General features: G+C 44.7%; 10 protein-coding genes and 3 long non-coding RNA genes across 41 annotated transcripts; 3 read left to right on the forward strand and 10 right to left on the reverse strand.

Moving 5' to 3' along the window:
- Window positions 1-2,061: 2,061 nt before the first annotated feature.
- Window positions 2,062-19,663, reverse strand: LOC309518308 (protein FAM200C-like). 3 transcript variants are annotated; one of them, XM_082198402.1, is made up of 8 exons: window positions 19,410-19,663; window positions 16,831-17,341; window positions 16,528-16,645; window positions 15,973-16,055; window positions 15,076-15,202; window positions 14,456-14,662; window positions 3,462-3,928; window positions 2,062-2,513 (listed from the first exon to the last, which is right to left on the reverse strand). In XM_082198402.1, exons 2-8 carry the CDS (start codon window positions 17,242-17,244, stop codon window positions 2,418-2,420), a joined length of 1,512 nt encoding a protein of 503 aa, XP_082054528.1. In that variant the 5' UTR covers window positions 17,245-17,341; window positions 19,410-19,663; the 3' UTR covers window positions 2,062-2,417. The 3 variants fall into 3 exon arrangements, with proteins under 3 accessions (XP_082054528.1, XP_082054527.1, XP_082054526.1); XM_082198401.1 differs by having other exon boundaries at window positions 2,062-2,456; window positions 3,390-3,928; window positions 19,410-19,660; XM_082198400.1 differs by lacking the exons at window positions 2,062-2,513; window positions 3,462-3,928 and adding an exon at window positions 10,508-13,460 and having other exon boundaries at window positions 19,410-19,644.
- Window positions 19,664-24,332: 4,669 nt separating this feature from the next.
- RPS17 (ribosomal protein S17) lies at window positions 24,333-29,850 on the reverse strand. The gene is made up of 5 exons (XM_082198899.1): window positions 29,711-29,850; window positions 27,986-28,137; window positions 27,506-27,611; window positions 24,878-24,943; window positions 24,333-24,459 (listed from the first exon to the last, which is right to left on the reverse strand). Exons 1-5 carry the CDS (start codon window positions 29,711-29,713, stop codon window positions 24,379-24,381), a joined length of 408 nt encoding a protein of 135 aa, XP_082055025.1. The 5' UTR covers window positions 29,714-29,850; the 3' UTR covers window positions 24,333-24,378.
- A 3,652-nt stretch (window positions 29,851-33,502) lies between these two features.
- LOC309518450 (uncharacterized protein) lies at window positions 33,503-40,208 on the reverse strand. Its single transcript, XM_082198788.1, has 5 exons — window positions 39,957-40,208; window positions 38,044-38,124; window positions 37,604-37,722; window positions 36,277-36,460; window positions 33,503-34,235 (listed from the first exon to the last, which is right to left on the reverse strand). Exons 1-5 carry the CDS (start codon window positions 40,047-40,049, stop codon window positions 33,738-33,740), a joined length of 975 nt encoding a protein of 324 aa, XP_082054914.1. The 5' UTR covers window positions 40,050-40,208; the 3' UTR covers window positions 33,503-33,737.
- A 7,492-nt stretch (window positions 40,209-47,700) lies between these two features.
- On the reverse strand, window positions 47,701-98,793 carry CPEB1 (cytoplasmic polyadenylation element binding protein 1). 10 transcript variants are annotated; one of them, XM_082198558.1, is made up of 12 exons: window positions 98,635-98,793; window positions 94,266-94,440; window positions 86,931-87,119; window positions 66,424-66,638; window positions 62,483-62,729; window positions 62,268-62,381; window positions 58,517-58,621; window positions 56,682-56,818; window positions 54,519-54,717; window positions 52,913-53,007; window positions 50,566-50,646; window positions 47,701-49,093 (listed from the first exon to the last, which is right to left on the reverse strand). In XM_082198558.1, exons 2-12 carry the CDS (start codon window positions 94,336-94,338, stop codon window positions 48,983-48,985), a joined length of 1,566 nt encoding a protein of 521 aa, XP_082054684.1. In that variant the 5' UTR covers window positions 94,339-94,440; window positions 98,635-98,793; the 3' UTR covers window positions 47,701-48,982. The 10 variants fall into 10 exon arrangements, with proteins under 10 accessions (XP_082054684.1, XP_082054686.1, XP_082054683.1 ...); XM_082198560.1 differs by having other exon boundaries at window positions 94,266-94,437; window positions 98,635-98,766; XM_082198557.1 differs by having other exon boundaries at window positions 58,568-58,621; window positions 98,561-98,766.
- A 4,430-nt stretch (window positions 98,794-103,223) lies between these two features.
- On the reverse strand, window positions 103,224-183,574 carry AP3B2 (adaptor related protein complex 3 subunit beta 2). Its single transcript, XM_082198335.1, is given in 30 exon segments — window positions 103,224-103,819; window positions 106,255-106,393; window positions 111,450-111,473; window positions 112,184-112,281; window positions 114,358-114,442; window positions 115,732-115,963; window positions 118,295-118,401; window positions 120,157-120,232; window positions 121,049-121,220; window positions 122,613-122,671; window positions 122,674-122,816; window positions 125,564-125,675; window positions 127,613-127,669; window positions 128,969-129,087; window positions 130,059-130,245; window positions 135,701-135,877; window positions 136,004-136,113; window positions 136,721-136,853; window positions 141,131-141,193; window positions 141,306-141,377; window positions 141,627-141,681; window positions 145,098-145,195; window positions 146,195-146,371; window positions 148,569-148,751; window positions 150,189-150,255; window positions 151,304-151,464; window positions 153,516-153,611; window positions 155,457-155,531; window positions 157,491-157,566; window positions 183,396-183,574. Coding segments are annotated over 30 exon segments (3,417 nt in total). The 5' UTR covers window positions 183,509-183,574; the 3' UTR covers window positions 103,224-103,668.
- Window positions 183,575-206,342: 22,768 nt separating this feature from the next.
- MYO9A (myosin IXA) lies at window positions 206,343-381,355 on the reverse strand. Of its 11 annotated transcripts, XM_082198210.1 has the most exons (45): window positions 381,129-381,351; window positions 378,946-379,027; window positions 340,666-341,578; window positions 333,732-333,826; window positions 329,938-330,000; window positions 329,088-329,187; window positions 327,017-327,073; window positions 324,792-324,889; window positions 323,634-323,760; window positions 314,690-314,779; window positions 310,218-310,334; window positions 309,742-309,876; window positions 307,724-307,845; window positions 305,157-305,298; window positions 303,848-304,043; window positions 298,212-298,319; window positions 293,464-293,539; window positions 293,164-293,307; window positions 292,041-292,080; window positions 290,850-290,972; window positions 289,193-289,273; window positions 287,876-287,986; window positions 285,196-285,318; window positions 283,966-284,115; window positions 282,342-282,661; window positions 280,162-281,793; window positions 279,058-279,145; window positions 278,070-278,285; window positions 263,987-264,099; window positions 262,261-262,421; window positions 261,355-261,563; window positions 259,839-259,955; window positions 258,925-259,113; window positions 257,530-257,577; window positions 256,135-256,246; window positions 255,519-255,580; window positions 252,374-252,566; window positions 251,310-251,438; window positions 249,756-249,861; window positions 249,081-249,212; window positions 247,689-247,812; window positions 246,462-246,515; window positions 242,743-242,945; window positions 242,267-242,409; window positions 231,133-234,454 (listed from the first exon to the last, which is right to left on the reverse strand). In XM_082198210.1, exons 3-45 carry the CDS (start codon window positions 341,506-341,508, stop codon window positions 233,970-233,972), a joined length of 7,977 nt encoding a protein of 2,658 aa, XP_082054336.1. In that variant the 5' UTR covers window positions 341,509-341,578; window positions 378,946-379,027; window positions 381,129-381,351; the 3' UTR covers window positions 231,133-233,969. The 11 variants fall into 11 exon arrangements, 10 of the variants coding, with proteins under 10 accessions (XP_082054343.1, XP_082054335.1, XP_082054336.1 ...); XM_082198211.1 differs by lacking the exon at window positions 378,946-379,027 and having other exon boundaries at window positions 278,070-278,282; XM_082198208.1 differs by lacking the exon at window positions 378,946-379,027.
- NR2E3 (nuclear receptor subfamily 2 group E member 3) lies at window positions 210,541-217,990 on the forward strand. Its single transcript, XM_082198943.1, has 7 exons — window positions 210,541-210,699; window positions 211,073-211,176; window positions 211,906-212,184; window positions 212,856-213,037; window positions 214,751-214,991; window positions 215,434-215,539; window positions 215,803-217,990. Exons 1-7 carry the CDS (start codon window positions 210,584-210,586, stop codon window positions 215,933-215,935), a joined length of 1,161 nt encoding a protein of 386 aa, XP_082055069.1. The 5' UTR covers window positions 210,541-210,583; the 3' UTR covers window positions 215,936-217,990.
- On the reverse strand, window positions 238,807-241,872 carry LOC309518572. The gene is made up of 3 exons (XR_014213507.1): window positions 240,175-241,872; window positions 239,433-239,903; window positions 238,807-239,351 (listed from the first exon to the last, which is right to left on the reverse strand). It is a non-coding gene; the product is annotated as an uncharacterized lncRNA (long non-coding RNA).
- A 188-nt stretch (window positions 381,356-381,543) lies between the features above and the next one.
- SENP8 (SUMO peptidase family member, NEDD8 specific) lies at window positions 381,544-391,788 on the forward strand. The gene is made up of 2 exons (XM_082198865.1): window positions 381,544-381,899; window positions 389,417-391,788. The coding sequence occupies exon 2, from the start codon at window positions 389,459-389,461 to the stop codon at window positions 390,092-390,094; it is 636 nt and encodes a 211-aa protein (XP_082054991.1). The 5' UTR covers window positions 381,544-381,899; window positions 389,417-389,458; the 3' UTR covers window positions 390,095-391,788.
- Window positions 391,789-391,951: 163 nt separating this feature from the next.
- LOC309518626 lies at window positions 391,952-394,404 on the reverse strand. The gene is made up of 2 exons (XR_014213569.1): window positions 392,448-394,404; window positions 391,952-392,077 (listed from the first exon to the last, which is right to left on the reverse strand). It is a non-coding gene; the product is annotated as an uncharacterized lncRNA (long non-coding RNA).
- A 1,474-nt stretch (window positions 394,405-395,878) lies between these two features.
- Window positions 395,879-400,834, forward strand: LOC309518582. Its single transcript, XR_014213522.1, has 2 exons — window positions 395,879-400,037; window positions 400,655-400,834. It is a non-coding gene; the product is annotated as an uncharacterized lncRNA (long non-coding RNA).
- Window positions 400,835-403,759: 2,925 nt separating this feature from the next.
- GRAMD2A (GRAM domain containing 2A) lies at window positions 403,760-467,178 on the reverse strand (the record flags this gene model as incomplete). Of its 7 annotated transcripts, XM_082198692.1 has the most annotated exons (13): window positions 467,097-467,178; window positions 466,694-466,808; window positions 428,594-428,689; window positions 426,447-426,507; window positions 425,609-425,681; window positions 423,356-423,459; window positions 419,547-419,645; window positions 415,762-415,833; window positions 411,146-411,208; window positions 409,068-409,224; window positions 406,475-406,574; window positions 406,263-406,370; window positions 403,760-404,889 (listed from the first exon to the last, which is right to left on the reverse strand). In XM_082198692.1, the coding sequence occupies exons 3-13, from the start codon at window positions 428,677-428,679 to the stop codon at window positions 404,886-404,888; spliced, it is 927 nt and encodes a 308-aa protein (XP_082054818.1). In that variant the 5' UTR covers window positions 428,680-428,689; window positions 466,694-466,808; window positions 467,097-467,178. The 7 variants fall into 7 exon arrangements, with proteins under 7 accessions (XP_082054818.1, XP_082054815.1, XP_082054819.1 ...); XM_082198689.1 differs by lacking the exon at window positions 466,694-466,808 and having other exon boundaries at window positions 467,097-467,164; XM_082198693.1 differs by lacking the exons at window positions 466,694-466,808; window positions 467,097-467,178 and adding an exon at window positions 464,697-464,875.
- Window positions 467,179-484,548: 17,370 nt separating this feature from the next.
- On the reverse strand, window positions 484,549-505,978 carry PKM (pyruvate kinase M1/2). 2 transcript variants are annotated; one of them, XM_082198570.1, is made up of 11 exons: window positions 505,827-505,978; window positions 500,419-500,579; window positions 499,200-499,291; window positions 495,571-495,702; window positions 494,788-494,974; window positions 494,244-494,514; window positions 493,687-493,837; window positions 492,261-492,413; window positions 488,005-488,171; window positions 485,931-486,112; window positions 484,549-485,632 (listed from the first exon to the last, which is right to left on the reverse strand). In XM_082198570.1, exons 2-11 carry the CDS (start codon window positions 500,558-500,560, stop codon window positions 485,526-485,528), a joined length of 1,584 nt encoding a protein of 527 aa, XP_082054696.1. In that variant the 5' UTR covers window positions 500,561-500,579; window positions 505,827-505,978; the 3' UTR covers window positions 484,549-485,525. The 2 variants fall into 2 exon arrangements, with proteins under 2 accessions (XP_082054696.1, XP_082054695.1); XM_082198569.1 differs by lacking the exon at window positions 488,005-488,171 and adding an exon at window positions 488,696-488,862.
- Between the last annotated feature and the right edge of the window lie 11,246 nt (window positions 505,979-517,224).

Consider the following 517,224-nt stretch of genomic DNA (forward strand, 5'->3'; position numbering starts at 1 on the left):
ATGAGGCAAAATGAGGCAAGCTCTTCTGGCAGCAGCATCCAGAGAAGCAGCAGGATCCCGATGCACATCATAGAATTGGGACCCTGCAATGCAGGAATATGCAGGAATTTTGCACCCTTCCCGTGTTCCTGATGTAGATCTTCACTTACCCCGCCATTTTGTGGTTCACTTCAGGGCGCCAAAAGGTATTGGCGTAGGTGGGATCCTTTTCTCGCTACTCAGTGCAATCCAAGGCAAGTGAGACTCCGTTATTCAGTCCTCAGGCAAGCCTGACCCTGCCAAAGTTTCCCGTAGTGGAGTGTGTGAGGAGGCAGAGGGATAAAGTTGTCTTAAGGCCCCATTTGCGCTGAACATTTCAAGCAGCATCATGGCACTTTAAACAGCCAGGGCTTCCCCGCAAATAATCCTGGGGACTGTAATTAGTGCTGAGAGTTGGCAGGAGACCCCCATATTCGCCTCAGAGAGCTACAGTTCACAGAGTTTATTGGGAGGAGAGAGACTACAGTCTCTGTATGAGGGTGAGCAGGAATACCTGCAGGTATTTGGAAAGAGGCTTGTCTCTTTTCTTCCTGGGGCCTTTGGAAAGGCTAATCTGCTGATAGTTTAGGTGAGGATACAAGGCGGCACAGTGAATTTAATTTGGCTTAAAGAATTCCAGTTACCAATATAACCACTTACTATTCTGTGTATATTCTTGCCACCAATGAATAATATGGAGCAACAAAATCATAACACACAGGTCTCTGACCTGAGGAGTTTACGGCCTAAATTTTGACTGGGAGGAAGAATCCACAGAAGCAGCTAAGAGGGAGATCAGGGTAGCCAGATAAAGATGGGAAGTGCCTTTCAAATCTGTGTGCAGGTGCCTCTAAAAGGATTTGAGCTTCTTCCTTTCTCCTGGCACGTACAGGTGGATGACAGAAACACATTTTTAAAATGCACATTCATCCGGTCTAATTGGAGCCATGTAGGAAAGTGGATTTTTAATAGCAATTTGGTCGCACTGAGTTTTTTGTGTCTACTTGTGATGTCTTGTCACCTGCATTGAGACAAAGATGAAAAATGCTAAGGAGTAAGCCCTACACAAAATCAGAGTGGAATCCCTAAAATGGTTGGATTGTTGGATTATGCCTGAGTTTGGCAATTCCAACTGCTGGTGCCAGTTGTATGCTCTGCTTTCTTTTGGATCACGTCAGCAAGGCCGTGAGCAGGGTCTTGTTTTCTGGGCAGTCTAGGACATACTCGCACACTGCCCAGACTAACACAGCAAAACCAAGCACAGGGGGCAGCAGTTACGAGTTACCGGTCTCTGCAGCCGCAGAGATTCGCCAATGGTTTGATTTCGCCTTCTGGATGGGCACTCCATTGTATCTCGAGACTGATGGAATCCAACATTTCATGTTAATAAGCCCACCAATGTCAGGATGTTTGTGTTGGGATACTGCCAGGGAGATAAAGTCCATCATGGCCCCAAGCTGTCTGCTGGACGATCCATCGATCTCTGGTAGGCACGCAGTATCATCAATTTAGCGACATGAGTTTCTAGGAAATATCTTGCCACATTCCAGAGCTCATGCACACTCTTATCAGCAGATAATGCACAGCAAAAGTCGCACCCAGGAGAACATTATTTACAAGCTTTATTCAGCGTTGATCAGAACAAAGAAAGACATGACTGCCTGCGTCAGTGTCTCCGACAGAGAGTGAGAAACGAAAGCAATAGCAAACATAAACATCCCGTGAACAGGACATGCGCAGACTCTGACTCACAAAGCCTGCTCCCTTTTAAGGTGGAACGGAAATATCCTAACAGTTTGTGCTATCAACACTGCTTTGTGAATTTTTACCAAAACAGATGTGCACACCTTTAATGTAATTGTCCCAATGTGCACCTTCTTACGTATTCATATACAGGGGTGCCTCGCAAGACGAAATTAATTCATTCTGTGAGTTTTTTCGTCTAGCGAATTTTTCGTCTTGCAAAGCACGGTTTCCCATAGGAATGCATTGAAAATCAATTAATGCGTTCCTATAGTCAAAAAAAGTCCAAACAAAGCCAAATTTGGTACAAAAAGAGTTTATTAAGTGCTCTTTAAAGTCACACATACTGTAAATAGCATTTCAAAAATTGAAGGAACAATAATTTAAGTTTCTAAACATGACAGAAAAGCATTTAAAAATAACCAAAGTGTACTGTACTGTACATACATTTTCTAAGACTCTGGGGGACAACTCGAAGAAGGTTCCTCTTCCACTCTTTGCTTCTTGCTAAAGAACCTGTCCATGGTCTGCTGCTTCATCTGCCTTTTCAGCACCTCCCTGAAAGACGACATGACCCTCGTATCAAAAGTGTTCGCAAGGTCACGTGTCAGGTCCTTGTCAGGGTGGTGCCACTGTGCAAAAGCCTGCACATCTTTCTACTTCTGGCAAATGTCCCTCAGTTCTTTGGAGGACAGCTGTTCCTCAGTTGCTTCCTCCTCTTCCAGCGAGGCCTGCTCCTGCGCAGCCTCTGCCTGCAGCTCGACCAGCTCCTGGGTGGTCAGCTCGTGGTCGTGCTCCTCCACCAGCTCGCTGATGTCCTCCTCTGTGACCTCCAGGCCCATGGTCCTCCCCAAGGAAACAATGTCCTGCACCACTGTTGACTCTGGTGCATCAGAGTCACTTGGTGCCACACAGTCCGGCCACAGGCTGTGCCAAGCGCAATTCAAATTTCTCTGGTTGATCCCGTCCCAGGCCGTGGTGATCATCTTCAAGCAGGTGACTATGTCGAAGTGGTCCTTCCAGAATTCCCGCAGGGTGATGTTGGTGCAATCAGTCACCTCGAAGCATCGCCTGAAAAGCTCCTTGGTGTAGAGTTTTTTGAAATTGGCGATGAGCTCCTGATCCATCGGCTGGAGCAGTGGCGTGGTGTTAGGCGGCAGGAACATGATGTTGATGAAGCTGAACTCCTCCAACAAGTCCTCCTCAAGGCCTTTAGGATGAGCAGGAGCATTGTCCATCAGAAGCAAAGCCTTCAGCGGCAGGTTGTTGTCCAGCAGGTACTGTTTGACAGCAGGTCCAAAAGCAAGATTGACCCAGTCCACAAACAGCACACGTGTGACCCAAGCCTTACTGTTGGATCGCCACATGACACTCAGCTTCTCCTTGTCAACCTTGTGTTTCTTGAAGACCCGTAGGTTCTCCGAGTGGTACACCAGCAGAGGCTTGATCTTCAGGTCGCCGCTTGCGTTGGCACAGAAGAGCAGGGTCAGACGGTCCTTCATGGGCTTGTGGCCAGGCAACTTGGCCTCCTCCTGAGCGATGAAAGTCCTTTTGGGCATCCTCTTCCAAAACAGCCCGGTCTCATTGCAGTTGAAGACCTGCTGTGGAACGTAGCCCTCCGTCGTCACAACCTCCAGGAACTCCGCTGCAAAGTTTTCAGCCACAGGAACATCAGAACTGGCAGCCTCTCCATGCCTGACCACGCTGTGGATTCCAGATCTCGTCTTGAACCGGTCAAACCAGCCTCTGCTTGCCTTGAAGACTTGCTCGCCTGAGGTTCCTGGCTGTTGCCGGACGAGGTCTGCGTGCAAGGCCTTGGCCTTCTTACAAATGACGGCCTCAGTCACTGTGTCCCCTGCACGCTGCTTCTCTTCTAACCAGATGAGCAGCAACTTCTCCACCTCCTCCAGAACAGCTGGGCGGTTCTTCACGATCCTAGTGACTCCCTTGGCTACATCAGTCGCAAGGATCTTCTTCCTCATCTTCAGGATGGTCCCGATGGTCGATGGATTCCTCCCGTACTCCCTGGCGAGGTCTGTCACACGCATTCCACCGTCGTGCTTCCGGATGATCTCCTTCTTCATTTCCAGTGTAATTTTCTCCTTCTTCCTCTCTCCGGTTTCTGCAGCAGCAGTCTTCTTGGGCCCCATGGCAGCACAGCTCCTACCTTCGCAAACCCAAAAAAATAAAATAAAAAATCAGTGCTTCACATCCAAAAAATTCAAAAGCACCAAACCTCCCAGAAAACACACAAGCTTCCAGATTCTTGCAAACCCCTTCTCAACAATTCCCTGACCCCCCCAGCCACCCACCACACAGAAATCCAAACCCAGAAATCTTTTTTTTTAACAACAGCAGAGTGCCCCAATGGTCACAAAAAATCATAAAAATGCAGAAAACACACACACAAGCTTCCAGATTCTTGCAAACCCCTTCTCAACAATTCCCTGACCCCCCCAGCCACCCACCACACAGAAATCCAAACCCAGAAATCTTTTTTTTTAACAACAGCAGAGTGCCCCAATAGTCACAAAAAATCATAAAAATGCAGGGGGGGAAACACAAGCTTCCAGATTCTTGCAAACCCCTCCCCAACACCAAGTCCTTGAATTCCAAACACCCCAACCCAAAAACCCCAAAAAAAGTTTTAAGTTTAACTTACCAAATGGCTGCAAAAGAAGTTTTGGAAAAGCTTCAAAAATCACCAAAGTCTTCAAAAACCTCAAAAAACGCTACCACACTGCATGCTATGAGTTGCTCCTCGAAGTCAAGTCGCAACTGCACCTCTTCAAGCAATGCACCCTGGGTATTAACGGTTTTAAGAAAAAGGAAACAAACTTGCAAGACGTTTTCGTCTTGCGAAGCAAGCCCATAGGGAAATTCGTCTTGCGAAGCAACTCAAAAAACGAAAAACTCTTTCGTCTTGCGCGTTTTTCGTCTTGCGAGGTACCACTGTAATCTCACTCCTCCCATAATGTATGGATGTATGTGTTCCTGTTACTTGAGGAAAACACCCCAAGCAGCTGATGAGGGATAAGGCTTCCAGTGGCTACTACCACAATGGCTGTCAGAGGCAGCATGTCTCTGAATGTCTGTTGTTTGGAATCACAAGATGCAAGAGTGCTATTCTCTTCGGCTCCTGCTTGCAGGCTTCCCATGGGTATCTGGTTGGCCCATGTAAGAACAGGATGGTCGACCAGATGGGCCTGGGGCCTAATCCAGTACCGCTTTTCTTACGTTCTAATGAACAGGACTCTAGTCCGTAAGCCTTTATGCCATCATAAATCTGCGGCCCTTTAAAGTCCTGCACAACTCTTTGTTGGAGCTTCAGGATTCCAGCACAGCTGCCCCTCATGAAACGGGAGGGGGAAAGTGGTAGCTAAAGACAATTCCAGGTGCCTGCTTGTGTCTCTCCCCATGCCGTAATAATAATAGTAATTTATTATTTTATACCCCACCCATCTGGCAGGGTTTCCCCAGCCACTCTGGGCGGCTCCCAACAGAATATTAAAAACACGATAAAACATCAAACATTAAAAACTTCCCTAAACAGGGCTGCCTTCAGATGACTTCTAAAGGTCAGATAGTTGTTTATTTCCTGTAACCCCACTTCTCACAGGGAGGGAACCGCCAGAAGGCCCTCGGAGCTGGATCCCAGTGTCCAAGCTGAACGATGGGGGTGGAAACGCTCTTTCAGGAGGGCCATTTTTTTTAAAGTTAAACACTAGCAGTGTGAAAAGTGCTTGAAAACACAATGGAAGCCAGTAAAGTTTTTTCAGTATTTTTATTTTTTTTATTTTAAATGGTTTATTTTATTTCAACAGGTATACAGCACTGAGTAAGAGAAAAAAGGAGAAGGGAAAAACAAGACGAAGCAACTAAAATGGTAAGTATACATAAAAGCAAACGAGCAGTATGTACAGGAATTACGATAAAGGGATAGCAGCGTAAAACATGTTCATAACAAAGCTAGTAGAGTATGAAAGCATTTGCCAAGATACATAGCGAAAAGGTAAGTAGCTAGGGTAAAAAAATCAGAGTTATTTCCAGCTAAACTCATACTTAGCAGGGACCATATTAAAGTGTGGGCGACTATTGACATATGTCATGAAAGTCCACCAAACAGCTGCGTAATCTTCTGGTTTCATAGTACCGTGCAAAATTGTTGAGCTGACGAGTTTTTCCGTAAACGCAATATGCGTTGCTTTTTGAAGCCAATTTTCATTTGCAATGCTTGAACCATCTTTCTATCCCTGGGCAACCACAAAGCTGGCTGCCACCGGCGGGTAAAGGACCAACAGTTTCAATGCAATCGAAGATGTGTTGTCTCTAAGTATAGGAAGAAGGAACTAAGCCAGGTCCACTGGTGCTACAAGGACCAATGATGGTGCCAATTTCTACTGCCACAACAGACCAAAAGGTGCAAACTGAACCTGCAGGATCACTACAGGTGCCAGAACGTCCCACAATTGCACCAACACAGTGTCTAATTCCCGAGTTTTGTATATTTGACTTCTATGAATGACTACCATGAAATTCTCTTTGATAAAGTTCATTCAATACAGCGGTACCTCGGGTTAAGTACTTAATTCGTTCCGGAGGTCCGTTCTTAACCTGAAACTGTTCTTAACCTGAAGCACCACTTTAGCTAATGGGGCCTCCTGCTGCTGCTGGAGCCCAAATTCTGTTCTTATCCTGAAGCAAAGTTCTTAACCTGAAGCACTATTTCTGGGTTAGTGGAGTCAGTAACCTGAAGCGTATGTAACCCGAGGTACCACTGTAGTGGCAAGATTATTTTCCTACTGACTGGTCAGTCAGTAGCTTGGTGTATGTGTCTATCTGCAAGCTAAGTCTCCAGCACTTTAAAATATGGGAGCGGGGGAGGTCACCATGAAGTTGTTACATACACTAAATGCCACAATTTTAACATTTGGGGGGGAAAGATTCCAGTACTGCACACCCTTGCGTATCCCCAGGAAAAAAGCACTGGTCAGCGCTTTGAACCGGAGTACAAAGTTCAGGTTGACAGAATCCACATACTATATATTTTATAAGGCACCTAATATTTACTAAGTTCTCTGTTCTTGTTCCTGGGAAATGAGGTGGTGGCAACATCTGGATTCCTTTTTTTGAACAAGCACTTTTTGAAGCTTTTTCTTGATAACATGAGATCTATCCTGCAACCTTCTTCCCCAAATAGCCTCTATATTGCACCATAATGATGCTCTTTATATAGTGTTATGTGAAAAATTGGTCCCTAGGTGTTCAGCCAGACTGAACTAGCTACAAGTAAGCAGATTACACTTCGTAAAAAAAGCATTAAGTTTCTAGCTTTTATTACTTAGACAACGTGTTTGAAAGTGGGTGGCCAGTGCCTGCTGAAATATATTCTCAGGGTTATCACCTGAGTAGGAGCTTGAGTGGTAAAGGGAGAGGACTTCTATGCCCTGCTATGTTCCATGAAAAGCCCACAGAGCAATTTTATAAGTCCATGCAACTGCCTCCTGCTGGGAGAAGGTGCTCTGAAATGGCAAGAAGGTTGTTTGCTCTCAAAATAGTTTTCCTTTTTGCAGTAACCTAGGGTTCTGACAGGAGTAGTTAAGAATCCTCTAACCCTATGCTGAAGGGTATAATATTGTGTAATCTTTTCGTAGAAAAGCAGAGAACCGCACCACCATCCCCAGTTAAGTTTCCCTTTTCATATGCTTATAAATGAGCAGATAGATCTCTTTCACATTGTTGAAGGTGTTTGTCTTTGCTAGTAACAACTGGTTGAAATCTTCTATTTAACAGTTTACCAGTTTTATTCCAAAGTGCCTGTAGCCTGTGGCAACAGATAATTTTGGGAGAAGACTTCTACAAAATGGTTTAACAATAACTTTTTTTAAAACAGAAAAAAGTTTTTTAGAAAGTGGTGGTGGGCACTGAATTACAGCTACACATCTGCTTGATTTGAGCTTGGTTTCTTGTGTTCGCAGCACTTTTGAATAAACCAAACAAGTAGGATCAGACTGCACAGGAAATTCCTCAGCAGCAGTGTTAGAAACTCAGATATATAAGCTAGGCATCAAATGAATCCCTAAGCCAAGGTTACAGTGGCCAAAACAGAATGTCTAGTTGCCATTTTAGGGCAAGACGGCTCTGAAGTCCTATTTTTCAAGCGATTAACTGTTTTCAAACGATTAACATCTGGCTAGTTTACAGATGACAACCTTGAGCTGGGTTAAGAATTTTGAGACGTTGAAGAAAAGCCACTTGATATAGTGAAAGTCCACATGTACCGTATTTTTCGCCCCATAGGACGCACCGCATCATAGGACGCACCTAGTTTTTTTGGGGGGGGAATAAAGGGGGGAATTATTTTCCCCCCCAGGCGCAGGGGCTGGCACGGGGGAAGCCTGAGCTTCCCCCGACCCCAGCCCCCAGAACAGGCTGCCGCCCCAAGCCTTGCGTGCCCGACGGGACCTCCTGCAGGGCGCGCGAGGCTTATGGACATCTGCCCGATGCAGGGGGCGGGCTCCGCAGCTGGCCCCCCGCTTCAGGCTGCTGCCCCAAGCCTCGCGCGCCCGACGGGATCTCCCGACCCCTCTCCAGGCTTCAGCGAAAGCCTGCATTCGCCCCATAGGACGCACACACATTTCCCCTTCATTTTTGGAGGGGGAAAAGTGCGTCCTATAGGGCGAAAAATGCGGTATATATTGGCCTCTTCCCACTTCTTTTTCTTAATGGTGACACCGACCATTCATAACATAGGGATATTCTTCACAGCTGTGAGCAGGGCAGTGGGGTGGGGTAAGTGAAGACAAGCTACAACAATTTACTATAATGTTTGTCAGGGGTTCAGGAGCAGAGGCACAGGAAAGGGAGGAAACAGAGAGCGAGGGGGAGGAATCCGAAGGAGATATGAGCGATGACAGCGGCCCGAGATCTCCGAGTCTTTCCAGTGAATCGGAAGACTCACAGAAAGGAGCGCCAGTGGTCAGAGCAAGGGGGGACCCAGGGGGACGCCCCAGGAAGAAGGGACCAGAGGGGACTCAGAGAGCAGCAGTTGGAAATCGGGGCCAGCTTCCCCAACAGAGCGCAGTAGGGAGGAAGGGTGCCAGGTATCGGGATCCGGCAGCTCGCCGCAGGAGGGAGGGCATGAGTCAGGACTGGCCACACCTCCGTCGGGGAGCGAGGAAACGGTCGAGAGGAAGGTGGAAGGTTGCGCGCGCGCGCCAAGTTCAAATACACAGGAAGGCGGGACAGTAAGCAGCCCGGATAGGGAGCCAGGTCCCAAAGCCCGCCGCAAGGAGGGAGAAGGGTCTGGGGGGTCAGCGTCAGAAGAGTCCAGGAAGGAAGAGACCCAGGGGGGCAGAGGGACCCAGAGAAGAAAGGAAAGACGGAAGAGGTGGAGTAAGGCCAGGGTATTAAGTTGGTGTACAGGAGGCGGAGACTCAGACGGAGCTTCGCCGGTCTAGCTTCTAAGACGTAGAGCTGCACGCTGCGGCTTGAAAATGGAAACTGTAACACAATAAAGACTTTTATACAGTGTTGCCGGCTAGCATGGTCCTCTGTGAGCTGGGATCTGGAAGCAGCTCTGACAATGTTGTTCACTGCTCCTGCTCAGGCTGCACAGAAAAAAGCATTTTGGTTCCTGAAATTCATTCTGATTGTGCAGATAAAATATAACTGATAGAATTCTACAGGATGTGGTATTAGTGTGTGAAAACAGTCCATATCCAAGGATTCCCAGGCATGCACCTCCAGATGGTGGAGGCGTCAGGCCCGATCCTGGCGCCCAGGCATCTTTACTTGGTTGTAAGTGGCCAATAGTCAGGTGCAAAATGTGCATGGCACCTGGCTAATTTCAAACACTGCTCAGCAGTAAATGAAGTATAGCAAAACCGATAAGATTTGTTGGATGTTTATGGCAAATATTTCTCTAGCCCCACTGAAGTTCTTTGGGCTTCCATATTGTCAGGGGTTCAGAGACAGAGGCACAGGTGAGGGGGGAGACGGAGAGCGATGGGGAAGAAACCCAGGACAGTGAGGAAGAGGATGACAATGACTTGAGGTCTTCCATGAGTCTCTCAAGTGAATCGGAGGATTCCCAGAAGGGGGCGCCCCTGGTCAAGCCAAGGGGGGTCACAGGAGGGACCTGCCAGGAGAAGGGAAGCAGCAGGGAAACCCCGAGTGGGAGTGGGAGATCGGGGTCGGCTTCTCAGGAGGAACGGAGTGAGAAGGGTGGAGTTCCCAGTGTGACACACGGAGCAGAGCAGGAAGGAGACAGGGGAAGGAGATCGGGGCAGGACGTCCTGCCGGAAGGGGCGGAGAGTAGTACAGGGAGTAGTGTAGCTGTCAAAAGGAAGGTCAGGGGTAGCGGACGCGCGCCAAGTTCAAATGTGGAGGCGCGCGGAAATGCAGAGAGCCCGGAGGAGGAGCCTGGCCCCAAAGCACGAAGGAGGGGGGGCAGGCATCTGAGGAATCCGCGTCAGGGGAGAGCAGGAGGGAAGGAACCCAGGGGGGCAGAAAGACCCTGCGGAAAAGAAAGGACAGGAAGAGGTGGTCTAGCACAAGCCTCTTAAACTGGTGTAGGGGCGGGACCGATTCAGAGGGGACTTAAAATGTCTAGGCTAAGAGACGTGGGGCTGCGCACCTCGGTTGTGGAACCATTAATGAACTGCAATAAACATCCTTGTATATAAGAAGAGCTTGGCGTTGGTCTTTTGTGAGCTGAGACCTGAGGCAGCCCCTGACACATATCCTTAGCCCAATATGAAGAGAAGGCAAGCAGGATAATAATTATACAAAAAGCAATAAGATACCTGTGTTAACCCCTAAGAAACATTCCCAAAAGTTCTCTAACTGCTGGATTTTGTATTTTCAAAAATGGGGAATCAGTCCTTATCCTAGCATCTCTTGGTGTCACCTAAAACCTATGCAGCAGCTAAGGAAGCTTATTCGAGTAAGACCACAACCTCTTCCCATGCTCTAAACAGTATCATGCCACATTCAACAACCATGGCTTCCCTCAAAGAATCCTGGGAAATGGAGCTGGTTAAGGCTGCTGGGAATTCTTAGGAGACCCTTATTCCTCTCAAAGAGCTACTGTTTTCAGAGTGGTCCGACAGCTGGTCCCTCTTCCCAGGGATCTTTGGGAATTGTAGTTCTGTGAGGGGATTAGGAGTCTCTGGGCAACTCTCAAAACACTTCTGAGAGTTTATTAGCTACAACTCCAAGGATTCTTTGGCAAGCCGTGACTCTGTAAAGTGGCATAGTACCGCTTTAAATGTAGTCGTACCTTGGATCTCGAATGCCTTGGCTTCCGAACAAATCGGCTCCCAAACGATCGAAACCTGGAAGTGATTGTTCTGGTTTTTGAACATTCTTTTGGAAGCTGAACGTCCGACATTGCTTCCGCAGCTTCTGATTGAGTGCAGGAAGCTCCTGCAGCCAATTAGAAGCCACGCTTTGGTTTTTGAATGTTTTGGAGATGAACAGACTTCCGGAATGGATTCCGTTCGACTTCCAAGGTGTGGCTGTATAGTGAAGATGGGGGCTGAGACCAATGCAGTCTTTGGGACACTAAGCTAGCTCCCCATCCGCTTCGCTTAACACTCAAGTGTGGTGAAGCAGTCCGGAGAACTCAAAAGCTTGCTCGCCGTTTTTAATGACATTTTGGTTATACCTGGGCTGAGTTACTGCAACAATATACACCCACGGTCACAAGTAAAATGATGTATTTAAGAGTGATATATCAGCTACAGTTGAGCATAGAAAAGAACAGAAGCCACTGAAAATAACCCAATCAAAGCTAATGATTAACACAAAGCAACCACACCTCACATAAATTGTGCCACTGCTCCAAGACTAATGTGAAGCCTGGCACTGCATGTCATCTGCAAGCTTGCTATAATTGGGAGTGTACGACGAGATGGCCGCTCGCAAACAGTCATCCAGATGCTTAGGCGTCAGCCGTGTTCTGTTTTTTGACTTGATAAACTTTCTGGCAGAGAAAAGGGACTCGCACGGATAAGCTGACCCAAAATAAGAGTTTACCTTTGCAGCAGTCTTTTTCAACAAAGGGAACTTCTGGGAACCAACCTGATTCCAAAAGTTGTCGTGGCCTGAATGAGATTTCAAAACCAAGTCATTTTGCAAGTCCACAATCTCCAGCTCTATTTCCTCCAGCCCAGCTTGGCAGAGTTCTGCAATGGCCATGGCAGTCACTGTGACATCGATGGAGTCGAATGGGTTTGCAAAAAAGGACACAACAGGCTCGATGTCAATGAGCTGCTCAAATTGAGTAAGGAACTGCTCCTCCAGGATCTCCAGGTAACCCACAAATGGCACACCATTGAAATCATTCTCTCCAATGACTTGCTTCATTGAGGGGAAGTAAAGGAGGGATTTCTTCTCCAGGTGCGACTTCCACAACCTCAGTTTATCTTTGAAGGCATTGACTGCAGTGACCATCCCAGAAATATGCTTGTCTTTACCCTGAAGCTCAAAGTTCAAAATGTTCAGTTTTTGCATCAAGTCAGCAAGGAAAGCCAAGTCCATTAACCAAAACCTGTCGTCAAGTTGTTCAACATACTGATCTTTAGACCTAAAAAACTCCTTAATTTCTTCAATCAGGTTTAAGAATCTGGCCAGAACTTTTCCTTTACTCAGCCACCTGCCTTCAGTGTGCAAAAGGAGATCATTGTGCTCAGCATCAACATCTTCCAGAAGGGCTTTATAAAGCCTGTGTTTTGAGGAGACGGCCCGGATGGAGTTTATTATCTTTTTAACCACATCCATTATGTGTTTAAACCGGAGTACCTTAGCACATAATGCTTCCTGGTGAATGATGCAGTGATATGAAACAAACTTTGGAAAAGATTCGTCCTGCTGGCACTGGGCAATAAACCCACCAATACACCCTGTTGCTGCTCCCTCGTCGGTGGTGATAGACGACAATTTGTGAAGAGGCAAATTTATTTCCATGGCGAAGTCTTTGAAAGTCTGAAATATATTCTCACCTCTTGTTTTTCCTTTCAGAGGTAGTATTCTGAGTAGCTCCTCTATCACAGAAAGATCACTCAAAACCATTCTCGCAACAACTGCCATCTGAGATGGGTCTGTTATATCTGTCGATTCATTAAACTGAAGTGCGAACCAAAGGCAATTCTGAAGATCACTTTGCAGCTGATAATCCAAGTCTCTGGATATAGACTCAATTCTTCTTGTGATGGTGTTTCCAGACAGCTGCAATTTTTGAATCGCTGCAAGTATTTCTTTTTTATTAGGGAAACCTTCAAACATTGAGTCACCGGCGGTCAAAAATATCTCTTTCAACAAGTCCCCATCCACAAAAGGTTTTTTCCTCTTTGCAAGCAAGCTTGCAATTTTAAAAGATGCCATCGTATTATTCTTGGATTGCACCACGGGTCTGGTGGCCGGTGTCGATGGAATCGCCAATTTGGATTTCATTTCATGGACCTTTTTTTTCCGAAGTTCGGAATCTAGGGGATAATCTTTTGCAAAACTGCTGTGGTTTCTTTCATAGTGTCTCTGGACATTGTGCTTCTTTGAGACGGCAACAGTTGAGGAGCAGACTAAGCAGACGCACTTGCCATTCAGATCCACAAAGCAATACCTCTCTTCCCACTCCTTGTTGAAAAAGTAAGTCCTCTGCCTTTTAACGGTCGGCGGCTCACTTATTTTAATAACAGCTAGTATAGCAGGGGGAGGAAAAGAAGAGAACTTCAGTTCAGCTACTACTCACATGTAGGGCCAAACTGCAAAAAATAAAAAATCCTTATTAAAAAGCAAGAGTACCGTATTTTTCGCTCTATAAGATACACCAGACCACAAGACGCACCTAGTTTTTGGAGGAGGAAAACAATAAAAAAAAATATTCTGAATCTCAGAAGCCAGAACAGCAAGAGGGATCGCTGCACGGTGAAAACAGTAATCCCTCTTGCTGTTCTGGCTTCTGGGATAGCTGTGCAGCCTGCATTCGCTCCATAAGACGCACACAAATTTCCCCTTACTTTTTAGGAGGGAAAAAGTGAGTCTTATAGAGCAAAAAATACGGTAATTAATACCGGAATAACTGATATAGGGGCAAATCAAGTCTCTGAAAACAGTCAGTCACCAAAGCCAAAGAAATAAATGACTATATGAAAAAGCAAATAACTCTACAATAACAACACACCCAGGAAATCAGAGTCCAAATTCTACTGCTGCCATGTGGTTCACTTTGGCTGTGCCTCTCACACGCACCAGTGGTGGTTGGTGCCCACTGAGATTGGTAGGGGGTAAGGCAGGAGGACCAACAGTAGGTGGAGCCAGAGCCAATGACAGGCAGAACCAATTAGTTCTAGTTTTGTCCCCATCTTCCTCTTTGCTGTGTTCTACAAGGGCAAGACTGAGCCTATGCAGGAAGAAGCTGATAGGCAGAGAAGCTGCCTGGACTGAGTGAGGGTACAGAAAGCAGGCAGGTAGACGGAGAACCTTGTGGGTGCCATGCACACCCCGCTACTCTTGAGCATGTATAGGTTTCCTCCCCTGTGCTGATTATTTCCATGGGTAGTGAGCTGCATACTCACAATTACGTTCTTTCCACACCCCCGTATTTTAAATCATTTCTCTCCTGTGCAGATTTTGCAACAAGCTTCAGGATTTTAGAATTTTAACTCCCCCCGCCCCCAAACACGGCACTTACGTTTTTCACTTCTTTTCCTTATTTTCCCTATTTTCCCTTGGACTGTGATTTCATGATAGTCGCCGTCTTCAGAAACGGGGGATTTAGTCCTCCTTTTATGGTTTATTTCGGTTTTCCTTTTCTGCTCTTCACTCTTTTTGCACCGCCCTCTTTCCGGCGACATCCCTCGCGTTTCTCCTTTACTCTCCACTTCCCATCTTTCACCTCCTGGAATAAGGGCAGGACAGGGATAAGCGAGTTTAAGAAATGGGGCCCTAAAAATAATTGAGCTACAATTAGCCATTGTGATAAAGGACTAAAATATTAGGTGGGAGATCGTTCCTTGCATTAAGTGACAGCTGCCATGATATAGTTGGACTAAGTTCATGGAGACCAGGGTTCAGCTCCCAGCTAACCAGATGACCTTGTTAACACTGGTTAAGGCAGCCTTTGCCAACCTGATGCCCTCCAATGTTTTGAACTACAACCCATCAGCTGTGCTGGCTGGACTGATGGCAACTGTAGTCCAAAACATCTGGATGGAGCCAGGTGGTCAAAGGTTGGGCCATCAGGTTAGACACAAATGTTATTTTGGGTTTGGAAACAGGTCTCATCATCAACCAGGGAAGAAGAAACATTACCTAGAGGAGCCATGATCCCGCAGCTCTTCATCACAAGCTGCCTGTGCACAGCTCTCTGTTCTGGATCCAGCAAAGCCTTCTCTTCCTTAGAAAGGTACATAGCAGCCCCCTTCAAGGTTGCCAGATCCTGGGGGAGAAAGACAAGAACCTTTTCTTCGTAGGAATATAACAAGAGATGTTATCTTTCAGCAAAAGCTAAAAGTAAAAGAAGTTAGTAATTTAAACAAGTTAATTTTATTAGAAAGTGGATATTGGAAAACTGCTAAAATGAGATTTAATGAAAATCAGTTAGGAAGGATCTGAGGAAGTCATTTAATAATGGAATTTAACTTGGATTTTTAACTGTAAGAAGTTTTGTATGTTTGTTTTTTTTTAAATATGTTTTGTTATTTGTTTGTTATTGTGTGTTGCGTTATATCTGTTATAAATTTGGAAAACTAATAAAAAAAATTTTTTTTGGGGGGGAAATAAAATAAAATGATGCACAAAGTGGAGACAGTGGAGGGAGAGAAGTTTTTCTCCCTGTCCCATAACACTACAACTTGCGGCCATCCAATGTAGCTGAATGTAAATTCAGGACAAAAGAAAGCACTTATTCTCACAGCAGAAGATGCAGCCAACTGGATAGGTTTTAAAAGGGAGGACAAGCCTATCAATGGCATGTTCTGCCTCCTCTCTGAAGGCAGTATGCCTCTGGGTACCAGTTGCTGGGCATCACAGAACACTGCTGTCCTCATGTACTGTTTCTGGGTGAATGTGAGAGCAGGTGCTAGATTAGATGAATCCAGCCGGGCTCTTCTTACGCCCATGAGAGATTTGTTCAGGTCTAGGGAGGTGACAGGACAGAGGCACAGAATCCGTCTTAAATCAGCTTCCTCAACAATCCTCGCCCCCTACCTTATCAGGTTGCCCAGAACCAGTTTCTCGTCCACCGCACAGAAGAGATTGCTGAGCACGTATTGCTGGAAGCATTCCATAGCCTGTAAGAGACAAAGTGGTGGGAAGCCAGTTGCACATGATGGAGAACCTGTGGTCCTCCAGGTGTTATTGGGCTCCACCTCCCATCATCCCTGGCTATTGGCCATACTGGCTTAGACTGAGGGGGGCTGTAGTTCAGACATCATTTGGAAGGCCACCCACATCACTGCAGTAACATATCATTGCTTCAGAGATTTAAGTGGTGCATGTCGAAGCACACATGAATGTTACAAAACGTCTTGTCAAAATACATTTATACCCATTTTATATTTAATTTGGGTGAAAAAAGCCTCTTCCCCATTTTCATCTTGGGCACAATTCAAAGTGCTAGCAAACTCTTCCAAATACTGAACATGCAACACATTTTTTTGAATTACGGCAAAAGACTGGAGACTTGGGAGACCCAGGGAGGCACAAAAGGAGCCCACAGGTTTCTTACATCCTCAATAGGGGAGACCAAGTTCAAATCCATACCTTGCCAGCTGGTCCCACCGTCACCCTCTGGCGCGATCTCCTTCCGTAGGGGGCTGTGTTTGGTGTCTGTGGAAGTCTTCTCTGCCTCGGAGAAATCAGCACCAAACAGCCCCTGCCCCTGAAAAATCAACAAGATCCGAGACACTGACTAGAGAGAAGACACTGATTAGAGAGAAAAGGAGTGATCAGAAGCAAAGGCCTTGGGATTGCAGATAACATTTCCCCAAAGAGCTGGGCAATTAGTGGGGAGTTTTAGGGTATCCTCCCTCACATTCCTGGGCCCCTGGAACAAAGTGCTCTCACCTGTTGCTCTTCCTGCTTCTTCTCTTCTGCCTGAGTCAGGAGGAAAATCTCTGCCAGGGCCACTGCCTGGGAACTGGTCTCTGCTCCACATTCTCTGACCCAGCGCTCCATCTCCGGTGGAAGGATGGTCAGGAACTGCTCCAGGATTACCAGGTCCAGGATCTGGATCTTTGTGTGCTGCTCCGGCTTCAGCCACTGATGGCAAAGGTCGTGGAGGCGGTTGCACACTTCCCGGGGGCCTTCGGCATCTTGGTAGCGGAACTGCTTGAAGCGCTGGTGCTGCACATCGGCTCTGAGCAAGTTCTCACTCAGAGTCTTCTGCATGGTCTTCTCCCAGGATTCCCCGCTGCTCCCAATCTTGATGTTTTCAGGGCTCCTTCCTGATTCAGAGGCAGCGGAGTCTTGCTCTTCCATCTTGGAAGCCTCCAGCGTGAGAGAAGGCTTGCGTCTTTTGCCTGCCAGCTTTCCGTCTCAAGGCAGAGATGTCCCTAACTAGTGGTGTTGATAAGGCCTGCAAAGCCAAGACATCCTTTTGTTAGGTCCATTAATGCCCCAGGCAAGGAAGATTCCCCCCCCCCAACAAATATGGATGTTTCCTGCTACCAACAGGGACTCATCCCAGAAGGAAAAGCAGTGAATGCCTTTTGCTAAAACCTTGAACCTCCTTCACCCACTTCCCTCCCTCTAGCAACCCCTTTTCCTCACTGCCTTGTTCTCCTTAAGCCTGTTACTCTTAAGCTACTGTGAAAATAGTTTAAATCAAGGCTGCTGCTTGATGGTTGCAGGGTGGTGGTGGTTGTTGTTTTAGCAGAAACTTGGGGGAACTGAGTTCCCCTACCTTTTAAAAATTAAATAATAATAATTATTTTGTCTGGGGATGCTGGAACAGATATACAGTGGTACCTCAGGTTAAGTACTTAATTCGTTCTGGAGGTCCGTTCTTAACCTGAAACTGTTCTTAACCTGAAGCACCACTTTAGCTAATGGGGCCTCCTGCTGCTGCCGCCGGAGCATGATTTCTGTTCCCATCCTGAAGCAAAGTTCTTAACCCGAGGTACCACTGTACACCCAATGCCTGAACCAAAAATCCACCTAGATCTGTAATCAATAAAGTTGTGGCCATTTCTAATCCATATCATTGCCTGCTTGAGTTATATTAATGACATTTAGCCCCTGCCTGGGGGTGAGGGTGGGGTGGCGGCACTGTGACTGGGGCCACGACAAACAAACTTCGTGGTGAGTTCCCTCACCTTTTCTCCAGGAAAAAAAAAGCACTGGATGGGTGATACTGCACTTTATTAATTATCTGCCTTTTTGTCCAATGGAACTCAAAGAAAACTGCCCATTTCTAAGGAAAACCCATTTTATTTTCTCTATTTTAGTTATATTTGGAGAACAATGTAAAACAAAGTACAGTGGTGCCCCGCAAGACGAATGCCTCGCAAGACGAAAAACCCACTAGACGAAAGGGTTTTCCGTTTTTCGATGCGCTTCACAAGACGAATTTCTCTATGGGCTTGCTTCGCAAAACGAAAAAGTCTTGTGAGTCTTGCGATTTTTTTCGCTCCCCCCCCTTTTCTAAGCCGATAATAGCCTTTTAGCTGCTAATCCGCTAAGCCTTTAATCGCTGCTAAGCCTTTAATAGCCGCTAATCCGCTAAGCAGCTAATAGGGTTGCTTCGCAAGACTAAAAAACCGCTAGACGAAGAGACTCACAGAACGGATTAATTTCGTCTTGCGGCGCACCACTGTAACATTTCTCTGGTATACTGGCAGGGTACATGGAGGTTCTCTTTCTCGCGCAGCTGAGAACTGCCTTGTGAGAGCAAAAGCAAAGGTTTGCACAGGAAAGTAACCAGTTCCCAAGCAGCGGAATCCTCAAGCTCTGCAGCAACCGAGAACGACCACAGAATCACAGAATTGGAAGGGACCGCGAGGGTCATCTAGCCCAACCCCCTGCAGTGTTAGAATCTTTCGAACCCAGGAATCTGAAAGTAAGTATCTCACGATCTACCGACTGGGCTCTCTCTCTTCCCTCTTGTTTTCAGCCTTCCCCTTTAAAGGAAATTGCGTCCTGCTTAAAAATACGCCCCCCCCCCCGCCGGCAGCACTGCTCTGCCCCGTGCAAAAATGCACCGGAGGAGGCGAGGTTTGTTCGGTTTTCAAAGGGGGTCGCTCATTCTAATCGAAGTAGAGGCATATATAATCGAAGAACCAGGTGGGTTCGTTTTGCGCCCGCTTTTAAAAATCGCCAAATTCAAGAGGCCTGCTTGTTTTTGCAGAGAGGACGACTGAAAGCGGATCCCCCAATCCTGCGGGGAGCGGGGAATGTTGTCCATTTTGGGTCGAAGCAGAGAGCTGGGCTCGCCTCGCCCTTCCCAGCTCCGCAAAGGACCCCTCCCAGTTTGCAAGCGACCCACATTTCTTGCGCCTTTTCTCTCCACTCACTGGCTGGGCTCTGGGCCAAGTATCTCCCTCTGGGATCTTCCCGCCCCACTCCGAGCTTCCTCCCCCCCCCCTCTCTCTCCTTGCAAGCCTCCCGGGGCTCCCCTTCGCCCAGATGAAGCCAGCGCCTCTCACCAAATCGCCCCGATGCAGCTCTCGGCAAAGACAAAGGCCGCTCTCTCTCCCCCAATGGTGGATCCGGGAGGGGATCGGGCTTCGTGGGGACGGGCATTGGATATGGAGGACGCCCCTCCTCTTCCCTCTCCGCCCCCCTCCGAAAAAATAAATAAATCAACTCTCCACTCTAGGAATCCAGCTCCGTCGAGCTAACCCTTAGAAGGCGGTGCGGCAGGATCCTTCCTCTGCGCGCATTTAGTGGTTGACAGGCAGGAAGCGAGCGCGCGCGCGCTCCCTTTTCCCCCTGCCACTATTGCAGCGTGTGCGGCGCAAGATGGTTGCTCCTCTTGCTCTCTTGGTTTGCAAGGAGGAAGCTGGCAGTGCAAAATACAGGACGGGGTAGGGCGGTTGGTGGTGGAGCGATTAATTCCCCCCTCCATTTTGTGCAAAAGTGACTTCAAAATGATATAGAAAAAATAGAGGTGGTTGGCTTTTGCTGCCCAGCTCCCCAAGGGACTGAGCCCCCCAAGCCCATGATCAGAGATGAATGATGGAGGCAAGATGCAGTGAAAGCAAGGCAGATCTTTATTTTTCTGTTGCAACAGAGTTCCCTCCCCTCCTTGCCGAGAGGAAAGAGAGACCCCGAATCAAGAAGAAACATCTCTTTAAGGGGTTGCATTTTGGCATGGAGGAGGAGGAGGACAATCCGTTCCACAAACAGTCAGAAATTCATCACAGAGCCTAGGGCTTGCCGATCAGAAGGTCAGCGGTTCAAATCCCTGTGATGGGGTGAGCTTCCATTGCTCGGTCCCAGTGCAAGTAGATAAATAGGTACCACTCCAGCGGGAAGGTAAACGGCGTTTCCGTGCGCTGCTCTGATTCGCCAGAAGCGGCTTAGTCATGCTGGCCACGTGACCCAGAAGCTGTACGCCGGCTCCCTCGGCCAGTAAAGCGAGATGAGCGCCGCAACCCCAGAGTCATCCGCGACTGGACCTAATGTCAGGGGTCCCTTTACCTAAGGTGGGGTTACTGTGACTCAGGCAGGTCAAGGGGTGATATTCTTGAGGATTTAGCAAGTTTTACATAGTTTACGCAAAATGTTAGCATTTGGTAAGACCATTGGGATGCCCATCAGACATCCCTCAATGCAGAGCATCTGGGCAAACAATGACATTTAATACAAAGGAGGTTCATAGATATAGGAGAGGGATCCCTTCTGGAAATTCCCCTGATTGCTATCTGCCTACCTGTTCTCAGGCAAGGGGGATGAAGGAGGCAGGGGAAATACTTAAGAGTCTTTAGGAGAGCCCAGATGGCTTTTGGATTGCTCTCCTGTACTGTTTTAGACATGCAGTTTATATACTTACATATGTGTGTTTACTTTGTGCAGTTATCAACATTTATTATATATTTAAGACCTTAGAATTCCTATAACAAAAGTAATCCATTACAATCTATTGCAGCCTAACAGGATGCCCCCTCTGGAATTTGTCACACATACACACTCATGCCCCCTTGCACACACATGGACATGACTTTGTAAAATCTGAGCTTGGCTACCCAGAGCTTAAATACATGGCCTTTCACACACCTTTCCAAACACATGCATGTGGAGGGGACCCCTAACTTGGTGGTGTGGGGGACTTGAAATGCAAGACGAAACTGTATCAGTATAGGACACAGTATTTGACATTGACATAGGGGACAATCCTGTATTATACAGGATGAGGCGCTGCTCTGGGTTTGCTCTGCCCCCCCCCCAGCAAATCCCACCTTCTTGTGCCCATCTAGAGTGCAATACAGTGGCAAAAGTCGGAAGAAGATCAAAAAGCAAAGGTGACCCCACCAATCCATGCTGAGAGCAGAAATCTATAACTGGGCAATACCTTTATTAGGGCTGACCTCAGTTTCACAAACTGCTGACACATAGCAGGGAGAAAAAGGGGGGGTGGAGTTCCAAAATTAGGCTGGATGTTGTAGTTGGTTGTTGTTAGCGTGTTTTTAATTGTTAGAATACCAGTTGTCAGAAGAGACATTTCACTTTGTTTTCATTTAATAAATAAACATCTAAAATAAAGGAACAAACTGTTTTCATCCGGAATGTAGGGGTTTTTATGCATTATGTGAATTTATGCATTATGTGAATTAGTTGGACAATATGTTTTGACAAGTCAGAGAATTAAGGTTTTTTTTAAAAAATCAAGTGTTATAGTAAAAACAAAAAAAATCTGGAGGGCAGTAGGTTGGCATATAATCCATGGTCCACAGCTAAAGGAACCCCCCCCCCCCCACTTGACAGTCGCCTCCTCTTCCTTCCCTGGTTGCTAGCTGGAGTGCTCCACATTTGCTTGGGGCAAGTATTTGTGCCCTGATGCACCTCACTTAACAGAATAATGTCTTAGGCTTTCCAGGCTTTGGTAGCAACTACAATAATCTTTGCAACAAACAACAAGCATACCGGTATTTTCCTTGAAACAAAGATTGGTGTTTCTTCTTGGAGGAAACAGCTTCTACACACCAGCTTTTTGGATTGTCCTATTATATAACGCGGGTGGCGCTGTGGGCTAAAGCCTCAGCGCCTAGGGCTTGCCGATCGAAAGGTCGGCGGTTCGAATCCCCGCGGCGGGGTGCGCTCCCGCTGCTCGGTCCCAGCGCCTGCCCACCTAGCAGTTCGAAAGCACCCCCGGGGGCAAGTAGATAAATAGGTACCGCTTACCAGCGGGAAGGTAAACGGCGTTCCGTGTGCGGCTCTGGCTCGCCAGAGCAGCGTTGTCACGCTGGCCACGTGACCCGGAAGTGTCTGCGGACAGCGCTGGCCCCCGGCCAATAGATGTGAGATGGGCGCACAAACCCCAGAGTCTGTCAAGACTGGCCCGTTCGGGCAGGGGTACCTTTACCTTTACCTTTATTATATAACTGGGATGCGGGTGGCACTGTGACCTAAACCACTGAGCCTCTCAGGCTTGGCGACAGGGTGAGCTCCCATAGCTCTGTCCCAGCTTCTGCCAACCCAGCAGTTCAAAAGTACACCAGTGCAAGTAGATAAATTGGTACCACTGCGGTGAGAAGGTAAAGTGTTTTCCTGCACTCTGGCACTCATCAGTGTCCAATTGTGCCAGAAGTGGTTTAGTCATGCTGGCCACGACCCAGAAAGCTGTCTGTGGACAAACATCAGTCTGAAAAGCAAGATGAGCGCTGCACCCATCGCCTTTGACTGGACTTAACAGTCCAGGGGTCCTTTATCTTTATGACCTTCATGTTTTTTGAGAAGGGAACCTTTTCCTTTTGTTTCAGGGGCTGTTGACCTTTGCAGAGGCTGGTGTATTATATTTCACTAAGCAGGAACAGGCTGTGCTTGGGTTCTTAGTAGAGAGCTCTGCAGATGCAAATGATGGAGAACAGTGGGATCATGGCCATTCCTGGTAAATCTCCCTCTTACTTTCTCTGGTAGATGATCATATCCGTTTACAAGATTAGCAGGGTTATTTTTATTTCCTAAAACATTTTTATTTCACAGTTCCATATAACAAAAAATGCTAACAGTGATTAGACACCAACACAAAATGTTAAAACTGTAGCATTACATCAGAAGTATAGTAGGAAAGGTTGGGAATGATGGGAGATCATTGAACAAGTGACAGGCAAGTGTGTCCAGGGGGAATGGAACAGATTTTATCAGTTAAGGATTAGTTACATGTAACATATATAAAAATACACAGATCTGTGTAGAGCTGAAAACTTACAAAATGTTGCTTGAAAATTACTCATATTCTGTATTTTTACCACTCTAGTCAATCAGTGGTACCTTGGGTTATGAACTTAAATGTGTTCCGGAGGTCTGTTCTTAACCCGAGGCGCACTTTGGCTAATGGGGCCTCCCGCTGCCGCGGGCACACTGTTTCCGTTCTCATTCTGGGGCAACCCAGAGCAGCTACTTCTGGGTTAGCAGAGTTCGTAACCCAAAGCGTTTGTAACCAGAGATACCACTGTAATCTCATCTTCAAGTGTGTCATCTGCTTGTATTCTTTAGTACATCTCAGATGCTTGATTTGTCTTCTCCTTAATTTTTTCAATAAATCACTTGGGATAAGATCCTGACCAGTGAAGGCTTTTAAGGTAACTCTCCGAGCATTGTCCATGCAAAACATAAATTTCTACACACACACCCAAGCTGCAGTTCTCCAAATACTTATTGAGTTACATATATTTTGCCTTTTAATGTGAGCATTCACAAAGCAGCCTACCATTGGCCTTACAGAATTCTGTTCCATCATCCCTTGGATTGTGCATGCTGGGGCTGATGAGAATTTGAATCCAACATCTGGAGAACCAAAAGCCCCCCAGCACTGGTACAATGAACACATACATTTGGCAAAGCTACAATGAACACAGGGAACTGCCTCCCACAAGGTTTACCACTGGTCCAAGACAAAAGCAACTGGGACATGTCTTGACTGATCAGCTTGTGAACCTTCTACCCTTTCTCTATCAAGGTAGTTCTTACGTTACATAAAGCCTTCAAGATTCAGCTGCAAGTCCAGTGGTACCAATGAGCCTCCTCTGTTTTGACACTACAGAACACTTTTTGGCTTTTTTCTGTAACACAAAACTGGGTTCTCGGTTTCTCTCACAGAATGGGACACACCATATACCACTGTTCTGGGTATGTAGTAATCTCTGATCTGATCCTCCACTAATTTAAGGGGGAAGCATTTTTCAAGTGACATTGCACATTCACCTTCCTAAATGCCGCTCATAGTCAATCCAGCTACATACAGCACAACTGTGTGCTTAGTTTGTGCATGAAAACCCCTCTTCTCATGGGCCCCCGTAAGCCAGATCTTGGCCTGGGTTAAGAATGTCCACAGCAGAGCCCCTCCACACAGTATTGTATCAAACTTAGATGATGCAAATGTGACACACAAGAACAAAAGTCATGGCTTTGTTTCTATATATTTATTTTAAAAGTGAAAATTTGACAATGGCTTCAGATGGCGCCTCTTGGGGTTTTGAAGTTCATCCCTACAGTAGGCTGTGTGACCTGCAGGTTGGATAGGCTGCCGAAGTCCTGGAAGAAACAGAGAACAGGGAACACTTAGCAAAGACACAGATTTCAGTGTTGATAAATGAAGACGACATTCCCTTATCCTGACTAGCTGCAGGAATAATGTCGTTTAACTTTTGAGACTATCTTAAAAGGTGCACAAAACTGGCACAATAAACGACAGCACTTTGTATTTGTGAAGAACACAATAATGATCCCCCAAGCAGTCTGGCTTAGCCAACAAGATCCAATGATCATTTAACACTGCAGCATTCAAGAAAAATGCCCCCAAGAGTACTTTGAATACTGCTGCCTGGCAGTGTGACTCTTGGTACTAAAAAACACACACATTGCATTGACAGTGAGTCTCAAGAAGTAGCTAGCTGACCATTAGAAGAGCAGTTCCTATTGGGAACTGTGCCAATCCCCTTGCCCCACTCACCAGGAGCTTCAACATCTCCTTGGTATCAGGGTCCACTTCAATGATCTCCTGATCCAGGGCAGAGACCTGATGGGGAAAGAGATAGAGGTTAGATTTGGTTTAAATAGTGGTCAACAGACTATAAACACAACTAACACCAGGACAACACAGCACATGTATGTGATGCAAACATTATACCAGACAATGGTTCCATAGTCTGCTTGAGGCCACTACTAATGACTGGCTTAAAAGAAAAAATGGAGGAGGAGCACCCCAAAATAGTGTGCCAATAGCAATATCAAAATATACACCAGTCCACGAATATGACACTGGAGTGGATTTCTCTGGTATGGGAATGGGCGCTGTACAATCATCTCCCAACTTTACAGTCAAAGTTTTCATTCTGGTGCCATCAGTCACACTAATCCCTTAACTTACTAAGGGAACACATTTTAGGATTGTAACATATATGTGACAATTTCCCTCCACCTATGTACAGTTACCGATCATTAAGTGCATTGTGACACCAACAAAGGTTGTAAGCAGATAAATTCATGTATAGCATGCCAGCAGTACCAAATTAGATGGACTACAGTCAAAACTTCAAGATTTGGGCTGCCTTGCACTATCTTCTGCAACTTTCAGAAGAAAATGAAAATGCCTAAAAGGAGCAGAATCTTCTTGACAAAAGCCTATCACTAGCAGCTACAGAGCTCTAAGAATAGATCAGGAAAGGGAAGTGACAGGAGACAGCACTTGGCCAACACACACAAACACACCCCAGAGTATGGCAACTGGGAAAGTATTTCATAGTTCATCAAAGTAACCTGAAGGGCTATTTCTATTGTTCCATTAAGTACCCAGATTCTTGGTCTACCAAGCATACACAAGGATCACCCATGACAACTGCTCAAGGTTTAACAATCTAGGCTTATATTTACCAAAATACTAATTAGAAACATCGGGCAATGACACATTTGAAACAACATGATTTTACATGAACAGAGGAGCCAGTGTGAGAACAGCAATCTTCAGTACATGGAAGCAAATTACTGGACAGGAAACATGCACCAGGCACTCCTCACATTTCACTTTCCCAACTGCATCCTAGAAGTCATACCAGTGGTATCCTAACTAGGTGGATAATCCATCAGAAACAACACTAAGTCTCCAGGAAGTGACCCCCGTCTTGATTCATTCCAAAAGTACCAAAGGTCTGTCGATTACAGGCTTCTTGGATCTTGCTTTTTTAGCCAGAACAATGGTAAACGTCTGATAATACTTCTTCATGCTACATTTTTAACAAGGCTTGTATTGTATTGCTTGTAGTGGCTACTCTCAATAGGATCAATAAATATGCTGCTTTAAACTGTGAAAAGGCAAGTTGTGAATGAACAAAAAGGCCCTTGGTCTTGTTCCTACAAACACTCATAAGAAAGCCAACCAATGCCAATGCAGAGCAAGGGAGAAACTAGCCCATTCCTCCTATGCAGCTTAAGTGAAAATCCACATCAATCAGATGGGTAGTGCCTAAACAAAAGTGAAATGGCAGTCTGTATTCAGTCCTAGTCAACTAGGGTTCTGGCCTAGAATTTGGCTACAAGCAGTCAGAAGAGACACTGACATTGAAAGTTATTAGAAAAGAAATGGAGTGTTTTACTGAGTGGTTGTGTACCTAAGCTGTTTTGCTCTGATGTTTCTCTGCAAAGAGATTACCAGTCACTAGTTTTGAAAATCAGGAGTAAGGTTTTTGTCATGACACAGGTAGATAAGAGTCTAGCAAAACTGCCCCTTATTACTAAGAGGCGTTAAAAAAAATAATACAAAAAAACACAGCATTTGAGAAGTCTCAAGCAGTGAACACCACACTACTGTATTAAGCACACACAAAAATTGTCTGAAAAGCTCAGGGTTTGGAAGGGATGGAAAGAAGCCCCCCAAACACGGGAAATGCTTTCAGGAATTCTCTGCCTGCAGTATCAATGATCAGGCCACAAGCAACAGGCCACAATCACTTTCGATGCAGGTTTGTCAGTCCTTCTCCGTGTCAGTGAACAAGCACAGCATATCCTAGCTGCAACTGTTCTGAGGCTTGCTTTCCTCTTCCCTCTCCGTTCCTTTTGTAACATTTGTATTAACTATGGGCCTGTGGACAGGGACTGTCTCAGCTAATAATGTAAGTACAGCACTGAGAAAATGGTAGGAACTTTGTGTTACATAAGATTACAGACAGCCTTTATTAGACTAGGGTCTATACTCTTACCTAAATGTGTCCAATTCTCAAGGACCAACTCAAACAACAATATGCAATGCTAGTTTCATATCCAAGTATGCCATATCCTAGTGTCCATCACCCTTTTGAGGCATTCCTAACTGGCTTTCAGCATTACCTTCACCTGTGACCTGATTTGTTCACTGTTACAACACTGGGAGATAGAAGTTGAGTTAGCAGTAAGGCCACCTAGGTGAATGCTGCATTTCTTAGCAAACACGTACAGTACGCCAAGTGTGCTGGACCAAGAATGTCAAAAGAATACATGCAACTTCTCAAAGCATGCAAAAAATAAGGAGAGGCAATAGATTCCTTGCTATCTGAAGAGTTGAGAATCTATGCACCACAAGTAACTCATCTGAGCTTTCAAAACCTACCTCAGGGACATAGTTGTCTCTTCTTTCTCTTTCCTCTTCCTGCAGTTTGATGGAGATGCCCCTAACTGGTCCTCTTTGAATGCGTTTCATCAAATGGGTAACATACCTGCAAAGAGAGGGGTGTCTGATTAAGTTTGACTGTGATTCCCTCAAGTCCCATTAAGGTAAAACTAAACACACACACAAGAAATAAATCTTCCACCCATTCTAACCTTCTGGTTAATTAAGAAGCCCACAGGAGTGTCTGAGAAGCTCAGGGTTTGATAGGGATGAGAATTAACCCTCCAAACACGGGAAATGCTATCAAGAATTCTCTTCCTGCACTATCAATGACCAGGCCACAAACAAGGCCAAAATCACTTTCGATGCAGGTTGTTAAGAAAGGTGTTTGGCTCACTGGAACCTCCCCAGAGCAGTTGGCTGTAATATTCCCATGGTGTCACCTAGCATGTGCTAGCAGATCAGAACCAAACAACCTACCCAGCAACTTTATTGCGCAGCTTTTTGCTAGGGATGATGGCGATCTCCTCACATACTCGCTTGTTTGTGTGGAAGTCATTCCCAAGACGGGTATAGTATTTTTCAATTATGACCCGGGCGGCCTTTTTCACCGTCTTTGTGCGCACTCGTCCCTGGGAGAGTCAAAGGACAAAAAAAACACAAAATCAGCAAGATGCAACAGAATGACTACACAATAAATTTTGCAAGGGGCTTAAAATCTTCAGCCTAGCCTTTTGTAAAGAGTGGAAGAATCCCCAGGCAGCTTCCCTCTCAATGGCCCTACTATTGAAACACTCAGGTCCAGAACATGGTGCACTGGAAACAAATAGGGAGCAGTGGCAAGGTGGCAGACATGTGCAGCCTTATCTCAAAAGGGTTCAGAAAAGGTGACATTGGTAGAAACAGTCCCTTTGAGGCAGTCTTTCCCAACCTGGGGCTCTCAGATGTTTTTGGCTACAACATCCATCAATCAGCTCCAGTCAGCATGGCCAAACACCAGAGATCATGGGAGTTGCAATCCAAAACACCTGGAGAGGACGCGGGACTTAAGAACAACATGCTAAGGCTGCACATTCACAACTTTTTGACTGATGTTTAAACACAACTTCTGTCAGGAGTTCGTGCAACTGCATTTAATAGTTAATGACTGTTATTAAATAGAAGGGAAGATTGTTTGCCTGGCATGTGTTGCACTGTGCTACATACAAACACTATGACTTGTGTCACTGCTTAGGCCATGGTTTGCCAAAGACGAGACAGAAGCTTCTAAACTTGGGGGCAGCTTCAGTAACTCATACAGCAAAGGGTCAGCACTACCCATGCATGGCCAGAAAACATAAAAAAGCACCACTAACCCCAGGCACAGCAGGGAAAGGGCCCCAAGCTAGCTGCAGGAAAGTCCTTGCCCAGCTTTAAATTGTCCACAAATCCAGGTGGGTCGCATCCAAATGAAAGAGTGAACAAACCTTAGGCGCTTTGGCAAGGGGAAGAGCCAGGGTGAACTACCTTTCAACAGAATTTTTAATGGGCAGCTAAGGTCGAGGAAGACTTGAGGTGAGAATACCATATTTAAGAGACATACTCCAGACACCTTTTCTCTTATACCTGAATCGTAAGCCTAAAATCCTCTGGAACCTTTCCCTGGTATCCAGATGCATTGCTGAACAAGAATATGCACATGCTGCCCCATCACGCCAAAGGGAAACTTGATTCTGCCGGACTTCTCACCGTCTGACAGATACTCGGGGATCAGGGCGCCCCAAGGTCCGGAAAGAGAAGGCGGCCGCCCTATGCTCGGCTCCTTCCCAATCCTTCCTTTCCCCTTCTCTCCCATCACGAGTGAACAGCGGCCTACGAAAAGGCTGCACAGATCGCCTCCGCCGCCATGACAGAACCCGATCTCCCACTGGATCTCCCAGCCGCCGCCCCGCACCCCCCCCAAATGCATGCAAGGCCTGGCCGGCCTAACTACGGCCTTGGAGCCTTCACTCAAGGAATGCAGCCATCTCTATACCGGAAGAAACAGGGCACCCCCACCCCCCAAGTCGGGTTCAGCCCGCAGGGACAAGAAGTGGGGGCTTAGCCTCTGGACTACCGACCGGGCGACCTGCAGCCCCCTCCGCCGGTGCTAGTTCCACCCCGCATTCCCTTCCCAATGGCCCCCCGGCGGCGGATGGCTTCGGATTCCGCCGCCCTCCTGCTCACCATGTCGACGGCGGCCGGTCCAAAAGAGGGCAAAGCATGCCGGGAAGAGAGCTATAAAGCGCTGGGGGCTAGAAGGACCAGCCAAGGAAAACGACGTCGCGCGTCTCCCCAGCGCCGCCTAGCGGCACGGAGGGAGCTTTTTTACAGGCCGGCGTGATATAGAGGGAGAGAGGCTCGGGGCGTTTTGCAGCAAACCTTCACTTCCGGCTCATGGTGGACGAAGGTGACTGAAATCGTAGGAATCCATTCAGATTAAATTCCCGCTTTGCGTTGCCGTACTTGAAATTGCTGGCTGTTATCCGATTTCATTTATTACTTAAGATATTTATAAGCCGCCTTTCTCCCGCGCTGGTATTCCCTCCAGAAAGGTCCGTTTCTCGCTTAATCAGCGAATCATGGGACACCCCGGGGTCATCTAGTCCAACCCCCCTGCAATGCAGGAATTCTGCCCACAGCCGTCCCTGGGTGGGCTCGAACCACCAACCAGACACACTTGTACTACTGTGGGCACTGGCAAATGGATGAGTTTACTCCAGGCAGAGCCCGCCCAAGGCATTTTTGCACCTCAAGCGAACCCTAAAATAGCTCCCCTCAGCTGCCAGGGAAGAAGGGGTGCTTGAAGATCTACAACAGGAGCGGGGGGGGGGATAAAGATACACATCGGGATCATGCTTGCCCCTGTGGATCCTGCCACCTGAGGCAGTTACCTCGCCTTGCCTCATGGATGAGTCGGCCCAGACTGCAGATGAACTACAACTCCCATCAGTCCCAGCAAGCACAGTCAATTGTTAGGACTGGTGGGAGTTGCAGTCTTCACTCCATCTGGAGAGCTGCACGTCTCCCAGTGCTGTTTTAACTGCCCCTTAATAGATTTACTGTAGGGACGCGGGTGGCGCTGTGGGCTAAAGCCTCAGCGCCTAGGGCTTGCCGATCGAAAGGTCGGCGGTTCGAATCCCCGCGGCAGGGTGCGCTCCCGCTGCTCGGTCCCAGCGCCTGCCCACCTAGCAGTTCGAAAGCACCCCCGGGGGCAAGTAGATAAATAGGTACCGCTTACCAGCGGGAAGGTAAACGGCGTTCCGTGTGCGGCTCTGGCTCGCCAGAGCAGCGTTGTCACGCTGGCCACGTGACCCGGAAGTGTCTGCGGACAGCGCTGGCCCCCGGCCAATAGATGTGAGATGGGCGCACAAACCCCAGAGTCTGTCAAGACTGGCCCGTTCGGGCAGGGGTACCTTTACCTTTACCTAATAGATTTACTGCCTCTCTTTAGCTGTTGAATGCATCTCCACCTCCTGACAATTTGGTTGTCAGGAGACATTTAAATGAACAGGAGCCCAATGGGGGGCGGGAGAGGGAGTGGCAAATCATCCCCATCTAACATAATTTCAGTTTTAGGAGTACAGGGTTATTTCAAAGCCTTGCAATAAAATCTAAAATCTGTGGCCCTTTACAGTCTTGACAAGACAATTAGTTTATTCAGTTAATTAGTCACTCGGTTTATCAGTATCAGCCCAGTTACTCTTGTTCTCTGGGCAGTACATAAAAATATATATTTTAAAAACAATTTCAAACCAGTGTGTGTGTGCGTGCACACACAAATACACAGTGCTTTTTTCTACTCATTTTGAAATACTGCCCCTTAATGAGGTCAAACTTAGATTCACAAAATCTTTATATATATATGCACAATTCTATAAAGCACCACTAAAACATGTTAGTGTGGTATAGGGGTTAGGGTGTTTGATTAGCACCTGGAAGGAAAGGGTTAAAATCCCCATTCACAGAGAAAGCTCACTGGATGATCTTCAGCCAATCACTACCTAGCCTACCTAGATAAAATGAGGAGCATACCCTCCATCATTTCTCCAATGAAAATACGGGCATTCTGAAGAAAAGTGGGGCATTCCAGGATCAAATCATAACCCGGGACAGCTTCTCTAAATCAGGGACCTACCTGGGAAAGAGGGTCTGGAGGAGGGAGAACCTTGAGCTCTGTGGAGCAAATAAATAATAAATAAAATTTTATTTAAAACAAAATAAAGAAAGGCTTCTTTTTCAGGGCAAAAAGAGTTCCGTTGTTCTTCTAACCCTACTGCTGGGCAGTGGATGTCCAAAACATTTTTTGTAAATTATTTCCCCCTAACTTGATTCTTTTGGCCATAGGCTGTAGCAATGATGTTAAACCATTAGACTTTTTATTTATTCAATCAACCATTCCATCTTTAAGAATAAAATTCTTCCAAGGTGGCTCACAATAACAATAAAGTCACCAAAAAGACAAAACAAAAAAACAAACCCACCACAAACATGCATGATTAAAATGCAAAACACAGTCAATGTAAGATGAGAAATAAAGTAGTTACTCCACATCTAAAGATTGCAAGAGAGGTTGACTTGACTGAATTCCTTGGGAAGGATGCCACACAACTCTGCAGGTGCCACCACCCAGAAGGCCCTGACCTGCTATCGGCCAACCTAATTTATATTGCTGACAGACAGAAGAGCCTCTGAAGCGGATATTAGGAGCTGGGCACATTCATATGTCCAGCTGTATTTGATATCTGGAGGCCATGAAGGGCACATGGAAGCTGCTTTATACTTGGCCACACTACTTTCTGATTTAGTGAAGTATTGTTTAGTCTGACCTGTAGAGGCTTTCCAGGGTCATCGTAAGAGAAGGGGTTTTTCCATCACCTTTCAATGGAAGATATTGTTGTAAACAAAAAATTGCCCTTTTCCCTTATGGGGTATCCAAGAGCCCATATAGAGTCCTTACATAGGTTCCTATTGGTAGGAGAAAATAACAGAGGCCAACCAGAGAATATTGTGAAGCAAAGCAGCTAGTAAGCTTGCTCTTTATTGATCTGTTGCAACAGGGTGCTCCCCTCACACGCAGGAGAGAGGAGGGACCTAGAAAAATGGCGTGCAAGGCCTTATAAAGACTTGAAATTGCCACCCTGTAGATCAAGACCACCCCCAGAAACATCATACATAAATCACAGAAGGGGTGTAATCTAAGACCACCCCTCAGATACATCATACCTACATCACAAAAAAGGCGGTCTAAAACAGAAATTTGAATATTGTTTTTCTCCTGTTGTTGTTTATCTCCTGTCTGGCAGGTTACTTGTTTGGATTGCCTGGCCATTCTTTTGTAGTGATAAATACAGTGGTGCCCCGCAAGACGAATGCCTCGCAAGACGAAAAACTCGCTAGACGAAAGGGTTTTGCGGTTTTTGAGCTGCTTCGCAAGACGAATTTCCCTATGGGCTTGCTTCACAAGACGAAAACGTCTTGCGTTTTTTGCAAGTTTGTTTCCTTTTTCTTAACACCGTTAATACAGTTGCGACTTGACTTCGAGGAGCAACTCATAGAACACGGTGTGGTAGCCTTTTTTGAGGTTTTTGGCAATTTTTGAAGCTTTTCCAAAACTTTTCCAACACCGTGCTTCGCAAGACAAAAAATTCGCTAGACGAAAAAACTCGCGGAACGAATTAATTTCGTCTTGCGAGGCACCACTGTACTTAGTTCCTGGGCCAGGTCACAGGCTCACACCCTATTCAAACACAGACATACCCTTAAGACAGGATTTGTGAAGGAAAGACAATGGGGTGGCTTTTCCACTTTGACCTTGCAGAGAAAACATTTGCTCAGTTTAGGAATCAAAATGGCTTCAGGTCGGTCTTTCTGTGGTGATCTATGTACGTGCGGTTATGAACATTACCATATATCTAAGACCTCAAAATTCCTATCACAATATCATGGACTTAACTGGGAACCTTCCGGATGCAAAGCACATGCGCTGTCACTGAGCAGCAGGCCAGAGGTGCTTTCATGCACCTTGGCCAAAGAATTTCGTCAAAGCTTTGCAGAGGAGATGGAGAATCTGCTCAGTATCTCACCTGATGTACCGCAACACCACTCAGGAGATTTCCCGAGTGGTGGCTTATAGACACTCGACAGGCACTGACACCCAGAGGGTGGCTTTCCCTTCAAACGAGGGAGCCCTCCCAGTCCTTCTACAGCAAGGTTAAATGTTTTTAGTGGATGAAAATGCTGCCTTCTTCTCCATGTTCCCTGAAGCAGCCATCAGGCTGGTCTCCAAAGGTCCAAGGTTCCCCCTTAAGCATACAGAGGTGTGAGGTTTGCTGCTGATCATCATTGCTTCACCTCTGGCCTTTTCAAGAGCACCTCCCCCTGCCAAATCTGTCCTGACCAACGAACCATCAGCATGCCTGGGGCAGAAGCCTCCAGATGCAATCTTGGCCAGCAGAGAAGTCTCTTTGCTGAGTTGCCCGGCCAGATCTCTTTTTCCCAAAGAGGAAGGTGAGCATTTGGTGGTTGTTATCTCCTCTTCTTGGGTGGACTCACTCTCACTTCCCCAAAAGCTCTTGCCCATTCTGCTGTGATTCTTGCTGCTGAAAGGTTCACAGGTCCTGCTGGGGTTTATGCTGGGGTTTCTCCTGCCAGAGGCTGAAAGGGGAATATGGTTGTTCTGGCATGCCTGCCTCCTTCTCCCATTCCTTGCCTGGGAAACACAATGCTGATGGTTAGGCACTTCTTAGGCGTGCAGATGAGACAGAAACGGTGGGCTAGTTTTATAAATGGACTGAAGTTTTCACCGTCACCGTCCTCACTTGGTGGTGAGGAAGAGCAGTGTGTTGCTGTCAAAGTTTTACTGTAACTTCAGAGTTGCATTATTCAGCTCTGCTCTGCCAATTAATTGCCAGCTCTAAGCACACTTTGGTCCCATCCATCCACTTTTGGGGCACTCCCACCACAGCCATACAGGGAACAGAGCCCTTTTTGCACCAAAGCAGTATCTAACTTAATCATAATAAATAACTGATTGAAAATGAATGGTATGTCAGTATGATAAAGAACGAGGTGCAGTGATCCTGTTAATTATACCTTCCCACTCCTGCCATTTAATTGCTGCTGTGACATTATTAATTTACTATTTGGTTTTGCTATTTAGTAAAGGTTGATTATGAGTTCAACAGCCAACTTCTGTTCTGAGACTACTCAAAGTACCGTATTTTGCGCCCCATAGGACGCTCCGGCCCATAGGATGCACCTAGTTTTTTGGGGGGGAAATAAAGAATTTTTTTTTATTTCCCCCCCAGGTGCGGGGCTGGAAGAACCAGGTCGGGGAACAGCGGGAAGGCGCGCTCTGCCTCCCCGCTGTCCCCCGAGCTTGTGGGGCTGGCTATGGGGAGAAGTGCGCTGATCCCGGGACTGCAGGCAGCTCTGCGCGGCCACCGGGAGCGGGGCGGGACTTCGCGCCCGGCTCCCGGTGGCCGCACAGAGCTGCGCAGAGCCGGGGACTGCAGGCAGCTCTGCGCAACCCTCGGAGCCAGTCTCCTGAGGGTTGCGCAGAGCTTCCTGAAGCCTGGAGAGCAAGAGGGGTCGGTGTGCACCGACCCCTCTCGCTCTCCAGGCTTCAGCAAAAGCCTGCATTCACCCCATAGGACGCACACACATTTCCCCTTCATTTTTGGAGGGGGGAAAGTGCGTCCTATAGGGCGAAAAATACGGTACATATGTGTGTATCTTTTCAGGACCCAGAACTGGAGTATCCCATAATGAGAGCATTGCCACATTGGCACTAAGACAAAAACATAAGTGGCGTGTTCTCTTGCTGTAGATGTTTACACATTGCCTAATAATGTATATTAAGTTACCCCACCCTTAATATACTTTTAACTCACCTTTAAATTCATAGATTCAGGTATCGTATCTGAAGAAGTGTGCACGCACACAAAAGCTTATACCCAGAACAAACTTAGTTAGTCTCTAAGGTGCTACTGGACAATTATTTCATTTATTTATTTCTTTTACCATACATTAATGTCACTGTGATGGTGAACTCCTAGTTTGTAATGGAGTAATGCAGGGGTGCAGAAATCAAATCAAGGAAATTTTTAAGATGGCCGCAGACCAGCATAAATAGAACTAAAAATGAAATTGAAACATTAGCTCGGTCTTCTTCTAATCTTACATTCTGGGGTGGGGCAACCATTTCAATCTGATATGTGTTATTTATAGTAATAAAAAGCACACTGGCCATAAGAGTTGGGGGAGAAAATCCAAGATCTACATCGCTAATACACAACCTTGATCATTGGGATCCTCTGATGGGGCAATTCGGGTGATTCCCCGCAACCCTGAGTTTCGGCTGGCCTTCACTAGGGACCAAGCCTTTAGCATGGCAGCCCCTGCCCTGTGAAACTCACTACCTGTAGAGGTTAGGCAGGAAATGCCCCTGCCTTATAAAGCTGAATTGTTTTAGGCAGGTCTTCACAATTCGTATTTTTTATTTTTAATCTATTGCTGTTTCATTGCTGTTTCAATTGTGTTTTACAGATATTTATTGATTGATCTTCCTGCATTTTATGTTGTAAGCCACCTTGATATATTTTATGAAAGCGCGGGTTAGAACTCTTAAAATAAATAAACAAGTATTGGTGGGCACAGGGGTGTGTTGGCAGCCCCTAGTCTACAGGGGACTGTAGATGGATTTTCCTCCTTCCACTTTCCACGACCGGTGCAAATCCAACTCTTATTACCTGGCAGCTCACTGTCTCCCGGGGATAGCGGGCAATGCTGCTACGGATTAGCTGCTCCTTGTGCCAGTCTTGCTGCCAGCGTTCCTGAGCAAGTTCTGACCTCCTTCCTTCCAGACGCTTCGCCAGCTCTTGGTTCTCCCAGTAGATGCGTGCAAGATCGCGCTGCCGCTTCCCCCAATTCAAGCTGTACGGGGAAGAGCAGATCACAGGGGAGGGGGTGGTCTTCTTTTAAAGAAGGAGAGGAGGAGCTGTGGACCTCCAGAGCTTGTAGGACTCCAACTCTCATCAGCCCCTGCCAACATAGCCAATGGCCAGCGATGATGGGAGCTGGAGTCCAAAAGCGTACAGAGATCCACAGCTTCCTCATTCCATCTTGAAACCCTTTATTCTAGATCTAGGTTTCTTGCATCGTGTCCTGGCCCCCTTTGAGCCACAGCCAGCCCCAAATGATCTGAATTCAGATTGCATTTGCCTCCACCCCCTTCCTGGAAATAGCTTATTGGTGCCCTTTGGCCAGGGATCAGCAAACTTTTTCAGCAGGGGGCTGGTCCACTGTCCCTCAGACCTTGTGTGGGGGTCAGGCTATATTTTGAAAAAATATATGAATGAATTCCTATGCCCCACAAATAACCCAGAGATGCATCTTAAATAAAAGGACACATTCTACTCATGTAAAAACACGCTGATTCCCGGACTGTCCGTGGGCCGGATTGAGAAGGCAATTGGGCCATATCTGGCCTCTGGGCCTTAGCTTGCCTACCCATGCCTTTGGCATTACAGTGGTACCTTGGGTTACAGACACTTCAGGTTACAGACGCTTCAAGTTACAGACTCCGCTAACCCAGAAATAGTAACTTAGGTTAAGAACTTTGCTTCAGGACAAGAACAGAAATCGTGCTCTGGTGGCACAGCGGCAGCAGGAGGCCCCATTAGCTAAAGTGGTGCTTCAGGTTAAGAACAGTTTCAGGTTAAGGACGGACCTCCAGAACGAATTAAGTTCTTAACCCGAGGTACCACTGTATTTTCCCTCCCACCATCAGACTTGGATCTCTCTGGCATCTCTGCTGAACCTGCCCTAGTCACTGTTTAAACCAGGGTTCGGGAAACTTTTTCTTTTGTCAAGGACTCCATTTTCTCATGGGTGACCTGCCAGGGACCACATGCTGATGGTGGGCAGAGACAGGGCTATAGGTGTGCAAGACTTGTCCTCATCCTCGTCCTCCTCTCTCCCACCCCATTCCCTCTTCCTTTTCCCTCCACCCACCCACAATACTTGTCTGAGGGCCACTAGTTGCCCATGCCTAATTTAAACCCACTACTTACAGACCTGTGAATGCAATAGAAGTTCCAGTTGTCCACCCGTCCCGGCGACTGCTTGATATGCCAAAGTCTGGCAGAATGTGAGCGGTTTTCCTGGTCCCGAACAGCTTGGCGCTCTCTTTCCAGCTGAAAACACACAACATGAGAGGCTGATGGCAATTTAATTTTCCATCTGGAGATTTGTTTGGCTGAGCCAAAAATATGTGAGCCCAACAATTGCATTCAGTTCTGGAGTGCAGAAGACCACCTTTCATTCATTAGACTAATACCATGATTTCTGATTGCCCCATCAAGGGTATATGTCTGGTAGATCTTGAAATTATTTGTTTGCATTTGCAAGGGGCAGTTATCCCAGGATATCCCCAACCCCCTTGGATATAAACTTCTGAATTGTGGCTGCATAAACAAGCCCACATTGAGCATCCAGTTCAGTCCATTCCACAGTACCTGGAGTTTCTTCAAATTCACCTGAAGATGCAAAGGTGTAGGTGGGGCTTTTGTGTTGATCACAGGAACTGCTAGTTCCACCTGCAAGGTTGAGAGAGTGTCAGAAATATCTGAAGCTAATGATCTGGATTCACGCTGTTTCTTGTATTTCTTTGACCGGTCGGTTTAGTTATGATGACAGCATTGTTACAGCTCACAAGAGCTGGACATGGCTACAATTAAATATTTTAACAAGACACCCAGATCTATAATGTCAGCAAATCAGGCTCAAAGATAGGGTGACAGGAAGCTGTGTTATGCCAAGTAACCAGAACCCAAACTGTCAGGGAATGGCTTCAAACAGGAATCTTCTCCCAGTCCTGTTTGGAACTGCTGGGGATTCTCCTGCAGTGTTTAGGTACAAACAGCAACAAAACCCACGAATGACTCATTCTGGGGCTATTTAATTGCACCCTGGCATGGGGAGTAGGTCACCCTTTGAGTCATTCCTTGGGAGTGTCGCAGGAGTTTCGAAAGCTCATCTTAGAAGATGGTTTTTTGGCATTTGAAATTGTTTTCATCCAAGTCCAGCTTCCTGAGACCCAGGGTGAGAGTCTGGTGATTTAAGCCACTCTGACATTTCTAAACGAGAAGTGGAACAGAAGAAAGCAAAATGATAAGGCTGCAACATTTCATAATTTTATTATCAAGAAAAACATGTCCCCATAAAGGGATCATAAAGAAGGCTGATCGCTGAAGAATTGATGCTTTTGAATTATGGTGCTGGAGGAGACTCTTGAGAGTCCCTTGGACTGCAAGAAGATCAAACCTATCCATTAAGGAAATCAGCCCTGAGTGCTTACTGGAAGGACAGATCCTGAAGGTGAGGCTCCAAGACTCTGGCCACCTCAGGAGAAGAGAAGACTCCCTGGAAAAGACCCTGATGCTGGGAAAGATGGAGGCACAAGGAGAAGGGGACGACAGAGGACGAGATGGTTGGACAGTGTTCTCAAAGCTACCAGCATGAGTCTGACCAAACTGCGGGAGGCAGTGGAAGACAGGAGTGCCTGGCGTGCTCTGGTCCATGGGGTCATGAAGAGGCAGACACGACTAAACAACTAAACAACAACAAAAACATGTCCCCAATTAACTGAGCAGCATATTTCAACCACTTTATTATTTTATATTAATGAAGTTATTGTAAATAACTGATGGAGAGCTCTAACTTCCAAGAGGCATCCCTTCCTGCAAGGGGAGGAGAGAGATGTCTCTTCTACATTTACACCTGCTGTAAAGTATCCTCTAAAACAGATGGCTCTCCATATGTTGTTGGACACCACCTCCCATCAACCCCCCAGTGTGTATGGCCAATGTTGAGGGATGATGGGAGCTGTAGTCTTAGCAGCATCTCAAGTGCCCACAGGTTCTCTTCCTTAAAAGTCTTTACCTGTGCACCTGCCCACCACCACACCCCACTCCCTACAGTTTGCTTTGGGGGTACAAGTGAGGAATAGGCCAGCTGTAATAAGACACCCCAGGGACGCGGGTGGCGCTGTGGGTTAAACCACAGAGCCTAGGGCTTGCCGATTAGAAGGTCAGCAGTTCGAATCCCCGCGACGGGGTGAGTTCCCGTTGCTTGGTCCCTGCTCCTGCCCACCTAGCAGTTCGAAAGCACGTCAAAGTGCAAGTAGATAAATAGGTACCACTCTGGCGGGAAGGTAAACGGCGTTTCCGTGCACCGCTCTGGTTCACCAGAAGCGGCTTAGTCATGCTGGCCACATGACCCAGAAGCTGTACGCCGGCTCCCTCGGCCAATAAAGCGAGATGAGCACCGCAACCCCGAGAGTCGGTCACGACTGGACCTAATGGTCAGGGGTCCCTTTACCTTTCAATAAGACACCCCAACAACATCCCTTTTGTAGTCCATATTGTACCTTCCTGCAGTGCTCCTGATAACTGGCTTTGTCCCATTTCTCCTGCAGGTACCTGTTGGTTGCTGGTAGGAGAGGCTGGTAGGCTCGGTACATGCCTCACACAAAGCCCTGTATAACCTGCTGACAGCACTGAAGACAAATGGCTGGAGTGACCCAGCTGGGAAAGAGACAGGCAGCTCCACTGGGTCCTAACCTCCACCTGTTCTCTGGGATAGTTGATGCTTCAAATGGCACCTGCACAACCCTCAGCTGAAAACAGAGCAAGCCTTCTTTTTCATAGGCCTTATGACAAGTCAAGCTGGTGGCTTGGTCCACCAGCTTTGTTCAGGTGGTCCAGGGCATGTCCCCTTTAAACAAGAACGTTGATTTTAAATTGTATTCAAATTATTTCTTATATTGTGCTTCATTGCCTTAGCGTTTGAATTCCTTGAATGAAGCTAACTGGTTCTAAAGTGCCCAGAGGTTTGGCCAGCTAGATGTCTGTTGGTAACCCACAAGCAGGACCAGAGGACAAGAGCTCTCTCTCTTCCTGGGGTTTCCAGCAACTTGTATTGAGAAGCATTAATAATAATAATAATAATAATTATTTATACCCCGCCCTCCCCAGGCTGCCCCCAACCATGTAGGCCCAGCAGTCTTCATAGCTAGCCTTATGCTACAGGAATTTGTCTAATCCTATGTAAAGGCTGTCCAAGTTGGTGGCCATCACCGATTTCTGTGGGAATGACTTCCATAGTTTAACTTCCAACATTCAGGTGCATTAGCTGTCCACAGGTACCAGTGTTATGAGACAAAAACTTTTCTCTATCCACTTTCTCTACGCCATGCAGAATTTTATAAACTTCCATCATGCCAACTCTTACAGTGGTGCCTCGCAAGATGAAAAGAATCCGTTCTGTGATTCTCTTCGTCTAGCGGTTTTTTCGTCTTGCGAAGCAAGCCCATTGACGGATTAGAGGATTAGCGCTATTAGCGGCTTATCAGCTTATTGGATCAGCTGATAAGCGGCTTAGCGGCTTAGAAAAAGGGGGGGGGAGGAAAAAACCCCCGCAGGAACTCGCAAGACATTTTCGTCTTGCGAAGCAAGCCCATAGGAGATTCGTTTTGCAAAGCACCTCCAAAACGGAAAACTTTCGTCTAGCGAGTTTTCTGTCTTGCGAGACATTCGTCTTGCGGGGCACCACTGTACTTGCTTTTTCTCAAAACGGTAAACGTGGGGCTGCCTCTGAAGATGGTTCGGAAACTTCAGCTGGTGCAGAATTCAGCAGCCAGGCAAGATGTCTTGAGCATATTACACTGATCCCGGCCCGACTACTGGCTGCCAATTTGCTTCCGGGCCCAATTCCATGTGGTGGTTTTAACCTCTTAAAGCCTTAAATGGCTCAGGACTGCCTGCAATACTTCAAGGACTGCCCCTCCAGATATAAACTGACCCAGGCCCCCAATCACCATGTGAGACCCTTCTTTGTGTGCCTCCTCCATGAGAGGTCCGGACGGTGGCAACATGAGAACGGGGCCTTCTCTGCAGTGGCTCCCCGTCTGTGGAATGCTCTCCCCCCAGGGAGGTTCCTCTGGCGCCTTCATTATACACCTTTCAAGTGCCAGGCAAAAACGTTCCTCTTTGACCAGGCTTTTGGCTAACATCATCTATCCTTTTAAATGTGTTTGTGGGATGGGGTTGGGAGAGGAGGCAATTGTTTTGGTTTTTTAATTATGTATATTGCATTTCTATATTGCATTTCTATGCTGTGAACTGCCCTGACATCTATGGAGGAATGGCAGTATACAAATTTAATAAATAATAGTCTTAGTAGTAGTAATAACAATAGGCCCCAAGTGCTACCACCTTTCTTCATAGGGGGGGTTTACTCCACTCTTGATGATTTTGGCTACCCCTTTCTGAACTGTTACGGAAATTACAGAATTTTTCTTAACAGAACATACTCAATCTCTTTTGAAGTGAGGTGACTAGGATTGTACACAGTATTCAAAATGGGGTCAACACCAGATTTCCACAGCAACATTACGAGTGTTTTATTTTCATTTTCAATCCCCCCCCCCCCGATTCCCAGCATGGAATTCACCGTTTTCACAGCTGCTGCGCACTGGGAGCATGCTGAATGCCAGCTGGATATGCTTCAGTTTGTACATTGCTGACAGCTTTTGAAGCACTATGGTCACCTGGAAAACTGCTTCTATTCTTAAGTAATCCCCAGAAGCAGAAATGGGACCACGCTTCCATCACATCCTGACATGGCAGCCAGCAATTAGGATGTCATGAAACAGTAGCATTAGGATGATGGCTTTGTTTTCTTTATATTACAAAACCCTACTAAAACTATAAATAAAAAATTGTCCGGCTTGTTCTGAGCAAAGGCACTCCTTTTAAATGCTCTTTATATGCTTGTTTGGAGGTTCTAGCAGGGGAGCGCAGCTATCGTATACCCTTGACCGAAGAACGGTACACTCCTTCTATCTGGGATGGTCGTCCTCTTCCACCGAGCGCGCAGCTTCGGGAGGGACGCACATGGAGCGGTGAGGGAGGAAGGGGACACCCGCCTAGCCAGCCAGATCAGCCGAATCAACCCTGGCGATCAATGGGGTGACAGATGGTCAAATTTGAAATTGTCAATGTTAGGCCGAATTGCTGTGATCAAAATGAATGTATTGCCTAGAATGTTATTTTTGTTTCAGACCTTGCAGATTCTTGACAAGTTGGAATGTTTCAAGAGGTGGCAGAAAGATATTTCGAAATTTGTCTGGCAGGGCAAAAAGCCCAGAATTAAATTTAAAATATTGACAGATGCAAAAGAAAGAGGGGGTTTTGCCCTGCCGGACTTAAAATTGTACTATGAGGCAGCTGCTTTTTGCTGGCTGAAAGAATGGATGCTCCTCGAGAATACGGACATTTTGGATCTGGAGGGTTTCAACAATGCTTTTGGTTGGCATGCATATTTATGGTATGATAAAGCTAATAGCGCTTTTAAAAATCATATTGTTAGGAAAGCACTATATAATGTTTGGACAAGATATAAAGATTTGTTGGAAAACAAAACCCCTAGATGGGTCTCACCAGTGGAGGCTAAAGCAGTGAAGAAACTCAATATGGAGGTCGGATGGCCGAAGTATTGGGAAATTTTGGAACAGGATTGAGATAAGTTTAAACTACAAAGCCAGGAGAAACTGAAACATAAAGTACAAAATTGGTTTCAATACCGTCAAATAATGGAGTTTTTCAAACAGGATAGGAAAATTGGCTTCCAGGTGGAAAAATCAAAACTAGAAACTGAACTACTAGAACCCAATACTAAGATTTTATCTAGAATGTATAACTTGTTGCTGAAATGGAATACACAGGACGAAACAGTTAAATCGGTTATGATCAAGTGGGCACAGGACGTTGGGCACAATATCATGTCAGCTGACTGGGAATGGTTATGGAACACTGGTATTAAATTCACGGCATGTAATGCCTTAAAGGAAAATATTATGAAAATGGTTTACAGGTGGTACATGACTCCAGTCAAGCTGGCAAAAATTTACCATTTGCCCGATAATAAATGTTGGAAATGTAGAGAGACTGAAGGTACCTTCTATCACCTCTGGTGGACGTGCCCGAAGATTAAGGCTTTCTGGGAAATGATCTATAATGAAATGAAAAAGGTACTTAAATGTACTTTTCCTAAAAAGCCAGAGGCCTTTCTCTTGGGCATTGTCGGCCAATTGGTGTCAAAAGGGGATAGAACTTTTTTTATGTATGCTACAACAGCAGCAAGAATACTCATCGCGAAGTATTGGAAGACACAAGATCTACCCACGCTGGAAGAATGGCAGATGAAAGTGATGGACTATATGACATTGGCTGAGATGACAGGCAGAATCCGTGACCAACGAAAGGAGACGGTGGAAGAAGAATGGAGAAAATTTAAAAGCTACCTTAAGGACTATTATAAACTTAATGAATGTTAAAGTGTTGTGGTTTTCAGAGACAAAGGGATACAGTGATATAAGGCCAGAATATAGAGAAGACTAAGATGACAGAGGTTGGAAGTAACAATTGGGAGTTGCTAAAAATTACGGACATTGGGATGCAGAAAGGGGGGGGGAGGGGAAGTCCAAGAAAAGAGGTTTATGAAAATATGGTATGAAACTATACGTGTATGTTTGTCTTTTTAAGTGTTTGTTTGTTATTTAAAAACTTTGTAAAACCAATAAAAATTTTATAAAAAAAAATAAATGCTCTTTATATGTATGCCTGGCCCCAGGGAACACGGATTAAAATTAACTTAACTTTTGTCTGGGATGACAGTTGTTTATTTGCCAAATGTAAATGGCAGACAATCACTCTCTTCACTTATCTTAACGTCTCAACCATTTCTTTGATGTGCTGAGAGACAAGAGCTATATATGAAACTAGGATTTGAGCAAATACATAATTTGAGGCTTTGCTGCTATGGAAATTATATTGCCTTGTCCACCTGACTGACGATAGGCCCTGTCAACCAATTCCAATTTTTGCCCCAACCTTCTTCCTCCCTACTATATTCTGTAATGGCAACACTCAGATGAAAGTTCCACCTGTACTATAATTTTGAAGCATTAAATAGTCATGGCTTCACCCAAAGAATCCTTATAACTGTAGTTTAACAGTACCAAGAGTAAGGCTGCCCTGTTTTCCTCACAGACATACAACTCCCAGACTAGTTTAACAGTGAAACCCTCTTTCCCAGGGAATTCTGGGAACTGTAGTTTCCGGAGAGCAATGGGGGTCTCCTAACAATGCTCAGTTCAACCAAATGCAGTTCCCAGGATCCTTTGCAGGAAGCCATGCCTGTTTCAAGTGGTGCAATGCTGCTTTAGAGAGAATGGTTTTACAGAATGAAGGTCTGTTTTCATAAGAGCAAGGATGCCAGGGAAGTAGCCAATGGTCAGTCACCACCACACAGAGCAGGCTTCTGACACAGGGGACGTGACAGCTGGCTTCCTCCGCAGGGTCCGCCGGCAGCCTCTCCCAGGGTGATGCTGCAAAGCCCAGGTGTCATCACCATGGAGCGTTCCTGGGCTTCATCCATTATTCACATGCAACTCAGATGGAAACTTTATGCCTTTGCTGGTCTAGTAATCCACAGGGAACAATGCAAGCCTTTGAAAGGGAACGTAGGCCAGAAAAGGCAGAGGCTGCTTCAGTGCACCCACCCGCGTGTAAATAGATTCTGGTTGCTTTTGTACTAGCCCTTCCTCTAGAATTGCCAGCCTTTGTTCACTTTCAAGTTTCCATTTGAGAACTCAGATGATGCTGTTGCCAAATCGTTTGGGGGTAAAGCACCACAGAGGCACGGCAGCTCTTGTGCGTTTTAGATTTCCTGTTGTACAATGCATTGCTTCTTGCGGAGTATGGTAGTGGGATTACTGCAGTAGTGCTTCTGAATGGCTCCCTTAACACTTTCCTTTAATTTACAGTAGGATAGTTTCTGTGGCAGGGAGAGGAGAAAGCCATTCAAATGAAATGAAAGAGAATGCTATTTTCCTACAAAGGTGTGTGTGTGTGTGGGGGGGGGGAGATATATTTTTAAAAAAATAATCCTCCTATATAAACTGCCAGTGTAATGAAAGGGTATTCGAGGGACCATTCGAATTACAATATTTTGCATCAGGAATCCCACCATGACGCTCAACAGGAAGCACTAAAATAAGCAGTACTGACCATCAGGTCAAATCTGTATCCAGGGCAGCTGTTTACCAGCTCCATCTGGTACCCAGGCTGAGACCCTATCTGCTTGCGGACTGCCTCGCCAGAGTGGTGCATGCTCTGGTTATCTCCTGCTTGGATTACTGCAATGCGCTCTACGTGGGGCTACCTTTGAAGGTGACCCGGAAACTACAACTAATCCAGAACGCGGCAGCTAGACTGGTGACTGGGAGCGGCTGCAGAGACCACATAACACCGGTCTTGAAAGACCTACATTGGCTCCCAGTACGTTTCCGAGCACAATTCAAAGTGTTGGTGCTGACCTTTAAAGCCCTAAACGGCCTTGGTCCAGTATATCTGAAGGAGCGTCTCCACCCCCATCGTTCTACCCGGACACTGAGGTCCAGCACCGAGGGCCTTCTGGCAGTTCCCTCACTGCGAGAAGCCAAGTTACAGGGAACCAGGCAGAGGGCCTTCTCGGTAGTGGTGCCTTCCCTGTGGAACACCCTCCCACCAGATGTCAAAGAGAACAACTACCAGGCTTTTAGAAGACATCTGAAGACAGCCCTGTTTCGGGAAGCTTTTAATGTTTGATGTATTATAGTATTTTAATATTCTTTTGGAAGCCGCCCAGAGTGGCTGGGGAAGCCCAGCCAGATGGGCGGGGTATAAATAATAAATTATTATTATTATTATTATTATTATTATTAGGAAGCATTCAATTAACATTGGAGAGGACCTTTTGCTGAATGGGACTTGATTGCTCATAAGCATCAGAAAGGATCTTTGCCATGGTGAAGTGCATCATATTAAGGTGCAGTGCAGAAAGTCCAGCTCATTACAGTATTAGAGTGCTAAAGGACTCCCCAACAACCTGGTTTGATTACTCCAACTACTGTAGGGACCAGCTGGGAGGTTATGATGAAATGAGACACATCCCAAGTAGTGTATTTCCAGTGAGGAGGATGCAGAAAGGCACTTTAGGGGTGCTCAAACACTGCTTGTGGGCTTGCCATCCAGCTGGCCGCTGTGAGAACAAGATGTTGGACAAGATGGGTCACTGGCCTGATATAGCAGTCACTCGGTTTATCAGTGTTTGATCTAGGGAAGGGTTTGTACCAACACCTGATCAATGAGGAATTTGTCAGCAAATGGCAGAAAACCATGGCTAAAAAAGCCACCTCTATTGGTCTGTCACCCCTCCCCAACTGTATTTACCTGGGTTATGAAGGCACCCTAAAGACGTTAAAGCAAAGATTATGGGACAATGCACACAGTGACTTGCGATCTCAAATCACACGCAGGTCTGTAGTCCGCTGGCAGTAGGAGTACAATATGGGTATGTCTTTAAGTTAACATCTTACATTAAAAACCTGACAGTACCAAATTATCGAAGGCTTTTCACCGAAGCCAGACTAAACATCTTTCCTTCTGCAGTGTTGGATGGCAGGTTGAGAGGAGTTCCCTACCAGTACAGACTTTGCTCATGTGCTCAAGACATCAATTTCATAAAACATATTTTGTTGCACTGTGCAAAATATAAGCAAGCCAGGGCTGAACTGATACTACCCTTGCTGGTACCTTTCCCGGGAAAATCAGAGGCTCACTATGTCAGGTTCCTATTGGAAGACTGGACAAACGCTAGAACATTAGCAGTGGCAAAGTTTTTATCGGTGGTTGCAAGAACCAATGATCCCTATATTCTGAACAAAATGCTTGTTTAACCTGGAGGCAGGCTGTTATGAATTGTGTATTGCTTTGTAACGATTTGTTGGGTCTCTGGACCCTAATAAAGGTTGATGATGATATAGCAGGCTTTTATGTTCTTAGCATCCTGTTCTCAGTGACCAGCCAGAAGTCTGTGGGAAACCCTCAAGCTGGGCTGGAGAACAAGTGCCCCTTCTTCTATCAATGTCATGTTTCTCTGTATCAAAAATGCAAAAAAGGGGGGAAAAGTGGCTCGTTTTGTTTTGTTTAAAAGCCTGTTTAGAAGCTTCCAAGACACACACATTCTCTCTCACGCACACCCTCAAAGGAAAAAAGTGCACCTGAGGATTTGCTGCAACGTGTTTAATTATGTGCCAAGAACGACATCACAGCTTACTCCACGCATCTGTAGGAGAGTGCAGTCTTGCCTGCATATACTACAATGAGGTAGAGACTTCACATACTGCTTCACAAAACCCCACAAAGAGCAGCTGGAATATGCAACATCAGCTCAGCAGGAAGAAGGGAGAACTTAGGACACTGGTTCTTTGGCACACAGCTTCCAAAAGAGGGGAAATAATAAAACAAAATCAAAACTTCAACTCCCAGCACGATCTACGGGCTGTGCTGCTGGCTTGACTACATTCCTTAAGGATACCCTCTTGCTTCCTCAGAACAGAAAAGGGCTCCCACTAAAGCACAGCCCTTTAAACCAGCTCAGTTATAAAAAGAAAATTGAAGTCTTGAAACTTTGTGATTAAAAACCTTTATCAAGCCCCCTTAGTGCAACTTAAAGTGCAACGAACTATATACAGCAGCTCGAAGTTCCGTTTATCCGGTCCAGTTTCAAAATCCAAAAATCCTATCCTTCTGGGTTGCAAATACTGCTATTCACAACTGGTAAACTTCATTTTTTTTTTTAAACTTGAACAGCTCCCAGACACAAGTTGCAATGATGTTAAAAGCTGCCAGGAAAGGAAAAAAAAATCTCGTCTCAAACGACTTAAAAACCATTTCAAGAGTGTAAAAAGGAACTGGTAAAAATCCTGGAGCGTAAAATATGAAATATGATTTGGTTTAAGTGAAGAACAAAGTCTCCTTGTTGTTACAGTAAAAAACTCCAGCTGAACAATCAGTGTATGCCGTTCAGATGGGGGGGTTAAATGAATGGAAAGGCACTGTATGGCAACTGCAAAAAAACTGAGCCAATGAGACCTGCACTATTACCATCAGTATTGCAAGGAAGATAAAAAAGGGCCCTTGATAAATAAGAAACCGAGGCGAAGGCATCTGCATTAAACACCTTCTCAACACATGGTCCTTGGCGCTTCTCAGCAGCAACAAGGAACCAAAGTCTGGGAACTGCAGAATCATTTGAGGGGCCCTCCCCTCTGAAAAAATCCCCAAACAAACCCTCGACAAAAAAAATTCACTGTGCATTAGTGCAGAAACAAATAAAGACCAGCAAGTGCAAACGTGAAGGCAAGATTCCCCGTTAGTCCTTCCGACGGGCACCCCAAGCCTGGGTGTGGCACCGGCAAACATCTCCGGGCTCTCTTCCGGTGGCGGGTGAACAGGAGAACTTCCTCCTGCAGCAACTGCAGTGGCTCCTGGTGCCCCCACCTCGGCTCTAGCTGGAGTCTCTGTTCTTCTGGTTGCGCATCAGTGGGCGGTGGTGATGCAACATCTCAATGGAATGTTTCCAATGCCAGCAGGTGCGACAGAAGTACTTGAAGCAGACCTATGCAGAGGGGTGGGTGGGTGGGAAGAGAGAGGGGGATCAAGAAGCATCAGTCTGGCTCCATGAGATGCTCCGACATGCAGCAGGAACGGGGTGGTGGTTGTTTTAACCGTAAGATTATAGAATTTTGCTTACACACTTACACCCACCCACCCACCCCCCAGGGATATAAAAGGAACTTATTTCAATCTCTGGCTGGAGCGCCAACAAGGTTACCTTATTATTCTGGAATGCAATTTATCAAGAGCTATCAGATAATTAGAGCACATTCAAAAATCTCCTCAGTTATCCCTACTAAATGTGTGGACAGATACTACGAAGGCATTTTGCCAAAAGGAAGTTCTGACATGGGAGCTGCCCACTGCCAGGATCTCTAGCACAACAACAGAAGGGTTAAGACACCTGAATTTCCTGGATTATAGATAGGCTACCTTTCCAAGCCTATCTAGGAGAAGGATAACCCTGACCCCAAACCTCTGCTGCCTTGCGAGAGAAGGCAAAGGAGTAAACCATACTCATATCCAGAGTGGAACTTCTAAGGTGGTTGGATGGCACCTTGAATGCCGCCTCCTGGCAACTGCCGCAGCAAAGCTGGTGCCAAATGCATTGCTCTGCTTTTCTTTGGACCATATCAGGGGGCCTTGTCCTGGGCTGCCCAGATGACCTCCAGACACACTGCCCAGACTTGTGCCCTTGGAAGGTCACCTTGGTGCTGCTTATGCAGCGGTCTGACTTCACCCCTGGAGGTGCAACTCCACTGTCTCTCGAGACAGAGGGATGCCAACAACTTCCAATAGCCCCATCAAGCATGGGCCAATGGTCAGGGATGATGGGAGCTGCACGTCAACACCTGGAGGGCCAGAAGTTCCCCACACCTGCTAGACACGTACGCCAAAAGCTTGCCTCCTACCATCACAAAACAAAAAGTTTGGGTTGGGAGTTAAGGAGACATCCAGCTCTTCATCCATGAAAAGCCTGCCAAGAAGTTGAAAAGAGGTTGCCCTTGGGCAAGTGGAGACTGTTCTCATCTATGTTGGTTGCTGTCCTTTGGAGTATCTGAGGTTGCCTTATACAGCGTTGGACGATTCGTTTTTCTAGATCAGTACTGTTTACAATGACTGGCAATAGTTCTCCAGGGTTTATGAGAGGGACCCTTCCCCAGTCCTATCTGGAGATGCCAGGGATCCAACTAGAGACCTTTGGCATGCATGCATGCAACCACTGAGCTACAGCCCTTCTCACCGCTAATTAAACAGAACACAGGACACCAACGACAGCTGCTTCACCTGTGCAACAGAGCAGCTTCCACTCACTCCAAAGATGGTGAAAATGGGCAAACATTTTAAAAGGGGGCAAAGGGGAAGGAGCCCTCAAGAAGTTTCTTCTGTGCACTACAGGAGAGTGGGTGTGGTAGGAAATGCTGCCCCTTCAACCAGGTTTAAGGTGGACGGGGGGAAAAACCCGAGCCTTACCTGGTCTCTGCAGAAGAAGGGACCTGGTTGAGACCTGCAGATCTGACACATGGCATCCTCCAGGTATGGATCAATCTGAACCTGCCCCGGAAGTAAGGAAAGGAAATTAAAGCCAGAGGGAAGGAGCCCAGGGGACGAAGCAGCACAGCTGGAGTTCACAGTGCAGTCTTAATGGTGAGAGGGGGAAAGAAGAAACGGGGGCATGCACTTCAGAGGAAACAAGCGGGAGCAAAGGCTGAAAGAGTTCTGAGTCTCCTACGAAAGCAGCTGCAAGGGTTTGATGTTGAAGACGACCAGTGCTACTGTCAGATTCATCTGGCTAAAGCAGGCATAGGCAAACACGGCCCTCCAGATGTTTTGGGACTACAACTCCCATCATCCCTGACCACCGGTCCTGTTAGCTACGGATGATGGGAGTTGTAGTCCCAAAACATCTGGAGGGCTGAGTTTGCCTATGCCTGGACTAAAGCTTTGCTTTCATTTCATCCACTGGAGAAGTCTGCCCCTTTCCCCAGAAGAGGACCACGGGGTAGTGGTCTCTGCACGGAACATGAAAATCAACTAGGTGCAGCCTCCCATAACATGTATCCCAAGAGTGGATGGCTTGTTTATACACATTCGTCATAGTGGCTTCTGAAGCACTAAAGCCAGTTTGGAGACTGACTGGCAGGCTTGTTTTAGTAACTGCGTAAGGAGAAAAAGATCGCCCTTTCCCAGCATACTTGGAACACAGAAAGCTGCTGGAGTCGGACACATGGTCCATCAAGATTGCAATTGCCTACAATGACTGCTAGCAGCTCTCCAGGGTCCCTCCTGCGAGGGATTGAACCTTCAGACCATCTGCACACAAGGCAGATGCTCTACCACTGCGCCACAGCCCTTGTCGCTTCTACTCCCACCATTTCTTTGCTCAAACAGGGTTTTCTGCAGGCCTGGGGAGGGCCTGCCACAGACTCCATCTACAAAGGCTGCTCCGGAAGGAGAAAAACAGCTCTTTTTGGTGCCTGTTATATGAAGAACTGGCTGTGCTTACTTGAGGTTAATGCACCCTTTTTTGAGGCCTTATTACAACGCGGCTGCTTTGGTAAGATTTTAATCAGGAGCGAAAGGTAACGTTTTGAAGCTTAGCTTCCTTAACACAGCTATTCTCTGCAATCCTAAATTATGAAAGGGATGATAAGGGATTTCTTGAAATAAATGCCTTTACAAGCTTGCTAGTGTGGATATAAATATATTATGAAACATGTTTGATGTATTTATGACTGTTTCTGATGCACCTATATATTGATCTGTTTACTGTTCCCACGAGCTACTTAAGAGCACACTTTGGAAAAACCAGCATATAATAAGCTTGATGATGCTAAGATTCCTGGAATATCCAACCTCCTCTGCAATGCTGGAAGAAGATCTCTGCCAGGAAGAGACAGTACTGAGATAGGTGAACCAGGTGGACCAACTCCTCGTGCCTTATATCTGCTATTTCCCCCCCAGCTCCCTGCTTACTTACTGAAATCAGTATTTAGGGGAAGAAGTCCTACTAGCTTACCGTATTTTTTGCTCTATAACACGCACCTGACCATAACATGCACGTAGTTTTTAGAGGAGGTAAACAAGGAAAAAAATATTCTGGGAGGGAGGGAGGGAAGGAAGAAAGAGAGAGGGGGGGAGCTCACATTTGTGCAGCTGCCTTGCCTCGAACCGGAGCAAAAAGAGGAGGAGACGCAGGGACACGAGCCTTGTAAGCCGCTTTGTTTGAATTTACCAGTGAGGTGCAGGGGGAGGGACGGGAGGGGATGCCCTCTTTGTCCCTCCTTCCGGCTCATTGTAAAGAAAGCAGAGTAAGAGCCGCTTACATGTGTGTAAGTGGCTCTCCCTTTGCTTGAATTACAGTCAGCCCATCAGACTATAAAGTCACCTCGCCAAAAAGCCATAGAGCAGGCAGACACGGAGAAAGAGAGGCTCTCCCTTATCCCACCTTGGCTTTTACACGCTGCACACAGCTTTTGACGGCTGCAGGCAGACACGGAGAAAGAGAGGCACCTCTCCGAAAAGCCTGCAAGAGCGACTCCTCCCGCTTGCATTCGCTCCATAACGCGCACACACATTTCCCTTTACTTTTTTTTTTGGGGGGGGGGCTGAGTGTTATGGTGCGAAAAGTACGGTAATTCCTATTCACATCCCAGCTCCAGCAAGCTCTTGCTCTCTGCTGATGTCCCCCCAGGATATATATTTTATCCCACATAGAATCTCTGTTCTATTTCTAGGGACTATGCAACAGCACCCACTTTAGGGATCCTTGCCAATAAGCACAACAAAGGAGCTTGTCCATTCCTTTCGTGCCTCTCACCTTTTTTGTAAACTTGGTTGTTTTGATCTCCACAAATGCAGCACTCACTGCTTTCAGATAGCTGCGCTGGTTGTTGAAGGTGACACGGCCAGATCCTGAAACAAAACCCAGCCCATTAGTGCAGTGCACAGCTCCAAGGAAAGATCCTGATACGCATCTACCAGCATAGTAATGCAAGACTTATGAGTCAGCACAAACGTGACTTGCTTGCCAAGGTCTACCACAGCAGGGAGGGAGAGGGGGTTCAGAGGTTAATGGAGGGGAGGGATGCTTGAGGAATTCAATCTTTGCAAATTCCTATACGGAACGTCCTGATCTGCAACCCACAGACTAATGTGTAGATTGGAACCTAGCCACCAACAGATTTCACACGACAGCAGCAAGGCGACCTGCCTCTCCCCTTTATTCTCACAACCAAGCAGAGATTTGAACCAGAGTCTTCCAAGTCCTAGCTCTTAAGTGCTACATCACTCTTTTTAAAGTGATTTAGACTTCTTCAACAGTGCAGATTAATGTGGAAAAAGAACGAAACTATGGGTAAACACACGAGAAGGTGACACTGGCCCGAAATAGTCAGATTTATCTATTTCCAGTAGCAGCCTGCTGCCTATTCATCTTGACGAACTATACTCAAGAGACTTCTAGTGCTGAATGGACGGTTCAAAGCCTTTCAAGTTAAAAGCTAAAATAATGCTGTATAGATTTACAGCAAGGGAAGCTAATCTGTGACTCTCCAGTTATTGTTAAGATTTCAGCTCCCACCAGAACCAGCCAGCATGGCCAATTGCCAGGGATGATGAGAGCCATCAAGTCAAACAACATCTGGAAGGGCAAAAGTTAGCCACCCCTGATTTATACCATCACCATCATGATAACCTGAGGCAGTGATCAAAAGCTACAAAGCAGGCAAGTCTTTGGCTGGAACAGTCTACCCAGAGGGAAACAGTTCAGTTTAAAGGGCTGTTATCCAACGTTCTCTGTCTAGCGGGTGGCAGTGTTTTAACGCTGCACAACGGTGGAATCAAATGCAGCGGCTGCGCTAGCAGAAACTCGTTGCCTTGCAGAATGTGTAATCTGCTGGGAAACAAACTTAACAACAACCTTCTCGTGGAATACAAAACAAAGTGATCACCAACCTTTTCCCCAGTCATGCTATCCAGCAGTAATATGCCACCCTGTGCAAGGCCATTTGACACCCTCCCCACAACCCTCATGGCACTGGCTTAAGCCAGGCTTGGGGAAAGAGGCGTGAGACTCTGGCAGGGTCCCAAAATCCACCCACCTCTGTCCCAGAGCCTGATAAGTGCTTGCCCAGCTTTGGGAAGGAGTTAGGAGGACTCTAGAACTCTGCCAGAGCCCTCATGCCTCTTTCCCAAAGTGGACAAGCACTGAGAAGGCACCCGTTTCAGCTGCGCATCTGGTGCGACCGCACCACTCGCATTGCCCTAAAATTGCCTCTGTATCCAGGGTCTTCAACTTAGCCATTCAACACCCTTTTCAATTACAAGGTACCATCTGTACCTATTTTTGGCCATGGTAAGGTACCACCAAAAGGCCCAGAAACCAACAGAATATGAACGAATAGTCGTTGATTAGCCTCACTTACCAATAGGGTACTTGTGCTTGTCTGTGTCGATACCTGCATACACGACGCCAGCAAACAGGTCATTGAGGATCCCTGCTAAAGCTTCGGCATTGAGCATCCCATGAAGAGCTCCCACGAAGACTGTTTTGCCAGGGTCAAGCCTCTGGGTGGGGCTGCGCACAAAGTTGCTGTCTGCCAGGACCCATGGGATCACTTGTACCTGAAGTCACCCAAGAGAAAACTGTGTGAGTCGAGTCCACAAGCCAAGTATCCTCCCCCTTTGAAAAACAAACCAAACAACTTATTTCTAAGTGCACCTCAAATGGTCTTCCCATGCCCTGATGCCAAGTGCACTTCAACCGCTGCAACCTTCCAAACTGCTGAGTCAGCACACAAATGGCTGCTCTTATATTCGGACTATCTGACTTTTGTACAACTGGCCTTTGGTCAAAGGTGCCCTGTTGGGATCTGAGCTATTAGAGACACAAACTAAGCTGATGGGAACTGTAGTCAAAACCCCTGTTGTGGAAGGCATAATGCCTAGTTCTGGGCACCACAATTTAAGAAGGATGTCGACAAGCTGGAACATGAGCAGAGGATGGACGTAGGAGCTGTTCAACATGGGAATGATCTCCCTTGGGAGGTTGTGGACTCTCCTTCACTGGAGGTTTTTAAGCAGAGGTTGGATGGCCATCGGATCATGGATGCCTTAGCCAAGATTCCTGCATTGCAGGGGGTTGGACTAGATGACCACTGGGGTCCCTTCCAACTCTACTATTTGATGATTCCATGGAAGCCAGGAGATGGCTAAAGAATAGTTCTTTTATTCCACTTCCCAATTCTGGTACACTACTCTATTTCAACCGAATATTGTGTCCTGTTAACAAGGGGGCTGCAGTCTCCTTTCCATTCAGTTCCTCTATGCAGTTTAAAGCATATTCTGCCTTAAAGACTGCATTTATTACGCATTCCCTGTGAACAGCAGGGTTGGCATGACCCAGTGATAACATATGCTTGCACCATGGAAACAATACTTTGCAAGCAGTACATTTATGCAACACTTGCCCAGAGTATAGTAGAGCCAAGATATGTGACTGAAGCAGCAACACAAGATGTAGTCGTAGCCCTAATCCTTTGGCGCTGCCCAAACCAATCTCACAAGGGTCACGCCATCTAAATTGAGCATCCCACTTGAACACCTGAATTCAACTAGGGACAGAGGTAACTTGTTATAGATGTGTGGTGCTGGTATCTTAGGGATGGCTTGCTTAGCAGAACACAACCTTGCCCTTAATTTGGGACATGCAAATAAAACACAGAAGGGGGACTGAGCATCCTGCTGGTGTGTTTGCAGTGTTTGCAACCCGCTCATCTGACTGGGCTTCCCCAGCCACTCTGGGTGGCTTCCAACAAAATATAAAACACAGTGAGACATCAAACACTAAAAAAACTTCCCTATATAGGGCTGCCTTCAGATGTCTTCTAAATAAAAAATATTTGTATTTTTTTTGTGGCTGGTTGCCAGCACATATCCAGCCATCTCTCTGCAACCACAGGCACTAGAAACAATATTTAAAGAAGCTATCTTCAAGATGATACTATACAATACATGCTGAATACACACACATACACCACTGGCAATGTCACAGGGCAAGAAAGCAGAAAGCCAACCAGCAACGGGATGCATTCTTCATGGTTTTACTGCTTGTGCAGCCATCCTTCAGCAACAAAGACCTCCTATTGGAGAAGATCAATGAGGAGCCTTGCTGCCAATTCTGTCAACGCAGAGTCACAAGCAACCTCTTCCAGCATCTATCACACTCCACAACACATTACCCATCCTCTGACCCACTGGCAACACAAACCATGTGCTTAGAGACCTTCAGAACCAGCACTTTTCCAAATGCGCCACTCTCTATCCCTATCTCTCTTCCTGTCTATCTAAAAGCTGCATGTGTTTGGAGTCAACAACTATGCAACATATGGCACAAGCAGCCTTTGTGCAAACTGGGAGCAATTCCACCCATCACCAAGGGTAGCTGCCTATGCAGAAGTCACCCTGGAGAACGAGAGGCCGCTGCCAGCGTTTCGAAGGCAATACATGGCTCCTAAATAAAGCAATACGAGGTTATAGCCACCCAACTGGGTGCCTTGTTTGGACTGCACAGCGGCACATCCTCTCACCTCTTTGCAGCGCATCCTGCGGCTGGACATCTTGAAATAGTACTCGCTCAGGCCACTGGGACTCAGCACATCACGGGAGCAGTTCTGGAGCAGAGCACGCACAGATTTCTCCGATTCAAACACCAGATATGCATAGCCTTGGGCGGAAGACAAGAAATTTACTTAGAACGCAGGGTACAAGCATGCTCCCTTCTTCCCTAGGGAGTGTTTTTGCAGTGCAGTTCGTGTTAAGAATTGCCCAGTTGTACTCAATGACCCGACTTAGTTCAACAGTGACCAGTTTGATGTTTTGGGGATGCTCAAAAGCAATGCCAGTCTCCCGCCTGCCTGCTGGTTCATCAGGCAGCCTGCCTCTGAACATTGAGGCTCCATTTACATCTATCAGTGGCTCATGAGCCCTATTCTCAATGCTTTGGAAAGTGCAGGATCAGAGAAAGACAACCTTTTGTCTATATACCACTTTCACAAATGCATAGCAGGTTATTTCCACCACTGCATAGAGATGGGGGAAAATAATGATATTAGGCTATCTTCTTGCAATGTACAGAATCTCATTCCTTTTCACTGCTTCCATTAATGGAAGATGGAAGAGTTGGGTCAACTGAGCAATTCTTAGGCACAGCAGAGATTGAAATCCTCTACTCCAGACCGTCGCATTTGCCAGAGACACAATTTTCTCCCCATTAAGTACTCAAATGGTGCACAAAGACTGCAGTGCCAAGCAATCCAGGGTGCTTGCAAACCGTAAGAAGTGAGCTCTTTCATTTTGCTAACACAGTGCTATTTCTAGACCCTGTTCTGAGCTAACAGCGGAAGACAGTCCCTGTGGGTGGGATAGCCAGGGTGGGATGGCTATGCTGGGGAAACCACTGGTATGTCCGACTTCCCATGGCAGGCAGTTGGGGAGAGAGAACAGACTATACTTATCAATGTACTTTTCCCAGAGAAGAGGGCTTGCTATTCCAAGCAGGAGATTCCCTGCTCCCGGCAAAAAGGAGTGTGCACACACTAGCACTGGAGAGCCAGCATGTAATTGTGTACTTTAAATCAACAGAGGTGTATGGGCTAAACTGGTGTCCCTGTGCACACGCCCAATTAACATGTGCATGATCTGAGCAGTAGCAGCCGTAGCTCTGTCTAAAGTAAAGGCAGCTCCCTCTGCCCTAACAGCACCCACTTCCTTCTAAGTACAGCCACCATCACCCCTCTTGGGACCTGCTAGATGTCCTAGACGTCATCCCTAACTACTGGGCATCCCTATAGGTCATCCTGGCTAAGCCGATGAGAGTTGTAGCCTGCAACATCTGGAAGGAACCAAAGATGGGAATGCATCTGAACTGCCCAACGAGTAAGGAACGGTGCCAAAATTGGAGAGAGGGGGAAGTGGGGGGGACGGGACCGAGCATGGAAGTACTCCAGGTTTCTCAAGACAGAACATTAGGGCTGATGCATCTTGAACATCAGAAGACAAGTCACTTCCCCAAATGCCTTAATGGCAAAGCAAGGTTTTCTGCTTGGCTCAGCAGAAATTCAAGCCTTAATACAACTGACTGGGGAGAATGGCAACGACAGCTACGGCTTCCTCAGCACAAATAAACCCAAAGCTCTGTTCTTTTCCCTGTGTGACTGCCACCGTGTGAACACCGCTGTGTGCAGCCCCTCACCCCGAAAGAGCTGGCAGATTACATTAACGGAAAGAACCTGTGCGCCCGAGGCCTGTAATCCTATGGTGCTCTACCTGTCCGGTCACCACCATGCAGTCATGCCAGCCCAGCAGCCCACAGTGCTCTCTATACGTAGCATGGATAAAAAGGTTCCTACCATGTCTGTATTACCTTTAGGCATATTACCTTTGGGAGGGTAGCGGGGGTGCTTGCTATCCTTACCAGGCCACTCCACTCTCAGCGAGCCAAACACACGGAAAGTGCTGATCAGACCCGCTGCACAAGTGAGAGATTTAGTTTAGAGGGGTAAGAGAGAGAGAGAAAACCTCAACTCCCGTGCATGGAGTTATGCTTTGTGCATTTTTTTTTTAAACCCAGTAAAATATAAACATACAGCAATGTAATTCAATAAAACTTCCCCATGGCTCCATCAAACATTGCATCAATAATGATTGGCTAACAGATGTGGGTGGTGCTGTGGTCTAAACCAGAGACTAGGGCTTGCCAATCAGAAGGTTGGCGGTTTGAATCCCCGCATCGGGGTGAGCTCCCGTTGCTCAGTCCCTGCTCCTGCCAAACTAGCAGTTCGAAAGCACCTCAAAGTGCAAGTACAGTGGTACTTCGGGTTACAAACGCTTTGGGTTATGTGTTTTCAGGTTGCGGACCGTGGAAAACCTGGAAGTACTGGAAGGGTTACTTCTGGGTTTTGCCGCTCTCATGTGTGCAGATGTGCTAAATTGCGCTTTGCGCAGAAGTGCCAAATCGCGTAACGCACATGTGCAGACGCAGCGCTGCAGGTTACTAACGCTGCAGGTTGCGGATGTGCCTCCGTCACGGGTTACGTCCGCAATCCAAGGTTCCACTGTAGATAAATAGGTACCGCTCTGGCGGGAAGGTAAACGGCGTTTCCATGTGCTGCTCTGGTTCACCAGAAGCAGCTTAGTCATGCTGGCCACATGACCCGGAAGCTGTATGCCGGCTCCCTCGGCCAATAAAGCGAGATGAGCGCCGCAACCCCAGAGTTGGTCACGACTGGACCCAATGGTCAGGGGTCCCTTTACCTTTAACAGACACATGGGAGGGACAAGCACAGGGGAAAGTTTCCTGGCCAGCAAAGAACCTCAACGGAGGACAATTATCAACCACTGGTAGGAGTGTCACTTTAGGCGGTGGGGTGGAACTTAATTTTTGACTTCTGAAAATGTCAGTTAATGCCAAATAACAACTAATGATGATGATAACTACAACATAACTGCAAGTACTTGATTTCTATGCTATTTTGCCAAGCAAAAGTAAATTTTATTAATTTAACCAAAATCTCTTTTGAAATCCCAAGCTGTGTTACAACTTTTTAGCATCCCTCATTTTTGGAATGTGAAAGCTGAAAAACTCCATTGCAGTAGTAATGTACGAGTTGGTCGGGTCAGTCGTTTGGCCACTCAATGGATTTTGGCAAACTGTGATTTGCACTTCTGTGCTCCATATCCAACTCAAATTCTATTCGCTACTCCTGATATGCGTTTTCTGCCTTCTCATGTAATGACACTTGAATCATTCCCGTTTTTGTGCAATTCAGTACAGCAGCTCTGATATTTTAAGTGGCATTCTGTGAAACACATAATAGCAATTACGTGGGGGACTCCACCGTTAGTGTCTTAATTATTTGCAGAGCCCACACACTTCATGTGAACCTATCTTTATCCTGACTTCCCTTGTAAAGCAGCCTGGGGAAGCCACAGAGAGGGGATTTTTCTTGATATTATCTGTGACTGACTGGTCTGAGTTTGCCCAGAAAGCTTCTTGTCCAGCAGAGGCTTAAATCTGGCTGTCACCAAGCCACGCCCAATGTTCTAGTCACCACAATTCACCATCTCATGCTCAGAGCATAAGCGGCACACTATGTCTCTGTTCTAGGCCACAGACCAAGGAAGACGAATATAAGAATATACTTCAATGCATGAAGCTGGCTCGTATGGCCTACTTTAACTGGCACTAGGCTCTCTCACAAAAGTCTTTTCTTTGCCAAATAATGGTAGATAGCAATGCCAGGGATTTGAGTGTGGGACCTGCTGGGTGCAAAGCGAAGAGGCTTAGTACTGAGCTATGGGGTCTCTCCTATAATTGGTGAACTGCTTCTGGAATTCATGTGGTTCCAAAAACATGTGGTGCTTTTTGGTGTGTGTGTGTTTTCTGTGCTTTGTTCTGCTTTGCAGCAATTTTCATGCTGACGTTTCTAAATGTTGCATCATTTTTGGTATTTTTTTGTATGCTCCTGGGCGGGGTTGGGGGGGTTGGGTAAGCTTTGCCACCCCCCAAAAAAGTAGCTCCTAAATTAAATAGCCATAGAATTGTATAGTTGGAAGGGACACTGAGGTCACCTGGTCCAATATCCTGCAGTGCTGGAATCCTTTGCCCAACATGGGGCTCTCTTGCACCATTGAGCTATCTCCAGGTTTTCAGATAAGCAACACAATACTTTATACTGAAAGCACACTAACTTTAAGAATAGCTAGGCTGAGCAAACAATTGATAACAGAGGCGGCTGTAACTAGCTAGCATTGTCAACTGACTAGCTCCAAGAGCAGTTGACCTGAATAGGCCACATCCCTTGAGGCTGTAGACTTGGCATGGGGAGCCTGATGTTGATGCGCTAAAAATCCCTTCATCCCTGGCCAGTGCTCATGTTGGCTGGGGCCAACAGTTGAGTTTCCAACACTACCTGGGGGGGGGGTCACAGCTTCCCCACCCATGCCCTGGCGCCCTTGAATAAGAGGCAGATCAAGTCAGGATGAGCTGTTCTGAGGACAGACTGTGGAAACCCCTTAATCTTGCTCTGAAACATTAATAACCACCTTCAGACCAGGAATGGGAAACCTGTCTCTCTCCAGACATTGCTAACCGCAGTTCCCATCATCCCTGACCAGCGGCAATGATGGCCGCTGCAATGGGAGTTTTAGTTCAGCAACATGAACTAAATGCATGTGCTTTTCGTCCGAGACTCTTCTGCGTCCCCCCCATTCCAGAGAGGGTCAGAGGGTGGCAACAAGTCAATGGGCCTTTTCCTAGGTGGCTCCACGATTGTGGAATGCTCTCCTCAGAAAGGCTTGCCTGGTGCCATCAGTGCATGTCTTTAGATACTAGGCAAAAACATTCCTCTTTTCCGAGGCCTATGGCTATTAAATAACCTACGGTTTGTGAAAGTGTGGGGAAGTGGACTGTTGTTGCAATTATTATTTTGTTATTATAATTATTATTTTACTATTTGTCTATCTGTCGTTAGGTTTTTCAATGTTTTTATCATTGATGTTCTGCAAAGTGTTTTTAATGTTGTACACCACCCTAAAATCTTCTGATAGGGGGCAGTATATAAACTGAATTAACAACAAGAAGAACATCATCTGGAGAGCAGCAGGTCAGCCAGCCCTGCTTTAGAGAAACCGGAGGGACAGTCTCTACAGTGCGAAACGTCCCCTGTAAATTAGGAACAAAGGTCACAACAAGACAGTTACAGTGGTGCCCCGCAAGACGAATGCCTCGCAAGACGGAAAACTCGCTAGACGAAAGAGTTTTCCGTTTTGGAGGTGCTTCGCAAAACGAATCTCCTATGGGCTTGCTTCGCAAGACGACAATGTCTTGCGAGTTCCTGCTGATTTTTTCCTCCCCCCCCTTTTTCTAAGCCGCTAAGCCGCTTATCAGCTGATCCGATCAGCAGATAAGCCGCTAAAAGCCGCTAATAGCGCTAATCCTTCATTGGGCTTGCTTCGCAAGACAAAAAAACCGCTAGACGAAGAGAATCACAGAACGGATTCTTTTCGTCTTGCGAGGCACCACTGTATAATCACACCTTAATGAAGTGGGGTGGGGAAAAGAGCTAGAGAAAGCCAGACCCTTCACTCCACAACCTGCCTTAGCAGTTACTTGCCTTCTGTGATATCCCAGGGGACTCCTCCTAAAAACACCTTGCAGGAGTAGATTGGATTCTTGTAGTTTCGGGGCGGAAGCTGCCCACTCCATGTGCAGGTTGCCTCGTTCACAGCTGAAGACAAGAACCAAAAGAGAGAGGAGCTTCGTCTAAGAGCTCAGCATTCATCTTGCACCCGTGCCAATCTCCCCATGCAAGGCCAGGCTCTGACTCACCCGCTGCCTGCTTGTGAAGCCTGGCTTCCCTTTCGATACTGAACGGGTCGTCCACGGAGTCTTGGATGCCCCAGGAAGGCCAGGTAGATGCTCCAGACCACTGCTTGGGGATGCTGGTTGGGGTGGAAGTGACTGAAGCAAGAGTGGCTTGATCTTGATCCAGGTGGGATCCTGCTCCACTTAAGGAATCCCTGGCAATGCCACCAAGAGGCAGGAATGACATCGGTGGGGAGATCCGGAGATTCGACTGCAAGAGAAATGTGTTAAGAAACCCAGTTTGAAGGAGCCAAGTATGTATAATTTCAATGCAGCGGTTAATCTAAAGCACCCTAAGATCCCTCATCTCTCTCTATGATCGCACCTTAGCCAGTGGTAGGAAAGCTACAATTATGAATTCAGGATACTTAACAAAAGCAAGGGGATTGGGGTGGTGGAACGATTTCAAACTATGAAAGGACCCAGTATCTTTTTTTCAACATCTACATGCAGCCGCTGGAAGAGATCATCAGGAGGTTTGGGCTGGGTGTTCATCAGTATGCAGATGATACCCAGCTCTACCTCTCTTTCAAATCAGAACCAGTGAAGGCGGTGACAGTCCTGTGTGAGTGTTTGGAGGCGGTTGGAGGATGGATGGCGGCAAACAGATTGAGATTGAATCCTGACAAGACAGAAGTACTGTTTCTGGGGGACAGGAGGCGGGCAGGTGTGGGGGATTCCCTGGTCCTGAATGGGGTAACCGTGCCCCTGAAGGACCAGGTGCGCAGCCTGGGAGTCATTTTGGACTCACAGCTGTCCATGGAGGCACAGGTTAAATCCGTGTCCAGGGCAGCTGTGTACCAGCTCCATCTGGTACGTAGGCTGAGACCCTATCTGCCCGCGGACTGCCTCGCCCGAGTGGTGCATGCTCTGGTTATCTCCCGCTTGGACTACTGCAATGCGCTCTACGTGGGGCTACCTTTGAAGGTGACCCGGAAACTACAACTAATCCAGAGTGCGGCAGCCAGACTGGTGACTGGGAGCGGCCACCAAGACCACATAACACCGGTCTTGAAAGACCTACATTGGCTCCCAGTACGTTTCCGAGCACAATTCAAAGTGTTGGTGCTGACCTTTAAAGCCCTAAACGGCCTCGGTCCAGTATACCTGAAGGAGCGTCTCCACCTCCATCGTTCTACCCGGACACTGAGGTCCAGCACCGAGGGCCTTCTGGCGGTTCCCTCACTGCGAGAAGCCAAGTTACAGGGAACCAGGCAGAGGGCCTTCTCGGTAGTGGCGCCCTCCCTGTGGAACTCCCTCCCACCAGATGTCAAAGAGAACAACAACTATCAGACTTTTAGAAGACATCTGAAGGCAGCCCTGTTTAGGGAAGCTTTTAATGTTTGATGTATCATAGTATTTTAATATTCTTTTGGAAGCCGCCCAGAGTGGCTGGGGAAACCCAGCCAGATGGGCGGGGTATAAATAATAAATTATTATTATTATTATTATTATTTTTTTTTCATGGACTCCTCATATATTTTCTCAACTTAATATAATGAAAGAGTAAGGAATGTCTCGAAAGGCAGGTGGGGGAGTCTGTTTGAGTCTTCAAGGTAAAGTATTAAATTACCAGAAGATTATCCACAAGGAAAGTACTAAATGACCCTAATGGATGAGCCAAATGTGCGATTTAAGACCATCTAATGGGTTGAATGCTAGAAAATTTCTGCTTTTGTCTACGGCATGCTTCTAGTCGTTTTGGAAGTCTCTGTGCAAAGCACAGTAAAAAAGATGCTTCAAAACCCTGAAGCAAGGTTGCAACATTTATTTCCTTCCAAGCTTTTTCTCCCCATCCTTACCCAAACTGCTATGCATCTAGTATTTCTTTCAGAGCCAAAATGAACATCATGTGATTTTAGAAAATATGGCTTTTAGCTGATATTGCACGCTTGTATTTTACCTTGTTAAGTGAAGTCACTCTAAGACTTCTTTGTATAAAATGACAAGCAAATGCTGCTAATCATAAATAATAATAACGGCCAAGAATTCCAAATCCACGTTACCATGGCAGGCATAATTAACTGTATTTTGGCAGCTGCCACATTCATTAAATTATATGCAGCTTGTATCTACACGCAACAAGAATAGGCTCATTAAATGCAAGCTTCCAGAGCTACATATATGGCTGGCTAAGGCCCTGCACATGAAACAAACAACGTTCATGTTAACATTGACAGCTTATTGCCATGTCTCTTCTCAGACCTATGGCAAAAGTGGCAGTGCTTGGTATTAGGCTAGTATACCTGTTTTACAAAGCCCTGGACAACTTGGGTCCAGGACACCTTAAGAGCTGCCCTCTGAGCCCTTATCTCCCTGACTGATCACTGAGATTTGGGAGGCAATCCTTGCTTTCCATGCATCTCTTGGAGACTTCTTTATGTCGGACAGAGCTGTGGTTATTTAAAATTTTCTTGCATAACTGGTCGTTTTGATGATTCTCTTGTGTTACTTTTGATGGTTTCTGTGTTGTTGTCAAGTGCCCTGATGTTTTGTGAGAGGGTGGCTTATAAATACTTTTATCAACTACATACAATTAATAAGGTAAAGGTAAAGGGACTCTTGACTATTAGGTCCAGTCGTGGCCAACTCTGGGGTTGCGGCGCTCACCTCGCTTTATTGGCCGAGGGAGCCAGTGTACAGCTTCTGGGTCATGTGACCAGCAAGACTAAGCCACTTTTGGCGAACCAGAGCAGCGCACGGAAACGGCGTTTGCCTTCCTGCCGGAGCGGTACCTATTTATCTACTTGCACTCTTGACATGCTTTTGAACTGCTAGGTTGGCAGGAGCAGGGACCAAGCAACAGGTCACCCCATCACAGGGATTCAAACCGCCGACCTTCTGATCGGCAAGTCCTAGGCTCAGTGGTTTAACCCACAGCGCCACCCGCGTCTTCAGCACAGAATTCTACAACTCTCTGCAGAGTTAAGAAAGCTTTGTTTCTAGCTTCAGGAAAGGCTTCAGATGAAGGCAGTGACAACCAACAGCTCAGAAGCCTGTGTGTAAAGAGGAGGGTAAGCTTAACAGCAAGTCAACAGGAGGGATAATCTTCTGCATCCAGCTCAGTCTCTGTACTCCTACTAACCCGCTAAATGATGTCTTTCCTCGTCCTTACTCTGTTCCCTAACGAAAAGCAATTTGATGAGTTCTGTCACCAGAAGTCCATCCAAAGATGCGCTGCATTTCACAACCTGTTTATTTTGCAGCAGTTACAGAATACAGTCGTACCTTGGTCGTCAAACGCCTTAGTTGCTGAACAAATTGGCTCCCAGACTATCAAAACCTGGAAGTGAGGGTTTCAAACAGTTTTTTTTGGGAAGCCAAACGTCCAATGTGGCTTCTGATTGGCTGCAGGAGCTTCCTGAAGCCAATCAGAAGCCACGCTTTGCTTTTTTTGGGAGTCGAATGGACTTCCGGAACAGATCTGTTTGACTTCCAAGGTACAACTGTCCATCCTGCCCCCCGCCCAATTTTCAGATCCTCTATTCCTTCTTAAAGCTATTTTGCCCTAACCAACAAATTTAGTGTAGAAAAAAATATCCCTTCCGACTTTGTAATGAGCAGGAAACCAAGTGTTGTGGTGTATATCTTGCACAAGACCAACAGATCAATGATCAGTAGACCCAGCGGAATGTGCAACGCTTATTTAAATTGTAGAATCCGAAGCAGGACTCTGATGCTGGTGCCATTTGGCTTGTAAAAAGCTATAGTTTGGGAAACCAGAATAGCTTAAATCCACCCATCCAGCTGCTTGAGTATTCTCCCATTTCCTAGCGGCTGGATGGGGAGTCCGCAGCCAGACCATGTTCTCCGAAGTGCCATCAAATAAATTCAGAATTTCAGAGTACCCACCTGCCCTGCCACAACCTCCCCACCGAAAGGATACAACCTCCCTAGCAACTTACAAGAAAGTCTGAGAGATGGTCAGAACCAGAGCTGAATCCACTGGTGTCAGAGTCTGAGGGGCTGCTGGAGCGTGAATACAGGAACGAACGGGCGTTGTCCAGGCGGGAACCCCTCAAAGGGTTCGGAAGGCTATCAGTCAGCTCAGAGCCAATGGGATCCATTGTCAGGAAATTCACAGGGGGCTTCCCCAGGGGATTGCTAAACACACTAAGAACTGCAAAAGAGACAAAGTGATGCTTTATGTACTCTTCAGCCCTGGTACCCTCTGCTCCCCCTTCAACCAGATGGTACTTGTTTGCTCTCAAAAAGAAAAGAAAAAATCAATTTGGGGAAAATACCTCCTTGAGGATTATAAATCACCATCCATTGCTGTGTCAGGGAACTAAAGGACTGCCCACAAAGATCTGTGCTAATTGCTCCAATGCAGATGCCCACCTATACCAAGCACACTGGCACCAATACTTCTGAGTAAAAATAAATATATGGTGACCTGTCCAAGCTTTCATTTGCTGTCCCACGACTCCTGCTGTTCCACCAGCTACTGCATGCAGGACCCTGCCATCTGTGGCTCTGCACACAAGGGGAATGGTGCGGACCATTTATGAGATGCCTCATGGCCACATGAACATCTCAGGCAAGGACATCAGGAGATGGATCCACTGGTCCCATGAACATGTTTTGCTCTCGAGAAGCACAACATGCCAGGCAAAGCTGCAAGCAGAGGCAATGTGCAAGTTATGCACGATCTCGGATACTTCAGTGATATGGGACCTGCCAAATCTAATTGTCAAGGCTGCCTCGTTCTTTTCATCTCACTGTGCACACAGACTACATTAAACCATGTGTTCTGCTTACACTAGGGCCTGTAAGCAGAGCCACTGTCATCAACAATGCTTTCAGCTCAAAGCAGTTTACACAAAGGGCATTATCCATGACAGTGGCTCTGCTTGTTGTGTGCTCCCCTTGCAGATAAACCTCGCCCAGTCCCCTCCAACACACCACTGGACTCTCTATAGCTGCACACAAGCAAATGGGCAAATCACCAGACACAGAGAGATTGTGTTGCTTTGAGAAGCAGAAGCAAGAGCTCTGCCAAGATGTTGGCATTTTCCTTGCCTACATCTTGACTGGGCTTCTATGTTTGTATTTTCAAGTAGAATAGCTAGAGAGGCTTTACTTGCAGTAAAGAGTAAGAAAAGAACCTGTGCTATGCTAAGCTGGTAAGTAGGCACCTGGGCACGTTTGCAGAGATAGGAGAATTGTACCTTACCTTTTTAAAAAGAAAAGTTGCCGGCCCTCATGATTTCAAGTATGCACTTGAACACATGCAGAATCCTTTGTTGTTGTAATATTCAGCAAGTGGCGCTCTGAGCCCTTTATGAGTACACTCCTTACTCCTTCACCCCAGGTAAATCACCTTAGCAAGGATGCTCATCTATTAGCACTCAAGTTTTAGGAAACTTAAAATGGGAAAATGCCAACATGTATTAACTATAAATTGCCTAAAATAGAAGAGTCTTGGGGTCTCCTAATTAATTAGTTCACATCGTTTTCTAGTTCAGATGTCTTATCTGTCCCTGTGTAAACAAAGTCCCTACACAGTCTTCTGTAGATACATTTTTATCCATGTTATCTATCATCTTTATGTCCAGCTTAACACTGCAGAGGCAGCACTGGATTATTGTGCTGGCAGCCGTTTCTCACTCGCAACAGATGGAAGACTATGCTGGCTGGGGGGCTGCTTACACAACTCATGAGTAGGCTCACTGCAGAACGTATAACAGGTAAAGTCAACCCGCTAGCATTCTATTTGCATGATTTATTATGGGTTCCAATCTTGAAGTATGGGTATCAAATGTGGATTTCCTTAACATGGAAATCTCAGCAAGAATTGAGCTCAACCAGGTGATTCCTGGCTTTTACAGTAACTTAAGGCAAACCTGAACTTAAAGCAAACAGAGACCTGCAAAGATAAGCTGTGCACTGGTGGCTGTGGTTCTTGCTTTGATGAGTCTTAAGGGACAGTTACCGTGCAACTGGGTATCAAATGAGTATTTATATCTGGATGCTAATGCAACATGTTTTACCTCTGTGTTAGGCTCCCTGCCCTGCTGAACAGCTTGTCTGAACATAAGAAACCCAACCGGTAAAGAGCTTCATATTCTAATGCCTTCTTCTCCATCATACTAGCGCTGGATATCCTTGTCCAAGCAATCTGATGGTGTGGTTTCCTATAATGCGAAGGTGGTTTGGAGGGAAGCTGATGCTATCCTCAGAGAACCATCTTGTTCGGGATGCTTATTGCTCCTATGAAAATTAACTGGCGTCTCCTCACCAATGTTGGCTTCATAGCCAAAGAAACCCTGCCTGAATTTAATTTGTCCCATTTTTAGAACAGATTCAGGTAAGTTGGTATTCAATTTTAACAGAATGTGACGACAGAGACACTGTCTAGGAGACAAGAAGCAGTACGATGCTCCTATTTGTTGTAATTACTTTTATACTGCCCTTCAATTATATTCTAGGGTTGCTTACAAAAAAGAAGTGTAAAATCCATATAAGCTGTAAGCCACAAAATCATGAAGTAGCTAAGAACAGTAAGCAGGATTAAAATTACATTGGAAAAGATTGGGGATGGAATTGTTCAAAGGTCCTTTTACCTGAAATCAGGCAATGGGTGTCAGTGGCAAGGCAAACTTTTCCGGAGAAAGCATTCCATAACTGGTGCCTCCTTTTGGGTATCTACCTGCCTCACCTCAGGTGGAAGCTTACTCACACCATCTTTGGTTTAAGCATTAAGCAAACACCAACTGAATGCTTCTTTAACCACAGAGGGCCAGATACTAACACCACCCACACACAAAGCAGATTCTCAGAACTCTACAGCAACAGCAATATTCTGCCTCAGAAGCTTCAGAGCTCGGTGTTCCAGGCTTCATGGTGGGCCTGCAATCCTGCCAATTTCTAGATGCAAGGGTTCTAAAGCAAGGTGGCTTCCTATCTGAAAAAAGCATTTCAATATTATAACAACAAGGGTTTTGTGGTGGTGGGGAAACCAAGGCCCTGCAAGTTGTTTCCAAAAATTGGTCAAAAGGAGCTTCCAAGCACCTTGGACAGAAGGGGCAGGAACGCTGTCACGCAGCCAGAATCTAGAGATACCGAGTATCGTATTCTGGTTGTGAGAGGTTGCACACAGGGTCAATCTCCGTTCTGCTATGATAGCCTGGATGGCTATATTCACGGAGAGGTTACACCACCTGAACAATCACTTCCTGACCCGGCCAGTCTATGTGGACATCATGAACTCCCTGTTGAGACAGACAGGAGGTACACTTCCACCCACAGCTGCAGCAGAGAGGCCTCCTCCTGTAGCACTCACAGAGCAAATGTCTCCTGGTGTTTGATATGTGTTTTTGCTGTCCAAATCAGGACATATCTCTGCTTCAACAGATCCACAAAGACCAGAAGACCTTTGAAGAAGACTCTCGACTCCCAACTAGTTGTGTGGATTTGTATGTTCTATTGCCCTTGCAGAAAGCTGGAGTGGCATGTTTCCTACCAACTAGGGATGGGCAGTATCTGGTTTTCAACACTGTGAAACAAATTGTATGCTTTTTAAAATTCTATTGTTATCCACCCCTGCCAAGATATCTGGTAGATTTGCCAAATGTTGAAATGAGCACAGCTTTCACACAGGCAAGACTAAATGACCTTCCGTTAGCAGATTGGATGGGCCGACACAAAGGAGTTCCTAAGGAGGACAGAGTTTGCAGCTGCAGTTCTGTGTCATAACTCATGTACTCCTTGAATGAGCTTTTTATGATGACCTTAGAAACAAATTATATCCACCCATTGTTAAGATCGCAGACGGGAAGGACGTTCTCTTGCAAAGCCCGTTTTTGTTGTTGTCTGATGTAGAGAGGTATATAACCTTTAGAACATCCAAACTGCTTACCGAGGCTTTACAAATTCACGTCATAAAACTGAAAAGGGGGAAGGGGAAATGATTTACCCTATAATGGTTGGGGAGTAGAAATGTAAACCACTATTAGCAGTATTCTTGTTATTCTTGTTTTTATTTGTTTAATGGCTGCTTGCAAAACACAATACATCGAACTGAACTGAACACTGTGATATATCACCAGGTAAACATTGCAATATACTGATATATCACAAGGTCTGAAATGAGGAAGGAAAAAATAAGGAGGGAAGGGAGAAGCAGCAAAGTGTCTATTCCTGCATGTGGACTTCAAACCAGTTTGGGACAGAACATTACCCAGCCCTAGCTAAGAGCAATGTTCTCCTACAGAACCTTATTTGAATCTTCTTTTGGTATTGGTGGCAATCACTCTTTAAATACACACACACACACACACACACACACACACACACACACACACACTGCCCAGTTGTCCAATCACTGAATAAGAGGTGTGCATTTTAGTTTATTGCCGATTTTAGTTTTTTCAAAATTTTAATTTTTTTAAAATAACTGTTCTATCTTTTTAGCTTATCTGCTTTTGAGGGTTTAAAAAAGAGAAAACAACCAATAAATTACAAAATAATACTAACTAACAATTCCTGCCTCAACATCCTCCAACATGCCCCAAAAGGACCAGGAACCATTAACCCAGCTCTTCTATTGGAAGCAGTGAAGACTGGGAACGGGTAGGAAGATTCCCTTCCTTTCCTGATGTTCACAGTAAACACCTTCTTGTTTTAACCCTGCCTTCTAGAAGACGAGTTAACCACATATCCTGCAAGGCTCCATTCCTCAGCTGACCAAGAAATTACCTCCTTTATTCCCATTGCAGCTAATAATTTTGAAAGCCTCTATCATGCCCTTTCTTCAGTTATTTATTTTCCTAGTCTAACAAGTCCCAAATGCATTTCAGTGTTAAGGTGTACCAATCCCTTGATGACTTTTCAGCTGCCATTTTCTATGTTTTCAAGCTCCATCTCCTTTGAGATGGTGCTGTTAGAACTTTTGCACAATTATTTTCAATGTAGCTGCACCCAAGGATTTGGGATAGCACTAATAAGCTTATAGTTTTGTTCATATTTTTCCTACTAATTCCTTAACGCTAGATTTGCCCTTTTCACAGCCAACAGTACATTGAGACACTCCACAAAACTCAAGTTCCCTTTTCTGAGTAACTACTTCAAAATCAGAACCCCACCAGCATTTACTGTATGGGCCCGAATATAAGCTGCACCTGCAAATAAGCCGCACCTTTAAAATTTGGCGGATTGGGGGAGGCTTGGGAGCCCCGGACGGGACGGGCGTCATTGCCCCACACTCGCAGGCCGCTGGGGGGGGGGGAGGAGCCGTGTTGCTTTGCAAGCGCCCCCCCCAATTGCCCCACACTGCTTCCAGGGGGAGGGGAGAGTTGTGCCGCTTTGCAGGTAAGGTTGTAAATATAAGCCGCACTTGACTTTTTACAATTGGATTTTTTTGGGGGGGGGAGAGTGTGGCTTATATTCAGGCAATTATGGTATATATGATTTTTGGTTTTGCATGTGCTCACACCAGTGCTGCAATTCCATTGCCTCCTTGCCCAGGTTCTGGAGCTCTTTAATCTGTAGTTTCACTATATTGAATAGTCTGTAGTAGTCACGTTGGCAAATTACATTAGGGTTCACCTTACCCCTGGCTATTTATAAGTAAATTACACACCACTGCTCCAAATAAATTATTTCTTATTCTTTTTTCCTAATGGGAGAGATTCATTGTTTTATTTCCCCTAATTCAGAAGAAAGTATGCTTATTTATTTCTAACTTTTATTTCCTATTTCCAGTTGGTATCTGCATTGCATCTGAATTGGTTTTATATATGTATTATTGTTGTTTTAAATATATAAATAAAACATATAAAACATATAAAAAATTGGGTTGTAATATATGCAGGTTTTAAAAACCATTGCTTTAGAATTGTTTAAAAATGATGCAAGCGGACTTGAGAACTTAACGGACTGAAAGGTGACATGCAACTGTTAAAAAATAGTGTATTTTAAAGCATCTGGGGACCTACACTCCTGTGAAACGTCCACATATAAGAGCCAATTAGCAAATATTCACTATGGGGCAGACGCAAGGACAGAGAAGGAACATGTTTCTCCATTCAAATAAATGGGAGAGGAAATACACAATTTGCATGGAACCCCAGTACAGGACTGAATTAAAGCTTCTCCCAAAGACACGTTAAGACTTTCTCAACTGGATCCTTTTATCATTTAGCAACAAACATGGCCAAATGGAATGGAAGAAAGGAAACTGGCTTGAGCCAGTGGCACAGCTTAATCAATGTAATGCTTTAATGGCAAAGACCTGACAGCTCAATCTTAGTGAGACAACCGTCTGCCTCTTATTGCCAGCCTGAGAACAAAACTATGTGAAGCAGACAGCACTCTCAAGAGTGTACCACACAAGCTAGTGACAACTGACTACAATGGGACTCAAATGACTGATAAAGGAAGATACAATTTACTGAGATGGCTGTGTCTTGGTATGTTCATGTGCTTGCCACATACAGCACAACACACAATGGCAAATTTTAAAACTTCGGTCCCCTAGACAGTGGCCTAGAAAAGTTAATATTCATGAAGTGGTACCTTGGTTCTGAAACTTAATCCGTTCCGGAAGTCCATTCCAAAACCAAGGTGCACTTTCCCATAGAAAGCAATGCAAAATGGATGAATCTGTTCCAGACTTTTAAAAACAACCCCTAAAACAGCAGTTTAACGTGAATTTTACTATCTAACGAGACTACTGATGCATAAAATGAAACCAATAAACAATGTACTGCAGTCACACAATCAATCAGTAGCTGAACTGGGTGCTACACAGTTACAAAAACACAAAATAGGAAAAACAGACAGACCTCAGCGTAACACTGAAAACAGAAATGTGGCACTCAAATCAGAAGTGTAACACTCAAAACGGAGCACATTTGGCTTTCGAAAAAGGTTCGCAAACTGAACACTTCTGGGCTTGCAGTGTTTGGGTTCCAAGTTGTTTGAGTACCAAGGCGTTGAGAACCAAGGTAGCACTGTACCTAGGAGGACTGATGAATTTAAGGTTCAGAAGCAACACCAAAGAACTCAGCAAGGAGTCAGAGACTGAACTGCACATGATTTTGTGAATGCTATCTGCAAAATAAGCTTGAAGAGAAACACAAAGGAATGGCCAAATACAGTGTCTCTGGCGGAAGGAGAAAGAGGGCTGCCTTAGGTGGTCTTAATCCAGCACAGCTCACTCCAGAATGGCATCGCCAAAGGAGAAGAATTAAGCAAATCTTCCTGTACTGTAATTCTGTTGCTCTGTCCAAGAACTGCCACTCCCAAGCTGGCAATAGCCCAAGCATCATCACTTGTGACTCAGCTGTTCTATTAAGCACTGGAGAGACCCTCTCTATGGAATAATCTGGTGGAACTTTTTCTTTTCTATACCAGATCAATAAGCACAGAGAAGGACAATCTTCCCTCTTTCTAGGAGTAAATCGACTCCACGGATTCAGAGGCCAGGCAGAATACTGGCTCTCTATCCCGTCAAAGACGACAGCATACGATTAGAAAGCCTCACAGCTGTTAACACTTGTATTCCCACGCCTCTCATAAGAGCATCTAGCAAAAATATGCAAGAATACTTCTGAGCAAGGAAATAAAATAAAAAGGGAAGGGCAGTTCCATGGGACCCATTGTAAAAGCAGCTAGGGCTATATAAACATTGCAGAGGGGAAATCACAACAAAGGTAATTATTTCTCTCAATTTAGATTGAAGCTGTTTGCGCAGGGAAACGCACCAAAATGCAGTATTCCATAGGAAACGATGAGATAGATACAGAACAGATATGGATTGTGGTTAATGTCAAAGCAGAAGTAGGAGCACACTGATCGCAGAGGAAACAGGAATGCGTACACAGCCCAAGGGTGAATATAAAAAGACTACCCAAGCCTTACATAGGTGGGGTGGGAAGCTTAGGAAATGCAGACATGGGAAAATATTTTATACCAACACCCCCGTCCTCTGTAAAATGGTCTCTGCAGAAATAAGCCCCACACACTTCAAATGGGGCTTACTCCAGAGCAAGAGTTGGAGCCTTAAGCCTACTGCACAATGGCTGCTTGGATGCTCACTTTAGCATAATACTAAAGCTGAGAAGATTATAATGGCACAAGGATGACGTGCAAATTTGTGAAGCATTCCGTTTAAAAAAAAAAAGTTGCTTGGGAACTTTGGGGCCTTCTTGGTGGTGGCACCCCCATTAAGGGACTCCCTCCTTGCAAAGAGATCTGGAGGTTATCTGCATGCATTTTGGACACCAGCTGAAAGCAGTTCTGCGTGCAGCTGGATGCTAAACATTAATGCTGAGCCTTTGCTGTTTTAGTACTACAGAAAGCCTCCCGGTGGTTTAAAAGGGTTGATCATGTATTGCAGGCTGTGTTTGTTGTTTCGCTTCAAGTTCTGCACCGAGCTCTGGGATTGCCTGTGGCAATGAAGAACAGCCAACAAAATAATTTTAAACAAATGTCTACACGGAGCTCCCTTGTCACAGGGAACAATGTGCTGTATTGACCAAATCCAATGCCCTTTTAAATGTGTTGTGGGAAAGGGAATATTGGTTTGTTGTTCTTATTTTTACTATGCATTTGGGGTTTTTTAATATTCTAACTTTATGTTGTGAACCGCCCTGGATCTGCAGGTGAAGAATGGTATACAATTTTAAAAAATAAATAATAATAGTAATAACAATAACAATAATAAAGGTAAAGGGACCCGACTGTTAGGTTCAGTCGCGGACGACTCTGAGGTTGTGGCGCTCATCTCACTTTACTGGCCGAGGGAGCCGGCGTACAGCTTCCGGGTCACGTGGCCAGCATGACTAAGCCGCTTCTGGCGAACCAGAGCAGCGCACGGAAACGCCGTTTACCTTCCCGCCAGAGCGGTACCTATTTATCTACTTGCACTTTGATGTGCTTTTGAACTGCTAGGTTGGCAGGAGCAGGGACCGAGCAACGGGAGCTTACCCCATCACGGGGATTCGAACCGCCGACCTTCTGATCAGCAAGTCCTAGGCTCAGTGGTTTAGACCACAGCGCCACCTGCGTCCCTAACAACAACAACAACAAATACTTTCCCTACATTCAACGCTTTTACAAACAAAAAGCAAATTCAATAGCTACTAACCACAACTACTAGATTCTGCATCCACTGTCAAGAGGTATTGTGTCCCTAAATGCCAGCTGTTGTGTTCATCTCCAGCTTGCAGGCTTTCCACAGGCATCTGGTTGGTCACTGTGAGGATAGGATGCTAGAATAGATGGGCCTCTGGCCTGATCCAGGAGGCTCTTGTTATATCCTTAACTAGGAAGAGCGACTTGGAATGCGCAGATGTACACATCTGTACAAATCCAGCAACATGTGGGGAGGAAACTGAATGGGAAGTCAGAGAGAAGAACTCCTAGTTCAAAGCGCATGAGGCTACGATGGGCCTTCCAGGCTGTTGTGAGGGCTTTCCTCACCAGGTGTATTCCACAACATGGATCACATCCACAGCACACATTTGAAGCACTTGTAATAATTTTAACAGCCATGGCTTCCCCCAAAGAACAACAGGAACTGTAGTTTAAGGATGCTGGGACCTGTAGCTCTGAGGTGTCTCCTAACAACTCTCAGCACCCTTAAGCTACAGTTCCCAGGATTATTTTGGGGAGGGCAGAGCCATGACTGTTGAAGTGTCGTAGGAGCGCTTTAAATGTATGGCACAGATCCAGCCACATTCCCGACACAAATAATAGTGCATTAGTGGTGAATTTATACTGGACTGTTTCCAGATCTTACTTTATTGGTTGTTCTCTAAAACTGCCACAGGGGCATAACAAAAGCAGCCCCGAAATTCTGCAAACAATTGTGGTATGGAAAGTTATGGGATTTCAGCATCAAGTTACACAATATGCCCCGACTGGAAGTGAAGCAGTTGTTAAAAGGTAAAGGACCCCTGGCAGTTAGGTCCAGTCGCAGATGACTCTGGGGTTGCGGCGCTCGTCTCGCTTTACAGGCGAGGGAGCCGGTGTTTGTCTGCAGTCAGTTTTTTCAGGTCATCCGGTGCAATGGAACACCGAAACCAGAGCAGCGCACAGAAACGCTGTTTACCTTCCTGCCGGAGCAGTACCTATTTATCTACTTCCACTTTTTGGCGTGCTTTCGAACTGCTAGGTTGGCAAGACCGAGCAACGGGAGCTCACTCTGTTGCGGGGATTCGAACCGCCGACCTTCTGATTGGCAAAGCCAAGAGGCTCAGTGGTTTAGACCACAGAGCCATCCGGGTCCCTTCGAAGCAATTCTTACAACCCCAGAAACTTTTCCAGATACAAACGGTACTGAAAACAAGATCACATTATGACCACCTCAGTAGCATCATGGGCACAAATAATCATGAATGCAGAGTAAACAGGGATTATTTGAAGGGGCTCTGAATGTTTTTATCCTCTCCTTCATTACACATGACTACTACTAAAAGTACTATCATGACAACATTCCATATGGAGTGTTAAGAGACAGGACTAACTGTATTGGCAACCATAGAGAAGTTAACTGTACACAGCCATTCGCGCTCCACACCAACATTTCATATCTTAGACCAGGAAATCCCTATTTAGCACAAAGTCAGTACCGTATTTTTCGCTCTATAAGACGCACCAGACCACAAGACGCACCTAGTTTTTGGAAGAGGAAAACAAGAAAAAAAGTATTCTGAATCTCAGAAGCCAGAACAGCAAGAGGGATCGCTGCGCAGTGAAAGCAGCAATCCCTCTTGCTGTTCTGGCTTCTGGGATAGCTGCGCAGCCTGCATTCGCTCCATAAGACACACACACATTTTCCCTTACTTTTTAGGAGGGAAAAAGTGAGTCTTATAGAGCAAAAAATACAGTAAATTCAAAGGCAGCTTGGACAACACACTCCAAGTTTCAAACACAATATTCCGAGTTTTATGTACAATCTAAACTTTCTATTGTAAACAGCATTACTGATACAGTGGTGCCCCGCAAGACGAACGCCTCGGAAGACGAAAAACTCGCTAGACGAAGGAGTTTTTCGTTTTCTCAGCCGCTTCGCAAGATGCATTTCCCTATGGGCTTGCGTCGCAAAACGAAGCTTGCCCCACAAGCTCCGGGGATAGCGGGGAAGCGCAGCGCATCTTCCCCGCTGTCCCCGGCCCCTTTTTGAACCAAGGGGCTGCAACAGGGAGAAGCAATCTTCTCCCCTCCGCCCCTTGCTTCAAAAGAGGGGACAGAGAGGAAGGCAAGCGCGCCTTCCCCTCTCTCCCCGGACCCCTTTTGAACCAAGGGGCGGCAACAGGTCCGGGGACAGAGGGGAAGGTGCGCGGCGCTTCCCCTCTGTCCCCGGACGGTCTCCATAGGAATGCATTGATTGATTTTCAATGCATTCCTATGGGAAACCGTGCTTCGCAAGACGAAAAACTCGCAAGAAGAAAAAACTTGCGGAACGAATTAATTTCGTCTTGCGAGGCACCACTGTATGGGGGAAAAGGGCACATCTCTATACTGAGCCACAATAAATCTATCCTGTGAAAAATATTCTGCCTACTGCTGGAAAAACAAAGAAAATTCCGCAAATGCTAATTGCACGCTGCTAATATATCTTGCAAATTAAGACTAGGAACTTGCTTTTTGACTGAATTATGCTCTGCCTGAAAATCAGATCTTGAATGAATTGCACATTAGCAGGTTTAATTACAAGGGTAAGCACACCATTCTTCCATATCACAGAAGCCAAACTGCATTCAAGGATAGAGGCAGCAGATTTAAGGGGAGGAAATCTTCATGACCTGATGCTATGTACCAACAGCATGAAGTTGTTGATTTTTTGAAAAAAGGACTTGAGGTTTTAGGTACAAGAAAGCAAGTTAGCTAAAGTTGAAAGCAGGCTTAGCTTTACCATAAAGCTATTCTTGAATCCAGCCTTAGGGTTCAAGTTCCCATTGGGCAAAAGTAATTCAGGCATTGGTTGTACTTGTAGGAAGTGGCAGAATGGTAGGGTGGGGGTTGTATCACTTTAAAAAAATAAATCCTGATAATAAAAAGAAAGCACAGAAAACGACAAGTGTTTCCCTGCTATATTAAACTTTGTTTTTTCCACGAGTTAACATGGAGGGGCGTTGAAAACTAGACTCCCCAGAAGTGGAACAGTCCATTCAGCTACATATCTAGCAATAGTTTAGTTTGGCCATGACAAAACGATTCCCTATATTCTGCTTCAGTGTTGAAATACCAGAAAATAAGCAAAACATGACAAGCCTTTAGAGATAATGGATATATCCTGACTTGGGGTCAAAAACTGTTCCTACCAGTTACATATTGCTTATAATTCCAATTTCCGATACAGCAGCAGAGAAAGCAAACATCATATTCCAATCTAGCCTGCAAAAGGGTGCAGATGTTTGTCAAGACACAGCCAGACTGTGGTACCATTGACAATGCCTTATATGACCCCGTTTATATTTAGAGAAGAGAAAACCTGGGAGTGGGGAACAGGAAAAAATGGTGGGGCTCCCCCCCTTACAAATTGGCAAATTTTAATATTACTAATATGAAATATTGTATTTTAGACTGATGAACAAAACGTTAAAGACAATATGTTCATATATTTAGTACCCCAGAATGGTGTTGTTGTTTTTTGATATACCAAAAGACAAAAAACAAAAATATAAATGAAGAGATAAACACAGTATTAATTACAAGATTATAAAGCAAAAAATGGTCTTTGGACTGTAGAACTGACCTCCCATCTATTCCCTGTTTCAATTATGTTACTTGTTGCCAGTACACACTTTTATCATAGATTGACTAATTCTTAATTTATCTTAGATCTCACATCTTTCTTAAAGCTACTACTGAAATTATTCAAATGCTGAGACAGAGTTTAAACTGCTGTAATTATTTTGCAAATAAACTTTGAAGACCTCCCATTTTGGAACAAATTCCTGTTTTGGTTTGTTCTTTTATTTTTTCTGATAGGCTAAAAAGAGAGAGGGAGCGCACAGAATTCTCAAATACAAGAGCAAGATGCACTCTGGCCTCTTGGAGGGCACTGTCGTTGTCACAAGAGAAGGATCTGATGCCTTCTTTGCTGTGGCCTCCCTTTTGCTGGCATAGTTAAGTAGACCTGTTTCTGACCTCTTGACTGGGCCTCAAAGGACTCGGGAGTGGAAAAAGTACAGAGAAACATAATACCACCCAAATTCACGCTGCTGCAAATTGTTTGGCTCCATGTCAAAGGCAGAAAGTGATGATAGCAGAGATTGTATTCCTCCTGCAACATGGTGGCCAAGGTCTTTTGCACAACACAACCTCCAACTCCTCTTGCTTCTTACTTATTTCAGATTCCTCCATCTTCTATAGTGCGTGGGGGGCGGGAATAATAGTAGTAGTAGTAGTAGTAACAACAACAACAACAACAACAACAACAACAACAGCAATAATAATAATAATAATAATAATAATAATAATAATAATAATAATAATAGATTTATTTATACCTCACCCTTCCCGGTTTAAAAACTGGGCTCAGGGCAGCTAACAGTAAATATAAAACACTGGTTAAAATGTGACTTAAAAACAGCATAAAACAGCATACAATACAACATAAAATGCAGCATCAATATCAATAAAATTCAAAAATTCAGGGGTCTTTTTTTGGGGGGGGGACCCAGTCAGTAGACATTGAACTATCACCAGAGCTAACTGGCCAAGTTGGTCCTACTAGGGCCAGCAAGGAGACCAGGGAAGAATTTAAATGTGTGGTCCCAGAAAGGGTTTCTTCATAGAAGAGTAAAGGGAAAAGAGAATAGGGAATAGAGGATCAGGCTAATTCGAATTGAAGGCCAGGCAGAATAGCTCTGTCTTACAGGCCCTGCGGAAGGAGATCAAGTCCTGCAGGGCCCTGGTCTTGTGGGACAGAGCATTCCACCAGGTCGGAGCCATCACTGAAAAAGCCCTGGCCCTGGTGGAGGGTAGTCTGGCTTCCTTAGGGCCTGGGACCTTTAAGCTATTATTCATGGACCTTAGGGTCCTCTGCAGGACATACCAGGAGAAGCGGTCCCATAAGCATGAGGGTCCTAGGCCGCATAAGAAGGTCTATGTTTGGAACTACACCAATTGTTTTACTGTACCACTGATTGTTTCTGCTTTTATTGATTTTTCCCTGCTTCTCATAAACTGGCAAAACCAAAGAGATGCTGGGTTTATTATAGTTCAGCAACTTGTAGCTTCTGGATAAGGTGCAAGGATAATATGCTTACCTACAGCATATTACAGTAATCTAGTCACAAGGTTATCCTTACTTCCCTGTCCAGGAACAGTTGTAGTTGGTGCGCCAAGCGAAGCTGCTAATGAGCCACAAATGGTCACCAGGGGTTCTAGTGACAGCAATGGATTTGGGTCTGAACCCACCAAACTGTCACCCAGGGCAGGTAAACAACCCAATTCCGAGACCTAGTAACCACCCATAAATAAAAACAATTTTAAAATGGTAGGTGCTGCAGCAATCTAAAGGAGGTACCTCGTATTTCTAGTGATGCTGTTATGCTAAAGCATTGCAAGGCTGGAGTACTTCTTTCAACAAGATTCCCATTCACAACGACACTGAGAAATTGTATTACTCGTTGTAGGCAGACCATTTGCTATTTCTGGGTTTGAACCTTTTTCTCCCATTGTTGCTCCAACTGAAATTGTGCCTTTTTGTGACCTTTACACACGATGTGGCTGCAGACATTGCATTACCATGATGCAGAATGTAGGGAAATTGGAGAAGTTGTGGACGACTGTTGCCATACCAATAAGGTATCCTTCAGCTCAGAAATGTACGGCAAGTAGAATACAAGTTGCCAAATTAGGAAATATTCTTAGTATATTGGAGTAAGAGGGGATGGTGTCAGCATCCCTCTCCCAAAACTGGGCGGCCGGATCTTCTGTATACCCAGCTGCCCATTCCTATTCTGGCAGAATTTGTCTTATGCCAATGTCACATCCATGCTATACATTTAAAGCACTCACATACCTCTAGTACAGTCATGACTTCCCCCAAAGAATCCTGGGAACTGCCCAGAGCTGTTACGAGACCCTACAGTGCCCATGTTTCTTTGGGCGGGGGGGAACCATGACTGGTATGATACTACATTGAATGTAGTAGCTCTTACCTGAGCCAGACCATTTATCCCCCTAGGTCAGTATTATCTGCTAGTAACTTGGCAATGGCCTGGTAAAGTTATAGACAGGACTTCTTTCCCAACTCTAACTGGGTATGCCAGGGACTGAACCTAGGAAACTTCTACATGCAATGCATGTGCTCTACACCAGTGAGCTAAGGCTCCGGACAGTCGCCAGGGGCTGCGGCAGTTAACCCAACTGTTGGCTCAGTAACTTGCCTCCCTTTCCTACTGTGTTCTGGTTCATTGCTGCCTTTCTTCCTTGCTATCTTGTCTTAACTGCAATGCAAATGTCTGCAACCTCTTGAGGATCTGCTCTCAGACCACTTCAGTCAAACTCTGGAGGATTGGCTGGGCAAGTTGCTTCATCTCCTATCAAACTTTCAACCATTCGCCAAGTCCTAGTGCTCCCTGCCCTAGCTCCCAAGAGGTGGTAGTACTTGACACTCTACAGCCATGGCCTCTCCACCACAACCAAGATGCCACAACTACATTAACTGCTTAAACCAGTGTTTCCCAAACTTGGGTCTCCAGCTGTTTTTGGACTACAACTCCCATCGGCCCTAGCTAGCAAGACCAGTGGTCAGGGATGATGGGAATTGCAGTCCAAAAACAGCTAGAGACCAAAGTTAGGAAAACAGTGATTTAAACCATAGGCTTCCAGCACAGTTCAGTACAGTTCTAGGACGTGGGTGGCGCTGTGGTCTAAACCACAGAGCCTAGGGCTTGCCGATCAGAAGGTCGGTGGTTCGAATCCCCATGATGGGGTGAGCTCCCGTTGCTCGGTCCCTGCTCCTGCCAACCTAGCAGTTCGAAAGCATGCTAGTGCAAGTTGATAAATAGGTACCGCTCCGGCAGGAAGGTAAACAGCGTTTCCGCGCGCTGCTCTGGTTTGCCAGAAGCGGCTTAGTCATGCTGGCCACATGACCCGGATGCTGTCTGCGGACAGTAAAGCGAGATGAGCCCACAACCCCAGAGTCGTCCGCGACTGGACTTAACGGTCAGACGTCCCTTTACTATGTGCCATTCCCTGCAACTAAATATACCAGAGAAAGGTGGTCACAAAGCCCAGCTGACAAATCTGCAACAGAGGAATCACTTTCTATACCTGGTGAAATAGAAGGCTACTTCAATGAAAGCAGCACCGCTGTAAGCAATGCATAATAAAGCTACAGATCACACAGCCTTTACCACTCTGGATGGTGAGAGCGAGTCACAGAGGAGCTGCCAGCTGATTTAAAGGAATCACAGCAGTAAGTACATGCTTGGATTTAGAACTCATCAGTAGTCAAACACTGGCACTTCAAGAGTGCAGATCAGCAATAGTATTTTTAGCATGATTGCGAACTTTTTGCACTTTCAGCCAGCTCCCTGTAGATTTGTACAGCTGAGTCATTATAGAAGCTTCTAAACTGCTCAGAACCAACAGAAAAGCCTGGTACTTGGCAGGGCTTGTCCCTCCCAACCTACAGGCTGAGGCCTTGAGACAAATCTGGGCAATGCTGCAGTCCTGGTGTCCAGCACTTTGCCAAGATGCCAGCTGCTGCACCAAGACATGGCGAAGGAAATTTGCCTGCTGGAAATCTGACTCTCGACAAAGCATCTAGTCTTCGCTTACTAAAGCAGTCAACTGAAGGAGATTTCTTCCTTTGCTGAATGATGCACTTGGGAAGGCCATCTACATTGCTACTTGCTTTTTAAAAACCTGTCTGGAACCCTGAAGAACCAATGTCAGCCCATGCAGAGAATACTAAACTGCGTGGACCAACAGTATGACTCAGTATAAAGTCGCTTCCTATGTTTCACAGTTTTAAATTTTGAACTCCTTCTCCAAAATAGGCTTTTCCATACATAGGCAAAATCCGCTCTCTTCTGCTGTTCCTCTGGCTCTGCAGAGTCATTGCAAAGCAGAAGAAACAGTAAGGGGCAAGGGAGGCTAGAACAGTGAACATGCAATGGCAGAGTTTTGCATGGGAACGCAGACACCCACTGCTGCTTCCTTGCTGTTCAGCCACTTCCAACACTTCTTTTTTGCTGAAGGTGGTGGTGGGGAGACCACCCAGCTCAAGCACAATTCTGTGCTTGGATTGAGAATCAAAGTGGTATGTGATTCAGAGCTGACTTATGACCACGAGACGACAACACACCCATAGTTCAGTTTTTGCAGAGGAGTTAATGTAGCTGCATGAACCAAAAGGCACACAATATTGCCAACTTGGGCCTGCTGTCAGCCTTCTCACCAGAGTACCTGTCCCCTTTTGCTGAAAGATTCTCAAAATAGCCAATGCCCTTCTTTATCCGTTAATGTTTTATTTTACAGAATCACAGAATTGTAGAGTTGGAAGGCACAACGAGGATCATCTAGTCCAACCCCCTGCAGTGCAGGAATCTTTCACCCAACATAGGACTCGAACCCACAACACAGAGATTAAGAGTCTCATGCTTTACCAACTCTATGTAGATTTCAATTTTCCCCCCTGTTTATTATGGACTGTTTATGTAATTATTGCTTATTGTAGGATGAAATGTGGGGCTGTTTTTTTAGAAAGATAAGTGCTTATACACACACAGAACACCCTGAATGTTATACAATCCCTGCCCTCTAGGTGGGTTAATAGATGTGTGGGTGTTGCCACTCGTCCTATTTCTAATATGACTTTTCTCACATTGGGTATGGTCTGAAAATCTCTTGCTATGCATATTGTCTGTTGAACCTTAGCTACAAATTCAGGCCCTACATTGACACTGGTTAACTTAATGGATTTATTTAACAGGTTATATACATAGCTTGTTGGTAGCACTCCTAACAGACCTATGCAGAACATCTTCTGGTCTTAGGGATGGGAGTAGAGAAGGAGTCACAAAGCTGGGCTGTACACTTCAGGGAACAATGAAGAGTTAATTTACTGTGCCCACATGTACAACACATGATGCCCAGATTGAACTGGCGCTTGGGCCCATATGCAATGCTATTTCTGCCCTATGTCTCATAAATATGCTCCCAATGCCAATGGGATCGTTCTGCATTGCAAGAATGCCTCTAAATTGCATGCTCATAGTCAATGGAAACAGTTATCTAGGTTGGTGAAATCTTAACTTTTGTGGTCAGGGCAAACTGTGGGTATCAGAGCAGACTTCTGCCACGGACAGAATTTGACCAAGTTTTGCATTACTGGAAAGAGACTCAAGCGGGATTTGCTTTGCTTGTCGGGGCTCCCATCCGAGGGAAGTTATTTTTGCAGCAGTATCTTACAGCTGGTTGCAGTGCAGTTAAGAAGTACTGTGGTCATATATTGCTGCAATACAATGGAGTCTAGTGCAGCAGGTCTACAGTACAGAAATAAGTTACGGAGCACGCTTTGTTCAGGTAGTTGCCTCGGCATGTCTGGTTAATGCTGGGCCTCTTTGAGGTCTTCGTGATCACATGCACACTGTCTGGAAATCCTTACTGATACGTTACCCCTTCACACATTGCCTCCCTGACTTGTATTATATGCACTTTTAATGGGACATTGGGTACATCCAGCAGACCACTTCATTTCCTTAATCACCACAGTCCCCACCTCCCCCTGCAGAGATTGTCAAAGTGACACACACAATTTTTACAGGCGGCTACAGTTGAGCAAGTGCCAATACTGCCCCACCTTAAGATGTCTGCACCAAGCTCCTGCCCCAGCCCACTGCAGCCATTATTCTATTGCAATACAAGCAAGCCCGTTAAAAGCACAATATATGCCCAGCAGAGTTAATGGCTGCATTTGCAGGGCTCTTTGGGAATCAGTTTGGTAGGGCAGATGTCCTCTGAGCATCCAACATCTTCCACTAATGCAGCCCTGCATTAGTTTTCCTACAGAAACTAGTTGTATTAATGTAACACATCTGTTGCCAAAATGAGCACAGCCGAAAACGATAACGGTGAAGGAACTAAACTACTTCCCTGACAGGCAACTTTTGCAATCGAGACCAATAACATAAATGGGCCTTCTGCATGTGGTTTCAAGCCCACCCGTCCCACTTCCTGGGAACACTTCCTGGGAACACCCACCTGTTCCCCACCCACTCCCATTACGTGAGCAGGAGAGGCATACAAGCCTTTCCTTAAGCCATTCTTGCTAGAAGTTTGCAGAACCGCTCAGAAGCTATTTAAGATGCTGATGCCAAAAGGATTTACAACAGCCCGACTGGACCAGCAAAAATACTGCCGAAACATCATACTGATTTGTCCTGCCACCCGTCAAAGCCAGTGGTAATTTCCAAGGCTTTAACAGGATAAAAATACATTTTGTTTTCTTCTGCAAAAGCCAATACAACACACATTCTCAAAGAACTGTACTGAGTATCATTGTAAACTTTGAGAAGCCCAGCTGAGCAAAAGCAGAATAGTTTTCAGAGGGCAGTGACTAGACTATTTTGGGTTTCTTTTACTTAGCTTGGCTTCTCAAAGTTTCATCTTCCTGACTCATCACAGGCTGGCAAATCACAGAAACTCTGCAGCAGGAGAGGACAACACTCAAAGAAACAGGTGCAAATGCTTGTCTCCCCCATGAAGGAAAACTTCAAAAGGATAATGGAATGTGAGAGCAATCCCATCCAACCAGAGATACTATCCTAACCTGGTAGATACAAATCGGTAATCTCACAATAGGGATAGAGGCATTTCTCACAGGCCCTCACCCAGGAAGAGCTACCACCCACTGCTCAGAGTCAAGATTTGGGCATCTGCTAATGAGCCTGAATGAGGCTCTTTTCCTTTGTTTCTACACCCCCTGCAGGGGGCAGCTTCAATTGATGTGGGAACTTCTGGTGAGTTGAAAAGCACAGTAAAAAACAACAATAGTCTAAATAAATACAATTAAACTCCTTGCCATCATCACCTACCCACGTTGCACCAGCCTAAAATATCACAACAGCCCACGATTCGAAGCCACTTTGGGGAGCACAACTTAAGTCCTCCAACCAGCTGGCTCTACAGGAGCATCACAGAAAACACTACTACTGCCCCCGCCCAATATTTACCATTGCATTCTCAATGCAGTATCAGGTTTAGAAACTTATCGCTCTCTATTAATTGGGGAGGGGGGCAGCTACAGTTTCCCTTCCCCAAAAGGTCTCACTTAGTGCCCCAATATTACTCTTGAGGGAATGGGTGCCTTAGTAAAACAATAACAATAATAATGTTAAGAAAGAAGCTGCCGTTATGCCAGGAACATCTCCTGGTGACAAAGCTGCAAAAAAAGGCAATCCGGCAACTGTTGCTGTGCGTCAGCAGAGTCACTCACCAGACTGCAGGCTAGGCTGGGCTGCAGCATCCGAATCCTGGGAGCTCCATGGCCTGTCCCACCCTGGCTGGCTGAGAGACTGCAGCCCAAGGCACAGGTCAGTGGTGTCTGGGAGACCACGCGGACCTTCCTGCACAGAAGGTGGGAAGAGCATTCTGCTTGCTGCCACTCCCTTGGAGTCCTGGAAGTCTGCTCAGACAGGGGGAAGAAAGAAAGAAAAACACACACAAATAAAAATACACTCACACACGGGAGTTTAAGAGTTTTGCAGAGGGAGAAGCCCAAACCAGATCTCACGATATTCAGCAGCTATTATTCCTACAGATAGTGATGACATGGAGGGGTGGCGGGGAGGAGAGGAGCAGAGCACCAGATGGCCTGCGCCCAGACCCACGTCCACCCTCCTATCCCGCCGGCACTAGTGACTGGGCCGGCATGTGATCAGGCTCTGCTGATGCTTACCGTTCTGCCAGAGACGTCACTGGGCCATGCAATATAGCCACATCTTCGCTTACATGATAGAGGTGGAGAGCAAGCCTGCCCATGGGAGCCGAGGCAGGAGGGGAGAAGAGGCGAGGCCAGCGGACACAGTTAAACAGGGAGCTGTAGCTTAGCTCTGAGCGGGGAGGTGGCTGGAGGCAGCAGCCATCCCCCTCAGTTAAAGCAGAGCAGCAGAGGCAGCAGCACAGCGGCAGAGAGTGATTGTGTGTGTGTGAGAGAGAGATCACACTGTTGGCTTGGTGCTCTCCAGCTCCCCTGGCCCCGCCTCCCCACCCACAACCCCCAAAAAACCCTTTCGTCCTGGAATGTTTCCAGCTGCTGGCGCAAGCCCTGGAAGCAGCAAAATGCAAAGCTTCACAATTCTGCTAGCATCGTCTGTTTGCTTTAAACTTGGCTACCGTGAGTCCTCGCAGTCTCTGCATTGTTTACCGCTATGGGTAACCTTCAAATAAAAGAAAGATTCTGAGCTATGCGTTGGAAGGTGCATGCACACTTAAAGGGTAGTGGTAACAGAGCCTGACGTTCAAACAGTGCTAAGGTTAAAGTCAGCACCCCCCTGCCTTAATAATAATATAAAAAAACTATTTTGGAGGGGGGGGGGACAGCCACACCCAAAGCATAACCTGTCACTACACTGCTTTCCCATCTAAAAAAAAATATCTCTGAAATAAATGGCACAGGGATGTAGGAGGAAAACGCAGTTATGTTTTGCAAGTCTCCAAATTCCAGCATAATGCAGAACAGGGTGGGAGCCAGACCAGAGAACCTTGTCTCCTTTGAAGCTCTAGTCATAAGGTGTTCCAGCAGTAACATCCTGCTCACACTGCCACCCACCTGAGATTTAACCGCTGGAACAAACACCAAAGAGACAGCTACCTGGAATTGCTAAGAAATGGCAGTTTCATTCTCAACTTAAGACCAGACATGCTGCCTGAAACCCTAAAGGGGAGTTACAAAGCAGCCACATTTTTAGTACAGAATAAGGAGGAGGATCTTTGAGGATGCAAAATTAGCTTCTTGTTGAAATCATCCAGGTTTTTTTTGGGGGGGGTGAGGGGGAGACAGTCAGTTATCAGTAAACCAACCATCTATCATTTTTCATGGTCAAGTATTACATGAAGTCAACACCACACTTATGTAGTAGGCAACTTGCATTTTATGCATTATCGCCTGATAAAATCCTTCCTCTCCAGCCCAGCAAGATTCTCTACACAGAAAAGGACCCCTCCAATTTAGGGATAAGGTATTCGCTGCCTTGCATCATAACCACAACTCATGTTTTGAAAAATTAAGCTGTATTACACTTGTTTTGAGTTTTATTGTAAACAAAATTTGCAACGGTACTGAGTTGCCCTTAGGATGCTAAATGAAAACCAAAGGTTGCTGGATCCCAGTATTCCTGACATTTACATTCATGCATAACTTTGTTAACTATTGATAACTGATTACATTAAGTTTAGAATAGTCCTGTGTTTTTTTGCTGGTCTCCCACAGCTGTGGAATTCTTTTCTCTTCCCCCTCAGGAGTTTTTTTTTAAAAAAACTGATAGAATATTTAAAACCTTGCAATTTAGGTTGTCATTTGTTGGCTAAGATTAAATTGGAGAGGTGTTATTGTAAATGGATCGTATTGCATGTTATTTCCATTTTTAAAAAAGAGTCTGAAAGTTTTGGGATAGAGGTGAATGCAAATTTAGGCTAGGAAGTCCTATTCTGGAACTCATGGGATTTTAAAAGCTATGACTTAAACATGCATGCTAGCTGGGTAGAGATTTTATCAAAACATGGGGGGGGGGGGCTTGGATCAGTTGAGTGGCTGAATTGTACATGCCTTTAGAGTGCTTATTGCAAACACAGAACACTGATTAAGGATTCTCTATTAGACACAGCAGAGGTCTAAATACAATATTTAAAAAATCTGCACAAAGTGGCATTTGATGGGCAATATTGGTTGATATATTTCTTACAGAAGGGAGAAAGGGGAACACAATTACTTGTTATCTATGTTTAGAATATGCCTAATAAACTATATGCTGCAACAGCAATGTTTAAAATGAGAAAATTGCTTGGGAAGGGCAGATGGTATAAGGCAGATCGTATAAAGTCCCCACACCCTAGCGGGCAATATTTAGCCGTGTGATTTCGCCAAACCACAGCCCAGAGGTGAAAGTGCTCAGAAGAACATCTGAATCTGATCACAGTCTGTATAATTTAAAAAAAACAAACCATTTGTGGCTGTATTAGGATGCCACAAATGGTGCACTGGGCTGACCAGCGTTCAGCATGACTTGGAGAATTTGTGTCCATGATGGAACTTCAGCATAAGGCTCCAAGTTTGAGAGCGAAACTGGTAATTACCTAAAAACTGGAGAATAGACTTAGTAGTGTGTTTGCTGCAGGTCCATGCAGGCACAGGGGGGAAACTCACATAACACCACGGCAGCACACAACTGTTTCCTAGGAGTTTCAGTTTTTAGCAAGAAAGCAGCAGTCTCATGGTTGCCAAGATATTCTTGAATGTGTGGGCAATGTCTGAAGTCTCAGAGCTAGAGGGAATGCTGAATTAAATTTATACTATTCCTGGGAAAAGAGTGAAAGGCAGAGCTTGGGTGCCCTCACATGGCTTTCCAACTTTCTCGTGGTAGCAGAATTATGCCAACTGCAAAGTATTGATGCAAACTTGCACCAATATCATTTGCAGAGTTCACAGTAGTCCAATTTTATCACTTGCAACTCTTCGGGTTATATCAAATCTACTGCTAAATGAAAGTCACTAAGTGGTAGATTTGCTGCACTGGCAGGACGTCGTTGCACAAGGAAAAATTACATGCACTACCAAAGATGGCTGTGCAATGGACTGCACTGCTGTTTCACAACTGTTGGATTCCTTTGTTGTGCAGCCTTTAAACTCTGCAATCTCCTACAACGTTAGGTTACGTCCTACAACGTTAGGTTCGGTTTGTGTTAATAGCCTTACAGGGCAATCCTATGCATGTCTGCTCAAAGACCCACTGAGTTCAGTATATTCCACAGACTAGCTGCTTTCAGGCAGGAACCTTTTGAACTATGTCTACGCATAAGTGCTACACTGCAAGTGTAGTATACAAGCCTATTCCTGAGCTATACTCTCAAGAACAGCAATTTCCTTAAAATGCAGAGAAACAAAGCATATACCAGTATTGCTCACTCAACATGATCTCCTTTGCGGGAATAATAATCCTTTAATCTGAAATCCTGTTAAGCATTAATACTATTCTCAGAAAGGAGTAAAACTTAAATCTTTTTAACAAGTGCCAGCTTATTCCCTTGGAGAATAAAGCCCAATCTTCATTCGCTGAGGGAACATCTCAATCAGCTAGGTAAAACTACCGAATTGGGATTCTATGACTTTTCCTAAACCCAGAACTCACCCTAAAACTTCATATTTACTTTTGGCAATATAAGGGCCACCTTGTTTTTCCACTTACAAAGGAATCAGCATGTTCCACCAAAGGATGGAGGACAGACCTAGGCATTTGCCCAAGTAGCAGTAGCAGCAGCAGCAGCAGTAATAAATAATAATAATAGTAATAATAATAATAATAATTTATTTATACCCTGCCCATCTGGCTGGGTTTCCCCAGCCACTCTGGGCAGCTTCCAACAAAAGATTAAAAATACATTAAAACATCAGTCATTAAAAACTTCCCTAAACAGGGCTACCTTCAGATTTCTTCTAAACGTCAGATAGTTGTTTATGTCTGATGGGAGGCCGTTCCACACGGCGGGTGCCACTACCGAGAACGCCCTCTGCCTGGTTCCCTGCAACTGCTATTTTATGTTTGAGCACTTCGCTTCCCAAAAGGTCTGTGTTTTCCACTGTCCATAGTTATGAAAACCTGGACAAACATCAGTTATTCACAACACAGTAAACCAATTATTCTAAAACAAGCTGCTCTGTTGGTAGAGCATGAGACTTTTAATTTCAGGGTTGTGGGTTCAAGCCCTTCCAATTCTAGGACTCCTGTGCAGTACCACAGAAGGATGCGGGGAGGACAGCATGCCAGTCTACAGAAAACCAGGCTTCTTCTTGTAACTTTAAAGCTATGTTTCTGTGATATCCCATGGTTGCTTAGTGGCTGTTTGTGGGTTGAGATGTCCACTTGGGCTAAGGGGTCCACTTGCCATGCTCATTTTCAGCCTGCCTAAAACACGATGGTCTCTTTAAAGGAGTCAAGATCTAGGGGAGAGACTCTCTTAGAAATTAACCTGGTATGAGCTTTGGAAGCAACCCCCACCCACTTCTATGATTTTCAGATTGCAGGCTGAATAGTCCTATAAGCATTTATATCAACAGGAGCAGATGGTATTCCCCAGGTGTCTGCAGGAGATCAAGTGATATTGCTATGAGAATGATGCCAGGTTATAAATCCTTCAGAGGCTCATGGCAGAGAAGGCAGTGCCACTGGGATTAGCAATTAGTATGACTGGAAACAGTGGGTAGATGCAGCCAATAAATTTCACCAAGTCATGCCCACATGCTTGATGAGATGCCACCTGAGCAGAACCAGTCAAATGCTTCATTTTATGAAAGAGAAGGCTCAGCCCCTGCAAAGCTGTTGCTCAACCTCCCAAGAAGTAATCCTCTTAAAATATTCAAAAGACCTTGTTAGCCCAGGTCTGGATTGCACAATCTGAATTTAACTTTCATCAAAAGGGTCTGGAGATGGCTACGGGCAGAGATTTAAGGCTCCATCAACAGTTTTACTGACCCAGGAAGAGCATTTTCGGACGAATGCACTTTAAAGCTTAACTTCTCAAGGTCAAAAAACTGCACGCAAATTACTACTGTGGGTGCGTGATAAGGGAATTTACCACCTGCATGGTGGCGGGCTACAGTTCTATGTGCGCATAATGCCACCAACATTAGTTAGAAGAGATCATTCACATATTACAGTTACGAGTTTCAAGGTTAAGGCTGACCCAACAACAAATCCATACAGTCCCATAAAATCTGATACGTAATGAATGCTCTGAAAAGGTAGGGCCTTGAGTGCTGGAAAGAACCCATCTATTCTCTCTTTCTATGTGGGTTTTTTGTTCTGTCTTGCAGCAGTGAAGAACCTTTGGCCCATGGGCCAAATTATTATTTATTTTATTTAAGTTTATATCCCACCCTTCTTCCCACAGGAGCCCAGAGCAGCAAAAAAAGGGTGAAAAAACAAAAAAGCATACAGTATTAGAAGGCATCCTAATCTGGTCACCAAGGCAGGCTTTCTTTTTTTCCAAACCATGCACACCTGAGATCATGTGTTACATCAAGTGTGGAGCAGGGAAAGCCATGACTAAAAAGAAACAACCATGAACTCTAAGTACTCTCTAAATTGATCCTTGGTAAGTGAGTGTTGCTGTTAAGTGCCAATAACCAGATTCCTACTGCATTACAGAATTCCTCATCAGAAACCATATGCAGCCAATCCCTGCCAAAGGTAGGACTTGCTGTCAGCATCAATCAGCTGATGGATACCAAAAGCAAACCCTACAGGAAAACATTTCCTTTGCCAGCATGGTTTGATTTCAACCCACCTGGGCAGAAGGTAAAGGTAAAGGGACCGCTGACCGTTAGGTCCAGTCGCGAACGACTCTGGGGTTGCGGCGCTAATCTCGCTTTACTGGCTGAGGGAGCCAGCGTACAGCAGTAGTAGTACATATAAACTTGGGGAAGGAAAACACTTCACCTGGCATTGCAGTGACATCAGCTAATGAACAGGTGGGCTTCCCCACCCACCTGTTGAAGTGGCCTGGTACTTGCGTGCAGATTAAATGCAAATAATTGCCAAATCAAAAGGACCTAAACAGCACAGTCCATTATCTGTGTCCTAAAACAGGATTTGCTATGGATAATTCACAGCCATCTGGATATTTATTATCTAACGTGTGGACCCAAGAAGGTCCACTGCCTCCATTTTCCCCAAACATAATGCAGGTAGAGATCATTGTTATTTCTGATAAAAATAACTTAATTGCTAATTGCTTTACTTATACAGCGAGGATGGGGGATTTTAGCTAAATGAGCACCCAGGGTACAGCTTACATTTATTTAACTACTTGTGGAGCATTTTGTTTCTCTCTAAATACTATTACCAACTTTGGGCTCGAGCTTCAGGAGATTTATAAATCCCTGGCTGCTTCCTGCATCCAAATCCTCAAGGCTGCAGAACAAGACTCAGATCATTTTCATAGGCTTGGTCACTGTCTTTGGATTAGCTATCTGTAGATTTAAGGACTAATTTACAACTAATTTAACACTGACTTTCCTGTTATACTGGCACATTCAAGAAAAAGAGCACTTCAGCTACACAACTACAATGTAAACTGAAGCTTTTCTAATTTTACAAAAACTATTTATGCCTGCAATTCTGATTTATTTTTTGCGCTGCTCATTACAAGCACAAAATGAAAACAAATGTGTGCTTTCCAACCTCATCAGACAGGGCCAATTTTTAACCATTTAGAAGCATTAGGTAGTAGCATTTGTTTTATTTTAATGATGGTGCACTTTGGCTTGTGTTTTAATACAACAGTCTTTACCTATGGAATGGGTCTGGGTCATGCAGCAGAAAGTAGGGAACATGTGCTTGGGAACTTGAAGTTTACCCACAGTATCAGGAATATAATCCTCATCTGACTCTGCCAGCTGTTCCTCCTGATCGCACACCTTGCTACCAACTTATTTGCTAGCTATTTAAACCATCAAGGAAACTCACACTTTGACTGTAAATACTACAACTCCATTGAAGCCTGCAGACTAACACGCCCCATATGTTAAAATATTATAATCAACTCATTAAGTCACCTGATAACAGATCTCTTTCTTTTGCAATGGGTGTTGTGCAGACTCCCTTGAAGTCAAGTGAGTTCCCCAGCATGCCGTTTATTTGTCGGAAAATCTTTGCGTTGCTGCACGTGGTCAAAGCTGGAACGTCACAGTTGTCCCAGCAATCTTTTATGGTCCTTCCAGTACTGTCCTTCTGGAAACAAAAGCGACCATATTAGCACCACAGAAGGGAGGGGGACCTTAGGTCAGAGAGCCTGAATGAGGTCCTCCATGCCTCTCCATTTGGTCATTGCGTGCTTGTTCACATTTGGACTACTCTGGTGTAATTTGAATGGAGGGGAAAGAGTAGTGTACAAGGAGCAACTTTGTGGTCTTTCCCATTCATAATAGTAGATGCTCCCTTTTGTGTGTTGCCCCTGGCTTTTGGTGTGTTGATTCTATGCCAATTACCGTATTTTTTGCTCTACAAGACTCACTTTTTCCTTCCTAAAAAGTAAGGGGAAATGTGTGTGCGTCTTATGGAGCGAATGCAGGCTGCGCAGCTATCCCAGAAGCCAGAACAGCAAGAGGGATTGCTGCTTTCAGTGCGCAGCGATCCCTCTTGCTGTTTTGGCTTCTGAGATTCAGAATATTTTTTTTGTTTTCCTCCTCCAAAAACTAGGTGCGTCTTGTGGTCTGGTGCGTCTTATAGAGCGAAAAATACGGTAAGTACGGACAGTGCAGGAATAAAGATAGCTGTATACATACCTCAATTCCTTCTTTTAATCTCTACCCAGGAACTGCACAAAAGCACACAGGCAACTGTAAATCCTCAGCATACATTTTTGCAGTTTTCTGGTTTTGTACAAATTCAAGGGCCAGAATGTGCAATATCCAAGGCAGAATTTTTGAATTTGGTTTGCTTGTGCAGTTTTCTGGTTTTGGTACAAGTGTTTGGGATCAAGGGGAGGGAAATATTGCTCCATTAAGGAATGCACAGGAAATGGGTACCAGAATGGCTGGAAAAGGAATGAGAGCATTGAGGAAGTACTAAGTGTGGAAATAGGAAGTACCAGAATGCGACAATGGATCCACCTCACCCCAAAACACTGAAACAATCTGCAAGCCTAAATGGAGAGAACTGGAGCCCAATTTATCAGATTATCCCTGTACTGTACTGAGTTATCCCTTGTTACGGAAAAATCTAGGTGTGAGGCTGTTACAGTGGAAAGGCATTGAGACTGTTGTTTGAGAGTAACACCATGGGGACTATGCAAATTAAATGGAAACACAAACAACTGCAAACACACAAAAAAACTCCGCTGCAGACAAGCTCCAAGACTCTCTGCCCTGTACCAGTCACCAGCTTCACACAACATCCTCAAGTGCTTTTGTCTGACAAAGGTTATCCTTTAACTGCCACCCTGCCTGAATAAAGAGGTGTGAACATAGAAAGGCACCTTTTGACTTTTCTATGGCTGCAATATAAGCCTACTGTACAAAGGCAGGATTCTTAAGAAGAGTTTGGATTTGATATCCTGCTTTATCACTATCCGAAGGAGTCTCAAAGCGGCTAACATTCTCCTCTCCCTTCCTCCCCCAGAACCAATTCTGTGATGTGAGTGGGGCTGGGAGACTTCAAAGAAGTGTGACTGGCCCAAGCTGCAGCTGCATGTGGAGGAGCGGAGACATGAAACTAAATTACGAGTCTACCACTCTTAACCACTACACCACACTGGCTCTTAATCTTTGCTTTGACCACTTTTGCCTCCAGCTCTGCCTGCCACTAGGCTTGTCCCACCCCCCTCAAAGGGTATGTAATGCTTGGGTTGAAATAGATTACCCACCTTGGAACGGCATAATGAAAGTGATGCCACAAGCAACAAATTTTAACTGAACGCTTTCAGAATGTGCTTAAGGAGTCAGCCACAACACCTTTGGAATCAAACTATTTGCGCCACACAATGGTAATAAACCAAATAGTTAGCATACTCTCAAATTAGCATTTCCAAGTTTGTGTGAGTGGGTGATTCAGAGCTAGGGTCATTTTTGCTTCCTGTCAATGTAGTATTTTCATACCATTAATCAAATGATTCCAGTGTCCTCTACTCCACCAACCGCGCCTGCTCAAGGCTGCATCCTCCACACACCGACACAGGCACACAAATGTATGTTTTCAGATATTGCCAAGACAAGACCTGGAGACATGGGGATTGGGGCTTGACTGCTTGAAGTGCAGCATATTAATAAAGCAGTGGCTACAGATCTAAACTCGCACCCCATAACTCTTGCAACGGTTTCTTAACTTCTGAGACTCTGTGCTTGAGTCTCCAAAGCTTTCTGCACCATGAGGACTAGAACGCTTAATGAAATCAGGACTCAGCAGTTCCAGCTTCTCCTGGAACACACAGCTGCTACTGTGTGGTAATCAGCAAGCAGCACAACCACCAGCAAGGAAAAAACCTGAACACAGCACAGTCCTTAAAATATCTGTACTATCACAGAACACACCACAGACAGCCCTTCTAGAATCAACACCTAATAAAAACAACTGAGTTTCAGGCAATTGATTGAGGATAACACCATCTAGCAAATATTATTCCTGACTCCACCACCCCTGTTCCTGAAGTTTAGGGCCAACAATGAAATACAAAATCAGTTAAGCCTTTTTTAAAAAAAGAAACTTGTACAGTGGTACATTCTTATTAAGTTTCATATGCAGTACACAAGCAATTTATTTATGCTATCAATTCAAGTATCCTCTCCAGTTACAATTTCCAACAAGCCTAAAACTACAGTGCCCAGAATCCTTTGAGGCAAAGAACGTGCCTCAAACGTGCTTTAGAAGTCCCTTCTCTTTGCGGGGAAGTTTGAGCTCTCTCACAATTTCTAGTCAGCGTCCACTAACTCACCTCCAAAGAACTTATTCTTTCTCTACTAGCAGAAAAGGTATTTTTTCCCACCATGGTGCAAACTGAAACTGTGAGCGTTGGATAAAAAAGTACTTCGAAGGAAAGCACGCCCTCCCCCACAAAACACAGGATAAAATAACAGAAAAGCCAAGCAGATTTCATTTAGTGGGTCAGAACCAGGGCTTTTTTTCGGCAGCATTTCACAAGAGCTCAGCTCCGGCGCCTCTCAGGTGAGCCCCATTACCATTATAAGAGACAAAGAAAGCGTTCATGTTGAGCCCCGGCACCGCTTTTTCTATAATAGCCCTGGCCAGAACCCATACAAGCAATACCACCATTTTTATCATTTTGCTGTTTAAAAACTTTTGTAGCGCAAGAAGCAGAAAATGGGGAGGAAAGATGTGCAACTTATTGCACGTGCGAAGACTTTCCACTCGAGTCCCACCTAGTTCAATGGCCCGTATTCCGTCATTTGCACACAGGTTTGCAATCTAGTAGCGTGCGCCTAGGGACGCCTACTCAGAAGTAAGTCCTGCTGAATTAAATGGGGCTTACTCCTAGGTAACTGGGGTTAGCATTGTAGCCTAATGGGGGGGGGGGTCCCACCGATTTCAGTGGCCCGTATTCCCAGTCATTTGTACACAGGTTTGCAAACTAGTAGCGTGCGCCTAGCGACGCCTACTCAGAAGTAAGTCCTGCTGAATTAAATGGGGCTTACTCCTAGGTAACTGGGGTTAGGATTGTAGCCTAAAGGGGGGGCGGCTGGGGGTTTGGGAAACAGAAAAGCGGGTGGGGCAAGAGAAGCGGAGAGCCAGCTGGAGAAAAACGAAACCAACGGGGGATTGCAGACAGGCACGGATGCGCACAAGAAAAAAGGGAGGCAACTCCACGCCCGTGTTCCTCGGAATTAAGAGCAACTTCGCTTCTTAGAAAGCAAAGCCCATTAGTACACAAGCCGAAGTAGGGGAGCGGAGACGAGAGGGAGTGTTGCCGCCCCTATGCGTTCCCCTCTATACGGCCCTTTTATGTGCTTACGATAAATAGTCAATATTCACGCTGAAGGTCGTGTGAACGCCGCCGCGCCCCGCTAAGGGTCCCCAGGGCGACTAGCTCTGGGCGACTCCCAAACCGAAACGAAACACCTGAACTCGGGGGGGGGGCGGAGAGCCAGAAGCCACGCGCGGCTCGAGCACGTGAGAACGCTGGGGAAGCCAGACCCGCCCCGGCCACCCCCTTCCTAGGCAGGCGAGGCGACGAGGCCGCGTCCCCCGCGATGCAAAGCCCTTGGGGGGCCCCCGCCCTCCGCAGCTCTCTGCCCACCCGCCGCGGTCACCGAGGGGTTTTTGCAATCCCCGCTTGGAGCCTCTCGCTGCGCTTGCGTTGCTTCGCCCTCCTCCTGTCTCAGTCCAGCCTCGGACTCACCGGGACCGTAAAAGCCATCACACGGCAACCCTCTCGGAAACCCCGCGCGAGCGCCGCACGCGGGAAACTTATACCTGCACGTCCGCACGTGGCTCCCGCTCCCCTCCTCCACGGGGCGGAGGAAAAGGCGCTAATTAGGGGGTCGTCGTTAAAAACAGGGAGAAGCAAAGCCCTGCGCGCGCGCGCGCTTCCCCGGGGGGGTCGGGCGAAGCGTCGCCGGGTCTGCCCCACCCTCGCGTGCAGGAGTTTGCAAACGCTCCCTGCCCGCCAGAAGGGAGTAGTTTTCAGCACAGGAGGCCGGCTAATTAATCAGCCGTTTGCCTCAGTGCCTCACGTATACTTTTGCACGCTCGAATGACCACGCAAAAGCTTAAATTAGATTTATTTTTTAACTGCGCAACGCCACCCATAGAAATGCACCAAGGCTATCAAGCTAACCTGTTTATTTGGAAAGAAAACACCACATGCATATGTGCTTTATTCCGCTGCTGTCGGCCTCCCCACCCGGTGCAAGGCGGTTTGCACGACCAATTTGCAACAGCTGAGGGTGCGCACCTCGCTGATTTGGGAGCAAGACCCGCTGGATTCAGTAGGCCTTACCTCTGAGTAGAGGCTGCGCTGTAAAAACCTTAAAATGCCTTGCCAAGAACTCTCCGAAGCCAAACAGATAAAACAACTATGGTTTTTAAAAAAAGACATCTGAAGGCAGCCCTGTTCAAGGAAGCTTTTAGTGTGTGGTGATTTTACTATTGTTTTTGTTGGCACCTGCCCAGAGTGGCTAGGGCAACCCAGCATATAAATAATAAAAATAATATTATGAGGAAGCCCCTGCACGCGGGGACCACAAGCTGTGGCGTCCTACCAATAGCCAGCTAGATCCCTTTGGGAAAAACACGGGACCATTGCTTTCTTTTCTGGGGGACGACGACGCAGGAGTACGCATAGCCCTAAACGTTTTGTGAATCTAACGGGAGAAGAAACTAAAATTCTTTAAAATTTTAGTTTCTTCTCTAGCACGGTGAATCATCAGTTCTGTTGCTACCCCCGATGTCCATTTACTGTATTTAGTTTTCCCGATTTGAACTATAAAATTGTGATTTTCTTGAGTCAAAATGAAAGTAACCCAAACATATATTTTTTTTTAGAAAAAAAGGGCTGCAAGGGACATAAGAGTAACAGGACGCTTTCCCTTTATCCCATCTGTCCCCCCCCCCCCAGCAACCAGTAATCCTCTTCCTGTGGAGGTAGACATTGTTGGCTTCCTCCTCCTCCAGCAATATATCTAATGCCCTTCTGAAGCCATCCAAGTTGGAGGCTATGTGGAAGCATGTCTTGTGTGTTGAAGAAGTGCTCCTTCCGTCTCCTTTGTGTAGTGTGAACAACCTCACAATCCACACACACACCTCTGTTCATAGGAGCCAACTGCTGGGGGCCGATAAATAAAATGTTTGAGGGGGGCCGGGCCCCGCCCTGCACAATCGATCACATGATGCGGTTCACACACATCATCTGAATGGCAATGCCCATTAACTTTTAGGGAGGGAGGCACGCTCAACATTTTTATTGCGGGGGGGGGGGAGGGACCTTGGTTAAAAAACACTTATAAACCAGTTAACCATCAAGGGGTGTAATGGAAAGTTGGCACGGTTAATTCCATAATTTGCTAGACTTTGGGGGAGTTGATTATTTTGCAGTTTTAATACAACTGCACACAGTAGTAAATCAGCTTGCAGCCTAAAAGCCAGATGTCTCTGGAAGTCCTCTCCCCAAAACCATGGCAACTCCAATTAATACAACGCTGGCAGTAGCAACCTAGAGTCTCAGGCAGAGGTTTTGCACTTTACCTGCTACCTCCCCCCCTTTTTTAACTTGGTGAGAACTAAGCCTAAAGCCATCTACATGCAAAGCCTGTGCTATACCACTAGGCACAGAGAGCTTATTAAAGAGAAAACTACTGTAGTTGTTCAGCATAAATGGGCAAACGCTCTGTTCTGCTGAGCTGCACTGTGTGGTGTAGTGGTTAAGAGCGGTAGTCTCGCAATCTGGGGAACCGGGTTTGCTTCCCTGCTCCTCCACATGCAGCTGCTGGGTGACTTTGGGCCAGTCACACTTCTTTGAAGTCCCTCAGCCCCACTTCACAGAGTGTTTGTTCTGGGGGAGGAAGGGAGAGGAGAATGTTAGCCGCTTTGAGACTCCTTCGGATAGTGATAAAGCGGGATATCAAATCCAAACTCTTCTTCTAAGCAGGGCCCATGGGATAGCTGTACCTAACCGTTCATTGCTGCTGGCCTCCCCCCATGTCAGAGAGTACTAAAAAATGTTTTAAGAGCCTCAAAGGACCAGCCTTCCTTGCCTGCAGTGTTCTGGTGTCTCTCTCCTTCTGCAGCCAGTATTGTGCCCTCCAGGGATCATCATAGCAAGTGTCTGTTAGGCCTGGAATGATTAGTTCAGCTTTCCTCATTGGACATGCTGGTTGCAGCTGATGGGAATTGCATATGGTGGGCACCAGTTTGAGGAAGGCTAGGTTAGTTGAATAGTCAGTTTGATGAGTTTTTAAAAAAATCATTTGAAAGACTAACCACGTGCCCCATTTAACCGAAAGCATATTTTATATTTTTAATACTAGCGCAGACTAAAACTGCAGATGGCAAGATCTGCAGATATTGGAAGCATTCTCCCTTCTCTCACAACAGAAGCAACGTCTCTTCTAAGAAGATGATGCCAGCTACAAGACTATGCACAGCATCATAATTTCTGTATACTGTACTGCAGACAAGAAAGTCCTGGGTGGTGGGCTCAGAGTATGACTGAAATGCAACGGCAAGAGGCATTTCTGGCTTATGGAGGGCACTGCCGTCACAATGACTTCTTTGCTCGTGGCCTTCCTTTTGCTGGCACTTACATATCTGCCCTCTTGACTAAGTCTCAAAGGACTGGGAGTGGGAGAAAGTGCAGAGCAACATAATTTTGTCATCATCCAACTCAAACTGCTGCAAATCCGTTGGTATCCCAGATTGAAAGGCAGTGATGATGCACTGATTCTGCATTTCACCAACAAGCACACTTGGAACTTATTGTTGGAAAGGTCCCCCCCCCCCAAAATGTTGCGGAGTACAGGCCATCTTCCGATATTTGGCCAAGGAATGCTGTCAGGGATTCTGCCAAGCATATCCCTCCTGCAACATGGTGGCCAACGTTTTTGCACAACACAACCTCCAACTCCCCTTGCTTCTTCCTCCAACTTCTGAAGCATGTGAAAGAAACTGGCCTATGTTTGGAAACACACCAGTTCAAGAAATAAACTGTCACGTGAAAGAGCTTGTTTCAATATGGGGCAAACCTGCAGTTTATAGAAGTCCATGGTATATATTATGAGAAATATGGGAAACAGATGCTCATAGTGATAGCTTAGAACAGTGGTCCCCAAAAGGGTGTGGCAGGAGACGACAGCAAGTATGGCAGGAAGAGTCAAAGCCAATCAGTATTATATTCTGAGAATGATTCATGTTCTTATGTAGCTGCATTGTTTTATATCTTCTGGATGTCCCATGGTCGTATTATAAAGTAGTTGCATTCTATGTTATAAATAATCAAATACTGCTAGTTGTTATTTTTGTTTTCCAATATATTTTCTATAAATAAAAAAATTGGTGTTTTGCAAGCAAGTTTTTATTCTGAAAGTCTGGCCTAGAGAAAAAAGTTTGATAACTACTGGCTTAGAAAGAGGGACTGATTAAATTTCATGTAACATTCATGAGTTTTGTTCCCCCTCCCCTCTTTTCCTCAGTTCTTGTTATAGAAATGAGTGCTTTATATCTGACTGATGCTGTGGAGAACTGGAGGAGACACAATAATTTTCAGAATATAATTTTTTAAACTATAATGTTGATGGTTCCTTTAAAAAAAATTGCCTGCTCCTCATGAACTGGCAGAACCAAAAAATATTCTAGTTTCCTTATAAATGGAGCTAACAAAAATGTAAAAAAATAAATTCAGTTTGTCATTATTGCCTGAATAAATTATACTTTTAATATATCAGACACGATAATTCTATGGTAAATTTATATGTAATGCACTTTTTGTTCCTAAAGTAACAAAGCGACCTTTGATACATAAAAAGTGTTTTGTTGTTGTTGTTGTTTTAAAAAAATTCCCCCCCAAAAAGTGTTCATTCCCCCCGCCCCCAATTAAAATTAAAAAAAAATCCTACATGGCTTCAAAATATCCAGAAATGTTACATCTCTGTGCTGAATAAATAAGGTCAACTGGAGGAACCCCAACTAAGCTCAAGTTCAAGTTGTCCATTGTCATAAAGAAATAGTAAGAGTAGAAATGGGAACGGATTCTTATTTCATTTTTGGAAAGAAGGTAAATTTTTAAAAACCCTCATCATTTTGGGTATTTGAATAATGGAATAGCAACATGATGATTCCGGCAGATAGGTCTGCATATGTACCGATATTATATGTGCACCAATTGTGTTTTAAAAATACTATGGCAGTTGTTAGATCAACAGAAATCTCAGTCCTCATATACATGTGGTTTCTTGCCCTTCTGCTCTACATTGGAGGAGCCATGGAGGAGGTTGTAATGGGGAAAGAGCAACAAAAGGAGATGTCTCAGGTTCACTTTTGCCACCATACTGACGAGCCAGGAAACAGAATTTGCAATTCCAGGAAGAATTTTTATTGAACGATCTCTGCCCATAATAAATAGAGCCATAGAACAGAAAAACAGGGAGAAGACTCACTGCACAACAAGGATGGCAGAGTCACAGGGAATCTTCAGCATCCCAATAACCCGTTTCAGCCTTTTGTAACCTGGTGCCCTCCCAGTTGTACTCCAAAAACTAGTACGCACCGGGTTACAAAAGGCTTCCCTAATTTGTTGCTGAGCTAATAATGTCTCTTATCCACATCAGAGGCTGCACCTTATTTTCTACCGTGGATTGTTTCCCATTGCCTGATCTCAGCTTTGACCTGTATTTTACATAGGGACAGGGAGACACACAACAAGCTGGGTGGAGGGAGACAGATGGCTGAGCCCAGGAAGGAAGGACAGCTGGATGACTGAAGTGGGTGTGGTGACGAGAGAAGGAAGCATTCTGGTCACTGCGTCAAGGAGTGGATAATGTCCTTTACTAGCATAGTGCTAATCAACATCTTCTCGCTGTTGATAGTGAGCTGTGCCACGCTGCCCGCCTTCTTCTCCAGCATGATGAGGATGAGACTTCCACTGCTGACCGTCTTGGCGGCGAACCTGTTCAGAGGGAAACAACCCAACAAGAAGGTGACTGCACGTCACAAGGTTTAGTGTGGTGCAGTAGTCAGAGCAGTGTTTCTCAAACTTGGGTCTCTAGCTGTTTTGGGACTACAATTCCCATCACCCCTGACCACTGGTGCTGCCGGCCAGGCATGATGGGAGCTGTAGTCTAAAGATAGCTACAAGTTTGGGAAACCCTGAGTTAGTGAAATTTCCCCAGCCTAGTGCCATGTAGATGCTTTGGACTGCAACTCCCATCTGCCCCAGCTAGCATGGGTTGGGAGTAGTAGTTCAAAACAACTGCAGGGTACCAGGTTGGGGAAGGCAAGTTCAATTCCCCGCTGTGAGTCCTGGAAGACCTGCTCCCTGCCTTGCAGGCCTTTCTCCACCTGACCTGGGAAGGAGGTGCCCTGATTGATTCCAGCTACAAAAAAACCTGAGGCTGCTGAAGTGGTCACAGACCATCTCAGCTGTCTTTTAGTGCAGATGTAGGTCGCTGAGCCGGAGTTTTCATAGGTGCCACCCACCCTGAACCACCATTGGCAGGATTGGCAGCAGCTATATTCTTTTGTTAATTGTGCTGTTGTGGCGCTGTGGGTTAAACCACAGAGCCTAGGACTTGCTGATCAGAAGGTCGGCGGTTCGAATCCCCGCGACAGGGTGAGCTCCCATTGCTCGGTCCCTGCTCCTGCCAACCTAGCAGTTCGAAGGCACAAAAGTGCAAGCAGATAAATAGGTACCACTCTGGCGGGAAGGTAAACGCCAGAAGCGGCTTAGTCATGCTGGCCACATGACCCAGAAGCTGTATGGCGGCTCCCTCGGCCAATAAAGCGAGATGAGCGCCGCAACCCCAGAGTCGTCCGCGACTGGACCTAATGGTCAGGGGTCCCTTTACCTTTAAATGTGCATTTTATATTTAACTTGCTTTAGCAATGTTTTCATTGCCGCGCCCACTTAACTCTGCTGTGTTAAATGTGTATTCTGTAGCTGACTTTCTTTGTAATGTACTATTTTGAAATCTTTAAGTTAATATTTTAGTTTCCTGTTAATTATGTTGCTTTGAATGTATGCTTTATATTGGTTTTCTTCAGCAATGTTTTATTCTTCATTTTTTATTTGATGTTTTAATGTGTTGTAAACTGCTTTGGGGGGATGCGGGTGGCGCTGTGGTATAAACCACTGAGCCTCTTGGGCTTGCCAATCGGAAGGTCGGCGGTTCGAATCCCTGCTACGGGGTGAGCTCCCGTTGTTCAGTCCCAGCTCCTGCCAACCTAGCAGTTTGAAAGCACGCCAAAAAGTGCAAGTAGATAAAATAGGCACTGCTCCGGTGGGAAGGTAAACGGCGTTTCCATTTCGCCAGAAGTGGCTTAGTCATGCTGGCCACATGACCCAGAAAAACTGTCTGTAGACAAATGTCGGCTCCCTCAGCCAGTAAAGCGAGATAAGTGCCGCAACCCCAGGGTCATCTGCGACTGGACTTAACTGTCAGGGGTCCTTTACCTTTAAACTGCTTTGATATTTTTTTCTTAAAAATATAAAGCCATATAGAAATGAAATTATTATTAATAATAATCCCTCCCTCACATCCTCAGCATGTTTGCATTTTTATTGGGCTGTTTATACCTAAAGAACATTTGCCCAAAAGAAGACATCATAAGATCTGCCAAGCCTTTCTGTAGTTTGGCCTTTGGTTTCCACCAAGAAGAAGCCCCCAAAAGAATAGCACATAAAAGTGGTTTGAAACCTGAGTAATGAGTCTTGATTTTTGTCTATGCAGAAAATGCTAGGACAATAGAGATTACAGTCCCTAGAGAAGTACGAAATGCTAAGAGACTAAAGAGAGGGTGGTGTTCCTAGGAAGTGAAGATCACATCCTGTCTCAAGGGCAACCAACTGCCTAGACTTTAAGTGCCCTAGATATTCTTATACGAAAGGCTGCTAGATCCAAAATTCAGAAAAAATTGAATGCTGATGTTGCAAAACATCAGACCTGTGAGGCTCTGAAATGTTACTATTAGGGGAGATCTGTGCAACACTAGGTAGACAGTAATTTAATTGCCCCAGCTGTAATGTGTGGTATCCTGGTTTCATGTAGCTTCAACATTTCCTTTGTTCCATCAAAGTCTGGAACTACAGCTGCAAATTTGTGGGTATCAAGGGTAAATATTTGAGAACAGAACCAGTAACAGAAGTTGTCAGACATCCAGATGGGGATTGGAAGTGACCCAAGAAAGCAAATATGGGGTTAGGACAGGGATGGAAAACTGGAGGCCCACCATGTGTTTGTTGGACTACAATTCCCATCAACCCCAGCCATCATGGCCAATGGTGAGGGATGATGGGAGTTGTAGTACAGCAACCCCTGGCAGGCCACAACCCTCACTATTTAGAAGAAGCAGAGACAAGATTGATCTTAGCAGCCATCTCCTTACCGATACTCCTTGTCTGAGCCACAAGGCACACGGCTAACGTTGGCTGCAGATGTCACCTGTTGCACAATCACGTGGTCACTCTGGCATTTGTCAGGTAGAGTCAACTTCTCTGTGATTTCACTCATCCCTGTTAGCTTCCCTGGAGGACAAGAAGGTAGAAAAGGGGGGAAAAAGAACAGTAGACATCTGGGTGGAGACAAATTCATCAAATGGCAGCGTATGACTTGGGAGGAAAGGGTCCTGGCTGTCTAGGATACAAACCAATCTAGAATGGGAGATCTATGCTATGCGTAGCTTCCCGTCAGCTCCCACTTCAGGTTACATATGCAATTCTGGAATTCCCATTTCCTAAAAACATTTGATACTGTCAACTGAAGGATTTGAATTTTGCCACCCCATGTCTGCTTCTATCCTTGAGATCTGCAGGTCAAATGTCTCCAACTATTCAATTTTTCCCCCCTGGGCAACTCCACCCTATAGGATACTCTTCCCATGTCTCTAAGGACAAAGGCACCAGCCCACAGTGACTAATGCAATCTCAGTAGCTAATGCAAATATCTGAAGGGTACACATTTTCCTGTTGCAGCCTGCCCATGTTCTTAGGTCTAGAGGAGAGGCCCTTCTTGTCTTTCCACCACCTAGAGAAGGGCATTATATGGAGATATGGAATAGGGTAGGGGAAGCCAACATGGCAGCCTCCAGATGTTGTTGGACTACAACTCCCATCAGCCCTGACCACGGGCTGTGCTGGCTGAGGCTGATGGGAGTTGGGAATCCAAGAACACCTGGAGGCACCACATGGTCAACCTTTGAGATAGGGGTCTTCTCTATGTTGGTGCTCTGCCAGTGGATTGCCCTCTGCTTAGAGTAGGGGTGGGGAACTGGATCTGACCAGTGGGCCAGATTTTTATCTCCCCTACCCCTTGCAGTCCGAGTCTGACAGGTGGGTTGAGTGATCCACTTATCATTGTGATATCAGGAGCTTGACAACAGGTGTCCTGTGTTTGGCCATATGGATGAGCAGCTGATTGATGCCACTTGCAAAGCGCTGTACAGAGGGCCATAGGTTCTTTACCCCTGGACTAGAGGCACAATTGGTGCTGACACCTTTGGTGTTTTGGTCCTTGGTGAAAACTCATCTGTTCCCTCCCGGCAGTGTTGGCCAAACTTGGGTCTCCAGGTGTTTTTGGACTACAACTCCCATCATCCCTAGCTAGCAGGACCAGTGGTCAGGGATGAGGGGAACTGTAGTTCAAAAACACCTGGAGACCCAAGTTTGGGAAACCTTGCCCAGGGGGTAATGGATTTTTTCCCCTACTGCAAGTGAGAAGACCCAAGACCCGGAACGCTGAGTACTATAGGACTATGCTCTATTTGTATCTGGCTTTTGTGAACTGCCCTGAGACCTGCGGGTATAGGGCGGTACACAAATTTAATTAACAATAATAACAATAATTTAGAAGCTGCGTTAAATTGGCTTTATCATAATGCTGCTTTACCATTTTATTGTATCACAATCCACACCGGGATCATATGGTGAAGGGAAGGCTAGAAATTTCTTGTAAATAAATAGATAAATCTCAGCCCCAAAGGTTACCATCTGATAGTGGATACAACCAGTGGGGTGACCTTATAAACTGTTTCCCAGTTTTCTACTGCTGTGGGGAGGTGGGGCCCCCAAATGCTGCTGTGTCTCCTTCCTCCCATCTCCCTGAGTATACTAGCATATTATTATAAAACTAAAGCAAAATTAGGTTTCAAGCTTTAGCTTTTTCGGTGGGGTGTGTGGATCTACTTTGGAAGCATATTTAATCAGAAAAGCAGCATATAAAATATTTGCAGTGAATAAATGTTTACATACAATTGCCATTTTGGATGCATGCAGAGTATCTATTAAAATAATAATGTGTTAGAGGCAGCAGTGTTAGAGGCCTTCAAGAACAGCGTCAGCACTATTTGTTGTGTTGTACCTTCGCAGTGTACGTAGCTATCTGCACTTACTTAATAAGGATGGCCCTAATCCTGAATATTTTGCCTAAACCTGTCCACATTCAACCCCTTATTTCTTATTGGATTAGGATTATTGTTGTCTACGCTACAGATGATTCACTGACCACGGTTAGAACCAGATCTGCATTCAAAACCCTAAATCTAGGATTTGAATGCAGGCTTCCAAGGTGGAAAGTGGAAAGACTTCATGGACTGAATCACTTCAGACTGCAAATGTGGGAGGAGTATGTTGCATGATCAAAAGTTTCCATAGGGGAAAAAAAGAGAGAATGTCAAGCAGAAAGCTAGGCTAAACTGTTCTCCCTGCCATTCTAGTTTTCTACAGGCAGGGTGGGGTTTTTTTTTGGATTGGTTTTAAATATGCCTGAACATTCAAATATGTAATGCAACACCTGCAGCCCTACGTGATACTTGTCGGGAAAAGATTCGCAAGTTGATTCTGATGAATATCAAACTGACCTTTGGTTTTGCAATACAATTGGGTGGTTACACTCCACTGTGAATAGCGATTCCTATTTATTTTATTTATTTGCCAACACACCTTACAGGCTTGCGGGACAGACTTAAGAGCTTCTGATTGCTGCAGAGAGAACTGCAAAGGGCACATTCTTACAAGATCCAGAGTTCAGGGCAATTCTAGTTTGACACACCCTACCCCGTTCTATCCAGGATCTAAATGAGTCCCCATTGTAGCTTAGCTGAACAAGAGGTACTGATGGGGGCTATCTGAAAAGAAGACATAAGATTGATGTATGTTGTAATATCTTTATAAGCCAAGAGTTTCCAAACGGAAGTGTACTATGTGTCCAAGGGAGGGTATAGGTGTATTTTTGTGTGTTTTCTAATCTTCAGGAAGGGGCCCTCATAAAGCAAAAGCATCCCCCCACCCTACAGGATTATATTCCTAGCGTTCTTACGAACAGCCATTCCAAGCAAGGAGGCTTTGGGTTAATTGTCCCGGAAAGCCCCGCTGCTTGCAGAAAGTGGTGTGCAGCTTGGAGTGTTATTAAAGGCAGTGGTCCTGGGTGCCGGGCGTTAACATGCCAAAAAGGCGGCCTTGCTAGACCATGCAGGGAGTTTCGTCAGCCGACGGGATGCCAGGTGCTCTGCCAAGGTAAAAGGAGAAGGGAAGGCGGAGGGGAAGGTACAGAAAGGGCTCAGGAGGAGCTCCACCCCTCTGCTGGTCTCTCTCACGGCTGGGAAGCAGCATGCAAAAGTACATGCAACTCTACTGCAGAGGCAGAAAACCTAGTGGCCATCAGAAGGAAAGAAGCTTGTGGGCACTGGTGTCCTTACCAAAGCTTCAATGCCAAAACCTTTCACCGAGAGCCTAGCAAACTGAGTTCTGAGGATGCTCCTTAGGTTGTAAACATCTTGCCTGTGTCTTCTGTCAGCTGATGCCCAAGAGCCAATCCCTGTCTGCCAGTGCCTATATATTCTTAGCCTCTGTGCTTGCTCCTAAATCAGAACAACATGCCTCTGATGCAAGGACAACTGTGTGGGAGGGCCTGTGCTTTTGGATCTTGGCCCCTGTCCAGTTTTGATGATGCATCTTCCTCTAGCCCAAGGCCAAGAATCTGTGGCCCTTAAGTCCACCTCTATTCGGCATGGCTAGTGGTCAGGGGTGATGAGAGACTCCAGCTTTAGACCCCTTTATCCTTGTCTGCTGCACTGGAATTCACCTTACTTCTGCCCAACTTGGATCGAGAGCCAGATCCTTTGGGTCCTCCCAAGAAAGTTATTAAAGACCCAAGTACACCCCTTGCTCTTGGGTCAATACTTGGAAACTTAGCCCTAGGCCAATATGTCATCCATCTTCTGTTGGAGTCTATCTCATAAACTCCTGTGGAGCTCAGTAAGCAAAGCTTAAAAGTAGTCACACAGTCTGGTGTCTGGTACGCCTTCATAGGTTACACCAAACCATAAGAAAAATTAGCTAATCAATATTAATTAATAACTGCTAACTTTACTGTCCTATTGCTGTGTGTATTGTCAATGTACAGCTGACATGCAATATCTGGGCAGTAGCTTAAAATTTTATATGGTGTAGAAATTGTAATCATCCTTGCAAAGTTGAAAATAAAGTTTTTGAAATAATTAATAATAATAATAATAATAATAATAATAATAATAATAATAATAATTTATATCCTGCCCATCTGGCTGGGTTTCCCCAGCCACTCTGGGTGGCTCCCAACAGAATATTAAAACATCAAATATTAAAAAGCTTCCCTAACCAGGGCTGCCTTCAGATGTCTTCTAGAAGTCAGACAGTTGTTTATTTATTTGACATCTGATGGGAGGGCATTCCACAGGGTGAGCGCCACTACCGAGAAAGAGTTGCTAGCCTCCTAAATTAGCCTTCATCAACCTGGTGCCTTCTAGAGGTTATTGGACTACAACTCCCATCAACCCCAGGGGACTGATGGGCGTTATAATCCAACAACCTCTAGAAGGCACTAGGTTGGTGAAATCTTTCCTAAATGTTTCCCCATGTGTACTGACATCTGTAATAGGCTGGGGTGGGGAGACCCAACAGCTACTCCCTTCAAACAACTTCTCTATACAGTCATACCTCGGGTTACAGATGCTTCAGGTTGCGTTTTTTTGGGTTATGGACCGCCAAAACCCGGAAGTACCGGAACGGGTTACTTCTGGGTTTCGGCGGTCGCGCATGCGCAGAAGCGCCAAATCACAACCCACGCGTGCGAAGCTGCGGGTTGCGAACGTGCATCCTGCACGGATCACGTTCGCAACCCGAGCGTCCACTGCACTAGTTACATGGAGACAATTCTTACTTGCTGGGGTGACAAACAGCCTGCCGGGAAATCCTTTATTGCACTAGCAAGCTAGAAAGGTTACATCCTCCTGACCTCCATTACCCTGTTTGCGACCTATTTGGTAGGTGGGGGCATGGAGAAAAGGGGCAAGGGATCGGGAAAGTAGCAGGAGAAATAGGGTGTGTTTACAGTGCAAGTTGCACCCGGCTAAGGTTAGGAGAAGGACATGTGTGTCTGCGGTGAAAGCAGTGCTAATTAAAGGATCTGCAGGGTAGAAGCGGTGCTATTACTACGGCTAGAAAAGGAGAGAAACTACCCAGTGGAAGCAGCGCTAGCACTACGGCTACAAGGAGCAGACAGCAGCTGCAGCATCCACAGGAAGTAGCTACCTGTGCTGGGACTTACCCACACCTATCCTTAACAGTTGCTCTAAAGAAAAAGAAGAAGCCAGAATGCACAAGGCAGCGAAGGAGAACAAAACACATGATTAGCGTCAGCTGCCAACACGGCCCCCAACCAAAAGGGCTCCCCCCATAGCCGCGGCCAGCCGAGAGGGTGATGGCAGCTCTTGAATGGGGGCAGAGCCAATAATGCCCTCCCCGTGTGGGTCTCTCTCCCATTTCTCTCTCGCTGGCCAGTTACACCCGGAGCAAAAAACCATTGGAAATCACAGGAGTAGGGAAGCTCACTCAAACCCACAAAAAGAGAAGCGTGGTCTGCATGCAAAATGCAGCACAATCCTATATATGTTTACTTGGAAGTAAGGCCTGATGTTCTCAGTGGGGCTTACTCCCAGGAACATGTGAATAAGATCGTATTCTTGATGTAGCAGGAGAACAGCCATGACGATTTTGAGTCTGGTAGCCTTTTTGTAGGGGGAAAGCGCCCCACAGATGGCTATACTAGGGCGAGGCAGTGGGGTGGGGGCTGAGGGGAGGGGAGGGAAGCCCGAATGGCCGAGGGCAATTCTCCCCTGCCTAGTATGATCTCGCTTCTCTTCCAGGGCAGAGTGGGCCAGCAGAGAAGAGGGCTGTGCAATCCTGTCTTCATTACCAAGCTATGGGTTTGGAGCTTGATGTCGAGAATCTACCCTCCTTCCTTTTACAGCTGGTTTGGGGGGGGGGAGAAATAACACTTACCTTGCTCCTTTTTGAATTCATTCTCGCTCATGAAGACAGGAGCCATGAGCTCCCCCACTGGGGGCTGGATGGACACATAGAACTGGCGCGTGTGTGTGCTGGAAGAAGAAAGAGACCGTGCAAGATGAGCTTGGCTTCACCAAGAATTCACCAAGAACAACAGGACATTTCCTTAAGACCACTATACAGTGGTACCTCGGGTTACATACGCTTCAGGTTACATACGCTTCAGGTTACAGACTCCGCTAACCCAGAAATAGTGCTTCACGTTAAGAACTTTGCTTCAGGATAAGAACAGAAATCTTGCTCCGGCGGCATGGCAGCAGCAGGAGGCCCCAGTAGCTAAAGTGGTGCTTCAGGTTAAGAACAGTTTCAGGTTAAGAACAGACCTCCGGAACAAATTAAGTACTTAACCCGAGGTACCACTGTAATCTATCCTGCAGCTATTGTACCCTCGGCTAGTTATCTTACCTTTCCTACGCATGATGGCCTTTAGGGCAAATGGGGCACTGGCCCACTAACCTCAACCATTCCCCCATCTACCTGCCTTTTTACTTGCAACCAGTCCGACAGGTGGCCACTGCCTGTCAGCTCCTTCCTGTTGCCCTTATAGACTATGGGCAGAGAAGAGGAAGAAGGAGGAAGGCAAAACTTAGAATTAACCGGCTCTGTCTGTCATTGGATTGTATCCAGTATTAGACCTATTCAGAGTAGACCCATTTAAAGTAATGGACACATCTAAACTCGGCCCATTAATTCAAATGGGTCTACTCTGAGTTGGACTTTGTTGGGTGCAACCCACTCCAGTCTCAGCAGCCACCAGTTTCCACTGATATGGCCATGTTCCCCGTCTTCCGTCCTTGAATTGTCTTCCTCTGTCTTCCTGAGATTGTTTTAAAATCTTACTTTCAAACACTTGTATTTTGTTCCCCTGTTTATCTTTTTTTAAACTTCAAATTGCTCTTTTATTGCTCTGCATAGCAATCTCTAACTTAAACCAAAATGTCTGTGGTCTCACACATCTATCCATTTTTGGTGGCGGCTCCTTAAATGTAGAACTCATTGCCTCTATGTATTTGCATGAGTCAGTCTCCCTCCCACTCTATAAGAAGCAGATAACAGATACGTTATCTGTTTTTGCAGGCCTCCTTCTAATCTGCAGGTTTCATATTATATATAAATTTAATTTTCAAGAAAGTAAAACCAAAGCATATCACAGTGTCAGTTTGCATTTCTTGGTACAGAAAGTATTGATCTGATGTGTAGAAATATTTCCTATTCCAAGTAATTCAAGAGGGTTGTGGAAGCTTCTCTGTGTGAAAGAGACTGGTGCAAGCTGGAAGTTTCTAGCTGAAACGTAAGTTTCTATTCTGCCTAGAGACAAGCTGCAGGTGCATGGTGTTTAGGTTATTCCTTCAGAGAAGCTGAGTACAGCTGGCTTAAACTGGTTCTGTTAACTCTTTCTGTCAAGGTCATGCTGAATATAAAGGTAGGGCTAGAAGGAGCCTCGGTTTCACTTTCTATCGCTCTTTCCTTTTGGTGTGGTGTTCTGTATATAGTATGCTTAGTGTTAGGGTTTTAATCTTATTGTAAGTTATCTCAAGTTTAAGTTAAGTCTGCTGCAACTGGATTTCTTATGGACAGTGCCAATCCTGAATGCATTGAATTTGTGACCATTATGCTCATTTGCCTTCAGTTGTAGTAAAGCTCTGCTGGATGAAGTATTAATTGCCTTTGGTCTATTTTGGGGAAATCTTGCAACGTGTTTAAGTTTTTACTCTGCTAACTATATGTTGGAATCTGCTCTGGATCAATATGAGTAGAATTCATGACATGCAGACCATTGACTAAGGTCACCAGCAGGGAGCTCTCTCATACACCCCCACCTGCTGCAAACAAACAAACAAGTAGAAGTATAAATATTATTATTATTTAGTAGCAGCAATATTCAGCTTGTAGCACAGAAAGGATCGACCTATCCGTGAGGTAGCAAGGACAAGGTAGACATGAAGCTAGTGGAGAGAATGGCAAAATATTGCTGTATATGGAGTTGTTGTACTCTTGAGAGCAGAGCTGAGCTCCTGCTATTCTCTTACAGTGGTGATGCTTTGGTCTGCTCATTGCTGAGAACACAGCCATTGCTTTGCACAAAATGAAGGAGAAAAGGTACTCACCAGAGCTGGAAGCTGGCTGCCTGGGTCGAGTCACAAAAGTCTATGCCCATAGCAACACTGACTGTTTCACCAGGTGCCAAAGACTCTGCAAGCCCAGGAGAAAAGGACCCAAGTGAGATGTTAGGGTTGCCCTCATCTCGCACCTTGCACCAGGAGGCTCCAAAGTACCTTAGGGCGGGTTCAACAACCCCTCCAGTTTCATTAAGCAATACATGTTGGACCTGCGACAAAAAGTCTGGGTGCTCCATTCCAAACCCCATTTCCACCCAAATGTCAGTCAATTCTTTCTATGGCTACTGAATGCACTGAGTCATCACTAGGCTGATTTTTGAGGATCAGCCCCCTAGTGGGTTTGGGGGGATAGGGTTGCACTTCTGAAAACTTCTGGTTTCCTGCAAGTCTGCAGATATTTCCCTCTGATGCGACGGCACTCGCACCAGAACTTTAGAAACAGTGCCAATGTTGCTGTTCCAAATGGCCCAGAGGCTAACATGGGAAATTGCCCAACTCCTATGCTGTTGTGATTCTTTCCCCCAAGCCAAACAGCCGTGGTTCTAATCACAAGAGACACACTCAGACTAGTGCCTGGTGTAGTGGTTAGAGTGTTGAACTAGGACCTGGGAGACCAGAGTTTAAACCCCCATTCAGCCACAAAACTCAGTGAGTGACTTTGGGCCCGTCGGTTTCTCTCTCTCTGTCTCTCTCCCCCCACCTCCCAGGGTTGTTGTGAGGATAAAAATGAGAGACAGAACCATGAGAAACACATAAGCTACCTCAAGATCCCTGGAGAATAAAGGTAAAGGGACCCCTGACCATTAGGTCCAGTCATGGCCGACTCCGGGGTTGCGGCACTCATCTCGCTTTATTGGCCGAGGGAGCCGGCATACAGCTTCTGGGTCATGTGGCCAGCATGACTAAGCCGCTTCTGGTGAACCAGAGCAGTGCATGGAAACGCCATTTACCTTCCCGTCGGAGTGGTACCTATTTATCTACTTGCACTTCGCCGTTTACCTTCCCACCAGAGCGGTACCTATTTATCTACTTGCACTTTGATGTGCTTTTGAACTGCTAGGTTGGCAGGAGCAGGGACTGAGCAACGGGAGCTCACCCCGTCGCGGGGATTTGAACCGCCGACCTTCTGATCAGCAAGTCCTAGGCTCTGTGGTTTAGACCACAGCGCCACCCGCGTCCCTTCCCTGGAGAATAGGTAGGATATAAATGGAATAAAATATATAAATAAGTATCAGCTAGGCTTGCTAGGGGATAGGTAACATTCTCAAACCCAGCTGACTACCCCAGAAGGAGCCAGCAAAAAGCATGGCTGCCTGCTGAATCCCAAGCGCATGCATGTACCCATGCTCACATAGATCCTACCGATCTCCTTGAACTCCTGGACACGCATGCCTGAGAGTAGCTTGGGCTCATTCACACGGATGTTCTTCACCTCAGCAGCGGTGTTATTGGAGATCTGGATCTGCACAGCCACCATACGGGAATCAGGGGTGAAAGGCTGTCGGCTGAAGTAATACTCGACAGACAGCCCCTCTCCCGTCATGCGATGCAGCAGCTCATACGTCTTCACAGCGCCAAACACAGGACTGGTCATCTGCAAAGCAGGAGAGGAAGGAAGAAATGGGGAGATTCAGGCAGGCTAAAGTGCAATGAGGAGAGGCAGGATGGAAGGAGGAAGCCCAGGAAGGAACCATTTGGTCAGCCTTTCTTGAAATTTATGCATCACAGTTGGCCGTCTAGTATATATTGGTATTTCTAGTTTATACGGTCAAAACATCATATTCCCCTTTCCTACATTCCGTTTTTATTTTTTTGTTTGAATGCTATTTTCTTCTTTGTATAAATGTATAATAAAATGTATAAAGTTAGAAATCAAAAGCTGTGAACATCCAGTGCAGTTCTCACTGGAAGGCAGCATGGCAGCTGCCAGAGCACAGCACAGCCGTGGCCAGTCATGTGTCTTGCACAGGAACACAAGGAGCTGCCGTATACTGAGCCATATCATTGACCCATCTAGTTCAGCATTTATCTACACTAACCGGCTGTGGTTTCCCAGCCCAGAGACTTTCCTAGCCCAGTTGGGAGATGCCAAATATTGAACCCAGGACCTTCTGTTTACAAAATGTGCACTCTTATCAGTGAGCTATAAAGTTCCCATATAGTTTATACTAGCCACTTCAGATCTTGGACAGCACACCTAGGAGGCTTATTTTCCTGACAAAGGCAGCTAAGGAAATGTACCACAGGCCTCTAGCTTTCCCCAGCCACATAATTATCAGGTCCTGCACCCTAAAAATCTCATTTAAAGTCCTATCAACAAAAAAGAACCATAGTGGAATAGGGCAGTATCCAACTAACTCATCCCATCAGTGCAGAGATTTCCACTGGCACAACAGAGTCTTTTTTTTAAAGAATAATTTTTTATTAACCGACCAATCACATCAAATCAAACCAAATTACATAAACTCCAAATTACACAGCCGAATTTTAATTTTTTGTTGGGGGTACCCATATTTCAAGTTCTGAAGGGGATCCAATCAACTTCTTGCTTCTTACTGCTGTTTTAATGTCCACAAATCTAACCTTATGATGTTCACAGTACTATCCAGTCCTTTTTTCTTGTTTTCCCACATCTCTTGTTGTTATTTTCATATATTTTTCCTTTCTCTTTGTGACCTCTGATAGTCTCCACAAGCTGGTTAGACAGTTTGTAATCCTGCGTGGATATATATATATTATCCAGTAGCCATATCCAGACGTTTTCCATGTAACATCACTTCCATACATCAAAACAGTCTTAGCGTCATTAATCTTCACCAATCTGCCTCCTTTCTCAAAACCTCTGAGGAGATTCACCAGGAATGCAGTCTGAAAACAAGTCCGTTCCTTCTCTCGGCTATAAATCCTTTGGCAAGATGGCAACTCCGAATTAATTGCTGCGCCATTCCAAAAGCTCTTATTGCTTCTCGATCTCCATAAAGCATACTTTTGGTTAAAGTTTATCTCCACACAGACCTTAATCATCCTGCTTGGGTCAGTTCAACCGACGATTCTAATGAGGAGGGGTTCTTGTAAATCACATAGAAGGAAAGTAAAAAGGTCCCCCCCCCCATTCAGTCCCGTTGTCAACATACCCCGCCTTTGGTGTATCTTCATCGTAAAATATTCCTGTTTCTCCAACCCGTCGTCTTCTTTCGCAGAGGTCATTTAAATTAGCAGACTTCACTCACCTTCTTCACTTGAAATATGTGCATTTGCTGCTTTTGTAATTAATTATTCCAAATTGCTGCAGCTAGTGCGCGATCAGAGACAGCGTCCAGGAGAGCCGAGGTCCACATGGTGGCATTCTGCCTAGGGCCCTCACTCCTTCTTTCGAATTAGGGGGTGATTTATGGGCACAGCAGGCAAGGGCAGTGTTCCCCATTTCCTTGGGGCAACAAGGGAGGCTGCCTACTCCCATAACAGCCTCTTAATTACCCCGTGTGGGTCGGAGAGATGGTATTGTCGGCCATCTTCCAATGCGCCCCCACGTGGCCCCCACTTGCACAACAGTGTCCTTCACTTTCCTCCCCTTACGTTCACCCTACACACACTCCAAATCTGCTCCAAAGGGTTGGGAGGGCACCTGGAAGATATTTAGAGGGTTGCTGGGAGCGGGGAAGGAGAGGGAGAGCTGCCGGAACATTCACCTAGCATTATGTTAGTGCTATGTTCAAATTCCCACTGAACTGTGATGCTCACTTCGATGCCCTAGGGCCTAGGCCAATCACACACTCTAGGCCAAATGAACCTCACAGGGTTGTTGTCAAACAGATGGAAGAAAGAATTGCGCATTGTGCGAGCTTCTTTGAAGGAAAGAGAAGATTTAAAAAGGTAAGACAGATAAATTGAGAGAGTGCGATATAAATAAACTGAGATCACTTACAGCAGCCGCTAGAGAAGTGTCAGTCAGGGTGAGGCCCTCAAGGTCAGTCACTAGGCTGGTGGAAACTGCAGGGCTGGAGGCAACTGGCTGTGGGGGAGGCGGCGTGACTGTGGGGCAGAGAAGCAGGAAACAAAGGCGTTAATAAACTTCTAGATCTGGACCTTTCACAATTTGGGTTGGGAAAAGAGAATGGCAAGTCAACAAAACCTGCTCTATGGGAAAAAAATAAAAGTGTCTAGAGTCTGATGCGAGTGTGTGTGTGTGTGTGCGCGCACACACACACACACACACACACACACGGTATACAAAAAAAGTCTTTCCAGCACCATTGACAGATCACCTGCTCTATGGCAACCTGTAAAGCAGTCATTCCAAAACTTTGGCCGGGGCACAGATCATGAATTTAAGCATGGGTCCCTATGAGTCTCCAATATGCTGCAGTGTAACAGTTGCCACTCTCTACCAGGAGTCGTTGAATGATCCAGTTGCAGGCAGACCTGCTAAGCATAACTTGACCTTGGAAGAAGTCGTCACCTGCTGCATCTCTGCAAAGACAGGCTTCCTCCCAGTGACAAAGCACACAGAGTGAATTCACAGCAGGTGACCTTCTTTGAAAGCAACTATTCAGGCCCATCTCAGGACAACACAGGAACTTGTTGCCTTATAGCAAGTCGGATCTTTGGTCCATCTAGCTCAGCTCCCTCTCCAAGGATTTCCAGGAAGAATGTTTCCAGCCCTAACCTACCTGGGGATGCTGAGGATTAAATCTGGGATCTTCTATCACCAGAGAACTACATCCCTTTCCCAAATTAGAGGAGGCATGCATGCATTTAATTTGTCTGCTTTTGCTCTTCTAAAAATAGTTATGATGACACTCCCCCCCCCCCAAATCAGGATCAGAGCTGCAGGTGTGTTGAGCCTGTCGCCCACACTGTGTCCTTGATGCAAACGTCTCCACTTCCCAGCTGCTATTTAACGCAGGAGTTTTTGGTGTCAATAGCTAATCCGGGTTTCAGCTTATTTGGTCTACAGGCCATGGGCACCAAATACAGCATAAGCTTTATCAAGAGAGCCTCAGCGGTGAGAAAGACTAACTATACCTGCACACAAGTTGTACCTTTTAAAAGCAAAATATGACAAAACCCACGAATAAGCAGAAATAGTTTTCTAAAAATACGATTTTGACTAAAGCAAGATCCTTGGCTGCATTTTCTGTAATCTTAGGATTCGAATCCGCCATTAAAATGAAAATGATTTCCCCAAGTACGGAAGTGGTCAACTGCAGCATCCATCCTAAGGAATGTCAGGGGAAGGGGAAGATTTTTGCTGGACCATGGTATGGTGGGAATAAGTTAAGCCCAGTGTTTCTTAAACTTGGGTACCTAGCTGTTTTTGGACTACAACTCCCATCATCCCTACCTAGCAGGACCAGTGGTCAGGGATGATGGGAGTTGTAGTCCAAAGAGAGCTGGGGACCCAAGTTTGAGAAACACTGGGTTAAACTCCTGAACATGCCCTGTGATTCTGACCATGAATGTTCATTTATTTTATTGTTTACATACCACTTACAGGGCAAAATGACTTCTAAGAGGTTTACAACTATGAAACGAATCATTAAAATACTATTTAAAATACAGTATTTTAAATACTCGCACCAGGTGAACTTTTAGGCCCCATCCACAGTGTATGTTGAAAGCAGTATCATTAGGCTTTTAACAATCATGGCTTCTTCCAGAAAATCCTGAGAACTGTAATTTCTTAAGGGGGCTAATAGTTTTTAGGAGACCCCCTATGCCCCTTACAGAGCTACAATTCCCAGTGTTTCCTGGGAAGGGGGAAAGTGTTAAGGGGGCAACACTTACAGTCATCCAGGTCGAGCAAGGAAATCTCCTTTACCCCTTTCTTGGGGGCTTTTGGAGCAGGCTTGCTGCTGGGAGGCTGAAAGACAAGACAGAGGAAAAATTAGGAAAGCGTTAATTTTGTGTTTTCTGCATTGGCACAGCCAGTCCTAAACCCAGTCAATTCTGCCAGGCACAGCACTCTTCATACTCATCCATGTCACTCGCCACTTGAAGCCAACATATTATATGCTACTAATAGCCAACTCTGATTCTTTGAGTACCAGTCCTCATATAGCCAAAATAGCACCATCCAGGCACAAAAGGGATGTTGGGAAACTATGTACGTGCAGCTACTCACACAGAGTCAATTAAGGTTTGGCAGACAGCCAGAAGGTCATGTGAAGGAGTAAGTCTGCCTGGTGATAACAGAGACATGGAGACAACTCCCTGATTGGTCAAGCTCTCTCAAGGGAGTGATAATTAATGGCCTACTAACTGGAATGTGTTAGTTCAGTGTTCAGAGTTCTGAGTTCTGTGTGTCAGTGTAGGAGTTGTGAGTGGTGTCAGAGCTAGCAAAAGATCTGTGTTCTGTTCCTGTAAATAGTCCACTGTATATAATAAACACCTAACTACAAGTTCCTGGTTCCTGCTTCGTCTATCCTGTCTGCAGCCAAGTCGCCAATTGCTTCTGTGGATTCTGCGTTTACTTTGGCTAAGGTCCTGCAACTAGTCAGAAAGTTGTGAAACACCAAATATGTTTGGCCAATAAGGGAGGCCTGAACAGGCTTGGGGGAACAAATCATCCTTAGAAAGGGGCAAGCCCATAAAATTGCCCAATAAGAACTGACCAAGCTTAGTGGCTGCACCAAAAAGACACCGGAGCTGGCAGATTTCATGACCCCACGCCACTCACCGTCCTTTTCTTTTTCACTTCCTTCTCCAAGTGGGGTTCCTCTGCTTCGGAGCCAGACTCCGACTCCGACGAGCTGCTCTCGGATGGGCTGCCCTCCTCAGACGAGGATTCTGAGCCCCTTTTCATGGCCAGCACCTTTTTCTTGCTCCGCTCTTCCTCCTCCTCCTCCTCACTGGTGTTATTAGAAAGGAAAAAAACCAAGAAAATGGAGGCTTAAGCTGCATGCACTCCATATATTTAAAGCACATGAATCCTGGGATCTGCAGTTTACCCCTCACAGCGCCCTTAACCAACTAAGTCACATGCTTTAAGTCATGGAGGACCTTAAGAATCAAGTTTGATTCCCTCCCCCCCTTTCTTTTTCCTTTCTCCTCCTGTGAAGAGGTTGCATCCTAATGTTTTAATGCTGTATTTTAACCTTTTTAAATTGTATTTTAATCAACTTGTTTTTATTATTGGTTGTTAGCCACCCTGAGCCCAGTCTTGGCTGGGGAGGGCAGGGTATAAAATAATAATAATAATAATAATAATAATAATAATAATAATAATAATAATAATTATGTGTATGGCATGTGTGCAGCCTTAGGCAGTTTCTCTGGGGCCTCCTGGGTGCAGCAGGGGGTTGGAGATTCTGCTGATCCGCATATTGCAATGTCATTGGTCCAAATTCTCCAGCAATTCACTCAGTAGCTAGTGCATGCTTGTACGGATCTCTTCCCAGTTAGTTCCTCGGATGCTAATGCTCAACATGAACAAAGGTCTGTGTGTTTTTTAACCATACCAACACAGAGGAGAGCATTGGTACCACCCACCTGCAGTCTGCATAGATCAGTCTGCATGTCTGTACTTGTGTACACACACACACACACACATGTGCAGGCATGCAGTGTCTGCTCAAGACATTCTGCCACCTGAAGCCCAAGAGAAGATGGCACGAGACGATGAGGGACCACCCACCTGTCAATCTTCTGACACCACAATGACATCAGGTGACTAAAGGATGCACAGTCCCACCCACCTATCCAAGCTGACCTGCGTCTCTGCTCATCGGCTGATAAGGAGAGGGTTCAATCCTGCAGGCTGTAAGGATCTGCTTCACCAGTGTGCCCTCTGCAGGTAATGTTCTGCCAAAGTGCCGTGCAGCAGGATTAAACCCCATCCCTCTTGCCCATCATCCGATATCACCCAGTGTCATCAGCTGATGGACAGGTGGGTATGGTTTGGGGGAAATGGCCTTGCAGGCCAACTTGCACCCCCTGGTGAGCCAAGATTGAACAGTAGACCAGAGCGTCCTCACCCCTGTGCTAATAGAATGACTTTCATGGATACGCCGTTGTCTGTCTGGAACTTTTGTTTTATTTGGACACAGCATGCCCTTAGAAATGGGTGTTCAAAACTGCCTCTTTTCATCTGCATCTAATTCCATATAATTAGTTGAGTTTATATGCTGCCTTTCCACATTGAGCTGTACCCAAAGTGGCTTAGAACATTCACTTCTTATAAAAAATACAACAACAAAAACTGCTTTGTGTATGTTGAGGGTGGAGAGTCATTCCTTTCGTACCTTCCAGCACTCTCTAGGGATCTTTTCCTTAGGGTCTCTTTTCTCTTCTTCTTCTTCTTTCCTCCTCCTCCTCCTCTTCCAACTGGTCCCCACTCTCTTCCTCCTCCTCCTCCTCCTCATCTTCCTCCTCCTCTTCTTCACTGCCAGAACCAGACCCACTCTCACTGCCGCTTTCACTTTCAGACCCACTCACCGTCTCAGGCTCTGGCAAAAAAAGGGAGAGAGAGAAAGAGGGGGAGGAACCCCACACTTACAAACACACATGCAACAGGTTGTGCAGGAAAAGGGGGGGCATTTATTGTATAAATGCAATAAATAAATACATCACAGGAAAAGAGGTGCAACTCAAGATAAAGGCACCGATCAAAAGATCTGGCTAAAAAATAACTGCAAATAGCTGGAGCCTAAAAACTATGCAGGCTGGATGCCAGGCTGACCTTTTGGGTTTTTTCAGCCTGAGGGCCACACTTACATGTGAGTAATGTCCCAGGGGTCTTGTACCATGGTGGGTGTGGCCAAAGTACCGTATTTTTCGCCCCATAAGACGCACTTTTTCCCCTCCAAAAATGAAGGGGAAATCGGGGTGCGTCTTATGGGGCGAATGCCTGCAAGCCTCCCGCTCCCGGCAGGAGGTCCCACCGGGTGCGCGAGGCTTGGGGCGGCAGCCTGTCGCCCGAAGCACGGGGAGCCCTCGTGAGGGCTCCCCCTGCTTCGGGCGAGTGTCTGCAAGCCTCGCGCACCCGGCAGGAGGTCCCACCGGGTGCGCGAGGCTTGGGGCAGCAGCGGACTGCTTGCGCGCACCTAGAAGCTTGGAGCGCGCTGAGCTCCGCACGCCCCAAGCTCCTGGTGTAGTGCAGCGATCCGCTAGCCCTGGGAGAGCCCCGCGGCTCTCCCAGGGCTAGCGGACTGCTTGCCGGCAGGCAGAAGCTTGGGGCGCGCTGAGCTCCGCACACCCCAAGCTCCTGGTATAGCGCAGCGCACCTGGGGGGGGAAATAAATTTTTTCCCTTTATTTCCCCCCAAAAAAACTAGGTGCGTCTTATGGGCCAGTGCGTCTTATGGGGCGAAAAATACGGTAGCTGCAGCCACACACACACACCATTCTCCATCCTCCATCAAGGCAAGGAGGTGATATTAGCCCAGGTCAAAGACTCATTCCGACCAGGTAAGATGACTAGAGGAGGGTGGAGGGTGTGACTTGGGAAGGCATGGTGTGAGTGGAGCCCCAAGACAGAGAGGGCTGGATGGCTGCAATTGGCTCGCAGGCCTGAGTTTCCCCAGTCTTGTTTTAGGAGATGGAATTCCACAAACATGGGGCACCACCACAGAAAAGACCCTGCCTCCCTGTTGCACGGAAGTCGTTCACATTCTCGTAGACATTGCAGCTGGGTGCACCTTGTGTTAGAACACCCACAGCAGTAGCTGGTGCCCATTGAGACTGGTGGGGTGGCTGGAAGGCAGGGTGTCAGGACTAATGACAGGCAGAGCCAACCGATTCTAGTTTTGCTCCCGTCATCCTCCGAGACGAAGCAAGGGGAAGATGACAGGCAGGGCCGTCCCTGGGACTAGCTGTAAATAGGTAGGTGGGGGCTAGCTGAGGGCAGACTGAGGTTGGTGGGACATTGCCCCACTTGCCCTAATGGACTAGCCACCACTGCACTACTATGGGCCATCCTTGTGTCCCATAGGCAATCCAACTAATTCTCAAAATAGCTACTGGCAACTGGCCTGCATCCTCAGTGGCCCAGGTGCCCAGCTCCTTTCCTTGGTCTTCCTTTGTCTACCTTACACCAAGTCGGACTTTTGGGTTCAAGTAGCTCAGTACATGGACCAGTAGCAGGCTCTCCAGGGTTTCAGGCAAGGGATTGAACCTGTGACCCTTTGCCTGCAAAGCCATGTGCTCTACCACTGAACTACGTGCTGGGAATCTGAATACGTGCAGCTTCACACACAGTCAATTAGGAGTTTGGCTGACAGCCAAGACATTGTAAAGGAGTAAAATCTGCCTAGAGATATAGAGACCTGGAGACAGCTCCCTCATTGGTCAAGCTCACTCAAAGGAATAATGATTTATGGCCTACAGACTGGAATGTCTTAGTAGAGTGTTGAGAGTTAAGAGTTAGTGTGAGAGTCGTGTGGTGAGAGAGCTAGTTAAAGATCCGTGTTCTGTTCTGTTCCTGTAAATAGTAACTTGAAGTCCACTGTATATAATAAACACCTACAAGTAACAAGTTACTGGTTCCTCTTCGTCCATCCTGCCTGCAATCGATTGCTTTCGTGAACTCTGCGCATACTCTGCTAAGGTCCTGCCACAGGTCAAAAAGCTGCAAAACACCAATACTACGTCCCTTCCCTTTAAGAGTGGAGCCCAACATGGTACGTGCTGCCCACATGCAGAAGCTGTGGTGATTTCAGAATTCCAAACTTCTCGCATGTCAGAGCTGCTGGTTTAAGCTTGATCACCCACTTCCACTGATAGGCAACACACAAGACAGTATTAATTAAAGTCTGGGAAGTGCTTGCATTTGACTGAAGAAATCTGCACCCTCTAGTGTTTGTGTGCTGGTGGTGTTTGACCATTACAAACTAGTGAAAACTGCTGGAATACAGCAAGCTACCTTATAGCAGATCAGATGGATTCATCTAGCTAGCTCAGTCATAGGCAAACCCGGCCCTCCAGATGTTTTGGGACTACAACTCCCACCATCCCCGACCACTGGTCCTATTAGCTAGAGATGATAGGAGTTGTAGTCCCAAAACATCTGGAGGGCTGAGTTTGCCTATGCCTGAGCTAGTTCATCACTGCCAGCTCTTCATAGTCTCAGATACAGGTTTTCCCTGTCACCTGCTATCTTATCTCTTTGAAACTCAAATATGTCAGACTGAAACTGGGACTTTCTGCATGCAAAGCAAGTATTCTAACCCTGAGCAATGGCCCCCTTCTCCTCTCACCACTGTCAGCAGATTCTGTTGCCCCGGACTCTCCCTCTGAATCAGAATAGAAGGGCTTCTCAACTTTATCCTTCCTCTTCTCGCGGCTAGTGCACTTGGTCCATTCTGGAACCTGGCCAGAGCAGAGAAAGAGAGAGAGAGAGAGAAATTTCACTACACAGAAGTGAGCACATTAAAAAGGCCTGCATGTGAATGAAATGGGACCAGAAAGAGCAGCCTGAAAGAATGAGAGACTTAGATTCACATCATACCAAAGGGAGTTAATTTTTTTCCTGCATCAGACAAAATAAAAAATAAGTGTGCAATGTCACACTGTAGCATGCAATGTGCTTATTTGCTGCAACTGAAGGCAGGTTGTTTAATGCCATGTGTGCACAAGGTGAAACAGAGACGCATGCAGTTGCTGCATGCACATGGCATATGATGTGCACTTTCCACATGGCGTTGATATCCATGTAGGAATATAGCCTTGTATGGAGCAGCCCTCAGAAGGGTGAGCCAAGATGAGTCAAGGTTTTTGGAATCCTGCTTGATGCACTCAAAGCGCGCATGGCTCTATGGCAGGAAATTCACAGGTTGAGCCAGCGAGTCCCACTCGTGGACAGCAACTGCAAGAACTTTGCCACAACTGCAGTTGTTTCCAGGGAGAAGCCTGTTGTTTGTGCTAGCATTTGCAGTGGCAGCACAAATCCAATTCACGAATGCACAGAGCATGGTTCATGATCCACCTGGGTTTTTGCTACTTTATATTTTTATTGATTTACTGTACTTGTGTATTGACTGCAGCTTTACCATATTTTCTTTTCTCTTAATCTGTTCACTGCTTTGGGGGCCTTAGCTAAAAAGTGGTATATCAATAAACTGATGGTGATGATAATATCCAGGCGGGAATCGCTGCAGCAAAGCACAGCCTGTCCAGGTTCTGGTGCAACGCAGGAACTTGCATATTACACCAAGATCAAAGTACTACATCTCCTGTGACTGACTGCAGCTGTCCAAAATCTTCCTCAAAACCTGCAACCTGACCCTTTTAACAGGAAATGGCAAGGACTAAATCTGGGTCATTCTGCACAGAAAGTTATAGCCTTTCCCTAAGGCCTCCTCTGGTGAGATGGCCAGAAGAAGACATGTGTACAGTGGTACCTCAGGTTAAGTACTTAATTCGTTAGAGGTCCGTTCTTAACCTGAAACTGTTCTTAACCTGAAGCACCACTTTAGCTAATGGGGCCTCCTGCTGCTGCCGCGCCGCCAGAGCACGATTTCTGTTCTCATCCTGAAGCAAAGTTCTTAACCCGAGGTTCTATTTCTGGGTTAGCGGAGTCTGTAACCTGAAGCATATGAAACCTGAAGCGTATGTAACCCGAGGTACCACTGTACATGTACCTAGAGGTTTTGCATCCTATCTTCCCTCCACTTTAGAGTAGCAAACACGAGTTGATTCTATTTTCTCCTCACAGCAACGCAGTGAAGTAGGTTCCATCCAAGGGAAGGAAGCTGTAGCAAGTTCCATGGTAGAGTAAGGCCTTGAAATGAGTCCCCCGCTCCCAGCTGATCTACACCCAGTACTGGACCATATATCACCTGACCCTGCTGGCTTACACTTCTGGAGACGGCAGAATTGTTTGAAAGCCTCAAGGCAATCTGTCACCCAGTTAAATGCAGCTTAGCTGTTCAACGGATTCCTTAAAATTGGGTTAGATTTGCACTGGGGTAAAACCAAACAGTTCTGCAGCAAAAAAAATAAATGCACACACATCATGGAAGTCACCATCTCAGAAAAAGCATTCCCTCCCAGGTGAGAGAGAACATGAGAATACCTTTGCTAAGATTGTGTTTCCCACCTGCTGTTTTTGAAAGGGGCGATCTTTAGCTGATCAAAAGGCATATCAATCCATTAGTCCTAACTGGTCAATTAAAGGTTAGTTTGAACACACTGCACACACAGTCAGAGCTACAGTGCAGAGAAGAAAACTGAAGGAGGAGGAAGAGGAAGGAAATAGCAGCATGAGAGCAAGAGGGGAAGAACATCACTGCACCAGCAAACACCACCTCTATCCGCTCGCCCAGCAGCCCAATGTTGCTTTCCATGGGGCCGACTGACTCTTCCTGAGGAGGGGCGAAAAAGCAGGGGGGTGGGTAAGACTCACAAGAGCTGGATCAAGCTAAAGACCCACCAAGCCCAAAACAATGGCCAACCAGATGCCTGTGGCAGCTGTGATGAACCCTCCAGATGTTCCTGACTACAATTCCCATTCACCATTGGCCATGCCTGCTGGGGTGGACAGGAGTTGCAGTTCAGCAGCTTCTGGAGGGCTACCAATGGTTCCCTACCCTTGGCCTATGGGAGGTCCACCATCAGAGTGGCCCACATTCAAGGGCCTTCACGGTGGTGGGGTCCTCCCTGTGGAATGCCCTCCCATCAGATGTCAAACAGATTAACCACTATTTGACTTTTAGAAGACATCTGAAGGCTTGTTTTCGATGGCTGGTGCTTTATTGTGTTTTTAATATTTTGTTGAGAGCCACCCAGAGTGGCTGGGGCAGCAGCAGGAACAACAACAAAAACTTTTTTCAGCTGGAACTCGCCAGAACTTTCAGGTGGGCACATTGCCATTCTAAGAGAACAAAGGGGGCATTCTTGGCGAGTTCCGGCACCTCTTTTTCTAGAAAAATTGTACTACTACTACAGGTGAAACTCGAAAAATTAGAATATCATGGAAAAGTTCATTTATTTCAGTAATTCAACTTAAAAGTTGAAACTAATATATGAGATCAACTCATGACATGCAAAGTAAGATATGTCAAGCCTTGATTTGTTATACAGGTGAAACTTGAAAAATTAGCATATCGTGGAAAAGTTTCCTTTATTTCCGTAATTCAACTTGAAAGGTGAAACTAATACATGAGATAGATTCGTGCAAAGCGAGATATGCCAAGCCTATATTTGCTATAATTGTGATGATCATGGTGTACAGCTGGTGAAAACCCCAAATTAACCATCTCAGAAAATTAGAATATTCAAGGACATCAGCAAAACAAGGATTGCAAATGGAGCAAGATTGGACCTCTGAGAAGTGGAAGCACATCTCGCTTTGCGTGTCATGAGTCAATCTCATATATTAGTTTCACCTTTTAAGTTGAATTATTGAAATAAATGAACTTTTCCATGATATTCTAATTTTTTGAGTTTCACCTGTACTACTACTACTACTACTACTACTACTACTACTACTACTATAACCATTGTAAGGAAGGCAGGGCAGGCAAGGCCATTGCCTTGGCAGTCATTGTCAGAAAGGGCTGGTGACTCCCTTTTGGGTGCAAAGGGCTGGCAAGCCATTTCACAATGTTTCTCAGAGAAACACCAGCTTTCCCATTACTCCTGGGCAGAGGGGAAGCCAATACCTCCACGTTGCGCACAGATGGGTCGGGAGCTTCGCTGGGCCAGTCCGGGAGCTCCTGGTAGCCTACGGCCTTGGCATTGAGGAGGTGGGAAAGCGAGCCCAGCTGGAAGTGGTCACGGTCTGCAAGGAGCAGCAAAGCATCAGCATCTGCACAGGCCCACCCAACAGCGCCGCCTCCCTGCCCCCCGTGTCCCTTCGTTAGGCAGAGTGATTTGAGTAAAGCAGGTGGAGCCCAGAGAGAACATAAATCGTGATGATACTTTAAACTGGTCAAAAACAGTATAAAATATGAGGAGAAACAAACAGAGGGGGTTCATTTTATTTACATGCCTTATTCATAGCATGGAGACGTTCAACAACTACACTTGCGGGGGGGGGGAGGAAACTCCCACAGAATTACACAACCAATCAGAGCACGCGTTACCTCAGCAAGGATCATGCCAGTTGCTAGGCAACATCACCAAACACCCCTCTTGGTTGGCTAACTATAAATGATTTTCAATTTTATAGGTAAAGGTAGAGGGACCCCTGACCATTAGGTCCAGTCGTGACCGACTCTGGGGTTGCGGTGCTCATCTCGCTTTATTGACCGAGGAAGCCGGTGTACTGCTTCTGGGTCATGTGGCCAGCATGACTAAACCACTTCTGGCGAACCAGAGTAGCGCACGGAAACGCCGTTTACCTTCCCTCTGGAGCGGTACCTATTTATCTACTTGCACTTTGACGTGCTTTCGAACTGCTAGGTTGGCAGGAGCAGGGTCCGAGCAACAGAAGCTCACCCTATCACAGGGATTCGAACCGCCAACCTTCTGATCAGCAAGTCCTAAGCTCTGTGGTTTAACCCAATAATTTTACAATTATTTTAACATTTTGAAACTCGACTTCCCTCCCCCACTTTCTGCGATTCCTTAATTTTTTATATTTTCTGCATATTCCAAATTAACTTACTCATTTATCCATCTATAAATTCTGTTTATATAACTTGTAGGTTAATTCTGAGTGAGAACCGATTTCTCCCTGCTGTGCTACCATCAACACACCCATGACCTGTTCCCTCGGCTGCTCCTTTTATACGTGGCTCCTCACTCTACCTTTGAAAGAGGACTCCAAGATTGGGGCGGGCTTTTGGGCCAGGAAGAGCTTCTTGGCGTACTTGTTGAGGGCCCCACTCTTCTCGGTGGGCACAATGAGCTGGCGGATGAAGCGGGCACGGTCCCGGATGTCGTAATTCTGGTCGTACTTGGCCAGGTTCAGCACATACTGGGTCAGCAGTTTGCTCTGTAGCAGAGAATAATAATAATAAAGAATAATAAATTTTATTTATATCCCGCCCTCCCCAGCCGGAGCCGGGCTGAGGGCGGCTAACAACAATAAAACAGCACAAAAGTACAGCATAAACAACACTCTAAAATCATTCATTATAAAATTAATTAATTCAAGCCACTGGCAACCATTGGGCCAGAGCTCCGCGAAGATTGCCGAGGGAGTGAGTCAGGCTGTGCCCTGGCCAAAGGCCTGGTGGAACAGCTCTGTCTTGCAGGCCCTGCGGAAAGATGTCAAGTCCCGCAGGGCCCTGGTCTCTTGTGACAGAGTGTTCCATCAGATCGGAGCCACAGCCGAAAAAGCCCTGGCTCTAGTTGAGGCCAGCCTAACTTCTCTGTGGCCTGGGACCTTCAAGATGTTTTTATTTGAAGACCGTAAGTTTCTCTGTGGGGCATACCAGGAGAGGCGGTCCCGTAGGTACGAGGGTCCTAGGCCGTATAGGGCTTTAAAGGTTAAAACCAGCACCTTAAACCTGATCCTGTACTCCACTGGGAGCCAGTGCAGCTGGTATAGCACCGGGTGAATGTGATCTCGCAGCGAAGACCTCGTAAGGAGTCTCGCTGCAGCATTCTGCACCCGCTGGAGTTTCTGGGTCAGTCTCAAGGGCAGCCCCACGTAGAGCGAGTTACAATAATCCAGTCTGGAGGTGACCGCCGCGTGGATCACAGTGGCTAGGTCAGGGCGAGAGAGGTAAGGAGCCAACTGCTTAGCTTGGAGGAGATGGAAAAATGCCGCCTTTGTTATAGCTGCAATCTGCGCCTCCATGGAAAGGGAGGTGTCGAAGATTACACCCAAACTCTTAACGGACGGTGCTGGCACTAATTGCGCCCCTGCAAGAGATGGGAGTTGCCCCCCCAATCCCATATCACCCCGTCCCAGCCACAGGACCTCTGTCTTCGAAGTTAGGATGGCCATCCATCAACAGATAGAGTTGGGTGTCATCGGCATACTGATGGCAACCCAGCCCAAAACTCCGAACAAGCAGGGCGAGGGGGCGCATAAAGATGTTGAAAAGCATCGGGGAGAGAATCACACCCTGAGGCACTCCACACACCAAGGAGTGGCGCAATGACAATTCCCCCCCAAGCGCCACCCTCTGTCCCCGACCAGAGAGAAACGAGCGCAGCCATTGAAGGACTGTGCCCTGGATCCCCACGTCGGCAAGGCGGTGGTCCAGAAGTTCGTGACCGACCATGTCGAAAGCTGCTGACAGGTCTAGAAGAATCAGCAGCCCCGACCCGCCTCGATCCAGCTGTCTACGAAGATCATCTGTTAGGGCAACCAGAGCCGTCTCAGTCCCATGACCAGCGCAGAAGCCGGACTGGAATGGATCCAAAGCTGATGTTTCATCCAGAAACCCACCAAGCTGTTCAGCAACCGCTCTCTCAATCACCTTACCCAGGAACGGAAGATTCGAAACCGGGCGGTAATTGGATAGATCTAAAGTATCTAATGATGTTTTCTTTAAGAGCGGGCGCACCACCGCCTCCTTCAGTTCCCCTGGGAATGTCCCCGTGCCAAGGGACAAATTGATGATATTCCCCAGGAGGGCCCGCACCTCGTCTGGACACGCTCTAATCAGCCAAGACGGGCACGGGTCGAGAGGACAGGTGGTGGGCTTTCCAGCTCGGAGGAGTCTGTCCACATCGACTGGGGATATCTGGTCGAAGTGGTCCAATACTGGACCCAAGGACAGTCGAGGGGCCTCCAGTTCCTTTATTGTATCCAAATTGGCAGGGAGGTCATGGCGGAGCAACAAGACCTTCTCCGCAAAAAAGCTCCCAAATGCCTCACAGCTGTGTGTCAAATTGTTATTTAAATTTGGCTGTCCCTCAAGGGACGTTAAAGACCTGATTATACTAAATAATTGCGCTGGGCGAGAGCTAGCGGATGCAATGGAGGCTGAGAAGTATGACTTCTTAGTAGCCTTCACCGCCATCTCGTAGGTTTTCATAAAAGCCCTATAAGATGTTCTTGAGGCTCCGTCACGGGCACCCCACCATACTCGCTCTAGCCGTCTGAGGTCCCGCTTCATTTTCCGAAGCTCCTCAGTAAACCAGGGAGCCCGGTTTCTGCTGGGTCGCAGAGGGCGCTTAGGTGCAATCTCATCAATGGCTGCCAGGAGCTGGGTATTCCAGCCCTCAACAAGCTCAGTCAATGAGTCGCCAGGGGGAGCAAGGTCCCGCAAGGCTTGGCGGAATCTATCAGGGTCCATCAGCCTCTGCGGGCGAGCCCAAATCGGCTCGCCACCTAAGCAGGGTGGGGGTGGAAAGTCAATCCTGGCTTTCAGAGCGTAGTGATCAGACCATGGCACCTTCATCGAAGGAGACATGATCACATCTATACCTACGCCAAAGATCAAATCCAGCGTGTGGCCTGCTTGATGTGTGGGGCCCGAAACAAACTGGGAGAGCCCTAGTGTCACCATGGAAGACACCAGGTCCAGAGCCTGTGAGGAGGGAGTGGCATTAGCATGGATGTTAAAGTCCCCCAATACCAATAGGTTAGGGAACTCCAAGGCCCAGCCGACCACCGCCTCCAATAGGCCTGACAGGGTGGCTGCTGGTGCGCTAGGTGGCCGGTACACCAGCCAGACAGCCAAGCTCTCCTCGGAGCCCCACACTAGGCCAACACATTCAATGCCGGGGATCGATGGCGATGGTAGAGCCCTGAAAGGACAATCTTCCTGGATTAATAATGCCACCCCTCCCCCCGGCCCACAGTCCGCAACTGGTGGAGGACGGAGAAACCCTGGGGCGCCATCTCTCGTAAGGTAACTGTTGCCCCTTCGTGCACCCAGGTCTCCGTCACACAAGCCAGGTCGACCCCCTGCGAGATAAAGAAATCTCGCAGGGTGGCGGTTTAATTGCCTATAGACCTGGCATTGCACAGCACCAGTGACGGAGGTGAGTAATCCTTGCTCACCCTACCCTCGTCCCTCGGGATGGGGCGCAGATTGGAAGGGGTACGAGCGTATCCATATCTCGATACCCTTCGCCTATAACATCTGCCCCCACCGCCATACCTCCCTCGCCCCTCCACGGTAGCAATCCCAGGCCTCATAGTAGCCTCCAATGATGGCAATTAATGTTATTCTTTCGCAGCCTAAAACAATAAAACCTTAAAACAAAAAAAACAAAAAACAAAAACAACCCAGAAAATAAAAACTGCAAAAATTACAAATTCATCAAAATCTAACAAATTCCCAAGCCCACCCAAACATCCATCCCACCCCCATATATAAAAAATCTAAAGGGAAAGGATAATTTTTTTTAAAAAAAAATGTTAAAAAGAACTCTGCACCCCTCCGGGTCCTCCTGGGCAGTAGCAGCATCAGTGGCAACAACCATCCTAGAAGACCGCATTGCACAAGAGGAACTGGGCCCTGGCAAAGAGTTGGGCAAGCCAGTGGCCTCCCCAACAGTCTCTTAGGCCGGAGGCAGAAAACAAACCAATACAGAACTACAGCAAAAAGGGCGCTTTAAAAAAAGATGTATTCATGGGATTGCTTCATTGAGTATTTTAATTATGAATATTTAAATTTTAATGTTGGTGCGACTGGTTTTTTTACCTTGCAAATTTCTTAGAAGCCTATTTCAGCATTAAGAAGTATGTTAAAATAAAATAGGGGCATAACAGAAAATAATAATAAATAAATAAATAATAATAATAATAATAATAATAATAATAATAATAATAATAATAATATAATATTATTTATACCCTGCCCATCTGGCTGCGTCTCCCCAGCCACTCTGGGCGGCTTCCAACTGAATATTAAAAATATGGCGCTCAAGTGAATTCTTGCACCTATGGGGCATGCCCTTTGCCTTTTGCTCCCCCCACAACACAAACACAAGTCAGTCCACACAGTCGGATCAGTTTTTTGGTGTCCAAATAAATTGGCATGGCCGCCTTAGATTCACTAATTTCAATGGGTCTACTATGAACTTAGCTCAGGGGTGGGGAATCTCAGACCTGGAAGCCAAATGTGGCCCTCCAAGCCTCTCTAACTGGCCCTTGGAACACTATCCTGGACACACCCTCCTCATGCGTATTCCCTGGCTGGAATGTATCCCCATACTTGAACAATGCTTCTTGCTTGCCTGGAAGGAATGGTGTGTGTGTATGTGTAGAAACCAATTTATATAAAAAAAGATGGATGTCTTTCGAAAACCAGCACCGTTCTGAAGCTTCAGTTCTTCTTGCTTCTCTGTGTTTGGTGCAACCCCCCTTTTGGGTGGAGCCGGGAGAGAGGAGGAATGGCCCCAGCGGAAACAGATAGACCAAAGGTAGGACCTTCTTGGTGACAGCCCCCTGACTGTAGCCCCACTGATTGTGGGTTGCCCTTCTTATGGAACTCACCTGGGACCTACTTTTTGGTGCCACATTATTTTCCTGTGTTTTTGCACAAATTATATTTTAATGCCACTCTTGCTGTTTTTACAGCCGCTGGATGTGTGGGTTTTCATTATTTCTATCACACACATTCAGTCGCTAGAGAATTGGTAAATCTGTTTATGCTGAGAAAGGTGGGAGAGAGATGTTCTGAAATAATACATAAATAACATATGTGTGTTAAAACTTAACTGGCTGGGGCTTGTTTCGGAGCTGCGCTCCAGAGGTGCTTAGAGCATCTCAGAAGCACAGTGGCAAAATGAGTCCCAGGCTTCATCTCCAGCTCTGGAGAGGTGAACTCCCCAAGTCAGTTAAGACTCTGTGGCCTGCCCACCCTCCCTCCCTCCCTCAGACACCTTCGTCCCCTATCTAGGCAAGCAAGAGACATTATAGGATTCCACGAAGGCAAAACACTCAACGCATATGTGAAGCAGGGCTACTGGAGAGTTTTGAGGGCCAAGTAGAGGCTTGGAGGGCCACATTTGCCCCAGCCCCAAGTCCAAAGTTCCTCTGCCTTGAGATGATTAACACCTTCAGCACAAAACCAGAGGTAAAGGGTAAAGGGACCCCTGACCATTAGGTCCAGTCGCGGCCGACTCTGGGGTAGTGGCGCTCATCTCGCTTTATTGGCCGAGGGAGCCGGTGTACAGCTTCCGGGTCATGTGGCCAGCATGACTAAGCCTCTTCTGGCGAACGAGAGCAGTGCACGGAAATGCCGTTTACCTTCCCGCCGGAGCGGCATCTATTTATCTACTTGCACTTTGACGTGCTTTCGAACTGCTAGGTTGGCAGGAGCAGGGACCAAACAACGGGAGCTCACCCTGTCACGGGGATTCGAACCACCTATCTTCTGATCAGCAACCATCAACCTTCTAACCCACAGCATATACTGTATATACTGTAACCAGTTACAGTATATTAAATATGTGCCCTTGGCATGCAGACAGCAATCCTACCCACCCCGCTAATTGCATTCAACGGGAAAGCTGCCACTCCTAGGAAAGACCTTTACCTGCTTGGAGTTGGTCAGGTAAAGCTTGGCTGCCAAGTTGATGACCTGCAGCTTCACAATGTCCTCCTCGCTGGTGAAGGACTTGGCCATCTTACGCAGCACATCAGGGGCAATCTTGGGCACATGCTCACAGTACTCGCCGATCAGCCATAAGATGCTGGCACGAGCCATGGGTACCTATGCACAAGAAACAGCACTGCATCTCCTCTTGAGATCCCGAATCAGCCTTTCCCACTCCCCCCACCCTTTCCTCATCAGAGCCCACCCATCAGGAGAGCATCTTCTGCCAGCTCAGGCCCCCACCTGGATGTTGTCGGTCAGCTTGGCCATGTGCTTGATGATCTCGCTGTGCTGAGACGGCTGCATCTGCAGGAGTTTCTTAATGACAACCACGGACTCGGCCACAACCAGCTCTAAGTAACAGGATGGGGAAAGTGTTAAGGCTGTATGCAAGGATGCTCAATCTGCCGCTCATCTCCCCAGTGGCAATGTTCCTTTTGTAGAATCATAGAGCTGAAAGGGACCTCAAAGAGAATGTGGTCCAACTCTCTGCTGAAACAGGAAATCCACTCCTACAGGAACCCTGATAGGTGGCCTTCCAGCCTCCGATTAAAAACTTCCAACAAAAGCAACCAAGTTTGTAGATCTTATGACTGTGCCCTGGGCAATCTCAGGGGTGAGTAGCCCATCTCACAGCCATAAGGTAGAGCTTCAGTGCTCCACATAGTTCTGCTCCAATAAAAATTTCACAAACTACCGTATTTTTCGCTCTATAACACGCACCCGACCATAACACGCACGTAGTTTTTAGAGGAGGAAAATCCGTAGGCATTTCCTCCATAACACACACAGACATTTCCCCTTACTTTCTAGGAGGAAAAAAGTGAGTGTTATGGTGCAAAAAATACGGTATATGCCAACGTGTATACTAAGAAATGAGCTCTTGGGTTTCAAGCCACCACCCTCTGGACCACACGCCCCTATTTTCCTAGCTATACCGCACTGAAAAAGGGCTCTCACCATCTCGGTTGGACAGCAGCTGCACAAGGCCATTGAGACATGTGTCACGCACTTTGCCAATGTTGGTGGCGCAACGGCCAATGGCCTGGATGGTGGCTGCCACGAAGTCTTTGTCCATGCTCCGGATGTAAGTCTGCGGGAACAAAAAGACACAAGGAGCTGTCTGGGAATGCCCATGCGGAGATGGGTGTGGCTGGACCTGTGCCATGCGGGCTGCATGCTAGCCCTCAAATGCACCATAATTATTAATGGGAGGGACCATAGCTCAGTGGCAAAGCTCATGTTGTGCATGCAGAACCTTCCTGTATTCAGGTGAGGGAGAATACCCTAGCCTGAGACCTTGGAGCACAGCTGCCGGTCGGAAGCCCGCTATGATTTTTTTTTTACAAGTACTTTGTGGGTAAGGCTGCTTGACTTCATAACAATCTTGGTACCACATCCACACTGAGTGCAGCACCTGCAAACTTCCTGGGATCAGTTTCAGTTGACGTGGCCTGTGAGGTGCACAAGGTTCATTCATGTCACCCAGGAAAGGGTCTCCTCGAACCCTTTGCCTCTTGGCTTATTAAAGCTAGTCCCATGGACTGCAAGAGGATCAAATCTATCCATTCTTAAGGAAATCAGCCCTGAGTGCTCACTGGAAGGACAGATCCTGAAGCTGAGGCTCCAATACTTTGGCCACCTCATGAGAAGAGAAGACTCCCTGGAAAAGACTCTGATGTTGGGAAAGATGGAGGGCACAAAGAGAAGGGGACGACAGAGGATGAGATGGTTGGACAGTGTTCTTGAAGCTACCAGCATGAGTTTGACTGAACTGCGGGAGGCAGGGGAAGACAGGAGTGCCTGGTGTGCTCTGGTCCAGGGGGTCACGAAGAGTCGGACACGACTAAACGACGAAACAACAACAAGCGGGCATGTCTGAGTAGACACAGTGTGTGGTCAATGCATCCTTGCGGGAGGAAGTGGTCCTGGCTATCCTGAAAGATGACCATCCAACCACTTTGGAAAAAACTTGTGACAACTACTGCCCGGCCACAAATGCCAGCTTTTCAGAGGAGGTGATCCAGAAGGTTGCGGAGTAGCAATTGCAGGTGCTCTTAGACGCAACAGATTTTCTTGAACCTTTTCACTCTGGGTTCAGGTTGGGTTATGGGGCTGAATGGGCCTGAATGGGATGACATTTATTAGGAGAATGCAACCCTCTTTTTCTTGCTTAATCTCTCAGAGGAGCATTGGCCATGGTACCCTTCTGAGCCAACTGAGAGGGGTGGGTACTGGAGGCACTCCTCCACAGTAGTTCCAATCCTATCTCCAGGGTGAATAGGACTGGGTAATAATAATAATAATAATAATAATAATAATAATAATAATAATAATTTATTATTTATACCCCACCCATCTGGCTGGGCTTCCCCAGCCACTCTGGACAGCTTCCAAAAAATATTAAAATACCGTAATACATCAAACATTAAAAGCTTCCCTAAACAGGGCTGCCTTCAGATATCTTCTAAAAGTCTGGTAGTTGTTGTTCTCTTTGACATCTGGTGGGAGGGCGTTCCACAGGGAGGGCGCCACTACCGAGAAGGCCCTCTGCCTGGTTCCCTGTAACTTGGCTTCTCGCAGTGAGGGAACTGTCAGAAGGCCCTCGGTGCTGGACCTCCGTATCCGGGTAGAACAATAGTGGTGGAGACGCTCCTTCAGATATACTGGACCGAGGCCGTTTAGGGCTTTAAAGGTCAGCACCAACACTTCGAATTGTGCTCAGAAATGTACTTATATCTTGCCCCCCTGGCAGCTGTGCTTTGGGGTGCGGAAGGTACCATCCTTTTTACCAGAGCTGTTTTAACATCTATATGAAGCTGCTGGGATTGGTCATCAGGAGATTTAGGATGAGATCTCATCCACATGCTGCTGATGACCTAGCTCTACTTCTGTTTGAATCAGGAATGGGTGTGAAGTGGTGGGCTGGATGATGGCCGGTTAAGGGGCTGAATCCTGGCAAGATGGAGATGCTGTGGGCAGGCAATACCCAAACCATGATAATGAGTCAATTTCCAGCTGTGGATGGGGTCGTACTCCCCATTAAAGCAGGTCTGCAGTCTGGAGGAGCTCCTGGATCCATCTGTGTCACTAGAGTCCCAGGCGGCCTCTGAAATTCTATCCCCTGGCACATTAGACAGACACCATCTCTGTTGCCTTTTCAGTGTCTACTGGATACCTTCCACTCCCAACAACTTTTTCAGCAGAGATCTTTCCCCATCTGCATTTGTTTTAAAGTTTGCACATTATTTTAAATGTTTCTTTTATGGTTTAATCACTTCTTGTTTGCTACCCTGGGCTCCTTTGGAAGGAAAGGTGGGGTATAAATTAAATAAATAAAAATAACAGTCTGCGCTGGACTAAATAGGACAAAACTATCTGAGCTGTTATAAGGCGTCTTCCTTTGTTTCCTAGCCAACTTATTAGAGTTTCCTTTATGGGTATGTAGTTACACTGGCAATGCCCATTCAGTAAGGCACATGGCATTATACTGGTTGAAAAGTCACTGTAAAATATGCAGGCTACCCCCCCCCCCCCGGTCTTCATTTCCTCTCCTATATACTATATGTCCATATCTAGTTTCTTATTCCTTATAACGTGCATGAATTGTGCTCTAGAGCTCTCTCACACTCTTCCTCTCCCAGGCATGGGGAACCTTAAGCTCTCCAGATGTTGCTCTTGTCATCCCTGGCCACTGGCCATGCTTGCTGCTGCTGATGGGAGTTGTAGTTCAGCAACGCCTAGAGGGCCAAAGGTTCCCCACACCTGCTATTAATTAATTAATTTTATAATGAAATGATTTTAGAATGTTGTACTATTTTATTGTTGTTTGCCGCCCTGAGTCCGGCTTCGGCTAGGGAGGGCGGGATATAAATAAAAATTATTATTATTATTATTATTATTATTATTATTATTATTATTATTATTAGCAAAGAAAAGCAAATAAATTAGAGAGTTGCAAAAATAGAACAGAAGTCAACCCCTGTTCAAGGACAGCTAGATTAAGGGCACCTTTAGTGGTCTTTAAGATAAACTTTGGAATCACAACAGCTGGGATACAGCTCCAAGAATTCTACCCTTTTCTCCTTCCTTAAGCCGCATTTCTGTGACTTCCAGGAGACTCAGCTAATGAAACTGTACAGCCTCCCCTAATGTGTCAAAAACAAAGCCCCCTTGTCACCAAAGTCTCTTTCTAATGACCTCATTCACAACCCTTTAAACCAGAAAAACAGAAACTTCTTGATTTGAAGCAGTCTGCCCTGTGATTATAGGATGCTGGGGACAAACAACAAGGCATAGCTAGTTTATCTTGGGATGGTAAAGCAGTTGTGACTGTTCCTGGACTGGGATACCTTGGTCATAGCAGTTTAGCCACTGGTAACTTCAAGACTGGATTACTGCAGTGCATTCTATGTGGGGCTTCCCTTGAAGTTGATCTGGAAGCTGCAGTTAGCACAGAATGCGGGCAGGATTGAAATTCTGCCAGCATATAATGCCTCTTCTCAAACAGCTGCACTAGCTGTCAGTGTTACTGGGCCAAGTTCAAGGTTTTACTATATATATATATATATATATATATATATATATATCTCCCTTTGCAGCTTAGCTTGGGACCAATTTACTTAAGACAGCATCTTGCCCCATGTGTGCCCAGTCCATTGCCTTGATCTGCAGAACCTGCACTTTTACGAGTGCCACACAACGCTCTTCCAGATTTGCAAGAAATTGATATTTGGAACTCCATGCCTGTTGCCATTAGCCAGGTACCCCTCACTTTAGATGCAAGCGGAAAGTTTTTTTTTAATTCACCAAGATTACAAAGACATGTAATTTAGTTGTCTGTCTTAGTTTTTGAAGTGTTAATGATTTTATTTGTGGTTTTAATAATTATTTTAAGGGTAGTTTAAAAAACAAAATATTTTGTGGATTTTAGCTGGTCACTGCCGGAATCAATACACTGGATCAGATGAACTCTCACACCGCATCCACAGTATGCATTTAAAGCAGGATATCACTTTTTAATGTACAGTACAAATGGGGCCTTTGTGTAATGTAATTCTTGAATTTTAAAACTGGATGCGATAATATGGGTTGATGAATTCAGTGGCATTCAAACAAAAACCCAATTTAAAGTCAAATGCTCCATCTTAACTGGGTTACAGAATGCAATGCGAGAAGACGTTTTAAAATAGTGATGGCTTGTTTTGGGCGGGTGATGTGGTTTGACCTTCCTGTGGGTTAGAAACTAGGTTTTGACACTGAGGATGCTAGGAATTTAGCAAGTACAGAGACATTCCTGGCTCTGCACATATTGCTCCACCTCTAGCCCCTTTGCTAAGACCTCCCTCCAGCCCATTAGTCATGCTATACCTGGAACTCACGCAGGATGGTGGAGATGTTGGTCTCGTTTGCAAGGTTGGTCAGAACTTCCAGCTAGGAGGGCAGAAGAGAAAAGGGAGGAGTTACTCTAGGCGACAACAAAAAACAAAAAAAGCTGTTATCTTCAGTGCAGCCTAGCACCCATCTATGGGTGCATCTCACACACCTTGAGGATCTTGATCTGGGTGGGGTCTGTGGATCTGATGTAGAAGCTTTTCAGGTATGGTTCAAACATTCCCTGCAGAGAGAAAGAAGCAAGATCAGCAGCAGCAGAAGTAGCAGCCTTGGGAAATCCCATGGTGAGTTCTGGATTTACAGAAGGACCCAGAAAACCTCTCTTCAAGTCATCTGGGCTGCTCCCCATCACTGGTTCAAAGGCAGCCTGTACAGCAGAAGCAGCAGCAGTAATGTGGCAGACATCCAGAGTCCTGGCATTTCACGTCTCCCAGCCCAGGTGAATCCCTTAATAAAGGAAACAGGCACTCACCCTGCGCTTGATTGACATGGTGGCCACGTTCTGAAGCACCACATACTGGACCTCACTGCCATAACAAGAGAGACAAGGACTTGTCAATGAGGCAGGAACCCTGCAGGATTCATTGCCGGCAGATGTAAAGATGACCACCTTTTTTCTTTAAAGGTTTCGACAAATGCATGAAGCTCAGGTCTGCCAATGGTCATTAAGAGACAAAACCAGACTCTCTGTATTCAAAGAGGCAGCATGCCTCTGATTAGTGGCTGCATTGACAAACAATGAGGGAATGCTTTCCCCCCCAGCATGCTTTGCTTTGCTTGCAACGTCATCCAGAGACGTCTGTCGGAAGTTGCTAAGCCAGAACCATAAGAGCGTAGACACAGCCTGGTGGCACAGGCCAATGACTCATGTGGCCCAGGATCCTGTTCTCACAGTGGCCAACCAACTCCCTGTAGGAGACCTGCAAGCAGGACCCACGCACAAGAGCTCTCTCCTCTCCCTGCGGTTTCCAGTCGCTGGTATTCAGAAACTTGACTGCCTCTGAAAAGCCACGGAAACCCCCAGGTTCAGGCAGGGCTTTGTGGTAATCCACAAAGTACCGTATTTTGCGCCCCATAGGACGCTCCGGCCCATAGGACGCACCTAGTTTTTTGGGGGGGAAATAAAGAAAAAAAATTATTTCCCCCCCAGGTGCGGGGCTGGAAGAACCAGGTCGGGGAACAGTGGGAAGGCACGCTCTGCCTCCCCGCTGTCCCCCGAGCTCGTGGGGCTGGCGATGGGGAGAAGTGCACTGATCCCGGGACTGCAGGCAGCTCTGCGCCGCCATCCGGAGCGGGGCGGGACTTAGCGCCCCGCTCCGGATGGCGGCGCAGAGCTGCGCTGGTCCCAGGACTGCAGGCAGCTCTGCGCGGCCATCCGGAGCGGGGCGGAGCCGGTCTCCCGAGGGTTGCGCAGAGCTTCCTGAAGCCTGGAGAGCTAGAGAGGTCGGTGCGCACCAACCCCTCTCGCTCTCCAGGCTTCAGCGAAAGCCTGCATTCGCCCCATAGGACACACCCAGATTTCCCCTTTATTTTTGGAGGGGAAAAAGTGTGTCCTATAGGGTGAAAAATACAGTACATCTCCCTGAAACAGGGCTAGCCTTTTGGACTACAACTCCCATGATCACCAACCATTAGCTATGCTGGCTGGCACTGATGGAAGTTGGAGTTCAACAGCATTTGGCTCCTAAGGCTCCAGTCCTGCCCTAGGCAGTTGAGGGTATGTTCATTACTATTACATTTATAGTGTACCTTCCTTCCTTCAAAAAAAAATAAATTAAATTTTTCAATTGTTTAATAGAAATTAAACAAAGAACAATACATAACACTGTAAACACACTTATGTACATATTTTCCAAAATGAAAACTAATAAAAAAAGAAAAGGAAAATAGAAGATATAAAGAAAAAAGACAAAAGAAAAGAAAAAACACTTTTTATAACCTGAAATATTACTAAATTCTTGCTTCAAATACTGCAATATATAAATCTTAGTTAAAATATTATAAAATACTTCCACCGCATTCACTACACGTCTCTTAGTTGTCTTGCTCACATTTACATCTGTTCTTCAATCATTACCCTTCCTTAGATTCTTTCATAATCAATCAAATCTTTATGTTCTCTGTATTCTTCACAAGGTTAGTCTAGACACAACCAAACTTTCGTATTAGAGCCCTGCTTGTATAAATAATCATTTAAACATTTCCATTGTTTCTGAATTAAATTTTTTGACTTATGCCTTATTAAATCCGTCAATTGTGCTAACTCCAGGTACTCACAAAGGTTACTTAACCATTCCCCCTTTGTTGGAATATAATTTCCTTTCCATTGACTGGCTACCAACATTCTCGCTGCCGTTGTTGCATACAGAAATATGTTAATTTTATCTTTCGGAATACCCTTATTCAAAATTCCTAATAAATATGCTTCTGCCCAGTGCACCTTCATTTCAATGAGCTCAATGTGCTGTGCATTGTCTCCTTCCTCTCCATTTTACCTTCCATACAACCCTGCAAGGTTGAGTTAGAGGTTAGTGTTATGTACACCATCTCACCCTGGACCAGCAGGGGGATACTGTAGATAGTTCAGGTCCACATATGCAAATAAGGGATTGAAAGTGACGTTCAGTGATTGGGTAGTTACAGAAAGTGGTTACTGTTGCGTTCTAGTGGAGCTCTATATAAGCAGGCTGGCTGAACCCTTCAGTTCAGTTCTGTTCTGGCCTGTGAATAAACAAGAGCTGTTTGAAGAATCGCTGTGCCGTCTGATATGTTCACCCACAACTTAACACTGGTGGCGAGGATGGGATCGATGGACAACAGAGCACAGCCAGATGCAGCCACCCTCTGAGCGGAGCTGAATCACTGAGCTGAAACACCGAGCGAAATCAATGAACAGAACCAATTCAGAGCTGACCGTTCTGGCTAGAGCACTGTGTTCCATCCATCGCCTCCACATCTGCATCGGAACCATTGGCTTCTCTTGTGCCTCTACCGCCGTTTGCGCCAGCCTCTGAATCGTAGGACTCCTACCTCGCTCGGTTCACTGCTACCTCCAAGCGCCCAACTTATTTAAAGGACTATGTTGTTGGACATGTAAGACTGTTGGTCTAATGGAAGCAGGTGAAATGTAACCGATATGTTTTTGTGCCGAATTGAACCATTACGTGTAGTGCTGTATAGAAGGAAACCATTACGATTGTAACTAATGCCGTATCTCGGTGGGGAGGGGTGTTATGTACTGAAGTTCTCACCCTGAGCCAGCAGGGGGATACTGTAGATAGTTCAGGTCCACATATGCAAATAAGGGATCGAAAGTGATGTTCAGTGATTGGATAGTTACAGAAAATGGTTACTGCTGCGTTCTAGTGGAGCTCTATATAAGCAGGCTGGCTGAACCCTTCAGTTCAGTTCTGTTCTGGCCTGTGAATAAACAAGAGCTGTTTGAAGAATCGCTGTGTCGTCTGATATGTTCATCCACAACTTAACAGTTAGGCTGAGGGTCTGCAGCCGGCCAAGGTCACCCAGCAAGCTTCACTGCGGAGCGGGTTTTTGATCCTAGTCCAACATCCCAACCACTACACTAAATTGGCAAGGGAATTTTGGAATTGTAGCTCTGTATTGGTTTTGGATTCTGTTCACTTGACTCATCTCAACAGTTATATATCCAGCTATATCCTAGAAAAAGGCACAGGCTGGCTAGAACCCTGAACAGGAGTGTAGTGTGCCACACTGCAATGTTTTGTTGCAGATCTCACACGTCCCTTGCAGACACAGCAAATATAATGAACTGTGGTCAAGAGCTTAGCTGGTTTCCTAACAGAAATGCACAGCTCTGCCCTGTCCTTGGGATGTTTCCAAGTAAGAGGGAGCAACTTCAGGAAAAGGAGAGAAATAGAAAGAGAGAGAGAGAGAGAGACTAGAAGGAGGGGAGGTGTTTGCAGACCTGTGGCTCCGGAGAAGACGCACCAGTGCCTTAGCGATGACCCCAACTTCAGCCTTTGGAGCAAGGTGGAAGTAGAGCTGAGCAACAGACATCACTACCTGCAGAGAGAAAGGGTTTGTGCCACAAGGCGTCGAAAGCTAGGAAACAGGATTCATTTGTGCTTGCTGCATCTACCAGAAAGACTGCCTAGAAGACCACTAAGATCACCTGGCCTGGAAATGGGCATTTTCTGCTGTTGCCCCTGAACTGAGGGATGCCCTTCCCTCTGCTATAACTGAAATTGCAGACTTTATAGGTCTTTACATTGCTGTTTTACTGGTTTCATTTTTGCTTCAATTATATATTGCCTGTTCTTTTTTAGACTGTACACCGCTTAGAGATCTTTGAAATATTAAGCAGGATAAAAAGGTAAAGGGACCCCTGACCGTTAGGTCCAGTCGTGGCCGACTCTGGGGTTGTGGTGCTCATCTCGCTTTATTGGCCGAGGGAGCCGGCGTACAGCTTCCGGGTCATGTGGCCAGCATGACTAAGCCGCTTCTGGCGAACCAGAGCAGCGCACTGGAACACTGTTAACGCTGGAGCGGTACCTATTTATCTACTTGCACTGTGACGTACTTTCAAACTGCTAGGTTGGTAGGAGCAGGGACCAAGCAACGGGAGCTCACCCCGTCACGGGGATTCGAACTCCCGACCTTCTGATCGGCAAGTCCTAGGCTCTGTGTAAACCACAGAGATTAAGTAGGATATGTATGCTTTTAAGTGAATAAAATAAAATCCACCACCAGGGGGCACTGTTCCAAGCCCCAGGTCATCTGCACTGGGCCAAAGACCTTTTGCCCCTTCCCCCCTTTTTTGAAAACTTTTCTTACAGAGTAGCTGAGCATGCACAACATGCATCTATACATATCAATTAACATATGCAAATTGTATGCAAATCTGCACATGGGGTGGTGGGCTTTCCTCGCTGTTGCTTGGGGAGAGATGGGTTGCCTGCACCCATTTCAGAGATCGTGGTGGCAAGGGGAGCTGTCGTTCCTAAAGAATTCTGCCTCCCTGCAGGGGAAGCACTGGGGGGTGCTAGAGATGGTGGTTCTCACCGCAGCATTGCGACTCTGCAGCAGGGGCTTGGTGTTGCGCAGAAGCAGGCGGTGGTCCGGGTCCATGACGTACGGCTTGCGCTTCACCAAGGACGCCGGCTCTGCTTTGTCGTCCTTGGAGTCTTCCTCTTCGGAACCGTAAAACGCTTTCTCAGCGCTCTCTTCCAGGAGGGACTCCTGCCAGGCACAAGGGAAGGAGAGGAGGCTGTCAGGATATTTAATAATAATAATAATAATAATAAATTATTTGTACCCCGCCCATCTGGCTGGGTTTCCTCAGCCACTCTGGGCGGCTTCCAACAAAGACCAAAAATACACTAAAATGTCACGCATTAAAAACTCCCCTGAACAGGGCTGCCTTCAGATTTCTTCTGAATGTCAGGTATTGTTTTTCTCTTTGACATCTGGTGGGAGGGCGTTCCACAGGGCGGGCGCCACTACCGAGAAGGCCCTCTGCCTGGTTCCCTGTAGCTTTGCTTCTCGCAATGAGGGAACCGCCAGAAGGCCCTCGGCGCTGGACCTCAGCGTCCGGGCTGAACAATGGGGGTGGAGACGCTCCTTCAGGTATACTGGGCAAAGGCCGTTTAGGGCCTTAAAGGTCAGCACCAACACTTTTGAGTTGTGCTCGGAAACATACTGGGAGCCAATGTAGGTCTTTCAAGACCGGTGTTATGTGGTCTTGGCGGCCGCCCCCAGTCACCAGTCTAGCTGCCGCATTCTGGATTAGGTTGTAGTTTCCAGGTCACCTTCAAAGGTAGCCCCACGCAGAGTAGTTTCAGAGAAGAGGCGAGGCCAAAAATGGTTGGTTAACAGAGGGACAGCTTTATTGTAACTGCCACCTAGAGTTGAAACAGTGGTATAACAGTTACCGTACTTTTCCATGTATTAGATGAGGTTTTTTGGCTCTAAAATAATGTTCAAAATCAGGGGTTGTCTTATACACGGGTAGTGCAGAAAGGGGACAGGCGATTGGAGCTTGTGAGCGGTGATTGGGTTGGTGATTGGTGGCTGCGGCAAGGGCTGTTGTGGATTGGCTGCCGCTGTGACAACTGGGTGTGCGATTTTCGGCTGCTAGTTGCGAGTGGGCAGACACTTGGCGGTTTCGGCATTGCGTGTTATTGGCTGCATTTTTCAGTTGTGGGAATGATTTTTGTTGGTCGTCCCCCCACCAAAAAAGCTCAGAAACTCTGGGCAATCCTCCCCCAAAACTCTGGGCCATCTTCCCCCATTTTCTTAAATTGTAGTCCCCCAAAATAGGGGGTGTCTTCTACACAGGGGCATGTTATACATAGAAAAATATGGTAACTCTACATCACAGAGGCACCAGCGCAGATCGTGCCACTTTGCTTATTTTATTTTTTTTACCGCCCCATTCCCAGAATATGGTGAAAAGGGCACTGCAAAATATGGTGAAAAGGGCACGGACAAAAATGGAAGAAGAAATACCAGCAAAAGAAGAATGGATACAAAAACCTATGGAATATGTAGAAATTACAAAAATAAGAAATCAAAATACAGTCATACCTTGGGTTGCGAACATGATCCGTGCGGGAGGCATGTTCACAACCTGCAGCCTTCACAGCCGGAAGGGCCGTGTCTGCGCATGCATGTGACGCAATTCAGTGCTTCTGCACATGACGTCATTTTGCGCTTCTGCGCATGCCTGAGTGCCGAAACCCGGAAGTAACCCGTTCTGGTACTTCCAGGTTCGGCATTGTCCGCAACCCGAAAACACGTAACTCTCAGCATTTGTAACCCGAGGTATGACTGTAACAAACGTTTTTTATAAAAGAATGGAAATGGTTGGTTTAATATTTACAAATAAACTGTAAACAGATAAGAATATTGGCGGGATTATTGTAATAACCTGCAGTTTTATAAGAGTATATACTTAAAGTAGATGACTAAATGAGCAAATTAAGTTAATTTGGATGTGCAGAAATTATTAAAAATAAACCTAAGGAACCTCAGAAAGAGGGGGAAGGAAGTCAAGTTCTGAAATGTTAAAATGATCATAAAATTATTGAAATGTATGAAATTGAAAAATCATAAATAAAATAATAATAGTAAAAAGTACTGTCTACACTGACTGGAAGCACCTTTCCAGGCATTCAGGCAGGTGATTCTCCCAGCCCTGCCTGGAGAAGCCGGGGATTATGGACCTTATGCATGCAATGTTCTACCACTGAGCTGTTAGCTTTCCCCCTCCAAAAAAAATGTATCTGTGTATAGAAAATGCCACCTGCTGAATATAACCAAGGGCTGCACTTGTGGCCTTCTGAGCTACAACATCCATGCCCCAGATTCAGGATAGCTTATCTCCAGAACCCAGGCAAGTGAATGCACAGGCTTCTCTCCTATCTGCTCCACTCACGTTTTGGTTGGGGCTGAGGAACTGGGTGCGAGCATAACGCGTCAGCATGTTGATGATCACCACCTGGCCCCACTCCTCCACGTCAATCAGCAGGTTGCACAGCTTGCGGTAGTTCTTGTGGATGAGGTCAATGCGCTCGGGGCAGACTTCCTCGAAGGCCATCACCACACTGCCAGCCACCAGCTGGCCAAGGGAAACACAAAGAGGAGAAGAGGTTGTTTACGTATGCCACTACGGCAGCCCGTGTTTTGTTAGCCCCAAAACCGAAAGCGAGTGAGGTCCCAGCCAAAGAAAAATGGCAACTTAAGCTGACGGAATACGCACAACTTGCAGACTTCACATATAGAATAAGAGAACAAGAACAACAGATGTTTAAAGAAGATCGGAAAACATTTACAGTGGTACCTCTGGATGTGAACGGGGTCCGTTCTGGAGCCCCGTTCGCATCCAGAGCAGAACACAACCCACGTCTGCGCGTGCGTGGGTCGCGATTCCCCACTTCTGCGCATGAGCATGACATCATTTTGAGTGTCTGCGCATGCACAAGCAGCGAAACCCAGAAGTAACGCGTTCCATTACTTCTGAGTTGCCGTGGAGCACAACCCGAAAACGCTCAACCTGAAGCAACTTCAACCCGAGGTATGACTGTATTGAATATATGGGAAATAATTATGTATAGCTGAAAATGCCAGCAGCATTAAGATAAATTCAGCAGTGTAAATAAGTTTTGATGGCTGTAATAATGAAATACTGAATGGTATAGTTTTTGTAAAATACGCAGGGATTTATGATATGTAAAATGAACCATGGAAAGAGAAGAAGGGAAGTCACGGATATCTTAAGGATGTAAAATGAGTATTTTAAATTGTAAAACAGAAAATTTAATAAAAAAATTATATATAAAAAAACAAAGAGGAGAAAATGAGGTGCACCAATGCAGAGACTGTGTGGGGCTCATGCAACCCCCAAAGGAGAGGGTTTGCAGACCTAGGATCTGAGTCACTGAAACAAGGATCCCCCACCTGGCCATGGGAACGCAGGTGCCAAGCTGGCAACAAATCAACAGTAAAAAAATAGGATGACTAGGCAAGGTGCAGCATCTTTGCACCTCACCCAGCCCTTCACAGGCTAAACTTTGCCAACCTGCTTAGAAAATTAAGCAACAGCCTTAAGTACTGGGGAGATGGGAGTAGTTGGAGGAAAGAGATCCCAAAATAATAACAATTCCATGGGGTAGTTGTGGGGTGGGTTAGTTGCAGGAAAATCTACAAAAGGAGTCTTGCAGCAGCTTAAAAAACAACATATTTACTATGGTTTTCATGAACTAAACCAAGGAAAGGGAACCTGAAACTCTACAGTCTTTGTTGGGACTCCAACTCCCATCAGCCCCAGCCAGTAAAGGGTGATGGGAGTTGTAGTCCAAAATCTGGAGGGCAACAGATTCACCATTGCTGGGTTAGAGAATTGCATTTGACTCTAGTCTACAAAAATGTATGCCATAATAAATTGGTTGGTCTTTAAGGTGTGACAAGACCTTTGCGGGTTTTAGTGCTTTTTAAATCAATGTGTTCACCCCCACCCAAATAAAAAAAATGGTTCAGATATGCCCTGCTTACTCACAGTTGTTTTATCTGACAGAAGTTTTTCGATGACCTCTATTAACTGGTCCTTTTGGTCTGAATCAAGGCTGAAAAGAAGAAAGACAAAATCAGTGTCAATAAGTGTTATTATACACTTCAGTCACGAGGTGGCACTCGATTTAGTTGTCTCTGGGGGTGGAGGAAGGCGTATCCTATAGCCTGCTGGAGAGAAAATAATGGAGTTATCGTCTAGCTTTCCAACTCGTAAGGTTGAAGCGCAGAAAGCAGGAACGCCATGGTACACATGCGTCCACACAACAAAACTGTCTCTTCTACAGCCACAGCAGGCGATGTTAGTCTCCAACAGTTTGACTTCACCCTCAAAGGCATACTATTCCATTGTCTCCCGAGACAGACGGATGCCAACCAACCAAATGTATCATAACCAGATTTTGCATGATGGCTCCTGAGATGAAGGAGCAGATTTTCTTCTATGTTTGGATACAACTGTATGCCATTTTGAATCAGGAAGTCAAACCGAATCATTAAAAACTGCACTTGATTTTGTTTGTTTGTTTACAATTTCTGAGCAACAGGAATTAGGAGGTTGTGAGTGACGCTGTGGGTTAAACCACAGAGCCTAGGACTTGCCGATCAGAAGGTTGGCAGTTTGAATCCCCGTGACGGGGTGAGCTCCCGTTGCTCGGTCCCTGCTCCTGCCCACTTAGCAGTTCGAAAGCACGTCAAAGTGCAAGTAGATAAATAGGTACCGCTCCGGCTGGAAGGTAAACGGCATTTCCGTGTGCTGCTCTGGTTCGCCAGAAGGGGCTTATTCATGCTGGCCACATGACCCGGAAGCTGTACGCCGACTCCCTCGGCCAATAAAGCGAGATGAGCGCCGCAACCTCAGAGTCGTCCGCGACTGGACCTAATGGTCAGGGGTCCCTTTACCTTTACCTTAGTTAAGCAATGGTGCAAAAGGAGCTTTAGGAAAAGGAAAAGGCACCATGGAATTCCAGCATGCAAACACAGCATGCTGCTTTCACTTTGCAATAGCACAAATGAATGAAGGTTCTGCAAGTCTGTAAAGGCAGTCTGGGTTCCGGGGCCTTAAAAGGAGGCTGGAAGAAGTGAAAGGAAGAGACTCCCGCTTACCTGTACAGCTTGGGGATGGCATGAGCCGCCGTTTTGCGTACATAGGGGGACATGTCAGAAGCCGCCTCCTTGATGGCTAGCATCATGATGGGCACAATAATGGGCACACGGATGCTGGAGAGAACGCGGAGGGCACTGGCTCGGATCAGCTGATTGGGATCCTGCAGCAAAGAGGAGGTTTGCATCAGGCACTCAAGCCTAGCAGACTTTTTCCACCAGGAAGGGGTTCAGGATAACCTCCATCCCAATAAATCTACAGGCGGTGCAGGGAACTCCTGGCTCTTCCAATGTTGCTCAGCTGCAATTCCCATCAACCTGTGGACACTGGTCATGCTTGCCGCGCCTGATGGGAGCTGTAGTTCAGCAGCAGCTGAAAGCTCAAAGGTTCCTCGTCCCTAAGCCACAACACCATCTGTTCCTGGGAGAGACAACTCCTTGCTAGGGAGGCAAAAGAATAAAACCACTAAGCTGTATTTTACATACAGCTAGGGACATGGGTGGTGTTGTGGGTTAAACCACAGAGCCTAGGACTTGCCGATCAGAAGGTCGGTGGTTCGAATCCCCGCAACAGGGTGAGCTCCCGTTGCTCGGTCCCTGCTCCTGCCAACCTAGCAGTTCAAAAGCACATCAAAGTGCAAGTAGATAAATAGGTACTGCTCCGGCAGGAAGGTAAACGCCGTTTCCGTGCGCTGCTCTGGCTTGCCAGTAGCGGCTTAATCATGCTGGTCACATGACCCAGAAGCTGTATGCCGGCTCCCTCGGCCAATAAAGCGAGATGAGCGCCGCAACCCCAGAGTCGGCCATGACTGGACCTAAGGGACAGGGGTCCCTTTATCTTTTTTAAGCTTGGTTCCTCCTTTTGCCGTCTCCTTACATTAGACCAGAGATGTGGAACCCTTGGCTGTCCAATGATCCTAAACTTATGCAAGAGTGATTTTTGCATTTTTGTATGCTTGCTTTGCTGTTGTTCAGTTTTAAATCAATTATTTGTATCCTATGCGGTGTGACCAATTGTGACGGCTTATAGCTTTTAGCAGTAAATATTCATTCATTCTGTGGCAGAACATCTGCCCTGCATGCAGAAAGCCCATCTCTAGGTAGGGTTGAAAGAGAGTCTTGCCTGAAACCCTGGAGAGCCACGGCCAGTCAGTGTAGACAAAACTGTGCTAGATGAACCAAGAGTTGACTCTGTGCAAAGCAGCTTTCTGTGTTTCTATATTCACAAGGAACTCTCTCAAGCTACATGGGAGCCAGTTCAATAGTAAAATAGTCCAGCAACATTAAGAAGACCCCTTTCCTCCAGATCTCTTTCATGAGGTCTCTCCTTCTGTTCGCAAGTGTCATGTTCCCTTCGGTCAAACTCAGCCCTGCCTGGTTGACTTATATCCCAGCAAGAAACCTGAGCTTGTCAACTGAGACACAGAGACCAACTCCCAAGTCTCCTTTGGCAACGATGGTTGTAGAAGATTAAAACCTGACTCTCAAAAAGAGCAGCATCTTAGGAAGCCTAGTTTGGCCATCTTGGCAAAGAGGAAATGTTACATGTTTGGGGGCGGGGGCAAGGGGAGGTTACCCTCTGAAAACACAGAATAATCTAATGACCAAACTAGATGTGATGGAGCTTGCCATGGAGCTTGGCATTGTATAGCAGCCTTTTGTAAAAATGAAAACTAAACAATAGCTGGGAGCAGGGCAGCGATGACTAGCGGCCATTGGGAGAGATGGGGCAAAAGGGAGGTCAACAGTAGGTGGCGCTAGAGCTAATGACCAGCAGAATCAACTGATTCTAGTTTGGCCCCATTCTTCTTCCTGCTGAAGAGAACTACCAAGACTTAGGAAGGGGAAGCTGACAAGCATAGGCAATCCAGCTATATCTCTAAATAACTATTTGAAATTGACCTGGATCTTGAGTTGCCCAGGTAGTAAGAAGGAAGGCAGGTAGGGCCTGGAGGAAGGCAGAGTGAGGTTAATGGGGCAGTGCTCCATTCATCCAAATGGACCAGCCTCCACTGTAGGGGGAGCATGAAGCCTTTGCCCTGTCACACACCCAATCAAGCTCCCCACCTCCTGCTATTTGCAAGGTGGAAAGTGCCCACTTTGGACCTCAGGAAGCAGTTTGAGAAGTCTGTCATGTATTCGCTCCACCCTAGAGCAACTCTCAATGACAAAAGCAAAGCTTAGACTCTGCCTCCCCCCCAAAAAAGCATCCAACCTTGAGTCCTCTCTGGAAGGTAGAGATGGAGAGCAGGGCCAAATCTTGCTGTTCCTCTGCGTATCGGACCAGGTAAACATACACAAGCTTCTTCACCTGCCAGAGGAAAAGCACCCTTTGTTAGAACTAAGCAAGCCACCAGTTTTTGCTTCCCCCCCTCCCCAAACCCTACAATGAAGGCTTCCTGAGTGACAGCAAGGAGGAAGCACGGATACAGCAAGGCACCTTCCATTGGCCTGGAAAAGGGAGGGAAGAGGAAAATAAGCAAAATCCACAATGGTCAAAGGTCAGGATGATGGGAACTAAGTTCGAGAGTATCTGGAGGACCACAGAGTCCCACCCTCAGTTTAGCACTATGAGCAATGTCCGGCCGTTGGAAAAGCACTCCAGGAGAGTGGATTTCTCCCAGAATCCTTTGTGGCACACTTTCCTCAAGACCATCTATTATAGCGCCCAATGTGGTTGCACTCTGGAATCACTTTCAATGCCTAGCGGGAGAGTGGCTGGTCACCTTGTCTGTACGGGGATGGAAATGGCACTTCTAAAACAAAACACTTCTTCCTTTTTTATTTACAGTGGACGCTCGAATTGAGAATGTGATCCGTGCAGGAGGCACATTCGCAACCCGCAGAGTTTGCAACCTGCAACACCACGTCTGCGCACGCACAGGTTGCTATTCAGCGCTTCTGCACATGCGCAAAGTGCAATCTAGCGCTTCTGCACATGTGCGACTGCCGAAACCCGGAAGTAACCCATTCTGGTACTTCTGGGTTTCGGCGGGTCTGTAAACCAAAAAAACGCAACCTGAACTGTCTGTAACCCAAGGTATGACTGTACTAATTTCCAAAAGGTGCATAAAGATAAATAGAAGACAACTGAATCACAATCTATTTACATGCATTTTCTATAGTAATTAACAGAACACAAAAAGAATTCAAAACGATTAGAACCAGCAATAGAAATAACTAAAGACAAAAGGGAAGGACCCAATGGACTTCCTGTGAGTTCTGGGGCTGTCACAAAGAGGAGTGGGTCACCCTCCATGCAGTGGCGTAGTGTGGGGGGTGCAGGGGGGCCGGCCGCACCGGCCGCAACATCTGGGGGTTAGGGGGTGCAAATCCATGGGTTAGGGGCGCAAATCCACGGGTTAGGGGGCGCAAATTACTTGCCTTGCCCCGGGTGCTGACAACCCATGCTACGCCACTGCCTCCATGCAATATGAGATTTTAAGCAGAGACACATTAGTCAATCTTAAATGTTGGAGTGGGGGTGGGAAAGAAATGTTCCCTGAGGTAATCAGGACTCAGCCCTATATTAAATCTTAGTACATGATCTCAGCAATCTGTAAAACAACACTGTAAGGGTAGGGCAAGCACTACAGATTGGACAGGAGTGGGGATGGGGAACTGAACCAGCGACTTCTTGGCTTGTTGCTCCCATTCTAAGCCATGCAGTCTGTAGCCTTCAGGGTGTGGCTGGACTCCATCTCCCATCAGCCCCAGCCAGCATGACCCATGGGAGCTGTAGTCCAGCAATATCTGGAGGGAAAACGTTCCCAATCCCTGCTATTCCAGCTCAAATTACCCGGCAACCTTCTTTCCAGGAAACCACAGCAGTTCTCTGAGTCCCTCTGTTGCACAGAAATCAATGCATTAAAAGTCTCGTGTGGGCTGGATAGCTGTTCTCTAGTCACCCTAGATTGGGAAAAGTCTTATCTAGACTTATCTAGACTGATGGAGTCCAACAATGTTCAGAGGGCCCCATGTTCTTCCAGAATATCTGTACAAGCTAAAAGCAGCCACTGCAGAGAAAGACCTGGAGAAACTGCCCCAGGCTGCTGCCGTTGTCTGCAAGGGATTGTATGATATTTTGCCTATTTTAGCATTGAGCAGCATATAAAATGAAAGGAAAATAATATCAACAGCAACAACAGAAGCTTACCTCTATATTCTTGCAAGCCACATTTTTTACCACAGCTGGGAAGAGATCGGATGCATTCTTGCCTCGTGCAATCATCTGGGAGAAGGAGAAACAGCAGTGGGGTAGCTAGTCAATAAATCTGAACTAAGAACCCCCACTTTTAATTGGTCAGTTGCTACCACCCCTCCCATGTGTACACTGGTGCCCTGTCACTTCCAGTATCTTTATAGTAGGAAACACATCAAACTGCACATCACCCACTGCTATTCCTGACCTCCCAAGCAGCCCATTAAAACTACAGCGGTTAGGTGTTCCTCTCTAAGAGAGTGCAGGGGAGCTATAGAGGATGAACCCCCGTAAAATTCAGGGAAAGGACAGGTTGCTGATGGGGCCTGGAAACTCAAAACAAAATGAGGAGTGGGTTCTCCTCATTTTGAGGAGAGCCAGTGTGGTGTAGTGGTTAAGAGCGGTAGACTCGTAATCTGGTGAACCGGGTTCGCGTCCCCGCTCCTCCACATGCAGCTGCTGAGGTGACCTTGGGCCAGTCCCACTTCTCTGAAGTCTCTCAGCCCCACTCACCTCACAGAGTGTTTGTTGTTGGGGAGGAAGGGAAAGGAGAATGTTAGCCGCTTTGAGACTCCTTCGGGTAGTGATAAAGTGGGATATCAAATCCAAACTCCCCCCCCTTTGCTGAACCACAGATGTGACGACCATCTGTCACTTGAGTTACAAAACTCCTGCACTTAGCTGGACCAGATGACTGTGGACCTTTCAATTCAAAAATCCTATGGTTCAAAGGAGGGGCCCATCGGAACTCTGTATTTAAAGCAGTCTCATCCCCCTAAATAACCCTGGGAACTGTAGTTTGCTAAGCATGCTGGAAGTTGTTAGGAGATCCCCATTCCCCCCTCCCACAGCTACAATTCCAGAGTTCCCTAGGAAATGCTACTAAACTGCGAAACCACTCTGGGAACTGGAACTGCGTGAGGGGCACAGGGTCACCTAACAATTGTCAGCAACCTTAACAAACCACAGTTCCCAGGATTCTTTGGAGGAGGTTTTTGCTGTGTTAGCAGAAGTGACCTCTCTGGGACACAGGCCTGTGGCTGGAGGCCCTGGGCTGCCCAGACAAGAAGTCCCCTCTCTTGGCCTCACTCCTCTGGTCCAGAGGAAAGCAAGGCAATACCTTTGGCACCCGCTTGGCTGCAAGAGTCGCTGGAAGGAGGCGTACAAGGCGCCATCCAACCCTCTTAGGGACTCCACTCTGGACTTGTGTAGGGTTTAGTCCTTACCCTTTTCTTCTCCCGTAGATGGGGGAAGCCGTGACTGTTTAAAGTAGTAAGACCCTGCTTTAAATGCATAGCGAAGATGGCACAAATTGGGCCTCTGGACCTGGCATTATTCACTCATTCAGCAAGTGTGCAAATGTGTGTTTTAAGTAAACAGCATCATGGGCCCTCCACAGCTGCCAATTACTTTTTAAAAAATGTGCACAATTGCTAATATCTTGTCCAGTTTGACTCTCAGGATCGAGGCCTCAGATCAAATTTTGGGAGTATTGGGCGGGACAGGGAGTGGTGCTCACAGCTGTGCACAAGGAACAGACAACCTATTAAGTGCCAGGGCAACACTGCAGGCATTAGTGCCAGGGCCTAATACAGCGGCACCTTGGTTGTCAAACTTAATCCATTCCGGGAGTCTGTTTAACTCCCGGAACCATTCGAAAACCAAGGCGCAGCTTCTGACTGGCTGCAGGAGCTTCCTGAAGACAAGCAGAAGCTGCGTTGGACATTCAGCTTCCAAAAAACGTTTGCAAACCGGAACACTTACTTCCGGGTTTGCGGCGTTCGAGAGCCGATTTGTTTGGGAGCCAAGCCATTCGAGAACCGAGATAACACTGTACAAGTGGATGGCAGGGTCCTTTCACCAAGCACTGAGAGATCATGCACAGCAAAGACTGTCAGTAGCAAAACTCGGTTGGTTGTTCCAGGTTTCACCCCAAGAGTACAATTCCCTATTCTCACGCCGTAGCCAAGTCGCAAGCGGGGAACTTACCGCTACAATCCGCTTCATGGCCTCGAGCTTCAGAGAATCCTTGTTGCTGTCCAGCATCTCCTTCAGGTCATCGTGTCTGCAAAACATACAGAAAAATCATGCCATGGGCACAGATACGTTCCAGGGAGGCAGTAGCGGTGCTCACTGTTGCAGGATCTGGAGCCGCTTTTAAGGCTAGCAGATTTGCAGCACCATCCTACTAAAAGAAATAAAAATTCCACTGAGTTCAATATGGCTCACTCCCAGGTAAGCATGCAGATGCTTCCGTAAGTTGGAGACCACTTTTCCAGATACCTGAAGAGCAGTGAGAAACATGGAGAGGTTGCCACACAGTGCAAGGGTCTCCTTGAGGTCTTCCTCCAACGCCCACAAAGCCTCAGATTCACCACAACCCACACAATTCCCTCTTAGTTATGAGGCACCAAGGGTGGTTATCTTTTTCTCCCTCGAAAAGTACATAAAAGTTGAAGGAGGAAGTTTTTCACTTCCTCTTTCAGCTCTATGAACTTCTCAAGGCTCAGACTGGTTCTACTGGATTCAACTTTGATCCAGATCTGCTGGAAAAGCGAAGTGTATATATGGTACCCTTTCCCTTTCTCTCTCCCAGGGCAGGGGTACTGATCCGGGACCGGGGGGAGAGAAATGACCAGAACCCTAACAAATCCAAAAGTGCCCATGCTAATATTGCACTCAGGTCCTGTTTGTGGGTATCGCACAGGCAACTGGTGAGAATAGGATGGTGGACTAAATGGGTCTTTGGCATAGCACTCCTTGCATTACTGAATTCCAAGGCAGATCCATCTCTCTGTTTACAGATAGGTAGCCGTGTTGGTCTGCCATAGTCAAAATAAAAAAAATTCCTTCCAGTAGCACCTTAAAGACCAACTAAGTTAGTTCTTGGTATGAGCTTTCGTGTGCATGCACACTTCTTCAGATACACTGAAACAGAAGTTGCCAGATCCTTCTATATAGTGAGAAGGTGGGGAGGGGTATTACTCAGAAGGGTGGTGGGAATGGGAGATTGGCAGATAGCTGAGATGAGCCTGTTGACGACTCTTAAGGACTGCAATAGGTCTTACAGGAAAAGGCAAGGGGTGAGAAGGTGAGAAATGGCTTAGTCATGTATAATGAGATAAGAATCCAATGTCTCTGTTCAGACCAGGTCTCTCCATGGTTTTAAGTTTGGTAATGAGTTGCAATTCAGCAGCTTCTCTTTCCAGTCTATTTCTGAAATTCCTTTGTAGTAAAACAGCTACTTTGAGATCTTGTATAGAATGTCCTGGGAGATTGAAGTGTTCTCCTACTCCTGGTTTCTCTGTTTTGTGATTCTTGATGTTAGATTTATGTCCGTTTATTCTTTGGCGTAAGTTTTGGCCTGTTTGTCCAATATAGAGAGCTGAAGGACACTGTTGGCATTTGATGGCATACACAATGTTAGACATATATATCTCTCTCTGTATAAGAGTTCCGTAAGAACTTCAGAAGAGCCTTCCTGGATCAGGCTAGTGACCCAATCCAGTCCAGCATCTTATTTTCAGAGTGGCAGACCAGGTGCCTGCAGGACTCAAGCACAATAACACTCTCATGTAAGAAATTAAGAAGAGAAATCATATATAATGAGTCAGGGGACTGCCATCAAGAGGGGGGAGGGAGGTAGGAACATACAGAGAGCCTCCCACTTTGATCAGCAGTAACACTTTGTCCCCCTTCATGGATCGCTGCCTTGCCGTGGCGAAGGGGCTTGAATAACTCAGAGAAGCTATGAACTATGCCGAGCAGGGCACCCAAGATGAACAGGTCATAGTGGAGAGTTTTGACCAAACATGATAAAAAAAAAACGAAGATCATGGCCACTGGGGTCATCACCTCCTGGCAAATAGAAGGGGAAGAAATGGAGGCAGTGAGAGATTTTACTTTCTTGGGCTCCATGGTCACTGCAGATGGTGACAGCAGTCAGGGAATTAAAAGACGCCTGCTTCTTGGGAGGAAAGCAATGACAAACCTAGACAGCATCTTAAAAAGTAGAGACATCGCCTTGCCAACAAAGGTCCGTATAGTAAAAGCTATGGTTTTCCCAGTAGTGATGTATGGAAGTGAGAGCTGGACCAGAAAGAAGGCTGATCGCCAAAGAATTGATGCTTTTGAATTATGGTGCTGGAGGAGACTCTTGAGAGTCCCATGGACTGCAAGAAGATCAAACCTATCCATTCTGAAGGAAATCAGCCCTGAGTGCTCACTGGAAGGACAGATCGTGAAGCTGAGGCTCCAATACTTTGGCCACCTCATGAGAAGAGAAGACTCCCTGGAAAAGACCCCGATGTTGGGAAAGATGGAGGGCACAAGGAGAAGGGGACAACAGAGGATGAGATGGTTGGGTGGTGTTCTTGAAGCTACCAGCATGAGTTTGATCAAACTGCGGGAGGCAGTGGGGGACAGAAGTGCCTGGCGTGCTCTGGTCCATGGGGTCACGAAGAGTCTGACACGACTAAACAACAACAACAACAACACTTTGTCAGAGACTGGTGTCAGCGAAGCCTCAGGCGAAATGGAAGAAGAAAGATGGGGAGAGGGGAGGCAAAGGCTCACAGACTTATCTGAGAGCCCCAGCACCGATCCCAGGAAGGCAAAAAGGGATGCAGAGATGCAACTTCCGTTGCCTAGTTTTGGCAGGGCTGTCAAGCATAAGGGAAAAAGGTGGAGACTGGGCGTGTGGAGGTTCTTATGCTGGGGGGGGGGGAGACAGGAAAAGCCCACTCTCGGAATCTGCTAGCAACTGAGGGAGACATGAACTTTGGGTGTCTGCACTGTACATAGTTTGCACCAAATAAAACCTGTAAAAAGGCAGGTCAGAGTCCTGGCTGTTTACTCGTGAGCAACCATACTCTTCCCTCACATAATTAAATGGGGGGGGAATGTTTTTTAAAACTTTTGTAAAAAAAAACCCAGAAGCATTTTTATTAGGAATTGTGGGTACTGATATTCCAAAGGAGCAGAAAAGACTTTTTATGCATGCGACAACACCGCAAGGATACTACTAGCTCAGAGATGGAAAGGCTGAGCGCAAAGTTCAGGAACCACGAAGATCAAAACTTCAACAAAGAATGGGAATTTTTAAAAATTTATCTAAGGGACCACTGTAAGCAGATGAAAACACTAGCAGGAGTTCAATAACACTTGTAATGTAGCAAATATTATGGACAAAATAGAGAGATATGTGGATTATGAAATAATATGCAGTTGAAAAGGATGACAATAAGACCCATGAAGGGGAAGGTGCGAAGTCCAGAGATTCGGAGAAATCTCTAAATATGGATATGTACAGTGGTGCCTCGCAAGACGAAATTAATCTGTTCCGCGAGTCTCTTCGTCTATCGGTTTTTTCGTCTTGCGAAGCAACCCTATTAGCGGCTTAGCGGATTAGCGTTATTAGCGGTTTAGCGGCTATTAAAGGCTTAGCGGATTAGCGGCTAAAAGGCTATTAGCGGCTTAGAAAAAGGGGGGAAGCGGGGAAAAATAAGAACACTCGCAAGACGTTTTCGTCTTGCAAAGCAAGCCCATAGGGAAAATCGTCTTGCGAAGCAGCTCAAAAACGGAAAACCCTTTCATCTAGCGGGTTTTCCGTCTTGCGAGGCATTCGTCTTGCGGGGCACCACTGTATTTTGTATTGTACTGTTATAATTCTATATTTGTAAAACCAAATAATTTTTTTTTAAAAAAAGCAAGATCCTGCAGGATCACACCAATGGCCCATCAAGTCCAGCGTCCTGTTCTCACAGTGGCCATGCAGATGCCTGCAGAAACTCACAAGTAGAACCTAAACACAATAGCACTCTCCCTTCCTGTATTTTCCAGCAACTGGCATTCAGAAGCATTGTAGTCTAGGACTGTCCAGGCAGAGCACAGTCATCATAGCTAGTAGCCATTGGTGAGCCTCTCCTCCATGAATCTGCCTAATCCTTTTTTTAAACCACCCAAGTTTGTGGCCATCTCTGCCTCGGAGTAAGGTCTATAGTTCTAAGCATTCGTGGGATGTCCACAAGTTCTAACTTCATGAGAAGAGCTTTTCTATGGCCACTGCCTCCATCCCAAGTCTAGTTTCAATGCTAAAGAGAAGTGGCTGATGGCTCAGGGGATGGAGCACGGCGAGCTAGCAAGGCATCATGCACAACACAGTTGCTTAGAGCGTGGTGCTGGTGACGCCAAGGTTGCAGGTTCGATCCTCTTATGGGAGAGTTGCATATTCCTGAAGGGGGTTGGACGAGATGGGTCCCTTCAGGTCTTCTAGAGCCAGTGTGGTGTAGTGGTTAAGAGCGGTAGACTCATAATCTGGGGAACCGGGTTCAAGTCTCCGCTCCTCCACATGCAGCTGCTGGGTGACCTTGGGCCAGTCACACTTCTCTGAAGTCTCTCAGCCCCACTCACCTCACAGAGTGTTTGTTGTGGGGGAGGAAGGGAAAGGAGAATGTTAGCCACTTTGAGACTCCTTTGGGTAGTGATAAAGCGGGATATCAAATCCAAACTCTTCTTCTTCTTCTATGCCAGGCGTCATTTTGCAAACTTCCATCATGCCACCTCATGATTGCTTTTTTTTCTAAACCAAAACGTGGCAAACAGTGCAACATTTATTCATAGGAGAATCACTCACTTTAGTTGCCATTTCTGAACCTTCTCAAACTCTACAATACAGTGGTACCTCGGGTTAAGAACTCAATTCGTTCTGGAGGTCCGTTCTTAACTTGAAACTGTTCTTAACCTGAGGTACCGCTTTAGCCAATGGGGCCTCCCACTGCCACCGTGACGCCGCCACACGATTTCTGTTCTCATCCTGAAGTAAAGTTCTTAACCCAAGGTACTATTTCTGGGTTAGCGGAGTCTGTAACCTGAAGCGTCTGTAACCCAAGGTACCACTGTATCCTTTTTGAGGTGAGACAACCAGAACTGTACACAGTGGAGGACTTCCGGGGTGGCGCCATCAGCAATGGCGGACTCCCTCTGAACTGGAGGGACTAGCTCTGCGCGAAACGGGTCTTTTCCGCTACGGCAAAGTGGGGACCCTGCTAAAAATCATAGGCAGATGAAGCCTGTGACCATGGGACTCGGCGGGCACCCTTAGCGCCCCCCAACCCGCAAAGGAACCCACAAACACGCTCCAAAGTGAAGAGGGGGAAGTGGCGCAGTGATGCGAGTCAACTGCTATTTCCATGGAGCGAAGCCGCACAGCCGTTGCCGGAGAGCGCTGCCTTTTTCCTGGGACAATTTGGCTTCTAAAATAAGCACCCGTGAGTACCTAAACTTTGAACAATCGGACTTTAAATAAGGACTTGCGAGAAGAAAGGAATTGGACTTAAAAATTTATTTTAATTTGGTACTGAAACGGGAAGGTCTGAACAGGAAGTCAGCCTTCCGTTTCTTTGTAGACAGAATAAAGCAAAGACAACGTAAACTAGAGCTCAGAAAATCGCTTCTAAAGGATTGGCTTTCATCATTTAAAACTGTTGAACCCCCCTTCGGTAGCAGGAGAAGAAGGGGGGTCTTTTTTTGGACTGTTTAAACCTGCAGAAGTGAGTTTAAAGCAAAGTAACTTTCCACCGTCCTGATTCTGGAACGGGGTGTCAGGACTGACGTTTTCAAGCTCATTGACCAGAGACAAACGTTTTTGACAGATAGATAAAGGAAGAGAAACATAGTGATTCCATTGCTTCCTTTCGCACTTTAAAGGAACAAATATTGACAAAATATCTCAAAAAGGACATTTTGTTGCAAGAACAAATAGAAGTTCTCCCCCTAGAGGGAGACTGTGAAACTGTAACCAACTCCAGGGAGCTTGCAGCTGTCTCAGATTACAATTGTGGGAAAGGACTAGTGACCTTGTGGGACAATGTATGCAGAGGCTCTGCTGTGTGCTCTCTGTAAAACAAGTGCCCTACTGGAACAGTTAAGTGAGAAGACGGATTCGATGACTAATGCGGCCAGAATTTTTGAACAGGCAGTGGGAAACTATGTGGAGCCCACCCAGGAATTAGATCAGGAGTGTGTCCTGACAGAGCAGATGAGAGAAGAGGGTGTTGCTGAATCTTGGGTGCCAGAGATGGAGGGAGCTGCGGCCTTGCAGGAACAAGAGCTTTTGGATTTGACAAATGAACTTGGAAAAAGCCAGATTTGGAAAGATAAAGTTTGGATTGGTTTGGAAATGGGAGGTTGGATAGACCCCCCCTATGCAAGGATGTTTGGACTTTCCGAGTCTGACAATGGGCCGTGAGATGTTTGGAGCTGTGGGGGCTCTCAATTTTGGAGGGATTCTGAAACATCTTCCTAAATACCACATGGAGTTGAGTCTGGACTATGGAAAAGGGGCTGATTTGTCGAAAAGGGTAAAAAACATCATCAAGCTGGAGTTCCCACGAGTGAAAGGAGAATATGAAGAAGAGCTGCGGAAGAGATTTAAGGGCCTCGGATATAAGGTTGCCAGGTTAATGCGCTAGATCGATGGGATAAAAAGGACTGACAAAACCTGGGACCAGGAGGAAGGGACGCTGGATGAAGATTGGATTGTTTTTATTTCTCTTTTTATTATCAGGATTGTTTTATAAAATTGATGAATGTTAGAAAAATGTTGGAATGAAAGTATTTGGCTCTAGCAAAAATGTTTAAAGAATTAGGCAAGAATATTATGGTTGTGAGAAGTCAGTAAAAATAAGATCTAAGTTTTTAAGGTTTTCTATAACATAAGATGAAAATAGATTAATGTAACGTAATGACAGAATACTATGAAATATGGAAAGGATTTGCTGCATAATTAATAACCAGGATACAAAAAAAGGGAGGAGGAGGAGGTCTAAGAAAGAAGGTGATGAGACTTGGGGATTCGAGAATGATGGACTTATTTTTGTTTGTGTGCAGTGTATTTTTGTTTTTTGAATGTGGGTTTTTTGTTTTTTCTATTTTCTTTTTCTGCTTTGTTTTTTCTTTGTAATTTCAAAAAAAATCAATAAATATCATATTAAAAACAACAACAACAGAACTGTACACAATGTTCCAGTTGTGGTCGTACCTTAGATTTGTATAATGGCGTTACGATATCGAAAGTTTTATTTTCAATTCCTTTCCTAATGACCCCTAACATGGAATCTGCCCTTTTCACAGGAGGGTCAACGAACGAAGTCTTTGGCAAAGCCAATTGAGAAAGGAAGCCCAGCTACGTCCACACATGCATGGGGCAGGGCTTCTGAGCCCTATCCCCACTCCTCATAGGGCCACAGCTCACTAGCGTACCATAGAGTTCCCCCAGACTCTGCTTCCCAGAGGAAGCCTCCCTTCCTCCAGCGGAGACTGAAGGAGCAAAGACACAAAGGAACAGAGGCAGGGAGAGAAACTCGATCCTGGTAAACCGCTTGCACAAAAGGAATCCAAACCCACAGCAGCCTGTGAAATATTTATCCCCCTCCGGAATTTATTCACAGCAGCCTGAAAAAAAACCCGTGGCTCAGAGGCAGTTGCCACAGCAACATCAACGCCAAGCGTTTCACAAACGTGTCCATGCCAGCCATTAAACTCCAGGCTGAGATCATGCATAGCCAGCTGGCATCCTTAGGAGGAGGCTACAGGTTATCTCCCCAGCCATGGAGGAAGCACAACACTGGCCGGCCGGTAGGACTCAGCTTCTGCCACATCTATGCAAAAGCATTCCAGTTGCGTTTCAGTCACTCTTTCTATATATCCCTCCAGTAGTACCATCAGGATAGGACTTTGGGACAGAAGATCAGAGGCCCTCTCTGCAGAATGAGCAGAAGGACACCCTTCAAACACATGCTCACCTTTTGAAGCATGTAATACACATTGCCATCTCAGGAGCGCTACCCACCCACCCAATACCACCATTAAGTCCAGGATCTAAAACAGTAGTGGGCAACCTCCAGCCCATGGGCCTCATTGGGACTCTCCATTTGGCCTGGAAGGCTACCCTGGTCAAACCATGTCCAGTCTAAAGCTGATTGTCGGTGCTTACAAAGTCTGGTGCTCAGGGCTTTGCTAGAGCTGCAATGGGGCCTGCAAAGCACTGTAAAGTTTGATTTCAAGCTTGGCCTGCCTGGGGTGGGCAGAGATAAGGCTCCAGTCCCTCACCCTGGTCTACAATTGCACCACTGCCTGCGGTCCCCAAGTATTCCCTTTGGTGTCTGCTTTGGATGACCACAGGGAGCTTCTACCAGGCTTGACCCATCATGCCAAAGCATCTCTTCAGTCGTAAGAGCCGACCAAGCTGGTAGAAGATAGGGGAATCCAAGTAGCTAAGACATTCAGGGACTGGACCCTTCCATGACACATTAAACAAAACAAGAAGTCAATCATAGTGTTAAATGGGATTTGCTCCCCTGTAAGCTCCTGCCAACCTAGCAGTTTGAAAGCACGTCAAAGTGCAAGTAGATAAATAGGTACCGCTCCATCGGGAAGGTAAACAGTGTTTCCGTGCGCTGCTCTGGTTCGCCAGAAGTGGCTCAGTCATGCTGGCCACATGATCCGGAAGCTGTACGCTGGCTCTCTCGGCCAATAAAGTGAGATGAGCGCCACAACCCCAGAGTCGGCCACGACTGGACCTAATGGTCAGGGGTCCCTTTACCTTTACCTTTAAGCAACTTCAGAATTAGAGTTTTAGACTGCAGTCCTAACCACCTCTACTCAGAAGCCAAGTTTTCACAGTAAGACTTACATTTGGGTAAGTGAGGTCAGAATATTGCAGCCTTGGTCAATGAATTTAGCTAAATGTAATACATACAAATTATTCTGAACAACTAAAAGAAGTGTGCTCAATTAACCAAAGAGGGTTTTGTTTTTTTAAGTATTCATCCAAGTACTAAGAAGAACTGCAGAAGACACATAGCAACTTGCATTCCTTCCTGCACAATGTCCCGTATTTTTTGCACCATAACACTCACTTTTTTCCTCCTAGAAAGTAAGGGGAAATGTCTGTGCATGTTATGGAGGGAATGCCTACGGGTGGCATGCCTACGGATTTTCCTCCTCTAAAAACTACGTGCGTGTTATGGTTGGCTGCGTGTTATAGGGCGAAAAATACGGTAACTTAAAGATTAGCCCTGCTGGATCAGACCAAAGACCCCAGAATCCTGATCTCACAGTGATCAACCAGATATCTCTGGGAAGCCACCAAACAGGGCAAGAGTACAGCACAGCTGCACTCCCCATACTCATGAAACACAGCAAGGGGCATTTAGAGGCATTAGTGAATAAATAGGAGAACCATTCTTGCAACACGCTACCTGCTGAATCAGACGCATACAGGGTGGTGCAGCGCAAAAAAAAAAAAAGTGCTAGCACCACAAAGTACACCCCCTCCCTTTAGAAATATTGTTTATCTTATTTACACATGGTTAATAGTTAGTATCAAAAAAACTGGTACGATGGACTTTTCAGTCTATAATTGGTTAAGGTGGCCTCAGTAATTATTGTATTCTCTGGGTTAACCCCTCTAATTTAACAAAGTTGTTTAAAAAAAAGTTTAATTTTGTTCTATCCCTCATCTCATTAGTAATGTTATGTCCATCTCCATTATGACAACCTCTGTTTATAAGGAAAAAATATTAATTTGTGCATTCAATGCTCACACAATTATTTGATTAACATTACTTTAACTGGGCAGGATAGCCCTAACTACCCCAAAATAGCTACTACAGTGGTGCCTCGCAAGACGAACAGAATCCGTTCTGTGATTCTCTTCATCTAGCGGTTTTTTTGTCTTGCGAAGCAAGCCCATTGACGGATTAGCGCTATTAGCGGCTTATCTGCTGATCGGATCAGCTGATAAGCGGATTAGCGCCTTAGAAAAAGGGGGGGGACCAGCAGGAACTTGCAAGACATTGTCGTCTTGCAAAGCAAGCCCATAGGAAATTCGTTTTGTGAAGCACCTCCAAAACGGAAAACTCTTTCGTCTAGCGAGTTTTCCGTCTTGCGAGGCATTCATCTTGCGGGGCACCACTGTACACTGACAATTACTCTCCCCTAAGCATTCACAGAGTAGAAGGGAGGAATAACAGCCCATACCTTTGCAGAAACACCTGAATACCGAAAAGGTGGTTTGCATGTCTGCTTGAAGTCCCATTGAGTTCAATGAGAGGTTAGCAATGGGAAGGGGGAACCACTAGCCCACCAGATGATGTTGGACTACAACTCCCATCATTCCTGACTGCAGGCCATGCCAGCTGGGGTTGATGGGAGTTGAAGACTAATGACATACATGTGGAGGGCCACAAGTTTCCAGCCCCTGAATATATGGAAGTGCAGCATATAGCAAGATAGGAATTAGTTTCTCCAGCTGTTTTTGGACTACAACTCACATCACCCCTGGCCACTGGTTCAGCTAGCTAGGGATGATGGGAGTTGTAGTCCAAAAGCAGTTAGCAAACCAAGCCAAATGCAGCCCTCCAAACCCTTCTACCTAGCTCTCCCTCCATGCCTCACCCCCTCCTAAGCTTGCAGCCCTTTCTGCGTGGGCGTAGCCAGAATTTATTTTAGGGGAGGCAGGCATTATATTGTGTGTGGGGGGCAGTACAGAGCTATCTGTGATGCAATTGGTCAGTTGGTTAAGTATTTTTATTTATTTACAGTCATACCTCGGGTTACAGACACTTCAGGTTGTGTTTTTCCGGGTTACAGACTGCCGAAACCCGGAAGTACCAGAACGGGTTACTTCTGGGTTTCAGCGGTCGCACATGCACAGAAGCACTAAATCGTGCTTTGCGCATGCGCAGAAGCGCCGAATCACAACCCGCGCATGCACCTCTGCAGGTTGCGAACGCTGCAGGTTGCGAACATGCATCCCGCACAGATCACATTCACAACCCGAGAGTCCACTGTACTTGATTTGGCGGGGGGGGGACCCTGCTGCCCCCCCTGCCTACGCCCCTGCCTCTCTGGCTTGCTTCGCACCCTCCTTGTGTGTTTTTGCCTGGCTGGAATGTGTCCTTGAACACTGATAAGTGCCTCTTGCTTTCCCAGATGGAGATTTTGAGAAGAGCGTGAGAGAGTGCACACAAACCACCCTCCAGAACACAGATACAATTTACTTTCATTGTCCCGCCCACTTTGGCCTCTGTCCCTGCCCCCCCATAGGCATGTGGCCCCTGGAAAGTTGCTCAGGAGGGAATGCGGCCTCCAGCTTGCAAAGGGCTCCCTACCCCTTGCAACCTCCTGGGGAGGAGCCTGCCTCCTTGCATCCCTTAAAGCACCCTTCAGGACGACGACGGCGACTGATAACCTCGCCCGTTTAGCCGGGGAACGCGCCCCCCAAGGCGGCAGCCCACCCTACCGTAGCGGCTGTACCACGCTGCCGTCGAGGCTGCTCTCGTGCTGGGAGACCGCGTCTTGCTCGGGCGCCTTGAGCTGCCTGGATTCATCGCCTTCCAAGGTGCTGTACCAACTCTGTTGGGCGCCGTCGGGCACCAAGACGGGGCTTTTGGCCTCCTCGCCCGCCGCCGCCCCCGTCTGCTGGGACTTCACCAAGTTGGCCGCGCTGGCGGGCAGCTGCTGCAGCAGCTTCTGCATCTCCGAAAGGGACGCGGGGCGCACGGACCGCCTTTCAGCAGCGGGGAGAGCAGGCGACCCTAGACGGCTGAGCCAAGGTTTGCTGGGGGGGGGGGGGAGTCCCCACTCCCTTTGCTCCTTGGCTCCCAAGTCCCGAAACTCAGGGGGTCGCTGAAGCCGGAAAGCTGGCTAGGGAAAGCATGGACCCCCCTCCCCTAGCGTGCGCCCCCTCGAAAGCTCAGCCTCCCCCTACTCGGCCAGCCACGTTAGCACGTCTGCCGCTGCCGCTGGCTTGCCGGGCTGGGGGCGGGTCTTCTTGCAGCTCCCAACCACTCCGACGACAGCCAGCCAGCCAGCCAGCGGCCCCGTCCCTCCCGCCGCCGCCTTCTCGCCTGAAACCAGACGCTGCAACAGCAGCAGCAGCAGCCGGTTCTTAGACGCCCGCCCGGGACGCTGAAGCGGCGGCGAAGGCAGGAGCAGCGCCACCTGGCGGCCGCCTGCAGAAAAGTCAGGCAACGCCCACGGGGAGGGAAGGCGTCGTGAGCAAGGAGCCCACAAACCCCCGTGGGCGAAAAACCCAACCAATAGGATCGTTTGTTTCGTCTTTGTTTTTTGTAAGGGGGTGGGCATGGATAAACTAGCTCATCTTAGAGATGGGGAGCGACACAGCTACACCTTTGTTCAAATGCCTGCTTTTCCAGAATTGCTTCCTGGGTGAATTTTGGGGCAGTCGTTCTCTTTCTGCCTTACCTACCTCGCAGGGTTGTTGTGAGCATGAAATGTGGAGGCGACGTTTGCTTCTTGGAGGAAAGAAATGCAATGCATTTCATTAAGGTGGCTGCAATGGGGCTGACGGTATGATTTATTGCTGTATTATGTATTACAGTGGTACCTCGGGTTAAGTACTTAATTCGTTCCGGAGGTCTATTCTTAACCTGAAACTGTTCTTAACCTGAAGCACCACTTTAGCTAATGGGGCCTCCTGCTGTTGCTGCGCCGCTGGAGCACGATTTCTGTTCTCATCCTGAAGCAAAGTTCTTAACCCGAGGTAATATTTCTGGGTTCGCGGAGTCTCTAACCTGAATCGCCTGGAACCTGAAGCGTATGTAACCCGAGGTACCACTGTATAAGGATGAAAAGCTGCCGAGAAATATTTTAAATAAGCAAAAGAATATTTATTGCATTCCTGGGCCATCCATGCTCCGAACAGTTATCTACCCCTCCGCCCTTCCCATACCCTCCTTCCTGCAGAGATCTATAAAGGCAAGGCGACACACACATCCCGCTGGAAGTAAGAAGGCAGGCAGGACCTGGCTAGGAGTAGGCTGAGGGTGGTGAGGAAGTGCTGCATTCAACCAAATGGAACACCCTCCGCTGCCTTTCTCTAAGCCAGAGGTGCCATCAGGGCAGGAGTTTTGGGGCAGAGCCCCACTCAGCAGAATTAGGAGCCCTCCACCCCAAACACAGCAAGACTGGTTTACCACGTTACACCTAAGCACATAAAATAATAATAATAATAATAATAATAATAATAATAATAATAATAATAATTTATTTATACTCCGCCCATCTGGCTGGGTTTCCCCAGCCACTCTGGGCGGCTTCCAACAAAACACTAAAATACAATAACCTATCAAACATTAAAAGCTTCCCTAAACAGCCCTGCCTTCAGATGTCTTCTAAAAGTCTGGTAGTTGTTTTTCTCTTTGACATCTGGTGTGAGGGCATTCCACAGGGCGGGTGCCACTACCGAGAAGGCCCTCTGCCTGGTTCCCCGTAACTTGGCTTCTCGCAGCGAGGGAACCGCCAGAAGGCCCTCGGTGCTGGACCTCAGTGTCCGGGCAGAATGATGGGGGTGGAGATGCTCCTTCAGGTATACTGAACCGAGGCCGTTTAAGGCTTTAAAGGTCAGCACCAACACTTTGAATTGTGCTTGGAAACGTACTGGGAGCCAGTGTAGGTCTTTCAAGACCGGTGTTATATGATCCCAGCAGCTGCTCCCAGTCACCAGTCTAGCTGCTGCATTCTGGATTAGTTGTAGTTTCCGGGTCACCTTCAAAGGACAGAGTCTCAAAGATGTGCTCTCCCAAGCCCACATTCCCAGAATGTTTGCACTTCTGTCTCGGTGACTTCCATGCTGGCATTGCCATGTCCACAGAAGGGCAGATGGCAGGATCCATAAGGACGTGCTCTACGGGAAGCTGCCTTCAGACACCAGGCCTGTTGGCAGATCATCTCCTCCATGACACAAAGGCTAGCAACATTAACGCTGCCATATGGGAATCCCTTACAGACAATGGCAGTGCTTGGCGACATAAAATCAGATTAGGCATCCACAGCAGCGACCAGAGGAGGAATGCCCTCTGGGAAGAGCAGAGAGGCACAACCGAACATCATCTTCTGCCCCAGCTGCAACAAAACATGTCTCTCCTAAATCAGTCTCTACAGCCACAGAAGGTGCTGTAACCTTCCGACAATGTGATTGCACTCCCAAAGGCACACCCCTCCATTGTCTCCCTAGACAGATGGATGCCAGCAACAGAAGATCTCTCCATAAAACTGTTACCTCCTGGACTACAGTCATCTTCACCACTGTTTCAAACCATGCATTCAAACTTCGCAGGAAAGCAAATCAGCCCCCTCCTACTTAACAGGGCAATCCTAACTGTGTCCACTCAGGAGTCCTGTGGAATACAATGGAGCTTAGGAGCCCAGGTAAGCGGTCTTAGGACCGGAGCCGTCAACTCAACATTGGGAGCAGCAAAGCACTCATCCGTAACCAATGTTAAGTAAAGATGTGAAGGGCTGAGGATGTAAAAATGGGGAGGGGAAACCACTCAAATTCTTCCCCCAGGCCTTCACTCTCTAAGCGTAAGCCTCAAGGCTATACCGTGTGTGAACTTATTCTTGCAAGATCTTGATGTTACACTTGATGCAACACAGAACTTGCTGATAAGCGTCTTCCCTGATCACACTTCTCTTTGTTGGTGGATTGTTACATTTCTCTACATGTGCTGTTCTGCCCCGTTCAACACAATAAGCTTTTAGACCAGGCTTGGGGAACTGGCAGCCCTTCAGATGCTGTTGGGACTCCAGCTCCCATCATCCTTCAACATTGTCCATGGAAGCTGGGGCTGATGGGAGTTGGAGTCCAAGCAGCTGCTGGAGGGTCATAGGTTTCCCATTCCTGCTTTAGACACCCCCCAGCCCCACCTCCTCCATCAATACACCCTATGGCTGCAATCCCAGCACACTTAATCAGGGAGTGAGTCCCACTAAAAACAGTAGGATTCACTTCTGATTAGGCATGCATAGGACTGGGCTCTGAATTTCCTCTCCAACAGCAATGTAGGATTCCTATATTTAGAAGTTTCTTATTGCTGCTACTGAAAGTGGAGATGGATGGCCAAGGGCATAATCCCAAATGCATGTAGTCTTGCATGGATTCGTATTAAATCTTGTGTAATGGGACACGGGTGGCGCTGTGGGTTAAACCACAGAGCCTAGGGCTTGCCGATCAGAAGGTCAGCGGTTCGAATCCCCACAACGGGGTGAGCTCCTGTTGCTCGGGTCCCTGCTCCTGCCAACCTAGCAGTTCGAAAGCACGTCAAAGTGCAAGTAGATAAATAGGTACCGCTCCAGCGGGAAAGTAAACGGCATTTCCATGCGCTGCTCTGGTTCGCCAGAAGCAGCTTAGTCATGCTGGCCACATGACCCGGAAACTGTACGCCGGCTCCCTCGGCCAGTAAAGCGAGATGAGCGCCGCAACCCCAGAGTCGGTCACGACTGGACCTAATGGTCAGGGGTCCCTTTACCTTTACCTTTAAGCCTATATATGACCAAAGCTGACTTCAGAGTACTTCGTGCAAAACAGCAGCCATTTTTTTAAAACATACACACAATAATTGGTTTTAGAACAAAGAAGTTCCATGAGATATTGCCAGGGAAGACATAGGAAGTAGATTAGTGGGTGGGAAACCTGCGACCCTCCAGATATTGGACTACAGTTCCCATCCTCCCTCACTGCTGGCCACAGCAGATGGTGCTGATGGGAGTTGACGTCCAATAACATCTTGAGGCTCACAGGCTCCGCATCTCTGAACTTACAGGATTGCAGCATAAAGCAAGGTAAGAAGTAGCTAACCTGGAATGAGTAATCCCTGCGTAAACTATGCCTCCATCTCCCTTGTGTTACATTTTTGACCAGGGCGGTGAACCTCAAGCTTTTCTTCTATGGCCCTCATACGCTCTTATTTATTTAATACAATTTATATACCACTCGATTATAACGAAATCTCTCATTCGTTTCCAATAAATTAAAATTATCACCAAAAGCCAGAGAAAAGCAAGTAGTTGCAACATTTAAAAGACGATTAAAACCAGCAGTAAACGAAAAAGCAATTAAAACCCATCAACATCTTATAGGTCTGGGTAGGCTTCTCTAAGCAGAAACATTCTAATGCTGGCAAGAGTACAGTGGAGGCACCTGTCAGTAGGCAGGAAATCCCAATGTTTAGGTGCCGCAGGAATGAAATAACAATTTCTTTAAAATACAGAACAGGTAATGTGTGGCACCTATAACAGTGCAAGTTCTGCAGATCGAAGACGTCAAGGCTGTCCTGCAAGTAAACTCATCTGAAGCTGTTATGGGCTTTATATACACCAACAGCAACAGTTCAGATTTGGTCTGGTAACAAATTGTTAACCAGTGCAGGCCTCCAAGCGAGGTGTTCTACGCTGCCATGGTCTGCAGTTTCTGGGTTAAGCACAAGGGAAGCCCCAAGTGCAGTGCATTGCAGTAATCCAGTCTTGAAACTACCAAAGCCTGAACGACTGTGGGGAAATTATCCAAAGTCCAGGAAAGGCCATAGCTGTTGGGCCAGTCACAGCTGATGAGAAGCACTGAGACTACCTGGGCCTCAAGATGGGTCCAGAATCACCTCCAAACTGCATACCTGCTGCTTCAGGGGGACTGTAACCCTGACCTGGTCAAGCAATCAACCAAATTCTCGGGAACCACTTGCCCACAGGGCCTCAAGCATCTTGCCAAGTTTCAAGCTCAGCTTATGTTCCCTCATCCATCCCGCCACAGTGGTCCAAGACCTGCACACAGCCTCTCCAGATTCAGATGTTATGTACTGATAGAGCTAGGGACGCGGGTGGCGCTGTGGGTTAAACCACAGAGCCTAGGGCTTGCTGATCAGAAGGTCGGCGGTTCGAATCCCCGTGACGGGGTGAGCTCCCGTTGCTCGGTCCCAGCTCCTGCCAACCTAGCAGTTCGAAAGCACGTCAGAGTGCAAGTAGATAAATAGGTACCACTCCGGCGGGAAGGTAAACGGCGTTTCCGTGCGCTGCTCTGGTTTGCCAGAAGCGGCTTAGTCATGCTGGCCACATGACCCGGAAGCTGTACACCGGCTCCCTCGGCCAATAAAGCGAGATGAGTGCCGCAACCCCAGAGTCGGTCACGACTGGACCTAATGGTCAGGGGTCCCTTTACCTTTATTCAAAGGGCAGGGAACACTGCCATCTTGAGGCCACCCTTTAGAAGTGCAGAGGGTAAGGGAGGAACCCACAGCCCAAACAGAGCATGCGTCTTGCATGCAGGAGGTCTTAGCTTCAATCTTTGGTAAAGAATCAAGTCATAGGAAATGAGCTGTGCCTGGGATCAGGGAGAGCTGCTGCCAGTGAGTGCAGGCAAGGTTGGACTAGATCAGGCATAGGCAAACTCAGCCCTCCAGATGCTTTGGGACTACAACTCCCATCATCCCTGACCACTGGTCCCGTTAGCTAGGCATGATGGGAGTTGTAGTCCCAAAACATCTGGAGAGCCAAGTTTGCCTATGCCTGGACTAGATGGATGAATAGCCCCACCTAGTGAAAGGCATCAAAAGTCTCAATCTGTCTAATAATAATAATAATTTTATTATTTATACCTCGCCCATCTGGCTGGGTTTCCCCTGCCACTCTGGGCGGCTTACAACAGATCTAAAAATGTAATAAACACATCAGTCCTTAAAAGCTTCCCTAAACAGGGTTGCCTTCAGATGTCTTCTAAAAGTCAGATAGTGGTTTATTTCCTTGACATCTGAAGGGAGGGCGTTCCACAGGGCGGGCGCCACCACCAAGAAGGCCCTCTGCCTGGTTCCCTGTAACTTCACTACTTGCAGTGATAGAACCAGCAGAAGACCCTTGAAGCTGGACCTCAGTGTCCAGGCAGAACTATGGGGGTGGAGACGCTCCTTCAGGTATACTGGACCGAGGCTGTTTAGGGCTTTAAAGGTCAGCACCAACACTTTGAATTGTGCTCAGAAACGTACTGGGAGCCAATGTAGATCTTTCAGTACCAGTGTTATATGGTCCTGGCGGTCTTATCCAAAGGCAACTAAACCTTCCAGAGCTGCACCACGTCTGTCTTCTCACTGGCTAGGGAAGTGCCTCTGAGCACATGCAGAACATGTACATGTCTGGCTGTTAACCAGAAGGTTGGTGGCTTGAGCCCGCCAGAGACTGCCGTGGGCAGGATTCCTGTACTGCAGGGGTCTCTTCCACCTCTACAATTCTATGATTCCACCACCAAGCTCTGACCCTTTCCCATTACAGTGGTACCTCAGGTTAAGAACTTAATTCATTCTGGAGGTCCGTTCTTAACCTGAAACTGTTCTTAACTTGAAGCACCACTTTAGCTAATGGGGCCTACCGCTGGTGCCGCGCAATTTCTATTCTCACCCTGAAGCAAAGTTCTTAACCTGAGGTACTATTTCTGGGTTAGCGGAGTTTGTAACCTGAAGCGTCTGTAACCCAAGGTACCACTGTATATCTGCTCTGACTGACCGTGGCTCTCCAGGGTCTCCGACAGAGGTCTTAGCCCTGCCGCCATCTAGCTGTTCTGAACTGAGCCGGATGCCTCTATACTTCTCTGTATGCCAGGGACTCCAAATGCATGCTCTTGGAGCTGAAATATTTACTACCATCTGCAGGCACAAGCTGCAACCTCCCCCGCCCCAACACTACTATGTGATGGCTCCTTGCCTCCTTCATGCGTGATCTGCGGCACATGATGTTGCTTACTACATGAAACCTCTGCATCATGTGGCAAGTTTCAACTATGGCCACCTCTGGCGGTAGTGTATGGTCTTTCGAGGCAACACAAATGATCCATGTAATAGTAGCATTATCCATCCCAGTCCCTGGTGACAGAAAACCCAACACATGTCCACATGAGTGATGTCCCTTCCAGTCACCTTGTCAGGAATGCTGCTAGCTAGTGAGGGAACAGCACAGACCTCCACATTATCAGTCCACAACATGCTGCGGGAGTGCCCCAAGGAGGATATTAGTGCAGTTAGCTGTTCATTGGTGATTTTACAGTCTCAGCAGCATCCAAAGCTTTTGTCTCAATCTGCAGCTCATAGGTCCTGAAAGACCTACATTAGCTCCCAGTACGTTTCTGAGCACAATTCAAAGTGTTGGTGCTGACCTTTAAAGCCCTAAAAAGCCTGAAGGAGCATTTCCACCCCCATCATTCAGCCCAGACACTGAGGTCCAGCGCTGAGGGCCTTCTGGCGGTTCCCTCATTGTGAGGTTACAGGGAACCAGGCAGAGGGCCTTCTCAGTAGTGGCACCTGCCCTGTGGAATGCCCTCCCATCAGATGTCATGGAGATAAAGAACTACCTGACTTTTAGAAGACATCTGAAGGCAGCCCTGTTTAGGGAAGTATTTAATGTTTGATGTTTTATCATGTTTTTAATATTCTGTTGAGAGCTGTCCAGAATGGCTGGGCAAACCCATCCAGATATGGGGGGGTATAAATAAAGTATTATTATTATTATTATTATTATTATTATTATTATTATTATTAAGCAACAGCCTCCAAAGTTAATCAGATAAAGTGGAGGGGGCCCAACACACACACACAAAGACACACACCATGTTGCAGAAGATCCCACTTCCATAACAGAAGCTTAGTTTTCTCGCTGAAATGCAAAGGGAAGGGATGGAGAAGGAGGAAACTTCCTGTCATTTTGCTGCTGTGGAACAAGCAGGCAAATCAAATCAAGGCGCGCTTTCTGGGAGCAGTGAGCTGTCCAATGTACCAGAGCAGCTCTTACCCGAACCATGAAAGTGGTTAGTCTGTCCTTGCAGCTGCAGGCTCCGAGGAAATAATATGAAATGCTGCAAAACAAGAACTTGGGAGGCAGAACCATCAAGGGGGTGAATCTGGATTTTTGAATAAGGAGCACACAAAGTCTAGCAGCAGCCAGCAGCATAACACTGATTGGGACTGATGCGAGCTGGAATCCAGCAACCTCTGTTCCAAGGGTGGCAGGAAGCCCTACCCCGTAGCTCCCAGAAGCCAAATACATTCTGCAAAAGCATCACTAATTTAGATGCCAACTATGGATCACACAGTATTCCGTCTATCAAGATTGTTTGAAAACAAATGTTAATATTTACCAGGCAGCATAATTCCAGAAAGTCTCTCTAGTACTACAAAGAGGGTTTCCATAATAGCAGACACAACATGCCCTCCTATTCACTTGGTCATCTCTGCACTAAAATTCCCTGAATCAGCTTCAACAGCAGAGCATCTCAAACACACAAATGCTCCTGGATGCAACTTTTTATTATATAAGGTAGGTGTGGGGAACTTTCTCCAGGCGTTGCAGAACTACAACTCCCATCCCCATGTCAGCATGGCTAAGGATCATGGGCATTGTAGTCTAGCACCATCTGGAGAACCAAAGGTTCCCCACACCCAGGAGCCATTGCGGATGAGACAGAGCTACAACTGCCAGCATTGCAGCTCTAAAACACAAATCCCCTAAATAAGAAGTCCCACTTCAGGAAGGTGCTACCTCTTAAATCCGCCTATTGTAGATTTAAACAACAGCCAGGGGAAGAGTCTTCACTCAAAGGTTGAGCATGAGATTTGCATGCAGAAAGCCTCAGGTTCAATCACTGCCATCTCAATGTAGGGCTGGGGAGGATTTCTGCCTGAACCCCTGGAAAACTGTTGCCACTCAGCATAGTGAGAAGCAAGACAGACCAATGGCCTCAGTCTGTATATGGCAGCTTCCCATGTTCCTAACATGTACAATCTTCCTTAAATTTAATTGGCAGGGTGAGATTAAAGGTTTCATGTGGCCTGTTGCAGCAGACGGCATTCCTGGGTTGACATCCCTTTTGAGTTTTTCCTGTAATGTGTAGGATTGTGTTTTTCCTCCAGCGGCAGGCTGTGATGCCTAGTGGAAGGTGAATTTGGTCCTTTGCCCGTTCTGGATGGGGTTGCACTCTCTCCGAAGGCACAGCTTTGCAGTCTGGGTGTAGTCCTCAATCCGTCACTCAGGATTGCCTTTCACTGACTTCAACTGGTATGGCCAGCTGCGACCTTTTTGGGGCAGGGATAACATAACCAGTCATTCAGACATTAGCAATCTCAACACTGCATTATTGCAATGCACTCTGAGTGGGGCTGCTCTTAAAGTTGGTCTGGCAACTGCAGCTGATGCAGAACGCAGCAGCTTGCTTGCTGAGCGGAGCTAATTTCTGCCAGCATATAGCATAACTGTTAAAAGAACTACACTGCCTGTCAATATGCTACTGTGCCGTGTTTAAGGTTCTGTTTTTCATTTACAAAGCTCCCAACAATTTAGGGCCAGGATACCTAAAAGGTGGCCTTCTCCCTGTCGTCTCATTTGGTCAAAGCGTTCAGCACTCTGGTGTCATTGTAGGCATTAGGCAGGTAGCAACAACATTGTGGTTTCAGTGAATTCCTGAAGCCTTTCTGTGTATCCAGGGGTTCCTGACTTGTATAGATCAGCAGCAAATGCCCCCAGTTGCTGTGCAATCCATTGCAATCTATTTCATTGTATTTCATGCTGTTTTTATATTTCAGTTACTGTAGTTCTGGGTAGGGCTTTAAAGAAGAAAATCCATATTGCATCTTGCATTTTCCAAGACCTACGTGGTATCATAGGGCACTGCCATAAGTTTAAAGCATGGGTGGGGACCCTGAGGCCTAAAGGCCAAATGCAGCCCCCCAAGCCCCTCTGCCTGGCCCCTGAAACTCCCCCCAAGCCACAATCCCCGCTGGTCCTGCTTCATAGCCAACATGCTTTTGCCTGACTGGAATATGTCATTGAACTCTGATAATGCATCTTGCCTCTTCAGATGGAGTCTAAAGAGGTTTGTGTGTGTGGAAACTAGTCTACCTTAGGAAGCTAAAATGCACATTTGTTGCTCTGCGCACTTTTGCCTCTAGCCCTACCCACCACCAGTCTGTGGCTCTCAGATTGTTGCCCAGAAGGAAATGCGGCCCTCAGGATAAAAAAGTTACCTGTCCCAGTTTTAAAGGACCATAGGTTTACAGTGCACTGTCTGTTGCTCATCTTGCATGAGAGCATAGGAATATACCGTATTTTTCACTCTATAAGACGCACCAGACCATAAGACGCACCTAGTTTTTGGAGGAGGAAAACAAGAAAAAAATATTCTGAATCCCAGAAGCCAGAGCAGCAAGAGGGATCACTGCGCAGCGAAAGCAGCAATCCCTCTTGCTGTTCAGGCTTCTGGGATAACTGCGCAGCCCGCATTCGCTCCATAAGACGCACACACATTTCCCCTTACTTTTTAGGAGGGAAAAGGTGAGTCTTATAGAGCAAAAAATACGGTACCTCTCCTTAGTGTTGGAAAACACTGACAGCATCTCTTTGTACTAGCTGTGGCAACCCTTGACATGGGTTCCCAGTGCCGCTCATCACATAGAATTATAGAATTGTAGAGTTGGAAGGGGCCTTGAGGGTCATCTAGTCCAACCCCCTGCAGTGCAAGAATCTCAACATGCTTAGAATACACAAATGATGCATATCCTGAACATGCCACCTTCCCGCAACTTTTGAGTTCAAAGAATCCCAAGAACCCCAGGTCGAGTTCAGCCAGAAAAGCACAAACTGCAACCCCTTCTGTCAGGAATGGGGAACCTCACTGGGCCAGGTTTGCTGGGGCTTGATGGGAGTTGTAGTTCAAAGGCTCCCGCCTGATCTAGAGTGTTAGCAACTAGACAACCACTTTGAGTGTAAAGATTGCAAGTGAATAGCAGAGACCCAATTCACCACAAGCTCATTTGCCTGGAAGGCCTGATTCAGGTTAATAGTTTCTCCCCATAACATCCATTAGCTTCTGCTAGAATCATGCTCTAAGAACCAAGGAAAACCCATTTCAACCATGGCAGATGTTATTTTTTAAGCTGCTCTACAAGCCAGCTTTTATCCATGCAGCACCACAGGCAAGAGTCAGCAGTGTACATGCCAACCCCTTGGGCTGGACTCAGTACAGGTCAGTTTCTGGCACTACCTCCAAATGCTCAAACTGCAGTTGTGATTGGGTGCCAAAAGCCAATTCATTATGAGTTAAGTAGGGCAATATTTGGTTTAAAACATTGTGATATCTCACCAGCTAAACGTTGCAATATACTGATATATCACAAGGTCTGAAATAAGGATGGAGCTATGTAGAGGCACTGGCTGGCTTCACGCCTTTTCGTGCATCGTGATTTTTGCCGGCGCCTGCTCTTGTGATTTGCTGCCTCTTGCAGATGGCAGGGGAGAATTGAGCTGGCAAAGTTAGCAAGGGCTGCAGGAATCGAGAGAAGCATTGGCCAGATTCATGGGTTTTCCCACATTGTGATTTTTGCATAGTGAACACACACATCATGATTTGCGATATATTGCCAGGTCAAAAATTATAAAACTGATATCACAATAGACTTCAGACCAGTTTGGGACAATATATCAATATTTTGCCCAGCCCTAGAGTTAAGCACATGGCACCAGCATGCACATGATAGTTAAACTCAATGGCTGTGCAGAGGCAAGTCAGCACATTGGGGAATGGGCCACTTTTCCCCCAGCGAAGGCCCACATTCCCTTAGGGGTAACCTGGGGGCGGGCATGCAGGCTGGTGGTGGGCAGGTCAGAAGCCCAGAATGGGTGAAGCCAGAGTCAGAAGTGGTCCTGGCCCCCTCTCTGCTCTCATTCTGCCACCCTGCTTCTCTCTGGATCACCCCCATTTCTCTTGCTTTCTGCTACTACCACCCTCTCTCTCACCCTCCCCACCCAGCAGACTGCCAGAGGAAGAAGAGATGACTCTTGCCAGGCATCTGCACAGAGCATTTTCACACACCCGGGGCTTTAAGACTCAAGCTATGGCTGCAGGTTGCCTGGCCCTTCCATACAGGCTTACTGAAACCTACAGTGTCATGTGAGTAGTGCTCAGGAGGGTCCAGTGGGATGCAAATTCCTCAGCCAACTCTCATTGGCCAAACTATTTTATAGTTACTGCTTTTATTCTGGGAGACTTTGAGCAGCACGCCTCGGGCACCACTCAGAACTGTGTCCACAAAGCTTCAAGAACAGGCAGCTGTAAGTTATACATGGCTATACTTTGGGCCAGTCCAATAAAGGTCTAACTTCGGAGGGCATCTGGTCTCCTAAGGTGCAGCAGTGCCACGTAAACTTCAGCAGTCAGAGCTGATGGAAGGTGACAGCCAGAGGAAAGCAATTCCACCTGACTGCACCTGAGCCAGTCTCTTGCTCCCAGGTGCTTCTCTCAGTGCCCACCTAGCCAATGAAAGGCCATAAACCAAGGCCACGTCCACACTGCACATTTAAAGCACTTTGATTCCACTTTAAACAGTCACAGATTCCCCCAAGGAACCATGGGAACCATAGTTTACTGAAGGCACCAGAAGCTGTTAGGAGACCCCTAATCCCACATTGAGCAACAGAGTGTTTTAATAGTTAAACTCTCCTCCCAGGGAACTCTGGGAATTGTAGCTCTTTGAGCAGAATAGGGGACCTATTTGTTAAGGAGCGCCCTTAACAAACTACAGTTCCCAGGACTCTTTGGGAAAAGCCGCAAGTGTTTAAAGCAGTGTCATAGAGCTGCAAGTCTATGGTGTGGTTGCGGCACAAATGTAGGTGGGACCAACCTTCCCTGACCTAAACTGAGAAATTCCCCCCCCCCCAATCGAACTCGCACTGCAGCATATTAGCATATTAGCATGGCTGAAATCTTTGCCACAAGCCATTATTGCACATACTCATGTAACAGCCTAACAATAGATTTTAGGCCACCTCTGTAAGGCTTAGGAAACTTGGAAGCAGATCATAGAGTCAGGGAGTTGAAAAGGAACCTCAGACCTATCATTTAGTTCCACACCCTGCTCAATGCAACATCTTGAGAAACAAACCCTGTGGAACAAGAGGAGGTTGCTTGTGCTGCTCCAGATGTCCTTGGACTACAACTCCCAATATCCATGAGCCATGAAAAACCCTCAGAAAAGAGCACCCCTGAGCACGAGCAAAGAGCACCTGTCCACAGGAACAATCTCACTCCAACACCCTACATACCAAGGAATAAGGAGCCAGGTCTCATCCTCCCAGAGGATGCCAATGCCCCCTGGGATTGGTATCCTGGGAAAAAGGGAGGTCAACAGTAGGGGGCACCAGAGGAGTAGCGCGAGGGGCCAGGGGGGCCCTGGGCCCACATTTTTGAGGGGCACAATCAGGCACGACAGGCAGGAGCCCTGGCAGCTGAGGCACAGCAACAGGCGGGTCAGTCCAGTGGGCAGGTGGATGGAGGGAGCAGGCGGGGAGCCAGTTGGAGGGCGGCTCCGTTCACCCCACCCCAGTCCACCAGGGGGATAACATTTGCCCACCCGGGGTGCCGGCAACCCCTGCTACGGCACTGGGTAGCCAATGGCAGGTGGAGCCCAAGTGGTTTCTAATCTTGTCTCCCTCTATCACCACCTCCCTAAGCTCTGCAGGGAGCAACCCCGAGCCTTGAAGCTGACAGCTGGTGCCACGCCCTGGGGGTTAAGTAAGAAGGCCGGCCGGCGGCAGGTGGGAGCCCCCGCGGTAGCAACCCGACAGGTGCTGCCCTAAGAGCCCCGGCTCTTCCTCCCCCTGGCAAAATCTTTATAAGGCTGGAGGGCAGGGGAAGCTTTCCGGGCCCACGTCGCCCGGTGCCAGCCTCGCCTGGGCGCAGGTGGCGCGCTCAGGTTGGCTCAGCGCCTCTCGCGTCATCCCCGGGATGGAGAGAGAGAAATCTGGGCCATCCATAACAAAGGCCAAGCGAATCGCCAAGCGGGAGCGCGCGCGGGCGGATGGACCCGGGGCCGGGGGAAAGCCCTGCCTTTGGCCGCAGGACGAAGGGAGCAATCCTGATCTCTCCCCCCCCCCCGCCATCCAAGCCAGCTTCCTCCCCCCACCCCCAAAAAATAAAATAAAATGCGGGGAGGGGAGGGAGAAACAGGTTCAGTCCCGCACGCGCAGCCTGGGATCGGGTGGGAGGCGCGCCCCCGACAGCCCCACCTTTTGTAATCCGAGGAGAAGATCCCTCCACTGGCCGGATCGTGCCCATATTCGGGCTCCCCCAGGCTGGAGGAGCCGCCTTTCTCCTCGTTGTAAGCTTGGCCGGCGGACATGGCTGCGCGGAGGAAAGCTGGGCTGGCTGGAGCGCCTTATGGCGGGGGGGGGGGAGGCTGGAGCGGGGGCGGGGGGGCGATGGCAGCCCCGACGGCGGGTCCGGGATGCGGCTGCGGCTGATGTCAGTGTCATGTGGGAGCGGCTGGTGCAGGCAGGATTGGGCACGCCTCCCCCGGCCCTTAAAGAGACACGACCCCGCCGCCCGCGCCGAGGGGGGAGGCTGGGGGCGGGGGGGGTTCCCTTTCCGGTGCTGGCTCATTTCATTTTTTAAAACCTAGACCGCCTTTTGGCCCTCAAGTCGATGGACAATAAAAGAGAAGGCAACGGCACCCGGTTTAAACCGTCACAGAGTTGTAACGAAATATTAAAGCATCCACACCTAATATCTGAAGCACATTAGTTCCCCCTTCTCCCGGGAATCCTGGGAACTGTAGTTTAAGGGTGCTGGGAATTGAAGGTTAACAACAGGAAGATTTAAAGGAACTATTGGAAACTCAAGGCAGTAGAGATATAAGATGATGAGAGGCCCCTCGAACTTGAAGCATGGGAAGTCTCAATAAAAATTTATAATTTGGCAGAATATTCGGACTATATGATATGTATTTGTATAATTTGGAATATTTAATGTGATTTGATTGGATTGTTGAAATGGAAAATTTAATAATTTTTTTTAAAAGGGTACTGGGAATTACAGCTCTGCGGGTGGTAAACTACAGTTCCCAGGATTCTTTATATGTGTGTGTGTTTAAATGGGTGTGAACCTTAAATGAAAATAAATAGCCAAGCGAAAGAAAGATGGGTTCGATGCCTGCCTAAAAGTCATCAGGGATGGGGCCAGTCCAATCTCCCTAGAGGAGAGGTTTTCAACCTTTTTGGGTCCACGTTTCCCTTGACCAACTACATTCTTTCTGAGGCACCCCTGTGGGGCTCAGGAGCCCAGTGATGCCCCCCCCCTTGCCTGCAGAGCTGGCAGCCTCTCACCTTTTTTCAAACACCCTCCCTTTGGGAGTGTTTCCTCAGCCTCCTCTCACCTCTCCTTGGGGGTCCTCCACAGTGGCGTAGCATGGGTTGTCAGCACCCGGGGCAAGGCAAGTAATTTGCGCCCCCTAACCCGGGGCAAGGCAAGTAATTTGCGCCCCCTAACCCCTAACCTGCCGCCGCTGCCAGCTTCTTCTTGCTGCTGCCTGGTCTGGTCTGGTGTGGTTCTCTCCCGCGCTCAGCGCTGGGCGGCCGCTGCACTGTCCCTCCCCCAGATAGTCCCTCGCTCTCTCTCCGCACCGCACGCCTGGCACCCACCCCCTCCACAGTGGGCGGCGACCCAGCGGCTCGGATCGGGTTCGCACAGCCAGCACTGCAGTGAGAGAGAGTGAGTGAGCCAGGTAGGGGCAGAGAGCTGAGAGTGCGAGCGCCCCCCCCCAGATGTTGCGCCCAGTGCGGCCGGGCCCCCCTGCACCCCCCACGCTACGCCACTGGTCCTCCAGGCAGCTGCTGCTGCTGTTTCTGGTCTCTGAGCTGCTCCTCACCCCAGATGCCCCACCCCAAAGAGGTTGCCTCCCAGAGGCACCATTCGCCTGTGGAGCTTATAAGTCAGGCTGCTGCAAAAAACAGCTGCGCGAGCCTTTGGGAGGCAGAGATGTGAGAGGGCATCAGAGGAGGGAGGGAAGGAAAGAGGGAAGGAGCCCATGAAACCCCTGACCATCATTCAAGGCACCCTAGGGTGCCACGGCACCCTGGTTGAAAACCACTGCCCTCGAGGTAGAGGTGGATTATGGGGAGTGAGACTGCTTTCCCCGCAATGGGTGCTGACCAGAGAGGGCATTGTAGGGGCTGCCGCAACAATGGCAAACAACAGAAGGTGAGAGGCAGGCGGGTGGGGTGCCAAATTTTGGTGCTGCACAGGGCGCTGCTGGAATTTTAAAGCCCGAAGTCTGCCACTGGTAGAGGAAATTCCATGGAATGCTGCCACGGAAAAGGCCCTGCCGTCTCATGCTAACATCAACCAGTGTGTGATAGGACACACTGCAGCTTCCCCAAAAGCAGGCCAGACCAGGCATAAAAGATGTGCAAAACTCCTCGTCTGGTCCTTTGTGGCATAAGGAAGTTTTTGCTTTCAGCGAAGCTCCTGGCAATTTAAGGGACTACCTGTCAAGCACAAATGAAACAGGTGCAGCGGCGTGTCATTCTTGCAAAGGCAAGACAGCGTCGGCTCTGGATTTCTGCCTGCCACATACAGCTGTTAAGAAAAGCAGCTGTGCTTTTTTCCTGCTTTCCAGGAAAAAAAAGGTATCTCACCTGCCTGGTTTGATAGTGCCAGGCTGATGGGGAAAGGAAGGGTTCCCCCCCCCCCAAAAATGGGTGCTTTTTCCATGAGGAGGCTGCAAGGCTTCACCAGGAAGCTACACCTCCTCCCACATAATTAAAGCTATATAATAACTGAAATTGGGGGCAGGAAGTCTTTTTCACCCCAAGGACCGCATTCACCTCTGGGCAACTTTTCAGGGTAGGCATAGGCAAAGTCGGCCCTCCAGATGTTTTGGGACTACAACTCCCATCATCCCTAGCTAACAGGACCAGTGGTCAGGGATGATGGAAATTGTAGTCTCAAAACCTCTGGAGGGCCGAGTTTGCTTATGCCTGTTCCAGGGGCCACATGCATGTGGTGGGAGGAGCCAGAGGCAAAAGTGGGCAGAGCAACAAATGCTATTTTTTTGTATAGTAGGCTAGTTTCTACACACACAACTTTCTATCTTTCATCCAGGCAACTGAGAAGCATTGTCAAAATTGAAGAACACAGAGAAACACTTGTAGAGAAGGGCCCGTAAGATGAGTGGCTGAGAACAGGGTTTGCACTGATGGCTGAGCCTCAAAAAGCATCAGAAAGACTTGAAGCGCTGCCTGGTGCCCATGGTGAGGTTGAAGGCAAGGTGTCCAACAATAGGTTGCTCCACTCCTGAGTGATGCCACTCCTGAGCTCTGGCTCACTCCTAAGATTTCTTTCCTGCTCCAAACTGTTGACTTGTGGAATCTCTCCTTCCGATATACTAAACTTAGATCTAATTACAGCAAAAAAGGTCATCAAACAAAGATTGGAGGAGGTTGACTTGCAACAAAATCTTACTACATACAGGTGGTGGTACATGTTCCCTGATAAACCAGGGCATTACATTTATGTCCCAGATACCTCGATATCTGTCTACCTTATCGGTTGTGTCACATAGATTCGCTTTTGTTAGAGCCAGATTTAATGTGTTCCCCTCAAATGTGCTGAACAATAGATTTTCTAACGGTAAAACCTCTGTTTTATGCGCATGTGACAACAAATCAATAGAATCCCTTTATCATATCTTGTTTAATTGTCCTTTATATATTGTTCCCCGATCAAGGATTCTGAGTTCAATCATTTTGGAAACTGTTGCTAAACCACCTGAATTACATCTAGCCTATCTACTCCAGGACACTGACTCTTATAGAACATTACAGGTTGCAAGATTCCTGAATTCTGTTCTTTCATATAAAAGACTTCATGGAATGCTGCATGACTATTAAAATCTAGTAAACTCTATCCACCTTCTTTATATTCAAGGCCACAATATGGTACATCTAGAGACTGCATGTAATGTGAAGGAGATTATGCGTTGAAATATTTTAGTTGATATTTTAGAATGTAAAATGTTATTTTATTTACTCATTGGTTTTACCTGGTGGGCTTATAGCCGAATAAAGTATTATCTATCTATCTATCTTTCCTGCATAAGCAACATGCACACATAGTTTTCGACGGAAATAGAAACCTTCTGTGGATTCCCCCCGCCTGAAAGAAAATTCCCCTGGAAGAGCATGTACAATGCAAGGGCATTTGTTGTGGCAATTGCCATCATAAGCAGCAGGGGGCGCTGCGCATTGATAATCCCACATTGGCTGATTCGTTTTCCTTTCGGGGTGGGGGGGTGGGGGGTGGCATTCACAACCCTAAAGACTTTTCCAGGTCTGCAAGTTTCAAGTCCCACCCTGCCCACCTAGGTTAGGGTAGTTAGTGCCACTTGTAAATTTGCCTTCATGCGTAGGAAAACGATATTTCTGACAGCTGTCAACTTCTGCACTGGAGAAGAGAAGGATTCTTGTTTCTGGAATCTACTTGCTTTTGGTTTTTTAGAAATTAATTGTTACATTTATTTCCTGCCTTTCTAACCAGAAGCGAAAGGGGGCAGATGCCTTTCTCCTGGGCATTGTCGGCCAATTGGTGCCAAAGAAGGACAGAACTTTTTTTATGTATGCTACAACAGCAGCAAGAATACTCATTGCAAAGTACTGGAAGACACAAGATCTACCCACTCTGGAAGAATGGCAGATGAAGGTGATCGACTACATGGAACTGGCAGAAATGACTGGCAGAATCCGAGACCAGGGAGAAGAGTTGGTGAAAGAAGACTGGAAGAAATTTAAAGATTATTTACAGAAATATTGTAAAATTAATGAATGTTAGAAGGATGTTGGATAGAAACTAAGGAGTTTCCAGCTGTAATGCTTTAGGAGATACGGGAAAAAATGGTTTATAAATGGGTAAAAGCTTAATGGTAAGGATTTGCTGAACTAACAAATTGAAGTGGAATACAAAGAAGGGAGGTATGAGGAGGTCTGGGGAAATAAGCCTAAGAAAGATATGTTATGGAAAATTATTTGTTTTTTAACTGTTTTTATGTTGTATTTTATATTTTGTTTTCCCCCCTATTTTTTATTTTTCCATTGTTATATTTAAAAAAACTCTAATAAATATCTTTTTTAAAAAAAAACAGAAGCGAAAGGGGGCACCCTGTTTACCCTCAACAACCCCCCTTGAAGATAGGCGAGGCTGAATGATGGCGACTGACAGTCATCCCGTGAGTTTCCTGGTTTAGGGAAGATTTGAATGCTAGTCTCCCAGGCAGATGCGGGTGGCGGGAGCAAGGGAGTGCAGCTCGATATCTTTTTAATTTTTTTGCAAAGCGGAATCAATGGCATGATGCTCCGTTGCAGAGCGAGGGAAGCTGTAGGGCTTTCCTCTCTCCCGCAAATGAATGAGGTGATAATGAAGCTTTCAAGTTCGTTTTGCAACAGATTATCAGACGTGGTGGAATTCAGAGGAGCGGGAGGATAGTCAAGCGGAGGTTTGATGCAAAATTGCCTTTCCTTTTCCTTTCCTTTTTTTGATGCGGGATCCCTACCACACACTAGCAGTTCAAAAGGCAACACTTCTTTGCAAGACGGTTAAAAGCTCAAGGTTGAATTTCAGCAGTCCAGAGATATTTTGTTAAAGTAGCTCCATGTCTTTTGCGAAGTTGGGACCTGCATAGGCAGAAGTAAACACCCCTGAGTTCAGTGGCGCTTACTCCTAGAAAGCTTCGCACAGGATTGAAGGCATGCTGATATATATTTATTTCCCACATAGACATATATACATAAATAAATAAAAAATCATACAAAGGGAAATCAATACAAATAGAGAAAAACAATAATAGAAAGAGAAAAAAATAGCAAAAGAAAAAATACAGTATATTACAATAACAGGTTGAAATACAAAACTTCCAAGAATTCTCATTATACTGCTTATACTGTCCATATTTTCTTGCACAGATTTATGTTATATATATATATATATATATATATATATATATATGCAGGTTTTGGTGTCTTCGGGTGTCTTCCCGTGTAAGAGTCGGGGTGTCTGGGCGACGTTTCGACGAGGTCTCACTCGTCATCTTCAGGCTGGTGCTTTCGGCTTCTTGTTACTGGAACAGAGCAGAATCTGGTGTTTGAGTTCCTATAAATACTGTTGAGGGGTGTGGTGTATAGCCTCCAACGTACCACACCCCTCAACAGTATTTATAGGAACTCAAACACCAGATTCTGCTCTGTTCCAGTAACAAGAAGCCGAAAGCACCAGCCTGAAGATGACGAGTGAGACCTCGTCGAAACGTCGCCCAGACACCCCGACTCTTACACGGGAAGACACCCGAAGACACCAAAACCTGCATTCCTGTACCCGTGAAAATCTACGAAAGCATATATATATATATATATACACACACAATTCCAGTAAAATATCAAATAGAAGCCATGCTGCTCTTAATAAATTGGACATTAGCCTATGTAATGCTGCTCAGTGATGTGTTTGTGTGTGTGCAATAATGGGGCAACACAGCTGCCTGCATTTCTGCCCTTCAAAATTTACCACTACATCATCAACAGCAACGAAGTAGATCCTGATAGTCTAAATTTTGCCTGTCCCTGTCCTGAAGCTCAAAAATGGGCAAATACCCCTCCCCTGCTTGGTCTAAGTAGAACTCAGTGCATATGTAGTAAGTTGTAGCAGGGCAAAGTAGGAATCATAGAAGGGACCGCGGGGGTCATCTAGTCCAACCCCCTGCAATGCAGGAATTATTTTGCCCAATTTGGGGCTCGAACCCCTGATCCTGAGATTATGAGTCTCGTGCTCTGCCAAATGATCTGCCTTGTATCAAATCAGACTCCTCGACCGTCCAGCTCAGCATTGTTTATACCAGGAGTTCCCAGAGGAGAGGAGCGCAGAAAGAAGATGCACCATGGTGCGCCTGCAGCAGCACAACCGGACGCCTCCATCTGCCCCAGCTGCAACAAAACACGTCTCTCCTGTATCAGCCTCAGCAGATACTGCAACCTTCCAAACAGTATGACTTCACCCACAAAGCGCCCTCCTCCATTATCTCCTGAGACAGACAGATGCCAACAAGAAGAGGAATGTGCCGCTCATCAGAGTCACCGCTGTCGACCACCAGGTGGTCTGTGTTGACCCCACTTTGGGAAGCCCTAGTCCACACTGTTAGCAGCTCACCAGGCACTCCGATGGGGTGCTTCCCACTTCTTCCTGCCAGGATTTGAACCCAGGACCTTCTGCTCACAAAGATCCACTACTAGAGGCGCCATATCCTTAAGCACTTTTTTGGGGGACTGACATGACGTCCTGATGTTACTCTGCACCTGGCCCCAACAATGCCCCCCCGGCCCCCTCAAAAAACCCATTGTGGGGGTCCACAGTGCTTAGTCCCCCTGGAGCCGGCACCTATGTCCCCTGTTAAGTTGTGGGTGAACATATCAGACGACACAGCGATTCTTCAAACAGCTCTTGTTTATTCACAGGCATAGGCGCCGACTCCATGGGGCTTGAGGGGGCTTGAGCCCCCTCAAAAAAAATTTTGGGGGGGCTCAGCCCCCCCAATAATCTCGGGCGCCCTTGCCGCCGTCCCCCGCCTCCTCCCCACCTGCTCCCTCCCCAGCCAGCCAGCCAGCCGCGCGCCCTAGCTGGAGAGCCCCGGCCGTCCCCCGCGAGAACAGGGGAATCCCCGGGGGCGGGGGCTTCTGCCTCTAGCCCCAGGTTTCCCGCATATCAGCTGTTCCGGAGCTGATTAATAGGCAGCAGCACGCTCTCCCCTATTCGCTCACGAGGGGGCGGCGCCACTTTATTTGCATATTCATGAGCTTATTTGCATATTCATGAGCTTATTTACATTTCACGAGCTTTCCCGGGCCCCCCCAATATTTTTTATAAGTCCGCGTCCCTGTTCACAGGCCAGAACAGAACTGAACTGAAGGGTTCAGCCAGCCTGCTTATACAGTGGTACCTCGGGTTACATACTGTCAGGGGTTCAGGAGCAGAGGCAAGGGCAAGGGAGGAAACAGAGAGCGAGGGGGAGGAGGCAGAAGAAAGGATGAGTGATGACGACGACCCGAGATCTCCGAGTCTTTCCAGTGAATCAGAAGATTCACAGAAAGGAGCACCAGTGGCCAGGGCAAGGGGGGAGCCTAGGGGGACACCCCAGGAGGAAAGGGCCAGAGGGGGCTCAGAGGGGAGCAGTTGGAAATCGGGACCAGCGTCACCAACAGAGAGCAGGGGAGAGGAAGGGCGTCAGGTATCAAGCGCTGGCAGCTCACAACAGGAGGGAGGGCACGAGTCAGGAGTGGCCACACCTCCATCGGGGAGCGAAGAAACGGTCAGACGGAAAGTGGAAGGTTGGGCGCGCGCGCCAAGTTCAAATGCACAGGAAGGTGGCGCAGTAAGCAGCCCGGAAAGGGAGCCAGGTCCTAAAGCCCGGCGCAAGGAGGCAGGAGGGTCCGGGGGGTCGGCGTCAGAAGAATCCAGGAAGGAAGAGACCCCGGGGGGCAGAGGGACCCAGAGAAGAACAGTCAGGCGGAAAAGGTGGAGTAAGGCTAGGATATTAAGTTGGTGTACAAGGGGCGGAGACTCAGACGGAGCTTCGCCGGTCTAACCCATAAGACGTAGAGTTGCACGCAGCAGCTGGAGAATGGAAACTGTAACTCAATAAAGACTTTTACAAAGTGATTGCTGGCTAGCGTGATCCTCTGTGAGCTAGGATCTGGAAGCAGCTCTGACACATACGCTTCAGGTTACATACGCTTTAGGTTACAGACTCTGCTAACCTAGAAATATTGCTGCAGGTTAAGACCTTGGCTTCAGGATGAGAACAGAAATTGTGCTCCAGCGGCGCGGCAGCAGCAGGAGGCCCCATTAGCTAAAGTGGTGCTTCAGGTTAAGAACAGTTTCAGGTTAAGTATGGACCTCTGGAACGAATTACGGTAAGTACTTAACCCGAGGTACCACTGTTTAGAGCTTCACTAGAACGCAACAGTAACCATTTTCTGTAACTATCCAATCACTGAACGTCACTTTCAGTCCCTTATTTGCATATGTGGACCTGAGTGAAAACTATCTACAGTATTCCCCTGCTGGCCCAGGGTGAGAACTTCAGTACATAACATCCCCCATGGAGCTGCACCACCCCAAAGCACTTTACAACACGCCAATCAAAAGCCCAGCTGTCTTTCCTTTCCCTCTCCTGGGACTGAAGATGGCACAGTGCGAACACTAAGGGAGGCCCGGGTCATCCTGTCAAGAGAGGAGCTTCGCAGCCAGGCTGACACTTGCCTTCAAAGATTAGGTTTGGATGACACCAGGTCATGCTTGGGACATCATGAAACTTTAATTCCAGGCACTGCAAGCACCACTGGAGCCTTTGTCCGACCTGGCAGCCACTGATCCCAGGAGTGGCAGGAGCAGAGCTGACAGCGCTCGTCCTCAGCCCTCTGTCATTCACTTATCACGGAGTGCAGGAGACACCATTGATCATGTCAGGAGAGCATGCTTCTGCCGCAGAGCAAGGTGAATAAAGGGAAAAGGATCGCAGCAATCAAGGAGACCTAATTATCTATGAAACAGGAGCCGGGTGACATGCAGCTTAGCTGAGGGTGACAGAGGGCACAACCGTCCTTCAGAGCAGAAAGGACAAGGCTGTGTATGACCTTTGGCAAATATCGCTGGCTGGAGGATGCACCAGTTTCAGAGACTTATAAACTGTAGAGTTGGAAGAGACCCAGAAGGGACATCTAGTCCAATCCCCTGCAATGCAGAAATCTCAGCTAGATAGGATAGGATATGGTTATAAATATATCTAGAACAGGGTTTCCCAAAATGGGGCCTCCAACTGTTTTTGGACTGCGATTCCCATCATACCTGACCACCGGTCCTGCTAGCTAGGGATGATGGGAGGTGTAGTCCCAAAAAACAGCTGGAGACCCAAGTTTAGGAAACACTGATCTAGAACATAGGATCTCTACTGGCTCAGGCTGAAGCACCATCTAGTCCAGCTCCCTATTCTCACTGTTATGTATTAAGATTAGTGGCAGTTCTCACTCAGGGCCACCAGTATGTAAATGAAGGATTGAAAACTGTCGCTCCTGATTGGTTAGCTAGTTGTGAGTTGTTACTGTTTCAACTTACTTGGTGTTATATAAAGCAGCCAGATGGCTGCAGTCAGTCTGATTCCAGGAGGAGTTCTAACTGGTATAATAAAGAGCTGTGAATCCAACAGAGCTGTGTCCTTCGTCCATCTTTTCCACTATTCAGCACCAGGTGGCCATGGAAACCCATATCCAGGACCTGAGCACATCAGTACTCTCCTCTCCAGTAATTCCCAACCACTTCCTCCAACAGTGAAAGGAGAATATAGCCATCATGACTAATAGCCATTGGTAGCCTTACAGCCATTGATCTAAAATTTGATGGCCTGGTGGAATTAAAAAGGGGTGTTGCATCTTTTCCTAAATACCTGCAGGAAAGGCTGTGCCATGTCTTGTTGGCAATGAATGCTAGGTATTTGGTAATTAAGGCAACAAGAGGGGGCCATCCCCAGGAAAACCCTGCTCCCAGTTCTCACACCAAAGGCTATTCTTAGCATGGTTTCCTCCACAATGGAGGATGGGGTGGCCAAAGCCCTTCCACATGAAACAAGGGGATGCAGTATTGGGAAATAATTTATAATGAATTTTTAAAAAAAGTTTAAAAGCACTTTTCCAAAAAAACAACAACAGAGCTCTTTTTGTTGGGGATAATTCAGATGGAAATTCCTAAGTGTCGAAAAAGGTTATTTATGTATGCCACTACTGCAGCCTGTGTTTCATTAGCCCAAAAATGGAAAACGAGCGAGGTCCCAACTAAAGAAGAATGGCAATTTAAACTGATGGCATATGTGCAGCTTGCGGATCTAACATATAAAGAGAGCAAGAAGAGCATGCGTTTAAAGAAGATTCAAAAATGTTTATTGAATATATGGGGGGAAATTGTGTACACTTGAAAACATTGGCAGCATTAAAATAAATTCAACAGTGTAAATAATTTTTGATGGATGTAATGGTGGAATACTGAATGGCTTGGTTTATTTAAAATATGCAGGGATTTATGTTATGCAAAATGAACCATGGAAGGAAAAGATGGAAAGTCATTGATATTTTAAGGTTGGCTAAATGAATATTCTAAATGGTAAAACAGAAAATGTAATAAAATTATAAAAAAAGAAACAATGGGATACAGGTCACAAAAACGAGGAATTTTGGAAAAACCTTAAAGACCATACGTCCAAAGCATATTCCTGAAAGAATTCTGAGCACTGTAGCTTTGCTACAATTCCCAGTGATGCTTAATGAACTACAATGCCCAGAATTCTCCGAGGGAAAGAGTGTGCCTTGAATGTGCTCTAAAGGTATTGTGTGTACACAGCACAGCCTAACAAAACGAAACAGAACTTAAAGTAGGAAGGAAGTGTTTTTCAAGGACAAAGATATAACCCTGACAAGGCAGAGTCTGCCCCTTGCCACCCAACCCCCCCCCCTCCTGCTCTCTGAACCACACGCCAGGGCACCAGCAGGGCCAAGCTGTGATTTTTAAAACAGCTGACAGGGGTGTCTCCATGTAATTAGTAAATTAGTAATTAAATTTTCTCCGCCTGCTGGAGGAGCCAGTTCGGAAGTTTTAGGCTCCGTAATCCGGCAGCATCTGCCCCAGAGTCTGTCACAAATATCAGCCGTGACCCCACCAAGATGCTGGATTTAACATTTGCTCCTTTGCCTCAGTGTTAGATTATGTAGGTCTGCAGTGCTCAGACACCTGGAGGAGATACCTTCCCTATCAGAAGGGTTGCTCAGGGCTCAAAAAAACCACCAAGGAGGCCTCTTCTTCTTTGGCCCAGCACTGGATAGCAGGAGAGATGTATGGTGGTTTTTGCAAATAATTTTTCATTGATTTTACAATTAGTAACTGTAATTTGTCATCTGTTCTTCCTCTGGCAGTTGGTTGTCGCCTTCCATCAGCTCTGACTGCTGAAGTTTACGTGGCACTGCTGCACCTTAGGAGACCAGATGCCCTTTGAAGTTAGACCTTTATTGGACCGGCCCAAAGTATAGCTATGTATAACTGACAGCTGTCTGTTCTTGAAGCTTTGTGGACGCAGACCTGAGTGGTGCCCGAGGCGTGCTGCTCAAAGTCTCCCAGAATAAAAGCAGTAACTATAAAATAGTTTGGCCAATGAGAGTTGGCTGAGGAATTTGCATCCCACTGGACTCTCCTGAGCACTACTCACATGACACTGTAGGTTTCAGTAAGCCTGTATGGAAGGGCCAGGCAACCTGCAGCCATAGCTTGAGTCTTAAAGCCCCGGGTGTGTGAAAATGCTCTGTGCAGATGCCTGGCAAGAGTCATCTGTTCTTCCTCTGGCAGTCTGCTGGGTGGGGAGGGTGAGAGAGAGGGTGGTAGTACCAGGGCTTTTCCAGGGCTTTTCCAGGGCTTTTCCAGATTACCTGTTGAACCAGGGCTTTTCCAGATTACCTGTTGAGTGGACATTCATCCTGATTTGCGGGCACAAAGCTTGCATAGAAATTAGATTATATCCAATCTTTATTGAGCATTTGTTCTGATTTGTTTGCAGGTACAATGAGTGTTCGTCTGTTATTCACCCCAATTTGTTTACAGGATGTTACATGTCACTTGTTCATCCCCCACTTGTCAGTGTGTTCCTCCATCATTTTACACTCAGGAACGCATCTCTGCCACTACTTGGTTGGAGTAGAAGACAGCTAAGGCCTTCACAGGCCATCTTCCCTCATACAGTGGTACCTCTGCTTACAAACCTGATCCGTTTCAGGGTGCCGTTCGCACCCCAAAGAGTCCGTAAGTAGAGTGCTGCTACTGCATGTGTGCAAAGCATGATAGGGCACTTCTGTGCATGTGCAAAGCACACAGATCACTTCTGTGCGTGTGCATAGGGCGAAACCCGGAGGTATATACTTCTGGGTTTGCCACATTCGCAACCCGAAAATCCGCAACATGAAGCGAACAGAACCAGAGGTATGACTGCATTTACTATCTACTCAGGCTCATGCATGAGTCCCAAAACCACTCGCCATCTTGGGAGGCACTGTAACCCAGTGGAAGAGCAAATTTCCAGATCAGAGCATTGGATTGCAAGTGACGGGAAAGACCTGCACCTGATATTCTGTAGAACCACTGCCATTCAGCATGGACATTCCATCAACGGTGTCTCTGGAAATATTTACACATCACTTGGGAAGACAGGCCAACTAATGCCAGTGAACTGGAAGAAGCAAAGATCACCAGTGTCAAAGCAATGATTCTTCAACATCAACTTCGTTGGACTGGTCATGTTGTGCGGATGCCTGATTATTGTCTCCCAAAGCAACTACTCTATTCCGAACTTATAAAAATGGAAAGCGTAATGCTGGTGGTCAACAAAAGAGGTTTAAAGACTGTCTCAAGGCAAATCTTTAAAAAATGTAGCATAAACACTGAAAACTGGGAAACACTGGCCTGCGAGCGCTCCAATTGGAGAACAGCCTTTACCAAAGGTGTTATGGGCTTTGAAGACGCTTGAACTCAGGATGAACGGGAGAATTGTGCTAAGAGGAAGGCATGTTTGGCAAACCCTCACCGTGATCAACTCCTGCCTGGAAACCTATGTCCCCACTGTGGAAGGACATGTGGATCCAGAATAGGCCTCCACAGACACTTATGGACTCGCTGTTAAAACCATGTTCATGGAAGACAATCTTACATGGCTACAAGGGATCGTTGAATAATAATAAGAAGAAGGATGGACAAGTGGTTTGACTTGTATGTGGCAGCTTCCTAGGAAGCAGAGACTTTTACAGAGTCGTGCCACTGATCCATCTTGCAGAGTATTGTCTACACACTGGCTGCCAGTGACTCCAGTGGCGTAGCGTGGGGGGTGCAGGGGGGGCCGGCCGCACCGGGCGCAACATCTGGGGGTTAGGGTTAGGGGACGCAAATCCACGGGTTAGGGGGCGCAAATTACTTGCCTTGCCCCGGGTGCTGACAACCCATGCTACGCCACTGAGTGACTCTAAGATTTCAGGCAGAGTTCTCTCCCAGTCCTAACCTGGAGATGTCAGGAAAGCGAACCTGGGACCTTCTGCATGCATAGCAGATGCTCTGCCACTGACCAGCAGCCTTTCCAAGTCTTCCAAAGATGCTGTGGGCATCTCTGCTCACAGTTAGCTTCCTTTTAAAAGGCACAAGGGCACCATTGGTCCCTGTCGTATCTCATTTCATGTCTGTCCTCGCCCCGTAATGAGGTGACGGTGCTCATAGATTGATATAAGTGCCGTGGGTGCCAGCACAACATGGCTTCCATGAGCTACTTCCTACTGATGACTTGAGTACTGTCACCAAAAAACCCCATATATATATATATATATATATATATATATATATATATATTCATTCCAAGATGATTGGATTTGCTTCAGTTGATGATTATTGGCCTAGTGACAGATGGTGGCCATGCTAATCCCTTGCCCCCCCCCCAAATCCCCACCCTAGAGCTGGCTTTTTACTGACTGAGCTGAGGTAAGATCAACCAGGGCACAAATTAGCCAAGTCAGCATGTAATGCAGAGCTGTACAAAGCCGTCCTAAGCAAAGGCGGCCTACTAGTTAGCACAGGAATTCGGAAGGCAGAATGGGAAGGAGGTCTTGCCGAGGGCTTGTTTACGCGATCATTTGTCCTGGGAAAAGGCCACCGCCTTTGTTTCTGGCAGCACTTAGCACAGGGATCTTGTGGTCCTCCAGATGTTGCTAGACTACAACTCCCATCATGCCTGACCATAGGCTATGCTAGCTGGGGCTGATGGGAGCTGGAGTCCCATAACATATGGAGGGCCACCGATTCCTATTCCTATTGTGGCAAGCAAAAATTTACCCTGTAAGGTTTTCCTGCAACAATGGGAGAAGCTTCACCAACTGAATTTCTGCCTGTCTCGAAGCTGTTAAGAGTCAGAACAGCCCTGCAAATAAACCATTGCTAGTGAACTTAACTGTTAATATTTGCCTCTAAAGGTATTTGTTAGAATTGTTAGAACCTATTATGTTTGAGAAAAGCGTTCACGTGTTAGGCTTCCAAGCCATCATCTTGGCATTATTGGATGAAAAATACAGGAGTGAGTGAGTTTATCAGAATTTATGGACAAAAATAAGTGGAAGGTCTGGTATATTATCTGGTCATGCTACCCACTGCACGGAAACCAACAAAGGTTTATATGTGATCTTAAAAGCAAACTGTCAGATTTTTATGGATGCCTAGAAAGTCTGTTCAGAGAGAACGGTCATATATAACATGATGATGGAGACAAAATGATTCTTTAATCATTGGTAATTCAGTTCTTTTGAATACATTTTATTGAGAATGTAAACATTCACCTCTGGGGGCGGTGAGGAACTTGCGGCACTCAGATGTTGTTGAACTACAACTCCTATGATTCCCGACTATTGGCCACACTGACTGTCGATGGGAGATGGAGTTCAGCAACATCTGTAGGGTCGCAGCATCCCCATCTTTGTACTAAATAGACATGCATAGGATGCTTAATAGGGACGCAGGTGGTGCTGTGGGTTAAACCACAGAGCCTAGGGCTTGCTGATCAGAAGGTCGGCGGTTCGAATCCCCATGACGGGGTGAGCTCCCGTTGCTTGGTCCCTGCTCCTGCCAACCTAGCAGTTCAAAAGCACATCAAAGTGCAAGTAGATAAATAGGTACCGCTCCGGCGGGAAGGTAAATGGCGTTTCCGTGCGCTGCTCTGGTTCGCCAGAAGCGGCTTAGTCATGCTGGCCACATGACCCAGAAGCTGTACGCCGGCTCCCTCGGCCAATAAAGTGAGATAAGCACCGCAACCCCAGAGTCATCCGCAACTGGACCTAATGGTCAGGAGTTCCTTTACCTTTAGGATGCTTAATACTGGCTGGATTGTGTTCACAGCATCCAGTGTTTTCTCACTGTTTGATTAAACATGGGCGTCTATGCCAGGCAAAGTGTGATATTGAGTGTGTGCATATATTGCTTTGAACAAAGACATGCCAATGGCCAAAGGCCCTCAGTGCATTCAACATTAGACTAAATGCAGAAAAGAAAGTGCAAACATTAAGGCTGTACAAAAAGGTAAAGGAACCCCTGACCATTAGGTCCAGTCATGACCGACTCTGGGGTTTTGGCACTCATCTCACTTTACTGGCCGAGGGAGCCGGCATACAGCTTCTGGGTCATGTGGCCAGCATGACTAAGCCGCTTCTGGCGAACCAGAGCAGTGCACGAAGTTTACCTTCCCGCTGCAGTAGTACCTATTTATCTACTTGCACTTTGACGTGCTTTCGAACTGCTAGGTTGGCAGAAGCAGGGACCAAGCAACAGGAGCTCACCCCATCGCGGGGATTCAAACCACCGACCTTCTGATCGGCAAGTCCTAGACTCTGAGGTTTAACCCACAGCGCCACCCGTGTCCCTTAAGGCTGGGTACATACACCCATTTACACTACACCCACTGCTTAGGATTAAGGAAGTAGTGTACACAGGTTAACTGCAATCCGCATCTACCCCATAGTATTTTAAAACTAAATGCCAAGTTTTGTCACGTTCTCCTCCCTCCCCAAACCAGCTTCAATCCAAATTGGGGGGGGGGGGGAGAAGGACAAAGCTGCAGTCTCAGCCGGCAATGTATCCACAGCCTAAGAAATTGCTCTTTCCTCTCCCACTCCGCAGCCCTGGGGTCTTGACAGGATGGAGCAGGGAGTGAGGGGCTGCGGGTCTCTGGGTGTTCTAAATTATCTCCGAGTGCCTAAGCCCCATCAAAGGGATTGGAGGAGAGGAAGCTGACAGCTGATTCCTCCCTGAATTAACCCACCGCCATCGTTCTGCGAAGGGCAGGAAGGTGGCTGCGGCCGCAGATGGTGGCTGCTGGAGATCTAGGTCAGGAGCAGTGCACAGAGGGGCCTAATTCTCATGGGAGGAGGTGAAGAGGGCACCCAGTTTACTGTGTCATAAAGGCAGAGCCGCAGCCAGAACAGAGGTGGGTGGGTTGCAGAGAACAGGGCTGCCAAGAAGATGGGAGAAGTCGCTGTTTCAAAATGGCCAGTTGGTCCTCCCATGAAGAGTTTGGATTTGATATCCCACTTTATCACTACCTGAAGGAGTCTCAAAGCGGCTAACATTCTCCTTTCCCTTCCTCCCCCACAACAAACACTCAGTGAGGTGAGTGGGGCTGAGAGACTTCAGAGAAGTGTGACTAGCCCAAGGTCACCTCAGCAGCTGCATGTGGAGGAGCGGGGAAGCGAACTCGGTTCACCAGATTACAAGTCCACCACTCTTAATCACTACACCACACTGGCTCTGGGCTGTCAGAATCCTTGCAAAACGAATCAGACAAGCTTCCATCACGGATGGCTCCGTGAATGGTCCTTCACCACCCCTGTGTTACAGAAAGAGGGATGCGGATAACTTGACCGAGAGGCGTTCCTCTTGACAGTAGACCTGCATTGCACTTCCGCGTGGAGTTCTGCCCTAATCAAAACTGGTCACGAGGTGCAGCGCTATCAAGAGCCAGGGATCTCGTGAAATTAAGCTGGTGTGTATATATAGAGCATCTCATTTGTTTCTGAAGTGCTGACACGGACACTTTGCCGAAGCTTGATCCTTCTTCCTCCTCCCCGCTACCTCGCCCCGCCATCACACACCTAGGTGTCCCTGATGATGATGTAACAGGTTATGACAGTAACACCAGCTCTGACAGCCTAGCACATTTTGAGATTTGAGAGCTTTGATAGTCTTATCTTCTTGTAAATAAACCCTGCTGCTGTTTGCAAGTGGATGGACTCCGCCGGGGTGGAGTGGGGGCTGCTGTTGACAAGGAAGGAGCAGCACAGCTCCCTGGCTTTGACTCACCTCTGAGTTGGTGCATCTCAAAACATGGAATGCTAGGGACACGATCCGGCCACACTTAAGCATTTTTACAGCCCAGTCTTATTTTAAGTAGAACAGGGAACCTGTGGCGCCCTATAGCTTTTTTGACACCAGTTTACATCACCCAAGCCAGCATGCCAAATGCTGTGGGATGATGGATGTTGTAATTTAACATTTGGAGGACCCACGTATCTACAGGGCTGCCTTTCCTGGTATGCCCCACGGAGGACCTTAAGGTCCACAAATGACAACACATTGGAGGTCCCAAGTTGCAAGGTGGTTAGATTAGTTTCAACTAGGGCCAGGGCCTTTTCAGTACTGGCCCCGACTTGGTGGAACACTCTCTCACAAGAAACCAGGGCCCTGCGGGATTTGACATCTTTCTGCAGGGCCTGCAAGACAGAGCTGTTCCACCTGGCCTTTGGTTTGGACTCAGTCTAACCCTTATGTTTCCCTTCCCTTATGGTTTTGATCTATGGCCTACTATTAAAATGAGGCTGCATTTTAAATTATATTTTAACCTGTATTTTAAATTGGTTTATTCTTTATTTTTTATTTTTATTGTAATTTTACTGGTGTTAGCTGCCCTGAGCTGGGCTCTGGCCAGGGAGGGCAGAGTATAAATAAAATTATTATTATTATTATTATTATTATTATTATTATTATTATTATCATCATCATCATCATCTAGTCAGCACTTCAAGGTAGCATGAAACACACATAGATAGATATAGATTCCTGAAGGAATGTTTGTTATCTGAATATTCAAATAAGGTAAGTATTAAAACTCCACTTGTCTGAGTAGAAGAGGTTTGGGTATTTTTCATATTACATGATATTTGTTTGTTACCTGTTTACCTATGCAGCAGAAGATTGGATGACCATCTGTCATGGATGCTTTAGTTGAGATTCCTGCATAGAAGGGGGTTGGGCTAGATGACCCTTGGGGATCCCTTCCAACTCTACATTTCTATGATTCTATTATTTCTTTTGCTATATATGAGGCAGGCTGGAACTATTGCCCCTTCTGGATCTCTTTTAAGGTATATTCACCAAAGAAGACTTCTAGTCGAAATGCGTCTGGCAGTTTTCGTTAAGAGAGCTCATGGCTCTCAGTTGGGGAAGGACTCTATATGAACTAGTTAATTCATGTTTGTGGTTGATGACTGAGAAGTTTTTGATGTGACATTTTATTATTGTGTATGTATGTATGATTTTAACATACTATATTACATTTCGTGTATATGTTGTAAGTAGAATTCATGTTCGTCACCCTGACTTTTCTTTTGTTTGTTGGAACTATTGGTCAGGATACTATTCCTCTCCCTTTTGTTTGAGGAAGGAAGGATGAGAAAGAAAACTGATGGTGGAGAGATGGCCTACAAAACCACTAGATTTTTATCCTATATTTTCTCCAAGGTGGCATGGTTCCCCTGCTGCACTTTATACTCGCAACAACTTTGTGAGGAAGGCCAGGCTGGATCATAGCAACTGGTCCAAAATCATCTTTTTGAGTGTCACGGCTGTGAGGATTTGAGCATGGGTCTCGCCAGTTGTAGCCTAACCCACTGCAGGTAGATAAAGAGACACTGGGAACGAACAGCTTTGGTTAACCGAGTTAGATTTCTCTGGGGGATTCCACACACCCCTATTATGTCACGAAATCGGTTTGCTTTGACTTGAGCCTCCATATATTGTTGGACTATAACTCCCATCATCCCTCACTTTGGCTAAGGTGACTCCGGATGACAGGAGGTGTAGTCCAGCAAATATCTGTGAACTGAAGACGGAAGAGCACTCTGCTAATTTGTATGGAAATTGGACCGGCAGCTGTCTGTATATTGACCAGGCTGCTCTGTGTACCCTAACCTCCATTCATCCTCCACTGTGCAGGAACCTTCATTCCGAAGCACAGGAGTGTGACTGTGCTCTCTAAAACAAATCTGGAAACATGGGGAAGGGAGGGCACTCTTTCCAGCTAAAGCCCCTTTAAGCAACTAAGCCCTAGCGCTAAGGGGTTTTAGGAAGCATAACACAAAGTGGTAATTAAAGACCCCTCCAGGACCCTTCCCCCAAGCTCCCTCCATAAGCAATTAATTACCAACCCTTCCAGGAGGGAGAAGGGAAGTTAATGACTTCTCCATGTAATGAGAGATAATTCTACTCCAGCCATCCTGCCCTTCTACACAGGCTGCCTGCTGTTGCCGCAACCAAGTGGCACAGATCAGCCAGCTTTGGGAAGAAGGCTGGCCCGGGTTCAAGTGACCAGGGGTCTTGTGTTCAGGTCCAGGGGGTGGGGGGTGTCTGAAGGACCCTGGCAAACTGGAGCACATCCAATGCAACAGCATCAGTCATATCATGTAATATATCTTCTCCATTAAGGGTGCACACAGAATCACAGAATACAATTGGAAGGGACCCTGAGGATCATTTAGTCCAATGCAGGGATATGCAGCTGTCCCTTATGGGGATCGAACCTGCAACCTTGGTGTTATCAGCACCACACTCTAACCAACTAAACTAGCTAGGCATGTCATAATGTTGTGGTCTATGTCAGGGACTGAGTGTGGTTTTCCAGGCATCTCCACCTGGCCTGCAGGACTCCTCTCAGGTGCATCAGCCCTGCTATGCACCCTTCCTGGTCCTCATTGGGTCACCCATCTCACTCCTTTGGCTCCTCCGCAGGGGGAAATATCTTTCCCCACAAAGGGATCCACCAGGGGACTATTCCAGGGTCACAAAAATAGATAGATAAATCTGGTTCTATAAGTATCATTTTTTGGTGTGCCACCTTGTGCATGTGTATGGGATGACACAAAACTAGGAATATTAAACAATATTCAAATATAATAATGTAAGAGAACCAACACTGAGAGCAACTGATACATTCAACTCTCTACTTTTTCCCTGCATGCCTTCACAAATAGGGCTCTGACACTGGTTCATGATTGATTGGGACTGAAAAATCCACAGCTTTCCATAAATAACGAAAAAAGAAGTGAACTCCTTGAGGTATCAGCAGGGCTCTGTTCATTACATGCTCCTGCAAGAGGACTGACAGAGGAGAATTCATGGAGGCTTTCTCAATAGGGCTTATATTAATCTGGGAATAGCTCAGTCTGGTGGAGTCTGCAGTGCAGAGGAACAAATAGCCAAACGTATCTTGGACAGAGTTAGGTCAGGGAGGATGGGAAGTGGTTGAGTGGGATAATCACATTGTCAATTAGGGTTATGACGGCTGTATTCTGTCCTTTCCCCCAAAATGTCAGGGCAACATATATAGGATTATCCCTTTCTGCCCTCACAACGACCCTATGAGGTAGTCTAGTTTGAGTGTCAGGCCCTGCCACCTTTCAGAGCTGGAAACAGACAAAACCTCCTTATTAGTAGAGAACTGGATATTGGGGCTAGCAGGAGCCAGGAATAGGGTGGAACAGCGAACTTATAGAGAACCCTTGAGATCACACCCCAAGATTGTAACCCACCCAGGGGAATGTGCAACATTTTGGGGGGCTACTTGCCACAACTGGGCTCACCCCTGACAATGACTACCTGGTCCCCAAGAAGCGTAATGTGCCAGAGCGTGAATCTGAACGGAAGCTTGGCAGTGCAATGTTCATAGGACATTTCTTGTAGGAGGAACATCATCACCTTCATGGTCATGGACTTTAGTTCTCCAGGAAGGGACAGGGCAACCAAGCTAAGAATTGAAACCCTTGGAATTGCTTGGAAGTTGCTGGTGGAATAACCTTTGTAGACCAGTCCCTAGACCTGGGGAGCTTCTAGCCAGCTGCTCTCTTGCTCAGCATCAGATTCACAACGGTTCATACCATGGACAGTTCCCTTGCTTGACTGAATGCCGAAATGGGAGACTGCAAGCACTGTTGTTAGCATCTGCCTTGAGAGACAATGGGGGTGAAGTCTAGCTGCTGGAGAATCACAACACTTGCTGTGGCTGCAGAGACCGGTAACTTGTAATTGCCACATGCGTTGTTTTTGCTGCGTTAGCAACACTGATGTGACCTCTGCGGGGGTCAAGTGTCAGGAGCTAGCTGGCAGAAAATCACACTGTTAAAGTTGGAGTTAACTCTTTATTTGCATATGAGCTGTAGAAAAAAGCTTGCAGTCCAGTAATAGATCTCCACCACAAATTTGATGTAGGTAGATACAAGCACATGCCTTGGCTTTGCAGACAGTTATTCACATGAAGAAATTGGTGTGGATTGTGTATATCTGGGCTGAAATACGTGCATAATAAAGCCAGGCATTTTGCAGATTGTGAGCTTTTTGTTGTTGTTGTTGTTGCATTTCTATACTAATTTCCACTCCAGGAGCTCAAGGTCTTCCCCCACTTTTTACCTCACAACAGCCTTGTGGGGTAGATTAGGCCCAGGCTCACCCCAGTGAGCTTCATGACCGAGTAGGGATTTGAACACAGGCCCTGCACTAACATAATACTACTACCGCACCATGTTGGATTATCACACTGGTGTCCTAGTTCTCTTAGACTGGAAATGTTATGGTGGCAGAATGGAGTTGATTGAGAAACTGTAGGTGGAATAACTTCTTTGCACATGTGAGCCTATCAAACAAATGGAACAACTTGGGGGGGGGTGTGGGCAATAGCTGAATGACTACATTTCATGGCACCATGCCAGACAACTGTTTTGCACTAGTGCAAATGTTCACAAGGGGGTAGCCATGTGAGTCTGGGCATCTCCTGAAGAGTGCGATCACTGGGGGTTGGGGGAGGGAGGGAGGGAGGGAGAGATCAGGGCTGCAGACTAATTATGACCTTGTCACTAATGGCTGATGAAGCATCCATCACCATCTGGCCTCTGACTGGTCACAGGGATTGACTGACTCAGAGCAGCTATCTCAATCCTGGGGCTAATTGTTTTTGTTAAACTAGCAGACTCCCTACAGGCCTGCTCTGTTATCTTTTGCCCCCCTCCTTGCTTACACAGAGTAAATGGATTAGTTGGCAGATTGCAGAGAATAGATATTGAGGTCTGGCTGGTGGCAGCAGTGTAGGTGATAGCCCCTCACCCTTTTCTCTTGCCTTCCCTGCACTAGATTTTTCCTATAGCATCAGATGCTAAAAACTAAACAAAGATGAACACCAGAGTATCATCACCATGTAAGTCAAAGTGAAATATCAAAAACATAAGTTCAGCGCTTAAACCATGACATCATGGTGATGATGCAGGTTTCAGAGTGATTGAAGTTGGAATCCCACAACCATTTAAACTGGGAATAAGTCCTGTGGAACTTAATTGTGCTTACTTCTGAGTAGATATGCACAGGATTGTACTGTTAAGCTCCACTGAATACACTGGGGATTACCTCTGGGCAAATAAGCATAAGGCTTCACTGTTAATTCATCACAGTTAATATTAAATCAAATAGGGGTGGGGAAAGAAAAGATTTCAAGTGCTTGTCAATCAAGCCAGTTCTTTGGCATGTTTTGACCAGGACATAGAAAGGATTTATTAACAAGCAATTGAGCGGAAAATTGCGTGCATGCTTCTCCTTAAATAAAGCAAAAGTAAAACAGGGGATGGGAAATCTGTGGCCAATGGTCAAGGATGATGGGAGTTGCAGGCCTTCAACATATGATGGGCCAAATGTATACATTTCCTGGACTGCAGTGTGTGAACCACACCATGGTTGCAGTTGAGCTTCATTCCAAGAATTTCACAGGAGTTCCATAATTCAGTTTGAGGCCTCCTTCCCATGTGATCTCCTTGGTGTGACTCCTCATGCACCACTTTTTCTTCCATCAGTAACACCGGGTCTACTTCTGGATCCAGGGCATTCACCTGCCTGGGGGAGGGGGGAAATGCCCCATAAAATATTCAGTTCTGATCAGCAGCTGCCTTTGTAGGTTGACCGACCCTTTCCCTTTCCTAAAAGGTTTGCTATCAAGTCTCAGGGCGCGAGCAAAAGTTGATGATGTTGAAGGGTCAGGGCAGAGGTAGATCAAATGTCTGGAGAACACAGGCAGCCTTCATCTCTCTGGCCTCCAAGCTGATGGCTGAACAAATGAGCTGTAATCATCCCCCTGGGGAACGGCAGCACCGAGAGAGAGCAGGGCCTGGCAGCAGTTTTGTTAAAGCTGCGTTGGAGAGAAATGGTGCGGACAGATTCAATGTCACAGGTGGGTTTTGGTTACAGCATCCTGGCACCATCCCGGGCTCGCTGATGGGTCTTCAGCACCTTTCCTCGCCTCTTCTTGTGCGGCTGATGGTTCCACCTTTGGAGAGAGAGGCTAAAGATTAAGAGGATGACAAATAGGCATCTGCTTACACAGCGTTAAGGGCTAATCTGCCCTGCTATACTGCAAGAGCCTTGAAGAGAGGGGATTCTCACACAGGCGTAATACGCACACATGCACAACTACCCCAGAGACTCTCAAGGAGAGCAAGGCTCTCCATGGTTTGTCAAAGGACACCTGGTAGGCTTAGACTGGAGAGCTCTTCCTATGGAAGATTCTTGGCTGGGTTGAAGAGTTCAGTCACTATTGGAGAGACGTGGCCAGCCCACAGACTGGATGCAGCTGTTTCTGGGCCAACACCTGAGGAGCAAGAGGCTGGATTAGTTAACACAGCAAAGGACAAGTTGCAGAAAGCAGGGAGCTGAGGCATCCGGCCTCTCAACAGGATCAGCTACCAGCATGGCTGTCTCCCCTACAGACTCAACAATGAGCAAACGGATGGAGGGCAGCCAGGCAGGTAAGTAAGTGGCTTCACTGTCCTTTGGACCATGTTTCTTTCTTCCCCCTGCCCCCTCCATTCAGGTCTGAGGTTTCTTCTTCTTCCTTGGAACAGGCCTAGTTGCAATGGACTGGAAGGGCACCAACGGGTACTGCAATTGGGTACCAAAGGCACTGGAAGCTGTGGCAATGGATGTGGCTGATGATCCTAGTAAGCGTTAGAGGCAAAGAGAACCTCTCTCTCGTCGTGATTCCATAGTTTTCACCTCTGAGCTCAGATGGTGAGCTCATCTCATCTGAACAAGGCAGGCTTTCCTGGAGCAAAGTAATAGGAATATACTTTATACCAAGGCAGACTATTGCTCCTTTTACCTTAGAATTGTCCACTCACTGGTAGCAGCTTGCCAAGATTTAAGACATGGGTATTTCCCAGCTCTACTTGAAGATGGCAGGGATGAAACAGGAGATCTTCTGGATACAAAGCATGCAATCCGTCACTGAGCAAGAGCCAGACCTCTTCTGAAGAATCAGAAAGTGAGGGAGGTCACTAGAGTCCCACAAATGAAACTATGAAAACTTCAGTTCAGGTGATGCCTTTAATCCTCAAGGCCACCACATGTGGAGGAGTGGTCTTTGTTTATTTGCACGTAATGAATTCATTTAGAGCAGCAGTTTTCATCTGGGGACTCATTTCTTCATTATGATTTTTTACCATAGATTTGTATGGTTGTGGTACAGCTGTTGTGACCCATCTTAAGTCAGGCCCCAACCCAATAAAGGGGCCCGACCCACTAGGTGCAGACCAATGATTAAGAGATGTGGACATTTCAAACTGCCAATTTTCTAGCACTCGGATAAAACTGAACAAATGAGAGATTAAACAAAACTCTCCCACCACCCCCTGAAAAGAAAAGGTGGACCAGAGTGGCTAAATACTTATCTCTTAAACTATCAGGTAAATTTAGGATCCTGAGAGCCAAAGTAGACGTGATCAGTGTGTTGGGCGAGGATATGGGAGACTGGTTCAAAGAGGCGCTCCATCTTAGGACCCAGTCACTATCTCTCAGCATGGAGTACCTCACAGGGTTGCTGTGAGGAGAGCATGAGAGGAGAACAATGTATACCACGCTGAACTCTTTTACAGGTGAAATGGGATATATAAAAGAATATTAAAAAAAATAATCTGAAGATAAAAAAAACGAAGTAGAGTTTTGTTACCTAGCTAGTTTATTATGGCTTGACCCATCAGATACACTGAGCAAACCTAGAAATTGGTGGGGAAGTATAAACTCAGTTTGTGGTGTGGTGTAGAATAAACAAAATTAACAGTCTGATAACTAAAGATAATGATGTCAGGAAAGCAGCTGCCTGTTATTACTTTGCTCTCTGAGTTGTGCTTTGATATAGTAAAATATCATATGTGATGGATGGGGTCCTGTTGACCCGGGGGAGGGGAATCCTAATTGTATCTCTGGCATATTAGAAACTCAATTTTTAAAAAAGTTTTTTTAATTTAAAAGAGAAGCTGTCTGTTGGTTACCTTCCAGGTGCAATGCTGCGCTTTGGTTTAGTTTTACTTATTCTTGTTTAACTTGTAACTGTTTTACTTGTAACCTCCCTTGGGACCTTGTGTTGAAGGGTGGAAAATAAAGTGTGTGTGTGTGTGTGTGTGTGTGTGTGTGTGTGTGTGTTTCACACCAGTGGACTGTTGTTGTACAAAATAAAGCATAAGCAGGTGGCTGGTAACTTTGCCACACAATAGATTGTGCAATCTGTTGCACAAATTTCATTTAGCACAACTGTTGTGTTGGATTCTTCTGTTGTGCAATATTAAAACTCACCTGTCCGTCCCTGTGCCGGTAGACAGGGGGACACAGGATATAGCCCACTGTGTGTGTGTGTGTGTGTGTGTGTGTGTGTGTACACATATGTTTTGTTCATTATTCCAGTTCTGTCCCCAACAGATGGAAGTGAGTCTTTTACTGCTCTTTTACAGAGTGTCAAGTAAATATAGGGGTCCTGCAATGGGGGAGCAAGCTCCTTTCCTGCCCCCCACCTTTCCCCTGGATTTGTTGTCATTCAAAACATGTGGAGATCTTCTCTCTTTTTCATTTCATTTTAAAATTATCTCTATCTTCCTTTCTTCTTTTATCTGCTTTGCTTTTGTTTATGTTTTGTTTTGTTCTTTGGTGTCCTCTGCTCTGGGTTAAAGAGGGTACGCACACAAAGGTGATGTCTGGCTGGTGTAAGACCCTGAGTGAGAGGCAGGGCAGGAGAGATCTCCACCACTTTCGGTGAGAGACAAGGGTTGAGATTTACCTTTGAGAGAGCTTTGTATTCCCCCCCTCTTTCTCTTTTCCTTTCCTTTTTTCCTTTCCCCCATTCTTTTTATTATTTAGTTTGTTTTTCATTGTATTTTATGGTGAAAACTTTCAATAAAAATCTATGCAGAAAACTCAAAACATGTGTGGAGAAAATGCCCCTGTTTCATTGTGTGGAGCTCCATTAAGATGCCTAGACAGCTCCGTTGGTAAGTGCATGCTGCTGATAACACCAGGGTTGCAGGTTTGATCCCCGTATGGGAGAGCTGCACATTCCTACATTGCAGGAGGGTTGGACCCCCAGGGCCTCTTTCCAACTCTACAATTCTATAATTCTATGATTCCAGCCCCCTGATGCCTCTCTTGTTTGTCGCTAATAGGACTCAGCCTGACTCCCAGCAAAGCTGGCAGCCCCATGTTGCTGTGCAAGGTGTGTGGAGACACCAGCAGTGGAAAGCACTATGGTATCTATGCTTGCAATGGCTGCAGTGGGTTTTTCAAGCGTAGCGTCCGCAGGAAGCTCATCTACAGGTAAGGGTGACATCTGTCCCCAGTAGGGCTCAGAATATTTAATGTATCAATGCATGAATGTGTTAATTGCATTTATACCCCCATCTTTCCTTCTGCCTAATGGTAGGGCTGGTCCCTCTCAACTCCTCCCTCCTTCCCTTCTCTACTTTAAGATAGTTATGGGGGCTCCAGGTTTGATCTGAATTAGGGATCTGGATTTTACCAGCATTCAAACCACTGCACCACAGTCATCACCAGCTCTCATCAGACCCAGCAAGCATAGTCCATAGACAGGAATGATGGGAATTGTAGTTCAGTGACATCTGGAGGGCCACATGTTCCTCACCCCTGATCTGCCGCCTGATCCAGTGCACTGCATTGTTCCTTTTGACAGGTGCCAAGCTGGCACAGGTATGTGTCCGGTGGACAAAGCTCACAGGAACCAGTGCCAAGCCTGCCGGCTGAAGAAATGCCTGCAGGCTGGAATGAACAAGGATGGTGAGTAGAGACTGGGAGACTAGGAAAAGGCTCACACCTGTTGGGCTTCCAATGCATAATACTTTAATTGTGGGGACGTTGGTGGCACTGTGGTTAAAACCACTGAGCCTCTTGGGCTTGCTGATTGGATGCTTGGTGGTTTGAATCCCCACAACAGGGTGGGCTCCCATTGCTCTGTTCTAGCTCCTGCCAACCTAGCAGTTTGAAAGCATGCCGGTGCAAGCAGATAAATAGGTACCACTGCAGCAGGAAGGTAAACAGCATTTCTGTGCACTTTGGTTTCCGTCAGTGTTCTATTGCGCCTGAAGCAGTTTAGTCCTGCTGGCCACATGATCCAAAAAGCTGTCTGTGGACAAATGCCAGCTCCCTTGGCCTGAAAGCAAGATGAGCTTCGCAACCCCATAGCCACCTTTAACTGGACTTAACCATATGGCTGGTGGGACCACAGCTTCCCTCCCAAGCCTCTGCGGGGATCACTCTCCTCCCGAGGAGGCTTGGGAGGGAAGCTGAGTGCCCGCCAGCCTTATGGTTGGCAGGGCGCAGCTGGCGGGCATGCAGGGAAAGGGGAGGCCACCGGCAAAGCCGCGCAGCTCCCCCACTTGCTGGGGCACCCCTGAGAGGCTGGCACCCTGGCGCAACACACCACTAAGCCCTATGGGAAAGACGGCTCTGCTGCCAACCCTTTGATCTGTTTGCTTTGCTGCTGACCTCTTGCCTGTCCTGCCTCAGCTGTGCAGAATGAACGCCAGCCCCGCAGCACAGCCCAGGTGCGACTCGATGCCGTTGACTTGGATCCTGACAGGCAAGCTGAACACCTGACCACAACACGGGATGTCCTGCTACCACCGCCGCCGCCACCCTGCTCCTCCCTGCCGAGCCACAGGGGCCCCACCACCTGCTCTGCAACAGGGGCTCCAAGGGGCCGACCCACAACTCCTCCCAGCAACCACCGCTTCATGGCCAGCCTGATGACAGCTGAGACTTGTGCCAAGTTGGAGCCAGAGGATGGTCAGTGGCTGGGCATGGGTGCAGAGGGGGGAAGGCAGGCAGTATGCCAAGGAAGTGATAGGGCACATCTGGTCATCCAGTTGTTGTTGAACTACAACTCCCAGCCTCCCCACTCATTGTCCAACAACATCTAGAGGTCTACAGGTTCCCCACTGCTGCTTCTGAACATGTGGCCTTGGTGACATCCTACTTCCAGCTTCCTTAAAACCACAGAAGACAGCTGGTGCAGATGCATTGATACACACCATGGCTGGTTTTGAGTGGCTATACTGGATTCAACAAAGCCTGTGAGACCTTCCTCTGCTGCCCCCTAGTGAACATTGATAGTACTGCCTCAATTGGGCTTCCAGCTCCTCCTAGTTTTGCCTTGTTCACTGAAATTTCTAGTCTCTGCAGTTACAGTGGCCAGGTGTCCATCTTAATAGGACTGCTTTATGCAGTCATTTATCTGGAGGGCTGTCAGAGGAGAGCTCGGTTAGAAGGGCTTTTAGACCAACTGAAGAACCATAATTGAAATTGTCCATCAATGCTGTGCATTTATGCCAAGTGATCTCAGGTGGCGATGTGTTAAGTGGCTGCCCTCTGCGAACATTTCCTTCAGAACAGATGTGCCTCTAAACTTGCAAATCTGCAGCTCTACAGTGTTGACAGGATGATTCTCCCTTCTGCAGCCGAGGAGAACATTGATGTCACCAGTAACGAGCCAGAGCACCCAGCGGGAGAGGCACACGTGTCCCCATATCCCCCCTCCAGCTCCGAGAGTGTCTATGAAACCTCTGCCCGGCTACTCTTTATGGCTGTAAAATGGGCAAAGAACTTGCCGGTCTTCTCAAACCTGCCCTTCCGAGACCAGGTGAGTTCCTGGGCCAAGACCAGTGGTGGATTACTTGGGCTCAGGCTAAGGCAGGGGTGGTGGCTGGCAACATATGTTGAAGAGGGGCCGTAATTCAGTGGATGAGCATTTGCCTTGCCTGCAGAAGGTCTCGATCGCTGGCATTTCTAGGTTGGATAAAGAGAATCTCATTTTTTCTCTTTTATTGAAGAAAAGGATATTTTAATGCCATCATCATCACAGAGGCGTCTGTGGAGGGGATATATTGATTGAAAATGTCTAGTAAACCAGGTCGGTAGTTGGGCTCCTATTCAGGGTATTTGGTGAGCCAACATGACAGTGCTGTAGGACTGAGGATTGGAGTGACCATTCTGATTCTATGGCAGTGGACAAAACTTTATTGTAATTTTTTAATAAATGTGTGTGTGTGTGTGTGTGTGTGTGTGTGAGAGAGAGAGAGAGAGAGAGAGAGAGAGAGAGAGAGAGAGAGAGACTCTAGCCTGAAACCCCGGAGAGTGTCTGCCAGTCAGTATAGACAAGACTGAGATGGATGACCTAATGATCTGACTCAGTATAACACAACTTCCTATGTTTCTGTTCTTGGCTCTTATTCTCTTCTACTTGAGCTTATTCACTGAACCAGGAAGCATCCAATTGTACCAAAATACTAGCTCGATGTGTTAACTTCTACAGGTAAAAATAGCACATGCTCTAAATCAGGGTGGGGAACCTCTGAAAGCTCCCCCCTCCATGGCCCACGAGGCCCTCTTGGCTAAGCCACACCAACTTGCCATGTACCTAACATTATATATGACATCAGGTAATAATAATAATAATAATAATAATTTATTATTTATACCCCGCCCATCTGGCTGGGCCTCCCCAGCCACTCTGGGCGGCTTCCATAAAAACCAAAAATACAATAAAATATCACACGTTAAAAACTTCCCTGAACAGGGCTGCCTTAAGATGTCTCCTGAATGTCAGGTAGTTGTTTATCGCCTTGACATCTGCTGGAAGGGTGTTCCACAGGGCGGGCGCCACTACCGAGAAGGCCCTCTGCCTGGTTCCCTGTAGCTTTGCTTCTCGCAGTGAGGGAACCGCCAGAAGGCCCTCGGCGCTGGACCTCAGCGTCCGGGCAGACTGATGGGGGTGGAGACGCTCCTTCAGGTATACTGGACCGAGGCCGTTTAGGGCTTTAAAGGTCAGCACCAACACTTTGAATTGTGCTCGGAAACGTACTGCAGTTGAACACACAGCTAGGCTAAAGGTGATTCGCAGGAGCGTCTGCTGATCATTGGCATCTGCAGAGGCTTGCACATAGCACTCTGTAAGCACCAATGCTCAGCTGAGCCTAAATTTACATATATTGCTATACAGTGATACTGACAAATTTAGAACCAGATGTATCTTTGTCTATAACTGAGGTGGTGAACTTGTGGACCTCTCTGTCTTACTGGACTCCAACCCCCATCAAACCCAGCCAGAATGGTCAACTGGCAGGGATGAATGAGTTGGTAGCCACAGATTCCCCAGTCCAATTTATTAAAAATGGGGAAATAAGGCACAGGCATTTTGGCTACGTTGTCACATTATGTAAGGACTAAGGAAGGCAAGACAACAAGGTAATTGGTTTTGTGAAAACTGGTGCTTGTTGGAAGTGTAAAATACATTTCTGTGAACACAGAGCATCCATAATCTGTTATCTAGTCTAGGGTGTCCTGTCCTTTGCAGGTGATCTTACTGGAGGAAGCCTGGAGTGAGCTGTTCTTGCTGTGTGCCATTCAGTGGTCTTTGCCACTGGAAAGCTGCCCCCTCCTCTCTGTGTCAGAGCTGACCCCCACCCTCAATGGAAAGGTCGTGTCTTCAGGAATGGACATTCGTGTCCTGCAGGAAATAATTGCACGTTTCAAAGCACTTGGTGTGGATCCCACTGAATTTGCCTGTATGAAGGCAATTGTACTGTTCAAACCAGGTGAGCGGGCTGTCAGGAAGAACATGTACGTAAATCATAGAGAAAATTCTGCATTTCCTCAAAATTACAATTATAATTTAAAAGCGCCCCCCAGTAAGGTTTTCCATGAAAATTACATCATTGTTTTTGAATAATTTATCCTAGCTTTGCTCCTTTCCCCTCCTTGTGCTTAGCACTGGAGGACCACTCTTCTGACATCTCAGCAGGCATTGCCCATATACTTTCAAAGAAGTATTTGCATTCATGAAAGCTAGAAGCTCAAGATGGTGTGCCAAATGAGTTACTGTCCATTTCCAATCCTCCTTCAAGGCTGCTGCATCCTCTGTCTTCAAAATATTCCATGAGACCCTAATCCTGTTTTAAGATCTGCAGTAGAACAGCATCGGTGTACTGTACACATATTTTCCTTAAGCAGAAGTCTTCTGTTTCTTTTCTTTTGCAGAAACACGAGGTCTGAAGGATCCAGACCAGGTTGAGAATTTGCAGGATCAGTCTCAAGTGATGCTGGGACAACATAACCAATTACATTACCCCAGCCAGCCAGTCAGGTACCTACAGCTGAGTGCTCCTCCTTGCTGTTATCTTCTCAATTCCTCCTTCAGAATGCATTCATTCCAACCCAGCCCAGGCAACATGGTAGTGCTAACTAAAGCCAGTGTTTCTCCAGCTGTTGTTGGACTACAACTCCCATGATCCCTGACCACTAGAAATTGTTGGAAGAAGGTTGTCTCCATTTCTCCGCTCTCAAATGTGGTGGAAAATTTTGGGATATAATTTTAACCTAACCTAAACTTTTGTCTCCTCCTCCCAGGTTTGGAAAGCTGCTTCTGCTTCTGCCTTCGCTGAAAGTTATTTCTTCAGACAGCATTGAGCTTCTTTTTTTCCGTAGGACCATCGGGAACACTCCCATGGAGAAGCTGCTCTGTGACATGTTCAAGAACTGACACCTCCAAGATTCCAGAATGCCAGTATTTCTATTTTAAAAACCTTGAACCAAGCACAAGACACAAGCAAATGCTTCCTCGTGAATAGGCTTTGGCTTGTCATAGACTGGAAGGTGGCATTTGGCTGCAGACCAGGAAAGTTGCTAGGACCCAAACACTGAATTTTTACAAGGAGTGTTAATAGTTGCCTGAAGTCACACCCTCTTATTATGGGACCCTTCTTGTTCTTTCCAAAGAGGCAGTAGGTTTGGATGTATGTATGTATGTATGCATATGTGTGGAGATGCACTGTGTACCTGCTCAGAGAACTCACCATTGTTTCCATGGCCGAGTTTTGGCCTTGAAAACAGGTTCTGGGACTCAAATTCAGCTCTAATTTTAACTATAAAACTCATTCCTTAGTGCTGTAAAGTGCTTCTAGCCCACAAAGCTTAGAATGAACAAGTAGCACATTTTCCTTTAAAGACAATCAAGTGTACCGGTACTTCTACAATTCATAGAAGAGGAAACACAGTGGAAGGGGGCGTTTTCCTCTACCTTACTAAAGGAGAGCACCATGGAAGAGTGTAAGAACACAGTGATTGCAAAAATGCAGCCTCTAAAAGGGGGCTTCCTGATTATTTAAAAATTAAGACTTTTCTTGGCTAACATCCTGTATCGAAGTAAGTTTTGAGGACAATCAAGGCACACCACAGCTTGTACATGAAACAAAGAGAAGGTTGGGGCACATGCCTGGCCCTAAGCCAACAGAAATGCTTGACTCTGCCCTTTCATACTAAGTAGGAGATGTTAGCTCTGAACTTTTTATGTGACAAATGAGACCAGTTTGAAGGCAGAATCCCTTTCTTAGGGGCTGCTGATTCAGGAATTGAGGAATTTGCTGGCTCTTGGGCTTGTATAAGTATTAATAAACTGGAAGCTTGTATACTTTTTGAATTATTTTTTAAAAATCTGTTTACTGTTTGCAGTTCTGACCCATTCACCTCATTTGGAAAGTCATCTAGCTGAACGACGGATCCAGTTTCAGGCCTGGATTGGGGCTCACAATCTATAGTTCAGATGGGTTTGAGAGTGTTGCCTTTCTACTGCAATCCAATCCTAGACTTACTACAGTGGACACCCACTGTCTTTCTAGAGATTGCCAGACTGCAAACTGGAGAACATCATTTATATTGAAGAACTGATGATCCAGTTCTGTGGAAGACCCCTGCTCCCTTTGGTTAGGCTTCGATTTCAAGACAATCAATAAGGTTGTTGATGACAGATGACAACAAACTGAACTTGCCGGAATGTCAGGAACAAACTCTTTTTATAACCAATGACTAATGCCTGGAATAGAGGCATAAGGAGAGAAAGCGTGTAGCATTCTGCTAGGGACAGAGTAATGAAAACCTATAACCAGTTCTCCTGCTCCTGTTTTTCTAGAAGGGGAAATATAAGAAGTTTATATGGAAGGGCAGTCATACTCAGGTTAGCAGGATGAAAGCATCCAACATGCTAAGAAAAGGGTTAATGTTCACAATGGCTATAGCATGCCAAGAAAGGATTCTGGGATGTCATATACCTTTTTCCAGAGGCAGTCTGTACAGTTATGAACAGTCTTATGTGTGACAGCAGCTGAGCAGTCCATCTGTTCAGCTGCTGTCTGCCTCAGAGTTAGTCAGTCTGAAGGAGTGTTTATTTTAGATACAAACCTATGTAAAATGTATTAGTAACCTAAGTATCACCTGCCTGTCTTGTACAATTAATCTAACAAGTGCAAATACACTGAGTAAAAGTTATTTGTTATTTAAACTTTAAAAAGAGAGTGTCTTGGGTAATTTTAAATGACCCCATCTCTTCTTTCACATAGCCCTGTAAATGGGAACTAGAGTCTAATTCCCACAAGATTCTGCTACTGTAGGCATCAGACATTTGCTAGGGTGGCAAGTGTGATGGAAAAGTTTGTTTGTTGGGCAAATTGGGTCACCAAGTGTTTTTCTTTCTTTTCTTTTTCCTGCCAGCAACCGGTTAACAAATGGCAGCGTCTGATTGGCCAGGGTCCAGGGATGGCAGTTTAAAAGGAGAGGATTGGGAGAGACAGGTTGGGAGATAGGGAGTTGGTTCCACTCTGAGGAATATATCAAAAGCTACAGAAAGGAGTATTTGAGCTTAGCCTGAAGGACAGTGTGTGGTGTCCTGTGAGAGTAATAGGCCAGGAAATAACTGGGAGGCTGAGCCAGGAGAAGTAGAAGCTGAAAAAGAGACAGTCTACTTAGGTCTCATTCCAGTCAGGAGGGGAGAGATTCTTCTAGAAAGAGAAGACTCCCAAACCAGTTAGGAGGGGTGTGGAAATCCTTTGGGTCTGTTACTTGGAGTACCTCAGGAGTAGGATTGTCAAAGGGGTGTGTAACTGACAGAAAGTGCCACCTTGTTTAAGAACCAAAGTATTAAGGGATTACATCAATGCAACACCTGAGAAAGAACTGAAGGGAAATAACTGGAAATAAGCTGAGCATTTACCATTTAGTCTAAAAACCTGTAATCTCTACCTGAAGCGAAGTAACTGAACATAAGCAATTGAAGTTTAAAAGAAGCTGTGCTTGATTAAGAGTCCATAACATCAGTTAGATTTAGTATAAATGTTATTAGGTGAACGGTTACCTGAATAACATTATAACCTGAAGTACCCTTTGTTTTACCCACTTTGTGTCAAAAACTTCCTTTGTTTAATAAAACCTTTCTTGTTTGTTGGATCAAATCCTGCTTGAGACTCCAAATCATTAAGTTTTCCCTCACACAAGTCCCCCACTAGATAATCTGGGGTAAATTGAAGAAGTTCATGTAGTTGGTGTACCGTGAAAGGGCGGTTGTGCCATCGCAGCAAGTATCCCTATCCTAGCCCCAGACACAAAGCCAATCGACACAATCGATTTAACAATACTTTTTTGCTGAACATCAATATTAAGCAAAATCAAAACAAAATCAGAGACTACTTGAAGCTCTTTGATAGTATTATGGTCATTGAAGTTCAATGTAAATACGTTGGATTTTTTTTAACCCCCCCCCCAATGTGGGACTTAACTTTCCCCCCTTTAATGTGGGACATTTAAGCCAGGAAGGTAAATGGGGGGGGGGGGGGAGAGATGCTAGAATTAGATTTGAGGGCTTGGCAGTGTTAAACAATGGAAGGTAGTCTGTTTTTTGCATCCTTATGAGACAACTCCCACCAGTTCCTTGGATTTGGAGTTTGTCATAAAATAGCCGTAAATGGGGGGGGGGGGCTCCAGTTCTTGACTTTAGCAGTAATGTATGTATCTTTTAAAGTGGACCTTTGGGGAGCCCCATGTTTTAAACAGACTGATTGTGACCGCAGCCCTCCTTACTGTTTCTCCACCCATCTACATTTTGCTTGAGTAATGTGATTCTGGGAGTGACTTTTCCCCCCTGCCCATCAGTCTGTTTGTGGAGCTTTTTGCTCATGTAGCAGCACCAAGCGTCCAGGGCAAAGCCAGAAAAGCAAAGAATTCTACCTCCTAATATTTCTGCCGCCTACCCTGTGCCCTGAAAACAGAACAACTGTTGTGGTTATGGCTATTGAACATTTGGCACAAATATCTGGCACTGCTCTACCATACTTGGAATCAAACTGGCATTCGTTATGCTGACTTTTTTTTTTACTTTTTTTAAGCCAAAAAGCTCTCTTTTTCCACAACAGGTATGCACCTGACAGTTGTCTGAGAATTGCTTGGGTATATATGAACATTTTTAAATATCTGACAGTGCAATGAAATGAATAAGGAATAGCTTCGAACAAGAGCTTGGTCTCTTTTATGCTGCGGGTCCTTCTAAGACGGCCCATGCTTATGAATCCCAGTGCAAAAACCCAACCCCTGAATTCGGCTGTTTTGTCAGCTGGGATCAATAATAGGTCCCAGAACTTGAAGCAGCAAGATGCCATGGATGAGATGTTAGAATTTAACCAGTTCCCCTGCTCTTGGCTTTTCTAGTAGGGGAAAGATAAGACGTTTATATGGAAGGGCAGTCACACTCAGATGAAAGCCTCCAACATGCAAAGAAAAGGGTTAATGTTCACAAGGGCTATAGCATGCCAAAATAGTACTCTGGAATGTCATATACCCTTTTCCAGAGGCAGTTGGTACAGTTATGTCAGTTATGAACAGTCTTATGTGTGACAGCAGCTGAGCCGTCAGTCTGTTCAGCTGGTGTCTACCTCAGAGTTAGTCCTTCTGTAGGAGTTTTTGTCTTAGATACAAATCTATGTAAGATGTATTAGTAACTTGAGTTACCCCTGCCTGTCTTGTACATTTGCAAGTACACTGAGTAAAAGTTATTTGTTACTTAAACTTTAAAAAGAGAGTGTCTTGCGTGATTTTTATAGGAGGGGAAAGGGAACTAATTAAAAGGTTAAACAACTCAGTCTTTTCTTTCGCATAGCTCTGTAAATGGGAACTAGAGTCTAATTCCCACAAGATTCTTTTTTTTTTATAAAATGTTTTATTAAGTTTTCAAATACAAAGTTGGAAACATACACTAAAGAAAGAGATGAAAAAACAAGAAGAAGAAAAGAAAAAAGGAGAAAACCAACCATTCAAAACATTTTTTTAAAATAACTAACTGGACTTCCTCACATCTCCTTTACCCTGCATTCTTTATAATAAAAATATCAGCAAATTATTACCTTGTTTCATACCTTACTCAATACTTTTCAAATACTACACCTCTAAATTTAGCATACTTTTCATCAATTACTTATATCTTGAATTAAACATAGTATTACCTTAGATTTTGACCTTTTGTTTGTTTGTTGGGCAAATTGGGTCACCAAGTGTTTTTATTCTTTTCTTTTTCCTGCCAGAAAACGGTTAACAAATGGCAGCGTCTGATTGGCCAGGGTCCAGGGATGGCAGTTTAAAAGGAGAGGATCTGGAGAGACAGGTTGAGAGGTTGGGAGATAGGGAGTTGGTTCTGGGCAGAAACATCCACTCTGAGGAATATATCAAAAGCTACAGAAAGGAGTCTCTGAGCTTAGCCTGAAGGACAGTGTGTGGTGTCCTGTGAGAGTAATAGGCCAGGAAATAACTGGGAGGCTGAGCCAGGAGAAGTAGAAGCTGTAAAAGAGACAGTCTTCTTAGGTCTCATTCCAGTCAGGAGGGGAGAGATTCTTCTAGAAAGAGAAGACTCCCAAACCAGTCAAGAGGGGTGTGGAAATCCCTTGGGTCTGTTACTTGGAGTACCTCAGGAGGAGGATTGTCAAAGGGGCGTGTAACTGACAGAAAGTGCCACCTTGTCTAAGAACCAAAGTATTAAGCGATAACAGCTATGCAACACCTGAGAAAGAACTGAAGTGAAATAACTGGAAATAAACTGAGCGTCTACCATTTAGTCTAAAAACCTGTAATCTCTACCTGAAGCAAATTAACTGAACATAAGCAACTAAAGTTTTTAAAAAGCTGTGCTTCATTAAGAGTCCATAACATCAGTTCGGTTTAGTATAAATGTTATTGGGTGAACAGTTACCTCAAATAACATTATAACTTGAAGTACCCTTTGTTTTACCCACTTTGTGTCAAAAACCTACTTTGTTTAATAAAATCTTTCTTGTTTATTTGATCAAATCCTGACTGAGACTCCAAATCATTAAGCTTTTCCCTCACACAAGTCCCCCACTAGATAATCTGGGGTAAATTGAAGAAGTTTGTGTAACTGGTGTACCGTGAGGTGGTTGCACTATATGTAAGTGAGGGATGGCCCGACGGTACCAGGGTGACAAAGGGCTGTTGTGCCGCCGCAGCAAGTATAATGATCCTAGCCCCAGACACAAAGCCAATTGACACAAACCGAAAAACCTACATGGCAGACCTCTCCTGTGAAAGTACCATTGCAGAACATCTAATGATCCTAATGAAAAATCATATGTTTGAATAGTTCTCTGTTTAAAAACCTAGCAACCTCCCTGCATGTAGAAAAGTAGCACATTAGGGGAGGGGATCTCTGGAGAGAGAGAGAGAGAGAGAGAGAGAGAGAGAGAGAGAGAGAGAGAGAGAGCTCTCCTGCCACCTAGTGATTAAAATGTGCCCTTACAGTCTGAAGTGGCATAGTCCCAGAACCACATAATTTATATGGCCTTGTTAACACTTCCCTGCTTCTAACTTAGGTTTCATGCTCTCAATATTCCCCTCACTGTCTCCCAAAGACACAAAAGCCTTTGTCTAGATGGTTGATTTTGATCATCACCATGTATGGAAAACATCTGCCACAATCACTTTATTTTCCATTGTTTTCTTCTTTAATAAGCTAGAAGTTATTTGTTCATAAAGTTGTTTTTGTACAGCCATATAGTATCATATTTACAAAATATTACACAAATTGCACTTTGAATATGACGGCCTTGTTCCAGGAAAGAGAAACAAAAATAACATTAATTTAAAAAACTAAAGAAACCTCCAGACATGAAATTACAATGTGCCAGCTGCCTGCATAACTGCAAGCCAGCTGGTTCAGTGAGCAAAATAAAGCATTTTCCTTTATAGAATTCTTTAAACATGTAAGATTTATAGAGTATAACACAGAAAAATATATCCTTTTACAATACATAAGTCTTTTAAAATTTACACTCAGTATACTTATAAATTACTTTTAAAAAATCCATTAAAAATAACTATATGCAGGTCAACATCCTTTCTAGTTGTGAGTACATTCACTTAATACCATGAATGGGGAGAAAAAATTCCAAGACCCTGTACAGTGGTACCTCGGGTTACATACGCTTCAGGTTACAGACTCTGCTAACCCAGAAATAGTACCTCGGGTTAAGAACTTTGCTTCAGGATGAGAACAGAAATCGTGCTCCGGCAGCGTGGCAGCAGCAGGAGGCCCCATTAGCTAAAGTGGTGCTTTAGGTTAAGATGGTACCACTGTATCAAAAACAAAACAAACAGTGACCAACCAAACCTCTGGCTTGGACCCATCTGAATTATGTAATTGTATCTCCTCCTCCCCCAACAAGGCCTACATTAAGACATAAATTTCAGCAATTGACTGAAATACAGCTTAAAATCGAATTAAAATCAAAATAAGTTCAGGTGGCGACCCACAAATTATAACTATAGGAGTTGGAAACCTTAAGTACTCACCAGGGTCAGCTATTTGTATGAGCCAGTGAGAAGAGTTAGAGAGGCCACTTGTATGCAGGATCTTGTAAAAGGAGAGGGGTCAGACTGAGCCCCGACCAAAGGCCTGCTGGAACAGCTCCGTCTTGCAGGCCCTGCGGAAAGATGTCAAGTCCCGCAGGGCCCTGGTCTCTTGCAACAGAGCGTTCCACCAGACTGGGGCCAGTGGATGTGAAGTGGTCTATAAAATCCGCACAGTAAGAATAAGAGACCAAGGAAAGGCCTCACCTTTTTCTAGATAGCTATACTCCTTGTGGAGCCGCAGTCAAAAAAATAGCTCTGAAAAGCAGTCCCCATCCAAGGCTGCTCCTGACTCTGCCCTTCTCTCTAGGTTTTACTGCTTGGTTTGCTGAAGTGCAGGACTCCCATTCCACAAGCATCAGCTTTGCAGGTGAATGCATAACAGTAGGAATTCTCAGTGCAGAGATAAATAAACCATCAGTAGCCTGAGAAATTAACATGACTAGGCTGTGACACAGCCAAAGAGGCTACTGGAAGACCTGGACTCAAAGTAGATAAAATCTCAGTGATACCACAACAGTATAACAAAATCATCTCAAGCCAATTGTTCCGGCATTACTACTATCGCTTCCAAGCTTGCTTTTTCTACATTCAAACATTTAATACACGAGATCCAAGCAGCAAACCACTTAGTCTCTAGTATGGGGGGGGACGGACCCACATTATCTATATTTTATTTGGATGGAATACCCTCATTTCTTGTTTGCTAAATTTTTGATAGCAGGCCCAGCAAATTCAGGCCCAAGCAAATTTAGGCCCAGCAAAACAGCTAGATTAAGATGGCTGTACTATTTATTAGAAATAAAATCCTATTTATTTTTGAGTTATTAGTACCCTAACTGTGTGTGACCTATCATCTATAGTTTATCAGAAATTGTGCAAATCTGGTTTATTCACAACACAGCACATGCACAATCCGGGGGATGGGGGGGGGGTGGATCGGGCAGACCAGGGGCAACGTAAACCGAAACTGCTTCAAAGAATTACTTCCAAATGTATTTCCAGGCTTCCCAGTGAAAAGAAAAAGACTGCTCGTTACGTACAGAAAGAGTTAGCCACCCTGGTTCACAAAAACATATACCCTGAGAATATCTCAAAGGATGATCACAGTTTTGCCCATTCTACATATGACTACATTACCCAAAGTCACATCAGCCTGAATATACTAAACATAGAAAGATGAAAAGGAACAGTTTAGAGGTAGACCGGCAACTAAATTTTTCCTTGCGTTCATATTCATTACTCATTTATCTAATGTGGTGGAAACCAGGAGTATAAAATTAGTGGGTGCCGTGGAACCAAATGGTTCATACTAGGGCACTTAAGTTATAGTAAGGGCCTTAGAAAATCAATATTGTTATGGCAGTTGCAACACAGGTCCTACATTATCCATATACTGTGAGGAAGATATGAACAGCTTTCTCCATGTGGTAAGCAGGGCTGACAAAGAACCTATGCTGCAGAGTTGAAGACGAGAGCCTAGCAGAAGACTCACTTTGCCATAGCAATCTGGATTTTCCTTTCCTAAAATTGAGGTCCTTCACTATTCAATAATGCAAGTTATAGCAGGGAATACTGAAATACCACTGCAAGCTGAAGATGAAAGAAACCTTACCTTCTGGGGCACTTGGTTGTGGTCCTCAGGCAGCACTTTCTGTGGCAAGCATGCTTGCATACTGAAATCAGGAACACAACAATTAATACACTCGAATGCTGCTGTACTGTGTCTCATGCTGACAGGAAAGCATGTTAAAAAGGGGGAATTGGTTGAGCACCCCACCACACCTGCTGATTGTAGCAACATCTGGAGAGTCACTGGTTTCCTACTCCTGGAACAGACCTTCCTAAATACTTGGTGCAGAATAGTGCATTGAAACTAAACAATAAATGAAGGAAGTTTTCAACTTACAACATCTGCTTCCTTCTTCCTTCTCTTTTTTCTTTCTGTTTTGGTTACCTGAAACAGAAAGAGCTAAATCAGAAATTAACAGGTTCAGAATCTGTTCTCCCAGTCACCCCTCCGGTTCATTCTGCCTCCTCATGTATCTTTCAATCCTTCACAAGCACTTTTCAAGGGCCCAATTAATGTCAGGTGGACATTTGGTATCTCCCATAATGCTTCTCCCCTGCCCAGTACATCCCTCTGTCATTTCACTTCCAGCCTGCAGCACTCTAGCATTCCTAAGACACTGCTCAATTAGCTCTGGCGTGATTGGATGGGTCTAGAATCCTGCTGCCATGGTGATACCAGTGCCTTTAAAAAGATACCCAACAAAGGGACTAATAAATTAAAGAACAATCCTGCCCTGACTAATTTAGTACTAAACAGCTGCCCTCTGCATGTTTTTCCATGCTTCCAGCTCTGTCCAAAAGACTTGGTTCTATTCTAGAATGGCAGCCATTTAAAAGATGTGAGCACACAATTATGAGATTGTATTCAACTAAGCAGGGCTGGCCCCAATACAGTTTGGCACCTGAGGCAAACCCCCATATGTTGTCGCCCTCCCTACCAGGGAAGAAGGAGTGAGGGATGATCTACATCAGGAACAGAGGGGCAAGAAATATCTATATCGGGGTCTGTTGCCCTGGTGAATCCTGACACCTGAGGCAGTCACCTCACCTTGCTTCATGGGTGGGCCGGCCCTGAATAAATATCTGCAAAGAGTAAGGTTACCGTTAACTTCCGTCACAGAGCTTCAGTATGCTGATGACAACATAGTGTGTGCATGCTCAGAGGATGACCTCCAAACCATCCTAAATATCTTTGCAGAAGCTTACGGAAAGCTTGGCCTATCGCTCAACATCCAAAAAACAAAAGTGCTGCACCAACAAGTACAAAATAAAATTTCTGCAGCACCACAAATCCAACTCAATGGTGCAATATTGGAAAATGTTGATCACTTCTCCTACCTGGGCAGTTATCTTTCCACAAGGGCCAACACGGATGCCGAAATCCAGCATCGTCTGTGAGTGCGGCTTTCTCCCGATTGAAGTGCAGTGTTTGAGGACCGGGACATTCGCAGGGAAATCAAAATGCTTGTTTACAAAGCTACTGTACTACCAACCTTACTGTATGCTTGGGAAACATGGACCACTTATAAATGCCATCTCGCTTTACTGCGCTTGGTGGACCGGCCTGTTGAGTCACACGCCGCACTACTTTTGCAGGATACAGATCCTTCGGTAACTCTGCAGGTGGCGAGATTCCTGAACGCGGTTATCTCACACACAAAAACAACTAAAAAACAACAACACCAAAACTAAACGGACAGTTACGATGAGAGTGCATGTCGGACCTCGTCTTCAGTTTCTTTTTCTGTGATCTGTCCCTTGGAGCTCTCTGGGCCCCAAGCTGTTATTTGGCTCTGCTCATTGACCCACCCTAGTACCGTGATGTTCACCCTTTGGTGTCGAATATATCGGTCCTTATGCCTCTGTGCTTTTATGTTTGTACAAATTTTATGGGCTAATAGCCGTAAATAAATAAATAAATAAATAAATAAATAAATAAATAAATATGCCATCTCCAACTCCTTGAAAGATTCCATCAATGGTGTCTCTGAAAAATTTGACATATCACTTGGGAAGACAGGCGAACTAATACCAGTATACTGGAAGAAGCAAAGATCACCAGTGTTGAAGCAATGATTCTTCAACATCAACTTCGTTGGACTGGTCATGTTGTGCGGATGCCTGATTGTCATCTTCCAAAGCAACTACTCTATTCCAAACTTAAAAATGGAAAGCGTAATTCCGGTGGTCAACAAAAGAGGTTTAAAGACTGTCTCAAGGCAAATCTAAAAAAATGTATTATAATCACCAACAATTGGGAAACACTTGCCTGTGAGTGCTCCAATTGGAAACCAGCCTTTACCAAAGGTGTTGTGAGCTTTGAAGAGACTTGAACTCAGGATGCAAGGGAGAAACGTGCTAAGAGGAAGGCACGCTTGGCAAACCCTCACCGAGATCAACTCCCACCTGGAAACCAATGTCTCCACTGTGGAAGGACGTGTGGATTCAGAATTGGCCTCCACAGTCACTTAGAGACTCACTGTTAAAACCGTGTTCATGGAAGACAATCTTTCTCGGCTACAGGTGATTGCCAAAGAAGCAGCAGCATTGGGATCTGCTGCTCCTGTGGATCCTGCCCCCTGAGATGGTTGCCTCACCTTGCCCCATGGGGGGGCTGGCCCTGCAACTAAGTCCTATTCAAAGTAGACCGACTGAAATGAATGGACCTAAGTTAGTTGCTGATGCTTCCTGATCTTAATTTTGTGTTGAGTACTGCAAGCTAACCTTTTCAAATTGCATTTGTTATTTAACCTAATTAGGGAGACTATGAGAGATATTACAAACTGCAAGGAAAGTGGTTAGTGCCAGGACACTCAGCAACAAATGCCCTTTCTACAAAACAAAGCTTTAAGAGGTAGTAAGGTCACAAGAGGGAGGCTCTTATGGCACAGAAAAAGAATGTAATCCTTATTCCAGTGGGATATAAGAGTAATAATTTGGTAGGATGTGCCAGACCAGTTTACCTTTAAGGCAGTACAATTTGAAGGCATATATTCTGTCATATATTCATCCAAAAACACCTTGAAGGTATTGACCCACACCCGGACAGGCGATTCACGCCAGTCTCTCTGTTCAAGCCTCATTGTTTTTTCCAGAATCTGTTCAAACAGGACATATAGGTCGTTGTACTGGACCAGGGGTGTTGCAAGGGGGGTGCGGTCCATCCCAGGTGTCATGCCTGGGGTGTGTGTGTGTGTGACAAAATCCCATCGGGTGGATCGGCGTGGCAGCGCTTGCACCCCCGATGGGCGGTTTTTCACGTTCGGCACGATAGTCGTGAAAATCCGCCCACTGATTGCACAAATACACCCGGCGATCAGCTTGACACCCCCTGGCAGGTGGCATTCGCACCCCCCCAGCGGGCAGTTTTATGCGATCGGCGATTGAATTTTCACGATTGGTGGGTGGCGCTGGCACCCCCAGTGGGCAGTGCTTGCACCCCTGGCTGGTCAGCCGGGGGGGCGAGCACTGCCCGTTGGGCGTGCCAGCACCGTCTACCGATTGCGAAAATCTGACCGCCGATTGCGCAAATACGCCGGGCGGCTGGGCATATTTGGTGATCAGTGGTTGCATTTTCACGATGGCGATCATGCCGAATGCGCAAATCCGCCCACTGGGGGTGCGAGCGCTGCTAGGCCGCAGGGGGCGAGTCGCAAGGCCCCCCTCTGGCATGCACGGGTAGTGCCCCTTTCAGATAAGTCTCTCCTCCTGTCAGGTGAGGCACGCGTGGGTCACCTGGAGAAGGCGGTGAGCGGGGCTGAGCTGAGGAGCGAAGGGGGAAGCGGAGAGCTGCGAGGGAGGAAAAAAGAGATTTAACTCGGAACTGTGGTGAGGTTCTTCTTCTTCAAGCCTCTGTTCCCCTTTCTTCACTTAGAGAAATATCTTAGTGTCAAAGTGCACTGAAGCACTTGCATGGTATTAAGCACAGAACAGCATTTATACACAGTGGATATAATCTGTACAGTTAATATGTATTAATTAAACTACTGCCTTGTCTTATATACAGCAACTAAAGGAGACTGTGCAACTTGCCACAATAAAGTTTTTGCCATTAACTTATATTAATTTTATTCCCACTTCTCCCATTGGTGAGAAATATGTGGCTAGCACTTCCAGTTTACAGTGCAACGCTGTACATGTTTGCTCGGAGGGAAGTGTGCATGGTTCCCATTCTTCCAAACGTGCTGGAGGCTATAAGAATAGATTTGGCAGTCAATTAACTTTTGCTTTAGCTGAGAGCAGCTTCAGACATTGCAAGTAAGAGTGTTAATGACTTGCAATCTTTCCCTTCTTTCATTACTGGTGTGGAATGTCTGAAATACTCACTCATACAGTTTCTCCTCAGAGGAGAGATGAACGGAATGGCTTTTTGAAATTTGTCCACACATACAGGAAATAAAATGCAGATATGAAGGGAGAAGAAAATTAGAAGCAATTAACTCAGGATCTCCCCCATTCTTTTGGCTAAACATTTTATACCTTCCATCTGCAGCTGCAGTCTTCTGTGCAGCTGCCAGTTTTCCAATCTCTCCTTGAGACATTGTTTTGTGAAGTGTTGTTTGGCCTGCATCTGAAGAGAAGTACCATAATAGCTGCAAAAATTTCAGGTGAAATAAATACTTCAGAACCAGCAGGGTCACTGGATATTGCAAGGATATACAATCATCTTACAACAGTGGACTCAGGGGCGGAGGAAGGGGTGTGTGGTGGGTGTGGACCACCCCGGGTGTCACCACTGAGGGGGGTGACAAAATGCTGGGTGGCACTCACCACGGGGCCCTAGCCACGCGTCTTTCCTGGCAGAGATGTGGTGGCTTGGGTGTGCACAGGCCCTGCGCTGCCCAAGCGGTCTGCCCGCTGCCTCAACCCCAGCTGTAGGGCGTGAGTGGGAGGAGGCAGGCAGACTCCGGAGGCCCCACGGTGCACACTGCCTCTGTGGGCAGCTCTGCCCACCCCTAGGCGCACTGCCCCAGGCTCCCAGTGGCTTCCTCCACCACTGGATGGACTTAATAGTGAACTCAGGCCAGGTGAGACCTGCAGGCAGAAGTTCACTCAGCAACAAGACACAGCTAGCCTGTCTGTCCTCCTAGAGTTTCTATATGCACTGCCTTGTCCCATGAACTTAACTTGGTTTAGTAAGATGATACAGGAACAAGACTTGTTACTGTATGTATTATGTAAAATTTACAGGTACTAAAATATATAAGGATATTCATGGGGTAGATATTTAATGCATAATTAAACATATATTATGTCTTATATATAGGATAATGTATATATAATTTATCATGGTGAAAATGAGTTAATGTAATATATACATAGTAGTATTTAGATCGTCACTCCATACTAGTGCATGAGGCAAAAAAGCCGCTCTAGTCGGCTGTGGGGAGACAGAAGATAGTTTAATTAAAATGCTAGTTTTGGGGGCTGGCGATGAGGGGTTGCGGCCTTCTCTTTTGATGTCCTAGGAGGGTGTGTCTCATTTCTGGCTTACAAGGCCAGTTCTTTAGGTTAATTTAAGCTACTAAGGCTAGTTACCTTTTGAGGAGTTTATTTTCTATTGCAGCAGTTATGAGAAGAAGAATTATAAAGTAAAGTGCTGAGGCTAATTGATCAATAATAATAAATGGGTGTTCTACAGGTTGGCCCCCAATTCATGTTAAAATGATAATATCCGAGACTAAAAGTCAAAATTGTATTTGGGATAGTGGATGATAGGAGAAGGTGTGTTGTTTTGATAGGTGTATTATTGGTATAATAAGTAGGATGAGGATAGAGAATAGAAGAGCTAAGTGACCACCTAGTTTATTAGGAATTGAACGAAGAATAGCTTAGGCAAAGAGAAATCACTCTGGTTTAATGTGTGCTGGGCTAACTAAGGGTTTGCAGGGGAGAGGTTTTCTGGGTCTCCTAATAGACTTGGTGAGAAAGGTGTCAAGTGGAGAAGGCATAATAATATAATTAAAGCACCTAATAGATCTTTGTAAGAGTAGTAGGGGTGGAATGGAATTTTATCTATGTTAGAGTTGAGGCCTGTTGGATTATTTGAGCCTGTTTCGTGAAGAAAAAGTAGGTGGATTATGGAGGTACCTATAATGAGAAAGAAAAGTACAGTAGCACATTAGGGAAGGGGATCCCTGATCTCTCTTCCCATATGACAAGATTTCCTTAACACCCCCCACCCACCCACCCAGTGCGCTCTTCTGCCCCATGTGATTAAAATGTGCCCTTGCAGTCTGAAGTGGCATAGTCCCAGAACCACATACGGTAATTTACATGGCCTTGTTAAGACTTCCCTGGAAAACTTCTGCTTCTAACTTAGGTTTCATGCTCTCAATATTCCCCTCACAGTCTCCCAAAGACACAAAAGCCTTTGTCTAGATGGTTGATTATGATCATCACTATGTACGGAAAAAAATCTGCCACTATCACTTTATTTTCCATTGTTTTCTTCTTTAATAAGCTAGAAGTTATTTGTTCATAAAGTTGTTTTTGTACAGCCATATAGTATCATATTTACAAAATATTACACAAATTGCACTTTGAATATGACGGCCTTGTTCCAGGAAAGAGAAACAAAAATAACATTAATTTAAAAAACTAAAGAAACCTCCAGACATGAAATTACAATGTGCCAGCTGACTGCGTAACTGCAAGCCAGCTGGTTCAGTGAGCAAAATAAAGCATTTTCCTTTATAGAATTCTTCTTTAAACATGTAAGATTTATAGAGTATGACACAGGACAATATATCCTTTTACAATACATAAGTCTTTTAAAATTTACACTCAGTATACTTATAAATTACTTTTAAAAAATCCATTAAAAATAACTATATGCAGCCAACGTCCTTTCTAGTGGTGAGTACATTCACTTAATACCATGAGTGGGGAAACAAAATCCAAGACCCTGTACTTACAGATTGCACAGGGTCAGGGAGTGCAGGTGGGGAGAGTGGACTGCTATCTTGGAAGACAGGTATCAGGCAAAAATATGGATGTGGAAATGAATGGAAATACTTTTTTTCTTCCTGTTGCCAGTATCAAAAACAAAACAAACAGTGCAACAACCCAAACTCTGGCTTGGACCCATCTGAATTATGTAATTGTGTCTCCTCCTCCCCCAACAAGGCCAGTGCTGAAAGGAAGGCTTTGCACTGGAAGAAATGGGAATTAGTACCCTGGAGTGTATGCAGAGCCTAGCAGTTCCCAGCAGAGCAACTAGTCAAAATGAGGGCCAGAAGACAAGTTTCCAAAGGATCTTTGTGCACTTGCTGAGTGTGGCTCAAACAGAAACAAGCATCTAATCTGTGTGGGGAAAATGCAGTTCGGGACCAATAGCAGGATTTTTTTTTGGGGGGGGGGAGAGGAGTGCAGCTTATTAGTCTGCAACATACTAGCATTTAGGGAGGTGGGTGCAGAGAGTAGGGTAACCCTTTCTGGCTGTGGGTGTCCTACATTGCTTTATTCCTTTTCCTCTCTTTCTTAAAGGGTAATTTGAAGCAGGAAGAGCATAGCTGAGGATTCCTGTGTCAGAGGCCAGACAAAGTCTGACTAACAGGGCAAGTGCAAAAGAGTAAAATGGCAGTAGATATCGAGTGGGATGAAGTTTGTCCAGCTGGTTTGTGCCACGAGACCCACACAAATGGAGCTGCAGTTTTCAATTCCCGCCCCTTTTTTGTAATTGGAGGCCCCGGGCTGAATTTAGAAGGGGTTGATCGCAGGTTTGGTTTTAAACCACCAACTCATCACTGATTCTTAGCCAGTCAGACCACTCAGACTGGAAATGAAGCGTAGGACCTGCATACAATCACTAACAAAAGCTGGAAACTAAAGGTTATCAAATTTCCTGCTCTCATGCATACAATCACAGTACACTGCCTCTGTTGGTAGTTTTTTATATTAAAAGGTTTTTTTAAATTAAACTTATATTTGCATGGGTGGTACAAAGCAGCTGGGCAAACCTTATCCATCTGAATATTTTCTGCTATCCTCAGTGATGCTCTGAAAAAATGGGACTCCCCAAAGGTCCACTTTAAAAGATACATACATTACTGCTAAAGTCAAGAACTGGAGCAAATTTTCCCACACACATTCACAGCTATTTCATCACAAAGACAAACTCCTGAAAGCTCCAAATGCAAGGTACTGGTGGGAATTACCTCATGACATAAGGATGCAAAAAACGACTACCTTCTGTTGTTTCACACTGTCAAGACCTCAGATCTAATTCTAGCTTCCCCCACCCACCCATTTACCTTCCTGGCATAAATGTCCCATATTAAAGGGGGGGGAGTTAAGTCCCACATTGTGAGGGGAAAGTTAAAAAACAAAACATATTTACATTGAACTTCAGTAACCATAATACTATCAAAGAGCTTCAAGTAGTCTCTGATTTTGTTTTGACTTTGCTTAATACTGATGTTCAGCAAAAAAGTGATGTTAAATCACATTTTAAACAGACTGATTGTGACAGCAGCCCTCCTTACTGCTTCTCCACCCATCTCCATTTTGCTTGAGTAAAGTGATTGTGGGAGTGACTTTTTTCCTGCCCGTCAGTCTGTTTGTGGAGCTTTTTGCTCATGTAGCAGCAGAGCGTGTCCAGGGCATAGCCAGAAAAACAAAGGGTTCTATCTCCTAATATTTATGCTGCCTCTCCTGTGCCCTGAAAACAGAACACCTGTTGTGGTTATGGCTACTGAACATTCGGCACAAATATTTGGCATTGACCTACCTGGAACCAAACTGGCATTTGTTATTCTGACCTTTTTTTTTAAAGTCAAAAAGCTCTCTTTTCCACAACAGGTATGCACCTGACGGTTGTCTGAGAAGTGCTTGGGTGGAAATGAACATTTTTAAATATCTGACAACACAATGAAGCACATAAGGAATAGCTTCAAACAAGAGCTTGGTCTCCTTTATGCTGCGGGTCCGTCTAAGAGGGCCCATGCTTATGAATCCCAGTGCAAAAACCCAACCCCTGAATTCGGCTGCTTTGATAGCTGGGATCAAGAAGAGGTCCCTGAACTCCAATTGTCTTCTGGTGTTCTTGTCTGCTTCCACATTCCCTTGCCCATCACAGACAGAACTGGGGACCGACAGAATATGCAGATACAGCTCACCGGCCCTTCCTTCCTTCAGGTTTACTGAGGGAACACACTGAGTCCCAACACACTGAGTTCCAGAACGCCGGTGGCAGCAGACGGTGTCGAAGCAGCAGCAAGATGTCACGGATGAGATGTTGCAATTTTGCTGCGATGAGCTGGTGCGGCTCATACCATAAATTCATTGTTTCCGAGTAGCACCAGCTGCTGGGCATTGTTGTAATTGGCAGCATCAGGCTGTCTCTTCTGGCCTGGCCCGGCAGTTGCCTCTGGGAGCTCTTTGGCTTTTGGTGGGGAGTTCTTCACATTCTTCAGCTTCTGCTTGCCCTTCTCGGGATTGAAAGTCCCTCTAGTGGTGAACTGAGGCTTGTCATCCACACCTCTGAGGTGCCCTGGCGCTTGTTCGAGGGCTGAGGCATCCCCAGAGGGAGCTGCCCGGTAGAAAGGCGATTTGGAGTATATCTGGAATCGCTTCCTAGTTACATGAGGTAAGCAGGAGGAGGAAGAGGAAGGGGAGGGTGACAGAGATGGAGCAGACACAGAGGAGTCTACCGACTCCACAGATTCCTGCTGCTTCTTCAGATGCCTTCGAGGCCTGGTAGTGATGGTGTCTGCCTTGATGGGTCTGGCGAAGCCAAGTGCTAAATTTCTATCTGGCAGAAAAGAGATACAAGAGAAGTGTCAAAAGTGTTGGCATTATCCCAAAATGCACATATCTTACTGAGTTGTATGGAAAACAGAATACAATCAGGGAAAACCACTAATGGGAACGCACATCCAAAACAAAAAGACAGCTGCACATGTTGGTAGGATTCCCAACTTGTTTGTAAAACTATCTTGGGAATTTCTTTCCTTACATTCCTTAAGAAATACTACTTGGAACAAACTGCTACATAATGGAACTGTAACTAAGCCTTCCTTTTTTTGTGGTGAGCTCATATTCCCTGCTTCCAAACCCAACTGTTCCCAGGGTCTGGTGCATGAAAAACATTGTGCTCCCTACTCATTGATTTCTCCAACTGGTGATCCCTTCTGTTCTTCCCTTAGAAGAACTTACCGTATTTTTCGCTCTATAACACACACCTGACCATAACACGCACATCGTTTTTAGAGGCGGAAAACAAGGGAAAAAATATTCTGAATGAAACAGTGGACGTATCATTTTTGTGCTTCATGCTGTGGCCACAGACATGTGCTCTGATGGTGAATTTTGGCTGACCCAATGCAAAAATCCTGAGAATCCCTGTGGATCCATGCTTTGTAACCACGTTTTTGCACCATTGCAGCCCCAGGCAACAGTGGGTGCGTGATTTTTGGGAGGCAGGCTGTAGCCATGGACATGCTATGTGCTCTGATGGTGAATTTTGGCTGACCCAATGCAAAGATCCTGAGGATCCATGTGGATCCATGCTTTGTAACCACATTTTTGCACCATTGCAGCCCCAGGCAACAGTGGGTGCGTGATTTTGGGGGGGCAGGCTGTAGCCATGGACATGCTGTGTGCTCTGATGGTGAATTTGGGGTGACCCAATGCAAAGATCCTGAGGATCCATGTGGATCCATGCTTTGTAACCACATTTTAAGTGGGGCGGGAAGGAAAAACACAGAAGGCTAAGAATGCAGGAGAGGGCTATAACGTGAGGAAAGGAAGGCAAAAGTTCCCACCCACCCACCCACACAAGCCAGCCAGCGCTCTCTCTCTCTCTCTCTCTCCCTCCCATCTGCATGTTTTCCGGCTGCCTGATATTTATTTTTTTTAATTGCCTTGACAGAAGAAAGCATTTTAACTGCATTAAGAACTATTTAGCAGCGAAACCTAAGCTTTGCCATCCCTTAAGAGGTACAGACACTGTAATCTTCCAGATCGCATGAATTTACAGGCAAAACACTGTTTAAGGATTTCATCCTTTTAAACTGAAGAAAGCATATTTGAATGCTGTGTGTCCCCAAAAACAAAAAGCAGGAAGTCAAATCAGAATTTTAAGCTGAACCTGTAATCTCTCTTCCCTTCACAAACATTGTTCCCTCCGGAGCACAGAGAGGAAAGCAGACACTCTGCTTTCCCCTCTGCTTGCCTGGAGGGGAGGGGCCTTCCCTGCTCTTTGTTCCATTTCAGCAAACACAGCAACGAAACAGAGCGGGTGGGCAGTAAGACCCTGAGGCAGAATGCAGGAAAGCAGCCACTTCCTCTTTTCCCCTCTGCTTGCCCGGAGGGGAGGGGCTTTCCCTGCTCTTTGTTCCGTTTCAGCAATCGTCAAGCCCGATTTGATTTTTGTCTGATTTTTCGGCTCCAGGGACCACACATTCGCTCCATAACACGCACAGACATTTCCCCTTCCTTTTCAGGAGAAAAAATCAGCGCGTTATAGAGCGAAAAATACGGTATTTGCTCCATCAAGTACCATGACAATCAGCCGACTGGAGAGGGGAGCATTCTTGCCTCTCATGGACCATGGCGAAGGGCACCCAGTCTATCAATAGTTCTCTTGCTTGCATTCGGTTCTCTACTGCTATTTAACCCAATGGGACAAATCACCTCTGGGAGAGCTGCACAGAGCAGGTTGTGTGCAAACTACAGAGGTATTTGGAAAGGCTGGAGTTGGTTATTCTCCATTGTATTACTTTGGGAAGACCTTTAGGATCATCACCATTATTAGAATGCAGAATTGACTAGGGGGTATTTCTTTCTCCGATACAGTCAACTTTTGCAGAAGCTGGCTACCCATACTTTTGTCTGCAGCCATGAGGTCTAGAACTTTGTTTTAACACAAAAGTTGCAATACTCAGGTTTCTGAGGAATTCTTGAATTCATCACATGGGAGGCAATGAATGCCATTTTCTCCAAGCAACATCAAAACTGATTTATATTGGACTTCCGGCGAGGCATCATGGCGGAAGCCACAGCAGAAAGCAGCTCCTGAAGCCAACCAGAATCAATTGGGTTACCTGGCTGGCGCCGGACCGCTGGGACTGCTGCTGCTGCCGCCAGAACCGACAAGGAACCGGGTGAGCCCAGCGCAGCAGCTAAGGGAGCTGCCGACCCCTCCCCCCAGGCTGAGCCGAGAAAGAAAGCCAGGACACTCAGCCACGTGGCCAACTGCCCAGGGACGACCTGAGACCTAAGCCCTGAGACCTAAGCCGGCAAAGAGGAGAGAGGGGGAAAAACAACCAAAAAACAAACACGGAGCCCCGACCTTGCTGCTGCTGCTGCTATCTGCAAGGCTGGTGCTGCTGAGAAGGGAAAGAAGGAGAGGTAGGAAAGAACCCCGGGAGGGCAAGGGAAGCCGTGAAAAAAACACGTGGCTGAGCCTGACACGAGCCTCCCTTCCCCCAACCTCAGCTAGGAAGCAAAAGGAAGGCTGCACAAACCCCTGTCCTGCTTTTTTCAATTTTCAATTATTATTATTCCTTTTTTTTAACTTCCTTTTTGTGTGAGTGTTTTTTACCTCCCCCGTTTTTCTTCTATTTTTTTTAAAAAAACAACATATTACCAACTAACTTTTTTATATTATATTACTCTCATTAACTCTATCCCCTACTTTTTTTTAAATACACAAAACTCCCCCCCTTTTTATATGCATTTTTAACCCCCTTTAAAAAAACAACCCCCCATTTCCCCCCTTCCCTAAATCTTCAGCCCTTTCGCTAAATTATTATTACCACCATTTAAAAAATACATCCCTATATTACCCAAAAACACATTTTCCATCCCCCCAAAAGGGAGGGGACTTTTTGCTGTTGCTGTTGTCCTCTTTCCTTCCCTCCCAATATTTTTTACTTTATTTTTACCAGACAAGCTGCCCCTCACTAACATATTTTCCCTATTTTCTGTATTTCATTTTATTTTCACCCCAGTCTCTACCCTCATTTCTATTTTTTGAAAAAAGGGGGAAACACTTTGTTTTTAATTACTATTTTTTATCATCATTATTACTTTTTTTAAAAAAATCATTTTAATTATTATTACTACTATTATTCCTCTTTTCCTCTTACTCCCCCTTTAGTTTCTTAGTTTGTCTGTTTTTGAGGAGGGAGCCTTACCTTCCCCCCATTGTCCTGCAACTACAATATTACCATCCCCTCTGAAAATTAAAATAAAATAAAAATACTCCCCTCCCATATCAGTGCTACTGCCACTGGTGCCCTTCCCCCCTCCCTTTTTCTTTTCCTTTCCTCCCCCCTCCCCTTCTCTGTCTCCCCTTCCCCCCTCCTTTTTAAAAGAACACATACGCTTTCCCTCTTTGATTTAGTCTGCTTCTCTAGTCTAAACTGGTCTGTCTCACCCTCCTAACCCTAAAATCTACATACACATACCTCCCCATTAGCAATCCCCCCCCCCAGGGGTCTTACCTCATACTATAACTAGAACCACCACTGCAACCAAACATTTTCATCTTTCCTTGTCTCTTCCCCCCCGCTAAAAAACAGGGGTCTCTACGACATTTGGGGTGAGCAAAACCCGGGAGACACCAGCCATACATTCCAATCCGGACGCCATGGTACAGTGTTCAGACTGGACAGCGTTCTGCTCACACAGGGTCTGATCCCCTCAGTGGAATCAACAAACATAGGTAACATTAAAATTACAGATAACGCAGTGGGAGTCACCATGAATTTCACTCTCTCAGACAAAATAGCCATGATCAAAAAATGATCACCCTCCCAAAACTAACCTACCTATTCCAAACCCTCCCAATCTGGATCCCCTCAACCCAACTCCGCAGTTGGCAGAGAAAACTACCGTAATTTTCGCTCCATAACACGCAGTTTTTTCCTCCAAGAAAGTAAGGGGAAATGTCTGTGCGTGTTATGGAGCGAATGCCTACGGATGGCGGGGGAATCTGCTGCAGTCGTGAGCAGTCTGTGGCTCGCTTTGAAACAGCAAAGCGGGTGTAAGCAGCTCCTGTCAGCGAGCGAAGCCGGGGAGGAGGGAGAGAAGCAGAGCGAGAGAGGAGAGGAGCCACTTACACGAGTGTAAGTGGCTCCTGTCCGGTTGGCGGCTTTAAAACAACCCCGTGCTCTGTCCCTGCCTGCAGTTTTTTGCTGTCCGATTTTGGATTAGCCACTGTAGGGGCTGGGTGTGTGTGTGCTTGAGCTATCGTTCTCCTCCTCCTGCTTCCTGTTCACTCTCCCAGCGCCCCTGCGCTCTCCCAGCGCCCCTGCGACTTTAGGATTGATACTGTGTGTGTGTGTGTGTGTGTGATCGTTCTCCTTCTCTTGCTTCCCGTTCACTCTCCCAGCGCCCCTGCGACTTTAGGATTGATACTCTGTGTGCCTCTCTCTCTCTCTGTGTGTGAGGGATCGTTCTCCTTCTCTTGCTTCCCGATCACTCTCCCAGCGCCCCTGCGCTCTCCCAGCGCCCCTGCGACTTTAGGATTGATACTCTGTGTGTCTGTGTGGGATCGTTCTCCTTCTCTTGCTTCCCGTTCACTCCCCCAGCGCCCCTGCGACTTTAGGATTGATACTCTGTGTGTGTCTCTCTCTCTGTGTGTGTGTGAGGGATCGTTCTCCTTCTCTTGCTTCCCGTTCACTCTCCCAGCGCCCCTGCGACTTTAGGATTGATACTCTGTGTGTCTCTCTCTCTCTCTGTGTGTGTGAGGGATCGTTCTCCTTCTCTTGCTTCCCGTTCACTCTCCCAGCGCCCCTGCGACTTTAGGATTGATACTCTGTGTGTGTCTCTCTCTCTCTGTGTGTGAGGGATCGTTCTCCTTCTCCTGCTTCCCGTTCACTCTCCCAGCGCCCCTGCGCTCTCCCAGCGCCCCTGAGACTTTAGGATTGATACTCTGTGTGTCTCTCTCTCTGTGTGTGAGGGATCGTTCTCCTTCTCCTGCTTCCCGTTCACTCTCCCAGAGCCCCTGCGCTCTCCCAGCGCCCCTGCGACTTTAGGATTGATACTCTGTGTGTCTGTGTGGGATCGTTCTCCTTCTCTTGCTTCCCGTTCACTCCCCCAGCGCCCCTGCGACTTCCAGCGCCCTGCGACTTTAGGGCTGGTTCTCTGTGTGTGTGTGTTTTGACCTCACTGCGCTTGTTGGGGGAGAGTGTTGGTCGCAATTTTTCTTGATTTGTCTCAGAGTGGTTACTATCGTGGTTTCCTTTGTTTGTCTTAGTGCGTTGCTTTTAATTATCTTTAAGTGTGAGTGTGAGCGTTTCGGCAGCTGCCAAGCTGGGGAGGAGGGAGAGAAGCAGAGCCTGCTTGTTTTAAAGGAGCAAAGCGGGAGAGGAGAGGAGCCTCTCCTGCATTATTAGCAGCATCCTTCTCCACACCCCCACGTGTGCTCCTTGTCCCTTGAGTGCTTTTACTTTCCTCCCCACTTAAAACGTGGTTACAAAGCATGGATCCACATGGATCCTCAGGATTTTTGCACTGGGTCACCCCAAATTCACCATCAGATCACATAGCATGTCCATGGCTACAGCCTGCACCAAAAAACACACACGTACCCACTGTTTCATGGGGCCGCAATGGTGCAAAAACGTGGTTACAAAGCATGGATCCACATGGATCCTCAGGATTTTTGCATTGGGCTACCCCAAACTCACCGTCAGATCACATGTCTGTGGCCACAGCATGAACCACAAAAATCATACATCCACTGTTTTGTTTAGAATATTTTTTTCTTGTTTTCCTCCTCTAAAAACTACGTGCGTGTTATGGTCAGGTGCGTGTTATAGAGCGAAAAATACGGTACACTCTTTTATCTTCTCACATAAAAAACCAAGAATAAGCTCCAAATACCTGAACCTCCCCACCTCAGAAGGAGGATGGGGAATCCCCAACATAAAGCATATTACATTGCCAGCCAAATACGCCATATAATCCCATATATACTCGAAGATGAGACAAAACAATGGGTACACCTAGAGAGGGACACAATTGAAAACACCTGCACCACAGCATACCCACTCCTCCCAAACAAACTAAAGAAAATTCCTACAACACTTAATAGGTACACACAGACCATGCTCAAAGCATGGAAAACAGAAATAGGCAAACTATCCCCAACCCCACTAATCCCCCTGGCGTACCACCCATTATTCCACCATGCAGCACAAAACCTCCAGATAAAAACCTGGTGAACCAAAGGCTTATATCGCCTAATAGACTCTTATAAAAATAACAAACCTTTGTCAACACAAGAAATACAAGACAAACTAGAAGACACCCAAATGCCCTGGTTAACACAACACCAACTACATGCCCTCTTAAACAACCCAACAGTAAAATCAGCAGCAACTAGGCCCCCGACAACCTTCGAAAACCTCCTCCTAACAACAAAGGGAAACGGTAAAGGGATGGTATCCGCAATATACAAAATACTACTCCAAAATCCCACAAACCCCCTAGACGCAATCAAAAAACAATGGGAGAATGACATAGGCTATGATATTAAACCCTCAATGGACCAGAATGTGGTCTAAACCCACCTTTAAATCCATATCAACGAAAAGAAATCACTTTGAAACTCACCTACAGGAGGTACCTAACACCAAGAAAACTAGCGCTGATATGCCCAGGAACCTCACCAAAATGCTGGAGTGCATGCACCTCTACAGGCACATACCTCCACATGTGGTGGGAGTGCCCCAAAATCCAACTATTCTGGAAAACAACCATGCAAGAAATATGTAAAATAACTAAGCAAGTATTAGACATCACCCCAGAATTGGCCCTACTAAACATCTTCCAAGACAACAATGCCCACTTACACCACAAAGAACTCATAACCCACCTACTCTCAGCAGCCATAAACAATTTAACCAGACACTGGAGAGACCTGTCAGGAGTAAGCATGGACCAATGGTACCAAATAGTACGGGAAACAGCCCTACTAGAAAAATTAACCAATAAACTGAAACTGACACGGGGACAAACAGAAGAAGACGCCTTTACCCCGGTATTGCTCTCCTTTATCACATACACAGCCCAACAAGACAACGACAATAATCCACCAACAGCATACAAATCAATATGGCTAACCTGATCCGAAACACCCACCCACTCCACTCACACACGACAAAGATCACCACAGCCAATCACAAACAAACAATCACACCCTAGGCCAACCCCAACCTCTCTTACCACCAAAGGAACACAAGTGAACAAAACAAACAGCGCTGACACCAAACTCTACATACATTAAGCATAACAGAAACATCGCCACCCGACCCCACCCCCCATCTTCCCTCCCTCCTCCCCTTCCCCCCCCCCAATGTCTCAACAAATGAAACGGATTTATAAAAATGTTACATGGAAAAAATATGAGAGACATTACACATACTTCTGTAAAACAATAAAATCTTTAATAAAAAAATTAAAAAACAACAAAAAACTGATTTATAGTTCAACTTTGCATATGGTAAAGCAGACACATGAGTTATAATGCATAAGCAAAGACAGACACCCAAAGATAGTTAATCCCATCTTGTGCATATGGACGAATTAACTATGAACAGTCTTTCTTCACCTGCTCTGTCCAAAGTATCTCCTTCATAACCAACGTTCAGGTTTTCAGAGCTGTGGGCAGTGCCAATGGAGGCCTCAGATTCCAGAGTTTCATCATCAGAGGCTCTTGGGTCTAGTACCAGCATCTCAACAGTTAGGTTTTCCCTGAGGAAACAAACAAAAAACAATTGGGACTAAAAGGAAGAAGTGAAACCAGCAGCGCGAGCAGGGAGTCTGGAAGTACGGGAGTATTTAGGTCACTAGAAAACACAACATTATCTGGAGCAAACATTTTTGGGCAAACGAAGCCAAACAATTTTAACTGAAGATACATTGTAAGATATTTACAGCTGGGGTGGTTCTAGAAAGCATTTGGTTATCACAAACCTGCTCCCAATCTGAATGTGCAACCCAGCTCCTATGTGAGGCTTTCATTTCTTGAACCGTGGCAACCTTGACCACCCTCCTTGCGCCTCAGTTCCACTCATCCAGACTTACTTTTCTTTCTGAAGGTTTTCAATCTGTTCCGTCAAAACCCTCTCTTCTTCCTGCATGGCAACTTTCTGCTGCTCAGAGACCTCCGCCTCCATGGCCTCTTCGCCACTCAGGACTTCTTCAGAAGCATCAGGGGCAGATGGCAACCGGAGAGGAGCTGGAGATGAAGGACTTGGGTAGGCCCCACGATGTAGCCGACCTTTTCCCTGCAGGCACAGTAGCGCTAATGAGGAGCACGGCCTTTTAAGCCCACTCTGAAAATTACTGACACCCCTGATATATGTATGCAATATAATGAGCAAACAAACAATACCTGTTTGTGACTGGCAGAGAAAGACAAAACAGGAAGCAAATACACACTTAAGGACACACAAATTATTTCAGAGGTTCTTAAAAAAACAAAAAACATTTCAACTATAGTTGATGAGCAGAATTTTGGCAGATATCAGAAGTCACTCCTTGATTCTACAGATGTAGTTTACAACAAAGGTACCTCAGTCTGTTGGCCAAAGCATCTGTGCAAGAGAATATCTGGATTTCTATATACTATATTACTATACTATATATAGTATACTGTACTATATAAAATCTTCCCACACAATATTGTAAGAAACCTTTGTATTTTTCTAGGTGGAAAGTCTGAGAACAAGATATAAATCCACCTATAGTTGATTATCCTCCATTTTGCACTGTGTAGTGAAATTCCATGACTAACAACTGCATGAGGGTAGCTATTCCTGAAGACAGTGCCATGAAATATTCAAATTCTGATCAGGCAGTTCCAGACTGTCCTATGGAACTGGATCCTACAGGATCACACCCGTCTCTATTTATACAATTTCCTTTAGTGCTGTCTCTTTTCTTCTTCTTGAATAAGCTTGCTCTAGAGAAGCAATCCTGGACCTCTGAAAGAGTGGAGCTGACGTTCATATAACAGGAAAGAATTCCCTTTTCCCTCTTAGACGGACACTGTGTGCTGTAGTCTCAGATAAATAGAAAATATCCCAAGGTTGCGCCTCTGTGCTAGAAGAGCCAACGAAGCGCTGAAAGCAAATTTGATACAATTTGCTTTCTTAAGAGTCAAGGCTTTGAACTGCACACTTGCAAGATTGCATTTAAATCTAGAAGAATAACTGCAAAAGTGAGAATGGAGTGTGAAAGATCTTTTCTATACACCATTGAGAATCTGCATAGAAACACAAAAACAACTTTTGATGGATCAGATGAAATGGTCCCATCTACTTCAGCATCCTGCCAACTGGTTTGGGAAAGGGCATGAAGGCAATTGCACAGTACACCCACGTGCAGGTACAGAAAATGTCCAGTAATTGTTTTTCTTAGGGAAAAGCAGCTTCAAGTGAAAGAGCTCTTGAGAAAAATGGTGGGGAGAAGGCACTGAATCCCTCTCTCAGACTGCCAGATCTGTACTCCAATCTGTACAGCGGCTTTTCTGCCTAAAGAATTGTAGATGTGCACTCTCAGAAAGATGTGCTTGAAATCCCAAAGGGAAAGTTGTTTGGGAGCAGCGATTTGAGGCAGGGATGTGGCAGGTAGATGAAACACCACTCACTCCTCATCTCCACTGCTCCTCTGCTCAGAACTGCCACCCCCCCAGAGCTCCACCTCCTCCAGAAAAGGCCTGTGTTAAATTTGTGTGTGGGGGACAGGTTGTTTCACTCACAGTAATGTCCGAATGCTTATCTAAATTTAAATATATTTGATTCTCTAATGTGGTTATGCCCCACCGGTGTTGTTGTTGAAAAAAATTAAACAGGACTATATTTAGTATATGGGACGCCGGTGGCGCTGTGGGTTAAACGACAGAGCCTAGGACTTGCTGATCAGAAGGTCGGCAGTTCAAATCCCCGTGATGGGGTGAGCTCCCATTGCTCGGTCCCTGCTCCTGCCAATCTAGCAGTTCAAAAGCACGTCAAAGTGCAAGTAGATAAATAGGTACCGCTCCGGCGGGAAGGTAAATGGCATTTCTGTGTGCTGCTCTGGTTCTCCAGAAGCAGCTTAGTCATGCTGGCCACATGACCCGGAAGCTGTACGCTGGCTTCCTTGGCCAATAAAGTGAGATAAGCACCGCAACCCCAGAGTCGGTCACGACTAGACCTAATGGTCAGGGGTCCCTGTACCTTTACCTATATTTAGTATATAACTTGAATCCAATTATTTGAGCTATGTCTCAGTGATAGAACATGTGCTTTGTATGCCTAAGGGGTATCAACTTCTATCCCAGGCGTTTCAGTTAAATGCATCCTGTGTAACGGGTGTTGTGAAAGATCCCTGCCTAGGATCCTACAGAGCCACTGATGGTCAGAGCAAACAAACCAGTCAAGATGAACCAACAGTGGCAGTACCCCACTTCTGATAAAGTGAAACACTCTGGAGAGCAGCAGTGAGTTCCTGGAGACAATACTGAGCTAGACAGATCTGACTCAGTGCAAGGCAACTCCCTATGTTCATTTATGTGCAAGGAAGATTCATAATTACCACTGGCATTTCTTCTAGCAAGAAGAGGGGGAAAGCAGAGTCCTACACTGCCCCTCTCTAGCAGGGTAATGGACGCTTTCTTATTTTCTGGTTCTTCTTGAGAATTCTAGCTAAGGTTATGCTGGTGGTGGTGGTGGTTGTTGTTGCTGTTGTTAGGTTTAATAAAAGGTGGGTGGGGAAATAGCTTTTCAGAAGGATAGATTTGAATTTGCCCTCTTCCAAGCAATTGTTGCTTAGGATCTTAACATGAAAAAAGGACTGATCAAGCGGGCAAGACAAGAGAAAAATCACTTAGAAGAAAATAAAGGGTTAGTAGAGAAGGCAGAAAAGGAGAAAATAAAAATGTAAGGAAACCAAGCTCAAGGGAATGGTAAGGTCACAAATCACAAATACAACTTTCCAACTTTACTCTGATATACTTTTAGTTCAGGGACAGGCAATGTGGCGCCTTCCAGATGTTGCTGGACTAGTTTCCGTAATCCCTGACCACTGGTCCTGCTGTCTAGGGCTGATGGGAATTGGAGTCCAACAACATCTGGAGGGCCATATGTTCCACATCCCTGCTTTAGTTGTTTGGAACTGCCTGGAAGTCCAGCCTCAATCTGTGACTGGAAAGCTGTTCCATCAGTAACAGAGACAGGCTGGTGTTTTACACTCCTCTAGAGACCACTTGCAGATCAGATGCTGGAAGAAAGCAATGTACCGTGTTTTTCACTCTATAAGACGCACCAGACCACAAGACGCACCTAGTTTTTGGAGGAGGAAAACAAGAAAAAAAATATTCTGAATCTCAGAAGCCAGAACAGCAAGAGGGATCGCTGCGCAGTGAAAGCAGCAATCCCTCTTGCTCTTCTGGCTTCTGGGATAGCTGTGCAGCCTGCATTCGCTCCATAAGACGCACACACATTCCCCCTTGCTTTTTAGGAGGGAAAAAGTGAGTCTTATAGAGCAAAAAATACGGTACTTGGCTCACTGCAACCTCAGTCACTATTCAGAGTCCTTTCCTGCCACCCCTGTGGAAAACTGGCCTCATCTGTTGGTACCTATTTTCTACCAGAAGAACCCAAGGACAGTTTAAGGGAGAACAAACAAACACACACACACACACACACACACACACACACACACACAGTTATGAAGTGTGTTGGGGCATGGAGCATGCAGCAGCACTGAAATGAGTGGAGGGTTACAGCACAAGGTCAGTGCAATGCAATTCTGATACATACCGGGATCGAACTGCGGGTTATGCTCATAAATCTAACGGCAATTAGTACAGGTTTCTGGATTAGAGAGGATAGGAAAAGGAAAGGCGTAGGTTAGAGTGCACGTGCCATCACCCTTTCTCAAAGAGGCGCTAGGCTTTCAAACGGAAGCCAGGTCTCAGCTGCAACTGTGAGAAAGCATAAGTAAACCACAAGCCACTGTGTGCTGCATAAAAGAGGTGCATTAGCGCTGATTGTGTGTTCTCAATACAGCATGCTGAGAGGACTCAGAGTGCCCATGCTTGCTTCCAGCAGTGTAACTGGGTCACCTGCCACATGACTAGCCAAGCCCTATTATATAAGCAGATAATGTGACACATTACAAAGCCTGCCATGTGTTCATCTCCAAACAGAGGGAAAAACAGGCCACTTCAGACTGCCTTTCAACTCAGCAGCCCAGCTAACAGTGTGCAAGCTTTTCATATTTCAGAAAGGCAGTGAGGCAACAGGAAGCAAACTGCTAAAAGGAGCTCAGCGTGTGCTGGACTGAAATATGCACGGCAGCTTCACCACAGTTCTCCCACTGGCACGTGCATGTGGGAGGGAAGCAAATGTTCTGTGTCAGATGAGAGCACTGTAGGATTAAGGAGAACCAGGTGCTAATAAGGGTTGCTCACAGAGGAAGGCCAACTGCACACAAGCTAAAGTGGCCCAAATTCACCAAGGCAACCACGAGAAGTAAAAATATCAGACCCCCTCCAAGGAACTAATGGGTTGGTCTTTGTGGGATAATGCCAGAGACACACTGCTCCCCACCTTCTCTGAGTTTTTGCTTTGTACACATCTGCAGCTCTGAAGACTCGATCCAGGATAAAGCCAAACTTTAGCTTATGTGCTAGACCCAACTGTGTGTTAAAAGGTTTTGGGGATGTGTAAGGTTTGGAAAGACATGAAGAGGAGGAGATTGGGGAAGTGGGAAGAGGAGAGAGAGAGAGGGAGAGAGAGGGGGAGAGAGAGAGAAGAGACATGGATGTGTTCTCAGCTCCAAGATACTGTATTAAACAAATCTGCTGTTAAACAAGTGTGGCATTGAAACAGACACACAATCTATCATCTCCAAATTCTCGCTTGAAGAGGAAAGTTACACTAACAAATGTGGGCTGACTGGGGAACAGGAAGACCACGAGTCTTGGTATAAATTTCTTCCTGTTATGATGGTCAGCCAGGAATTCATCCACTCCTTTTCCTTACCATAGACCTCCTGATCATCGAGAGCCGACTCTTGGCCTTGTTCTCTGCGAACTCGAGGCTACTGATGTCTTTAAGGCGAGCCCGATATTTGTCCATTTGCTCTACAACAATCAGCTCAATGCAGCTGAAAGAGAAAACATGTTAAGATGGAAAACTGAGCTACATTTGACTTTAGCATGTATACAGGAGATAAATCTGAAAATGTTCTTGTTCTGAACATTATGACCGAGAAACTGGAACCAAGTATATTCTGATGACTGCCATTTCAGGGATCTCATTTCTACAGCAGTACTCCCTGCCTGCCTGTCACCAACATGACTGACAGGGCCAGTCTCACTATGGGTCATCTTTAGAGATTCCCCTGAAACATTCTCCACAATTTCACAGTGTACTGTATGCAGGTACGAAGGCTGCCCCCTCAAAAGCACCAACCCTGGAATTTCTGCAGGTGTGTGTGTGATTAGAAGCATTTCAGAAGAAGGGTGTTGATGCTTACTGCAATAGGGAGAGAAAAAAAACATCACTTCCCACCCATCCCTTCTCTCCATTGGAGGTAAAAATGCAATTTTTCATCATCATGTACAATTAAATACACATAGAAGTCTCTTTGAGACTGCTGGCTGAACACAATAAATTGGGGTGGAGATAGAAAGTGTACATATTTAGTCTATTCAGGGGAAGGGTTTTCACAAGTTTCCATTTTTACTAATAATTTATCAATAGCAAGATACCCACCAGACAGTGAGAATAAATACAGAAATGGGGCCATAACGATGGCCTGAAGCTGAGCGGGTGGGAAAGTGATGGGTTTCACTTTCTTTCACAGTTGATTTTGCCTCACCCTTCTTTCTCTTGACCTCTGCTCCTTCTTCCTCTCAATCTGCACATCTGACTTCTGTATTGCTATCACTCAGTTGCCTTTTCAGACAACAACTGTGTTACTTGCTATTCACCTCTACATGCCCACATTTAGCCTTGGATCTTTGTTCCCAGTCCCAGTATGGAGAGCGGCCTTCATCCGTTTTCTTGGTGTGAGGTATGATTATTACTTGGCATGCTCATTAGTCTAAGATTAGAGTGGGGTTGGTGTAATGGCTGATGGTGTCTCACAAGGCTATTCATGATTCCTTAAAACTGTAAAAAGCAACTATCTCCCTGTGTAGTTCTCTGGAGAAAGAGGCACTGGAGGGTTTCGCTCCTATGTAAAAGGTTTATTCTTTCCCATCCACTATTTATTCTTTCCCACCCTCTCAGCTTCCAGAGGGTACCTCCCTTCCCACACAAGCAAAGTAGCACAACAGAAAAAGGAGGCTGGCAGGCTCACAGAGGTGTGGCACATTATAGAGAAGGCTTCAGAAATTACAATGCAGCATGTCTTTTTCTTTTTTTTACCTGATTGTTTTAGAGACATCCTGAGCACTCCGAAGAGGGTCAGTAGTATCCGGACTGCGGAGAACGCAGGGAGCAAACACAATTGCCAGGGCATTAGCTGACATCCGATTCGTCTCCTCCTCTAGGGCAATTCTAAACAGCACCAAAATATGACACCATCATTTTTTTGTGAGAAGGCCGAAAGTTGGACATTACAAAGTTTGGACACAGGTTAAAGAGATGGTATACAATGGTGGCAATTTCTATGGCCTGTTAGGTGCTGGCCACATTCAGCACTGCAAGTGTGTTAGAATAAGAATAATATAATATTTTTCCACTAACATGATGACCACAGGGTAAAGACTCAAATTCTAACGTTTTGCTTGAGAACTGAAGGACAGTGACTAATTACCTAGAACAATCTGACTAGCTGCTGCTGCTGTGTGTGTGTGTGCTTGGATTGTAGTGCTCCTTGGGAGATCATAATCAGTGTGATTTTAAGCAAGTCAACGACACACAGAACTTTATATCCAAGGTAGCTTTCTTGCCACACTGCATGGCTACAGTATACATGCACAGGTCTCTGAGCATGCAGTCTGCCACCACAAGGATGCATACAGGAAGATAGGGGACATATATGTTACATGATGATATACATTGAGGGAAAGAGGAAAAAGTCATACTATCATTCATTACCTTACAAGGTGGAAGATCAGTCTCTCCAAGGTACTCAGATGAGTACCAGAAAGCTGGCTGATCACTGAATAGACCCCACGAATGGCCTCCTTTCTCTCATGCAAACCTGCAGAAAGCACATTTAATTCAATTCACTGGAACACACATTAAAATCTAAGATCCAGTTGCTAGACATCCCATTCTCACACCCACTGGCTTCACTCTGGCCCTCCAAATGTCAGCAAACGTGTCTCAGAAGCTGCCTAATGCTCAGGTTTTGGTGAGCCTCCTAGGAGAGGAAGTGCTCTTGCAATCCAAATGTGCCACAGGGATGGCATTGCTAATAAGGGTGGTAGCGGGACTTAAAAACCAGCACTTGACTTGTGTCTGCAGTGCAAAGAAAGAACCCAGCTAGCATATAGTGACCCATACATAGACCACCTCCCTGCTTCGCTAGCCTATTTCCACTAGCCCAGGAGGGAGGAGGGAGGACTGAGTCTAGCTACAAAAGCTGTTGCTTGTGAAAGGCCAATCTTATCTTTGTGCCTGCAAAACCTGCTGCTCAGAATGTCTAGAGACTATTGGGGTGGGCAGGGGTTTTAACCAGTGTACCATGGCACCCTGGGGCGCCTTGAATGATGGTCAGGTGTACTGCAGGCAGCACCGACCTCTGTCCCTCCTTTCTTCCCTCGGATGCCCTCTTGTGTCTCTGCCTCCCAAAGGCTACAAGCTCCCTAGGCAAATGGTGCCTCTAGGGCTGGCCAGGGGGTGCTGGTTGCCAAAAGCTGAGGTGTCCTCAGAATAAGCAAGCAGGTGGGTGAGGACTTCTGAGGAGAGGGGAGAGGAATTTGAGGGAGGCCTCCACAAGGGAGGGTGTCTGAAAAGGGGTGAGGAGTTGATGGCTTCGCAGGCATAACTGCGCTCCTGAAACTCAAGAGTGTTTCCCCATGGGGGTACCACAGAAATAATGTAGTTTGTCAGAGGAGCCATGGACTCAAAAAGGTTGAAAACCTCTGGGGTAAGGTATTGTTTAGGAGTTTAGGTCGGGGTTAGTATTCAACTCTGAATATGCTTAATTATAGGTATGTTTTTGTAGCTTTATTGTTAGTTATGGGGGGATTGCTTAATTTTACTGTATACTTACTGTGATGTTTTCATTTATTGCTTTTGAGTGCTTTTTTGTAGCTATGTAACAACCACTCTGAGGATGGTTTAACTATGGAAAAGTGGCATGCAGTGATAATGGTGACAGCACCTGCTGTTATTTCTGATTATCTTCAGCTACATGGAGCTAAAGTCAGCCCCATGTAAAATGTGTTGCTGTAGTTTAGTCCTAGTGGAATATACTACAACAACCTTACAGGCTTTTTGCATGGAAATATCCTGCTGGACAAAAAAGCAAGCTGTAAAAATGATCATCTGAGAGAGAACACAATACTGTACAATCCTATTGTGGGAAATGAAACTTTTTAGTTCAGTATCTTAAAAAAAAGTTGAACTCCTCTAAGTAGAACTTCATTCCTTTTTTTGTGCAGGTTTTTAGCAGTCGTCATTTGCAAGTACACATTTTCTTACCCATAGCTCGCAGAAATTCTTCATAAAATTCAAATGTCATGAGAGGGTTAGGTAAATCCCGCAGCCACTGTTTGAACACACTGGCAATGACATGGATGTTGTAGTCATCAAGATTCACACTCTCAATATCTAGTTAAAAGAGAAGGGAGGCAAGCAGATTGGAAGAAAACTGTTAAGGAAATTATATTTTTGTCTCTTAGTGATCAAGCCAACAGCTCTATGTAACAGTTGAGGCAGACAAAAACCCTCTTCCTAAGAACAGGTTACAAAATCATATGGACACAGCACAGAGGATGCTTTCAAGGATTTGCTTGTGGGGATGGGTCAGAAACTACTGAGCTCTTTGTTACCCTTATATACAATACAAAAAGTCAACTTCAAATATCACAGCCAACTATGATTTTAGAGTCCAAACCAATGTTTGAGCTTCCAAGCTTGCAAACATGCAGAAACGCATTGTCAAGACCTGCTTATCTGTTTTCATCTTCCTTATGTTCAGCACACCCAATTCTATAATCCACAAGCCCTTGGTGACGACACAATGACCATAGCTATAGTTAATAATAATAATAATAATAATTTTTATTTATAGCCCGCCCTCCCCAGCCAAGGCCGGGCTCAGGGCGGCTAACAAGCAATAATAAAAATAAGTTGAATGAATACAACTTAAAAACAGAATTAAAATACAACATTAAAATATTAAAATGTAGCCTCATCACAGGAGGAGAAAGGAAAAGAAAAAAGAAAGAGGGGGAGGGAATCTTAATTATTAAAAATAATTATATAAAATTATATAAAAATTATATTAAAAAATATCCATTCAAAGAGCGAACAAAAGCTGGCACAAACTATGGTTCACTTCAAAGCACGTTCCAGCTCTGGTCTGCTGGCAGATAGTTAAAAATTATTTGTCAATTCAGCTATTATGCCAAAGTCTAATCAAGCTTCCTTAACCATAATTAGGAGTGATGTGCAAATTGCGCCTATAGCTCTAAAACAGTGTGGATCTGTGTTGCGTGTCATCAGGAGGAAGAAGATTCCTCTTCTCTAGAAGGCTTCCTCACCTGTGTCCAGTCCCTGCCGCAACTCTTTGATCTTATTGGTTGATCCGGATTTCCGGTAAATGCCCTCTGTGTACAGTGCGTGCATTTCTATATAGCTGGTGAGCTTCTCAAACACTAATGGCACTGTTCGCTCTTCAGTGGTCAGACGGGAGAGTTCAACCCCAAATTGCCGCGAGGAAAGCTCAGGATCGTACTAGAGGAACAGAGATGAGGTTATCAGTGTCTTTTAAGAGGCAAGAAATCAATACTGTCCATAGTTCAGTGAACCTAGGATGCATTAGGATGGATCCTGGTAACAGGTTCAAGCATGAGAGAAGCACATAGCTTTAGAAACAGCAATTGCAAAATTTTCAAACCTATGAGAGACGGTATTGAAAGACAGTTGTGGAGTTTTAAAACCTTTATCTGATGAAATTCTTTTGTTGCTTTTACAGTTTGTATATAGATGGTTTTTATTGTTTTTAGAGTTTGTTGAATTGATATTTTAAGATTTTGATATTATTTTTAGAAATTGTTTTTGTCAGTTTTATTATTATTTATGTATTTATTTGTTTGTCATTTTTTCTTGCCAAGGCAATTCAAAGCGACATACAACCAACCAACCCTAGAAAGAGACATTAAAACTGGGAGGGAACACATTAAAGCAGAGGTTTTCAACCTTTTTGAGTCCACAGCTCCTTTGACAAACTACATTATTTCTTTGGTACCCCCATAGGGAAACACTCTGCGTCTCAGGAGAAAACCGTTACATTAAAGACATCCCATCCACTTCTCAAAGCCCACAGATAGTCAAAGGCCAAAGAGCTGGTTATAAAGGATAGCTTTTTGCCTGGCACCTAGTTTTAGTCTGTTTTTATCTTGTGCACTACTTCATTGGCTTTATATTGTGAAGAAGTCTATAAATCTGCATAGTACAGAATAAGAATAAGAGACCGAGGAAAGGCCTTTTCCTAGATACATGTTGTTCTTGTTATACTCCTGGGTTCACACCACTGTGTTAGCAGCAGCACCACAGTCCCAGTTAACAGCAAAGAGAAACTCAGAGCTAAAAGTGGAGCCGCAGTCAAAAAAATAGCTCTGAAAAGCAGTCCCCATCCAAGGCTGCTCCTGACTCTGCCCTTCTCTCTAGGCTTTACTGCTTGGTTTGCTGAAGTGCAGGACTCCCATTTCACAAGCCTCAGCTCTGCAGGTGAATGCATAACAGTAGGAATTCTCAGTGCAGAGATAAATAAGCCATCAGTAGCCTGAGAAATTAACATGACTAGGCTGTGACACAGCCAAAGAGGCTACTGGAAGACCTGGACATGCTTTTTTTCATATTGTACCATTTAAAGACTCCACAGCCAACAGTTAAGACCACACTTCCACCTAGACAAGAGCTACTGACTGAGGGGGAAAGTGCAGGGTTATAAAGCAAGCTTGGATCATAAGTGCAAAGAGTTCCCAACCCAAGGAATGAATGAGAAAGGGGACAGAACACCAGGATCTTCCAGCATTTGGCTATCTTTTTTTCTCATTCAACATGACAATTAACACATGAAAAAAAGGGAGCGATTTTCACTGGATAAGGCTCTCCATGCAGGAATGCGCCTGAAGAAAATGGGTCAAACAGCGGGTTGAGGTATTACAGACTCTTCTCCTTAGGATTACAGCATAATCTAACTGTTGCTGTGACAGCCCTGTAAGCACTCTTTATTATGGCATAAGAATGATCAGTCACTGCAAACTATGACTAAAAAACTACAGGGCTGCCACTGAAAGGGAGGAAAATAGGCAGTCCTCCTAAAATGAAGTGACCAGGAGATAAGAGAATGTCTGAGATCCACTAACAATACATTCCTGAATTGAAGCACCATCCTGATATAAGAATACTGCTTTAGACTGAAATTGCCAGGAAGTATTAATCAAAATGTTTCCAAATAACAAGGTGGGCCCCAAGGCCACAGAAGTCATGAGATTTGGCTGAATTCTTCAATAAACTTTTTCATTCACATTTCATGTTACATTTTCTGTAACCATTGAAAAACTTGAAACATTCTTAAAATGGAAAACCCTGACTCAAAGTAGATAAAATCTCAGTGATACCACAACAGTATAACAAAATCATCTCAAGCCAACTGTTCCAGCATTACTGTACTATTATTCTTCCTAAGCTTGCTTTTTCTGGATTCAAACATTTAATACACAAGATCCAAGCAGCAAACAACTTAGCCTCTAGTATGGGAAAACCTCACATTATCTAGATTTTACTTGGATGGAATACCCTCATTTCTTGTTTGCTAAATTTTTGACAGCAGGCCCAGCAAAACAGCTAGATTAGTATTTTATTTCTAATAAACAGTACAACCATCTTATTTATTTTCCAGTAATTGGTACCCTAACTGTGTATGACCTATCATCTACAGTTTATCAGAAATTGTGCAAATCTGGTTTATTCACAACACAGCACATGCACAATCCGGGGGATGGGGGGTTGGGCAGACCAGGGGCAACGTAAACCGAAACTGCTTCAAAGAAATACATCCAAATGTATTTCCAGGCTTCACAGTGAAAAGAAAAAGACTGCTAGTTACATACAGAAAGAGTTAGCCACCCTGGTTCACAAAAACATATACCCTGAGATATCTCAAATATCACAGTTTTGCCCATGCTACGTCCTAATACATTACCCAAAGTCACATCAGCCACTGACTGAATGAACTAAACACAGAAAAATGAAAAGGAACAGTTTAGAGGCAGGCCAGCAACTAAATTAATTTTCCTTATTTTCATAGTCATTACTCATTTATCTGGAAACTAGGAGTATAAAATTAGTGGGTGCCGTGGAACCAAATGGTCAATACTAAGGCACTTAAGTTATAGTAAAGGCCTTAGAAAATCAATATTGCTATGGCAGTTGCAACACAGGTCCTACATTATCCATATACTGTGAGGAAGATATGAACAGCTTTCTCCATGTGGTAAGCGGGGCTGACAAAGAACCTATGCTGCAGAGTTGAAGACGAGAGCCTAGCAGAAGACTCACTTTGCCATAGCAATCTGGATTTTCCATATTTCAAATTGAGGTCCTTCACTATCCGATAATGCAAGTTATATCAGGGAATACTGAAAAACCACTGCAAACTGAAGATGAAAGAAACCTTACCTTTTTTGGGCACTTGGTTGTGGTCCTCAGGCAGCACTTTCTGTGGCAAGCATGCTTGCATACTGAAATCAGGAACACAACAATTAATACACTCGAATGCTGCTGTACTGTGGCTGCTGCTGACAGGAACGCATTTAAAAAGGGGGAATGGGTTGAGCACCCCACCACACCTGCTGATTCCCTCCAGCATTAGAACTTTGGGGCAAATGCAGGATTTAAAACCTGGAGGGCCTTCAGAACATGCTGTTCACTGTTGGCAACTGACTGTGCCCATCCTGTGCCCATCCTGAACTACTTTGTGTCATGGAAGGGATAAGCAGAGGACAGTGGCAGGGTGGATTTTAGGAATTGGGCGCATAATTCTAATATCGGGAAATAGGATGGTATAAATATGGCTTGTTTGTACACTACAACTTGCTGCTGCTTTTTCTGACTGATTTCAAAGAGGGAAAACAGTGAAAACTTTCACATGCAAATAGTCACTATTATATTCCATATGCTTTTTGGATCCAAGACAAATGTCTATTAAGGGGGGGGCATTTAAAAAAAAGCAAGAAAAGAGTGCAGATGGGAAGAGTGCATAGTAGATCAGTAAGAGTAAATGTTTCATGCTTACATTTACAAACAGAGGCCTTGTCCATGATCCATATCAGGGAGGAACAGAATTCACAGTAAGTGGGAATGCTGTACTGAGTGGCCTTAAAAATGTGACCATTATGTTCTTCTACCTACAAGAAAAATTCAGTTTGACATTCAGTGACAGCTGAAAACAGTTTTGAGTGTTTACCCTTCTGCTAAAAAGCTAAACTAAGCTATACCGAAGCATTTCAGACAGCTGCTATTTCACTGTTCGGGTGGAATGCTAAAAGCGCATTCTTGGCCCTGATATCCCAGAATGCATGTGATATGCCAAATAATTTAACATATAAAAATGTCCTACTTGATCAGACTCATAATCCACCCAACGCTGTGGCTGTCCCAGAAAGTTACAACCATTAGAAAGTTATTAGAAAGCAGAGTACTGGCAGAGAATTCTAGTCCCTGACGCTCATAATTAAGACTTATGAGATTTTGATATTCTCCCACTGTCATATCTTAGTTCACGAGGGACTGTGCAACTGGGGAGCCCCAATTTTCTTGTCATTAGTAATGATGCTGAGCAAGATCTGGGTTGTTCAACAGCGGGACAGTAGTCTAATGATTCAAATTATAAAGTGAACTAATTGCAGTCTGTAGTTCATTCTAAAAATAGCTGTTAGGGCAAGCAGATCTATAAATTCAACCACAGCCAAGTTAATGCGAAGAGTGTCACTCGGATAAGCACCAAAAGCAGACTGAAGTAAATTGAACTATGAATCCCATTGTCCATAAAGGCAAGCCCCAATGTTCTACATATTTCAGTTAAGATTACCAATGTACGTCCATACAAACAGTTAGTACATTATCCCACAGAAGCCTTTGCCCTCCAGATGTTAAGGACTACAACTCCCAACACTTGGCACTGGAGGGCATCAAGTTGATGAAAGCTGTCTTATAGCCACTATAAAATTAACCAAAAAACATGCTTTCTGAAGATCTGTTCCTGATCTATAACTCTGGGTTGCTTCACTAGGTGGCACAAATGTTACAGAGCTGATTGCTTAATTTCTGAAATATATAAAAGTACTTTATTCCTTTATGACTACAAGAATGTAACTTGGCATACAAGAATGTAAGCCAATAGGATTCAAGAGGCACACAAGCAACATCTAATGAACTTGTGGACCAGTAGTTGTAGTGTTTGAGTTCATTATGGAGGAATAGACCAGGGGTGAGGAACCTGGTGCCCTTTGCACATATAGCCCCCACCAGCCCCACTCAGCAATGCCAATGGTCAAGGGTGATGTAAGTTGTAGTCTAGCAACATCTGGAGAGTCACAGGTTCGCTACTCCTGGAACAGACCTTCCTAAATACTTGGTGCAGAATAATGCATTTAAACTAAACAATAAAAGAAGGAAGTTTTCAACTTACAACATCTGCTTCCTTCTTCCTTCTCTTTTTTCTTTCTGTTTTGGTTACCTGAAACAGAAGGAGCTAAATCAGAAATTAACAGGTTCAGAATCTGTTCCCCCAGTCACCCCTCCGGTTCATTCTGCCTCCTCATGTATCTTTCAATCCTTCACAAGCACTTTTCAAGGGCCCAATTAATGTCAGGTGGACATTTGGTATCTCCCATAACGCTTCTCCCCTGCCCAGTACATCCCTCTGTCATTTCACTTCCAACCTTCAGCACTCTAGCATTCCTAAGACACTGCTCAATTAGCTCTGGCGTGACTGGATGGGTCTAGAATCCTGCTGCCATGGTGATAGCAGTGCCTTTAAAAAGATACCCAACAAAGGGACTAATAAATTAAAGAACAATCCTGCCCTGACTACTTTAGTACTAAACAGCTGCCCTCTGCATGTTTTTCCATGCTTCCAGCTCTGTCCAAGAGACTTGGTTCTATTCTAGAATGGCAGCCATTTAAAAGATGTGAGCACACAATTATGAGATTGTATTCAACTAAGCAGGGCTGGCCCCAATACATTTTGGCACCTGAGGCAGACCCCCAAATGATGTCCCCCTCCCTGCCAGGGAAGAAGGGGTGAGGGAAGATCTACATTGGGATCTGTTGCCCCTGTGGATCCTGCCACCTGAGACGGTTGCCTCACCTTGCCTCATGGCCCTGTAACTAAGCCCTATTCAAAGTAGACCCACTGAAATTAATGGACCTAAGTTAGTTGTGTTCATTAATTTCAATGGGCCTATTCTGTGTAGGACTAGTGAAGGATACAGTCAATAGCTTGCAAAAATTATCTTCATCCATGTGCTTTTCTAGAGATGAGCAGTCCACAAGCACAAAGGTTTTGCCATGTAAAAGAGATGTCCATCTCCAGTAAAGCATTATGCTCTGCAACAGTGGAGTTTGGTTTGTGTGGGTAAAGCTGCAGTCTTCTGGGGGTAGCATCACTGCTCATTGGGGTGGGATGAGATAGCACTGAGGTTGAGGGAGCTCTGGATTGGCAGCTGCTGCTCCCCAGGTATGCACACAACACCTTCTCTCCTCCCAGAGCTGCCACTTCACCTTCTCACCTCACACTGACGCTTCATGGTCTTAATTTTGTGTTGATTACTGCAAGCTAAGCATTTCAAATTGCATTTGTTATTTAACAAACTAATTAGGGAGACTATGAGAGATATTACAAACTGCAAGGAAAGTGGTTAGTGCCAGGACCTCAGCAACAAATGCCCTTTCTACAAAACAAAGCTTTAAGAGGCAGTAAGGTCACAAGAGGGAGGTTCTTAAAGTACAGAAAAAGAATGTGATCCTTATTCCAGTGGGATATAAGATTAATAATTTGGTAGGATGTGTCGGACCAGTTTACCTTTAAGGCAGTACAATTTGAAGGCATATACTCTGTCATGTATTCGTCCAAAAACACCTTGAAGGTATTGACCCACACCCGGACAGGAGATTCACGCCAGTCTCTTTGTTCAAGCCTCATTGTTTTTTCCAGAATTTGTTCAAAGAGGGCATGTAGGTCTTTGTACCGGATGCAGTTTCCATCACCCATCTATAAGGAACAAAGTAGTGAAAGTGGGTTTTGTTCAATCTGCAACTTTTCAAATTTATTTATTTTTATACTGCAATACAAAGCAAGTACTGTATCAGTTTAAATCAAAGCTCAACAACAGTAGAGCAACAGTGCAAACACAAATTATAAGTAATAAACTTAATTAGCATTGTTTGTTCTTAATATTATCACATAGATGAACAGAACATTGCAGCCACTTTGCTCCTCCCTCTAGTCCTGCTGCTGCCACACTGCTGTGAACTAAGCCATGATTTGGCTAATGTTATGTCCCAAACTGGATTCATGGGTTTTCTTGCTCTAGACCAGGGGTTGTCAACCTGGTCCCTACCGCCCACTAGTGGGCGTTTCAGGATTCTAGGTAGGCAGTAGGCAAGTAGGGGGTTCTATTGCACAAGCTGAATCCTCCTTCCATTGAGCACTGGTGGGCAGCAAAGAAATTTTACCATCAAGTAAGATGCATTAGTGGGCAGTAGGTATAAAAAGGTTGACTACCCCTGCTCTAGACAAACCATGAGCTGTAGTCAACCTAGAGAAAATGTCAGATGTTAATTCACTTCCCACTTTTAAGAGAGCTAATGTGTCACCCTGGTATGCAATAATAATGAGATATTTCAAGGATTCTGCAAAGTTTTGAAATCTGGTAGCAACCAAGAGCCTACAAGCTAAAGTTCTTCACTTCATAACATAGGAACCCTGTAACTTACTGCCAAAGCCGATGAGTAGAAACTGAGGATATTTTGTCGGAATTCTTTCAAGGCTTTTTTAAAGACAACATCCACCAGAGTATCCTTTTGGCAGTCCTCACTATCAAGATCATTCATCTGTGAATCAACAGAATAAAGTTAAACCATATCATTAAATTTCAATAGCTAATGAGTAAAAGAACCTGAGAGGCGGAGGGAATGATAAGGTTAATTCCATCATGCTCTGGTGTGAGCTACCGTATTTACATGAATTGAATGTGCTATCAAATCTAATGCGCACCTGAATTTTCAAAACCTTTAAACAAAAAAATTATTTGCTGGTGAATGTAAATGCGCCATCAAATCTAATGTGCACCCTAATTTTTGCGACGTAATTTGGCCAAAAAAGTGTGCATTACTTTCGAGTAAATATGGTAATTACAATTTGGGACACAGCTGAAATGGAGCTTAACTTGTTCTCACTAGGGGCAGGGAGCAGACTTAGCCCCATGCCAAAGGGGGACTTTGAGAGCATTTCTTAACTTTCTTGCATATACAGTGGTACCTCGGGTTACATATGCTTCAGGTTACAGACTCCGCTAACCCAGAAATATTACCTCGGGTTAAGAACTTTGCTTCAGGATGAGAACAGAAATCGTTCAGCGGCGGCGCAGCAGCAGCAGCAGGAGGCCTATTAGCTAAAGTGGTCTTCAGGTTAAGAACAGTTTCAGGTTAAGAACAGACCTCCAGAAGGAATTAAGTTCTTAACCTGAGGTACCACTGTAAAGTGAATGGCTGCACACCTCTGAAGATTAAGAAATGCCCTTGGAGATGCTATTATGGGGTGAGGAGAGGTAGCTGCCCACCAGCCCCACAACACTGGTGGTCGCTGCCCCACTGACAAGAGGTCCTGCCACAATGCACAAGTGTGTTTCTGTACCATGAGGAAACAGAGGCACAGTGCACCTGCCTCCTCACTGCAATATTAGCATTCAAAAGGGAACAAAATGGCGTCGCGCCGGGGTTTAAATAGTCCCGGCCACGCCCCCAAGCCTCCTGATTGGGTGCTCGGTGCTGTGACATGGCCAGGACACCTCGTCGTGACACGGGACGTTGCCCCACCCACGCTGAGGTGGGAGGAAGTGTGTCCGGGAGACCAGAGCGCAACACGCCCCCGCTGTGAGGCGGAAGCGACCTGTCATAGAATAGTAAGATACCCACAATTAAAAGACCATCTTATAAGCAATTCTATTTATTTATAACTCAAGAGCTCTGCTTGATCCAGCTATCAGATCAATCTAGACTAGCTTCTTGTTCCCCACAAAGTCCAGACAGATGCTTCCATGAAAAGCACAAAACAGGGCTACAGGCAATAAGTGCATTCCACCCAGCTTTGGTGGCCTAATTGGAATTCAGTTGCCTTCATAATATAGCTATAATGGCTAATGGCCGTGACAAAACTACCCTTTGTAATTTTTCTCGATAAAAGATATGAGATGCAGGACTCTTGGGCTGTCCATTTTTAAAGTTCAGTTACCTTTTTCAAGAGGAACTCATCCATGCTTTTCAAGTCACTGACGCTGGTTATGATCTGAAGGGCGTCATTCTGCCACTGCGCAGGTTCCATTGTCACATTGCTGATTTTCAGGCTGCGCTTCCGCTTCACCTTGGGAGACGGCTCTTTGTTCTCCTTACATTCCCTTCGATAGATGCCAGACAACTCAGGGCTCCTTGGGGGAGTCAGTTCTAAAAAGGGGAAAGTAATGCATGTCGCATCAAGCAGCAGGGTGTTCCAGCTCAGGCATCTCTTGCAAGCATCAAGGCTCCAGTTCAAAGGTTCTTTATTCCTCTGGAACCTTGACGTGCGCGCAAGGAGTTGCGGCATGCCTAAAGGATTCCCAACCCACTGCACTGTCAGGATTATTCTAGGAAATCTAAGGCAAATTATGGGCAAATACTGGATACAGCTGCCAAGCGGTAACTTTGTACAGTGTGCTTGCAACCACTGGGAAAGTTCCTCCTTACTACTTGGCAAGACAAGAGAGACAACGAGCTTACAGAGTGGTACATTATGATTTGGCAAAGGGTTGTCCTGCAGCCACCCTGTATCAAGCACCTATGTCAGAATCCCTCCCCCTGGAAACAGTATGGAACAAGGGTCAGCAGCCTTTTTCAGCCCAGTCCACGATCCCTCAGACCAAGTGGTGGACCAGACTATATTTTGGAGGGGGGAAATGAACGAATTCCTATGCCCCACAAATAACCCAGAGATTGTCACCCTGTATCAAGCACTTATATCAGAATTTGCCCCCCCCCCCCTGTAAACAGTATAGATCAAAACTGGTATGAAATCCCTCACTGCTTATTTTTTCCTCTGTGTCTCATATGTAACCTCTCACTACCTGAAATCTGCATAAAAATGCAATAGTGCCATTTCTCTTACCTTCTTCATGTTGTAGACCTGAAATAATCTCCCTTCCTGGTGCATCTTGATCAGAATGCAACTCCAACAGCTCTGACTGGGTAGAAAGCTTCTCCCTGTGTGTTTTCTTCTCCACTTGTCTCCCTTTCCCCCAAAATCTCATCTTGGCTCTTTGAGGCCTGCTAAAAGGCAAATGAAAAGAGAAATTGCTTCAAGTCAGGCTGCCAGTTTTATCCCGTACGCTCTTGTTGCAATGTAAATATCCCCTCCTAAACATTTTCTAATTGTCACTTGGAAAATAGGAGGAAAGTAATGAGAGTATGAATATTCAATCCAATTAATTCAATTCCACATTGTATCACACTCAGCTTCATACAAAGGCTTCATCAGTTCAGCTTTTAAATATGGGACAAACAAACAAATAAAGAACCCTTTCAGAAATATATTTTTAAAATGTGGTTAACTGCATTATTCTCATCCCAATTACATGCTTCTGAACTGGCTCTAAGTTAAGTCATTAGCTCTCAGGAAGATTTGTCAAGCAACCAAGTCAACTAATGCTACAGTGCTTAAATAGCACATTATAGAATGCTGCCTCCTACTAGAGATTTATATAGAATTTAGTCATATGTATCCTCCAACAAGGTCAGGTTGTTTTAATTGCCAGTCTGGAATTAAAAACAACCTTTGTAGTACAGCTAAGGTGCTCAAAGTGCGATGCAGATCTCTCTACAGAGAAAGAGAGGATCGCTTCCTGCCCCACCCATCATATTTTGTGCATCTTTTGGTGGGACCACAAGATGGTCTTGCCTTTCCCATCAAATTCCAGCCAATCACTATCAAGTATTATAACCAGAGTTGGGACTACACCTTCTTCCCATTCTTCCAAAGCTGCTGGAGGCTGTAAGAATAGATTTGGCAGTCAATTCACTTTTGCTTTAGCCGAGAGCAGCTTCAGACATTGCAAGTAAGAGTGTCAATGACTAGCAATCTTTCCCTTCTTTCTTTACTGGTGTGGAATGTCTGAAATAGTCACTCTTACAGTTTCTCCTCAGAGGCTTCCTTTGAGTTTTAAGAAACTTTGCAAGGCAGTGTTAGTTTACACTGTTCATTTTTCTTTGTTGCTGTATCATTGCTGCACTTAATCTCCTGTATCACCAGAGACTCTAAAGTCTCTGCCATGCCATGAACAAACTTTCCTTTGCTCATAACTGCTTCCTTAACCCTTAGAAACAAACAGACCAGCTCCCTGTGAAAAGCCTCCTTTACAAAGTAACTCCACATATACAGAAAACACATTAGTTGTGAAAACAAGGTGGTACAAAAATTATTGAAGAAAACGCTTCTGGTCATTCAGATACACCTTAAATTACAGCAGATTGATTTTAATGAACAATTTCTCCTGGGTTAACTGTTTGAACTAAATCCTGTAACGTCCTACATGCCACAGGATCTCTTGTGCTGAGCACTCCAATGACAGCTCTATTCCACGCAGATGCATTTCTCATCATCTCCTGAGAGCTAACTCCGCAAATGGAATCATACAGTCAAATATGTTATCTGCACCAATTCCTCCCTCCAAAATGTATAATCTTTTATGCAAACGAGAAAACAAAATATGTTGATGAAGAGAATTTTTGAAATTTGTCCACACATACAGGAAATAAAATGCAGATATGAAGGAAAAAGAAAATTAGACGCAATTAACTCAGGATCTCCCCCTTTCTTTTGGCTAGACATTTTATACCTTCCATCTGCAGCTGCAGTCTTCTGCGCAGCTGCCAGTTTTCCAATCTCTCCTTGGGACATTGTTTTGTGGAGCGTTGTTTGGCCTTCATTTGAAGAGAAGCGCTGTAGCAGCTGCAACAATTAAAAGCACAATAAATACTTCAGAACCCACAAGGTCGCTGGATATTGTAAGGATACACAATCATTGTACAACGGTGTAGATATTTAAGCTGCTGCAGAGAATACAACTCACTATGAAAAATATACTTGGAGGAAAAATGGTTTGCCTTGACTTCTGCTTGGTTGCCAAAGAACCAGCTATATAAGGAAAACATCTACAGGTCCCTTGTTACAGAGGGAAGGAATCAGTCGCCTGCCACTATTGGCTCAGAAAGTCAATAGCAGAGAAAACAGCAAGGAGCTCCATGTTTATTTTCTGTCTGATGTATTTTCGGAAGCTGCCAGGTGGTGCCTGTGGACTCCAGTTATACTTCCGAAAATGCTTCACACCCTCTTTATAAGATGTGATTATGGATTATGGTAGAGAGGTTTGCTATAGCAACTTTTCCAGGCACAGCAAGGTTGGGGGGGGCGGTGTCTAGCAGTTTACTGGAAATTCAGATATGAGAAATGAACACAAAGCAGCTTATTGGAAATGATTTTTCCCCCTGATGAGATTGAGTGTAGGGCTAGATAAGGGGAAGGAAGGGAGAGGTGCTGGAGTCCTCACTACACTCAAAATCAGTGGGCTGTGAATTTTCAGTTTCAACAGTAACACTGAAGCAATAGTAACATTGCTATAGAACAACAATAAAATAATGCCCCACTCTCCCTTTTCTGGACTTAAGTGGATTCAGGCCAGGTGAGACCTGCAGGCAGAAGTTCGCTGTGCATAGCTCTTGAATAGATACATGTATGAATCAGCAACACGACATAGCTAGCCTGCCTGCCCTCCCAGAGTTGCTATATGCACTGCCTTGTCCCTTGAACTTAACTTGGTTTAGTAAGATGATACAGGAACAAGACTTGTGCTTGTGCCTGAGAAAAGACCTGCTGGAGAGGACCAAAGATCTATCTGGCCCAAAATCCTGTTAGCCATTATGGCCAATGAGATGCCTCGGGGAAGACCAGAAGTAGGATGCGAGAGCAAAAGCCCTCTCCTGTTGTTGTTCCCCGTGGCCCTCACGATGAGTAGTCACTACAAGTCTTAGCCTCCATTAATCTGTCCGATTCCCTTTTTAAGTCAGCTAAGCTGGTGGCCGTCCCCACGTCATATGCTGGCAAAATCAATAGATTTTTGTGCGAAGTAGTATTTTTTTGTTTAAGTCCCAGATTTCTCACCATTCAGCTTCACTGGATGACCCTGGGGTCTAGTATTACAAGGGGAAAATACATCACTATCGTCTTCCTCCGCACATAATTTTGCATACCACTATCATACTTTTCTCACTCACATTTTAAAAAGAAAGTAAAGATCCCCAAATATGATAACCTTTCCATATAGAGAAATTGCCCGCAACCTTTTGAGTTTTTCTACACCTTTTCCAGTTCTAAAATATCATCTTTGAACTGTGGAAACCAGAACTGTACACAGCAGTCCAAGTGTGATCACTTGTGAAAAGCCAGAAAGTCTTCAGTCAACTACAGTTTCACACTGCATTTGAAACAAGGAACTATAGTTACCCAGTTCAGAAAAGCCAGCATCTTGAATTACTTATTGAAGTTTTTTTTTGCGTGAAGTACAGTATAACACCAGGAATTATCCCACTGATGCTGAAACTGTCAAGCAAGAGAGCAGTTGTGTTGCCTAGCGACCACTCAGAATGCTTTGATTCTTCAATCCAGAGCTCTGATTGGCTGTGTGGTTGTGAAGGAGTTTTTCCCTTGTATAGTTGCTCTGGACCAGGCCTGAACTCTATTTCTCCAAATGTTATATAACGTACTGTAGATATTATACACTGCTTTTGTTCCATTTACCCTCAATAAAATAGTAGAATAAGCCTGTAATTTATGGACATTTAACTCGTGTGCATTCTGCTTTATGTGCTTGGCAAAAAAGACGGCTTATAGTTGTTGTTGTTTTAAAAAATAAATTAAAAAAAAGGGAGTGGAAAGGAGGTGGGTGTCTGGGGAAAAATATTTGCACAATTCAACCCCCCACTGAACCCAATATGCTTTGACTATACATAATTTTGGCTTTGGGTGCGATTTCCGGTATATAACCCCCTGCAAGTTGTGTATTTACTGTAAAGGTAAAGGGACCCCTGACCATTAGGTCCAGTCATGGCCGACTCTGGGGTTGCGGCGCTCATCTCACTTTATTGGCCGAGGGAGCCGGTGTACAGCTTCCGGGTCATGTGGCCAGCATAACTAAGCCGCTTCTGGAGAACCAGAGCAGCGCACGGAAACACCGTTTACCTTCCCGTCAGAGCAGTGCCTATTTATCCACTTGCACTTTGACGTGCTTTCGAACTGCTAGGTTGGCAGAAGCAGGGACCGAGCAACGGGAGCTCACCCCATCGCGGGGATTCGAACCGCCGACCTTCCGATTGGCAAGTCCTAGGCTCTGGGGTTTAACCCACAGCGCCACCCGCGTCCCAGTGTGCATTTACTATACCAGTTTCTTTTCTCTCTTGATTCCATCTGTTTATTTTAGTCAGTCTGCTAACAGTTTTAGGATCCTGGCTTGTTCCAAACCTAGAAACCATAATTTCCCAAGGGATCTGGTCTGTCAAGTCACAAGAGTCATGACATTGCCCTCATGCAAAAAGGGGTTCACTGGGGCTTCTATGTCTAGAAGGCAGAACAGGAAAATTGCTTGTTTCCCCCCTTCTTGCTAGACATGGGCCAAAGGGTTTTGGGTACTTAGCTATGCCAGATGCAACACCTTTACCATGAGCAAAGAAGATGCTGCATCAGTGTAAACATTTGTAAGCTGAAACAAAACCCAGCAAGCACCTTCTGGCCCCTTAAACATTAACACATTCTTATTGTGAATTAGCTTTGGTAGATAAGCTCATACTTTATTGCAGGTGTCGGGAACTCTTGGCCCTCCTAATGATGCTGAATTACAACAACAGTCATCCCCAGCCAGCATGGCCAATGGCCAGTGGTGATGGGAGCAACATCTGGAGAGTCAAAAATTCCACACCGCTGCTTTATCAGATGGACTATCAATGACTATAAGGACTTCAGTCAGTTAAGTTTTACATTTCAAAGCTAATTCAATATTCTCAAGTGGAATATTGCATACCACTATCATACTTTTCTCGCTCACATTTTAAAAAGAAAGTAAAGATCCCCAAATATGATAACCTTTCCATATAGAGAAATTGCACACAACCTTTTGAGTTTTTCTATACCTTTTCCAGTTCAAAAATATCATCTTTGAACTGTGGTAACCAGAACTGTACACAGCAGTCCAAGTGTGATCACTTGTGAAAAGCCAGAAAGTCTTCAGTCAACTACAGTTTCCCACTGCATTTGAAACAAGGAACTATAGTTACCCAATTCAGAAAAGCCAGCATCTTGAACTACTTATTGAAGTCGTTTTTTGCCTGAAGTACAGGATAGCACCAGAAATTATCCTACTGATGCTGAAACTGTCAAGCAAGAGAGCAGTTGTGTTGCTTAGCGACCACTCAGAATGCTTTGATTCTTCAATCCAGAGCTCTGATTGGCTGCGTGGTTGTGAAGGAGTTTTTCCCTTGTATAGTTGCTCTGGACCAGGCCTGAACTCTATTTCTCCAAATGTTATATAACGTACTGTAGATATTATACACTGCTTTTGTTCCATTTACCCTCAATAAAATAGTAGAATAAGCCTGTAATTTATGGGCATTTAACTCGTGTGCATTCTGCTTTATGTCTTTGGCAAAAAAGACAGCTTATAGTTGTTGTTGTTTTAAAAAATAAATAAATAAATAAGGGAGTGGAAAGGAGGTGGGTGTCTGGGGGAAAAGATTTGCACAATTCAACCCCCTACTGAACCCAATATGCTTTGACTATACATAATTTTGGCTTTGGGTGCGATTTCCGGTATATAACCCCCTGCAAGTTGTGTATTTACTGTAAAGGTAAAGGGACCCCTGACCATTAGGTCCAGTCATGGCCGACTCTGGGGTTGCGGCGCTCATCTCACTTTATTGGCCGAGGGAGCCAGCGTACAGCTTCCGGGTCATGTGGCCAGCATAACTAAGCCGCTTCTGGAGAACCAGAGCAGCGCACGGAAACACCGTTTACCTTCCCGTCAGAGCAGTGCCTATTTATCCACTTGCACTTTGACGTGCTTTCGAACTGCTAGGTTGGCAGAAGCAGGGACCGAGCAACGGGAGCTCACCCCATCGCGGGGATTCGAACCGCCGACCTTCCGATTGGCAAGTCCTAGGCTCTGGGGTTTAACCCACAGCGCCACCCGCGTCCCAGTGTGCATTTACTGTACCAGTTTCTTTTCTCTCTTGATTCCATCTGTTTATTTTAGTCAGTCTGCTAACAGTTTTAGGATCCTGGCTTGTTCCAAACCTAGAAACCATAATTTCCCAAGGGATCTGGTCTGTCAAGTCACAAGAGTCATGACATTGCCCTCATGCAAAAAGGGGTTCACTGGGGCTTCTATGTCTAGAAGGCAGAACAGGAAAATTGCTTGTTTCCCCCCTTCTTGCTAGACAGGGGCCAAAGGGTTTTGGGTACTTAGCTATGCCAGATGCAACACCTTTACCATGAGCAAAGAAGATGCTGCATCAGTGTAAACATTTGTAAGCTGAAACAAAACCCAGCAAGCACCTTCTGGCCCCTTAAACATTGACACATTCTTATTGCGAATTAGCTTTGGTAGACAAGCTCATACTTTATTGCAGGTGTCGGGAACTCTTGGCCCTCCGGATGATGCTGAATTACAACTACAGTGGTGCCTCGCAAGACGAAAAGAATCCGTTCTGTGATTCTCTTCGTCTAGCGGTTTTTTCGTCTTGTGAAGCAAGCCCATTGAAGGATTAGTGCTATTAGCGGTTTATCTGCTGATCGGATCAGCTGATAAGCGGCTTAGCGGCTTAGCAAGGGGGGGGGAGGAAAAAAACCCAGCAGGAACTCGCAAGATATTGTCGTCTTGCAAAGCAAGCCCATAGGAAATTTGTTTTGCGAAGCACCTCCAAAACGGAAAACTCTTTCGTCTAGCGAGTTTTCCATCTTGCGAGGCACTCGTCTTGCGGGGCACCACTGTACAGTCATCCCCAGCCAGCATGGCCAATGGCCAGTGGTGATAGGAGCAACATCTGGAGAGTCAAAAATTCCACACAGCTGCTTTATCATATGGACTATGAATGACTATAAGGACTTCAGTCAGTTAAGTTTTACATTTCAAAGCTAATTCAATATTCTCAAGTGGAATATTGCATACCACTATCATACTTTTCTCGCTCACATTTTAAAAAGAAAGTAAAGATCCCCAAATATGATAACCTTTCCATATAGAGAAATTGCCCGCAACCTTTTGAGTTTTTCTACACCTTTTCCAGTTCTAAAATATCATCTTTGAACTGTGGTAACCAGAACTGTACACAGCAGTCCAAGTGTGATCACTTGTGAAAAGCCAGAAAGTCTTCAGTCAACTACAGTTTCCCACTGCATTTGAAACAAGGAACTATAGTTACCCAATTCAGAAAAGCCAGCATTTTGAACTACTTATTGAAGTCGTTTTTTGCCTGAAGTACAGGATAACACCAGGAATTATCCTACTGATGCTGAAACTGTCAAGCAAGAGAGCAGTTGTGTTGCCTAGTGACCACTCAGAATGCTTTGATTCTTCAGTCCAGAGCTCTGATTGGCTGCGTGGTTGTGAAGGAGTTTTTCCCTTGTATAGTTGCTCTGGACCAGGCCTGAACTCTATTTCTCCAAATGTTATATAACGTACTGTAGATATTATACACTGCTTTTGTTCCATTTACCCTCAATAAAATAGTAGAATAAGCCTGTAATTTATGGACATTTAACTCGTGTGCATTCTGCTTTATGTGCTTGGCAAAAAAGACGGCTTATAGTTGTTGTTGTTTTAAAAAATAAATTAAAAAAAAGGGAGTGGAAAGGAGGTGGGTGTCTGGGGAAAAATATTTGCACAATTCAACCCCCCACTGAACCCAATATGCTTTGACTATACATAATTTTGGCTTTGGGTGCGATTTCCGGTATATAACCCCCTGCAAGTTGTGTATTTACTGTAAAGGTAAAGGGACCCCTGACCATTAGGTCCAGTCATGGCCGACTCTGGGGTTGCGGCGCTCATCTCACTTTATTGGCCGAGGGAGCCGGTGTACAGCTTCCGGGTCATGTGGCCAGCATAACTAAGCCGCTTCTGGAGAACCAGAGCAGCGCACGGAAACACCGTTTACCTTCCCGTCAGAGCAGTGCCTATTTATCCACTTGCACTTTGACGTGCTTTCGAACTGCTAGGTTGGCAGAAGCAGGGACCGAGCAACGGGAGCTCACCCCATCGCGGGGATTCGAACCGCCGACCTTCCGATTGGCAAGTCCTAGGCTCTGGGGTTTAACCCACAGCGCCACCCGCGTCCCAGTGTGCATTTACTATACCAGTTTCTTTTCTCTCTTGATTCCATCTGTTTATTTTAGTCAGTCTGCTAACAGTTTTAGGATCCTGGCTTGTTCCAAACCTAGAAACCATAATTTCCCAAGGGATCTGGTCTGTCAAGTCACAAGAGTCATGACATTGCCCTCATGCAAAAAGGGGTTCACTGGGGCTTCTATGTCTAGAAGGCAGAACAGGAAAATTGCTTGTTTCCCCCCTTCTTGCTAGACAGGGGCCAAAGGGTTTTGGGTACTTAGCTATGCCAGATGCAACACCTTTACCATGAGCAAAGAAGATGCTGCATCAGTGTAAACATTTGTAAGCTGAAACAAAACCCAGCAAGCACCTTCTGGCCCCTTAAACATTAACACATTCTTATTGTGAATTAGCTTTGGTAGATAAGCTCATACTTTATTGCAGGTGTCGGGAACTCTTGGCCCTCCTAATGATGCTGAATTACAACAACAGTCATCCCCAGCCAGCATGGCCAATGGCCAGTGGTGATGGGAGCAACATCTGGAGAGTCAAAAATTCCACACAGCTGCTTTATCGGATGGACTATCAATGAGTATAAAGGACTTCAGTCAGTTAAGTTTTACATTTCAAAGCTAATTCAATATTCTCAAGTGGAATATTGCATACCACTATCATACTTTTCTCACTCACATTTTAAAAAGAAAGTAAAGATCCCCAAATATGATAACCTTTCCATATAGAGAAATTGCCCGCAACCTTTTGAGTTTTTCTACACCTTTTCCAGTTCTAAAATATCATCTTTGAACTGTGGTAAACAGAACTGTACACAGCAGTCCAAGTGTGATCACTTGTGAAAAGCCAGAAAGTCTTCAGTCAACTACAGTTTCCCACTGCATTTGAAACAAGGAACTATAGTTACCCAATTCAGAAAAGCCAGCATCTTGAACTACTTATTGAAGTCGTTTTTTGCCTGAAGTACAGTATAACACCAGGAATTATCCTACTGATCCTGAAACTGTCAAGCGAGAGAGCAGTTGTGCTGCCTAGCGACCACTCAGAATGCTTTGATTCTTCAATCTAGAGCTCTGATTGGCTGCGTGGTTGTGAAGGAGTTTTTCCCTTGTATAGTTGCTCTGGACCAGGCCTGAACTCTATTGAGAGCCAGTGTGGTGTAGTGGTTAAGAGCAGTAGATTCGTAATCTGGGGAACCAGGTTCGCGTCTCCGCTCCTCCACATGCAGCTGCTGGGTGACCTTGGGCTATTCACACTTCTTTGAAGTCTCTCAGCTTCTCAAGTGGAAAAAAATTAATAACGACTCTAAAAGAACGCTCCAGAAATTTAAAGAAAAATTTAAACTTGTTTAAAAGAAGTTCAACCACTTATATGTAATACTGTTCTTTCCTTTGGAGAAGAACCAGTATTTGGTGATAAAATCACTGCTTGGCACACAGGTTTAATCTCTGGCATCTCCAGTTAAAACTATCAGGTAGATGGTGATGGGAGAAGAGACCCTTATCTTGAGATTCTGGAGAACCTCTTATTAGCCAGTGCTATAAGGCAGATTCCAACTTACTATATTCCACATACACTTGCCAAAATATCCAAGCTTATTTCTTGCTTAAATTCTGAATAACTGTATTCATTTCTCAGTTATTCATATACACTAACAAGAGGAAATCGCAAAGGATAAGAATATATGAGGAAATATGATAGCCATCTTCAAATATCTCAAGGGCTGTGACTTGGAAGATGAAGCAAGCTTGCTTTCTCTTGCTCTGGTGGGTGGGACTCTAACCAATGGCTTCAAATTACAAAACAAGGGGATTCCAACTAAACATTAATAAGAAATTTCTGACAGTAAGAGCTGTTCAATAGTGGAACAGTCTCCCTTGGGAGGCCTTGGAGGTTCTTAAGCAGTGGTTTGATGGCCCTCTGTCATAGATGTTTGAGCTGAGATTCCTGCCTATCAGGGGGTTGATCTAGATGACCCTTGGGTCCCTTCCAACTCTACAATTCTATGAAATCCAAAGTGATAATCATGGAGAAGTATGTATGGGTTTATAAAAACCTCTTGAAGTGTGTGGCTGGAATGCAACCTATTGTGCAAAAGTAAGAGTCATATCTTTTGCTCTGCTCACTTTGGGCCTTTGGTTCTGCCCACCACTGGCATTGTGACCCCAGAAGGTCACATTCCCATGAGGGAATGTGGCTCCTGGATTGAACAATGCTCCCTACCAGTGGTGCACAAGTACCATCTACCCAGTTTTGCTATAGCAACCGAACATTTTAAGTAGGAGAAAACACCGTGGCTGTAATGCAGTAGAAGATAAAAGGACCATATAGCTTCACTATATCTGTAACTAAGAATGGCTTCTCTATAGATATTATTGCTTTGCTGACTTCTTTGGAAAAATAGCAGGCTAGTGAAATGCGATCCATCTCCATACTTTGTGAGAAGATGAACTGCAGCCTCTGTTTGCACCTCCAACTGCAGCCAACAGAGAGATTTGGAAGGATAAAATGTTAATCTCCCAACTCCTCTATGTACTGAAATTTATTCAGAAGCTTCAGAACTATAAATCACAATAAACTATGTACACCACTTAGAGATGAATATATTGCTGAAATAAATAAAATAAAAGATTTAAAAAGAACCTGTAATCATGCTTGTCAGCATAAATATCCAAAACAGCATGCGACTGGAAAAGTTTCCTGCTACATAAAAAAATGTTTCTTTGTCCTAAACTTGAGATTGATCTCCCAACTACAAAAGCAAGTTATTCAAAAAAGGGTGTCTATAAAAGCTATAAAATGAGACTTTATGCTGTTCAATGCAGAGAACCATTGATTTCATTTTTTAAAAAACAAGTTTCTACTTATATTCATGTATATGTTGCTGTGCGACATTTATCACTGTCCAGGAACAGATTTCAATTCTTTTGCGCAGTGGTGGATCATGATCTGCTTTGCCATGGCCAGTTAGCCAAGCTAGTCAGCAACAGAAGGACTGTCGCTTAATCAGATTTTATAAATCAATGCTATGCTAGTATTTGTATTCTATTTGCATTGTAAATGTATTTCACAAAAAATAAATGGTATTGGGGAAAGGTGGTAGAAGTTGGCAGTTGGCTATTCTGTTAGCTGATTCTTTGCCTGAGAACATGGGAGTGTGGTGACTTCAAGCAGACACTGTCTGGAGGAGTCTGTGAGGACAGGCAAGCTAAGGATTAATAACTTATGTTATTAAGGAGTTTTGAAAACAAAAAGGACTAAACCCTCTCTTAGGCTCAAGGGAGAGAAACACATTGTATTCATTAATATATATATAGTCGTACCTTGGAAGTCGAATTCCGAAACATTCGAAAACCAAATTGCGGCTTCAGATTGCCTGCAGGAAGCTCCTGCAGCCAATCAGAAACCGCGGAAGCCCTGTCGGACGTTCAGGTTTCAAAAGAATGTTCATAAACTGGAACAATCACTTCCAGGTTTGCGGCATTCAGAAGCCAAAACGTCAGAGTTCCAGGGCATTCGGGATCCAAGGTATGACTGTATATGAATAATACTTGTTGTTCGACTGTCTTGTGTAAGGTGCTTATTTTATCACAAATAGCTAACACGCTATGCCTAAGATTGCTTTAATGCACTCAAAAGCCTGTGACTAATGTACAACACTGGAAAAACATTGACTTTCAGGGCTTTTGTTCACTAACAACCAACTGGTGCAGAGGCGATAACCTACTTTCTTTCTTTCATGAAATCAATCAACTCTGCATATAGTCAGGCTGCCTGACTTGCCTGCTTCTTTTACTGGAAGCTCAAGCTAAATACCTTACAGGCTTGTGAATATATGCCAGTGTCCTTTCCTATATCCACTGCTGTACTGAAGGTTGCTTTATTATTACTTGAGATTAAAATGCAGCCTCTGCAAAGGGTAGCCATTAACATCTGAATACTAATGAACCACTTCCACCTTCCAAAGTTAGCAAACCGCCACATCACGGCTCTGCTTTATGCAGACGAAGCGGCAACACTATCCAGAACCCCTATAGGGCTTAGAAGAGCACTAAGAAAATTTGCTGCCTATTGTGAGACAGAATGCCTCAAAATAAATTATCAGGAAGACCAAAATTCTTGCTTTTGGGGAAAAAACAAAATCTCAGAAACTGGAAACTTCAAGACCAAAATATAGAACAAGTCTCGAACTACAAATATTTAGGAATGGCGGTCCAGGCATCCGGATCCAACAAAATTCATATTAACTCAAATGGATGTGCTGGAGAAAGATCTGCAAATGCTATCCTTAAATTTTTTAGAACTCAAGGGGTTTTTTATGTCCCCGCGGCACTAAAATTATATAAAGCCAAAACGTTGGAACAGCTCCTTTACGGATCCTTTCTGGGCCCGCCTTCCTCCTCGTTCATTCCCGTTGAAAGAGTGCAATCCAAACTCCTCAGAGCCCTTCTACAAGCTCCCAGATCTGTTTCAAATGCATGGGTCAGACTAGAAACAGGGATGATGAAAGTCAAAGCTCATATTAGTCTATCATCAATATATAAGTGGCTAACTTTGAAACTGCTCCCCCGAGGAATAGCCCCATTGATTCTGCGCAACCAGTTTCAGTCTGGCTGGCAGACAGCAGTTCTAAACACTCTTCAGAAACTGGCCTTGCTCCCCAAACCCTCATAACTATGGGCCTGGGCCAAGCTAGATCCGTGATCAGGCAAAGAATCATGGACATAGAGAGACAACAGGGCTGTACAAGGGTCTCCGATTATAAAATCATAAAAAACAGGAGATATGTAGCCACTCCAGCAACGTATCTCTATTTCCTCGCATCCAGAAATGCAAGAAGGGCTTTCACTCTTGCTAGAAGCTCAGCCTTGCCCTCACCGGTTCTGGAAGGCTCCTATGGAAGTGTCCCGTACGCACAGAGACTTTGCGCCTGCCCATTAGGGGAAATAGGAAGCCCCGTACATATATATTTTTAATGTCCTTTTTATGCTGAGATTTGTAGAGAAATCACTGACCCTTTGGTGAAGACGCTCGCCGATCTTCCAGACAAATCTAAACTTAATTCTCTCCTCTTAGGCAAGGTCACAAGACGACCTGGCTGGTAGCCAGATTCTGCGCCCAGATTTGTAGGCATAGATCATCCTCTAGAATAAAATAGCTTACTAGGGAAAAGCTGATGCCGCCCTTTGGGGTGCCTCAGGATCAATTTTTATGGTAGCCCAAATCTCAGTTGTATGGGTGTATGTATATATTTAAATTTTAACTCACGAGCTATTGCTGCAATCTGCTCAAATTGTATATTTTATCTTTATGAACGCTGTCATTATTGTGTTATGCAAGCTAGTCTTTGACCGTAATAAATTATTATTATTATTATTATTATTATTATTATTATTATTATTACCACTACTAATGAACCACAGGAAAATTGATCAAATACCCTACTCTAACTAGCCAGATTAGAAAGAGAAACTGGCCCCAATGGTCAAAAACTACCAACTTTAGGAAAGCAGGAACCTAAGTCCAGTGAAACTAAATATATGTCGAGAATATTCACACGTCCAGCTTTAAATGCCTATGCAGTATGCTTATACACATGGATATGGCATACCTATGTACATGCTTATACAGTTTTTATATATAACAACGGGAATGTAATTCAGCATAAGCTAAAAAGCAGAGCTTGATGGTGCAAGCAGCTGCCCCAAAGTAGGTGTGCCAAACTACCAGTGAGAAAGCTTGTGAAGCCCCAGGGGCAGCGTAGGAAGAAAGAGAATATCAAATGAGATGAGAGTTTAGGACTACTTGCATGCAAATGAAATCTGTTAAACTATGGCAGCGGAATCAGAGGAGCATTTTGAAAAGTGGCATGAATGGGACTCCTTCCGAGGATGGAACTCTCCAAGCAAACAGTAAGCCCAGCACCCTTCGCACCTTAGCAGTGATTCCCAGTGTGAAAAGCTTTACTGATAGTCAAACTAGTGATTTGTAACAAGGTAAACCTCCAAGAACATAGCACATTTCCTGTGTGCACAAAGGAGAAAGCTTAAAGCTACTTCACTACCCTCTCAGTGGGATCTTCATAACAATCTGGGTAAAAATCACAAGAACTGAATCAACGAAGATGCTAACCAGCTGCTCTGGTAGCAATGTTGTAACACAACTATATCCCCAAAGTTTTCAAAATAAGTTCTCTTGAGAAGCCCCTATGCTATGGCTTTGAGTACTTAAAAGCACTCATTGCCTTGAAGGCTAGTTAATGAATATGAACTTCAGGGAATTAGGAAATGGCTGTTCCATATAAACAGTTCTACCGCCACTTTTAGAGGGACACTTTGCCTTATTCATTTCCAGTTTCCCTGAGGAACAGGCATGGTCATTTATTGTACTCTAAATCTGGAAGGCAGACCACTTCTCAGTAATATTTGTCTATTTCATTTGATAGTCCATTGCCTGTTCAAAGTATTTCTGTTATCAGTTTTTAGAAAATTAATTTCATTCAGTCTTGGTCACTGCTCTGCATTTTAGGATTTTACCATTTTATGAGGTTTTAATGATTTCATTTGTACAGAAACATGATATTTATGAGCGGGCGGATTATGAATAAGATAAAATAAATGTGTCAGGGATGTAAAGCAGATTGTGCGCCAACCAGAAGGGTGCCTGCAAGAGCAATCAGTTTTTCTTTGAAGGATAGGCATGAATGGCAGTCAAGAATGCCACTGATGTGGGGGCTAATGAATAAAAGAATGTACACCAGCCCCTTCACCTGCAAAACTCCATAACTGGGCCATTGCAAGTCAGGATGAAGTGTTGGAAACTTACAGAGAGAAACAACAATATTCTAACTCAATATGGCTGCCCCATATTTCAGACCATCCCAAAAACTTGATGTAATCTGTGCTCTTTTTGACACCTGATTAAAACATTGTTTATCTGGACATGTAGAAGCTGAGATTAAAGCACATGTCTTTTTAGCCTACTGTTTGAATCAAATCTTCTGAATTACCCCTCTATTATTGTCCATGGCAGGTCGCTCCACCATCGCTGTCCTTTCTTTTAGCAGATCAAGATGATCAGGTGACAGCAAAAACTGCAAGGTTTTTAGTGGGGGCAATTAGAATAAGATCTATTATTTGATTATTGATATAAACCTCCAAAATATATTTTATATAATGTAGTTAGGTTTTTACCTCTATCTTTAGTACATTTTATTTTATTGCTATGGCTAGTAGCTGATGCAAATAAAGTTTCGCCTCATTCTGATTCTACTGAATGTTTTTAAGTATCTGTTTTTAACTATTAAAGGATAATGTTTATGTTTTCTTTTTATTGTTTGTAAACCGCGTAGAGGTTTTATTGCAACCAAGCGGTATATAAATACTGTTAAGTAAAGAGAAAAATGAAACATGCTTGTGACTATGTTCTCGGAGGTTACAGGCCACTACAAGAAGGGAGAAACAGCAGTGGAAGGTGTCAGTACAGCTACTGGTTAGCCAAGAGATGCTCCCACACAGCTGTGTGTTGGATCAATTACCATTTCAGAGTCACTGTGACAGGGCTGCCCAAGTCTGGCTGCACAGCCGGGCTCGGGGTGAGGAGGTTGGTCAAGGGAGAGAAGGAATTCAAAACTGTCATCGTAATCCTCTTCCTCCGTATCCCCCTCCCAATCAGCAAAAGCACCTCTAGTCAAGAAATCAGAGCGTGTCCGTGCTATGCGGGCTTTCTTTTTATGGGCTGGTCTGGCAACCTGCTTGATACCAAACGATAAAACAAATAACATGAAAATGCTTTAAACAAACAAACAAACAAACAAAAAGGACAACAGGTGATTCTGCTGCTGTTTGAAGTCAAACAAAGGGGAACATGCAACCATAAGGATTAAAATAAAAAGCTAATTTCCAAATGCAAGGGTTGTTTTTTTTTGGGGGGGGTTAACAAGTTGGTAGTAAGCAACAAAAATGGACAGCACAAATAAAATGTATTGTAATGGAAGCCAATAAAAATAATGGGGGCGGGGCAGGGCGGGGACAGAAACAGACAGCACAATTGCTTTTGACACAGCTTATGTGAAGGGTCAATTCAGGGCAGGACTTGGACTCAGTTCTCACTGAGATGGTAATCCAGTGGCTGGGCTGGATTTCAGACTGCAGGTGGGCACTTAGATGATTGAATGCTCTTCTTTAAAAAATATTCCCTCCATCTAGAAAGCTAAATATTGGGGAGAATGGTCTTTGCCTAGCTTAGTTCCTGAACATGCTAGTTTTCTATGTGCACAGATTTGTTATTTTGAAGGACCATTCATACATGTGAATTCCCACCTGTAGCCTGAAGTGGTACACCCTTACTACCTCAGTGAAAACCAAGCGAATGGTTTATCTTTGTATTGCTGTCTGTAGAGCACTCTTAAACCTTGCAATTGCTTCCCTACTGATAAAATCCTGCTCCACCCCTTTACTCTCATATTATTAGGTAGCCAACAGAATAAAAAATTTCTACTGAAGAAATAAAAGGTTGTTGCGTACCTCTCCCCTACTTTGTCCAGAAACCTTTGATGGTTTTTTATGTTCTTCTTTTGGAAGCAATGGACATGCTGAAGATTCTTTGCTGAAACTAGAAAACATAATTATTGCAGATTGACCCACAACAGGTCCGATACATACTCCAGGATGCATAGTTTGGGAAAGGCACCTTCAAGTCACATACATTGTTGTAATCCAGGGATGGAAACTCGGCCTTCCAATTGTTACTAGACTTCAATTCTCATCAGCCTCAGCCAGCATGGCCAATCCTCAGGGCTGATGGGAGTTGCATACCAAGATTTGGAGGGCCACACTGTCTGCAACCCTGTTGAAATCCTTGCAATTACCCTGCGTGTTAGATCACGATTATTATCCCCATATTCTGGGACAGGAGGGAGCTAAGATGGAATGGCTTGCTTAAGGCCACCAATTTAGTTCATGACAGAGCAAGATTTGAGCCCTCTGCTATTCATAGCAAAGCCTCTCGGCCAGTACTACACTATACCCCCAGTCTCAGAAGTGTATAGCTGGTGTCTGGGTAAAGTTTCTGAAGCTGAAGATGACCAAATAAGAGGACAGGTGCTTCAGCACTCTGAATAGGTTCTTACACCTATGAATAGCAGAAACCTAGATTGTGGAAACTATAAAATATTGTAAATCAACTTAAGATGCATACTTTATATAGGTTGAAGAGTTTTAACTTTGGGGGTAGAACATTGATTTCTTAAGCACAGAGTAAAACAGTGAAATTCTTTCACATACACACTCCCAACTTCATCGCTATCAATAGGTGTATATATAGATCCTTCTCTCCATTAATACTGTTCTGGGTTGGAGGTAAGCCACACATGTTCCTGTGTATATGTCAATATGCATACAAATGGAAAAGCCAGAACATATATGTATACCAAAAATATAAATCTACTACAGGAACACCACATAAAAAACAAAAGAAACAAATGCCATTTTGATGTTTGACTTTTTCCTGTGCATGATTTTTCTGGGGGAAGAATCCTTTGGCTTTCCTCCAAGCAGTGAATATTTCTAGGAGGGCTCAGGCCTTGTGAAAGTGAAAGTGAAATAGAAATACTGCAACATCATACTCACTTTAGACCCACATGACTATCCTTTGGGGTAAAGAAAATAGAACCACCTCTAGTTTCATTAGAAGAGCTTTCAGTGCCCTGGCGAGGAATTCGGGGCAACCTGAACCGTTTTTCTCTTGCAGGCAGATTGCTCGAGCCTTCTTGAGATTCAGCAGCCATTGGCAAGTTTAACTGATCTCTTCCAGCAGACTGCTGGACAACTGGCGTCTTGTCTTCCTTTCGTTCCAGGATCATGATGATAGTCTTTTCTTTCTGGCAAGCAGGTGGGCTTCTTTTTGCTGTGACAGTAAGACCTTTAATATCTACCGTTGAAGTGGGCCCTGCACTTGTTGTAAGACAAGGCTCCTCTTTGCTCTGGGGACTCCCAATGAGGGGAGATTGAGGCTTGTCCGTTTTCTTTGGTGACCTGATAGAGGCTCCTTGAGAGGACTCCCTGACCTTGTTCTGCTGCTCAAAAACTTTACGCTGCTTCCCCAAAATTTCCTTCTGCTGTCGAATCTGCTCCATCATTTCTTTCTCGTTCTGCAGTTGCTTTTGTTTCTGGCGCTCTTCCTTCTCCACATTCAGCTTCTCCAGCTTCTTGATAACTGGATCTGAAGATAGCATTTCTGAAGCAGGGCCCTCTGGTCCTCTGAAAGAAGGCTGGCATTCCCCATGAAGGGCTCTGCTCTGCCCCGCCCCGCCCAGTTCAGTGGTATGCTTGGCTTCTGGGAACAAAAACTTCCCCCCTATTTCCATTCGCTTGTTCCTTAAATTATTCTCTATAACTGACTGGCCAGTTCTGAGAGTGTCCTGTGGCGGCAGGTAAAATGTAGGTAGGCTGCTTGAAATGAGTGGCTCTCTTGTGTGCAAGTTGTAGACAACGCCTTGAGAATCGCAAACTGACCCATCTTTAGCAGCAAGGCACTCTGGTAATTCAGAGCTTGAGGCCAAACTTTTCCCACCCAACACATTTCTATTTACATCTGCATCAAGGATGGGGATGCATTTAACATTGTCAGATTTAGGGCTGTTTGGTAACGAGTTTCTGGGAACAGGCTCGTGCGGCAAGGTTGGGTCCTGCTTGCCCTTCGGAGTGTCTTCATGGCTTAGCATCTCTAGACTTCCCTGAGAGCTTTCACTCTCTGGAGTTCCCCTGGGAGATTGCGTGTCTTCAGAAATCATCTCTGGTGACCACTGATGCTCTTCTGAGGGAGAAGCCCCACCAGTGGACCGGACCTTCAGCAATTCCAAGCTAAATATTTCCTGTTCCAATTCACGCATCCGCCGGCTCTCTCGCTTTGCACGAACTCCTTTCTTCTGGTTGAGGTCTTCCAATGACTTGGGTCTCTCTCTCACAAGAACTTGCTCATCTATGCTCTCTCCACCCTGGCTGTTGGCTCTCTCATAGTGTTTGTACAATAAAGCCTCAGAATTATCCAAGGGATCAATTTGACCCACTCTGTTGTCAATCACTGACTTATGTTCTTCCACAGCTTTCACTCGCTCTTCAAATGAACGATCCTCCCACTCAGAAGGATCTGAACCTGTAACATCCAGGTTGTCCCCTGGTGCAAGTCCACCCTCTTCTTTAACTGCCAGTCCATTCCTCAATGGAGCCTCTCTTAAGCTTTGCTGCTTTAAAATCCTCAACCTTTTTTAAAAAGAAAGAAAAGACATTTTAGAATTATTTGTTGCAAATTTCTCACCCTTCTCTTTAAAGCATTGCAAGGCTTTGGATTAGATGACCCTTGGGGTACTTTCCAAATCTACGAGACTTTCCTTTTTCTTCCATGCTTGTTCCTCTAGCAACATGGCAAGATTATTAAGTCAATCACCATTACTAGGAACAATAAAATGTAAAAGAAAGAAAGAAAAGTGAGGTTAGTAACAATACCATACCTGAGAAGAGATGAGATGGGTGTGATGGGCTTTAACAAGTATGAAAACCATGCTGTAAGCCAAATTAACTTTGCATCTTAATTAACCCTTTGATGCCCTTTATTTCTGAGCTCATTGTTCCTAAATAAATTTTCCGCAGCATCCCACTGAAACTTCTTTACACCCCTTGGCCCTTTTCTACTCCCTTTCAATCCCTTGGTCTTTATTCACCTGCCGCACTTCAGGGGGTCAATATTGGCAACTTTGGGAAATCCTGATTTACACGCACTTTTGTCCTCCCATGAAGGTTACAAGTATTACCTCTGCCGCGCTTTGTATCCTCTATACGCTGCTTGCAACAAAATTACTTTGTTTCTCTTGGCCCTGTAGACACTTCTGGTGTGGTAGCTTCGCCATTTTGCCTGGACAATGGTAGCCGCAGCATTCCGGTGCCTCAAGCATTCCCGCCAGTAGCTCTGGATAATGAAGCCAGCCACCCGCATCTGCTGAAATCTTCTCCTTGCCACAAAGCCTCGCCAGTAGGCCTGAAGAACAACTGCTGCCTTGCCTAAACAGATGGAATGGTTTAGGGACTCTTCTTCCTCAGCTTGCTTTCTTCTTTGGTAACTACGCCAGTATTGCTATGGGAAGAGTGAGAGAAAATATTTTTCAGTACTCCATACTATGTCAGATTCCCTTAATAGAAAGATCCTTGAAAACAATATCTAAAAAGATCCAGTAGCATAACCACAATTTCACCTATTAATAAGACCAAGTGGTACTGAATGAAGAAGAAAGGCTGAACAGCCATTATCTTATTCTTGTGGATGACCAATCTGTACTCAGGTAAAAAAAAAAAGTTTAAAAATGATGAGGTGCAAGCATTTTTAAAGCTGGTGTCTTACTGACATTTAAGATGACAGAAGACAAAGCAAAAGAGAGAGCAATCATGTTTTTCAATAACAACCTGGACAAATACTTTGTGGTATGAATGAAATTGAGAAGGGAGACTTTTAGTGTAAGTAAAGATATACACATGATATGAAAATAATTTTATTAACTGTGCATAAATATACTGACAGATGCCTTACTATGTATTAAGCTTCCACATTCCTTGTTATTACAATGCCACTGTTCTGCACATAACTATGCCCTCATTTCCGCACAACACTAAGCCAAACCATGGTTTAGTGTGAACGAGCATGTTCCTAGATAAGAGATTGTGGTCTCTGCTTCCCCTCAGTGGTTCTGCTGCTGCGCTGCACTGAGCCAAGCGATGGTTTGATTTAGTGCAGAGCTTTCCAAACAGTGTGTCGTGACATGTTAGTGTGTCAGCTGCAGTGTGTGGGTATGTTGCACGAATGCTCTTATAAGGAGTTAGTTTAACCTCCGGTGTGCTGGCAAAACTGAATTACTATGTCACAAAATGATGAATATCTAAAAAGTTTGTTAGCAACATGGACGGTTTGGAAAGCTCTGGTTTAGTGTGTCATCCAAACCATGGCTTTGTGCAAATGAGCAAATCTGGAGTGGAGATTGTGATCACTTTGTTCCTCCTTTGATTATCTTACTGCTGCCCTGTGCTGTGCTAAGTCTGGCTGTGTGTTGTCCAAACCCAGGTTCGTGGTTTAAAGAAATCATGAGCTGCAAACCATAGGCTAAGCCTTGGCTACTGTTTGCAGTTTGTCTGCAGCGAGTTTAACCCCAAGTCTGTGTTCAAAATCAGCACAGTGCTGCAACAAATTAACTAAGGAGAAGCAAAGCATTCACAATCTCCTCTCTGGGAGTGTACACATTTTCAAGTGCAAAGGAAGGCATGGTTTGGCTTAGTGTTATGTACAAACCAGGCCTATATGTAACATAAAAGAAACAGCTTTTGTCTTGAGATAAACGTCAGGCATGCTAAATGTCTGAAATTACTGGAAATCACATTGTTGACACCCACCTGTATGACCACAGCTGCCTGCTTCAAATTCAGGAACTGCCTCCTGTAGAGCATAGTACGGAACCAGCTCTGCAACAGAGTGATCCTTCGCAACACCTCCTCATGCAGCAGGCCCTGGAGAAGCTGACGTCCCTGCTCTTTCATGAAAACCTAACAATGTGGAGAGCAATAATAAATGCATATTTATTAATGAACAAATTACTGTCAGTTCCCCACCATGCAGCTATAAAGATTTCTGCAAAATAATTGCAATGGTGTAAGTAACAAAACAAAGGATGAACCTGTTCTGCCCACCAATCTCGGCACTCACAAGGGAAAAAGAGCCTGAATATTCATTCAGGGACACAACGGGCTGAACATATGGAATCTTATGAACTTCTTTGTTGGGTTTTACATCAAGTCTGCAGCCTGAATACTTAAAAAAATAATAATGAAGGGGATGAGGGAATCCCCACAAACTTAAAGAATTTATTTTATTTTTTATTTATGTTATTTTATTTTTTAAGACACACAGTGAAGCAAATCCACAAAATGCATTTTAAATAAAATAAGGGTCACATTTACTTCAGAATCTTCCTCTCCCCACCTTCAGGAAGAAATTCCAACTGATGTTCAGGTACTTGAAAATGAACTGAAAGGTGAGTTGCCTCATCCTAGCGTCTGGGGTAACTTTGGTGTGGCAAAAAAAGTCTTGGGGAGTTGTAATTTTGAGTTCTACCAGACATTATCTTATTTACATGCAACACTAAAATTGTGGCTACTGTGCTCCCCCCCTGCTCATTTTGCTGATGGACTGCACTGAGCTAAGCTATGTCACAGTTTGACTTAGTATGCTGTCCCAGTCTGGGTTCATGGTTTAGCTCTCCCCGACAAACCACAAGCTATAAACCATAAGACAAACCTTTGTTACAGTGTGTGGTTTGTCTGCAGAAAGCTAAGCTATGAGCTCAGGTCTGGACAACATGTTGAGCCAAACTAAAGCTTAGCTCAGAGAAGCAGCAAAATGACTGGCAAGGAGCAAACAGCCCAAATCTCCTCTCTGGGAGCCCATACATTTGCTTGTTACTGATAAGCCGTGGTCTATGTTATCAATACATGCTAAATGGGTCACTGTATCCCTGAAAAACACCACTATGGCAGCAGGGTACACCCATAAATGATACTAGAAAGGGACAAGTGCATTTTAATATTGTGTCAGGGAGCAAAAGGGAAATGAGGCTTTGAACGTACCATTGTTCGTCCCACTTGATAATTGTCAGGGTTGGTCTTTGTTTTCCTTAAGAATTCTTGGATATTCTCCTTGGATGGTACCATGCTTCTTGGCAGGAGTACATGAAAATGATCCACAAACTCCTGAAAAATTAGGCATACCTCTGCATGTTACTTAACACAGTTTGTCATTTTACTCTGAAAGTTCATTGAAGTCAACTCTGTATCTATGGAAATTCAGGCTGCCTTAGTAGATGAGATGAGAAACAGGGATCATTCCACCAGCTCTGCTGAGAGACTAGCTTCTGCCCTGAGCTGTTTCTATGTTGGCTGAGCATTACAAGAACTACTATTTAGGAACTGGTGCCTGAGTTTGCTTTTCCCCTCTTCCTTCTGTGTCCCCTTTCTCTGGTGTGTCATGCTTTTTTAGATCATAAGCCTGAAGGGACTGCTTTGTTTTAACTGATTGTATGCAAGCAGCTCTGGGAGGTTTTTCAGCTGACAAGTGGAGTACAAATGTTCTAAATGCATAATCAGTATATAAACATAGCAATCCTGAAAAGGGCTGTCATTGTGGATACTGAAAAGTAACAGTTTTAATTGTCTATTATATTCAAAGTTCTCTAGTTTACACAACTGAGCTAATCAGAAAGGCATGAAATCTTTTTTTGGGGGGGCAGGGAGCAATATTAAGCTCTCCCCATGCACATCACTCTGGTGGGTGTATGAAAAATGTGACACCGGGATGCAAAAATCTACAGTGGTACCTCGCAAGACGAACGCCTCGCAAGACGGAAAACCCGCTAGACGAAAGGGTTTTTCCGTTTTGGAGGCGCTTCGCAAGACGAATTTCCCTATGGGCTTGCTTCGCAAGACGACAGCCCATAGGGAAATATCCGGGACAGCAGGGAAGCGCAGCGCGTCTTCCCCACTGTCCTCGGACCTCCTCCGAAGCCAGGCGGCAGGGCGGGAACACCTGCCCCCACCGCCCGGCTTCCGAACGCTGCTCCGAAGCCGGGCGGCGGGGGCGGGAACACCTGCCCCCACCGCCCGGGTTCCGAGCGCTGCTCCGAAGCCGGGCGGGGGGGTGGGAACACCTGCCCCCACCGCCCGGCTTCCGAACGCTGCTCCGAAGCCGGGCGGGGGGGTGGGAACACCTGCCCCCACCGCCCGGCTTTCGAACGCTGCTCCGAAGCCGGGCGGGGGGGCGGGAACACCTGCCCCCACCGCCCGGCTTCCGAACGATGCTCCGAAGCCGGGCGGGGGGGGCGGGAACACCTGCCCCCACCGCCCGGCTTCCGAACGATGCTCCGAAGCCGGGCGGGGGGGGCGGGAACACCTGCCCCCGCCAACCGGCTTCAGAACGCTGCTCCGAAGCCGGGTGGGGGGGCGGGAACACCTTCTGAAGGCGGGCGGGGGGCGAAAGTCTTTGTCCCCCCTGCCTGCCTTCCCAGGGGCTTTTAAATCGCCCCAGACAGCGGAGAAGTCCTCCGCTGTCCCGGGGTTTTTTAAAATGCTGGGGGTGGGAAGAAAAGCCCTTGTCCCCCCCCCCAGCCTTCAGAAGAGGTCCGGGGACAGATTGTCCCCGGACCTGGTCTGAAGGCGGTTTCCCTAGGAACGCATTAATTGATTTTCAATGCATTCCTATGGGAAACTGTGCATCGCAAGACGAAAAACTCGCAAGACAAAGAGACTTGCGGAACGAATTAATTTCGTCTTGCGAGGCACCACTGTACATAGTCTTTCCAAGGAAGTTTCATCACCAGTTCATGATCACTGATCTCTGCAGCAAAAGACCCACAAAAACACCAATTCATGGATTTTTTGAAACCAAAATTTCATTCAAAACATTCCTCTATGTAGCAGAACCATTAGGAGAATTTGCCCTTAATGGAGTAACATTTGTACATGGGTTGGGATTAGATGATTATCCAATAACTAATTCTCTTCCACTAGGAAGAAAGTTAAGTAAGACTATGGAGGGTTTTATTAAAACAGATCATTTCAAGAAATGTAACTTGGAGTAAACCAGTACTTCAGCTTTGGGTGTCCGACAAAGTATATAACAAAAAATGTTTACAAAAACAATGAGCAAAACATATTATAGTTGACACATCTGTCTAATCACAGCCAATTTGTAGCTTTAGAAAAACTACATGGAAAATAAAGCTAAAGATTTATTAAAATCAGAAGACTAACTTTTCAAATCATATGCTTTCAAAGCACAATAGAGGCTATCACTCTGAATAACTCACTCCAAGTAGCTCAATGCACAAGACTAGTGTAGCAAGAATATGGTTGACCTTTCCTTTAATTAACATGCTGATTTGGAAATGTGTTTTGTAAAAGTATAATAATTCACAAATATGTTTTACACAAATATCACTATTTCCTGCACAATGTTTCTACAGCATCCCATGGCCCCTCCTTTCCTTCACTGATTTTCTATTTACTTCTCAGCCCTTGCCAAATAGCAGCTGAAGCTCACAATGAACATCCCCAGCCACAACTCTGCATGCTTGCAAGCGCTAATTTGACATGGCTATTTGTTCTGCCAGTTGCATCATTTTCAGCTGCAGAAATAATACTTTCCATACACTTATGCGTTCACCTACATTTAAATCAAGGAATTGCCCAACTGACCATAGTGCCTTGGAGCCCGCTTCACCAATACTTTTTGGGGAGATTTAAATAATCTAACCTTGAAGGTGTATTTGGAACTATATCCTGACTGTCGTATGCGCACTGTCTCTCGCATCCCTGTGTACCGCAGCTGTCTAAGCACCTGGTTGTCGCTGAACCTCAGGGGAAGCTGAAAAAACAAAACATACAAGGGCCAAACAGTTACACATTGACTGCAAGTTCATCCAGGTAAGCAAGTTTCCATGGATGACTTTGTTGGCTACCAGGGCTCACCAGTCCTTTGCTGACGGCTGCCCTTTAAATAGATCCCAGTCTACACCACCAGCATCAACCAGGCAATGGCCTCTAAGGAGGCTCCACTTGGGAAAAGGAAGGGTGGATCACTCTCAGTCATGGTCCTGATGGAAGGGAAGGAGCCCAGCTGCTGTACCTCAGGCAGAACAAAGGATATGGGGACAGGGAGGATGTAAAAAGCCGAAGAGAGTAGGAAAAAGGGGAGAAGCCCAGTGGAGACAGAGAACAGTCCGGGCACCTAAATAAGGCTCTTACACAGATACTGGGGCAACTTGGTCCTTGGTCAAAGGCCTTCTTCAGGGTATCCCCCAAGCCCCAGAGAATGCAGTTAGATAGGAAATATCAGCAGTCTGTTTATCTAGTCCCCAATCCCTGGGGAGGCATAAGAATCCTAGATTTCAGCCTGCCAAGGCTAATGGTATGGAGAGGTATATTCAGTGCTTATTTTTTAAAGGGGGGGGGAGGTACTCAATGGTATGCAGTACCGGCACCTCTTTTGTTATTAAAAAGTGTGGCACTTACTCTAACAACTTCATGGTGAGTACCGGCACCTATTTCTCTAGAAAAAAAGCACTGTCTTCTTTGGCATGAGTCCCCGAGATGAAAATTTTTCACAGCCCTCTAGCTGCTATGGTGGCTCATTTACCAGATGTAATGTATTTAGTGTATGGACTTTGCAAGGCTTGGTTTGGTCAGAATTGAGTATACACTTCCAGAGTTAACACTAAATACATTACTTCTGGAAAATGAGTCACCATAGCCACTAGAAGGCTGTGAAAATCTGTCTCCTGAGTTTTCAGACTGGTCTACCCAGGTACTATTTGAAACTATATGGGCACAGCTCACCTACCCTACTGCTAGCTGAATCCTTGCTCCTGATGTATAGTAGGATGGTACTGAGGATTATTGCTATGTTGATCTGAAAGATCAAAAGGGCATGGCACCCCTTTACATTTATTTATTTTTTTATTCAGATTTGTCATAGCCAATGGCTAGTATAATCAAGTTATTTGGATTGGCTGTAACAGTCCAGCAAAACTGATTTTCATTGTGGATTACTTGGGATTGGAGAGGCATTTACCTTGTCAGCATTGGAGCGAATGCACTTGACAAAATAGGGTTCTGCTTGCCCAAGGGTCTCCATCAGTTTGGTAAGCGATGCCTAAAGTGGAAAATAAAATTATGGAGTTGGCTTCTGCAACAATTATTTTGGTAAGAAAATAACATGTTGCCAAACCTCTCCTTATGCTATTTTTAAACTGTAATTTAACACACATATGAAATAGAAATTGTGATAATATTGCTTCTTATTGTAGACATTCAAAGACATGAAAATGGCTTTCCTATACAATGCATAATAATGGCATTAAGTACATATAGGTAAATCTTCAAAAGCACGTCACTGGATCAGAACAATAGCATACATGTCCCTCAGCAGTTCTCCTTCTGGAATGCTGCATATTTTATTCAAAATTCAGCTTCATTTATCTGCTTAAGAGACAAGGTGTTCAGCTTACCTATAGGCCTGGACCGGAGGCTCCAGCTTGTGGAAATTCTGCGGTTAGACTGTTGATGGGGACAGACTATCACCAGGGACAGTTTCAGAAAACAGCTCTGGATGAGCATACCTGAACCACTTGGCTTTTGAATTAAAGGGTGCCAAAGGGCACTATAATGTTAAATAATGCTATTTAACATCTACATGAAGCCATTTGGGAGCAAAGTGCCATTGGTATGCTGATGATAGCCAACTCTATTTTTCTGTAATGTCTGACTTGGAAATGCTGAGAAGGCCCTGGACTAGTGTCAGTTAGATAATTTTTGGACTTATTGTATTGTGTCTAGTGTACACTGCTTATAGACTATTGTGATTAAGCACTAAAATAAATAAATAAATAAATAAATAATAAAGGCTTTTAATTAAAGAAGGTTAGAAAACTACTTAAAGCTATTTAGAGAGCATAGTACTGCTGAAATTAAAAGAGCTTTGGCAGAAATTATATGGGTAATTACTATACTGTTCAAAAATTTCAAACTGACATACAATTTATGTCCCGAACTTTATTAAGGACTCATATGGGCATCTGTGGAGTTAGCAGTCACAGCCTATGCAAAGCATAAAGTCATATAATCATATCAGTTTGACTTACTGTATATCACATCTGACAATCAGTCTAGCCTGGTATTGTCTACACTGACTGGCAGAAACTTTTCAGGATCTGAATCAGAGTTCTATTTCCCAGTTGAGCTACCTCTGACTTTTTTTAAAAAAATATGGAGGTAATAGGAGTGAAGCCGATACATGATGCACACAACGCATATGTTCTACTACTGTGTTATGGTAGCTATGACCCCAAAGGGCTGATTGATGTCTAAGGGATTTTAAAGAAGATCTAAGCCATACATAAATGGCTTGGCTTGCAACAATCTTTTCTTTAATGCGAGTCAGTTACTGAGTTGACTTACATAAGGCTGGAAATGCCCAGAGGGAACTAGAGAATTTACTAGTTGGCCAAAAGAAAGAAAAAAAGACTGTGATGTAAAAATGAATGGGACAACCAGGGATAATAAAGAAAATGGGATCTGCAACCAATTGTTGTTCTTGTTGTTTTTTCCTAAAATGAAGAGTAGGCGGCATTCCAGTCCATCTAGTATCCCTATTTTATTTCCATTGGAAATAGATATTCCACATGGTTTTCCTTAAGTTAAACTTCATGAAATTAACAATGGTAAGTTACCTGGAACTGGGCACTGATGCTTGGAGGCTTCTTCTTCTTGTGAAGGTGGAGAAGAGACTTTGTGATACGGTCATGGAGAGTTAGGTTCGTCAAGTGCTTGAGCGATTTCACTTCAAGCAAGTGCTAAGAAACACAAAGATTATAACTTTGGTTATGAGAAATTTGAAGCAACATAAGCACAAATCTTTGCAAGAAACCAACAGTGGAGCATGGAACCCACAGGTCTCTGCCCCACCCTCCCCCTGCTGAAATTAGGCTTCCACTGTAGTCAATACAGTGATTACAGTGATTACTCCTTCTTTGGAGGTCTTTAAGCAGAGGATTGACAACCATATGTCAGGAGTGCTCTGATGGCGTTTCCTGCTTGGCAGGGGGTTGGACTCGATGGCCCTTGTGGTCTCTTCCAACTCTATGATTCTATGATTCTATGATTCAATAGAAGGCTTTTTTCAAGCCCAATTGCAGTTTGGAAGTGCAAAGTTTACTTTTGGGAGTCTCAACTATCAAGGAAAGAATAAATCTCTACCCTCCAGCTGGAAGCCTCTGAAATTGTTCCTCTTCAAAGTCTAATTGTTGCTGGGGGGCGGCAGTGATCTTCCTGGGGATTATAGCTGGAGAAGGGCCCATGCAATCCCAGTTGAAATCACCAGGAAAGTAATCCACTGCCTCCACCCTCCCACTCCACTTGAAAAAAGTAAAACCCCTTTTTCAAAACCTAACAGTCTCTGTGGTTGTGGTGCTCACAGCAGTTTATCTGGTTTGCAAATGTGCCCATCACATCCATACAGTGGTACCTCGAGTTACAAATGTCTCTGGTTATAAACGCTTCAGGTTACAAACTCCGCTAACCTAGAAGAGTTACCTCGAGTTGAGAACTTTGCCCCGGGATGAGAATGGAAATTGTGTGCCAGCGGCACAGCAGCAGCAAGAGGCCCCATTAGTGAAAGCACGCCTCTAGTTAAGAACAGTTTCAGGTTAAGAGTGAACCTCCAGAACGAATTAAGTTCATAACTAGAGGTACCACTGTACATCAATTGTATACATGGTGAAAACCACACTATGAGTTCATGGGCAGTGTACACTTTCTGTATGCTTATGAAAAAGGAATAGCCTTGTAAAAAACAGCATCATTTGTGAAATTAATCTAGTTTAAATATGTTAGCTCAGGTTCTCTAGCTCTAGTACTCTCACCTTTGGAAGGTTAGGCTTGGCTTTGACGTTCTTGTTTCGCCTAGGAAGAAGCAACAAAGATCCATATTAAAGCAGCAGGGACATGTTAATGCTAATTTGTAAGCTTTCATGAGAAAAACATTTGCTTCTGGTGTAATGGCAAAGCATGTACTAGTGCAGTGTCAACAAATCTATAGTGAGTGCTGGTTTTATGTGGTCCCTCGCACTCTTGCTTGTGGAAGTGCGTGCATCTGTTTCAGGCATAGCAAACTCCAGATGTTTGGGACTACAATTCCCATCATCCCTGACCACTGGTCCTGTTAGCTAAGGATTATGGGAATTGTAGTCCCAAACATCTGGAGGGCTGGAGTTTGCATATGCCTGCTCTATTTGAAGAGACACTGAACTGAAAATACAAGTTTCACACATCTTTTTTTCAAACCCACTCAACTCCTAGTGACAAGCTTCTTTAGAACTGCAGACATTCTTTGACAATTAATTCAGATACCGTATTCTTCCAGCTGCATCTTTGAAGGGGTATTTGGAAATTATAAAAGAGAATATAATTGATGTGATTACAATACTTTCACAAGTACCTAAAAGGAGATTTGTGTAACACAGGAACCCCTTTTAATTTATTAAATGTTTATAATAAAAACTGTGGCTCTACTGATCAGAGTCTCTGGTCAACTCCCAAGACCAGAAGAGAGTAATGGAGGCCTAGAACTGTTCAAAGGTTGCTTCCATGTATTTTAAAGTGTCCCAGTTCTGCAGTCTGCCTCATCATCCAGATTTAAGATACACTTTTGAGGATTTTTGAATTGTAAATCTGTGTGCCTTGGGTGATGAATGCTGAAGGGTAATAGAGACAGTAAGAGCTGTTCGACAGTGGAATTTGCTGCCAAGGAGTGTGGTGGAGTCTCCTTCTTTGGAGGTCTTTAAGCAGAGGCTTGACAACCATATGTCAGGAGTGCTCTGATGGTGTTTCCTGCTTGGCAGGGGGTTGGACTCGATGGCCCTTGTGGTCTCTTCCAACTCTATGATTCTATGATTCTATGACCTCTCTTACCCCAACTTGTCCCATGTTTGTTGCTATCCCTAGAGATCAATTTATCTTTGTACCAAAGAACAAATATGAACTAACATGAGGATGCCATGGGCTCTCTCCAAGAGTTTGCTGTTAGTTGAATTCACAAATATCCCATCTTTGTCGAGGAAACTGCTTTGGCTGGAGAGTCTGCTCTGTCGCACGCCCATCTTGCTGTTCCAACCAACTCCATACATATCACTGCAATGTGGGAAACAAATACACTTTATTGCTAAAATTTCACAAAGAATATACCAGGTATTTATTTTTTTTGTAAAAAGGTAACTTTCCAAAGTCACAATTTCATATGTAAAGCTCTTGCTCTAGCAGTCTCACTTATCACACAATCTGACTTACCGCTGACTTTTCTCATTGATAGTGTTAACTCCCTGCAGATCTGAAAGTGGTGTTCTGGGACGTTTGCGGGCAATACCTGTGGCAGCATATCAACAAAAAAATTAACATTCTATTTAGCATTAGATAAATTCTCTGCACCGGTTTGGGAGGGGAAAAAAATCAGACTGCAACATGTGCTGAAAATGGTACATGCTGGGAACTGGGGGAGGTGGGAGGGAGAGAAGAACCATAAATGAGGAGCCATGGCTGGTAATAATGGTATATTTGACTTAAGCTCTTAAAATAAAGAAAAGATGTCCTAAATTCGTTTGCCACAAAATTTACTTGTAATCCTACATATAAAGCCATATGTTAAATATATTTTTTAAAAGATGCACATCTCTATATCCAAGAAACAACACAGAGAGGAAAGCTTTTATAGGAGGAAAATATTGCAACTAAGAGCCACACCTCCAATAAGATTATTATCTGTAAAAGGTATTTTCTGGTCAGCTGCTTTCTCCTTCTTATAAAAGTAGAACAATGCAGACCATATGAACACTACAAATTTGTGCAGAAGTAAGCCTCTGGATTCTATTAATAGCTTAACTGGAAATCTTTCTTATATACTTATATACTTGCTTGGACAACCTCCAACCTGGTAGCAGAGCTACCAGAAACACAGTTCACTATTTTGGTCTGGGTATTTTCTTTTAAAAAGCCCAGAATTATGGTTCAATACATTTTACTGAATAGAAGATACACTTCTTAGCTGTTCCATCTTAAAAGCTACTGCATCTATTGCAAAGCATACAATGCAGAATTTAACACAAACATGGCTTGCCTTAAGTGAGTCTGAAAGCCTCATCTGTAATGCAAAACCATGGGGGTTCTAACCTGCATTACTAACCCTAGCATAGGTATTCAGGGATGGTGCAGCACAGTGGACAAGAAATGAATCAGGAAATTCTTGGTTCCAATTTCCCTCCTCCACCATGTCATAACAAATCAGATACAGAACTGACCTAATCTACAGGGTTTTCTAAGGATTAGCTGATAATGTATATTCAGCATTTAGAACACTCAGCATCCTCAAACTGGATTTATAAAGGGAGTCAACTGGCAGATAAGATTGGTTTAACAATTTTGAAACCTTTGAACCCAATCATCTGGTATGGAATGACCCCAAATTTTAGGTAACTAGATTTGCAAAATAAATTTACTGGTTTGTTTCCCTTTGATATACCCTTGTGTAAGGGAAGTACAAAAAAAAAATATTATACACCCCACACAAACTTGGCTAGAAGTCAAGCCATGACTTATTGCTTTTAATAAGGCCACAAATAGCCTAATTAGCAAAATAAAAACCCACAAAAAACTGAGCAAATAATAACAACTCTTTCAGTCATAGTATACCCATAGGACATGAAAAGATTACTGAAGAGATAAATAAATATTAATAAATTAAGGTGATTCAATAAGCTAAAGCTCTAGCTTCATGATGAGATTTGAAGGTGAGCAGTCTTACTGTGTTTGGCAAGAATCACTCATGCAATGTAATCTTCTCTGAGCCTAGTCATTTTCAATACATTAAATTAGCATTTGTAAACTTTATTATTTCTTCCATGACCACTGAATACCACTGAATTTTCTTAAGAGCTGCTAGTGAGGCCCTTTTGTCAACAACTATGCATGAATTGCATCATTCATGATTTAAGAGCAACGAGGGATAATATTTATTCAATTTATTAGCCACCTTATACAAAGCGTCTCTAGGTCACTTACATATACAAATTAAAATAACCATTAGGTTTTAACCATAAAATACTGTCCCCCCCCCAAAAAAAAGCAATAAGCATGATTATTATACTCTCTCAAAAGCCTGGGAGGTGGTTAGTGCCAAGCAAGCAGGCATCCCTGGGAATAGCATCCCATAAATTAGAGGCCACAACTAAATATCCCCTCTCCCTTGCTGCCACCCTCTGATCCTCTCTCACATGATCTTCAAGTGAAGGGAGGCATTCCATTTGGTATCAGGGTCCTGAGCTGTACAGGCTCTTTTATGTTAAAACCAGCACTTTTGAGCCAGACTCAGAAACACAAGCATATGTGCCAGAACCAGTGTCGTATGTGCAGACTGCTTCATAATATGCTACTGTAATGTTCTGAAAATAAGTAGTCCCCTGTGGGGGAAGAGAAGCATTCAACTCTATTAACAAAAAGCAATAAATGCCATCCCCTAAGGATTTGTATCGCACCCACTGCTATGTAACTGATTCATAAGGACCTAAAGTCATGGAATAAGGAGTGAGGTCTGCAGAAGTTTGCAAATTGTTCAGGACAGAAGAATCCCAAGCAGACCACGGATGTATACCAAAAATAATTTGCAAAGTAAAAGTTATAGCAGTGTGACCTAACTACTACTTTTGTGTTTTTATATTGTAAACTGCCCCGTGATGCTTGGATGAAGGGTGGTATATAAATCAATCAATCAATCAATCAATCAATCAATCAATCAATAATACTTGGTGACCAGTTATCTGTAAAATCATACCATGTCTTCCAAACCTGATTAGAAATTCACAGAAGCAAGAGTCGGAAGTTTCTCCTCACTGTGTGACACAGCACACGGATGGCTGGCCTAACAAGTGGTTACGCACACACTGTGGCAAAGCTACAGCTTAGTAAATCTGCATTCTCCCCATGGAAAGCTCCAAATAGGACGAATGGGCAACAAAATGGCTATTGAGATGCAGTGTAAGAGCAAACTGATAAAGACAGCCAGTATCTTAATATATTTATATAAAATCTATTGTGCAACTTCATTTGAAACACTTGTGTGTAGTTCTGGTCACCTTTAGAAAGAATAATGTAGAGCTTGAAAAAGCAAAGGGCGACTAAAGTAACTGAGGGGTTGAAGCACTTTTTCCCTAATGGGAAAAGGCGGAAATATTCCATACTTTTTGAATTAGAAGCAAGATCAGGGAAGGACACAGCAAAGACTTAAAATTATGATTGATGTTGAAAACAGGGAGGCATTTTTTCTTCCTCTATGCTGGAACTCGAGCTAACCCAATGAACTTGATTAGCACAAGACTCAGGACAAACACAGTTTCACACAAAACGTAAAACACTTTATGGATTTTGTTAGCACCAGCTATTGCGAAGAGCACTAACTGATACTTTTTTTAAAAAGGTGGGGAAAATTCATTGGGCCTAATCAACAACTATTGCCCTTGACTAGATGGAGCTAGATGCGGAGGACAAAGACATGAATACCAGATGCTGAGGACAAACAGGAGAAGGCTGTTGACTTCCAGCTTCCCACAGGCATTTGGTTTGATGCTGCTGGAAACAGAATGCTGGCCTGGATGGACCTTTTGTCCAGCAGAGCAGTTCCTACGCTGTTCCATCCAAAACTGATTTCAGAGCACGCTTTTACAATTTTTTCTTGTTAATTATATATTCTTATATTCAAACACAGTGGGGAAAATCCATGTAATGCAAGACTCATGCAACTTCTTCAACTCAGTTCATATCACACCATCCGTTCAGCTCTTCTTATAGGTTAACACCATCCACACCTCTTGCAGAGGGAACACCAACCTTTGTGGGGGGTGGTAATCCAAAAGATACGCAACATATACATGAGGGAAAGGCATTTCCTTTATTAAGATTAGAAGCGATGTGGCGTCTCTATAAGCCATTACAGCACAAATCCAAAAATGGAGGTCTATGAAGGCACAAGGTTTCAGTCTTCCTTGGAACCCAACACACTGAAAAGCTGAATCAATTCTGTCCAAGTAGTGAGGCAAACATTGAAAAGAAACTTTTTAAAACAAATATCTCCTGTTTCAAGAGTCTGAAATGGTGATGCGCCTGATCATTAAGGTGGAATGGTTACTGCATATGCAAAGCTGTTTAATGAGCAAGTTAGCATCAAGGTACCCTTCAATAGGCTCCCAATGTAACTGTAACACTGAAACACCATGCGCTACTCTTTATGGCAGAGGGTGTTATGTTTCATGCTGCTAGACCCCTGCTCCTCCCACAACAGAAATCCAGCCATCATTAGTATCAAAGGCAAACGGGCCTGGTTTTCATGCAGGACTAGTTCATTATGTAACAAACGGAAGTGAGGAGAAGGAAATGGAGACCAAGTGCATATCTATTCTCTTCTATGAAGGAAATCCTCCAAAGGCAGAACAGTTATTCTACATTGCACTAGAGTTCTCAAAAAGTGGAGGGTTTTCTTTTAAAAAAAGATGTATATACATTTATATCCACATGTAGACACTACTATATAAAAAAAGAGGGCACCAGAATTTGGTGGAATCTTGCAAAAAAAAAATCTAGCTAGAATAAATATAGATTAGATTATTCCTCTGTCTAAAGGCTGTCACTAATGAAAAGCTTTTAACTAAAATATTGGGATACCTAGGAGATTTAATCAACAGTTCCTTCAGTAAAATGGCACCATGCCTTAATCAGGCTTATATACCAGAAAAATCTTTATGACTGAGGTAAAAACAGGATTCAGAGCATCCACTCAAACCTCTAGGGCCCATCCTGCCTATAAATTCCCAAGAAAAGGGCACTAAGATCCCTCCTACGTTTTAACAGGTCTTGTCATTCAAGATGCCTTCAGGTTCTGCATTACAAGGTTCCAAGCATGGCTGCCCACCCTTGCTACTAAGAATGCTCCTGGTTTCCATTTCCTGCTGTGTGTGAGTGTCATGTCAGAGAGATGGTGGGATATGGCGCCTTACTGTACTTCTCCTCCTTGCATCTCTGCAGGATCTCTAAGCTCCTCTGATGAACTGGGTGATGGAGAAAGCTAAAACTATCCACACTTTTCAAAACCGCATCATCATGCCCTTGGGAAGCAAAACAAAAACATGGAGAAAAGAGAAAGATTACATAAGCAGAAACCAACGAAGAGTCAAGAACAGTGCGGACAACTGCCTTATTGACACAGAATAGTTCAAAAGTGATGGGTGCTTTCTGCCTACGGACAGTAATATCACCATTTCTAGCAATTCTGAGGAGTGCACAAGACAGAGATGAACTGATCTTTTACTGGATCGTTGTAAGGCAAGTTGCTGGGTTTTGGGCAACTTCCCTTCGTATTTTGAAAAGATAAAGCTGCAGCCAAAATAATGAATTATAAATTGGAATCAACAATGAAACAGCACTGCATTTTATAATGCATGGCCATGATATATGTTAACAGTTTTATCATAGCATTTTCATAAAATAGCATGACATTTCTATGTTTAATGGGATTAATGAGCTCACTTACCCTTTAGCAATTAGGATCACATTTTCCAAAGGGCATTGCCTAATGCATCATTTTTTAAAAGCTGTTCTGATTATTATAAATATGTGTATCTGATGTGGGCTGTGAATTATTTCCAGATTAGGTATAGCCTGCTGAAATGTGGAATTCAAAACAAATCATAACAATTATTGCTTTTATGTGGCTCTTAGGGCTTTAATCTTGAAAACAGAAAACTATCATCCATGTCTCCAATAATTCTAATTATTACTTATCTTGTACTTCCAGTCTTGCAGAAATCCTATGCCAGATTCTACATGTGGACTCTCATAATGCAGCTCAGGCCTATTTAATCTACATAATTTATTCTAGACGCTCTCTTTGTTACAGTTTTTTTACTTTCAAGCATCATGAGTTATTATTTGTGTTGGGCTTGATTCATATTACTGTTGTTACAACACAATCAGGAAGATAAAGACTAAATGGCAGTGCCTCTTATGTTTGTAACCAAACATCAGAAAGGCTCAAGTCTTGCACTGTAACACTTGGGAACTGATTTTTAGTGGCAGATCTGGAGATGGTTCACCACAAGGCGCTTGTTGAGGGTGTTGTTTTGAGTGACTATTACAGTTCACCTCTCATATGCAGGCACAACAGACACTCAAAATAATTCTCTGTATGAACAACTTGTGAGGAATTGTCAGCAGATATGCCACAAGGTTTAGTTCATAGTTAAGCCAAGGGAGATTTGAAGTTTGTATAGTTTAAGTTTGCCCAAGACTTTTCTGCTGAAGAAACAGAGACATTTGAGTGATGTCACAAAGTTGTACTTGTGCAAAAAGAACAATTCCTGAAACTATCATGTGATTGGACCATCAAATATATTTTTCTGGAAGTGAGGCTATTTAAAATCTGGCTTCAAATTACCAAAACTGCTTGGTTACTCAGTTACCACTGAGTATCCTGAGCTTGTTGAATCAGTCTCTGTGCTTATCTTTGCAATACAGGTTTTTTCAGCAATGACAGCTATGAAGACAGTAGCAAGCTATCTATCAATACTGATCTCAGACTATGTCTGACAACTATCAAACATTGCACTGACCCACTTGTTGGAAAAATGCAAACTCAGCCATCCTACTGATGATGCTTGCCATAATGAACTTTTTCATTAATTATATTTGACACTGCCTGTTTAATCACCTGTTTTTAGAATAACTTTCATAGTTTATGAATTAATAGCCTGCAATCAGTTGACTGGTGATTCCCATTAAAAATAAAAAATTGTGAATAACTGCAAATACTATAAATATTTCAACAAATTCTACACTGTGAATATGTAAATTTTTGCTTGGATGCCTCAAATAATGGTTATTAGATAGGCGAACTTGCAATTAAAACACATGAAATTGACAGCTGCTGAAGACCTCAGGTCCAAAATTCATGTGACAACAAATCAATGGACCATCCTAACAAGCAAATTTGGAATTGTGGGTTGCAATACCAAAAAGCTTAGGACTAACAGCCCACATCATATAACTTCCCTGCAAACTTTGTTGGCGATGGGGCGACGACGAAGAGTGAGGCCGGGGAGAGGCTGGCGCTGCAGCAAAAGGCTGCTAAACACGCCCCCTCCGGGGCACCTGGTTGGGTGGCCACCAGGGGGGCGTGAGCGCCAGCCAGGTGAGCTGGAGGCAGGGGGCCACGCCCCCTGCTGGGCGGTGCTCGGGCTCTTTCAGGGAGGAGAGTCTTTGTCTGAAAGCAACCTTGATGGTGAAATGGAATGCAAGACTGACTGAAGGAATGGTTTAAACTGAATAAATTTCAGAACAGCTGCAGTCTAGATGTGGACAGACCACAAAAAAATTCATTTTAAAGGGGATGCTGCATATTTATTCTATGATCTTGACTGGGCAGTCTACCTCACATTATACCATTTTAACTACTAGCCTTGTTTCACCATCAATAGCCAACAGAAATGGTTACATAATAGGGGTTATACTGACAGTAACATGGGATAGCTAAATGCAACACAAACATAGCTCAAAACAGAAAGAGTTGCCAGATACTTAAAACAGTCTCGTGTAACAGAGAAGGGTGGCTATTTAACCTTGCAGCATATTCCTAACACAAATGGTTAAGATAGAGGATGAACCAAGAACTACAGCAAAATATGATAAAGGACCACTATTACAGGGAAATTACAATGGTGGAAATAGATTCTTTGCCTGAAATTTTCCACATCAACTAAATATTACAATTTTAAAAGCCAGGGTTTGCATTCATAATGATTTCACAGGCCCACTTGAATGTGGATCTTTTTTATGTGAGATATATTAATCAATTTTGAGTGTGGAATGCAAATCTTTCTTCACTAAGATTTGAAATACGAACTTTGAAAATGTGATGTTTGTTTTTTACTTTCAGTTATCAGGATGAAAGTTTGCTACTATAAATGTAGAAGGGCTACAGTATCACTTGCTGAGTCAGGAGAAGAAAAGCACAAACTGTAGACACTTGCATTCATTCAACTCTAGAAACTTAACAGATGTATTTGAAAAGCTAAACTACATAAACAGAAGTACAAAAAAGCTACAGAAGAAAACACTGCAAATAAATATTAACTTCAAGTTAATGCACAGCACCGATATTCAACATCACTGGCACGGAAAGAACAAAATAAAGTGATTTAAAACGAACGAGACATAGGCATGAGATACTTTCCATATGTACCATAAATGTAACTGTAGAAGCTTTCTCAGACAATATTTCCTATTGCTTTCTGACTGTCCATGAGATGTTCCACACACCTGTAGATAAAAGCTACCCTTGTAAAGAACAGCAGTATATGATTAAGGAAGTATATTTAAGAGTTGATGTGGAATGCTCACATCAGGCGTTCAAGCTATACCAGGTGCAAGAAACTAAAAAGCCCTGACTATTCCACTTAATGCTTTTAGATATTCTCCATGGTACATTTGTAACAATTAAAAACAGATGAACTACAAGGGTCCAAAGTTTAATTTTTCACACCATCATTGCCTCCAACTAGATTTGAATTGGCTAGAAAATTTACCACTATTTTGCTGAAAAATGCCCCCTCTGAAAGCTGCTTTTCTTAGTGGAAGCTACTCCTCCCCCACCCCCAGTACAAATCAATATGACTAATCTGACCCAATAATCCTTCCCACCCACCCATGCAAGCAGCAGCTACTCCTATCATTATACATTTGTAACATGTAGTTTGGCCAGAGTGAAAACCTTTTAGCATCTGTAAAAATGTATTTTCATTTGTCCAAAAGGAAAGCTCTTATTCCCCTCTCCCTTTGAGTTTCCCATTTTTAGGAATAAGATCACAGCAATCTGCATTGTGTGTGTTTAGTTCTTATAAATAATAAAAGCTGCAAGAGACTGACACAGTTAACACTCTGGATATTTGTGAAAGTAGGTTAGGTTTTGTTTCTCACATGACATCCCCCCTCCCTGCCAAAAAATGAAAGAAGAGCAAACATGGAAAGGCTGTATACCATCACATATGAGTATATTTTTGCCAATATAGCTTCTCAGCATATGCACTCACAGCAAAACACACATTTGTGTCATATAAATTTGTAGTGAAAACATCCACCATCCTACATGAAAACAATACCTTGTGCAATAGCCCGAATTCTTGCTCTTCTAGCTATGTAGTTGATAGACAAGTTAGTACCTGTGCCACAAAATCTGCATTTTGGTTTCTTGAACAAACTGACTGGTAGCCATGATACCCTTGGAAGGGCTGAGCATATGAAAATTACTGTGAAATAGACTAGAACATCAGGCACAATTCCATGATTCTATTTCTAAATTAGCAGCAGCCAGATTTTACTATAACATTTGTAAGCATACTTGCAAAACTAATATCCTGAGTAACTTGCAATTAAGTGCCAAATATTTTTTGAATGCTCTTTAGTACAAATGCTTACACGCAAATTGTAATATGTAACAGCATTTGAGTATGTTCAATGTGAATCTCCCCAAAGACGATCTTTTACACATTTGTTTTGAGCTAATTGTTTTCAGTTTCGAAAAGAAAAAGGCTCCCAAAACGCAGACATGAGAGAAACAAGGACAAGCCTCACAAAATACTGTGCGCACCTTAAGCAAAATATCCTCAAATATACAAGGCTACAGATTCGGAGTCCATTAGAATGTAGTTTTTTGGGGGGAAAGGGGTTGAGGTTAGGTTATAGAAAGGTTTTAAGGAGAACCAGGACAAGAAGATGACTATAGCCCAGTTCACAGTAACCAGCAGGCCCCAAACAAACAGCCTGGGAGAAATTAATTTTGTTATGATTAAATGCAAAAGGACTTTTAAAATGACCTCTGTTTTATAAATGTTAATAGAGGGGTGACTTTTTTCAAACCAAGAGTCCCATGCTAGTGGTGGGCATGGCCAATGTATGCACACACAGACAGAAATGCACTTACCAGACATGCCATCACACAGCACCTCTGTTGCACACAGCATTTCCAACCCTCCCCATTCTGGTGCTGGAGTGGTAGTGGCTTGAATAAACTGCATTTTACTTTGCCCAGATCATTCTGGGCAAAGTGAAATGACAGCATTTACAGTGATTCCCACACCAGTGCTAGAATGGTGGGGAAATGTTGTCTTTTACTCTTAAAGGGCAGGAAGAGGTCTTTGTTTTCTAGAGTAGTATTGTGGTGCTGTGGTGCTAAGACTGGAAATAAAATCCATCTACCTATTCTTTAGAAATCATCTCTAAATGTTCTATGCATTCAGACTTTGCCAACAACAACAACAACAACAGGCTCAGTTAAAACTATCAATACTCCTATTAGGTATGTTTAATCAGCTTTAAGACTATCAAAAGCTCACACAATAGTTTGTCCTAAACTATTAAGATCCATCTTATTTTTGTATTCATGGGATCATGAAGTTCATCTTTTATGTGCCACAAGCTTTGGGGGAGGGGGGGATAACAGATGTAAAGCATATAAAACCTTGATTTCTTATAATGCAAGATCTGAAATTGGAGACTAGCCCTTAAAGACACAGCAGACACCTTTGAGAGGTTCTGGACAAACCCATTTTATATGAAGATAGTTACAGTATACAACACCTACCAGTTTTCTTCTCAATGTGCCGCCTTCCTGCCTCCCTAAATGCAACTACACCTCTGAAGAAAGCTCTGAGGACCGCCCAACGAAACACAGCAACAGGATCAATTCCTATCATTCCACAAATAAAGGCACTCTTGCTGCTTCTTAGGAGAGCGACAATGTCTGGTCGCATATGATCTGTATTTTTCTCCCGGAAATCCTAAAGAGGAAAGAAATGAAATACAGTGTTCAGCAAGTCCTGAAGTAGTAGAGTACAAGTTTTCAGGGCAAAAGGTTTTGGGTTCAATCTCTGACATCTTCAGGTAAGCCTGGGAAAGATTCCTACATGAAACCCTGGATATAGCCACTGCTTATCATTGTACAACAACTCTGAGCTAGATGAACTAGTAGCCTTCCTATGTTCCTAAAACATTTGATTTCTACAATAGTCAGGGCAATAATATATGCTCAATAGTATGCTGTACATCTGTTAAATGCATCTGTTAAAGCTGCTTGGCCGAATAAGGTTCTAAGACGTTCCTCAAGCTTAGCATTATTCTCTAGCACTTTTTGAAGCATTTACAAATTAGATGAAATATGCATTGTCACCGCTAACATTGCCTAAGAAAGCAATCAAACTTGGGAAATATGAATAGGATCATGGAATGACAAGAATGCAATGGAATCTCACTTATGGTCTTGCACTTCCCTATAAGAACTGTATAATAATTTCAAACTCAAGACAATGTACACATGTTCTTCATGTGATCTGTTTGTGCACATGAACATGATAAGCTTTTCCTACTGCAGGTGGGCTGTGCTAGAATAACTGATATTTTCATTTAAAAATCAGGCCATACACATGCTCACATTCAGGTGCATTAAGTTCCATTCAAAACAATGGAACTTATATGCAGGTAACTATGGTGAAACGTCAGCTTCAACTGGGATAAAAAGGAAAAACAAAATAGGTGGTTATGTTAAAGTGCATATATTCTTGATTCAATCCACCAAGTTCCAATATTGGCACAAATACAGGAAGAGAAAAAGTAAAAGTGCAGATTCAAAACTTACAGTACTGAAGTTGAAATCCCCATTTTACAGGTGATAAACCATCTGTCATGTATGTTTTAGTTGCGATTCCTGCATTGCAGGGGGTTGGACTAGATGACCCTCAAGGTGCCTTTCAACTCTACAATTCTATGGTTCTATGATAAGGGTCACTTAATTCAACAACAAGAGCCTCCAAAGGCATTATTATGGCTTTCAAATATTAAAAGCAAGAGTTGCATCTATTTTTAGAGAAAATGTTAGCAGTGAACAATGTACAGACCTTCACACCATATTTAACTTTTCCAGCATAGTGTTTTATGATGAAAGCAGGTTCCATTACAGCTGGAAATTCAATGTAGAGGTTCCCTTCATGTTGACGCTTAAACTTGTCTAGTAGCGTTTGATTTGTGGCTTGTGGGAAACTGAATGAAGAGAAGAGAATGTTTTTAGTTGATGATTATAATACATGTATTCCTATAAAACATATGGATATATTCAGTTCCCAAATCATTAGATAATTAGATAATTAGTAAAACAGCAACATGTCTATAGAGCTAAAATTGATTGGTTTTTCACTCTCCTTTTCCAGCACACAGGCACTAAGCATCTCTGGGCAGCTTAGTGGGGAGACAAAGGAGTAGCGGCTTGATCAGCATATTCACATCACAGCAAAAACTACGCTCATATCACGCTTCAAACAAATTGGATTTTTAAATTTTGTTTTCATGCAGGAAAAGAATAGTGTGTGAAGAGAGCATTATTGCTTAAGTGTTTACTGTTTTTCTCTCCTCCTTTCAGTAAATGGTATACAGTCGGCAAAAAAGAAACAAACAGACCAATAACAGGAAAAATCAACATAATGTTTGGTCACACACAGTGTATGTATATCAAAATTCAGACAAAATGAAGGGTAACACAGAAAGAAAGAGGGGGCTTGGCACCATAGTCAATAGCATAAAATGAAGATGCCCGCTCACTCCTTCTTGGGCGGGCAGCTTTGAGGGCAGTCCCCGGCCTTCCTCTGTGAACCAGCCTATTGAAGGCAAGATTGTCCCCTTGCTGCCAAATTGGCAAATGGTGGCAGGAATCAGAGGGCGTTCCCCTGGGCGCAGTGCCAACTGACCAATAGTGGTGCTTGGCACCACGCCCAGGGCAGGGATAAATTCCTGGCCTGCGGGGCTTTTTGGCCTCTCTCTCACCACGCCGGTTCTTCCTTATGGAAGCTGCAATTGTCTTAAGCGGTGCTTTCCTCCAGACACAATCTAAGATCTGAACCACAAGATCAGCCTCCCACCCTCCCTTGAGATCATGAACACTGAGAAGCGTATCATAAATCACTGGTGCTATCTCCATTTTTCTGATCTGTTTGTTGTGGACACTCCTGCTCAAACAATGTGATAGCTCTGTGGGTATTTGGGTCACTGTCCAACTTTCTAGCAAAACTGAGAACTTGCAGAGCATGCAGTCAATTTTGGATTGCACTTGGGACTGGGGCTAGCCAGCCTCTCCTGTGAGAACTGCATGTCCTAGAAAGAACTCCTTTTTTGGTTTTTTAGCATCACTTCAGCAAGGGGAAAACAATCCATTCATGCACCAAAACTGTCTAAAAACCGGTGTGCCAGCTTGAATAAAACATGGGGGGGGGGTAAGCCCTGCCCCACATAATTGATCACAGGATGTAGCACATGCACACTATTTGAATGGCAATGTCCATCAACTTTCAAGAGGCCTGGCTCCCTCAACTATTTTATTGGGGGGCAGGATGAAGAGACCTTGGTCCCTAGGAGTTGGCTCCTATGCTAATAATCACTTTCAATTGCAACTTATTTAATTGACTTTCAACACAGAATTTTCTCTTGGGACCCCATAGTCTGTGCACACTGGTCCTCATTATACATCCCTGCCTATGCTGACTAGTCCCTATTATGATTGTACTATTATGCAAGTGAGGCACAGACATGTTTTTCTGCTTTGATGACCACAAAGTTTTAATTGTGAAACGAACAACAAACAAAAACCCTTTCAGGAAAAGGCTATTTTCATGTCCATCAAGTCTCAAAGAAAAGTTGAACTCTTTTAGATGCAAGAAAGGAAACTACTGTATGCCATAGTTGATGACTCAAGTATGAGTTGATAAGAATGGGAAATCGGGGAAATACTGGAATACTGACATAAAGACAGTGTTTGCTGAGTAATACATATCTCCAGAACACATTTCCAAGATTGATTCTCCTGCTATCCTATCACAATGGAATAGATTATATCATCTAAGCTATATAAATATTGTAACTTGTTATAGGAATTCTAAGGTCTCATATATATATAAATCACGTGTTCATAAATGTATAAGGCAAACACACATGCATAAGTATAGTGTCCGAAACTGTACAGAAGAGCATTAGTGACCCCTAAACATTTTGTGACGCTTTGTACTTTTGTCCCTATTCATTTTTCCTGATTTGAACTATTAAATGGTGATTTTCTTGAGTCAAAATGAGAGTATGCCCTAAACATTTTTTTAGATAAAAAGCACTGGATAAGGGCATGGGTTGGCATCCTGAACAACAACCCAATGTAATATTTTGTTGCAGATCCAGCACATCCCACACAGATGACCATATTAACTTGAGTGAGCATTCTCGTCCTGGGGACAGCTTGATCATTTGCATCCTCCTCCCTAAGGGTAAGGAGATCGTTAACATATTAATGGATGGATAATCATAAGGGATCTTTCTTATTTTGGTTTTCACTTTTAGGCTGCTACTCACTTGCAAACAACAACAACAACACAGGACTTTAGTGATCCGAAACCTGACAATCACAAGAGTGGGGCAACAACATACTCACTTGCTTTCCTCATCCAGCAGATGGAGCAACCCTGTTGGCTTTTTACTGATAAGGTTTATGCAGCCGGAATTGTCTGTGTATTCTATGTTATGCCAGCTGATGCCTTCCAGTCTGTACTCCTCCTGGGATGGGAGCAAGTTACATTCATTAAGGCAAAAACCCCACATAATATTTTAGCAGTATTTTAAAGCAATCTGCTTTGCTAAACACAGTGAAAAGTCAAGCCATATGCTAACAAACTCTGGAAGCCTGAGCATGAGGGCTGTTCCTTTGATGTTTTCCCCCCAAATACCAGCAACCACGTAAACAGACAATTTTAATGTGTCATGGAATACAAGGGTTTCCTACATCAAGTGTAGGGTAGCCTATAATGAAGCTGCAGCAACATCCTGTGCTGCATCTACCAAACGTGCCGATTATCAGCATATTGATTTGCCACATTTCTTCACCCTGTGTAGATATGGGAGGGAATATAAGGGAACGGGGCAGGAGGTCTCTTCCACTGAAAAATCTCCCTACTTTTTTTTAAGCACAGTTAGGATGGTGCCTCAATTCCTTCCAATCCTACAAAGGGTTAGAAGGTGACTTACATCTCAGACCAGTTAAAGGAACAAGTTGAGAAAAAAGAACTGCCTTCAGCTCCTCTTTCCCCCCCCTCCTGGTGCCAACAGAAGGCCCTGCAGCTTGTTTCACATCTAGAGCCTGGCTGAGTTGCTCAGATAAATCTTAACTACAAGGTTTGAGCAGCAGCAGCAGCAACAACAACATGCTGCCCATCTAACTGGGTTGCCCCTGCCACTCTGGGCAGCTCCCAGAAAAACATTAAAAACACAATAAAACATCAATATAGGGCTGCCTTTCCTTGGCATCTGCTGGAAGGGCTTTCCACAGGGTGGGCATCAGTACCGAAAAGGCTCTCTGCCTGGTTCCCTGTACCCTCACTTCTTGCATTGAGTGCTTCAGGTATACAGGACCAAAGCATTTTAGAGCTTTCAAGGTCAACACCAACACTTTGAATTGTGCTTGGAAACATACTGGGAGCCAATGTAGATCCTTTAGGACCAGTTTTATATGGAAAATATATAGAAAGGAAGGAGCCTTGGAGGAAGATCAGAAGGTTTTTCTTCTTGCAATTGTGCACCCCAAGGAGGGGATGGTTTGTGAGTCCTATCTTCATACACTGAATGCCTAAGTTCTGATGGCCAAAAAAATGCTCTATTGACCAGGCAAATAGTGGCTAAATATTGTTTTTAACTAGTAATTAAATGAAAACACAGAAATTGATTTAATTACAGAACCTGTCTTTTAGAGAACAATAGAGTCTGATTTCTTCTAGAAGCTTTTCAGAGTTTCATCTCTGATTATACTCCTTCCAGCATCTTTCCTGCTTGGCAGGGGGTTGGACTCGATGGCCCTTGTGGTCTCTTCCAACTCTATGATTCTAAATACACTGTAGTCTGCAGTAGCCCTGACCCCTGGACACTTATGACCTGTTCCGAGTTGCCACCTTAGATCTCCCCAATTTCTGGCAACTTGGACAGGCGGCCTCTGAACATGTACAAAGTTTCAATAGCAAAGTACCCATGAATGTTTGCAGAAAGCCTTGCCTTTGTAAAGCAAATGTTTCCAACTGTCCACAGACTAGAATTTCAAGTTCTGTGTTCACCTGCACAGTTAGCCAGACACTGCATAAGATGTAGCCTAAACTGAGATGGCCGGCCAACATTCTACTGAAGAGAGAAAAATTAAGGCTCTGTGAGGGCTGCTATGATCTTCATACCAATTGAGAGGTGAGAACACAAGCATGCAGTTTGATTAGGAAGTTCCAACAAAATACTTTTTTTAATGGTTTTATGAAAAATAGTAACACTAGAACTAACACCTGCAAATGCAAATAATGTAGTGAAATTACTTTCAGGTGAAAGTAATATAGTCAATATTAGTAAACTATTAATAAAATAAATGAAACTTCGCTATTAGTTTTTTAAAAAAGCAACTATGTAGCTTTAAAGACTTACTTGCTCCAATTTAAAGATGTGTCGGTTAAAATAGTGTTGTAAACGTTCATTTGCAAAATTAATGCAAAACTGTTCAAAACTGTTACTTTCATAATCTTCAAACCCAAAAATATCAAGTACTCCAATGGACAAAGTCTGCAACATAAAGTGAAGTTTTATAAAGATTACCCTTAATACATGAATTTGATAGGTTGCACAAGAACACACATATTAAAGCACTTGCAATCATTTCGGAATTGGTTCAGATCTTAAATAAAAATACACTTTGTATACAAGTCTTAAGGCAATGCTTCTATTTGGTCACAAAAGTCCAAAGATTCGTCCTCAAGCTCAAACTACTGCTAAAATCCAGCCTTCTTCTGCTAAAATGGCTACATGCAATGTCTGAGCATGACAACACAAATAAAACCTATAGAATTGCAATATGAAGGATGGATAAAATCTAAGCAGACATTTAAACTGAGCCCAGGTGTTACCTTGGTGCTCTCCTCAAAGTCCTTGGTATTCAAAAGTGCATGGTTAATTCTAAAAACTATCCAATCAAACAGAGCACTGTACAACGATTTAGCCATGGAATTCCGCACTGTAACAGCCTAAAAACAAAAGAGAATGAGTACATTATTTCTAGTCAGTCACATTATTTTCAGATAACATTTACACCTTTCTTTAAGGAGTTCAAGGGTTAGGCATACATTCTCCATTTCTCCAATTCAACCCTCACAATCACCCGATAAGGTAGGTTAGACTGAGCGTGTGTGGCTATCCCAATGCCATCCAGTGAAGTGATTTGAATCCAGGTCTCCCCTGTCTTGATTGACACTAACCACTGCACTATACTGGCTCTATACCATTACTTACTTGCAAGCAGGATTTCCATCCAGGATGAGACTGGGTGAAGACCTTTGTCTCACATACACCCCAAACCTCTCTTCACTACTAGCAAAACTACATTCTCTATTTTCCACCCATTAGCCCAAAGACTATTCCTGATTTTTCTTGGTGAGAATAATCCTGGGGAAGCAGTAATGTCTGTACACATACCCCAGTTTTATCCCATGAACACTCCAAAGGATGGATTAACATCTTTACTTCTAGTACAATAATTACATTCTCTAGGGTTAAAGCAAAGATTACATTGACACCTGCTGAGTTTACTAAAATATATTGGGAGGCAATAAATCCTTTAGTGCAGGGGTGTCAAACTCAAATTCATCGGGGGCCGCATCAGCAGTTTGGTCACCCTCAAAGGGCCGGTTGTATCTGTAGGATTATGTGTCCACTCTTTATTATCATAAATTATTGTCACTGCATTCAATTATTACTGTTTTTTGTAATAACTAGCTCTGAAAGCAGAAACATAGTCAGAATAATGGCAAGTAGATATTCAAATGTGCTCAATATAAAAACAAGTGGAGGTTTCCTGAATGCATGTAAAGTGGAGGTTTCCTGTGTAGAACGGCCGGCGCTGCTAGAGGGCAGACGTTCTCTGGCTTGTAGGCTGCCGCGCATGCGCTGAAGAGGCGGCTTTCTTGTGTTAAAAAAAAAGCGAGAATAAAAGGTGAAGGCTGGCGGCCGGCGGCGGCTACACGGGCCACATGACGAGGTCTGGCGGGCCGGATTCGGCCCGCGGGCCTTGTGTTTGACACCCATGCTTTAGTGTGTTTATTGTTCTGCCATGTAGTTTGATTCAAAACCTTCTGCACAATTTTAAAGGAAAAGGGACAAAATACTGCCATACAGTGCAAGACTGCTTCCACAAACCTTCTGCTCCCAAAAGCAAAACATTTTCTGAAAGGAAAATGAGCCAAGGTTTCATATTAGGAGATCTAATGGATTACTGTGGCCTGCTGAAGTTCTCTTTGTTCACATATTTTGTGATTCTCGGGGAGGGGCATCACTTTGCATTTCATTCTTAGTCCATGTGGATCACTTTATTTATCCATTGACAAGTATGGGAATTGCATGGAATAGCTGTAAACTAGAGTGCTAATTAAACAAAAAACACCAAGTCCTCCTATTGATAGTATTTATGTCAAAACCCACAAAAGAACACTACTTCAACTGCCAGTAATGATCTATTTTAAAAACAGAGCTTTCCTCCCCCAGTAAAACAAACTGTGCATAAGGAAGGCAGATTATATCAGCAAAGCTTAACCTTGATTAAAAGGAAGGAAAATAAAAGACGCACCATTTGCCACTTTTTTCCTTACTTCTTCCCCACCCACCGCTTCTTTGAATGGAAATAAGTCTCTTCCAGTTCAACAGAGACTGTGCAATTGCTGAAAGTGTCCAAGTTCTGACAAGTACCAGACACTCAAAAAAGTTCCAAGTTCCCCAACAGCAACAAACAAGCTAAAGCATATGATAGGTTGCTCAGTTTATGGTCTCATGGGCAAAAGCCCTCTCCCAAAGTACATGTGCACCATGCGAAAATCCCAATTATGTGATTCTGTGGCACCATCAGGATGTGGCCAAATGAATAAACTACATTGTGGTTGGTAAACTGGCCTCTGGGAACAGCAGCAAACCACAGCAGGATCTATCTACAGTGAAACATGACCACTATAAAATTTCAGTCAGCCTTGCAACAATATGACTTTACTGCCATCCTTTGTGACAGATCCACCTCCCTTCTCCTTTGCCTCTGCCTTGCCTCCTCCATTTGGCACCAGTCCCCAAGATAAGACACATAAAAACAAGGGAGGGTCAAATCTGTCAGGGGTAATTTAGAAACGTTCTTAACAATTGCCTGAATTTCTCCAGGGATGTTTGTCTCACATTCAGAACCCCTGGATGCAGAATAACCTGTTCTCTATCAGACGTCACATCTAAAGTCACATGATTAAGTTAACAGAGAACAAGATAGAAATGGGGATATTTTAAAAGAAGTTTGGAGAATAGTTCCGCCATACTTCTGCTCTGCCAGTTATTAGAGCAAGATGCTTTCTTTCATTACTATAAGCTAAAGCAGAGAAAGTTTTAAAAAAGACCTTCCATGCATTCCATAAAAAGTATTTTTAAAGAAAAGTAATAGGAACCGAATCAGCTTTAATCCCAACTGTGTGATTTAACTAGAGATGAGCCCTTAACATACACCATAATTGTTTTTTTTTCAAACAAGAAATAGATGCTTGCCATATTCGCTCCCTCCTCTCAATTTCTCTTCTTCCGTGTCCTTTACTGATGTCATATCTTACATATGCTACTAATATTTTGGCCAAAGCCAAATACATGCATATCATCAACTGCACACTGAGATGATATATTCAAGACCATTTTCCAGCCACAAATATTTCTTAATAGAGTCTTGTTTTTGAATATAGCTTCTTGCAAAACCACTTGCTTATGCATACAGGAGGGACACCCTCAGTCTGAGAGGACAGAGTATGTACTTCACATTCTGCTGATTCAGTTCTCCCCCTCAAATCCCAATTCAAAGAGCAGCATTGTTATCAAAATGCCTTTTACAACAATAGCATCCTCAGAACAGAGGTCCACCATTTTTGGCAACGGTCCAGCTAATCTTCTATACATATTCTCACATTATCCACTAGCGAAAAAGCCCATATCTGTACTAAGAGTCTTATTTGTTTGTCATCTTGGAATTTACAAAAATGAGTGCTACGGGAGATCATGGAGGAAACATGAAACTAGGACAATCCTTTGTAATCTTTTGTAACTTCCAAAGCAATCTTTTGTGTGAAGTCACAATTGTAGTTCAACATAGGTATTCCTTATTGCTTTGGAAAGACAGTGTAAAATGCCACCTCTCCCTGGAGGCTTGTCTGGGAATACAGTATCTTAAAAATGATGCTAGCTGGGATAGCATTCTGCTGACAGATGAAGATTTGGATTCATGGCTCACTTAGACAGCTGCAGTCCTTGCACAAAATGCAAAGCCATTTGAAAATACAGATATTGTCATGTTCCCAATTTGCAACAAAACACTTATCATCACTGCCAACACTGAGTAACAACAAGCAGCAGGCACTAATGCAACAAGGGGACTCAGACCATATCCTTTGATGTTTGCTTCCAGTTCACCTGTGACTGAAGCTTTTCCAGCTTACTAACAATTCAGTTTATTAATGTTTCAATAAGTAGCTTGACACACCTGAACCAACCAGTTTAGCTGCAGGTCGCATAGGGGTGTTTAAATGTCAGTCACATTATTCCAAATTACACCTGATAAGGTGCTCAATATTGCCATATTACATAGTAATATACAGCTGAACACGATGACATGTATAGGAAACTGGAACTGTCCAAATAGCATCTGGTCCTATTTGAAATTTACGTAGAGATTTGAGGAGTTGTCAGAATTCCTCAGATTACTGGAATTCTAAACAATGTAGGTTCATATGTTTTCCTTCAGTGGTCAGGATTACTAAGACACATTCAAGGGTTACACTTCAGAACAGAAAACAGTCATAATTTTAAAGACACTCTACATAAAGAACTCTACATTTCAAAGTTGCTTTTTTGTCTACTTTTTACATGCCTAAAATGACTATATAATTATTCTCAGTTTAGTAGCTGAGGATAAAGAACTGAAATAGAAAGTTAGTAATGCACACTTCCCAGACTAGAGAGATAACTGGAACATTTTGCTAAAGGAGACACATTGTGATAAAAGATGAAATAAGTTTAGAAAAATATAGCAGGAGGAGTCAAACAGCTAAACAGTAGTGACGGTAAATAAAATACACACAGTTGCCAACAGTGAAATCTGTAAATATATTCCATGTTTGTTTTCATGCCCAGTATGATTTGAATTTAGAATTCATTCTTGATTCAGTTGTAAGATGGTCTTATCTTTGCTTACACATTTGTAAGCCTTGCCACCTATGCCCCACCCCCACATTTTCCAGGAACCTAAACTGTGCAGATGTATTTTCCTAGGCTATCTCATGTAATTTCCCAAATTTAAGACATCTGCTACACATACCTCTGCCAGTTTGTACGGTAATACAAGCTTCTCCCCGACAGTCACTGTCTTCCTTGTAACTAATGCTTCAAATAACATTTCTTCTTTTACCTAAGGAGGGGAAAAATCACTATTAATCATAATTTTACAAACATATAAAGGTTAACACTTGGAGAAGAACTAGACTGTGTGCCTCAAGTACCAGTGTTAGTCAAATTATAAGCCTGACATTAAAACACAAAATAAACTCTATATTACATCCTGTTTCCTAATTTCTATATTATTCTCTTTTGCACTAGTATCTGAATGCTTACTTTCAATTGCTAAAGCTATACAAAACCCCATAGCTCTCTAGTGTGATCAAATATTTCCATTACCCCTAGGCCCATGAAAGGTTCCTACTTCATAGCAAAGGGCAGTCCATGCTACTCATGAAACAGGACCTGCATTTGGCCAGGGACTACAGATTCAGGCAGTCTGAAATCTTTCTTTTGAACATAGGATTTTCCTTAAGGTAGTTATAAAAGACTTCCTTTTCTTGTTAAGAAGTTTTATATACACTTATTCTCCTAGTATTTATTAATCATTTATACAGTATTTAATATACAAAGTACTTTACAGTTCTATTCATTTTCACAATAACCTATGAGGTAGATCACTATTGTTTTGAGAATAGGTAAACATTGATTTTAACTGATGTCTCATCTAAAACTCATCTGAGTGAGCCCACTCTGACCCCCAAATAATTGATTCGCCTAAAAATGACAGTTTTGCAATAGGTTCAAAGCAGACAGGAGAAAGTACATATTTGCACAATCAGTGCTTTTTTTCTAAAAAAAAATGTTTAGGGGTATGTGTCCCCCCAGAAAAAAACACTGTGCACAATACATAACTATAGACCTCATTGCAAGTTGTGGTGACAGCCACCAACTCACATGTTGTTGTTGTTGTTGTTGTTAAAGTATAGATAAAGACTATAGAAAACAGCTACTATAATGAATGACTATAGATAGATCTCAATGGAACCGTTATATGGAACCGTTATATGGAGAGCCTCTGCTTAAAAGAAGTTGTCAATGAACAACAAGGAATGGCCATCAACTTCATGTCTTGCTTGCAAGCTGGCTGGCCATTGTTGGAAACTATATCTGACCAGGCCAGCCACTCCCAACCTAGCCCCCTTCATATGTTGTTGGACTACAGGTGCCATCATCCCAGAACACAGCCCATTTAGATGTTGGGATTTGGAGTCCAACTTATGTGTAGGGCACCTAGTTAGGAAGGGCTGGATTTAGATTACCTTTAGTTCAATGAAAGTTTTGGTGAGAAACAACATCATAAACTAGTGTGAAGTGTCAGTTTAAAGGACATGAGGTCCAATATTCTTGATGCATAAGTTGCCTGCTTCTGCCTACACACACACACACACACACACACACACACATACACACAAATAAAACTCTTTCATACAAGGCTATTCTGCTTCTAGTGTGCTCTGCACGCTACAAGTATCTGGAACTTCTGCAGATCAGGGAACACAGTCCACTACCTTCCTGTAAAATGAAATACAGTGGTACCTCAGGTTACATACGCTTCAGGTTACAGACTCCGCTAACTCAGAAATAGTGCTTCAGGCTAAGAACTTTGCTTCAGGGTGAGAACAGAGATCGTGCTCTGACGGCGCAGTGGCAGCAGGAGGCCCCATTAGCTAAAGTGGTGCTTCAGGTTAAGAACAGTTTCAGGTTAAGAACAGACCTCCGGAACAAATTAAGCACTTAACCTGAGGTACCACTATAATAAGCTCCATGACTTTAGAAGTGCCTTGTCTCAATCGAGTCCAGAGAAGGAAACAAAGGAGATATGCTTTCAATACAGAGGGTTCAGTGTTCCACAGGGAGCTCATGGTTTTCCATACAGTGACTCCTATGTAAAACTCTGCCTAATGATTACATCCAGACCTCCTGATGTGAAGCAAAAAAGCGAGCCAATCTGAGGCAGATGGAGAAAATGACAGTGCCATAAGCAAGGCAAAATGACAGCTCTAAGCACAGAAGGATCCCTAACACTATAAAAGCTATTGACACACAAAAGGAATGCATACTAAAGGTCTGAAGCAGAAATGGTTACGTGGGGTTGTATTACTTGGAGAGGTTAAACTCCCGTGTGTGTGTTATGATTCACTGAAAGCATTTCATTCCACTTGGACACAAGTTCACATTCCTCTAACACAGTATCTGTAAAAGACACCATTTATAAACCTTTCCTTCATAACACTTTCAGGCTAGTAAAATAAAATGAAAAATACAGTCTCAGAATAGTTGGCCTTCCACTCATGATCCCAAGTCAGTTCCAACTTCAAAACAAAAACTGGCTCCAGCTCGAAGATATCTTGAACCTTTGACCTTGGATTTCCTTGCAAAAAGGCCAATATGAACACACAGTACTTTAAATGATTGCACATTTCACAGCAAGAATGGTTCTAGCCTGCACAATGAGATTCAGAGTGTACTATATGGATATTGCCCTTTGGGGAAAATATTCTTGATAAATAATCCTATACAGTGCTATCAGTTACATCTATCTTTGTAACCAAAGCCAGTTCATGCATAGCTCATAAATGGAGAGGGATCATAGATTGGCGGTAGAACACTTGCTGTGCAAACAGAAGACCCAGGTTCAATCATTGGCATCTCCAGTTCAAAGGATCGGGTAGCAGATGAGGAAAAGACCTCTGTCTGACACTATGTAAAACTTCTGCCAACGAGGTGGCAATACCAGGCTAAATGGACAGATAAACTGAACAAGGCACTACCTTACATTCTTATTTTCACTTGTCTAGAATTTTGTTCCAACCAAACCTGTAAAATGCACAAGCACGTTGTGATAACAAAGGGAACAGAGGGTGAGAACACTATATCGTCCCCCAAGCCTTTCCAGCACTGTACCACACCCTAGGGAGAGGTACACTGAACACAGGTGCAGTGGCCCCCCTCTTTTAATCTCCACACAGAACTGAACTAATGCCAAAGCTTTCTGCAACTCATAAGCGCTAAGACAACTTTCCAACACGCCTGAAAAGTAAACACTCTGAGCACTCAAATTGTGAGATTTCTTCACAACATAGTTCTCCCCATCAGATGTGTGAAATATTTTACTAGTAAATAACATTCCAGTTGCTTATATATTCTGTTTTAGAGAACAGATGAAACATGGAAACCAAGACTCAATGTGATGACATGTGGATGAAATCTCAGGTCTGTATAAGAGGCGCATGATTGCCAACATTTGCTATTGCAAGGAATAAATTAAACCAGTCTGGCAGCATTCAGTTCCTTTGCTGAACAAGACTCGGTTATTTTTAAACAACAATTTGACAGATGTACCCATTGCAATCTCGGCTTTCCAAATTAAAGCACTTTAAACCTTTGCCAGCCCAAATAACGGCTCTCAACACTTATCTGAAGTATTCATATGTTGTGTTTTCTCACAGTATATGAAAGGCTTGCAATTCTTAAAGTGGCCATGTAGAAAGAAGCAATGTGTCACCCTTCTCCACACCCTGCCAATTTAGGAAAGAACCACAAACTGATTTGTCCACAGTTATTTGAGAAATGCCACACACAGTGAAGTATGAATGAAACTCAAGTACATGGCTGTATTCAACATTAAATATTAGCGGTGGAGTAGATATGCAGCAGAATGAGCTGAAAGAACAAATTTTACTTCTTTTTTGTTTACTTACTTACCTCAACCAAAGAAACGTGTATGGAGAGCTCTTCCCCTGCCGTCTGCCTCATTGTGGTCAAGAATGTTAACCCCCCCCTTCACCCTCACCCTCTGCTAGATGGGAATAATGTGCACAACGGCCACAATGGTGTACAGAGGGCTGTGACCAAACCACTCTCCATAGCAGCTCATCTCCCAGTTTGTTTGATGCAGTGCCTGGAGGCATGGCTTCTGAGAGAGAAAACAGCAGGACAATATTCCTGCCCACCCTCCATAGCCATTTCTAGGCAATATAGTAACTTGGGTTTTAAAATAACTGCTTCTTCTCCTTGGAGGCAAGGTGGAAATCTACCAGCAGTGAAATTTATGACTAGCTAAGCAGAGAAGATGGACTAAAGCCTTTCAGTCACTGGAAACATATTGATATTATTGTGGGTGACTGAAGAAAGATTGGACCATGCCTTGGGGTGGGGTAGGGTTCAAAACCTTGGCAGAGCTATAGCCCACTTTGTCCGTAAGAAGGCTGCCCAGATGTGTTGAAGAGGGAAGACTCCTTTCTCCCTGGTTTTCTACTGCAAGCATAAATTGGATATAAAGGGACACCACGAGGGCAGACAAAGCTCATGGGTGTCCTGTAAAACAGGCTTAGGTAAAGGTTTCATGTTGTATCCAATGGTATAGGTAAAGGTAAAGGGACCCCTGACCATTAGGTCCAGCCGTGACCGACTCTGGAGTTGCAGCGCTTATCTCGCTTTATTGGTCAAGGGAGCCGGCGTACAGCTTCCGGGTCATGTGACCAGCATGCCTAAGCCACTTCTGGTGAACCAGAGCAGCGCACGGAAACGCCGTTTACCTTCCTGCCGGAGCAGTACCTATTTATTTACTTGCACTTGACGTGCTTTCAAACTGCTAGGTTGGCAGGAGCAGGGACCGAGCAATGGGAGCTCACCCTGTCATGGGGATTCGAACCGCCGACCTTCTGATCGGCAAGTCCTAGGCTCTGTGGTTTAACCCACAGCGCCACCCACGTCCCAGTATCCAATGGTAGTCATACTTAAAATAGGTCAATTGTCAGGGGCTGGCTGGACAACAAGGAGGTGCCAGTCAGGGAACCCCCAAGGCAAATCCCAGAGGAGGAAGGTCCAGAGCCCAGGGATTGGTGGTGGGAAACCGATGAGAGATCAGAGGGAGAAGCTTGGGGGGAGGTGCTGGATACTGAAGGGAGTTTAGTGAGGAGGAGGAACCTGTAACAGGGAGAAGTTTAGACTTTGAGACAGAAGCAGAGGAGGGGGGTCAAGAGGCTGCTCCTGAGAGTCTTCCCTCTCCTGCTGTGACAAGCTCCCCATGGTCTCCAAGAACACACAGGATAATGAGGAGAGTGGAGCAGAGGTCAGAGATGGGCAGACAGAGTTTGAGACTGCTTGGGAAACATTCGGGAGAGGAAGAGCCTTAGGAGTGGAAGGCAGGGAGTTCAGTCGCGGCAACTGCTCCGCAGGGGCAAGACCTACTGGGAAGTGTTGCTGAGTTGTATGCCGTTTCCTTGAATAAAGCACTGACAACTGCCTCTGCTTCTTCGTGCTGACCTACATCGGACTTCAGCCCTGACATCAACTGAAATTAATATACACAGCTAACTTAGGGGCATTAATTTCAGTGTAGAACTTAGTTACATACAGCTCTCCTGGTCTCTGTAAGGGAAAATACCACTGAGGGGGAATGTCTGACTTCCAGAGATTAAGCATTTCAGAATTATACATGTGATGCATTGTAGCTATTTTGGAGCCAAGAACTAGCCAGATGCATAATAATACAGTGGTACCCCGGGTTACAGACTCCACTCACCCAGAAATAGTACCTTGGGTTAAGAATTTTACCTCAGGATGAGAACAGAAATCTTGCGCCGCCAGCTGTGGGAGGCCCCATTAGCTAAAGTGTTACCTCAGGTTAAGAACGGTTTCAGGTTAAAAACGGACCTCCGGAACGAATTAAGTACGTAACCAGAGGTACCACTGTAATCCAGGAGAAACCATAATATATACCCTACCAGGATTGTAATCAGGATCTGCATGCATAGAAACATTCCGTTTCTGTGTATGATCCTGAATTCTACAGCCCAATTCTATTCAGGTTAGTCAGAAGAAAATCCCATTTTTGGTGAACTGGACTAAATTCCAAGTAAGTGTATACTTACTTAGCATCCTTAGCTTTAAAGTAAGCAATCTTGTTTGATATCTTTGGCTTGTTTAGAGAGGCTCAAACAAATCTGTGGGTTTCTTAGCAGACATAATTTTGCAAGTGAAAAGGGCTGCATTACCAAAATGTTTTGGATTATATTGAATAAATTATGTTGAATAAAAGCTATTCTTAGTTGCAAACCAATATGTTTTGTTACAGCAACCAACTACTACGCATGCTTGATCAGGATTTAAATTCTGCCTTTCATCTTGAACTATGGGTTTCCAAGAAAACTCACAATTAAAAGTATAATTATACAAATGAATGCATAAAAGCAATGCTGATAAAAATCAACAATAAAAATTAATGCAGCAAGAGAAGAAACTCGGCACAGACCAGAGGCAAGGCTAGATAATAACAAAAAAAATGTCTTAAAAGCATGTTGGACGACTATGGGGAAGATTGTACCATAGTCTGGGTGCTTTAACTGCAAAGGCCTATACTTTTGTCCCCACCCAATCATGCCTCTAAAGGAGGTGGAATGAGAAACTGGTTTTCAGATGCTGAATGCAACAGGAAGTCAGATTTATAAAGGAATACAAATTTCAAAACAGGAAATGTGACTTACATTGATTATTTAAAGCTCCCTTTTTCTCAGAAATTTTAAATATTTAAAATCTGCACTCCTACATTCTGTCGAAAAAGTGAAGTATCCTATTTGTTTCTGGACATGAACACAGTTGTAGATCTGAGATATCTACCACAAGTCAAGTAGCAATGAAGTGCTGTGGCCAGTTATACTTTAAAGACTAGTAAAAGAATACTGATACCTATAAATGTCAAAATAGCTCAGAAGGAAGAGCAGAGATCATGCAGCCAGACTCATACAAAAGGCTGGTTGGAAGCCAAGACAGACTGAAGATTACTTATCCAGAACTGACAATGCTGTTTCAGACAAAGCAGATGAATTGCAGCAAATGGAGAGCTAATCTCAGGCCAACAGCTAAGAATAATTATCTCTTCTGTTTCAAAGACCTTCATGCTGGAAGTCAAGTGTCATTAACTTCTTGGTACAACCGAAGAGCCCAATGCTCACTAGAAAGAGTAGTGGTGCCCTGCCTATTAAGCTTCCTAACTGAAGAGGCTCACCTGGTACACTTTATTGGTGTTTATCTGGCACCAAAACAATTTATTTTCACTGGCTTTTAAAGTTTTGAGTCTTAAAACTGCTTTGTATCTTGACATGAACTACCCTGGGAACAATTTGGTTAAAGGATGGTATAAATGTGTGCAAAATAAAATCAAACTACCAGCAAGGAGAAACAAGAGTGTTATGTGAGTAATGGCAAGTGGCATAGATACCTCTAAAAGGAAATAAGACAAAATCATAGAGGGTAGAACTATTGAGAGCTATTAGCTATGGATAGTCATGCTATGTATTTTAATCTCTGCAAACTGCCCTAGAATGTATTCTGGTGAAGGGTGGTTTGTTTTTTAAAAATGAATGAATGTATAAATCTGTATAGAACCTCAAGGCTCAAAGACAACAAATTATGTATGCTAGATAGTTCCTGTGAGACAAAATGTAGGACAGTTGTTACATTCATGCCATAGCCCTGTAAACTTGTTTTTGAGAAACCAATGCTGAGTCTTCATAATCATAACATTCTTTTCTAAGAGTTCACAGACTGACTGCTTAATTATCTGTTCTAGGACCATTCCTGGTATTGATGTCAAGCTGACTAGTTGGTAGTTACCTGGGTCTTCCTTCCCCCCACTTTTGAAGATGGGGACAACATTTGTCTGCCTCCACTCAGCAAGGACTTCACCTATTCTCCCAAAATTCTCAAAGATTACAGACAGAAGCTCGAAGATTATATCTGTAAACTCCTTTACATCTGTAAACTCCTTGGGTGCAGCTCATCAGGCCCTGGAGATTTGAATTCATTTAAAATAGTTAAGTGTTCCCTTACCACCTCTTTTCCTATCTTGGGCTTCAGTTCCTTCCCTGCATCATTTATTCTGTTATCACCAGGTCAGGCACTGCTTTCCTTTTTATTCAAGACAGAGGCAAAGTAGGTGTTGAGCAGTTCCACCTCCTCTGTCCCCCAAGAGTATTCCTCTGTCTTCTCCAAGCGAAGGACCTACTACTTGCTTGTTCTTCCTCTTGCTTTGAACATAGTTGAAGAAACCTTTCTTATTATTTTTAACCTCTCTTGCAAGCCTGAGCTCATTCTGAGTTTTGGCCCACCTGACCTGCACTGATTTTATTCTACTCTAGTTGTTTGAAAAAGAAACATGGGGAAAAGTACATATCTGATGCACTTTTAGAAAGTACACAATGCTATTTCAGTTGTAACGCTTGCAGAAAACACTCCAGAGATGCTAATGAAACTTACTACAAACCTAACTTATTGTAGATGAGCATTTTGCGAGAAATCAAAATTAAATCAGTAGGAAGTAAAAACTGCATGTGATCAAAGTCAAAAACTATTATAAAAGTATGGGAGAACTGCACTAGTCTGCCTTATTTTAAGTATGGTGTGGGGTTTTGGGGTTTTTTTTTAAAAAAGAAAGCTTTACATTCATTTGATTCATTTATTCACAGGTGCCTCTGATGACAACTTCAAAATTAAGGCAAGTAGTGTTATAAGCACCTCCTTTCTCCCACCATGAAGTGTGGTTTAAAATATACATCTTAGAAACTCAAATCCACTCCAGAACCCTCCCTTGTCCCCACCCATCAGATAAGGAGCTGGTAACTAGAGACAAGGTCATCAGAGTGCGCCAGTAGCAACATGACAATGGAACTCTCTTTTCATATAGCTGGATGGTGCTGATGATAGTGTTGCTATTGCAACCCACCTTAGATCAGGCTGTGACCTGGCAGTGGGTCCTGACCCACCAGTTGAAGACCAATGAACCAAACTACCAAAACGAATAGTTTCATTATCAGTAATATATTTTTAAGAGGCTGAGTTTCTCCCCAGCCCCACCTCCAAAAATACCCAAGTTGAAAGAAAGGGAAGAACTGGGTAAATCATGTCAAAGTTTCATGGCTTACCTCTAGCAGCTCTGAGACAATAGGAAGGACTTCGGGATTACAGATATCTATGGAATCATCTCGGTAGGTTTTCTTCTTGTAACAGATGTTACCCAGGTGTAGTATTGCAGACAAAATGGAAAAAATCCTATGGGCATAAAACAACACCTTTTCTCTTTCTTTTTCTTCACAGTAAATGCAAGTTTACCAACATTTCACTACATATTGGGCTCTGTGATTTTGTATGCCAGACTTTATTAAGCAGTATTTCAATATACTAGCATATTGTCAAATTATGTGTTGCATTTATCAGCTATTAGGCAAATATATTCAGTACTATACCTAATAATACAATGCCACAGCTTTTCCTGTTTTACTAGGATGTTAGATATTATATTAAGATTACTTAAAAAGGGACAAGCTGATATACAGATTTTTTCTAAACGCTTGTTGGGTCAGGTAAGCCAGATTGATTCGTATGCTGTTGGTGGATTCTTGTTGTTGTCTTGTTGGGCTGTGTATGTGATAAAGGGGAGCCAGACTGGAGTTAAGGTGTATTTGTCCCTGTGACAGTTTCAGTTTATTGGTTGGCTTTTCTTGTAAGGCTGATTCCCATACAATTTGATACCATTGGTCCATGTTTACTCCTGACAGGTCTCTCCAGTGTCTAGCTATGAGGCATAAATATTTAAAAAATAAAGGGACAAATGATACGAAAACAATGTTATTAAGCAAATCTGTTCTGAATGTTTCTGTGGTCATTTAGCAACCTATTGATTTAGTGACATGTACAATTAACTAATTAGCAAGCAATATAAGTATAGCTATATAATATGTATTGGGTTCTGTGTTTGGGATCTTTAGCCTACTCAAGCCCAGAGATCCAAAGAAGGCTACAAAAATAAAGTTGTTAATAACCAAAGCAATAGTAATTCATACCGAGTTCTGTTGGAGCTTATTCACACTAACATTTTTAAAACAGTAATGGCACTGGCTGACTTCAATGGCTTTCTGCTCCTAAAAGCCAGGACAGATGCACAGTATTATGTCTGCAACTCATTCAATCATGTATAAACTTTAGAAAGTGTTGGCTGAGCATCAATCAAATACACATGCTGCAGCATTCACAACACCAATCCACGACTTAATAATGCACTGTTATAAGGAACATCAACTTACTGCTTGCGAGTCTTGGGAAGGAAGCCCACCATCTCCATAGCTAGCTGCAAACGCTCAAAGTCATGCTTCAGATCTTCCCCTTCAACAGAGAAGCAATCCTATTGAGGCCAAATATGAGGAGCAATTATTAGAAGAGATGGGCATCAAGAAGGAAAGGAAGGAACCACCCATGAAAACACTATGCAAAAGACAGTGGAGAAAAAGCTGCCTGCACCACTCCCCACCACCAAAGGCACCTTCTCCTGAATTAAAAAATGACCTCGTTCTTTGGACAGTAAATGTAGCCTAGGCCCTCCATCACTGCAAAATAATCAGGTTCCACTCTACAGAGAGCATGATCTACATTTTAAAATAGAAAGCCGAAGTTGTCTGCTGTCTGCACTCATGGATTATATTTGTGTAAAGATGAATAAATTGATTTTTGAGTTCTATAAAATTACTTGACAAATCTGCAGGAAAAATCTTCCATCTGTTCACAAATACCCAAACATTTTGTTCTGCTTCCAGAACAAGAGTTCATTTTCACTCCCTCTTTGAACAATTATTATTCCCAAATATAGAATGTAATCCCACAATATTATTTTCCAAATATGGCATAAGTTATTGTTTTTATGGTCTCAACAATTCTGCAGACCCCCACTGAGTCTACAAGAGAGCAGCAAGCAGCTCAAAAGTGATTGAGATCCCTCTCTATGTGACAAGAATGCATGTCAGAGTTGATTGCTTAGGGAACAGGTGAAAAATAGGACCCAGTTCTCTGGGTGCCAGAAGGAAGCTCTTTGAATATGTGAAAGGACATAGAAGTGTATTAGGAAGTGGGAGTCCTAACCAGGAATGGCTGGGACAGTAGGGTACAGATAGGAAAAGGGGACAAGTGGAAATCTATATAGGGACAGCTTGTGGAAACAGCAAATTAAATATTAGCAGAATAGCATCAACATATTGGAGTGTGGATTAGCAGTAATAGCAGCATTTACTAACACAGAATTAACCTCTCAAGTGTAGCCACTTTAATTTATCAGTGTCTGAAAATTTCAGTGTAGTCTGCCATACCAAAAAGTAAAGTTCAACTGCTCAAGATGGGCAAGTATCTCCCATCACTCTGCTTAAGTAAGCTATTACCAATGTGTTCATAATCGCTTCAAGCAAGCTATGGGAGAATATTCAAATATTTCTGCAATAAATCTGTCAACCAGACAAATCTAAATCACTGGTCCTCTACGCTGCTTAGAGATGTCTGTAAATTAAGCAGTACATAAATCATCAAAATAAATAAGAGAGACAGGAAATAAACATTCACATGAAATAAATATTCAAGACTTTTGCTACATTATTGAACCATTTTGTACTTACAGCTTTTTTTCTGAGGGGGAAGAATAAAGCAATAAAACTAATAGAAATTAAGTAAATTTAAAATGCCTAAATTTCGTTTGTGAACCTTCTTACAATCAAACATAACACTCAAGAATAAATTTGCCTGAATGATATTAAGGGGGAAATAGTAAATCCCAGTTAGAATTGTTAACATGCAATTAGAACAGCCATGCTCTCTGAGGTAAGATTAACATGGAGTGATATCAAGACAGACAAAACCCACAATTTAAATACAATAATCTGACTTCACACAAGTGGGAAGACCCTTTCACTTTTTTGGCCATCGTAAACAAACATGGCAGTAAACCTCTTCCTTTCAGATGACACTTTTACTGAACCTTTAACTAGACTGCTTGGTTTTTTTAAAAAAAATCTGTAATTGCCCACGGAATAATCTGGTATAGGCCATGAAAACGGAAAAGATTACACTAGTTTAATGAATCAATAATCACTATATTTATGCTTTAAAAAACCCAGAATATGCTATATCAAAAATTATGCTAAATAGTTAAATCCAGGCAAAAGCTTCATTGCATACTCTCTTCTCTCTCTCTTGCTTGTAGAATATAATTTTATCATCTATATATTATACTTTTTTGCAGTGTCTCATACATAATAACATCATCCAACTACTTAACAAAACCTATCAAAATAACCCTATACAAAAATTATACACATAAAAAGGGTATACCACCACAAATAATCTACCAAACCAATGAGGACACAGAAATTGTGTTGCCAGTAATCAAATGGAAATGGTTTTGTATTTGCCCTACAATTTGATGCAAAGCCAGAGTGAGTGAAATGTCTGTCACCAGTAACCCAGAATGGATGGATGTACTCGTACTGACCGGCTCAGACTCATAGTAACAGTCATCCCAGCTCTGTTTGGGGGGTTTCTTTGTCATCTGAAAGTAAGGCAGATTGGGTAAATAGCATTCCAAATCCCATGCCACTATCTCTTCCCACTTTTACAGACAGGAAGTTAAGCATTTCTTTAAAATCATTAAGCTACAAGCATTCCCATTTTAGAAAATGATGGCTCGGATCCGCCTTCTCCATTTCTCCTTACCTTATGAAATCTGATATGAGAATGCACATACATCATGCTACGTTTTCATGTTACAAAAGAAGCCTATCTAACCTTACAATTAAACTTAGAAATCCACTTCTATTGGCTGCCAAACACTGCAGCTATGCTCATTAAGTTTGGATCTAACAATTGAGTCATATTGCAACTGGGAATATTGTCACAAAGTGACAATTTAGAAGGAGAAAGGAGTACAATTTAAGATGCTTTAGAATTTTTACAACACTAAGCGTGCTACATCGTATACATTGCATTTATTTCCTACAACAAGCATGTGAACTGGAAGATTTTTCTTCCACACAAATCTATCATGATTGCTCAGACTCAGTTCTTTTATCAAGAAGCATCTGTAATATTTAAGGGTTTTTGCAAACATACCATAGTAACTCCCAATACACTACATCACACCACACACACACACACACTACTGTGATTAACAAAACAGATTTTACTTGTGTAGCAAAATATTTTGGCTTCCATTTTTATCAGCTGTTTTGATGAAAATATGCTATTTCCAAGGTGGCAGTTCTAGCTTTTTGAGGATGGAATGTTCAAAAGGGCTTCATTTGCTCAAGTGTTGTTAGTACTATCCTCCAGACTGAGGCCATGCAATGTTAATGTGCTCAGTGTGTACATCCAGAGGTTCTCCCTCCTTGTTTTCATTATAGGATGTTACACACTGGGCATATTAACGAGACATTTCCTCAACCTGGAGGATAGTACCTACATTACTTAGCTTCAGCAAAGAAAGCCCTTCTGAACATTCAGTCCTCAAAGCGCTAGAACTGCCACACTATATTTTCATTTTTATCAGAACTGCTTATGAAGGCAGAACCTGGAACATTTTGCCACATAAATAAAAATTATTTTGTTATCCACAGTAACAGATATATTATTTTAATGATTAACCAAATCCTAAAAGAAATCTACAGCAAGCTTGTGTGAAATGTTGCTTGATGTTTTATATCTAGCTATACATAAAAAATGAAGTAATAATCCAGCTTCTGCTATATAAAGAGGGATATGTCCTCGCTCCTCAGTCAGAATAATATTTTTTTTTCCTTTTAAATAGCTAAACCCTTGAAGAGAAACCTTTTGCAATGATCCCACATGATCTCAAGCTCGAAGATCCATGTTGTTTTGCAATTATATGAACACTATATATTTTCAGCCTTATATTTAGGATTCAGCCTTAAACACTGTATTGGGAAATTCTAATACAGCACTGGCAGAGAGTGTCCTGCCATCACCAGAACTATTCTTCCCTTCTGCCAGCTCTGTTCTATTGCATCAGCTACCCTTGCATCCTAAAGGAAACAAATTATATAAGTGCTATGGCATATTAGTATGAGATGTAGTACCCCTCCCCCAATAATTTCAATTCTTTAACCATAGTTGGAATTAATGGACTTGGGTTAGCCTTATTTGTTAAAGTACAAACCGATCATGCTATCAAGGAAGGATGGCAAAAATCATGCAACATTTGTAAATGGATTTGTCTCTTCTTCAGTAGAAATATCATAACATGGTTTTCCAGATGAATGGTATTAATTGTTGGTTATTAATTAGGAAATCATTCATGTTCTTTGGGAAAACTGCAATTCAAAAAATACATTATATTTTCTATAGGCCACTTAAGGCAAGAAAAAAGTGCTTTGAAAACATTGTTTCTTACTTAGTTGCATTCCCCAAACCTACAAATTTATTGTGCTAGGACATCCATGCACAGGTAACAATAAAATTAGTTTTAAAACATCAGCACCTGAACAGTGGTTCATTGCTCTAGGGACAAATATATACATTCAGTTAAAAACTGCTTGGTATATTCCCACCTGATTAAGATAATGATATTCATCAGGCTGTTTAAGATGAAATGCTGATTTCTCTTCTTCACTTGCTCCTGCCAGAAGGTAATAAAATACATGGTAGTTCCTGGCAACAAATAAAAACGGTGTTAAAAGTCCCATCACCATCAATACAAAAATGTTAGCAAGAATCATTGGAAGTATGAATAATACTAGTATTTTATCTATTTATTTTTGACAAATCAAATACGCAGGCATCCAGTTTGCATGTACTGCTAAATCAAATGATGGCTTAGCAAGAACATGGTTTGGCTTCACATTTCATCTAGCTCTCCCCAAATAAACCATGAGTTATAAAACATAGGGAAGATCTTTCTTACAGCTCATGCTTTGTCTAGAGAGTGCTAAATCACAAGCCTAGGTTCAACCATGTCTTAGTTCAGCATAGCAGCAAAATGCACTGAGAACCAAAGAGACCACTATCTCCTCTCCGGAAGCCTACAACTGGAAGCTAAGCTGATGAAAAACCAACCATTGGTAATTTACTGCTTGGTTTGCATGGCATAGCAATCCAAACTATGGCTTAATGGGAATGTACAAATGTATGAGTTCATAGCTGCTCTCATCCTTTTTCTTCCTCTAAACCTGAGTTTCAAGACAGGAATAGTGTTATATGAGCAAATTCTCAAACCCGGGCATGAACTGCTGTCAGTATTAATCATGACAGATTAATCTAATGTCATATATATCGAAACACAAAATAAATGCATATAAAACTTAGAAATCATTATAATTGTACTTTATTTTAATCATTATTTTGGTTTACCTTTCTTTATCTCTGCCCCATTCCCAGCAGTACTTTAGATTCAGTACTCACCTCTCATTATGTTCCTGATAGACAAGCCTTGACTTTTCCAGTAGATATTTTTCAACATAGGCTCTAGAGGAAAAAAGAATATTAGTTAAGCCTGAGAATAGTTTGATTTTTATACCTTTCTCTTTTTAAAAAGTAACAGGTCTGGTCATTGCATAGACTGATGAGGATATAATCATCTGAATGTTACTATTTGATAGAAAAGTCTGAACATGGAAGAAAAATGTCATAGGTACATTTAGATATCACCACACACTAAAACCTCTAGAAAAATGGATTCTAGAATTTTTCTTTTTTCATTCTAACCAAACCTTCCTAGCTGAATGTCTATGAACTTTCTGGAGCAGTTAAGCTGCAGCTCCGCATTCCTTCTTCAGAAAAAGAACTCACAAGCACTAGAGGAAGGTAATAAAACAAAGGGCAAGAATATCCTGCAGTAACAGAATTCATAAATTTAGTTGCATGTTGTGTTGAATGTATGTGGCAGGAAACTGTCTCCATTTTCCCCAAACCGTTCAAATTGATCTACATTTCGTATGTCCTTCCCTTACTTAACGTTTTTTTCCTGAACTATGGTAGCCCAAAATCTTTTCACTTTTCTTTGAAATAATGGTATTCAAATCCTAAACTGAATCTTTGTGCAAAGGGCAGGGAGATGAGCTGGTGAGGAGGTGGAAAATGAAATACAGTATAAACTTGAGCATGATTTTCAGCATGACTTCTATTACAGTTTTGGCAATTTTAACATAGGTGTCTTCAGTTACTTGACTCGCAGGATTCTACCATGGGTGAGGCCTTTCCTCCTGCTCCCTTTCCTGCTCCCCACATCATGAGGGGAAAACATCAAGTACAATGGAAAGGTTTTGTATCTATAATACGGAATCTCCCTGAACTCTGCTGAACAGACCCATAGACTGGAGAATGCATTCCAAAAACGCAGTATGAAATGCTCCTGTTCAAATCCCAGTCAGTTATGCTATTTTCCAATGTGACCCATTACCCCTCCCACCTATAATACCACCGCCCACACAAAACATTCAGCATGCTCAGTCCTCAACAGGGCTGTTTTTGCCCTTCCCTTTAGTTTTTATCTCCATTTTTTTGTACTTCTGTAAACCTTAGATTTTCTTCAAAACTGATAATACCACCCTCTTCTGCATGGATGGTACCAACATGGCTACATAACAATCAATTTTTAGAAAAGGAATGCTACTATATTGTCAACTACGCATGTAGCAACAGATAATATCTCACAGTACTGGCCTGCAGTGATCACTGGAATATAGCACTCCTTTCTACCATGATAGCAGGTTTTGCTGCCAGAAGCAAAGCTCTTTTTGGTGTTATGTTGAAAAAACGAGGGCAAACGGTTGCAGGAATGGGTGCTCTGAAGATCATTTGTGGGACCAAGTGATAAAATACTTGGTCTTTTTAAATATATCTTTCAGAAATAACAAAGTAAAGAAACTAGCCTCCAACCCAGATTGTTGCAGAACACTATCTCACCTCCCTTATCACAATCACATAACTGGAAAGAATATTTCCAGATAGAGTCTTCTACAAGCTCATATTATACTGCTAATTTCCACTGTTCCATCTCTGTTCTGCTCAGACCATTAAAACAAAAATCAACCTTCTCACCAGAGAGATGGTGTATTGGATTAAACCTGTACACACACACAAAAACACCTTTGCAGCCTCTGCAGTAATATTTCTGCATCTATATATCAATGTTACTGCATTAACACTGGAGATAATACAGTGGTACCTCGCAAGACGAATGCCTCGCAAGACGAAAAACGCGCAAGACGAAAGAGTTTTCCGTTTTTTGAGTCGTTCCACAAGACGAATTTCCCTATGGGCTTGCTTCGCAAGACGAAACGTCTTGCGAGTTTGTTTCCCTTTTCTTAAAGCCGCTAAGCTGTTAATAGCCGCTAAGCCGTTAATAGCCGCTAAGCTGCTAATAGCCGTGCTTCGCAAGACGAAAAAACCGGAAGACGAAGAGACTTGCGGAACGGATTAATTTCATCTTGCGAGGCACCACTGTATCTTAATTGTATAAGGTAATCCAATTTTTGTGAAGCAGGCATTTTGATATATTCAGAAGATGTTGGAAAACAAGGCCTAAATTGTGATAAGCCTATTCTTTTGAAATTCATAGTGAAAAACGAGATGAGAAAAGTAAGGGAACTTTCAAAACTAAGCTAGATCCTGACTTAACTTGATTGTTGGCACTCACTAGAATTAACATGTTGATCACTCTCATGTGTGTTGTTACTTAATGGATGATGACAAAATTTGGATTCATTTCCCTTTTCTTTGCTTGACAACAGTTGCTCATGAACAGTAGTTTTATTACCCAACGGGAAATATGTAAAGTAATACTCATGATTGCTTAGTATGACTAACAGACATGAGGGAGTCAAATATGTGCTTTGCAGAAGGATTGGTAGAAGCACACGTTTCTTGAATACCAGCACCCTTCAAAAAAACCCTAAATAAACCCCAAGCCCAGTGAAAAGCTTTTCTTTGTCAACTCAATAAATATATTATTTATTGAGCAAAACTCAATAAATATATTGTGAACCAAAGAAAAAGGTACTCATAACTTCCTTAAGAGTCAAAATTACGGCATTACAACTTCTCATGGTACTGAAGATAAGCATCTACGGAGTCATCTTCACATCTCAACAAATACAAGCTGGGAGTCCTAACTATACACATTTCATAGTGCTTGATGTGATAGCAGAACAGTTGACTCTCCCTAACACAGTGTGTATCCATCAAAATAGGATATTTACATCTTGCCCCTTTTAAAATTCCTTCCTACTCAGTCAAGTAAGAAAAATATCACAGACTAGCATACATTATAAAAGCTGATAGCATGACTCTTTACTGGGCAATCACTGACTAGGAAAGCAACACCACACTTTAAACAAGGAAGAACTGAGACAAGAGGAAACTCTGCCCTTCCTTTTATAGCCTTAGTCAAGAAAGCAGAGCTTAATTAAACGGAACTAAAAGATTCCAAATAGCTCAACTGCAGCACATACATCAGACTGGACAAAGCCATTCAGAAACTGAAAATCTACAGTCCCAAAATAATAGGATGCGTCGGGCTGCTACGAAAGCCTTCTCTAGCTTCAACAATTCTCAGACTTTACAGATTGATAGAGCTCCAAGTCAGGCAAACAAAGGACATGAGACATTAAAATATAAAGTACAACAGCTGTAGCTTAGAACAGACTTTCAATTCTCACATTAATAGACTGGATTCAAATTGTTTATTAAAAGCAATAATGGAAACAATCCAGAGCAATTTGGTCTCTGGTTTAAGTGCAAATCTCTTAAATTGGTGCTCCTTTTGCTTTCATAAAATTTAAGCTGACTTAGCAAAATATTTGCACCAGTTGTGGACGATATGTGCACTCCAAGCCTGAGCCAAATCCCTCTGAAGTTCAGACAAAGATTTGTGCTGATTCCTAAGTGGACAACGGACTTTGTTCAGCAATTTCTTATATCAGTAAATAAAGAGAATGCAAGTTTTAGAGATTTAGCATTTGTAACTCCCTTGTGATTATACAGTAACAGTGTTATAGTTAAAAGAATGTGGGAAGTTAACGCTTCAACAGAATATACCTGTGTCAAGTCAATTATTTGTCCTATATGGCACAGACAAGTAACTGGGATCAGATTTACATGGGATGTTTAACATTCCCAGCAGGCATCCACAAATACCAACAGCTGCAACCCATTCATGCTTAAAGTTCCTTAAGTCACTGCTCATTGCTACTTACCCTCGGACAGTGCCAGTCTCCTGATAATTCACTTGGATAAACTTGCCAAAGCGACTTGAGTTGTTATTGTGTGCTGTCTTTGCATTCCCAAATGCCTGCCGAAATAAAGAGATATAAAAGAACTGAGAAATGGCTCAACAATTTGCACATCCTAGACTTGCTTTTAATATGTGGCTTCCAGTATGAAATTAGAGGGGGGAGATTAAAAATAATAATATAAGAATTCAGATAATACTAATTTTAAACTTTCATTCTTTGATAGAAAGGCAGCACATACATTTTAATTCTAATAACTTAAATTGCATTCATAAGTACATCTGCCCAAAATAAAACCAGTGCTTAAAACAGTAGGCTGTGGGAGAATCATTTAATCTGAGTCTACAGTTCTATGTAATTCACCCTTCAGTTCAATATTGCATAGGAATAAAATTACTGCCGCCCACAGAGTTTTATCCTTTTGTCAGTTATTTATTGAAATTTAAAGAGTAAAATATTCGCTTTTCCAGAATTCAGTATTTTGCCTTACTAGCATGCTTACTGGTTGTCCATAAAGATTCCAGTACACATCTGGTTTTGAATTGTACAGGGTGAAAGACAGTGCAAAGAGGATTTTACTGTTATAGCAAGCTAATGAACAACTGGTTTTTAAGTTTGTTAAATCCATGTCTGCAAATTGACAAGGTTTGTGACTGGATTTACATACCAGACTAAAACGTTGGTTGTAGATTTTTTGAAGTTCATTTATTTAATAATATCTCTAAACAGCTTACATTAAATGAACTCAAACTAGTAAAGGTAAAATAAATACCAAAACAATTTAAAACAGAAACCAAAACATCATAGATAACACAGCAGAAAGGTACAGTACAGGGAAAGCCTAGATGAAAAACAAGGGAAGCACTCAACAGTCAGCAGCTCTCAGAAAATGGGGGGGGGGGCATTCCGGAAGACAGTCATCACCACTGTTTGAGTCTGTTTTCTCGTATATAAGCCATAAGTCAAAATTCATCCACATAAGCTAAACAGCCTCGGTCCAGTATACCTGAAGGAGCGTCTCCACCCCCATCGTTCTGCCCGGATGCTGAGGTCCAGCGCCGAGGGCCTTCTGGCGGTTCCCTCATTGTGAGAAGCAAAGCTACAGGGAACCAGGCAGAGGGCCTTCTCGGTAGTGGCGCCCGCCCTGTGGAACGCCCTCCCACGAGATGTCAAAGTGATAAACAACTACCTGACATTCAGAAGACATCTTAAGGCAGCCCTGTTCAGGGAAGTTTTTAACGTGTGATATTTTAGTGTATTTTTGGTTTCTATGGAAGCCGCCCAGAGTGGCTGGGGAGGCCCAGCCAAATGGGCGGGGTATAAATAATAATAAATTATTATTATTATTATTATTATTATTATTATTATTATTATTATTATTATTATTATTACTGAATGTTAGGAACAATACTCAGTCATGTATCTTCAAATATCCTAGTGACTATTCCTAATGAAACTGGAAATCAAATACTACCTATGCAACAAATTAGTTTAAAACTTTTGTTTCCATGACTTCCCTTTAGCAAGATGCCCTCTGTTATTTGATCAGCATGCTTCCATTGCCAGTTGGCATCCCAGCAGACCAGGGGCCAAAATACTACAATAGATTTATAATTGTCTGAATTTTTCAAAAAGCATGCCTTGCATCACTCAGTGCCTAACAATGCCAGCTCCTCAGATTGAGGTACCAAGGACAGCAGCTGTAAAAATGCTAACTGTAATTACTCTAACTCTATATTGTACAGTATGCGGGCAAGAATCAGAAAGCATGCCAACCCAAATTTTACTAAGGCTACTCTTACAGCAATAGCAACTGATCTCACACCAACTGATTCTATCACAATTATGTGCCATATGAATAGAAGACTGTGTAGTTCTATATGGGTGCGTGTATTTGGCAGTGAATGGAAACCCAAGCAATATTTTAAAAGCATCAAAATGAGATTATAATATAACAATCTTGTAGATGGCAGCACATCTGATATCCTAGAGATTTGTGTACTGTACTTAACTGCAGTAGGAAAATGGTGACTTCTTGTTATGAACTTTCCACTCAAAAGATTCTACATTATTACAGGGCGCAACACTAGGGCAGGGGTCTGCAACCTTTAAGACAAAAAGAGCCACTTGGACCCGTTTCCAAAGGAAAAGAAACTGGGAGCCGCAAAACCATTGCGACATTGAAAGCATGCGCGCCACTGCCCTCTGATCTGACAGCGGGCGGGAAGGTGACATCGGGACAGTGCGTGACTAACGCACGCACCGCCCCCATGCGACGTCACAGCCAGTACAGCGCCTGCCACAGTGGGGAGTGTCGGGGTGCACAATGCGCCTCCTCCCCTTGCTAATATCCGCCCTGGAGTCGCGGCAAAGGTGTAAAAGAGCCACATGCGGCTCCGGAGCCGCGGGTTGCAGACCCCTGCACTAGGGCATCCCATGGGTTGAGAAAATAGATCAGTCCTCAAACATTTCGGTTTGATACCATTATTATTTTGTGGTATGGTTCTTTATTACTTTAGTAATATTAAATGGTTAGAAACCACCCTAAGCAGCATGATTACAGTTGGATAGGATGTAAAAGGTTCTTATTAACTTCTATTTGTTGAATGTGGTAGATGTAAGCTAAAATCCAACCTAGCATATCTAAAACCAAAATACCAAGACAGAGTTTAATTTGGCAACAGTAACATGCTCATTAAATGGATGTTTACTAAGCACCTCTTCTCTCCACCCCTAGAAATCTATATAGAAAATGCAACTCCGCTGAAAAAAGATGACAAGTGACAACATGCCTGACATAAAAGATATTTCCTCTTAAAGGTTTGGAATGATAACATAAAAGAGACCCCAGAACACAAATACAGCTGTAGTCAGCAGACCCAGCTTTAATCCATTTGTTGTTATCACTTTTGATAGGCACACTGGCTAGAACTTCAAATATAATGGAATCAACAACACAAGCAGATTATCCAGAGAAATATTTAGAATGAGGATAATGTTAAAAAGCATAATGTACAGTTCAAAGCTTTTAAAACAAGTTTCAAATCTTATGGAAAGTCAGAGAATATCTTACTCATGATACAATAGCACTAAAGAACATCGGTCATTATTTTTTCACGTTTTCTCTTATCTACACATGTCTATATTATGCCTTGTACTTGCAAGGCTGGCTCATAATAATATTCTTGGTTGTTAATTAGAGCTGAGAGAAGATGGACTGAACATCAAAGTACCTTGATTAAAGGAATATGGAGAAATTAAGGAGTGAGAGAAGAGAGTTAGACACATCTTAGCACCTTTATGCTCAGCTGGTCTGAGCAATAGAAAATCCTAGTGGGAATACCAAGAAATGGCATGGAGGAGGCACATGATCCCTATCCCCTGCTACTTGCCTTATACCAAGGAACAAACACTTGGGACACTATTTGAATTATAGTTCCTCAAGCTGTATCATTCTGTACTGGAGTCAGATCAACTCTGCCACAGGAAGCCACATAAAACTGAGTGGCCACTTGGTCTCCTGAGCATGGGCTCCTGTCACTACAACTGTGGGAAACAATCCAGCTAGAGTTCTTGGACTGCTTAAGCAGAAGTTGTTCTATTCTCTGTCTAAAATGGCATATTTGATGTGCTATTAAGTGTTGATTTCAAAATTGTATCCATTGCTTTGTCATAACCTGCCCTGTGACCTTATAGGGAAGGGCAGAAAAGAAATCCTACGAACAAAAATATATGCTGTACTGTATCAGCAATATCTGCACGTCTCCAAGTAAAGAGCATGATTAATCTGATATTGCATTTTATTATTCCAATAAATTTCCGATAAAGTTTATTTTTAATTTTTCTTTGTTTGCCTTCTCTATTTTTAACAAAGTTAGTTTCACCATATGCCACTTCCCAGCCTTTAACCAGCAACCAATAGACAGTGGCATGAAATATTCCCATTTTGAGCAAATAACCATTTTGGTCACTGTAAATGTATGAATTATCATTTTTAAATCTTCAAAGGAAACCTATCTGGCCTCTTCTCTGACAGCATTCTGTCCACATGCCAATACAATAAATTCTTATAGTAAAGGGCTTTGACTGACTGCTGGAGATTCTACATTGCAGACAGTATCATACTTGTAGTTAGAATGGCTCCTTTGCTGCCCTTAGTGCTTATGGCTGCATAAATTGCTGCTGAATTTACTCTATGTTTAGCTCACTGCTGATGTTATTGTTGTATAATAATCATTCCCCATCCCACATGCATTAGTATGACTGCTGTTGTCACTTAGTTGTCATTTTTAATAGTATACGTTGTCTCGGGTGCTGTTGAGCAGAAAAGAAATGTATGCACATAAAACATGGACAGGAAGAAACAGCATATGAAATCGCCCTCAAAATATCAGACACCGCAAATCACAGTTGATCACCACTGGCTCTTGAGTAGTTAATAGGTTTCTGAGAAATTCTGAGTATCTTTAATTAGTGGAATGAATATTAGCTTTGTCACTATACGTATAAAGCTCAGGGAATTTCATATGTTAATCCAGTTGATTCATGTAGAGAAAGAATGAGTCTTCTCAGAGAAGAGTTTATTGTCTTTGGCAGATTTCAAATGCCAGTTGTCACAATGATTGCTTATTGAATGCTTATTGTTTTACCAAAGAATAAATGAGTGTTTTCTTCTTTTAGACACTTGGTTTAATCAATCTAAATATAAAAGAGCATTGAAGAAAGTCCATTGCTTCTCCATAAATAGCTGGAACTGACTGAAACAGATGCTACCTACCAGACACTGCATTTTCATATTATTTTGATAGCACAAAGAATTCCCTAAATCCCTAGACAAATGGGAAAGCATGAGATGCTGAATCAGAGCACTGTCAAGCAAACTGGCTAGGAAGCAGCACAGCTGGAGCTTGGATGACAGAAAGGGAAAGTCCCACCAAAAGTAATTTCATTCTAAAATGTGAGGAAGAGGGCTGTGAAACAGGACTGCATAAAGAAAACTAGTAGCCGAGACCCAGATTAAGGGAGGATCACAACGGGGGGGGGGGGAATGGGCATGGGGCAAAACAGCAGGCTAGAAATAGAGGAGGGTATGAGCAACAAAATACTTGGCAAGTGTGACTGGGGCTGGGTAGGAAAATTGCTGACATGAATGGGGGAAGGGGAGAGTGGAAGTGAAGAAAGGAGAGGTTCACTCTCAGTTATGATTGAGTATAAGGGAGGGAAATAACGAAGAGCAGATGTCAGAGGAATTTTGCTTAAAAATACATTTTTTGAGCTATCACACCTTCAGACTTCCAAACATTTCCAAGATCCAAAGCAGCTCTTGGCAATTTCCTGGTGAATATCATTGTTGCAGTGTAATGCACCTTAACTGACTTCCAGTAGTAATAAACTAAAATATATTCCCAATGTAGGGAAAGTTCAGAGCGTGTTTTACGTTCTATATGCCATCCTGTGCAAGGTCAATATTTGCCACTGCTGGAAACTCAGGTATATAAAAGCTAGGAGCCAAATGGATCCTTAAGCCAAGGTTACAGTGGCCAAAACAGAATGTCTAGTTGGGCAAGATGGCTCTAAAATCTTATTTTTCAAATTATGGACTGACTGTAATCAGTGTTAGGAACTGAGATATGAAAGCTAGGAGCTGAATGGCACCATGTGAAAAATGAAGATAATATTTTAGCTGTGGTTCATTCATTTTCAGCTTTGTATTCTTGTTATTAAAAAGTACGCTTAGACATTCCATTGTTGTTCGCATAACCTAGGTTTAAGGTGCCATTCAGCTCCACCCCATCTCCTTCCCAAAATCTGGAAGCAGAGCAAGCAAGATTTGCTACTTACTAGATTTGTGTCCTGGTTTTTTTTTTTTACTAGAGTTCTCAAATCAGATTGCAGCATTCATAACATGCAATATATTCATTTAAAACATTTATACAGTACTTTAAAAACTCTCTGTGGCAGCTCTCAAAAATGTGGAACTCCCTCCCCATTTAGATGTGTTAAATATCTTTATTATATGGTTTTCAAATGCACCTCTGTACCTGGGCCTTTGACAAGTAAGACTTGTGTGATTGTTATGAGGCCACCTCTGTTGTCTGATGCAAATTCTTTGGTTTGTTTTATTGACTTTTAATACTGTATGGTTATATTATTGTAAGCTGCCTGATGGTGAAGGGTGGGTAAGCAATCTCTTAAACAAACAAAACCTTTCATTCCTCTTTACAAAGAGGAGGGAAGCAGTAGAAGGAGCAACTCTGAACTGATCCAGGAATAAGCGTGTGGTGGCATTATTACCCACTTCTCACACTCTCCTCTTAATATTAAGTTTTCCCTTTGTTGAAACACTAACAATGGGGACTGCAAACCCATTTGCAGTAATATCAGTGCTTCACTTCTGACCTTTTAGAATTATGTTTATTTAATTACCTGAGGTATTAGGAGAAAAAAACCCCAGAAGTTATTTCTAACAAATTTAAGTTCAGAAGTCTCATTTTTCAAGACACGTACCACAAACTCGGCCAATGCCAACGCTATGTTTTGGAATGCCATGATTCTCAGTGACAAATACACATGATGAATACATATGACGAATATATATGGAAGACATTATAATACAACATAGTCCATAAGGGTTTCCCAGAAAAGATTTGTGAGTAGGATAAAGCATGACTGCCAGATCCTGTTCATAGTTCTTTGGTGTAAAAAATCCATATGGATTTAAAATTCCAAGGTAATGTTTTCCACATGTCTTCACAGAAAAGTTACAAAAGCAGAAGAGCCTTGCATATCGCTATCAGTTGGGGGTGAATGGCGCCAGGCTCCAGGACAGAATGGTAATCATAAGACATAAATACTTTATAACACACTATGAATGATGGGGTGGGAAGCTGTATCTTACCTCAAGTACTGGTCCAGCTCCAAGAATTATTTGTTCTACTCCACTAGCAAATCCTTTTTGGCTAAGAGCAGTGAGGTGATGAATCAAGAAATTTGTGCTCTGTGTTTTCCCAGACCCACTTTCTCCAGAAATGACTATACACTGGTTCTTCCGACGCTGAAGCATAGCATGGTATGCTACATCAGCTACTGCATAAATGTGGGGCTCCAGCTTTCCAAGCTGATGGTTATCATACATTTTGACATACTTAGGGTTGTAAATAGGGAGAAATTTGAATGGATTTATTACTATTAGTATGCTCCCAACGTATGTGTAAATTTTCTCCTGTTTAAAACGATTTCTAAGGTTTTCTAGGAGAGTTCTCTCATTCAAGTCTGGCAAAGCACATAAATCATCGTAGTCTTTGTACTGCGGTTGAGGAAGGAAGCCACGTTCCATCATCCTGCGCCGCTCTTCTGTCACCTGCAACCAGGACTGGAGACTGGCATAATGTATTGACCCATCTAGGTTCTTTTCCCTTAGAAGAAAACGATAGTCCTCTCCACTCAAACGGTTCTCTAGGGCCATTCGGGGCCACAACATCATGCGCTGGACAGGGCAGTCTGTGGGGTTGAGGATCCATTCTTCCCCACCAAACTCCTTCACCTCTGCCAAAACGTAGCATTTTGTTTTGTCCAGTTGAAGTTTGTTAATGAGAGAGTCTATCACCTCAGCAGCTGTGGAAGTTTTTCGTGCAATAACAGGACAATAGATGGTCCCTTCAGCAATGTTCCCAGGGTATATGTGTAGTGTGTGTTCGCTGTCCTCAAAGCGTCTTCTTCCTCCAACATCATTTCCACTCATATTGGACTTCTTCCCATCAGTAACAGTAATCCATCTTCAGAATGGTTGAATAATGGTCATGGCATCAGCACTACAAAATGAAACAAAAAATAGTTTATTGATAGGATATTTTCAATCAGCAAGTTTGTTTGTTTGTTTGTTTTTGAAAACTTGAGGTCACTTGGGCTTCTAGTGACAAAGATGAATCTAGGCACACTCCCAGACCATGTACCTGCTTCTTCATGGGGAGCATGACTCCATCCAAAGTCCAATTATCAGAACTTGGGAACCACCCACCATGTCTCTGTCTTGCCTGGATTCAGCGTAAACTGAATCCAGCCCACCACCAAGTCCAAGAACAAGTCCAGGATTTGCACAGCTTTTCCTGATTTAGGTGTTACAGAGAAGCAGAGCTGGGCATCATCAGCATACTGATGACACCTCACCCCAAATCTCCAAATGACCCCTCCCAATGTCTTCAGATAAATTTTAAACAAACTGGGACCAAGATGGTAATCTGCTTCATCCAAGAGTACTTGTTTGTTGTCAATCAACGTTCTGCACTGTGCAAAGTCTAAGATTTCAGGCAAATGCCCAGTTCAGTTTTAAATGGGCCAAACCATTTTTAAAGAACATCACACAAATACAGAATATTCAAATGCTGTACTGGTGACAAAAGTAAACCAGCTGTATTCTGATTATTTATGCATCCATTCCCTTAAAGAAGTTTTATTTCCTTACATCTCACTGTAGACTACTTATTTATGTTTATGTGATTCATCCTCATGCACATAGCTGAAGTTTCAGAAACAAATTACTGTCTTGTTTGCTAAATATACACATCTCCACAAAAACAGCACGCCAAAGAATAAACTTAGCAAGAAGGTCTTACCCTCTGCAGGTATTCAGGATACATGCAGGAGATCGGGAACACTGCTATTATACTTCACATGTAATAACAAATGGAAACATTTCCTGAAAGCCAATTCCCATGAAGCTATTATATAGATACCCACGCTTGCCAGCTGACTGCCAGGAAGCTTTACATTTAACCTTCACAATGCATCTGAGGGGAAAGACTGCATAAATTATAATGGCACTCTCTAATGTCCCCGATATGAAATGATTAAGATGTAAATGAACATTTTTAAAAAGAACATTTGAGCTGTCACAAGCTAAAGAAATTATCTCCTGCAGATTTCCCTTTATGAAGCAGGCCAGTCACTAGCTCTTAGCACATAATGGGAGGCAAACATTTTCAGAGTATGGTAGTAGTCCAATAGAAGGGTTGCAGTTTATTCATTATTTCCATTCACAGGACAAGAAGTGCTTGAGAATGCTACAGGAAATCCTGCCAGGCAAATTATAACAAGGTGCAAGAAAAAGTATACAGTACTTTTAGTATACCTGTTCTGGAATGCGGAGCTCATCTACAAATAGTAGCAGGATTAGCTTTGTGATACATTGCAGAGGTTCAGTACAGATATGATCAGAAATAGTCTTTTGCTTTGCCACTTTTTCAAGCTGGTACATCACATTTGAAGAACTACTGTACTGGTGTTGTCTGTGATCTTTGATCATAGCTCCTGAAGAAGGAGCATTCCACACCAAAACATGTAGAGCTACAATAAAAAAATATTGTATCTGTGAGCACTGGAGTTTGTACTCTTCCTTCTATTACATAAAATAGTACAAGACCTCTCTTTCAAGGCAGTTTGTATAGCATCAGAAGAGTTTGGATTCTTGATTTTCACTGATGCAATAAACAGTTATATATGGGATTGATTGCCAGCTACACAAAGGCTTCCGCCGGTGGGTTCCACTGCTATGCTCTGACGGCAGCCTAAATATAGCAAGGGATTGCTGCTTTGTGTGGCTATGCCTCCAAAGCAACTTATTGACCCTTGCTGACCTCCAGGACAGCCTATAATACCCTTCCTGAGCAAAAGGTTACTTGGTTCACTTATGCTGCTTCCTCTTGGCCTAAGCCATGTTCCTATTTTTCACCTTTCTGCTACTTGCCTCCCTGCACATTGCCCAATTCATCCTCTTTGTCAGCATCCTTATCTTTGTTTCTCCTACATTCACCTGAAGATTGATTATCTGATTATTTCTTCTAGTTCTATTCAGATAGTGCTTACCGCCATACTCCAAAAGAACCTCAGCTATTAGCTATACCTTCCTTAAGCAGCTTCTCAACTGACTGTCTCCAGTCCACTCCCACCAATCCTGCCCTCAATCTCCCTGCAACTATAATTCAGAAGCAATAGGCAAATAATACCATACCTAAAACTTAGGTCAACACATTCTCTATTTGTTGCAAGGGCAACCGAAACATGCCTTCCATAAGTAACCAACATGGTGCTCTCCATATGCTGTGAACTACTTCCCTTATTTCTGACAACTGGCTACCCTGGCTGGGAACAACAGAAAATGCAATCCACAACATTTGAAGGGCACTGCAATGGCTGCCCTGTATCAGCCACTGGAAGCAGCAAAGCTAATCTGCTTCTCCCTCCCACCCCCCCACCCCCACCCCGCAATTTGGCAACCAGAACAGGGATGAAGGCAGAGTCATGGCTATGGAAACAAAATTTAACCAGCAGCCCAGCTGAGGAAGTGGGAACTTTGGTCATTCAAACTTAAATCCCTTCTCAGTGTGGTCCTTCAGTAAAACAAGACACTAATGAGGGCATACTAACAACTACATGCAGTGCCTTTAGAGCATTAAAAAATGGGGATTATTTCAATCCAGGTGGTTTTGATGCAGTGGTATGGAAAATATTACACACGTAAAGAATGAGCAGCAATGACATGGCATATTTTAATCAATCTTTTAAAACGAAAAAAGTTTGACCCCTCTCACTTGTTAACACATCACAAACTCCTGAGGACAGGAAGCTTTAGCAAGGCCGTTATGGTGCCAGCCTGTCTGCAGTACTTCCCATATCACCACATTATGTTATTACACTGGCAAAACTTAGTCATCAAGTGGACATAAAAGCTATATGCAGATCTATCTAGGTAAGGTAAAAGTAAGGACCCCGGACGGTTAAGTCCAGTCAAAGGCGACTATGGGGTGCAGCGCCCATCTCACTTTTTAGGCTGAGGAACCCGGCATTTGTCCACAGACAGCTTTCTGGGTCTGGCGCACAGAGGAATGTGAGGAGTGCCAGAGCACATGGAAACACCATTTACCTTCCCAAGTATTTATCTACTTACACTGGTATACTTTCGAACTGCTACATTGGCAGAAGCTGGGACACAGCAACGGGAGCTCACTCCATCATGCAGATTCAAACTGCTGACCTTCTGATCGGCAAGCTCAAGAGGCTAAGTGGTTTAGACTACAGTGCCACCTGCAGATCTGCTGCCTACTGGTTCCAAGCCCCAATCATGATAATGATAACGATAACGATAATAATATTTTTTTTATTTATACCCCGCCCTCCCCAGCCAAGGCTGTAGGAACATGATGCAGGAACACATAAAGCAGGATCTCAACTAAACCACTGATGGGATCATGGTTTCTCACAACAGTCTAGGCAGGAACCATAGTTAGGCTAGAGGGGACAGTTTGTTTTCAGCCAAACACCTTGTCCATTTCTTAAAAGGTTTTCCTCTAAGGATAGTCTTGCTCATCTCTGACTACATACCCTATTAAATCCCTGCTGTGACTTTCACTTCTATAAATTTCCCACTATCAGACAACTGAAGATAGCTCTGCTCCCTATGTTCTCTCTTGCTGCGCTCTCCACCTGGAACTCCTCCCAGAAACCCTTCAAGATTCCACATATCACCCCCCTCAAAATCCACCTTTGTCATGAAAATAAAATAAAAACCTAAATTTGCTTTGTTGTAGTCCCCAATATTTAACAGTATAATCTGCTTGGGCAGAATGCTGCTTGTGTTATCATACCTTCTTACTATAATATTAGCCGAGAAGTCACTCTTAAGAAAAAGTGTCATGATACACACTTTCTCCAAACTAATAGGAGTAGTAGTACCCAGTCAGCCATTCAGCCCAACAGAAGTACCCCTTCAAGGATATAGGTACTTGTAATGACACACATCTGTGTACAGTATATGCATGGTGTTGTACTTAATAGAGCATGGCTCAAATTTGAGGATGAGGCTAAAATATCTCACTTTTAATAGAATCAATAAACTCTTTAATGCAATGGACCATAGCAAGCTTCTGAACTGGACCAAACATCTCGGTAGCACTTTGGGGGAAGCGGCGCGGGGGAAAATTTAGGACACTGTTCACTGTTCCCACTGTCTCTGCATCTTCCTTTCTTGTTGAGTATTACTGCTGCTCCTTTAAGTTAATATTAGCTATAGTTTGTCCAGATTCAGGGGTGTGGGTGCTTAATCTAAGATGGTACACAAGCCTGAAGTTCATTCTCTTAATGCCAAACAAGACCAATCTTTGTTGCATCTGTTTCCCAAATATCAAATGACAACCCTATAAATCAGTGATGGCCAAACTTGGCCCTCCAGCTGTTTTGGGACTACAACTCCCATCATCCCTGGCTAACAGGACCAGTGGTCAGGGATGGTGGGAATTGTAGTCCCAAAACAGCTGGAAAGACAAGTTTGGCCATCACTGCTTCAAATGAAGCTGCTGATAGTTTATTTTATATATTCTCATATATGAATAACTTTTATCAGTAAATCTAAACAAAAATGAAAGGTTTCCAGCTACAGTTTCCCTGAAAACACTTTGTAGCTTTCATTAGCAATATCAGGTCCAAATAATGATTGAGCTACAGTGACCCATCTTGCCACAAAATGTGTAAAGTCATTTATGGAATAATCCAGGAACACCAGCTTTAAAATTCACACAGATCTCAACATCTGCATTTTAGCAAAGGAAAGAAGCTAACTACAAGAAAAGCATGCATTTTTGTCCAACTCCTGTGCTTTCAATGCAAACTGGAAAATGTAGACGAGCCAATTGCTTCAAGACATCTTATTAGGCCAATAAATGCTACCCAATGCATTATACTCCATTTAAGAACAATAATCCTGCCAAGTAAGCACAGTAGCTCAAACATAAAGATGACAATGCAGTGCCTTCCTCTCCAAAGCTGTTTGGTATATTTTTAAAAACCACCAAAACCTTAAAATTAAGCAAGGGCAAAAATGGAAAGCAACAATACAGAGAGGACATTGTTCACGGATAAACCATAAGGTCCTAATTTCAATTCCTGGCATCTCCAGCTAAAGAAGGGATGGTCAAGACTTTCAGGATGCTTCTCTACATCTGTACTACATATGGATCCTTGGTATTTTTTTGGTTTACATTATAAAAAGCAAAACAAAAAAACTCACTACCCTTATTTTTTTTTTAAAAAGGGGGGCATAGGGAAGGCTTCAAAAGATCTGAGGGAGCTCCACTTTGAAACGCCTGTATATCACACATACCAAAAACACAGTAAAGACATTTTGACAAAGCAGAACAAAATGAAGTATCAAAATAATTATAAATGGTACTGTGCGAAAGTTCCAAACAGAAGTGCTTTTAAGCCCAAACCTTGGGACCACAGTCAACTAACCCGAAAGCTAACATCTAGAGGGAACCATAATACAGTGGTACCTCGGTTTATGAACTTAATCTGTTATGGAAGTCCGTTCTTAAACTGAAAGCGTTCTTAAACCGAGGAGTGCTTTCCCTAATGAGGCCTCCCGCCACCAGTGCCCTTCCACCGTTCAGATTCCCTTCTTAGACCGAGGTAAAGTTCTCAAAGTGGGACACTATTTTTGGTTTTGCAGAGTTTGTAAACCGAATGGTTCTTAAACCAGACTGTTCTTAAACCGAGGTACCACTATACCTCTAAACCAAGAAATATATGTTCCCCACCCTTCATTTACCTCAGTTTTAAAGAGCTGTTGTCTTCATTTCTTTCACTCTAAATTGGAAGAGGACAGCAGTGTTAATTTTTCACAGATATCAACTGAAACTAAGCCACATGATCTACATAGTGAGAAGTCTGCATTTATTACACTTCCTGAAAATCTTCAAGTTGTACATTAAAAGTGAAAGTACTTCCCAAAATAATCTGTCAGGCTCCAGTTCATTCAGGGCAGCACACAAATAACAAAAAGAAAATGAAACAGAGCCAAAACATCTCACCACAATTTGCAACTGAGTATCTAAGTAGCTGGAATCTAACAGGGTTCTATTTCATAGCTTCCTGGTACTGTCCTATCAAACAGAATTACAAAAGCTTTTAACATTCTGGAAAACAAAATGAATGTTTGGAAATAAATTAAAATAATTGTTTCAAAAGATAGTCTTTTTTCTATTCTCACTCAGCAAGTCTCTGAAAACAGTTGTAGATAGCCAGGCAACACATCATAATTTCAGCATCAATATTTTCATGGTTATAGAAGGGAAAGGGACCCCTGATCATTAGGTCCAGTTGCGGATGACTCTGGGGGTTGTGGAGCTCATCTTGCTTTATTGGCCAAGGGAGCCGGTGTACAGCTTCCAGGTCATGTGGCCAGCATGACTAAGCCGCTTCTGGCAAACCAGAGCAGCGCACGGAAATGCTGTTTACCTTACCACTGGAGCAGCACCTATTTATCTACTTGCACTTTGACGTGCTTTCAAACTGCTAGGTGGGTAGGAGCTGGGACCGAGCAACGGGAGCTCACCCCACTGTGGGAATTTGAACCGCCGACCTTCTGATCGGCAAGCCCTAGGCTCTGTGGTTTAACCCACAGCGCCACCCACATCCCAGTGCCCACTGGCATCTCAATAGAAGGTAACTCGCCCTTAAACCACAACTTAGGGCTCCTTTACTTAAGAAGCTCCTTCTTAAGTAAGTAACCAAACTGACATATTGAGAACATGGACTGTGCTAAACAGCATTTCCTTTAGTGCTTCTCCACTCATATTTTGCCTTCAACTGTCTCTGCTTCAATTTCAAAAGATGTCACTGTGAACAGAAAGCCGTGTTTGTGGCAAAGCAACAATGCATGAGGCATATATACAGTGCACTTACATTTGTAAATTACTTCTCATATATTTGAGAAAATCATGAAACAGTCCTGTTAAATTGGCCAGTGTTATTCCTATTTACCGATGGCAAGCTGTAGGAATAGTGACTTAAGGCCATACTGGTGAGTTTAAGCCTGGAGTTCTGTAGCTAAACCAGAGATTGGCAAGCTCCAATTCTGAGCCAGTATAGTGCCTTAAATCACTTCATCACGAGCACAACTCAAGCCAGACATGAATATCTGTTACCAAATCAGACCATCAGTCCATCTCACAAAAAGGATATACTTATTGTTCACAAGAGAAAATGCTTCCATTGTCAAAGGACTTCTGCCTCACAGGACACTCAGCACATGACTTCCAAGAACAGATGCATAGTATCATATGGTTTTGCTTGCTTGTTAAAAACTGAGTGGTTAGGATTTTTCTTTTTTTAAAAATAATTTTTATTCATTTTCCAAGCAATTTTATACAGTCAACAAATATTTTCACACTCATTCTTCAATTTTTGACTTCCCTCAGTTTCTCTGTCAATCTTTCGTAAAATTTCTATTTTGTTAACGCATTTCAAAACATAATATTGCCTTTTAGAACTCCTTCTACTCTTACTCTCTTTTTTGCACTATTTCTTACTATCTCACAGAGTCTCTTCAAAACCAACAAGCGTTGTCTGTACATCACATATGTTTTTCAGATATTCTGTAAATCTCCCCCAGTCCTCAATAAACTTTTGGTCTTTCTGATATCGAATTTTCCCAGTCAAATTATCCAATTCTGCATATTCAGTCAATTTCCTTCTCCATTCTTCCACTGTTGGAATTTCTTCCTGCTTCCATCTTTGGGCCAGAAGTATCCTTGCAGCAGTCACTGCGTATTGAAACAGTTTACAGTCTCTCTTATTAATTTCATTTCCTACCATTCTTAATAGGAAGGCCTCTGGTTTTTTAACAAACGTATATTTCAACATCTTTTTCAATTCATTGTATATCATTTCCCAGAAGCCTTTCACCCTTTTACACTCCCATCACATATGATAGAAAGTCCCTTCTTTTTCTTTACATTTCCAACACTTGTTGCATGTTTTGTACATTTTAGCCAGTTTCACTGGCGTTATATACCATCTGTAAACCATATTCATTACATTTTCTTTCAACACAGTACATGCTGTAAATTTTAACCTTTCATTCCATAATTTCATCCAGCCATCATACTGTATATTATAACCAAAATCTCTTGCCCAATGTATCATTACTGCTTTTACCTCTTCATCTTTTGTATGCCACTCCAGCAACATTTTATACATTTTAGACAGATTTTTTATTCTTTACCTTCATAGCCACATATTTTGCAATCTTTTTAAAACATTTCATTGATCTGATAGTAATGTAACCAATCATAAACAGATTCTTTCACCTCTTCATAAGTTTTGGTTAGGATTTTTCTATGGCACATTTATTCAAACCATTAATGATTGATTATGCTGCTGGGCACATTATTATGCATTTGGGCCTTAAAACGGATCATTTCATACTAAAGTACAGTACTAGGATTAACAAAACAATTTGGCTGGTATCATTGCTTCCCAAAGCTTTTTTTTCTATTTTTTTCTTTGCTACATCTATTCCTTAAAGTTGAGGTTGGAGACATTTCTTTTGTTGACTTTGGGTCTTAAATACTTAAACTGCAATGGGGTAATCTTTCAATGTATTCATAATATTTCTCTTACAATATCAAGACACAGAAACTCAGCTTTCCATTTCATAGGCTGAAACTACAAGTGCCGCCTTAGCAAAAACATCAAAGCTATGAAGCAAACAAAAGTTACAATTGGAAATAATTTTTCACCATATAATCCCAACATTGTCATTTCATCGTTTTCTGTAACAATGTGGAGTTGAGTTACACCCTGCCTGCCAAGTATGTTGAGGTAACAAGACATTTGGAAACGTGATGAGATGTGACATGCCTGTAAATCAAGTTACTACTATCAGCTTGAGTTCAGTGGTTTAAGAATTTGGGAAATTTTGTCTGTTGTCTGAATAGCATTTGGGTCAAAGATTTTTATGTTCTTTGGCTTCCTTCATGCTTTACTTTGTTATTCTGAGGATGATGATGGTGATCACTATTTAGACCATTTTTCAAAGGTTTAGTGCAAGTGAAAAGCTTTCCTTTCAGGCTTTGAAACAAGTGACGGAAACTTCAGGCCCATGGGCCAGAAGTGTCCCTCCAGCCATCTCCCTAAGGCCACACCTCCTCTCCAGCCCTATGCACTCTCCTTAAGTGTTTTTGCCCAGCTGGAATTTGTCTTTGAACCATGTTTGCCTGAAAGGAAGATGGAGAAAAGGAGGGAGGTACGTGCAAATTATTAAGAGGTTTTGTTATAATCAAGTGGTATATATATTTAGTTTCATTATAATCAAGTGGTAAATATATTTCATTAAATAAATATGTATATTATACACACACAAACCCCCTGATTATTTGTGTTTGTTTGGAATGTAGCCTAGTCTACAAAAGAAAGAGTCACATCCATTGCTCCATCCACTTTTGGCCTCTGGCTCCGCCTACCACTGACAGGGCAGAACTAAGGCTTAAAAAGGTTCCCCACCCTTGCTCTAAAGCAGAGGCAAATTTGTTTACTTTGCCCTTTTTTCCGGCTATTCTATATCTAAGGACTGATCAATATAACCAAAATTATGATGCATTTATTTACAAGTTATAGTCTGCCTTTCAATCAAATGATTCTCAAAGCAGTTTACAAGCAGTTTTGGTTGCAATACCAAACACACCCACACACCCACACCCACCTTGGTCCTTTTCATACACCACTTAGTATTCTGGACTGGGCCAGGCTGTTTTCCTTCAGGGGCAACTAGGAGCTTAAAGAGTCTTCCTTATGGAAGTGAGGATGAAAACCAACTTCCTGCAGATTCTCTTTTTCTAACGGATGGGGCCAGGATGGTGTTCCTATATAATTTAAATGCATTGTGCCTATTTGCAAGCACTAGTACACTCTGAGACACTCCAGAATTTGCCCTCTAGGTTACCAGAGTCAACTTTGTTCAACACTATATTTTAATGTTTCTGTAACATTTATACATATGAACCACTTAAGTGCCTATTTTAGCATTTAGTGGTATACAAATTAAACAGCAACCAGCTGAAAATATTAATTGCTCAAATGTTTGAATTGTGCTGCTTAATACTTCTGGAACCCAGGGAAAGGCAATAGTGAAGAGTGACATAATGCCAAAGGAAGTGTGCTAGTGGTGAGGGTCAAATGCTGGGAAATTTAGCCTACTGTTTTTAAAAATTATATTCACTTCACTTCACCAGCAGAATTAGGAACATTTAGCAGCACTTGACACAGCAGGCAACTGCCGGAGGAAAAAGAACAGAACAAGCGATCCATTCAGTGGGCAGCCTGTTCTGTCACAGTCCACTAGTAATGGATCAGTCATAGGGCAGATGCTACCTCTCAGCCTCAGATGCTTGGCTTCCTGGATATTTGTCAGTTTCAGAAGAGAGGCCGGAAGATTTTCTAATAAGATGGGTATTCAGAACTACCATGCAAACTGAAGCACAAAGGTTTTTCTTTTTCCATTTTGCAATTCTGCAAGAATGCAATGGTTCATGCTTATCATATACAAAATCCTGGTCCATCTGGCCACAGAAAGCTTGCCTAGCACCTATACTAGTTTTTATTCAGTGTTAGGTGAATGTTTTTATTCTCTCAGGCCTTTTAATGTTCTTAATGGTGCTTTATTTTTGTTTTATGATTGAACAATATTTTATCTTATAACTGCCTTTATATTTATCATTGTAAACATGCTGGAAATTTCAACTGAATGATGGTATAAAATAAAAATAAAAAGGCACCAACAAATACATTTTTTTGTAATCAAACATATCTAAGCCAAACCTTTCTGCAAGTGAGCAACTGACCCCCAAGTTCTTTGTGCTGAAGAAACAGCAGCAGAATCCTTCAGTTTCTTCCTTTTTTCATAACCCAGCACAAATGCAACATAAAAACCAAGGCATATTTGTGGACTTGTGATTCTCTCTAGAAAAAAAGCTATGTCCCAAAGAAAGCAGGAAGGCAGAACCTGTGTCCTGCAACAGTCCACCTCATAACTGCCACATACTTCCTACTCATGAGGATTCAGGCACTTGCAGATCTGTCTGTTTTCCAGTGAGGTGGCCAAACTGCAGTATCTGAAGCAGAACAAGACTACTGTAATACCACAGAGGCAAACAGAAGTCAATTTTAGGCAGGCAATCCAGGAAGAGACAGTAAATGTGCTGGGGGAGAGACAGAAGAGAACAGACACGGGTTGCAGGAATATCAGAAACATGGGGAGGGGGAAAGGTTCGCAGGGCACAGAATCGAAGCAGGAACATACAGGAGTGAAAAGGAGAATTTATGAAATGCAGCATGCCTGTTGCTGCACAAAAGCATCTGCTAACAGGAAGGGGAAATTTATATATAGACAGGAAAGGGCAGTGACCAATCACAGTGTGAAGAGGTGTAACAAGGCAAAGAACTGGCAAAGCTACTTGGGCCCCAGGAGGCCCATGTTTTTCCACGCAGATATAGTGTATGAAGGAACAAGACAACAACCTAGTGGCAGAAAGCAGTTGTTTTGAGTATGCCTATGAGCCCAACAATAGCAGGATATATTTCAAGCTACTGTATTTTCTACTTCGTCTATTTTTTAAAAATAGACCAGTAGTTTAAATTGGTATGTTATGCTAAATTAAAAAGGTCATCTTTAAAAGGCGGTACAACAATTTTTCAATGTAATTATAGACTGAAAAACAGAATGACACCAGTATAGATTTTCGGGAGCAGTTTCCCCCCACTTTTTTAAGAACAAGAACCCAACTTCAATCCCAACCTTCAACACTAGCCTGACTTTTCAAAGAAGCTTAGCCAGCATATGTCAGAGGCTACATGCATTTTTTCCTTGTAGTACAGAAGCTACTTCCCCTTATTACCGTGCTGGCACCAATCTTTATGCTGCATCAGTAATTGTATAATTGTACAATTTGTGGAGAGGGAGGCAGTTTGTTTCAACTGTGTTGTGTTTTAATCTTCTACGCATTGTATACTAGCAAATGAAATGGTAAAACTAACTTGACTGGATTGCAGAAGTGCTTTGACCATTTCACTTTGAAGGAAGCCCAAGCTAACAACACACCAAGTGGACTCTACTAAAGTTCTATGTAAATCCGCTGCCCTGCTGCTCACAGTAGCCAAAAAGATGCTTCCTGGAAGTGCACGTGAACGGCAAGAATACAATAGTCTTTCAGCAACTGGTACTGTTTTTAACTTCTGACTTTTATTGGTAATTTAAATTTAGTTTTTATATTTTTGTAAACTGCTTATAGGTTTTTACAATGAAGTGGTGTACAAATTTTGTCAAATAGAACAAAATATTGCCTCTAACATGGTGGTTGTATATACTTATCACAGTTAATAGCTGTTGATGGATCTGTCTTCTTCCCTTAATTTGTCTATTTCCCCTTTAAAGCCTCTCAGCTGGTGGCCTTTAATGCAGAGACAGTAAATTCCAGAAATAACGCTTTGCGGTGAAGTGCTTTATCTGCCATGAAATTAGCAATCAATTTCATTGAATGATCACAGTTCTTCTGACTTTCAAGTATTATTGGGAAAATGAGAAAAAAAATCTATCCACTTTCTATAAACCATGCAATTTTTTATACCCTCTACATTTATAACACAGCACTAAGAGCAATTGTTGCTTAGTGAGAAGTTTTTCTTCCTATAGGTGACAAAAAAGGAAACCCCTGTCTCATTTCCTCGAACTAGTTTGAGAAAGTACAAGACAACCAAGTACAGATTAAAATGAAATTAAACACATAAGGCAGAATTTAATTGCAATTTCAGATTTCCCAGCTGAATTTAGATTGTATTAGTTTAAACTGGAACTTTGTGTACCTTCCTTTTTTTCATTCACTTATCTTTTTTCATCCAACATCTGCCTGCAGTATGTTACATCCCACACATATCCCCCATATTCTTGGGGAAGGAAGCACATGTGAGGGATGTATAATATGCCTTATTACAAACAGAGCAGCTTGCACATTACATATTTTTAACACAGCATGGGCTTCAACCCCAAAGCAACGCCTTGTATGAGAAGTATGTGGTTCTGACGTCAAATAACTGAACCACATAAGAACTAAAAATACTGCTGTTGGTAACGGAATAGTTAACATGTAACATGTAACCATGGCAAAGAATGAATAAATGAGCATGTGGCTAAAAATTGCAGAAACTATGCTCTCTCTCTCCTCCCCCCCCCCCACACCTCCAGTCTTGCTGCTTCTCTACCTAGAGCTAAGCCATGATTTGGCTTAGTGCTACATCTGAAGCAAGACTCACAGTTTTGATCCAGCAAAGAATAGATTGTAGCCAAGATTTGTTCTTGGCTTACTGCTCATGGTTTGTCTGCAACAGTATAAACCACCAGCCTTGTTTCATTCATAATGTTAAGCCAAACCATGGCTTAGCTCTAGGTAGTGCAGCAACAGCAAGTACAGCAGAGGAACGAAGCCAGGACAATTATCGCTGTGAGGTATATATATGCTCATTCACTCATACTTAGCCATGGTTTGGTTGAGTATTATGGCCCAGACTGTAACCCCCGCATAAGTGGGGGGAGGGATGCTTGTATACACAGCTCTGTGCCCGCTATGGTGTGTGGTACCTGCAAGACCTGCCTAGCTCAACAGTGCTAGCGTATAGTGTAGCAAAAAAAAAAAAAAAAAAAAAAGGTTGTGTTATCCTGAATTAAACTATTAGTTATCACCAATAAGCCAAAGATGTAAGTAACCAGACTAATCAGAATATATACAAGTAACTGGCTTGTGACTTTGCACATGTTCTTTTTCACATCCCCAAATTCTGCTTTCCTGGCGATATATGCCTCTGTCAAGCTCCATCAGCATCTCTAATAGCATTTTTTTACTCTACTGTGTGCTCTGGATTTGGAGCTTCAAAACAAGAATTAATTTTTTATTTTTCTTTAATGTCATACTTCAGTATTTCTAGCTAGTTCTGGAATGGGTCCCTTACCTATTCATTTTGGATTGACTTGCTTGATATTCAATGCAAACGAGCACAAGGGTGATATTTCCTTTGAGGGGGATAGGTGGTGGTGGTTATATACAGCAGACACATTGCTATAAAAAGGCTGGTTTTGTAAATGCTACTGAACATTCTGATACATATACAAGACACAGAGTACTGAAATACTGTCAGTTCTCCAAAAACATGAACCAGAAACTAAAAAGATAAAAATAGTACTGTCAAGAGCATTTTTTTTAATGGTTTCTCGCAAGTACATTTTGGAGAGTGCAATAACTGCCTGTAATTTCAGGTGCCTGGTGTCAATGCCTGTGAGGAGAACACTCTACCTGACACCAATGCTGGAAGGGTCCATGGAGAGGGGAGTGGTGAGCACTTTGTTATTCAGCTTCTATTGCAAATCCCTTCTAAACACATTTAGGGAAGTACCTACTCAGAGAGGTGTGTGATACAGAGGATGTGTGACTAGTCAGTGGGAAATAAAAGGGGAGTAGCACCAGAGCAGTGTTCCCCAACTGGTAGGTCATGAAGCATGTGTAAGTGGGCTGCAGGTTTTATAAGGAAACCCAAAATAATTATTGCTTGTAATCCTTAACTGGTATGATAAACACCTCTTACATTTTGTTTTGTTGGCATATTATAATGATGTGCTGACACTTGTAACCCAACTTCAGAAAGGCTCAAGTCTTATATTTTAACACTTGGGGACCACCTTCTGGTTCAAGAGCTAAGGTTCAAATTCTATGTAACAATAGGTAAAAAAACCCGTAAAGGACAGCTAAGTCCAGTCAAAGGCGACTATGGGGTTGCTTTCAGGCCAAGGGAGCTGGCATTTGTCCATAGATAGCTTTCCGCGTCATGTGGCCAGCATGACTAAACCACTTCTGGCGCAACAGAGCACCATGACAGAAATCAGAGCACACGGAAACACTGTTTACCTTTCCACCACAGCAATATCTATTTATCTACTTGCACTGGCGTGCTTTTGAACTGCTACGTTGGCAGGAGTTGGGACAGAGCAACGGGAGCTCAACCTGTCATGGGGATTCGAACTGCCAACCTTCTGATCGGCAAACCCAAGAGGCTCAGTGGTTTAGACCCCAGCGCTACCCACATCCCTCATGTGACAATAAATCAATGGGTCGCTATACTAAGTAAATTTGGATTTGTGGGTTGCCATACCAAAAAGGTGGGAACTGGAGAAACCATGAAGGGTTCAAAGTCTTCACTACTGAGCAGTGAGTCACTGTTGGGGAAAAAGTTGATCCTATGAATCAACAAAAACTTATTCCACCTTACCTTGTTTTTCATTCAGGGCCCTTAAAATGTTTGTAACTCTTTTCACATTCATTCCCCTGATGGCATGGCCAGCTGGCATGGACACTACACAAAATTGGTATGATGCATAATGTATTTGAACCTACAACACTCATCCCACATGCTCCATTGTTGGAAATAACGGAGAAGAGGGTAACAGAAACAAAATGCTGGGTCTACCCAAATATTATTTCAGTGAATTCTTCACTTTATGCAAAACATTTTTAAGCAGCTTACATACATACCGTATTTTTCGCCCTATAGGACGCTCCGGCCCATAGGACGCACCTATTTGGGGGGGGGGGGGGATCAAGGGAAAAAATTTGATTTCCCCCCAGGTTTGCGCAGCCATCCCCAAACTAGAAGAGGGAGACGGAGCACTTCGTCTCCCTCTTCTGCCTTCAGGGACAGCCTCCCAAGCCTCTGCGGGGCAGCGCACTGCGCTGCCCTGCAGAGGCTTTGCGCAACCATCCCAAGCTAGAAGAGGGAGACAGAGCACTCTGTCTCCCTCTTCTGCCTTCAGGGACAGCTTGGCCCGCTATCCCGCGAGCTTGTGGGGCTGGAGGGGGGAGAAGCAGGCTTGCTTCTCCCCCCGCCAGCCTCCCGATCAGGTCGGGGAATAGCGGGATGGCGGCGCTTCGCCATCCCCCTATCCCCCGAGCTTGTGGGGCTGGCGGGGGGGAGAAGCAGGCTTGCTTCTCCCACCCCCAGCCTCCAGATCAGGTCGGGGAATAGCGGGATGGCGGCGCTTCGCCATCCCGCTATTCCCCGAGCTTGTGGGGCTGGCGGGGGGGGGAGAAGCAGCCTTGCTTCTCCCCCCGCCAGCCTCCCGATCAGGTCGGGGAATAGCGGGGTGGCGGCGCTGCGCCTCCCCGCTGTCCCCAGCTTTTGGGTGCAGGCTGCTGCCCGCAAGCCTTGCGAGCCCGCGGGACATCCCGCCGGGCTTGCAAGACTTGGGATAGCTTCCTGAAGCCTGGAGAGCGAGAGGGGTCCGTGCGCACGGACCCTCTCGCTCTCCAGGCTTCAGCGAAAGCCTGCATTCGCCCCATAGGACGCACCCAGATTTCCCCTTCATTTTTGGAGGGGAAAAAGTGTGTCCTATAGGGCGAAAAATACGGTAATTAAAAGCCATCAAGTTTAGCAATAGAACAATAAAACCTAACCAAAGAGGGAGAAAGAAACAGCAAGAAACGTGATGCTCATCATCCCTCAAAAGTCTTAACCTTGCACCAAAAGGATATTAACATCTGCGTCATGCAGGCCTCACAAGGAGAGCATTCCATAGACAGGGGATCACAACCAAAAATGCCCTGTGCATTATTAGCACCCTCCAAACACTACTTCATATAGTTCCTTTTGATAAAACAGAGGAGAGCCTCTTTCAATTATTAGAAATGGGACTTGAGATATAGCCAGTTCTTAGCCAACTATCTTCCAGTGCATCTGTAGATGATTTGGCTTTCTTGTATGATCCATTCCAATGAAACACTAGCAGTCCCGGCTTATATCAGTTGTTTAAGACAACTCAGAACTATTTTCTACTTGCTCATATGATAACTACTGTAAACGAGAATGATACAATAATAAAATTTTGCTAAAAATAAGTGTATCTGAATCTATCAAACTAACCTAAATAAAAGGCAGATTTTATGTTTGTCTGAATTAGGGGTGTTCTAGGAAAAAGTCCCAGCAAAGTAAGAGGCTCCAGATTTACCACATTTCATTATGGGATCATGTAGAAACAGGGATATTTCACATTTGAAATGGAGGAAGTACAGAGTTCCCTACAGAATGATGCAAGCATAAGAGAATCAATAACTGGTTGTGGCTGAAACACCCTGAAAGGTTCTTGTCTATGTAGAGGATTGTCATCTAGGAATAACTGAGACTATCTTTAAATCTATTATTGAATGTCCAGCAATTACAATCTAAATATAAGGGACTACAAGTTCAAGATTGTTATGTTTCACAAGTCAATTCTCTGGAGCCACGATTGCCCCAAGAGATTATTGCTGGAGTGGCAAGGCATTCACTAAACTATCGCATCTACAGAATATAAATACAGATTGTGGAAAACCTAAAACATTGAAAAAAGAAACACAATGCACCATCCATTCTTTGTTTTCAGTGTTCAGTAAATCCTGCTTAGAATTCTTAAAATAGAATGAGGGATTGTCTGGAATTTAGAAAATTCAATACAATTTTATTGCCCACAAAAACAAATGGGAGGAGTAGAAACAGAGTAAAAAAAAAAGAAAAAGAGGGGGCCAGATTTATATGAAAATCCACTATGAAAACTTCAGCAGAACTGAAGAATGACTTAGATGCTTAAAATAAGATGAACACATTATTCCAAGAGAGAGAGAGAGAGAGACTGAAAATAATTATTAACTTGTCTTCCCTTTAAAAGATGGCTGCATCTCAGTAACTGTTCCCATATGACTCTTTAGTTTCACATGTACAGTACTCATTTGTTTACTCTTGGAGAATTTACTTCCTTTTAACCCCTGCCCTTCAAAATATTAGCCTGAAAGGCAGGAGGCTTCTATCAGTAATAAACAATTACAATTAACAGTACTTGGAATGAAACTGATGCAAATATCACTCAAATATACCCATTAGGCTATACAGTATATGACTTCTCTGGCCACGGAAAGAAAGGCTGGTTTGCAAGCAACTCTTAATTATGGGCCACAATAAGAGATTATAAATTAGCAACATTTTTAAGATAATGCAGCTTGTTGTTTGAAAATACTTTCAGAAGGAAAGCAATTTGTCTGGAACTAGCATAAAGAAGCTACCAGGGCAGGCTGAAAAAGTACAACTACTATATGCACTTTGGTTTCTCTCTCTTTCCCTTTGAAGACATAAAGGATTACTAAATTAAAAGAACACTTGCAAATAAGAACAAATTCAGGGAAAGTGTTCTAAATACTATATTTACTTGAATCTAATGCTCACCTTTTTTGGCCAAATTACGTTGCAAAAATTAAGGTGCACATTAGATTTAATGGCACATTTACATTCGCCAGCAAATACTTTTTTGGGTTTCAAGGTTCTGAAAACTGAGGTGTGCATTAAATTCAGTGGCGCATTGGACTTGAGTAAATACAGTATGTACCAATTTCCAGAGGGGTAGCAGTTCTTGAACTTTTTTGTAACACCTAATAATAATAATAATAATAATAATAATAATAATAATATCTATCTGACTGAGTTGCCTCAGCCACTCTGGGCAGCTTCCAGCAGTCTCTCTCAGCTTAAGGTTCCTATATATATTGTTGGACTACAACTCCCATCATTCCTAGTCAGAATGGCCAGTGGTCAGGGATTAGGTAAATTGCAGTTTAATAACATTTTGGTACTCCACGATTAAGAAAGGCTGTCTTAAAGACTAAATATATAATCAGAAGTGTCAGATTCTTCATTGTTACTCCTAATATGCAGTGCCAGATGAAGCCATGCTGGTGTATCAACCCATAATTTTCTCATTAATAATGGTTTCAGCCAAATAACATTGAATTTGCATTAAGCTGCCAAGTCTATAGGTCTCTGGACCAGATGAAGGGTAGTACTCAAATTTATTAAACAAAACAAAACAAAACAAAAATTCAGTCCCTCTTTCAGCCATCTGATAACAATAGCTTATGCATTTTTGTTAATTGATAACTATGGACAAAAAATACAATGCTGGAGATCTGTCATCAATATGCATGTTGATTTTGTGTATTATTTATGTGAAATATTTATCTAAGGGTTACCAAATACCATAGCGGTTCATAACAAAAAACACAATAAATCACAATGTTTTCCAAAATGGAATCCAGTACCCATGAGTCAACTAATCCTTCTGGGAAAGCTTACAGAAATAGGAGAGTTATTAGTATCAGATGAAAGGTGTACCTGTACCATGTTGGAGTCCGTCTAACTTCAATGGGCAATGTGCTCTACAAGGCAGGAGCCCCTGGTGATTGTAATGCACTGTGCTAGACGCTGTAGTTTTAGAGACATGCAGCAGATCATTTGAAGGAAGTTTATGGACCACTGGTGGTCCACAGACCAAAGTTTGGGAACTCCTGACCTAGTGTCTAGGAAGATGGCCTGTAGTCCATCCAAGACATGCATGATGAAAATGAAAAAGAACATTACCGAGGGTGAGAAAATGAATAGATATACTACAAAAGGCACATAAATTTGCAAGAGTACAGTGGCTCAGAAAAGACCTTGCCAAAAAATAAATTGATTTAAGAAATATATTGAAGGAGATGTGGTAAGGTTGTGCATAGGAGTCAATACAGTATGAAAATGGCAATTTACTGGAAAGCAGAATTACAAATTTAGCATTAAGTTTTATTTCAAAATCCTTTAACAACAAATGAGAAATTTTGCATACTGACAGTAAATTGGAATTTGTCAGTGCTCTGCTATTCCTTTGTTTGCTCCAACTAGTAATTTAAAGGAAACACTGCTAGATGGTCTAATTGACCCTATCCTTGTCTCTCTCTGTTGGTGTCTATAATTAGACAAAACTCAGCACAACACACCACCCAAAACAGGCCCTTTTCAGAGCCACACCCAATCCACTACTGCCAGTTTCAGATTTTCTTCTTTCTCAATACAGGAATAAAGTTTTATGTGATTCAACGAAGAGAATATTCAAAGCACTTTATTTCTTCAAATACTGCCACAAATACAGCATTAATGACAAAAACAGAATTTTAAAAGCTACATTTCATACTTTCATCTGTTCCAACACTCCTACAGAAGCCATCTACAACTACAATAAGAACACTTGCAAAACTTGCAATACTTTTGTGTAAATTAAAATAAAGATAGCTTTTTAAAAGGAATAAAAAATTAGTATCACATAATAGCAGAAATGAGATATAGGCAGTTTTAATCTTAGTAATGTATAACCAACATAGTGTTTTTGTGTAGAAACTAAATTGCATTTAAGTCAGAAATTGACAACTGACAGCATGTGAGTCCGATTGAGCCCCAAATCAACTTGATCTGTGCTCTAGTAGCACCACTTTTTAATCAGATGAATTGAAAAGAATGCAGATTGATTGAAGGAAGAGACTATGGAGTAGAGGGAATGTGTGTCAAAATGACATTCAAAGTTACCATGACAGTTTGGGCCCACTTTTCTAATCTAAGTAAATTAAATGCAGCTGACAATTTTCGGCATTTAAGGGGTGGGGGAACAAATCAACACATCAATGTATGATGAGACTTGGAAACTGAAATATGAGAAGGATCTCAGGATTCTAAGTTGTGGTGTTGTGATAAGTGAATTGCATACTAGGATTTGTAGTTTAAAAAAAGATATGATGGAAATGAAAGAGTGATGTAGAAATGATAGCACAGCAGTACACAAGCCATATTGGGATGCAGTGGTACCTCGGGTTACAGACGCTTCAGGTTACAGACACTTCAGGTTACAGACTCTGCTAACCCAGAAATAGTACCTCGGGTTGAGAACTTTGCTTCAGGATGAGAACAGAAATTGCACTGCGGTGGCGTAGCAGCAGCGGGAGGCCCCATTAGCTAAAGTGGTACCTCAGGTTAAGAACAGTTTCAGGTTAAGAACGGAGCTCCAGAATGAATTAAATTCTTAACCCGAGGTACCACCGTACTGCATTGTAGCCAATTTTAGTCATACTTTGAGCAGACCCACTGAAAGTAATGAGCATAACTAACTTTGCAGAACCTTTCATTTCAATGGTTGTTTGAGTAAAACCTAGTTGATACATAACTAACTTTGCAGAACCTTTCATTTCAATGGTTGTTTGAGTAAAACCTAGTTGATACAGCCTCTCTCACACCATCACCACCTCAGGGTTTCTCACTCCAAAATCATCAGATATGCCCACATTCAAACAGCAAAACAACTGGAACAACTTAGTCAAGCAATCTGTTGTGCTACAGTGAAGTTAGACCTCCAAAATAAAATTTCATCTTTACTACCAATATCATATTGAATAATTATGTCAATGAATATTTCTTTAAAAGTCAGAATAAACTTCTAGATCACTGCCAGTTCACACGTCTTGGCCTTAGTCCTAGAGCATTATTGTACAAACAGCCTCATCTCATCCAACTAGATCTTGTATTTAGCATTCAAATTAGCATTGCACTTACATGATGAATGTACTGATATTACCAGAAATTCAATTTCAGTAGGAGTTAGGGAAACTGGAGGATCTTTACTTGAGAATATAAACCAGTGGCATAATTCAGTTGACCTACCATGATCTGTTTTGGAACTAAGTTTATGCCTAGCAGAGCTTTCTCTTAAAAATATTGCTACAACAAATGAATGCAGAAGAGGATAATTGGCACCATACTCATATGTAAAAAATAATATACGTGAAGCATAAATTAACTTAAGTACAAATTAGCTGGTGTCAATAACAAAATGAATATTGCAGTTCAAATTATTCTGCATATTCTAGCAGCAGTTTTCCAGCAGTAATGGGACTGCATTCTTCCATGATTATGTCATTCACTACTCCACACACAAAGTTCTATGGCATGCATCCAATGAATACAAACCACTGTGATACTGAAAGAAACAGTCTAAAACCCACAGCATTTTGAATCATAGTGTTTGGGGCTGACAGATTTCTTTGAAGTCAGACCCCAGCCCTTAAACAAGACCAGTACAGTATATGGAAACCATAGCTGATAGTTATCTCAGAAACTGTTAACAAACTGTGCAGTCTGGCAAAAGCAGCTCTATAACCTCCTTTGGTAATTAATTCTTCTTCTAAATTAAATCTGTCCAGACATGTTTCTTCCCTATATTTGACCTAATACTTAACCAGTTGAGATCAGTGAAGATTATCACCTCCATAAAATTTTCCTCCCATGAGTATGCATTGAAAATGATTCCTCATGGAGAAAGATTATACTAGCTGAAATTGGTTATCTAAAGAAAGTCTCACACACAAGAGGACAGGCAGGAAGCTAATATCCTGCTTGTGCATACTTCCTGAAAAATCCATTTAGATGACCAATCTCAACTTAAAACCCCTCCCTTCAACATAAGCCTTGATGAGAAACATGCAAGCAATACTCTCATCAACACATTATAAAAGCTTGCATAGAGTAAAAGGGGTACATGTCAAAGGACTTAAGGAAGCAGGGGTGCCAACTTTAATAAAATATTGGGGAGCAGGTAAGCCCCACATAATTGATTACAAGACGCACACATCATTTGAATGGCAATGCCCATCAATGGCGGGGCCCCCCTCAAATATCTTATTTGTGGGGGCAAAGGGATCTTGGCTCCTAGGAGTTGGCTCCTATGCTAGGAAGGTAGACATTAACTTTAGCATTCAGCACAACTGTATAGCTCAAAAATAAGACTCCAGATGAAACACGCACTGACGCAAAAAATCCAAGGCATGTACAACCATTTGAGAGACAAATGATCATAGTCCTGCCAACACCATTATGTCCCCCACAGCAAATAAACCTACAAATGGAAGGTGTGACATCCTGGGAGCAGTTGATTAATGCACACAGTGGGAAGGTGAGTGACCTGGAAGAAATTAAAAAGCACAAGAGGTAGAGACACAAATATACATGCTCCCTGACCAGCACTCAGAAGCAGCAACCATCCCATCCATACTGCTACCAACAAGCATCCCCTCTCTTCTTATACGGATGTAGGCATCCATCACTCCAAGATCTGCACACAATAGCACACAAGTACTGCCATATCAGCAGAACTGAATGATGGCGCACTCTGTGTGCTACACCAACTTAACACACTATTCAGGGAGCGCTGGGTCTTTTTAGAATACTGCCACTCAGTCATGGCATCAGTTTATCACTGCTCCAAAACAAAACAAAATGGACAAAAGGCCAGAAACATATGCATGGTGTGAAGAGGTAGATAATGAGTGTGCAGCATATTACAGGCTAGGCTCACTGGAGACAACAAAGAGTATTGGCCTGACTGTAATTGCTGCCTTTGGCTGTGTTATCAGTACTTATAGACTCCCTCTATAACAAGAAACATGAAATCTAATCCCTCTGCTACTGAACTTCATTAGCTTCTCCTACTGCCTTTACACATCTCTATTTACATTAAGAAAAGAGCAAACAACTTTTCTGGAGCAAATCAACCTTGAACAATCTAAGAAGAACGAATGACAAAGTATACAAGGATAGGGAATTGAATCCAGATATTCAGTTTTATATCTGCTACACACTAACCAACAAACTGTCTCAGTATCACAAAGAGTGAATGCTGCTGTTCCCATCACGGAAGTTTTGCTTACTGTGCTGATCATGATCTACAGCACTGGTCTTCAACTGTGGCTTGGGACTCACTACTGGGACAAAGGTGATCAAACCAGCAGCATTACCATCGTAAAATATAAAAGGGGGGTCCCCAAGTGCATATTTTGGTTAAAGGTGGGTCCTAGGTTTGGAAAAGCTAAAGAATCTAGAGTGGGAACAGGCTGTTCTTCCCAAAGTATCACCATTTTTGAAATCTTTCAATGGTGTGACCCTGACTCTGATGGAAAAGCCCAGTGTATATACATCACCCCACCATGAAAACAGAAAAATCAAGGGCCACCTGGCTCTCCTGAGTTTGCCTGCACAATCCGCAAGTAGTGAGGGGAAAGTAGTTATAGTCAGCATCATGCTTTATTTAAAAAAAAAAAAAAACCTGTCAGGAATTCTAACTCCTGCACCAATAAAGTATCATGTTCTAGGTCAATACCTCCTGAATACTGAATCCTTTTGAGGACATTTACTTCTTCTTTCCCATCCTTTCCAACATTACTAAGCAGTTGGAAGAAGCTAGGACAAAGGGTGAAAAAGGAACTGTGAATGGAGGGGAGCACTTTCCTCATCCTTTGGACCCCCTGGGAAACTCAACAAACCTGCTGTACCTGGAACTGGGTGTGGAGAGTGCAGCTGAATGATTAATTTCTATACAACATAATATATTAAAAATATCTCTAAGGGGTGTACAAAAAAGAAGCATCAGCAGCCAATAATCAAAAAATCAAAATAACATTGGTGTAAAAGGAGCCAGCTATGGAAATTCTGTAAAGCCACCTCTTTTAAAGATGCTGAACACTTCTAGAAAAAAGCTGGTCTTGCTTATATTAGACAGATGACACAGCAATAAAACAGGAATGGGTTTCCAGAAGGTTTATTCAAGGAAGCCGTATCCAAGAGTACATTTAAATGGGCATGAGGCCACTAGCTAAGTAACATGGGCAGTAGCTTCAGTATGCCATGCCTCTATTATGATAAATCTCAGAGGTTTAGTTAAATAAAGGAGCCAACAGTTATTTCAAAATAGAGTTATGTTTTTACTAGAAGGACAGCTTTAAAAGAATTTTTAGCAACACTGAGGAAATATGTTCATTGACTTTAGGATGGGTTCTGATAATTATGTCGATCCTAGGGTATACAGTGGTACCTCTAGATACAAACGAGATCCATTCCAGAGCCCCATTCGCATCCTGAAGCTAATGCAACCCACGTCTGCGCGGGTCGTGATTCACCGCTTCCGCGGATGCGCGCAACGTCATTTTGAGCATCTGCGCATGCGGCGAAACCCAGAAGTAACGCGTTCCATTACTTCCAGGTCGCTGCAGAGCGCAACCCGAAAATGCTCAACCCAAAGCTACTTCAACCTGAGGTATGACTGTAGTTCTCTCTCAGAACACTCTGTCAAATTTGAACATGTGCAGTCACAGTCTAGGATACAATTATGTGGGTGCTTTCTTCTAAAATCAACAGTGGTTAGCTACACAATTCTGTGCAGGATGCATCTCCAGACATTTTCTCTAACTCTAGTAGTCTATATAAGACCTTGCTTTCTCAGCATATAAAGAATGGTTGCACTACCTTCACAAAGCAATAGAAGCCCACAAGCAAGCAAAGTTCCTAAATCAGGCATGTTCAAAGTCTGTTTCGGGGACCTAATCTGGTCCGCTGGTCAGTTTAATCCAGCCCCTGTGGCAGTTCATTTCCTGGGGTAAAATCCTAAAAAAACCTCCACAACTTCAGTTCTAAGAAAAAGTCAACAACTTTGGAGTAAACTCATAAAAAAGCTCAACTACTTCAAAGGTCAACAACTTTGGTTGCCCCTTTGGTCGGCCCTCACGGCCTTTCACTTCATCAAATCTGGCCCTCTTTGAAAAAAGTTTGGACAACATTGTAGATGAATTGTCTTGGGTGAGTCTAAGCATCTCACAATGAAACAGAAAGTCCTGATTCAGCCTTGCTTCCAGTGATGGATGGTGGCAAAAGGAAAGTGTGTGTGTGTGTGTGTGTGTGTGTGTGTGTAGTAAGTAAGTAAGTAAGTATACTACCCTATACCCATAGAAATAATGCAGAATACCAGCCTTTATTTCCTGTTTCTTCAGAGACAACAAATGTTTGATCAATATATTAAAATACACACATCCACACACACCTATACAGAAACTCATTTCCAACAGGAACTCTTGCATAAAATGTTAAGTGTTTTCCCCTCATCCTCCCCTCCAACAGTGGACCAAACATGATGGGTGCCTGGGGCCAAATATATTCATAAGCTTGAGATTCAATTGCATGGACACTATATGCTATATTTGGATCTCAATATCTGAACCCCCCAAAAAAGTTAGTGTAAAGTATTTTAACTTCTTGATTCCTTGATAAATATTGCCACATATTATGCCTGGCCCTGACCGAGTATCAGGCATGAAGTCCTCAGAGGGTGAACCAGACACCCCAGGGGTCAAGGACCTTGAGGAGACAGCAGAGTTCACTGGAACCAGTGCTGAACAGTGTTTGAAACTGGGGTAAAAAAGCTAGGAGCCAAATGGCCCTGGAACCTGGGTTGTAGGAGCCAAAACAGAATGTCTAGTTGCCATGGGTGGGGCAGCATTTTTAATTTATTATTCTGATATCCATGAATTAATAAGCAATTCACGTGACACATTGTTAATATCACATTTTAGCAGAAATTGTTAATGCATGTTTAAGTTGGTGTTGACAATAAAAATATTAGTGCCATACTTCAGTTTTCAAAACACTCTACTCTTTATTGTTAGACTTCTTAACATATTGTCTATCCTTAACATATGCTTCAAGGCTTCAAAGTATGTACATTTCAGTAATCCTGGAGTGTCAGCCAGGCACAAAAAATGAAACCCAGACTTTTTGAGGTGCTAGCAAATGGAGCATCTTTAGGCGCCTGGTGCCCTGCTTGCCGAAGACGTCCCTAAATAGGCTTCTGTGGAGAGACCTGATGAAGAATCCTTGGAGAAGAGGAGCAGAACCACCCTCCAGTCCTCAGGAACACTAGCACCCAAGTTCAGGCTGAAGAGCAATGACATGCATAGCATGTCTCATAGAATCATAGAGTTGGAATAGACCACAAGGGCCATCGAGTCCAACCCCCTGCCAAGCAGGAAACACCATCAGAGCACTCCTGACATATGGTTGTCAAGCCTCTGCTTAAAGACCTCCAAAGAAGGAGACTCCACCACACTCCTTGGCAGCAAATTCCACTGTCAAACAGCTCTTACTGTCAGGAAGTTCTTCCTAATGTTTAGGTGGAATCTTCTTTCTTGTAGTTTGGAGCCATTGCTCCGTGTCTGCTTCTCTGGAGCAGCAGAAAACAACCTTTCTCCCTCCTCTATATGACATCCTTTTATATATTTGAACATGGCTATCTTATCACCCCTTAACCTCCTCTTCTCCAGGCTAAACATGCCCAGCTCCCTTAGCCGTTCCTCATAAGAAATCGTTTCCAGGCCTTTGACCATTTTGGTTGCCCTCCTCTGGACACGTTCTCTGTTACTCCAGAGTCACTGTACAGCCCATAAGTAAGCAATCCTTGAAACATTTCTATCACCAGCAGCTGTGGTCAGAGTGGGGTCTAGGAACCAGAGCATATAAGGTTTCTCTTCTTGAGTTTCCCAGTTTCTGGGAACACCACAGGTCTCTGGATCTTTGTTCCCGATTCTAATGCCCCCTCCTTGCTGTGCTGTACCTTCTTTGAACTCTCTGTGATACTGACCTTGCGTAGTTGCCTGATCTTGCCTCTGGGTCTTGTTTTAGACCTAGACAAATTATCTATGTCTGATCTTACTGTGTTTGGACTGTGCTGTAGCCCTCAGCCTGCCTTCATTGGTGGGTGTTTTGGTAAGAGACTTATACCTCCTGGGACAAAGGGTACTTATAGCAGCACATCAGGTAATGTATGCATTTTCATTCTCAAATAGCATTTTTAATACATTTTTAAAAAGTATTTTCCTACCCTATTTCAACTCCTATAAAGCAGATGCATCTGGCAAAAGGATCATGTCCACAGTTTGAAACAACCTCAATTTTACTAATGACGTACTTACAATAACTAATGTATGTCCAAAGTCTATCTACAGTACTTTTATCAAAAATTAACACTGATCTTTACTCAGTACGCTATCCTAAGGATGAGTAACCCAGTTTACAGATCATTAGCAATATATAAAAAATATAAAAGTATAAAAGGGCACTTTTAAAAGAGAAAACTTTGCCACATTATCTTCCTCAGACTCTGGCTTGCCTAACTTGCAGCAAATTTCCCACTTGTAGACTCCACTGCATATATTTGTGTCTTGGAATGGCAACAGCCATTTGCAAATTCTTCCTCTAGAAAATGTAATACAGACTGGTTTCCTCTACTGGTGTTGCAAGTTCACTTGATTTGGAAAATATTTAACAGCTGCCCTGTGCTTTGCCCCTCATAAACAAGGATTTTCATGGGCAATAATTAGAGAACCAAAGGTTTGTTTGTGAAACAGAAAATTTGTGTGTATTTCTGTAACTAGGAATGAAAATAAAATACAAAGTAAAAAGAAACTTCAAATTAATTTAGTTTCTGAAAATATTTGCTTTTTAATATTTATCACCAATTCTTTAGTAATAATCAAAGAGCCATTTAACATGGCAGAATGGGTTACAGCTACACGTAATTTCATTCAACACTGGAAAAAATACTTAATGCTTGGATGCTAGCTTTACCCTATAAAACCACTACCCATGTACATGGTTAAATATATTATTCAGTTTCCTCAATGTCAGCACCATATTTTTAGGAGACCAGGAAGGCAGGTACTTGGGATTCTGCCAGCACTCTTCACTTCCTTATTTACTGGAGGTGTTTAAATGCTATTCCAGTACATACAGAGGTGTAACTATTCTTCACAAAACAGAAACTGTAAATTTATTACTTTGTAGGGTTATATTTCAGAAAACTCACATTTTGAGCAAAACCCAGCATGTGCTTAAATACATCTGAGCAGAGTAGCCAGTTCTAGGATCTGGGCAGGAAAGCGCACATTTTGTATGGGTCTTTAAGCAGAGGGAGGGGAGTGTCTTGGCGTCTGCGCCTCTGGAGAAATGGGGACTAGAGGCCTCAGAACTTGGGCAGACCTACAGTCCCCAGGGGTCTCACCTGCCTCTGTCACAACCCGAGAGAGGGAGAAAGAGATTGGGGAGATGACCCTGGAGACGAGTGGAGAGGCGACCGTGTGAGGTGCAGGACGGCATGGGCAGGGTGCTACCGCTGCAGTAAGGGTTTATACTGAGTTGTAGATAGCAGCCTGGTCTACTGCTTTCATTTTATGGATCAATGGCCTCGTTGGAAAGTAAAATTCATGTTAAATTGCTGTTTTAGGGGTTGTTTTTCATCGTCTGGAAGGAATTAATCCATTTTCCATTACTTTCTGTGGGAAAGCATGCCTTGGTTTAAGAAAGCTTTGGTTTAAGAATGGACTTCTGGAATGGATTAATTTCGTAAACCAAGGTACCACTGTATTTTCAACTGCAGTCCCACTCTTCCAAATACAAACACAAGCCAAGGAAGCATTTATCCATCTCATCTCATCTTCCACTATTAACAGATAATCTCTGCAGCAGGTGGGACAGGACTTGGCTAGTAGGCATGCTGGGCTGGCTTCACTAAAGACTTTTTAGTACAGAGAGCAAAGGGGAAACTATAATTGTGGGAAGTGCATGTAACCCCCCCTCCACTCTATGGCTCGAGGAAGAGGCAGCCATTGCCTCTATTCAGGAAAGACTGTCCAAGTGCAGGGATGGCCAGCTGGCAGACAGACTACAATCCTCTCTAAACAAGAGATTCGAAAGGAAACATATCTGAAAAAATTGTGAATACTAATTACAGAATCTTCAAAAAATATACTTGAAATATACTCTAAAGTACTTGAATTAACTTTTAATCTACCTTAAAATAAATATTTTGCTATTTAATAGATATTGCAGTTGCTTCAGTGATTTCAGAAACAGAACCTCAACATGCTGTAAAATCACTTGACACTGTAAACTGGAAGAAAGGAATTCAGTCTCTTTCCAAACTACCTTTTACTGCCATGTCAAAATCTTAACTTAAAAAAAAAGAAAAAGAAAAAAAAGATCACATACCATGATATTTATTTAAATACCCTATTTAGTGAAAGGAGGAGTCCGATACACACATCTGTACCTAATAAGTAAAATAATGTTCTAGATTATTTTACAAGCAAGAGAGGAGCTTCAGCTGACAAAGTGAATTGGCCCTAGTGACAAAACAGGCAAGTATTGCAGCTTGGGAGCTCAGCAGCCAAGCAAAGAGGCCAGGGCAGACAACTCTCACCCTTCTATTTTAACCAGGCTCCCAAGTAAACAAGTATGCAGGAATAAAGCCAGTAAAGGTGTGAGGGCTATCCAGAGTACTGCACAGCATTTCACCTAACAAACCTATCTGCCTACCGGACAGGAGTATGCCCAATGCAATGAGCTTCTAGTTCTCAGGAAATATGTTTGTTCTCTAGATACCAAGGTGGCTGACCTGGAAAAGCTCAGATAGGTTGGTGGATGAAGCCTTCAAGGATATGATAGTGGCATCTCACACCTTGGGTGACAGCTCCTCCACTGTCATGAAAAACCTGAGTCTCAAGGAAGAAGGGCATCACTCTGAGAAAGAGGAAAATGATCCCTTAGAAGAGACCCATTCCTTGGGGGCTGAGCAATGTCCTCTCACCAAGAATACTAACTGGGGTAGGGGTGTTAGAAGCAGCATTCAAAATTCACAAGACGCCAGACGCATTTTGCACCTACAGTCGCCAAAATGGAATGTCTAGCTGCCATTCTGGGGTAAGATGGCACAAAAATCATTCAATATGACTTTTTGGTTCCTGAAATTCAGTCTGATCGTGCAGATAAAATATCACAGATGGAATTCTAAAGGATGTGTTGTTGTGCAAAAGGCAAGATCCAAGGATCCCCAAGCATGCACCTCCAGATGGTGAGTACATCAGGTGCCATCCTGGTGCCCAGGCATTTTCACTTGGTTGCAAGTGGCCAATAGTCAGGTGCAAAATTCACATGGTGAATTCCACACACAGCCTCTAAGGGATAAGAGTGAAAACATTTATGATTATCAAAAACAGGGGAGGGGTAGAACTAGGCATTGAAAGTGCAGGGTACATGATAGCAATTCAAAAGGGCCAAGGGGCCATAACAGCAAAATTCATGCATCAAACACATTTGAAGGCACACAGTCTTCAATAAATGTTTCTATGCTAATGCTGAAGCCTCTATGTCAAGAGGGTTAAGATGCCATGCTTGGTCTTAAACCAGAGTATAGATATAGTGGCTGGAATGGAAAATGCCAGTGGGACATTATTATCTCTGAATACAAACTATATGAAGAACAGAGGAAATAACACTGGTGGTGGCAGTACTGCATACATCAAAGAGGTCAGAGGAGTCCAGCAAACTAGAAATAGGGAAAGGAGAAGAATCTTCTACAGAAATCACTATGGGCAGTAGTATCAGCCTCTGACAGTAATTCACTATTAGAGTCATACTGTCACGATCCTGACCAAAATTCCCAGTGACCTTGATATAGATAATGAAATCAGGGATACATCCAAAGGATGATTTAATGAGTGACTTCTATTACTCTCACAAATACTGGGTAAATATGTGTTTCACTCAGAGATAGGTACCCTCAAAGAATATGCCTAGGAGATTATAAAACTGACCAAGAAGGACCATGACTCCCAAGACCTGGTACAAGACATGTCATTGAACACACAAGGAACAGTGACCATAATGCCATCAAATTCAACATATGTAAATTAACAATTCTGATGGAAGTCTTAAACAGCAAAATTTGACTTCAAAATGAGAAATTCCCAAAAAATGAGGGAAGTGATAAGAAAGTTGAAAGAGAAAAGCGGAAAAGACAAATATATTCAGAATGCTTGGAGTTTTTTGAAAACCACAATAACAGAAGCTCAGTTTGAATATATAGGAAAGGTACCCCCAGGGTTAAAAGGATGCAAGAAGCTTCAGAAAATGGATATCTCATACAAAGGAGAACAAAAAGGAACTCAAATCTTTGGCAAAATAAATGCCAGCAGGCAATGAGGGAAGTAAAAACAATGGTTTTTGAGGAGTACATTGCTAAACGTTAAAAAAAAATATGATCAAGAAAATTATGATTGGAAAGTAACATGCTAGAAGCAAAATAACCTGACTAGAGAAGCAGTTGGACCTCTGGGTAACAAGGGAGTCAAAGGTGTGCTAAGGGGGGGGGGAGGGGGACTGCCGAGAAGCAAAATTATTAGCATTTGTCCACAGTGGCAGGTATAAAGCAGACTCCTGTGCCTTAACTAACTTCCTGAGGAAAGGAGTGTGAGAACTGAGGCAAAAAATAGTGATAAGAAATGAATTAAAAACCAACAAACTGATAGGTTTAGAGAGGTCTTAACTCAAATATGAAATTGCTGATCTTCTAACAAAAATATGTAACTTGTCACTAAGATCACCCTCTGTATCTGAGGACTGGAAAGCAGCCAATGTAGTACTGATTTTTAAAAAGGGATCCCAGAAGGAATCCAGGAAATGACCAGCTGGCTTGTTCCAACATCTTTTGGGAAAACTGGTGGAAAACATTATTAAGGATAGAATTAAGGACTGGAATGACATACTTGCACCAGCTCCTCATCCTGCAACCTAGTCGTTCACTGGACTGCCCTGTGTTTGACCTTGGACTGTTACTGGACCTTGGCTTTTGCATTGCCACAAGGATTTGACTTCAGAAGAAGCCCACCAATAATTAACATCTCATTCTCCATCCCTGCTGGCCAACACCCCTGCTTTACGCCTTCCATGGGCAGCAGCCTGGATGCCAAGACCAAGGTGCAGCTCATCTAGGCTGCCAGAACCCTGCTGAGGCACCCTCACTGTCTTTATTGTGGCCCATCCCTCCTGCCTAGTAGACTCAGCTAGCCGCCCTACTCGCTCCCCTGAGCAGCCGCAGCAGCCTCCTCTGCCACATCAGCCAAGGAGCAACTGAGGAAATTGGAGCAGCTGTTGGTGGATGGGTTGTAGCAGAGTAAGATCATCCTGAGCGTGGCAGTACTGCTGGACCTCCTGGTCAGCCTCTACACTGAGTGCAGCCGTAAGCTCGCTACTCCAGAAGGACAGGCTCATCTCAGACTTTCTTGTTTCGGAATGGAGCTCCTGATTATTAAGAGCAAGAGGGGCAAGTTCCTCATTAACAGTACATAGGCATGCTACCTAGTGTCAGCATCCACATTACCACTTATAGACCCCAAAGCCCCCCAGTCTCCACTACCCAAGGACCCCAACCAGTGCAACATCTGGCTGAATTGGCCTAACAAGAGGCATGATATGTATTTCAATGAACTGAACAGAGTGAAAGATTATGAGTTATGGGGGTATGGAGTGTGTGTGTATAAACTTAACAGTGCTTAGCTTATTTTTGTAGTTGTTGCTTTTTTGTTAATGTTAATATTGTTTTATGCTGTATTGATTTATCATATAATATGACTTTTGCTGTTAGTGTGTTTAGCTTATTTTTTAGTTGTCAAGTGTTTTATAGATTATCATTGTTTTGTTGATGATCTGTTAATTATTTTATATGATTTATGCTATATTTTTAATGTTCTATTATGTTTTGCTATGTTACTGTTATTTATTGTTTGTAAGCCACTTTGAGATTCACTTGAATGAAAATTGGCATAGAAATACAATAAATCAAATCAATCAATTACTGGGAATACAGTGGTGCCTCGCAAGACGAAATTAATCCGTTCTGCGAGTCTCTTCGTCTAGCGGTTTTTTCGTCTTGTGAAGCAACCCTATTAGCGGCTTAGCGCTATTAGCGGTTTAGCTCGCAAGACATTTTCGTCTTGCAAAGCAAGCCCATAGGGAAAATCGTCTTGCAAAGCAGCTCAAAAACGGAAAACCCTTTCGTCTAGTGGGTTTTCCGTCTTGCGAGGCATTCGTCTTGCGGGGCACCACTGTATAGAAGAACAAGTTCTACTAGGGTAGAATGAGCATGGCTTCCACCAAGGTAAGTCCTGCTTAGCAAACATTTTGCAGTTCTTTAAAAATGCCAGCAAGCATATAGATAAAGGCGAATCAGTTGCTTTGTGTGCCTAGAATTTGAAAACGCTTTCAACAAAGCACCTCACTAAAGACTCCCAATTAACCTTAGCAGTCATGGCATAAGAGAAGATGTCATGTTATGAATATCTGGTTAAGGAACAGGAAGCAGAGAACAGGAATAAATGGATAGTTCTTACAAGGTAAAGGTAAAGGTACCCCTGCCCGAACGGGCCAGTCTTGACAGACTCTGGGGTTTGTGCGCCCATCTCACATCTATTGGCCGGGGGCCAGCGCTGTCCGAAGACACTTCCGGGTCACGTGGCCAGCGTGACAACGCTGCTCTGGCGAGCCAGAGCCGCACACGGAACGCCGTTTACCTTCCCGCTGGTAAGCGGTACCTATTTATCTACTTGCCCCCGGGGGTGCTTTCGAACTGCTAGGTGGGCAGGCGCTGGGACCGAGCAACGGGAGCGCACCCCGCCGCGGGGATTCGAACCGCCGACCTTTCGATCGGCAAGCCCTAGGCGCTGAGGCTTTAGCCCACAGCGCCACCCGCGTCCCCCGTTCTTACAAGGGAGGGATGTAAAAAGGTAAGCCCTAAGAATTGGCATTGGGTCCTGTGCTTTTGAACTTTTTCATAAATGACCCAGAGTTAGGTGTGATCAATGTGGTAGTCAGGTTTGCTCATAACACCAAATTGTTCAGGATAGTAAAAAACAAGCAAGGATTGAAAGCCGTTTGAAAAACATCTCTCCAAACTGAGTGAATGGGCATTAAAACTGCAACTCAATGTAAGCATGTGTAAAGTGATGATAATTAGATTTTTTAAAAAGGCATCTAAGAAGGGACATGATGAAGATGTAAAAAAAAAAATATGTATGCAGTAGAGACATTTTTATTCCTCTCTTTTAATACCAGAACCCAGGATCAAGACCATCCAATTAAGCTGAATGTTGGACAGATCAAGAGAGGTGCCTTATTTTTTGCTCTATAACACTCACATTTTCCCTCCTAAAAAGTAAGGGGGAATGTGTGTGTGTCTTATGGAGCGAATGCAGGCTGCGCACCTGTCCCAGAAGCCAGAACAGCAAGAGGGATTGCTGCTTTCACTGTGCAGCGATCCCTCTTGCTGTTCTGGCTTCTGAGATTCAGAATATTTTTTTCTTGTTTTCCTCCTCCAAAAATTAGGTGCGTCTTGTGTTCTGGTGCGTCTTATAGAGAATATAAATACAGTATTTCTCTACACAGCACAATGTTAAGCTATAGAGCTCACTGCCATAAGATGTATTAATGGCCTCTAACTTGGATTTTAAAATAGATTTGGGACAAATTCATGGCTTATAAGACTATCAATGGCTACTGGACATGGTGGTGATACTGTCAGAGGAAGTATGCTTCTGAACACCAGTTGCTGTGATTCACAAGTGTGCAGAACACTGTTGTACTCAGGTCCTGCTTATGGACTTCCCATAGGCATCTGGCTGGCCACCATGAGAACAAAATACTAGACTAGATAGGCCTTTGATCTGACATAGCAGGGATCTTCTTACATTCATATTAACACCAAATACCAACTTATGGTAAGGCATAAATGAAAGTTAAGCATAAATAAAACTCTTCATCTTTAAGAAGAAGAAGAGTTTGGATTTGATATCCCACTTTATCACTACTTGAAAGAGTCTCAAAGCGGCTAAACATTCTCCTTTCCCTTCCTCCCCCACAACAAACACTCTGTGAGGTGAGTGAGGCTGAGAGACTGGCCCAAGGTCACCCAGCAGCTGCATGTGGAGGAGCGGGGATGCGAACCCGGTTCACCAGATTACGAGTCTACCACTCTTAACCACTACACCACACTGTCTTAAGGATAAAGCACCTTTTGTGACCCTTTATAAAGATGTACCCACCGACTATCTGGCACCTCAGCCTCAGTGCTCCGTATATGAGAATATTACATATGTATGGAATCCCCATTACATAAACTTTGGCAGGGGAGCAAAAAGTCACTTTCTATCCTTAAGATTTCTTGTAAAAACTGAAGCAAAGATAAAATGATACTAAAGTCTAGTTGTATAATAACCATCTGATGGGTGACTATCATTAGCGAAAACCAGAGATGAAACAAGGCACTCAATTTCCTTTTAAGTAAATATTTTTAGCTGCTATGTCTATTCTTTCACAACTTTCACTAATGTTGCTGCCATACTAGAACACTGTAAGAGCAGACATTAGCAAAACTCCATAAATACATGTGAATTATCAATATGAATTCTCATGATAAAGTCATTAAAAAAACCTGCAACATTTTAATCAGACAGCCACAGCAATATACTAAGTTACCCTCCTAAGCATAACTTCATGAAAAAACCTACTAGATCTACTGAAACACAGGGTGATATTCAGCTAACTGATTCATGGAGGAGATACACTGAAATTGATGAACTTAAATTACTTAAGTCCATTGATCCTGATGAGTCTATTCCAAGTATGACTTAGCTGGATATCAACTATTGCTTTCAAGCTTTTCTAAAGCCAAACAGTTCAAACAATTATATGAATACAAACCTTACTATATGTAATTTTCAAAATATCAGCAAATATTTCTCAAACCTTGCTCAAATTTGATTTAAACAGTGAAGTATGACATTGCAAACTATATAGCGAATAAAGACTTTTGGCCACATTTAAAGGAGATGCAGTTGACAAACCTATCTTTCTTTACATTAGATATTCTCTTAGTTTTTTCTATTTTTTAGGTGATGAACATTAAATGAAAACCAAACAACTTACACCAGATGCTCTCATGCACTGTGGTGCTTGTTAGTGACATGGTCGCTGTGGCTAGTATACTGCACAGCTGATTAAGTTTCATTTACCCATTTTATTATCTTTAGCAGGCATACATAAAAACACTATATGGTATACAGTTATTAAATTCATACGAAAGGAACAGAGAAACTTCTTTTAGTTGATTGTAGCATCAAATACCTGAACCGTGAACAGTTAGTAATATTAACTGTGTGTGCTTGTAACTCTGTAGTTATTATAACTAATAAGTACACATTTAAAACGTATCCACCTTTTCTGATTCCTGCAACTTGCCATGTAATTCTATAACCTCACCTTCCGTAAATGGAATATAGGTTGTCTTTATTTAAAAATTAACAAAGCTTTTGTCTGAGTTCAGTAGGTTTAGAATCAATTTATAGCTAACATTTTCAATAGTATCTATTAAAGCAGAGCTACTGCAAGGACTGGGGGAGTTCTACAGGCAGGTATTTATTTGAGTTGAAGGACTTTCAGCTAGCTGTGTTGAAAATATAATGGATAAAAATAAGTATGTTTTTTATTTTGCATCATGATAACTAAATCACATAAAATTTATGTAAAACATACATTGCTAGATACTAGCAGTACATAATTATACGTGGCTCTCTAATATTAAATGCAGCCGGTACAGACCTGTTATGTAAGTCTTGGGTAATTTTCCTAATCAACAAAACTGAGACTAGGATCCAAAGCAAAGTGCATCTAATTCTAGGTACTCAAAGGGGTTTTCAAGTTGTGTTTCTCAACAACAGTCTCCTACCTCATTGCCAATGTCACATAAGAAAGCCTGGCTGAATTGCGAGAACTGTAGAAAGCAGTTTGTGATACCACATGGTGGCCAGCTGTTTGGATAAAGAAAAGTATAAAAATCTTACTTAAGGAGTCTGACAATTTCTGAAGACAAATAGCAAAATAATTTATTTGGTCTTGTTTCCATAGCATGTTACCATGGAAGACTTGTACTTCTTTCTGGATTATTTATGGACTTCCATGCTTAATAATGCTAAACATAATCCACCCAAAGTTAAGAACTTTTCAATTCTGTTGGTATTGATGGAAGAAAGTCAAATGCTTGTTTAGTAATTCCACAAATTCAAATGGATTTAGAAGGGCTTAACTTTGAAAAGGCTGTGGTCGCTTCCTTTTAAAAAAATAAAAATAAATCCACACCATCCTGCAGTGATCCTGAGCTACATTTTCACCTTTGCAGGACTCACATACAAGTTCCTTAAAGTAATACATTTATTCTCCTACACTTCTGTATAACCGTTTTTCCTCCTTTAAAAGGGAGCTTTGTTAATTTCATTTCTGCAGAAAATTGATCAATGTTTTTTTAGGGGGAAAGGGTCAGGAGACATAATACACTATGTACAAGAGCAGTGGAGTGCACAGACTGAAATGTGTGTGTTTGTGTATTAAAAGGGAAGCTTGCTGAAATGGCTGGGGTGGGCTGGGGTAGGGCGGCTTTGAGCCAATTTTCTGTTGATGCTGCTGCCAAACACCCAGTCACTAAAGCCTGCTTTTAAGAAGGCTTAGAAAAAAAGCACAACATGACACAAGAAAGAGTGGGGATTGCATGGCTTGTCATTACTGAAAGAGTAAAACAAACACTGGCTAACCCAGGATATAAACCTTTTCACACTTGATGCTTCATTTTAAAGGATTTTTACATTTAAGCCCAAAAGCTCTATATACAATGCTATCCACACTGCAGAGTCATGTTGAAAATACCCTTGAGGAAAACATAGCCACAACAAATTCTGTGCATCCTTTATAGCTTACAGTGATGTTTCAGTCCAACACTGCCTAGCAGTGATGTGACAGAATGTACTGATTTGTCTCCATACTGCAGTGTTCTAACTGCACAGCAAACCCACAGACTAAACTAAGAGTCATAGCTACTTCCAGAAATCCTGCTATTACACTGAAGTATAAGAAAAGGTTGCTTTGTTATCCAGTACACACAGCTGCAAAGAATAAAAGAAAAAAACTGAAATACAAAAGTTTTCACTGACAAAGTCTTAAGGAAGTGGAGAATTCTGAAATTTAAGAGATGCAGGCAAAAGACCCTCTATATCGTGTAGGAGAGGGGGAAAGTGTTTTTGGTTTTTCTTTTCTTTTATCAGCCAGCCTGGCCAGGAATCTTTTCATTTGGATCACAATGGAGCAGCTGTAGCCCAGATTTCAGCCCCAGACACATGCAATGCAACAGCAACCATCATTTTTTTCCCCAACAGTGCCAGAAATACAAGACACTGTAGCAGGGTTCCAAAAATGGATGATCTCATACTACATCCACACCGCAGGGATGGGGGTGGGTAGCGAAGCAGAAGGCTCCATGACCTTGCAAGCAGTTTCCAAAGGGGGGGGGGGAAGGTAATATCTAGAAGGGGGGCTGGGGGGGAGGAATCTTTTAAATTTATTTCGTGAGAAACATGCAGAGAGGAACCCGGGAGCCCCTGACGGTAGACAGAACCAGCGAAGCCGGAAGGCAGAGGGAGAAGGAAGGCTACCGATGCCCTGGAATGAATGAACATCCCGCAGCTCCCTCCCACCCCGTTTAGGACGCAAGGGACTAGAAACCTGCCCAGCCACCCGCTCCGTCAGGATTAGAATCAGGATTAGGATTAGGACTAGGTTCCCCCCTCCCCTCCCCCGTTCCTCCCAACCATTTCCTATCTTCCCGCCCGTCAGGTTACGAAGGAAGCAGGAGGCATCGGGGCGGCCGCCTAGAACAGCCGCAGGTGCCGAGGCGGCGACCGGAGACCGTGAGGGGAAAGGAAGCCCGGCTGAGAAGGGCTCCGTTCGCGGTGCCGCGTCGCCCCCCGCCGCCTCACAAGCGGCTGCACTGAGAGGAGCAGAAGGAAGGAAGGAAGGAAGAGCCGCCAACCCGGCAGGATTGGGAGCCCGGGGACTCCGGGGAACGAGGGGAAGGCGCCTCACCTGTGGGTCGGGCGGGGCCGCCGCATCCCTCCGCTTATCGTGCCCCCTCACGGGCTGCGAGAGGCGGGGAGGGGAAGACGACGACGACGACCGCCAGCACCGCCGCGCCGCAGTCTCCGCCTCCTCCTGCTGCTGCTGCCGCCGCCTCGCGTCCGCGCTCCTCAGCCTCCCTTCCCTCGCCCCCACCCTCCGCCGCTCTGTGAGGGAGACGCCGCTTCGCCTCGCTCCTCTGCCCCCCCGCCCCTCCCTCCCTCGCGCGCACACACACGAAGGCACGCGCAAAGCCCGCCTCTCCAATCACGCCTCGTCTTCCCTCATCAATCCCCGCCCTTCGCTCTCTCTCGCCCGTTCTCTCTCGGGCCCCCCCTCCTCCGCCGAGCCGTGAGGAGAACACGCCCAAGTCGCGCGCGCACGAGCGAGCGAGGCTCGTTCTCCCTCCCCACAGCCGCGCCCCAGCCCAACCCGCTCGCTAAGCCCCGCCCACGCACCTCAAAGGCGGGCGAGGGAGGGGGCGCACGGGCGACAACAGCCGGAGCAGCTGCGCCTCCCACTCCCCCCCCTCACCACCACAGTCTGGGGGCACAGTGGTCCCGTATGTTAATGAGCTCCCCTTTCCCTTTGCCACTACCGCGCGGAAAGGGAGCGCGGGGAGGAAAGGGAAGGGGAAGTTGCTTTCCTGTTTGACAGCCCTTGGGTTGCTAAGCCCGCCGCGCTTTACGGCCGCCCGCAGCCACCGCGAGAGCGTCGTGAGGAGAATGAGGCCGGCGCCAGGTAAGGTCTTCTTCCTCCGTGAGGTGTGTCAGTGGGGAGGGACGTCGGCGCCGCCGCGTGTGGAGTTATCCTGCCTCTGGGGTAGAAATATTATGGAGGAGGACGAGAGAGAGAGAGCTGGTCGGCGGTGGGTCCCTTCCCCCCGCCGGCCTCTGGGCAGCGCTTCCCTCCGTCCCTCGGGGTCAGGGACCGTGGTCGGTGGTCGCAGGGGTGGCCTTTGGCTGCCAGAACTTGATCCCCTGGCCTCCAGGATGCTGGTTTCCAAAATGAAATAAAGTTTGACTTAATCATTCCAGAAACCTGCATGAATAGATTCATGTCCGCCAATAACGAAACTGTATTTTTAATGTTCATTACGTAGATATCAGTGCATAAGTAGTCGCAGCCAGTCTGCATTTCAATTGGATTTTGTGGTGGTGATGCTACCTAGTTGCTGCTGCTGCGATGCTTTAGCTTTGGTGCAGGCCATGTACCTAGGAATCGCTGTACCAGATCCAGTCAAAGGCCGCTTGACTCAACCTCCAGAGCGGTTTGCGAAAGATAAAGCAGTAAAATCAAGAAAACTTCATAACCCTACTTTAGAGCATACAAAAGTTAAAATGCTGAAACAGATTTAAAATTATCTCAACTTTCTAAGCATCTTGGTAGGCTTGGCTAAACAGGAACATTTTTTGCATGTGCAGAAAAGCATAGCCCTCTCCTGGTTGCGTTCCCAAACATTGGAGCTTCTGTATAGCTATCATTAGTAGCTCTTGACAGACTTATTCCCTTCATTAATTTGTTTAACTACCTCTAGTGGCAGTGATTTGTGTAATTTTTCATCATGTCCTTCCGTATTTGCATTTTTTTCTATAGGAAAAGGCCCCAAACATCGTGCTTGTTCCTAATAGGGGAGGTGCTCCAGCCCCTATATATTCTTTGTTATTTTCTGCACCTCTTGCAACTCAGTACATTTCTTAAATAAACTGAAGGTAACCTAAGAAGCCATGCTTAGGAGACATTAAAGAAAGTCACACATTATGGCCCATAATTGCATTTGGCAATGCACAAAAAAATGGAAGTAAAAACATATAATCAAGTTGGCCCACTTATGAAATTAGCAATGCAATCTTACACATTGCTCTCTAGTACATATAAATAGCATCACGTCCTTAGATATTAGCTTCTCCTCACACCTCTCTTTTTGTATTCCACTTCTATTAATTATTTCAGCAATTCCTTTCCATCTTCCCCTCTTTCCTAACCTATAATTATCTTAACACATTTCAACCTTATTTTTCCTTTAATACTCTATTAATCTATTTGTACTTAATTCCTTATAACCTTTCGACTAAAGCCATATCACTTCGTTCCAACATTCTTCTAGCATTCCTTAATTTTACAATATTTCTGTAAATAGTCTTTAAACTTTTTCCAGTCTTCTTCCACCGACTCTTCTCCCTGGTCTCGGATTCTGCCAGTCATTTCCGCCAATTCCATGTAGTCCATCAACTTCATCTGCCATTCTTCCCTGGTGGGTAAATCTTGTGTCTTCCAATACTTCGTGATGAGTATTCTTGCTGCTGTTGTTGCATACATAAAAAAAGTTCTATCCTTCTTTAGCACCAATTGGCCGACCATGCCCAGGAAAAAGGCCTCTGGTTTCTTAAGGAAGGTATATTTAAATACCTTTTTCATTTCATTATAAATCATCTCCCAGAATGTCTTAATCCTTGGGCACATCCACCAAAGGTGAAAGAATGTACCTTCAGTCTCATTACATTTCCAACATTTATTATCGGGCAAATGGTAAATTTTTTCAAGCTTAACTGGTTTCTCTTCAGATCGTATAAATCTTTCGTCTTTCACAGCTCAGTGTTTGAGACTAAGATTTGTTTGGAGAAGGTTCCAGGCTCAATTTTGGGTATCAACAATAAAATTTCTACCTTGCCATCATGTGAGGAACTTGCTGAGCCTAAAAAAAGCCCCTGGCATGCTTTCCCCCTTGCTAATTGTAGGCTCCATTTCCTCTCCGTTCTATAGCATATACCATATGCTTTGTCACATCTCCCAGGAAACTGAGTTGGTGTTTAACAAGGATTTTCTTTAGATGTGGGATTTATATGGTGAGTCACTGTCAAGAAGTTTCAAGTAACAGCTAATAGAACGAGCAGTGCTTCTTTGCTTTTGGGAACAAATGTATGCAAAAGACTGCCAGTTATGTGCTCTGGGAGAAAACTGAAAAACTACTGCATTGCTGTAAACATGAGTTTGCAGGTGTTTAAGCAAAAAACAGAATGCAGATTAATTCTGTAGCTGTGCAAGGCCTGGTGGTTAAATTTTGAAGTTTGTGGCCATTGGCCATCAGCATATCTTGTGGCGGGAAATTCTATAGGTTAACTATGTGCCGTGTGAAGTAGTACTTATTTTTCTTTAACAAAATATGCATAACACTTGATTGTAAGAAAACCTCTAAATGGTTTTCTTTCTTCCGTCTGACCTGAATCTCCTACCATGAGACAGAGAAGAACTATCTACATTTTCCATACCATGCATAATTTCACATCTCTAACATCCTTCGCACCTTTCTTCTGACCTAAAACCCCAAAAATATTCATTTCCTCATATGGGAATTGCTCCACCTCCCATTTTATCTTGGTTGCCTTTTTCTGCATCTTTCCCAGATCTACAATATCCTTTTCTGAGACGTAGTTGTATTGCATTACAATATTGGCAGTTTGGTTTTTTCTTCATTTCATAATAATCCCTAGGCTGGAATTAACCTTTTTCATATCTGCTGCACACTGGTGCATTTTTTTCTTTGGACTCTCCACCTGACCAAGATCCCTTTCCTGGCCAGTCATCACTAGCTCAGACTCCATCAGCATGTATGTGAAATTGGAGCTTTTTGACCCAGTATGTATCATTTTACACTTAACTTTATATTGAAACATATTTGCCACGTTATTGCCTATTCATCCAAATTGGAAAGATCCTTTAGGGGCAATCTGCAATCTCTTTTTATTTTTAAAATTCTGTTGTCAGCAAACTTGGCTACATTACTGATCATCCCTAATTCTAAGTCATTTATAAGCAAGTGTTAAAAGACAAAATCCCAGGAGTGATTCTTATTAATTTTTAATTTGTCAATAAGGTTTAGAAGTTCATGTATTTTGGCGTCACTATTTGCCTCAGTTCTTCAGCCTCCCGTCCTGCAAAAAGTCAGTTCAGGTATCTGCCCTTCATCCTCCACAAGATGTAGGGCAGGGGCAAATAATTCATTCAGGTTTTCTTCAATATCTTTATTCTCCTTCAGCACAACTTTTAAATTCCTTTTTGTCCAGCAGTCTAAGCACCTCACCAGAGTTTTTCCTGCTTCTGATGTATTTAACTAATTTTTATTGTTGGTGTTAATGATCTTAGCAATATAATTAATCAAATTCTATTTTTTGCATCCTTAATTACCTGCTTGCATTTTTGTGGGTGCATGTTTGTAGTTCAGTTTATTCTTCTAATTTGGGGAAGATTTCCATTTTCTGAAGGAAGTCTTCTTGCCTCTAATAACTTCCTTGACTTGACTTCTTCACCACACTTGACACAGGAATAGATTATAATGGCATTTCAAGGTTACTCGTACATTAGAAGAGATTGTAATCATAATCTTCTAGGATTCAATGCCAGACATTCCCTTTCAAATCGTCATGGAAAATGGTAGATTATTTAATTGTGAAGACTGGTAAGATTGATAATTGTTTCTTGGGGCCTGGCCCAAGACAACATATTTGCATCCATGGAAGACTTAATTGCTTTCATATTTCTATTTCTGGATCGTCACACATTGCTCAGTGTCCCTCATCAATTTTCACAGCCGAGACACACATAGCATTGATAATGCTTTTAAAAATGTGTGTAGTTTATCTTTCATTGGTATGTAGTGGCAAGCAGGCATCTCATCTTATTTATAATGAGCTCCACTCAGGTGGTCTGAAGGAGTGGAGGTGGTGGGGACGACAGCTAGATGTCAATAAGTTAGCCAGCATCCGAACACATTAGCTATTCCTTGCCTTGGCCCTGTCTTCCCACCAGTCAGTACTAAACCCCAGCGTTAAGTGAAGTCATGTGATCTGAACCACCTATGGAATCCCTGGTGGCTAAGGGTACAACGGGGTTTCTGCTGATGATTTTGAGTAGCTGCGCACAGCCACAGGGCGATCAAGTTGGTCTAAGAGCTCCAGCGGAGAGGCACAAGAGGAATTTTGGAGGATTAACTCTCAGCCATCTGCCTCTTTAACCCACCTGGTACTTGGGCTTGCAGTGGAGCCCATATCCCCACCTGCAAAGAGAGTTAAAGAACAGTGAGGTCAGCACCCCTTCTCTGAGATTGCTTTGGGTTGTTTTTCACCTGTGAATATATACTCCCAGCATTAAGAAAGATGATTGAGTAATCCACCAAGATCCTCCACAATTTTCAAGTGGTTGGGAGGGAGGAATTGAGAATAGATAGCCTTGTGTACAATTCTATAAGGCACAGCAGTTCAGGACTCCAGCAGTAGTTTCCAGTATTATCTGCTAGCAAACTCTGAGGATTACTCACATGTATTAAAAGATGTTTTTGCAGCCAAAGGATGATTCCATAAACATCAGAACCAGCCCTGCCTTTTTTCTTATTTTGAATCTCAAGGATGATTAAGAATAGAGCTGGCTGAGTGACAAGTTGTGTTAGGTAACTGTAACTGCTCCCCTTACATTTTATTATTATATGTTTGATAACGCTCAACTGGAATGATCAGTGCCTTGTGCATTGGTTGGTAAGACATTTCATTTTGACAAATGTGGAAAATTCTAGACACTTAAAAGAGTAAAAAAAAAAAATGGTTCCCTGGAGATATTCCCTCCCACTGGTATATGCATCCAGTTTGTTTCATGTACGGTATATCACTTTAGTTTCCTTGTTCAGATCTTAAAAGGATATTGCTTAATTTTTCACCTAACAAAGCTTGACAAGGTTCACTGGTTCATCTGAAGAAGTAGTGGGTAAATTTGACTTTTCTTTGTCCCATAATCATTTATACTGCAGTTAGAAGCGTCCCACTTCCTTCCTGATGAGTAAATAAACTAGCACATTTGATTTCATCCCTTCTGAATTGGGTGGGTGCTCCCTGGTTTGCACTGAGTCATGCCAGAGGGACAATGTTTGCAGTGTGCAGGCTGTGCTTTCAGAAGGCTGGACCAGATCCTGGGTGATAAAGAATTGATATTTACTGAACATGAAGCCTCAAATAATTTCACGGCTACATTAATTTTACCAGTAAGCCCTGCTGAACTCTACAAGTCTTTGATTTCAGGGCTAATCTGGGGCTGATTAGTACTAATTAAAAATATGCTTTCAAGTTCAGTTGCTGTTAGACCACCTGTCGTGGAGGACCCTGCATATCAGATTATTGTTTCCTACCTGACTTCTGCTTTCACTTCCTATTGCACTCTTGCCAGCCTTCCTCATAACGAGAGCACTCCAGAATCCCTTCCAGTTAATGTGGAAAGACAGTTCACTTTAGAGAAGCAGCGTGGGCATGTTGGATGCCACAGTTAATACGGAACTAGAAGTTATACTGGATACAGGACAGTTGCTAAAAACTGCAGCTATGTGTCCTGCACTCCTTAGGTACATTTACACATGGCAGCATGCCACCATTTCCTCATTCCTGCACCATACAACTGGCAGCTTTGGCAGGAACTGAAGAAATGGAGGAAAGGTATCTGTAAGCATGCATAAATTTTCTTGAGAGAAGACTCTGCATGGGGCTGTCATTTTCAGCAGCAGCCCCATGCCTGGCATAATGTCTAGTTGCAGCCTGAAGGCAAATCTTGAAAAAGTCTATTGAATAGAAGAGAAGGCGGTTGTGGAATTTTTCTCTCCTGCTGCCTAGTGGGTTTGTTAGAAGAAAGGCGGAAAGTTCTCTGGAATTGTTTTTAAATAAACCATGCATCATAAGTCCATCACTTGCCATGGTATATTCTATAGTGCCATGGGCTGCCCTCTTGTGTTTTAAAAATAATTTTTTATATTTAAAGGAGCCATCTTAATGATCAACTAAGTAGATGTGTTCTATTTAAGCAAGCTTTGGTATTTGAATCAGTGTGTCATCAACTATAGCATATCTTACTTCAGATCTAGTTGGTAAATTATGCCATAAAACTACTTACTTTAAAGTGGTTTGATACCTGTGACTTTTCCCCTGCTTTTGCCTTTTTGTCCATCTAGAGGAAGTGTACAGGTAGTGTCTCTGGTACTAGGCACAAAACATATACAGCCTTGCAGATTCTAGTATTGGCTTAAAAATAGAAGCTGCACCTCATCCCCTCCTGTGGACTGTAATAGGTTGTTACTGTTTATAGTGGTGTATTGTGGTACCTTACATAGTTCAGTAAAGGTAAAGGACCCCTGACAGTTAAGTCCAGTTGTGAACGACTCTGGGGTTATGGCGCTCATCTCGCTTTAAAGGCCGAGAGAACCTTTGTCTGCTTCTGCAGACACTTTTTCTGGGTCATGTGGCTAGCATGACTAAGCTGCTTCTGGTGAAACCAGAGCAGCGCACAGAAACGCCGTTTACCTTCCCGCCGGAGCAGTACCTATTTATCTACTTGCACTTTGACGTGCTTTCGAACTGCTAGGTTGGCAGGAGCTGGGACTGAGCAACGGGAGCTCACCCCGTCGTGGGGATTTGAACCGCCGACCTTCCAATTGGCAAGCCCAAGAGGCTCAGTGGTTTAGATCACAGTGCCACCCATGCCCCTACATAGTTTTACATGGCCTTATTTGCAATACTTAGGCTTGTTTCTTTGGTCTGTTATTCTGGTATATATTTTATTAAAGTTTATATTCCTCCTTTCCTCCAAAGAGCCTTAAGTGATATACATGTCCTTTTCTATCCTCACTACAACCCTGCAAGTTAGATTAGGCTGAAATATGGCAGCTGTAGGTGAACCTGTCCCTTTTATATTGGTTGTAGCTGAACAAATTGGTTCTCCTGTTTATGTTTATCAGTTACAAGCATCCACAAAAATGATGGTTGGAGAAAGAATCCCTGGTCTTTTAATAAGAAGGATGCCTAACAGCACATATCCAGTCCCACTTAAGCAGAAGTTTAGAGAAGGGAAGAAAGAGCAGAGTCTTCTGCTGTTTGTTCCTTCTCTGTACTCCAGTACAGTACCCTCAAGCTCCCAGAATTTGAGAGAGAGAGAGACAGGATCTTCCCTCACCTGTGCTCAGGTTTGAGCATGAAAAGGATTCTTCTCCCACTGTTTCTTACCTTTTCCCTACCTCAGGGAGACTAAATGCTGTTTCTTCCTCTTCTGCATGTGCCAGAAAACTTGGGGGGGGGGGTGTTTGGTGGTGATCATAATCACGTAGGGAGGCTAATAAGACCCTCAGCAGGTTAACTGGCACAATTCCATGACTGTGTTGGTAATCTTCAGCAACGAGGAGAGCCCAACCTATTTTAATAGTAATCTGTTCTTTTCACCCTTGATTATTTTAGGCGTTGGTATTTCTCTGGCTGCCGTGAGTCTGCCTGGATAGAATGGACCCTGTTGTCCTAAGTTACATGGACAGTTTGCTGAGACAATCAGATGTCTTGTTGCTGGATCCTCCCTGCTGGCTCAACGACCACATCATCGGGTTTGCCTTTGAGTACTTTGCCAGCGACCAGTTCCAAGACTTCTCCGATCAAGTGTGCTTCGTTGGCCCCGAGGTGGCTCAGTTCATCAAGTGCACGAGCAGCCAAGAGGAGCTGGCCCTATTTCTTGAGCCTTTGAACCTCCTCCACAAGAAAATAGTGTTCCTGGCCATCAACGACAACTCCAGCCAGGCTGCTGGCGGCACACACTGGAGCCTACTAGTTTACTTCCAAGACAAAAACCGCTTTGCTCACTATGATTCCCACACCAGGAGCAACTCTGCCCATGCCAGACGGGTAGCAGGGAATTTGGAGGTCTTTCTCGGCAAGAAAGGCAAAGTTGCCTTTGTAGAGGAGAAGGCCCCTGCCCAGCAGAATAGCTATGACTGTGGGATGTACGTAATCTGTAACACAGAAGCTCTGTGTCAGGAATTTTTCCGGGGACAGCAGGAGCCAGTGCTTCAGCTCCTTACTCCCTCCTACATAACAGGCAAGAGAGAAGAATGGAAGGAACTCATTGCTAAGCTGTCCCAGAAGTGACCTGCCAATCTCCAATTATTGTCGTTCTTGTCTTGCTCTCAGTGCCTGAGGGGAGGGAAGCTTGTACATAGGGTTTTCCCAACAGAAAGAATGTATTTACCTCTGTGTTTCTGCACTGCCTTATTCTGCTGCTGATCAGAATAGAGCTGAGTTGTAGGAAAGTTACATGTCTTCCCTGAAGTGTTGGGCAGTTCTGGCTTTGGCCATTTATCCCACCCCCTTCCAGTATCCCCCAAAATTCTCACAACACCCAAATTCTTTGTGTGTGATCAATTTTCAGTGATGTCAGTGACATTGTATATTTCTGCCTTTATTCAATTGTTTCAGCCATCTTTCAGAACTCATGCAGAAACCATCAGAAGTCAGATAAGATGTTATAATGGTACCAGCCATCTTGTTTCAGAACTCCCCAAAATATTGTTTCTGCTTTTCTGAATAAGGATTGTTGTATCAAATGTTTTGGCTACCTTGAGAAAACTGTACACATCAGTATGATGACAAAGAATTTCTATATTGTAAGCCTTGCTGGCAAGAAATACGGTAGTTTCTGCTGTTCAGTTTCTAGTAGTACTTCCTGCATCACTTTGATGTGTTTTAGCTGGACTTAGTTCCTAGAACTAAGGATTTCTGGATACACTTATGAAAACAGGAGGTCATGAGAGCAATTTTGTATTTATTAGGGGCATGGATTGGCTTTGATTTCCACTACAACAGCAAGTGCACAGCAACTTGCTTCATTCTGCTCTATGCCTTGTGGGGAGTAAGTTGGGAATCTGCAACTTAGAAAAGCAGCATACTGGTAACAAAAGGAAGCAGTGGATTCATTAGTCCTCTTGATGTGTCTCCTGCTTGCAGCTACTCTTCACCAGTAACAATAAGTGGGGTGGGAGAGGAACTATCCTCAGCTGCATATGAAACTCTTCTATTGCTGGGTAACACTGGATTGCTTCCTTCTGTGAAACATGCAGCTTTGCTTAAAAAAAATAAGTGGACCTATCCTGTTGGATAGCATACGCTGGTGGGTGGTGGAGCCCAAATGGCTGTATCGTTTGTTTTTCCTGCTAGCTTTTAATTTATTTTGTTATTTACCAAGGAATGATGCCTTAGCTGCATATCCTATTTCCTAATGCTGCACGAGGAAACACAGCAAACAAGTTCTTCAATTATTCAAGTGTGTGATGGCACTGTTGGGGCAGAAAAGCTTTAATCATTTTTTCATTGCACATGTGTAGAGAGGAGGCCTGATGACTTTTACTCTGTTTGGGAAAATCTGCAGCCAAAAATAATAAAGAGAACTGTCACTTCAAAGAGTTGTGTTCAGGTTTATCATGGGGGCTTTTGTTCTCGTAGCTCCCTTAAATAAGAAAGGGATGCGTAGGATACATACACAACAGGAAGGAGGAGGAAGAAGGTCTTGGAGCAAGCATCCCTAGAACAACTGCTCTGTGCATACCTGCTGTCAACCTGCTGTTGTGCCTGGCTAGAACAAAGTCATTAGACTCGAGCCCCTTCCATTTGTTTCTTGTTACCCCAAAAGAAAAGGAGCCTATCTAGCAGCCTGTCAAAATATTTGTGAAACGGTAATGTAACATAAAGAATTGAATCACAGTGAAAGCAAAGAGTATGATTCATTTTTGTAGTAGGGAGGATGTTCAGAACAAATTAAGACTTAATAAAAGTTTAATAAATAGCTATATGATCCTCCACATATCTGCTTTCTGCTTTGATTCCAGTTGCTGCTAATGGAATTATTTGGGATTGAAGAAGGGGCAGTAGGAGTTTAGCATCTAGGAAGGTAAGTACAGGTGATGGTGGTGGGATAAAACTTTCACAAGAAATAGCCAAGAAAGGTTTAGGTGACTTTGAGCTGTTTGTTTTGAAATGCTTGACGCAGCATGACATGATCCTGAGCACTGGGGAATATTCTTTTTCTCCCATCTCTCCCTTCATACTACGGAAGACTAGGAAACTTGCAATGCGGTCCTATGCACATTCGCTCAGAAGTAAAAGGTAAAGGTACCCCTGCCCGTACGGGCCAGTCTTGACAGACTCTGGGGTTGTGCGCCCATCTCACTCTATAGGCCGGGGGCCAGCGCTGTCCGGAGACTTCCGGGTCACGTGGCCAGCGTGACAAAGCTGCATCTGGTGAGCCAGCGCAGCACACGGAACGCCGTTTACCTTCCCGCTGGTAAGCGGTCCCTATTTATCTACTTGCACCCGGGGGTGCTTTCGAACTGCTAGGTTGGCAGGCGCTGGGACCGAGCAGCGGGAGCGCACCCCACCACGGGGATTCGAACCGCCGACCTTTCGATCGGCAAGCCCTAGGCGCTGAGGCTTTTACCCACAGCGCCACCCGCGTCCCTTCGCTCAGAAGTAGTTCTCACCATATTTGATGGAACTCTCTCCAAGGTAAATATGCCTAGAGAGGTTTAGTACAGTAGCCTTCAGGTGAAACTACTTCTCTTTATATATGGAGAAAAGCAAACAATTTCAAAATAGCAAGGGCGTCAACAAGTAGAAAGAGAAAGACAAACACTTTTTGTAAGATGGGAGCTGCTTATATACTGTTTGTCAGATAAGCCACAAAGGATGGTGTGATGTGGGTGGGGAGAGAGGGAAGCAGCGGTGCATCCAGTTAAGATTGCTCACTGCTTGCCATATGATGCCTTGCCAGTGGGAGCCTTCAGTGTTCAGAACTTAACCGTTTAAACAGATCAACAATGGAAAAAGTTGCTCAGGGAGGTTGTGGAAACGCTCAAAGAGGCTGCTAGAAAGGGAAGGTGTGAAAGCACCTCTCACATGTTTTAGACATGCAGCTGGCTTAAGGACTGTATATAGATATGGAAGGTATGAGCAATAATAGAAAGCCTCTATTCTGCCACTCAAGGTATCCATCTAATCTGGCTGTGTGCTACAGCCAGCCCTGTTTTGATAAAGGATAAACTTAGCTGACTAGTACATTGGGTTGCACCCAATTTGGTAGGTGTTCAAAAAACTTACAGGCCTCCTCTCTAAAGAGTGACATAATGGGAAAAACATATTTTCAAAGAACCTTTAATTTGAAAATCCCAAATTGTCTGTAGTTGGTATCTCATAGCAACCGTTATATGTGGCATGTGTCCTAAATACAGAAGAGGCAGTTTCAGTGCGGAATGAGTTGTTTTCCCATGTTTTTTTAAAAAAATCTTGCAGAGCAGCTTTTCAGGAAACTGGAGAAAGACGACTTGCACAGGGGAATAGAGGAAAAGCTAAGTCTTTCTACCCACATAAGTGAAACAACTTTGCTGTTTGGGAGTGTCAAAATCCCACTTGGCTTTCCAGCCGATACCTTGGCAAAACCTCTGGAGGCTTTCTGCTGACCTCTGATCTACACACCTTTCTTCCTCTGGAGTGGGACAGGGGGATGGGCATACCAGCAGGCTTATCTTTCAAAGTGTCATGTTGATCACGGAAAAATTTCACCCAGGAAACTGCTCAACCACTTTTCTTAACCCTTAGCCTATTCCACTTTTCATGAATGGATTGTTAAAGCCCAGTCTGTAAACACTGTAATCCATGCATTGTGTTTTTGATAGCCTTAAAAATCTATAGCATACTCGCAGTGCCAGAAAAACCTGCTGGACAGCTACTGGAGCGAAGGCCAAAGGCCTGCTCTTTTCTGGGTGCAGCCAGGGCCATCGCTAATGGAATATTGATGTAACAGCTGGGGAGAGGGAAAAGGATGGACAGGACCCTAACCATTGTGTTTCCTCCATTGAGAGGAAGGGCTGTGTTTTAATTAGATACTTATGTGGGTTTTTATGTTGCTCTTAGTGCAAAAAAAATAAAATAAATCAAGGCTGTATGCCTGGTTCTCCCCCCCCCCGCCCCCCACTTTTTCTTACAATAACCCTGTGAAGTAGATCAGGCCGAGATCAGGTAGGGACAGGGACAGGTTCAGCCAGTGAGCTGCACGAGTGAGCAGGGAGTTGAAGCACCCACACACCAGCTCTTAATCTGGTTTATTGATTAAGCCAGAGGTCTGCTCCACTAACCTCTTGCCCTGACTTGGTCACAGCAACTTTTTGAAATGGTAAAAGCGGATAGTTGTGCCATCTAACCAAACAGTACAGAAGATCATAGAGTTGGCTGCAGCTGTCGTTCTCTGTGCGCCTATGATACACGTGATTGCTGACAGTCTCAGGCGAAGTTCATAGATGCACTAAAACTTTATTGCTTGCCTTTTGAGAGTGTCTGTCAAGTCTCATTTAGATATCTTCACAATTCCTTATTTACATATGGATGTTTTGTGCATGTGCTGGTTCAAATACATCGAGGCCCTTTTCTGCTTTGTAGGATATGGAGAAGGACAACAATTCAGTGGTCAAGGACACACACTGCATGCAGAAAGCGAGTCTCCAGGGTGACAGGAGATGGGACAGGTTCTGGAAAGCCAGATCTCATCACAGTGGGCAATACCCGGAGAAACATTCTGACTTGGTATAACGCAGCAGCTGCCTCTGATCTGTGCATAAACCCGTTTTGATAGGACAGGGTAGATAAAGCAGCTAGAGCTGGAAAAGCCACAAAGAGGCTAAAGCACTTTTTCAGGTTGCGTGAAAAAGATACAAACCAAACTTATATTTCCCTGTGCTTGGACAATTTCTCACCACTACAGAAGACTTAACTATATGGAGAAGCTGGGGTGGTGGCAGGCTTGGGATAGGATGACACAGCCTCCATGCTAAAGAAGGCACTCATAATGAAGTGGGAAGTTATCACTTGCAGGAGACAGAGGGCAGGATCCAGAGAGAGTTGGTGAGGGGAAGGTAGAATCAATGGGTAACATTTTATAGATCTTGCTTATTTCACTGAAGCTCACCCAATTCCCACCGCCTCCGCAGGCATGTGTTTTTATTGTTTGAAGTTACTGCAAAGATAGTCGCTGCTGAATAAGCTGGGTGAGGTTGCAAAGTGTGTCTCATTGGCACTGCAGAAGGACAGCTCCTTCAGGAGAAAACCAGGGGCAGCTCAAATGGGACATGTTCTCCAGTTGTCACCCTAGCAAGCTACCTCTCTCTACTCTCCAGCACTGCTAATTCTTTAGGCAAACTGGACAGTAGAATGGAAACAACAAGGAAACAGCGTCTAGGCTGGGGAAGATAGCCTGGCTGTGATGTTCCCCCTTCAGGGTATCCCCCCCCCCTTTGCATGCACGTGGAGGATTTTACTGCCCTCTTGTGTACATAAGAATGATAAAACGCTTCCATTTAAGCATTTACTGCTGAACACCTCTAAGGAAAATAAACGGCTTGCTGTGCTCCCAATGGAAGTATCCTGATGTGGTCATTGACAGCAGCAAGAAGAACCAGCACTCAGTGTGCTGTGGAAAAGGTAGAGAAGTCTCTGGATAGACGGACAGGCAGACTCATACTGGTGCTGGAGTGGCAAACATTCATGCTGAATGATGAGCCTTTTTATTAGCCCAGACCTTTCAGAATGAATACTTAAACAATTTTATTCACTGATGCTGGAGATTTTCTGCTGCACTAGTTTTCTTCCACTTTATTATTGTTCAGGTGGAGCTTTAATGGTTTATTTTAATTAATGATGATGTCCCCACATTTGTTACTTTGAAATGTTGTAGCGCAGCTTTTGAACTGTAGGGCCAGAGATTCCCCACATTGCAAGGGCTGGAGCATATTTAGTGTTATATTTGTAATTATGAGAAAGTACGTAGTACTAATTGGCAGGCATACATTTTCACCCTGAAATCTACCCTCTCTGCAGTTCATTCTAACCGCAGCATAGTTGGTGTGTGGTGAAATGAGGCATAAGACATAAAGAGAGGGGGAAATGGGGCAGGGAAAGAGATGAGTCTTAGCAGTACCTAAAGCATTATATGATAGAGCACACTTGTTTTTTTCTTAAAATCCTTCCTGGTCTGTCTGCTGTTCTCGCATTTAAATGTCACATAAGCGGAAGAATACGCAATTGATGGAGCCAGCTAGTACATCTAGCTTTTGCGCCAAGGAATCAGTGGCAGCTGGGCAGGGTACTTAAATCAGGAAAACAGCACAGTAGAGGAAGCATTAAGCACCTTCTCTCCCCCTATCCCAACTTTTTAGTGGAGATGCTAAGGGACTGAAACTGGGAGAGGGACATTCTGCAAGCAAAATAGCTGCCCTTGCACTGAGCTAGAGCCTCTTGCTATATCTACCCCAGAAAAGCAGCTGTCTTTATGACATACATACACCAAACATCGCCATGCCCAGATCAGTTCTGTTTTCCTTTTTATCTGCATTAGGCACACAGGAGCCAGCCTTATAGTAGGCCAAGAAAATTGTCTGTCTAGCTCAGTAGTACTCTGACTGGCTTCAGCTGCCTAGAATTTCAGGGCCCGGTCTTTCCCTGCATCTGCTACCTGATACATTTACTCTCGTTTCCACTTTCCTTCATTTAGGTTACTCTTCTGGTTTTAAAAAGGGTGCACACAGCTTTTGTGCTGTTTTTTTGCTGCAGCATTTGGTAGTGGGGGAGGCAAGTTTCCCAGTACTTCTGAGATTTTAGCACCTCAGAATACAGAGGCAGTGAAGGGGGGGGGGGCTCTTAAGGGTAAGCGGTAAGAGGCATTTTAAGCCGACTGCCTTTCCATTTCCAGGGAGTGTTTTGCGCATAGGGGCTTTCAAACGGAGATTTAAAAGGTGTTGTAGAGACCCTGAGGAGAGAGTTGAAGCCTGAAAAATAGCAATTGGTTGTATCCAGCTAAGTTCTACTCAGACCCATGGAACTGGATGGACCTAAATTAGTCATGCCCATTAATTGTAATTGGTCTTCTCTGAGTATGAAAAACCTTGGATACAACTCAGTGTTAGCATTGTGCGCTATCAACATTTTAGCATGGCACTCCTCAAAACCAAAAACACGGACAGTGGTTTATCAGGGAAGGAAAATGAGAAATCAACAATGGTCCCTGATATTTAGTAACAATCAGAGAGGTTTCCCCCCCCCCCTACGTCATGCTTTAAGCACCAAAGCCCTTGCTTTGCAGAATCCTGTTGAATTGCCGCAAAGTCATCAAGGCAAGAAGGGACCGCAAGAGATTAGGATGTGTATCATTCACACATGAGATGGTAGCATCCAGCATTATTAACCTTAGTTTGTACAGCATAAGTGTTGCAGCACAGTGAAAAAACAGATGCTTGTCTGGCTCTAGCATTTTAAGAAAAATGTTGAGTTTTTATTTGAAACAGTATTACACCCTACAGGAAGCGGGTGCAATCTATTCCCCCTGGAAATGCCCAGTAGCCAACACACAAAGTGGCACAGATCAGGAACCCTGGAGGGACACAGCTGGTTCATAAGCATCCTGAGAAAACAAGCAGCAGGCATTCTTCTTCTTCTGAAGCCCAGGGGCGGCTTCCTCTTCTCTTAACTGTCAGGCTCTGCTATATTAGACAGTAGATGGTTGTGGGAAGCAAGACACACATGGGAGTCTCTAGACCCCTTAAGCATGATAAATGCTGGGCAACATCTGGAGTTGTAACCATGCTGAAAGGCAACAGATTATTTAACTGTTATTTAACAGAATGTTGATGGACCATTGGCCACTCTAGCTGGGGCTGATGGGAGCTCACGTCCAACAAACACCAGGACAGCCACAGGTTCCCCGCTCATCCCTATGTAAGTGATACACTGCCAAGTCCTTATATTTGGCTGGATCCTCTGACAAATGCAGCCTTCCTTTGAAAGAACGAGTAAACAACAGAGTGACAGTTCTAATCTCTGCAATTGCTACCACAGACTATGTAGTGATTAAACTAGAATAAGAGGATTATGGAAGTATTTCTGTGAACAAACATGGAAATACTTGGGGGAGAGGGGGGGGAGAGGTTCCCATGCTGCCCTTTATAGTGGAGGACATTCATTTCCGTGGCACTGAATAATCTGGAGGAAACCTTCTCCACTTCAAGCATAAGCCTGGAAGGGGACTCTACAATTCTATGAAATATTGCTAAGTGCCCTGAGCCCTTTCTCAGCTCCACCATCCAGGCAAGCCCCTCCCCACCCACCACCCCAACAAGGCAGCAGATGTTACCAGGTTGTAATTTCACAAACACGGGAGCTTTTCAGTCAGAACGGGCTCAGAAAGCTCAGCAGCTGCTTGGCACTGAAGTAGCAGGAGTCTGTCCTCGTTGCAATTGCGGAACCTCAGAAGTCGTAACCTACAGTTCTCCCCCAGCAAAAACCAAGCTGATTAAGCCACAAGGCCAAGGCCTAGGGGTTTGGTGCAGACAAATCGGGAAATACCCAGATGGCAGCTTTCCTGTTTGGCGGAGGAGCACCAGACAGGCCCCCCAAAAGTCCTCAGGAGAATCAATCAGCTTAGGAGAGTTCTGTCATAGTCCTCACTAGAAGTTGGTCACAGGGGCTAGCTTCTCCTAGGCTTGTAGCTTGGCAAAGGACCCACCTCAGTTTCTTGCAGAAGGTTGTCATATGTCAAGCCAGTGTGCCTGTGCTTTTAAGACAGAGATAGGGAACCTGCAGCCTTCCAGATGTTGGACTCTCAACTCTCATCACACCTGGCTACTGGCCATGCTGTCTGGGGTTGATGGAGTCCAGCAACCTCTGGAGGGCCATGATTTCTCAATTCTCCCCGTTGTTCACATTTTTCTTCTGCAGAACATAATTGCTGCATCCTAAGCATGCAAAGGGACGCGGGTGGCACTGTGGGTTAAACCACAGAGCCTAGGACTTGCTGATCAGAAGGTCATGGTTCGAATCCCTGCAATGGGGTGAGCTCCCGTTGCTCGGTCCCTGCTCCTGCCAACCTAGCAGTTCGAAAGCACGCCAAAGTGCAAGTAGATAAATAGGTACCGTTCCGGCGGGAAGGTAAACGGTGTTTCCGTGTGCTGCTCTGGTTTGCCAGAAGCGGCTTAGTCATGCTGGCCACATGACCCGGAAGCTGTATGCCGGCTCCCTCAGCCAATAAAGCGAGATGAGCACCGCAACCCCAGAGTCGGCCACGACTGGACCTAATGGTCAGGGGTCCCTTTACCTTTTAAGCATGCAAAGAAATGGAGGGGCAAAGGGACCTGTGGATCACCAGGCTGAAAGGCAAAGCAATTTCAGCTATAAGATTCAGTTTAAAAAACAAAAAACACTGTCTGCATTTTAATATTTGGCACCGCAAAACTTTGCTGAAGCACTGCAGACATTTGAGGACATCAATACTTTTTAAGATACTGGTGAGGTGGTTTGCCCTACACTGCCAAGTTGCAGCGTAGCATCTGGGAGTCAAGGTTGGACGAGACACCACCTTTATCCTTCAGGAGAATCACACTGGAAAGTCAGCCTTTGTTGCAAAAATGCCTCAGCAGCACACTGTGCAAGAGGCAGAGGTAGGAGGATTCAGCGTCAAACTTGCATTGCTGCGAAAGCCAGCGCTGCCACAATTCACAGCAGCATTCATTCTGCCCTACATCCGAAATACTTTGTCCAAATATGCATAGCTTGTAGTGGCAGACTGCTAGGCATGTGTCCCATTCAAGCATAGCTGATCCGTGATGCCTCTGCCTCGATGGGAACGTGGCACATGCGAAAAAGGATTTACAAAACACTAAAGGGCTGTTTCTCCTGGCCTTGGGTGGCAGAGGTTCCTGGCTCGTCCCCACAAGAGAATCTCAACACTTCAGCTCTCAACAGCTGAAATGTGAACTCCTGAACTCCCGACAGCTGTGTGTTCAAGCCGTTAAAATGGAATTCGCTGCGTGCACACAGGCTTGGGAAACCAACACAGACCTTTGACTGTACATTTCCCTCCTGCCTTAGCAGCGCCATGATCACAGCTCTGCAAATGGCAGCTGAAATCAGGAAAGCCCAACTCCCATGCTCTTCCAGGATGTGGAACCTGTGGCCCTCCAGATGGGACTGGACATCAGCTTCCAGCCACCAATATTCACTGGTGAGGGAGAACGGGACTTTTTCGTCAAACCACACTTGGAAGGCTTATAGGTACAACATGCCTGCTCTATGACAACGAAGCAGATGTCCGTTCCTTGCCTAGAGCAATTCTGTGCCTCTGGGATCAATTCAGATAATTCAACCTTTTGGGCATTTCTCAGCAGCCTTGCTTTTTCCATTAATAGAACAGGTGGATTCAGGTTATGGCTGGTGCCATGACGCACATCTGGGCCTGCAACTCTGTGAATAAGCTAGTCAACAGTAGAAGCTGGCCCACAGTAAGATCACATTATCTTTTGTGATCAAATCAGAAATCTGGGCTGTGGAGGTATGGGCAAATCAGAGTCTCATTGTGCAGCCAGGTGAATTTTGCCAGACACCCTTCAAGCTTTGTTCTATGTGCCTGGATACTGCCGAGAAACTCCCTATTTTCTTGCAGGGCCAAATCAGACAGCGTAGGCAAGTTTGCAGGTGCTTCCAGATGTCGCTCTTTTGCAGGTGGGATTAAATCACACGCCAGGAAATTCTGGTTATGTGATTAAAGTGGGTTTGGCAATCTTGTGCAACACACCTACTAACAAAGCAAAACAACCCTTTTTTTCTTTTTTTGCTGTAAAGGAAAGTGACTCAAAAAGACACAAAGTGTGTGGAATGGCAATCGCTTGATGTGACTCGTGGCATCACCTTCCCCACACGCGAATCAGAATGAGTGCTCAATAAACGGCCGGGGTGTACCCTGCCGACTTTGTGCAAACAAATAAGGATTGATGATAAATAAACGAGTCGTCTGCAACTGAAGCAACTTGTGTAACATGGGGTACTTTTTTAAAGCAGGAAAAGCTGCTGTGTCCAGAAGGGTAAAAGAAACAGGAGGTGTACGTGTGTATGTGCTTAACACTTTCATTGCTGGCCAAGGATCTGTTCTTCAGATGTTCAACTCCCATCATCCCTTGCTGGCAGAGGCTTATGGGAGCTGCAGTCCCAACAATACCTAGAGAGCCACATATTCCCTACCACTGCCTTAAAGAGAATTCCAAGGGGACTAAAGAGGCTTCAAGGTCTGCTGTGCCTCTGCTGGTGTTTATATCCTCCCACAACTATGAACACATGTCGCTTACAGGACAACAAAGCCAGAAAACAACGAGCTTGTAGGATATTTGTGCAATTGTTCTGAACTTTAGAAAAGGAAAGGACAAGGGAAAATAGAATCGTTGCTTACACTGAATAACACTAATGATAATACTTAGTATTTATAGAGCGCTTTTTCAAAGCGCTTTACATTACCTTGAAATCCTTACAACATCCCTGTAAGGTAAGCCAGTACTGTTATTCCCAAAATTAGAGAAAAGAAAGAGGGCTCCCAAGAACTGAGAGACAGCAGCTCACCAAAGGCCAACCAGCAAATTCGTAGCTCAGCTGAGATTTGAACTGGGGCCTTCTGGCTCATAGCTCATGCTCTGAACCATTATGCTCGAGCACAGACTTGCAGGAAGTGATAGAAAATGCAGCGCACAACCACCTTGCTAGAAATTGGGTTTTCTTGGCACTTCCTAGGCCTGCTTTGCTCCACCTGCCCCTCAGATTCTGGACACACAAACACACCTTATGGTGCCCACTGCCGAGAGCACCAGGACCCCACAGCCAAGACAACTCTCCAGTAAACAAAAGGACTTTGTCTTAGCAGCTCCTTCCAAAATAGTAATCATCATCATAATCAGCACAAATATTACATTTACCTCCCACGAGATGGGAGATCTGATTAAAAAGAAGAGGAACACCTGAGACGTTATTGCTAAGAAAGAAGTCAACTGGCTGTCCAGCAGCCCAGTAAACTCCTGGCACTGCGAGCAGGGAAAGAAGAGGAGAACACAGACGGGTGCGCTTCTTCGAAATGACATGCCACAGCCAGACCTGCTGGGCCTCCGGAACCCTCCATTCTTGCTCATTCAAGCAGTCCTGGAGCTGCAGAAATTACAATACCTGCCCGGGCCCCCCACCAAAAAAATCCCTAGTCATCAGGTCAGCACTGTATGAAAGCTTCCATTTCCCACAGACACACTCACGAAAATACATACAACGGTGTCACCCCAGGGCATTCTGGGAAATTTCGACAGCATCTTCCAGAGGCGCCGGCCCAGCCTCTGTCACTGATCCAAGAACCGCCACAGCCAGATAAACCCACTCGGGCCCTTTACAGCTGCACCACACATGTAAAGCACTTTCATACCACTTTATAGGATTCCTCCCTAAAGGAACATGGGAACTGGGGTTGGTTAAGGGTGCTGAGAGTTGTCGGGAGACCCCTGTTCCCCTCACAGAGTTAAAATTACCCAGAATTCCTAGGGGAAAGGGATTGTTAAACAGCTCTTAAGAACAGTAACTCTATGAGAGGAAGGAGGGGCCTTAGTCCTATTCTAGTGCTCAAACTACAGTTCCCAGGATTCTTTGGGGGAAGCCACAACTGCTATCATAGTTCTGAAAAGTATTTGGTGCAGATGTGGCCTAGGACTGCCAGTAGTCCCCCTGTCAGATGTGGGGGACTCCCATCAGAATGCAGCCCCTTCAAACCTGGAACAGTCATAGAATCATAGAGTTGGAAGAGACCACAAGGGCCATCGAGTCCAACCCCCTGCCAAGCAGTGCTTTTCAAACTGTGTGCTGAGGGACCCAGGCGTTCCCTCAATAAGAAGATCAAGCGTGGCTAGAGGATGGCCTTCCTTTCCCTGCAAGATGCTGGCACGTGGGTGCAATTTCCTGGTGGAATTCCAAGACATTGCTATCTGAAGCGAAGCACCAAACACAAAGGGCTAACACACCACCCTGCCTCTATCTACCCCAGCCCCAGCCCCAGCTAAATTCTGCCCCCTCCTCTGGCTTGCTGCACAGTCGCCACACTGAGCCCTGAGACCAGTACATGTCACCTGAGATGACTTTATACCCAGGAACATGCACTGAAATCTTTACACAACACTCAAAGTGGTCCACTGGAAGATGTCAAGGAACGTTCCCGGCAGACCAGACCACAAGGAAAGGGTTCCCAGAAAGCAGGAAGTTTGAAAAGCAACGCCCTTAAACCCCAAGAGGGTCCCAGATCCCTTAACGTCCCACAGGCAGGGCCCACTTCCTCCTGAAAGGGACCATTCCCAAAGTGGTCTGCTTGCTCTGTATTCAAAGGCCACACACTAGCTCACACACTCATTCATTCATTCAGTCAGTCAGTCTGTGCTAGAGGCGTTTTTCATGGGGCCTCAAGTCCACCTTGGAGAACTTTGCTTGCGAAGACAACCAGCTTCTTCAGCATAGTCCTCACTCTCACGGGCCAGGATCCTGGCTTCTCGGTGATCCAGTGGGGCTTCTCACAGTTACCCATCAGGGTTCTTCCGATGTTCTTAACTGCTCCCTGGATTTCTGCCTCCATGGTTCTACCCTTGGCCAACTCTCCCAGTTTGTCCAGGGCAGTAGCACTGATGGGAGCAGACAAACCCTCTCCCCCTGCCCCCAATCACAGCCCAAGTCATCTATACAAGCCATTCAAGGCTTCCATGGCTAGGGATGCAGATGGCTGACTCCAAGCCTGCATATGAATTGGCCTCTCAAGGGCTTGGGGTTCAGAGAGCTGCCTTGTGTTGTTGTGCTGCAGAAAGATGGAAGGGGGCACGGCCTTGGCTCCACCTGCTTCCGAGGAGAGAGCTGGCGCATCTGCAAAGAGCCAAAAAAAGCGATCAGCTTGCTTTACCCCAGCCAAGCCCCCTGTCTCTGCTTCCTCATGTCAGTGCCAAGCTGCAAAGCCCTTGGGTTAAGTGGGGCAGACCCACGTAAAGTGCTTTGAGGGCCACACGCACCACTAAGTTATATCTGTCCCCAGAAAGTGCACACCCATGGCGTCTTTCCATGAGTGTTCAGGGCCTGCCTGGCAGTTCACAGGGTCCCTTAGCTGAATGTTGCTGCAGCGGTTACAGTAATTTTGCAGGGCCACAAGAATTGCTCCAGCAGCATTCCCTAGACGACAGGAATCCTGTTAGTGCAAGAAGATGGATTCTAATGGAGATGATTTCACTGCCCTGGGCAAAGGATAATTCCGTCTTCCTTCCAAGGCAGAGCTTTTCGCTGCAGCAAAAAAATCCAACCCCAACTTTCTCCTGCTGCCCCTTTCCTCCAGGGGAAAGAAAGCAGCGAGAACTAGCAGCAGTCCAGAGTCCTCCTAGAAGAGAACCCAGCTACTTCTTCAGACCTTGCTAGGATGCATTAGGATGTGAAAGAGGACCAGCCGCAACAGTTTGCTGGTGGTAACAGTCAGCCCTTCTGGAGCAAAGTCCCGGGAAGACATTGCAGTTTTGAAATACAAAGGGGAGCCTCAGAGGAAGCCCTGCAGTTCCAAATTTTCTTGCCGCTCTAGAGAGCAAGCTACCCAACGTCTTCAGTGGCTGAAGAGCCTTTGGAAGGTATGGCCAGAGACACCATCAATGAAGACACTATTGCACTGGCAACCCTTGGCAACTCTCACAAACACCACTGCTGCCCATGTACAGCCAGTTCGGCAGCCGCACAGTCCCCTCTAGATGTTGCTGGACTCCCGCCAACAGCCAGGGACGATGGACGTCATCGCCCAACAACATCTGGAAGCTGCTGCATTGGCTATTGTTGGCCAAGCGTCCCAATGGGTTGCTGACGGCAGGAAAGCACTTCTAGATTTCGCCACTGGAAGCAGAGAGCTTTGGTCCAGGAGGAGCACAGAGCATGGGGCTCATTTGCTCTGGCTTCACAGCAGTCGTGTTAACTCCTTGGACGCAGCACAGATCTATGTTTACGGGCGCTGTTTTCTCCACTGTTGTCTTTATTGAGCCCACAGTCACCTGTCAGAAACAAACAAAGAGACCATTGTTAGCAGGCTCTGAAGCAATCCTATGGGAAACCTGACTGCCCCACAAATGGCAAGAGAACTTCTCCTGATTTAATGCAGCTCCTTGTTTGTGTGTGTTCAGGGCCGGCCCTAATATTAGGCAGAGTGAAGTGTCTGCTTAATGAAGCTGATGCGAGCCACCATGAAAAGGCATCAAGCTGTAAGTTACTTAATTTTTTACTATTGCATTTTTACTGCTATGAAGAAGGAAGAGGTGCCTATGGCATCACTTGCTCATTTACTTCAGTTATTTGTACACCGCCCTTCATTTCAAAGCAAAATCAAGGTGGTTTGCAAGACCACAAGACAACAGCAATATCTAAAAGGTACCAATTTGGCTGGCCTTGACTTCTCTGCACCTTAACGCGGGAGTGGGAAGAGGGGAGATATGTCACAGTTTTTTGCTACACCTCTGCAGCAAAAATATTTTGGACCAGTCCGGCATGGAGGCATGTGCATTAAAAGAAAGTTCCAGGGTTAATGACTCAAGTCAAAGGACCTTTTTAAGGCAATTAATGATATACATTTAAGGGAACTAAAGCTCACTTGGCGGGAGAGAGGGAAATTCCAGTAATCATCTCAACTCAGTACAACTCAAGTCTTTGTCCATGCCTAACATCTGTGTTCCCACCTCGAGGAATATGATACCACCCACATCCCAGTCCATAAAAGGAAACAAGTCCAGATGCAGAATTGCCTTTTGGCAGTGGCAGGAGCAGGAATCAAGTAAACATTCATTGAAATGTGCACAATTTATTCCAGCCAAGGACTGGGATATTCTAACTGCAGAATTGGGATTTTTAGAAGCAGTCTAACAAAAGAACAGAATCACAGAATTGTAGAGTTGGAAGGGACATATAGTCCAACGCACTGTAATGCAGGGATCTTTTGCCCAACGTGGGGCTTCCACAAGTCACCAACTATTAGTAGTAGTAGTAGTAGTAGTAGTAATACTGGCCATGGGCCACGCTTTGCTGCCACTAAAGCTGGTGTCAATCGGCTCTTAAAAAAGAGAGACGTTCACAAGCTACATTAAGCAATGCTGAACCTTTGCTTATAGCAGAAATAGAAAGCCTGTGGGTCCCTCCAGACCCGTCGCTGGACTTCATCTCCCCTCATCCCTGACCACTGGCCATGCATGATGGCAGCTGAAGTCCAAAAGCATCCGGACCACCCCTGCAGGGTCCCCATCCCTTCCTCATGTGGCGACCAAGGGCATCATTCAATATTGGCATAATGAGAACAGAAGGTTATCCATCCCATCTTCCAGACCCCGAGAAAGGGCTCCTCTGCAGACACTCGCTGGGCTTCGGAAGGCTTTCCTACCTCCGGGGCACACGCGAGAGATAGTCCCGGTTCAAAGAGCAGAGCTGCTGCTCCAGGCGGAAGATGCGAAAAGCCAGGTAGGAGGAGGAGACCACTAGGAGGCAGATCCTGCGGAAGCAGAGACAAAACGGAGAGGCACCGTTGAGCTCAGAGTCAGAAAACCAACCCGGAGATAGGATAGGAATTGGGGGGGCGCGTGCCTGCAGGCTTACAAGACAATGAAGATTTTCAGCAGCTGATAATCAGATGGCCTCAACTCTGCTTGGTAGCTCTGCTCCACCTCCAACTCCTCTTCAGTGTTTATTGCACTTTCTGGAATAATAATAAAAAGGCATCAGGCACTCAAATATTAAAACAATATATAATGCAAACACACACACACATACAGGGTGAGATCCAATGCAGCGTGAGTGGGCATCTGCTAGCACAGTGCTGGGGAATATTTTAGCCCTCCAGGTTGTTGGACTACAATTCCCATCAGCCCCAGCACGCATGGCCTATGGCCCGGGATGATGTGAGTTGTAGTTCAACAACATCTGATGTGGGGACAGGGCAAAAACTCACCATCTCTGCCCTAGCCCAACAGGGCTATTCTCTCCAACCTTTATGCCTTCTATGCCCCTGCAACATTTGCTTTGGAAGGTTAGGAGACACTTGAGATCTGGGGAAATATTTCTGTTGAAGAGTAAGGTAAAGGGCCCCTGGACGGTTAAGTCCAGTCAAAAGTGATTATGGGGTTGTGGCACTCATCTCACTTTCAGACCAAGGGAGTCGGTGTTTGTCTATAGACAGCTTTCTGGGTCGTATGGCCAACAAGACTAAGCCGCTTCTGGTGCAATGGGACACCTTGACAGAAACCAGAGCACACAGAAACACCATTTACCTTCCCACCGCACCAGTACCTATTTATCTACTTGCACTGGTGTGCTTTCAAAGATTAGAGGTTCTTTTCAGAATATTAAAAACAAAAAGACCAAAAAAAACCAACCCTATAGCCAAATGAAATTGCAAGCAGTCAACCAATGGGCTAGTTCCACACACACATGGAAGTGTGTGGAGGTTCACCAAATTAAAGACTGGGTAAAACAGCGGTTAGAATACCCATCGCATGGTTGCAATACAGAAGGTAGAGATTAATTAGATTAAATCCTATCTTTCAGACAGGAATTTGTTTATATATGCAGGACCAGAATATTTAAAAGCCAATCAAAATGTGCTAGCAAATATTTGAATTTTTGTTGCTGCAGCCGCACCTCCTTCAACAAGCAGTTAATACTGCCTTGCTGCTTTCCTTAGAATGACATGGACACGGGACAAAAATATTTTAGAGATGAAATTTAAAAAGCTACCTATAACAATAAAACGGGGTTGCATAAAATTGGGCCCACAATACTGAGTGCACAACTCCTGGTGGATCCAAGGGGTGCATTTGCAGCTCAGCTACACACAACTGAGAACACAGCACAGAGACTTAAAGCCGACTACTGCATTTGCGCCTGGGTAGAAACTCCGACTGGTGGAAAAGGCTGCTTTGTGGGCTACCCAGCAGCAAAGAGATGGTAGCCGTCCCTACTGTCGGGCAAAGGTCACTAGGGCTTCAGAAAGCGCAAATAAGTCCCACATGAAGGCTATATGTTTTTGGATAGTAACAACCCGCCCTCTAAAACAAAGTTTTGTACAATAATTCTGAGAAGGAAATGGTGTTTGTTTGCATCCATGTGGCCGCTGACGGGATGAACTGCCCCGGGCGTCTGAAGCGAAATGGAAAAGGAGAGCATGAACAAAGAGCATGGCCATCTGTGCGCAGCCGACACATGGATGCACTCAGGAGGGACGTGATGGGGCGGCTGGCATGACGGAGATTACATGGGGCAATTGAGATGCAGCTTATGTCCTTGTGACAGCTGAACAGTTGGTGTTGCTGCCAGGACAGCTGTTAGATCAGGCGGGGCAAAGGAAGCTCTGCTTGAGAGTCCGCAGATTGTTCCCTATTGAAGGAGAATTACATGAAGATGATGTACAGATGGTACACAACACCAGTGCAGTTAGGGAAAATGTACAAAACTAGTTCAAATATATGTTGGAAGTGTAAGGAAAAGGAGGGAACATTTTATCATAGGTGGTGGGATTGTAAGGTAATTTAAAAAATTTGGGAAATGATATACAACGAATTGAAGAAAATGTTCCATTTAACATTTGTTAAAAAACCCGAGGCATTTTTGTTGGGGATTGTAGGGAAAGACCTGCCAAAAACGTTTTCATGTATGCGACTACGAGAGTTCTGGTAGCACAAGGATGGAAGACTGAAGAAACCCCAACTAAAGAATCATGGCAAGAAAAATTGATGGACTATGCAGAACTGGCAAAACTGACATATAAGCTACGGGAAAAGGATAACTGTGACTTTAAGGCTGAATGGGAACCCTTTACAAAGTATCTGAAGATGCAACAAAGCGAACTGGACTCCTTGGCAGATTTTGAATAAACATTCACAAACTTTTTCTTGATAATAATCAGCTAAATAGATTGAGGATCTATACAACTTTGTAACATGCAGAAAACAGCATTTTTAGAGAAATCAAAGACTGGAACTGAGGGAAGTCGGGGGGTGGGGTGGGGGTGGGTGGATTTTGTGTGGGAGGGGGGAGGGAGGAAAAATGGGGAGGACAAGGATGATATGTTTTTGGATAATATGTCCTGTTATAATTTTGAATAATAATAAAAAAACAACGAGAGTCCGCAGGTGCAGACAAAAAACATGCAGCGGCACCAAGGGCCTTTTCCCAGCCTCCTGCTGCCCCGTACCTGAGACTAGGGGCTCCTCTGAGTTACAAGAGCTCTCCTTTGTGCTGAGGCTGCTGATAGATGCCCGGTGGATGCACTGGAAGCCTGCATCTGGGAGGGCCAGGGACAACGAAGCCGGGGAGCCCTTCCTCCACTTCACTTCTGGGACAATCACCTCCTGTGGAAGGCATGGAAAGCGGGTTAGTTGGCTGCAGGAAGGAGCCACGATCTTTCACTGCAGTGTCAACCTACAGGCAGAGCTAACACAGCAAGAGGTTTGTCAACAAAGCCTGCTAGGCTAGTTCTTCCCAGTGCAAGACTGCCCCCTCCTGGACATTGTGAGCCTTCTCCTCCGGGGAGAAGTCATCGCTCAGTGGCAGAGAAACCAGTTTTGCATGCAGATAGTCCCAAATTCAGTCCCTTAAAGAAGGTACCCTTCAGTAATTTGAGGCAACGCAGTTTGCCAGGCATAGAGGCCCAGCTTTAATAGTTATTATTTATGCCAATAAATGTGGTTAAGAGATAGCAGCAATCGGCAGGCTCACCCGTGCATAAGTATGCTGCTAATTGGGTTGCAGCCAACTAAAATTCTACTCAAAGGAGACCCTATGTTAATTATGTCCGTTTATTTCAATGATTACCGTATTTTTCGCTCTATAACACGCACCCGACCATAACACGCACATAAATTTTGGAGGAGGAAAAGAAGAAAAAAATATTCTAAATGAAACAGTGGGTGTATGATTTTTGTGGTTCATGCTGTGGCCACAGACATGTGATCTGACGGTGAGTTTGGGGTAGCCCAATGCAAAAATCCTGAGGATCCATGTGGATCCATGCTTTGTAACCACATTTTGCACCACTGCGGCCCCAGGCAACAGTGGGTGCGTGATTTTTTTGGTGCAGGCTGTAACCATGGACATGCTATGTGATCTGATGATGAATTTGGGGTGACCCAATGCAAAAATCCTGAGGATCTATGTGGATCCGTGCTTTGTAACCAGGCTCTCTGTCCCTCTCTTCTCCCCAGTCAGCGGCTCTTCTCCTGCTTTGCTGTTTCAAAGTGAGCCACGGAGGAGGGAAGGAAGGGGAACCATGGATCCTCTGCTCACACCTGCAGCAGATCCCCCCGCCACCCGTAGGCATTCACTCCACAACACGCACAGACATTTCCCCTTACTTTCTAGGAGGAAAAAAGTGAGTGTTATGGAGCAAAAAATACGGTATACGTCAAGTAATACTAATGCTGGATACAACTCAGTATATTTAACTTAGCACTGCACTGGATGCAACTCACAACGTATATATACAGCATACCCAGACAGTATGGGTCATAATCGCATGCTGGTCCTACTCAAAAGTAGACCCATTGAAATTAATGGAGTTAAGATAGGCTTGTTCACTAACTTCAGTGGGTCTATTCTGAATAGGACTAGCATTGAATACCATCCTAAATATTCTTAGTATGTCGTGATAGTATATATCGTGGTATGGTATGGTTTGGACCTGGGTAAAGGTAAAGCAGGGGTAGCCAACCTAAGGCCTGTGGGCAGGATGCGGCCCAAACGCCTTCTCAATCCAGCCCATGGACGGTCTGGGAATCAGTGTGATATTACATGAGTAGAATGTGTGCTTTTATTTAAAATGCATCTCTGGGTTATTTGTGGGGCATAGGAATTCATTCATCCCCCCCCAAAAAAAATATATATAGTCTGGCCCACCACATGGTCTGAGGGACAGTGGACCGGCCCACTGCTGAAAAAGGTTGCTGACCCCTGAGGTAGAGGATCCCTGGATGGTTAAGTCCAGTCAAAGGCGACTAGGGGGTGCAGAGCTCATCTCGCTTTCAGGCTGAGGTAGCCGGCGTCTGTCCACAGACAGCTTTCCGGGTCATGTGGCCAGCATGACTAAACCGCTTCTGTCGCAACGGGACACTGAGACGGAAGCCAGAGCACATGGAAAGGCCGTTTACCTTCCCACTGTAGTGGTACCTATTTATCTACTTGCACTGGTGTGCTTTAGAACTGCTAGGTTGGCAGGAGCTGGGACAGAGCAACAGGAGCTCATCACCGTAGTGGGGAGTCAAGAGAACATCTTACCAGTGAAACCGTGTCAGGCTCTTCAGTCAGTTCCTTCAAGCTCAGGCTCTTTTTGCTTGAGACCTGCAGAGAGAAGAGGCGTTAACAGACAGGAGTTTCTCTACGCAGGCGCCACTCGCTTTAAGAGTCTCCGGAAGGATGTGCAAACCAACCGAAGCTTCAACCACTCCCTCTGCCCCCAAGAGCTGACTGAGCAGCCAATACTGCATCACCAGTTCTCAGGGACTGTAAGACTCTTGTCATGACCTAACCCCAAATCTCTCTCTTAAGACTTGTAGCATTTTAACTATTAGCACATCAGGAAAATACCAGCATCGTCCCCCTTCCCCACCAAGGCTGTGCTGCGCCTACAGACTATATTGTATATGTAATAAACCTGGACCAGAAAGCAGTGCGAGTAACACTGCTAGTTCTCTAGCTGCAATGATATAATAATAACCCCAGCCACTCTGGGCGGCTCCCAATCAAATGTTAAAAACAGTACAGCATTAAATATTAAAAACTTCCCTAAACAGGGCTGCCTTCAGATGTCTTTTAAAGATAGGATAACTGCTTATTTCCTTCACATCTGAAGGGAGGGTGTTCCACAGGGCGGGCGCCACTTCCGAGAAGGCCCTCTGCCTGGTTCCCTGTAACCTCACTTCTCGCAATGAGGGAACCACCAGAAGGCCCTCGGCGCTGGATCTCAGTGTCCGGGCTGAACGATGGGGGTGGAGACGCTCCTTCAGGTATACAGGACCGAGGCAGCACCAACACTTTGAATTGTGCTCGGAAACGTACTGGGAGCCAATGCAGATCTCTCAGGACCGGTGTTATGTGGTCCCGGCGGCCGTTCCCAGTCACCAGTCTAGCTGCCGCATTCTGGATTAATTGCAGTTTCCGGGTCACCTTCAAAGGTAGCCCCACGTAGAGTGCATTGCAGTAGTCCAAGCGGGAGATAACTAGAGCATGCACCACTCTGGCAAGACAGTCTACGGGCAGGTAGGATCTCAGCCTGCGTACCAGGTGGAGCTGGTAGACAGCTGCCCTGGACACGGTACTGACCTGTGCCTCCATGGACAGCTGTGAGTCCAGAATGACTCCCCGGCTGCGCACCTGGTCCTTCGGGGGCACAGTTACCCCATTCAGGACCAGGGAGTCCCCCACACCTGCCCACCCCCTGTCCCCCCAAAACAGTACTTCTGTCTTGTGATAAACTTCGACATCACATCTCTCATTATTGCCCTTCTTTTTAAAATTAGCAACTAGGGAGAGCTGATCCAGATCAGGACCAGAGAGAGGGATGGAGGGTTGACTTTTCCCTCTGTCCTATTTCCCTGCCCAAAATCACCCCCCCCCCTCAAAGCTGCCATTCCACACATGCACCAGATGAAACCACCTCAAATACTGATTTAATTCCCAGGCATAACACTGAGTAGGACCGGTAGCTTCAGAATGGGTCTGTCTAGCTTAAACGAGGGGCACAAACTATTTCATGGCACAGTGTCTAGCAGGCTTGACAAAAGTCCCCGTTGTTTCTTAAGAGAAAGTCATGGAAGGTTGCCTTTGTTTTGAGTTATACTTTTTTGTATTTTAACTGGTCTCTGTATTATTGCACCAAAAATCCAGTAAGAAATAACTGAAAGAAAGCCATGCTGAGCTCCTGAACTGAGAGGTCCATAGCTCAGTGGCAGAGCACATGCACTCCAGCAAGGTGACCTAATGTGGCCCTCCAGGCCTCTCCATGTGGCCCTCAGGGCTCTCCTCAGATTGCAAGCACCCTTCACCAGGCACACCTCTCCCAGCCCTGCACCATGACTTTCCTGAGCGCTGTTTCCTGGCTGACATGGATCCTTGAGCTGTGCCTCTGGAGAGAGGGCGTGTGTGAGCCGAAATCTGACTTATTCCTGTAGCTGCAGTGCTTGGCTGCTCTACAAGGTGCTGCAATGAATTGGTTACTCCACCCTCTTCTGCCTCTGGCCACACAAACCATTTGAATGGCTATGGCAATTAACTTGGGGGGCAACCCCCTCAAATCTTTTATTGGGGGGACCAAGGGACCTCGGCTCCTAGGAGTTGGCTCCTATGCCCCCCCCGAATGTCCATGAGGCAAAAAAAAATGGCTGAAAAGGGTTCCCCATTCCTGAGTTAGGAGGACCAGAGAATCGGAACCCTCTTTTCATAAGACCCCAGAAAGCCACTGCCACGCACAGCCCTGTGGTTCCATCCACACCTGGCTTCTCCCAAATAATCCCTGGAACTGTAATTTGCCCCTCACAGAGCTGCAATGCGCAGCACCCTTAGCAAACTACAGCTCCCAAGATTCTTTGAGGTGGAGTCATGTGCTTTAAATGGGTGGTGTGGGTGGGGACAAAGGTGGTCCGGTGGTTTGACTGTTGTAAACAAAATAATAAATTTAAGGTCTTATGTATGTAATAAATATATGTAATAAATGTTCGTAAATGTACCAGCCAAGCGCAAACATAGATATGTGGACCCCATGTCTGGAGCAGCACAGGAAGACCGTCCTGAAACCATTTTGACTCCCAAACTGACCAAATGTTTTCTCTGCAAGGAGGGAGGGCAGGAATTGGGTAATCACCATTTCAAAGGAATGGGCAGACTACCAGGAAAGGCAATCAGATAAGGCATTATCAGATAACCTGACAGACAGGAAAAATAACAACATTCAAATTTCTGTTGTAGATCACCTTTTCTGTGATGTAGGTATGATGTTTGTGGGGGGTGGTCTTGGGTTACACCGCTTCTGTGATGTATGTATGATGTGTGGAGGGGTGGTCTTGAGCTCCAGGGCAGGGAATTTAAAATGTCTATATAAGGGCAGACACACCTTGGTTCTGGGTCCTCCTCCGTCCTCCTGTGTGTGAGGGGAGCACCCTGTTGCAACAGCTTTAATAAAGATCAGGCTTACTAGCTGCTTTGCTTCTCAGTATTCTCTGGTTGGCCTCTGTTATTTTCTCCTACCAATAAGGAACCCATGTAAGGACTCTATACGGGCTCTTGGGTACCCCATAAGGGGGAAAGGGCAGATTTTGTTTACAACTTGACAACTCCATGCACTCACATGGCCATCAAGGGCAAAGTTGGAAAAGTAATATTTGTCCTTCAGAAGGCATTTTAAAGTGTCTCCTGTGCATTCTGTCACCCAGCTAGCATGCTTTTGTAGTCATGAAAGGCCTGGCTGTATTTCAAGAAAACCTCAAAACAAAAGCCTCATCCAGACAAACAAAAGGAGAGTTTTCCCTGAACAAAAACACCCTAGGACTGCTTGGGAGGGGCCGGGGCAGGGGGCTGATCCTAAGATCCCAGTAAGACGATCTGCTCCTCTGCCACAACACCGGCCAGAAATAGATCCAGCTGAAGCTTGTGACGAGAGTTATCTAATTCACGTCCTACGACTACCAATTGTGAAGTGAGGAAATGGCAGAGTGCCCGTTTGAGAGACAGGCCGGCTAAGAAGCAAGGAGGGAAGGACAAAATGTTAGCCAAGTGCCCCCCTCTCTTTCTGCCGGCCGAGCAAGGGACGAAATGTACTCCAGACAAATCAGACAGGCTTTTAGAGCGTTAATTGCCTAGTTACCTACCGAAAGCAGACCTTCAGGCCACTGCAGTGTTAAGGCATCCCGCAAGATGCCATCGCCACCAACTCCTGATTCTCTCTCAAAATTACAGGACTCTGTGTGTTCTCTGGTTATCGTGAGAGGGAAGTGGGGGAAGAGTCTTGGGATAAAACCTGAGTTTTAAAATAGTTGTTTTTGCTTCTGCAAAGTGATCCCCACTTACTTTTTACCCAGGATGGAGAGAGATAGCTGCCTCGTACAGACATGGCTCACAAACTTACGAGGAGTGGCAAATAGACAAAAACAGCCTTTAGTTGGCCCTTCAAATCTTTGTTGGACTCCCATTCAGTGTGGATAATTGTTAGGGATAATGGGAGGTATCCTGCGGCAGCAGGTCTCCCAGCTCTGCTTAATCAAAGTGCCATGCTTTCAAAGCTAGCCCTTCTATTAGACAGAGGCAACTCACCTTGGGCAACAGTTTTGGGGAAGCCATTAATGTGGAAACTCATGTGTAAGATTTTTTTAAAACCCCATGGCTATAATGACTGCAAAAGAGCTACATGCAGTAATTGATCCCTACTCAGTAACCTCTCCTTTTATTTTCAAATCCTGTAACTTTTTGAATCCTATATAACATTTAAAACAAAACATTGATTTTGCTTTTTAAGTTTTTACAAAATTGTTGCTTGCGAAATCAAATTAACGACAATACCACAATTCAGATTATAATTCTATAAATCCAAAACCATCAAATAGCAGAAATGCTCTTTGGTTTTTTAAGGTATGGTATAATAAGAAGGGTTTTGCCTGGCAATGGAAAGGATAGCAGGGGGAGATTTCCATACCTGGGGGTGCCACCACCAAGAAAACCCTCTCCCTTCTTGTTGCCACCAACCTCTCAACTTAAATGGCAGGACCCCCCAAGGACCATCGCAACGGACAGGCTTTTAAAAGCGAGCTCCTCCATAACCTGGATCTTTTGACCCTTTGCTGAGACCAGCTGACCAATTCTTTTAAGTGATACCATGAGGGCTGTCGGGGAGGGAGTGGAAGTACCTGCAAGTGGGTGCAGACTCTCCTCAGCACATCGTACACGCTGTCTCTAGAGATCAGGGACACGAAGATGTACTGGAAACAAAACAAAAATCAGGAGCAGTGAATAATCATGGTGCAAGCAGCAAAGTTTGAAGCACGGCAGCTGGCCAGGCTGATTCAGCATTTGCACGTTTAAAGACAAAGACACACACACACACGGATATTAACATGCCCCCTTCAAAGGGCACTTGCAAAGAACTGGTAAGCCTGCAAACATTTCAAGCGCCAAACATTTCAAGCGCTATGATTATCACTTTGACCTGTCATGGCTTCCCCCAGAGAATCCTGGAAGGTGTAGTTTGTTAAGGATGCTGAGAGTTGTTAGGGGACTCCCTATTCCCCTTGCATACCTACAATTCCCAGAGTGCCTTAATAATCAATCCCTCTTCCCAAAGAACTCTGGGAATGGTTTCTCACTGAGTCCTAACAACTCTCAGCACCCTTAACAAACTACACTTCCCAGGATTCTCTGGGGGAAAGCCATGACAGGTTAAAGCACAGGTAGGCGAACTAAGGCCCGGGGGCCGGATCTGGCCCAGTCGCCTTCTAAATCCGGCCTACAGATGGTCCGGGAATCAGTGTGTTTTTACATGAGTAGAATGTGTGCTTTTATTTAAAATGCATCTCTGGGTTATTTGTGGGGCATAGGAATTCATTCATTTCCCCCCCTTCAAAATACAGTCCGACCCCCCACAAGGTCTGAGGGACGGTGGACCGGCCCCCTGTTGAAAAAGTTTGCTGACCCCTGGGCTAAAGTGTTGTCATAGTGCTCTGGTGGAGAGAAGACCTTATTTATTCTATTTTTAATGGTGCCTTTCACACAGGGAGCTCAGGGAACATGCTCCCCTCTATTTTATCCTCACAACAACCCAAGTAGCAATAGACCCATGACTACCTGCCACCTTCGTCACCTACCCCCAAGGGACCGTTGTAACCAGCTGCCCTGCAAGGACATCACCAGGGCTCACTGAGCCTGCGATGAGACTCTGGCAGACTCAGCAAGGCTGCATTACGCCAGGCCTCCTGGGGCTTCTTTCTGAAATGCCAGCCGCCCGCCCGCAATGGGTGGCTTGAAATGGAAGCCACGCATGCATCTGGAAGAGTTTCATGGGTTTCAGTTTTGGAAAACCCATCAGGCGGCTGCCAAAATAGCAAAAGTTCATTTAGCCGTGGTGAACATGCCTAGTTCGAAAAACCACATTCCATCCGCCCCTGGTCTACTAGGGTTTCAACCAGAGGCGTAGCCTTCATTTCCTGTGCTCAAGTTTCTGTGCAATTTTATGGAAATTGTTTCATGTTATTTATTCTGAATCGTAAGCTGTTGCCACAAAACTTAACTTTTTCTTAATCGAAAGGCAGGGTTAGAATGTTTTCAGACCAGGAATGGGGGACCTGTGTCCCGTCAGTTGTTGTCTGGCAGGCATGGGGAACCCCTGGTCCTCCAGATGTGGGTGGACTACAACTCCCATGAACCTCAGAAAGCCCAGACAGTTCAGGAACATTTGGAGGAATAATAACAACAATAATTTTTATTTATACACCACCCTCCCTGGCCAGAGTTGGGCTCAGGGCTGCTAACACCAGTAAAATTACAATAAAAACATAATGGTGGGGGGAACCAATTTAAAACGCAGGTTAAAATGCAATTTAAAATGCAGCCTCGTTTTAAAAGTAGCCCATAGATCAAAACCGTAAGGGGAGGGAAACATAAGGGCCAGACTGAGTCCAAACCAAAGGCCAGGCGGAACAGCTCTGTCTTGCAGGCCCTGCGGAAAGACGTCAAGTCCCGCAGGGCCCTAGTCTCTTGTGACAGAGCGTTCCACCAAGTTGGGGCCAGTACTGAAAAGGCCCTGGCCCTACTTGAGACCAATCTAGCCACCTTGCGACTTGGGACCTCCAGAGTGTTGGTATCCTCCGCAGGGCATACCAGAAGAGGTGGTCCTGTAGGTACAAGGGTCCTAGGCCGCATAGGGTTTTAAAGGTCGAAACCAGCACCTTAAACCTGACCCTGTACTTCACCGGGAGTCAGTGCAGTTGGTAAAGCACTGGATGAATGTGATCCCGTAAGGAGCCTCGCCGCGGCATTCTGTACCCGCTGGAGTTTCTGGGTCAGCTTCAAGGGCAGCCCCGTGTAGAGTGAGTTACGATAATCCAGCCTGGGGATGACCGTCGCATGGATCACTGTGGCCAGATCAGGGCGAGAAGGGTAAGGGACCAACTGCTTAATGCGGCGGAGATGGAAAAAAGCCACCTTTGCTGTAGCTGCAACCTGCGCCTCCGTGGAAAGGGAGGCGTCGAAGGTTACACCCAGGCTCCCTGCCCCAGCTGTAGTACTACAGTTCCCCAAATCCCTGATGTTGGCAGGGGCTGGTGGGCATTGGGAGTCCCAAGCGTGTTTTAAACAAATAAATATTGTGAGTGCCTGCTCTCACCGGAGATAGATGCCACATTTCTAGTAGTTCCATCTCCCTTTCCCCCTGCCCTCTGTGCTCTGAGCACCCTTCTCACACACCCCCTGTCCAAGAAAGGGTGGCAAAACTAGCGCCACACTTGGCCACAGGGAGAAGGGTACATTGTGCACGAACAGGCTGAAGATGGGAGCTCCAGCTTCCTCATCTCAAACATGATGTCAACTGAACTCAACATGGCACAAGATTTGAGGAAGGATCGATATCAAGGCGATGTAAGGAGGACCATCCGCCGTCAAGAGGGTGTGCTAGCAGAACCAAAGGTGAGGAAACAGTGACCGCAGAAGCGCTGGCAATCCTTTCATGTGGGGCAGGGATGGGCAGGCTGTGGCCCTTCCAGAAGCTGGATTACAGCTCGATTCATCCTTGGGCCATGCTGCTTGGGGCTGATGAGTCAACATCCAGGGAGCCACAGGTTCGCCATCCCCAATGTGACACAAGGAATAAAGGGCACTAGATAATAATTAACAACGCAGCAGGTTTTTACACACAAACAAAAAACATATACAGTATAAGTACTGAGTGGGAAATCGTTGCCTCCAGACCTAAATGCCAAGGACATGAAGTGGGGGGGGAATTGCATGACACATCTAAGGCGAACAGGTTTATTTGCATCATAAGCTTTCACCAGCAAAAGTCAATGGGTGCTTCAAGTGCACTAGAACCTGCTAGCTGCTGATGTGAAGCCTACTAGACTCTGCTGAAACAACCAGCAACTTCCCGTTCCTTTCCGAGTTGACGTAACCCATGAAGAGGGCAGGCTGGGACTGAACCCAACATCGTAAAGGGACACGATTCGCACCGGGGGAGTTCTGAAGGGCTGGGTGGAAATGTGGTGAGGTCCTGATTTGCACTGCAGACCCAAGGCTCAAAGCCAGGGAGGCTGATCTGTGGCTTTCCAGAGGCTGTTGGACTACGACTCCCATCATCCCTAGCTGTCGGTCATGAAGGCTGGGTCTGATAGGTGCTGGAACACAACAATGCCTGGAATGCCACAAGTTCCCATTCCTTAGGCCAGTTTCTGTCAAGGGCCACATTCCCTTGGGAGTAACCTATCAGAAGCTGCAGGCCTGGAGTGGGCGGGGCCATAAGGCAACTCCGTACATTCCTAGGTGCAGATTACATGGGATATCTGCACATGGGCATCTAATGTCCCTGACCCCCACCCCCAAACACAGCAGATTTATTGCTGTAGTGTCTAAAAGGCCAAGTATTTATAGGTGAAAATGTTCACAGCTTTGACCTCAAATAGTACAGATCTTTGCCTGTGTCACTTACCTTTCGGCTGGCATTGGTGGTGATAGCAAGTCCATTCGGCAACAGGCGAGCCGTTTTGTGCTTTTTTATCAGCTGGACAGAGACAACAGGAATGACAACCTGAAACGGAGAAGAATGGATGTAGTTTGTGCGCGAGCCAAGAGCTGAAGTCATGGGATCGCACAAGATAACTCCCTGGGTCATTCATTTCTGGTTGCAGAATCATCACCCAAGTCCTAACCATATTCAGTCTGCAAACAAGCCACAAAGGTTTCGACGAGAGGAGGCTTGCACAACTGGAAGTAAGACCCCATTTGCACTACGCATTTAAAGCCGTTTCCTATCACTTTCCTAGCATCACAGAACTGTAGAGTTGGAAGGGACCAATAGTCATCTAGTCCAACCCCCTGCAAGGCAGGAATCTCAACTAAAGCACCCACGACAGATGGCCATCCAACTTCTGCTTTAAAATATCCAAGGAAAAGAGTCCAACCCCTTCCGAGGGAGTTCATTCCACTGTCAAACAGCTCCTGCCATCCAAAAGTTTTTAAATATTTGTGGCGTCTCCCAAAGAATCCTGGGAACTGTGGTTTGTTCAGAGTGCTGAGAGTTGTGAGGAGACCCCTCAGAGAGCAACAATTCCCAGAGTTCCCTGGGAAGAGGGACTGGCTGTTAAAACCAGGATGGGAATTGTAGTTTTGTTGAGGGGAATATGGGGCACCTTTAAAAAAACCACCCATCAAATGCTTGCAAGAAAAAAAGTCTGTCTACTTGCTTCTTTAACCTTATCGGCCAGTCAAACATTGGTGTTTAAAAACAACAACAACAACCCATGAGTAGCTTTTCCTACCCACATTCTGCTCACTGTCAATAAAGGCTGGAAATACTTAGGCTGTGAACAGATGAAACAGAAGGCACTGCAGAGGCTGAAATGAAGCATCAGATAATTGCTCTTGCCTGCAGTACACGTTTTCTGCCCCATCATGGGTTCTGATGAAATCGGTTATGCAACTTCTTATAGTAATTCCAAGCTGCAGGAAAAGACCACATAGCTCAGTGGCAGAGCAGGCAGAAGGCCCCCATTTCAGGAAGAACTGAGAAAGGCTCCTTTCCCAAAATTTGCACAGCTGCTGCAGATGCAGATGACCCAGAGCTAGATAGATCAATAGTCTGACACAGTGCAGAGGCAGATTGCTATATATCCTGGGGGGGGGGGACACACACCAAGAATTGCTATAAATAAGCATGTGCTGGATGCCAGGTTTCATGGCAGGGCCATTATTATTATTATTATTATTATTATTATTATTATTATTATTATCTCCAAATGCTCTGTAATGGTGCAATTTTCAGACCATTGCGTTTGAGAAGAATTAGGACAGTGGCCACAAATGAAGCTGCTGGGGACCCACAGCAGAAGCCCCGGCAGGCATTGCTGTTGTCAGGGAGCCCCTTGCAGCAGCCTGTGGGTGCAGGGCAGTGACACATCAGCCCCAGGGAAACGGGTGAGATTAGAACAAGAAAGGGGCCAAGTCTTTCCCAGGGCAAGGTTCCCTCTCTCCTCCGTTGGGTTTGTACAGCTGTCATTATGCTGAGTGCTGGGTCAGAGCAAGCACCATACATGCAGTAAAGGAGGGACTGGCATGAAGCAAACATACCCATAGGCCTAGGAAGATTCCCAAGTGTCATGGGCAGGCTGGATCCAGAGGAGTGGTGGGAGGCACTAGCTGGGGAACTCCCAGGGGAAGAAGCTCAGAGACGGGGTTGGTGGTGGGACAACAAATGTATGGTCAGAGGGAGAAGACTGGAAGAAGGAGGTATCAGAAGCTGAAGAGGCAACAGGATTTAGTGAGCAGGAAGAGGCTGTGGCAGAGAGTGGTGCAGAATCAGAGGCAGGAGAGGAGTGGGGCCAGGAGACAGAGATGAGACAGGCTGCTGAAGAAGCCAGGGAGTCTCCCCCTCCCGCTGTGACCAGCTCCCTTTCCCCCTGGTCTCCCAGAACACACAGAGAAATGAAGAGGAGCAACGAGAGACAAGATGATGGAGCCTTAGGTTGCTGGGGGAGGAACCAGGGGAGGAATCTTAGAGAGCAGTGGGAAGGTGGGGACTTTCAGGCCTCGCAACTGCCTCATTGGGGCAAGACATACTGGGAAGAGCTGGTGTGATCACTAGGCCTGTGCTGTTTGGGTTTCTTCTAATAAAGAGTTAACTTCACTGACTCCCGTGTTGTTGTTTTTATTGCTGAGCTGTTCCTGACTCTGGCTCCTGACATCAAGGCAGAAAAGCCATCTCCTTTACTTAGTGCCTAGCACATGAGGGAGAAAGAAGAGCATGCCACGGATTGTGGACATGACCCTCAATCTAAGGAAAATAAACAGTCGGAGGGAAAAGTTCAAGGCTGCAGTTAGATAAATTGCAATGTAACGACAGAAGAGTCCTGCTAAATGGGCTGAAGCAGCCTTCTTCCTGAGCAATGTTTATTTAAATAGGTAGCGCTCAGGATATAAATAATTCAGCCGTTCGGCACCATTTTAAGGAAGTCTGTTCTAAATATGGACGAGCGTTACCCATCAACGGCAGTGTTTACCAGATAACCCCAGAACTGTAAATCAAGGAAAGCAGCAGGAATTCTGCACTGTTATCAGATTCAGCTATGGTTTCTCTTATGCCACAGACACAGGCCTTGCCTCCAAAGCAGCTTGCTTTGAGGATTTAAAGCAAAACAAAAAAGTGACATTTGTTTCCATAAGATGTCCTTGCACCTTAGAAAGCTGGGTTCAACCATCTTGCTTGTCCACTTTGCCATGGTGAGTGGGGAGCCAGGCTCAGGCGAGTGAGATCCCAAATCTGGAGCTATAGGCAGAGGCAAGCTGGCGTGCATCCCAAAAGCCAATCTCAGCTCAGGTCTTCAGGTAGCAGAGGTGGCCTCTAGCGACCCAAGTGGTGTTCTGAGCTCGGAGCAGAGACAGAGTTGGGCCTCCTGTCTGAATTAAAGAAGCCGAGGAACAGGATTGCCTCTAGGGCCAAGCCCACGGGGCACCCGAAGTTCAGAGCACCTGTCAAGCATACAGGCAGGGCAAGTCTCTGCCCCCAAACCATGTGGGGTCAAGGGCCTGTATCTAAGGGGTGGGCAGTGAAAGTGGGAATGTAAACATTTGGCAAACATCGCACCCTGGGACCTCAGATTGAATGTGCTGCAAAGAATGAACAAAGGAAGATAATATTCAACTCCTCCAGCACTCTAGGTTTGAGACAGCATGAAGATTACGAAAGACTGCACACGCAAAAATGGATTTTGTATTTATAAGAGATGACAGAGCTGCTGTCTGTGAGGAGGAAAATATGGCTGCTGTAAGAATGGACAACAACAAGTAATGACTGAAATGGAAATTAAAGATGAGAAGATGTGGCAACATGAGGAAGAGATGGACATATGTTTGCAACACAAGTTGGAAACCTGGTTTTAAGAAATTGTATTAAATTAAAGTAATTCGGACAGATTTGTAATAATTTGGAAAACTAACAAAAATAAATATTTGCTTTTAAAAAGGGCTTTCCCCCCACCCTGCAGCCAGCAGCTCCAAGCATAGATATCAGATTTCCCCCGGAACTTGTGCTACATTTGAGATGCTGCAGTTGAGAAGCAACACTTGGAGAAGGCACGTCCAATGCTGCAATCAATGTTTGACTGGCCAACAGGTTTGAAAAAGCAAGGAGGCAGACTTTCCTGTGCTCAAGCATTTGGTGGGTGGTTTTTATTACTGTCGCCACTTCATTTGATCTCCATCGAACACACTCCTCTTTTAGTCTGCTAATGTTTACTGACTCACCTTGATATCCTTCCCAAAAAGGTTTGCATAGAAACAGAGCCAGTTTGGGGAGATGTAGAGGCGGCCTTGGATGAGGATGTCTCTCTGGAGAGCACAGGAGCAGACTGCAAAGAGAAAAGGCATCGTGTGAAAGGGTGTGTGGTCCTGCTTTGTAGGGGGGAAATATCACCTCCGAAAGCAGTTTGCCCCCAGTCAAGATTCAATGCACCCTGCTGGTGGCAGCGGCTGTACATAAACGAAAGGAGATCCGGAATATGCCACTGGGGTTACAAATAAAATACAGTGGTATCTTGGGTTAAGTACTTAATTCGTTCCAGAGGTCCGTTCTTAACCTGAAACTGTTCTTAACCTAAAGCATCACTTTAGCTAATTAATGGGGCCTCCCGCTGCCGCCGCCGCGCGATTTCTGTCCTCATCCTGAAGCAAAGTTCTTAACCCGAGGTACTATTTCTGGGTTAGCGGAGTCTGTAACCTGAAGTGTATGTAACCTGAAGCGTATGTAACCCGAGGTACCACTGTAAAAGGCACAATGGAAGGGAACTTGAAACTTGCCTACAGATGAAACTCAGAAAATTAGAATATTGTGGAAAAGTTCATTTATTTCAGTAATTCAACTTAACACCTTAACAGTGCCACAGGCTGATAGCATCCATGCCACGCCGCATTGAGGCAGCAATTGATGCAAAAGGGGCCCAAACCAAGTACTGAGTACATGTGCGTGCTTCTACTTCTCAGAGGTCCAATATTTCTCTATTTGCAGTCCTTGTTTTGCTGATTTCATTTAATATTCTAATTTTCTGAGATTGTTAATTTGGGCTTTTCATCAGCTGTACGCCATAAACATCACAATTATAACAAATAAAGGCTTGCATATCTTGCTTTGAATGTCATGAGTCTCATATATTAGTTTCACCTTTTAAGTTGAATTACTGAAATAAATGAACTTTTCCACAATATTCTAATTTTCCGAGTTTCACCTGTACTACTTTATGATGTTCTGTTAGTTCTAAGGAAGCTCTTGTTATTATTCTACAGGGGGCAGGAATCAGATCTTTATCTTTCCCCACCACTGCAGATTTACTCTGACAGATGGGTGGTGTCACGATGGCATCAGGAGACTGATAGGTGGATGGCCCCACCCAGTGGTCAAAAGCTCCCCCATGGGGCAGAGTGTGCTTCACCATCTCATTCCCCCAAGAGGACTTGCTGGAAAAGCAGCACCCCATCAGCTGTTGCCCCCCAGTGACACCAGCTGATTGGAAGGTGGGTGTGGTTTGGAGGAAATGGCCTCAACGGTCAGCTTGGACTTCCTGATGGGTCAAGACTGGCCCACGGACCAAAGTTTCCTCAGCCCTGTTATTTGGAACTTTGCTACTTTGATTTCATATGTTTGTTCTAGTTGCTCTATCATCTTCCTCTCCAAATTTTTCACCATCATTTTAGTCTTTGTTTTGTTCAATTTGAATCCTGATAATTTTCCGAATTTCTCCTATTCTTCCAATACTTTGCCAACACTGGTTTGAGGTTCCTCTAAAGATAATACTAAATCGTGCGCATATGCCTTCAATTTAAACTCCTTGGACCCAATTTTAATTCCGCGTATTTCTGATGTTTCCCTCGCCCTATTTGCTATCACCTCTAGCGCCATTATAAACAGCAAGGGGGATAGAGGGCATCCCTGTCTCGCTCCTTTCGCAATATCGAATGACTCAGTCAAATTGTTATTGACAATCAATTTAGCTGTTTGGTTGGAATATATAGCTCTTATGCCCTTCATAAGTGATCCCTCCCATTGCTTCCATACGCTTTATCAAAAACTGCCAAAACACATTATCAAACACTTTTTGATAATGCGTCTGTTATTTAGAACTTTGGAACTTCTTTCTCACCAACAAGGCAAATTGAGGTTCTCCCCCTGCTCCAATGGGGACACAGTGATGGGCAAAGCTGGCAACCCCAAGCCCCCATTCCAAGATCCAGGTCCATGTGGCTCTTGCAATTTACTTTTCAAAAAGCATTCGAGCGATTACTCATTACATTTATTGTGTCGCATCGAGTTTGGCCTTCAGAAAACCAGGTGGGCTAGACACTCTGGGCTAAGGTTGCCCTCTAGGAGGTGGCTTCAGCTGGAATGCCTCTAGCTGTTGAGAGCCTCATCCAGAAATGAACCGCCAGGCCAGAGTAGCCAGCCTCCAATACTACCCTCCAACTCTATGATTCACTTCCTCCCTTTAAGCAACGTTTACCACTCACCTTTCAGCACACTCTCCTCGGTAGGGATATCCTTGAACAACTTGTGGTACTGCGAGTTGTATTTATTTGGAGGCTAGACAAAAAAACAGACATAAAAAGAGCTAGGGATATCAAAGAGGTCACGCCCGAGTGTACTGGCAGCAGGCAGATATTGGGCAAAATAGTCTGACCACAGGTTTACCATTCTTGCAGCCTTTTCACTTAAATCCTCCTCATCATGTCCTCCTCCTCCCAGGACCCATTATGAAGAGCTCAGAAAAGAGACAAAGAACACACTGTCCGGATAGTAAAGTGCTGGGAAGTAAAACCCATTAGCCTACTGCACAAAGGTAACGATGACATTTGTTGCTCCGCCTCCTTTTGTCTCTGGCCCGCCCACACTGACATGTGGACCTCAGCAGGTTGCCCCGAAGGGAATGCGGCCCCTGGGCTGGGAAACGTTCCTGCTTTATATGGAAAGATGACTATTCCTGCGCTGTCCGCTCAAAGCTTGTTTCCTTCTGCAATGCCTAACAATTATTTAGACACCTCCCCGCCCCCCGCCATGGGGCACCTGAAGAGAGAAGTCGATGACAACAATAAAAGCATGCATGCAGAGAGCCCATAAAAGGTAAATACTGTATCTAGCAGGTGTCACTAGGCCAGAGTTCCTGTGAAGTTTAAGCTAAGAGCAGACGGTGGAGCAGCAGGACCAGGATGCAAGAGGCAGCTTTCAGTCCAGCAGGAGGGAAAGATTACAAGGGAAAAGCAAGCAGAATCCGGCCAGACGGTTTGCCCCTGACCAAGGGCAGTGGCTGCAGAGTCCTGGAAACCAGCACCCTGCCCCTCCCCGACTCACCGTGACTTCGCTGCGGCATTTCTTTAACTCCTCCTCCTTGATGGCATCACTCAGGTGCAGGCTGGAAGACAAAGGGAGATTCCACGGATGGGCATCCCTACGGCCATACTCACACAAAAAAAACACTCTGCACTTTTATCAAGATCCCGCTCAAAATTCAATTAGGCTGGTGGCGGCTGCCAAGAGGGCATTCTGGGGTCTGCAAACATAATCGACTTACTGAAGTCTGCCAAATTAGAGGTCTTGGTTATTTTAAGATGGGCTTTAAAAGACCTGCACTTTCAGGACAGGCTTATGAAGTTCAGTTTACCTAATCAATTCTTTTGGCTGCTGTTCCGTCTTTCTGCTTTCCATTCCTTTTTATGCTGCATTTTGTTCTGTTTGACCGAATCGTGAGGTTATTAATTCTGCCCCCCAACCCTTACTGTAAAAGATTATCACACTAATCCTAGGTTATACCGGCTATGTTTCGCTATCACCTCCTGTAAGAAAGAAACTGGTTCCGCGTAGACAATGGAATCTTCCTCCCAAAAGTAAAGAGACGTTTGAAGTTGCAAGGACATCACCCTCGTGAGAAATGACTAACAGGTTATCTGTATGTTTCCTGTTAGTCATATCTCACGAGGGCTGTGTCCTTTTCCACATCAAAGAAAATAGCAAGCCACTAAAAATTTGTAGGAAATTTTAAAAAGCGGCATCAAGGTGTTGTGACACACATGCATCCACGAAGATCCTTCTCCTCTTTGTAGTTACATTTGCCCTCAAATGGTATTTTAAACTTCAGATTTGCATGCTTGGGTAGTTCACAAGCTCCACCAGCTTCACTGGACCAGGGAACAGGTGAGAGAGATGCTGGAGCCTTGTTTGTACAGGATATTAACGGGGGCTACATAACTCTCGCAAGGAACAGATAGGTAGCCGTGTTGGTCTGCCATAGTCAAAATAAAAAAATTCCTTCCAGTAGCACCTTAAAGACCAACTAAGTTAGTTCTTGGTATGAGCTTTCGTGTGCATGCACACTTCTTCAGATACACAGAAGAAGTGTATCTGAAGAAGTGTATCTGAAGAAGTGTGCATGCACACGAAAGCTCATACCAAGAACTAACTTAGTTGGTCTTTAAGGTGCTACTGGAAGGAATATTTTTATTCTCGCAAGGAAGGCAGAGATCTCTGACCCCTAACTTACATTCCGCTTACTTCAGGACAGGTACACACTCCCCCTTCCTCTTCCTTCTTTAGCATGGGTCTGTGGAAGATTGCTGCACCTACTCTCCAGGCAATTGGGTAGCTAGGGATCCATTTTAGATCTAAGGTGTGTACGTACTGTGTATGACTCCCTGCTTGTTTATGTGCAACCAGGCTGTCAAAAAGCAGCATCTGTGTACTCTGCCTCCTTTATTTCATGTAACAAACCAACCGTTCTTTCTTTCCTGGTGCGTGAACTCCTTCGTTAGGCACAAGGTCATGAATAAAAACACCCATTAGTAAGGAATGTGCATTTTGACTCCAGCAAAAGATCCTAAATCTCTAGGGTGTGTACATAGGGAACATGTGGGTGGTGGACACACAGGATGTGGGTCCAGACATACACCTTGTCAACAGTAGCCAGCGACAGCCCTATATTCTGTATTAGCTCTACAGAGGCTCCCCTCCCAGGGCCGACCAATTCTGGTGGCAGGGCAGAATGGTAATGAAGCATGGGGAAGAAGGATTGATTTCTCCTTCCCTGTGTGCCACGGTCTTGATCCTGTGCTGCCTCCCTGCAGCTGAAACACAACATTTATACAAAAGCTAAACACCCAATCACATTCCTGCAATTAATGTTACACTTATTTCAGCCCTTTGTGTTGACTTCTTACAGCTGAAGTGTCATCCTAAGCATGCGCTTGAATGGGGCTCTCTCCCAAGTAAGAGCACATCAGATTGATGCCTAATGTCAGCTGAGCCCAGTTTACAGACACCCAGATGGTAGCTATTAGATATGATCCCAGCAGAAAGGGAAGGGAAAGCAATGTGGTGTGTGTGTGTGTGTGTGTGTGTGTGTGTGTGAGAGAGAGAGAGAGAGAGAGAGAGAGAGAGAGAGAGAGAGATGAACTCAGTCCCTCTAAAAAGCAAAGCAAAACGTAAACAAATGCAACCGCACTCACCTGCCATTTGGAGAATCCAAGCTCTTTTCCTTGTGTAATGCCTCCAGTTTGTCCAGGCTGTGCATGAGCCCTGCTTTCTCATGCATTGGTTTCGTGCTGCAGAAAAAGAAAGGAAGGGAGACACAGAATAATACAAGTTGTATCCCAAGCGAAAAAGCAGCCATTAGGTGGTGATCGTAGCACATAACACAGGACACAGCCAAGCCACTATCCCGTCTAGCTCATAAGTGTCTAGACAGACGGATGGCAGCTGTCCAGAGTTTCAGGCGGGGGGTCTTCCCCAGACCCACCTGGGAACGGAGGCCTGGGACACATTCTGCATGCCAAGCATGACCACTAGGGCCTAGATCCCTAGATCTTAACAGAGAGCAAGGTTACAAAATGCTTCGGCTGGAAGCCCATGTTCTGTTCAGCGACACAAAACCTGCCAAGAGTTACTAAGTGTGCAGTGTACACACACACCTGCAATTCTCACATGCAATCCAGACACTCAGTTCCAGGGATCGTTTGCTGTTGGGACCTGGAGGTACCCCAAGAGTTAACACAGACAAAAGAGATAAATCAGAAGGGAAATCTATTCTATCCAAGGTGAATTCACTCGCTGTTTCAAAGGGGAATTGGCATATTTAACAAAAACAAAAACCTAAACAAAATCAATAAATAGCACACTAATACTAGGCTGAGTTTAAGTCATTACAAGTGTTGTTCTTGAAGCATACCTGGGAGATTAAGATGTGGTCAGGGAAGCAGGGGGAGAGATGTTGGCTGAATAAGGTGAAGGAATATAGGAATAGGGGAAGCTGCCTTATACAGTGGTACCTCTGGATGCGAACGGGATGCGTTCCAGAGCCCCATTCGCACCCTGAAGCGAATGTAAGATGCGACTGCACGACTGTGTGTTTGTGGGTCACATTTCGCCGCTTTCGCACATGCGCATGATGTCATTTTGAGCATCTGCGCATGCGTGAGCGGCGAAACCCGGAAGTAACGCGCTCCGTTACTTCTGGGTCGCCGCAGAGCGCGACCCGAAAATATTTAAACTGAAGCGTATTCATCCCGAGGTATGACTGTACAAAGTCACACCATTGCTCCATCTAGTTCAGTATTGTATACACTGACCGGCGGCATCTCTCCAGGGTTTCAGGCAGGAGTCTCTTCCAGCCCTACCTGGAGATTGTTGGGGATTGGACCTGAGACCTTCTGTATGCAAAGCAGATGGTCTGCCCCTCAGCTACGGGGAATAAAGGTCTTCCTGTTGCCTAGGAAAGAAAGATACTTGTCTGGGTAGAGGGAATCTCCCTCACCTCACCTCTCCCCCCCCCCCACCACACACATGCCACCTGTAGACACACCTCCACCCAGTGGCGTAGCGTGGGTTGTCAGCACCCGGGGCAAGGCAAGTAATTTGCGCCCCCTAACCTGTGGATTTGCGCCCCCTAACCCCCAGATGTTGCGCCCAGTGCAGCCGGGCCCCCCTGCACCCCCCACGCTACGCCACTGCCTCCACCTTACACAAGCAAATGGGAGTTGCCTCATGTACCTAAAAATGTACCAGCCACTAAGGCAAAGACTTGTTTGGAAAGAGTGCAAAACCCTACAGGTGCACCGAGAGTCAGGTGTCAGCTGCAACAGCTGCGTTAACTACAACCCCGCCTGATATCCGATATTCCCTCATTAACTATACCAAGGATCTGTGCAACTTGAGATTTGTGGCACAAAAGTTTGGCATAGGTATGGGAATGCGATTGTGGCTAAAGGTTCTGGATGCAGCCCCCTGGCGGGCCACACGGTTATACCACTTCAAAAGTCATGGCTTTCCCCCAAAGAATCCTGGGCAGTGTAGTTAAAGGTGCTGAGAGTTATTAGGAGACCCCTATCCACCACCCCCCATAAAGGGACACCGGGTGGGTGTCTTGCCGATCAGAAGGTCGGCGGTTCGAATCCCCACGACGGGGTGAGCTCCCGTTGTTCTGTCCCTGCTCCTGCCAACCTAGCAGTTCGAAAGCACGCCAAAGTGCAAGTAGATAAATAGGAAGGTAAACAGTGTTTCCGTGCACTACTCTGGTTCGCCAGAAGCGGCTTAGTCATGCTGGCCACATGACCCGGAAGCTGTACACCGGCTCCCTCGGCCAATAAAGCGAGATGAGCACCACAACCCCAGAGTCGGCCACGACTGGACCTAATGGTCAGGGGTCCCTTTACCTTTATCCACCCCCCTGCAACAGAACTACAATTCCCAGGCTGGGAATCCCTCTTCCCAGGGCACTCTGGGAAATGTAGCTCTGTGAGGGGAATAGGGGGTCGCCTATCAACGTTTAGCAAACCACGGTTCACAGGATTTATTGAGGGACGTCATGACTGCCCAAGTGGAGTAGTATCGTTTTGTAATGTTTGGTGTGGATGTGGTCACGCCACGCTTTGTTGCAAACCAGGGCTGGCAGCTCGAAAAGGCCCTAAGATCTTGAAACAAGAAGAAATTCCGACGAAAGAAGAATGGCAGACGAAATTAATGGACTATGCAGAATTGGACAAAATGACAGGAAGGATTTGACATCTGCGGGACCAGAGATTTACAGAAGATTGGAAGAGGTATATCAATTATTTGAAGAGCAACTGTAATCAACAAATTACGCTAGTAGGACTACAATAAGTTTTGTAAGGAGAAATACACAAAGTGTTACAAAGTAGAAAAAGATAGAGATATTGGTTATGAGTTTGAAATGTAATAGGGAAGATAAGAAATGCATACTGAGAGATTGGATTGGAAAATTTTCAGACAGGATCGATGGAAGTCAAAAATTTGAATAAGATGTAAAAGTATGTTTAATTACTGCTGAAAATGATATGTTAAAAAAAACTAATAGAAAATTATATATATATATATATATATAAAAGAAAGAAAAGGCCCTAAGATCTTGAAACCACACCACGCTGATCAGGTATAGAGAGAGGCGAGAGAGCCACTGGGCTTTGGAGATTTATCCTGTTACACAGCTGCTTAAGTCCTGGAGTAACAGTGCGGCTGCCGCCTGTATCTCTTTATCTCTCTTGCAATAGCCTGGATTATCAGTTAACCAGGTCAGCAAGAGGCTTTTGGAAAACCCAAAGCAAACAGCAGTTGGGCCAAAAGGTTATCCCACGGGAGAGACTGGCAAAGCTGCCTTGAAAGAGCTGCAACTCACGCTCTGCAAGAGGGGAAGGAATCGCCCAAAATAGACAAACCATTCGAGATAAGAGAGGCTGAACGGTGAAGAGGGCCCCAGAAAACCAAACAGCCGAGGCCCAGCCTGCAGTAGGAGCCAGGCATGGTGCCAGGGAGAGCTGTCAAAGAGCTTTTGTCTTGTGTTTGAGACCCAGGAAAAACTTCCACGGAGCAAAAGGGGGAGATAGGAAGGTGGACTCTACTTCCCATGGTCCATGACGAGCAGAGTCAGACAGAGACTCCTGAAGGTGGTTCCCACTTCTTTATCTGCCCCCCAACTCAGCTTTGTTCCAAAAATCAGAAAACTTTAAAAATATGTACAGTATACCTTTTCCAGTTCAGGGGCCACATCCCATCTAGGCCGTGGATAGGCAAACTAAGGCCCGGGGGCCAGATCCGGCCCAATCGCCTTCTAAATCCGGCCCGCAGATGGTCCGGGAATCAGCGTGTTTTTACATGAGTAGAATGTGTGCTTTTATTTAAAATGCATCTCTGGGTTATTTGTGGGGCATAGGAATTCGTTCATTCCCCCCCCCAAATATAGTCTGGCCCCCCACAACGTCTGAGGGACAGTGGACCGGCCCCCTGCTGAAAACGTTTGCTGACCCCTGATCTAGGCTCTCTGTCGGCCCCTATCGGCATTCCTGCTGCACATTCTGTACCAAGTGAAGTTTCTGAACCATCTTCAGAAAAGCACAAGTCTGAGCAGGTTTTTCATTTGCCTCACCACTTTCCCCAAGAAAATCTGCTCTTTGTTGCTGATTCAGAGCAAACGTCAATCCATAAAAACCTGGTTCAGAGGTAAGATCAGGTTTCCCTGGGGGAAAGTGGCAGGATAAGCAGAAGAATGGATCAGGCCTTCCTCAAGAGAGGACGTGGATGGCGCTGTGGGTTAAACCACAGAGCCTAGGACTTGCCGATCAGAAGGTCGGCGGTTCGAATCCCCACGACAGAGTGAGCTCCCGTTGCTCGGTCCCTGCTCCTGCCAACCTAGCAGTTCAAAAGCATGTCAAAGTGCAAGTAGATAAATAGGTACTGCTCCAGCGGGAAGGTAAACGGCGTTTCCATGCGCTGCTCTGGTTCGCCAGAAGCAGCTTAGTCCTGCTGGCCACATGACCCGGAAGCTGTACGCCAGCTCCCTCGGCCAATAAAGCGAGATGAGCGCCGCAACCCCAGAGTCGGCCACGACTGGACCTAATGGTCAGGGGTTCCTTTACCTTTACCTTTACACCTTTAAGAGAAGGCTGTAGCTGGTAAGCCAGTGAAGCTGGTAAAAAGTCTTCCTGGCCACTCCACCCAAGTGCCTCTCCATCAAGAGCAGCGAATCCGGGAGCACTGACTTCCAGGCAGCACACCTGACTCTTCATCCCCATCTAAGACAGGTTGCAAACTACAAGTCACCTCAAACATGACCTGCAGTCAATAAACCAGCAATCCCTTTCCCTTTTGGTGTGTAGAGCACCTCTGAGGACACAACCCACCTACAGTGGATCTTGGTTCTCAAACACCTTGGTACTCAAACGCCTTGGTTCCCAAACGGCGAAAACCCGGAAGTAAGTGTTCCGGTTTTCAACCATGTTTTGGAAGCTGAACATCCGATGCAGCTGTCGGCTATTGTTTCCGGGGCGCCTGCACCAATCAGTGCCTTGGTTTTTGAACATTTTGGAAGTAAAACAGACTTCTGGAACAGATTAAGTTTGGCGCTTTTGTTTTTGTTATTTATTTTGTGTTTTTGTTTTTGAGGCTTTTTAGGTTGATTTGTTTTTGTGACTGTGTGGAACCCAGCTCTGTTATTGATTGATTGATTGATTGATTGATTGATTAACTGATTGTGTGACTGCGGAAATGGATAACCCCCCCCCCAATCCAAACAATGACTATCATCAGTGCAGGTAAGAAAAAAATATTTTTAATTTTTATCATCTACAATACTGCCTTATTTATTTTATAGTACAGTACATTGATTATTGCTTTCATTTTATGGATCAATGGTCTTGTTAAATAGTAAAATTCATGTTAAGTTGCTGTTTTAGGGGTTGTTTTTAAAAGTCTGGAACGGATTAATCCGTTTTGCATTACTTTCTATGGGAAAGCACGTCTTGGTTTTGGAACGCTTTGGTTTTGGAATGGCCTTCCAGAACAGATTAAGTTTGAGAACCAAGTTACCACTGTACTTGTATTGTTAAATTCTTACACACTAAACAGGTTTTCATCAACGGAAGTAGAGGACCTATTTCTTTCCCCAAGTCTACCTTTTATCTGCAACCAGTGAGGCAGTGCAAATACAGGAGTTAGGTTATAAACAGATTTAAGATAAGAGATAAAGGTTTTAAAAGGTGCAAACTTCTGCCCTTGCTTCCGCTTTTTCCAAACTGGAGACTGCTTCCTGGGTAATCAGTACTCCATCACCTTGCAACATTTGGAAATCAAATTCTGGATTTCCCAGGGTTTTAGTTTTTTCATCTCCCCCCACTGCCTTTCCAATTTTGGAATGAAAAATCACACGGCTAACCCAGCACGATGCAAAGATGGCCATAAAGGAGTCAAACAAAAGGAAGGAGCAGGTATAAACTAGAACAAGGTTATAAACTAGAAGAAAGGAGAGTCAGGTAAAGTTAACGGAGCTCAGAATAAAAGCCTGCTGGAAAAGAAAACTCTTTTCACTTGGCAGTAGGATAAGATCAGAGAGGGAGACACACAGGTGTCTTGTGGCAAGGAGTTCCGAAGGCCAGGAACCACACAAACTCACACACACTCCTTGCAGCTGGTGGCAGAACCCACAGGAAGGTTTCCACAGATGACATCACTGACAAGGTAGGGTTATAAAGGCATTTAGGGGATAGACGTTTTTAACGTTTGATGTTATATTATGTTTTTGTGTGTGTTGGAAGCTGTCCAGAGTGGCTGGGGCAACCCAATCAGATGGGTGGGGTATAAATATTATTATTATTATTATTATTATTATTATTATTATTATTATTATTATGGGACGCGGGTGGCGCTGTGGGTAAAACCTCAGCGCCCAGGACTTGCTGATCGCATGGTCGGCGGTTCGAATCCCCGCGGCGGGGTGCGCTCCCGCTGCTCGGTCCCAGCGCCTGCCAACCTAGCAGTTCGAAAGCACCCCCGGGTGCAAGTAGATAAATAGGGACCGCTTACCAGCGGGAAGGTAAACGGCGTTCCGTGTGCGGCTCTGGCTCACCAGAGCAGCGTTGTCACGCTGGCCACGTGACCCGGAAGTGTCTCCGGACAGCGCTGGCCCCCGGCCAATAGATGTGAGATGGGCGCACAAACCCCAGAGTCTGTCAAGACTGGCCCGTTCGGGCAGGGGTACCTTTACCTTTACCTTTATTATTATTATTATTATTATTATTATTATTATTATTTATTTGGCATGCCCAACAAGAAGTGCCCTTCCCCACCCCACACCCCACCCCCATCAAAAGCTAAGCTGCTGCTTTTTGTTCTGGCTGATGCTTCTGAATGGGTTCCAAAGGCAGCCCCATGCAAAGCACACCACAGCAAGCTTTAAAACTTGTTTATTTTAAATCAAGAGTGCGGATTTTACACACATACACACCCCAGCATGCCAGAGCATATCAGAGGTCTGAGGGATTTTCCGCTGACGCAAATAGGATATCGTTTCACAGAAGCGGGGCACTGATTTCTGTGTTAACACAGAAAAGATTATGTAGGCCTTGGTCCCAAAACACCGCTTTTCGTTTCTTTCTCATTCATATGGAGCCATCGGTGTGCATGGCACTTTAAATCCCCAGGTCCATTTTCTCCCACCTCCTCTTGTGATTTCCCTTGTGTTGAATTTCAGACTATAGGCACCTAGAGAGGCACAGACCTATGTTCTTACAATCCCCAAAGTCCAAAAGGACAAATCTCTACCTCAAGTAGTTTACAATCTGGGGCAGAGTGCTCCAACATGAAGGGCCACATGCGGCCCCTCAAGGCCTTTTCTGGCAGCCCTAGGCAACTTTTGATGCCCCCCCCAAACCTGGCGCTGGGTTTGGCAAGCAGGACTGAGGGCTCTGACAGGGTCCTAGAGTCCTCCTGTCTCCTTCCCAAAGCCTCCTTCGTACTTTCCCAATTTTTGGAAGGAGGCGGGACAGCTCTAGGACTCTGCCAGAGCCTCGCTTTGTGAAGGCAGGAGGAGGGCTGGGATGGGGGCTTCAATTTTTTGTCTCCCCCCCCCCCCATGTACAAGGCAGTGTGCGGCCCACGGGTTCCATGCCAAAGTACAGTGGTACCTCTGGTTAAGAACTTAATTCGTTCCAGAGGTCCGTTCTTAACCTGAAACTGTTCTTAACCTGAGGTACCACTTTAGCCAATGGGGACTAAATCGCCACCGCGCGATTTCTGTTCTCATCCTGAAGCAAACTTCTTAACCTGAGCTACCATATTTTTCTCTCTGTAAGACGCACTTTTCCCCTCCTGAAAAATAAGGGGGAATGTGTGTACGTCTTATGGAGCGAATACAGCCTGCGAGGCTATCCCAGAAGCCAGAACAGCGAGAGGGAGTGCTGCACGGTGTATTCGAAGTCCAAAAAGGCTGGTGACCAAAAATGCTGTGCAGACCAACAGTCTGAATAAAGCAAGCTTAGTCACAAGTAGAATTAGAGTGTAGATCAGGCATAGGCAAACTCGGCCCTCCATATCTTTTGGGGCTACAACTCCCATCATCCCTAGCTAACAGGACCAGTGGTCAGGGATGATGGGAGTTGTAGTCCCAAAACATCTGGAGGGCCGAGTTTGTCTATGCCTGGTGTAGATGCTTAGGAGAAGCTTGGAGGAAGCATGCCATCACACAAGCAATCCCAAGTACCTGGGCTATACAGGTACTGCTGGATTTCAACCCGTCCTGCAGCTCACACGGCAGAAGAGGAGCCTTTCTCCCTCTCAAAAAACAAAGAAAGAGCAAAAACTGGCAATCCAAGGGCTGACTAATATGATCCCCATAGCGTGGGAAGCTGCTTCCAGTTGGTTCCCACGCAATGCTTCAGGGTTGGAAGATGCTGCACGGGTCAAACTGTTGGACCCTAGAAAATTACTGCCCCTATTTTGCTTCTGAGGGGGAGAGTTTAAGGGCCACCTTCTTTAACATCTCAAGAAGCTAAGAGACCTGAGCGGCTGCAAATTCACCTCTAGCGCATGCATGCGCTTGAACTTCCAAGTCACTGTCCCTGCCATTCCAAGCTGCTCTGGGTGTTAACAATTCATAGGGGCAATTGTGGTAGATTCTAGTATATCTTTAACCCAAGAAATACGCACACCTTTATTTATTCCTTTTATTTTATAGGAAAATTATGGTTTGCTAGTACATCTTTAACCCAACCAATAGACACACCTTTCTTTTGTCCTTGATCAGAATTGGGCTGCAAGCCTCTTCCGACAGCTACTCAGCAAGTCCCATTCAGTTCAATGGCGTTTGCTCCTAGCTATGCAGATATAGGACTGCAAGTTGATCCTTTGTAAAGTTTTATTTATTTATTTATTTAAAAATGTACTCGGGTGAGTGTAAATGAAAAGCGGTTGATGGTCATTTTGAGCAGAAGAGGTGGGGGGGAGTGGGGGGTTGCGGAGCAGCATAGCTGTCAACGTTTCCCTTTTTTAAAGGAAATTCCCTTATTCTGAATAGGATTCCTCACAAGAAAACGGAAAAGTTGACAGCTATGAGGAGCAGGGGTGGTGTCAACCTTTGCCTTGCTGGCTGTTTCTCTGTTCAAAAACTCCCTCCACCCACCAACCCCTGAAGCTCCAGAATCACATTTACAACTATAAATACATATACAGTGGTGCCTCGCAAGACGAAAAGAATCCGTTCTGTGATTCTCTTCATCTAGCGGCTTTTTCGTCTTGCGAAGCAAGCCCATTGACGGATTAGCGGATTAGCGCTATTAGCGGCTTTTAGCGGCTTATCTGCTGATTGGATCAGCTGATAAGCGGCTTAGCGGCTTAGAAAAAGGGGGGGAAGGAAAAAAAACCAGAGGAACTCGCAAGACATTGTCGTCTTGCGAAGCAAGCCCATAGGAGATTCGTTTTGCGAAGCACCTCCAAAATGGAAAACTCTTTCGTCTAGCGAGTTTTCCGTCTTGCAAGGCATTCGTCTTGCGGGGCACCACTGTATTTGCATTTTGAATTGAGTAAGAACCAGTGAGGAAATACTTCCACTTCTCCTTCAGAGATACAAGCTAAGTAGTTCATCTGCTTGGTCATTACTATACCCTACAGATGGGGGGTCTCAGCCCCCGGGGCCAAAAGTTCCCCATAACATCTCTATTTCCCCAGGCCAGTATTTTCACCTGGCTAGACTGTGTCTCATGATACTTCTTGCTTGGCTGGACTGAAGACAGAGAGGGGTCATGTGTGTGTCCATGCAGAAACTAACCTATATTCAACAAATTCATTACTCTGCCAACTTTGGTCTATGGCCCCACGCGCCACTGGCTTGCGGCCCTCAGAAAGTTGCTCAGGAAGGAACGCGGTCAGTGTGCTGGCAATGTGCCCCGCTGCCGTTATGCACAACTGTGAGCAACTTCGAGCTGGTCCATGGGCTGTCTAGGTTCAAAATTATTCCCTTTCATGTCTGCACTCATGCGAACATGCATGCACACACAGATAGGCAGAACAGATAGGCATAGAGCAAGGTTTTGGGGGGCAGACATCCACCCCATCCACCCCAACTCAGGAGAATGAGCAGCGAGGCTCTAAACGCAGCAGCAGCAGGACTGAGCTGACCCCATTCTGAAGCAAGTGAAGAAATAAATTTTGCCATCTAACAGGGCAGCCCCCAAAACTACAATTACCACAGAGCCTAGGACTTGCCGATCAGAAGGTCGGCGGTTCAAATCCCCACGATGGGGTGAGCTCCCGTTGCTCTGTCCCAGCTCCTGCCAACCTAGCAGTTCGAAAGCACGTCAAAGTGCAAGTAGATAAATAGGTACTGCTCCGGCAGGAAGGTAAACGGCGTTTCCGTGCGCTGCTCTGGTTCGCCAGAAGCGGCTTAGTCCTGCTGGCCACATGACCCAGAAGCTGTACGCCGGCTCCCTCAGCCAATAAAGCAAGATGAGCACTACAACCCCAGAGTCGGCCACGACTGGACCTAATGGTCAGGGGTCCCTTTACCTTACCTACACACACCCCAGTTAGTAGATGGAGATAGTAAATGTTGCTGAATATGCATGATCAGATCACGAACTAAATAATTCTATTAAATATTTATTTTTAAAGCAAGAAACCTGCTATGGCCGATTGACTAATACATATTGCTTCAGAGGAAACCAGCTCAGTTTAATCACTTTTACAGCTACATCTCACCAGTATGCAAATTACTGGGGTTCTAGCAGGTCAGTTCTCAATCCCCAAATATGAAATGAATGAGGTAAGAACTGCTAGAAAGGGGAAGAGGCTTGCAGTGCAGTCCTATACAGGTCTACTCGGAAGGACACCTTGATGAGTTCAATGGAATCTACTCCCAAGTAAATAGGCTGAGGAACAACCCGTGGAATAAAGGTCAGGATTAGGAGCACTGGAAACAAGACATAAGACATAAGAAATCACAAAGTCAGTGCCCTTATTAGGTGCTTTGACTACTATTTTTAATTTTATTTATATTCTGTTTGTTTTCATTTGAAACATTTATAAACCACTTAATTTTTTAAAAGAATCTAAACGAAGTTCCAAAGTGCAATAAAATAAAACTATTCCCAGTTGTGCAACAAACATTACTAGTGCAAATTTTGCTGATTGAAGCCATCATGTAGGAACATATGGGGCAAGGCAATCCTTTAAGTAAACTTAAAGGCTTTTATTTACCAATAATATAACCTTTATAGTCCAATGCCTGTCCTGGTAACAAAATGGCAGCCAGCACAGATGTTTGAGCAGAGGTGCAAACAGGACCTCACTCAGGTCAGCAACCGTTTTGCAGAATTCTGTACTAACTTCCATTTCCACAGAATCCACAGAAGTGCATTTCAGTAAGTCAGTCTTGAAGTTCCCAACATTTGCACTGCTGGGCCAAAATCTCCCAGGTGGCCTGACTAGCCAAAGCCGGCAAAAGAAAAGAAGGCAGGGAACGGGAGGGGGCAGAGGCCGGCAAAGCTATTTTAAGTATTTTCAGGTACAAAGCATGTGAGCGGACTGACGCAACCGCAGATCCTTAGGTGCTATCTAAGCAATAATAAAAATAGATTAAAAACCTCTAGGGACTGCGGCCAGCTCTTCTATTGATTTACTTCCAGCCGCTGCTGAAAACCATGGCTCCTATTGTCCGGGGGGAGTGAGCAACAATACACAGCAGCAGTACTGTTCTCTGAACGTGGCACATGGGGGCACTTAGGGGGCGCCCCCAACTGATCTCAGGGTTTGCAACAGGGCATAGCGGAGGAGGCAGCCCTTAAGGGGGAAAGGAGACGCAGCATGGCATCGTTGCTAAAGGTTAGTTTTGCACAGACTTATAACAGATCTCTTAGGGACGCGGGTGGCGCTGTGGGTTAAACCACAGAGCCTAGGACTAGCTGATCAGAAGGTCGGCGGTTCAAATCCCCGCGACGGGGTGAGCTCCCGTTGCTCGGTCCCAGCTCCTGCCAACCTAGCAGTTCGAAAGCACACCAGTGCAAGTAGATAAATAGGTACTGCTCTGGTGGGAAGGTAAACGGCGTTTCCGTGCGCTGCTCTGGTTCGCCAGAAGTGGCTTAGTCATGCTGGCCACAAGACCCGGAAGCTGTATGCTGGCTCCCTCGGCCAATAAAGCAAGATGAGCACCGCAACCCCAGAGTCGGCCACGACTGGACCTAATGGTCAGGGATCCCTTTACCTTTATGACAGATCTCTTAGCCTAACCTACTTTGCAGGGTTGTGGTGGGGCTAGAACAGCACTCTCTGCACACCTTGGATGAGATGCAGGAAATAAATAAGGCATGCTGATAACACGAAGGTTGCAGGTTCGATCCCTGTAAGGGACAGCTGCATATTCCTGCCTTGCAGGGGTTGGACTAGATCGGGGTCAACAAACTTTTTCAGCAGGGGGCCGGTCCACTGTGCCTCAGACCTTGTAGGGGGCCGGGCTATATATTTTTTTTGGGGGGATGAACGAGTTCCTATGCCCCACAAATAACCCAGAGATGCATTTTAAATAAAAGCACACATTCTACTCATGTAAAAACATGCTGATTGCCAAACCGTCCGTGGGCCAGATTTAGAAGGCGATTGGGCCGGACCCGGACCCCTGGCCTTAGTTTGCCTACCCATGGACTATGATCCACAGCGTCCCTTTCAACTCTATGATTTTACGAGATATATTGGGCTTAGGCTGTATATATCCACCTTGCTATTGGGATAGGGGTGTAGCTTTGCATGCAGAACGACCCAGCTTCAGTCCCTGGCAGCTGCCCGTCAGTGTAGACAATACTCAGAGAGATGGAGGCATGGTCTGCCTCAGTGCAAGACAGCTCTCCCACATTCCTATGTTGCCGAGACATTGGAAGCTGCTTTATAGCAGGTCAGACAATGTGCCCACCTAGCCCAGTGTTGTCTGCTCTGGCTGGCAGCCGCTCTCCAAGTTCCTGGGCAGAGAACGGTCCTTCCCATCACCTGCTCCCTGGTTATCTTAACTGGAGATACCTGGGATTAGAACTGGGGGCTCCTCCAGGCAGAGCACGTACTCTGCCACTAAGCTGAAAGAAAGATAAAATCCTGCAAGGCAGCAGCAAAAAGCCATAATGAAGTTTGTAGCTGCTGAAAAGCTTGCCCTGTATAACCTCCTTGAATTGTCCTCATATGATACATTCATCCCAATACTTCTTTTCTTATCACCTTCTCTTTCTCTCTCTCGCTTTCTCTTTTTGTCAAACTTCAAACTAGGTCAAGTACATAGAAGGGAGTGAGGGAATGTTTTAGCCAAGATTACTATATATTCTTTCAGCAGGTTAATACTGAACCAGAGATTCCATTCTGGAGGAGAAATGATGGACCGCACACACACACACACACACACACACACACCTAGACTAATCACAGATTGACTTTCATCCTGTGAATTTAATTAACCAGTAAGTGTCTTGTCGTATGAATTAGCACTTTGTCTAATAAACAAAGGAAGACAGTGAAATGTGGCATAGAGGTGAGGTAGAGAGACTGATTTAGGTATATTGTTTTAAAATAAAAACCATCTAGCAAACTCATTCTCCAAGATTTCATCCTTCAAAAGCAAGATGGCATCATTCATATGTAAGGGATCAGTATCAGCAGGTTTGAAGAAACTCACATGTTTTCAGACGTACACAAATAAAATACCTGGCGGCACAATAAATGGAGACACTAAAACAGTCCAGTTAAGGCAGGGAAAGGCAGATTCTGGGTGGAATCGAGAACAGGAGTTCTCTATGCTACAACATTTTGTCGCAGCTACCAATTTTTTCTTTTGGTCAGGCATAACCCACAGTAAAAGGCCAGAGCTGCAATGTCCAACAAAGGTAGGAAGGTGGCGCTGTGGAGCATACAAAACAGACAGCTTGATTGGGGACATTCTGAAGAACCCAACCTGCTGTACTTACTGGCATGGGAATCAAGCACAGCCAAGCAACATTTTAAAAGTGAAGCTTTAGCACATCCTTGATAAATGTGGCTCAGCAGAGCAGGTTTCCTACAGGTCCACCTCCTTGTCCTCCACTGCTTCATCTATCATCATTACTTCCCACCTTCCCCCACAACTCACAACATCCATGTTTAGGCAATCAAATCTTGGCTCTGATGAACTGAAATGTGTGTGAGCTTCAGGCACCTGCACAAAGGCACTTTGCGCAACTGTGTGAAACAAGCAAGATCGTTGCTGTTAACTGTACCTTCCCATTCCAACCAAACTGTGACACTGTGGTTGAAAGTTGGCTTCTGCATCCTGGCTTGCTTGGAAGCCGTTAACTTTGGTTCCTTAGTTTGGACACAATGGGGAAGCGATGGCTAACTGTGACTTCCTGGCTTGTTCACTCGTGCGGAAGGAGAACAAAACAGCCCCACACAGGCAAATATGGGGAGCCTAGGAAGCTGTCTTCTACAGAGTCAGAACCAATGGTCCATCTCGGTTAAGTCTTGCCTAGATGGATGGGAAGCAGCTCTCCAGGATTTCAGACAGGGCTTTCTCCCAGCCCTACCTGCAGATGGATGAAGATGGAACCCGGGACTTTCTACATGTAAAGAAGATGCTCTACCCTTGAGTCAACTTACTTCCTCCAAAAGGCCTGAAGCTCAAGCCCAGAGGCTGTCTCGCCAGAGTTGTGCATGCTCTAGTTATCTCCCACTTGGACTACTGCAATGCATTCTACGTGGGGCTACCTTTGAAGGTGACTTGGAAACTGCAACTAATCCAGAATGTGGCAGCTAGACTGGTGACTGGGAGTGGCTGCCGAGACCATATAACACCAGTCCTGAAAGACCTACATTGGCTCCCAGTACGTTTCCAAGCACACATCAAAGTGTTGGTGCTGACCTTGAAAGACCTCAACGGCCTCAGCCCAGTAGACCTGAAGGAGCGTCTCTGCCCCCATCACTGAGGTCCAGCGCCGAGGGCCTTCTGGTGGTTCCCTCACTGCGAGAAGTGAGGTTACAGGGAACCAGGAAGAGGGCCTTTTCAGTAGTGGTGCCCTCCCTGTGGAACGCCCTTCCATCAGATGTCAAAGAAATAAACAACTATTTGACGTTTAGACGACATCTGAAGGCAGCCCTGTTTAGGGAAGTTTTTAATGTTTGATCACATTATTATTATTATTATTATTATTATTATTATTATTATTATTATGTTGGGAGCCACCCAAAGTTGCTGGGGAAACCCAGCCAGATGGGCAGGGTATAAATAATAAATTATTATTATTATTATTATTATCAAGCATCACTCAGCCTCCTTCTCAGCCAGTGCACATTGTGATGGCCACAGCTGCTTCCATCCCAGGCACATGGCAACCAGGACCAAGACACCAGCGCGCAATGCACCACGAGCAGCAGGTGCACTAACCAGGTTTGGACACTTGGACCAGCAAGTCACAGTTTAACTCAGCAACATGCCACCTTCCTTGCTCCAAACCCCCAAGTTGATTGTTTTCCCGACACTGCACTGTTTCAAAGCCAGGGCAATGCAATGCAAGATACTTCTCTATCAAGAACAATCTGAAGAGAGGTTTGTAAAGGGGGGGGGGGAGAGAAACAGAGTGAGAGAGAGAGAAATCTTTTGATCTCAAGCATGCTGCTGTTTTCTTGGAAATCTTGGAGATATTTCTGGGTCAGCCTTGTTGCTACTTTTAGCCATTCCCAGGGCCAAGGCAGCAAGAGGAGTTCAGCTCGCCCTGGAGATGTTGAGACTGGGAAAGGAATGCACCAACTTGACTCGCTTCATCCGCCCTGCCAGGATATGGCCCCGGGGATCAAAAGGACAGCACTTCAGAGACTTTGAAGTAGAAGTAGGGAAAGGGGGAGGAAGTCCATAGGCATGAACAGTACAAATCCCCAAGCAGCTATGAAGCTAGGTGTGTTAGACCTTTGAACTCAAGATGTTGCTGAACCATCATCCCTGGTCATTGGCCATGTTTGCTGGAGCTGATGGGAGCTGTCTAGTTCAGCCACACTGGGAGGGTCAAAGGTTCACCATACCTGTCCTAGGCAAACATCCGAGCAAGGCATTTTAGCAACTGGGAAAGGAGGCAGTCTCTCCAGAAGGTCCAGAGACATGCTGGCCTTCTCTCGTTCATGTAAGCATGAAATCACAGCTTCCAGGCATAGATGGGACTTGTGCTGCAAACAAGGACAGGCTTTCCGCATCTCACTATAGTAGGGTGAACCATTCATACATTACTCAAGAAGTACTAACAAGAAGATGTGTGAAATGCCTAGTTTCCTCCCCACAACCACCATCCAAGCGCTTCCTCCATGAAGCCTCTCTCCCCAATGGCACAGATGTTTGCATAGCTTATCAGAGAACACCTGAGTTACTGCTTACAGGAACAAGGCCATGGTGATGGGAAAGCAGGTGATGGGAAGTTCACTCTATTAGGCATTGGTGGCTCCACCTAGAAGCTAGCTGGGGCACTTCAGATCCAAGCCTACAGAATTGCAGAGTTGGAAGGGACCACGAGGGTCATCCAAGCCAATCCTCTGCGATGCATGGGGCTCAAACCCACGACCGTGAGATTAAGCATTTCAAGCTCTACTGACTGAGCTAACATGTTCCAACACCTTAAGTAGAAAGCAAAAGGAGGCGATAGCAAGCAAAGTATGGGTGCTGAGGCCCAGCTGCCCATGGATGAAGTACGCCAATACCAGACTGAGGTTGAAAGTCAGAGAGGAACATAGAAAGCTGCCTTATACTGAGCCAGGCCACTGATCCATCTAGCTCAGCCTTTCTCAACCTGTGGGTCCCCAGATGTTGTTGAACTACAACTCCCATCACCCCTAACTAGCAAGGCCAGAGCTCAGGGATGATGGGAGTTGTAGTCCAACAACATCTGGGGACCCACAGGTTGAGAACCATTATTGTCTTCACCAGGGGTCGGCAACCTAATGCCCACGGGCCCAAGCGGCCCTCGGGGGTCGTTTAAGTGGCCCACAAGCTGCCCCCAAACCGAGCCGCCTGCTCAGCTAGTCCCCGTGAGCTGCGCTAAACCAGCACGGAGCGGCATGGGTACTCGCTTCTGTGGTGCTAGAAATTGCATCTGCACATGCGCAGGTGCCAAAAATCATGTCTGCATGGACGCAGATGTGGGAAATCGCAGGCAGGTGCGCAATCCGGCCCACGGAAGGATTTCCGCTGGAGTGAACTGGCCCAGGTGAGGTAAACCTTGCCGACCCCTGGTCTACACTGACTGGCAGCTGTGTAGTTTCAGGCAGGAGACACCTGGAGGTGTCATGTGTCAAAGCTGGGGCCTTCTTCCTGCAGAGTAGATGCTATGGACCTCTGTGCCTGAGATCCTAAGGCACAGATGGGCTGCCTGTGGTTCACAGGCAGCTCACATAGGCCTCCAGTGCCTGCCACTATGGGTGCCCAAGCTGTCTCCACACACACTCTGGTTGCATTTTGTTGCCTGGTGCTCTGGCTGTTCCCTTGCAGTTGCACAGATAGAGGTAGCCCTGCCAGTCAGAGCAGGCAAGCCTGGACAAATGGCAGCTTAACTATGGACAAAACAGACAGAATTCTGTGGATAAATAGCAGCTGGCTATGGTCTTTCTTGAGCCACAAAGCTGTTGGGCAACTCACCTTGACCTTCACCTAACCAGCCTTACAGGGTCATTGTGAGGACAGAATTGAAGCAAGATAGGAGTCCTTACGAACTGTGTGTGTGTGTGTGTACACAGACACACACACATTAAAGAACAACACATGACCTTGTGAGGTAGGAAGGAAAGACGGAATTGGCTTCAGAGGGGGAAAGTCAACCTCTTGTGTAGCCTGACTGTTGCATTTATTTTTGGATGTTATGTTTGGCACTCCAGCGTTGGCACAGGAATGCGTTTCCAGGGGACGGACATTGTTGAGAGCGAGAGCACCACGCAACGGGGCCACTCCACCTCTTGGGTTATAATCCAGTTAAATGCAGCCACTTCCTGGTGCGTTGTTCTTTTAAAAAAAGAACAAAAGCATTCAACTTCACTGATTAAGCAATGGCCCAGACCACCTAACGGTCATTTTGCTTTCTGTTTTCTCTTCTCTGCACTTGGGCTAGCATTGCAAAATTTCAACCGTTTCCTTTAGGCACTCTGAACGTGGGACTGGTGCAATAATACACTTCCTTTTGGGGTGTGCTTCTCATTCTGTGGAACTTGACGCACCTCCTTACCTTTTTGCCAAACTTTCCAGGCATTTTCTAAGCTTTAAAGCTCTGTGTCCAGGCACTCCTCTCCTCCTCCTCCTCCTCCTCCTCCTCTTCTTGCCATTTGTTCTGCTTCAGCTTTAAAGAGCAGGTTTTTGCAGGGGGGGGGGTGGAAGCACTTGGACACAGAGCTTTAAATTGAGGACCTCTGCCTGAAAAGTGTGGAACAAAAGGTAAGGGCACATTATCTTAAGGGTCTGTCAGGTTGTAAATACTCCATGAACCAGTCTTCTCCTTGTATTGCTCTATGAAGCACAGGCACATCACTGGTGCTATATAAACAAGAAATACTATTAAGAACGGCCTTTATTCCTTGCACACTGTGCCAGTAACTCCTAGCTTGGGAGTGTAGTCAAATGAAAGTGAAGGAAGGCGAACAGGCTGAAGTTGAGCCCAGACAAGACCGGGGTGATGTTGGGGAGGGGGGGGCAGCGTTAGACATCACTGGTTGCCAGCTTGTTTCTGGCTCCAATTCAATTCGCTTTAGTGTTTAAAGCCCCCGATTTCCAAAAGTCTGCTTTCTTCCCTAAATAGCCTCTGGAGTTGAGATCAGAGACAAGCCCTCTTAGTAATTCCACCACCCTCAGAAGTTATGGGTGGGGATGGTTCAGGAGAGGGCTTTCTTTGTGGCAGCCTCTAAGCTAAAAACTCCCTCCTGAACAAAGGTGTATATAGCACCATTATTATTTAGCTTTTGCCCCATATACATACAGTGGTACCTCGAGTTGCATACGCTTCAGGTTACATACGCTTCAGGTTACAGACTCCGCTAACCCAGAAATAGTACCTCGGGTTAAGAACTTTGCTTCAGGATGAGAACAGAAATTGTGTAGCAGCGGCACATCGGGAGGCCCCATTAGCTAAAGTGATACGTCAGGTTAAGAACAGTTTCAGGTTAAGAACGGACCTCCAGAATGAATTAAGTACTTAACCCGAGGTACCACTACACACACACACACACACACACACACACACACACAATCTAGAACCTGGGTTATGGTCACCACAATGGAATGTCTAGGTGCCTTTTTCCAATGAAGATGATGATGATTTCATTTCTATACCACTTTATGTTATTTATATTTAAAATAATAAATCTCAACGCAGTTTACAACACGTTAAAACATCAAGTAAAACAATCTAGAATAAAACAAATTGAAGCTTCACGGAAAATATTTCAGGTCCTTCTCTGACATTTTGCTTTCCCCAGTCCCCAGCCCGGCATCTAGAGATCTCCACTTGTTTACAATTGGACCCACCTCAGTTGCAAAATGTGCCTGGCTATTTTCAATCTCTGCCTCCACTAATACTCTGAAATGCAGTGGCATAGTGTGGGTTGCCAGTGTCTGGGACCATGTGGAGAGGAGGGAGGAAAAGGACAGAGTACCCGTGTGCATTCAACTGCCTAATGGCATCCATAACAACCAGGAGATCGCAGCCGCGGCGATAAGAAAATAAGAGCTGTTCTGTTGTTTGGAGAGGTCAATTCTTGGTTTGCACGCAGAAGCCGTTTTCAATGGAGCCCAGTGATGGAAGTGTGCAGCTGTATTGAGGCAGCACCAGGTGTTGAAATTTTGCATCGCTTAACAATTTTGCACTCGGGGCAACCGCCCCCGTACCCCCACCACCATGCTATGCCACTGCTGATATGGTTGCAGGCCCTTCTTAGGCCAATACGTGCGACACATCTGCTCAACAGCTCACCCCAACTCCACAAATCGTACAGACTAACATCACAGAAATAAAGACAAGATTTGGAGTTGTGAACCTCGCAGTTCCCCCGCCTTAAAAGTGCCAAGCTGACCCTCTAAGCCATCCTGAAGCCCCAACCCACAAAGCAGCAACTGCCCAGGTCTGCTTAGACAAAGACACACATACACACACACACATCCCTTAAGTGGATTTTCTGCCTCAAACAGACAAGGCAGAGATTTGCTCAGGCATACTTTAAGCTAGGATTTCTCAAGAGCGGATAAAGAGAAGGATTTGCCTGTCTGGGCAAAGGCTGGATTCCACAGCTATAAAGCAGGGAAGGGAAGAGGCAGTGTATTGAGGAGGGTTCAGGATCCATCCTTCACCTTACATACTCCCATCCAGAACAGAGGCCCATTGAGCAACCCCAAGGCAAAATGAAGCCTCAACATCCACACACACAAAGAGAGAAGCACACACATGAGCTGGCTAGCCTGGCAGTATCTCCCAAAGGGCTAATACACAAATTATGCACAAAACCGCAAGAGGTGGATATACAAGAGTCAATCTCAGTTGTGTACACACTTTATGGCACATTTGAGGCGCGCACACAGACACACACACACAGAATGCTAGGCACTGTTGATTGATAAGATTGACCAGGAGAGATAAACTACAATTCTTTGAGGGGAAAAGAATGTGCTTCAAAGGTATAGCATGTATGCAGCCTAAAATTAGCTTTCATTGTGGCTAAATGTCTAATATGCTTCAATACTGGAAGGAGAGGTCCTCTCCTCCCACCCCACAGTCACACAATGGACAGAAGACATGACTTGATGGGCAGCTTATGAGAAGGTGATCTTCCATAAGCACAAGGAAGATGGGGATTTCTCCCCTGCATGAACTCCATGTACAGATTAATTTGCTTGTACATCTGAGCACTGGGTGGGTCTGGGACCACCAGCTCTTCTGCCACCCAACCCCCCCTAAATGTACAAATAGAATGTATTGTTTTGATTTATTGTGGTTTGTTTTGTATTGTTTGACTGTTCTTGGATTTGCATCTTTCTGGAAAATTCAATTTAAAAAAACCCTAAATTTTGGACACACAATCCTGCATGCAAATAATAATACTAACGTTGGGTGCATGAGTATTATTTTCCTTAGAAGCTGCCAACATGCCCATCTTCAGCTGGGGGCTGCTCTCGTCCATTCAGTTCTCCCTCCAGCGCCTTCTGAAATCCAAATCCCTCCTGCTCTCCAGCTAACTCCCCTTCTCCCTACTACAGACTTTTTTAGTGGCGCTTTCCAAGCAGCAGTTTGCCTTACCTGCCCAGAGCAGAGACATTCTCCATGGCGCCTCCTTGCTTGCCGGACTCAGCTGCTGAAGGCTGCCGTTGTGTTGGCAAGCAACGGCAAGTATCCAAGCTCCGAATCAGGAAGCTGGCAACTTTTTAAAAGGAGCATTCCTGGCAGGTCAACCTCAAGACCCGCAGCCTTTGGGTGATCTCCTTAAGCTGCTCACCGGCAGACAGAAGAATGCCCTCTCCAGCATATGCAAGGCAGGGCACTGACAGCAGGGTGCCAAGGGCTCAGGAACACGAAGTACCTGCTGGTCTATACGTATCAGACCCAGGGGAGCAAAGGGTGCCCTCCATATGTTTTGAGATCCAATACCCATCTTCACGGGACGCGGGTGGTGCTGTGGTTTAAACCACAGAGCCTAGGGCTTGCCGATCAGAAGGTCGGCGCTTCGAATCCCCGCAACGGGGTGAGCTCCCATTGTTCGGTCCCAGCTTCTGCCAACCTAGCAGTTCAAAAGCACGTCAAAGTGCAAGTAGATAAATAGGTACCACTCTGGCAGGAAGGTAAACGGCATTTCTGTGGGTTGCTCTAGTCATGCTCTAGTCATGCTGGCCACATGACCCAGAAGCTGTCTGTGGACAAACGCTGGCTCCCTCAGCCAACCCCAGAGCACCGCAACCCCAGAGTCGTCCACGACTGGACCTAACGGTCAGGGGTACCTTTACCTATCTTCACAGACCATTAAAAGCCCTAAACGGCCTGTATACTTGAAGGAGCATCTCCACTACCAGCATTCAGCCCAGACACTGAGGTCCAGCTCCAAGGGTCTTCGGGCAGTTCCCTCATTGCAAGAAGTGAAACTGCAGGGAGCCAGCAGATGGCCTTCTTGGCAGTGGCACCCGCCCCGTGCAAGGCCCTCCCAGCAGATGTCAAAGAGTTAAACAACTATATAACTTTTCATAAACATCTGAAGACAGTCCTGTATAGTGAAGTTTTTAATGTTTGATATTTTGGGTGGCTTCCAACACATATAAAATTTCAAAAATTAATAAAATTATTTATAAATTTATGACTTTTAAAATAGAAAATAAAACCAGCTATCTTAAAACACTTATACTTACTAAAATCATATGTTAAAATTGCAAGTCGGGATAGACTTGCTGGAAGAAAAAGGGTTTTAGCAGGCACTGAAAACAATACAGTGAAAGCGCTTGCCTAATATAAATGGGCAGGGAGTTCCATAGTGTAGGTGTTTGCACACTAAAGGTTGACTCCTTGCAAGCGTGAAATGAACATTAGGCGGCACCTATGAAAGTGGCAGTGAGACAGATCCCACGCTTGTTCCAAAGTGCTAATCATCCTGCCAGCCAAGAACCTCCTGCGAAAGTTGCTTCCAAAGCCATGCACATCTAACATGTGTCAATCTGAGCACAGTGTGCTGTAAAGAGGTGTACGCGTCAGGCTATATAGGGCAAATATCAAGTATAACTTCTATCAGGCTTAAATCCAGATGGCTGCCAACAATCCGTTACCTTGGCACGCTAGAGAGAAAAGCAAAGAGCCTTAATCTGATCACCAGGCAATCTGATTAAGGCAGTGGGCAGAGATGGAGAGACACGCCTTGTTCCTGCACCAATATGACAATTTGATATGTACATCTGAACAAAGAATTCATTGAGATCTCCCTGGTGGAAAAGGTTAGCATGGATAATGAATTGTAAGAGTAAAAGCACACATTGCGTTTATGCAGCATTTTCCATGACAGCTCAAATGGCTCATGTCCAGTTTCTCAGGAATCTATTAACAACAGCCTAGAAAGGCAGTCCAGAATCATTATCCTCATTTTACAGAGCAGGGCTTGAGAATGTGACAATGGTGACTTGCCTAGGACTACCTAGTGAAGGAGCTGTGAACCTGTAGCCTTCCAGATTGCTGAACCAATTGTGGTGGTATTGAAATGCATAAACTGCAACAGCCAGAAAGGTTGGGTTGCTAGAGGTAACCAGGCTGATGGGAGTTGTAGTCCACAAGATCAGGAGAATACCATGTTGACTACCCTGGGCTAGAGAACCAAACTAGGACTAGGGAGACTTGGGTTCAAATCCTTGCTCAGCTGGCAGTGGGGAGAATATCATCATTTCTCTATCCAACCTATGCCATAAAGATAAAAAAGAGGGAGAACCACAACCTGAGTTCCTCAAAGGAAGGCTGGAGGTAGAGTAACTATACACCAACAACAAAAGGTGCCCCCATGCTAGCTAGTCAGACCACCAGTCACTGCCCAGTAGCAGCCCTCCCTAGCCCCCCCCCATGGCCTCGGCCCAGGATACCTGAAGAAGAAGAAGGAGAGGAGGAGGAGGAGTTTGGATTTGATATCCTGCTTTATCCCTACCCAAAGGAGTCTCAAAGCGGCTAACATTCTCCTTTCCCTTCCTCCCCCACAACAAACACTCCGTGACGTGAGTGGGGCCGAGAGACTTCAGAGAAGTGTGACTGGCCCAAGGTTACCCAGCAGCTGCATGTGGAGGAGCGGAGACGCGAACCTGGTTCACCAGATTACGAGTCTACTGCTCTTAACCACTACACCACACTGGCTCTGAAGGAGTGTCTCCACCCCAATCGTTCAGTCTGGACTCTGGGGTCCAGCTCTGAGGGCCTTCTGGTAGTTCCCTCACTGCGAGATGCCAAGTTACAGGGAACCAGGCAGAGGGCCTTCTTGGTAGTGGCACCGGCCCTGTGGAACACCCTCCCATCAAATGTCAAAGGAATGAACAACTATCTGACTTTTAGAAGACATCTGAAGGCAGCCCTGTTTAGGGAAGTTTTTAATGTTTGATGTTTTATTGTATTTTTAATATTTTGTTGGAAGCCGTCCAGAGTGCCAGGGGAGACCCAGTCAGATGGGCGGGGTATAAATTATTATTATTATTATTATTATTATTATTATTATTATTATTATTATTATTATTCCTAACCTGCAAGAAGTCAAACAGTCCTTGAAAGTGCCATACCATTGGCCGCCACACCACAAGTCATATTCTACAATAGTTCTTGAAAGGGCCAGCCCTACCATTAATCAAGGTGACAATAGATGATGTGTGTTGGGGAAAAGTGATTAGGTGCTGGATAACAGATCTGTGGGCCAATGGCGGATTGCCATGCACCCTCGATCTACCAGGGGTCAGCAAACTTTTTCAACAGGGGGCCGGTCCACTGTCCCTCAGGCCTTGTGGGGGGCCAGACTATATTTTGGAAAAATAATAATGAACGAATTCCTACGCCCCACAAATAACCCAGAGATGCATTTTAAATAAAAGCACCCATTCTACTCATGTAAAAACACGCTGATTCCCAGACCGTCCATGGGCCGGACTGAGAAGCTGATTGGGCCGGATCCAGCCCTCGGGCCTTAGTTTGCCTACCCATGATCTAAGCCAGCCAGTTGCTGTCACATATGGCGAAGGATGCCGTTCCATCCCTAGCACTGAAGGAAGACGCTTTGCTTTCTTCTCCTTAAAACCTAAAGCCTATTCATTGCACTGAATGTTTTCCTGGCTCCTTATATTTTTAGAAATGGTTAAACAAGAACAAGACTCCATTCACTTTGGATGGTCCTGAGGTAAGTCCACAGGACAGAGAAGATTCATTTCTCCCTTCCCAGGCAGGAAGCCAGTGAAGAGGGAGGGAGTCAGTGCTGGATCTCTAGCCAAGTAAAATCAGCACACAGATTGCCTGGGTTTGGGGCTGTATCCTCATCCAGCAGCTCCCACTGAATCTCTTTTGGGTACTTCCATTTAGCCAAAATTAGCCAAGGAATAGCCCAACCCAAGGCCACATTTTAAAATTTAAAAAACCCCAGAAACAACAGCACAAAACCTTACGCATTCAAAAACAACAACACAAAGCAGAGAGAGCCTTGACCTTTTGCTATTCCTCACCACAAGGCCATGCTGGCTGGGGCTGATGAAATCCAGCAACATATGGAGGGCCAAAAGCCACTCATTTCTGTCCTAAAAGCTACTTTAAGGCTGCCTCATTCTGAGCTATCTGAATACTTACACAAACAAGTCTTTAATGTGGCCTTGGATGCACAGGAAACCACTTTTTGATCAAACTGCAAATCCATCTGCCAGCTTTTGCCCTCATTTCAAATTCCAAGCGCTTTTCTAAAAGCACTTATTTGTATTACTTTTTTTAATTGTACATGCTGTAATCAACAACATTGTGTGTGCGTGTGCATGTGTGTACACACACACACGGTATGGAATACAGTATGGACTTGCCCTTTAGTACCTTTTCAATGTGAGACTTTGCCACAGTCCATCACCTTTTGCAGCAAAACTCGATTCTCTCTGCTGGCAACCCTTTGCTTTATTCTTCCAGATGGCCCATTGCTAGCTTCCTGCCTAGATGCTTCACCGTACGAACTTTGCCCAGTCATGCCGTGCGTTTACTATCCAGGACCACTTCTTCTCACACAAACACCAGGAGGATATTTCCATTGTCAGGCCCAGTGTTGTTGTTTTTTTAAATTAACCGCTTGGAGGAGGGCATGGGGAGGATGCTTAGCAAATTAGCCTAGGAGGGGACAGGTAACACCGTACAAGCTTTGATCAAAGTTTAAAACCGTCTTGACAGGCTGGGACACCAGGCTGAAATAAACCAACGTGTGATATTCTTTTTTTACGTTTTACAAATGTAATTCCTGCGTTGATTTTGCCTCTGTCTTCTCCCAAAAGGAGAGCAATGCCCAACCTGCCGATAACATAATAAATGAGGTAAGGAGGGAGCTGCAGCCCAAGACAGGAAGAGAGGTGGTAAGGGAACACCTGGCTTCTATAAATTAAATCAAATCTCCAGGGTCTGATGAGCTGCACCCAAGGGTACTAAAGGAGCCAACGAATATAAGCTCAGCGCCTCTGCCTATGATCTTGGAGAATTCTTGGAGAACAGGGGAAGTTCCTACAGACTGGAGGTGGGCAAATGTTGTCCCCATCTTCAAAGGGGGGGGGGATAAGACCCAGGAAACTACCAACCAGTGAACTTGACATTGATAGGGACAAATATAAGATTCTGCATTTAGGCAGGAAGAATATAAGATGGGGGACACCTGGCTTGCTAGTAGTACAGTGGTACCTCCGGTTGCAGATATAGTAATTATAATAATAATTTATTATTTATACCCTGCCCATCTGGCTGGGCTTCCCCAGCCACCCTGGGCGGCTTCCAAAAAATATTAAAATACCGTAATACATCAAACATTAAAAGCTTCCCTAAACAGGGCTGCCTTCAGATGTTGTTGTTGTTCTCTTTGACATCTGGTGGGAGAGCGTTCCACAGGGATGGGATCCGTTCTGGTGTTCCAGCCAGATCCCGAGGTTTTCGCAACCGGAGAGACCGCTTCTGCGCATGCGGCAAAAACTCAGAAATATACTTCCGGGTTGCCACTTACGTATCCCGAAGTTTATATAACCAGAGGGATATGTAAGCGGAGGTACGACTGTACATGTGAAAGGGTTTTAGTGGATCACAAGCTTAACATGAGTCAACAGTGTGCTAAAGCAGCAAAAAAAGCTAATGCTATTCTAGGCTGCATCAAGAGAAGTCTAGTATCCAGATCAAGGGAAGTAATAGTACCATCCCTCATCCTGCAACACTTTTGATCATCTTGGTTGCCCTCCTCTGCACACATTCCAGCTTGTCAACGTCCTTCTTAAATACTGTGTCCAGTTCTGGGCAGGACAATTTAAGAAGGACGTTGACAAGCTGGAATGTGTGCAGAGGAGGGCAGCCAAGATGATCAAAAGTGTTGCAGGATGAGGGATGCAGTTTGGCCTAACTGTAAGTGGAAAGGATCTAGTAACTTTTTATTGGGTTTTATAAACAAGGATCATAGGAATAATAAATAAACACTGAAGCCTCATGTCAGTTGTACATAACAAAAATAGCATAATGAATTTTCAGCAATATCTACAACATATGGTGCATTATTAGTGGTCAATGTATAGGTTCTTGGTTTGTCATTTGATTTAAACAAAGGGGAAACAGGATAGAACAGAATTAACAGATAATATTCAAAATTGCACAGCTAAATGCCCAGTAGCATAGCTAAATGCCCTTGTGATTATGCTTAGATTAAGTATGAGCAATAGTCACTTTTCCTCTTATGTTACTAATGAAACAATATACAGGAAACGCCCATTTTGCACACGTTCAAAGAATGCACAACCGTGCATGCGGACATCATCGCAACCAGAAGTGGCCGGAAAAGGGGGCAGGGCGAGGGCATAAGAGGGCAGAATGGGTTTATATGCGTGTGGGTCAGGAACTCAACTCCCGTGCAAAACGGTCATTGCCTGTAAAGTGTTGGTGTATTGATGAACATGGAAGCGGGGTTCAAATATAATAATTTATGTTTAAGTTTAAATTTAGATCAAGCAGACTGAGGCAAAGGCTGGGGGGGGGGAGTTGTTCATTTTTTGGAGTACTGGCATATGTTATGCAATTAAATCACTCGGGGTAAAGCCATCTTTCTTGATCTGTTCACGTGTCAACCACACTTTATTTGTTAATCTCTCCAGGAGGGCTGTTTCCCAAACTGTTTTGTGTCAGTTGTCGATCGTTGTGCCAGATACAGTATCTGGTTATGTTGGGTCTTGTCATTTGTAATAAATGGCTTATTAATTCTTTATTATGTGAATCCAGATTGTTGTCTAGAAATATATTTAATAAAGCTAATTCTGGTTAGACTTCCAGTTGTTGTTCTTGTTATTTTATTAAATTCTTTTGTATTCCAGAAAGGTTGCCCAGGTGGTCTTAGTTGATTCCAAGCTGAACATGAGCCAGAAGTATCATTTTAGACAGCATTCTAGCCACAAGAGGCAGCCTCAGAGCCACCCAGAACAACACAAAGTAACACAATATATAATAAAAAAATGCAAAACAATTACAATAATGACTCGCTCCTTCTTTGCTTTGAGAGCATCCCTGTGACCCAGTGGCGTAGCGTGGGGGGTGCAGGGGGGGCCGGCCGCACCGGGCGCAACATCTGGGGGTTAGGGTTAGGGGGCACAAATCCACGGGTTAGGGGGCGCAAATTACTTGCCTTGCCCCGGGTGCTGGCAACCCACGCTACGCCACTGCTGTGACCTCTGTGCTCAAATTTCCCATTCTGCCAAGCAAAGCTGGTTTTCATTTTCAAAAACTGGCAAAAACATTTCACCACGCACAAAACCCTGTAACACTAAGACAGTAGCAATTTAATGCCGTCAGCCCCCCAAACGCAACCCGAAATCAAGGGTGATGTGGTTACATAAACACATCAGAGGCATACCAAGGCTTAAAACTAAGGCCGATATATTTTTCCCGTTTTTAGAACACCAAGTTCATCCTGATTAGGAGGCCAACAGCTGTTGGCCTCATTCCGCAAAAGGCTGCCGGCTGACTGGCTGAGCCCTCGAAATATGCCCATCCTCGTCGCTGCATGTTGCCCGCAAGAATTTCAGAACCGATTCACTGATGGCCCCCTCCCACAGGGAGATGAAGATGCACAACTCACTTCCCAAATGTGAAGGACCACCTGCTCCCGCAGGAACCTACCCGTATCTTAAGTTGGGTATTAGGGGCTGTGATCTAGGTCGGCTCAGAGGTTTGGACCAGGAGTGTTAGCTAGCAGGGAGATGGCTTTCCTTGTGGCAATGTCCACCTGTGGAAATTCCCTTTCCACAGCAAGCCTCCTGGTGCCCGCTTTACGGGCATTTAGGACCCGGGTTTTAAAAAACCCAGTTACCCACAGACAGTGCTATTTTTCTAGAAAAAAAGAGGTGCCAGAACTCACCATGAACGCCACCCTTTCCTTCTCATAATGGCAATGGCACCCACCTGAAAGGGGCCGGAACTGAGTTCTGGGTAGTTCTGAACGAAAAAAAACCCTGCCCACAAATTCAGTGGTATTAGGACTATGTTGCTAGTGGGGGGTTTTGGTGACCATTTCTCATTTGCAGGTGGGAGATGGGTTTCATTCATGCATGGCCGCTATCTTCTGGGAGGCCCATTCAGAGATGCAGAACCAGTGGCCCTCCAGATTCCCATCAGCCCCAGAGTCAAGTCTGAGGGGAGTTTTAGTCCAGCTGCATCTGAACAGCCACGGCCTAGGCAGACGTTTGGGGTGGATCCAGCAGGGCAGCTGTTAAGGTTGTAATGAATTTAGTTTTTAATAATATATTTATTTATATACCCCCTGACAGGACTCAAGACAGCTGATAAGAACCGGGGGAAACAAGCATTAATAAACAATTAAAAATTTAAAAAATTAAAATTATATACATATATAAAGCCTAAGAAAACCAAGAATTACGATACTGTAAAAACAGAATGGCACCAGCCAGTGTTAGTAACTCAAATATACAATCTAATTGCCAAATGGCACCTTAAACCTGGGTTATGGTAGCCAAAATGGAATGTCTAAGTGCCTTTTTCCCAACAACAATGTTGTTGTTGTTGTTGTTGTTGTTGTTGTTGTTGTTGTTGTTGTTGTGTTTTCATTTCTATACCACTTTATATTTTAAAGAACAGATCTCAAAGCAGTTTACAACACACTGAAACATCAAATAAAACCATCCAGAATAAATCACGAGTCAAGCTTCAAGGAAAATATTTCAGATCCTTCTCGAAAGGACATTTTGCTTTCCCCAGTCGCCAGCCTGGCATCCAGAGATCTCCACGTGGTCGCAGTTGGACCCGCGCCATCACAAAGTGCGCCTGGCACCTGGCTATATTCTGTCGCTGAAAACCTCAGTCTACAGGGCCAACCGTCAGGGGTGATGGGAGCTGCAGTCCAGCAACCACGGGTTAGGTAAAGGTAAAGGGACCCCTGACCATTAGGTCCAGTCGTGACCGACTCTGGGGTTGTGGTGCTCATCTCGCTTTATTGGCCGAGGAAGCCAGCGTACAGCTTTCCGGGTCATGTGGCCAGCATGACTAAGCCGCTTCTGGCAAACCAGAGCAGCACACGGAAACACCATTTACCTTCCCACCGGAGCGGTACCTATTTATCTACTTGCACTTTGAGGTGCTTTCAAACTGCTAGGTGGGCAGGAGCAGGAACCGAGCAACGGGAGCTCATCCCATCGCGGGGATTCGAACCACCGACCTTCTGGTCGGCAAGTCCTAGGCTCTGTGGTTTATCCCACAGCGCCACCCGTATCCCTAACCACGGGTTAGCCACCCATAGAAAATGAATGTGGGAAGCAGCTCCTCATCAGAGAACCACCCTCCCTGGCTTCTCCGAGAACATAGCAAGGCAGCTTATGCAAGAGACCTGCCCGACAGAGTCCCAGTCAAGCTGTCGGCAGCCCGTCACGTTGCTGCATGTTGAGTCAAACTCCCAGGAGAGGTTTGCTGGAGAATGCCCACGCCAGGTCCCGAGAGTTTCGCGCAGCCAGCCTGAATTTCCGAGACACAGCCCTCATTCAGCAGTGACCTCATTTCCTTGCTCTAGATGGGTACGGCTGCACTGCCCCAGTCTGCATTCCAGTGGAAATTGTTTGCGTGCGGATTCGGAGAAATGCTACGCTTCTCTACAGCCGGAGGCGGGGGACGGACACACACAGACACACGCACGCAGCAAGCAAGGGCATCCTTTGTTGGCGAAATCATGCTCAGAACGAGGGCAGTGAAGACTTGACAAGTCACACTGCACTCCTCCTTAAAGCACGGCAAACATGAAATAACTAAAATGCTAAAGGCAGCTTTTTGAGTCATATTTATTCACAGGGAGTTGGGCGGGGTTTTGCAGGGGGTGGGGCTATGCTAGCAAAGAAGAAAAAGGCTAAGCAAAGTCCCTTTTTTAAGGGATCCGAGGCAGACAAGAAAAATATTATATAGCAAGTGGGTCTGCAACAAAATGCCATGAGTCTGTGCAGGCTGCCAGCCAGCCAATGAATGCTAACCGTTCTCAGGATATTCCCAGTTCATTGCTGTTTTCTCTCTCCACCACAAAAATCTCTGTCAGTACTCCAGCTTACTGAGCATGCTCAGTTCTTACCAGGCTATCTCCCCCATATCCGACCACCCCCATGTTATACCATACTCTCCCCAATGCTGAGGTGAAAAAACAGGGCACACGTCTTCTGGGGCAACGCTCGTGCACAAGTCACATGACTCACGCGAGATCACAGCCCCAAAAGGTGTGTTTTCTTCGGGCCCCTCAAAAATGCGCATTTTGGGTCACCACCTGAGATTGCGGCCCTGAAAATTGCACTTTTACGGTGTGAGATGGTGTGAAGTCATGGCGCCCAAAACGGCCGTCGTGCTCTCACACAAAAACCCTCCAGGATATCCTGGTTTTACCAGGACAGTTGAGGGGTATGTTGCACTGCTGCAAATGTTGGGCTCCCCTGTGCTTGCTTACACCTTCCTCATTTTGGCTACACAGAGGTTCACACTCAAATAATGAGTCCAATATTAATTGAACTCATAGGAGGGGTAGTCAATGTGGTCCCCTCAAGATGTTATTGGACTACAACCCCTATCAGCCCCAGCTATGGCCTATGGCTGGGGATGATGGGACTTGTAGTCAAAGTATATTTGGATGGTACCATGTTGGCCACCTCTGGTACATCTCCATTAGCCTGCCACGCCCCCCCCCAATTATGGGTGCTTTATTTTTTTTCCCTTCAGCCCTCGCTTCTGCCTCCTCCTAAACAGCCAGATATCCATAAAATAAGAATATATTTCTGTAGACACCACTGCAATCTCTGAGTTGTGAGGGATTCCAGGGATTCCAGGCACTTACCCAGGGCTTATGTTTTCTTTGCAAATGAGGCACAGTGGAAACTGTGCTATCATTATGATATATGGTTTATTTACACACATATACAACCTGAGCCAGCGATGGAGGGGCTGCCAGCATTACACTCCAAAACGTCTTGCTTCTCCCATAGCTCTGCCTCTGCTCAGCTTGCTGCATTTAAGACATCCACTTTTCTCTCCAGCTTGCTGATGCTTACAGCCTTCAACTATTTTTCCTCCAGCTCACATCATCCCCAACTGCAATCCCAAGACTCAACTCTGCTCTGTCTCTAACTATCTCTCCCTTGAAGGAGGGGCTCAGACCCATCTACTGGCACAGAGTATTTGCTTTGTTAATCGCCCATTACCTTCCTTTGTTCTCCGTAATGGCTCTTCTCCCAGGCAATTTCCTGAACGGGAAACTGGTTTCACCTGTATTTTAACACTTTGCTAAATCCAGCACCTGGCAGCCCATTTTAATACTCCAACCACTGATTAAACTCCATCACCCACTAGACCCAGGAATTTGGGGGGTGGATCTAGCACCCAGGAGTTTTATCCTTTTTCCTTCAGCCTTCCCTTCTGTCTTCTCCTAACAGTCACAGATTAATAAAATAAGAATACACTTCACCATGGCCCCCTAGTGAATACCTTCCCCCTAAAACTACCAAGAACACAGAATACAGCAATTGCTTTGAAACAAGGACTTTACACCAATAGGATATAGCAATAGCTACAAGTATGGGCAATATTCATCCTGCTTCCTAGGCAGCATACAGACTGTTACTTCTATGGAGCAATGGGACTGAGTTCTTCTTTAGCTGTTACCATGCCAAAGGCATAACCCTCACTACACAAAACATAGGAGGGGGAAGGACAGAGCCTCACTACAGTGGCTGAATGTTCCTTGGGCTTTCCTAATTACAACTGCTGCTCTTAGCCACTTTCATAAACAGTGATGAAATAACCTGAACCAGATGGGCAAGCAACTTCTGATCTAATCAATTTAACTCCTAATGACTTCTATTGATTTCTTAGTCCCTGGACAGCAGTGCATTCCTGCAAGGTGTTGCTAGGTTCATTTTTCTAATGCACCACACAAGAACTTCAATGTCCATCCTTTTGGGTGTTTTTTAAAAACCAAATTCCTCTAGGAACTAGAAAACATATGGAGACGGCAGAAGAGGGCCTCAGTCATGGGTATAATTCCGACAACCACAATGCTCACACAAAAATGTCTCTTGCTGCTGTACTCAGGTCACCTCTGAGAGCTCATTTTTGGTTTTCCTCAGGTTCGTCTTGGAAGTGCAACAGAAACCTGCCAAACTGGTTCGACCAAAGAACTTGGTGGGATCTTAAAAAATGAGCGCATATGAAGGATAGCTGTACAGGACAGGGTTGGCAGCAGCTGGTCTAGGGAAGGTCGGAGCGAGCTGCTCATGACTGGGACCTTCCAAAGTTGACTGGGTTGTGTGTGCAGAGGGAGTGGCAGTGGGAGGCTGCAGCAGCGATGCAACACAGATGGTTGCCCAACTCAACTTTCCATGCAGAAGGTTGCCAGGTTCAATCCTTGGGATCCCCAGTTAAGGCTGGGAACGTCCCCAGTCTGCAACCCTGGAAAGGCTCTGCCAATCCATGCAGACATCACTGAGCTGCACGGACCAATGGCCTGACTCGTTAGAAGGCAGGTCCTCATGCTCCTGTGGATGATGAAAGCAGCACCAGACTCCTGGCACTCCCTCAGCCCAAAGTGGCAGAGAGAAAGGGTGGAGGAGGCAGCTACAGTGGCCATCTTCATTATCCCAAATGCCTCTGGGTCCCACCTCCTACACTGTGTGCACCCAAGGCAGGGCTAAGAGATATTAGGAGTAATTAAGACGGCAGGAGCTTCAGACACATGGCCTGGTGCTTCTCATCACATTGGAGAGACATGAAAAATTCTAAAATTTATGGACCTTTGGCCTAATGCAGCAGGACTTGTTATATGCCAGGGTGGGTCTGATTTAAATCACGATTTAAAGCACTAGTCAGTAAGACTTGATTTAAATCATTTTTTTACAGAAAGACTCCTCCTTAATATTTACAACCGGATGAAGGTTTCATTTCTGGAATAATAAATGTTCAGAGTAGTTTTTACAGTTATAGCAAACATTACTGATTTGGTTATACTATTAGAAATACATAGACAGATAATTATGAAATTATTGTGAGGTTTAATAAGTTAACTGTTTATATTTGGACAACTTTTCTGCTGTACGTTATTGGAAGGAGAAAAATAATCATTTACTTAATAAAAATTTAAACAATTTATTTAACTAAAGCAATAACATTATAGCATATGTATCCATGTTTGTTAACTGATGTGGTTAAACGGTTTTTTTTAAAAAAAACTTAAGACTGAGTTTTAGCACACATGAAAAACGTAAAACAAATCCTTATTTCCTGATGAATAGCCTTTGGACTATAATGTAGCTTAAATAGAAAACTATCTTTAGAAAGATTTTTCCTCCAAAAGCATTTTATTTGAAAAATCTGATTTAAATAAAAAAAATCTGATTTAAATCAAAAAATCTGATTTTTGTATTTTTTTAAAAGAAAAAACATTGATTATATGCCGTTATATGCAGTGTTATAAACTCAGATATACAAGCCAGATGCCAAATGGCACCTTCAATCTAGGTTACAGCTGCCACGAAGAAATGCCTATTCGCCAGGTGAGCGAGCTAGATGACCTTTGGAGTCTCATCCAATGCTACAATTCTACGATTCTACAATTCTCATCTACACTGCTTGACTTGTAGCTTGCTCCTACAACCATTCACTTGCCCCAGGATGCCAGAAGGAGGAACACATACAGGGGAAATTGAAGCGATATTTCTGATGGACTAATACAAAGATTTTTAAACTGTGGTCACCAATCCGGTGCCCAGAAATCTCCAGGTAGTTGCAATTGGACCCACGCCAGAAGCAAAACACACCTGGCGCCTGGGGAACTTCGAACACTGGTCATATGTTCTCAAAAAGCGATCGCTATAGTCTTCCACGGATGGATCCCAGGTTATTCATCCACCGCTCACACGTGCTAGCAACAACGATAAACATTTGGGAGAAAGTGGCCACATTCAAGAATCTGGGGACATTTAAGACAAGACATTGATCAGAATTGACGAAGGCAAACGTCATAGCCGGTACATACCCAGGTTAGGAACACAGGAAGATGCCTTGTAGCATCAGCCCATCCAATTCAGTATCATCTGTGTTAAAGCTCATCTGCCCAAGAATTTGGGAGAGATGTTTTTCTGAGCCTTACCTGGAGGACCAAGCCCAGGAATTTCTTCAGGCACGGCATGTGGCTCTAGTACTCTACAACAGTCCTTCTACAAACCTAGATCTCCAAATATTCTAGGGGGTTTTCCCAGCAATTTGCCAGCCGGCCAAGCAAAACAATCAAATTTTCTAAGACAATACCCACCAGACTGGCATCCAAGAATCAAATCAACCTGGGAAATTGGGACCTACTGTCGTTGTTTTGGCACTGGGGGTGGAGGCATTGCCCACCTACAGAGAGCAATTAAGTCCCACCTCCAAACCTCTGTTACTTTGCTTTGCCACCATCAAAAGCAGCTTCTGGACCCAGCTACAGAGACAAAGCTACATTCAGCGGAGAGCCAAGTGGACAAGTTGTTTGGAAACATACAGTCCTTTGGGAGAGCTGCAGCCACCCTGCATAGCTTTCCCTCCAAACTTCAAGGTCACGCGATGCTCCGGTTTCTCATATCCCAGCATATGTCACAGGGGGGAAAGAAAGCACTCTGGCAAGCAGCGGGGTGGGGGAAGAGCGAATCACCAAAAATAATTAGCATGCCCAAGTGTAGCAAAAGACAGCACAGCAAAGGGAAAGAAAAGGAGGGGAGGTGGAGGGAAATCAGACATTCTGTCCTCACTGGCAGAGATAGATGTGTAATAGTGCAAAGCAAACAATGCCGGGCCTGTTAGAGCAGAGAACGGCAGTCCTCCCAGACCGTCTCATCCAGGCAATCCCACCCAGGGCAGGGGGAAGAATTTCCAGAATCATGCCATAAAGAGCTTCGTCAGCTGGCAGCCCCAGGAACCTGGCAAATCTAACCTGCAGATGACCCAAAGGAGAGGCAAATCGAAAGGGAACGGGGGCAGAGGGTAGCACAGGCTCCCCAAGCACCAGCTGAAGTGAGAGCATAACTGCACTCCCTGAAATAAAAGTTGTCTAACTCACCAGACACAGGCTTACAAAACTTCCACCTGGGAATCATTAACATACAGAAGCCCGCATGTGTCTGCTGCAAAACACGCCTCACTCGTCTCCCGTGACCTTCCCTGCTGGGCTCTAGGGAATCAGAAACGGCAGAAGCTTCCTCGTCAGTTCAGTTCTCCAACTCAGCAGCAACAAAGCCAGGATTGTGTATGGAGACACCATGGCTTCCAAATCTGCCACTCAACCTCTCCCTGCCCAACACGGCCGTATGGTGCAATTTTAGCAACTGGGACATGTGTCTCTGGACAGCAGGCATCACTCTTAAACCTGGAGGGGAGTTGGGCATTGACAGGAAGCATCAAGGCTTTAATTCCAGAGTTAAAAGAAACTTTTTAGCAATAGATCAAGCATCCGAAAAGGCCACCAGATCCAAATATTTTTAGAAGTGTTCCTTGCTATCTTGCAGAAGCGCCCGAGTCCAGACATCATCGGCTCATCTCCAAAAACTGAACTCATTCTTGCAGCCTGTTCATCCTCATAATGCCCTAGCTTTGTAAGAGTGAAAAGGGTTAGGATCCAGCCTTCCGCTTTGATTATTATTTACAATATTTCTGACCCACACCTCATCATTCATGACCCCAGAACAACCACAAACAATCATTCCATGTCACAAAAACAACAGAGCAGATAAAATATCATAATCAGAATACACCAAACATTAAGAATCTTTAAGACTGCAGCACAGCTCCTAACTTCTATCACAAGGCTGGCTGAATTAGCATCCTCCAAAAGCTTGAGTAGATAGATCCGCCTTAAGTTGGTGCCAAAAGAAAAAGAACCAGCAACAACCGTACCACTGAGAAGAATGCACCCTGTAAACTGGGTGCCAACACAGAGAAGGCCTTTGAGAATTATGCCTGAATCGACTGGCTCACCAACTGAGTGCCATCGAGCAAGCAGTCTCTCAACTATAATTCTCTCATCAGCAAAACAGGTTTTTTGTTTATTTATTTTAACTATTCTACTACACCAGGTAGTGCAAACAAATGTTCCCAAACCCCCAAGGGATAATTTCTGAAACGTCCTGCTGCAATTTAATCAGCTTTCACACCCACTCTGGCAGTAATCAGAAGAATAACTTTATTTATTAAATTGCATTTCGGTCCCATCTTTCCCATCTTTCCTCCCAAGAGATGTAGTCGTTCCCACTCTAACCCCGTGTGCATTTTACCATCACAACAACCAAGAATAAAGCTAAGGAACCCACAGGCCTCCACGTGTCGCTAGACAACAACTCTCATTATTCTTGATTGTCAACAACATCCAGAGTGCCACACACAGTTTCCCCCATCCTGGCTTTAGAGAGGAAAACCTGCTATAGCAGCAGCTGGGGTCCCATTGGCAATGGGGAATTATCCTGTGCTATAGGAGTTAAGACTGGGCATCACTGCCCCTCAGCCTAGAGACCCACACCAAGGCTGTTGAGGAGTGGCCCCTTCAGACTCTGGCTGCCATCAGGGAGACACACTAAGTCCCTCTGTTACCAGGCTCAGTCCCTGACAGGATGCTGCCATAGCCCTAGTCATGCAGATGCAACTTCAGCGACCGTACTTGGTGGTGCCATCAAGGCAGGACTTTAGGGCAGAATGAGGAAATGGGATCCACCTGTTATAATTATTAACGACACACCCTTCGCAATTAGTTGAGATTCCTGCACGGCGGCGGGTTGGACTAGATGACCCTAGAGACCCCTTTCCGACTCTACAATTCCATCATTCCTAAGGTCTCAGGGCTGGTTAGCAAGGGGAATCACAATATGTAAAGGCATTTTAAAGCGGCTTGCAGTCTGGAAAAGCAACGCAGCAGCGATTCTGGGCGGCTTGTCACAGTTTCAACGACCATCTAAAGCAGCCCCCGTTTCCCCCTTCGGCCCCCAAGGCCAGCCCAGGGTCTCAAACGCCGGTTTGGCACCGGCCCGTGCCTCCCTCCCGACCCCCGTCAGGCGTGCCGCCCCTTACCCTTTCCTCGAGGGGCTGCCCTGGCCCAAAAGGTTCCAGACGACGGCATAAGCCAAGGCGCCAGCGAAGCTCCCCGCCTCTATCCCACCAGCGCTCCGATCCAGGAGAGACGAGCCTGGAGGGAAACCGTTTGCGCTGATCAGAACGAGGGCGAAGGCAGGAGCCGCCGGGTCCCGCTCTCTCCCCAGGCCGACCCTCGGCACGTAGAAGGCGCGGGGAAAGGGCTGCTGCTCCCCCGGCTCCCGAGCCCCAGGCGGGCAGCAGCAGGACAGGGAGCCCCCCGCCCGCCTGCCCGAGGCGCGTCCCAGCCGAGGAGCCTCTTTCCCCGCGCCCGGGTCCCAGCCACGCATCCCTCCCGCGTTCCCACGTGCAGTCTGACACGGGGATGATGTAACCCGCATACCTGCCTGGCGGCCCCTCGCGATCCCCCCTCCGCGGAGCCGTCATTCCCGGCAGCTCGCGATCGCCCGGCACAGGCCACGCCCACTCGCCAGCCTATTGGCGGCGGCAGCGGTGGCGGCCGCGGGGCCCTCCCTCCCCGAGTGCGCGCGCTATCCCAACCTCGCGCTCTCATTGGCTTGCTCGCTGACCCTCCACGCAAAGTCCCTCCCCCCGGGTTTGGGCGGGGTGCGCAGCGGCGGCGGTGTCGCTTCTTAAAGGGGACGCGTCCTGTGCTGGACGGGGCGGAGATCTTTCCGGTGATAAGGGAATGTGGGGTTGGTGGCGTGGCGTCGGTTTGCGCTCCAGATGAGAAACTCTGGTAGCAGCAGCCTTGTGCAGTTCGGTAGGATCCACTCCTGTGTGAGTGTGCAAAAGACTGCGGCCCTGCAGCCTGAGCCTTTTAAGGTTTACTCGGAAGTAAGTCCGATCGCAGTGGGACTTGCTTCCTAGCAAAGGAAGCATGCATAGGAGTATTGATTGCCCTGCTGCCGCAACCCGGCTTGTGCATGTTTACTAAATGGCCCGGAAAAACGTGGGCTCCCTCTGCCAGTAAAGCGAGATGAGCGCGGCAACCCCAGAGTGGTTCGCGACTGGACTTAACTGTCAGGGGTCTTTACCTTTACCTTTAAGTACTTTAGGTAAAGGTAAAGGGACCCCTGACCATTAGGTCCATTCGTGACCGACTCTGGGGTTGCGACGCTCATCTCGCTTTATTGGCGAGCCGGCATACAGCTTCCGGGTCATGTGGCCAGCAATACTAAGCCGCTTCTGGTGAACCAGAGCAGTGCACGGAAACGCCGTTTACCTTCCTGCCAGAGCGGTACCTATTTATCTACTTGCACTTTGAGGTGCTTTCGAACTGCTAGGTTGGCAGGAGCAGGGACCGAGCAACAGGTGCTCACCCCGTTGCAGGGATTCAAACCGCTGACCTTCTGATCGGCAAGTCCTAGGCGCTGTGGTTTAACCCACAGCGCCAGTTAAATGGGCTTATTCCCCATTGAAAAACAATGAAGAATCACGTGACACCGTAAAGACTGACATGAACCTTTGGCGACTAAAGTCCACTGCATCAGAAGAGCAATCCTCATATGAATATATTTATAGTATATACATGCACATGGGTGTAAAAGAAAACAGTTCGATGTTAAAGGGCACTAATATGCAAAAAGGACAGATTCTCATCGCATCCACACTACTGACCCCAAAAATCCTGGGAGCTGTAGTTCGGTAAGGGTGCTGGGAATTATAGCTCCGAGAAGGGTTCACTACAGTTCCCATGGTTGTTTGCGGGGGAGCCCCGTGCTTTCCATGTGGTGTGGAGGTGACCATTCAGTGGCCTCCCTGAACTGTCCTTCCTGGTGGCTGCTATTTCGTCAGAAGAGAAAGCTCGGCTGAAGAACCAGCTACATGTGGCTCCTCCCATCCTTGAACTGTTTCTGTTCCACTGTGCACTGCACTGCAGATCCTACACAAGGGAGTTGATGACCTCAGAGACCGCTTTCCATGAGTCCATTGACGCAACCACGTCACAACATGCCCCATTTATTAATTCAAAGTAGGTCAGAGTTGAGTGAGTTGACTACACACCTGGATAGCTCAGTCACAGAGCATGAGACTCTTAATCTCAGTGTTGGGCAGAAGATTCCCGCATTGCAGGAAGTTAGACTAGATGACTCGTGGTCCCTTCCAGCTCTGTGTGTTGCCCATTCTGCAGCTTGCATTAAATAAGGTCAAGGCAATCTCCTCGCTATATCCAAGCATTGCCATGAGTAAGTTCCTTGGATAATCATTCCTACGTTCTAGTATGTGCTGATACCAACCAGGCTCCGTACTCCCACAAAGCCAGCGCGGTGGAGAAACTTTCTTGTTCCTTCAGCCTGTCATTATGTTATTTATTTCCATTCAAACAAAGCACCCAGCCTTGTTGCTTTGGGCATCTGCCACGAAAAGGAACTTTCGCAATCCGGCACTGCTAAGCCCACTCTGGCACAAACTGGGAAAACACACACAGAGGCACTAAAACAACATTGGCTCAATCAAAGGCACCCAGGAGGAGACCGGAGATCCTGGAAGCCTTTCCCTTCACTCTCTTCTGCGTTTACGAAGATATCTACTGGAAGGAGAAGCAGCCGCAGGGAGGCACCACCCCATGACCTGGTTGTAAGTTAGAAGACAGGCAGATGGGGGCTGTCTGAGAGCAGACTGTTGTTGGTGGGACTTAATTGGACCTGCCTCCACTCCTGGGAACTATAGTTCACCCCTCATAGAGGCACAATTATCAGCACCCTTAAACTACAGTTCCCATAATTCATGATTGTGTGCTTTAAATTCTATCCCCTCTCTGGGAACTATAACATGGAGGTGGATGGGAACAAAACTAGAATTGGTTGGGTCTGCCAGATTTGGATCTGGCGCCACCTGCTGTTGGTCTCCTTGCATTCCGCCCTACCAGTCTCAACAGCCACCAGATTGTTCTCTTGCAGTGAGGGCTTCCCACCTAAGGGAAAGATATTTAGAATCCATTTCAGCCAAGTGTGGTGGAGATTCTCAGGGTATAAATTCATTCTCTCATGAATTCCCCCAATTTATTTATGTTTGTTTATTAGTTTGGTTTTACAATTTTTTAAAAAAGGAAATACTTCTTTTTTGGTAATTGTTTTAATTTTTTATTTTCTGGTATACACAAAGCAATAGCAACAACAATTAAGAGAAAAGATCAAAGGAAGAAAGGAAAGGAAGGATGTGAGGAGAGAGGACAGAGTGGTAGCATTCAAAGAATAGCTTTATACAGTGGTACCTCGGGTTAAGAACTTAATTCGTTCTGGAGGTCTGTTCTTAACCTGAAACTGTTCTTAACCTGAAGCACCACTTTAGCTAATGGGGCCTCCTGCTGCCGCTGCTGCACAATTTCTGTTCTCATCCTGAAGCAAAGTTCTTAACCCGAGGTAATATTTCTGGGTTAGCGGAGTCTGTAACCTGAAGCGTATGTAACCTGAGGTACCACTGTAGTTCTAGACAATTGTCCGTCAAAATCCTATTATCCAATGTTGTTTCACCATAGGAATCCATGAGAAGGAGGTGCGTGGCAATAATATTCCTTAACTTTAATGTATTCAATAAATGGATGCCAAACTTCAGAAAAGTTGTCCCTTTTTCAGATTGCATAGGGTTTGGGTGTGTTGTTAAATTTCCCATTAAAGCGTTGGTCCAGACCTAGAGAGATCAATAGTCTTGCTAATCTCCAGCCACAGGCTTCCAGTAGTTGGCAAAATAAAACATTTCTTGAGTATACTTGTGATTAAATATCTTTTTATTTTGTTCTTTAATATTGTCAATGGAATAGCTCAGTAAAGTAGATGCTACTCTAAAAAATAATTAAGTTTGAAATGTCCAGGAGTATTACAATGGTATTTACTTTACTTGGCAATGAAAAGATCAATATGTAGATACCAAGGTAAAGGTAAAGGGACCCCTGACCATTAGGTCCAGTTGTGACCAACTCTGAGGTTGCGGCGCTCATCTCACTTTATTGGCCGAGGGAGCCGGCGTACAGTTTCCGGGTCATGTGGCCAGCATGACTAAGCTGCTTCTGGCGAACCAGAGCAGCACACGGAAACGCCGTTTACCTTCCCGCCAAAGTGGTACCTATTTATCTACTTGCACTTTGACGTGCTTTCGAACTGCTAGGTTGGCAAGAGCAGGGACCGAGCAACAGAAGCTCACCCTGTCGCAGGGATTCGAACCGCCGACCTTCTGATCGGCAAGTCCTAGGCTCTGTGGTTTAACCCACAGCACCACCCGAGTCCCATAGGGTAGATGCCAAGCTGCCCCCCAAATCAATAAAAATCAATAAACAAAGCAAACTGAGGTTTCCCCCCCAAAAAAAATAAGGCCTCCCCCCAAATCCTGGCTACGCCCATGCCTAAGGCCATCACTGTATCAAATGGCAGTAAATTCTGGACATCAACACCACCTTGTGAGCTTTTCCTAACCCTTTCAGTCTGCTCTGCATGTGCGACTATTCTCTAATCAGAACTTGCAGGAGCTTAACCAGGCCTCACTAACTGTCATTAGGTTTGCGGGGTCACAAGTATCCCAGACCTTGAGTTTTCAGGGCCCAATCCTGATGTCCCAGACGCAGAGGAATGGCGAGAGGAACCAGCTGGGGAACCCCCAAGAGAAGTCTGGCTCAGAGCTCAGGGATTGATGGTGGGACAACTATGAGGGGTCAGAGGGAGAAGACTAAGAATAGGGGGTGTCGGAAACTGAGGAGTTAACAGGGTTTAGTGAGAAGGGAGAGTCTGTAGCAGGGAGTTTAGTGTACCTCACTTTTCTGGCACAGCTGAGATCATTGTTGCTGTTACAAGGCCAGCCTGCAGCATTGCCGGAAACTCTAAAGCAGACACCTGCCTCATTAACAGATCCCCAGGGAAGTTCCTCCAGCTCCCCATGGCCCACCCAGCCTCCTCCTGCACAACAAATGATGCTCTAACAAGCCTCAGGACGCAGGGCCAGCTCCAATTGCTGCCAGTACTTCTGACAGGAATCTGCCTTCTCCTTCACGTTTCCCTCCTTTAATGTAACCCAAAGCAACAAAAGGGTAGACTCTACCATTTGCTAATCTCCCAGGAAAAGTAAAGTGATTTCAGAGAAATTGGGGGTTGCGCATATGAGGATGTCAAGGGCATCCGGAATAAAATCACAGTAAACATAATGGAACTTGCAAATTACAATACTGATGGCATCTCCTGTAACACAAGGAGGTTGTCAGGTTAACAATCAATTAGAGCCTATATGATTCCTAAAGACCCAAAAGTTGTGTTACTTGAATGTTTAAAGTGTATTATAATCATTTTTTAATGGCTGTTAATGTTTTAATTGCTGCAAAAATGTCAAAATATTATTGGGAAGGGGAATATAAGATGGGATTGAAAGGGACTTCAGAAATACAGACCAGGAATGAAAAAATCAGGCAGCAAAGTTTCTTAAAGAAAAAGTTTTTTTTATTTGGATTTTTGTCAGACAAAAAGCAAATAGGGTGCATTCAGGAAAATGAAGAATGCCCACCCCTCCTTGGGGGTAGCTAACTCATATACCTTCTTGCAAAGCACAGTTCAGCCCCTTGGCATCCCTTTAGCCAATGATTGACAATTTCCTATGGTCATTGATGCATATTCATTAAAGCTCAACCAATTAATAAATTGGTGTGTCCTTTCAGTTCCAAGTTGCCTATTCCACTAGGTGGCGCTACTGGCTTATAACCTATTTACCAGTTCCTGGAACTGGGCTTGAGCAGGTGTTTACTGGAAGCGCATCCTGTGGTTTTGACAGTTTCTCTAGGTGGTTAGCTACGTCCTGCTTGTCAGGGGTCGTTTCTAAGAAATGGCTTAACCTCAACTGGCAAACTTCCTGCAGGGGCAGGCTAGCTGCACCCACAAGCTTGCATGCTTGCTGCCTCTGCAAAAGGTGGCAAAGTGACAAACATGAGAAAGAGAAATAGTCTTTAGCTTTCTAAAATGACTTTATGCTTTTAGCTTTTAGATGGCTCTATAATATGGCTTCAGAGGTTCTTAGCCTGGCTCTCCATTGGTCATCCTGACCTTCACCCCTCCATTCCCCCCTTTCCATCATGAAAATGCTGACCGGCACGGTTCTCCATTTTCGCTTGATGGACCTATAGGTACAATATCATAGAGAGCCAGGAAATGTACACTTCTGTGGATACACGGGCCTCCCTCTATGACCCTGTCAAGTCTTCAAATATGGTGCTGGGGAACCACGTAGGTGGTGTTCAGAATCGTGACCTCGCACGCATACCCAGCACTCAGACCTGTTCAGGCTCTTGGCCACAGCCGTGGTCATGTTCAGGAAGGTGTTCTCCCTCCACCCGGTGGCCATCTGAGAGGCGAGAACCATCAGGAGGCAGGGTATGATCCACATCCTGATTCGAGGGATGTTCGGTGCCCCAGAACAAAGAACTGTACCACCAACACAGAAATACCACAAAAGGGTAATACCGCAGGCCAAAGGGATGGGGGCCCACGAAGGCTAGGTCATGTGGGCCTCTAACTCCTGGCCCTACTGAGGCGTGAACAGCATCTACACACAAAACGTTCCCACTCTACACAGGGAAAAGTGGCCGCCTGACACTGATACACTGCTAGGCCTCGGGAGCTATAGGGATGGCAATAGACTCTGTAAAGTTCAAAGGCTGGTCCTACTGGGTGGAGGTCACCTACGTGGTCTCTGACCAGGGCCTATGGAGGCTGAAGCCTGGGGTGGCAACCCTTATGCAGCCACAAGAATACCCTACCACATTCAAGGGTATTAGATGTGGAGTTACCAGGCCCAGTAGTTCAGGCAGTATTCTGGGATTTTTTTTTGTTTTTGTTTGGGAGGCTCAAGCCACCACGACAACCACAGGTGGGGCTGCAGGATTTACTGACACTTGTTCAGCAATTTCAATACGCCCCTGGTTCAGGCTCCCTACCCTGCAATATTTGCATTAAGATAGGCTCCGTCCCATGCAACACCTGGATTAAGATTAGGACCTGGTCTACCAGATGGGGTTGGTACAGTGCTCTACCCCCCCAAGTGACAGTTGGTTACCCCCCCACAACAGCAAGAGCGGTCCAGAACTCGATAGATTTCGACTGTCTCTGCAACTTCCCGTAGGAGCAGTACCCATGTGCGCTGGACAGTGGTGTGGAAGAGAAGCCACAGTGGGGTAGTGGGATGTTTCAATACGGCAACCTCATCAAACCCCTGTTCCCAATAGCCAATGAGCACGCCATTTCTTACCACTGGCAAGACGAACCAGTCATAGCAGAGGTCCGCAGGCCAATAGGGTCGGTATGGCTCAGTGGGGTCAGGACAATAGGACATAGAGCAAATCAATACAGAACATAATAGAGAAAAGGGGAAAGTCCTTGTGAAAGTCCTTGTGATGATCAGTCGCAGGATCTAGTTGCCCGTGGCCTAACGCGTTTCCGGTAGCGTCAGACACAAGGTGATGATCAGACGCGTGTGATGCATTCTCACCGCAGTTGGGATGGAGAGGAGGACAGTATACGGGCCTCGCCACTTAGGGATGAGGGGGTTGCGCTTCCACGCTGTCACCCGGCTGGAACTGGTGTACCGGCTCAGCGAGACTGCACGGTGTAGGCTCGAGGTAGTACCTGGAAAGGGAAGCAAACACACACGGGGACAGGAATTGCACTTGTTCCTGAGTGATGTGATCTCCCACCCGCCCCAAACTGGCGGGGATGTCTCGGACGAAAGCGGGTGGTCTGCCATACAAAAGTTCAAAGGGTGATAGTCTCAGTCTCTTGGTTGGAGCGCTCCGAATCCGAAACAAGGTAATGGGCAGGACATCTATCCAGTGTAGTCCCGTCTCCTGGGTCAGCTTGGCCAAGTGGGTCTTCAAGGTGTGATTCATAAGTTCAGGTTTTCCCGAACTCTGGGGTCTGTAGGCTGCGTGTAGCCTTCAGTTTATCTGCAGTGCCTTGCACACTTCTTGCACAACTTCATCAATGGAGGCAGGGCCATTGTCACTGCCAATACTTCTGGGGAGGCCACTGTCCAACCCGTCAGGGTGCAGACAAACACAAGCAGGTATTTGATGCCCCTAACTGGAGGTAGTTCAGTGAAGTCCACAATCAGGCTTTCCATAGGGGTGAAGCCCACGTGTTGTACGCCCGGTGGGGGAAGGTGGCCTTGTCTGGGGGTGTTCTTGGCGCACAGGACACACTTTTGGGATATAGCAGCAACTAGTTGAGAAAGGTTAGTGATATAGAAAAGTCTCCCAAGGTGTACTCTGGCAGCTGGACCCCCTAGATGAGTGGACTCGTGGTAATTCTTCACAATCACGGTAGCCAGATGTTGGGGCACAAAAACACGGTTGTCTGGTAGACGGAACCATCCCTCCTGGAGTGTTGCTCCTTCCTGGCGTGCCAACTGTTGTTCCTCCGGTGTGTAGCGTGGTTCCACATCGTCTGGAGTGAGTTGTGGGATGAGGGCTGCGTTGAGTGCTGGTGGAGGTTTCAAAACTGCTTCACGAGCTGCGTTATCTGCCTTCCGGTTGCCCCTAGTGACCATGTCCCGGCCTCTCCGATGGCCTTTGCAGTGCATCACGGCAATCTCTTCGGGACCCCATACTGTTTCCAGTAACGTCTCAACTTCTGGACGTTATAGCCTTGCATCCAACTGCCAATTGCAGGGCAATGCCTTTTGCTGTTGGACTTCGCCTCAAAACACAAACAACTCTTGGAGACTTTGGCTTTCTTAGAACTCTTGGAACGGCTTGCCTGGCTTGCACCCCCACTTCTGGGTGCTCTGCTGCCTGACGAACAACTTGTAATTGTCTTCCTCTTCCCTTATCTCAGCCTCTCTCCAGCCCACAGTCCATCACACAGATTTATTGAAGCGTAGAAACAGCTTCCCAAAACAGCCTCAGCCCCCTCTGGGCTTGGTACTTTTTCTGGGCATCCTCTAGCCCCCTCTGGGCTTTCTGGGCGTCCTACAGCCCAGCCCCCTCTGGTCTGGCTGCCACTGTGGCCTGACATGCTGTCTTCAGTTCCTGCCATGCGACCCAGGGCTTCTTCCCTTGGACTATTGGCAACAGCCAAGAATCAAGGCTGGCCCTTAAAATGGCTAGGACCCTTTGGTCTCTCTAGAGCATCAGGCACGTCTACTTCACAAGCTTCCACTGCGCCTGCAGACTTCTCAATGGGTTGGGCAAAGCCTGTTTCAGCCTGTATAGTCCTTATATTCCATAAGGGTGAGAACCGAATGGGGCACATTCACATGCATCTCCTGGCCAAACATGAACCTGTCTGCTTCTTCCACTAGTGTGACGGTGGCAGTGACAGCCCACAGACAGGGTGGCCAGCCTTTCACTGTGGAATCTAATTGCTTGATAGTCCCAAAGGCTTCTTGTTGGGCCGGTCCCCACTCAAAGGGGTCTCTTTCTCTTCCTCTGGTACTCTCATTTAGAGGTTTTGCTAAAATACTGAAGCCTAGGATCCCGATTTTGCAAAAGCCTGCTGCTCCACAACTTTAAGCTTGTCTTTTAGGGATATCACAATCTCTGCCTTTCCTTGCAGTGACCTTCTGACAATTTCTAGATGGTCAGTATGTTCAGCAAGTTGTCTGGATAAATTAGCTAAATCTTCATCCCTTCTTTTGCATTTTGTAAAGTGAGCTGGTTGTGTGAATCTTTCACTGATTTCAGCTCATTCACAAAACTTTGTTCTTTGTATTTCTTTTAATTTTAGTAACTTGTTCAATTTCTCCTTTACAGAGATATGTTCATCAACCTGGGATTTAAGATGGTCTGTTCCCTCCTTACATTCTATTTCTGTTTCTTGCAAATTTTTAGCTGATTTACTTATTTGTTCTTTAAGCAATTTAATTTGTGACTCACACTCCATGAGTTTGTTGTTGTAAGTAACATCACAAGTATTGATTGCAGAATGAAGATCTTTAACTGTTTGGCTAGTCTCTTTGTTTTGCCTAACAAATTCTTCATTCTCTTTTGTTTTACTAGTGTTTTCAAAAATTTTTCCCTCAGCCAGTTCTGATTTTATTGCACTTAACTGTTCAGAAAGTTCTGAAAGCTTTCTGCCTCCACTGTTCACACCTTTGGTTTGTAAATCTTTCAGTAACTGGACTTCCCTTTCAGCCTTAGACAACACTATTTCCCTGTCTGCATTTCATCCTGTTTCATGGTCTTTTCTCGAAAGTGGGTATTTATTTATTTTTTCCTCTGTTAATGCAGTAATAACTGCTTACTGTTCTGTACATTCTTCTCCATAAACACGGCACTTCTTCTGGACATCTTCCCTCTCCAAAACCTGACATGAGGGAGTGACTTTGCAATGTTCAGTCCTGCATTTCTTCAACCGAGGGGGGGGGGTTGTCATCTACAACCTTCAGCCAGTTGTCTATATAGGGGATCTGGTCAGGATGTCCCCCCCTGGTCTATGCCATAGTCTCCGCTGAATCCTTTCTTGAAGTTGTTTAACATGCATTGAAGGGAAATTACTGGACCTTTCAAGCCTCCCCCTCCCATTTTCAGTATGGCCCTATACAGCGTCCCCACACCAAACACTCACACATTCATTTCGCAACTTTTCTCGCCCAGGTGCGGTCGCCCGACTGGGAAACGGAGTACTTGTTGCTACGACCCCAGGGGAATGCCCTGGGGTAACACACATACATGCACAAAGTGCCTCTTTTGTTGGACGCGTGCACGACACAGTAACCACCCTGTGCCCCCCCTTTCTCTCCTTCCTAATACTAAAGCGTGGGTGGTTCTCAGGGGTCAACCCTTCTACTTAATGCCACTATCCACGCTGGAGATTTGATCAGAACCTCCCTTCTCCTTAATTAAAAGGAGGATTTCCTATCCCCTCAGGGCTTGTTGCCATGTACTCACCCCAGCCGGCTGTTCTCTGCCCTGTCCTCCCAACCTCGGCTCTTCAAATCCGTTGTCCTCTGTCCCAGGATACAGCAAGAGGGTCAAGTTGCCTTCTGTCCCCCTCCGAAGAAAAGGTTCGGTGTGCACCTGGAAGCCAGGAGGTCCGTTGACCCTCCGCCGTCACTGCCCAGAGGGCAAGGGAGCTGCCTCCTGGTCTCTGAGGACACTTAAAGTCCTTCTGATCCGAGTCACTTTTGGCACCAGAAATGAAAGGGACTTCAGAAATACAGACCAGGAATGAAAAAATCAGGCAGCAAAGTTTCTTAAAGAAAAAGTTTTTTTTATTTGGATTTTTGTCAGACAAAAAGCAAATAGGGTGCATTCAGGAAAATGAAGAATGCCCACCCCTCCTTGGGGGTAGCTAACTCATATACCTTCTTGCAAAGCACAGTTCAGCCCCTTGGCATCCCTTTAGCCAATGATTGACAATTTCCTATGGTCATTGATGCATATTCATTAAAGCTCAACCAATTAATAAATTGGTGTGTCCTTTCGGTTCCAAGTTGCCTATTCCACTAGGTGGCGCTACTGGCTTATAACCTATTTACCAGTTCCTGGAACTGGGCTTGAGCAGGTGTTTACTGGAAGCGCATCCTGTGGTTTTGACAGTTTCTCTAGGTGGTTAGCTACGTCCTGCTTGTCAGGGGTCGTTTCTAAGAAATGGCTTAACCTCAACTGGCAAACTTCCTGCAGGGGCAGGCTAGCTGCACCCACAAGCTTGCATGCTTGCTGCCTCTGCAAAAGGTGGCAAAGTGACAAACATGAGAAAGAGAAATAGTCTTTAGCTTTCTAAAATGACTTTATGCTTTTAGCTTTTAGATGGCTCTATAATATGGCTTCAGAGGTTCTTAGCCTGGCTCTCCATTGGTCATCCTGACCTTCACCCCTCCAGGATGTTGTACATATGTGGGTATTTGCTTGTTAATAATATGCTGGTTATAAATTGTTACATCAAATCTGGAACTTTTACGTTGAAAACAACAGGGTACCAGGAAAATACATTGTGTGAAAATACAATGGAATATATGAGGGCTCTGGATCATTTCTCTCACAAAAGGCAGCTGAACAATGGGAAAGAAATTTGAGCAGATCACTGAGGGTTAAAGCTGTGGTTTAAAACAAAGTTTGAGTACAGAAAGGAGTTGGGAAAGGCTGTTGTGTCACCTTTTTCGTGTTAGCATCTATGTTGTACCCATCTCTGTTTTTTCTCCCTTTAAAAAATAAAAATAACCCTCCCTTCCCAATCAATTCAAATCTCCCCCACTACTTTACATTCAAGGGCCCTTCCCTTCCATATCATGGCCGCTGCTCTTCTATAACCTGCCATCTCTCTTCCTCCAACTATGTCTTCACTCAAATCCAGGGTTGTGATTGATGGTGAGGCACTACAGACCCTTCAGTGGAGACTGCGCTCTTGACTTCATGCAAATCCAGGATTGTAACGTGGCATTATATATCTTTCATTATGGCTTGTGTGATGGCAGCCTTACTATATATATATATATATATATATATATATATATATATATATGCTTTCGTAGATTTTCACGGGTACAGGAATGCAGGTTTTGGTGTCTTCGGGTGTCTTCCCGTGTAAGAATATCACTCATGAAATCACCCAAGATATCCCTCAAGTAATTAATGACCCACCCAGTGATATTCAGAATATCACTCATGAAATCACCCAAGATATCCCTCAAGTAATTAAGGAACAAAAGAAGAAAAGGCACACTAATCTAGGAACTTCCTCTCTGCCCAGAACGTTGGAGGCTATACACCACACCCCTCAACAGTATTTATAGGAACTCAAACACCAGACTCTGCTCTGTTCCAGTAACAAGAAGCCGAAAGCACCAGCCTGAAGATGACGAGTGAGACCTCGTCGAAACGTCGCACAGACACTCCGACTCTTACACGGGAAGACACCCGAAGACACCAAAACCTGCATATATATATATATATATGAAGATGAATTGACAACTGAGCTAGTTCTAATCAAATAAGCTACTGTGGAAAGCTGATATACAGCCTCCATAGGTGATAACCACCTGGGTGTTTTACTTTCCAGTAAATCCTTATATCTTATCCAAACATTATACAGTGCTTTCCTAACAATATGGTTTTTGAAGCCTTTATGCAGTTTTACCTTGTCATACCATATGTATGCATGCCAACCAAATCTATTGTCATACCCTTCCAGATCCAAAATGTCTGTATTTTCAAGAAGTAGCCATTGTTTCAACCAGCAAAAAGCTGCCAATTCATAGTAAAGTCTCAAGTCCGGCAGGGCAAAACCCCCTCTATCTTTTGCGTCAGTTAAAATCTTAAAGTTTATTCTGGGCTTTTTGCCCTGCCAGACAAATTTTGATATGTCTTTTTGCCACCTCTTGAAACAGTCCATCTTATCCAAGATCTGGAGTGTCTGGAATAAAAACAACATTATAGGCAATACATTCATCTTAATAACAGCAATTCGGCCTAACAAGGAAAGTCTCAACCTTGACCATATTTCTAAATCTTTCTTCACCTCTGACCAACATTTATCATAATTGTCTTTAAATAGGTTTACATTTTTAGAAGTCAAGTTCACACCCAGGTATTTCACCTTTTTTGTTATTGTTAAACCAGTTTCACTCTGAAACTTCTCTTTTTCTGCCATTGTTAGATTTTTCTCTAACACTTTGGTTTTTTGCATATTCAGTTTGAATCCTGCTACTTGACCAAATTTCTCAATTAGTTCTAAGACTCTTTTAGTACTAGTCTCTGGCTGTTGCAAAGTCAATACCAAATCATCTGCAAATGCCCTTAATTTATAGTCTTTAGCTCCGAGCTGAATACCTTTGACCAATTGGTCCCCTCTAATCATGTTCAGCAAGACCTCCAGGACTGTTATGAAAAGTAAGGGTGATATTGGGCATCCCTGTCGTGTACCTTTTTCTATAGGAATCTCTTCCGTTACCACATTGTTAACAATCAACTTTGCTTTTTGCTTAGAGTATATAGCACCTATACCGTTTTCAAATCCTTGGCCTACCCCCATCCCTTGAAGATTCTTCTTCATGAAGGTCCAACAAATGTTATCAAAGGCTTTCTCCGCATCCACAAAAATTATCACTGCTTTTCTATTAATGTTTACTTCCAACAACTCTAAAATGTCTATAATGTTCCTTACATTGTCTGACATATGTCTCCCTGGGAGAAAGCCTGTTTGGTCCTTGTGAATTTCCTGCACCAAAACTCTCTTCAGTCTTTTTGCTAAAATGTCTGCAAAAATTTTATAATCCACATTGAGTAATGATATAGGGCGGTAGTTTTTAACCTGATTCTTTTCAGTCTCTGTTTTCGGTATAAGTAAAATAAAAGCTTCTTTCCACGATTCGAGTGCCTTTTTCCCTTCCAGAATTTCATTACAAACTTCCTTCAATGGTTGTATTATCCATTCCTTCAATGCCTTGTAGTATCTAGCAGTCAAGCCATCTGGTCCTGGGGATTTTCCCAATTTCATCTTCTGGATGGCATCCTCTATTTCTTGTCCTGTTATTTTCTCATTCAAAATCCTTTTACTTTGATCTGAGATCTTTGGTAGTCCGTACTTTTTAATAAATTCTTCTATTTCTTGCTCATTAACCGGCCCTTGTGCATATAGTTTCCTAAAAAAAACTTTGGAAACAGTTATTTATCTCATTTGGTTTGTGGATAATTTTTCCTTCCATTTCCAGACTTGTCACAGTATTCAATTTTTGTCTCTTTTTCAGTTGCCATGACAGGAGTTTCCCACATTTGTCTGCCGATTCAAATGTTCTTTGTCTCATTTGCTTTATCTTCCATTCTATCTCTTGATTCATCAGTTCCATATATTGTGTCTGATAATACTTTATTTCTCTCAAAATCTCATGAGACTTTTTTCTTATCCCTATTCTGATCTAATTCCACAGCAGAGAAATCATCGTGAATGAGCTCATAGTATAAAATAATATTACAGTAAAAAAGCAAAGGTAAAGGACCCCTGGATGGTTAAGTCCAGTCAAATCTGACAATGGGGTGCAATGCTCATCTCTGCTGCATTTGTCTGCAGACAGCTTTTCCAGGTCATGTGGCCAGCAGGACTAAACAACTTCTAGTGCAACAGGACAGACACAGTGATGGAAGCCACAGCACACAGAAAGTTTACCTTCCTGCTACAGCGATAGATCTATTTATCTACTTGTGCTGGTATGCTTTCCAACTGCTAAATTGGCAGGAGCTGGGACAGAGCAAAGGAAGCTCACCCTGTCGCAGATTCGAACTGGCGACAGCACCACCCGCATTAAAGTGTCCTGCCTTAATACTGTTGGGATATTCTGTTCCACCTTAAAAGGGAGCAGGCTTTGTGAGTAACAGAGTCTGCGCATGTCCTGTTCACTGGCTGTTTATGCTTGCTGTTTCCTTTCGTTTTCTTAGTTGGCCAGAGACGCTGACACAGAACGGTCATGTTTTCCTTTTGTTCTGTTCAACACTAAATAAAGTCTGTAAATATGCTTTTCTGCTCTTCTGCGGTGCAAGCTTTCTGGCTGTGTTTCTGCTGATAAACAATGTGCACAAGCCTGGAACGTGGCAATCTATTTCCAGAACGGCTTCGTGTCGCTAACTGCTGGATCTGCCTGTCTACGGGAGATCGATGGACGTCTGGCAGCCGGCTTGGGGCCATGATGGACAATATCTCCCTGGCAGTTTCCCAACAAATACAACCCCTCAGAGGCTTAGGACTGTCACCTATTCAGGTGTTGCAACTGACTAAAACAGGCACATAAAGGGAGGCGGGCTATGGATCTGTCAACTTGACAAGCTTCTCAGACCAGTCAAATATGACTTTTGACATGACTATGCCTTTGCAGGAGCAGTGCAGATTGTTCCTCCTATCATCAGTTTGGCTAAACAGGAACGGCTTGATTCATAAACAAACCATCAGTCTTCTGCACAACTTGCCATTCAGCTAGGTAAGGACAGTTCTTTGGAGTCATTTTGTTTTGTTTTCTCTAGGGGGAAAAGTTCTGTCAAGGTCACCTAACCAGTGCTTTTGCCCTTGGAGTCTGATTTGATTGTTCTGCATGTTGACGCATCAGTAATTTGCCAGTTATGAGAAAAAAGTTCAGTTCTGAATCTAGGCCATCAGTTTCTGAATCTAAGCTTACTTTTGCAGGAAAATAATTACAGTACTAGAAATTATGGAGAAAGCTCTCCCTCTAGTGGATGATTTAGTAAGTGCACTCAGTGAAATACAAAAATTCCTAACAGTGACAATGTAGTGTCTAGACCAACTGCTTCCAGCTTAACTGTAAAATGGCTTAAATTTGATGCACTTTTAGGATTAAGGAAATTTGGGGCGGGACACTATATAAAATCTGCACCCACTAGCAGTACTAGAGGCTTTGCATTCAAAGCGGCAGGAATTTCAGAGAAGGGCTATAGCTCAGTGGTTGAATAAGTTCGAACTGCAGGTAACACTCCCTTTCTGAAATTCTGGGCTTCCTAGGTTCTAACATATGGGTAGGCAAACTAAGGCCCGGGGGGGCTGGATCTGGGAATCAGTGTGTTTTTACATGAGTAGAATGTGTGCTTTTATTTAAAATGCAGCTCTGGGTTATTTGTGGGGCATAGGGATTAAGTGTGTTTTCTTCTTCCCAAAATATAGTCCGGCCCCCCACAAGGTCTGAGGGACAGTGGAGCAGCCCCCTGCTGAGTTTGCTGATCGTTCTAACAGGATGGGCATTTGGGCTTCCTTCATTTATTACAGGTAACTAGAGACAGTAAGCTTACTGAAAAAGTTCCCAGAGGCCAGTTCTTAAAGACACTTATTTGTATGGAAAAAAAACAGCTCTCAAATTCAGTGCAAAAGCACTTGGTCCTAACATGGATCATGTGTTGAATGTGAAAACGCTTGTATTATGGGTGGCAAAGGGATTGTATTAAAATTAGCACAATAACTTTATTCTCTCCCAGTAGTTTTAAAGGTGCAATTCAATAAACAGTTCACTAGCTGTACAGACTTATTTTGCTACCATGTGCATCCACTGCTAGGCTGAGCAGACTAAGGAAAGCCCTGATGTGCCTCTGTGGTCTTCTTTGAGGCTTCCTCCACTGTCACTGAAGTCCTTTTCTGTCTCCTGGGTCTCCTTACCATTTCCCAGCTTGAATTTATTTCCCAGCACCAGACATATACACAACCACACAAGAGTTGATCCATGTGTTTAGTGGGGAGATGTCTGTACAGGGGCACAAACATTTGCTAGCACTCCAGCCCAACTAAAAAAAATTTTATACATTCATTTTGTACTTTCAATGAATTTCTTACTCAGTTTTCATTGGCTTCCAGACCATTTTGACAAGCCTTTTGTGTGAAGTAGTATATAAATATAATTAACTGTGTTAAGGAAATACTAAGGATTATACATTTGGTACAAAGCTTTAGATCCCCTTGAAGGGAGCAGCAAAAGGCCACTGAACAGCCAGTACTCTCTAGGATATGGCAGACTAAATGTGTTCCTGGAAAATGCTGCACAGGACATCAAAGCACAGCGGTGTGTGCAAAGATTTTTGTCCCCAGTAGAGGTTTGGAAACATCTGCAGCTGTTTTCAATGTCCTATTGTTCTATTGGACTGGACAGACTTAATCATGAGCAGCCAACCTGTGTCCCTTCATATGTTGAACTCCAAACCCTAGTAAGTATAGTCATTCTAGGATGGGAGTTGTCCAGACATGTGGAAGGCCACCTTTGCTGTAATGTGCATCTGTCACGAGGCCTTATAAGAAGCTATGATTCTCAGGCACCTTGGTGATAATCCAGATTGAAAGAACGGCAGCAATTTTTTCTAAACACCAGTGTTTCAGGGCATCAGGAGATAGGCAAGTTGAAAAGAACCATTAAACCAGAAAAACAGAATATGCACAGATAGGTATGTGAGCTCTGCTTTATTGATGTACAAAGTTGTACTCTACAACCCGATACACCTGTTACAGTAGGTACATCATCCTGATTTATAGAGGATAGTTAGTGCTCAGGAAACACGACTCAACTTGAACACAAAACACAACACTGCAACAGGCGCACAAGCAGCTTGAGATGTGGGGAGTGCATCAGGTGAATTTTTTACTGCACTGCTCAGCCCTTTAAAGTTCCATACACAAAATATGCCATTTTTAGTTTTTATATCAAACCTGAAGCAATCTGTACCTGAGTAGACTCTGGGAGCAAAAGAACCCTGTAGACACTCATTTCCATTGCTATTCTCTAGCTGTGCTGGCAATAAGATACAGCAACCAATTTTTAAAACCAGGTTTTCTGGAACTTCAAGGGACAAGCATGTGATGTTTTCTGCCACTACCTATTGGAGTGTACAGTTAAGATATCCAAGTGATTGTGTTGTAGAGTTCCGGTTACAGTGTACCAAAAACCCCTGTATACCCACAGGGACACAGCAAGACTAGAGATGTTACAGAAAGGAGAGCTATGTCGGTCTATGTAGATCCTAAGTGTTTGTGTGGAGACCTGACAGTACAGAACTACAGAAAAGGGACTTGGCAGGTATTGCCACTGCATAAAATGCCTTACTAGCTGGATGAAGGTCCTCCTGTTTCTTTGGACTCCAGAGAGCCGAAGAAGAAACACTGGGCAGCCCAAGTTGCCACACTAGACAATTTTACGCTGGTTCCCAACAAATAAGGCAGGACAGTTTGGGGAGGGGTTCTAATTATCAGAGAACTATTTCAAGTATTTCTAGACTTAGTCTTTCTTCCCCCAATTACTGCACTTGGTGGTTTTTGGCAGCCTCTATCCACTCTACAGGCAAAGACAATATTGCAAGCAATTTGCTGATCTAATGCAAGGGGAAGGTGCTGAGACAAAAGGAGGGTTGAAATTGCTGGGTCTGATTTTATGGAACTGGCACAACACGCATGGTGTTGGTATAGCCGGAACCAGGACGCCATCCAGTAAGTACTATGACTAGATCACCAGTCTTGAAGAATCCACGAGCTTTACCTGGAAAGAAAAAGAAAGCAGTGAGAAAATGGGTCCTAAAACATATAAATTATAGAATTGCATAGCAATGGTTTTGGTAACACCTAACAACTCAAATTGACCAAGTTATTCTGAAACTAGTTAAAGTTGTAATAGCTTCAACTGTAGCCTAAAATCTCATGTAAGATTGTTCTAATACACCAAACTGTCAAATATTGGTTCAAAACTCTGGGATATTTCCAGCTGCCAGATAAAATTACTGTATGATTTTTTTGAAGCTTCCGGAGAGAGCAAAGGATACCAACATTTACTAACTTACCAACTTTCATGCCCACATTAACCCTGAGGTCCACATCCTCAGCCCAGGCATCATGGGTTGGCTCTTTGCACAGCACAGGGAAAATACCACGGTACAGATGGGCCTGGCGTGCGGCCTGAGCATTACGGGTCACAGCAATGATGGGAGCACGTGGGCGGTACCTTGACACCAGGTGAGCAGATCTACAAAGGAGAACATAAGGCAGGTTCAATTGTCATCTCAACTAGATCACTGGGATATGCTATTTCAGTATGTACAATGAATCCAGGGTACAAAGGAGTCAAGGCAGCTTCCAAGCAGAGACTTAATATACCAACTTTTGATGTCTACATCACACTAGTCTCCAGATTATATGGTATTATACTCAAGTTCTGGATATATGGAAATACCCCCAGACAATATTTAGCAAGTATAATCTAGCGCTGTAGCCTCCTGACAAAGGCTGTTATAATAAAAGGATGCCTTTGCATTTTCAGCACAGTAAACAAACTTGTTAAGTCAGTAGCAAACAGGAAGCTCATTCAATTCTCCAGACATTTTAGCAAAAAAAAAAAGTGCTTTGTTTGCTCCCTCCTGGGTGACAAAAGCAGCAGTGAAGAAGATACTTTGTAAATTTTCTCAGTTCTTCTAAGAGCTTATTGTGCTAAGAGATCATCATTTTGAACAGAACAGGGACCATGTAGTAATTGCTTGAAATAGGGAAGAAATGTAACTAAATCACACTACTCAGAAATGGAGTAAGTACTATTGTTTTTACTTTTCTTTAGAAAGCTACCAAACGTTGTATCCCAAGATTTAAGATGTGTACATTATGGTTTCAGCAGGCCCCATATTCTCATTACTGCACCATGACTAATAAATCTAAACAGAAAAACTGTCTTAGACCTTTTTCAGTTTGTTGCTTTACAAACTATTTGATATTCACAAATGCAAACTTACAGTATCGGAAACCTTTAAGTTGCTCAAGGAGACCTAAGCAGTACTGTTAGAAGGAAAGTCTAATTTAGCTCTGGATTTTGTTTCAAGTTCAGATTTCTTCAGAAAGGTCAGACATGAGGCTGGGAAGAACCCTTTACAAACAAGTAATAATATTAAGGGTACAGCTCAGAGCATGTCTGCACCATAGCTTAAAACCTCCACCCAATTTCAAGGAAAATCTGGGCAGAAATATCCCCGCAGCACCATCTACAATGACCTATCATGGTGTGCACTTTGTTTCCCCTTTCACACCCTATAATTTACGAGAACTAAACATATATGGAACATGCAAAGCAATGTCTTCCTTGAGCAACCTAGTGTTTCTGTGCAGTTGTTACGCCTTACACAATTTGGCATGAGAACTCTGCACTGATCCTAGCTTCAATTAATGTAGATATTACTGGTCTGATAAATGGCCACGTACATTTACAATACAATTCCTGTATGTTGATAAACAAAACTGAACTCAAGTGAAAGTCTCGTGCTGTCTGGTTCAGTTACAGAACATTCAGGCAGCCAGGCACTGAGGAACCTTATATTTAAAGGCAAAACAGAAGCTACTTAGTATTGCACAAAGCCTTTGAACTGCACGTTGACAAGACAACAGATTCAATATGTGTCAAACATATAGAATTAGTGCCAAACCCACATTAATGGGGCATACATATATTTTCCCACCCATTTTCCTTTGTGCTAGAGAAATTCTAGTACAGTAAGCCCACAACTTACAGGCTGGTTGGTTTTATATATAATTTGAGGTTTGCACTTTGATTTTGTTCTCGTTTTTACAATATTGTTTCAGTATTAACTGCTCTCGCAGTAGAGTGAATCTGGGTATTGCTTTTAGTTTTTCCTATAAAAGTTATTTTAAATTAATTGCTTTGTTATCTTGAGACTTCCTTTGGTAAGACAATATAAGAATGTTTAATGTGCAATTAACTACTCAGGTCCGGGTAAATCCAAGTAAGTAGCAATGTAACAGACACTCCTCCACACAATGAAAAATACAGTATTTGATTGAGACAGATGTTCATGTTGTGTGTTACTTAAACACGTGACGTCCATGTGACTTCTGCCAGAACCTTCCACCTCCTACCTTCCAGACTTGGTGAGTACGATAATGGCCCCACTGCAACACTTGAAGGAAGCTTCAACAGCGCCAACAGCGGCAGCTTCAGTGGGATCCCGATTCAGCGGGGCCAGCCGTCGGAGCTCTTCAAACAATTGCCTGTGAAAGATGGCTGCCTCTGCTTCGCGAGCAATCTATAAGAGCAACACGCGTTCGGAAGACAACATTCACATCTGTCATCACTAGTGGCATGAGTGAAGGTGGGGTCTGGACTTGGCAGAGTGCTTATAGCAGCAAACCCAAATGAGCATCTAGTAATGCGATTGATGGAGAACTTCAGCCAAGAATACTGTTTGCGCACCATCAACAAAAGCAAAATTAGCACATGCTATTTGGACTGCACCCACTGGGCACACACTTTTCCCTTCTGAAGACAACATCTGCCATGTCGCCCCCACTCCATTCTGCCAAAATCGTTACACTCATCCATGCGCAACTGCCAGTCACTCTTGCTCTGCTTCTACCTACCTCAAATCCTGCTTTGATAGAAAGATGAAGGCAGACTGGTGGTTTGGTTTTGGAAGAATGCCGTATGAGGAACAGGTTTTATCAAGTATTGGTTTGAAGCAGATGCTTGCTTTTAAAACCTCTAGCCACTGTAGAATGAATTATGAGTTACCTTACAAATCCTAGATGTGTACCTAACTCTGAACCCTACCTGCCAGACTCTGTCAAAACTATCACAGCTGGAGCTAAGCACTTAAAAGAGGCCTCCACAGCGCCTACAGCCATGGCATCAAGAGGGTCCCTGTTGTTAGCAGTGAGGCGGAAAAGTTCTTCAAACAGCTGGCGGTGATAGATTGCAGCCTCAGCCTCGCGAGCAATCTGTAGGCCAGAGTAAGAGGGAGGGAAGAAAAAAAGAGGAGCGACACAGAAAGGAAAGAAATTCACCAGAGTGATATGATAAAAGTTAATCTGCAAGGAGAGTTAATTGCTTATTTGTCAGTCATGCAAGATTAAAGGCAGGGTGGTGCAACTACCTGGTTTTCAAAGTTAAAATAATCACTTAAGCCATAATTTGGACATGATACAGGCCTAATGTAAGATAACCACAGATTAGTGGTCATCAGGAAAAAGCCCTTAAGCATCCTGCCTCATAATTTAAACATGTTTCTTTATTCTGTCAAGCAGAGAAAGAAGACAGAAGCCCCCGACTGTTAAGACCATGACTTCAAAGTTCTGCTTCTGCAGGTCTGAACACTGTTAAGATTATAGAAGCAGAATCACATCATCAATTAATTGGGTCAAAGTTTATAATCCTCAGTTTTTTGTAGCTAATGCCTCTATTAAGGCAGTTCTATGGTTTGACTCCAGACGGCTTCATTCTTTTACTGCACCACCCTACCCTTTAATTAGAAATAAAATCTCTCACATTTGGCAATACAAGTCTCATGTATAATCAAGTAATAGTGCTAGCTGGCAGGCAACATGTAGGATAATTGCTAATGTCCAGGTTATTGGCTTATATGCCCCAGACTGGCTTCAGATGGAACTTTCTTCTTGGGATTGAAAACTGAGCGTACGATCTTATGTACACTTACTCAGGAATACCACTGAATTCAATGTGCTTTCTACCAGCATATACTGGGTTACGCCATCATATTTCAATAGAGGGTGCTACATGTGTCCTTACCAGCCAGAGACTTGCATAGCATTTTTAAAGCATGCAGACAGGTCTATGCAAGAATTATTGCATCTAGACAGTCTAGATAAGATCAGATGGAGTTAAGAACATGGCATATTAAGGATACTTTCCTAGGACCACCTGTGCAAGAAGTGCAGTTTATTCCCATTCAACCCCATTAGGCAGTATTAGGCATATTTTATAGAAGAGCAGTAGGTGAACATGAAAGAAAGGACAAAGCCAGAGAACCCATCATTATTTAGATGACCAGAATCAACAGAATACTCAAGTTTTGCATAGCTGCAGTGTGTTACTTGGGATCTTATGCAGTGTGGTGCAACAGTAAGCCCTGGTTTTCATAGATGAAATGGTAAACCCAGGTCTTCAGCAGATGGAGGCTCACATGATTGAATGCTCCTCCATACGGAAGAAAAATTCATCCCACGTAGAAAACTGGCATGTTGGTGAAAATTGTTCTAGGTACAGTCCAGGAACAGGTTTACAACCCCATCTGTAAGAACTATATCTCAGACACATACCAAGCACTAAAAACAAGGAGCAACACGTCTTGAACAAGATTCTGGGTTAGCAGTTAAGTTATGTTAGATGCTTTGCACAACACAAAGCTGACTGATCTTTCTTCCCCCTCCTCTTATTTCCTATTTAAAGTATTGCTTATTTTCCCCCCAGAAGGGCATCTATGTCAACATTTATATGTCTAACATAATGGGAATCAAGGAAGAATTTTGTTTGCACTAAACTTTGATTTAAAATCCCCCAGAATACTTAAGAATGTCATTAGGATAACATAAAAAGGCAAAACTGCTTTGAGAAGGCCAAGAACGACCCAATAGTAAATCCATTTCAGCGTGTACTGGCTGAATCTTGCATGAAACACTCTTACAACCTTGTTGTACATTTCTCAAATGAGGTTTAAAATCTAGCTTATAATTGGGAGAGGGTTAAGTTGTAGAATTATATGCATGTGCTCTTAAAAGTAAGGCATTCTTTATATCTATTAATTGCATGTATTAGTTTTTCAAGTAGCAGGGACAGGGTCTTGAACTTAACTTCTGATCTTTTCAATGTTCCAGGTTCAACTTCCAGGTTTTTTCTTAGCTTTTTTTCTTAGCTACTTCAGAAGAATGCATCAAGAACTACAGTCAGCCAGGGATCCTGCATGCACTAATATGGTGGTGAGCTCCATTATGAAAATTAAAGAACATTTGAACTCCACAGGAAGGTTTATCTAGGCATTTTGAAGACACTTTAATACGTAATTTTTGTAGCTGTTAAACAGCACTGACAAAACCCAATTTTTTCAGACAGTCATGCTTCAAGCAAATAGCAAGGTATGAGTACAATGGCAAGATACCAAAGGCCAGTAAAGTCAACCCTTTCAATGAAAGGGAGTTCAAAATGGCTAGAAATCAGGCTGCATTACAACACAACCATGCTTATCTGCCACCAGCTCACAGGAACTGGTTCCCTCAACTGCTTGACAGTATGGACCAGGTTACATAAGGATGAGTCCAAGCAAAGAGGTAGTTAGCATACTATTATGTGAGAGTTGTTCGGAGTAAGCTAGCTAACCTGAACTGCAGCTCTCAAACTAGTAGGTTATGAAGGCTGTAATTCACAGCAGACCGTCAACACAATCAGTACTTTAATTCTGGCACGAAGTGCCATGTTGTCAATGAGAAACTGGAGAATTCCAAAAGCAGAGCAGAGAGTTTTCTGGCAGTTTAAACATGTAAAAAGTGTCAGTCATGCACTTAAAAAAAAATAAACACTGTTCCAAGGGCACAACCGTTGTGCATAAAACAATTGTGCCAACCCCAAAGGTGAATTACAGAGTGTGAATCAGATGTTCTTTTCCCTCCAGGATGAGATTGGGAGTGGGCCTTGGGCTCACTCTTTCCCCCATGCCACTTACAGAACTTAAAATATAGACTGGTCCCCAATTCACAAGTTCTCTTACCTATGAGGAGTGAAATGGAGAACATACTCCAGGCCCACTCCTGATTTGTCTCGGCTTTGATTTAATATTTGTATTCTGCTTTTCCAACAACAAATGTTGAACTCAAAGCAGCTCACAACAATCACAGTAGCATTAAAAAAAACAAGCATTGCAATCACTATAATATGTAACACAGCAGCATATAAATAAATCAAACAACAAATTCATCAAAACAATACAATTCAATAATTGGAATGCCCGATACAGTATCTGAAGTTGTCTCAAAATATAATATACGCTAAGTTGGACAATTTCAGACACTTAAGGCTGTCAAAACTAATCACTACAGTTCAGAATTTGTTCCACTTGCCTTTGCATAAAAAGTTTTATACTTGCAGCCAGTGCAAGAAAGCACTTTGTGTTTCACTGCCATTAAAGAAGTCTATGGCAGCCTGAGGGACCTATGGCATATAGCAAGCTATAGTGAGAAAACAGCCACGTCATATATAACACATTAAGCTAGCCACCAGACCTGGATGGTATTTGAGCAGATGGGAAATTGGGTAACAGGGCATAAGCTGGGCTAATATTTCTGGGTATACAGGTACTGTCTTTTAACACTGAATGGTTATCACTTACAAGATGCTGCATGCGGACAGCCTCCAGAGGGTAGTCTCCTTTGGCAGTCTCTCCAGAAAGCATGATACAGTCAGCTCCATCCAGGACAGCGTTAGCTACATCACTCCCTTCTGCACGTGTTGGCCGTGGTTTCTTAATCATGCTCTCCAACATCTAATGAGACAAGGTGAAGTTAATAGGTTTCACTGCAAGATAATCATCTTATTTACATAAAACTTGAAATGCTTTGTTTCTGTACTGTTCATCAAGGCAGAATCCTTGGTAACCATGCCAACATTATAAAATCCAGAGGTTAAAGGCATGTTAAGAAACTAAAAGTACTGTATTTTTCACCCCATGGGGCGCACCGGCTCATAGGGCGCACCTAGGTTTTTTGGGGGGGGATAAAGAAAAAAAATATTTCCCCCCCCCAGGTGCGGGGCTGGGGAAGCCTGAGCTTCCCCCGACCCCCAAACAGGCTGCTATCCGCAAGCCGTGGGAGCCTGGCGGGAAGTCACGCCGGTCTCCCGTGGCTTGCGGAGAGCTGCCTGAAGCCCAGAGCGTGCTTCTCAGCGCGCCCTGGGCTTCGGGATGCAAGCAGCTCTCTGCAAGCCTTGGGAGACCGGCGGGAACTCCTGCGGGCTCCCAAGGCTTGCGGATAGCTTCCTGAAGCCTGGAGAGGGAGAGGGGTCGGTACGCACCGACCCCCCTCGCTCTCCAGGCTTCAGCGAAAGCCTGCATTCGCCCCATAGGACGCACACACATTTCCCCTTCATTTTTGGAGGGGGAAAAGTGCGTCCTATAGGGCGAAAAATACGGTAACTGCAATCTTATTTGCACAATGAAGAACAAACTCCTTGAGACTTGCTTCCAATGAAAGCACCACAGGAGCATGCTTTCTTGCTTGCAATTATTTTGGTATCCAAACTCACATTAGTTCGTAGTATTCATATACACTCTATAAAAGAACAATTTCTATGATGTTTAATCACAGAATGTGCTGTAACAAAAATGCAAACCTATCAAATCTCAATTCTGCTTGCTCAAAGACTTGTCAAAATGATGTGTTATGTTTCCTAAACCATGCATTTAAGTTTTTTTCAACTAACTTGTTCAAAACCAGCAGGGGAAAACAAGGGTGAACTATGTAATTTATTTAGTACTTGTAACTACTCTAATTACTATAGCCTCCATTTTTAAACCATTTTTACAACTAGACTGTTGCAGTACCCGTAAGAATTCTGATTAAGATTTTCAAGAAGCTTTCTTCAAACAGTGTTGGATCCAATCAGAGATGTGGAATCGACCTCAGCATTTTAGACTAACATTTTCCATGTTTACTGATTGCGACAGAAGGTATCATTTAATAGCATAAAATAATTCAGGTTTCACATAGCCCATATGTGTAGGAAGGGCAGGCCTTCAGAGCCAACTTTTCTTCGAGTACCTGAGTAGCACAGATGATTGGCTTGCCAGCCCTGTTGCATCGACCAATCATCATTTTCTGGGCAAGGAAGACTTTTTCAGCAGGAATCTCAATACCAAGATCACCACGGGCTACCATGATGCCATCACTAGCTTCCATGATCTCATCGAACCTGAAATGCACAAAAGACAAAATTATTTCTTGTGAGATACTGAATGCGGGTGCAAGGGGTCATAGTCAAATTGCTTATCTACCTTATATGGAGTTTTCAGAATACTGTAGCACACCAAAACCACACATTGTCCCAGATATCAAGAGAAAGAAGTCACTGACAAGCCCACTTCCGAAGAATTATCTGCCACCTTGTATTTGAGCACACAAGGAGGATCCTTCTAAGCACTGAATTTCACAATATGCATCCTTCACAGCGTACTGTCAACATTCAACAGCAAGTACAGAGCTACTGACCCATTTTAGGAGGTGCAACCGGGCATACAGCTCACTTTTCAAGAAACATATCTACTCAAAGAAAAGTCATGAGTCAAAATGGGTTGTTACAAATTTAATAACCAACTTACCTACGTACACCCTCATGGTTTTCTATCTTGCTAATGATCTTGATATTCTTTCCCTTTTCTCCCAGCACCTTCCTGACAGCATGAACATCGGCTGCCTTTCGGATGAAGGAAGCAAACACCATGTCTACATCCTGCTCCACACCAAATTTTAGATCCTGGATGTCCTTCTCAGAAACAGCAGGAAGGTCTACTGCAGCACCTGGCAGATTTACACCTTTCTTGCTGCCTAGCAGCCCACCATTTTCAACTTCAGTGATGACAAAATCAGCACCTGCACAGAGTTCCAAGAATCAGCATTATAACTCAAAATAAGCTCATTTCCACAATAATTATCCTCTTGTGTCCACAATAATTACCCCCAATTTCTTTCCTAATCTCTCACAATGCAGACACCTGGTTTCTTTGTATCAGTTTCTAATATGCTGAAAGCAATTACGTTTATGCAGTTTCTAAATACCAGAGTTATAGCAAGTAGCATCACCACATAAATATGTATTCCTATTTAAGGTATGCCCACAATAACAGGAATGCCTTCCAAACACACCTTTTTCCTTAACTTTCAGGGAAATGAGTCCATCATCCACGTAGATCTTGCTGCCAACATCAACAACTTTGGTGAGATTTTTGTAGTCTACCCAAAGTGTGTTCTCATCGCATTTCTCCATAAAGGCATTGTCCAGGGTCATTTTCAAAGTTGCACCTTTTTTGAGCTCCACTTCTGCTGTACCACTCTGGAAGGACAAACAACTGTTACTGGCATTGCCAGAGGATATCCCCTTCCCTCAGAATTAAGCCATACTGACTGCTGCCACAGTCTAAATGCAACAAGTGCAGCAGAAAGACTGAACTTACTAGGATAACCCTATAATTCCCTCAATTTTCAACAATAATCTCAGAACAAGTACTGAAACCAGGCATTGTACATCTGGAAGCGGAAACATGAAGCTAAAGGGCAGAAAACGAAGAAGTTTCCCTTCTTCCACCAAGACTTAGGTAGATTGAATGCACTCTGGCAGATGACTCTTGTTGGATTTGTGGGGAAGACTACATCCTGTCCTGATTTAGAATGAACAACTTTGTGTTCTAAATACAGTTGTGTTATGGTTTTAGATGGGTCAGAAATGAACTGTTCTATTCTCCTTTGACTACCAGTGTTTGACTGGTACCCCTGACTACAGATCCTTGCATGGAGCAGCAGATGCACAATACTATAAGAAACTGCAGCATTGTCATCTGGGAGGCTATTACTGATGTTTATTGGAAGGGAGTGATCTTACCTGTTACAATGAGTAATAAGACAAAGAACAAAACAGTGTGACACACTTACCCCCTTGATGAGTCCAGTGCGAATTTCAGGTCCCTTAGTATCCAGTGCAACAGCAACAGGTCTGTACGAAATAGGATCAGAAGCAAAGCTCTCGGTAGCTTCTCGAACGTTCTTGATTGTTCCTGCATGGTACTAATACAGAAGATACAAGGGTTACAGAACAGAAATCATCACTTACCTTGACACAGAGCTGGCTGCCTTAGGTCTGGCTAACTAGATGCAATGGACACTACAATTTGTTTTGCCTGGGCTCTGTCTAGAAGCTGGACAATTATATATATTCATTATTAATACATCCTATAACTTTTACTGCCATCTTGTCAAATATGATGAAGAACAGTTTATAGCACAGGCAAATATGGCCTAAGACTTCCACATTTTATTTTGAAAACTTAACACAATATAGGAGATTCTCAACTTTTACAAGTGTTACATTCCAGGGATAGTGCATAAACCAAAACTGTATAGTCAAAACACATTGGATTTAAAGGCAGATGGGACTGACAAAGTCTCTCCCCCTTTCCATTTTTTACCCTTAAGTTGCTAAGTGCTTAAAGCTGAATGCACTCAAGTTAAAATGCAAGTTGCGAGTTACAAACTCTGTTCCATCCATTGCTCAACGATAGCAATGTATCAGACAGATACAGCCAGCTGCAAATGAAGTTAGGTGTATGCTGGTCTATGACTGTAATAAAGATCTGACTGATTGATTGAAGTTAGGTGGTAACCAAGCTCTCATCTTCATCTAGCACCAGAATTATCAGTTCCACAGAGCTCTGCTGAAAAGAGCCTTCACCTCTAGTCAAAGTCAGATTAGCTGAATCCTCACTAACAGATAGGTTTCACTTCACAGATTAGCCTATGGAAACTGTTTGCTTATCTTGATCAAACAAGCAATAGAAGACAGGCAAAGTTTGCAATCAAGGTTATGTAAACTTTTACTGTTACAGCTATTAAAAGAAGAAAGCAGCAAGGTACCATGCCATGCCAAATATTAAGTTTCTGCAGGAAAAAACAGGAGAAGTGGCTAACTAGCTCATTTGATCACCATACAGAACAGCAGTTTAACTAATCAGCATTAACACAGGTTCAGAAATTAAGTACTGTAATTGCATTAACAGTGGGACATTAGGATCCCAGGTGAAACTTTAGTAAGAAGACAGTAGTGTGTTTGCTCCTGAACCCAGTTTTCAGCTACTACTGCCAAGTAGCTCTTTGGAAGCAAAGAGTTCAAGAGACTAGTTGCAGTTCAGCTCCATATGGTCTTGGAGGATGCTGATTATTTAGACCCATTACACTCTGAGTTCAGATCAGGTTTGGGGACTAAATCTCACTCTGTTGCCAGATGGGTGCCTTTCATGAAAGGGAGTGAGATCTGCTACTCTTGCTTGCTTCTCACAGCAGCTTTTGATACCACCAACCATGGCATCCTCCACAACAGTCTCCATTGCTTGGGAGGCACTGTGTTAGCTGAAGGGCTGGTGTCAGAGAGCATTTGGTGATTGTTTCTGACTCCCAGACAGTAGTCCTGTGGGCTGCCACAGTGAACCATCTTATCCCCAACATTCTTTAATATCTATATAAAGCAAGTGGGAGCAGGATTAGGGGATTTGGAGCATGGTACCATCAATATGCTGATGATAGCCAGCCTTATTTCTGTTAATAGGTACTCAGATGAGGGAACTCCTTCCTCCACTTTTGTTATTGGAGATCTAAGTGGCCTCAGTGGTTAGCAGTACTTTTTTGCAGCTTTAGGTCATGTGGCAACCACAACTGTTGCTGGAACAGGATAGCCTAGTTACAGGGACACATGCACTGATAACCTGGAGACTGGACTATTGCAATACACTCCAACGTGGGGCTGCCTTCAAGGCTGGTATGGAAGCTGCGTGATACAAACTGCAGCAGCTAGATTACCAAATGAAGCATCCTACCATGCAAATATAACACCTGCGCTAGAGATTGCACTGACCATCACCCTACTAGCAAGCAAAGTCAAAGGTTTTGTCATTAATTCATAAAACCCTAAACTATTTAAGACCAGGCAATCTGAATGAACACCTTCAACCATATAGACCTGCTCATTCACCAAGAACTTGAGAAGCGAACCTATTGGGTCAGTCTTGCAGAATTGCGAGGTGCAAGGCAGCCTTCTCCAAAGTGGCCCACTTTGTGAAATGATTCCCCCACTTAAGATACGACACACACCTACTGTGGTGAGCTTCAACTGCCTGTTAAAAGCATACCCATTTTATTTTAAAATGAAGACTGGTATAGAAATTAATAATACCACCAATAAGACTTATGTGCACATACTGCAGTAGAGTGTGTGTGCACACGCGTGCGTAAAAATGACCACTTGTAATTCATCACATACAGTAGTTTCTAAAATAATAAAAAACAGTCTAGGAGTGTTGATGTATTATATGCACATTCAGCATGATGCCTTTTAAAGAGAAGACCAATAGAAGAGGCCAAAACACTTTCTTAGCTAACATAACTTTGCAAGCTGCTGCCCAGATTGCAGCTTGACCTTTCAAAGAGTTAACAGCAGCCAGCCCAAAGGCATTCAGGTGGCCTTTAAGGAAAGTTGCAGTCGGGAATGGGAGCCCGAGAGCCTCCCATCCTGTAGCAATAGTGAGAAGGCTGCTTTATTTATAGAAGGGGGGTTGCCTTCAACTACAAGTTACTTGGAAGTCTTGTGACCTTAAGCACTCTGCTTTTAAAGTGCCAAAATCCTATCAACATAATTCTATTCCCAAATCTTACTTTGCAAGCCTTGCAGACATGCTGTATCTTAACTGACTGGCAACTCCATTTCAGTCATATCTAACTGGCTCCCTGCAGATCTCATAATTTTGCAGGGAAATAACTAGAACATATACTAAAAAGTAATGCTGGTTAAATTTTCTTAATATAGGTACTGCTATAACCTTAATAAAGGAGCAGCAGCTTCAAATGACACTGTACCTGAGCAGACCCCATGAACCAGAGCATAGCAGTTTCATTTAACCACTCCTAACAGGAGGAGATGTTTGTGGCTACAAGGGTGAACATGTTTCAAAATCTTGTTTGGAAGTCAGGCATGCATCAGCAGTATCTGGTAACAGAGGAGTGACCTTTAACAGGTGAACTTTCAGTGAATACTGAAATGGACACGCTGTACTTGTAACAGGCATCTTTTTTTGAGATCCACAGCCTCTGACATTTGCTCTGTCTCCAAAGTCTGCACAGTGGCTGCATGGACACAGTTCCGTATTCAAGATGGCCATGATCTTCTTGGAGAAATTATTTGGTTAACTCATTTCATCATTTTGCTTTCCAGCTACATGCAGTTTTAACTGTTCATTTAAGGTTTGGACTACCACATTTATCTGAAAGTAGAAGACCAACAAGAAAATGTATTTTGCCAGCCTTTTAACAAGGACTCAGTAGCACTTTTAGATATACAAACCTCTTAGCATCCATATTTGTTTGAATGCTTGGTTTAAAGTGTGTGTGTGTTTTTAACAGCAGACTGGATAAATGAGGCCTCAAGTCTTTAGCCCCAAGGTAAAACATAGGGTTGATCTAATGAGATCAGTTCTTTCTCAAGTGAGTGCAATATTTGCCCTCAAATCTGCTCTTACCTCATGGGTTCCATGAGAGAAGTTGAGACGAGCAACATTCATTCCAGATTTAATCATTTCTTTTAGCATTTCCACTGACCGAGAAGCCGGGCCTAGAGATTTGAAAATGAAGTTTCTTTAGCATATGCCAGTTAATAGTTACAAGACTTAGTATTCAACTGTCATACTTAGAGCAGATCCACTAAAATCATTGCTAACAGCGTATTAAAGTCCAGATAACTGTCCAGAGCTACTTAAGACAACTATTCTACTACTTTACGCCTTTGTCTTCTTGTCTGCAAAATAACTAAGCTATTAGTAAACAACAATAGGCTAGAAATGCACATTTAAGTCTTAAAAACATTTTTAAAAACCTATGTTTAGCCTTCTAGCTGGTATAATATGAAGAGGGGCACATAGCCAAAATGAACAAGTTTATTGAGAAAGCCTCTCAACTAACTATTAAAATATTCATAGCAGCCATAAAATGTTTATTATTTGTTCTTTGCTCCCCTTGGCTCCTTTGGGAGGAAGAGTGGGATATAAATGTAATAAGTAAGTTGTCCACAGCATACAGGGTTTTACTTCCTTAATCTTGTGCAGGGCAAAGGTGAGGCTGTTCAAACACAGCCAAGTACCTGACTAACTACCATCTTCTAGTTTGCTAGCTGCATTCATCACTTTTTCACTTCTCACTAATACTGCTAGAAGAAATACACATAAATTATCTATCGGAAAATATGCTCGTTTTTATAGCAGCGGTTATTGTGGTTGTTGTTACTTGCCTTCCATACATATCTTGAGATTATGTCCAAAATATCATAAAAACAACTAATATGAAGATCTATTTGTACAGTGGTACCTCGGGTTACAGACGCTTCAGGTTATGCAATTTCGGGTTGTGCACCGCACCCGGAAGTACCGGAACGGGTTACTTCCGGGTTTCGGTGTTCGCACAGACACACTAAATCACTCTTTGTGCATGTGCAGAAGCGCCAAATCGCAACCTGTGCGTGCGTAGACGTGGTGCTGCAGGTTGAGAATGTGCTTCCCGCACGGATCACATTTGCAACCTGAGGTTCCACTGTATTTCAATATTTATCTGAAAGCTTCTTTCAAAACTTTACTCAGGTAGACAATTGACTTAGCTGATATGTAGAGTAGGCTAGTAAAAACCGTAAGATGGCAGAGCAAATAGTGTTCAAATTTTATGTTAAATTTGTGATTGAACTTCACTTACCAATTGTGCAGATAATGCCAGTGTTTCTTGCAGTGATTGGGGGAGAGTCAATGTCCAGACGGCACAAGTGTTCCAGGAATGTGTCTGCCATGGCAGCATGCAACTGCTGGGTCTGGATGAAAGCATCGTGTTGTTTTGACATGGCTGCTGAGATTTGGTATCTAAAAAAAGAAATAAAGGAAATACATCTGCTTGACCTTGCAGCAATCAACTGAACATGTTTCCCATTTAATACATTCCTGGGATGTAGCCATGCAGAAGAGATTCCTACATGATAGGTTGAAGCCCTTCATTGCAAATTGATTAACTCCAAGGGAAAGATTTCAGCCCATGCTCAGATTGGCAAAAGAGACAGACTGCCATGAAGGAATAGGCTGAGGTCTGTCCCAGCCAGCAAATCAACTTACTCCTATGCAGTTTTGAGTGTATATAAACCGCACATATGCACAGCATTGCATTAATGCGTGCTCAACCAAGGAGGGAGCAACTTGAGTGTTTGCTGCTCCTTATTCTCATAAAAGAGGCACATTATTGCATACACTTATTTAACTAATGTTTAGGAACTGCCAAACATATAATGGATTAATCTAAATAGAAGTTTAAAACTAACCCAGTAAACCTGAACTAAATAGACTTACACTTAATACTGCACTTTGGCGGCCAGCCTATATAAGTAACTTGCAACTTACACACATTTAACTTGTGTGCATAGCTAGCTAGCTAAAAAAAATAAGACAGGCATCCAGGAAAAGACCTACCACTGAACTCAATGTGTTTTGACTATACAAGATGTTGGCTTCACATGCTATCCCTGGAACAAATGGTTGTCACTAGCAATGTGTTCTCAATATTGTGCTCAACAAGCTACAATGCAAGCACTTCTGATTTATACTAATTACTCTCAAAGAGTAAAACCTTTCCCCCTTTTTGTTGTATAGTTATTCCCAGCAGCTTTAGGCTATGTGCATTAGCTCCACCCTTTCTGGTTAGGACCTCTGTAGTACGTGCAGCTTCCCTCGTAGTCAAGAGCTTTAACTCATCCGATTCAGATTCAGCTTATTGCAAGCATCATTCTCCCTTCTCATCCCTCACCTTCCCTTTGAATAAGCCAATTCTCAGAGGAAATACAAGCTCTAGCCTCAGTGAAGATGCTGACTCACTTTCAAATTAACAGAAATATGCTGGGGGGGGGGGGAGAGACAGGAAATAGCTGCTGCAGTGATGCAGACCAATGTCTTCCCAGCACAGGAAGATTCTTATGCAACCAGGTTCATATTTATACAACCTTTTGCAAATATCTATTTAAAATGGCACTCCTTCAGCTTAAGCTTGCCCCAACTCTTTACTAAATTAGTCTAGCGTAGCATTTTTCTTATGGGGTAAACTATCAACAAGAAACTATCATCTTGTTTCTGGGGAGGCCACCCCCTACTCCAATGACATCTCTTTGTAGGTCCGTAAAGACAGTTTACATTGGGCTTCAAAAAACTTTGGCACAACACTGCAATGGGAAACAGTATTAAGAAACTTGGGTCTCTTACTCTCCATTTACTGCCACATTTGGTACTGCTCCACTTTTTCAATACATGACACAAAACTAATGAATTGTTTTTTACATTTTTTTTTCTTTTCACATCTTATTTTGCTTTGTGCCCTTTTAATTTTATACTTTTAATTTTTCAATAAAGAAATATAAAAGTTTGCACCTTCCCATACATTAGTAAACATATTATGCTGGCCTAACTACAAAACCATTATATAATATTTGAGGGTAGAACAAGCATCCCTCTGAAAATTAGGAAGGTGGTCCTAGTATAGTATGTTTACTAAATCCAGACATTAAAGCAGTCATTTGTACAAGGAATGTAACATGCTGCCTATCAATTACAATTAGACATAAGGTAACATTATAAAAACAATAAAGACTTTAACAGTAATCTCCTGAATCCACATTTTCTTTTCTTGCCAAGTAGCAGGAGACTATTGTTTTAAAGTGAACAGGATAATTGAATCAATGTATCCAAGAAATTTGACAGCTACGTATTGGGATTTGCCTGGACCTCAAAAAATTATATGCCACTCCAGAGTTATATGTCACCCCAACTCATAATAGGGCTTTTAAGCACTCTTCATTATTGCAGACTGAGGTGACCCCCCCATCACGTCTATCACCTAATTTAGAGAATCCAATTCTTAAATTCTTATATTATCACATTTTATCTACCAATGGAAATAAGCAGTATATAAATGCTTATACCAGTGGAATAAGCAGTATATAAATGCTTCCCTATAATCTGTACAAGACAGTAGCCTGACTGCGTTAGCACATTCCAATAGTTTTTGGAAATGTACCAATGCCAAAACACCAAACGCACACTTCAAGTTACCCCAAATATAATTTTAAATACTCTGATCCAACCAGGTTATCTGTAGTCTACAACTCTTAAGGTGATGGATTTCAATTTAGTGCAGATCAATTTTAAATGGAGGATCACATGGGCCCTCAACACAAAACAGAACAGTTGAACAAGGAGGCAGGGCAATATAATCTAATATAACCTCACTAACAAAGAAAGGCTTATTTATGTGATAAACTTTAAACCTAAGTATATTGTGAGCTGTTAGTGAGAACAGATAAGACTGGGATATCCCAGGGCAAGTGGTTTTAAACATTTTAGCCCCATGCTATTCTTTGTGCAAAAAGGTGGATCATCACTATTTTAAGAACACATGCACTATTCACTAAAATATGTCTTTATCTAAAATATGCCTTTATCTAATCTCTATCAACTTCCAACATAATTTTTAAACTACCACTTCACACAAGGATGTGCTGCTTTAATAGTCCTTCATTTTCAGAAAGGAAAGACTACTTTGCTGACCAAGTGAAATGAATGAATTTATTCCCAGTCAAAAGTGTAAGCCCTCAGCTAAATTTAGACACATTGGTTGGGCCCTCACTGGCTGCATCATTTGCCTGAAGCTTTCTTGCGCACAGACACCGTAGTGGTGATAGGCTGTTACTACAGTCTCATTCAAATCCTACGTGCTAGAAGTCACAGAATACTGCAGCAAGCCAACAGCATCATGGAAAAGCTAAGTTCTTAATATGTCTGATTAAAAATCTATAAACATATTTGAATAAAACAATTATAAACATATATAAAGCTACTGTCATTAATTCTGTTCCCTGAAAAGCTAAGCTGATTCCATATACGAGCATTTCCAGTTTAAGTCATCTCCTGGTTGAAAAGATTTGCACCAACTGCATGCGTTCCAACTGGCCTTGGCAATGTAAGATGACTCAGCTACAGAGATTTCAAATAAATTATAGCCAAATAAAAGGGCTACGGCACCACATTTTGCATGCCAAAGCTTCTCCCCTCTGAACCATCTGCTTGTGGACATGTTTGTACATGATGGCAACAAATGTCAAGGGAAAGCTGCTACAGGTTAGACACAGGTTTGTACTACTTTATGATACAGAGAGAACATGTTAAACTGAAATAAATGGTTGTCCCCCTAGCTGTTTTATCTAAAAGTCTTTCCAGCAGGCAGGCAGAATTGAAATAAGCAACAACTTAAGCTGGTTACTTAAATTTCCATTAACTGTGCTAATCGCTCAGTCATTTCCTTCTTCCAGTAAATGGAAATTACATCACATCTGTAAAAAAGCCCACGGGCTGAGCAGCTAGTAATGACTCCTCCCCTTCTAAATTTTCATGTCTCAGAAAAATGGGAAGCAATCTCATTTCACATCAAGATTTGGAAATACTGCTTCGAAGCACCACCAAACCTCCGCCTGAAGCAAATAAATACCTGCTGTTAGTAGCCAATTTGTGGTACAGAATACCATATAGATATTTCTGGTGTGGCAGCAGTATTGTGACGACCGGACAGCTTCCTAACCTGTTATGGTTCAGACAACCTTACCTATGTGAAACAGTTTCTCTACAACTTCTGTGCCTATTGAACATTTGTTTTCATTCAGCACTATTTATTAGAAATATTGATCGATCACAATTCATTCCCCACCAAACCAGTATGAAGGTGAAACTTGCTTCCAGATAAAAAAAACTAATATGCTATGGTTTCTTAGTTATGCCTCTTCCAAAAACCATCCCAGTATTGTCACAAAAGCAACAATTGGTGCAGGCAACCACACTGATGGAATCTCTTAGTATTTGTTCCTACTCCCGCAAGCGTGAAATGTTTGGCCTGCACAGAGCTGCTGCTGCAATGGCCAAGGTCACCCGAGAGAAACGCCTCATGGTAGACTGTGCTCCCATGGAAGTCTTGCCTTCTCTGCACTCACTCTAAGGCATGCGGGAGTTAAAATACCACCTTAGGCAACTAGAGAAAAGCATCCTTACCCGAGAAGGTCAGAATAAGACTGCAAATGCTACGCATGCTTTTTTTTTATGAGTAAGCACCATGGGGTGTTGGTCCTTCTCAAGGGTTGAACATGGGTAACTCGGGTCCATTGATTTCAACGGACTTTTTCCGCATACAACTTAGGTTACAACCCACTGTGATTTAGCGGCATAAACCTGCGTGGTACTGTGGTTAGATCCGGGGGGAAAGCAAAGAAACCGTAAGCTCTGATTGCCTTATCGGTGCGACCCGATAACGCTCATGAAACCAGGCCCTTGGCAATATGATAGCCAGGCCACAATTGGCATGCGGTGAAACTCGATACCTCCCGCTTCCACCAGCAGAGAGGGAGGCTGCTGCTGGCGCGGGGGGGGGGGCGGGGGCGGGAATTGCTCAAGGATGCGCAGAGGCGGCTTTCAGGGAGGAGGGGGAGAGAAAGAGAGCGTGGAAAAAGAACGAGGAAGTAAATCAAAGGGGGTAGGAAGAGCGTGGAGATGGAGATGGAGGAAGCCATGATGGGCACCTCGAAAAGTGCGCTCCCGCGTGCGCAACACACACCCCCACGTGCTCTCTTCTCCCCCCCCTCCGCGTTTCTATGGAGACGAGGGGGCACTTTTGTGCCTCGCAAACCTCGGCGCCTCAGGAGCTCCCCCTCATTTCCTGGGGTTTCCTCCAGACAGTTAGGCCGCGTGCCAGGCCGTTACCTAACCGCCCTCAGCCCCGCGCCCTCAGGGGGTGTGTGAGGAGAATGCTCCCCATACGCTCGGCAAGCCCAATAAGGTTTTTCTTTTTGGGGAAGTATATATTATACGGCTTTAGGTTTTTTTATTTTTTAAAAAACGACGTTAAATTGCCTTGAGTGAGGTGGCTCTAAAGATGGAGAATATGTCGTAGGTGAATAAAAGCGGGGCAGAGAAAGAAGTGAGGCGCTGGGGAGAGGGGAGAGGGGAAGGCTCTTCCTCACGCCTCTGCAGGAGCTACGTGCAGCGGCTGATGGATAACCCGCCCCGCCCTACCCATCTCACCAGCCTTACCTGCCCGGCTATCAAACGTCAGTCACCTCGGAGAGTCTCGACCTCTCTGAGCAGCCGAGCTGCCGGTAACGGCGTTTAAGGTAGTTGTGGGCAAGGGCACATCACCGCCCCCAAGATCCTTCCGCCACTCGTCAGTCCTCCTTCGCCCTCCAATCCCGCGTAAGGATTCCGTAGTAGGCGGGACATCGGGACTTATTTTTGTCGCCGTTTGGCGGACTCATAAGATGCAGCGTGGCTGGAATCGGCCGACAAGAGAAAGTAACGGACCAATGGGGTAACGGCCAGCCGCCGGGCACGCGGGCCCTGAATGACAACGGCAGCGGCCGTTAAAGGGGACGGGATGAAGCGGCTCTTAAAGGGGACGTGACAAAGGCTCGTCGTGGGAGTTGCCTCCGAGGAAAAACACGAGCCGGATTTGTGCCGCAGCCCATCAGTTATATGGTTACTTCAGTTGCTGGCACCTCGCTTTTCTTTGTAAATATAATTTCAAACGGGGGCTGGGGAGGACCTTTGTGGAGTACCTGATAATTAGATGCAATCAAGGATAAAATTGTTCAGCTCCGCAGCAATTTTGTTGTTGTTTCGTCGTTTAGTCGTGTCCGACTCTTCGTGACCCCCTGGACCAGAGCACGCCAGGCACTCCTGTCTTCCACTGCCTCCTACAGTTTGGTCAAACTCATGCTGGTAGCTTTGAGAACACTATCCAACCATCTCGCCCTCTGTCGTCCCCTTCTCCTTGTGCCCTCCATCTTTCCCAAGATCAGGGTCTTTTCCAGGGAGTCTTCTCTTCTCATGAGGTGGCCAAAGTATTGGAGCCTCAGCTTCAGGATCTGTCCTTCCAGGGAGCACTCGGGGCTGATTTCCTTCAGAATGGATAGGTTTGATCTTCTTACAGTCCATGGGACTCTCAAGAGTCTCCTCCAGCACCATACAGTGGTACCTCGGGTTACATACGCTTAAGGTTACAGACTCCACTAACCCAGAAATATTACCTCGGGTTAAGAACTTCGCTTCAGGATGAGAACAGAAATTGTGCTCCCGGCGGCACAGTGGCAGCAGGAGGCCCCATTAGCTTCAGGTTAAGAACAGTTTCAGGTTAAGTACAGGCCTCCGGAACAAATTAAGTACTTAACCTGAGGTACCATTGTAATTCAAATCATCAATTCTTCGGCGATCAGCCTTCTTTATGGTCCAGCTCTCACTTCCATACATCACTACTGGGAAAACCATGGCTTTAACTATACGGACCTTTGTTAGCAAGGTGATGTTTCTGCTTTTTACGATGCTGTCTAGGTTTGTCATTGCTTTTCTCCCATGACTGCTGTCACCATCTGCAGTGATCATGGAGCCCAAGAAAGTAAAATATCTCACTGCCTCCATTTCTTCCCCTTCTATTTGCCAGGAGGTGATGGGCCCAGTGGCCATGATTGCAGCAGTGCCAGCCGAGGTGACCAATGCAACCTTGAAGCCATGCATTGTGGGATCATCCCCAGTTAACGTGGCCTGGAGAAGAAACTTGCAGTGATGTTTCATTAGATCCTTGTCTACCCTGCCTTATTAAAGCTGGCCAAGGTAGGGGCGACTGAATGGGTCGGAGGTGTGGTAAATGCATTTTTGCACAATGGACATTTTTGCACTGTCCTCAAAAAGGAAGCGGTGTGTACACTTCTCAAAAAACCCACCCTAGACCCAACAGACTGGTTACCATCACCCCTTTCTTGGCAAAGGTGGTGGAGAGGATGGTTGTGGAGCAACTGCAGGTCTGAGACTGATTTATCTAGAGCTGCAGTTCACACACTTTTTTCTCTGGGCCACACTTTCAGGATTTTTAAAATGATAAGAAATACATTCGAAAACAAACAGCTAGCAGTACTTGATTTATAACATAGAACACAACTCCTTTATAATATAATGAAGGGACAGCCAGAAAACATAAAATAATGCAGCTACATAAAAGCTTGAATCATTCCGAAAACATAATGATAAACGAGTCTCTTACATATGGATCTTAAGTATGCATACAAAATCAGAGGCGTGAGCTTGCTTTTGCCAGGTTTAACATCAGGCACTTGATCTGGGAGACTATGCTTGCCCATAGGGGAACATAGGATAGAAAGGCTTCCTCAACCTTGGCCCTCCAGATGTTTTGAGACTACAGTTCCCATCATCCCTGACCACTGGTCCTGCTAGCTAGGGATCATGGGAGTTGTAGTCCCAAAACATCTGGAGGGCCGAGGTTGAGGAAAGCCTGGGATAGAATTTGCCTGTGAATAGTCTTCTGTCTGTTGAGATATGACAGAGACCTGCTATCTGCATTTTCTGGAAACAATTGAAGACATCTTTTTTCTGACAGGCTTTCCCATGATGGATGGATAGGTCTGTACCATGGGTGTCTGCTTTGCATTGTTTTTAAATTCATTTTGTGCTGTTTTAAACTTTTTTTAGCTGCTTCTGTTATTTTTTTTTCACATATATCTTAGGGTGAGATATATATGTGGAAGGCAATGAATAAAGAACCATAATAATATACAATATCTGCTATCAACCCAGTCCCACGGTTTGTGAAAGCAGGGTTTATACTGGGCACCAGAGTCTTCCTAGGGATAGATGGTGCATTTGTAGATGATGCATGCAAACAATGGCAAGTATTTTCTGAAGCGCCACATCTCCCATGTGGGAGTGATTTAGGATGTTCACTATTGGTGAGTCTTCATCACCTGTTGCCCATAACTGTCAACAATAACAAAAAGCCCAACCCCACTCAGGGCAAACTGAAAGAGTTGTGGCTCTGCCTAATCTACTGGTGGATGGCATGTGAACAAGTATGGTTGTTAATGCAGGGCTAAACATAGCTCTGAATGAGATTGGTACAGCCTATTATGATCCCTGGCCTGCTGTTGTCCACTTCCTTTCAACCGGAGACAGGAGGCCTGTTGCAGAGATTTATGCTAAGTGGGATTTTGTAAAACAAGCAAACAAACAAACCACCTTTTGGAGTTTTGGAGGGGGTTTTGTTGTTATTGTTAAGTTTTAAATGTCAAGTTTCTTCAAATTGTAATCATTTCCTATTAAAATAAACGTGAACGTAAAATTATTAAAAATGCTCTTTCACATGTTCTTAATGCGGCCTTTTGAGTTCCTAGAAAACTCCTTCAAAACAATTGCCCCATGCTTCATCATATGCATGAAGTGTTATCCTGAGTTGCAGGCATGTGTGTGTGTGTGGAATTATAAACAGTGAGATAAGAATGAAATGAAATGCAGAAAAGTACAGACAGTGGTCATAGTTAACTGGGTAATCGTGAAAGAAATACTTATTGATAACCAAAGAGTACGCCACTTTAAATGTGTTAGTGTAATTCTAATTCTTTGCGCTCAAGTAAGACTTATTGAATTCAATTGGGCTAACTCCCAGGAAGGTGAATTTGGAGACTTAATATTTAAGGCACTACAAGATTCTTTTGTTTAGGCTATTATCCACTGGTTCCTCAGCTCTAGCTAATAGCCATTATCACATCTTGTGACAGCTAATTCTATGCATTTGTTATGCACCACACTTTTTGTTCCCTGCCCTGAATTTCCTGCAAACCAGCTACTTGGATAATCCTACCCACTAAAGATGTTGGTGTGAAGGCACTTACCTTTTGGAATGCCTTTCCTTTGGATATCAGACAGGTACCTTGTCCATTGTCTTTTCACACACCTGCTAAAGACTTTCCTCTTTCAACAATCTTATTAAAATCTTTGTCCTTGTTGGCATCTGTCTTGAATTGATTTTATTTTATTGTGCAAGATGGATATACTACTGGATTGTAATAAAGCCTTAAAGTCGTTTACAAAAGGAATAGAGCACTAAAATCATCAGTAAGAACAACAACAACTACAAAGCATTCAAAAATAATTAGAATCAATGATAAACTAAAAACCAGATGAAAACACATGTTAACATTCTACATGTCTGGATAGGCTTTATTTTTAAAAATGTTTTTAGCAGATCCACAAAAGTGTACAGTGAAGGCATCTATCTACCTGATGCCAATAGGCAGGGAATTCAGTGTTTGGGTGCTGCTACACTAAAATATCAGTTTCTTACAAACGCAGAACGAGTACCTGTAACAGTGCCAGTTCCACAGATCAAAGTAGTCCTGTGGGCATATATGGAGTAAGGCAATCTCACAGGTAAATTGGTCCCAAGCTTTCAAAGGCTTCATGAACTAAACAGTAACACCATGAAGTTGGCTTAGTAGCAGAACAGCAACCCGTACAGGACTCTTGAGCAGCAGTGGGCAGGGTTTTGCTCCCATCAGCAATCAGGCAGCGGCATCCTGCACTAACTGCAGCTTCCAGATCAAGTGCAAAGGAAACCCCTCATAGAGAACACTGCAGTAATCCTGTCTTGAAGAAACCAGTGCATGATCTACTAAGTTTTCCTGGTTGAGGAACAATCATAGTTGTTGCACCAGTCTCAACTGGTAAAAGTCAGTTCTAACCATTGAAATGGCCTGGCCCTCTAGTCTGCAGCCAAGACTGCAAACCTGCTCTTTCAGGGGAGGTACAAGTGGCCATTTCCTCAAACATGGGAAACTCTCACACAGAGTGCCTCTCTGTCTTGCTAGGAATCAACAGGTATCCAGAAGCATACTGCTTCACCCCATATTTCCATTATTGCCACCCACGAGAAATTAGGCCAGAGGCCTCTGGTTGCCCTCCCTTACTATACACAAGTGGCACTGTGGTCTAAACCACTGAGCCTCTTGGGCTTGCTGATCGAATCCCTGCAACAGAGTGAGCTCCCATTTCTCTGTTCCAGCTCCTGCCAACCTAGCAGTTCAAAAGCACACCAGTGCAAGTAGATAAATAGGTACCGCTGTGGCGGGAAGGTAAACGGCATTTCCATGCACTCTGACTTATGTCAAAGTGTCCCGTTGCTCCAGAATCGGTTTAGTCCTGCTGGCCACATGACCCGGAAAGCTGTCTGTGGACAAACGCTGACTTCCTTGGCCTGAAAAGCAAGATGAGCGCCACAACTCCATAGTCGCCTTTGACTGGACTTAGCCATCCAGGGGTCCTTTACCTTATAAGTTGTTGTTGTTGTTTAGAGGAGGGATCCCGTTTTAGATTATTTATATAGTGCCGGGGATTTTAAGCATCTTACATATAACAACAGAACAATCCTGACAGAAACAGACAACTTGGGTTAGTCTCATATCCGTATGTTCTGTCCCTGGCTGCACTGCCTCCCGCGTCTGCTAAGGCCAGACTCCCGGCAGCAGGAGCAGTTTCAGATGGCAGAGATAAGCAGCTGCTAAATCCATGGGCCAGCAAAATGTCAACTCCAGAATAGTAATCCATGGGCAAAGGGAAGTGGCACTGCTGTGGGTGCCGGGGGGGGTGTGGTGGTGGAGAGGAGAATCGTCTATCAGGAGTTGGGAGATAAATCAGGTGGCTCTCCTTAGCAAGAAGCTGCTTACCATATGGAACAGCTGGGTAGCCCCAGAGTTTCTAAAGAAGGAAATTGTGTCTGCTTCCTTCCTTGTGCTCACCTGCCTCTGTGTACAGATTGGTGCACAGAAGTTTAAGTTAAACTGTAGGTGGCAGTATCATATATTTATTCTAGTTACAGGTAGGTAGCCGTGTTGGTCTGCCATAGTCGAAACAAAATAAAAAAAATTCCTTCCAGTACCACCTTAGAGATACGAAAAGCTCATACCACACACACAAAAGCTCATAACAATAACAAACTTAGTTGGTCTCTAAGGTGCTACTGGAAGGAATTTTTAAATATATTTATTCTGTTAGCAGTCAAAGGATTTAAAATAGTTACTTACCACCATAAAGCAGCCTGACTTGATTCAGCTGATGTTCTGTCTCAGCTTTCCTGCTGATAGGAGTTTCATAGCTGTCAAGTGTCCCTTATTTGAAGGGACAGTCCCTTATTCTAGCGCCATGTCCTGCTGCTGTCCCTTATTGATGGATGTCCCTTAAATGATGTCCCTTAAATTTCAAAGGAAGCAGCTCCTCTCCCTCCCTCCCTGCGGCCAGGGAGGAGGGAGGCTCCAACTGTGTTGCTTGGCTGTGTTGCTCACCCAATAAGAAGTCTAAGAACGACTGGGGGGTGGAGCTTGCATGCCTTGTGTGTGGCTAGTTAATGCAAGCTGAGGGGTTTTTTGAATGCTGGGCGCCATTTTGTTGCACGTGCTGCTGCAAACTTTGCAGTGTAAAGCCAGTGGGGAGCCATTTTAAGTTGAGGCTGCATAGGCCTTGTGGTGCATGTGATTCAGATTCTATTCAGTTGAACCTCTGGTTACAAAGTTGGCTGGACAGTGTTCTCGAAGCTACCCAGCAGGAGTTTGACCAGACTGCAGGAGGACAGGAAGACTGGAGTGCCTGGAACAGGTGAGGCTGCAGGTCCCTTATTTTGGCTGCTGGTCCCTTATTTTCAAATCTGTAAGTTGACAGCTATGAGGAGTTTGTAGTCCTAAACATCTGAAGGGCAGCAGGGATGGCATTCAACAAAGTGTTACTTAGAGTAGACCCATCCAGTTAATGACCAGGATGTTAGTAATGTCCATTGATTTCATTAGGGGACTCAGGCATATAGCCTATCCCCCCCCAAAAAAAGCGCTCATAAAAATATTGTACATTTGTGTGGATTTTCATCTGAGTTAATCTTGGCTGAAAGAAGCAGAGGATAAATATAATGAATGAATGGCACTCATCTGCCACACAGGTCTGTTTTCCATCTGCCTTGCAGAACCAGGAAGGTTTTATTGTTCCTTGAAAAATTACTGTACAGTTGGAAAACGTAAGGATGCTTTGTTTCCCCATGAGATTTAAAAGTGATATTTTAGAAGGATAATGGCGAAAGGCAAGCAGTCTTCCCAGCAATGCATTGCAGAAACTAATAAACTAAACCTGGGTACGGCTTTCTCGAGGCAAAGCACCCCAGTGTTGCATGTAACACAGGATGTACGGTATTCACTTAAGGTGTGTCTGCACTAGCCCTGTTTTTACCTAGAGAAGGAATGTCTCTCCTTGTCGCCGCAGGTAGTGGCTTCCTGCCTTGAATTACACAAAGCGCTCAGCTCCTGCCTTTGCCCTTTCCCATAGGCATCTGGGTGGCCACAGTGAGAGCAGGATGCTGGACTACATTGGCCTGATCCAGAGGCTGTTCTCACGTTCTTAATAAGGCACACTGGGATGAATCTACTTCAAGGGAAGAGTGAAAAACAGTCTCTCACTTGCAAAATAACAGCAGCAACAAAAGCCCTACCAAGGCAGCTGTATTGGTTCATAGGAAAGAAAAACCCATCCAAAAACTATGTCTTATGCCCATGATGAGAAAAGCAATGACAAACCTAGACAGCATCTTAAAAAACAGAGACATCACCTTGCCAACAAAGGTCTGTATAGTTAAAGCTATGGTTTTCCCAGTAGTGATGTATGGAAGTGAGAGCTGGACCATAAAGAAGGCTGATCGCTAAATAATTTATGCTTTTGAATGATGGTGCTGGAGGAGACTCTTGAGAGTCCCATGGACTGCAAGAAGATCAAACCTATCCATTCTGAAGGAAATCAGCCCTGAGTGCTCACTGGAAGGACAGATCGTGAAGCTGAGGCTCCAATACTTTGGCCACCTCATGAGGAGACTCCCTGGAAAAGACCCTGATGTTGGGAAAGAAAAGGGGACGACCGAGGATGAGATGGTTGGACAGTGTTCTTGAAGCTAGCGACATGAGTCTGACCAAACTGCGGGAGGCAGTGGAAGACAGGAGTGCCTGGCATGCTCTGGTCCATGGGGTCATGAAGAGTCGGACAAGACTAAATGACTAAACAACAACAACAACAGTGCCCATGATGGGGAGGGAACATTTCTGGGCTTCTAGATGTTGGGTGCCAACTCCCAACAGCCTCAACAGTCAGCATGGCCATTTTACTCTGGGTGGCAGAGGTTACAATCCAGCAACATGGCAGGACACAGTTTCCCCACCCCCCTCTTATGCTATTGTTTCCCACTCCCCCCCCCCAAGCCATCCCCATCTCTGAAGGAGAGGGATTCCTCCTCAGAGGCTTCATCTTTGTATTTATGCTAAAAGAGCTTAAGAAGGGCACTTAATTCCTTTGTATTTCTTTTCTGTAACCAAACTGAGTGTTGTTGAAGGTGTCATGGCTCTGTTAAGCACATTCTTGGTTAATGGTCCAGGATGTTCAGTTGATGTCAAATGAATGGGGGATAATAGTCAGGTCAATGATGGTTTCCTCACAGTTCAAAGTGTCTTGTTTCTTGAATGAGATACCCCATCAGAGATTTGGAGAACTTCAGTTAAGCAGTGGCGGCTGCAGGGCTGGGGGGCAGTTGAAATCTCAGAGAAAGAGAAAGAATTGTAAGAAGTCTAAAGGCACCTTGTAGGTGCAGGACTCTGCCTCTGGGTCTGACTTAGGGTAACAGTCCTTTGAGTGGCTCTTTGCTTCCAAAAACAACCAGGAGTTTTGTGGCATTTTAAAGGCTAACACCCATTGTTATTTTTGTTGCAAAACAGAGAGACCCCTCTAAATATATTTGCATCCAGCTGTGCTGTGCTTGTAGCTGTGTGAATAAAGGAAGTTTGAATAAAGCAAATAGGATGGGGGGGATTAGTCTGGATGCTATCTGTTGGGCCCATCCAAACTTGTGGTTTTATGTACAGTATGTAAAATGGATTCTTGTAGCAGAATGAACTGCTGCAATGGTCAAACCAGTGTAGCCAAATCCATTAAGCATTAGTCATTGTCATCATATTCCTTTTATTTCTATAGTGGTACCTCCGGTTATGAACTTAATTCGTTCCAGAGGTCTGTTCTTAACCTGAAACCATTCTTAACGTGAGGCGCGCTTTCGCTATGGGGCTTCCTGTTGCTGGCGCGCCACTGGCATGCGACTTCCACTCACATCCCGGGGCAAAGTTTGCTACCAGGAGCATCTACCTCCGGGTTAGTGGAGCTCATTACCCAATGCGTTCATAAGGGGGAACGGTACGTAACATGAGGTTCCACTGTATACTGCTTTATATTTTTAAGAAAAAATCTCGAACTGTTTACATTAAGACATCATTTAAGGAGCCCCCAGTGGCACCATGGGTTAGAGCTTCTGGCTGTGAACCAGAAGGTTGGTGTTTCAAGCCCACCCAGGGACAGATGTGGACAGTATTTCTGCATTGCAAGGAGTTGAACTAGATGGTATCCCTTCCAACTCTATGATTCTGTGATCAAATAAAACAATCTAGAATAAAGCATTACAAAAGAAGTCAAATATGTATGCATTCAAAGCAACATAATTAATAGGAAACTAAAATATTATCTTAAAGGTTTCATAATAAAGCATCTCTTTATATGACTAAAGAGTTGGCCATCACAGATGTGATGCTTCCTTCCCCTCTCTTGGCTGGAGGTGATGTCCCACTGAGGACCAACAGAGTCTGGCCTAGTCTGGAGCTGGGACCATACAGCACCTAGACTTGCTGGACTTGCAGGTCTTCACCTCTCCCCTAGAAGGAGGCAAGGTCATTCCAAGTGAAAGGAAAACAACAGGCCAGAGGCCCGTCTTGCATGGTCTCCTCTGGAGCTGGGAAGACCTTGCTTTCTGTGCTGAACCCAAAACTATCTTTGGGAACCCCACGAGAAACCTAATGGGGGAGCAAGATTTGTTGGCGTGCTAATTCTATGAAGATGCTCAGCTCACGTATCTGTGTAAGTAAAACCATACACCCCAAAGACACCACAGTCTCTGGTGACCTTCATTCCAAGGAAATAAAAGCTGGGGTATGTGCTGGCACCCCTGAAGTCTCTGTGCTGTGTGTAACATTGCAAAGACATGTTTAGTCTTCTCTGCTTCCTAATCCGAATGATACTGAGGCTGCAATCCTGGCCCCATTTACCTGGGGGCAATTCCCATTTGATAGGCCTTACTTGTCTGATTAGACATGGTTAGGATTGCACTGTAAAAATGAAATCCCGAATAGAAGAAAAGGGAGCAAGCACTATTGAATAAGAGCAGCCCTTGCCCTCAAGTAAAGATGCCAAAATTGCTCTGTTCAGGCTGCAACCCAAAGAAAGGCGTCAGTCTCACTGAACTCAGTGGGACTTATATCTGTAAGAACAAAGATGGGATCACACTGTGCATCAGGCATCCCTGTCCCAGGAGCACCTTGCTGCCAGTGAAGTGGGAGAGCATCCTACAGTCTTATTTTCCAGTCCAGTAGGTCAGTTCACAGCAGAATAATAAATTAAAGTTATATAACAAGATGGAAAATTATGTCTGAGGTTATGAAAGAAAAGTCCTTGTAACTGCGTGACCTGTTTAAACAATAGACTTCTTTTATCAACAAGATAAAGAGAATATCTCAGACATGGAAACCAAACCAGACAAAATGCTTGATTCATACATGGGGGAGAGGATGTTCCTCCTTTGCAAAGAACACACATAATGCCTTCCTCCATGAAAGGAAGTAACTCCCAGAGCCTCAGAGCAGTGGAAGTTTCAGAAGTTGCAGAAATGCAGACCCAAAGCCTGCACCTATATAAATGTTTGTGACTGCAGGAGAGTCTAAGGTAGGATGGAAGAGACTCAGAAACAGAGCTGGTAGCCTGCTGTAGCCTCCATACACAGGAAAGAACCCCAGATTTTGGGATCCCCTCCAAACCTGTCTTCCCACGGCCCACTGTAGAACAATCTTAGATCTCTACCGTAAAGGCTTTGGATTAAAGTCTCCTCTCAGCCATACCTACCTTATAGGGCTGTTGCGAGAATGCCCTATTTAACATGTTGTTTTTGTTTAGTCGTTTAGTTGTGTCCGACTCTTCGTGACCCCATGGACCAGAGCACGCCAGGCACTCCTGTCTTCCATTGCCTCCTTCAGTTTGGTCAAACTCATGCTGGTAGCTTTGAGAACACTATCCAACCATCTCGTCCTCTGTCATCCCCTTCTCCTTCTGCCCTCAATCTTTCCCAACATCAGGGTCTTTTCCAGGGAGTCTTCTCTTCTCATGAGGTGGCCAAAGTCTTGGAGCCTCAGCTTCAGGACCTGTCCTTCCAGTGAGCACTCAGGACTGATTTCCTTCAGAATGGAGAGGTTGGATCTTCTTGCAGTTCATGGGACTCTCAAGAGTCTCCTCCAGCACCATAATTCAAAAGCATCAATTCTTCAGCGATCAGCCTTCTTTATGGTCCAGCTCTCACTTCCATACATCACTACTGGGAAAACCATAGCTTTAACTATACGGAGCTTTGTTGGCAAGGTGATGTCTCTGCTTTTTAACGTAATTTAACATAATGGGGCTTATTTCTGAGGGTACATGGATGGGATTGTGCTGCATAGAGCTGGCTAAAGGCAACACAGATCACTTTCTCACCACAGTTTGA

This window comes from Podarcis vaucheri, assembly GCF_965113315.1.
Source record: "Podarcis vaucheri genome assembly, chromosome: 14".
NCBI lineage: Eukaryota > Metazoa > Chordata > Lepidosauria > Squamata > Lacertidae > Podarcis > Podarcis vaucheri.

Excerpts from the sequence above, each read along its gene's own strand:
- SENP8 (XM_082198865.1), top strand. The coding sequence starts at position 389,459 with ATGGACCCTGTTGTCCTAAGTTACATGGACAGTTTGCTGAGACAATCA.
- PKM (XM_082198570.1), bottom strand. The coding sequence starts at position 500,560 with ATGTCAAAACAACACGATGCTTTCATCCAGACCCAGCAGTTGCATGCT. Across the intron at positions 495,703-499,199 it reads TCTCTCATGGAACCCATGAG|TACCATGCAGGAACAATCAA; the intron begins GTAAGAGCAGAT and ends CTTCTGTATTAG. Across the intron at positions 486,113-488,004 it reads GTACTCACCAAGTCTGGAAG|ATCTGCTCACCTGGTGTCAA; the intron begins GTAGGAGGTGGA and ends TCTCCTTTGTAG.
- LOC309518308 (XM_082198400.1), bottom strand. The coding sequence starts at position 17,244 with ATGGAAGAGCAAGACTCCGCTGCCTCTGAATCAGGAAGGAGCCCTGAA. Across the intron at positions 15,203-15,972 it reads GTTCTGGGCAACCTGATAAG|GATCTGGCAACCTTGAAGGG; the intron begins GTAGGGGGCGAG and ends TTTCTCCCCCAG. Across the intron at positions 14,663-15,075 it reads CGGGATCATGGCTCCTCTAG|GAGGTGAAAGATGGGAAGTG; the intron begins GTAATGTTTCTT and ends CCCTTATTCCAG.
- RPS17 (XM_082198899.1), bottom strand. Across the intron at positions 24,944-27,505 it reads GAGACAACTATGTCCCTGAG|GTCTCTGCCCTGGATCAGGA; the intron begins GTAGGTTTTGAA and ends TTTCCCCATCAG. Across the intron at positions 24,460-24,877 it reads AGGAGATGTTGAAGCTCCTG|GACTTCGGCAGCCTATCCAA; the intron begins GTGAGTGGGGCA and ends TGTTTCTTCCAG.
- CPEB1 (XM_082198553.1), bottom strand. Across the intron at positions 56,819-58,516 it reads CAAAGGTAATATGCCTAAAG|GCTATGCATATCTGGTGTTT; the intron begins GTAATACAGACA and ends CTTCCGCCCAAG. Across the intron at positions 50,647-52,912 it reads CAACCAAGTTTACAAAAAAG|GTTCAGATTGATCCATACCT; the intron begins GTGAGAGGCACG and ends CTTCCGGGGCAG.
- NR2E3 (XM_082198943.1), top strand. The coding sequence starts at position 210,584 with ATGTTGCTGTGCAAGGTGTGTGGAGACACCAGCAGTGGAAAGCACTAT. Across the intron at positions 210,700-211,072 it reads CGCAGGAAGCTCATCTACAG|GTGCCAAGCTGGCACAGGTA; the intron begins GTAAGGGTGACA and ends TCCTTTTGACAG. Across the intron at positions 211,177-211,905 it reads GGCTGGAATGAACAAGGATG|CTGTGCAGAATGAACGCCAG; the intron begins GTGAGTAGAGAC and ends GTCCTGCCTCAG.
- LOC309518450 (XM_082198788.1), bottom strand. The coding sequence starts at position 40,049 with ATGTACCGAGCCTACCAGCCTCTCCTACCAGCAACCAACAGGTACCTG. Across the intron at positions 37,723-38,043 it reads TGAATTTGAAGAAACTCCAG|CTGGAAAGAGAGCGCCAAGC; the intron begins GTACTGTGGAAT and ends GTGTGTTTTCAG. Across the intron at positions 34,236-36,276 it reads GGGAGACAGTGAGCTGCCAG|GCAAGGAATGGGAGAAGGAG; the intron begins GTAATAAGAGTT and ends TGTGTTTCCCAG.
- MYO9A (XM_082198208.1), bottom strand. The coding sequence starts at position 341,508 with ATGAGTGGAAATGATGTTGGAGGAAGAAGACGCTTTGAGGACAGCGAA. Across the intron at positions 327,074-329,087 it reads AATATCATTATCTTAATCAG|ATGACAAAGAAACCCCCCAA; the intron begins GTGGGAATATAC and ends CCTTACTTTCAG. Across the intron at positions 293,308-293,463 it reads ATCAATGAGAAAAGTCAGCG|TGATATGTATGGAGTTGGTT; the intron begins GTAAGTCAGATT and ends CCCACATTGCAG.